This window comes from Notamacropus eugenii, chromosome 1 (genome assembly GCF_028372415.1).
Source record: "Notamacropus eugenii isolate mMacEug1 chromosome 1, mMacEug1.pri_v2, whole genome shotgun sequence".
Classification (NCBI taxonomy): Eukaryota; Metazoa; Chordata; class Mammalia; order Diprotodontia; family Macropodidae; genus Notamacropus; species Notamacropus eugenii.
The window spans coordinates 743430800-744007515 of NC_092872.1; the positions used below are offsets into that span (position 1 = coordinate 743430800).

The 576716-nt window shown below is 42.4% G+C and overlaps 1 protein-coding gene and 2 long non-coding RNA genes across 3 annotated transcripts; 1 reads left to right on the forward strand and 2 right to left on the reverse strand.

Annotated features, from left to right (window-relative positions):
• The first annotated feature begins 169716 nt into the window (after positions 1-169716).
• Positions 169717-180444, forward strand: LOC140522393 (uncharacterized). Its single transcript, XR_011973330.1, has 5 exons — positions 169717-170506; positions 171675-171847; positions 173907-174015; positions 179376-179512; positions 180356-180444. It is a non-coding gene; the product is annotated as an uncharacterized lncRNA (long non-coding RNA).
• Positions 178184-437173, reverse strand: EBF2 (EBF transcription factor 2). Its single transcript, XM_072637683.1, has 16 exons — positions 436544-437173; positions 432672-432828; positions 431398-431461; positions 430777-430832; positions 430122-430195; positions 419641-419709; positions 247184-247265; positions 228886-229003; positions 224839-224969; positions 223327-223453; positions 204988-205076; positions 201698-201763; positions 201414-201591; positions 197798-197983; positions 189748-189915; positions 178184-181857 (listed from the first exon to the last, which is right to left on the reverse strand). The coding sequence occupies exons 1-16, from the start codon at positions 436672-436674 to the stop codon at positions 181826-181828; spliced, it is 1728 nt and encodes a 575-aa protein (XP_072493784.1). The 5' UTR covers positions 436675-437173; the 3' UTR covers positions 178184-181825.
• A 90926-nt stretch (positions 437174-528099) lies between these two features.
• On the reverse strand, positions 528100-532945 carry LOC140528794 (uncharacterized). Its single transcript, XR_011975302.1, has 3 exons — positions 532654-532945; positions 530882-530957; positions 528100-529058 (listed from the first exon to the last, which is right to left on the reverse strand). It is a non-coding gene; the product is annotated as an uncharacterized lncRNA (long non-coding RNA).
• Positions 532946-576716: the final 43771 nt, after the last annotated feature.

Here is a 576716-nt window from a genome sequence, read left to right on the forward strand (position 1 = left end):
ATTCTACTTTGGGGTGGCTCTAATTGTTAGGAAAATTTCCCCCTGATATCCAGCCTCTGATGGCTTCTTAGCAACTCCTACTCATTGCTTCTGTTTCTGTCCCCTAGGGTCAGCTAGAAGAAAGTGAAGGCCTCCTCCATAGAAGAATGCTATCATACTCTTTCTGAGTCCTCTCTTCTCCAGATTCCTTGAAGAATGTGGTATAAACTCAAGGCCCTTCATGGCTTCCTGAAAGATCTTCAGCTTATCAAAAATCCTTCTTAAACTGTGATATTCAGAACTGAACAGAATCTTTTAGCTATGAGATCATACCAAACAAAATATTTTCCCTTCTCTGATCTTCCTGTCTTCCTGACATGGCAGGGAGTCCTTGGGAGGAATGGAGTTGAAAATGGCAACAGCAATGGTCACTTACCACTGAAGACTTGTGAGTCTCATGACATTCTCATCACCAACACCATCTTCCATTTACCTAAACATAATAAAATTTCATGGATGTGCTTTACCAGCAAGCATTGGCATTTAACAGACCATGTGATTGTAAGGAGAGGAGAAAGACAGGACATGAGAGTGATGAGAGCAATGTGTGGTGCAGAGTGATGGACCAATCGTACACTTATCCTCTCCAAGATACATATTCATGTTCAACAAAAATTGTGGCCCCAAGGCAAAATGACTACTGGAAGACAACATCAACAGATTAGAGGGCTTCTCTGAGCAGGGACAGTTTGTTGCTAACTTGGAGGGAAAGTTGGCAACAGTGGAGCAGAAAAGGAGCGGGGAGCTTTCAGAGATTTGGTGTATAGCACTGTATTTGCTCATCTGTGTCAAAACACTCGCAAATATCAAGACTGGCTTGATGAAAGTGATGGGGAAATGCAGAAGCTGCTAAATGAAAACTAAGAACTCCACAGGGTTTTCCAGCAGGATAGCTCATCCATTTCCAAGAAGGCAGCAATTAATTCCATCAAAACTAAAGTACAAGAGAAGCTTAGAGAGCTGTAGGATTCTTACCTCAGTAAGAAGGCTTATAAAATTCAGTTTTATGCTGATAGTAACAATCCAAAGCACTTTTATGATGGCCTGAAAGCTATTTATGGGCCAAAGATCTATGGTGAATCTTAACTACTCAGTGCAGATGGAGCCACATTGATTGGTGATAAGAATATGATTCTGGAGAGATGGGCTGATCACTTCCGTAGTGTTCTCAATAGACCATCATCAATCAATGCTGAGGCCACTGACCATTACTTCAGGTTGAAGTCAATCCCACCTTCCCAGCTGAAGCTGCAACTGAAGAAGACATTTTGGGTGCCATCAGGCTCCTCTCATATGGCAAAGGACCTGATACTGACTCTATTCCAGATGAAATTTCTAGGTAAGGGGTTCACTGCTTATACAGAAGTTGACTGAAATTTTCCAGGTTATGTGGCAAGAGAATGTTATCCCCCAGGAATTCAAGGATGCCTCCGTTGTCCATCTCTATAAAGGTAAAGGAAATAGTTTGTCCTGTGACAATCATGGGGAGGGGGAGGTGTCTCAGTCATTGCTCACAAGATTCTTGCCAGCATCATCCTTAATAGGATGATCCTTCACCTGGAAGATGATCATCTACCCAAGAGCCAGTGTGGCTTCAGAAAGGGCTGAGGAATAGCCAATATGGTGTTTGCTTCCCTACAACTCTAGGAGAAATGCCAGAACAGTGGCCTGTACCCAATGTTCATTGATCTGACCAAGTCCTTTGATACTGCTAGTCATGAGGACTTATGAAAAATTATGTCAAAATTTGGTTACTAGGAGAAGTTAACCAGCATTCTACATCAATTTCATGATGGCATGCTTGCCCGGGTTGTGGTTAATGGATGATGCTCTTGCACTTTCCCAATCACCAGTGGAGAAAAACAAGGCTACGTGCTTGCTCCCATACTTTTTACTATGATATTTTCAGCCACATTGTCAAATGCTTTCAATGAGGATGAACACAGCATCAAGGTTAACTACTGTACTGATGGTAAATTATTCAACTTGAAAAAACTATAAGACAATACTAAAGTGGAGGGAGTGTTGGTGAATGATTTCTTCTTTGCAGATGATTGTGCACTCAGTGCAGCCTCTGAAGCTGAAATGCAACAAAGTATAGATCAATTCTCTGCTACCTGTGCTAATTTTTTTATAGTTTCATTTATTTATTTTTAGATTTCAACATTCATTTTCACAAAATTTTGAGTTCCAATTTTTCTCCCCATAACATCTTACATTCTGATTACCCCTTCCCTCAATGTGTCCTCCCTTCTACCACACCCCCCTTCCCTTATCCCCATCTTCTTTCTTTTCTTGAAGGGCAAGATGGATTTCTATACCCCATTACCTGTATTTCTTATTTCCCAGTTATATGCAATAACAATTCTCAACATTTGTTTCTAATACTTTGAATTACAACTTCTCTCCCTTCCTCCCTCCCCACCTATCCCCACTGAGAAGGCAAGCAATTCAGCACAGACTATATCTGTATTGTGTCGTTTTGCACAAGACTTCCATAATAGCCATGTTGTGTAAGACTAATTATATTGCCCTCCATCTTACCCTATCCCCCATTTATTCTATTCTCTCATTTGACCTTATCCCTTCCCCAAAGTGTTTACTTCTAGTTACTCCCTTCTCCCATTTGCCCTCCCTTCTGTCATTCCCCTCACCCCATTTGTCTCCTTCTCCTCTACTTCACTGTAGTGTAAGATAGATTTTCATACCAAATTGAGTGAGCATGTTATTCCCTCCTTAAGCCATATGTGACAAGAGTAAGCTTCACTTTTCCCCTCTCACCTCCTCCCTTTTCCCCTCCATTGATAAAGATTTTTCAGGGGCCAGAACCAAGATGGTGGAGTAGAAAGATGCATATACTGTAGCACTTCCCCCATAGCCCACAAAATACCTGTAAAAAATGACTCAACAAATTCTAGAGCAGCAGAAGACACAGAATGACAGAGTGAAAGAGATTTCCAGCCAAAGATAACTTGAAAGGCTGACAAGAAAGGTCTATCCCACAGGACACTGAGCAGAGTGCAGCCCAACCCTGGCCATGTGGCACAGGGAGGAACAGGACCAGAACAGGCCTCCAGGGCAGAATCCCCGGCAGGGAGGGTCCCAGATCCCTCAACCCACAAGCAACAAACAGAGCTTCAAAGGTCAGTGGGGGAGGGCTTTCCTAGCTGGGAGAGAGCAGAGCAGGGTCCCCCCAGCACTGGCCTCAGGGGGCAAAGGCAGCAGCAGCAGCAGCAGTGGGTAGGGGGCAGCTACGCTGACCAAGGAAGCAGCCTGGGTCCATTGTCCAAGCAGCACAGCTTAAAGCCTCTGGGGAATTGAGCAGGGAATCTGAACCTCAGCCTTGCGCATGATCCTGGGGTGATCAGGAGCACTAGTACTCTCTTCTTAACAAAGGATTCAGAAATCAAGTAACTGGCTGGGAAAATGCCCCAAAAAGGAAAAAAATAAGACCATAGAAGGTTGCTTTCTTGGTGAACAGGTATCTCCTTCCATCCTTTCAGATGAGGAAGAACAATGCACACTGTCAGAGGAAATCAAAGCTTCTGCCTCCAGTACCTCCAAAATGAATATGAAATGGGCTCAGGCCATAGAAGAACTTGAAAAGTGAGTCAGCAGCTTGCCAAAGGAGAACCAAAAAAATGCTGAGGAAAATTAAGGGGTGAGAGAAGAAAATATTGGAAGGAGAAAGGAAGAAATGGAATGGGATAGACTATCACTAATAAAAGAGATAAGAAAAATCTTTTTCAATGGAAGATAAAGAGAAGGAGGTGAGAGGGGAAAAGTGAAGCTTACTCTTGTCACATATGGCTTAAGGAGGGAATAACATGCTCACTCAATTTGGTATGAAAATCTATCTTACACTATAGGAAAGTAGGGGAGAAGGGGACAAGTGGGGTGAGGGGGATGACAGAAAGGAGGGCAAATGGGAGAAGGGAGTAACTAGAAGTAAGCACTTTTGGAAAGGGACAAGGTCAAATGAGAGGATAGAAAAAGAAGGGGGGACAGGGTAGGATGGAGGACAATATAGTATGGATCAATTCTCTGCTGCCTGTGATAATTTTGGCCTAATATTCAATACCAAAAAAACACAGGTGCTCCATCAGCCAGCACCACACTAATGGGAGCATCAGTTACAGCAAATGGAGAAGTTCTGAATGCTGTGGATAAGTTCACTTACCTTAGTAGTTTCCTTTCCAGGGATGTACACATTGAATAATAGGATTGATACCCACATTGCCAGGGCTATTTCAATGTTTGAGAGGCTCTGAAGGAAAGTGTGGGAGAGAACAGGTATTAGACTGACAATCAAACTGAAAGTCTACAGAGTCAGGATGCTAACCTCATTGTGGTATGCCTGTGAAACATGGACAGTCTACCAGTGCCATGCCAGGAAACGGAATTGTTTCCATTTGAATTGTCTTAGGAAGATTCTGAAGATCACCTGGTAGGATAAGGCACCGACCACTGAAGTCTTTATTCGAATTAAACTGTCAAGCATTCAAACTCTGTAGAGTGCTCGATTCCAATGGGGTGGCCATGTTGCTTGAATAACAAATGGATGGTTGCCAAAAAGATTCATGTGGTGTCAGACAAAGCAATACAGGGACACTGTCAAGGTCTCTCTGAAGAACTTTGGAATTAATTGCATGACATGGGAGATGCTGGCACAGAACTGCCCAGCATAGCATACCCTCATTAGAAAAGGTGTTGTGCTCTATGAAGAAAGCAAAATTGAATTAGCTCGAAAGAAACATGAGAAACACAAATTTAGAGAATTCATTCTAAATGTTCACACGGACTATTTTTGCCTGACTTGTGGTAGAGCATTCTGAGCTCATGTTGATGTGATCAGTCACAGTCAAACACACCGTAATTTAACAGCATCGTAGTGATTTCTCTTTGAGAATGAAGGACAATGAACAGTGACTTAGAATAGTACTTACCTTTACTGCTGTGTTTGTCTTGACTTCAGAAGTTCACTGTAAGATACTTCCAAGCAAGGACTATAGCTTACACTTCCCTACAATGCCTAGCCCATTGGTTCTCAATTGGCATTAGTTCAGTGAGAAATGAGGATGAAAAATAGTCCCTCCTTGAATAAATGCTGAACTGAGAACGCAGTGTCCTCCAAAGTCTGATTTAAAATTTTGTTCTACTTTGGGCAAAAGTCTCATTGATACCAGGTGTTGGCAGCAGGTCACATTCTCTCTCTCTCTCTCTCTCTCTCTCTCTCTCTCTCTCTCTCTCTCTCTCTCTCTCTCTCTCTCCTCTCTCTCCTCTCTCTCCTCTCTCTCCCTCTCTCTGTGTTGTCTTCCTATGTGGCCTATGTAGGAGTCAGGAGGGAGGGAATGAATTTGGTGCCAGGCCCAAGTGTTGTGAATGATCCTGTCTTAAGGAAAGACAAGAACTTTTCATTTATTTAAGTGTTCTACTTCAGACCTTTTATGGGACTGAGTTCACTTGGTGATAGAGGCTGCTTTCAAAGAAGTAGTTTATTCAACATGAATGAATGAAAACCTGCAGTCTTACGGTTGGGGAACCTGGACACTTTGAGGAGAATGGAATATTATTGCCAATGACTGCAACTCTCCCTCCCTTGTCCCCAGCCATGACTATGATTAGGGAGGAGAAAAGTTGAGCTGTGGAAGCAAAGAGACAATAACCATTGATAATAACTCTACTATGGCCATCAGCTTATCTCCCACTCCAAAGTTTCCTCTCAGGGAAATCCTGGTCCTTTGAAGTGGTGCTTGTTAGCTGGCCCGTCTATAGTGTGTTTGCAGAGCTGAACATGTTGGCGAGAAGGAGAGCTTAAGAGCCAGGAAAGACCTCATTAGAGGACAACTGCACAGTTTTGAAAAGAAGAGTTTTCTGGGCAACTTTTGTTCCCCTGTGTCATGTATCCTGGAAAGTCTTGTGTGTTGGGCCATGCTCTTAGAAACCTGAGATCTCAGCACAGAGGGTGCAAGGGACTGGGTGATTTTAGACTTTATGTCACAAGATCATTAACAAGATATCCTTGAAAATATTTCTTGAGTGCTTCCTCATTTTCTCTGATGGGCCTGGGTCAGACATCACTGGACGTTGGTTTTCTGCTTGTGGGACCCTGACTCCATTCTACCAACACAACTACCATCAGTCAAAGCACGTAGGCTTGTCCTCCTATTTCCATATACCCCCTTTAGGCTAGACGTTATCTTTTTGTGACTTTTTTCCTTTGTTAAGACTAATTGTGATATTCACTTAATCCTATTTTATTTTCCCCAAAAGCAAGGGATTGTATTTTTCTTTTTGACCATAGTGCTTTTTCATTGACTCTGTAGAGAAGAGATTCATCAACGTACCAGGACAGCTCCACTGATCCCCAAATATCTCACTGCTTCTAATGCCAAAGGACGTGATATTCTACTATAGGATTCATTCCATTGTGTACATCTTTGCTCTCTCTATTGTCCTTTGAAAAGAAATATCCACTGGAGGAGTTAAGTTTAGTTATGAACATCTAAGTATGAATTAGAAAGAAGAGACCCAGTCTCCTGGGTTCACTTGGAGTTAGAGCTCAAATCCCACTAGCATCTACCTCACAGGGTTATAGGGCAGATCAAAGGAGATAATCTAGGTAAAGTACTTTGCAAACATCAAATCTCTATTTAAGTGTTACTACTACTATCACTGCTATCATCACTACTACTACTACTACTATTACTACTGAGGCTGGGGCTGCTGCTGTAGCTACTACCACCACTACTACTGCTACTACTGCTGCTACCACCACTACTACTGTTGCTGTTGCTACTATTAGTACTACTACTCTTGAGGCTGCTACTTGTTAATGAAAGCTTAGAGATTGATTGATAGGGAGGTAGTAGGTTACCCCTCACTAGAAGTGTTTAAACTGAGGATAGATAACTAGTTAGATATTGTAAAGGCAAGTTTTCCAGTGAGATAGAGACAGATAGCTGTCCTGGTATGTTGATGAGAAACTGGATTTGAAGTCAGAAGAATTGGCATTGAATTATGGCTCTACTATTTACTATCTGTGTGAAGGAAGAGGAGAAAGGGGAGGGAGAGGAAGAAACAAAGGGGGGGGGGAAGAAGAAAAATGAAAGGGAAAAAGAGAAGAAGAGAGTAGGGGGAAAGAGGAGGAAGGGAGGAAGGAAGTCAGTCAACAAGCATTTAACTGTGCCAGGCTAAGCATGGGGGATACAAAGAAAGGTGAAAAAATAATCTGTGTTGTCCAGTTCACAGCATACAGGGGAAGATGGCATATGTACAAAGAAGATATAGACAGACTTAAATTGGGGATGTTGTGGTTGTTTGTCCTTCATTTTTGAAGAGGACTGATGTCAGTATGTAAGTGATGACTTGGGTGTGAGCTGGATTAAAGTGAGGCAGAATTGCACACTTCTCAGTCTCACTCTGTCTTCCAGAGCCAAGGCAAAAGCTACAAAAACTGGGGATAATCTCAGAGGAAAGGCGCTGAAAATAAAGAGGAGTAGGAAAACCTTCTCGTAGGGAAGCCAGGATGTAGAGGTGCTGAGGGAGAGAATTCTGAGCATGGGGGGCAGCCAGTGAAAATGCATGAAGTCAGAAGATAGGCAGAAGACCAGAGAGTAGTTACTAGATTGTAGGGAATGTGAAAGGGAGTAAGTTAGGAAAGGCCCACAATGGAAGGACTTTGAATGAGAAACAGAAAACTGCATTTGATCTTGTTGGTGATGAGAAGTCCCTGGAATTCACCAAATAGGGGACTAGGGAAGTCATTTCTGCATTTTAGGAAGACCAATTGGATTGGTGAATGGAGGATGGATTTGAGTGGGGATTCTTGAGGCAGTCAGACCCTCCAGCTGACTATTTCAATAGTCCAGGCTTGAGGAGATGAGGTCCTGTACCAGAGTGGTGGCAGTGTCCAGGAAGGGAAAGACTGCATAGGAGAGATGTGGCAAAGGTAGACTCTACAGGTCTTGGCAGAAGATTGGATATGGAGTGTAAGAGAGAATAAAGAATTGAGGATAGCACACATAGGTTGCCATCCCAGGGAACTGGGAGGATGATGGTGACCTTAACAGTAATAGGGAAAGTCTGGAAGAGGAAAAGGCAATGAGTTCAGTTTTAGCTGTCGCATTTAAGACATCTATGGGAAATTTATTCAAGATGTCCATTAGAGAGTTGGACATGTGGGACTGGAGGTCAGGAGAAAAGTTAGATAAATATATTTGACAATCATCTGTATCAAGATGATCATTGAAACCATGGGAGCTGATGAGATCATTGAGTGAAGTAGTATAGTGGGAGAAAAACAAAGTGCTCAAGGCAGAGCCTTGGGAGATCCCCATGGTTCATGGGCATGACCTGGATGGAGATCTAGCAAAGTAGACTGAGAAGGAGACATCAGAGTGGTAGGAGAAGAACCAGGAGAAAAGGGTATCCCAAAAACCTAGAGAGAAGCCACCAAGGAGGAGAGAATGATAAACAGTGTTAAAAGCTGTAGAGGGGTCAAAGGAATGAGGATTGAGAAAAGGCCACTGGATTGTGCAATTGAATGATCTCTGGTCACTTTGGAGAGAGCAGTTTTGGTGGAATGATAAGGTGTATTGTTAATGTATTTTTCATAAGGGGAAGATCTTTCCCATTTATTAACAGGTCCATGTGATCTGCTTGAGTTACATGGAAGCTTGAGTCACATGAGTCTGTGGTGAGAGGAGCTTGCCAAATGGGTGGAGCACAGCTGTAAGGGAGATGGACATAGCAGTTAGAGCTGAGGGAGAGAGAGGTGGCAGGCAGTGAGCTGTGAGTGTTTGTTTGTGGGAAGGCCCTTGCAGGGGGAAGGCTTGGGGATGATGATGCCCCCTGCATTGTGTATTGTGTATTTGTTGCTATGATGGATTTGACTTTCTGGTGTTTAAATAAGTGTTTTGGTCCTGTCTTCCATGTAGAGAGTCTGTTATGTTTTGTGATTCAGAATTACACCGGCATAGTCCTAGCTGCTGCAGGTGCTATGAATATCATATTGGCACTACATAAGGTTGGGAGCTAGACTTCAGAGTTGGAAAGTGTGAGAGGAAAAGAAATAGAGGCATTGATTATAGAGAGAGACATAGTGGAAGAGAGACAAGGACAGGGGCATGAAAGGGGGTGGGAAGGAGAGAGGAGAGAGAGAAGGGGAAGAGAGAGAGAGGCAGAGAGGAGAGAGAGAAGAATGAAGGGAAGAGAGAGAGAAAGGAAGAGGAGGGAGAGAGAGAAAGGAGAAAACAGAGAAGATGAGGAGAGGCAAGTCAAATGATGAGAAAAGACGTAGAAGGGATAGTTGGGAGTAGGAACAGTCAGGCAAATTTTTCTTTTTGCCTCTGTCTGGCCACAAAACTCCTCTGTACCTCAGCTTTCTTATCTATGAAATGAGGACAGCCCCAATTCCCATTCATTCATGAAATAGGACAGAGTGGATCAGGTTGTGACAGGGCCTCCAGGTCACTTGTGGTAAATACCTCATGTAAGGAGGATACCTCATCACCTGATGCCCCCAATGTTTGTGTCCCCGAGCCTGGTGCACTGTAGGAACATGATAAATGTTTGTTAATTGATTGTTACAGATTATCCCAGAGGCCTATGGCTCTACTCTCATGAATGGTGAAATTGTTTTACACTGCTCTTCTTTCAGCTTTTACAATCCTGCTTTCAATAAGAACCAAGAGGGTCCTCTGTTATACTGAACTGCATGTGCTAGATTCAGAGTCAATGGACGTGAATTCAAATCCTGACCCTGCCACTTTCAACACAATCCAATAAACATTTGTTAAGCACCTACTATGTGAAAGGTATTGGGTCAAGTACTGGGGATATAACTGATTAAAAAATAGTCACTCCTCCCAAGGAGCTTACAATTTCAAGAGAGGAGACAGCATACAAAAGGAGGCAGGGAAGGGGGAAATGGACGACGAGGTACACAGTGAGGGGGCACCTCCTTCCATGGAGTTAAAACCATGCAGATCATCAGATACAAAGTAAAATGAGCCCAAAACTCCGATTTCTGTGCTCTCTCAAGGAAGGCATTGAGAGGGGCCCTGCAGTCAGATGGGAGAAGAGGTTGGGGGAGGTGGAGTCAATCAAGGCTTGAGTTAGCAACACGGTGGTGGAATGAGAGGTGGTGAGGCGGCATCTTCTGTGTGCTTGAAATGAGGCAGAGTAGCAGATGCTTCCTCTCTCTGGGACTCAGTTTACCCATCTGAAAATGAAGACGTTTGATTTTGTATGGCCTCAAGGGTTTTTTCCATCTCTACATCTGTGGTTCCAAAGTACATTAAATCTCAAAGGTTGGCCTTCCTTATTTTATCCATTAGCTACATGCACATTGTCCACATTCTGGTGTTATTTGTAGTAAATTAGTTACCCCAGCTTGGCTACCAGTGTGCATCTGGGCTGCCTGCCCTGGCCATCATCTGGGTCATGCTCTGGGAAATGCAAGCTCAATTTAATATTAAGGTTATAAACAGAATAATGAATCTGCACACACACACACACACACACACACACATACACACATGCACACACACGCCCGTGCGCGCGTGCTCACTCACAGAGCAAATCATGGGATGCATTCCAGAGCTGACTACCATATAAAGGACTTAGGAGCAATATCTTCTGTTTTGGATTATTCATGCTACAAACACAAGGTCTGAACGTGATGGATGAACATCTCATTCACTTTTCATGATTGATGCTTTGCCAGGGTGTCTGATGGGTTAATGCTTCAAGGTCCCTGGTTTCTTACTCAGGATAAGGACTGCGGGTGACAGGGTGCCTGACCCCTGACCTTATGATCCTTGTTCCATCCATCTGCAGATTGGCTCTACGAATACTAGTAGTATCATATGCTACAAATGCATGTTGTATCATAATATATTGTAGTTATGTTAGGTACTTAATTATATATTGTATTTTGTATTATGTTATCTATTTAACCTCTCAGGCAGCTTTCAAGGACTATGTAGATGAGTCACCAGTTTCCATCTATGGAAGAAGTTTCCTACTGAGAGTGGGGCATGTAGGTGGCACAGTGGCTAGAGTGTTGAATTTAGAATCAGGAAAACTTGATTTTATATCTTGCCTTAGACACTGACTTAGCTGTATGATCCTAGGCAAGTCATTCCACCTTGTTAGGACTCAGATGGACTTAGGCACCTCTAAGGTCTCTTCCAGGTCTAAATCTTAGATCCTGTGAGTTCCCAATATAGATAAAACCATCTCCTTCTCTACCCTAATTCCCAATGTTACATTAAAGGAACAGAGATTTTGAGTCTTCATGAGGGAAAGAAGGACCCTAAATGACACACAAACTAAGTAGCAAGTGAAAGAGATGAGATTTGGGTCAGGGTCTCTGACTCCAAGGCTGGTATTATAGGTTTTGTTGGTGTTGAGGCATTTTTTCAGTTGTGTCTAACTCTTTGTGACCCCATTTGGGATTTTCTTGGCAAAGATATTGGAATGGCAAAGATACTACTGTTCATTTTACAGATAAAGAACCTAAGGCAAATAGGATTAAGTGACCTAGGAAGTATGTGAAGTCAGATTTGAACTCATAAAGGTGAGTTAAGACAGGCCAGCACTCTAACAAGTGAACCCCCTAGCTGCCCAGTGTTATGGTTTACTAAAGTACTACAATGGAGCAGCTAGGTGGTGCCATGGTACACAAAATACTGGGCCTGGACTGAGGAAGACCCGAGTTCAAATTTAGACTCAAATACCCTGGGCAAGTCACTTGACCCTGTTTGCCTCAGTTTCCTCATCTGTGCCATGAGGTGGAGAAGGAAATGGCAAACCACTCCAGCATCTTTGCCGAGAAACCCCCAAATGGGATCACAAAGACTTAGACACAACTGAAGAACAACTCAACAATGACAAAATACTATAACTACACAATTGAAGGAGCAGAAGATGCTGGATTGGAAACTGGCTTAGGAGTCAGGAAGATTCAGGCCTTAATTCGACTTTTGTTTCTACTTCTGGTATAAACTTGCGCAAGTCATTTGACTTTAGACTCTCTCAGACTATTTTGTGGGACTTACCCACTAAGTCACCAGTAACGGAGGCAGCATGGTATCCTTGGAAAAATATTGGCTTCATCAGAGGGGTCAGGAAAGGCTTCTTGTAGAAGGTGAGATTATAGCTGGGACTTGAAGGCAGCCAGGGAAGCTGGGAGGGACAGATTTCCAGGCATGGGGGAAATGTCTGGAGTTGGGAGTGGATGCCTTATTTAGGGAATAGGGGTCATAGAGCACATGGGAGAAGGGGAGGAAGGTTTAAGAAAACTGGAAAGGTGGGAGGGGACAGATGAAGAAGCATTTTGAATACCAAACAGAGTTTTATATCTGATTCTGAAGGTAATCGAGAGCAGCGATAACCAATCACTAAGCAAGCATTATCAAGCACCTACTATGTGCCAGCCTCTGGTCTGTGATGACTATGGTGCTGCTGCTGCCCCAATCTTATCTGCCTGTATAGAAGTCCACCGAACATTAACTAGAGAAGAATGATAAGTTATTGGCATTTCTGGATTATTTTTAGCTGAGTTCCTTTTTAAAAAGATGAGTTGAGTAATAATGATAGTTAACAATAACTGGTATTTATATAGCAAGTGCTTCATAGACTTGTCTAGTGTTTTCCATACATTATCTCATTCGATCTTTACCAAGGCCCCATGAGGAAGGGCTTCAGAGAGGGTGAGGGCCCCCGCCAGGGTCACACAGCTCATTAAATCCTACAGATAGGATTTAAACCTCGGTCTACCTGACTTCATGTCCCGCTCTCCATCTGCTACACTAAATTGCCTCCCCAAAGGTGAATAATACATTGTCTCTGCCTGATGGCTGGCTTTAGCTGAGTTAGGGTTGGTTTTTGCCCCTCTTTCAGTGGGTTGTGTGGTCCTGAAACTGAAGAGCTATTAAACGTTTTCAATTCCTGAGATCCTCTGGCTTAGCAGTGAGCGCTTCATCACTCATATATGTCTCCAACACTTGACATTTCTGCCTCTCTGGGTCACTCTGCATCATATCCTCTTCATATTAATACCAATTTATCATTAATCCATTTAAACATACTCCATTTTTTTTAAGAGAGAAAGAGACAGAAAACATCTGCATATCGAGTAATATTAGCTACAGTTGGTGTCTCAAGTGAGAATCGATCTGACAGCCCCCATTTATTATCTTTGTGCAGCTTTTATTACTGAGCTTTTCTCGCCTGAACTTTGCCTCTGACAAAGCCATACGGGGCTCCTGAGGTCTTTGGCTCTCCCATTTAAAGCTCTGTTTGAAAAGTCCTGGGTGTCGGTGGCTTTTAGGGAAGGTCAGGGCATTTTCAGAGAGGCCCAGAGTGAAAGGACTGAAAAGCCATCCAGGACGCCTTAGGTATTAAGCCATATGGCTGACATTCCAACTCCCATCTTTTGTTCGCTCCTTATGCTGTCAGGAACTCACGTGACAGTTTTGATGGTTAATGTCTTAATGTATTGCTTTTCTGGATTCATTAGGCTAACGAATTTGGCCCTTTTAAGGGCGATGTCATATGTCATTCTTCTTTGAGGTGGGGTGGGTCCTCATGAGATGATGAAATGCATCCTTTTTTAAAGAAGGCAGAAAAACAACAAAAATCAGACAGTAATATATTAATAGCATTTATGTAATGCTCTAAAAATTTCAAAACACTACAAATTTTATCCCATCCAATCCTCACAACAACCTTAGGAGGAAGTTGCTTTATTATTCCCATCTTACAGATGAGGAAACTGAGGCAGACAGCAGTTAAGTGATGTCTGAGGCAGGATTCTGAACTTCAGCTTTCCATGCTCCAAATCCAGCCCTCTCTCGCCTGTGTATCTAACTGCTTCAACAACCTTCTTGCAATGGTGTATTTGGAAACCAGCATCTAGATACTGTGGGAGAATGCAGTTCAATTCAACGACTCTTTATTGGCTATTTGAATCCTTGGTTTCCTTCAAGATTTAGCTCCAAGCCCATCTTTTGCAGGCGTCTTCCCTGCTGCTAGTGCCTTCCCATCTTAGCTGACCTTCCCCTCATCTACATCTTGTTTGTATTTAATCATTTCCATGTGGTCTCTATTAGAACTTGAGTTTCCTAAGGCTGGGCATTGACTTTGCTTTTCTTGGCATCCTTAGTGCTAAGTAGAGAGTAGGCATTTAGTAAACGCTTGTTGACTGACTGATGCAATGATTTCTGAGATCCTTTCCAGTTCCAAATCTATGGCATTATTAAATACCTACTATGTGCAAAGAGAGAAGACTAAGATTTATGGGAAGAAATTGAAACTAAATCTCACCCAAAAGGCAGTAGAGGGTATGTGGTGGAAGTGGTGAGCTTGAAGTGCTAGGATTTCTGAAGAGGAACTGAAGTTAAAACTGTTATTGAAAAAAGTTGAGCACCCAATGAAAGATATGCTGCTCCTGAGACTAGATCAAGGGAGAAAGCCAGAGGAAAGCTACATGGAGCACTGATACCCTCCTCTTTTCATTCTGTTTTTAAAAAGTAAGTTTTCATTAATGTCTTCTGCTTCTTACATCATCTTAGTCATCCCAGATATTCTCTCTTCTCTTCCTCCTTCGAGCCATCTTGTACAACAGATAATATTTTTAAAGAGGAAAATAAAATTAGCACAACTGATCAATATATTGAAAAGTCTGAAAACATACAGTATGGAACACTTTAGTAACCTCCCCTACTCTAGAAGGGAATGTCCTCTCCTTTCTCTTCCTTTTCACTGGTTCCCTCTTAATGTTAGGAGAAACTGAGGGAGAGCCCCAGCATATTGGATGAACACCCAGAGCGGACTTAGGGAAGAATGTGGCCAAGAGTCATCCGGGATGACTTGTTATGTGCATTGTTGGATCAACCATTGATGAAATCCCAGATCCTCTGGAGCTTTTGAGTGTGTACCAGACACTGGCTGAAAATCCTTACCTGTGTAAGTCTGGGCAAGCCCCTTAAATTCCCTGGGTCTCAGTTTCCTTCTTTTGTAAAAATAGGACAAGATGGTCTCTGAGGTCCCTCTTAGCTCTAGAGCCCTGATCACAATACCTGATCAAAGAAGCATCATGCAAATATAACTCATGGTGCTGGTCTAGTGCCCTTCCACTCTAAGCTTTCATAAGTCAGATGTAAGAGGGTTAGTTCCTTCCTGGTCTCATTTAAGATCTGTGACTTAAATGTAGCAAACCAGGTGTGCACACATTGGTTCAGCTTGGGGGAGTAGAGCACTGAACTTGGGGTCTAGAAGTCCTGCCTCAGATACCTCTTAGCTGTGTGATCCTGGGAAAATCACTTGATCTCTCTCCACTACTATTTCCTTATCAATAAAATGGGTTTAGTGATATGACAGCACCTACTTCACAGAATTGTTGTGAGGATCAAATGAGACAAATATGAAAAGTACTCTGTAAATCTTAAAGTATTATAAAATATTTTATCATTATTGTGGTTGTTGTCAATACATGTGGGATGACTTGCTGTTGTAATTACTATAACTCTTCTGAGTGGTGAGAAAAGATGACTATCCCTCCACCACTTCCATAGCTCCCTTCTGACCTCCAACCTCTGAGTCAAAAATCTCCAAGGAGGCTTCTAGTTACTATTTCCTAGGCCCACCAGACTTTATCAGAATGCTCCACATTCAACAGCTTTCCCAGATGCTACTCTGAGCCTACACAAATCCTTCTTGGATGTGTTATCAGACCATGCCTTGCACCTCTCAATCCACCATAACTTTTCCTTTCAGTGTTCTGAGATTTCTGGGGATTCTACTCTCTCCGTGAAGTCTTTCTCAGCTAATTGGGATGGAGAGGCTGACTCTAGTCCTTGTCTATCTCCTCCATAGCTCACATGTCCTTTCAAATTCTCCTTAATACATATTTAGTGATATATTCTTAGGCTTAGAAGATGCACCAGAGATTGGAGATCACAGATTCGAAGCTGGGAGGGATTTTAGAGGCCAGATAATCTAATCATCTTATTTTACTGAAGCTATATGGAGTTTTGTGACTTCCCCAGGGTCACACAACTATTAAGTGTCTGGGGCAAGTTTTGAACTCATCATCCTGACTGAGAACCCAATAGTCCATCAACTGTGCCACCTAACTGGAGTTGTCCTCTAGATCAGTGGTTCTTAACCTGTGAACCTTGCAGGCCCTGAGAGGCAGTGGATTTATAGAATTCAATCATTTATTTATTCAACAAGCACTTATTGAGCATTAACCAGGCAATGTAGCCGAGACTGAAGAGGCAAAGGCAAAAATGAATCACAAAGTCTCAGAAGTGGAAACCCCAGAGGCCCAATCGATGTGTAACCAAACAAGATACCCCATTGCAACATACCCAACCAGTGAGTGGACAGTGGGCTGTCCCCCATGTCTAGAATACATTCCCTCCTTGCCTTTCCTTCATCTCTTGTTGTTATTTCCTACTGTTTGTGAGGTTTTTTGTTTTGTTTTGTTTTTTGTTTTTCTTAGCAAAGATACTGGAGTGGTTTGCCATTTCCTCCACCAATGTGTCTTCATTTTATACATGATGAACTGAGGCAAATACGGGTTAAATGACTTGCCCAGGGTCATAAATCTAGTAACTGAGCCCATATTGAACATACACACACATAAATACATATATGTATACACATATTCTAATTATTTATACAAGTCCTTATCAGAACTCAGTAGAATATTAGCTCCTTGAGAGCAGGAGTCTTCTTAATTATTGTTTGTCATTCCAGTGCCTGGCACATAATAGGTGTCTAATAAATGCAAGCTGAATTTACTTGAATTAATTGGATTTTAAATTTTGAGTGAGAAGGAACTTTAGAGGCCCTAATTTTACAGTTGAAGGACTGAGGACCAGAGAGATGCAGTAATTTGCCTGAGATCACTCAAGGCACAAATCGCAGTCAGGATTCAAACCCAGACCCTGAACATTCTAATGTTCTTTTTCTCTTTACTGTGCTGTCTCCAGTTTCATGTGTTGGGATGGTCTCAGTTTTTGGCTTGGCCCCAGAGCAAGGTCTCAGTATCCAGGTCAGAAGATTTTTTTTGTTACAATCTAATGGTACAAGAGAGATGGCAAACCAGCAAACAGTAGTAAAGAGAGAATAATTCTGAGGATAAGAGACTACAATCCAGGATCACAGATTGGCCCTGGGACCTCGGGAAGCCACTTAACTTTCTTCTTTGCCTCCGTATCTTCATCGTTAATCATCTTGGTTAACTGAAAAGATGGTAAAATGTTTTGAGAGTTCTATCAATACTAAAAAACATCTTCAGCAGGATCATCTTGCAGAAACACGCCTGGAAATTAGCAGTGAAAATCATCAGTTACTTGGTATTGGTCATAATGCAGGTTTGCCCCGAAAAGGTCACTTTTAAAGAAAAAAAAAACCTTTCCTGATATGGACTAAAAAATAATAAGAATATGGGGTTATAGGAAGCCTGAGGTTTATAAGACAGAATAGAAGGAAAAGATGGTCTAGACTCAGACTAGCAGAGCAAAATATAAGTATGTACTAACACAGTGATTCTCACCTCCTGGGAAGCATGGAAAAGAGTAACAAATTTGGTCCTGGGTTCAAATCCTGACTGCCATTTACAGTGTTTGGGACCCTGAACCAGCATGAGCCTCTCTTGGCCTTAGCTTTTTCATGTGTAAAATAAGGAGGTCAGAATCATGGTCTCTTCTGGTTCTAAATTGATGATTCAAATGGGGAGAAGGATCTGACTATGACAAATCTGATGTTTTGGTGTGATTTGGGTACTTGAGATGCCACGTGATGTATATTCTGCTTAGGGACCGAACCTGGAGTGAGGAAAATTTAGGGGCTAATTCTGACTCCAAAAGATATTATTAGCTGTCCAGGAAAAAGTCACTCAAACACTCTAATTCCTTCCTGGTCTCATTTAAGATCTCCCTCAGACACTTGACACTCATTAGCTGTATGACCTTGGGCAAGTCATTTAATTCCAACTGCTTCATCCTGGGTCATCTCTAGTCATCCTGATGAATATCTAGTCACTGGATTCAGATGGCTCTGGAGGAGAAGTGAGGTTGGTGACCTGCACAGTCTTCCCTCACTCAAGACAAAGTCAAGTGCAAGTCATGTCATCATTTCTCTGATGGCATGGTCTTCTTCAACAACGAAGGATGAACACACACACACTTAAGTTCTGTAACTTAAATGTAGCAAACCATGTGTGCACATGTTGGCTCCACTAGAGACAGTTGAATCAATTTTTGCTTGAAAAATTATTTTTTCATCTGCAAAATAATAACATCTGCAGTACCCGCCTCACAAGGTTGTTGAGATAATGTATATAAAGTATTTTGCAAACTTGAAATATATATATATACATATACACATATATACCTATACACACATATATAAACACAGAAATATATGTGTGTGTATGTCTGTGTGTGTATGTATACAGTGAGAGAGAGAGAAAAGCACTTTATAAATATTATCTCTTTTGATCCTTACAACCCTGAGAAATAGGAGTTATTATTATCTACATTTTACAGTTTAGGAAACTGAGACAGACAGAAGTTGTTTCTTTTCCAGAGCCACATAGCTAGTGTCTGAGTCCAAACACTATATATAGTATATTATATCTGTTTTTATTATGCTCCATTTTTGTTTTGACATGAGTACTATTAATTCCGTGGTCCTGACAAATGGTAACCAAGAATTCCAGGACCATATTCTCAAGATATCTATTTTCGACTAGCCTGAAGAGTGGCTAATAATAGAGCAATAAAGTTTATTTGACTGAGTGGCTTTACCTAGATAGAGAACTCTCAGTGTGGAAGTCCCCTTCACCAACGCAGATCAGTAGCTCTCTGTGATTTATAGTCTTAGAGGGTTGCCTAGAACCCTGAGGTGTCCATTGTCCCATAGCCAATAAGTATCAGAAGAAGGAGTTTTACCCAAATTATCTATGTGAGTTTGTGAATAGAGCACTGGACATGGATTCAGGAAGACTTGAGTTTCAATCTGTCCTCACACACTTGCTGCATGTGATCCTGGGCAAGTCATTTAACCCTTTCTGCCTCAGTTTTCTCATCTGTAAAATGTGAATAAAAATAGCACCTACCTCCTGTGATCAAATAAGATGATATTTGTAAAATGTTTCACAGACTGTAAAATGCTATGTAAATACTAAAATGCTACCCCATCCTCCTCCTCCTCCTCTTCCTCCTCCTCCTCATCACCATCACCATCATCTTCATCATCATCATCATCATCACTATCACCATCATCATCATCATCATCATCATCATCATCATCATCATCACCACCATCACCATCATCACCACCATCACCATCATCACCATCATCATCATCACCATCATCATCATCATCACCATCATCATCATCACCATCACCATCATCACCACCACCACCATCATCATCATCACCATCATCACCACCATCATCATCATCACCACCATCACCATCATCACCATCACCATCATCATCATCATCATCATCATCATCATCATCACCACCACCACCATCATCACCACCATCACCATCATCACCATCATCATCACCATCATCACCATCACCATCATCACCATCATCATCATCATCATCACCATCATCACCATCATCACCACCATCACCATCATCACCATCATCACCATCATCACCACCATCACCATCATCACCATCATCATCATCACCACCATCACCATCATCATCATCATCATCATTGTTGTTCTTGTTATCTTGATTCCAAGGCTAGCCTTCTGCCTCACTAAGCTACACTGCCCAGAAAAATAATAATAATCTACATATATTTTTTGGGTAAGAAACTTGCCAATTAATCTTGTTCTACCTATGTAGGTTAGTAATTGCCCTGAAACTTAGAATCTTAGTGATTTGCCTGTGACATTATAATATATATATAATATAAAATAATATTCTATAGTTATAATATTAAATGACACTATTATTCTATACTCTTTACTCTGGCATTCAAGGCCTGAACTCGTTTTCCCGCTTTCTCATTTATGCCTTTGTTCCTTTGATTTCTTTGAAGTTCTAGTAAGACAACTCTACCAGCTATAGTTCAGGGGCACCCCCCTTTGCTTTCTTTTTTTTTAAAAGTTCTCCCAACACATAGCTATCATCCTCACATTCTATGGGACAAAAAGCCTTGTAAATACAGAGAGTTCTCTGAAGAAATAAAAATCATGGTGGAACAGGATGCTATGTCCACCACTAGAGTGGTCCTGGGAAGGTCCTCAGTGAATCCACAGAAAATGAGTTGATGCCCTAATAATTTTGCTTAATTAAAAAAAAAAAACGGCTATATTATCCACCCATGTGATAGTCCACAAAGATTAAATTCAAGAGATTACCAGCAAGAGAGTGACCTGGCCCAGGACTGCTTCTTTTGGAATTCCACTAAACAAAATGAGAATCATGATTCTACTGGTAAAAATGTCCCAAATTACTTGGATGTGAGATTGAGCCATAAAAACATAAGAACAATGTTTTAATGGATATCACCAGACCAAATGCTCATAATGTTCACATGCCTTGTAACCACAAGCCTTCCAAACACAGAAACTGAGTGGAAGAATTCTAGATCATGGGACAAGATGAAGTATTTATCACATATCGCACCCGTGGTCCTGTCTGCTCCTGGAATTGTCCCAAGGATGCTCTTGGTTTACCTAGAGAAGATGAGCTGAGTACCTAAGACTTATTCAACTCCAAAAAAAGTATTTTTTTTTCATTCATGTAATGGTCCATAGAACATGAAATATGAAGGGATAATTGTAGGATAGAGACTTGTTTCAGGTATATTTCTATTTGAAATCCATCAGAAAGAAAAGAACAAGATGATTGCCACCATTTTAACATTACAAAACATTGACAGATTGATTTTATTTGATCCCAAAACCTCTAACTACAGTTACATTAACTCATTTCATGGAGAAAGAAACTGACATTCAGAGAGACTCACATATGTTCCCTGATCAAAAAGGTCATAAATATCAATCAATTGACAAGTACTTATCAAACACCTACTATGTGCCAGGCATTATGCTAAAGTACTAGGGATAAAAAGGCAGAAAAGGGGGTCATCCTAGCCCTCCAGAAACATATTCTGAAGTGCCCCTATAATTTCCCTCCTCCATGTCTTATAGCATGTTAAAGCTGAATAGTCTAACCACCATAATTTCCCAGAAGAGATACTGAAAGTTCAGTGAAGTGACTTGTTTAGGGTCACACAGCTAGGAAGTGTCTGAAGCCAGATTTGAACTCATGAATGTGGTTCCTCTTGATTTCAAACCTGGTACTCTGTGCCACCTAGCTGCCAAATCATGTAAGTAGACAGTAAATGTTATAAAAGGTGAGAGATAAGTATGGACTAGAGTGGAAGTTTGCCAGCAACTGTGGGCCTGAGGGGAGGTTTCCTGTAGGAGGGGATGCTTAAGCTAAGCTCTGAATACTGTTGCTGAAGTTGGTCATAGGGTCAGGGAATCTTAAGGTTGGAAGACAAGCATCATGAAAGAAGATGCCAGGGATCAAGAGTCAGGAGACACAGGCTCTCTGTCACTAACTTTCCATGTGACGTTGACAGTCTATTTTACCTCTTCCAGCCTCTGTTTCTCCATATGCAGAAAGCCTTCATGTATATTTTCACACACCACTCCCAGAGTCTCCAGTAGAGAAAGCAAGGAACGTATAAAGGAGCTCATATCATCCTCCAATGTACTCCCCAACCCCCTTCTCTTACCCTCCACACAAATAGCATTAAACACAGATGGAAACTTGTATGATTGAAATACCCTAGAGCCTCTCAATGATACTGTCCTCAGGGTCCAAGACATGTTAGAGGTAGAATGGTGGCATAACGAGACCCTTTGGGGATTCTTGCTAATAAACCCTCTTGCAAGAGGCCTACAGATATGGTGGAGTTGACTGACCCTTTCCTCCCCAGCACAGCCAACCCATTACACTCCATCCCAGTGAGGGGGGTGGGATAGGCATCAAATAAAAAACTAACATGTTCAATTCTGAGCACCAGGAGGCTCCCAGGGTCCTTAGCTCCCTTCAAAGCTCCACTCTTCCCTATAGAGACAGACAACACCAGAGAGTGAAGAAAGAATTAGACTCAGAGTCAAGAACACCTGAGTTTAAATCTCCCCTCTGCTGTTTACTAGCTATGTGACCCTGAGTGAGTCCCTCCATTTCTGTTAACCTCAGTTTCCTCATCTGTAAAATAAGGAGGCTGGAGCTGATGATCTCAAAAGTTTCATCTAGCTCTAAATCTATGATTCCATGCACACATAGCAGGTCATGGTTTTGGGGAGGCGGAGGAATCTGCAGTACACCCCTCTTCCTTCCCCCCACTCTAGCTCAAAACACTCTCCAGAAATCATTCACAAGATGCTAATTTTAGAGGTATTAAGGAATTTAGCTAGCTCAAGCCTTTCACTTTGGATGTGGAAATTGAGACCCAGAGAAGAGACAAGGTCATAGGGTCATAGGTCTTAAGTGGTAGTGCCAGGACTCCCATCCTCTGACTAAACCTAGCACTCTTTGCCCTGGGTGATTCTGGCATGGGTGATTCTTGCCATGTGACACCAAGTTCTATGAGGGTAGAGAAGATACCATAGGTCTCTTCTGTATCCTGAGGTGTCCTAATAGTTAGTACTTTAGAGGAACCTGCTGAATTGTACTGAGTCAAATAAGAAAAAAGGTACAAATAATGGGAAGACAAACTGAGACCAAAAGAAAGAAGTAATGTGCCACTGTGGATCAAAGATAAATGTGGAACTGGACTGAAGACTTCTGGCCTAGGACTGTCAGTCCAAATCACTCTGCCATGGGGCCTGTCAGTTGGGTAGAGAATAATGGACTTGTTAATAGCAATGACAATAATACTTTAATAATAACTGAAATTCATATGGTGTTATGTAGTCTATATTGCATGTGTTACTTAACTGAGTCACTCATTCATTCAGCAAACATTTACACTATGTTCAAGGCACTGCATTTGGCCCTGAAGGGGAGTCAAAATTCAGTAATAAGGATTCATATTCCCATGACAGTTGAATGTTTACAGAGTATGCTCATTCCAGTAACCCTGGAAGGCAGGTAGTTCAAGGTTTTAGAATTTCAAATTAAAAATGTTTAAAGGCGTTGTGGATAGAAGATGATGGAGTAGAGATAAGGACTTATCCAACTTCTTCCAAATTCCCCTACAAACAACATTAAAATTGTGCATCAAAATGAATTCTGGAGCAGCAAAGCCAACAAAAGGACAGAGTGAAACAATATTCTATCATCTTGACAGGAAAGGTCTGTCTCACTAGGGTAAGAGGGGATCACGGTCCAGTGCATGCCAGACCTGGAAAGCCAGAAGTGAGGCCCCAAATCTCTGCACAAGGCAGCCAGTGCCAGGCCACACTTGGTGAAAGCCAGCAGCAAGCCTTGGGGACAGTTGAATCTGTGGTACCAAATTCTAGAACTCTTATCCCACAGATGGTATTGAGGCTGGATAAGAGGTCAAATGGAGATTACAAGAAAACTTTTTCTGGCTCTGAGTGCAGGATTCTATTGAATTGCCCACAATTGGCTCTGGGTCATAGTCCCAGAGTGAGAAGGAATACTAGCACCCTAGAGTTGTGGGCCTCAGGGGAGCAGGGACCCTGATCATAGTTCCAGGACAGAAAATCATACTTTTGGTCACTCACAAACCAGAATACAGGCTAGTAGAGTGGTGACCACATTTTTCCTTAGATCATACCACCTTAAGTGGTCATTATTTTGATTTCTATTTTACCCTGTGGTTCTACAGTATCAGGGCAGTTTTCCTTAATAATTCCTTGAAATATAATGTCTAGGCTCTTGTTTTGATCAGGGTTTTCACATAGTACAATAATTCTTAAATTACCTCTTCTCAATCTATTTTCCAACTCAGTTGTATTTCCAATGAGATATTTCATATTATGTTCTATTTTTTCATTCTTTTGATTTTGTTTTATTGTTTCTTGATGTCTCATTAACTTCCACTTGGCCAATTCTAATTTTTAAGGAACTATTTTCTTCCGTTGGCTTTTATACCTTTTTCAGTTTGGCCAAGTTTACTTTTAGAAGAAATTGTTTTCTTCAGTTAAATTTTTTTTAAAAAAAATTGCATATCCTTTTTTTCCTTTTCACTAATTCTGTTTTTTAAAGAGTTCTTCTATTCAGTGTATTTTTGTATTTCTTTTACAATTTGGCCTATTCTGTTTTTTAAGGATTTATTTTCTTCTTGCATTATTCTTATTTCTTTTCCCAATTTTCCATTTATCTCTCTTATTTGATTTTTAAAATCCTTTTTTGTACTATTGCATAAGTTCTTTTTGGGCCTGAGACCAATTCACATTTTTCTTTGAGGTTTTACGTGTAGCTGTTTTTGGCTTTGTTGTCCTCTCCTGAGTCTGTGTTTTGATCTTCCCTGTCCCCATAGTAACTTTCTATGGTTTTGTTGTTGCTGTAACTTGATCATTTTTCCAGTCTATTTTATGTTAAAGTTTAACTCATCTCCTGGGATAGAGGGGGCGCTGTCCCAAACTTCAGGGTCTTTTGTTCAGAACTAGTTCTGAGAGTCTGAAAATTTTCCATTCTTCCAAGGTGGTGTGGAATTTTCTGAAAGAGGGAATACATACACTTTCAGTTAGGTATAAAAATCTATGTTACCCAACAGAAAAGTAGGAGAGGAAGGGGATAAGAGAAGATAGAGGTCTGTCGGAAAGGAGAATAGATTGGTGATAACAGTGTTCAGAATTAAAAACACTTTTGAGGAGGGACAAGGTTAAAGGAGAGAGAGAGAGAAAGAGAGAGAGAGAGAGAGAGAGAGAGAGAGAGAGAGAGAGAGAGAGAGAGAGAGAGATTAGAACAATAAGCATGGGAAAATAGGAGGGAGAGAAATATACAGTTACTCATAACTGTGAATGTGAATGGGATGAACTCACCCATAAAACAAACAGATAGAAGAATGTATTAAAAACAAGAATACTACAACATGTTGTTTACAAGAAACACACATGAAAAGATACACAGAGACAGCCACTCACAGTAAAGGTAAGGGGAAGGAGTGGGATCTATTATGCTTCACTTGAAGTAAAAAAAAAAGCAGAGGTACCAATCGTGATCTCAAACAGATCAAAAGCAAAAACAGATCTAATTAAAAGAGATAAACAAGGAAACTGCATCTTGCTAAAAGGTACCATAGACAATGAAGGAATGTAAATGCTAAACATATATGCACCAAATGGTATAGCATCCAAATTCTTAAAGGAAAAGTTGAAGAGTTACAGGAGGAAATACATAATCAAACTATGCTAGTGGAGGACTTCAAATTTAACCTCTTATAGTTAGATAAATCTAACAAAAAATAAACAAAAACAAGCTAAAAAGATGAATACAATTTTAGAAAAATTAGATATGATAGACCTTTGGAGAAAACTGGATGGAAATAGAAAATAATATGCCTTTTTTTGGTGGTACATGACACCTATACAAAAATTCACCAAGTGTTAGGGTATAAAAATCTCATAACCAACTGTAGAAAAGCAGCAATAGTAAATACATCCTTTTCAGATCATAGTATACTAAAAATAACATTTAATAAAGGGCCATGGAAACATAAATTGAAAATTAATTGGAAACTAAATGATCTAATCCGAAAGAACGAGTGGGTAAAAGAACAAATCATAGAAACAATCAATAATTTCATTGAAGGAAATGACAACAATGAGGCTACATACCCAAAGTTATGGAATGCAGCCCAAAGCACTACTTAGGGGAAAATTTATATTTCTAATCATTTACACTAATAAAATGGAGAAAGAACAGATGAATGAATTGGGCATGCAACTAAAAAAAATCTAGAAAAAGAACAAATTAAAAATCTCCAAATAAACAGCAAATTGGAAATCCTGAAAATCAAAAGAGGGATTAATAACACTGAAAGTAAGGAAACAATTGAACTAATAAATAAAACTAGAATCTGGTTTTATGAAAAACAATAGATAAAACATTGTCTGATTTTATCTAAAAGAAACAAATTACCAGTGTCAAAAATGAAAAGGGCAAATTCACCACCATTGAAGAGGAAATGAAAGCAACTATTTGTAGGTAGCTATTTTGCCCAATTCTATGCCAATAAATCTGACAAATTAAATGAAATGGATGAATATTTACAAAAATATAAATTGTCCAGAATAACAGAAGAGGAAGTAGAGTACTTAAATAATCATATTTAGAAAAAGAAATTGAACAAGCCATCAATGAGATCCCTATGAAAAAATCCCCAGAACCAGATGGATTCACCAAACATTAAAAGAACAATTAATTCTGATACTATGTCTACTATTTGGGAAAACAGGCAAAAAGAGGGGTCTTAGCAAATTACTTTTTTGATGCAAATCTGGTGCTGACATCTAAACCAAAAGGAGAAAAAACAGTGAAAGAAAACTATAGACTAAATTCCCTAATGAATATTAAAGCAAAAATTTTTATATAAAACATTATCAAGGCGATAACAGCAATATGTCACAAAGTTCATATGAGCAGATGAAATTTACACTAGGAATGCAGGTTCTGGTTCAATATTAGGAAAACTATCAGCATAATTGAACCACATGTATAACAAAACTAACAAAATCATACAGCTATTTCAAGAGATTCAGAAAAATCTTTTGACAAATGCAACACTTATTCCTATTAAAAACTCTAGAAAGAATAGAAATGAATTGAAGTTTCCTTAAAATGATCAGTACAATTTATCTAAAACTAACAGCAAGTATTATCTGTAATGGGGATAAGCTAGAAGTCTTCTCTTAAGAACAGGGGTAAAGCAAGGTTACCTATTACCACTTTTATTCAGTATTGTACTAGAAGGGCTAGCAACAGCAATAAGGGAAGAAAAAGGAAATTGAAGGAATTAGAATAGGCAACAAGGAGACAAAAGTATCACGCTTTGCAGATGTATGACGATATACTTGGAGAATCCCAGAGCATCATCTAAAAACCTAGTTGAAATAACAACTTAAGCAAAGTTGCAGGAGATAAAATAAAGCCACACAAACCATCAGTCTTTCTACATATTACTGACAAAATCCAATAGCAAGAGATAGAGAAATTCCATTTAAAATAACTGTAGACATTATGAAATACTTGGTAGACTCTCTGCCTAGATAAACCCCAAAACTATAGTACACAATTACAAAATACTTTTCACTCAGATAAAGTCAGATCTAACCAAACAGAAAAAATATTAATGGCTCATGGTTAGACTGAGTCAATACAATAAAAATGACAATTCTATCTAAATTAATATACTTACGTAGTGTCATACCAATCCAATTACCAAAAAAATATTTTATAGAGCTAGAAAAAGTATCAAAAAATTCATCTGGAAGAACTAAGGTCAAGAATATAAAGGGAATTAATGAAAAAAATGTGAAGGAAGGTGTCCTAGCCATAAAATATTTCAAATTGTATTACAAAGCAGTAATCATCCAAGCAAATCATCCAAACCAAACATGGCAGAGAGTCTACCAAGTATTTCATAATGTCTATAGTTATTTTAAATGGAATTTCTCTGTCTCTTGCTTTTGGATTTTGTCAGTAATATATAGAAAGACTGATGGTTTGTTTGGCTTTATTTTATCTCCTGCAACTTTGCTTAACTGGCTAAGAAATAGTGGTTGATCAGTGGAATAGATTAATTACACAATACACAGCTGCAAATGACCATAGTAATTTTGTGTTTGATAAACTCAAAGACCCATACTTTTGGGACAAGAATTCATTCTTTGACAAAAAGCTGCTGGGAAAATTGGAAAATAGTATGGCAGAAGCTAGGCATAGACCAACATCTCACACCATATACCAAGATAAGGTCAAAATGGGTATATTACTTAGACATAAAAGATAATCCCATGAGCAAATTAGGGGAACATGGAACAGTTTACTTGTCAGATCTATGGATAAGGAAAAAAATTATGACCAAACAAGAGTTAGAGTATTACAGGATGTAAATTGGATAATTTTGATTACCAGAAGTTAAAAAGGTTTTGCACAAACAAAACCAATGCAGTCAAGATTAGAAAGAAAAAAGAAAACTGGAGAAAAAATTTTTTACAGCAAATTTCTCTGATAAATTCTCCATCTCTCAAATATATAGAGAACTGAGTCAAGTTTATAATAAGTCATTCTCCAATTGGTAAATGGTCAAAGGATATGAACCGGCAGTTTTCAAATGAAGAAACTTAAAGCTCTCTATAGTAATATGAAAAAATGCTCTAAATCACTATTGATTAGGAAAATGCAAATTAAAACAACTTTGAGGTACCACCTCACACCTAACAGATTGGCTAATATGACAGAAAATAAAAATGACAAATGTTGGAGAGAATGTAGGAAAATTGGAACACTGATGCACTATTGGTGAAGTTATGAACTGATCCATCCATTCTAGAGAAAAATTTGGACCCTATGCCCAAAGAGTTGTGCATAACCATTGATCTACTACTACTTAATCTTTATCCCAAAGAGGTTTTCTTTTAAAAAAGGAGAGAGAGGAACCCATATGTACAAAAATGTTTATAGAAGCTCTTTTTGTGCTGGCAAAGAATTAGAAATTGAGAGGAAGCCCATCCATTGGGGGATGGTTGCTCAAGTTCTGGCATATGATTGTAATGGAATATTATTGTGCTGTAAGAAATGTTGAGCAGGATGCTTTAAGGAAAACCTGTCAAGACTTACATGAATTGATGCAAAGTAAAGTGAGTAGAACCAGAACATTGTACACAGGAACATCAAAACTGTACAATGATCAGCTGTGAATAACTTAGTTATTCCCAGCAACACAAAGGTCAAAAACAGTTCTGAAGGATCTATAATGCAAAATGCTTCTCAACTTTAGAAAAAAAAACCTGATAGAATCTAAATGCAGACCAAAGCATATTTTAAATTTTTTTTCTTTCTTTTTCTTTTTTTCCCCTGTGGTTTCTTTCACACCATGACTAATATGGAAATGTGTTTTGCACGACCGTACATGCAGCAAATTTCTTGCCTTCTCAATGATGGAGGAGGAGAGGGAGAATAGAAGAGAATTTGGAACTCAAAATCCTAAAAAAATGAATGTTAAAATTACTATTTACATGTAATTGGGAAAAATTAAACATTAAAATACCAAAAGATAAATGAAATTACATAAAAATTTTAAAATGTTTAAAGGAAATAGGTTTAGAACTTGCTCAGGATCATGCAGCTAGTCAGTGCTGGAGCTGGGGCTTGAGTAAGTATCTTCTGATGATTGAATTAACCATTTTACAAGACTCTTTAGGCACCTACTATGTGCTAAGTCCTGTGTTGGGCACTGAAAATACAAAGCCTATATGAAACAGTCCCTGTCCTTCTATAGAGAGAGGCAACATTAATACATTGTGATAGGGTAGATAAGTCAAGAAGTCCTGGGTTCAAATCTTCCCCCCTTGCATGACTTGCATGACCGTGAATAAGTAGCTTCATGTCTCTCTGCCTGACTTGCTTCATCTCTAAAAGGAAGAGGTTGGACTTAATGACCCCTAAAGTTCTTCCATTTCTAAATTTAGGATAACTATGAAATTAATCACTAATGGTCCCAGACAAAATTCTAAGACAAGGTGGAGGATGAATTGTCATTGAGATCAATAGAAAGAGGCAATTTGCACATTCGAAGCTTTGAAAGATGGTGGTGATATACTAAGAGGCAGAAGTGAGGAAGGCATATATCCCAGGTGAGGGAGATTGCCAGTGAGGAAGCATCGGATAGGAGATGGAAAATTGTGTGTGAAGAACAATCCTGTTTTCTATTTTTAAGAATTATTCCTTTTACTTTTCCAAAGCAAAATCAGTTTCCCAATACTCTCCTCCCTTCCTCACCCATAGAACCAGCTCTTCTAAGAACAAAAAAGAAGGAAGGGAAAACAAAAACAGAAGAGTTCAGCAAAGCCAACATATCAATTGAGTCTGGCAGCATACACAACGCTTCAAATCCATAGTCTTTCACTTCTGCGAAGGAGCGACGTCGGAATGATTTTCCTTTTGCCCTGATGTCTTTTTGAGCAGGATCATTTTCATCCAGGAGTCAGCTAGAAAAGGTGAGGAGACACGGAGACAGATCACAACGTTCCGCAAGGAGCATGCTCTCCCAGCTCAGGGAAAGCTTCGGGTCCCAATATTCGTGCCTTGCCAGTGCCACCAGATGGATATGGAAGCCAAGTGGAAGAAAGGCATTTTGCTCCCCCTGTGCGATCCGCATTTACACCATTTGCTTACGACAAGAAACATTAAGCAATTTTCCACATTACCTCCAAATGAATGGGACCCCGAAGGAAAACCCTGAAGGGAAATGTTTGAGAACAGCCCGGAGAAGGCATTTCTCCAGGAGGGATATGTGCCAGCGCGCTCTGCTTGCTTATTAATAGCCTCTGCCGTGCGGGCTCCAGGGGAAACCGCCCCTTTTGAATAGCTATTGGGGAAAAACATTCAAGGCCTGGCTTGATGGAAATTGAGAATAACGGGGCCTCGAGAGCAAATAGCTTGAACGAAGATGGCTGGGCTAGACGGCACTGACAGGGCTGAGCCGAAGCCTCAGCGCAACGCCACGTGAGGAAGACTCAACAGAAAAGGGGCGGCCCTTTCCCCTCTGTTTCACCAGACCCACTTTAGCAACCAAAACAAAAGCCTTTTGCACGGCTTTATGCAAATTCCCCAATCTTTCCGAAGGGATTTATGAAGGTGCATAATTAAGAGAGAATAGTCTCATGGGAAAATCCCTAGACTCGATTGAGAATCAGAGATTCTGGGTTGGGATGATGACTCCCGGCACTTTGTATAAGATCTTGGGCAGGTGATTTAAGGACTGTAGGCCTCAGTTTCTATGTTGGGACATTCCTACAAGGTGAACACTATATTCACATATGCCATAAAATAAGTGTGTCAAAGCTGGAGGGATCTTAGGACATCAAATGTCAAAACAGAAAGGGGCCTTAGTCCTGGAAGAGGTCTTAGAAAGTAGAAGGCCAAACCTGAGGGGGGCCTTATGACAAAGACTGGAAATCACTTAGATCACAGAATGTCAGAAATGAAAGTGGCCTGAAACCTTAGAGTGTCAGAGCAGGCAACCTTGAGTGACTCACATGTCTCTCTCTGTCTTGGGTCCTCCCTCTTCTCTTCTTTATACTTCTTTACTGGGTGATCTGTCTCATCATTCCCATGGATAAAATCTGCTCTGTGCAGATAAGTCTCAAATACATTATCCTGTCCCAGTCTCTCTGCTGATCTCCAGGTGATGTTCAGATATCTTGAACTAGATGTCCAATAGACATCTTAAACTCAGCATATCTAAAACTAAACTTTTCCTACCAAACTCTCCCCATGCCTCCCAAGCTCCTTATTACTGTGGAGGGCAGCACCATCCTCTCAGTCCCCCCAGGCTTGCAGACTAGATATCATTCTCAACCTTTCACTATCTCTTACCCCCACCCCTATTGAATCTGTCACCAAGACCTATTTATTTCACCTTTGCAACACCTCTTGAATATTCCCTTTTTTCTTCTGATGCCACCACCTCCCTGGTGCAGGCCCTCATCCCCTCGTCTCTGGACTATTGAAATTGCCTTCTGATCAGAATGCCTGCCAAAGACTTTCCTCACTCCAGTCCATCATCCATTCAGACAACAATGTGATTTTTCTAAAACCCAAGTCCAATCATGTCACCTCCTGCTCCTATTCAATAAACTTCAATGGCCCCCTATCACCTCCATAGCCCTCAGTTTGGCCTTAAAGCCCTTTCTAAGCTGACCTCCTTCCTCCCCTCCTCCACCTCTCCAGGCTCCTTCCTACACCTTACACCTCCCCATGCACCCTTTGATCCAGGGACACTGGCCTTTTTGCTTTTCAGTGAACCAGGCACTTCATCTCTTGACTCCAGGCATTTTCTCTAGCTGTCCATCACTCCTAGAATTTTCTCCTTCCTTATCTCCACATCCTGGATTCCCTGGTTTCCTTCAAGTCCCAGCTAAATTCCCACCTTCTACAGAATGCCTTTCCTGACCCCTCTTAATTCTAGGGCCTTCTTCCTGTTTATCATTCCTTTCTATAGTTTGTTTATACATATTTGCTTGCTGTTGTCTCTCCCATTAGATTGTGACTCTGTACAGGGTAGAGGCTGTTTTTTACCTTTCTTTGTATCTACAGTGTTTTAGTACAGCTCCCAGCACATGCAAACAGCTTAACAAATGTTTAGACTGGCTGACACTTAGAACACAATGTCTAAGCTAAGAAAGACCTTAGAACAAAATGTCTTGGCTAGGAGAGATCTTAGAACATGGAATGTTAAAATGGAAGAGGTCTCAGAATATAGTGTAAGAGTTAGAACTGGGATGGCAGCTAGGTGGCGCAGTGGATATAGTGCTGAGCCTGGAGTCAGGAAGACGTGAGTTCAAATGTGACCTCAGACACATCCTAGCTATGTGACCCTGGGCAAGTCACTTAACTATAACCATTCCCCCAAGAACTGTTTGCCTGAGTTCCTCATCTGTAAAATGAGCTGCAGAAGGAAATGTCAACCACTCCAGTATCAAAACCCCAAATGGGATCAGAAAACAACTGAAATGACTGAACCACAAAAGAGTTGGGATAGAACTTAGAATATTTAATTTTTTGAGCTAGCAGAGCCTGTGGCACATAGAATTTCAGAACTTAGATTTAGAACATAGAATTGTACAAACAGAAGGAACAGAGAATAATGGAAAGGATGCTAAATTTGGAATAAGAATAAAAGATCTGAATTTTTAATTAATAATTTAATTCATTAAAATAATTTGATAAACTAATTTAATAATTCTAAGAGGACCTGGATTGGAATTTCTGGTTCTGTCATTTACTATATGTGTGACCTTGGGCAAGTCACAGTCTCCCTGAGCTCCTATTTCCTTATCTGTAAAATGAAAGAGTTGTATTAGAAAACCTCCAAGGACCCTTTTAGCTCAAAATTCTATATTCTGATGCTATCATATCATATCATTGGGGATTTCCATGCTATCCTCCATTAATAGAAGCACAGAAGGCCCAGATTATTTGATTCACTCAATCACTCAAAAGTATAAAATGTTACAAATGTGTCCTTAATCAATTTGCTAGGACTGATATGATTTGATCAACAGCAGGAAATATTTCTGTGCCTGGTTGAAGGGAGTCAGTCATGTTCTATGGGGCCATGGATAAAATGGCAAGTCTATCCAGAAGTCTGATCATTCTAGCAGCAGTCAAGTGGTGGCCAAGGCAATGGCTGTTTGTTGGGGATAGGGTGGAGGATCAAATTTTCCTTCTCTCTCCTCCCTGATGGACCAGGTGACAACATCATGAACTTTGAAAGATTTGGAGTTTCCTCTGGTGCTTGTGGCAGTGTTCCCTAACAGCAATCCCTGTTGGCAGTGTCTGCATTGGGAGCTGAGACACACACCAGGGATAGGCTAGACAAAGTAGGGTGGTCAGCTTCAGGACTCTGTAAAGGCATTGACCCTCAGAAGTCAGCAGAAAGCTGGATCTAAGAGAAATTTCATGAGGGCTACACAAAGGAAGAGGGAGGCTTGAAATAACCCAAATTCTTTAACCACTGAACCTATTCTCCCTCAGAACTTTGTGTATGTAGGGGAACAGTGTGGACATAGTCTGGGGAGGTAATTTTTATAACCACTGCTATTTCTACATTTTCTCAATAAATACACTTTTTGTAAAAGCTAATTGATGCTTCATTGAAATTTGGTATGACACTAGATGGGGATTCATGAGTGACAGTCCTAGAAACCACAACACTTCAGGGTTACCTATAGAAGGGAGTAGTCGGATGACATTGGCGGACACAAGTGGCTAGTGTAAGTGGGCATTATGTAAGAAGACAGCAGGCTGGGAGGAAAACAGCAACAGTTACTATTGATAATCACTCAGAAGCCTCATTAAAGGGGCCATGCCCTGACTACTTCTTTTAAACAGGCCTATTCAATGAATGGGTGTTACCTCACCCTAAATGAGTACCTGCATAGACCTTGGCCTAAAGGGGCCAAGGTCTCCCAGTGCATTCTGGGTCATCTCCAGTCATCCTGAGGAGTATCAAGTCACTGAATTCAGATGGCTCTGAAGAAGTGAGGCTGGTGACCTTGCAAAGCCCTCTCTCACTCAAATCAAAGTCAAGTGCAAGTCATGTCATCATTTCTCTGATGGCATGGTCTTCTTGGGCAATGAAGGATGAACACAACTCTTCCTTCAAGGCTCAGCTCAATTGCAACCTGCTGTGTGAAGTTTTCCGTAATTTCCTTTCGATGTTAGCCCCATCTCTTTCTCTTGCCATATTAATATTTGCCTGATATGTATGTATATATGATATATACATGTTACATATACAACATACATACTACATTTAATTATCTGTCTGCATGTTCCCACGCGGTAGATTATGAACTCCTTGAGGTCAAGGATTGCTCTGTTTTTACCTTTGCAGTAGATATTCAATAGATGTTGAATGAACGAATGAATCCTTCTTCACTACTCATCACTTTCTGGCATGGCAGGAATGAGTCCAGCCAAACTAAGAAGGTTTTTTTTTGCCAGCTTTTGGAGCTGGCATCCAGCCACTGCTGCCACATAATAGCTGCATGGGACTCACTTAGACTTCAGCTTGATTGGTCAAATGTACTTGATCTGAACTCTTGCTCCAGGTGCTGAGGAGCGAAAGCCTCTAGCTCAGAGAATGTGCTTGCAAGTTAGTTTTGAGATCAGCAAAGCTGAATGTGGGCACCCAGGGACTGGAGAACAGTGTCTTCAGGCTGAGGTTTGGAAGTCAAACAACTAAGTTCATCAATTAGTAATGGGAGAAGAACTTGGCTCTCTCCAATCTCTTATCTCTCTCTTCTCTTCTCTGGAGATAAAAATGAACATGGGTCTCCCCCTGCCAACTCAGTGCCCTCATTCTTCCCCTACTGTGCTTGGCCTTGGAAGTCCCTACTTTATTAAGGAATAGCACCTGTCTTTGAAGAAAGGACATTTTAAAAACTGAGATTCAAGAAAGTCTGGCAGTAAAGGTGGCATTTGAGAGGTATCAGGAGAGATGAATACAAAGGAGAGGCGTGGCTTTCTGACCAGGATGCTAGAAGACTTGGGTTCAGATTCTACTTCAAAGACATCCTAGGTGGGGGCTTTGAGGGAGTCATTTAATATCTCTAGGCATCAGTTTTCTCATTTGTAAAATGAGGAGGATTGAGTGAAAAGGTTTTTCAAGTTCTAGCTCCTACAATTCTTCTGATCCTCAGCATGTCAGGCTCTCTCTGTTAAGTCTTGTAGGAGCAGGAGAGGCAGGGTGGCCTAGCTGATGGAGAGCTCACATTAGAGTCAGGAAGAGTTAGATGGAAGCCCCATTTCTAGTCACTTACATGGGGATAAAATAGGGATAACAATGCCTGTGATGCTCTTGGAGGGCTCACATGGGATGAGATAGTCCATTATTAAGAATGCTGGATTTGGAACCAGAAAAACTAGGTTTAATGCTTGTCTTTGCCACTTAATACCTGTGTGACCTTGGGCAAGTCTCTCCTCTTTGACTCTCATTTTGTCATCTGTAAAGTGAGAGGAGTGGTGGCTTCTCTGGAGGAGTGCAGGGACTGTTTGCTTTGCCTTTGTTAGCATCTCCACTAGTCAGCACGGTGTCTGGTATACATCAGTGCTTGACAAATGCTTGTTGAGTTGACTTTATGGTCCCTTTCCAGCCTTAAAGCTATCATCCTAAAGTTCTGGGGACCAGTAGCTGGGTAAGGATAGGATCCTTTGATCCTAAGAACTTACTATACGAATGTGAACAATGATGGCGTAGAAGAAACTGCTCTGAGATATTGGAATGGGAATGGATTTGTTGTCCATCCATCAGAAAAGCAGATGTAGAGCTATGGAGTAAGTGTACAGGCGAAGCTGGGAGGGCCATCGGGAGGGAGCAAAGGGGAGAGCCAAGTCAATCCCACAAGGTTGGTGCTGGGGGTGTGACAATCTTCTAATAGGGGAAATAAAATTGTAGTCACCCGAGAAAATACTTCTGGTGCAATTTATTAATGAGAGCTCGCAGAGATCAATGGTGCTGAATGATTATGCACCGCTAGGCTCTCCTCCTAATCCTGTGCCATAGCCACCTCACTCACCGGCTGGGGCACAGATGCTCACATCTGCTTTCGTTAGAGGACCTCGAACCTTTGCATCAAAGTGCGAAGTTAACCGAGGGTCTCTGTCATCATCTATTCCTCGTGTTCTGTTGGCAGAGTCAACCTGGAAATTCAATGAGTTAATTAAGGAAGAATTGTCTATGATTTCTTTTTACATTGTAACCTCCCCCAGCCCCCATGCTTCTGCCCCCTCCTGCCTCCCTGCAGAACTAAGCAGCCCAGCAGCCTCTTGCCCCATGTGCCAGAATGATTAATGGAGGGACTGCAATGAGGTCAATTAGCCCGGGTCGGCTGGAAGCTGAAAGGTGGAGTACACTGCTTTATTGAACACTGCATTCACACTCCAAACTGTGACCTGGGCCCCGGTGATTTATTACGGGGGCACTGCTCTGATCACTTACCTTCCATGCTCTACCTTGCCTTGAAAAAGCAGGTTTTCACTGTCAATTAGTGCTGGACAAGGAAAGCCATTCAAACTCTGAAATGCAGGTCTTCTAATGGAATGGGGGTGGTGTGAGAAAGGGGGTGCTTGGTGCATCCCATTCCCAGTGCCCACTAAAGCTCTGCAAACACTAGGCAATTTGATTCCTTGGGCTTGGGGGTGGGAGGTGGGGAAGTAGGATCTCTTGCTTGGCCAGAGATGCTCAAGGGGAGAGGAAGTAGACAAAGGGAAACTCGCTTGGCTCCAAGTTGTGGGAGACCCAAGGCTATCCCTTCCTGGCTGTGGTGAAACCATCCAGAGGCTGGCTTATTGAATGGAGGAAACTTGACAAAGGTGGTTCCTCAGCAGTTTGGTGGTAGTGCATGACTCCCTCATACAGGCGCCATGTCGGCTTGGATGAAGAGTGTGGAATAGTGCTTTTATGGCTAATTGCATTTCCTCTCACCAGAGCTTTAATGGGGCACTCTGGGAGCAGCTCCTAGGAGGCTAGGAGCATCCTTTTCAGGCTAGAAGGGCCCTCAGAGACCAGGCAGCCCAACTTGTTCATCTTACAGGAGAGGAAATGTGGTCAGGGAGATCAGGTGACTACAGCATCACAAGAGCAAAGATTTAGAGCTAGAAAGGACCTCAGAGGCAAATACATTCTACAGAGTTAAAAATGGAGGTCCAGAGAGGTCAAGTGATGTCCTTTCTGAGATAACCTCCCCTACAGTTAGTCTGTGCATGTGTTATTTCCATGTTTCCTCTCCCATCAAAATGCACTCTCCTGGAGGCAGCTAGGTGACACAGTGAATGGAGTACTGAACTTGGAGTCAGGAAGACCTCAGTTCAAATCTAGCCTTGCTGACTCATTAGCTATGTGACCCTGGGCAAGTCACTCAACTTCTCTCTGCCTCAGTTTCCTCATCTGTAAAATGAGGATAATAGTAGTACCTAGCTCCCAGGGTTATTGTGAGGATAAAATGAGATAATATTTCTAGACCATGATACCCTCTTCTTTTTCTTCTTTCTCAAGGACATGGGTTTTTTGCCTTTCTTTATTCCTGCAACATAGCACAGTGTCTCACAAATAGTATACCCTTAAGAAACACTTGATTGATTTGCCTAGAGTCTCCCAGCTAGGAAGTGATGGAGGGAGATTTGAACCCAGGTCTTCCTGGATCCACAGCCAGAGCTCTCTCCGGTGTACCATGCTGCTGTTCTATTCGTCACACTAAAAGCTGACATCTCCTATCATCCGTTAAAAAGCATTGCACAAGCTCTTATCTGATCCTTACCATAACCTGGGGAAGTGGGTATTCAAGGGGAGATTGTCCCCATTTTGCAGATAAGTAAAGAGAGGCTGAGAGAGATGATGTGATTTGTCCATAGGTCACACAGCTAGAAAGTGTCTGGGGGAAGATTTGAATTAAGCTTTCCTGACTCCAAGTCAATTTAATTCAGGGGTCGTACCAAACTCGCCAAACATCTGCAAAGCGCCATGCTAGTGAATCTGATTACAACAGTGAAAACAAAACCCTCAAACATGATTCCTGTCCCCAAGAAGCTAACAACTGACCAGGGACTGGGGTGGTGGTGCAGAGTGTCACTGGCCAATTGGGTTTGCATTGTGTTTATTCTCTTGGACTTATTATCTCCCAAAGGAGAATGTCATCTTCTTGAGAGCAGAGATGGTTTCATTCACTATGCCTCTGGAGCTGGAGCTCCTAGCATTGGCTGGCATATGATAGGAACCTAATAAATACTTGCTGATTTTTGTTGAATTGAATCCATACTCAATGACAGTTTCTCCACTGACTGGGGAGAAGAAAGCTTTTCTTTTTCTTTCTTTTTTTTAAATGAGGAAGTGAAATGAAAAAAATTAGACAACTATCTTCCAAAAGCTACTCTGGTCCCTGCCCTTTTCCCTGAGGACTAACTGAATGACAGAAATGCAAGTTGGGAAAGGGCTCGATTTGTCTTCCTCCTGTCCTAGCTTGGCTTGTTCCTTCTGGAATGTTTTGAGAAGCTTTCTCCAACCATGCTTTAAATACACCAAGCATAGAGACTTTGCTGAATTTCTCTTGGGAAGTCATTGCACCAGCTTGATTGTCTCCCATAAGCAGCAGGCACTAACTTCCTCTGCCTAGCATGAGCAGGGGCCCTGCAGATGGCGGCAGTGTCCCTGTTGCTCTGTGCCCCTGAGGAACAAGGGAGCCTTGGGAGAGAATTTCAGCTTTGTATATTCCTTTCCATGAACAAAATCCAGATGAAGAATGGAGATAAGTAATAGACTTTTTGTTTTTCAAGTGGGGAAACTGAGGCACAGAGCTCTATTTGAAAGTTAGTGGCTGAGCTGGTGCCTTAGAAATACTACTGGACTTGAATCCAAGGACTTGGCTTCCAGTCTTGGTTCTTCTGCTTATTAACTAGGCGGCTTTGAGGAAGTCACTCTATGTCTCTGAACCTCAGTTGCCTTCTATTTAAAATGGGGCTAATACTTGCCCTTAAAAGGCAACGTAGTGAGAGGACTGACACAATGATTGGATTTACAGAATCACAGAAGGATTCTGCACAGGGATTGTGTTGCTTTTTACATTTGTATCCAGTGCCTAGTGTGGTGTTTTGTTCATAGTAAGAGCTTAATAAATATGTTCTTGTTAATTCATTCACTGGTTCATTATGTCTACATATGATAATTGATATGCTAATGTCATAAATCATTTTTCTCTACTCATTTAAGTATCCAGTATGTCTCAAAAGCAAGGCTCGAACCCAGGAATACCGGTGAGCTATTGACATGTCTTGCAGATTTCAAATTCTCTGATTTTGTGAGTTTTTTGTTTATCTTGGCAAACAGGAGAGAATGAATGTTTTCTAAATATTCAGAGAATATTCAGGAAGTCACGGAATGAGAGTGTTCATTTGGCCCCTGTTAACAGAACTAGAAGAGGAAAACATTTTTACTAAGAAGAAATAGTAAGGGCAGAAGCCATAAAACCTTTCCTCCACGAACCTGGGCTACACCCTCCCACAAATACTCATGGCACCAGTCCAACACTGGGAGTGAGGTGCTTTGGTAAGAAACACATATGGCCAAGGCAATTAATGTCTCCTACACTGCAGGACTGCAATGTCCTTTCTTTTCTCACAGGGTCCTCACACTGCTTCTTCCTGAATGAAGTGTTTCTTCTAGAAAGATCCCTCATTTGAGTTCCCTGAACTTATTCCTTTCTACAGCTCTATTCTTAACCGTCTGGGCTAAGTCTCTCCTAGAGCTCTCTTCTTTGCTGCCAGAGATTCCTTGGAGTCAACTTCACTGATTCTATCTCTCTGTCTTTCTGTCTCGGTCTCTCTCAGTCTTGTTTACTGTTTCTCTGTCTCTCTATCTCTGTCTCTCTGTCCTTTCCTCTTTTCTTTATTCCTTACTAAATGTATTATATCCTATATGGTAAAGATGCCATGGCTGATGAGTTGTCTGGGGAAGAGAGAGGAATTGCCTTCCTCATTCCTGACTCAAAGGCACAAGGATCACAATCCACAAAGCTGCTTCTTGGGTCAACTGATTGTGGAGTTGCAAACTTAACATGGGTATGGGAAATTTTTAGCCAGCAAATGACAAGTTGCTTTACCAATTTCATCAGCAAAACTTCTAAAGAATTCGTAAAGGGATTTTTGTTGTCGCTGTTCAATCACTTCAGTCATGTCTGACTCTTTGTGACCCCATGTGAGGTTTTGTTGGCACAGCTACTACAGTGGTTTGCCATTTCCTTCTCCAGCTCATTTTACAGATGAGGAAACAGAGGTAAATAGGATTAAGTGACTTGACCAGGCTCACACAGTTAGTAAGAGTCTGAGGCTGAATTTGAATTCAGTTGTTCTTGACCCTAGTCCTGGCATTCTATCCACTGTATCACCTAGTGGATTGTAAAGGGCTAACAGGGAATCACAGAACTCTTTAAATTAACCTTGTTTCCTCTCTTATCTGCCTCTTTCTGCAATTGCATTAAATGGTGAAGGATGGGGTGAGGAAATGGAGAGACTCTCATTACATATATAATGGAAAATGGAGGTGAGTAAGTCCTATGAGAATGAAAGACAAAATATGAATGGAGGGATGGAAGGATGGATGGATGGATGGATGACAGGTCAAGAGCTGCACTTTGGGATAAGCCTAATTGTTAGGAAGTGTTCCATTACATCAAGGCTAAATTTGCTTTTGTGCAACCTTAAATTTCCTTTTGTATTCTAGTTCTGCTGCTTTTCACTTTTCTGGGCTTGGACAATTATTTTCTCTAAGCTTCAGTTTCATCCTCTGTCAAACAAGGAGATAGGACTAGATGACCTCTATGTGCTTTAAATCCCATTTATGATCCTTAATCCTCATCTTTCAGGGTCACAAACAATGATTATATCTTGGCCTTTTTGACTTTTATAGTTAGTCTCCATAGTATTAAGTCTTTGATATGATATAGTGAAAAAAATGAAAGGAAAAACACAACCCCTAGTGGGCTAGCCTTTCAACCTAACCTAACCCTATAAACTCCTAAACTCTATAGGGCTAGCCTTGTACCCCCCAATCTATAAAGTGGGGGCCAAGGTCACAGATTTGTCCAAATATATTTCAACCTGAAGCCGCTCATATAAACCAACTCCCATAATACTTTCCTCTTGGAAAAAGGGCAGACGTAAGACTGTGAAATGTTTCTGACCCACTTGCACGTAATAGTGCTACAAATAATACACCACATTTTTGTGGGGTTTTGCTGTTTTTTTATATATTTTACTCTGAACTTAAACACATTCTCTTATTCATATCAGAATGTAAAAGACAATTGTATGCTAAACCATGAATTTCCATTTCATACTATTTGCTTTTTTAGAAAAAGTATATCAAAAATTATATATTATTTTCAAGACTACTATTTTTGTCCACACTTCCAAAATTTCTTCTGTTCATGTCTGTGAAATTAAAAAAAATATTTCACTGGTCTTTTTCATCACTCTTGTTACCTCTTCCAATTAAAAACAGAAAAAATAAAACCTAACCCCTTATAACAAATAATCATGGTCATTGCATATTTATGATTTATTTAGAATTCTTGCCTTTTTAAGAAAGGGAGAAAATTTGAAATTCAAATTTTTTAAAAGAAGGTTAAAAATCGTCTATACATGTAACTGGAAAAAAATAAAATGCTATTAAAAAAGAATTATAAAACAAACAAAAAAACGATCAAGCAAAACAAACCCATTCAGTGGACACATCCAAAAACGTGGGTCTCCTTCTGTGCCTTGAGACTATTTCTCAGTCAGGATGTGGGTGATACGCTTCATTGTGGGTGCTCTGGAGTTGTGCTTGCCTGATGCTCTGGTCAGCGTTCTGAAGTCTTTTACAGTTGGTTTTTTTTATAGTGTCCTATTAAGGTTTGTGCTAGTTCTGCTCACTTCCTTATTTATGGTGCAATAATGTTCCATTACATTCAAAAGCTAGTTTATTTAGCCATTCCTGAGCTGATGGGCTCCTCAGCACTTACATTTCAAATCTCTGGTTTCTTCCTCTCTGTCTCTGTCTCTGCCTCTGCCTCTGTCTCTCTCTGTCTCTCTCTCTGTTTCTCTCTGTCTCTGTCTCTGTTTCTCTGTCTCTCTCTCTCTCTCTCTGTTTCTCTCTGTCTCTGTCTCTCTGTCTCTGTCTTTCTCTCTCTCTCTGCCTCTGTCTCTCTCTCTCTTTGTCTCTGTCTCTCTCTCTGTCCCTACCTCTCTCTCTTTCTCTCTGTCTCTGTCTCTGTTTCTCTGTCTCTCTCTCTCTCTCTGTTTCTCTCTGTCTCTGTCTCTGTGCCTCTGTCTTTCTCTCTCTCTCTGCCTCTGTCTCTCTCTCTCTGTGTCTCTGTCTCTGTCTCTCTCTCTTATTCAGAAGTAGGAATTTTGTTTTGGTTCCAGTAGGAATTTTGTTTTGGTTCCCTTTATTCTCTCCTTAACATTCCCCTCCCCCATTTTTTCCCCTGTTAAATTTATTTTTCCCTGTTAACTCTAATGTATTTCTACACCCAACCCTTGCTGGTATTTACTCTTCCTTTGGTTCAGACACAGCCAGTCTCCCCGTATGCCCAATGCCCTTGCCCTTTCTTCTATGCCTTGTTACTCTTTTTCTGCCCCTCATTTATAAGAAGTAGGCACTTTATTGTTCTTCAAGGCTCTTCAGTGGATGTTGTTCCAACTGGCTCTCACAACAGCCTGGAAGATGGGAAGGACAACTCCCTCCGTCATCTCTGTGCTTTTGTGCTTGCTGCCCTCATGCCTGGAATGCACTCCATCCTCACTCCCCCCCCTCCATAGAACATCCCCTTCCATTTTTAAAGATGCACCTCAAGCAACATCTCCTACAGGAAGCCTCTCCTGACCCCTCCAATGTGCATGTGTTTGTTTATTTTCTAAGTATGTATTTATTCTCTACAAATGTTCAGATTCTCTTCCCCATAATGAGTATGAGCTACTTGCAGACAGATACCATTTAACTTTTCTCTTTCTCTTCCCAGAATAAGAACAGTGCCTGGCATGTGGTAGGTGCTTGAGCAATACTGGTTGACTGATTGATCCTCATTCTGTAAATGAGTAAAGCGAGAATCAGAGAGAAGGAGTGATTTGCCTATGGCCACACAGCAAGTGTCATACCCAGGTATTCTGATTCTCAGTGGTCTGATGCCCATCCCATAATGTCAGTGTACCATATTATACATGCATATAAGACTTTCGTAGAGCCCTTTTTAGGAGATTGGAGTGGCCAAGATCAGTAATTTCACTATCATATGGATCTCCCAATAGGAAAACTCCCTCGGTGATCCAATGTTAATTCATTGCCTATCTTGTCTTAGTGTTTTGCGTGGGAGTACTGAGAACTTAAGCAATTCCATAGTATTATAAATTTAGTTTTGGAAGAGACCTCAGAAGTTATGTAGTTCAATGTTCCCATTTTTCACAAGGGTAGACTAAGACCAAGAGAGATTCAACAATATAGCTCTGGTCATGAAGGAAACAAAAATGAGAGCCAGCATGTGAACACAGGTCCTCTCGCTCCAAGTCCAGGATCCTTGGCAGCATGACTCATTTGATTCATGATCACACCATCACGGAGTATCAGAGGCAGGGTTCAAATCCAGGTCTTCTTGACTTCAGTTATTTAGACAAGGAGGATAGAAGCCATCAGTAGATGAAACTTTAAATTGAAATGTACTCAAGCTTATGACAACTCCGTTCAATACTAGTCTGGATCAAAAAGCCTTCTTGAGGCTTACCTAGCATATCAAGGGAAGGAAAGACAAGAATGAGATGACTCAGTTCATGATCTCGAGGTACAAATGTGGTGAGGGTAGATAACTAGGATATAGGGTGAGGAGTTAGGGAACCAGAGAATTCTAGGAAAGTTTGAGGTAGGAGAGATCCCTATGGACTGAGAGGATCAGGGAAGGCCCTCTAGGAGCTGGTGCCTGATTGGAATAATTCAAGGATTCCTCTTTCATATCCCTCAATAATGGCAGACAAGAACCTTAGTAAGTGGGCCATCAGGATTGAATAAAATTTGCCCTTTACTCCCTGAAAGATACACATGATTTCTAGCAAGTGAACAACCTAAATGATTCAAGTTTAAGACTTTAAAAGATACAAAAGGGTCTTATGAAAAGGCACCATTAACAAAACCCTGTTTACACAGGACAGTAGAGAAGTGCCCGCATAGTCACTCTCCTTTGTAGGGAGCTTTGCTACATCTCCTGAGCTCAGGGGTGAGTCTGCACCTGGTTCTGATTTGGAGGGATAGGCTTGGCGTCGGAGATGGCTTTCAGAGCTCTGTGCTCAATTACCAGCTCTGGACTCTTGTAATCGCTTCCTAATGGATCTCTTTGCTTCCAGTCTCCGCCCTCTGTACTCTGCCCCTCACATAAATGCCCAGATCACCTTTCCAAGGCAGATCTGATATAGCTGCCTCTAGGATCAGATGGAGCTCCTTGCTTTGGCATTTAAGGCTCTGTGGAGCTGGTGCCAAGTTGCCTTTCAAGTCTTATTGAATGGTGTTCCCTTCATAGTCTGCATTTCAGCCAAATTACTCCTCGTCGCAGGGCAGCGCAACCTTAGCTGGCACTTCCTGAGTTACCTGTATTGATAATCATGAAGGCAGGATAGTGTTGTCAAGGGCACCAACTCAGGGACCAGTTGCATGGACAGAATCACAGTCTTCCAAAGGATCCAAATACTATTAGAGGATCTGATTACTCTCCCAAAGGAGGAATTGGTGGATAAGGTGGAAATGATGAGAACCTTCAGTGGAAATGACTACTCTCTTTTAAAGTGTATGCTAGAGGGACAGCTGGTGGTGCAGTGAATAAAATATTGGTCCTGTAATCAGGAGGACATCAGTTCAAATCCCACCTCAGACAATTAGCACTTGATAGTTGTGTGACCTTGGGCAAGTCACCTAACCCCAATTGCCTTGTCTTCTGCCCCTCCTTTCAAAAAGTATATGATAGAGAAGAGGAAAGCCAGGCAGAATCTGGCATGGACTCTAAATTTTCAAAGTGTGTTCATTTATTAAATAAGTGGGTTTGTTTTCTTCTGAAAAATATTCATTTTTCATTATGAACTTAACAAACACATTTAAATACACTAATGTTCAGGAAGCTAGATGATTCAGTGAATTGAGTGATGAATTCAGGGAGATGAGTTCAAATTTGACCTCAGACACTTTAATAGGTACATAACCCTGGGCAAGTCACCTAACACTTGTATGTCTCAGTTTCCTCATCTGTAAAATGGGGACAAAACAGCAGCTATGTCTCAGATTTGTTGCTCACATGAGATAACATTTGTAAAGTGCATTGCAAACCCTACGGTTCAGCTATAATAGTTTAAAATGATACTAGGACTTTGGGGACATACTACATATCATGGATATGAAAACTTTATTAGAGAAACTTGTGCAAAATTTGTTTCCTAGCTAACTTTTTCTCTTCTAATTTTAACAGTACTGATTTTGTTGTGCAAAGACTTTTTAATTTTACATAATCAAAATTATCCATTTCATTTTCGTTGAGCCTTTTATCCTTTTTTTGGACATTAACTCTTTCCCATCCACAGACCTGAGAAGTAATTTTTTCCCCACACTCCTCTAATTTCATTATGATGTCATTCTTAATGTCTAAGTCATGTGACCACTTAGAACTTATCATAGTATGCCGTGTGAAATGTTAGTCTACGCTTCATTTCTACCATAGTCTTTTCCAGTCTTGGTTGTATACTGCTTGTACATCTTTTTTTAAACTACTTGTTCATATCTTTTGACCATTTACCTGTAAGGAATTCTTCTTGTTCTTTGAGGTTTATATAAATTCTCAGACAACTATTTCTCTTCAAGTTCTAACCACATTAATTTATTTTTGCAAATTCTTTTCAATTTTAGGTCAAAATTACTGATTGTATCCTTTACAATCATCTATATCACTTGTCTGGGACATCAACATATATTAATCACTTTCTATGTGTCAGATACTATAACAGGGTCTAAAGAGATCAAAAAAAGGAAATATTTCTGCACATCAGGAGCTTACTTATATTGCCAGGCCAAGAAAACACAGATAAATAAATATTAAATATATTCAAAGTAATCTTTTGGAGGTAGGGAGGAGGAAGATCACTAGCAACCAAAGGGTAAGAGTCAGGCTTGTGTAGTTGAAAGGAATTCTTGAGCTAACACTTGAAGAAAGCTAGATTTTTCAAAGGTTCGAGGAAAGGTTGAGTGGGATCCTAAGAATTAAAATTCTACAAAGGAAGTCGTCCCAGGAGAGATGGAGAGCCCTTTAGAATAGAATTCTGAACACTCCAAAAGGAACACCTCTGGTGAGGAAGAGAAGAAGTTGTCCAAGGGGATGGGTGTGGATGCACAGGGAACTCACTAACCGACTTAGTGTTTTAAAAGATACATATAGACCACAATAGCAAATGCAGGCAATGGAAGGTGATTACAAAACCCTAGTAGGGTCTATAAAAACAGTGTTAGCAATCAGCAAAGTTTGGCATGAGTTTAGATGGTCAAAGAAAGTCAGGTTAAAAAAAGCAGTTGTTAAAGTGCTGTTTTAAAATTTTAAGGTGTACTGGGAAAAAGAAAAAGATCAAAGCACTGATCCTCAGAGTGGATGGATGATGATAAGCAATGAGGGAGGGAATGCAGAGCTGCTCAGGCTCTTCCTTTATGTTTCTTCTCTCTGCCAAGGAGAATGATCTTTAGTCTGGAAGGTCAGACTAAAAATGACTAATAGGGAGTGGACGTCCAAGATGAGAAAGGAGATAAGAGAGTATCTTACTGCCTGTGATGCATTCAAGTCCTCAAACCAGATGAGCTTTATCCTCGGGTGTTGAAAGAACTGGCTGATGTGGTTGCTGAACCACTGTTGGTGATACATGAAAGGCTGTGGTGGATGGGTGCCATGGAATTGGAGAGGTAAATGTCTTGGTTTCCAAAAGGAAAGTGAATGGAGACCAGATAGTGTAAGGCTAATGAAATTGAGCTGGATTCCTGGCAAAATAAAGAGCATGTTGTTAAAGTAATAGTTAAGGAATATTTAGGAAAAGGAGTGATCAGTCAGGGATTAAGTACCTACCATATGGAAGGCACTGTGCTAGGTTCCAGGGATGCTAAAATGAAGGAGGACCTGACTTCAAGGAGCTTGAATTCTACTGGAGAGAGAATATGTATATGTAATAGAAATGTAAGGCAGCTGGAGGAGGGAAAACACTAGTATGGGGAGGGAGCCCCATGCTAGAGCCCAGAGTTGTAGGTGCTTTTTAAGCTGTATTTTAAAGGAAAATAGGATTTGGAAGAGGTAGATGTGAGGATGGAGTGGACATCAGGCACAGGGGATAGCTTGTACAAGACAAGAAGACAGGAGGTATAGTGTGTGACAGGAACAGAAAGATGGCCTTTGATGTTTGGCACTAGAAGCTGGTCTTAGTTTCTCATCAGTTTAAAAGGGGATAATTATGGGAGGTATATATGCTATGGAAGTGGTTAGGTATTTCTGTCAATGGAACTCTAAATCTGGAGTCAGGAAGACCTGAGTTCAACTCCTCAGACTCCTATTGAATGTGTGTCTCTGAGCAAGTCACTTGACCTTTCTAAGCCCCCATTTCCTTTTCTGTAAAATGGGGCTAATGATCCCACCTACCTCCTAGGAATGTCATGAGGATCAAAGGAGATAAAAAATATTATTGTTATGAAAGTGCTTTGCAAACCCTGAAGCACTTTATAAATGCACTATTAGTCGTTAATATTTTTGCATCTCAGGGTTATGGTGAGGATCAATTGTGGGAGAATGGAAATCAGAATCCTTTCTAACCATACATTCGGATCTGAAAGGAAACCTAGAGGTTGCCTAGCCCAACTCTTTCATTTTGCAGAGGGGGAGAGTGTTTCAGCAAGGCTAGAAACAAGGCTAGAGAGCTGGGAGGCACCTTAGAAGGGCTGGCTCTTCCAACCTGCTCTTTTTAAAGTACGGGAAACAGAGTGAAGGAAGAGGGGAGGAATTTGCCTAAGGTCCCACAGCTAGTGAGGGGTCAGAGGCAGGATTTGAAAACAGATTCCTTTAACTCTCAAATCAATCTTTCTGGCTATCTGCCATGGGTGTGTGTTTGTGTGTGTGTGTGTGTGTGTTGTGTGTGTGTGTATGTGTGTGTGTGTGTGTGTGTGTGTGTGGTAGTTTGTGTGCATGCACCTGGGTGCATCGCCTGTCCTCCATGGCTAGAATGATGCACTTGGGAACAGGAACAAATCAATGGATTCCAATTCTGTCTCTGGTCCTTCTGAGCTACGTGACCATAGCACCGTCACATTGTCTGAATCTCGGCTTATTCCTCTGTAAAGTGGAGGGAACAGTCCCTGTTGAAGCTTTCTCCCAGGGATGCTGCGAATTCCATAAGAAAACCCTTACTTAAGGCACTTGAAGGTGCCCACAGATGCCCAGTTCTCCCAGGAGGCATGACTACATCCAGCTGGAGAGTTTCTTCCCCAGCGCAGATCTCATTTAGTCTGTGACTTAGCCAGTAGATTCCAGGAGGTTGTCTGGGACCCAGAGAGTGGAAGAGACTTGCCTAGGGTCACAAAGCTCATGAGTGACAGATGAAGGCAGAGATATAACTAACAGTTGTTTTTTGTGCTCTAGGCATATAGGAAAAACAAAGCAAATGCATCCAGGGCAAGTACCAGAGTGTTCCTTCAAACACAGCTGTGAAAACTGCTGCCACGATTGGTCAGGGAAAGTGTCATCTGGGGGATTGCCAAGAGGGCACCATCTGGTTGCTTTCTATTTTAACTCTTTATTCATTGTGGTATAGTGGATAGAGAGCTGGTCTCCAAGGCAGGGGGGAAACCAAAAAAAACTTGTTTTCAAACCCTGTCCCTGGCTGCGTGATGCTAAGCAAGTGTACTGGGCAGCTCTCTGAGTTTCAGAGGAGGTGCCATCCTGCTTTGGTAAAGGGATTTTCCTCACCCTGGAGTTCCCTATGCTAGTGAAGTCATAAAGCCAATCCTTACCCTTATCCGTTCACTTATTACCAGATACCAAGTCCAGTTGTTCTGATGCTGCAGAAGGACTACACGTTCTGTCAGTTTTCTCTAAACTGCTCCCCTGGAGAAAAGCCCTAGTTGCCTGTCCTAGTTATGGCTCTAAGAAATGGGACCTGAACCCAAGTCTTTCTTTCAGCTCTCAATCACCTATGTTATGTTCTTTCCTACAATGTTACAGAAATGTCAATTGCTGTTATTTTCATTGCCATTCTGACTGGTGGTGTATCCTGAGCTGATTTGGATTTTTAATGAGATTTTCCCTTTGGTTGCAATCTGAGACTGGCTCTTTCCCTAATAAACTGCTGGACCTGGTTGTGGGAAGAGAATATGGGGTGAAGATATTCTCTTCTCTTCTCTCTCTCTCTCTCTCTCTCTCTCTCTCTCTCTCTCTCTCTCTCTCTCTCTGTCAAAAAAAAAAACCCACAAAACTACCTACCTCCCTTTTCAAATAAAAAAAAAGGAGAGAGAGGCAGAGAATCTGCCATTATTGTATAATTTAAAATTGCACAGCCTAGAGCCCACAACGCTGGGCATGTAATTACACACTTACTACGGGTTACAGCAGTCCTGATAATTATTCTTTACACAGGAGGGCTCCCGCTGATATCCCACAGTCAGAGAGTGGGAACTACAATATCTTTAATGCCCTCCTTAGAGACGCTCCTAAGCAGAGGAGAGGTAGGAGGAAGGCACACAGGACCCAGAGCAATATCTTTATCGTGCCGGAATGTCAGGGGCTTTAGCACAACAGAAATCAATAGTTTCGAGTACATTTTTTTCAGTACATTTTTTTTTTATGACCCAACCTGAGAAAGTACAGGGAAGCCAGAGGTATAGAGGGATATGAAACAAACCCTTCTTAACAGCAGGGCTGTCTGGTTGGAGGTGTCGTGCAACCCGGGTTTATGAGACAATTTCTGCAAGGAAGGGGAGAGAAGGAAACCTGCAAATAACATCACCGGGCCATGAATGCCCTGCAATTCTTTTTGGCCATCCGTGAAGCTTTTTTAATTGACATCACAATCTCCCTGGTCCCAGATTAAGGCAACTCCTTCATTAATTATTGTCTGCAAAGTAATAACTTTATATTAAATTCGGAGAGAGAAACAAAGAGAAAAAGATTGACCTAATTGTTATTCCCTGCCATCTAGTGTCTCCGTACCCTAGCTCCAGCTGTGCCCCCTACCTGGAATGACCTCCTTCCACAGGTCAGTCAGCGCCTAGGTTCCATAATTTCCATTAAGGCTCAGCTCCAAAGCTTCCTCAGGCAGTCTTTCCTGATGCTGAATCTCCTAATGCTTTGAAATTCATCCACTGGTAGAATACAGACCCATTGAGGGGAGACAGTGTTTCATTTTGGTCTTTATAGGACTCAGTACCTGGCACGGTGCCTCTGGGAACCATGTTGTCTGCTCTGGAGACTGCCTCCTGTACCCCCACAAGGACTCCTTCTAGCCCCAGGGCTCTCATAGGCACCTAGCTTCAAACTATCCAGGTGTACACCTCAGACCAACCCCCAAGCCACTTGCCAACTTGGGCTCCCCTGGGTTTTATATTCCCCTGTTTGAAATCATGTTCATTGAGGGTAGAAAGATGATCTTGTCTACTCACTTGTATCTCAAGCATTTCACACAGCTTCCTGGCACACAGCAAGCACTTAATAAGTACTTTTGCCATTCATTCACTCATTCACTTGGATTGACTTGGTGACTGGACCTTAATAAATGCTTTTTCCCTCCTCCTCTTCCCCAGCTCTCTGTGATGATCCCTTCTGTGAACCCAGAGCATTCTAATTGGTGACATATCCCCAAATTCCTATAGATCTATGAACTCTACAGTATGTTGCAGATCAGAACTTTTCCATGCCTGCCTCTCTTGGGAGACTCTTGTCTATGTTTTCCAGGAAATCCGCCGTATCATAATCTTCCTTCTCCTCTTGCTTCTCGTCATCATCAGCATAGCTAGCATTTAAACAGTCCTTTAAGGTTTGTGAAACACTTTGGAAATATTATCTTATTTGAAACTAACAACAACCCGGGAGAGATAAGTGCTATTATTATCATCCCCATTTTACACATAAGGAAACTGAGGCAGACAGAAGTTAAAATGAGCTACCCAGGGTCACATGACCAAACATTATAGAGTTGAGGTTGGATTTGCACACAGGATTTGAACCTACCTGCCCTATAGAGGGTGCCCTGAATATGCTGAAACTTATTCTCTAGCTCTTTTGACATTGCATGTATGAATATCAATCAAGCATCTAAGTTGTCCATTGGCTATTGCTCATCCTCACTACATGATTTAGCCATCCCTTTTGGATGGGCAGCTAGGTGGCTTAGTGGATAGAGCTCTGGGCTTGGAGTCAGTAAGACCTGAGTCTGGTGTCTAGCACTTTCTAGTTGCATGACCTTGGATGAGTCATTTCAACTTTGCCTCATTTTCTCAACTCTAAATGAGGATAATAATAGCTCCTACCTCCCAGGGTTGTTGTGAGGATCAAATGAGATATTTGGAAGGTACTTAGCCCAGTGCCTTGCAGGCTGGTTTCCTTTCTCCCTTCTTATCCTTTCATAGCAATTCTATTCAGTTTGATTTGATTTAACAACATAACAGTATTTGCTAAATATTTTCATGTGTGAGGCCCTATACTATATTCATGGGAAATAAAAGTCAAAAAAAGAAATTGTTGTGTTCTCTGGGACCTTCTATTCTACTACAAGGATAGTATAGTTAAGTAAGCATCAAGTTATTTCAGGAGAGTACTAACTGGGGGTACCAGAAAAGACTTCCTGAAGGAGGTGCTACCTGTGAGGAAGACAGGATTTTTTTAGAGTCCAGGATAAGGAGTGTTCCTTAGTTCCCTAGTCAAACATTGAAGGGATAGGCTTCTCAACTGAATCCATCCATAAAAATTACTCCCACCCCAGTTTATGTAACTAACAATTTCCTCTATTTTAACCTGGGATCCATGAGGAATCCCTAAAGAGACTTCAGGGCGTTTGGGAACTTAGATGCATAAAATGGCATCTTTGTTTCAATGTAACTGGTTGCCTTTGTAATCTTTTTATGCATCTAAGAATATTCTTCCAAGAAATTATCCGTACGCATCAACTGACTGTCCAAGCGGTCCATGAGACAGTGATTGAAGTATGAAATTGATCAGTAAAGAGTGCAAAATATCTAGCACTTCTATAGTGCTTTAAGATTTGCCAGGATCATTTCAAAGGACTGCAACAGCCCTGGGAAGCTGATGTTATTATCCATGTTCTACTGATGATGAAACTGAGGCTGTTTGAATAATTTGCCCAGGGTCATACATTTAATAAGTGTGGAGGCAGGATTTGAACTCAAAGCTTTCTCTCTTCTAGTCCAGTATACTATCTCCCTTGCTACCTAGTTGCCTTGATATAAAATATATGTGCATTATTTCTAGACACTACTCTTAAATCAATTAATCAATAAAAAGACATAAACTATTTTTTAAAAAAGTTTTAATCCACTGGGAAGGAGTGAAATGCTTTGAGCCGCTAGTTAAAATTAGATGATGACACACAGGGAACGTCTTATGGTTGGTTGCAGAGAATCAGTCACGTCCTTGGGGGCTGGATAAAATAGAGTGGAATTCAGGATTCGAATAGCAGGCCAGCTTGGCACTAGAGTACTTCTAGCCAAGCCCCGGAGAGGGAATCACTTGAGGATGGAAGATAGAGTCTTTCTCTGTCTTCTCTTTCCCCCTCCTCTTGACCAGTGGAAAGTGTGGTGCCCTTTGAAGCATCAGATTTGGACTTCATTGGTGATGGCAGAATTTCCCAGGGACCACAGGGGCATAAGGATAAACTAGTTATATCACAGAAAGGACTCCACATGATGCTCAGAACCCAGAAGAGAACTACTCACAACCCAGGAGAACCTCATGAGAACTCCGTGGAGACAGAAAAGGACTTTGGTCCAAATAAAAGCTGTGTTACACCTTTGTCATTTGGGGTTTTGGAGACTGAACCTATTTCCCCATGGAGTCTAGATAAAGCTGAAGAAGGTGTTCTAAGTTTTTGGAGAGGATGTTCTACATCAGTCCTGGCTATATTTACTCAGTAAATACCTCCTTCTCAAAGTCTATTATGTTAATTGGTTAATTTATATTGAAGAGATGTTAACTATTTAATTGATAGTAGGGTGCACATCAGATGGGAGCTCATGAGCTGTTGCTTGGCAACCCTTCAGAGTTACCTTTAGCCCTGAAAGAAGCAGTGATCAGCCACATTCCGGGAAACCAGACTCAGGGGATTTGGGATCATCAGCCCAGAGGGAGTGCTATATAGATATGAGAGATAACAAGTATCATCTGAACTATACGCCAGTCAAGGATTAGATACAGATTGTATTCAATCCTGAGGGGATAGCCCCTAAAACTAAAGGATCAGTTTCTCATCCTTTGGCTCATTGACCTACCTGGATTAGTCCAGGAAAACCTGGAAGTATAATTCCTATCTATGGAGTCCCACACATGGGCAGCGACATCCCAAATTCCTGCAATGTACAATATAGCCATTGAGCATGGGATAACCTTTATTTCCAACAGAACATATATAAGACCATGGGAGCCTATGAACAAATAGAGAAGCATATAGTATTCAAATGAGGATCTGAACAGAAGGGCACTGAACTTGAGGCTGCTGTCAGTGCAACCCTCTGTCATTCCAGAAGGTCTGTATTTTTCCATAGACTTCTATACAGCTTTGCCAAGAAGTGTAGTGCCAACCTGTGATTTAAATGTCTTCTGGAAGGCATAGATGCTTTGGAGCTTGCAAACCTCTTCTCGTTAGGCCCGGTCTATCTGTGTGAAATGTTAATGTAAGGTTAATGGTGTGTGAGCGGAAGAGTTACTTCTCTGCCCATTAATAGGCCTCAGATACTTGTTGTTAATTTGTAATATGGCACTAGGTCATGAGAGTCATGTCCTCCAGCTCGGGAAGTGTACATATACTCTGAGGTGAGGTTTTACTTTGGGGCTTATTTTTTGGAAGAAGGTTGGTGTGCCAGATGAGACTCTGGGAAGTCACTAAGGAGACTTCTAGCTTTGAAAACCCAGATGTTGGTGCTTCTCTCTCTGGTATGATATATGTATTGTCTATGGTCAGACAGTAGGAAGCCCTGTCTGCTGGTCTTTCTTTTTGTAATTTCTGCTTGTAATTTCTGTTTGCATTTTCTCTGAAGTTCAAGGTGCTGACTTTCTCCCCTAAACGAAGGGAATGATATATGTGCTTGATTTAGGTAGATTGTTGACCCCTCAAAAGTTGCTTTTCTTTTAGAAAAGCAGAGCTGGGAACCTGTACAGCAGGCCCTCCTGTGTATGCCGGGTCCTTGCTGTTATAATGTGTAACTCACTGGTTTTCCTCTCCAAGCAGAACGCTGGGCAAATATCCATGAGAACTGTTCTATTCTTTCTCCAAGCAACAGACTACATAAAAAAATGTCTCTCGAAGGTCTAGTGTCTGACTCTTAAACTCAAGAACTCTTTAATTTGAGATTACTATTAGGGCAATTTTCAACAAGAACACCGTCAGGAAAGTTCCCCTTTTCTGCTGGGAGGAATTAAAACTCCCTTCTCCTCTGCATGGGACATTGGAGCTTAGGAACAGTGTCCTTGAACTCCCTCTTGGGCTTCATGCAAGCATATGTTTCTTCCTGCCATGTGCTTCTGCTGTAAGTTACTATTCGTGTCTTTTGGTGTGGATTGGGGGAAGGATTTTCTTTAGCCTCCTTTCTGTCTTCTAGAAGGAATAAATGAAAGAGTGAAGATATAAATCTTTAAGAGACTTGCAAAGAGTGTCACCAGATTACTTTTCATAGGTCGAGAAGCATGATCTCAGCTGTAGTCAGCCAACATATCAGGAGTTCTTCATATCCTACCAGTTGCCTGCAAACAATGGCTCATACCTTGTAATATCAGTTTGATAGGGGAACTCTTCAGTTTGATCAAGGATTAGCAGTGACCCATATTCTAATATTCCATCAGGTTGATTCAAGGATTTCTCAGTTTGATCAACCTGATCTGCTCCCCTCATATGGAGAATAGTTGGTAGATCAGTTTGATACATTGAACAAATAAAGGAAAACATAGTAAAATAAGAATAGAAAGTTAACTGACATAGTATTGAGACGGTAGAGGGTTTTATAGACCAGACTTGAGAAACTTGTATTTAGTCTAAAAGCAATGAGACAATGAATATTTTTGAGTAAGGGAGTGACATAGTCGAACCTATATTTTGAGAATATTAACTTGGTAGCTATGTGGGGGATGGATTAAAAAGAGGAGAGACTGGAAGAGAGAAAAATTAGAAAGCTATCACAGTAGCCAAGGTGGGAGGTGATGAGAATCAGCACTAGAATTGTTGCTGTGTGGGTGGAGAAAAGGAGACAAAATTGGGAGTTGTTGTGGGGAGTAAAATCAAGACTTGGGGCCTAATTAGGAATGGGTGGTGGGGTAAAGGGAGAAGGAAGATCATGTCCTATCATATCCAGAATAGACCCTGATTTTGATCCACATCTATCCATAAAACCTGAGTAACTGGAAAGATAAGTATACCAAAAAGAAATAGGGAGTTCTGGGAGAGGATTGTTTTGGGGTAATGAAATATAATAAATTTTCTTTTGAGTTTGATGCCAATGGGGCACCCAGATAGAGATGTAGAAGCAGAGACCTGGGTGTTATATTACTGGGACTGGTACAAGTTGGATGCATAGATTTGGAACTGTAGTGTAATAACTGAACCCATGGCATCTGAGTGAGGAGAGAGAATTTGGGGGATACTTGTGTTGTTTGTCATTTGCTGCTTTGTTGTTCATCCTTCATTTTGGAAGAGGAACAATGGCGTCTTGGGTGATATCTTGACTAGCTCATGAATTGGATTTAAGTAAGGCAGAGTTGCACAGTCATCAGCCTCACTTTATTTTTCAAATTCATCCAAGTCCATTGGCAAGACCAAAGTCAAAATGAGTGGTGATGGTCCAAGAATGCACCGGATAACCTTGGTGTCTTTGATGTCTGACCAAGTTCTAAGCACTCTACAAACACCTTCATGGCATCGGAAGAAATTGTTCTTTGTCCATTCCACCAGGGGACATCTTCACATGCTTGGGGTTACTCATGCTTAATGAATAGAGAAGATAGATGATAATTCTGCAAAAGAGACTGAATGGGAGAGTCTTCGGAATGATGAGAGGTGAACCAAGAGAGAGTATCTAGGAAGAAGAAGCTGGGGAGAGACAGAGGTGAAGTAGAATGTGGACTAAGAAAAGGCAACTGGCTTTAACAGTTAAGAGATTGTCAGTAATAATGGGAAATGTAGAAGGGTCAGAAGCCCCATTGCAAGGGAATAAAAAGTGATCAGAAGGTGAAGAAGTGTAGGTGATAAGAGTGAACAATCCTTCTGGGGAGTTTAGCTGTAAAATGGAGAAGAGATATTATACATGAGCTTGAAGGGATGGCAGACCCAAGTTCAGACCAGAGAAAGAAGTGCCAGCATTTCTCTAGATCCTGAGAATATAAGGGCAAAATCCAAATTGTCCTTGTCTTCAATAAGCTTACATTTCCTTGCTTCCTCCTCCCTGATGCTGCTTCAATATTCCTTCCTTTTAGTCCCCAGTTAGGCTCTTGGTATTTTGAACTTGAATTCAGTCAGCATTTGTTCAGTGCTAACAATGAGCAAGGTGCCACACTAGGGACTATAGTAGATACCAAAAGGAGCAAGGCATTGTCCATGCTTTCAAGGAGTTTCCCAAGCAAATTCCCAGCTCTTTCTCTCTCGCTCATACCTCCCCCCATGCCCTCACAACCTCTCCACCTCTGGAATTTTGCTCTATCCGAAGACCTATACTTAATAGTCAGGACACCCAGGACAGGAAGCACAGTGTTTCCTTAAAGTGCTCCTCCCTCTCCAAACAAAATGACTTTGTGTTTACCCTCACTTATCTATACCATCAAGGGCAGCTAGTTTGGCATAATAGATAGAGCTCTGGGTCTGGAGTCAGTAAGACTTATCTTCTCAAGTACAAATCTGCCCTCAGATACTTGTTAGCTGTGTAACCCTGGGCAAGTCACTTATCCTTGTTTACCTCAGTTTCCTCAGCTGTAAAATGAAAAGAAAATGGGAAACCACTCCATTATCTTTGCCAAGGAAACCCCAAATGGGGTCATGAAAAGTATTCATGCCATCATGAATAATGACATCTGGCAGAATGTCAAGGGTCTCTGGGAGAGATGTTAGAACATCTGATGTTAGAGTTATTATGTAATCTCTTCCCCTTCTTTTAACAGATGAGGAAACTGAGTACCAGAGCACTTACTGAAGGCCACATAGTTGGAGGCAAAGCCAGAATGAAAATCCAGCTTTCCTGACTTCTGCCCAGTCCCCTTTTAAAATCCATTCATTATAACAATAAAACAGTAACAGGTGTGAGAAAATAGCTTGGAAGCTGTGTCTGGATTCAGAGAAATGAAATTGCTGGAATCTCCTGGCTCCTGAGTGGTGCTGGGGGCAGCCATGGTGGTGGTTGGTGGTGGTGGTGTCCACTGAGAGTGCAGGGAGCTGGGCTGGCCTATTTCTTCCCATGTCTAAGAAGGAAATGTCCTTTGGCACTTTTGTTCTATAGTTCAAGCAGGTTGTTGCCTGCCAAGCCTGAAGATTGCCCGACTAATGATGATTAATAACCAAAATTACTCTGGAGGGGTGGGGTGGTGAGAGGTCTCCTTGGCCACATTTCACCCACAGCCAGGGAGGCAACACACAACATCCCAAACCTCTGGAATCCAGGCTGTTCCAGGTGGTGCTGACCCATTGGGATGAGACATTGCTGGCTCTAGAATGCATAGCATCCGGGGACATGCTGGGATATTTTCTCCCCTCCATCCCCACCCCATCAGCCCCCACATCCCCACTTCCCAACCTCTTTTTCCTTTGTGCAAATCTGTTTTCGCCACAGGAGCACATGCTCTCTCTTCTAGCGACACCACTCCTTGCTAATTCAACGATTCATCTTTAATGAGGCCCCCTGCCAATGTTTAAATAGCATTCGGAACAAAGAAAAGGCTCTATTGCCCAAACAGCTGCTTCTCTTGCATTCTGACACCTTATCCTTTCAGAGGATCAAGTGAGAGAGAAAGAAAGAGAGATTCAGGGCTGGAAGGTCCTTCATGGTCCCCTAAGTCAATGTCACTGTTACAGAGGAGGATGCTGAGGCCAGAGTGCAAGAGGGACTTAATCCAACTCAGATTAGTAGAAGAGGCAGGATTCCAATCTAAATCTGGTTGCTCCAGATCCAGAATCTTTCAAGTTGACCAGACCACCAGTATCACTTAGCCTCTGATGGTCAAACTGGGAAAAATGGATTCAAGCTGCAAAGAGGCCATTAGGTCTGATGGCAGGAAAACCTTAGTAATCAGAGCTGTTCAAAGTGTAATGGGCAGCCTCATGTTCCTTCTTAATCGAGGTCTTCAAGTAATTTCCCTATTAATGGCTTGGATGGCCACCAATTAAGTGCATTCTGTGGATTGGACCAAACGCCTACTGAGGTCCCTTTGAAATGCTATGATTCTGTGATGTGGGATGATTCCAGACACACTCCATCCTTTGATCAAAAGTTTTCTCCCAATCAACTCCTTCTACCTAGTCTGTATTATCGCCATTAGAACATTTTTTTTTTTTTTGGTGTCTGGTAAGATGAGGGCATTGTCTTCAGAAGGCACTAAGGAGAAAAAAGCTGGAAAATTACTCTCTCATTTTAGTAGAATAACATGAAATAGTTAATCAGATTCTCTCCCAACAGCAGAGAGTTTTCACTTAAAAATCCCTTGTGATTGTTGTCTGCTTAAAAGGCACAGAAATTCTGAATCTGAAGAAATAGGGAACTGAAAAAGGAATTTTCAATGGAGAAAGTAAAGATGCCTAGACACTGTTTGGTAGCATCGTGGATAGAGCACTGGTCCGGAGTCAAGAAGACCTGGTTCAAATTCACCCTCAGACATTTACAAGCTGTGTGATCCTGGGTACTTCACCTCTGCCTGCCTCAGTTTCCTCAACTATAAACTGGGGATACTAACAGCCTCTAACCTCCCAGGGTTGCTGTGAAGGTCAAATGAGATATTATTTGTAAAAAGCTTAGCATAGTGACTGGCACGTAGTAGGAGCATAATCAATTCTTGTTCCCTTCCCTTTTCCCCAAAGAAGTATAGCAAGGTATAACAGGACCACAAGACAGAGCAGTTGGGGGCTTGTAGCTTTATCTAGCTAGGGGTTGGAATGGAGCATAAGCTGAGGAAGGCTGATGTAGATGGGAGATGATACTGAGAGGCATCTGGACAACTTAGTATCCTAGCATCTTGGAATCTGAGTTGTAAGGACCATGTAGTCTATCTCCTACTTGAATGACAGTATTCTTTAAAACATCCCCAACTAGGGGCCATTGAGTCACTGAAGACTTCCAGAGATGGGGAGCTCACTTCCTTCTGAACTTTCCCTTTTTTTTGAAGTTTTTATTGTGGAAAAGTCTTCCTTATATGGAGATAAATTCTCCCTCCTTGAAATTCTCCTAGTTCTTCCTTCTGAGATTCAGAAAAGCTAATCTAATTAATCTCCATGCCACTACTTGAAGTTGTTATCCCATCTCAACCTCCTGGAGTCTTTTCTTTCCTGGTTACTTCAGCTGAGCTTCTCTTGGCATAGTTTCCAGTTGCATCAAACCAACTGGGCCACTTCCCTTTGGACCTGCTCTGGCTCGTCAATGTTGCTCCTAAAATATGTTGCCCAGAATCGAACATTGTGCTCCAGGTGGGATCTGAGCCAGATAGATCATTGTCCTCCACACTCTGCATTTATTCAGGCAGCCTGAGGTAGCACCAGAGATCAGTGACGCTGTTTGGTTGTGAATCTGAGAACATCAACGTGTCTGAAGCATCAAAAGTTAAGGGTGAACCCATGGGCAGTGGAGAGACATGTGGTGGGCACTAATATGATGCAGTCCACTTCTAATTTTAGCCTGTACATGACGAGCTATATAAGGGAGATCTTTCAGGAAATATGTGGTTGGAAAAGGAAGTGGGCCAGTCATGTGGCAAGGAATGAATGGGATGGGAAACTGGATGATGTATTGACCCCTTACTAGTTGTAAGGGGACTTAGAAGGTGGTCTTAATCTATTGGGCATTGGGTGGGTCCTCCATGGTTGATCATGGACAAGACTTTCACAGGATGAGAAGCTGTGAGTTGTCATCTGAAATAATGGAAAAAGAACCCACATTTATTTCTGGCAGTTAAGACAATCAATACACTAAAACTCCCAGGTCTTTTTCATGTCAAGAATTGTTTAACTACATTTCCCTAAACCTGTGCTTATATAGTTGATTTTTTTAAACCTCATCATAAAAGTTTTACATTTACTCTTATTAAATTTCATTGCAGTCCATCATTCTAGCCTATTGTGACTTTCCAATCTATTCCGCCATTCCTCAAACTCAACAAACGTTTAATGGGTACCTAATATATATGCATGGCATACAAGATACCAAGAGAAAAATGAAAGTGGCACCATTTTCAAAATTATCTTCCATTGGGAGAAACAGGAGATGGCAATATACTGGTAAGTGTACTACAAGATAAAGAGTGATGGAGGAAAAGGAGAGATTCAGTTAAAGTATAAAACACATAGTTGAGGAGATCATTTTTACTTGGGAGGATCAAAAGATGCTAAATGGAAAAGTCATTCAATCAACAAATATTTATTAAGCATTGTGTATGTACCAGGTGTTAGACTAGGCACAGGAAATGCAAAGAGAAAAGTGAAAGTCCCCACTCTTCAGGACATTGCCTTCTAATGGGAGAGATAACATGTATTCACTCGTGCTCTCTCTGTCTCTCACTTTCTGTCTGTCTGTCTCTTCGTCTCTCTGTCCCTTTGTTTCTCTGTCTCTGTCTGCTTCTCTCAGAACAATGAGTAGGTAACAGAGTATGAGGAAGGGCATAATGAGTAATAAAACTGGACCAGGAAAGATGAAGACAAATTGTGGAGAGATTAAAGTGTCAAACAGATGTAAATGTGGACCGCACTTAGACTTGAAAAAGGTTAAATGTGGTAAGGGGCAAGGATATCAACATGTGAAGGGAAAGACTTTTCAGATGGAAAGAAAACATTTCATACCCTAGAAAGCATCTTTTTAGAAAGCTTGAGTAGTTCTGTCACATATGAGGAGGTCAGTAATATAGCTTCAGTACCTTTGTACTCAGCTCCTTCTCTGTATGAACCCCAACCTAGGTCTGAGAAGTGTAATTTTACTGACTAGTCTAAGTAAACACCTCACTGTGATACTACTAATAGTAATAGTAGGAATTAGCATTTATACAGCACTTTAAAGTATGTAAAAATGTTTTCCAACTATGATCTTATTTTATCCTCACAATAAAACTAAGACAGAGGCTCGATTATCATTTCAATTTTACAGTGGAGGAAATAGGCAAACAAAAGTTAGTGACTTGCTCAGGGTCACCCAGCTAATAAGTGTTTGAGGCTTGATTTGAACTCACGTTTTCTATTTCCAGGTTCAGGGCTCTGCGGACTATACCACTTAGTTGTACCCAGAAAGGAATGTCAAATAGGAGAGGTCTCTTGTACTTACTTACTTCCTGGAGATGACAAACCTCAAAGAGAAAATTCTTAGAGACTTATAGAGGAAAGGTTTCTGTCATCTCTAGGCTAAGGTCACTATCTTTGCACTAACAGTGAAAGAGGTAAGGCTCAGAAGAGACTTACATCTGAAAAGAAGCACTGTAACACCCTAGCTAAAAAGAGCCCGGTACAACTTACCCAAGTCAGGAGCTAGAAGTAGTGAAGCCTGCAGCTGCCCATTGAAGTGAAAGCCCCCCAAAATCCAGAGGAACAATTAATCCAGCAAAAATGTCTCACTTTATGGAGTAGCTTAGTGATCTTCATGGTTCAGTCCATCAGCTACATATCCTAAGGAGTTACCAGCTCTTATAACCTGCTCAAACCAACCCAGCTTCATTTGGGTCTGTCGAAGGCATATGCGTTCAGTTGTGAGAAGCTATATCTGCTGAGAAGCATAGCCACATGCCTATCCCCAATGTCATCCCCTGCAGAGAGTTTGGTGAGGACCCTCAGGAAAAAGGACATTGAGTTCCAGAGTTGTGAGTTGCTTTGGTTCCCTACAATCTTATAGTAAGTTTTTGTTCATTCTCCAATCCCACCACCCATCAGACTATGTGTCATTGTGGGAAAATATTTTCCAGGTTTGGGAGAGAAATGTTTTTCATTTGCCGTTTTTGCTACATCATTCAGGTAAATGACTTTTCTGAGAATGGAATTTTTTGTTTGATTGTTAATAAGAAGCACACTGGCTCATGAGCTACCTAAAGAATTACCCCCATGGAACCTTAAGAGTGGAAGCAACCACTCCTCTGGGAACCTACTCTTCTAATCCCAGTGTTAGTTGGAAGAATGACCCTAGAGGAGAATGCTATATAGGAAAGTGGCACCTAAGTTGAGCCTTAAAGAATAGCATGGACTTTTGAATGGTTGTGAGCAGGAGAGAATACATTCAAGGTTGTGGAGATAGCCTGGACAAATTCATAGGGGCAGAGGTAGTATGGACAATTGGAGGTGCTGCTAATAGGTTGGTTTGACTTGGTCGTAGAGAAACTATATGGGATAGGGCTGGGAAGGCAGGTAGGTTGGAGCTAGGATTTTGGAGGGTCTTCAAGGCAGGTTTGAGGAATCTGGAAAAATTCAGTACTCCAAGGATCTGTAATCTTGCTGGTACAACCATTTCTTAGATTGATGTTAACTGCAAGACTTCTACGATGCCTTAGGAGGAAGGCACACTCAGAAGCCAGGCAGGGTCTTTCCCAGCTTAGCTTAATACAGACCTTTCTTCTAGTTCAGAAGGACTTGCCAGATCAGGTGACAGCTTTTGAAGACTTGATGTTATGTCTACCATGAAGAGTCAGAAAAAATATACATATGTCATGACATCTAGGTGGAACAGTGGATAATAAGTTGAAGTTGGAATAAATAAAGGTGTTCAGTCATTTTTTAACCATGTCCTCACTCTTGGGGACCCCATTTGGGATTTTCTTGGCAAAGATACTGGTCATTTTCTTCTCCAGCTCATTTTTAGAGATGAGGAAACTGTGGTAAACAGGGATGTATGAGGAACCAAGATGGCAGAGTGATTGGTAATTGCTATGTCCCCCTCCTTGTTGACCTTGAAGAGCCCAGAGAATATCTCCACAGGAAAAATCCTGGAACAGTGGGAGTAGCAGAAGGGATAAACAGTCTCTTAGCCCATGAGGCTAGAAAAATTGCTAAGGAGGGTTCCTCTTGCTGTGGCTGAAGGGAAACAGTGCAGGACTAGAACTGTCCCAGACAGCTCCACCTCAGCAAACTGGGAGAAGATCCTGAGCCCCAGGGGAGTGAAGCCCACAACCACCAACACCAGGACCCTCGGTGTGCCTCAGAACCCCAGGGGAATCGAGAAGACACTAGCACAGATGGGATCACCAACCACTGAGCTTGCCTATGCTCTAGCTCAGCAAAAGAGACTTCCTGTGATCAGACAACCCCTCCCCCACAATTATGCAGCTAGCTCCAGGGTAATTCCACAGAAACCCAAAAAGATTTCACCTGGCCTCTGCTTTCCAACACCAGCCAGCTCAGCACCAGGTAAGCTGCAACATTTAGCTTCTAGCTGGAAGAACCAGGGGCCACAACACAAAGCCTCAAGTTTTAGGCACAAGAACTGTGGGACAGAACCCCCTGTGCCCTAGATGTAGAGATCTACTTCAAAAACCAGGAAAAGGGTGATCATCATGAGTAAGAAGCAAAGCAGAAAAGAAAAGACCATAGAATTCTATGAGGACAAGGACCAAAACAGACTGTACTCCTATCTGAAACTTCGGAAGGGAATATGAACTGGTTGGAAGCACAAAGAGCATTCTTGGAATAACTCAGGAAGGATTTTAAAAGCCAAACTAGAGAAATGGAAGAAAAACCAACCAATGATTTTAAAAATATGAAAAAAGAAATCACAGAAGAATTTAAAAGGAAAATTGGACAAATGGAAAAGGAAGTACAAAACCTACCTGGAGAAAATAACTCATTAAAAGGAGCAATTGGACCTGATGGAAAAAGAGATGCAAAAGTTAACTGAAGAAAGCAATTTGATAAAAATTAGAATCAGGCAAGTAGAAGCTAATGACTGTATGAGACATCAAGAATCAGTCAAAGAGAATCTAAAGAATGAAAAGATAGAAGTGTAAAATATATAATTGGAAAAACAACTGACCGGGAAAATAGATCCAGGAGAGAAAATTTAAGGATTATTGGTCTACCAGAAAGCCATGATGGAAAAAAGATCCTAGACTATCTTCCAAGAAATCATCAAGGAAAATTGACCAGAAGTCCTTGATCCAGAGGGCAAAATAGTCATCAAAAGAATCCACTGTTTGCCTCCTGAAAAGAATCCCAAACTAAAAACACCAAGGACTATTGTTGCCAAAATCCAAAACTATCAAGTGAAGGAGAAAATATTGCAGGCAGCCAGAAAGAAACAATTTAAACATTGAGGAGCTATATCCAGAATCACACAGGACCTTGCAGCTTCTACAGTAAAAGATTGGAGGGATTAGAATATGATACTCTGTAAGGCAAAGGAGCTGGGACTACAACCAAGGATCAATTATTTAGCAAAATTGAGCTTAATATTTCAGGCAAGGAGATGGACTTTCAATGAAATAAGGGATTTCCAGACCTTCCTGATGTAAAGGCCAGAATTCAATAGAAAATTTGATCTTCAAACACAAGTCTCAAGACAGACATAAAAAGGTAAACAGGGGGAAAAAAACACTTGTTATCCAATATGGGGAAAGTGCTTACATTCTTATAAGGGAAGAAGACACTTGTTAATTTTGAGAACTGCATATTTATTATGATATATAAAAGTAACATACATAAATAAAGGGAGTTGGTATAAAATAAATGATACGATGATAAAAATGTGATTTTAGGGTGTGAAGGAATTATAACGAGAGTTGTGAAAAGAAAGAGGCAGACAAAGGTAAATTACATCACAGGAAGAGGGACAATAACATGTTACAGCAGAGGGAAAGAGGCAAGGGAGATGACCATTCTTTGGGATTTACTCTCAAATACAAATCTCAAGAGAGGCATATAAAGGTAAATGGGGGGACAAAAACACTTGCTATTCAATATGGGCAAACTGTTTCCCATAAACTTCCCTATAAGGGAAGATGATACTTGTTAATCTTGAGAACTGTATATTTATTATGAATTATAAAAGGAATATATATAGATAGAAGGAGTGGTACAAAGCAAATAATGTCATGAAAAAATTTGATTTAAGAGTGTGAAGGGATTGTAATGTGGGATATGAAAAAGAGGAGTCAGAAAAAGGTAAATTACATCACAGGAAGAGGCACAAAAATATATTACGATAGAGGGAAAGAGGGAAGGGAGATGAGCATTGTTTTAGAGGTACCCTCATCTGATTGGATTCAAGGAGGTACAACAAACTCAGTTAAGTATAGAAAAACAATTAGTTCTATAGACAGTAGGAGGGAAAGGGGAAAAGAAAAGGGAGGGGTGGTTAAAAGGGAGGCAAGAAGTAATAAGGGAAAAGGGGATTAAAAGGGAGGGGGACTGAAAGAAGGGAGGGAATACTGAGGGAGATGATGGTCAAAAATTTAAACTCTATTGTGGAGGGGGAGGGAGGAAGGAGAACTAAAGCTTAAATGGGGGGAAAGGAGATGGAGGAAAAGACACAGACAATAACCATAACTGTGAATGTGAATGGGATGAACTCTCCCATAAAATGGAGATGGGAAGCAGAATGGATTAAAAACCATAATCCAACATTATGCTATTTACAAGAAACACATTTGAAACAGGGGCATGCACACAGGGTAAAGGTAAAAGTTTGGAGCAGAATATATTGTGCTTCAGCTGACATAAGAAAAGCAGGGATAGCAATTCTAATCTCAGACAAAGCAAAAGTAGAAATAGATCTAATCAAAAGTGATAAGGAAGGAAACTATATCCTGCTAAAAGACACCATAGACAATGAAGCAATATCATTACCAAACATATATGCTCCAAGTGGTATAGCATCAATTCTTAGACAAGAAATTAAGGGAATTATAGGAAGAAATAGACAGCAAAACTATACTAGTGGTGGACCTCAGCCTCCCCCTCTCTGAACTTGATAAACCTAACCTCAAAATAAGCAAGAAAGTAATTAAGCAAGTGAAGAAAATTCTGAATAAGGTAGATATGATAGATCTCTGGAGAAAATTGAATGGGGATAGAAAGGAATATGTCTTTACCTCAGCAGTACATGGCACAAATAAAAAAATTGACTAGGTCATAAAAACCTCACAATCCAGTGCAGAAAGGCAGAGATAGTCAATGGATCCTTATCAGATCATAATGCAATAAAAATTATATGCAATCAAAGGCCATGGAAATACAAACCAAAAATTAATTGGAAATTGAACAATCTAATGCTAAAGAATGAGTGGGTTAAACAACAAATTGTGGAAACAATCAACAACTTCATTCAAGAGAATGATAATAATGAGACTACCTACCAAATCTTATGAGATACTGAAAAAGCAGTTCTTAGGGGAAGTTTTATATCTTTGAATGCCAACATGAATAAAATAAAGAAGAGATCAATGAACTGGGCATGCATCTGAAAAAAACTAGAAAAAGAACAAATTGAAAATCATCAAGTAAATGCCAAATTAGAAGTACTGAAAACCAAAGGGGAGATTAATAAAGTTGAAATTAAAAAACTATTGAACTAATAATTTATTTATTTAGTTTTATTTAAAACTAAGAGTTGATTTTAAGAAAAAAACCAATAAAATTGATAAATCTTTGGTCTACTTGATTTTAAAAAAAGAAGAAAACCAAATTACCAATATCAAAAATTAAAAGGGTGAACTAACCTCCAATGAGGAAGAAATTAAAACAATAATTAGAAATTAATTTGCCCAGCTGTATGCCCATAAATTTGACAATCTAAATGAGACAGATGATTATTTTTAAAAAAAAAATATAAATTGCCCAGATGAACAGAAGAGGAAGTTGAATACTTAAATAACCCCATCTCAGAAAAAGAAATTGAACAAGCCATCAATGAACTCCCTAGGAAAAAATCTCCAGGGCCAGATGGATTTACAAGTGAATTCTATCAAACATTTAAAAAACAGCTAATTCCAATACTATATAGACTATCTGGGAAAATTGGGGAAGAATGACTCCTATCAAATTTTTTTTTATGATACAAATGTGATTCTGATACCCAAACCAGGAAAAGTTAAAATAGAGAAAGAAAATTATAGACCAATTCCTCCAATGAATACAGATGCAAAAATTTTAAGTAAGATATTAACAAAAAAGAATACAGCAACTTATCACAAGAATAATACATTATGATCAGGGAGGATTTATGCCAGGAATGCAGGACTGGTTCAATATTAGGAAAATTATTAGCATTATTGATCATATCAACAACAAAACTAACAGAAACCACATGATTATCTCAATAGATGCAGAAAAAGCTTTTGACAAAATACAACACCCATTCCCATTGAAAACACTGGAAGCATAGGAATAAATTAAACTTTCCATAAAATAATAAGCAGTATCTACCTAAAACCATCAGCAAGCATTATATGCAATGGGCATAAGCTAGATGTATTTTCAATAAGATCAGGAGTGAAACAAGGATGTCCATTATCTCCAATATTATTCAATATGGTACTAGAAATGTTAGCTGTAGCTATAAGAGCAGAAAAAGACATTGAAGGAATTAGAATAGGCAAAGAAGAAACTAAGTGATCACTCTTTGCAGATGATATGATGATATACTTAGAGAATCCCAGAGAATCAAGTAAAAAACTACTTGAAATAATAAGCAACTTTGTCAAAGTTGCAGGTTACACAATAAACCCAAATAAATCAACTGCATTTCTACATATTACTAACAAAGCCCAACAGCAAGAGATAGAAAGAGAATTCCTTTTAAAGCCATGGTAGATACTATAAAGTATTTGGGAATTTACCTGAAAAAGGGAACCCAGGGACTATATGAACACAATTACAAAACGCTTTTCACACAAATAAAGTCAGACCTAGCTAAGTGGAAAAACATCAGTTGCTTATGGGAAGACCGAGCTAATATAATAAAAATGACAATTCTACCTAAATTAATTTACTTATTCAGTGCTATACTGATCAAACTACCAGAAAATTATTTTCTAGAGCTAGAAAAAATAATATCAAAATTCATCTGGAAGAATAAAAGGTCCATAATATCAAGGGAACTAATGAAAAGAAATGCTAGGGAAGGTGGTCTAGCCCTACCAGATCTCAAATTGTATTATAAAGCAGCAATCATCAAAACCACTTGGTACTGGCTAAGAAACAGACCAGTAGAATAGGTTAGGTACTCAAGACAGTAGTCAATGAATATAGCAATCTACTGTTTGATAAACCCAAGGACCCCAGCTTCTGGGATAAGAACTCACTGTTTGACAAAAATTGGTGGGAAAAGTGGATAACTTTGTGACAGAAACTGGCATAGACCAACTACTGACGCTGTACACAAGAAATAATTCCAAATGGATACACGATCTAGGTATAAAGATTGATACTATAAACAAATTAAGGGAGCAAGGAATAGTGTATTTGTCAGATTTATGGAGAATGGAGAAATTTATGACCCGACAAGAGATAGAGAACATTATGAAGTGCAAAATGGATAATTTTGATTAAACTGAAAAGTTTTTGCACAAACAAACTCAATGCAACCAACATTAGGAGGGAAGGAGAAAACTGGGGAAGAATTTTTGCAGCTAATGGCTGTGATAAAAGTCTCATTTCTAAAATATATAGAGAACTGAGTCAAATGTACAAGAATACAAATCATTCCCCAATTGATAAATAGTCAAAGGATATGAGCAGGGAGTTTTCAGAGGAAGAAATTAAAGCTATCTATAATCATATGAAAAAATGCTCTAAATCACTATTGATTAGAGAGATGCAAATCAGAGCAACTCTGAGGTACCAACCACATCACACCTATCTGATTGGCTAACATGAGGAAACAGGAAGATGATAAAAGTTGGAGAAAATGTGGGAGAGTTGGAACACTAATTCATTGTTGGTGGAGCTGTGAGCTGATCCAACCATTCTGGAGAACAATTTGGAACTATGCCCAAAGGGCTACAAAAATGTGCATACTCTTTGACCCATCAATATTGCTTATAGGACTGTATCCCCAAGAGATCATAAAAATGGGGAAAGGTCCCACATGTGCAAAAATATTTATAACAACTCTCTTTGTGGTGACCAAAAACTGGAAATCAAGGGAATGTCCATCAATTTTTGAATGACTGAACAAGTTGTGATATATGTATATAGTGGAATACTATTGTGCTATGAGAAACAATGAACAGGAAAACTTCAGAGAGGTTTGGAAAGTCTTATATGAACTGATGCTGAGTGAAAGGAGCAGAACCAGGAGTACTTTGTACATAGCAACAATTACCGTGTGCAAGAAATTTTTCTGGTAGACTTAGTACTTCATTGCAATGCAAGGACTTAAAAAATTCCCAATGGACTCTTGAGGCAAAATGCCTTCCTTATCCAGAGAAAGAACTATGGAATTGGATCTCAAATAGAAGCAGACCATTCTCTTTTGTATTATGTTTTGTTTTGTTTTGTTTTGTTTTATGGTTTCTCCCATTCATTTTAATTCTTCTATGCAACATGCATTTAATAGGAAAGTATATGTAGAACCTATATAAGATTGTATGCTGCCTCACAGAGGGAGTAGGGAGAGAGTGGGGAATAAGGGGAGAGGAGGGGAAAAAAATCTAAGATATATGGAAGTGATTGTTGAACAATGAAAACAAATAAAATAATTTAATTAAAAAAAAGTTTGCCTAGGATCATACAGTAAGTGTCTGAGGCTGGATTTAAACTTGTCTTCCTGACTCCAGGCCCAGTCCTCTCTCCACTGAGTGACTTAGTTGACCCTGCAATAAATAAAATCTTATTTCAAATCCTGCTTTAGACATGAACTAGTTTTGTGACTGACCCTTGCATAAGCCATGCTTCTAGTCTGTTTCCTCATCTATCAAACAAGTGTACTAACAGCTCCTATCTCAGGGTTTTTGTGGGGATCAAATGAGATAACATACATAAAGCACTTTGTAAACTTTAAAATGCTAGATAAATGTTAGTTGTTTTATTATCACTGTCAGAGAATTGTGTAAAAGGGCCAAGAAAGGCTAACTCCAAGGATGTTACCACGGTCCAGTGGTGAATGGTAGGCTACCAAGAGATCCCTTCCAACGCCAACTTTGACATTTTGTGCATTTCAAGGACAAGTACAAATAATATTCTATAAAACACATCTTGGAATTAGATTAGCCACCTGCAGGGGTTAGTTCTTCTACTGTTGATATCTTTTCCTGCTTCCAACATTACTAATTAATTATTCATGCATATACTGTTTCCTCCAGGAGAATGTAAACTCCCTAAAGGTAAGAACGGTACTTGTATCTTGATGACCTAGCACAATGCCTGGAACTTTGTTTGATTGTTGTTGAGTCATTTTCAGTTGTGTCTGACTGTCTGGGATCCCATATGAGGTTTTCTTGGCAAAGTTACTGGAATGATTTGCTATTTTCTTCTCCAAGCCTGGTACATAGGAAACAATAAATACTCATTGAGTAAATGAATGAATGAATGGAGTGAGTGAATGAATGGATAAATGAAGTGTAAAAGTGTTTGACAAATATTTTTGGTGGCAACAATATTCCTTTTAGGCTAACTTGATCCCTCTGGGATTGGAGAAGTGAGGACAGAGAAGCAGACTTGAAGAGTCTTTGCTTAATGTATGAATTCTCTTAGCCAGTTGAAAGATAAGGGCAGAGAGTCAAGGGATAGACTCACAGAATCCCAAACTGGAATTGGATTCAGTTTCTCCAGAGTATTCCATATATTACATGTGACTTCTGCTACTCCCACCCACTGTTAAATGTAAGCAGCTTGAAGACAGAGATTATTTTGTTTCATCTTTGTCTTCCCAGTGCCTAGTACAGTGCCTTTCACTCACTCATTCATTCAATAAACATTTGTTAAATGCCTACAATGAAATTACTCTAGAGGTATAAATACAGAGAAAAAAGGGGAAACGATCCCTGCTCTCAGGACACTTACATTTTATAGAGAAAAATTACACATATGCCTATAAGTAAATGATTAATAATTACAGGTAGTCTGTCACTCAGTACCCATATGATCTTTGGTAAGTCCTTTAACATGTCTAGTTCTTGATTTCCCTATCTATAAAATGAGTGAGTCTAAGGTCCCTTCCAAAGCTTTTAGATATTCGTTGTATAGTTGTGAGTCATGGAATGATACTAATACCAAAAATTCAAGATGAGTCTTGTGTAGAGAAAGGTGAATGGTGGGCATGAGAAAGCCACTGCATATTACCGACAAGGTATTATACAATAGAAGTGGTGGTAATTATATCACCAGAGAAACAAATGACTGGGATAAAAGATGGGCTAGTGACATCATAAAAAGAGAGAAACAATTGGAATTAAATGGAAATGTATTTGTCAAGCTCTGCCTCATGTGAGGCAGCATGGTGTAGTGTCTAGAGAACAGGCCTCACAGCTAGTCAGATCTAGATCCAAGTCCTCCCTCTCACACATTCTAGATATGTGAGCCAGGGACTCTTCAATCCTCAGTACTCAAGGTAACTCTTTGACATTCTAAATGGAAGAGAAAGTGCTGACCTGCATGAGGAGAAGGGGTTTCCTGACCAAAGAGATCTCTATGGCAAGGGAATACTACCTCTACATAATAAGCACTGGAAATACAGAAAAGAAGACAGGTTCTGCTCCTAAAGAGTTTACAGTCAAATTTGGGGAGATGACACATAGAAGATTAATTTAGTTAAAAGATGTTGGGGAGTGGAGAGAGCCTGGTGAGATCTGAGCTGGTGGGATTTACATCATAGGGAATAAGGAACAAAGAGGTCTCCTACTTGTCTGATAAATAAATAGAGGCTTTGGGAAGGTGGTCTTTAGAGCAGGAAGAGCATAAAGGCATATCCATACATGAGAGCCCAAATGCTCTATGGGATTCTAAGCAATGTCAAGAAACCAAAAGGAGCACCCACAGTGCATTGAGTGGACACCTTGAGTCAGATTTAAGGTAGGACATGAATAAGAGCCACATAGGATGGTTACTAACCTGTACTGATGAGATTACAGATCCAATGGACCACTGGTATCCTGAGTCTATGATAAACCTAAGTGAAGGAAGTTTGCCTTCCTCTTAAGGGAACTCACCTAATCTCCACTTCCAGGAAACACTAAGATTGTTGGCTCCACACCAAAAAGTTCAGGGTTGCTCACAAGATTTTAAAGAAAGAGATTAGGCATCAGCTCAGAGAACTGGAGGAATTTAGGCTACAGAAGAGAAGATAGGTAAGCTCCATAACAGTGGAGTTCAAGTATGTGAAAGATCATCATATGGAAAAGATATTCAACATGCTCTGTTTGGACTCAGATGTCAGAATCAGAAACTGTGAGTAGAAGGTACAAGAAGACAGCTTCAGTCTTAATGATAGGAAGAACTTCCATCTGAAAGTGAATTGGGCTGCTTCAGGATGCAGTGGACTCCCTAACCTTGGAGGGCTTCAACCAGAGCCTGAATGATCACTCACCTTATGCACTGTAGTTGAGATTCCTTTTCTGAGATGGGTCGGACTCCATGCTGCTGAGATCCCTCCCAATGACCAATTCTGGGATCTAGTGTGATTCCTGCTCTTTCACTGTGACCTTGGTCCCTTCTGGAGTCTCAGTTTCCTACTCTGTAAAGTAGGAATAATAACATTTGCTCCATGTATCTTGCAGGGTCATTGTGAGAACAGCACTTTATATGCCTTAAAATACAATATAAATATGAATTACTCTAATATCTACAGAGAACTGGGATATACAAATTCTCCTTCCCAGAGGAATTTACATTTTAAAGAGGAGTGAGAAGAAATGCAATTTTTATAAACTCAATTATGAATAATAAAGAGTTTTCAAAGATGGAGCTCCTGTGGGTACATATTGGATCCAAGTTTCTTTAAGCTTGAAGGTTTGCAGGATTCTAAATGGACAAGCTCAATAATAGATCTTTAGAAAGATTAGAAACTCCTGGAAGGCAGGGACTTCTCTTGTGTCTTTGTATCCCCTCTTCCACCCCCACCTACTGCCCAGTTCTTTGCAGGCAGAAGTTCTCAATAATTATATAGCAAATGAGTGAGATCACTACCCCTTCCCCGAAAGAAAGCCCCATAAATAGGAAGTGATTGACTGGTTGTAAGAGAAAGCACCCTAACAATACACAGGGGGACCTCCTATCACAGGTTCTTAGATCTGCATTCATAAAAGGAAAGCAACTTTCAAGGGGTTAACAATCACTTTAATCAAATATATGTATCATTCCTTTAACCAAGCATATATATCATTCACCTAATTCAGGGGAGGCAAAGAAAATATGGAGAAATTAAAGATCAACAGACATGGCTTCCCCTGCCCGAATTCAACAGACAGTTGGACCCCAACTGTCTGACCATAGTTACCAGAGAGGAAAGCACTGATATCTGGGTTTTCAAAGCTGGGGAGGCTCTTTAAAGCAGTTTCCCACAGTCCTCCTCTAGCACTCAAACCTTCTTTCAAAAACTAAGCCCCAAAGTAAAACCTCAACTCAGAGTATTTATACACTTTTTAGAGCCAGAGGGCATAACTCTCTGACCAGTGCCTCAATAGAAAAAAATAAAAGATACTTGGAACTCTCATACAAAACAGCTCCCCTAAACAAGCTTCCTGCAATAGACAGGCCCATCAACGGGTCAGAAAAAAATCTTCTTTAAACACATTATTCAATCTGAGCCACTTATAGTAAAACAAAAATAGCAAAAGATCCTAATTTGATTGCCATCACACTGGTCCAAGGTCATAAAACTATGTAGTGACAGGTGGAACTTGAATCCACGTCTTTTGCCTCACAGTCCATCATACTTTCCCTTACATATACTACTCTGCTTTTGTTATTCTGGGTTTTCTATTTGCAGATTTTTGAATATTGGATTTAAAAAAATATATTTCATTTATTGTTTATTTATATTTTATTTAAAAAGTTGTTTATTTTTAATAAATAAATATTTATTTTTATTGTATCATAAAGATGTATTTATTTTATTACAAATAAATATTCTTTATTCTCTATTTTATTTATTTTATGTGATTTAATCTTAACAAATAAAACAATATTTCCATAACATTGTAGAATAGGGGAAAATGACTGCATATGAAACTGCAAATCTATTATGTACAATGTGCTTTTCCTTTTAAATATATAGTAAACATGTACTTTCTTTTCTTTCCCTTTTTTCTTCTTCCCCACCCCCACCCTAGAGATGGCTACCATTAGACACAAATACGTGTGTATTCACACACATATACACACATATATGTATATATATGTATACAATTTTGTCTATACTTCTATTTATCAGTTCTTTCTCTGATTTGTGGTTAATTTGGGTATAACTCTATCTATTCCACAAAAAGAGAGAGAAAGAGACAATGAGATAGAAACAGAAAAAAGTGAAGTCAATTTGGAGATTGCTAATGCAAACGTGGTCTGGTGAAAATGTTGTCTCACTCAGAGACCCAAGTTCAACAGCCTCTCTTTCTGTCTCTCTGTCTGTTTCTCTTTTTGTCTCTATCTCTGTATAATTTTGTCTCTTTGTCTCTATCTCCATTTCTGTCTCATTCTTTTTGTCTCTTTCTGTCTCTGTGTCTTTCTCTGTCTCTGTCTCTATGTCAGTTTCTGTCTCTGTGTTTCTATATCTCTCTTTATATCTATTTGTTTCTTCCTCTCTTTCTTTTTGTCTCTTCGTCCTTGACATCTGTTTCTCTAGCTCTGAGTATCCCTTTCTCTCTCTCTGTTTCAATGTCTATTTCTCTGTCTCTATCTCATTGTGTCTGTCCATCTGTCTCAGATGGTTAGCCACTGTATGGGCTAGATTCAGGAAGATGGACCAGTGAGCTCAGGATGCTCTTTCCAATGCCAGCTTGATGCCTTGAATTAGCTGCTGAGGCTGACAGTGGTGCTTTCTCCTGGGTCCAGATGTGGCCATAGAGTATGGTTTATGCACCACAGATTGACAGCGCAGCCAGATCCTGGCCCATATCCAACATGGAAAGGAAATAACATCATTTCTTGGTGGTAAGGTATCTTGGCTGTCCTTAAAGTAGTAGTAGCGGGAGGAGGAAGAAGAGGAGAAGGAGAGACAGCAGAAGCCTTGGGGTTACCCTGAAAAGAAATCCTAGTAAATCTGATTCAGAATAAAACGCTGCTTGTTCAAGGAACATCCAGGTCTGATGATGAGTTTCTGTCATGTTTAAACAGCGAATTTCAGGGGCTTTAAAAGTCATAGAGTCCAGGCCCCTCATTTTACAGGTCAGGATATGTAAGCCCAGGCTGAGGAAGTGACTTGGCTGAGGTTACACAGAAAATAAGTGGCCAAACTGACTATTTCTGGCTACAGAGTGAAGATTTTTTTTCATTGGCTGAGGACATAAAATGATGTCCTGTTTCAATTACTCAAGACCAGTTTAGATAATAATTAATAGGCAGCATGAGATAATGGATAGATCACTAGGTTTGGAGTCAGAAAGACCTGGATTTAAATCCTACTTCAGACATTTATAAGCTGTACAACCTTGGCCAAGTCACTGAATCTCTGTTTGCCTCATTTTCCTTATCTGTCAAAGGAAGGAGTGGTGGTAGTTGGACTCAGTGACCTCTCAGGTCCTTCTCTACTCTAAATCTATGATCCTTGAATTTGTACAGTGCAGTAAAGATTTTTTTTTAATTCTAAAATAGTCTTAAGTTTTAATGATGTCTTTTGTTCTTTATACCACATTCATTTCTTAATATACTTTTCACAACACAACCATCACTGGTAGCAAAGAAAAGCAGTTAAGAAAAACTGATAAGATAGAAAAACTAGTGTATATAATATCCTGCTCCTGTAGACCCCCACGTCTCCACTGAGAAGAAGGAATAATGTTTCATCATTTCAGTTGATCTGAATTCAGCTGCTCTCTAGTATTGTTTTCACTTGCCTTATTATTATGGCAATTGTGATTATTGTCCTTCAAGTTCTGCTTAATTGACTCTGCATTAGCTCCTCAAATTTGCTTATTTTTTTTCTGAGTTACTCATGCTTGTCCTTTTTTATGGTGCAATGCCATTCAAGTGCATTCATGAACCGTGATGTATTCAGCCATTCAATAATCAATAAGCTATTTTTGTTACCATTTTTTGCTACCCCAAAAAGAGCTGCTATAAGTATTTTGAACATTTTTCTGCCTTTGATATTCCTGACATACACACACACACACACACACACCTGTAGGGTCACTGCGTTAAATAATATTAATAATTGAGTCACTTTTCTAAGGTAATTCTAAATTGTTCTCCAGAAAAGGACCAATTCACAGCTTTGCCAGGAGTACATTTTGATCTTCCAGGAGACTCTCTCGTGCTGAGTACTTCTATATTTAATCACCTTTGCCAACTTGATGAGTCTGAGGTGAAACCTCAGGGTCACCTTAATCGCCATTTCTATGATCATTTGTAATGGTTCAGAGTATTTTTATGTGGTTGTTGATTATTTGAATTTCTGCTTCTGAATACTTTGTTCATAAACTTTCCCCCAGTATTAGCTAAAAACTGCTCCTCACTATATATACTATATATTTGCATCAATTCTCTCTTTATCTTGGATATAACGCCTTTTAGAGAGACTCAGTGAAGGATTTTCCCCAAATGACAGTTTCTCTTCTTATTCTAGGGGAACTACATTCAAAAGTTTTTTAATTTTATGCAATAAAATTTCCTGTTTAGTCTTTTATAATCACCTCTATCTCTTGTTTAAAATTCTTCCTCTAATAGCAGAGCTGAAAAGGGGTAAGAAAATTCTTCCATACTCCTCTATTTTAATATTTAATTAATCATATATAAGGGTCATTTGGGACATATTTTGTTATATGGTGTGAGATGCTGGCATCAACCTACTTTCCTAACTAGAAAGCCAAATGTCTTTCCAATCTTCCCAGTTCTTGTCAATTAGAAAGCCTTCTCCCAATAATTTGTGTTCTTTTACTTATTGAACACTGGACACTGCCTTTGATTGCTTCTGGGACTTACTTTCCTAATCTATTTTTCTATTCTGTAAATACCTCCATATGCTCGTCTCCCACTTTAGAAAAGAAACCCCTTGGGAACAGAGATTTTTTCATGGAATTTATTTTTATCTCTGTGCCTGGCATACAGTAGGTACTTAATAAATGTTTGTTGTTTAATTGATTGACACCAAATAATTCTGATGATTATTACTTCATAAAATGGTTTGAAGTTTGATAATGCCCCTCCATTTCTGAAATTTACTATCTTCGTGGCTGTAGGAAAGTCAGATAACCAACCTCCCAGGCCTCAGTTTCCTCATCTCTAAAATGAGAGGATTGGACTCAATAGGTTCTCTAACCTCTTCCTATTCTAGACCTGGGATCCTGTAACTTCATGCAGAAGAAAATAGCATCTTTGTCATATGACTCAGCTTCAGATAATGGTGAGAATCCAGGATCAGATGCCCAAAGGGCAGTGCCCCATTTGCCTCTGGCCTCTCACAATGGGATGAGACAGGCACAATTTTGAGAATCTCCCCAACCTCAACAGTACAAGCTGTCCATCCAGGGTGATTGTGTGACCCTTCATGTAGATGGGAGAAGCTGAAATCTGCCAGTGTACTTCTGAACCTGGGAGGGTGGGGTAGGGGAGTTGGGCATGAACTGAGGAAGAATCTGTGATACTCCCAGACCCAGGCCTCTTGCCATCTCCATCTTGGTGCCACCATCTGCTCTAAACTGCCCTTTGTAAAATGTTGTGAGAAGCTCAGCTCAGCCCAGAGGCTAGAGAGGGAGGAAGCCAGGGCTGAGGAGGATGCTAGAGACCCTCATTCAAATCCTTCCAAGAGCTGCCTATGTTCAGATTGTGCCTGCTCCAGAAAGGGGGAACATTGTGTTCCTGGGAGACTGACAGAACTTGGTTTGGCTGGGGGAGCAAAATCCTGCCTCCCACATTCCTGAAGTAGACTGTGCTGGGCTGGGAGGTGGATGGAACCCACTGAGATGTGATGACTTTCCTGCCACAGTCTGCCTGCCTCGCTGTGCCACCAGGGACGAGCTGCTGCTTCCATGGAAACAGAAATCGGCAGCTTTCCCATCTCCCCCTTATTTATGTGGGGCTCTTGTGTGTGCATGTGTGAATATAAGTGCAGGCAAAGGCAGGCTACTGTACACATGTGTACACTCAGGCAGATATTTACATATGTGCACTAGTGTGCATGTGTTTTCATATGTGTGAGTGTGCAAGTGTGATGCATTTTTGGGCTTGAATGCATGTGTATGTTCTGCATACATGTGTATCTATAGGACTAGGTATGCCTGCATGCATGTAAAGGGACATTGCATGAATGCATGAAGCTATGCATTGCATGTGCATGTATATGCATGAGCATGTTTGTGTGCATTGCAAAAAGCTGTACATTTGTGTGTCTCTAGTGTGTATATGCATGTGTTTGCATGCATATATGTGTGTGTGCACACAAACATGGTGAGTTGGGTGTGAAATAAGGCAAAACTGGGATTGGCTTCGAACCCTCCCGTTTAGTCAGTACAAGGTTTTATCTGTTGTTTTTCTCTGTCCTCTGTCCTTTCCCCAGCAGCTGCTTTTAGGGACTTAGAGCTTTCTCCAGAAGAGGCTGACTGACCAGTGATGCTAAATGCTCCTGGCTTTTACTCAGAGTGATTTTGCTGCCCCCAGGGAGGGCTTGTGACTTAGCCAAGGAGAGAAGGGCTAAAGCTCCATCTAACCTCCAGAGGGCCAGGATCTGGGAGTGTCTGAGCCTTATCCTGAGTCCAGGGAAGGAGGATGAAGGAGACTGATGTTAACCCAGGGAGAGGCCAGCCTCCTGACCTGACTCTCCATATTCCAGACTCTTGTCACTCTTCACAGTGCAGGGCAGGCTGTATACAACACAACAGCTTCGGGGGTTAAAAATGGAAGAAAATAAAGAGGGGTGGGGTCTCTAGCAGGTGATTTTGATTGGATTTTCCTCTCTGACATCACAGGAATGGGGGTACCAATGAACAGGGTCATTAGTTTTCAGAATAGCATAGTGGAGACATAGGGGGTGACAGGAGAAGGGTCCAGAAAACAATCCCACCCGTTGCAATCTTTCTCTGCCATCATGGCTCAACACCGATGCTCCTTCCTCCATGAAACCTTCCCTGATAGGCTAGCTGAAAGTGTGCTGGAATCTGCACATTCCTCCTGAAAACTTTTTTAGGTTCTTTCCTTGTTCCAGTTATACTCTCTACCTCATTTGGTCTTTTGCTTATAGAGCAACAGAGCCTTGGATTTGAGGTGAAGAAGACCAGGGTTTGAATCCTACATTGGATATTTCCTAGCTGTATGACCCTAAGCACCTAATTTCTCAGAGCCTCAGTGTCCTTAACTGTAAAAATAGAGATAATAATCATACTTTCCTCAGAGGATTGTGGTGTGGACCAAGTAAGATAATGTGTATCAAGTGCATCGTAAGCCCTTTAAGAATGATACACACACGTGTGTTATCATTGCTAGATGCCTTGGATTCATTTTGCATATACTCATATGTGTAAATCTGTCTCCCCAATAGAATGTAATCTCCTTGAGAGAACGGCCTGCTTTGCTTTTATTGTTGCATCCAACCAGAGCCTGGTACATAGTAGATATTTACTAAATGCTTGCTAATGCTGTTATACTCCCTGTCCCCCTTCAGTATCAAGCTGTCCCAGCCAGGGAGATTGGTCCATAGCATTCAGAGGTGGAAGGGACTTTGGAGGTCATCAGCTCCAGCCCTCCTTTACATATGTGGAAACTGAGACCCAGAGCAGTCAAGTGATTTGCTTCAGGTGCCGCAAAAGCTCATGGGACCAAATGAAGAATTGTGACCTTCTCAGAGATCAATTCTGGTAGAATATTGTATCTTGAGCTACCCAAGGTTGGCCCACTTGAAAGGGTGCTGGTGGGGAGATGGTCTAAATTCTCTATTAAAACTGGATTCTTTTGCATTTCTGGGGAAAGAAATTTTTACATAATAATTAACATTGTTTACAATTATTTATAGTCTCCTTGAACTGGGAGCATTAACCAGAGTAGCACTGAAAGAGAAAAAGATTGCAAAATTACTATAGGGAAGCAGAGGACCATTAGAAAGGGAGAGGATGGTGCCATCTTGGGGAGGGGGAGGGGAAGGAGGGGGAGGGGAAAGAGGGGAGAAAGTTTGGAACTCAGTAACTTGTGCAAGTGAATGTTGTAAACCAAAACTAACTAACTAAATTTTAAAAAAGAAAGGGAGGGTCATTTGCCTTTGGACTATATAAGTTATTGGTGGGGGCGGGGGGAGTGGTGGAAGCCAGTAAAAAGGGTATAAATCTCTTGATCAGACGGAAAATTAGGAGATCTGAGTGCTGATCCTGGGTCTGCCTCTAATTAGCTGCTTGACTTTGTGTAAATAATTTTCCCTCTCTGAGCCTCAGTCTCCCCATCTGCAAAATGAGGCAGTAGAACTGGATGATACCTTGAATGAGGTCTTTCTCAGCCATCCCATGACTGTACGGGCTCTTCAGTGCAGCTCAAGTTCCTGTTATGATCAGGTTGACACAGTTGGAGTCAACCTACCTCCATTGGGTGCCTGCTGGATCCCAAGAGCTAGAACGGCTGCTGTCTCCACCCCACCCCTCCTCCCTTCCCAACTGGGATTGCTGCTGGCGTCCTGCTGGGTACAGCCAGCCCTGGAGCTGCAGAACCTGGCAACTGCTGAAAATGAATTTCCCCCCAATCAATACTTTGCAATTAAACACGGAGGACACCAAAGCCAAAGGGGCGGTCTTCTGGAAAGAGGACAGCTGAGCATTTTAATGCTACTAAACCTGGAGGGATGGGGAGAGGGGAGGGGGGAAGCCCACCATTCTGAAGAAACAAATTAACATTCTGTTCCATTGTTTGGGGAGAAGCTATGGGGACTTCAGCTGTACCAGAAAGGAGGGAGGGAAAAACCCACCCAAAGCTGACATCAGCAAGACCCAATGCCAGGAGTGTTCGAGGGCTTTGGAATGAGCCTCCACAATATGCTGGCTGCGGACAGAGCCTGGCTTCCCAAACAATTGCTGGAAGCCGGCCTCAGCTCCCTCCTCCCTCTCCCCCAGCAGTTAACATCCCATCATCCTGGGTGGTGGCCAGGCAGGCAGTGCCCACAGGAGTGCAGATGGGGGTAGAGGGGTGGGCTGTGAAGAAGCAATGGCCTGGGGAGGATGAACGACTCCCAGCCTGGATCCTGCCGCAGCCAGCCAAGGGTCTCCAGCCATCTCTGGAATTCTCAAAACAAAATTGAGCTTGAGTCACTTTTAATTTTGTGAATAAATTTGCCTCATCAGATGTAATTTCAGCACATGCCCTTGTGCCTCTGAGTGTGTGGGGGTGGGGGGGGTGGGAGGGTGTGCATGTAACTGCAAACGAATGAGAAAGTAAGAGACAGAGAGACAGGAAGGAGAGGGGGAGAGAGAGAAAGAGAGACACAGGGAGAGAGAAAAAAGGAGAGGGAGAGAGAGACAGACAGAAAAGAGGGGGAGAGACAGAGAGAGAAAGGAGAGGGAGAAACAGAGACAGAAAGGAGAGAGGGATGAGACAGATACAGATATAGAGATAGACAGAGACAGAGGGGTAGAGATGGGGACAAGGTGGCAGGGTCACTGAGTTAGGTGTCAGATTTGGGTTCTGCCATTTAACCTGTCGTTTGGAGTTGGGTTAAGTCACTGGCCCTCACCAATCTTTCAGACTAAATGGGCTCTCCGTCTCCATCCAGCTCTGCTTGTCCCTGATCTGCTCAGGATTTCTATCCGCCAGCTCCAACGCACCGGTGGCTTCCCTTCACTGCTGGCATCTGAGCCTTTCACAGACATTCAGCTTGAAATAGATAGTTTCTACACTGGGACTCTTTTACTGCTCGTGGCTACTTTGTATTCAACTACTTCCTCTTCTCTTTGTATTTATTCCATATGTACGTTTATTCAACTACTTCCTCTTCTCTTTGTATTTATTCCATATGTACGTATGTAAATATGTGTTTTCTGTACTCTTAAAATGTGAACGCCTTCAGGGAAGAGATTATTCAATTTATCTGAAACCCAGTATCTAACACTGTTCCTGGAATACAGTAAGCACTTCATAAATGCTTGTTGATTGATTGACTTGACCTGGAATCTCATCTCATCTCTCAAGTGATGCAGCCTGTAACCTCTCCCTCCCTGCTCATTCCTAGTGTCTCTTGTGTATGCTCTCCCATATGTATCCCCTGGTGAATCCACCCACTGTGCTGGAGGTCTTCCTCCCATGCTCTTGTCCATACCTTTGAATGTTTTCCATAATATATCCACTCACCGTTCTACGGACCTTCCTCTCTTGCTTTTGACAAGGTAAGCATGCCAGTGAGGCGTGGAGGCCATCATCCAGTTATTCCTTGGTCTTATCATGTAATCAGCCTTCCTCAATGATGCACTTCTTCGATGGTGCCCTTTACTCCAGTGTCTTACTTACTCTGTACTACCCTTAGCATTCCCTGTCAGCCTCCACTACTAGTGGGAAAACAAGCAGAGGTTGGAGTAACCAAGTACCTGGCCCACCATTGGTCAGTCAAAGTCAGAAAAGGGATGGACTATGGTGGGCCATAACTATTTGTACCATGTCACCCAGAGAGCTTTGGGCTCTGCCTTGGACTTCACTCACTTGGTCTGTATTACATGTGTTCTATATACAATAGAGCAGTGACCTTGCCTCTGGAGGCAAATAGGGAGTACGGTAGGGTGAGTGCAGGACCTGGAGTCAGGAAGACCTGAGTTTAAATCCAACCCCAGACACTTACCTGCTGCATTGTGACCCTGGACAAACTCTTCCTGCTTCAGTTTCTCCATCTGTAAAATGGGGATAATCATGCCTTCTTTCTAGGTTTATTGGGAGTAAAATAGGAGTACTTTGTGAAGCACTTTGCAAACTGTAATTTGCTGTATAAATGCTAGCTAGTATTATTATTGTTGCTAGGGGAGCCCCAGAGAGACACAAACCACAGTCATTGTTTCAAGTAAACTTATAATTCTGTTAGAAAAATAGGAATTACAATGCCAAGGAACAATTGATAGAAGTCAAATGACAGGCATTAAGAATTGGCATTAGATTTTTAACAGACATGTAGAGCAGGTGAAAGAGAGAGAAGATAAGAGATGGTGAATATAAAAGCATAACATGGTCCTTCAAGGATAATGTCAGGAGTGGTAAAGATCAAAGTGAGCTTGGACTGTCAAGGGATAAGTGTTTGTGTGAATTCCATGAGTGTGTGTGTGTGTGTGTGTGTGTGTGTGTGTGTGTGTGTGTGTGTAGGGTAGATCAGGAAAAAGAAGACTGAAGAAAAGATAGGACTTCTACTTGGGATGGAAGGGGACCATGATCATTGATGACAAAGAGAAGGAAGGACTACCGAACTCTTAACTTGCTTGTTTTCGCTACCAGTGAGAATGACTTTGGGACTGGAAGGGACCAAACACATGCTAACAGGGAGTTAAACCCAAAAGAAAAGGGGGAAGAATTAAGAAAGTGTCTGACTGCCCTGGATGCCTTCAAGTCACCAGGACTAGACGAACAAAATATCAGAGCATTGGAAACAAGGACAGTCACAGAATTTCCGAGCCATTGTCTGTGATCTTTGCAAAATCATGAGGCTTAGGAGAAGTGTTTGGGGTCTAGAGAATAGGCAATGCCCTGATTTTCAACCAAAGGAAGGGTGCTTGGCTCTAATCCATTGTAAAACTTTCTAAGGTTCTAGTAATGAAATGGTTTGTGCCAAAAAGGAAGCTGTGAGCTACTTTTCTGATCACACAAGTCCTCAGTGATGTTTTTATGCTGTTTCTAATGTGCAAGTCATCCTAAGTAAATGTAATTCAGTCTACTTACAATAGGCTGACATTTTCATTGCCATTTGAGCCATCTGTTATTTTGATTCTTTTGAGTTTATGGTGCTCCAAAACTCTAAGCATCATGAGGAGAATATTGGTATTAGAAACAACTTGGAATCATTGAAAATGCTAGGCAACCTCCCAAATGCAATTTAGCCCACCCTTCTCTCATTTGCTGCTAGAATCAGCTTATATTCCTTAGAAGCTTGCATCGGAAATTCTATGTTAGAGGTTTGTACTGATTCATGTCAATCCAACAAACACTTATTAATTAGGGCCACAAGGTGCCACAACAGCTGCAGCACAAAGCCTGGACTTAGGAAAACCTGAGTTCAAACCCAGCCTCCGACACTTAATAGCCAGGTAAGGCACTTAATCTCTGTTTGCCTCAGTTTCCTCACTTGAAAAGTAGGGATCATAATAGCATCTTTCTCAGAGGATTGTCATGAGGATCAAATGAGATAATTATTGCAATTTGCTTAGCACAGTGCCGCGCAGGTAGCAGGCACTATATAAGTATTAGCTATAATGAATGACTATTATTACTCATCTGCAATGTATGAGGCACTCTGCTAGGCACTGGGAACAGAAAGACAACAATGAAACGCTCTCAGCCCTTTAGGAACCTACATTCTGCTGGAGAAAATAATATATATGCAGATACATTTATACCAAGTACATACAGAGTAAATCTAAAGTCATTTTGGAGGGAACGAAAAAAACTGGGGGGGGGATCCCCAAAGGTTTCCTATGTGAGTTGTGCCTTGAAGGAAGTTAAGGATTCTCCAGGGCTGAGCTGAGGAAGAAGAATGACCCAGAAATGAGACCTTATGCGCAAAAGCACAAGATGGAATGTTGTGTACAGGGAATAGTGCAAAGCCAGTTTGGTTGGAACTGAGAGTGAGTCAGCCTGAGTAATGGGTGTTCAATCTGGAAAAACAATTTGGAGCTGTATTGTTTCGTTGTTTCAAAATCTCAAAGATTTAGAGCTGGGTGTGTCCTCGGAAGTTTAGTTCCACTGTTTCATTTTACTGATGAGGAAACTCAGAAATATTAAATAACAAACTTCTGGGGACACAGTGAGAAAAGGGTTTAAATGCCAGAAAAAAAAGCTTGCATTTTATCCCAGAGGTAAGAGGGAGTCACTAGAGGTTCTTGAGTAGGGGAGGGACATGAAATACTTCAGGAATATCAATTTGGCAACTGTATAAGAAGGATTCACTCAATAAAGTGTCCATTCAAATTTATGCAAAATCTGTGCAATCATCTATTTTGTTTTTCCAGTGTGGATTACCAGGTAGATGTCTCTTGAGTTCTATGGATATCACTGACAAGATCCTGTTGTTTTCCAAGCCCCTGTAAAGTCAACAAAATGTTCACCATCAATGGGAATGGCTTTAAGGACTTTTTGTCAAAAGGTGATCCTTTTTTACTTAGACCTTGCACAAGATAGCTCCCACAACAGCCAAGACCATATAAGGAAACAGAACTTTAAGCTAAATTAAAAGAGGTTCCAAAATTTTGAGTGAATAGGTTATTTTGTCTATTATAAATACCCTAATTAACTATGTGTGTGTGTGTTCGTCCTTTGCTGCAGAAGAAGACCATGCCATCAGAGAAATGATGACATGACTTGTACTTGACTTTGTTTGAGTGAGGGAGGGCTGTGCAGGTCACCAGGCTCACTTCTCCTCCAGAGCCATCTGAATCCAGCGACCAGATATTCATCAGGATGACTGGAGATGACCCAGGATGAGGCAGTTGGGGTTCAGTGACTTACTCAAGATCACACAGCTAGTGGGTGTCAAGTGTCTGAGGTGAGATTTGAACTCAGATCCTCCTGATTCCTGCACTGGTGCTCTATCCACTGCACCACCTAGCTGTTCCTCTTAATTAACTATAAAGGACCGATGAAGAAAGATGCTATTTGCATCCACAGAAAGAATTGATAAACAGAAGTATGTATAGGATAATTTTACACATATATATCTATATATGTGTTTGTATATGTAATATAATATTTATATATACATATATACACACTTATTTATGTCTAATAGTAGCCATCTCTAGGGTGGGGGACAGGAGAAAAAAAGGAAAAAAAGGGGCAAAAGGATATGTTTGAAAGGAATAGTGAGCTGTGCAGAGTAGATTTGAAATTTCACGTACAATCCTCTTTTTTTTTTTATTGTAGTACATTATGGAAATTCTTGTTTTATTCCATAAATTAAATAAAGTAAAATGAAAACAAAAAAAAGGCATAATCTCCATATTGTGTCCTGCTCAAACCATACCAGGAGCACTAGGCTATGCTGACAAATGGAGGCATTTCAGGAAGATAATGTCCAGAATTGTAAGAAGACTGGAAACCAAGTCTTCTAGGTATAATTGGAAGGAACTGGGAATGTTTTATGTAGAGGGGAGAAGACTAAAGAGAGCTATGATGGCTGCCTTGATGAATTTGGAGGCCTTGATCTGGAAGAGGAATTGGGCGGGTGCTGCTTCACTGCAGAGGTCAGAACTACAGTAGGAACTATGGGGAGAAATGGCAGAGGGGGTGATTACAGCTCAATGGGAGGGAACATTTCTTTTTTTTTTTTTTTAATTTTTTTATTTTTTTAATGTTTAACAATCACTGCCATACAATTGCGATTTTATCCCTCCCCACCCACCCCCCACTACCTCCCTCCCTCCCCACAACTGCATACAATTCTGTATAGATTCTACATATACTTTCCTATTGAGTATATTTTCACTATAGTCATGCTATGTAGTCAGACTAAGATAAATGAAAGAATCCGTATAACAAATCAGAACATGATACACAGACAGATACACATACACAAACATGATCTGCTACATTATGTGAGTGACTTCCATATTTCTCTCTCTGAGTGTGGAAGGCATTTTGCCTTGAGGTCCACCATTGGGATTTTTTTTTTTTCAGGAGTTCTTGTGTTATTACAAAAATCTAAGTCTACCAGAAAAAACTCTCACACACTGTGGTTGTTGCTGTGCATAAAGTTCTCCTGGTTCTGCTCCTTTCACTCAGCATCAGGTCATATAAGTCCTTCCAGGCCTCTCTGAAGTCTTCTTGTTCATCATTTCTTATGGCACAATAGTACTCCATTACATTCATATACCATAATTTATTCAGCCATTCCCCAATTGATGGACATCCCCTTGACTTCCAGTTTTTGGCAACTACATAGAGTGCTGCTATAAATATTTTTGTACATGTGGGACCCTTTCCCATTTTTATGATCTCTTGGGGATATAGTCCTAGTAGCGATATTGCTGGGTCAAAGGGTATGCACATTTTTGTAGCCCTTTGGGCATAGTTCCAAATTGCTCTCCAAAATGGTTGGATGCGCTCGCAGCTCCACCAACAATGAATTAGTGTTCCAACTCTCCCACATCCTCTCCAGCATTTATCATTTTCTTGTTCTGTCATGTTTGCCAATCTTATAGGTGTGATGTGGTACCTCAGAGTTGTTTTGATTTGCATCTCTCTAACCAATAGTGATTTAGAGCATTTTTTCATATGATTATAGATAGCTTTAATTTCTTCCTCTGAAAATTGCCTGTTCATATCCTTTGACCATTTATCAATTGGGGAATGACTTGTATGATTATACATTTGGGTCAGTTCTCTATATATTCTAGAAATGAGGCCTTTATCCCCGAGCTTAGCTGTAAAAATTTTTTCCCAATTTACTACATCCCTCCGGATTTTGGTTGCATTGGGTTTGGTTGTGCAAAAACTTCTCAGTTTAATGTACTCAAAGTTATCCATTTTGCATTTCATAATGCATTCTATCTCTCCTTTAGTAAAGAATTCTTCCCTTCTCCATAGATCTGATAAATACACTATTCCTTGCTTCTCCAGTTTATTCATGGTATCAATCTTTATACCTAAATCATGTACCCATTTGGACTTTATTCTTGTGTACGGTGTCAGGTATGGGTCTATGCCTAATTTCCGCCACACTGTTATCCAGTTTTCCCAGCAATTTTTGTCAAACAATGAGTTCTTATCCCAGAAGCTGGGGTCCTTGGGTTTATCAAACAGAAGGTTGCTATATTCCTTGCCTACTGCATCTTGAGTGCCAAGTCTATTCCACTTGTCTACCTCTCTGTTTCTTAGCCAATACCAAGTGGTTTTGATAATTGCTGCTTCATAGTACAGTTTAAGGTCTGGTAGCGCTAGGCCACCTTCCCAAGCATTTCTTTTCATTAGTCCCTTTGATATTCTGGACCTTTTGTTTTTCCAAATGAATTTTGATATTATTTTATCCAGCTCTAGAAAGTAATTGTCTGATAGTTTAATTGGTATGGCACTAAATAAGTATATTAATTTGGGTAGAATTGTCATTTTTATTATATTAGCACGGCCTACCCATGAGCAACTAATGTTTTTCCACTTACTTAAATCTGACTTTATTTGTGCAAAAAGTGTCTTGTAATTGTGTTCATATAGTCCCTGGGTTTGTTTTGGCAGGTAGACTCCTAAGTATTTTATACTGTCTACCCTAACTTTAAATGGGATTTCTCTTTCTATCTCTTGCTGTTGAACTTTGTTGCTAATATATAGGAATGCAGAAGATTTGTGTGGGTTTATTTTGTACCCTGCAACTTTGCCAAAGTTGTTTATTAATTCAAGTAATTTTTTACTTGAATCTCTGGGATTCTCTAAGTAAATCATCATATCATCTGCAAAGAGTGATAACTTAGTTTCTTCTTTGGCTATTCTAATTCCTTGAATATCTTTATCTTGTCTAATTGCTACAGCTAACATTTCTAGTACCATATTGAATAATAGTGGTGATAATGGACAACCTTGTTTCACCCCTGATCTTATTGGGAATGCATCTAGCTTATCCCCATTGCATATAATGCTTGCTGAAGGTTTTAGATAGATACTGCTTATTATTTTATGGAAAGTTGAGGGAACATTTCTTAAAAGTTAGAGGTATGGGAAGGTGGACTGGACTAACCAGGGAGGTTATGAGCTCTTAATCATGGAAGTTCAAGGTCTCTTTCAGGTCTAAGAATCTATGAATCATGAGAATCTTTCTTGGTCTAAATGGTAATAATAGAAACTACAGGAAGCCCAGACTCAGAGAGACAAGAAATACACAGAAGAAGACAACAGCTTGGGCCCATCAGTAACTGGACAAGTAGTCTGTAACAAGGTGGTACCCAGTGATCCCAGGTGAAGGCAAATCAGTAAGTAACCAGGCAAAAAGTGAGACCAGGAGACATGAGGCCTCAAGGGTCATATAGCTGGCATGTATCTGAGACCAGATTCGAACTCTGGAAGATGAACTTTCCAGACTTCAGGCATGGCACACTATCTACTGTGCTACCCCGCTGCCGGAGGGATAGAACCATGTACAACTCATGCAAGTTATAAAGAAAACAGTTTAGGTTGGTGTTGGGGAAAACCTCGTGATGATTACGATTGGATCTATGTAGACTGGACTGCCCTGAAAGGTAGTGGTTCCTCATCCTTTAGAAGACATCAGGCAGAGACTGATATGTCATATGTCATATACGTCCTATATATATGTCCACATATGTCATATATAGCCATATGTCGGGACCTTGAGGCTGAAGCAGTTCCAACCTCAGCCTGAAAGTTTGTTTCTTGTTTCTCCTGAACAACATTTTTAAATTCTTCTAATTCAATCCAACAAGCATTATTTAAGCACATACCATGTTTTAGGAACTGAAGATATAAAGAAAAAATGAAATAATCTCTCCCTGAAAAGAGTTTATATTCTGCTGGGAGAAATGATATGTATGCAGAGAAGTAAATAATTGGATGCCTTCCTTTGGATATATATTTCTAATAGCTAAAATGGATATAACACTTGGGAGGCAGTGCGGTATCAGGGCTGGATGGTGGACCAGGCAGAAAAGACCTGGGTTTAAGTACTACTTCTGACTCAACCTGGTTGAGTGACTGCAGACAAGTCATTCAATATCTCAGTGCCTTGGGCAGTGAGGATGAGATGCTGCTCTCAATGGATGGAGAATGGTTTTTTTTTCCTTTTTTTATTACTTTACTTATGTTTAGTTTTCAACAGTCACTTTCATAAGTTTTAAAATTTCTCCCCCTCCCTCCCCTCTCGCTCTGCAAGATGGCATGCAATCCAATATGGGCTCTACAATACATTCCTATTAAATGCGTTTTCACATTAGTCATGTTACATAGAACAAACGGGAGAAGCCATGAGAGAAACAAAAAAGAAAATAGTCTGCTTCATTCTGCATTCCGACTCTACAGTTCTTTCTCTGATGTGGATGGCATTTTGCATCATGAGGCCTTTGGGCATGTTTTAGGTACTTGTATTGTTGTAAAGGGTGAAGTCTATCAAAAACAGTCCTCAAACACTGTGGCTGTTACTGTGTTCAATGTTCTCCTGGTTCTGCTTGCTTCACTTTGTATCTGTTTATATGTCTATCCAGGTTTTTCTGAAGTCTGTTTGTTCATCATTTCTTAGAGCACAATAATATTCCATTACATTCATATACCACAACTTGTCCAGCCATTCCCCAATTGATGGGTATTCCCTCGATTTCCAGTTCTCAGCCATCACATAAAGAATTGCTATAAATATTTTTAAAGAATATTTTTACCTAGAGAACATCCAGAGGAAGATGAGCAGGCTGGCAAAGGGCTTAGAGTTCAAGTCATCAGTCAACTGCCTGAAAGGGCTAGTCTTGTTTACCCCATAGAAGACTTTGTAGGGGTGAAGGCTGGGAGTGGATCATAGTTACATTTAAATATTTGAAGGACTGTGAAATATTTGCCGTGTGGCCCCAGTGGGATAAATTTCAGTTTTTTTCAGCCATGTCTGACTCTTTGCGACCCTTTGGTGAAGATACTGGAAAGGTTTGCCATTTCCTTCTCCAGCTCATTTTACAGATGAAAAAACTGAGGCAAATAGAGTTTGGTCACTTGTCCAGGGTCACACAGCTAGTACCTAGCTGAGGCCCAATTTGAACTCAGTGAGATGAGCTTTCCAGACTTCAGACCCAACACTTTATTTACTGGGCTACCCAGAGGCGTTAGGGACAGAACCATGTCGCTGATGGGAATTATAAAGAGACCAGTTTAGGTTGGTGTTGGGGAAAAATTTCTGATGATTAGAACTATATCTATGTAGACTTGACTGCCCTGAAAGGCAAGGGGCCTTCATCCTTTGGATGTCTTCAAGCAGAGAGTGGATGAACATATATCAGGTATGTTATAGCTACATACATACATACATATATATATGTGTGTGTGTATGCATGGTGATTCTTTTCAAGGCAAAGTTGGACTACATGGCCCCTGAGGGCCCTCTTGGCTTGGAGATGCCCCATCCTCTGAATCTCCAGCATGTGCCTGTGCATGGGCTTGGATTGAGGCTTTTGAAAGTGATCCAGCCAATTCATTTCAGACTCTTCCTCTTTTCACACCCCTCCTCCCCCACTTCAATTCGAATCAGATGAACAATTCTCTCCTATTCCTCCTGGGAAACTTGGAGCTTTGTAGGTGGCTGAATAAGAAGACAGCCAGCTCTTGGAACACAGAGACTCAGAAATCCTCCAGCCAAGCTCCAACAGGCTGAGAATGACTGGAGCTTCAGTCTAGAAGAGGCCAGGGAGCCCCAGACTTCTAGAGTGAGGTTATGACCCAAGGCCCTTATCTACAGCAAGCAGAGTCCTGACTGACATAGGGTGAAGGTGGCTTTGTCCCACAGTGCCAATATTGGAGGGAGGGGAGTGTGTTTCCTCTCCAAAGTCCTGTCTCTGGAGCTCACCTGGAGGTCTTCTGGGGAGTCAAGGGACCATCCTGCTGCCAAACTGGCTCCTCTCTACTGGCAACCTCCCCCTACTTCACCTCCAAACCCCGTGGAACCTGTTTCACATAGTGACAGCATTTGTGGTAGAAAGGCTTCCCCTCCCTCGACTCTCCCGGTATGACAAAAATCTGGAATCATGGGAAGGGTGAACATAGGGAAGCTATTTGTTATATGATGTCCAGCAGTACTGATATGATTACTGTGCCCAGAGCAACAGGTGTCTGGCACATAGTCAGGGCTTGCTAAGAGTTTATTGATTAGTGTGATTGATGTTGATAGAATGCAAGGTTTTTGAAGGCAGGGAATACTTTGTTTCTGTCTTTGTGTCCCTAGCCCCTAGCCTAGGCCTAAGGTAAAAAGAAGAGCTTAATGGATGCTTATTGATCAGTTGATCTATGGTTCCCCTGGTTCTGTTTTCTTCCCTCTGTTTCAGTTCATAACATTCTTTCGGTTGCTGATCCTTCCTCAGGAATGCAAGGTACTCTCCCTAAGTTGCCTTGCACCCTTGGGGTCTCTTAGCACTGGACTAGTCTTCAAATTTTTCAGGGAATATACTGAGCAGTGAGGATCAGGAAGCTTACGTTATAGAGATCTGATTCCATCTGGGTCTCCTTTCCATTTACCTTTCCAGTATGTCTTTCAGGGCCCCTGAAACTGGCAAAATGCCTGGCATCCCCAGTCTCCTTTCCACACTCCCCCCCAAAAGAAGTAGGCATTCCAAGGCCAACAGGATTTGGCTTTGCCCTGGTGATGCCTGCAAACCAAGAAATTATTACAGTCTACACAGGGATCTCCACCTCCATGGTTCCTCACTGTCACAATTAACACCTCAGGGAGGGAATTTAAAATCAAGTGCTTTTTTTCCCCTTTCAATTGCCACTTAGGAAGCTGTTTAATAACACACCACAGCAAGCCCACTTGCTCTTTTTGGAAGTCTAATTAATTCATTTGAGGAGGCTGAATCTTTCCCAGCATTGTATTACTTGCTCATTTTAAAAGGTTCTAAGGCTTGGAATCCAATGGTCGCCACTGGGTCAGATTCATTTTCAAGTACCAGCCTCAGAGGCTGAGGGGATGGTACTGCGGTCTGGGATCGTCTGGTGGTGTGGTGATGAGAGGTTAGTCAGGTGACTGGAGAAGAGCTAGTGAATCTGACCTTCTACAGGGTGACAAAGGGCTCGAACAGTTCAGGTCTGGAGTGTCAGAAAGTGAGTTAAAAATCTGCTTGTTTTTTTTTTAAATAAAATGCATTTGATACGTAAGTTTGATGGGCTAAGTTGACTTGGCTGCCTGATATATGGATATACTATATACATATAGTATATATAGACATGCTCTCTATAAAAACAAAATCCAATGAGGGTAGGATGGAAGATTCCACATTTACATAGTGCCTGGTCCATCAAAAGAAGAAAATTGGAACTTTGGGCAGAGATGTGCTCACAATTAAAATAAAAATATAAAATAGAATCTTCGGTCTCAGCACTCATTGTCCCCTCTGTCCTGGTACTCACTATTTTGGGGGATAGGTACTATCAACCGGGCCACAAACCCTGAATCTGTGGCATCCCTTCACATCTTAGGGTGAACAGATAGAAGAGATCCAAGTACTGAGGTCTCCCAACACTTCCATTCTCCCACACCATTACTCAGATTGAACTGAATACTCAAACTGTGTGTGCATTCACCATACCTACCATCTGCCTTTCCATGCGCTAGCATCCACAGCAGCCAGGCTGACTTCCAATTACCCCTTGCCACCTATAGCGGCACTGTGGTAACCTTTCTGATACCATTAAATACATCCTATGGTTTGGCCATTTTTCTGTCATGTCTGACTCTCGGTGACCCCATTTGGGGTTTTCCTGGCAGATGCTAGAGTGGTTTGCCATTTCTTTCTCCAGCTCATTTTATAGATGAGGAAACTGAGGTAAAGAGGGTTACATGATTTGCTCAGGGTCACACAGCTAGTAAGTGTCTGAGGCTGGATTTGAATTTAGGTCTTCCTCACTATATTCCTGGCACTCTGTCTGCTATACCACCTCGCTGCCCCACATCTCTTAGTCATGCTGATTAAAAATGCAGAGTCCTGGAAATGTCCCATCATATTATTTACTATCCACAAAGCACTCATTTTATGTCATTGCTGTCTTGTGCTCCACTCTGAACCCTGAATTTTCACTGACATAATTTATATTGCCTTGTTATTACTAGAATAACAGATTTAAACTTGGAGGGGATTTTAGAGATCATAGAGTCTAACTCTCTCATTTTATGGACAAAGAAACTGAGGCTCAGGGCTGTTAGGTAACATAGTAAGTATTAGAACCAGCATTTGAACTCGAGTCTGGTGACTCCAAGTTCAATCCTCCAAGATTAGAATTCTTCCCATTGCACCATGATTAATAATGGATGCTATAAGATTATGCACTTCCAGAGGAGGGGAGGGAATCCCTAACCAAAAAAGCCCGATGGTATTGCAAAATCCTGATAGGGTACCTGGACAGAAAGAGCTAATTCTGGCAAATAAAGCAGAGTTTTCAAAGTAACTGATTGTTTGACTGAATTGACTCTTTGTGGTGGTTTTTTTCCTCCAAACAATAATTAGAACTGACATGTGTATGGTGGTTTCTTTACTCTGGATTACCTCAGTTGGACAGCCCTCTGCAGAAGAAGTTTCCTCATTTCCCTGGCACCATAGAAGTAGAACATTGTAGACCTAGGGAGGCAGCTAAATTTCCTTCTGACATTTCTACATGGACAATTCTTGGTCACATAAATTGACGGTTAAAAAAGTTTCTAGCCAAGGGTTCTTACTATAGTATCTCCTGTTTCTAACACACACACTTAAAATATCTTTTTCTTTCTCCCTTAGGAAAATCTAATTAGCTTAAACCCCTCAGTGTTGCAATTATTCCTCCCTGAGAGTAATCGAGGCACTTGGTGGGAAGTACTAACTCTTTCCAACACATAGAATACCATTGAGGAATAATAACCTATTTCTTTCATGTTTTAGGATTTTCATAATGTCTTACACACAACAAGGCAAGGTAGATAGAACAGTTCTTACAATGCCACTTTTATACATGAGGATATTGAGGCCAGGGAGGTGAGTTGACTCCCTCAGGGTCACACAGGTAGAAAGCAGAGGAGTTAGTACTGGAAAGTGTTGGAGATGGAGGCCTCTTGATGCCCAGCTCTTCAAACTTTCTTCTGCACTGAATTCTGGTTGGAGGCTTGATGTTTGTTTGTTTGGTTTTTCAGTCATGTCTGACTCTCTGTGACCTCATTTGGGTTTTCTTGGCAAAGATACTAGAGTGGTTTGCCACTGTCATCTCCAGCTCATTTTTTTTAAGGAGGAGGAAACTGAGGCAAACAGGGTTAGTGACTTGCCCAAGGTCACACAGTTAGTGTCTGAGGGCAGATTTGAACTCAGGTTGGGGAGTGTTGGAGGAGTCTATTTGCTTTATTCTAGGCACTATGCTGGGGATAAAAGATACAAATTCAGGAGGAAAATAATTTCCTGCCCTAAGGGAGCATAGGTTCTCGTGAAGCATCACTGCTGCCATTTCGTATGCTACAGTTCACGGAGCACTTTATTTTCCACACCCCAGTGTGGTTTGCACAAACCTGATGCAACTAGTGTTAGCCCTGCTTTACAGTTGGGGAAACTGAGGCTCAGAGATGGGAAGCAACTTGTCCAAGACCCATACAATGAACCATTGAAAGATGAGGAATTGAATGTGGGTTTCACTCTAGCTCTGGTAATCTTTCCAATGCACCATGAGCCTCTCATCTGAACCAAGGGAGGATAGGCATTGAGCACCTGTGGTGTACCTTGGTTTTATTGTCTGTAAAATGGGAATAATAGCTTTAGCATCTGCTTCACGGGTTATTGTGTGAGGCTCCAGTGCTCTCTGTAGGGAACAGAGTTTTTGTGTTGGCCAGAATACAACACCAAACACATCCTGATTAACAAAAAACAATTACTCTGTGTGTGAGGGTGGCAGGAATGGAGCAAAGAATGATGCCTTTTTTCTGTCCTTTCCCCAAAGCCTGCTTTCTATGATATATTTAGAACATGAGTGGCATGATGAGTTGATGGAAGAAATATCCTCACCACATCTTCACCCAATTGTTTGCAAATCTCTAAAGTGAAGCCCTAGTAATATTTAAAAGCATCAGAGGGGATACACACACACACACACACACACACACATTTTTTTAATTGTTTCAATTGTGTCCAACTCTTCATGATCCCACTTGGGATTTTCTTGGTGAAGATGCTGGAGTGATTTGCCATTTCCTTCTCTACTCCATTTATAGATGAGGAAACTGAGGCAAACAGAGTTGAATGACTTGTCCACGGTCACACAGCTAGTCAGTGTCTGAGGCTGGATTTGAACTGAAGTCTTCTTAACTCCAGATCTGGTGTTCTATCTACAGCTACCCAGCTGCTCACTAGGTAAAATGAGCTGGAGAAGGAAATGGCAAACCACTCTAGTATCTTGGCCAAGAAAACCCCAAATGGGGTCCCTAAAAGTCAGACATGACTGAACAGTAAAAACCACAAGAGAGAGGAAACCTTGCTGACCATCAGAGCCATTATTAAGCAGAATGGGTAGCCTGGGGAGGCAGTAAGTCATTCCTCATTGTAAGTGTTCAAGCATGGGCTGCATGGCCTTGTCCAGTATAATGAGGCGGGGCTTCTTTTCTGAGAATGGCTTCCCCTCCAGCTCCCAAACTCTGTGATCCACTATTCATCCATTGAGGGCATTTAATTATGCGCTTTGCACAAGCCCCAGTTCTTTGTATCAAGCTCCAGTGCTTGGAAAAGATTCTGATGTTGAGATTATCAGACCTGAGTTCTAACTTGCTATGTGTATTATCACTTAACCTCCCTGAGCCCCAATTTCTTTGTCTATAAAATGAGAGAGTCTATAATCTCTAAGATCTCTTCTAAATCTATTATTCTCATAATAAGGGAATAAAGTTATGTCGGTGAAAATCCAGGGGTCAGAGTGGAGCACAAGACATCAATGAAGTGAGATCAGGGCCTTGTGGATCTAAGTAATGTGATGGTTCATTCCTATATTCCCCCAGGGACAGGTTCTCATTTTCACAGAGGAAGGGGAAAGCACTCTGTCTTTTGATTCTTTTGCCCTAATCCCAAACTGAGCTGTTCCATAAACCTTTGCATGTGCAGGATTTGACCAAACGAATCTTTATTGGTGTGTTTCCTTCTGTTTCTAAAACCCAATCCTTACTGCAAGGTGATTAGAAAACATCTACAGCAAAGGTTTGCACTTGAGGTCTTGGCTTCCTGAAAGCTATCCCAAGTTCAAGGCACTGACTGTAGTTCAGCATCCCCTCCAAAATATCACCTTTGAGCCCCTGCAGGTGTCCTATCCTTTATCATTTGACCAGAGGATGCGTTAGTTCAAATTGAAAGACATTTCACTGAAATATCACAGCTGAGTAACAAGAAAAGATTAGCTTGAATGAAGATCCTTGAACCTCCGAGCCAGTACTATTTGACAGATTTTCAAATTCTTGAAGACAGTAAGTGTGTCATCCCTCCCCCCAACCTATTCTTCTTTAGAGCAAGCATCCCCATTTCCTTCAACAGGTGCTCATCTTTCTGTGGATGCTCCCTAGCCTGCTAATGTACTTCCTACTCCACCACCTTTCAGGGAAGGGTTCATCCTGGACGTTTGCTGAATTCTCCAATCAATGCTCCAATCAAGGTGAATTTTGTTTATCACTTCCAAAGGAGGACCTACTTTCTAGAAAACCAGTTAATTATTGTAATGGTCATTTGGTTTCCCTCCCCACTCCAGCCCCCCAAATAATCTTTGTCTGGGAAGCCAAATGGCTAACTTAGGAAAGCACTAACTTAGGCCCCTCGTTCTCTGAGGAAGCTGAAAATGAGAAAATTTTTGATAGGGGGATGGGGAGAGCAAACAGCTTCCCCCAGTCCCAGGTGAAAAGCAGACCAGACAATTGAACTTAATAGTAGCATCCCTGGGAATAGGATGTCACTGCTGTTCCATGTCACTTTCAAACATCTTGTTGATATTTTTATGGATTTTATGATCTGGCCTAGGCTGTGGGTCAAGAATGGTTGCTTGGTTCTAAGTAGGCTGAGAGCTCTGGTGGATGCTGATCCAGCCCTGCTTTCCTTCAAAGTGAGGAGCTAATCTGACCTTTCATCATCTCAGCTGTTGTATATCAGCTTCCTTCCGAGGCTGTTTGAACTCGCCCCCCCCCCCCAGCCCCCTATACACACATTTCCTGGTTTGAGGGGCTTATTCCTTGGACACAGTCAAGCCCCTCACACGGAAACTGAACCACCATGATTGAATGACGCCACTAACAAGAAAGGGATACAGCCTTGAGCTGAGTGGCCTCCTTTTTCAATCACACGGTAAGTGCCTAAATTAGTTGGGTTTGGCGCCTCAGGACCGTTTACTATTCACTGGAGACAGAGACACACAGAGAGAAATACAGACAGATGGGAAGAGTTTGTTAACACTGGTCAGGTCAATCCACTGGATGAGGAGAGGGGCTTCCCAGAGACCTCTGGATGAACTAGTTCGATAGAATTCAGAGCTGGGAAGGCCTTGAACATCATTCTTCACTCTATACATGAGGAGATATGTGAGAAATAGAAGGGATTAGAGATGGAAGAATTCTCAGAAGTTATTAATTTCAACAGTTTCCTTTCATACATGAGGAAAGTAAGGACCAGAGTCATTAAGTGACTTACCCAGGGTCATATAACTGGTGCCTGAGGTGGGATTTAAACCCAGGTCTTCTTGACAACAAATTTAGTGTTGTAAACCTTCCACCAAGGAAACTCCCCTATTCTTATTAAGGGGATCTTTGTCCTTCCAGGCAACCAAGTTCTCAATCATTCAACAAGCTTTCATTAAGTGCCTACTATGTGCCAGATGCCATGCAAGGCACTAACTGATGCAGATAAAAAGAGAAACTCTCCCTACTCTTGAGGTGCTTAGAGCTAACAATTCATGTCATTCTCAACACTCCTCTCCCTCACCTTCATATGGAAAAAGTCATCAAGTCTAACCTATTCATTCACCACAATCTCTGTCTCATCTGCTCCCCCCACCTAGTTGTGTGTGTGTGTGTGTGTGTGTGTGTGTTTACTTCCTTCAATTGAATATAAGCTCCCTGAAGGCAGGCAGCTTTAATTTTTTGTCATTGTTTCAGTTTTGTCTTTGTACCCCCATTGCTTATCCATTTCCCTGCCCATTGTAGGGGCTTGGTAAATGTTTGTTAATTAATTGATAGATACAATTTTTTCAAGTTTCATTGTTGCCTTTTGTATATAAAACATAATGATTTTCCCCTAGTCTCGCTTCTCTCTTGTAACCTCTCTTGTAACAAAGAAAATTACATAAAGCAAAGCCAACGGATAAGGGAGTCGAGTGTGACCATCAATGCCATGTTCTCATCTATGATCCCTCTTCCCCCACTGAGGAGCAAGAGGATAACGTTTCACTCTTGGCTTGAGATTAGTCATTCCAATTAACCAGAGTTTGGCTGCTCTTCCGTGTTTTGTTATAAATTGTTTTAGAGAGATTTCCATTGAAATGTATAATTTTTTTAAACTGAGTACTTGAAGGGATAAGCATCAATTATGTGGCATATTCATATAGGCAAAGTCCATGTTCGCAGGTCATTAACTGGAAGAGGCTTTAGAGATCATCTGGCCCAAGTCCCCCCTTTTACAAATGAGGAAAATAAGGCCCAGAAAGACACCAAGGAGGAAGTGGCAGAGCTTGGAATCCAAGTTCTGGGACTACGAATTCAGTTTTGTTTGTTTTCTCCACTGTACCAGGTTGCAGGACAAATGAGGTCGCTGGATGGTAGATTTAGCTAGAGCTAGAAGGAGCTTGGAGCTCATCTAGTGCAGCCCCCTTATTTGCCGTTGTTCTAGAATTTGTTGCTCATTCCTTCATATAAAGCCATCAAGTCTATTTTTTTTGCAGGGATGCTGGTGAAGGTCTCCTTTGGTTCTCTGAATCAGGTTCCCTTTGGACTTGGCCGTATCGGATCTGAAGAGTACAGGCTCAAACGGAGGCTTTTCAGCAGAATGCTGCATGGGTCATGCTTGGATGTGTTGCGATGTAGGCTGGGGAGAAGGAGGAAGAATGGGGAGGCAGTGGGAAAGGATCAGATGATTTAGACACTTAAGGCCCCAAATAATTTTGAGCCAAGTTCAGCCTGGAGAGCCCCTTCTCTAAGTGAACCAAGGATGTAATCAATAAGTCATCTCTCCAGTGTGATTCTATTGAACATGGGTTTAATTGACCTGAAAAGAAACTCACTCATTTCAAAGTGGTGTGTATTCCCTGCAAGATAAACATTCTTCAGTTGTCCAACTCCAACATGATTTTCTGCCAAGATGTTTCCAATAGCTCTCAGGAATTCCTAGGATGTCGAGGAGAGAAGGGACTTTCATTATCATCATCCTCATGCTCACGAGTACTTTAAGGTTTGCATTGTCTCATTTGTTCTTCATCAAAACACCAAAAGGTATTATATATATTGTACATATATTATTATTATAATTCCCATTTCACAGTTGAGGAAACCAAGGCTGAGGCTTGCCCAGAGTCACACAGCTGGTAAGTGTCTGAGGGAGGATTTGAATGGAGGTCTTCCTCACTCTCAGTCTAGCACTCTACCCACTGAACCACCTCTTGTACAGTGGAACACCCTTGAATCTCAATGTTAGAAAATGATGATGCTGAGATAAGACTAGGGTTTTGAAAACTGTCTCGGGAGACCCCTTTGGTAACAGGCACCAGGAGGGTTATGGGATTTTTAGAGCTAGAGGAACCTCATCAGTCATCAGACCCAACCCCTTTATTATATAGATGGGCAGAGCCACCTCGATATAACAGCACCTACCTCCTCGAGTTGTGAGGATCAAATGTCATATTTGTCAAGTTCATTACAAGCCTTAAAGTATAATGGAAATGTGAGCTCTTATTAGAACATGGAAAAAGATGGAAAGGGGGAGACCTGGCTCCCTTCACAAGCAGATTCTGATAAGAAGCTGTGGTGAAGGTGCCCAGCATTCAAACAAAGATTTCTTATCAGTCTTCTTCATGGTTCTTGGGAGGGGAATGTGATGGATGATGCCAAGCAGTGACGTTGGGGCATGAGCTCATCCAACTATATCCAGATGAGGTAGGAAGGCATGTAGCCATTGGTCCTATGTCTCTCCCCATGTGTGCACATTAGGAAGAGTCAGGGCATTTTGGGGTATCCTAAGGTTTCCAAGACCCCAGTATTTCTTGGGAACCTATACTAAGTGGCTGAACTGTTACACCAATGAATTAATCAACAAATATTTATCAAGTGACTACTATGTGCCAGGCACTGTGCTCATCGTGAGAGGCTTCATGGTACAGTAGAATATGCATGGACCCAAGGATCCAAGCCCCCTGTCTCTGACACTTACTTATCTGCATGACCACAGAAAAATTGCTTAACCTACCTTGGCTTTGTTTCCCTCCTCTGTAAGAGTTGGGTCATAATACCTGCGGTACTTAACTCCTATGACCCTTGTGAAGATCTAGTAATATAATGGTCATGAAGTATTTTGCAAACCAGAAAGCATTAAGTAAACATTGGTTCTTATTACAAACACAGCACAGTCTCCAGTCTCACTTACTCAGTATAGCATTGTCAATGAGGGAGTGAGTTCTGGGCTGCCAGCCCAGGATGGGGAAGTGAGCTCCTCAGTCTGCAGTTCATTGGTTTAGATTTTTCATGTCCTTCCCAATGCTATGGAAAGAGGGGAATAAAACCTCCCTCCCTGGGATGCCGAGAGGATGCAGATGTCCTGGACAAGGAGAATCAGCCAACACATTCCTGCCCCTGGGTTCCTTTTGGTTAGTCCCTGTCTCCGTGGACCTGGGCTGCTGGATGATCTTGGGCATAATCGTTCTCACAGCATCTCAGTTTCCTCTTGTCTAAAAAGAAGGAGTCAGACTCTCAAGTGATGTCCATGGCTCCTCCCAGCTCCGAGGTTCAATGCTCTAAAGCCCCTCCTAGCTCTAATGTTCTAAGTTCTAAGGTCCCTCTCAACTCTGCTTTCTATACACAAAATCCTTCTTAACTCAGACACTCCTTGTTCTTGTCGTTCTGTCATGTTGTGTTCGAAGGAAGGAACAAAGGAAGGAAACCAGGATTTATTCAAGGCTTACTATGTGCCAAGCATCATGCTAAGTGTTGGAGATACAAAAATAAGCAGAAAGACCAAATCCTTTCTAAGATCCCTCCAAGGTCTGATCATCCATGTCCTGAGGCCCCTCTCAGCTCACTTGGGAGTTCTTGATGTGCAAGTGTAACTGTGTGTATGTAAGTGTGAGTGTGTGTGTGTGTCTGTATCTGTGTGTCCTGGGTTCCTTCAGTAATCTAGCTTCTGGACTCCTTCTTAAATTATTGAAGGAAATGTCAAATTTCAGTTAGAAGTGAGTGAAAATGAACATGTGATTTCTCTACCAGATGAGTGAACAGAGATCCCTGGAATCTACCCACCCCACCCCACAATGAAGAAGTCCTGTTCGAGGATGCCCTAACGTCCTGCCTGGCTCTGATATTCTAGGCTCCCATTCTAAGCCCCCTTTCCAAACCATCATGGTCTGTGCTCTAAGGTCTTGGCATTCTGGGTTTTCCTGCTTTTAGCTAATTCAGTTTATAAATAGCCTATACATGGGAAATACAGGCCTTCTTTGATTCATAAGACAGAGGTATTCTTGATAGTTGTACAGGGAAAAAACCTGTTGAATTCTATTTCATTATTGACCTGTAGGATAAAATTGTCATTGTGTCCTTGTGGGAGAAGGGGGTGGATCCCTCCAAAGCACCAAGTTGAAAATCTGGAGCAAAGGTAAGATTCTATCAAAGTCTATTCCCATGGCACAAGAACCAAGACTCGGGGTCTCTCCTCCATTTTATCTCCTCCTTTGTATTGCCTGAGAGGTATAATCTGTACCAGTCACTCTCCTTGAAGGCAAGGAGAAGAAAGTTGTGTGATTTTTTTTTTAATCCCATCTGCTAAATTTTGTGCTGGGCGTGGTCTTCAGTTCTCTCCTTGGTAGCAATTTTTGGCTCTGGCCAAAGCTGAACCCCAGATCTGAGTGGGCTTGTGGGGGGCATCACAGAAACCTCAAATAGTCATGTCTGACAGAGTTCAGGTGGCATAGAACACATTTGTTCTGGAGAGTTTCATAATCCTACAGCTACTTTTTATAAAAACTGGGATGATCACATAGCAGATCTAAGGATAAACTGTTGGACAGCCTATGGACTCTTCTTTAGGCTCTAGTATGAAGGAAAGAAGGAAGGAAGAAAAAGAGGGAGGGAGGGAAAAGGGGAGAGGAGAGGAGGGAAGAAAGGGAGAGAAAGAAGGATGGAAATCAACATTTATTAAATCCCTACTACATGCTAAGTACTTTACAAATATTATCTCATTTAATCCTCACAATAAATCTGAGAGGAAGCTGCAATTATTATCCCCATTTTATAGTTGAGGAAACTGAGGCAGATAGTGACTTGCCTGGGGTCACACAGCTAGGAAATATCTTAGGCTGGATTTGAACTCAGGTCTTCCTGACTCCAGGTCTGGCCCTCTATCCACTTTGTCCCCCGCTGCCTGATGTGGAGGAGAGTTATGTTGTTTGAGCAGGCATGGAGGGGCTGTAATCTGTATCACTGAAGCAAGTGCCCACATTCATGAGATTACATGTTTCTTCCATTCTAAATAGTTTGCTAAATGCTGAGGATAAAGAAAAAAGTGGAGCTCTCAAAGAGCTCTGTTCTTTTTGGAACAGACAAGACAGTGAAAGATACAGGGTAGGGTAGATAGAAAAGCCTAGAAGTCCTTAGGTTACTCTGTCAGAATCAGTGGGTGAGTGAACAACCGTTTAGAGGCTGTTAGGTGATGCCATGATGGAGTGCTGGGCTTGGATTCAAATCCCACCTCAGACATTATTAGCTATATGACCCTGGGCAAGTCACTTCTCCTCTTGTCTCCTTCAGTTTCTTCATCTGTAAAATGGGGATAAGCATAGAACCTGTCTCCCAGGCTTGTCATGAGGATCAAGTGAGATCACATAAGTAAAACACTAGGAAAACCTTAAAGGCTTTGTAATGTGATCTATTGTTATTGTTACTATTTGTGAAGCACTTTGTATGTATTAGGTACTGTGCTCAGGGCCAGAGATACAAAGAAAGACGAGAAGCAGTCCCTGGGCAGATGATCATATTCTTGTGGGAGAAGCAAAATGCAAATAATAGACAAGATGGCGGTCATCTCAGAGGGATGACATGATCAGCTGGGAGAAAAAGGGCCGGGTGGGATTTGAGCTGAGTCCTGAGGGAAGACAAGACAGAGGTGCTGAGGGAGTGTTCCCGACTCAGGGGCAACCACTTCAAAGGTATGGAATTGAAAGATGGCGTGTCATGGGTGAGTAGTGGCAAGGAGGTCAATGTCACTGTATCATAGAGTGTGTACACAGGATAAAGTATAAGAATTCTGGCAAGGCAGGAAAGGGCAAAGTAACGAAGAGCTTTAAATACCAAACAGTGGACTTTAGATGTGATCCTGGAGGTCACAGGGAACTTCTGAGTTTTACCAAATATCGAGGTGACATGGTCAGACTTGATTTTCTATGAATTCTCTTTGTTGGCTAAATGGAGGATGGATTGAGTTGGGCGAGACTTGAGATGGAGAGACCAATTATGGATGGCAATTCCCAGGGGTCTGGAGGGCAAAGGAGCTGGGACAATTATAAGGTCTAGTGGGCCTTTAGAGATCAGCTGTTTCACAACCAAAGACTGTTGGGAAAGGGGTGCTGGGCCTGAGGGTCAGAGTGGAGCAGGGCTCTGGGCTACCTCAGTCAAGGGTAGGAAGGTATGTGGGGAGGGGTCAGCAGATAGGAGCAGCTACCCAACCTGTGGTGGGATTTGGGGAATGGGAGCTAGGACAACAGAGGGGAAGTCTCCCCAAGGTACACCATTTCTGTTGGAAACAGGGTTGAAGAAGAGGGAGGCTCTGTGTTGAGTGTTTCTGCTGAGCCTGTGGCATCTGGTGTCTGGGTTATTGGCATATTGGGGATTCCTTAAAACAAGAGGTAGATGTGACGCTGACCTCTCTTACTCTTCAAAAGTTTGGAGCCTCTTTAAAGGACAGAGGGCTTGTTGGTTGTTTTTTTTTAATGGCTTGGAATTCTTGACGTTTTCAAAGACCTTTATTGCTCCCTGTATAGTTCAGAGTGTGCCTGGTTTATGATCAGTGAGGGGAAGAAAGCCTCCGGAAGCCCAAGGAATGAGCCTGTGGCCATATTGTCAATGAACGACCAACCTGAGAACACAGAGTGTTCCGGGCCATTAATCCTCTTTAACTGTCTAGGCCTCAGTTTCCTCTTCAGCAAAATGAGGGAATTGGACTAGAGAGCTTCACCCTCAACCTCCTATTTTAGAATCATAGGGTCTGTTCTTCATTCGCCATGTTTTCAGACCCTACCCACTAGCTCAAGTGGCCCTGAGGTCTGGGCAAGACTTAGAGGTAACTGCATTTGGTTCGGAGTTTTATTCTTTTTGGTTTTCATTAAAAAAAATAGCTCCAGTGGTAGAACCTGAGACTTCATGATAACTGGGGCCAGCCCCATCAGGAGGCCATTAATCAGCCTTTAAGCCTCCCCAGGCTAGGGGCATGGTCTAAGCTGACGCGATCCTTCCAGTTTAAGAAGCCTCTGAGGCTCACAAACCTCGGTTTACACTCAGTAGTTTGGATGCTAACAACCTTAGGCTCTTGGCCTGGGTTTTATGTTACCTCCTCTAATTCTGCCCTGTGAGAGCTAAGGGACAGGGCTTAAAAAATCAGAGAAGAGAGAAAGAGAGAGAGACAGACGGACAGACAATCTGGAAAAGACCCTAGGAAACCTAGGAAACCCAAGTACCCCAAACTCCCTACAGAGAGCAGCTCCCACCTTTCCACTTGGTTTTATTCCCTGCCCCCCTTGCTATTTAGAGGGACCGTATGCCCCTCCTGGGCAGGAAGTAACTGAAGGCGAGGGTCGGATCCATTTAGTGAGGAGTGAGGAGGCCCTTTTTAAAGAGATCTGATTTCAGTGTGAAAAAAACACCTGTAATTGCTTCAGTTTCTCCTGCCCTGCCCCCTGCTTTCTGAACCTCAGTGAGACTAGTAAAAAATACCCCAGATGGTGAAATTTGCCAAATCTTGGGATCATTTCAATGGGACGCTGCCCTTACTTCCACACAGAGGTGGTCACCAGCCTTGTGGTCTTTCCCCTCATCAACCCTCTTACATCCCTCTTTTCTCCTCCTCCTCCTCCTCCTCCTTCTTCTTCTTCTTCCTCTCCCCATCTCTCTCTCTCATCCTACATTTGGTCGCATCTTAACTAGTCTTAGAAACATCCCAATCTATAGCTGAAATAATAGCTAGTATATGTGGCCCAGTGGTAGAGAATGCTGAACAAGGAATCAGGAAGACCTGAGTTCAAACTCTGCCTTAGACACTTATTAATTCTGTGACCTTGATCAAGGGACTTCATCTCCCTCAGCCTGTTCCTATAAAATGGATATAAAATGGTACCTACTGCTCAGAACTGTGAGATTCAAATGAAGTTTTGTATATATATGAATATATATATACACGTACATGCATACACACATATACATATATATGTACACATGTATAAACATCTTTGCAAACCTTAACGCACTATATTCCCTTTTCAAGAAACTATTTTAAGCACATTCACTGTTATTGAAGGTAATAGTACCAAATCCGTCTCGTGCTTGAACAAACTATGGTAGTGGTATAGCTATTGTTATGTATTTAGTGCTTCCAGTTTTAAAAAACATACACCCATATATAAATATATATACACACATATACATCTGTTTACATATTTACCCGTGTGTGTGTGCGTGTATATATAAAATATCATTTGATATTTGCAACAATCTGAAATAGGTATCATTATTTTTCCCATTTTATAGATGAGGAAACTAAGGTCTGATGTCTTGCCCAGGATACCACAGATAGTATTGCAGAAAAAAAATAATAATAACAATTTTAGATTTGCAAACTTCTTTACAAATACTATTTCATTTTATCCTCCCAGCAAACCTGGGAGGCAGGTGCTATTATGCTCATTTTACAGATGAGGAAACTGAGGCTGAGTGCCCTTAAATGACTTGCCCAAGGCTAAATAGCTAGTAAGTTTCTGAGGCTGGTTTTGAATCATGTCTCCTGGCCTAGTATTCTACCCACTTGTAATGTAAACATCTTCCTCACCCATTAATGGGCCTCAGGTTAAGGGAGGCTTGTTTTGTAGGAAGGCCCACTCCTTTTGTTAATTGCTAATGAGGCGCTGCATCATGAGGATCATCACCTTTAGTTCTGAAAAATGTATATATACTCCAAGGTGAAGTATTGTTTTGGGGGTTTACTCTTTGGAAGAAGGTTTCCATGCTAGATGAGACTCTGGGAAGCCCCTAAGGAGTACCCCTCCCCCTCCTCCTTCATCCCCCTTCCCTCCCAACTCTTGTTCTGAAAAATCAGATATCAGTGCTTCTCTCTCAGGTAACTATGTATGTATGTAATGGTCAGACAGCGGACAGTTGATACGGATTGTTTATGGTCAGGGAGCTAGAAGCCCTGTCTTTTGGTCTTTATTTTTTGCTTATATTTTCTCTGTTGGTGCATATAATTAAAGTAGATTATTCACCCTTCAAAAGTTGCTTTCCTTTCAGAACAGCAGATCTAAGAACCTGTGCAGCAGGCCCTCTTAAGTATGCTGGGTGCTTGCTGCTGCACACTGTACCACCTCGCTGTTTCAAATTGAATGAATGAATGAAAATCAAATGTTTAAAATGAATCATTTCAATTTAGGATGTAAGTCAATAAAAAAGGTTTAATTCATCTATAGTTATGAGCCAAGGCAGATGCAGACAAATGGGCATCTGAATAAAAGCCATTTTCCACAGGTATGTAGAGTATTCAGAAAACAGCAATCATGCAAGGTTCCCCAATGGCCATCTTTTCTAGCATGCTAGCCTGTTGATCTCCTTAGGGTTGGGAGATAGGATGGTTTCTGTTTTTTGACTGTCCTCACCTGAAATCTGTTTTCAAAGAAGACAAAACATAAGGTACAGGACTGGTTGCCTGTTACTAATGCCAAGAAAAGGAAAAGACTTCCATCTCTATCACCATAGAAACAAGTATCAGAAATGAGATTTGAACCTAGGTCTTTGTGACTCCAAATGCAGCAGCATGGTCACCACTACACAAGGCTGCTACAATTCCAGAGTGATACTATTGACTTTTTACTGGTTTTGTCACCTGGGACATTATGATTGCTCAAAATATTTTGGAATTCCTCCTTTGGAGTTACTTTTCTAAATTTTTCACAAAAGTTAGTCTTTTTTTATTAAACCTCAAATCAAAGAATCTCAGACAGCTGAAAAAGAAACCTTTTCTACCATCTATCCAGTAAGTAGCACAGTCCTATGAAATATACGTTATTCTCCATAATCGATGGCAGAAAATTGAGCTGGGAAGACGTTCCTAGAATCTGCTTAGCAGCTAGAACATTGGCTGAAGGATTAAAGGATTTGAGTTCAAATTCCACTTCTGATGCTGACTGCCTCTGTGACGGTAGCCTCTGAAACCCTCAGCTTCCTCATCTGTGAAATGGGGGACTGAATTAGATGGAACCTAGGTCTCTCCTGACCCCACACAAGGTTCTTGCCACCATACTCATTCAGCCTCTCTCCCACACTCCCCTTCTTTCATTCACTTTCTCCCACTGCCACAGCTTGGGGAAATATAGAGATTGGAGGGCTTGGAGTTCAGGAGACTGGGTTCGAAACTTACCTCTAATTTTTTCCAGTCATGTCATCTTGGACATTTCATTTAACTACTCCAGGCTTCAGTTTCCTTATTTGTCAGCTGGAAATAATTAGACCCATCATAACTGCTGCAGAATCCTCTGCCCCTTGGTCTCTCTGTCCTCCTTCATTCTAGTGCCTTCCCTTTGAGATTATCCCCAATTATACTGTCTATAGCTTGGCTGTCTTCACCAGGGGGGGGGGCCTTGATGGGAGGGACTGTTTTTGCATTTTTTTTTAACTTAACACATATAGTAGACGCTTAACAGGGTGCCTGTGTAAAGTAGGCACTGAACAAAGGCACTTGATGACTCAATTTTTTAGGATCAAATAAAATCATCTGTGCAAACTCCTTTGCAAACGTTAGTGTCAGAAGATGTCAGTTGTTATCGTAATTATTATTATTTACATAAAACTGATTTCCTCTGATCAAGGCTTTTCTGGATCCGATGCATCTCCTCCACTGTTACAAGCTCAATCTTCTTAATTGACTCGAACCCATTTCCTGAATGGGCACTGAGATCCATTCCAGTTTCTCTGTTCCAAAAGCTTCATTATGTCCCTATTGTTTTTAAATAGCTCCTTAACCAGTCATTTAAGACCTTTCTACAGCTAACTTTCTTCCAGCCTTATTTCTCACAACTTCCACAAATGGCCTTTGTTGTTAAATATATCTTGTACTTTCCTGCCTCTGTATCTTTGCCTGCAATGTTCTTGTCTCCTGAAATGCCCTCCCTAGCCAAATCTGCCTATGAAACCTTTAAAGTTCAGCTGAAATGCTTAATGATAATAAGTTACATGTACTCTTCTTGAAAGAACTCCAGGAGCTAGGTGAGCTTCTCACTCACTGTTACATAGATGCTTTCTATTTTGTATTTCTCCCGCATGTATATGGATACGTACTTCCTCTCCTTATAAAACATAAACCCCTTAAGGGAAGGGATTGTTTCACTTTTGCTTATACCTCCAGTACCTAGCATGGTGCCTAGCAAATTGTAGGCACCATGCTTGTTGATCGATCAGATGATTCTGGATGGGCTCCCATTAACGCACTCTAGCATCCACCAAATACCAAAGCATAAAAATAGAATCAACCTATCAACCAGTTATAGTCTGAGTAGAACTGAGGGTTTTTTAAGTGCATTTCCTCATACAGACCTAGGATTTCATGGATATGTTGAGCTTCCAGTGTGGAAACTACTTGCACCAATGCACAATGGCAACCATCATTTACAGTCTTGGAGTCACCCAAGGCACTGAGACATGACCTGACTCACCTAGGCCCTTAGAGCTAGTATTTGTGAGGGCAAGAGTTACTATCCCCTGGTTAAGCAAAGAAATGATATGTTTTGGAAGAAAATATTTAACCTCTCTACTCTGATGGTTTATCCATTATTTTTGTTTCCTCATATTATATACATTAATGTGGCAAATTTGTATATGGGTATTGGAGGAAGAAGGGACAACACTTTCTTGGTATTCCTATGAGCTTTGACAAGAATCCAGGTGATTGAAGTGATGGGGTGTGGAATACTGCATATACTGTTGGTTGGTTTTGCCAAAAAGATTGTTTTCTCCTCTTTTTTCAGACTTTGTTGGCAGAAATGGCTGACGAGTAGTAGAAGTGTATGTTCAGAAAAAATGGGGATGTAGAAACAAAAGATATCTATTATAATATTTTTTAAAAGCAGGGGGGCTGAAGACCTGTCCTCAGGTTCTGATTTATTCTTGGCAGATTCCCCTTGTCCAAGTGATAAAAATGACCAAAGGATCATAGCTTAAGAGTTAGAAAGCACCTCAAAGGCCACCTAGTTCAACTCCTTCATTTTACAGATGATAAATCTGTCGGTCACATTTTCAGCTGCCAACTGGACATCCCAAACAAAATGCTTCGTTGATATCTTAAACCCAGTATGTTATAAGAACTCACCCAGGAAACAGAAGAGGTTTGCAGAAAGGATTGGAAAGCTCAATACGTTCAAAACTGAACTTTTTCTCTTTCTCCCCACCTCCTCCACCTGTTCCTCCCCTCTTCCTAATTTCCCTATTATTGATGATGGCACTGCCATCTTCCTAGCTACCAAGGTTTGCATGCTTCCTCCTCATCCTTGGTGTCACCAGTCACCTCCCGTCCTCTGATACTGCTACCACCCTGGTGCAGGCCCTCTTCCCCTCATGACTGAACTATTATAATAGACTTCTGGTTGGTCCCTATGACTTAAGTCTTTCTCCAACTCTGATCTTTTTTGCGCTCAGCTGTCGAATTGATTTTTTTGAGTGACAATGTCACTCTCCTATGCAACAAACTTCAGTGGTTCCCTATCTCTTCTAGGATCAAATTTAAAATTCTCTTTTACCTCTAGGATATCACACACACATATACACACATACAGTCTGTATGTGTATATATACAGATATAGCATGTATATATGAACAAACAGGATCTAGCTTCTTCATCTATATAATTCTGTACATCTATATATATAGCTTGTTCGTTCGCACTTATCTACATTTTGTCTCCCCCATTAGGTCATAAGCTCCTTCAGATCAGAGACTATTTTCTCCCTGTCTTTTTAACTCCAGCCATTAGCCCAATACTTGGCACACAGTAGGTGCTTAATAAACATTTATTGACTGATAGATCTTCATCAGCAATGACCCCCTATATAATTCATGAAATCCTACCTTCCTTTGGTTGATCATTCCTAATTTATTCTGTATATACTCTATGTGTACTTAGCTGTTTCCAAGCTATCTCCCTCATGATATTTGGAGTGCTTTGAGAACATAGCTTGTCTTTTACCTTTCTTTGTGTCTCTTGTATTTAGCACAATGACTCATACATGCTAGGCCCCTGATAAATGCTTGTTGATTGACCAACCAAACTGAGGTTCAAAGATATTCAGTGTTTTTCCAGAATTATGTCATGCTAGAAATATACTTATCTGTCTCTCTCACATATCTCTGGTCTAGGAGTATGATATTTGGGGAATCTGAAGGAAACTTTCTTCCCTGATCATATTTAGGGGATAAGTAGTCTTTGGTTTACACTCACCAGCTTAACTCCTTCTTACTAAATGCTGCTCACACAAGAGATCACCACAAATAAAAAACAAAGAGTCAACACATTTATCTAAGCAAAACAGTGAACTGAAGTCAGGGAAGTTACAGAGATTAAGATAGATTTTTTAAAACCCACAAAAGTAATTGAGTTTTTTATCTGAGAGCAAAATGAGATTTCAGCTCAAGTATCATTTCTCTCAGAAGAATCTATTCTTGCATTCTCTAGAATTTCAAGCACTCCTAGAGATTTGATGTGGCTACCTTGCCATGAAGTCTGTTATCTTCCAGTCTTCCTCTTCTTCTTCCCTGGAGTACTCTTTGTCCCCCTGTCCCTCCTGAAGAGTGTCTGGACCCAACTCAGTAAATCCCATGCACACGTATGTAGCATTTTCATGGTCAGCCTTCTCTCCACCAATCAGGTATCATCACATCTCTCTCCATACATGGCATATGGAATTACCCACCCCACCTTAGTGGAATCTGGGTTTCATTATGAATTTAACAATCATAAACATTTTAATATACAAAGGAGAACAAAAATAAAATTACATGTGAAACTGTGATACTCTGTTATACTCCATTTTTGGAGGTTTTTTTATACAAGGTAGTAACAAAACTTCCCTGTGTGTTTGGAGTTCTTTCTGAACTTATTGGGGTTTTTTAACTTATATTTTCAACCATTTTATTGATGCTCTTTTCTTTTTTTCTCACTTCCCATTTTTTTCCATTACTATAACTGCCCTCGAATTCTTCCCCTCCACATCACACCCCCCCTCCTATGGACTCAGTTTCCAGACATCTGCACACAAGGCTTATGAGTCAGCATCTCTAGGCAGCATCTGTCTCCTTTAAGTTGCGAAAACTAAGGTCTGTGGGATTACTCTTCAGATCTGTGGAGGACGACTTCCAGGGTGCAACATCTATCAGCACAGATTTTCTAGTTGTTCTCCCAAGAAGTCACATCTCATATCTGTCAAAGAGACTTGGGAAACTGGAGGCCAAGTTCCATCTTAGGAACCTCTAGGGAAATGAGAGAAAGTGAAAACAAGGGCTGGGAACTGGAGTTATAGCCTTGTGGAGGCCAAGGGACATGAAAGTGATGGGGGATGGGCAGGGAGGTTTCCTTGGCATGGAAACCAAGGATGGCAGGTTGAAAATTCCCAATCTAGCTTGTAAGGGGCAGCAGAAAGATGGAATTATGAGCACCAGGTACTAAACAGTTTCCTTACCTGTAAATGAACTAACCAGAGAAGGAAATAGCAAACCACTTTGCCAAGAAAACCTCAAATGGGGTCATGAAGAGTCTGACATGAGCGAAAAGCTACTGACCAACAACTAATTAGAGAGTAAGAGGTCTCTGCTCATTTCTTCTTTCTGTCTCCCCCTTCCACAGTTAATGAGCTCTTAAAAGATGAAAAAGAATTGCTCCAACAGTTGCACCCCTGAAACGCCTCATGGGTACATATAAATGGGCCATGGCAGTTGATCAAGCCCAATACCAGAACCTAGGTGAGAAATGAGGAGGTAAAGGTCTGAGGAAGGCAATAGGCAAAGATAGTTTGGGACAGTGTAAAGGACACTAGATTCAGAGTCAAAGGGCTTGAGTTCAAATTGTAGCAATGCCACTGATTAACAATGTGACCCTTGAAAAAGTCATTTCATTTCACTGTACCTCAGTTTCCTCCTCTGTAAAATGAGAGGCTTGCAAGAGATGATCTCTAAGGTTGCTTCCACCTCTAAACTGATGATTCCATGGCAAGAGTGAAAAGCATGTGAGTCTAGAACTTGATTGACTAGTTCTTAGATCTGAGAGACAGATCTTTTCCCCAAGGGAAAAGCATCAGCTAGCTTCACTGGGTAAAGATGAGGTGTGAGTTTCAGCTAAGATCAGCTGTTCGACTCGAAGCTATTCAGACTCCCTCGTCTAAGCTATCCTTCTATTTGCCCTCCAGGAGATCTCGCTGAACTTGGACGGCCAGAAGTGATGAAAGAGGGGCTCTAAGATTCCTCCGCTGCTGTGGGATGGTCTCTGGTAGCCAAAAACAACAGTGACCATAATAGATGACATTTATACAGCAATTTGTGATTTGTAAAGCCCTTTACTTACATTAACTCATTTGGTTCTCACAACAGCCCTGGGAGGGAGGTAGGTAGGTAGGTAACCTATTATTATGCCCATTTTACAGATGAGGAAATTAAGGCTCATCCTGGGTCACAAATCTAGGAAGTTCCAAAAGTCGATTTTGAAGTCAGATGTTCCTAGCTTCAGCCCGATGTCCTACTTACCTTCTTGTAGTAAATAGTCATGTTGGTGTAGTAGTGTGGGGTATGGTAAAATCATGGTAATTTCCTAGGAGTCATAAACTTAGAAGAGACCAAAGAGGGAACCTTTGGGTACACCCATTGTCAAGGAGCAAGAGGACCTAGCAAGGGAAGTGAGAAGGAACTATCACTTAAAACTTCCCTGTGCCTCAGTTTCCTCATCTGCAAAATGAGGAAATGGTCACTTTTCTGTCTTCTTCATGAAACTGCTATAAGGATCAGAAGGGATGAAAGATTTGCAGTAGATTGTAAGCACTTCAAGGTCCAGGGCTGTCTCTTTTTTGCTTTTCCTAGGACAGGGCTAGGCACAGACTAGGTACTTAATAAAGTTTTGCCCAGCTGAATTAAATGCAGTGCTAGATGTGGAAGCACTTCTCAGAACTCTAAAATACTATTCTGAGGCAAGGGATTTTTGGTCATTCCTTTCACAGGATCTGATCCATCATGTTACCATCTATGAGGATGGAGATAAAACAACTGTAAGCCAATTTTTGAATCAAGTAGAGGTATGGTGGGAAGCTCTCCCTTTGTACTGTAGCTAGGAACATTTGCCTCTCAGGATCGGGAGGAGGAAATGGGAATATTTGTGGTCCTCTGTTTATATTGGCTCAGATAACAGAGCCCAAATGGTGGAGCTCTCACTTTCCCATCGCCGGGCATTTTCCAAAAGCTGTTCTGGGCAAGCGGTGGTCCTGGGGACATTCCACAGTCGCTGCCCTTTGACCCTCCCAGCTCCAACCAGCACCATTAGTGGTCTTCCAGCCCTGAGTATTAAATATCTAGAAAGAAAAGAGTTCACTGGGTCACCGGGTTGCACTAACTCTGAATGCCATATTCTGTTTTTTACGCCCCAAGGGACCAGATAGAAGATAGCGGATTGTAGAGAGCTTTTGTCAAAGCATGGCGGTGGTTTGTAAAGGGAGGCAGCAAGGTGACCACTTTTTAAACAGATGCACTGGAGGGCAGCCATCCCAATGCATGTTGTAGCAGATTTAATTCAATTCCATTCAATTCGAATTTATTAAATGTCTACTATGTGCCAGGCGGTGTGGCCTAGTGGATAAAGACAGAGAGAGCCATCCTCAAAGCTAGGAAGATCTGGGCACCAATTCTATCCCTGTCATGCTGGTGGAATGACCCTGGGCTTATCAATGCTCTGCACTGTAAGTGGTAGAGAAGGCCATCCTGAATTGATAGAGGGAGATTCCTCACCTGGGAGTTCCCTAAACCAGTAAAATCACAGATCCAGCTCCTACCTCTCTTTCCCTTCTATATATCAAACAGAGAGCTAGGCTGCAAAGCAAAAATGATACAGTCTCCACATTCAGTGCCTGGCACATAGTAGGTGTTTAATAAATAATTGTTGATGGTCTACTTCTATAGGAGAAAAGCAATAGATGAATATAGAGAGAGTAAATCACACCTAGAAAGGAGGGGTTATTACTAAATCCTTAGAAAGAATCTGGTTCATTGAGGGAAGCATAATTACACGCACAATCTAGAGAGAAAAAGTCAACGACTTTGGGGGAGGCAGGCTAGCAATGGCAGCTAGAAGTCTTAGAAAAGGAGAAAGTATAGGAGTGTGGTGTGAAGGAAGCCTGGAACTCCAAGAGATAAAGGCAAAAAAGGGAGACTATCCCAGGCAGGAGGGATGGCCTATGCAGAACCGTGAAGGCAGGAAATCCAATGTTCTGTATGCAGAACAGTGTTCAGACCCCTGGAGTTCAGAAGTAGAGTATGTGAGAGGGAATTATAGGTTGGAGCCAGATTGTAAATTATGCTTCATCCCAGAGATAATAGGGAGCCACCGACGTTTCCTCAGCAGGAGGGATATGGTCAAGCCTGGGCTTGATAATGACTGATTGCAAAAGGTGGAACTACGAAGAGAATAGTTTGAGGAATGGCCTGTGGGAATCCAAAGAAAGAGGAAATGGGGTAGCAACTTTCTGAAATAGCTAGTAATCCAGTTTGGTTGGAGTACAAGATGGGGAATGATGGGAAATAAGACTGGAAAGATTGGCAGAAGCTAAATTATGTATTTATTAAGTATTTAAATTATGTATTTATGAAGTATTTAAAATGCGAGGCTGGGTGGAGCCAAACTTACTTTTCATCCTGTAAGCAAGACTCAGAGCCAGCAATCCCTCAACGGTTTGTACTTTATCTGAGAAAAGGGGAATCAAAGAACATCCTTGAGCAGGAGGGATATAGTCTGACTTGTGACTTAAGAACATGTTTTGGCAGCCATCTGGAGGATGGATTGGAACAGGAGGAAGCCAGAGGCAGGAATTTCAACTAGAAAGCTATTATAATAGATCCAGTAGATGCTGGTAAATATTTAACAACTGGCTTTCTGGGAGGGAGGGGGATGCATAGACAAAACACTTTTAAGTTTAATCTGCAATACTAACATTTTCTCCTGTCACTTTCTTGGGTCTAGATAGCAAATTTTACATTTTAAAATGTAAAAACCAAATAAAAGATAGGTTGGATTTGACCTGTGCATGGGACAGTAATTTGTCCACCTCCTCTAGACAATCAACGAAACAATTCCCATTGCCCAGCTTCTTAGGTCTAAATTTTTATGGTCAACTGGATGGCTCAGTAGTTAGAGTGGGTGGAGTCAGGAAGACTCATCTTCGTGATGAGATCATGAGCCTCAGACATTTCAAAACTGTGTGACCCAGGGCAAGTCACTTATCCCTGTTTACCTCAGTTTCCTCATCTGTAAGATGAGCTAGAGAAGGGAATGGCAGACCATTCTAGTATCTCTGGCAAGAAAACTTCAAATGGGGTCACAAAGTGTCAGACATAACAGAAATGACTCCGCAGCAACAACAATGACAAAATATACTGAAAATGTGAAAATCAGCTCGCGCCGACTCTGGGGTGCTGAGGATTCCTTCCTTAGGGTTACTGGGAGAGACTTGATGGTGATTTTAGCAAGGCTGCTGCTTCTCAAAGTGTCTTGAAGTCCCCTTTAGGAATTGTCCTATCCTGATTATATCACTGCTTTGTAAGAGGCAGTTGGGTGGTGCAGTGGATAGAGTACTGGACCTGGAGTCAGGAAGACATGAGTTTAAATCCAGCCTCAGACATTTTCCAGCTGTGTGACCTAGGGTAAATCACTTCACTTCTTTCTGCCTCAGTTTCCTTAACTGTAAAGTGGGAATAAGAGTAGCTTTTACTTCCCAGGGTTGTTGTGAAGATTGTAAAATGCTTAACACAGTGCCAGGCACATAGTAGACTTGTAATAAATCCTTGTTTTCTTCCTTCCTTCACTCAAAATCCCTCAGTGGCTCCTCATTTCTTCTACTCATTTTGGCATTCAAGCCATCCCCCCACATCTGACCCAACCTACTGTTTTCACTTTCTCTAAAAAATCTTGCCTTCTTGTATTATTCTTTGCCCCAACTAAACTGATCTACTGGATCCCAGTTTTGGTCTGACCTCTTCTATCTCTACTAGTTTACACTACTGCCCATAGCTAGAAAGGACTACTTCTACCCCCCAATCGCCATCTATTAAAATCCCTCTCTTCCTTGTAGGCTCTACTTAGGTATCCTGGCTCTACCATGTCTTCTCTGGTCCATTTTCCCCTCCCCCAACAGCTGAAAGGGATCTCTTTCCTCTCAAATTTCTCATAGCATGTTCTGGACTTCTCCGTACTTATCTTACTCCAGTTTGTATCACTTGCTTGTCTTCTCCCAATAAAATTGCAAGTTTCTTGAAGGTAGGATCCATGTTCTGTGCATCTTTGCATTCCAAAGACCAAAGTCCTTAATAAGTGTTTGTCAAGTTGATTTGAAATCCCTATAAGTCAAAGGTATATTCCTTTGGCTATCCTCCTTGTTGGGAAATCGGCTTTTAAGGGTGCCTATGATTTTTGGAAAGAGCCCAAAGCAATTTCCCTGATCACTTCTGGCCTTCCCCCTGAAGCCTCATAAAACACTTTGGTGCTGCTCCAAGTTATTTATCATTCACATCAGTCAAACTGACCTCCCTGCTGTTCCCACTTCATGACATTCCATAGGACCATAGATTTAGAGCTGGGAGTGATGAATAGACATTTAGAATAAGAGTCTGGGAACTGAAATGGATCTTAGAGAACAGCTGGTACACCCCTTCATTTTGTAGATTCAAAAACTGGGGACCAAAGAGATTCAATGACTTGTCCAAAATCTCACAGATCATAAGTGAGAGAGGCAGGATTGGAACCCATGTCTTCAGGCTCCAAAGTGCTCTTTCCCATATACTACAATGTCTCTTCAATTCTCTCTCCTGCCTCCATGTTTTTCTTTTCTCTTTTTTCTCCCTCCATGTTTTTCACAGACATTATTCCATGACCGAAATGTTCTCCTTCCACAACTTTGTATCTGTAACTCCCTTCAAAGCTGACTTCAACTGCCCTTGCCTATGAGACATTGGCTGATTTTCCTCATTGTTCATACTACTCCCCTGAAATTATACAGTAATCTTTTATTGTGTATATATTTTGTATTCATCTGCACACATGTTTCTTCTCTACAGTAGAATGCAGACTCTTGAAGGTAGTAATTTAATTTGATTAATTAAATTAAATTAAATTTGTAATATTCTTCACTCCTAGACTACCCCTGGACTCACAGATGAAACCCCCAAGGAGAAAGTTAACTTGGGTTCAAAGTACTCTGTGGGACCACACTTCTAAAATTATACCTCACAAGCCCCTACTGGTATAGTTACCTGTAATAGTCAGCCAGTAGACACAATCAGGCATTTACAAAATAAAGGCATTTACTGATATCAGTAGTAAGCAAGAGCAAAAACAAAAAATCTCCCTGTGAACTTAGGGCACATTTTCTCACAAACACACGTGGAGTATACACAGAGTATACTGGTAGAGGGAGAGGCTCACATATAAGGCAAAGCAGCATTCGCCTCTGGCATTTCAGAACCCCAGTGTCCTCTTTTTTTTTGGTCATGTTCTCCTGTTGCTTTAGACACAGGACCTGTAATAAGCAGGTCAGTTAGCTGGGCTCTCTGGACCTGTTCTTCTCTAACTCAAATCATGATTGCTAGACCAGTTCTATCTTGAATCCATATTTGACTCTTTTCTCTGCTGCCAGGGGTCATATTCATCAAGGCTGTTTATTTCTTCAACTTTTTTATATTTCACCTATTCTCGGTTGCATAAAGTGTCTCTTCCTGGCTGAGCAATTTTCACTTTGAGACAAAATGTTATGAGTGAGCTGGGGTGAGGATAGGATAGAGGAGCAAGAGAAAAGACAAAGAGAAAATTGCATGTCAAGATCTGGGTTCTTCCTCCATACCTGGCTCTCCTCTAGAGTACCAAGGGTCACACTCCTTGGAGATAAGCCCTATTTAATTCATCTTAGAAAATGTCTCAGTTTTGTTGTCGTTGTTCATCCTTCATTCTCAAAAAGGACCTTGACGTTGGGAAGATGATGTCATGACTTGTAAGCAAATTGGATTTAAGTGAGGCTGAGCTGTGCAAAGTCACCAGCCTCTCTCTTTCCTCCAGAGCCATCGGTGTCCAGGAGCAAGATATAGATCAGGAGGACTGAAGATGGCCCTTGATGCAATGGGAGATCTTGGTCTTTTTAAGCTAAGGTCTTTTCCAGGTTTCAGTTTATCTGAGGCAACACCCATTCAGGTAAGAAATGAGTCAAAGAATGACCTCTTTTACTTAGTCCTTGTTATTGTCTGTCCTTCACTCTTGAAGAGAAGCACTCTAAGCAAGGGAATATGAAGGGATGGTGACTGGACCACAGAGTTACAGAAGGGGGAAAATGTAACATAAGGAAAGTAGAGAAGGGTGATACCAGAGAATGAAATGCTGAATATTGGGCTTATGTTTCAATGGATCCATGATTTCATCATTTTGCATATTTCTTCCTGGAGCAAATGGCAATTCATCCACAATTTGTCATAGTAATATGTACCTCTTGTCCATGCTGTCCCATAAATCTCCAGGGGAGAATCCACTAAATGTATTTCCTTTGGGTCTTTTCATTAAAGATGACATTGTTACCAGGGTGGCCCTTGGGCTATCTAGCTCTGCTCTTTTATTCTCATTATAGAACCAACCCATTGCCTTTTCCAGTAGCATATCTACTAGTTGACATCTGCTTCACTCTTATGTACAAGTCATTTTGGACTAACGATTGTAAACATCACTGATGTTTTTGTGGTACTTTAGACTGACCACCATGTGGCTCTCCACTGCCCTTTGGGCTGCTCATAGTTTAGATTCCCTGTAGATTGTAGTGCTTCATGATTTCCCACTGTAGAGTATCCTGAGTATTTAGAAGATAGGTTTTTGTTTTATAATAATAGCAGGCACTTATATAGAACTCCAAGGGTTATCAGTTGCTTTAAAAGTTAACTCAGGATCTTCAAAGCAATCCTGAGAAGCAGGTGCTATTATTGTACTCATTTTACAGATGAGGAAACTGAGGAGGGCAGAGGTAAATGACTTATCTAGGGTCATATGACTCATAAGTATCTTAGGCTGAATTTGAACTCAGGTCTCACTGACTCCAGACCCAGCACTCTATTCACTGCACCCTCTAGGTGCCTAAAACATAGCAAAGTGCTTGGAATATAGGAGATGCTAATTGGGTGACGTTATTGTTCCATATTCAGCCTTGAATGCCATATGAAGGCAGAACTATGTCACATATTTACTCGGCAGAAAAGCATCTCTTGCCTTCCTAATAATAAGAGCTGTTCAATAATATTATATAACATATAATTACATTAATGATGATGATAATAACAACAAATATTTAGCATTTATCTACTTTAACATTTGCAAATCACTTTACAAATATTATCTCTCTTGGTCCTCACAACAACCCTGAGAGGTAGATGTAATTGTTGTTCCCATTTTACAGATGAGGAAACTGAGGCAGACATAATTGAAGTGAAGCACAGGGTCACATGGCTAGAAAGTGAGGCAGGATGTGAACTTAGTTCTCTCAGTCTCCAGGTCCAGTACTCTTTCCCTTGAGCCACCCAGCTCTTTTGTGACTTCTTTGTGATAGAGTGGGTTTTCCATCACCGGATATGGAGAGGCTCTTTGTCTATTTGTTAGGGATGGGGAGAAAATCATTGCATTGCAGAATGAGTTGGGCTAGATGACCCCCCACATTCCCATACAACTCTGGGATTTTATGGCATTTCAATTAGAATTAGCCTCATCAAAAAGGAAATGTAACTAGTACAGAAACCCCTCTTACGTTTTCCACTTTAGGAAGTTCACTTGACCATGCTGGAAGTGCCATTAGCTTGGGCCCCAGAGGGCTCTCCTAGAAGTAGAGCTATCCGACATGTGTTCATCTGTTCTCTGCTTGGAGATGGCCAGTGAGGGGGACATCACCTCCACAGTAGCCCATTCCACCTTGGACAGCTTTAATTAGGCTGTTTTTACTGACATCAAGACTCTATTTGTCTTATTGTAACTCCACCCCCATCCCCACCCCCATGGCTCTTGAAGACGTTCCTCATCATCTCCTCTCCCTGTCACCTCCCTGAGCCCCTGCTCTTCCTTACTACAGACAACCCCTATCCCATCCCCAACTCCTTGTTCTCACCTGGTGTGGTCTTAAGGTCTGTAAGCGTCCTGGTAACCCACCTCCTGACACTCTCCCACTAAACACGGAACAATCAGGATGGCCACAAAGGGACAAATTTTTCATCATCACAACTCCTGAAGACCATCTACTAGTTTTAGGAAGGATTTCAATCTGCATCAGCCACATCCAAGTCACAAGTCTTTTGAGAATTTAGGGACACACACATACACACACATTGCCTATTTTATTAATGAATAATTGAGGCACAGAAAGTTTTGGATATATCACCAAGTCACACAGAAGTCAAAGTGGCTGAGTAGGAATTCTTCTTTATTATTTTTTAATCACACTACAATGCTTTTGGAGAAGCATCACAGTGCAGTAGATAAGAGTGCTAACCTTGGAGTCAGGGAGACTTGAGTTCAGGTGCTGATTCTGACACATGCAGGCTGTGTAACCATGGGCAAGTCATTTCACCTCTTGTCTGCAATCAAATGAGGTAATATTTATGAAGTACTTACCACACAGAGTAGTTTAATAAAGTTTTAAAAATCCTTAGTGATCCTATGAAATTCTCTAACTCTTTAAGTAGGAAGGAAAGAAACAAGGAAACTAGGTGGTAAAGTGGATAGAGCACTGGACCTAGAATCAAGAAGACCTAAGTATAAAACCTGCCTCAGACAATTACTAGCTATGTGACCTTGGATAAGTCACTTAACCTATTATCCTCAGTTTCCTCATCCATAAAATGGGGATAATAATAGCATCTGCCTCCCAGAGTTGCTGTGAAGCTCAAATGAGATATTTGTAAAATGCTTAGCACAGAGCCCAGCACACAATAAACACTATTAAAATATTGTTTTTGTTGTTATTTTTCTTTTTTCTTATTATTTAAGAGAAGAGTTGCCCATATGCTAGCTTGAACTCACAGGGCCAGACTCTAGTTTCTCAAAATTCTGTGCCCTCCTCCCCCTCTCATGCCCACCACCAACCTCCAAAGGCTTGAGGCTTTCTAAGTAAACATGGATACATATGGATCAAAGGGAATCTGAAAATAAATACAGCAGCATGTAAGTAGCCCAATGGAAAATCAAAAACAACATCCTGGATTAATTTACTAATCGAGATGGTCTCTGACTTGAGGTAGCCTCATTTCTCCCTTGGTCCAAGCGGGAAGGCAATAGAAATCTGAGAGGAAATTGTCCAGTGAAATAATAGTGGGAAATTGACCAGAGTGGAAAGAAAAGCCTATTGAGGATTTCCCCTCCATTTTCTTCTCATTTTTACCCAACTACCCAGAGACCAGTAGCTTTCTTCTGGACCTCTTAAGGAAGAAAGGAGATAAATGTGAGGAAGATGACTCCAGTGCTGCACGTGTGGGCACTGACATTCCCTCCTGAGGCTGAGCAGGTTTGATAAGACAGACAAACCAGCAGGGATGAAATAAAAATGTGGACAGAAATGCAGATGTATGAATCAAGGTTTGGAAAATGTTTGTCTAACTCTGGGTAAGATTCCTGAGGACTTTACAAAGGAGCATCTCACACCACTGATTAATCTAGAAGAAAAAGGGGACAAGCAAGCAATTACCCATTGTATGTGTGTAGGTTTATGGGGATATTGCCATCTTCTGGAACTTATTAAGCCAATAGCTTGAAAATAATTTGATTAGAGGCATCTAGCTCTACTTTGAGGGATGGGCTAGAGACCAAGGATGTTCAAGAAAGAGGGTGAGTGAGACAAAGAAATGGAAGGAGGTGGACAAGGCTTCTCTATAACTTTTCTTGTAACTATTGGGTAGCTTTGTGCTCCACTGGTATCTCCTCCATTTCAAGGGAAAGCCATATTGACCTCCAGAATTTGGGAAAATCTGTCATGATGACTCATGGGAGGCTGTAGGTGAAGGTCACATGGGACAAGTATGCTTGGCCAGGTAACAAGTTGTACTGTTGTTGGAGGGCACACCCACACCAAAGAGACCACAGACCTATTAGAGTATAATTATAGAACAATGAACACTTTTGTGAGACCCGGACCCTTTGGCAGCATGGTGAAGTATAAGGAACTCAGACTGATGTTTTTAAATAGAATACACAGAATTCAATAGGAAACCAACTATGTGAAAATAAAGATGTATTTTTTTCCACCCAGATTCATATACCTCTCCTGAAATCTAAGTCTTAGTATGGTTTTAAAAACTTAAAACTAAACTAAGATTTGGATATTGATAACCAATATCACCATAGACCTCTTAGGACTCCAGATTGTGAATTCCTGATCTAAACGGATTTCTCTTAAGCAGCACTGAGACAATCAAACTCTGGGAAAGGGAGTCTCCTTATCTTGGAAGTCCTTTTTTCTTTTTTTTTCATCATCTTGATGTCATGGTCCTCTTTTTTAAAAAATTTTATTAATTTTATTTATTTTTGGTGTTCTACAATCACTACCATACAACTTAGACATTTTTTCCCTACCTCTTCCCTACTTCCCCCTTCCCTCCCCGAGATGGCATACAATTTTGTATAGATTCTACACATACATTCCTATTAAATACATTTTCACTATAGTCATGCTGTGTAGAAGGATTAAAATGAATGGGAGAAATCATATAACAAACCAAAACATACTACAGAAGAAAATGATCTGCTACATTCTACAATTGAATTCCATAGTTCTTTCCCTGGATGTGGAAGGCATTTTGCCTTAAAAAACCATTGGGAATTTTTTTAAGTCCTTGCATTGCAATGAAGTTCCAAGTCTACCAGAGAAAAACTCTCGCACACTGTGGTCATTGTTGTGCACAAAGTTCTCCTGGTTCTGCTCCTTTTACTCAGCATCAGATCATATGAGTCTTTCCAGGCCTCTCTGAAGTTTTCCTGTTCATTATTTCTCATAGCACAATAGTATTCCATATTCATATACCACAACTTGTTCAGCCATTCCCCAATGGATGAGCATCCCCTTGATTTCCAGTTTTTGGCCACCACAAAAAGTGCTACTATAAATATTTTTGTACATATCAGACCCTTTCCCATTTTTATGATCTCTTGGGAATACAGTCCTAGAAGCAATACTGCTGACTCAAAGGGTATGCACATTTTTGTAGCCCTTTGGGCATAGTTCCAAATTGCTCTCCAGAACGGTTGGATCAGCTCCCAGCTCCACCAACAATGAACTAGTGTTCCAATTCTCCCACACCTTCTCCAAGATTTGTCATCTTCCTGTTCTGTCATGTTCTGTCATAGGTGTGATGTGGTATCTCAGAGTTGTTTTGATTTGCATCTCTCTAATCAATAGTGATTTAGAGCATTTTTTCATATGACTATAGATATCTTTAATTTCTTCCTCTGAAAACTGCCTGTTCATATCCTTTGACCATTTATCAATTGAGGAATGACTTGTATTCTTGTACATTTGACTCAGTTGTCTATTTTAGAAATGAGGCCTTTATCACAGTCACTAGCTGCAAAAATTCTTTCCCATTTTTCTGCATCCCTCTGAATCTTGGATGCATTGGGTTTGATTGTGCAAAAACTTTTCAGTTTAATGTAATCAAAATTATCTATCTTACACTTCATAATGCTTTCTATCTCTTCTTAGTCAAAAATTCTTCCCTTCTCCATAAATCTGATAAATACACTATTCCTTGCTCCACCAATTTATCCAAAGTATCAATCTTTATACCTAAATCATGTACCCATTTGGACTTTATTCTTGTGTACGGTCTCAGGCATTGCTCTATGCCTAGTTTCTGCCACACTTTTATCCAGTTTTCCCAGCAACTTTTGTCATACAGTGAGTTCTTATCCCGGAAGTCCTTATTTCTATAAAATCTCAGATCCAGTCCCTAACCCTGGGAAGGAAGAACATCTAGAACAACTATATGCAACTAGATGGCCCAGTGGATAGAGGACTAGGCCTAGAAGACTCATCTTTCTGTCTTCAAATTTGACTTCAGATACTTAGTAGCTGTATGACCTTGGGCAAGTCACTTAACCCCGTCTGCCTGAGTTTCTTCATCTGTAAAATGAGCTGAAGAGGAAAATACAAACCACTTCAGCATCTTAGCCAAGAAAACCTCAAAGGGGTCACAAAGAGTAGGATATGACTGAACAACAATGTGCCAAGCATTGTGCTCAGTATTTATTTCATTCTCATCCTCACATCAATCCTGTGTGAGAGGTATTTTACAGTTGAGGAGACCGAGGCAGATAGAGGTTAAGTGACTCGCCCTGGCTCACACAGCTAGTAAGTGAAGTCTGATCTTCCTGACTTCAGGGCAAGGGTTCTTTCTACTGCACCCCCAACCTCATCACCCTGGGAATGATCGGACCCTATATCCACAAATGCACTGGGATTTTTTAATATTGCGATAACCACAGACATTCCCACAGCTCTTTAAAGTTTGCTTTTTACAGCATAATCTCATTCAGGCTTCACAATAAACCTGCAGAGGTGGCTACAGCAGGATTTGAAGCTATCCTGTTTCATAGAGGGAGAAACTGAGATTCCAAGGGGTTCCATGACTCTCGAGGGATCACAGCAGTGCCAGGGCAAAGGTTTGAAGCCAGGTCTAGCCTAACTCCAAAGCCAGGGCTCCACCCATTCAACCATTCTGCCCTCTTAATGCTGTGAAGTCTTAGAGAAAATCATGGAGGTCTGGTTGACCATTCTTTTGCATTTTCATCAGTTTACAAGTGGTCAGTATTCCCTGCCTGCTCCCATATAGCCCAACCTCCATAGTTGAGCAGGCAGAATAAGAGCCAGGGCCCTCCCTGCCTCCATCTGTCTGGGTCAGTAGCAGAACCAGAATTTGGACAGGTTCATCTTGGTCTTCAGGGCAGGACCAGTGTGGACATGGGATTAGGAGATGATTCCTTTGCAAAGGGAAACAGTATGCTGGAGTGGAAATAATCCTGAATCTGGAGCCAGAAGACATGATTTTAAATCCTGGTTCCAGCATTCACTCCCCAAGTGCCATCAGTTTCCTCATCTTTAAAAAGAAGATTGAACTGGATAACTTCGAGGGTTGTTTCCAGCTCTAAATTCCATGAAGTTGAAAGGGTGATTTCAGCTACATGGGGATGGACTTCTCCAACATGAGAGCTGGATTGTCTTTTGTCGTAGAGAATTAGTCATCTCAAGTAGATGGGAGATGATCACATCCTAGGACAGGAAGGTGGGAATGGTGTTAGCCTAGAGATCTCTGGATTGTTCTGTCTCTCAGAGTTTGAGTCAGATTTCAGAGGACATTGCTGGAATGTCTGCAGGCCTCAGTTTCTTCATCTGTAAAAGGAGGAAGAGGATGGACTCAATGCCATCCAAAGTCTCCTCCATTTCTAAGACTATGAATTCTGGAGCCTATCTTCATAGAGGTGAAATGGCATGGGGGTGGGGTTGGAGGCTCTTAGAACTTGAGAAGATGGGATAAAATCCTGCCTCCAAAACTACCTTCTTGTGTGATTTTGGATAAATCACAACATCTCCCCAGGCTTCAGAAAATGAAGTGTGGTTCGACTCCATAGCTTCAGAGGTCCTTTCCAACTCTAACTCTAGAATCCTAAGAAGCAGATGGTCAAACTCCGCCTCTCTAGGTCCCAGTTTCCTTCTCAGTAAATGGAGAGGTTTGGATTAAGTGGTGTTAAGAGGTGTCTTCTTTGAGTTCTATAGGTATAAATCTACAATCTATACCCAATTTCCAAGAAGCAGTGATCAGAGCTCTCATAATTCTGCTGATTGGCTTGGAACACAAAGGGTTAAAGGCGAAAAAGAAACCAAATTCTCCAGCAAAGACACTGTCAGTGATCGCTGGGCTCCCCCCTCCCTGGGAGAGGGGTAGCAGGAGGGGGCTTCTGCCCCTGGCTTCTGACCCTTCTGTTGATGTTCAGAAGTAAAGGGATTGCTTGGGGGCTGCTTCTCCTTGGAATGAGCATTTTGGACACCAGTGGAGAGAACAATGCTCTTACATTGGAGAGGGATCAGGTTGCTTTGCTGGGCTGGTGAAGGGAAAAATGTAGTTATTAATGCAGAAAAGTGTAAGATAATAAGCTGGGGAGACAGAGAGAGAGAGAGAGAGAGAGAGAGAGAGAGAGAGAGAGAGAGAGAGAGAGAGAGAGAGAGAGAGAGACTTGCATACTGATCAGCAAAGGGACTTAGGGATTATTGTTTTAAAAAAATTCTTCAAACCCTTATCTTCTACATTGTTGTTCTTAAACAAGGGGAAAAAAGTGCAGGATACTGGAACAATAGGGAAAGAGAAAACAAGTGTAGAAACCCCCAACTATAGGAGACAACAGTAGGTTAGTCATTGTCAGTAAGTGTTCCAAAAATTCTAAAGCTGAGCATCTCTATTACAGGAAGACATAGGCTTGTGGAAGGTATGTGATAAAGGATGTAGTAGTAGTGGTAGTAGTAATAGTAATAGTAGTAGTAGTAGTAATAGTAGTAGTAGTAGTAGTAGTGGTAGTGGTAGTGGTGGTAGTACTTGCATTTTACCCTAGCTTACTGCTTTTAGGATAACAATATATCCTCAAGGAGGCAAAGGGCTCAGGCTCCCAAGCAGATTAATGAAGTGCACATAATGGAAGGCACTGTGTGAGGTAGAATCACTGTAGGCTCTTAGAGATGGGAAGGGACTGAAAGAACATAACATCCCTGATAGAGAGTGTCCTATTACTGGAAGAATCAGTCAACCAACAAGCATTTATTAAGCACCTACTATGTGTCAGGTATTAAATTTTGATATGAGAGAAGGGAATAGATGAAAGGGTGAGGTAGGCATTGTAGTATATGATTGAAACAGAATCCTATTGTGCTGTAAGAAATTGGAGAATTTGGGAAAACACAGGAAGACTTCTCTGAACTGATGCAGAGTGAAGTAAGCAAGAACTGAGAGAACAATATGTACAATGATTCCAAAGAAAGTTAAGAACATTCAAGGAGAGGGAGAGAAAGAGAGAGACAGAGACAGAAACAGAGACAGAGAGATAGAGAGAGAGACAGAGAGAGACAGAGAGAGAGAGAGAGAGAGAGAGAGCGAGCCCTGAGCATTATGTAATTATAATGGCCAATTTTGGTCCTGGAGGAATAATGATGAGATGCACCTCCCTCTTTTCCTTGGAAAAATGGAGGACTATGACTATGGAGCATTGAATATGCTATCAGATATGTGTTGGTTTGACTTACCTACTTTTTGTTTCCTTGGCAGGAGACAGATCACTCTCAGGGTTGAGACATCCAGTAATTAATGAAACACAAGAGGCATTTTTCAAAAGATCATCCTGATCAGGATCCTCCATTATACAGACAAGGAAGTGGAGGACCAGAGAGAAATCAGAGCTGGGAGGGACCATACTGACAGGCTAGTCCTCACTGCCATTTTCCAGAGGAGCAAACTGAATCTCAGAGATTTGTTAACAGTTATGGAAATTTAGAACCTCAGTCCCTTCACCTCTTCACTAGACCTCTGGGGTTCTTTTTGTAATACCATGGTAGCCTGTCTAGATGAATATCCCTCAACCTTAATGGTAAGGTTGTCACTGTCCAAATAGTTTTCTCATCTTGAAAAAAAAAAGCCACAACATTGTCTTGCCCTCCCAGCTGAACACTTTTCATTCTGGACCACATATCCATTTAGAAAATGGTAAATGCACCAACCTAAAATGAATAGTGACATGTTGGCAAGAGAGCAACAAGAGCCCAGGTGGTTGGCAGTCACCATGGGATGGCAGCATGCCATTAGTCTGGCCCATCAGGATGAGGAGGCCTGAGTTTTCTTCTCAGACCGTTCACTCCCTTGATGTGGAGCTGGATTTGCCAAACTGTAAAATGGGTGGAATAAGATCTCTGTGTGTGTGTGTGCGTGTGCGTGCGTGTGTGTGTGTGTGTGTGCGTGTGTGTGTGTGTGTGTGTGTGTGTGTGTGTGTGTAGAGAGGATTCACACATCGGGGAGATTGTTTGGTGAACTAGGGTGAGTTAGTTCTAAGTTTTCAAAAAAAGATCTGATAAGAAACAAAATGGTGGTCTAGCTTTCTTGTGTCCTCTTGGCCCTGGTGCCTATATCCCTAATCTTTCTCCTTTACTTCTTAGAAAATGATTCTCTTCTCTTTTTCCTTATCATAATATACTGCCTTACCTAAGTATAGGAATCATAAGGATAGATTTAAAACTTGAAGGGACCTAAAATATCACCTAGTCCAAATGTCTGTCTACAGTTGAGGAAACTGAGACCAAGGGATGTTAAGTGACTTGACCAGTATAAGAAGACAATGCGTATCAGAGGTGAGATTCAAACCCTGTCCTCTCACTCCAGAATGAGTGCTCTCTGCAATGGCTTACTATGAGCAGGAAGGGAATAAGCATTTATTTAACACTTTCTGTATGCCAGTCATTGGCTGAGTCCTTTGCAAATATCATCTCCTTTAATTCTCCTAACAACCCTGTGAGGCTGGTGCTATCATCACCCTCCTTTTTATAGTTGAAGAAATTGAGTCAGACTGCAGTGCAGTGAGCTGTCCAAGGTCACATGTCTTTTTAGGAGGAGAGTCCAAGAGTATCACATTTTCTGCCTCCAGGCTCCTGACTCTCTCTGTTCCCTCCCTCCCCAAATCCCTTTTCCTTAATCCCATCCCCAAAAGGGGGAATAGGAGCGGAAGGTTGGAGACAGTGGGAAATCTCCCTGCATTGTGTCCTGTCTTCTCATTTCAGTCCCCGAGGAGATTAGAGTGAATTAATTAGGAGAGAAGTGTGCTTGGAGCTTTGTGGATCCTGAAAATGAACATTTTCTCCATCCTTAGGAACCTGCTTAGATACCCAAAGAGATTTTCCTGCCCTGAGGGTGCCACGCTGATGGAGTCACAGGGAGAGCTGGAGAATCAGGCAATGTCAGAATTTGAGGAGATGGCAGAGCAGAGTCTTCATGCCTTTTGGTCTCAGGACTCCTTTGCACTCTTGAAAATTTTTGAGGACCCCGCCCAAGAGCGCTTGTTTATGTGGGTTACATCTATAGATACCTACTCTATTAAAAATTAAAATGCCTTAGTATATCATGAAAATAGTTTTGACCTTGTAGATCCCCTGAAAGGGTGTCAGGGACCCCTAGTAATCCCCAGACCATGCTTCTCACAGTCTAGAATATCAGAGGTGGTAGGAGACTTAGAGCAAAGAATGTCAGAGCTGGGAGAAAGCTTTGGTCAAAGGGACCTTAGAACACAGAATACTGGCCTTTCTTCTTCCCTAGATGACTTTGAGTGCTTCTTACCTTAAATTCCTGCCTCCCATCTTTCCTCCTCTCTGGTCTATTTACTCCCCGAGAAATCTTAACATTCCCTCAAATTACAGTGATCCCCTAGTGAGGAATCTTCAGTAGATCTTATGCCTTATTCTGCCCCCTCCCTCACCCCAGTCATGTACTGGATCCAGTGACTCCAGCCTCCTGGCTCTTCTTCCAATAAGACCCTATGTCTCTTGGCTCCAGGCTTTTTCTCTGACTGTCCCCCATTGCTGGGATATCCTCCCTCCTCATCTCCACATTTCCCTGGTTTCTTTCAAGTCCCAACTAAAATCTCATCTTTTACAGAAGCCTTTCCCAACCCCTCTTCATTTTTGTGCCTTCCCTCTATTCATTAACTAATTTATTTTGATATTTATTATTTATTTAATTTTGAATTTATTAGCTTTAATTATAATGTGTGTATTTATATACATATATACACATCCATACACACACACACACACACACACACCCATATATGTATATATATATATTTTGTTTGGACATAGCTGTTTGCATACTGTCCCTCCACCCCCTATCAGACTGTGAATTCCTTCGAGCCAAGGTTGTCTTTTGTCTTTCTTTCTAGCCCCAGCCCATTAGCATAGTGTTAGGCACATAGTAGGTGCTTAATGAATGCTTGTTGATGACTTGACTTAGATCCCCTTGCCTACTGAATAAAGACAAATGCCTAGACCTGTCATTCATGGTCCTCCATAATTCTGTCATTCAAGGCTTCCCAAGATCTGTCACCTTCCTAATTATCCAGGCTTGTCCCCCCTTCCCATGTAAATGTTAAAGAAATGCTGCCAATCCCCTCCCTCCTTTGTTTTTATCCTGCTCTCTTGAGTCTGTGCCTTTCCTCATTCCATCCCCCTTGTCTGGAATGGACTCTCTTGACCAATGTACACCTCTGATGACATATTGAAGGCCAACCTTGGGTGTCACCTTCTCTGTTAAGCCTTCCCCACATCCCTCTTACCATCTTCCTCTGACCTCACCCCCACTTTCCCAAAGTGAAAACAAGCTCTCACGTTTCTTGTAGCACCAAGTCTCTTCTGGGGCACAGTGCTTAGAATGTTGAAAAGAGTAAAGGCTAGGTACCTGGCTTGAAATCAAGCCTTACTAGCTCTCTAGTCTTGGGCAAGTTGCTTACCCACTGTCTTAATCTCTTCATTTGTAAAATGTGAATAGAGTAGCTAAGTGGCAGTGCATAGAGTTCAAATCCAGCCTCGGACACTTACTAGCTTCGTGGTCTTGGGCAAGTTACTTAATCTGTGTCTCTTTATGGGGATGATAAGAGCATCCATCTACCTGGCAGAGCTGCTGTGAGAATCAAGTGAGATAACGTTTGCAAAACATTTAAAGCCCAACACAAATGTTAGCCATCATTGTTGCTATCTTGTCAATTATTTTCTATTTCTTTTATATCATAATTATCAATCACCTAATCAACAAGCATTTATTAAGCACTCAATAGATTCTTGGCCCAATTCTAAGCCCTGGGGCAACAAAGAGACGTAAAAGATATTCCCTGCCCCCAAGGAGCTCCTAGTTTAGAGGGAAAGACAACATGAAAACAGTTATGTACAAACAAGCTATCGACAGGATAATCGGAAGAACCCTACAGGGGGCGGGCTTTAAAATTTGGAGGGATTAGGAAAGCCCTCCACCCCCCCAAACACACCCTCGAACTTCAGAAGGAGTCACGAGGTCTTCCTCAGGGGCAACCATCCAGAGCCAAGAGCCCCAAGGCATGTAGCCCACTAGCTTTTATGGAACTTTAGCTGTGGTAGGTGGTAAATGACCCTCCCTCCCCTTCTTTCCCCCCTCCCCTTCTTTCCCCCCTCCCCCACCCCCTGCAGCCAACAGATCGATAGGATTTTTCTGGGTCCCATTTAAGTCTTGAAACTTACAAATAAATTACAAATTACAGATAAAACGTATTTTTGGAAAGGTACATTGAAAGCCGGAGAATTCGGAAAGGTTATGCTTGAACTGAGCTTTGATGAAAATGAGGGATTCTAAGATGATAATTATTTGCATATATAACCCAGATAAACTCTGGGAATACTTATTCCCAACTCCCTCTCTGATGAATTGGGTCCCCAAGAAAGGATACATGTCCCGCTTATGATTGTAGGGGTGCTCATGAGGGGTTGAGGTGATGATTCTGATGTGTTCTTCCCCATGTCAATCACCAGTAATTATCAACTCTCATTTGATCAATTAACGTCAATTAAATTCTGCAAAGGGATAGTCACTGAGTAGTTATAACAATAACACAAATTCAAACATTTTATCCCAATACCTGGGGCATGCTCTCTGCTGAGTCACATTGTTTTCTGGGGAAAGTGAGCTTAAATGCTCGAGCATTTTCTACCAAGTATTCACTTCCAAACATACCATGGTCGATAGATTAGTGGCTGATACTTTTTGTTACTGTTCCAGGCTGACCGAGCGGCTTCTTTTCTGGGCTTTATCTGTACCCTTCCAACCTATCAAAGATTAATGGAGCATTTCCTGTCTTCTAAATAAGAGGCCAAGAACAGAGACCCATATTCATGTTTGGAAACACCAAACAGATTGTCCCAATGTCCTTACACCTTTTAAATGATCAGAGGAGCAGAGGTTCAGAACTGGAAGGGACCTTAAGAAGTCATCCGCTCCCTTCATTTTACAGGTAAGGAAGCAGAGGCCTCGAGAGGGAAAATGCCTTTACCAAGGTATTAATTTATTAGCTTTTTATCAATTTCTAGATCATTTGTGAGGGTGATCATGAAAAATGAGACTAATGAATTACAGGCATTCCCCTGCCCTCCTCCATCATCCACCCAGGACACTTTTCATTTCTTTCTTTATCAGCAGCATTCAGCGAATATATACTAGGGGGGTTTTGACAACATGACTGGAAACATCATACTAAAAAGCATGGGAGCAAGCACACAGCCTTATTTCACTCCATGGTGACTGGGAAAGCTTGAGAGCATTGTCTATTATCCAGAACCCAGGCAAACAAGCCGTCATGAAACTGATGTACAGTGCTGATGAGCTGCTCCCGGCAACCTGAACACAGTATAGAGTCGGGGCAAGGCTGGGCCCCTGCCCTCAAAGAGCTTACAGCCTGGTAATAAGGGGACAAGACAACCAGACAAATAGATAAAAAGAGAAAATGAGAGAGGTGGGAGTAGGGTGGGATGGGGATCGATTCACTACATCTAGAGACAGGCCCATCCACCTTTTAGCTCTTGTCATTAGAGAGTTTATATTGACCTCAGAGTTTAGCACAGTCCTGGGATATTATCTATCTGTCTGTCTGTCTATCTATGTATCTATCTGTCATTTATCTTTCCCTTATTTCTTTCTTCCTTTTCTTTTTCCCTCCCTCCCTCTTTCCTTCCTTCCTTCCTTCTTTCCTTCCTTCCTTCCTTCTTTTTCTCTCATCCCATCAACTCAAGACCTTTCCACCTTCCTTAGGACACTTCTCTCCTTCCACTACCCTTTACTCACTCCCTCTTAGAAGAGAACCTTGTTTCCTGCTTTTCTAAGCAGCTAGAGACCATTTATCTTAAGTGTCTTCTTCTCCCAAGTCCCACTGTCCCAAGCCTCTCTATGCCATCCCCAAATCTATCATCCTTTAACTTAGCATCTGCAGATGATGCAGTCTGTCTTCTTGCCCAGGACAGTCCTATACTTGTGCTTTTGGACCTGTCCACTCCTATCACCTTCAGATGCTTTCTCTAACAATCATTCCCTCCCTTTTATCTTTAATCCCTCCTTATCTACTGGTTTCCTCTGGTTACCTACAGACATATTTGGGTCTTCCCCAAGCTGAAAAGGTTGGAGACCAGCTGACTGAAACCCCAATTTGGTTTGATCTGGCCTGGTGGTTACTACCTGACAAGACAGGAAATAGCAGAGGTAACAAAATCCTACAAGGCGTTTGGAATGGGGGTGGGGGAAGAATGGTTGATTGGCTAGGCCATGGACCAGGGATTTAGGGATTTTAGCACTAATCCAAGCCCTTGCTGTGAGACCCTGGGAAAGGGTCTCTGTGCTGCTGTTCCTTGATCTATTAAATGGGAATAATAATAAAAATTCTGATTTACCCCAGGAGGAATAATGAGGGAGGATTATAAAGCCCTTTGTAAATACTGCATGAAGGTGTTGGAGAAATGATTGATGGTCATAGTCACTGGGAGATGCACAAAAATAGAGGCCTGCCTGAGTATCCTGGATGGCTCCCAGCCCCCATTCCTCACTATTACCATTGCCAGCTCTCCCCCAAGTTCTGTGGCTCCATGATTCTGGGTGCTATGTGACTGTGAACTAGTCACTCACCTTCTCCATCCATTCTTTTCCTTGACTATAAAGTGGGGAAAGCTGCTGGCCTAAAATGTCCATCCACTTTGAACCAGACTCCTGCCCTCCAAGGAAATCAAAAATGAAAAGGAAATCCCATCTGCATCAAAAGGTTAATGGGATCATTTTCTATGGCAGAAATATCTGGAAACAAACTGAATTTCCTTGATCGGGCAATGGTTATAAATGGTTAAAGATGGTTAAAGTGGTTAAAATGGTTAAAGAAATGTGGTCCATGAATATGATAAAGTATTAATGGACCTATAAGAAATGACTATTGTCTTAAGGACTATTGTCTTGAGGACTCAACTCTTCCTCTGTTTCTCACTCTCCCTCTCCTTCTCTTTCTCCTCTCCAAAGGAAGGTCATTCTGATGGCTAGAAGCTTCCCAGTTCACTTGGGGTTTACTATCTAGATTTCTTCCTTCCTTCCTCCCTCCTTCCCCCCTTTCTTTCTTTCTTTCTTTCTTTCTTTCTTTCTTTCTTTCTTTCTTTCTTTCTTTTTTTCTTTCTTTCTTTCTTTCCTTCTTTCTTTCTTTCTTTCTTTCTTTCTTTCTTTCTTTCTTTCTTTCTTTCTTTCTTTCTTTCTTTCTTTCTTTCTTTCTTTCTTCCTTTCTTTCTTCCTTCCTTTCTTTCCTTCTTTCTTTCTTTCTTTCTTTCAAAGACCTTAAACCCGGTTCACTCTGAAGCTCATAGATTTGATCACAGCTGGTCCCTGCCAAAGGGACACTTAATTGCTGTATTTTGGGCCCTCCTGCCTTAGAGTGAATGTCATTGTCTTTGGAACAGCAACCCTGAGGGTCTTCCCTCCCAGCTTGATTTTTTTTCTTTTTTCTACTTACAAAAGCCATCTCTTGACTCACCTCTTAAAGAGGACTATTCACTGAATGGCGTTACCTCACTTTAAGTGAGTACCTGAAAAGGCCTCAACATAAAAAGGCCAGGGTCTTCCATTGCATCCTGGACCATCTCCAGTCATGCTGATGAATATCTGGTCACTGGATCCAAAAGGCTCTGGATCATAAAGTGAGGGTGGTGACCTTGCACAGCCCTCCCTCGCTCAAGACAAAGTCAGCTGCAAGTCATGTCATCATTTCCCTGATATCATGGTCCTCTTTGAGAAGGAATTGTCTTAATAGCTTGTATCTATACAGCACTGTAAGGTTGGTATGTATATACACATGTATGTATATGCATATCTATGTATGTATGTGTGTATTGTATATGTGTATATGTATTGTATGGATATGTATACTATTGTATAATATATTTATATATGTATATGTGTATGTATAAATAATATACATTATAAAAACAAAATATTTTTTAAATTAAATAATTAAAATTTTTTATAATTTTAAACAAATTAAATTAATCTATTTATTAAATTAAATATGAAGTCAATAAATTAAAAATTTTTGCAATTTAAAAAATTAAATATTAAAAATTATAAAATAAAATATACATGTAAATTTAGTACTCATGACAACCTTGTGAAGTATTATTATCCCCATTTTATGGATGAGGATGACAGAGGGGATGAGAATTCCTTATACTCATAGAGTATCTGGTATAGAATTTGAACCCAGGCCTTTCCATATCCACATGCTGAACTCTAGCCACTGTGCCATCTAAGAATTCAGAGAAGCTTAGAAGACTCACGTGAACTGATGCAGAGTGAAGGAAACAGAACCAGAAACACAGCCCATATGATGATTATAACTATGGATAGAAAGAAGAACGACAACAAAACAAAATTAACTCTGCCCAATTACATGCCCCCTTAGCACAGTGCCTAGAACGTTGTTCTCATTCAGTTGTGTCTGATCCTTCATGACCATGGAGTTTTCTTGGCCAAGATACAGGAGTGGTTTGCCATTTTGTTTTCCAACTCATTTTATAGATGAGAAAACTAAGGCAAACAATGGTGAAGTGACTTGCGCAGGATCACACAACTACTAAGTGTCTGAAGCCATATTCAAACTCAGGTCTTCCTGACTGCAGGCCTTGTGTTCTATCTACTGTGCCACCTAGCTGCCCCCTTGTGCATAATAGGCACTTATTAAATGTTCCTGACACTGCCATGATACAGATGTGGGTCTTCATCCCATCACCCCTGGACTGTTGCAGTAGCTGCCGGGAGGAGGGGTGGGGTCCGCCTGCCTCAAGTCTCTTTTGACATTCTCCCCTTAGCTGTCCTGTTAATCTTCCTAAATTACAGATGTGAACACTACCATCTTCTTCATTAAATTCCAGTGGTTCCAGGATCAAAATATAAAATCCTCTATTAGTCTTTGAAAGCCCTTCCCAACCTGGCCTCTTCCTACCTTTCCAGTCTTCTTATACCTCACCTCCCACCCCCACACACTCTTTGATGCTATGATACTGGCCTCCTGGCTATTTCTTAAACGTAGCTCAATGTCTCCCCATTGCGTGTTTTCACTGACTGTCCCCAGAAGCCTCTCCCTTCTCATCTCTGCTTCCAAATTCCATCTTCTGCATGAAACCTTCCCTAGGTCCCTTAGTCTCAGCACCTTCCCTCTGCCATTGTCTTCAGTTTCACTTCTATGTATATTTATACTCATGCATGTCATATATGTCTGTGTATATTCATATATAGAGAATACATAATGAATATAATATATGAATATATAAATACATATGAAATATAAATGTTTATATACACATGTGAAATATCACCTGCCTTGTTTATACAGACCTGTTCGGATTCCATTCCCTTCATTAGACTGAGCTCCTTGAGGACAGGGACTGATGTTTTTTTCTTTCCTTTCTTTGTATCCCTGGTGCTTAACATGGCACCTAGCACACAGTAGGTGCTTATTAAATGGCAGTTGACTCACTGTCCACCATTATCCCATGTGGGAATACATGACGTATTCATTCGATGTTCGCCGGTCCATAAGGTGATAGATTTGGAGCCAGAAGAAGCCATCTAGTTCCAACTCTGCTTTTTACAGATGAGAAAACTGAGGCTAGGGGGCTGTTCAATGATTTGCCCAAGCAGAGCCTGATGAAAGGTGCCTTTCTACAATCCTCAGCTGCTTCCCTTGTTGATTACTTTTGCTAACTTGCTTATTTCTGCATTCTTTTACATTCTTATTATGATTTGCTGGGTGAGGGAGGAAGAAAGACTAGATTCACATGAAAATTATGTGAAACAAAAGACAACAGTAAAAGAAAGTGAAAATATCTTAAAAGAAAAGAAATGGTATTGCTGTCTCAGAGGATATTTTAAGAGACCTTAAGTGGGTCAGAGTTAAAGCCTGTGAGCGGCACAGTGCTAGGCACATAACAGCCACTTAGTAAATGCTTGCTGATTGATTGGTTGACTAATGGTGGGGAACAAAGGATTCCTAGATTTAGAATTAGAAAGATTTTTCAAACCATCCAGCCTAACTTCTTTGTTTTATCAGAGAAGAAATTAAGTTCCAGTGAAGGGTTGGAGTGCAGTGAGGGACTTGATTTGACCAAGACTACCCACGTAGGAAGCAGTGGAATTCAGCAGGATTCAAACCCAGGTCCCCTAATACCAAACAAAACCTCTGGCTCCTGGATCGTGTTGCCTCCATCCTGTTCTCCCCTATCTAGTTAGCTAGAGAGAAGAGATTTGGCCATTTGGAGTGGGGCACATGAGTTCAAACCCTGACTCCCCTTGCTGCGCAGGCTGCTTTAAGAAAGTTAACTTTCTCCCAGCTTTGATTTTCTCATCTGTAATATGAAAGAGTTAAGCTAGAGGATCCTTATGATTCGATCTCACTCTGACTTTCTATATTCTAAGCTCACCATCTTATGTTCTAAGCTCAACATTCTATGTTCTAGGGTCATTTCTTGCTCTAGCAGTCAATGTCAGTCTCACTGGGTTCCGGATCAGTCCAAGATGTCAGATTTCCAAATGTGGGTACCATAGAATATCGGATTATTGCGTTTGGGGCTCTTTTTTTGAGAGATGGGTTTTCAACCCCTCTCTTCCCAGTTAGTCACCCATCAGTAGGGAAAGAGGGGAGCTACAGGTAACAAATTATTTTTAACCACGGCTTGTTATTTGGAGCTGTTTCCCCATATGTTGTTGTTGTGAGATTCCTTGCATGGTTTTTCTCAAATATTTGTAACATATGTCACATCTCTATGCAGATTTTAAATTATGGATGCCTTTCATCCAATCCCTTCTCGAGGGGTGGAGGAGAAGAAATCCAAGTTGAGTACTCCCAAGCAAGACTCAGTGGTCTCTTGGGCATCCTCGCGCACGCAGGTAGACACATCTGGTGAAATGCATCACACGAAATTAGTATCAAGAGTATTGAGACTCCAAGACTACAGGCAGACAATTCACTTCTAATGCACTGCTTTGGAGATTGGTGGAGAAACTGGAATCCCAATCCTCCAGTGAAATGAGTGGGACTAAGAGGCCTGCTCAAACGGGAAAGTGAAGATCAAAGAGGCCCTGTCCAAATTGGCTTTCCAAACAAAGCAGCCCCTCTGAGCCCCCAGGAGGCCTTTGCCGCTAATTTTATCAAGTCTCCCTGGCTCTCTAGCTATTAAATACCAATAAATAAATGTTTGCACCGGCTTTGCCAGTGGCCTGTTTGTCTGACAAACAAGCTCATTCCCTTTTAAGTGGGAGATTTTAGGCTGACTAATAGAATTAATCTATTTTTCATGGAAACGTGCATGGCTTTTACTTAAGGAATCTACCTACTCCTCAGCCTTCCTTCCAGCTAGCTTACCACCCCCTCCTTTCCTGCCCCCCACCTCCCCCCACCCCAGCATCCTCCCGGCACACAGCCAGCCCTCCATGAATATTTCAATACAGCCTGGGCTTTCAGATCAATATAGGCAACTCTCAAGCCTTATTGATTTTCAGAGGTTTGACTCACAAGGGTGATAAAATATTTCTCGAGTTATGAAACCTGAGTTAAAGAGTCTTTGCTGACCCTTCAGCATTTACCAGACATCTCTGTCTCTCCCCAGCACCCCCCTCCCCACATCTCTCCCTCTTTTCTCAAAGCAGCAGCCAAGATTTATGACTAGGCAGTAAGTCCTGGCCAGGAGGGCAATCAGCTCCCACTGGGCCCACTCCAGGTCAGGAAGAGATGAGCATGAGCTAGGCTACCGCTTCTCCCTGCTTGCCGACATCCTCCCTCCTGGCTCTCCTTCTTTCTCTGATTCATTTGTCACTGGTGGACTCCTCCTCCCGCACACCTCTTAAGATGTAATCCCAGAAGGGGACCCTAGCAACAGACGAGGAATTCCCCACTGAGGCGCAGGAGCTGAGCTGCTCCATATGGGAAGGAAAGTAACTAATTATACGGTCATCCACATCCTCGGCTGTGTTCTGTGTCGTTATAAGTTGATTCAGCCTAGTCTCTAGCTATGACTGTGGACCTGGGCTCTGCGGGGAGCTTGGCCAAAGGGACGGTCAACTGCTGTCATAGACTGGAAGATTTTAGAGCCAAGCCTCCTTCAGGTTCATGGTAACAGTGATTTAGAGCAGGAAGGGGCCTCTGGGGTCATAAAGAAGATGTTTCAGCTTATATTTAAGGAAACTGAGGACCAGGGAGTTAAAGTCATCTCTCTTTAAATCAATCAAGCATTTATTAAGCTTGATTAACATGGTACCTGGCACTGTGCTAAGCTTTGGAAGGACACTTTTTTAATGAAACAACTCCGAATTTCAAGGAATTTATATTCTGTTGTGGGGGGCATGTGTGTATATGTGTATACACACATTATATATATATATATATTCACACATTAAATATAACATTTCATATACACACACATATATACATATACATAATACACGTACAAATATACACATACATATATATACATACACACAGACACACACAGAGACATATACACACATATATCTATATATAGATATAGATATAGATAGATAGATATGTAAGCACAGAGGACTAGGGTCTGGACCTGTAGTTTTATTGGCCTAGGGATCTTCTGGATGAGGAAACTCCATCCACTAATGCAGGCAGAAACTTTCTCAGAAAATCATGTTCTTTGTTGCCTAGAGCAGTGATGTCAAACTCAGATCAAAACAGAGACCGCTAAACCATATGCAAAGATGCCCACAGGCTGCATATTGACTAAGCTTTTTAAATGTAACATTATCTATGTTTTTTTTGAATTTTGTAAAATATTTCCATTTCCAATAAAATGTAAAATATTTCCATTTTAATGTATTTTCAGGGGCCCTGGTGGGCTGTATGCTCTTCTAGTCTATATTTGACCCTTCTGCTCTAGACAGTAGAGAGCCACAAAAGTTTATTGAGGAAAGGAGTGACCAGTCAGATCGGTGTCTAAGGAAACCCTTTTGACAGCTAGTTAGTCACCCATGGCAGTGACCAAATGAAGGATGAAGTAGAATGATTGGACCAAATGAGCAATGGGGTCAGGCCAGTTGTGGCCAATGCAGTGTCATACCAGAGAAAGTACAAGGCATGAGCTTTATAGACCAGGCTCTGCCACAAACTTGCCAAGCCACATCCTTCCTTTAGGCCTCAGTTGTTTCATCTGTTGTTTGGGTAAATGACTTCTCCCAGCTCAGATTTTGTGCAGGGATTTAGAGAGCAACTTTGAAGTGACCTTATGTTGAAGGTAGTTCAACACATATGGTCCCTGCTAGGGACAAATACATATAAGATGGCACAAAGGATGTGTGCATGCGTGCATGTGTGTGGGTGTGGGTGAGAGACAGAGAGGGAGAGAGAGAGAGTCAGAGAGACAGAGACAGAGACTGAGAGAGAAGGAGAGAGAGAGAGAGAGAGAGAGTCAGAGAGACATATTCTTGTTCAATCATTTCACTCTATGACTCCATGTGGGGTTTTCTTGGCAGAGATACTGGAGTGGTTTGCATTTCCTTCTCCAGCTCATTTTGCAGAGGAAAAACCTGAGGCAAACAGAGCTAAGTGGCTTGCTTAGTCACACAGCTAATAAGTGTGTGTCTGAGGTCAGATTTGAACTCAGGAAGATGAGTTTGACTCCAGGTCTGGTGCTCTATCCACTGTACCACCTAGCTATCCCAAGAGACACAGATAAAAAGAGCGAAAGAGTAACAGAGAGACAGAAACCTGAAGAGGGAATGGGGGGAGGGGGAGTGTCTTGCTGCAAAAATTGGGGATTATTAAAAACGAAAACTGCATAGTTGCCCCTACAGAACGAACTTTGGGAGGCTAGCCATGAACAGAAAAACTTCTCTCTTGAGCCTGTTCCCCACAGCTAGAAGATGAGGGGGTGGGATAGGGAGTGGAATGACTGTCTCTAGAAGATGTAGATCTCCTTTCTCATGTTGAGAGCCTGATCAGTCCTGGCATCCAAAAAATGCAGCTGCAGTTGTGTGGGCAGCCTGGGGATTTGGTCCATGCTCGATGTATGATTTGGGGAAAGTCTCAACCTCTCCAGGCTGTCTCACCTCTAAAATAAAGAGAATTGGACTAATTGTCTCCCTCCAGCTTGAAAAAGTCTTCATTTCTGTCTTTTTCTTGCCATTATTTCAGTGAGCCTGAAAATGAGCTCTTGCTCTCAAGTCTTAAGCACCAACAATAAATTTACCCTGCATTTTCTATGACTTGAGGCTCTCCAAAGCCATTCATCCACAACATATTTTATCCTCATGACATCCCCATTACCCTGTTGATAATAATAACAAGAGCTCACAGATATAGAGTCATTTATGGTCGAGGAAACGCTTTCCTGCCAACAAGCCTGGGAGGTAGAGAATATAAGCAGTGTACCTAGCACCAGGCCAAGGAGGCTCTATCCCAGAGCACAATGATTCAGGGACATCCGTCCTCTTTGTGACAAATCCCATCCTAGGGCTTCCACCTCCCCTAGCAGCTACACAAAGCAATCCTATCCAGCAGTTCATCACTGGAACACCTCTCCCTACAGGTGTTATTTCTTCACAACCCCCTTGGGGGTGATGCTGGAGAGACACGTAAGGTTGCACTACCCTCTAAGCTGTCATCTTCCATTCCATTACCACTGCTCTCCACCTTACCCCCAAAACCCGCCTGATTTGCCTGGTGGGTATGGCAGGTCTTATCATCTCCATTTTGTATATAAAGAAATAACTCAGTGCCTGTGACCTGTCTTGGTCACTCAGACAGTAAATGTGAGAAGTAGAATCTGAACTCATTCCTGCCCATGGTCACCGAGGCAGTGGCACAGCTGACAGATCTGCCCTTGAAGTGAGGAAGAGTTGGTTTTAAATACTGCTTCAGATCCTAGGAAAGGCATTTAAACTCATCGTCAGTTTTCTCATTGATAGAATGGGCAGAATTGACAACTTACTGGGGATGTTATACCAAGGACTTTTTCCCCCTTATATGGTTTAGGCCGGAGCTTCTTAAACTTTTTCCACTCATAACCCCTTCAGTTGTGACCTATAGTTTAAGAAATTCTGGGACTAAAGCAAGTAAGTGGCCAGTAGATAGAGTGCCAGGCCTGGAGTCAGGAAGCTCTGAGTTCAAACCTAGCCTCAGACACTTAATAGTTATATGACCCTAAGCAAATCACTGAACCCTATTTCCCTTAATTTCCTCATCTGTAAAATGAGCTAGAGAAGGAAATGACAAAGACTCCAGTGCCTTTGCCAAGAAAACCCCAAATGGGGTCATGAAGACTAGGACATGACTGAAACAAATGGTTTAGACAAGATGGTACCTCAGGTCCCTTCCAGCTGCCAATTTCTGTCATTCTATGTGCCTCTCACAGGGCTGTCATTAGGCTCAAATGAGAGATTGTATGCAAAGTACTTTGTGAACCTAAAAACATATTATAGACCATCGATGTCATCATTTCCATCCTCTTCCTCATCAAAGGGCACGCTGAGCCAAGGTTCTCCACTTTCAAAATCTTTCCTTATACTCAGACATGCTCCACTAGACCCTGAGACGGAGGTGTGCACATGAGCATTTGGATCCAAAGATTTGCTTTGTCTGAAACTCTGTAACTGAGGCCTCCTCAATGCTTGCAATGGACCATGAGCTAGGAACACCTCCTTTCCAGCAACACTGGAATTGATTGGATTGCTGTTCCCAGAGCAAGAGATTGAAGGCTGGGGGGAGGGGGTATCAGGGGCATGAACATCCCTTTTTTTTTCCTTTGGGAGTAGGCTAACAGTAACAAGACATGCATACAATGGAATTTGCAACTGTTGGTTAAGGGTACCAAGGAGCCCACATGGTTATGCTCTTTTATTTACCAAGAATGTGTTTTCATAGAATAGTCCTCCCTGCCTACAAAGAACAGTAAGTGAGATGGTTGGGGTGGCAAAGGGAAGCAGTGTGATCTCAGCAGAAAAGCACTGGCCTTGAAATTTGGGGACCTCTAGTAGGATTGCCTCAGTTGTCATTACCAATGATACCATGTGTCCTTGAAACATTAAGGTGCACCAGGAGATAGAGTTACAAGTATAGGTGGCAGGGCCCAGTAAAAAGAGGGCCTTTGATTTGTAGTTAGAATACTTGACTTCAGACCCTCATTATGTCCAAGCTTCTCTGTGCAAACTCAGGCTAGTGCCTTCTGTTCTGTGCCCATCCATCCTTAGAATAATGAAGTTGAAAAGATGTGAATAAATAGTTCTCAGAAGAGGAAATGCCAGCCATTAACAACTACATAAAAGATTGCCCCAAATCACTAAGAGAAATGCAAATTAAAACAAGCGACATCCAGCAAATTGGTCAAGAAGACTCAGTGAATCAATGTGCAAGGCATGGTGAGCACTGGGTACAAAGAAAAGGGGAAATAGCCCCTGGCCTCAGGAAACTTCCATTCTAGTGGAGAAGACACCATGTAAATACCACAGTAGGTACAGACCATATCCAGAGTGGTTGGAAGGTAATCTTGGAAGTGAAGGCACCACTGTCTGGGGGAGATGGGGAAAGGCCTCTTGTGGAAGGTGAGATCTTATCTGTGTCATGAAGGAAACCCAGAGAGGTAGAGGCAGAAATTTCACTGCCCTCATCATCCCCATATTCTACCTCCTGATTTGGGCATGATAATCAAAGTAGCGTTGCTTCTAGACAGGGCATGGTAATTAACCATCCCATGGATCAACTTGCCATCCCTGGGACACCAGTGAACAATATTTCACCTTTTGCCAGTTTGCTGTATAGTCTCCTCCTCTTAAAATTCTAAATTCTTTTTTTAATTTTTTCATTTAATTCATTTTTTTTAATATTCTACAATCACTATCAAAAAACTTAGATTTTTACCCCCCCACCCTCTCCCTCCCCAAGATGCCATACAATTCTATATAGGATCTATATATACTTTCCTATTGAATACGTTTTCACTATAGTCATGCTGTGTAGATGAACTAAAATAAATGGAAGAAATCATATAACAAATCAAAACATAATACACACACACACACACACACATATACAAACATGATCTGCTACGTTCTGCAAATGAATTCCATAGTTCTTTCTCTGAGTGTGGAAGGCATTTTGCCTTAGAAAACCATTGGGAATTATTTTTTTTTAAGTTCTTGCGTTATTATGAAGTTCCAAGTCTACCAGAAAAACTCTCACACACCGTGGGCATTGCTGTGCACAAGGTTCTCCTGGTTCTGCTCCTTTCACTCAGCATCAGATCATATAAGTCCTTCCAGGCCTCTCTGAAGTCTTCCTGTTCATCATTTCTTATGGTGCAATAGTATTTCATTACATTCATATACCACAACTTATTCATCCATTCCCCAGTTGATGGGCATCTCTTTGATTTCCAGTTTTTGGCAACTACAAAGAGTGCTGCTATAAATATTTTTGTACATGTAGGACCCTTTCCCATTTTTATGATCTCTTGGGGATACAGTCCTTGTAGCAATATTGCTGGGTCAAAGGGTATACACATTTTTGTAGCCCTTTGGGCATAGTTCCAAACTGCTCTCCAAAATGGTTGAATGAACTCACAGCTCCACCAACAATGAATTAGTGTTCCAACTTTCCCACACCTTTTCCAACATTTATCACCTTCCTCTTTGTAATGTTAGCCAATCTGATAGGCGTGATGTGGTACCTCAGAGTTGTTTTGATTTGCATCTCTCTAATCAAAAGTGATTTAGAGCATTTTTTCATATGATTATAGATATCTTTAATTTCTTCCTCTGAATATTGCCTACTTATATCCTTTGACCGTTTATCAATTGGGGAATGACTTGTATTGTTGTACAAAAATCTAAATTCTTAACAAGATAGAGAACATTATGAAATGCAAAATGGATAATTTTGATTACATTAAATTGAAAAGTTTTTTTGCACAAATAAAGCCAATGCAACCAAGATTAGGAGGGAAGCAGAAAAATGGGAAAGAATTTTTACTAGTGTCTCTGATAAAGGCCTCGTTTCTGAAATATATAGACTACTGAGTCAAAATTTACAAGAATACAGGTCATTATCCAAATGATAAATGGTCAAAGGATATGAACAGGTAGTTTTCAAAGGAAGAAATTAAAGCTATCTACAGTCATTTGAAAAAATACTCTAAATCACTATTGACTAGAGAAATGTAAATCAAAACAAATCTGAGGTACCACATCACATCTATCAGATTGGCTAGCTTGACAAAACAGGAAAATGACAAATGTTGGAGATGTTGGAAAATTGGAACTCTAATTCATTGTTGGTGGAGCTGTGAGCTGATCCAACCATTCTGGAGAGCAATTTGGAACTATGCCCAATTTGGAACTATGCTGTAAAAATGTGTATACTCTGACCCAGCAATCTCACTTCTAGGGCTTTATCCCAAAGAGATCATAAAAATGGGTAAAGGACCCACATGTACAAAAATATTTATAGCAGCTCTTTTTTATATGGTGGCCAAGAACTGGAAATGGAGAGGATGCCCATCAATTGGGGAATGGCTGAATAAGTTGTGGGATATGAATATAATAGAATATTATTGTGCCGTAAGATATTATGAGTAGGTGGACTTCAGAAAAACTTGTAACGATTTATATGAACTGATGCTGAGTGGAGTGAGCAGAACCAGGAGAAAATTGTGTACAGCAACAGCCACTGTGGGTGAGGACTAATTTTGATAGACTTAGTCCTTCATAGCAACGCAAGGACCTAAAACTTTTCCAAAGGATTCATGATGGAAAATGCCATCCACATCCAGAGAAAGAACTCTGGAGTTGGATTGCAGACTGAAGCAGACTTTTTCTCTTTTGGTATGTTTTGTTTTTTCTCAGTGTTTCACTCATTTGTTATAATTCTTCTGTGCAACATGACTAATGTGAAATTGTGTTCAATAGGTATGTATGTGTAGGGCCCATGTAAGATCACATACCATCTTGGAGAGGTAGGGGAAGGAAGGAAGAAAAAATTTAAAACTTATGGAAGTGAATGTTGAAAACTGAAAATAAATAAATTAAATAATTAAGTAAAAAAAATAAGTTCTTTGAGGATAGAGACTGCCCTAGTTTTTGTATGTGTTCTCCCAATATTTCGCACAGTGCCTGGCACATAGTAAGCTTGTTCATTCATTCATTCATCCATCCATTCATTCATGCAGTGACCAATAGGCAGCATGATGCAGCAGAAAGCAGACTGACTTCAGAGTCAGAGGACTTGGGTTGAAATTCCAGCTCTACTGTTTCTATCTATGTGACCTTGGTCAAAGTGAGTCACCTCTTTGGGCCTCTGTGCCCTCATATATAAAAGGAGGGGATCAGCCTGGATGACTTTTAAGGTCCCTCTGGTTTTAGACCTGTGATCTTGTGAACACCAAATCCAGAGTTAAGAGGAATCTTGTATCCATCCTCATCTTCCTATTGGGGAAAACTGAGGATCATGGAGGCCAGGTGACTTACCAAAGGTCTGACTAGGGGCAAGGTCAGAACTAGAACCCAAACCTCTTGATTTTCCAGACCAAAGGTCTTCCTACTTTCTCTTCCTATTGTCCCCCTCCCTCCTTTTCCAAGCAATTGGAACAGAAATAGGGAATGTCCCCAATCTATCTCTTATGTCAGTTTTCCCAAACAGTAGAACAGTTGCTAATTGACCTCAACCTGAGACAGAACCTTTCAGGATGTGTTTAGACATTTGTAGCTTGCTGTCAGTTTCTATGACAACTCTATGGTGGGTGATGGAGAAAGCAAAAAAACCCTCAAAGGAATGGAATCTTTTCACATTCTAGAGGTACTATCAGAGTAGAAGTGTCACTCCCCTTTATAGAAAGAAGAAAGCCAAAGATAAGGGGACTTATCCTGGCCATACTGAAGGTTAAAATCCATCCTCATGAAGTCTAACATGTGCAACAAAGTAAACAGAACCCGGAAAACAATGTATACAGTGATTACAATAATGAAAACAGAAAAAAACCAACAAAATGAAGCCAAACACTATGGACTTATAGTGATCAGTCTTGGTACTGGAAAAAGGATGAGGAAGTGAAAGTCATTCCTCCCCTTGAAGAAGTGGGAGATCTTGTGGGCAGAATGTTGCCTAGGATGGCAGACCAAAAATGGCTACAGGGTCAATTGATTTTGCTCAGTTGTTTCTGTAGGCTAAGCATGGGGAAAAAGAGGAGAATATGATTCTAAAAAAGAAAGCCATCAATGATTTTAAATATTGAACTAAAATAAATTGAATGTCAAAACAAAACAAAAACTCAAGCTCTGGCTCTCTCCCTAGACTGCACAATCCCATGACTGAAGCTTACTTCCTTTGACAGAAAAGATGGGTAGTCTTCCTGACCTCAGATTGGCTTACAGTCTGTCTAACTCTTTAAAGATGACAAATAATCTTTGTTTCAACACCCATTCGAGGTGGACAGCATGGGACAGGAAGAAAGACTGACAGAGGACTCGGAGAACCTTGTTTCAAAACCTGTTTCTGCTATTTTCTCCCTGTATGACACAGAGGCCTTTGGGGTCTCAGTTTCCTCATTTGTAAGATGAAGGAGCCAGACTAGATGATTTAAGGGATTCCCCCAGGCTCTAAATCCTTACGGCTCTTCCATGAACAAGACCCACTCCATCACTCTGTTTCATATATTTTCTCTGAGCTGTTCCCCATTCCTGGAATGCTCTCCCTCCTCACTCCAGCTACTAAACTCCTTGGCTTTAAGTGCCAACTAAAATCCCACCTTCTACAGGAAGTCTTCCCTCTTAATTCTTGTGCCTTCTCTCTTTTAATGGTTTTCTATTTAACCTGCATATAGATTGCTTGTATATATTTATTTGCAAGTTCTCTCCTCCATGTAAGTTCATTGAGGGCAGGAACTTTCTTTTGCCTCTTTTTGTATCCCCAGTGCTTAGCACAGTGCCTGACACACAGTAGGTACTTAATAATTGCTTATTGACTGTTCTAATTTTCCAAATGAAACTGAGGCTGAGAACAGTTAAGTAAGTTGGTCACACCTACCCAGTTAGTAGAACAACTGGGACTCTGACTTCAGGTTAATGTTCCATTGTGTAATCTCCCTAGTCTAGGTATCCTTCCCTCTCTCCATGTTTACCACCCTTCCTTTCTGCCTCCTTTCCTTTCCTTTCTGCCACTCTCATCCCTTCCTTTCCTCATTCTCTCCCTCCCTTTCTCCCTCCCTCCCTCCTGCCTTCCTCCCTCTCTTTCTTCCTTCCTCCTTTCATGCCTCTCTTCCCTCCCTCCTCCCTCCCACACCTCCCTCTTCCTTCCTCCTTCCTTCCTTCCCTCTCTCCCTCCCTTCCTTCCTTCCTTCCTTCCTTCCTTCCTTCCTTCCTTCCTTCCTTCCTTCCTTCCTTCCTTCCTTCCTTCCTTCCTTCCTTCCTTCCCTCCTTCCTTCTTTCCCTCCTTCCCTCCTTCTGCCTTCCTCTCTCCTTGGTTTTTTGCTGATTATTTTTCCTTTGACCTGGAAAGTTGGTTGCATTGTTTTTGCTTCGGGTGAATTGATTTTTAATGATTTTTTAAAAGGAAATCAGTTGAGCTGATGCTGTTGAAGTTGCGCTGTCTGCATGTGACAATGCTCGTTTCCAGATCCAAGCAGTTGTTAATGAAACAGTTGCTGTTCTGTTGACAGAACATTAATTACTTGATCTTAGGCCCCGTGATTGCACAGGCCCCCTCTGTATACATCGCTAATTACATTAGCAATTATATGGCATTTTAAAGACAAAGAAATGACTGGAGCAGTTGCATGTCCCAGGTACCCTGCTGCTGGGTTTCAATCACATTCCTGGTGTTTAGGGTTGGGGGTAATAGGGAGAAGGAGGTGAGGACTCAGGTTCTGAAGCATGTGATGACCTTGGAAGGGCCCTGAGCTGGAGACCTGGCTGGCAACTGGTTCTCTGAAAGCCTTTCATTGAACAGGATGTTAATCATCCAGTCTCTTCTTCTGTTCAGCCCTCATCCTCATTTGTAAAGTGGGAAGGCTGTACTACAGTTACTTTCTCATTATAGTATACCTAAAGGCATCATGATGAGCATTGGGAGGACCTGAGTTCAAAGCCTGCCTTCAGGACTTAAAAGAAAAATGATGAAGGGAAAAGTACTGCAACTTTTCAGGTGTTTCCTCGTCTGCAAAATGTGGCTAAAATGCCTGCATTAGTATATATATCTGACAGGGTTGTTTAGAAGTTCAAAGAATTCATGTAAAATGCAGTTTATAAATCTTAAGTATTATACAAATGTCAGCTGTTTTTATTTATTGGATGTGGCAGAACTGAAACAGTCCTGGACTTGGAATTGGAGGACCTGCCCTGAATACAGTAGGCACTCATTCAGTGTCATCTGAATTGAATTCAAGTGAGAATATTACCTAGAAAGCAGCTTATGAGCTGTAAAGCATTAGAGAAATATAAGAGACAGTGAAAATAAGGATAAGGATAGTGACACTGCTGGTGATGGTGGTGGTGGTGGTAGTAGTGGTGGTGGTGGTGATGGTAGGGTGGTAGTAGTGGTGGTGGTGAAGATGGAGATGGTGGAGTGGTGGCGGTGGTGGTAGTGCTGCTGGTGGTGATGAAGACGTGGATGGGGATGGTGGTAGTGATGGTGGGGGTGACAGGCGTAATGATGGCAGGGTAGTGGCTGTGGTGATGGCAGTGGTGGTGGTTGCGTGACCCTCAGAAGATCATTTAACCTGTCACTGCTCTAGAGAATGTGCCAACCAGCCCTGGTAGAGATTTCTCTTCTTTAAGAATCCCCTTTAATCAGTGACATCAGAGGTCCAATTTATAGCCTTGTCATGATAATAGCAGCTTCCTGGTTTTAAAGTCTGCAAATACTTTACATGCATCATCTCACTGGAGTCTCAAAGCAACCCTGGGAAGTAGTTGTTGTTATTATCCCATTTTACAGATGAGGGAACTGAAGTACAGAGAGAAATTTTCTGGTTCTTGGTCCCATAGAAAAGTTGGCATTTTTCTAACATGAGTGAAGGACAAAGAGGGAGCAGCAGCTATGTGGGCATCTGAAATGACAGCCTGGCACCATGGGCATTTGCCATGCTGATTTGGTGAAAACCAATCCTCGACATTATCACTACTACTAGTTTAAAATGTCTGCCTTTTATTGCTTTGGGGAAATATTTTTGTTAGGGAAGAAGTGTCTGATTAGCCTAGAGTGGGGCAGGAGAAATTTAAATTAGGGATTTGTGAGACATCTGAATTTCTCTCCCTTGGTATTCCTGATTTATCTATAAGCATAGGAATTAGTTAAGAGGCAGTGTTACAGAATAGATAGACAGCTGGCCTCAGAACCAGAAAGACTTGCATTCAAACCATGCCCCTGACACAGGCTAGCTCTATCATTTGGACAAACCAACTAAGCCTCTCAGTCCTCTGGGCAACTTTCAGACACTAAGTCTAAATTGGAGAGAAAGTGGTGATCTGGTGACCTGGTTGGTTGAGGGAATTTCTTTGTCTGAGAGTCCTCTGTACCAATGACATCAAATTTCTAGTCCTTATCCCTATGGATTGTTCAACTGAAATCAGAAAGGACTGGTGAATGCTTTTGCCAAGTTACTGTCTACTATATCTGAAATATTATGGGGAACTGGAAGGTCCACGGGACCAGAGAAAGACAAATGTCTGGAGTTTCAAGTTAGGGAAGAGAATGGAACCTTAAAGTCTCTAGTTTGGAAAACTTGACTTCAATTTCTGGCTAAATTCTAGACAAAACATATTAGACAGATAGTGAGCATTCAGAGAAGGAAGTGGGACTCACAAAAAGCTAATTAATATATCTCACTTTCATTGAGAAAAGATCATGCCAGAATAATCTTACTTTCTTTTTGGACAGATATAGTGAACTTATAGACTGGTTAATTGGTCAGTAGTTGTCCTTTGTTCTCAAAGAAGACTCTAAATGACATCACTGTGCTAGCGTGAAGTTACAGCGTGTCCATTGGTGGCTGATGAAGCCAATATGAGCTCAGAATGCTCTACTACTCATAGATTAGGAGACTGCTATAGCTTTAGTTTATCTAGACTTTTACATCTCATGATATTCTTGTATAAGAGGAAGAGAGATCTAGGCTAAATGGTAGCACAATTCAAAACTACTTTGAATGACCTGACACGAGAATAATCATGAATGGTCTAGTATGAGCATGGCAGGAAGTCTACGGTGGGAGTGCCCAAGGAGTTTGTGCTTGGTGCTGAACTGTTTAATTTTCTTAACAATAACTTTGAGAAAAGTATAGATGACTTGTTCATAAAATCTGGAAGTAATAAAATGCACCAGATCAGAATCCAAAAGGATCTTGACAGGCTAGGACTGACTCATAATAAGGTAAAATGTAAATGATCTATGTGAAGTTTTCTACTTGGGTTCAAAAACTCAGCTTTACGAATACAAGAAGGGGAAGTAAGGTTAGACAGCCATTTGCCTGAGGAAGATCTGGAGGTGATACTGGGCTGCACATACAATATGAGTTACCAGTGTGATATGGCCGTCAAAAAGATGACCATCTCTTTGAGTGGCACCTAGAATGACTTGGTTTTCTGGAATAAGAAATGTGAGCTCATCTGTCTAGTGCCCTGGGCAGACAACACTTGGAGCACTTTGTTCCTGCTCCACATGATAGGGAGGGCATTGGTAAGCTAGATAATAGCCAGAGGAATGCAACCAGGGTGGCAGAGGGACTCACATGATGCCATCTCAAGCTTGGCATAGAGTGCATTTAATCTGGAGGAGAGAATACTCAAAGGAGTCTCAAAGACTCAAAAAAGAGACTTAAATACTTACATTAAGGTATTTAAAAGTCTGTGTTGTAGACATGGATTGGACTTGTTACATTTGGCTTCAGAGGACATAGTTATAGTGATAGATGAAAGTTACAAGGAAGCCAATGGAGATGATGCCAGAAGAAGCTTCCCACCAAGCAGAGCTATTGAAAATGGATGCTCTGCTCCAGGTGGTAGCTGGCTCCCTTCATTAGCCATCTTCAGACAATTCCTCAGCCATATTGTAGGAGGGGACCTTTATAAGGTAAGCATTGGACCAGATGGCCCCTAGGGCCCTTCCAACTGTGAACAATATGGAGGTAGTTTTTGTGACTGTTCTTGATGCTCTATCTTTGATTTAATTAGCGTGGGTGCCCCCTCCAGCAATGCCCTGGTAGACAATCTTTGTGAGCTGCTGTGGCTAAAAGCATCCATAGCCAAGCTCCTGCTGGTGAGTCTTCCAAATTTAGTGAGGCCGGCTTTGGGGCAGTACACATAGTCGGTGCCTGGACCTTCCAAGCCTAGAGCATTCCCACCTCAGTAGGACTTGCCAGAAATTGTAATCTCCCAGGGCTTTTGCATGGGTCATCCCACATGCCTGCATGCACTCTCTCCTCACCTCTAACTCTTAGAATCCTGAACTTCCTTCAGTCACAACTCAGGGGCTATTTCCCATAGTCTGGATCTGTTAGTGAATGGGCTGTTCAAAGAGGACTAGCACCTCCAGTGGGAGGACTTACCACGCCCTTTTCAGGGCTGCTCATCTACTTTTGGTGTCCACCAGCACCCAACTTTCACCTGTGGTTCCAAAAAGCCATAGCATGTGCAGCAGCCACACCCTTGGGAAACCATCTTGGCAGATAAGCTAAACCAGACTGAGAGTAACTGACAGACCTCAAACGTGTCAGTGAGTTAAGAGGATGCCTACCCCAAGCATGTGAAAGCTTCCCCAGGCAGAATGGGCGGATGAGAAAAATTCATTCCAATGGCCATGAAGGTTATTGAAGCAGAGCTTGGTCAAACATCAAAGACACCAAGGCCATCATCAGTCATCTTGATTTTTGTCTTAGCACTAGACTTTGATGAATCTGGGAAAGTGAGGCTGATGGCTTTGTGTAGCTCTGGCTTATTTAAATCCAAAGAATGCACAAGTCATGACCCTTGGGACGCCATTGGTCATCTTCATAAACAAAGGACAAGCAACAACTCTCTCCCTCATGAAATTACATTGTATTTTTTAGTCTATATTTTGCATCTACTTATCTGGGTACATTTTGGTTTGCTCCTAGTAGAATATAAGGCCCTGGGGGGCAGGCATTTTCATGGTTTACTTAATAAAGATTTGTTAAATCAAATGATTGTGTTGAAAGGTATATCAGCTGCCCTACTCTATAGGACTCCTTTCCTGATCCTTGGACCTCTTCTCTCTAGCTTTCAAAATCATTTGGACTTTGTATATGCTTCACAGTCATTTATCTATGCTTTAACCCTGACTCCAAAATCAGAGGACCCGGATTCAAACCCTGCCTTCAGTGCTCACTATCTGTGTGACCTTGCACAAATCACTTAGCCTCCACAGACATAGTATCAGTCACATAGTAAGTGTTTATTAAATCCTCGTTCATTGGTTGGCTGATTTTAGTCATGCTAAGATTTTTCTCTGATGTCCCTTCTGAAGTCTAAGGCTTATCCTCAGCTGTGACACATATTCCCTTCTTTGTCTATTATAAACATCAAGTGCAACCCTTCATTTTACATATGGGGACACTGAGGCCCAGGATTTGAACCCAGATTCTCAGACGTTAGAGCCATCATTCAGTCTACTGAACCACAGTGTCTCCATACAATGGTTATTGTCTTCCACAATTCCCCTGGTATTTCATTCACCAGCCATCAACCAGTGCCCCCTAACTGGTTAGAATCATGTTACAGCTCTTAAAATTACTCTGCAGAGAGCCCAGAGTTGCATTTCTGCCTCTGTCTCTGGCTGACTGTCTCTCTCTGTCTCTTTTTTTCTGTCTCTGTCTCTCCATCGGTCTCTCTGTCTCTTTCTCTCTGTGTATCTCTCCTCATCTCTCTGTCTCCTTCCCCCCATATATACATATACTTATATATGACACGTATTTTATAATATATATCCGTATATGTACATGTATATCTATCTATATCCACATCTATGTCCATATCCACATCTGTATCTGTACCCATATCTATATCTATATCAGAATAGAAAAGTACTGGCTCTAAAGGCAGAGGATCTGATTTGATCCTCACAAAAAAAAACTCTATAAGTTTGGTCCTATTATTATTCCCATTTCACAGATGAGGAAAACTGATGCTTGGAGAGATTAACTGATTTATCTAGGGTCACATATCTAGTAAAGTATCTAGAATCTAAGGTAGGAGGAACAATACTCAGCTGGGAATCAAGATATCTTCAGCATTAAGCCAGGCTGGGAAGAGGAAAGTATGTCATCAGGTAGAATCTAATTATAACTATTCTCAGTAAGTATGAAGCTCAGGTGTTTCTACAGTACTGAAGTACAGTAAACGTGGTCAGTACCTTCTAAATGTTTTGCACCCTGAAAAAGTACCTCCATTGTTCTACCCTAGTTATGGCAAAGGTTTTACTTAAATGTCATAGCACTACCAAAGAAAAACCAATCCCTTGAATTATATTTAAGATAAGATCTATTAGGATCAAAGTTTTAATATATAAATTAGAGGTTGGCAAACTAGGTCACATGGGACAAACCTAGCCCACCACCTTTTTTTGTATGACCAGTGAGCTAAGAGTGGTTTTAACTTTTTTTAAATATAGGTTTAACAGATTTTAAAATATTTTTTAAAATTTCACACAGCTCATAGGCCAGTGGCAGGATTCAACCCTCAGGTTATAGTTTGCCAACTAACTCCTAAGCTAAAGAATCAGCCATGTCCCCCGTGGTCTTCAAAACTAGCACAACACTCTCTAGGGTAGGGTCCCCAATCACATTTTGCTAGAGAATATGAGAAATTTGTCAAGGAAATACAGAATATAATAAGCATGCTATTCTATTGGAATTAATCTCTTTCTTTCTTATGAGCGTATGCATGGTTAACCATAGAATTTATTTTTTTTAACATTAAATAGGGTTATGAGGAGATTTTCTCAAAGTCAGAGGGTACAGGGACTGAAAAAAGTTATGAAGCCCAGATCTAAAGAGTGAGCAGAAGCAGGAGACTACTCTAAGCAGTGGGTTCTCTCACTGTTGAAAAGAGAGCCAGAAATGGCAGGATTCTGCTCTAAAAGACAATTTTTCTCATTTCTTAACAAGGAAGAGATTTTTCTCTCTTCCCCTTTCCATTGTCCATGGTGTCTTACAGCAAAACTACTTTACCAGCATGAGACACTGGATCCCACAGATGGGAAGTCCAAAAATCTTAGCAGTCAACATACGGATAGCCTAAGAAGAGAAAAGATATTGGGTCCTTGCAGTTGCATTGGTTGGGGGGGAGGAGGAAGAATTGCTTGGACATATATTCTCCATGTGTACACCTCTCTACTAGTGCACTCTATTTGTGTACCTACTTTTCCCACTTATGTGTGTAGAGGAATATGCCACAGGTTTATTGGGGAATGCTTTGTTACTATGGTTCTTACAATGCCTTCCTGGTAAATACCTTTACTTTTAACTAATTCTGCCTTCTAGCTGATTATTAAAGATAAGTGCACTGATAGGGGCTCATGAGCTATAGTTTTAGGAGTGTAAACCTACAGAAAACCTTGAACTGACAGAATTCATCTCTCCTCTGTGAGTTTAAGTTGGAGTGAGAGGCTAGGGCAAGAGCGGATGCTAAACTGATCTTTGCATTACTGCCAGCACTTATCACAATGCATTACACAGAATATATACAAAGCATATCTATAAAGCAGTATGGAATGTCCATAAAGAAGGTCTGAGTTTGGATCTCACTTTTCATACTTTACAAGTCACTCTACTTCAGTGAGTCTCATGTCGCATCTGTAAAATCGGGGCTGTGGCTAGACTCAATTCAGATGATGTATGTAAAGGGAATATCAAATTGTTACAGAACTGTCAGTTATTTTTGGATGTGCTTAATAAGTTTTTGCTGAAGGAGTAAATTAATGAATGGGTAATGGGAAGGAATTAGACAGGTTTATCTCTCAGACCCTTTCACGTTCCCTAGTCCAAGTCTGTAACTTCAAGTCCAAAGCATACTTCCCCTTTTGGCTCAGCTTCTATAGTGGGGGGAGTGGGGCTTGTCTCTCATATCTCACCTCCCTTCTGGAATTTCTCTGACACTGTAAGTAATAACGCTAAGGATTATGTCAAGGTTAATCTTAAAAGCAAAGAAAAAAAGAGGACAGGACAAAACAATCCCTTCTTGTCTCCCTCTACTCCTCTTCAACTGTTCCTTTTTCTCAAACCCAAAGTATGAGTTATTTTAGAAGGAAAAAACTCAACAAATCTTTACCTAACTAGGAAAGGGGTCTAAAAAATAAGAGATAGAATCTTTAACATCCTCATCCCACTAATTCTCAGTATCTTTGATGTGTGTGTGTGTTTTCCTTCTTTGGGGTTTATCCTGTAAAAACCAAAGTGACTTTGGAGACCTTTCTGGTCTTAGGCAGAGCAGAAATAGGGACTAGAAAGCTCCTTCTAGAAGATTCAGCCTGTAGTCTTAGATTTGAGAAGCAAGGGTGTCACTTGGATCACAGAGATTCAAATCCTTTGCGTAGAGAAGAGCCTGAGGGTTGTGTGAGGCTTGGAAGTATCTGAGAACCTCTGCCTCCCCAAGCACCTCCTGGTTTTGACTGAGACCAGATGGGAGATTAGAGGGGCTGGGATATTGCCAATCCCTGGGAGAATTTCTGTGAAGCCAGAGGTCTACAGGATTCACATAAGGAGAGAACGGAGTGTGATCTCTGGAGGGCACTGGATAGAGTAGTAAATCACCTGAGGTTAAATCCTGGTGCTCCCACCTGTTACTGGGTGTCCTTGGCACATGAAGAGAGTTGTGTGATTCAACTTGACAAATATTTATTAAGTACCTACTGTGCGCTAGACTTTTTGTTAGATGCTGTGCATACAAAGAAAAAACGAAATCGATTCTGCTCTTCAGGAGGATGCAGGAGGATGTTATATTCTAGTGTATGAATGAATGGAATGGAATGGTATGATATGGTATGGTGTGGTGCGGTGTGGTGTGGTGTGGTGTGTTGTGGTGTGGTATGGTATGGCATGGAGTGGAGTGGTGTGGTGTGGTATGGAGTGGAGTGGTGTGGTGTGGTATGGCATGGAGTGGTGTGGTATGGTATAGTATAGTGTGGCATGGCATGGCATGGAATGGCATGGTATGGTACGGTATGGCATGGTATGGTACGGTATGGCATGGTATGGTACGATATGGTATGGTATGGTATGGTGTGGTATGGTGTGGTAGGGTGTGGTATGGTGTGGTATGGTATGGTATGGTGTGGTATGGTGTGGTATGGTGTGGTATGGTGTGGTATGGTGTGGTATGGTGTGGTATGGTATGGTATGGTATGGTATGGTATGGTATGGTATGGTATGGTATGGTATGGTATGGAATGAAAAAAATCTAAGAAATTGCTATGTGCCAGATACTGAGCTTGTTACTAGAGAGACAAGTCCAACAGTAGAGGGAATGTCTTTAATGGGTGAGACAATCCATGGGGTGATGATGAGCAGGACAGGGAGATTTTCATTTGGGGTGTCACAGGAACAATCAGTGAAGCCACAGGGCAGGCAACAGTTATGCCTTTCAGTTGTTGTCCTTTATTCTTGATGAGAACCAAACAACATCACTGTCAGGGTCAGAGTCAAGGTACAGCGTGTCAGACTAAGGCTGATCAGACCAATATAAGTTCTGAAGGTTCTACCACAGGTCAGGCACAAACAGTCCATAGAACATCTGGAATGGAGATGGCTCTAAATTTTCTCATCTCACATTTCTTTTGAGCTACTGCAATTCTGCTTTGCTCATAGAGCACAGAGCCTTCTCTGATGTGGACTTGTCACGCTGGTCATGTATAACATCTCCCAATCAATCCCAAAGTTCTTCAAAGAAACCTTAAAAGCATCCTTGTATTACTTCTTCTGACCACCAGCTGTGTGAGCTACATCCTTGCATGAGTCCTCTATAAAACAGTCTTTTAGACAAATGTACATTTGGATTCAAACAACATGACCAACCCACTGGAGCCATGCTCTCTGTAGTAGAGTTTGAAGGCTTGGCAGTTTAGCTCAGAAAAGGACCTCAGTGGCTCATACTTTATCTTGGCAGGTGATCTTCAGAATCTAAGAGAATGCAAATGAAAATAATTCAGTTTCCTGGCATGGTGCTGGTATCCTGTCCAGGTTTCACAGGCATACAGCAATGAGGTCAGCGCAAGGACTCTGTAGACCTTCAGTTTGGTAGGCAGTTTAATAATTCTGTGTGTCAAAATCACTGAGTTTCCACTCACCTAATGAGGAGAGATCCATCCCAGAGATCAATGACAAAGCTGAGTGGATTAACCTGCTGAGAAGTCTGAGGGAGATGTCTGGATCAGTCATGGGGGGCATGGAAAATGGAATGACTGAGGAACTGAAATATGAAAGCAAAGCACTAAAGAAAGCCTCTCTCTCATAATAGATAGAGATCAGAAGAGCAGAGCTAGGCCTAGTGTCATACACAAGATAGAAAGTTACCCATGGCACAACATGCATTTCAGTATGACTTTTTATACATGCACATATTATTGATGCCAAAATATTTCCCCATGAAGACTTGTTTCACAGTGTCAGTTAGCTTGGGTAACAATATGGACTCGTATACCAGGGGTATAGCTTTCCAGCTTTATCATGAATGCAAAAGACTTTAGTAGCCATCAACCCTCCTCCCTCATTTTTGAAATCAGGAAACTGAGGCACAGAGAAGTTCAATATCCAACTAGCATTTATGAAGTGCTTACTATGTGCTAGGCACTGTACTAACTGCTAGGGATCCAAGTGAAGTGATGTGGTAGGGATCGTACAATTACTAAGATAGGACTGAAAGCCACGACTCCTAACTCCAAGTCCCATGTCCTATCTACTATGCCATACTGCCTCTCCAGCATTTCTGGGATAGGACAGTGCCCTGTTGGGAGCCTCCCTCTGGGTGATTCAGAGCTTGTGTTTTGTCTAGGTAGTATTTGACTATTTTTAATGTGGACACAAAGGTATATCCCCCCTCTTCAAGAGCAAGCTGTTGTTAATTAGTTCACTTCCAGGAAACTGATGGGTTTGAAGCCCCTTAGAGAAAGGGAAGTCAGACCATACAGGAGGGGCAGTGCTATTATTGTCACAGAACCATTCTCTTTATTGGAAAAGTGATAAGGTTGCTTAAGTGTTTCAATCATGTGTGTGTGTGTGTGTGTGTGTGTGTGTGCGTGTGTGTGTGTGTGTGTGTGTGTGTGTGTGTGTGTGTGTGTGTGTGTGTGCGTAGAGTGGGGAATGTCCTGGGGTTTTCTACTCCTCCCTTCCTCTTCTGAGGGGGTACAGTGTTGGGTTACCTACTTCCCCTCTTCTGGGCTGATGTTTACAGGGATGTCAGCTTCCCCTCGACTGCTCTGTCTGCACCCCCGGTACAGCCACCAGCTGCCGGCTGGCTCCTGTCCCCCAAGCACAGATAATGAGACGCTGCTACTTATCTAACCTGGGCTGATTAGAGCCTTAGATCTTTCCACCTCGACAGCTGTGTGTTGTCAGCGATGGAAATATTTAACTCGTCTTTCAATTCCCTGGCTGCCCCTCGCAAGGGGCTGAAAGAGTGGCTACTGTTTTGATGGTTATTAGGGCTGGATTCAGGTTCCAGCAAACCTTAATGCTGGAAATGAGCTCAGAGGAAGCGGCCGCTGTTTGTCCAGGCCTTCGCCTGATAGGAATGGATGGAATTTGTTGGGGGTGGGGGTCTCCTTGGGTCCCTGGAGTGAGTCAGGCACATCAATTACTTCAGGTCCATCTTCGAAAAGGTAATAGGACCACGGCTTGGGAGGCCTGGAGGTGGTGTGATGGGCTGGGGAAACTTCTATTATGGGCCTCCCAGCATCTCTCCCACAAAGCCTAACATGATATTGAAAAAGATCTCCTCTGGGCATTTTATTTTTTTGCAACTCATCCGTACCTCTGGGCTCTTCTGGGTGCTCTGAAGGCATGCCAAAGAAGGATGAGTCTTTTCAGACTAGGAGAGCCATGACGGGGATTAATCTCTGATACTTGTTCCAGTGGGTTATTGCATTAAAAGGTAAAGGTCATCACATCTATCTCCCTGTCCCTGGTCCTGCATTGGGACATAATCACATTCCAACCATGCCAGAAAGAGAGAATTTCATTGGGAAAGAGACTTTGCCTCTTTCCTCTAATAGAGCTACATTGGAATGTGATCTGGCTCAGGAGATCAGGAGCCTGGATTCAAATCCAGCCCTTCACAAATACTTACTTGCATTCCCATAGAGATGTAGCTCAAGTACTACCTTCTCCAGAAAACTTTATCACTCCAACTATTAATGCTTTCTATCCCAAATCACTTGGTACTAATCAGTCTGCACTTAATTAGTAGTGATTGTTTATATAACTAAGTAACTCGACCTAGTTGAATATATGTGTGTTGCCCCCTCATTGAATATAAGCTTCTTTTTTATCATTATTTAAATAATATTTTATTTTCTTCACAAATTACATGTTCAAACAATTTTTAAAGTTTTTAAAGTTTTTAATTTCAAATTCTATCCCTTACTTCCTCTCCCCTCCCCCTTCCCTGAGATAGTAAGCAATCCAACATAGGTTATACATGTGAAGTCATGCAAAACATTTTCACAGTAGTCATTTTGTGCAAAAATATTTGAAGAAATAAGGAAGGGAGGAGGGAAGGAATTAAATGAGGAAGGGAAGAAGGGAGGGAGGGAGGGAGGAAGGAAGGAAAAGTTAAAGAGTAAGTTTTTGTTTGTATTCAGACAATATCAGTTCTTTTACTGGAGGTGGATAGCATCTTTCATCATGAGTCCTTTGAGAATGCTTTGGATCATTGGATCATTGGATCTTGGATCATTATATTGCTGAGAATTACTAAGTCATTCACAATTCTTCATCATACAACATTGCTGTTACTGTTTTACAATGTTTTCCTGGTTCTGTTCACTTCACTGGTCATTGGTTCATGTAAGTCTTTCCAGGTTTTTCTGAAATCATCTTGCTTGTCTGAATGTAAACTTCTTGAGACCAAAGATGGTTTCCTTTTTTGTCTTTTTTGTAAACTCAGTGCTTGGAATATAGTAGGCAGTTAATAAGTGCTTGTTTATTGATTGATGGATTGAATGTGTGATGTTGAACAATTCACTTAATTGGGCCTAGGTTTCTTTGTCTGTAAATGTGGAGAGGTTACACTCAGTTACCTCTGAGGTCCCTCCCAGCTCCAAATCTATGATTCTGTGATCCTCTAGGGAAGCATCTTACCATAGCTCCAGTCAGAAAGTTCTGTCTTCATATATATTAGCCAATCTGATAGGTTGAGGTGGTACCTCAGAGTTGTTTTAATTTGTATTTGTCTATTCAATAATGATCTAGAGCATTTTTCCAAATGGCTGTAGATAGCTTTACTTTCTTCATCTGAAAACTGACCTTTGACCATTTACCAAGTGAGAAATGACTTGTATTCTTATAAATTTGACTCAATTATCTATGTATTTGAGAAATGAAGACTTTATCAGAAATACTGGCTGTAAAAATTGCTTCTCAGCTTTCTGCTTTCCTTCTAATCTTGGATACATTGGTTTTGCTTGCGAAGAAAGTTTTTAATTTAAATTATCCACTTTGAATTTCATAATGTTCTCTATCTCTCGTTTGGTCAAAAATTCTTCCCTTTTCTATAGATCTCACAGGTAAATTATCCTTGTTCTCCTAATTTACTTATGGTATCAGCATTTATATCTAAATCATGTACCCTTTTTGATCTTATCTTGGTATACAGTGTGAGATGTTGGTCTATGCCTACTTTCTACCATACTATTTTCCAGTTTTCCCAGCAGTTTTTGCCATATAATGAGTTCTTATGCTAGAAGCTGGAGTCTTTGGATTTATCAAACGATAGATTACTATAGTCATTTACAACTGTATCTTACGTACCTAACCTATTCCACTGATCCACCACTCTATTTCTTAGCCAGTACCAAACAGTTTTGATGATTTGATTTATAATACAGTTTGAAATCTCGTATGGCTAGGCCACCTTCTTTTGCATTTTTTTCATTAATTCCCTTGATATTCTTGGGGCTTTGTCCTTCCAGATGAATTTTTGTTATTATTTTTTTCTATCTCTATAAAATATTTTTAGCAAGTTGATTGGTATGGCACTGAATAAGTAATTAATTTAGGTAGAGTTGTCATTTTTATTCTATTAACTCAGCCTACTCTTGAGCAAATGATATTTTTCCAATTGTTTAGATATGATTTTATTTATGTGAAAAGTGTTTTGTAATTGTGTTCATATAGTTCCAGGGTTTGTCTTGGCAGATGAACTCACAAATCTTTATATTGTTTATAATCATTTTAAGTGAAATTTCTCTATTCCTTGCTGCTGGACTTTATTGGTAATATATAGATATGCTGATTATTTTTGTGGGTTTATTTTATATCCTGCAACTTTGATAAAGTTGTTAATTATTTGAGGTAGTTTTTTAGTTGATTTTCTAGGATTCTCTAAGTGTACCATCATATCATCTGCAAAGAGTGATACTTTTGTTTTCTCATTACCTATGCTAATTCCTTCAATTTCTTTTTCTTCTCTTATTGCTGAAGGTATCATTTCTAGTACAATATTGAATAATAGTGGTTATCATGAACATCCTTGTCTCCCAATCTTTTGTTCAGTCATTTTCAGTCTTGTCTGACTCTCTGTGACCCTATTTGGGGTTTTATTGGCAAAGATACTACAGTAGCTTGCAATTTCGTTCTCCAGCTCATTTTACAGATGAGGAAACTGAGGCAAACAGGGTGTAGTGACTTGCTCAGGGTCACACAATTAGTAAATATCTGAGGCCAGATTTGAACTCAGGGAGAGGAGTCTTCCTAACTTCACACCCAGCACTATGTGCACTATGTTGCCACCTAGCTGCTATCCTCCCGTTCTTAGAATAACAATAGTAAAATTAAATTATGTTATATATAATATCATATTACATATAATATATATTAAATTATATTAAGCTGCCACCAGTGCCTACTATATGCCAGACATTGTGCTAAGTGTTTTGTACATACTATTTCATTTAAACCTCACAACAACCCTGGCAGGTAGTGCCATCATAATCTGCATTTTACAGATGAAGAAACTGAGGGAAATAGGTGTTAAGCAACTTGCCAATCCAGTGTCTGAGGTTGGATTTGAACTCAGATCTTACTGACTCCTGGCCTGACACTCACGGTCCTTCCTAAATATCTCCAATATCTTTTTAGTTCTTCATAATCATATTTAACTGGGACCTAAAGTTGAATGTAGGAGAATACTCAGGGAGAGAGGGCTGTGTTCTGAAGCATATTGCAAATGAATAAAATATGTAATTTTTCTACATTGAGTCAGGGTGAGGGAGCAGAGTCCAGGCAGGGGATACAACTTGTGCAAAAATATGGAGATGGGAGACAGAATGTTACAGGATAGCAACCGGACCCATCTGGCTGGAACACAGGGTAGGTGAAGGGAGAGTAATGTGGAAAGGTGGACTGAAGGCAGGTTGGAAAGGCTTTAAATGACAACCAAAGGCATTTGCACCTGGTTTTAGAGGAAAGGGGAACCATCAAACCTTCTTGAGCTCAGAGAAAATGTAATCAGGCCTGGACTTTAAGTACATCCATTTGGCAGTTTTGTGAAGGAGGCTGGAGAGACTAGAGGCAGGAAGACCAATGAGGAGACTCAATGTGATGGAGAGGTGGAAGTGCACTATTGACTGTAGAAAGAGAGAAAGGGAGAGATGCACAGACTGGTACTGAGGACTTAAAGCAGATGAAACAGAAGAAACCCAGGGTGAGAGGAACAGGTTAAGTATCATTCTAGGAGAAGGAAGTCAAGGTTGTTTTGTAAATTTATAGGTTTTATAAAGTTTTATAAACCTATGATGATAAAATTTTTGGAAACATAAAAATTTATCTCTGAATATTTCTAGTTCACAGGCTGGTCATAAAGCCAGGGGAAAGTTTTTTTTTAAGGGAATCCTCTTGTCTTCTCAATAATTAAGGACAATAAAATAAATGACACCTTGCATGGTCTATGGATAATTGGAGCTGACAAAAACTAGACTATCAGGTAGCTGGATGTGTTAGAAAGAGCTCTGGTTTACAGCAGAAGTCCAAAATTTTGGATTCTAGTCCCAGCCATTGCACTGATTGGTTTTGTGACCTTGGGTAAGTCCTTTCCACTTTTTAGGTTTCACTTTCCTCATCTGTCAAATGAAGTGATTGGAGTGGATGGTCTCTAAGAAGCTGACAGCTCCCATGTTCTAGAAAGAAGGTCCTTCTCACCATAAGTTAGGGTTAGTATGCCATCAGGGCCCTGGGGAACCTTCTTGAGAAAGGAGACTTGGAGCCTTCTGTTCTCAATGAGCATACCTCTTACTTGCCTCCCCTAGGCCACTCTTCAGCTAAAATGAGTCTTCTATTTGTTTCACCTAAAGGGATCTCAATTGTCTAAAGGGGCTGTCATTGGCTCTTACTCTATCCCCTTCTCAGAATCCTTAGAAGCAGTCACTGGAGAGCTCCACTGGGTGTCGCCATCTTGTTTTTCCTCCTTTAAGTCCCAACTCATATGTCCTGTCCTCCAGAACTCCTGATAGAAGCAACACAGTTTGATCAAAGAGCATTGAACATAGAATCAAAATCCCAACAAGACATTCTTATGTACCTACTATGTGCTGAGGATATAAAAACCAGAAGAGCCCCGTCCTCAAGGATCTTACATTCTTTTAGGAAAAACAAGACATAGACATAAAAAGATTGTATAAGGGACAGAGAGTACAAGAAACTCTCAGGTGAGGACACTCCCTCTACCAATGCAGGTAAGGACCTTCTCTGCAACCAAAGGTCTTAGGTAGTTTCCTAAGCCTTCCTAAAAACTTGAGCTGTCCAAAAGTGCTATGAACTGCTGCCTCAAAAGGTGGTGGGTGCCCTCTCCTTGAGGTACTGGATACTGTAGACACTTAATAAATGCCTGTTGAATGTATGGAGTGAATGAATGAAGGAGTGAAGGGGGTAAGAAGGGAGGAAGCTTGAATGGAAGAGTGAATAAATGAGGGAGGGAGGTTGAAAAGGAGGATAGGGAGCGGTTGATCAAAAGAGTGAATGAAGGAATAAGGGAAAGAGCAGATGAATGAAAGTGAATGAATGAATGAGAAATTGAGAGTAGGAGGGATGGAAGGAGGCAGGGAGCAGTTAAGCAAAAGAGTGTGAATGAATGATTGAATGAATGAATGAATAAATGGAGTAAGTCAACGAAGCCTAGGCACTGCCAGCACAAGCCCCCAGGACCGTTCAGCAGTGCGGTCCCCATGAGTTGGTGACCTCAGTCTGCTCCCTTTAAGCCAAACACTGAAATGGGGAGTAATCATTTCTTTCAAACTACATGCAGCTGTTGCAAGCAGCCGCCACCCCTGGAATGTTAATAGCAGCCTGTCCAGGAGTCAGAGCCTTTGGTCCTCAGAGAGGGTTGATTTAGGTCAGCCCAATTGCACACAGCAATCACACACTGTACATCAACAACACCTCGAGAGGGGTACCCTGGGGGCTGCTGCCACTGACCCCTGAGCTCTCAAATGCATGAGACATGGTGCAGCATGAACATGAGCATGCGTGCACACACACGCATGCACGCATGCACGCGCACACACACACTCCAGGAACTCAAAGCATCCTCTCAAAAAATTTTCCATTTCTCTCCCTTGGAATTTGAGGCATCCGAATCCTCAAGGTGCTGCTGAGGCAAGCTGAGCACAGGAGATGAAGCATCAGAGATCTAGACCCAGAAGAAACTTCAGGCCATTTAGTCAATTCTCTCATTTTACAGATGAGGAAGCTGAGGCCCAAGGGGGCTAGATGATTTGCTTAAGGTCCCGTAGGGAATATGTACCAGAGATAGAATTCAACAAAACCCTGCTGGAATTGGTGAGTAGAAGGGTTAGGTTGGCCAGACCTGCACTTGATAACCTCTAAGGTCTTTTTCATCTCTAAAATCTACGATCTTTCAGTCCAAACAAACTCTAAATTTATGTTCCTATAATCCTCTCTGATCCTCAGTTTTCTTGTCTGTAAAATAAGGATATTGGACCAGATGACCTCCAAGTCCTGTTCTAAGATGTCTCCCAGCTCTGATATTCTGTCTCCTGAGGTCTCTCCTGACTTTGACATTCTCTGCTGTAAGGTCCCTCCCAGCTCTGACATTTTCTGTTCTAACACATCTGTGAAATGAGGGAATTGGGACAGCCAGTCTCTAAGGTTTTTTTATAGCTCAGAATCAATATTTCTATGAGTCTTCTTGGTGGGAACAAAGCCCCTACAAACCATGACAATCACAGATCCCTGGTATCATTGCTTTAAACAAACAAACAAATCCATACTACCCCTTGAGAAATGAGGACAAGGCTGTTGTTTGAGATGAAGTGCCCATGATATGATGCCAGGCTTTTTTGACACGGGAATAAATTATTCACTCATGGAAGGCACTAAAGAATGTGCTTCTTAGTATTATAAACATTCATGGTATGAGAGAATAAGTCACTGACCCCTTGGGAGTGCCTCTCTGAGCCACCCAGAGTCCCCAACTCCCTCAACCAGAACCATTGACCCCGAGACCCAGTCCTGACCAAACTTGGATTTCCTGAGTTTGTTAACAAGTCTCCCTAACTAATGCTCTGTTTCTTAGCCCATTTGCAAAGCTCCAGAGCGCCTTGTGAATGAAGGAATGAGTGAATGAATGAAAAAATCATTTATTAAGCACTTACTATGTATCAAAGATAAAAGAGAGATAATCCTTGCCTTGTTTTCATTCTAATAGGCGAAAACAACACAGAAGGAATGCCACCTCTGATTCTAGCCCCTCTTCCCTCATGGGAAGTCGATCCATAAGGCATAAGCCATGTCAATTGATATGAATCTTTCCAAGACCAATGACAGTATAGTAATGTTGATTTGATCACCGAGTATCAAGCAAAGGGAGTGGAGCATTGTAGTAAATGAAGAAGGATCCAAGGTCCCAGGGAATATGGCAAGATGGTAGGAGTAGGCAGTTGCATGGAATGTGAGGCATGGAATCAACTAGATATTGTGAGTTCACTAAGCTCTAGGGTGAGAATTCTATCGTGGAAGGAATTAGTTCCCCCTGGCACGGGAGGACTTTTTCTGGTGGTTCAATGCAGAGGTGCTATTTGATTAGGGAGAAGCAGCCCATTGGAATAGTGGATGGTCACCTGATTGTGGTGGACTGCTGGATGGGATGCAATGCATTCCTAAGTAAACTTGGATGATCAATGTCTTGGGAGGTCATTGAAGTCTCTCTGAATAGTGCCTGGCCTCTACATATGTAACACAACAGTTAAGTAATCTAGCTCTTTGGAATTTATAGAGATGGGACCTATAGTTGGACCCTTGGGTCATCAATAGGGAAAAGGACCAGTGAGTCTGTTTCATTTGGCATCATCTCCCACTGACACAGGAAAATGCAAAAACAAACAAAATTGATTTTCTATATTTTGGGTTTTGTTCTTTGTTTGGTTCATTTGTTATTGCTGAAGTCCTTGGCTTTGAGGAGACTGGGCCCCAACGAGGGAGAGCAAAGTCATTTTCATTCTATCCTCCCTCTTCCTATTTTTCTTCTCAGTAGAAGCTTCTTCTCCAAATTGGTAAGAGTGAGACATGGTGCTGAGAGCTCAGAGCACTTAGCCCAAGGCTCTGCTGCTCATTTTTGCTCCCTCTCTATCATCTCCAGCTGCCACCTTTGCCAGTCTCCTTCTCCTCTGACACTCTGATGAATGTCAAGGTGAGAAGCCAAATAATTTTGCTTTCTCTGAGGATTTCAGGCCATCCATCATGTCTCCAATATGCCTACCGATCTGCCAAGCAACCTCCCTTTAAGGCCTAAACCTACACGTCTCCTATAAGAACCAGGCTGCTGTTGCTTCGTATATCTGTGACTTCTGTGACAGTGAGCTGTGTTTAATATTTATTTTACCAAACATTCCTATAGTATCGTACTCAACAGCTTGGGACAATAGTATCTCCAAAGGATCAATACTGTGGACGGCCCACTGGGCAGTGAAGAAATGTAGCGTAGATTGTAGCATAGTTCTCATAGGATCATAGTTTGGGAGCTGAAAAGGACCCTTAGAGAACATTCAGCCCAACCTCCTTAATTCCCTCTGAAGGAGAATTTGAGTTCACATCTTCTGACTAAGTCCAACACTCTCTCAACTCTAAAATATGTCTCTGAGTAAAAGATATTATCTAGGAAATAAATGAAAAGGAGTAGGATTGGTTATTTAGTAAGAGTGAGAGATCAGCAATGGATAATTTGGGTGTTGTAGTGTTACCTATGGGAGATAAAAAGACAGAAGATGGACTCTGGCATGTTGAGTAGACTTTCTGAAAAATTTTGAGAAGGCATGGACAAGAGCCATGAGGGATGATAAGGTGAATGCAGATGGGTTACAATATGAGCCACTGGAAGGAACAGTGATTCAGATCAATGAGGCTGACTGGCATTATAGTATAATGGAAAGTATACTGAATTTGAATCACAGGATCTGAGTTTGAATTGCATTCTCATCAATTACTTGTTTGACCTTGGGCAAGTTCCTTAAGCATTTTGGTCTCAGTTTTGTTTTGCGTTTTTTTTTTTTTTAGTGAGGTTGTTTTTTTTTTCCAGTTGTGTCCAACTTTTCATGACCCCATTTGGGGTTTTCCTGGAAAAGGTAATGGAGTGATTTGCCATTTCCTTCTCCAGCTCATCTTACAGATGAGGAAACAGGCAAACAGGGTGAAGTGACTTTCTCAGAGTTACACAGCTAGTGATATCTGAACCCAAATTTGAATTCAGATCTTCTGACTCCAGGGGCAGTGCTCTATCCACTTCACCATGTAGCTGGCCTTGGCCTCAGTTTACTCATCTGTAAAAGGAGGAGATTGCACTCACTGACCTACGGGGCCTCTTTCAGTTCCCTATCTATGGTGGCCAATCTCCTGGTGATGAGAAACAAGTTAATAAGATGTGAAAATTCAAGAAAGACAATGATCAGTAACAGGAAGATCAACCATGATCACCCCCTCATAGTTTGGGATATAGAAAGATGGCTGCATTTCCATTTATTCTGTAGGTACTTCCATGTGTCTGGTTATTTCCATTTTACCTCCTCCACTAGAAGAAAAGACGCTTGAGTACAGGGAGCACGTTTTTGCCCTTCCCTCAACAAGTATCTAACTCAGGCTCCTCAGCTGCAAAATGGGGATAATGATGCCACTCACCTCCCAGGACTGTTGTGAGAATCAAGTAAGACAAGTGCTTAATACCGAGTAGGCACATAGTGTCTCCTTGCTTCTTTCCTCTCTCTCTTCCTCCCTTCCTCCCTGTCTTTTTTCTTCCTCTCTTCCTTCCCTCCCTTCCTTCCTTCCTTTCTGTCCCTAGTGCCTCACATAGTACCCTGGCATATAGTAAGAGCTTAACAAGTGTTTGTTGACTGACTGGTTGAAGGAATGAATGATTTGGAGTTATAAGAGGATTGAACTGAATTCTGCTTCATGTACTTACTAGCTGTATGGCCATGGGCTAAACACTTGATCTCTCTGACCTTTGCTTTTCTCATCTACAAAGTGGGCATAAGAATAGATATGGCATCCCCCTCAAAGACCTGTTGTGAGGATCAAAGAGAACAATGCATCTAGAGAACTTTGTCATCCTTAAAGTTCCATATCAACCTCAACAGCTAGTAATGCACCACAGTGTCAAATGATGGGGATAATATTGGTGTGGGAGTGACCAATGCACGTTATAATAGCCTCGAACTTGATAGAAATGTCTTAGGAAGTTGCATGAGCCTCAGAGAGGTTATGACTTCCTCAGAATTATAGAATTTCAGAGTCGAAAGGGAGCCTAGTCACCATTTGCTCCAGCCCACAACTGAATGAAATCGTCATTATAATACACATGTGAGTATCCAGCCTCTACTCTAAGACTTCTGAAGACGGGGAGGCCAGGGTCTCAGAGACCAGTCATTCTGTTTTGGGACAGCTCCAGTTGTTAGGATCTGCTTAAATACCTCCAACAAAAGGAAACTCACTACTTCTTCAGGCAGTCCATTTCACTTTTTAATAGTTTTCATGGGAAGATTTTCCATTCACTGAACTGATGTCAGCTTCATTTCTTGAGACAACATAGATCCAACAGTTTGCAAACCTGAAAGCACAATCTCGATGCTAACAATTCTTTTTATGATGATTATTCCACCCATGGCTCTCCCTTGCTCTGCACAAGTCTGATCCCTCTTTGAATACTCAGAGACAGAGAGCTCTTGCCCCTTTCCCCCTCACTCAGGTTCCTTCTACATCTTTGCAGCTGGCATGGTTTCTCATGAAAGGAGAGAACATGGGCTGATTGCTGACAAGGTAGGCAACATCTCTCTCAAATGAGGGGAAGGAGAGATGTGATGGAAAAACTGGGGGCAACATGTTGTAGCAGGAGTTTCATTGACTCTAGAGTCAGAGAATCTGCGTGCAGATCCCACCTCTAATGCTGACAAGCTGGACAACCTTAGACAAGTTACTTTTCCTCTCCTGGCCTCAGTTTGCTCATCTACAAAATGAGCATTTTATAGATATCTCACTTGGACCTTGGAACTACCCTGTAAGGTACACATTACAGGTATTACTTACCAATTTTACAGAAGGGAAAACTGAGGGGCTGACAGAGTAGGTGACTTTCCTGTGGTCATACAGCTAGTAATACGGAGCCAGAATTTTAATCCAGGCCATCCTGACTCCATGCTCAGTCCTCTATCTACTACCATACATCACTGTGAATCTCCATGGAGCTTGGGCTCTGCTGGAGATGTTAGCACTGCCAAGGACGCAGGTCTGTATCGACCAATGGCCTTGATTTCTCCCTTGTTCTAATACTGATTATTCATGCCTGAGAAGTCTTAGACTTGTGGGAAAATCTGGAATTGAAGAAAACAGTGACCGCTTTGTCCACAGAAGTCATGGACCTGTCGTGCCAGATGTTTTGGTCTGTGATAAATTACACGTCAGCCTTTAATGGGAGCTCCTAGTGGGGAGAACGCTCTCCACTCTTTTCTCTTGTCAGTGGTAAGAAGGCAAGGACTGTACTTCCTCTGTTCAGCTCCATTTCTAGCACACTATGGGTGCCCAGGAAATGAGTATTGGATGCAGAATCCTGGGGCTGAGTTCCCAACTCTGCCACAGTATTGGGGGGCCACATTATAGCCCACACAAGTGACTATTGGGTCACCAGTGAGCTTTGATCATACATGTGATGTGACTACACGAACCATAGCCATCCTTGTATTGGTGATCCCAAATTGTAATAATAATAGGAGGAAAAGAAGGTGGAGGAGGAGGAGGAAGACAAGAAGGAGGAAGAGCAGGAGAAAGAAGAGGAGAAGAGGGGAAAGGGAGAGGAGATAGAGAAGGAAGAGGAAACAGGTAAGTGGTGCAATAGGTACAAAGAATTGATCTTGGAGTCAGGAACACTTGAGTTCAAACCTAGCCTCAGATGCTTACCTTCTGTGTAGGTGAGTCACTTAATCTCTGCCTGCCTCAGTTTCCTCATCTGTAAAATGTAGACAATAACACCTATCTTGCAGACTTGTTGTGAGGATCAAATGAGATAATATTTATAAATTTTTTTTGCATGGTGTCTGGCACATACTAGGTGGTAGCTATTATTATTAAAAGAAGGATATAATAATAATAATATTTTTATAATGCTTTAAGGTTTACAAAGTGCCATATCGCATTTGATAAAGACCAAAATATTTTTCCATTAGGGATAGGGACTGGTCGTGTGATTTCATTAGTAAAGGGGATTCTCTGCTCCTCTGCCAGGGTATCGTGGCACCTTCTCTGCAGCTCTAAAAGTCAGAGAGCTCTCTGGGGCAATGAGAGGTAAGGTGACTTGCCCAGGACCACACAGGTAGTAAGTGTTTGAGGAGAAATTCGAACCAAGTTTCTGAGCCAGAGCTCTTCCCTCTATACCAGGCTAAGCACCTTGTAATATGCAACAGATTAGCTCTGTCTCATCAGTATAAAGATCACTCTGGACACCAAGGAGACTGATTGATATTTGATGTTTGTGATTGATTTGATGTCCTTGATTGATTATTAATGTTTTCCACCTGGGAAAATGCAGAAGTGATGGTCTTACATACATACTGAAACACTGCTTCTCACCTACTTGTCTGAGCTGGGTGGCCATGTCAGTTTAGTGAGCAGACCAACAGATGCCACAAATAATGATGATGGTAAAAGCAATAGCTAAGATTTAGAGATCACTTTAATTTTTGCAAAATGCTTTCATGTGACCTCATTTGATTAAACAGATAAAGAGCTAGGTCCAGAGCCAGACAAGAAGAGAAGAGTAGACTGGCTTGCCTGGGGGAACTTGCAAAGATCTCTCAATGAACCCAAGTCAATGATTCCAGTCTTTCAATGATGCCCTGAAACTAAGGCCCTTCTTCTGAAAACTAGTATTCTTCCAACAATGATCTGGGTCATGAAACACCCTAATCTCTGAAGAATTGAGCTTAAGGATGACTCAGAGAGTGATGGAGAGGCATACGATGGACATTAGCAGGCTGTAAGGAATTGCAAACAAGAGATGATGGAGAACCAGAGTAAGGGGGAGTGGTCACCCCAGCAATTGTATGAAGGGAAAAGAAATTGGGTCATAAGAATCATGTGGGGAGAGCAAGGGATAAGCAATAGAAAAGCCTCATGGTGGACCCTGGCATCCTTGTAATCTTATAAATTCAGAACCTAGGTCCTCTGGCCAAGTCAGTGACCTTTGAGTCTTACTTGTTTCAGGAAGCCTTCCATGACCACTCTAGTTCAAAGTAATTTTTTTCTCCTCTGAATTCCAGTAATACTTGTCTATATCTCTTATCTGGCACTTGTCACACATTTCCTTTGTTGTTGATTACACACAGGATATTACCACTACTAGTAATAGTTCATTGGTATTTACATAACACTTTAAGATTTGCAAAATGATTTATATACATTATCTCGTGTAATCATTGATTTGGAGCTGGAAGGAACTTTAAAGATTGTTGATAGATCCCTGGACTTGGAATTAGGACAGCCCAGATTCAAAATCTGCCTCAGATACTCACTAATTGTGTGACCATGGGTCAGTCATTTCACCTTCTTAAATCCAGGTTCCTTATCAGTAAAATGGGGATAGCATCCACTTTACAGGAGTACGATGAGGATCAAATGAGATAACTCATTTTTTTGCCCTTGCCAACCTTCAGGCGTTATCACTCTCTGATCCAAACCCGTCCTCTTACAGATGAGGAAAACAATCCAGAGAGGTATAGTATAATACAATTAATAGAGGTAATACTACACTAAAAAAGTGTTATAGTACTCTCTCAACTAGTTAAACAGAAATGTTAGTCTCATGGATTTTAAATTGGAAAGGACCTTAAAGATCATAGTCCCAATGTTTCATGTTACAAATGAGAAAACTGAGACACAGAGAAAGTCATTTGCCCTTAGAGACAATAAAGAACAAAGCTGGGGATTGAACTAAGGAAAGTCCTCCAATCCTGTCCCACCCACCCACCCCCAAAGAAAGATCCAGTCTCTACCTGATGACCTCCAACAATGGAGTTTATTACCAATCAATAAACATTTGTTTAAGTGCCTCCTATGTGCCTGGCATTGCTAAGTGTTCATTTGAAGAGTTCTAGCCATTAGAAAGCCTTCTGTTGTGCGGAGCCAGCCTGCTTTTTCTGAAATGTCCATCCGTCGAGGACCATGTCTAATGAAATAAATCTTTCCCCCACAATTTTCTAACTCCTAAGTTAGAAAGCAAATGATGGATCATAGGGAGCAGCTGGTGCCATTCCCTTGTTTTTAAAGGTAAGCAGAACCTCCCTGGCTTTGCACCAAAGTGCCTGGAATACACTCACTCCTTGCCTCTGCCTCAGAGAATCCTTTTCTCTTTGAAGATGCCGCTGGTTCCCTACTTTTGACATGAAGCCTTTCTGATGCCTCCAACTGCTTGTGCCATCTCTCTCAAGCTATTTTGTTATTCTCTTTATATTTATTCTGCGTATACTTACATCCTTCTTGTCTCCCTCATTAGAATGGAAGCTTTTTGAAGGCAGAGATTATCTCACTTTTCATATTTGTATCCCCAACACTTAATGAAGTACCTGGTCTATAGAAAATATTAAGTAAATGATTTTTTCATTCATTCAAATACCCTATGATCTTATTGTAAGTCGACTTTTGAACATTCCCAGATCACCTTACAAGGAGATGGGGGCCACGTGGGGGCCAGGGAATCAGTATTGTATTATGAAGACCTATGATCAGGCTTTAAGCCTTATACACCCTGTCCCAGGGATATCCCTGACGGCTCTGCCCTTATTATTCAGGAATTCCTCCAAATTTCAAAATTCAGGGACTGAGATGAAAAGCTTGATCCATTAGACTCAATCTGGCCATTGTGACCCTTAGATAACCAATCTTAGAATGTGCAAGTTAGCCAGATCCTTAAAGTTGACTTGGTCTATCTCTCTCGCGTTACAGCAGAGGAAACTGAGGAATGCTCAGAGACACAAAGTGATTTCCCTGAGGTCACATACTTCATTGGTGGTTTAGTCAGGGACAAAGCATTTGTGCATCTTAGTCAAGGTTAGAAAATTTTGCCTGAACACACACATGCCCATATGCCCATATGCACATATGCAGCCATGTTTGAAAATTGGGCCACCAGTAGTTTACTGTTCATCTGTCTTTACATCTTCTGCATAATATTTTCTGATTGCTGTTATGGAATGGTAAGCTTCCTTCAAGAGGTGACCTTTTCTGGTCCCACCACCTGTGGTGCCTTCCCCTTAAAGATACTTTTCAGGGACAGGTCAGGGACAGTTTTTGGTCATTCTTTGCAACCCCAAAGCTTAGCAAAGTGCCTGCTGAAATTGTGACTGTATGGGCATAGGAAACTCGATGAGAGGAAAAGGTAAGCACTTAATAAGTGCTTCTTGAATGTTGATCGATTCATTTTATCCACAGAATAGAGACAAATTTTCTGATGTGAAAATATGTGCATTTACAAAGAGTCATATTTCAAACTGCTTCTCATGGTCCTCCCTTGTATGTCAGGTCTTAAGTCATAGCCCAGTTGGCCTGAATCTCACTGTTCCCTCTATAATAAGATTAGAATGTCCACCAGAATTGTTGAACATTAGTGGACATTAATGCTTGTTTAATGGGATTGGATTGTGTTAGGTTAGTTTGGAGGGGGTTGTATCGGATTGTACTGAACTAAATTGAATTGGATTGGGCTGAGATGGGTCAGGTTATGTAGGATTGAGTTGAGTTGGATTGGACTAGACTGAACTATATTGAAGCCCATAATTTTCAGACACTAAAAACGTGTATTTATCAAGTCACATCTTAAAGAGTCCTCAGTATAACCCTTTTACACATAGTGCTTTAGGCCACTGTCCCTCTTGTCTGCTCTTCCACCCCAAGGCCCTAAGTTTTCTTCTTTCCATTACACTTTATAAAAGTGAAAAGGAGTAAACAAGATGTTGAAACTCTTCTGTTGTAAAACAAGCAAAGATCCAACACCTGGTACAGTACAAAAATTTTATTTTTTTTTTGTTAGGATAATTTAAAGTTTAAAACTGAAGTAGACATATTCATTTTACAAACAAGATGTTCTTCCATAAGTAAGACCATTAAAAACAGTAAACAAAAAAAAATAAAAACAAAAACAAAATACAAAATCAAAAAAAGCAATCTTTACAAAAAGCTCTGTGCATAGCAACTTGATACTGTATGTAACTGACAAAGCAAAACAACCCAACCAACAGTAGAATTTGGGAGATGAGACTTTACAAAAGGGAAGCGGGAGGACGGTTTTGAAACCATGCATATTGAAATGTGCAAAGAAAATAAGGGAGAATTAAGATGCTATAATGGAACAAGATAAATAATGAAATAAAATGTCCCTTTAATAAAAAAAAAAACAAACACAACCCCACACAGTTCCTCTTACAAAGCTATGATAAAATCTGTCTTCTCCTATAGAAATACTTGTATTCCAAGTGGCACAAAGGAAGCTGGGATCAGGAGTATTTAACAGCAAGGACTAGAAAGGAGAGAGTTGCTTTCATTTATTACACTACAAAATCCTTACACACTGATTTGTACATTTAAATATTCCTGTTGCGGCCAAGGTCCTAGCTGAGTGATCAAGGGTTTCTGGGTATTTCGTTACACACATTCTTTTTTTTTCCTGGTGTAAAGCTACCACCAAGTTCTACGATCATTTGAAGACAGCACTGCACTCATCTTCATGCAAGAGCGAAATTCACAGATTCTAAAGCAAAGCTACTTAAATTTTTTTTCCTTATGTCAAATTGGCTCAAATCCAGGTCCAGACGTGCTTCATTTTTGTTCTGCCTTCGTTTTTGGACAACTCTGTTGATATCCCTCCTCCTCTCTAAAACGGTTTGCATCAGGGGACTTTTTTCGGGTGTGTTTCTTTGCAACTTGGTTCTTCAAAGCCTGTTACTGTCAATAGCACTTCCAGGCATGCCAGCTACCCAAAACCTTGAATTTTCATGGTGCATAAAAATCCCATTTGGGTTGGGGGGACGGTATTTCCAGGATGGAGCTAAGGGGAAAGAGTGAAATGGGATTGGATTGGGTGGATATGAAAATGTGAACTTGGAAAAGGAGTAAGGATTGATTTTTTTAAAAAAATTATTCTAATTCAGACTAGATGCACTCAATTTAAGTGTGTTTCTCCATTGGGACAGGAAATAACTCATGTCATCCAGACCCCAGCTGAGTATCCTCCAAATGAGTTCTGTGAGCATGCTCTAGTAGTGCCAGGGAGTGAATGAGGAAGCTGGGCAGCACAGAGGAGGAAACACCACATGGACTGACATCTCAGGTAAGGTCAAGTAGGTAGTAAGAGTTGCCAGCTTTTGAGCATAGCTTCATTCAGACTCAACCTCCTAGCAATAGTGCCAGGTCCCTCCTACAAAGAAAGCCAGTCATCCAAAGAGAACAGTGGTCAAATAGCTGAGCAGCTTAGCTGCACTCCTCAATGAATCTTTGAAGTTGTTGATATTCATCCTTTTGAATCCCAACACTGTTTGGGTTTTTAAGTGTTCCCTTGCTTCTCCTCTGGGAAGGGGGAGAGGTGGTTCAGGATTGGAAGGAGAACCTCTGAATTATTCATTTTTTACCCAGAGAGTTTAATGCTGGGGCAACTGGCGGGTTCCAAAGAACATCAGATTTGAAGTTCATAGTCCTGTGTTTGAATTCTGACCCTGCTTACTCAAATGAGGAAAGGTACACAGAGTGCCCTGAACCTCTACAGAAAGTCAGCTATTCCTTGGGTGATGCTAAGCAAGTCTCATCAGTACTCTGAGCCTCAGTTTCCTTATCTGTAAAATGAAAAGATTAAACTAGATGCCCTCTGCGATGCTTTGTAGCTCTAACTCTATAAACCTATGAGCCTCTCTGTGCCTCAGTTTATAAACAAAATGTGTAAAATGATAAGATTACACAAGAGGGTCTCTGAGGTCCCCTGAGAGATAGGAGGTGGTTAAGAAATGCTTGTCAAATGACAGATCTCTTAATCTGTGAACCCCCTCTGTGCCTCAACTACAATTTGAAGAGGTTAGAATATACGGTCTCTTCTTTAGATCTATGAACATGTGAATTTCTCTATGCCTCAGTTTCTTCTTCTAGCTCTAGATCTAGGAATTTATGAACCTCTTTGCCTTAGTTTCCTGCTCTGTAAAATGAAGGCGTTGAACTACATGAGCTCCAAAGACCCCTCCAGCTCTGGATTCTGTGATTCTTTGAATGAGAAAGTATGAGAAGGAAAAAGATGGCACTCCTGAGAGACAGGCACCCAGGCACCTTTCACCCTGAAAGGTAGATGAGTTATTAATCATTCATTGCCAATGAGCTCTGATGGCCAACCAAAGCAGACAGAGGAGAATCCCCAGAGCAATATCTAAGGGGATTGAAGGTACCCTTACTGGTGATCTGGTAACTGGACCCCGATATGGCCCTGCACTAAAGATGCTTTAACTATTTTGGATCATCTCTCAGAGAGGCAAGAAGATTCCCTTTCCTCTGCTGTTCCTGCCCTTGAAAAACTGAATGGGGTTCAGACCAGAACAAAGTGCGAGAAACCTAGGTGGCCTTTGGCATGGAATGTCAAAAACAGCTACCCCAGGAAAACTGTGATAGCAAGCAAAAACTCAAAGGGACACACACACAGGCTTTTTGGAAAGCAGACTTAGCTGGATCGGACATGCTGCTTTTTCTGTATTTCTGGATTTGTGCTTGGCTTTTCTTTGACCCTGGTATGGTTCTGAAAGAATATAGGTGGGCTCCGGCAGTCCTTGCATATGGATCTATACAAGGATGGAATGGGGGAGGGGATGTGGAGAGGACAGGAATGGGCATCCAGGAAATAGCAGTGGTAACAATCACACACCTTATTTTTTATCTTGGAACTACAGTTTTGCATCATTTTCATTGTACAAGAGGAGGAGAAAATGCTCCTCCTTTCCAAAAAGGTCTTAATTTCTACTTCTACTTACAATAAGTTACACATTTATTTATTTAAATAATTGTAAAACATTTTAAAATTTTTCCTTTTTTTGTGTTTTTTGTTTTTTAAAGAGATTAAACTATAAGCAAACACACATACAACAACATATCATCTTCATTCGATTCAGGTTTTGTTTTAAGAAAGTCTTCCATGCGGGTACCCTGTTTTGTTCAAATTTTTTTTCTGCATAAACTAAATTGGTATCTGAAAGGCTTCATAGAAAATAGAAACTTTCAACTTTTTTTTTCCTACAAAGAAAAACAAATAGTATCCAAAATATCGAGCTTGAATTGTTTGCCAATTTTTTCTTAAATATTTTACAAACATAGGAAGGTGGTTTTCATCAAGTCCATAAAGAAAGAACCACATTTCTGTCCTTAGTACTGACCATGCATGCCAATGACGGTATCTGTCCTTGTCCATGAGTTGGGTTGGAGTTCAGGCAGCTGATCTCTTGGCTACAGGAGAGACATGAGACCAGGTAAGATGCAGGCTCCTTGCATATCCAAATCCATACAGAGTGTTCCTTTGGAGGGCATGACACCCCCCAAAGAGCTCTTAGTGCTTTCCATATTAGTGGTCCATCAGATGAAGTAGTTGTGTGTTCTGAGACGCAACCCTTCCTTCTCTCTACATTGGGGGGACGACAAGGCCAGTCATGGCTGAAAGCAAAGAACAGACAACAACATGAGTTCAAATTACGTTGCTTTGCAGGGTGACCGTTGAGAGTGAAAAGAATGAGAGCCCCCACCACCATCACCTTAAAGGAGACATAGGTATTTTATTGATGTCACTCACAGTTCATCAAAGAAGGGGTGACTTTAGTCCACATGGCAACCGTAGATCTAGAGTAGGAAGAGACCTCAGGGGGAATGGACATTTTAGCACATGCCCTTCATTTTTCTTTGTTCATTTCTCTCAAATTGATCAGGTGGTGTTTGTTTTGTGCCCACAGAGAACAGGGTGATGATGCAGGACCTCTGTCTGGAATATCCCCTCCCCACTATATACCTTTGGACTGCCCCCAAAAGATTTAAAATACACATTTTAGTAGAAGGCATGAAAAATAAGCCACTGGTTATGTATTCTAAATGGATATATTCAAAACTGCATTTTAAAAAATAAACTCAAAAGTTAAAGGGAAAACATGTAAAACTGTATATTCAACTATCAGTCTAACAGAGGCATACTGTAAATGTATAATTACAGATGTATAAAAAGGGCAGCCCATCAAGATTTAAATAAGACCCCAAAACCAGGAAATGTAGATTTCACCATAAAGAAAACCACAATAACTCTCTCAAAGTATAATGACTATATTCAGTAACATGATAAATTGTCTCATTTCTGACAGATAAAAATTAAGCTAGATATTGTGACAATAACTTATGTTGAGACAAGAAAAAAGAAGGTAAGAGACTTGCCCAAGGTCACACGCCAAGTGTAAGAGGTGAGATTTGAACCCAGGGCCTCTACCACATGATCCAGGGCACTTTTTTGTGCCATTTACACAGCCCTCTCTTTGTCTTGGGGCTTCATGGTTCAGTTCACATTTCTAGAACACTTGGCAATTTATAAAGCATTTCTCTGCCAGTGAGCTAGGTGGTGTAGGTCACCTGTTTAAGGACCCTAACTCCTCAGAAAGGAGCATGGCATGTAGATAGAGAGGAACCTAGGAGTACAGAAGATGGCAGTTCACATACAGCCCCTGCCATGGATGAGCTGTGTTACCCTGGGTCAGTCAGTTCACATCTCAGTATAGCAGCTCTCCAAGACTGGCAGGAACAGACAAGTTGTTGACCTGCATTGGTGGAGGGAATTTTCAGACCAGGAGTTCCCATACAAGGTTAGAATCTTGGCACCAGATGCATAGAAAAGAAGTGAATGCAAAACCAAACTTGTCAGGGCAGTTCTCTATTTGCCGATTGTCAGCTAGAAAGGACCTCAGAGGATTTTGTGCACAACCTGCACATAGCCAAGAATCCCTTGAAAAAATTCCCAATAGTCTTCTATATTTTACTTAAAGACCTCCAGTGACAGGGAGCTCACCACCTCCCCCCACATTTGTGATTTGAAAAGCTCCATGAAGGCAAAGGTGATCTTTGCTTCTTCTCCCAGTTCCTACAGCAATGCTCTGCACACATTTGTTGAATGAATGAATGAGGAAAATCCACTTCCATTATTGCCCCAGATAGCTTCTACTAGACCATAAGGGAGAGTAGCAAAACTCAAGCATATGAGTCCATTTAGGCCCTGAGTTCCCTGTTTAACCAGCTCCAACTTTCTGGCCCTCGCATTTATTTTTAGCAGAAATATGATTGGCTATTTTTAACAAGTACATTCTCCTTTGACAGTTTGCTGCCAATCTGGGATGCTCAGTAATGAGTGTTGACCCACTGGAATGGAGGTTCTAATTTAGTACCTAATTTAGGAGCTTTCCTCCCTCCCCCTCTGTGCTGTTGCACTGGACAGTTAACTCCTCATCTGGCTAGTGAAAGGAATTATGGGAGAGCTGGAGAACATGGATCTAGGGTGAATTGGAGGGTACAGAGCGCTCTTCCTCTTGGCTCCTACTCAGCACTGGGAGCCAGGTAGCTGGCTATGGCTCAAGAGACAGACCATCAGGGGAAAGACCCTGCTCCAATCCTGCTTAACCAGCTGCAAATTAATACAATTTTAGGAAACTTAGAAAGTAACAACCCCTTTTCTTTACAATAAGCCGTGTCTATCGCTACATCTGAAAAGATATCAGGATATATTCAGTACATCTCAGTGCATCGCAACTTATTATTTGGAATAGAAACATTTTGCAGAAGAATTACTCTTTATTTGGCTTTAAGGTAAATGATTTGATAGCTTTCCTCCTAAGATTCTTACTTTCTTTTGATTTTTCTCCTTCTCCCTTCTTTCTTTTCTTTTTCTCATTTATATCTCTCCTTCCTTTATTCTAGGTTTCTTTTTTCTTTTCTCTTTTTCCTTCCTTCTTTCCTTTCTCCTTGATCTTTTCCCATCCTTACTTTTCCTTCCTTTCTTTTCTTTCTTACCCACCCTTCCTCCTTTTCTTCCTTCCTCTTTTTTCTTTTTCATTCATCTCATTCCTTCCTTTGTTATTCTTCCTTTCTCTTTTTATTTCCATCTTTCTGATTTTATTTTCTTCCTTCCTTTAATCCTTCCTTTCTTTCTTTTTCTCACCCTCCCTTCTCCCCCCCCTTTTTTTTCTTTTCTGAATGCCAGCTAACCCTCTTGGGCAGAGTCATTGGTAGCCTATTTCTCTGCTTCTCTCCAGCCTTTATTGAATGTTTGTGAGATCTGGATTAAGGTCTTACACAGCTAGCAAAACCATAATTATTTTTGCCTGTATTACTTTATAGCGAATCGATGTAACTTTTCAATAAAGGTGGTTCAATTCCGGACCCTCCCTGATGATTTGGAGTTATATAGCAACCCAGACTGATTATCCCAGAGTGCAAGGATTTTTCCCTTTCCTTTTTTCCTTGAGGGAAACTGGCAACAGCATTAGACACACAGTATCAGGTATTACCCTGACAAGCTGTGATCATCTGCTCAAATGCTTGATTACTGCTGTCTTGAGATGGGCTAATGCATTTCCCGGATAAATCCAACCCAATCCAACAAGAATGTATTAAGTACCTACTGGCTACCTCAAACCAGAACTCTGGCCACTCAGTTTCTCATGTGGATATTTTCACCTTGAACTTCTAGCTTCTTTTCAAAGCAAGAAGCACCTTCCCTTCCACAGCCCATTCCTTCATGGTCTCTAGGGGCTGCCGCAAGAGCTTGTTGAAAGGTCAGATTGGATCAAGTAACAAAAGATGCCGCACATCACCAGAAAAAGAGCAGGGTTCATGTTTCTTTCCTTTCTCCTAACCCTGCCTTGGATGCCCTAGTGGGTTTGCTTGGCTAGAGAGAGACTTTTAGCTTTTTGCTTTGAATCACCAAAACTAACTTGGAAAAAAAATCACAGGAGTTGAGAGTTGGAAGAGAACTCAGCAATCATCTAATCTAGTTCAAGACTTGTACCTTAGAAATTCTCTCTATAATATAACCTGCCTGTGGTTATCCAGCTTTTGTTGAAGAATTCCAAAGAGGGAGAGCCTACTGCTCTCTAGGCAGCCCCATTACCCTTTGGGGTTGCACTTGTTAAAAAAAAGTGTCTTTGCTGATATCAAACCTAAATTTGCTTCTTTCAGCCTTCACTCATTGTTTCTAGTTCTGTCCTCTGAGGCCAAAAAGAACAACTGAGATTTCTGTCCTGTGTAACAGCCTTCTAAGCACTTGAAGATAGGGCTATCATATCTCCAGGAAGCTTCTTTTCTTTCGACTAAACATTTCTGGTCCTTCAGCCCTGTGTCAGATGGAAGGGGTTGATGGTCCTTCACTATTCCCATTGCCTTCCTCCTGACAATCTATCCATGTCCTTCTCAAACTGAATGCAGTACTCCAACGAGAACAAATAATAAGCCAAGAACACACATTTTGTTATGAGATGGGTCCATTTTTCCTAGAGTATTTTTACTTCGTCAACCCCTTTGGTCCACTCTTAGTGCTCTCCACCCTCCCTCTGTTTCCACTCTTTACCTAGAGTATTTGCAGTGAGTCAGAGATTTAGATGGACCTTAATCATCATTTTTAGTTGGATCCCTCATCAATAAAGCAAAGGATACTGAGGTATGGAAAAATTATGTGGGTTACCTGCCTGAAGTCATAGGCAAAAACAAAAGGGGCAAGTGACACTCAGAATTTGAATCAAGGTCCTCTGGTTCCCACCCCAGTATGGAATGAGTGCAAGGGGCTGCCTTGGGAGCCCTTATCACTGGAGGACATAAATCAAAGTCTGAGGGACCATTTGGCAGGCCTTCTTTTGGGGGGTATGGGTCAGGTTAGAGGGCCACTAAGGTCATTATGTTCTTATTTTTTCTGCCCCAGAGGCATAAAAGAAAGCCCCCCACCTTCTTCCCTGTTCCCAAACACCTCCCTTGGTCCCTCCCATCTGTGCTTTTCATTATGCATTTTCCTAACAATAACTGTTTTGTGAAAATGAAACCTAGCGACTGGGCTCCCATCCAAAACAATCCAACTAGAGGAGTAGTCAAGAAAGGGGAAATGTCCAGAAAGGAATCACTGTTGTTTCTCCTCCACTGGTCATGAGATGAATCCACAATGAAAGAACCTGGTGCTGGGTGACACATAAACCTAGACAACACCCTCTGGGCAGAAATGAAACCCTTGGAGTCCCTAAGTAACACTGTGGACTGGCTTCTTGGTTCTGGCTCTGGAGCTGACTTTTCCAGCCAGAGATGCAATAGAATGCTCTGAGTTGTGAAGAAGGAGAACTGGGTTCTAGTCACAACTCTGCCACAGAGCTGTGTGATTCTGAGTGGGTCATTTAATTTCTCTCTGCCTCAACTTTCACTTCTGTAAAATGGGAGCACTGAATGATGACCCCTAAGACTCAAGTCACCTCTAGAGATTCTGTGATTCTTCATCACCAGAGCCCTCCACGAACTTGAGGTACAACAGAACAAAAAAGTTGAGTGAGATGGCTCAAAAAAGTGATAGGTTCCCCTTCCAGCCTCTTTCAAAAGAGGTTAGCTGCCCACTTGTGGAGTAGGTAGGATTCTTTCCTAGCTAGAGTGGAAATACAATGGCATTTGGAGTTGGAGGACCAAGGTTTGAATCCAGCTCTGTCATTTACAAACTGTTGGCTCTCAAGTCAGCCTCATCACACTTTGGGATGGCTCTTCTTAAAATAGTCTAAATTTGTTTCTTTTCAATTTTCATTCAGTGATCCCAGTTCTGTTGTCTGAAGACAGAATGAATACTAACCCCCGAATCAATTTGGGCAGAGAAATTTAACCCCCCGTGGGTCTGTTTGCTCATCTATGAAAATAAGGGGCTGGACTCTCAGATCTCTGGAAGATTAGCAGGCTTGCTCCCATCCTTCTTTCCTTCACCAAAGTCCTTGCAACTCTATTCGTAGGGTTGGTCACTGAGATCCCTTCCATTTCTGAAATTTGGTGATTTTGTCAGGGTTGACTGTGGGACCCCTATGTTTCCTTCCCATTCTAAATCCCACAACCCTGGGTCACTAAGACTACCAACACTCCCCTGTGCCTCATAGCTTTCCTGAGTCATAACTCACAAAAATGGCCCTAGAAGGCTTTCCAGCGACCACTAGAAGAGTAAGACTACACATCAACTCTGTTCTGGCCATAGGGCTGCATGTCCAGGAATCTCCCCTAAGCCCAGCAGGCCTCAGGGACTAGGATCTGAGAGGGGTTAACCGAACCTCTGACCCTATGGGTTCTCTCCATCACTGCTTGTCATGAATATTTTCATGTCTGAATGTGCAGAGCTGTTGAAAAATAATGGGGGCCGTCAGTGATCCACAGTGCTCAGCAGTTTCTAATTTGCTCCCTTGCCATCAGCTGCCTCCCATCCATGATGAGATGATTAGATATTCGTGTACTCATCACATTTGTGTTACGTCATGTCACATTACATTTCATTGCACTGCTCAGAAACTAGTTTGACGTGTGATATTAATTCTTTTTCTTAAAAAAAAAGCACAGACAAAGACATATACTTTTCTTCCCTCCCCATGGCCCTGATCAAGCACCTGATATCAATTTGGTAAGCATGGAAGTCAGGGTTCTGGGAACTGCTGGTTATTCTTGATGGATCCCATCCAGCTATGCCCCTGGAATGTATATGGACTGCAGATGACAAGCAAGCTGTGTAAGTAGTAACACATGCCAGCCCATGTGATGACCCAGGGCATCCTTCAGGGAGAAACTGTACAGTCTTGTGGGCCTAAACCACAGTGTTGGGAGACTGGAAATTAATTCCTGGATTCTATATTTGGAACAAGTCTGACCACGTCACTCATTTACTCAAGAAACGTCAAGAGCTCACCATTGCCTTGAGGATAGGATACACAGTCCTGTATTTGACATTTAAAGAGTTTCACAATCAGCCACAAGCTCATGTTTCCCATCTTACTATTTCCCTTTGCTCACTCTAAGGGCCTATTTGTTGTTCCCTGAATGTTGATGCGCCCTCCTCTGTGGCTCTATCTAGGATGTCTATAAAAGCATTTGCACATTCGCACTTCATCCCATCTTCAGTTCCACCTAGCCACTTCCAAAACTTAGCTCAGATACCTTCTTCTATGGTAGTCAATCAGTCAGTCAAAAAACATTGACAAAGGGCTTGTTACGCACTAGGCAGTGTGGTAAGATCTGCGGATACTAAGAAGGCAAAAGCTGCTTTTGTTCTCAAGGAATGCAAGGAGACAACATGCAAGTAAGTAAAATATATAGAGAGCAGAGAGAAGGTAACCCAAGAAGGGTAGTGTGATAGCAAGCAAAATAGAATCTTTTGCTGTTTTTATTTTGGTATAATCAAATGCTTCCCATTGAATCTTGCCTTTACCAACTAAGAATTTTTTCTAGGAGTAAAGTACAGAAACAAGAGTTTCTTTAATGAGAAATGATATATGTATTTGTATTGTTAATGTGACTAAAGATCTTCCCCACCCATTAATGAATCTGCGCATTGAAGGGAGTTTGATTAGGGAAGATTTGTAGGAAGGCCCATACCTTTTGTTAATGAGGCATTGGTTCTCAAGGGTTGGGATGTCCTCTGGCTCTAAAAAAGGTATGAATACTCTGAGGATGAGGTTGTACTTCAGGGCTTGCTGACTGGAAGTGTTTGCTTGGCTAGAGGATGACTCTGGGAAGGTGCTAAATAGCCCCCCAGCTTTGAAAACCCAGATATTGGTGCTTCCCTCTCTGGTAACTATGGTCAGACAGTTGGACTTGTCTGTTGAATTCAGGCAGAGGAAGCCATTTCTGTTGATCTTTGATTTCTCTGTATGGTTGACTCCCCTGAACTAGGTAAATGACATATGTGCTTAGTTAAAGGAATGATTCATGCGCTTAATTAAAGTGATTGTTAACCCCTCAAAAGTTGTCTTTCCTCTTATGAATGCAGATCTAAGAACCTGTGGTAGCAGGCCTCCCTGTGTGTTGGCAGCCAGACCTACCAGGAAAGACCACCTAGGGGGATGGGGTTGGAGCTAAATCCCTAGAAAACCAAGAGGCAGAAGGGAAGAGGCAAAGAATTTCCTTTCTTAACCCCTTCAGCTATTAAGATTTGCTCCCTCTTCCTCAAATTATCATATATATGCTTATCTGTGTCCTTGTTCCATTCTTTCTCCCTTTGAATGTAAGTTTCTGGAAATCTATTTTTTTCACTTTGGGCTTAGCGCAATATCTTACCTATCATTGGTGTTTAATAAATATTTGTTGGATTGGACTAGAGTAGACCATGACTGGGACTTGGGATGTTGCTGTGCCTGTTTCCTACTTCACATCTTAATGAAAATTTATCAACTCTAAGTATTTCTTGATTGAAAAATCAAAAAGTGTCTTTGTCAGTGGATGCCAAAGAGCCAAGTGATGCTGGTGACTTTTAGTGTGGCTTAGTGAGCCCATGAACAGGAGCTCCCAAGGTGCCATCTTTCTTACCTCTGAATCCATTTCCATTTCCACTAGAGCAGGCTGGAGAAGGGGAGCCTTGGGGTCTAATGACAGGAGCAAAGGCACTCTTCTGTTTGACAGCTGGGAAGACGGAAGACGAGAACGGGAGAATGGAGGATGTACTGGAAGAGCCAACTGTAGGACTTGAAGACATTACTAGAAAAGAAATAGCATGGTCCTCATTTAGAAGGAGATGCCACCAGAGTGGGGCCAGGCACCTACTTGATCTCCACCAGGTTCCCCTTAGGACAGAAAATGTTTTCTTTCTTCTCAAGGTTGGGGAAATTCTCAGTTCTCATCATTGTCCTCTGGTCCCACACAGGTCTACCTAGAGCATGGGCTATGTGTGCAGCTCTCCCTGGGGGAATATTTCCATTGGGTCAGAAGGAAACACACACCTAACCTACTCTCCATGCACACCTATACTCCCTGCTCCAACCCTAAAATGTGGCCAATGCATCCTTGGCCTGAGAGACTCTCCTTTAATAATAACAGTCTCCTATAGTCCCTTAAAGTGGGCAAAGCCTTTTACAAGTATTCCCTCATTTAAACAATCCTGTTCTGACACTAATACAGGTCTTATCATGCCCATTTTCCAGATGAGAAAACTGAGGTTCAGATGGATTAAGTGACTTGTAGATGACAGCTAAGAGTCAGAGGCGGAATTTCAACCCAGGTCTGAGGTGGAATCTTGTAATGTCTAGAATGTTGTATATGGAATCAGAAAGCCCTGGGTTCAAATCTCATCTCTAATACTTACTAGCCTTGCAAACATTTACAACCCACTTAACCCATCTGAGCCTCAGTTTCCTCACCTGTAAAAATAGGCATGATAAGACCTATAGCACCCATTTCACAGGTCTGGGGTGAGAGAATATCTATAAAGTGCTTTGAAAACTTTAAGAATCAATAGAAATAACAGTTTTTATTATCATCATTATTACTCCATAAGGCATTCATGGATGGGTACTAAGGCTTTGACAGTTTCCCTCTTTGTATTTTCTTTTTCTCATCAGACTCCCTCCCCCACGGCAGATCAAAGCCTGAGTCCTCAGCCACCACTAATTGTCTTAGAGAGTCACTGAGGGCTAAATGACAATCAGGGTCACACAGCCTGTGGATCTCAGAGGCAAGACTTGACCCCAGGTCTTCCTGACTCTGAGGCTAGCCTTTCATTTATTATATACCAAGATGGCATCTCTCATTATAGTTCCCGAAACCTAGTGATAGAACCTGCTACCCATTTGGATGGAGTCACCAGCAAACTGCATAATAGTAACAAAAAATGTGTAACAAAAAAAAATAGTTACAAAATAGTCAAAAGTCAGGTTGTGTCATTGACAAGAAAGGAAATATCTTTCGTTAAGTACCGGATGAAAGAAGTACAATTAGAGAATATTTTGTCAAAAACAGATCTGAGGGTTTCAGTGGACCGACTACAAGCTCAATATGAGTTGGCAGTATGATGCACAAGCCAGAAATGCTAGTAACGTCTTGGGCTGTCTTAAGAGAAATATGACTTCTAAGAATAAAGAGGTGATCATCCCTCTGTCCTTTGTCTCAGTCAGACTTTATCTGGAATATGTTCAGTTTTTTACCAATCAAAGACATTGATAAGTTGGAGGATATTTAAAGACAGGCGACCTAGATAGTGAAGGGCCTTGAGTCCATTCCGTATGATGTCATTCTGAAGAAACTGGGTACACATAGCCCTTGTCATCTACTACTTGTACTGCTGTCCTATTCTGCTTAGTCTTGGAGGGAAGAATTAGGAGGTCCAGGTAGAATGTGCAGTGAGGCAAATGTACAGAGTCTGGAGAAGAAAGGAAGGATATTTTTACTTCCCAGTTAAGATCCAAGAAAACCAAGCTTCTCTGGAAAGCAATTATTTTATCATTTTTCCTTTCCTCTTTTCTGACAGTGAAACACATTCTTCAAGTAATGCCCCAACCTCGTGTTTTCCTTTTCGATAATGCCAAGATCCAAGGCACCATGTATAGAGGAGGGTATATTCATAGCTTCAACCAGATTTCCTCTTTCTAGCCTCATTTTCCCCGTCAACAAATTAAGGATGAGTTACTGTTCTTTAGTTCTGATATTTACTACTAGAATCAAGGGAGGAAATTATTTTACCTTTCTGGGCCTCAGTTTCCTCATCTGTAAAATAAGTTAGCTATATTCTATAGTTCCTTTAAGCTCTAAGTCCTCTGACTTTATATTCCCTTGTTCCCGGTTGCCCAGAAGAGCAAACTACCTGAGCTTTGGTTCCAAATTTGTTCATTCAGTAGTCTGTGGAATAATCTTGGGCAAGAACCTCACTTCTAATAGTTCAAGATGATGCAGGAAAATGGTACATTGGATGAGGAACTGGGTTGGGTATCAGGAAAACTTGAGTTCAAATCCATCCTCAGACACTTACTAGCTGTATGACCCTGGTCAAGTAATTTAAACCCCATTTGCCTCTGTTTCCTCTTCTGCAAAATGAGTTGGAGAAGGAAATGGTGAACCACTCCAGTATCTTTGCCAAAAAGAGCCCAAAGGGGGTCATGAAGAGTCAGACAGGACTGAAAAATGACTGAACAATGACAGTTACTATGATTACCCTTATTAAGTTCTAAGATTCTGTCCAGCTCTAATGCTCCATGATTGAGGATGTCAGGATTCTAAAGCAGAGTAAATACATGCCCTTATGGTTGGCTTGGGGAAAAAAGACTACTTCAACAAACAAATGTGAGGCCATAATAACTTATTTTGCATCACTACCCACAAAGCTCTAGGTGCTGAAAGGGGAGGGTGGGGCTGTTTGCCTACTATAGAGATCACCTACAACAAGTATGTGGGGGATCTGTGCTTCGGATAAATGCCCTTTGTTGTGGAGTCAAATAGCCTTGGTGGAGAAGAAATGCTTCATGTTTCTCCATTTCCCCCCTCTTTATTCCACTTTCTGCTCCATGCCAGAGCATATTATAGGATGTGGCCAATGATAAGCAGTATCCTCTAACTGTCTCGATGCTATTTGGGGTGATACTGGCCCTGACTTCAGGCTGCTTTGGTGGCTCTCACTGCTTCAGGGGAAATAGCCCCCCAGGCAGGGCAGGCTTACTTGCTGGATTGTGTCTTGGACTGGAGTTGGAGGGGAAAGGGTGTCTCTTTTTTGCAGTTGACCAACCAGCCTCCCCACTGAGGATGTTGTTGGACATCTATCTATCTTCCCTCATATGGGAATCAAAGTTAAGAAATGTATTTCAGGGCCTGAAACTAACAGGGACATGAGGAGTGAGGGGAAAACCACTTCTTGTCCCCAGGATGACTCCCACCACCCCAGCTGGACCTCGCTGGGCAAATATCCGCCTTTTGCACTCAGCCGTCCCATTTGCTGGCGCACAGGGGTCTGTCAGCCTTTCATTATAACCCCCTATTGTCAGAGGTTTATAACTCAGCCATAAAAAACGTGCTCTGAGCTGAAATTTGGCACTCACAGCTCCAGCTAGTAAGGGAAGCACGGATGTGAAATGGGAAAAACATCTGTTTGGCCACTTTTGGGGGGCTGGAGTACTGTGTGTGTAAGTACAATAAAGACGAAGGTTTCTGATGCCCTGCTTTGGAAGTTGGGAAAGTCAAACATGGCTGTGGGGTTCAATTTGATTTTCTCCCTAATTGGCTTGGACAAGTAATTACACCATGGCGTGGCCCAGCCACACCAGGCTGTTAGGAAAAAACTAAGAATGTCCAAAGCACTGGGCTTTTCAGCCCTGGATCCAGGGGTTCCTCAGCCTCTGTGGAGCTTTCCTCTCCCCTAAGCCCTAAGAAACTGTGTCCTATCTGGATTCGGACAAGCAACATAATGGACCAAGGAGTGTTGAAATAGCTAACATTTCTATAACATTTCGACTGATCCTTACAACAACCCTGGGAGGTTAGCAATGTTATTTTCCCCATTTTACAGATGAGGAAACTGAGGCAAGTCAGAGGTTAAGTGTCTTACCCAGAGAGAAACACAGCTAGTGAGTGTTTAAAGCTGGATTGGAACTCAGGTCTTCCTGACTCCAGGCCCAATGCTCTATTCATTAAACCACCTGACTGCCCCATGGAAGGGATCTTAGCAGCTACCTAGTCCAACTCATACCTCCAAAAGAATACCCATTATAATATGTCTGATCATTGGTTCTCCAGCCCCTCCCTTCAAACTTCTGCAAAGAGGGAAAACCCACTGGGCCAGAGGCAGTCCACTCCTTCTACATCAGGATATTTCTACTTGGTTAGGAAGTCTTCCCCAATATCAAGCCAACGCTTTTTTCCTTTGCACCTTCCACTTATTACTACTGGTTCCTTCCTCTCAGGCCATCCCTTCTCCCCATGATCACTTTCAAATCCTTGAAGACAGCTCTGATGTCCCTCCAGGTAATCTAAGACCTGCCATGAGGTAGAATACAGACACTCGGGTGAAGAGGGGATATGCAAAAGGATGCAGGTTTAGCCATGTATGTGAAATGTGAAATTCCACAAATAGCAGTATATGAAATGTAAGGCACCTTAAGAGGCCAAGGGGAGAAAGCTGGGGGACATGGATATGTCAGAGATGTGGCTAAATGAGAGAGAGTGCAGGCACTGGAATCAGGGGGAGCTTGAGTTTAGATCCGGTCTCGGACACTTACTAGCTGCGTGATGCAGGGCAAGTCTCTTGTTTGCCTCGGTTTTCTCCTCTGTAAAATGATCTGGAGAAGGAAATGGCAAACTATTCCAGTATCTTTGCCAGAAAACCTCAAATGGGGTTGTAGAGAGTCAGACAGTACTAAACAAGAGCAAACAGTCCAAGCTAACAGAGTAGGATGACAGCCACTCCCCCTTAGATTATATTATCAGTGTCTAGTGTCTAGAACGGAGAAGTTCTTTTCCCATTATCACCTTAGCTAGACCTTTAGTGTCATGTGACTTCCCAAATTTTAGAAGAGACATCAACAAACCAGAAATGTGCCAATGAAGAACTAAGAGAAGAAAGAGACTCCAGACCCTAACATTGAAGAAGAAAGCGGTGCTTAGCCTCGAGAGAGACAAACAAGAGGCAAGGGACAGATAATAACCTTGGTGATCAAATCCCAGAGAGTTGTCATATGGACAGATCAGACTTAGTCTACTTGGCACCAGAAGGAGGAACCCCAAACAGTGAGGAGAAGTTGGACTTTGAACAAGTTAGAAAGCTCTCTAAGGTCCCCAACCAATCCTGAATCCTATGATCCTGAGAATGAGAGATGACCAAGAGGAAAATGACCAGTTTCTTGGGGCAGGAAGTACTTAAACACTGACCATGTAGTGAGATCCCCATCACTGTAGGTATTCAAGTGGAGGCTGGATGGCCCTTTGTTAGGGAAGTTGTAGAGTAGACTCATGCTTCAGATAAAGTTTGGACTGAATGACCTGTAAGGTCTAAAAAGTCTATGTGTTCAGATAGAGATATGTAATAGACACACAAATATATACATACACATAGACAGACCAACTCGAGAGATAGATGGATAGACAGACAGATAAATACATGGACAGATACGTAGAGACTAGACAGATAGACAAATAGACAGATACAGATATAGACAGAAAGACAGACAGACAGATGGATAGATAGATGGATAGGGTAGACAGACAGACAGACAGACAGACAGACAGACAGACAGATAGATAGATAGATAGAAAGATAGATAGACAGACAGATAGACAGATACAGATATAGACAGAAAGACAGACAGACAGATGGATACAAAGATGCAGGAAGATAAATAGAAAGACAGATAGATAGATGCCAAATACCTTTTTTATATTTAATGTCATCAGGCACCTCACTTTGTTGCAATAGAGAATTTCAATGGTTTGATATATTTCCTGGGACCACATTTCCACTTTGCTAGGGCTAAAGCTGAGACAGACGTATTCTCAGCCTCTTGGCCTCCCAGAAATGGTTTGTAAAATCCCAAAGCATTGGTTCTCTTTGAGAATACAGGACCACCAAGAGCAAGATACCAAGTGAAGGGAAGTATTCTGAAAGCAACAAGACAGAGCGGTTCCATGCGGCCCCTGCCTCCTCCAAACTCCCAGATCTTAGATCTGTTGCTCAGTTTCAGTGGAGGTTTAGGTGGGCTTTACTGGCACAGGTGATTAGGATGTCTGAAGCAGAAAGAGGAGAGAATTACTGAAAGGTATCATTACTGGTCTCTTGTGTTGAATTTAAGGAAGAACATAGATAAGAGTCAGAGAGGTCAGGGGTTGCAATCTGCATTGCTGGAGAGAACATTCCCATCAGTGAGATCACCAATCCATTGAAGAATGTGGTGGGATCCAAGCAAAAGAAAAGTGAAAAAGCCTTCATATCTCCTCCTTCTGTTCCTGGCAGTGAGAAGCACCTCAGAAAATAGCACAGAATCAAACAATTACCTTCAGGATGATAACTAATATATGAACAGGAAAGCATTTTTCTCCCAGGGAATTCTTTCGATCCAGTCCAGCAGGCACTGTTCCCTTGACCCTCTTGCCAAAAGGTGAGAATTATTTTGTCACCCAGAACCCTTTGAGGCAATCCCATTTGCAGCCTCAGAGTTTGTTGTGAGATGACTACCCTGCTCAGGTAACTTCTTTTATCTTGATTGGCCATACTTTGTAGTAGATGTAAATTAAAAGTGCTCATCCAGAAAGGACCTGGGAATGGTAATGGAGTTGCCAGCCTCAGTGGTGTCAGCCAGTCAGTCAAGAAGCATTTATTAAGTGCCTATTAGTACAAAGAAAGGCAAAAGACAGTCCCTGCTCTCAAAGAGCTTACAAATTAATGAGGGAGATAAGAAGTAAACAAATACGTACAATCAAGCTATGAATTAAGAATGATTGAGAAAAGTTCCTGTAGAAGAAATGATTTTAGTTGAGGCTTGAAGGAAGCCAGGGAAGCCAGAAGGCAGAGATGAGGAGGGAGAGTATTCCAAACATGGGGGACGGCCAGAGGAAATGCTTGAATTTCGGAGATGGAGCGTCTTATTGGAGGAATGGTGAAGAGACTAGTGTCACTGGATCAGAGTATGGGAGGTTTAAGGGATAAGAGAACTAAAAAGTTTGGGGTGGAGGGTGAGGTCATAAAGAACTTTGAACAAGATTTAGTTTTATAGGTCACAAGGAACTACTGGATTTTATTGAGTATGGGGGGTGACGTGGTCAGATCTGTATTTTGGTGGTGGAATATGAGATGGTGTAGGAGAGAGACGTGAGGCAGAATGACCCACAAGCAGGCTTTTGCAGTAGTCCAGGTGGGAGGTGATGAGGGCACCATCCTGGTGGCAGGGTCAGAGAAAGGGGTGTATTTAAGAGATATTGCAAAGAAGAAATCAATGGTGTCAAAGGGTGGAAATAGAGATGGGGATAACAATGCCTGACCTTCCCAACTCTGCTGTGGCTAGCACCGAACACAGTCCAGATCTGGGACCTTGGTCTCTTTTGTAAAGAAAACCTCTTTAGAAGAAATGAGGGGACAGAGCCTCACTCTTAACCTTCCCCAGTCTAGCTGTCCATCCAGGGCACCTTGCCATCTGCCCTTCCACGCAGGTACCTCTGCCCTTTCCTCTCTTCTCATCTCTTCCTCTGGACATAGAAATAAAGTCAACAGTCACTTCTTGAAAGGGGCAGTCAATGAACAGTCTCCCTGTGACTCAACTCATCCTTCCTGTGACTATCAGCCCAAAATGGCCCTCTCTGGTCACCACTCCTTGACATGTATGGCCTCTTCCTATCAGATTGTAATCTCCTGGAGGATAGGGGCTCACTCACTTTTTCTGTTTTTACCCATAGGGCCTGATACTGTACCAAGTGCATAGTAAGTGTTTAATAAAGGCTCTTTATTTCTTCCTCCCTTTTCCCTTCCCTGTCTTTTTAAAGCACTTTAGCTGTGGTAATGGTTTGCATTTAGTAAGCGCCTACTATGTGCTGGGTGCTACAAAATGAAACCTGGGTATATGAAAGTCAAAAGGGAAGAGCCCCACATCCAAAGAACTGGAGAGAAAGCACTTACTTCCATAAGGGGATCCTGTGGGGGAGCCATTCAGGAAGCCTGGGGAGCCTGGTACGCCCAGGTTGGCCATGGGCACGTTGCTGTATCCATTCATGCTGTTGCTGGATGTGCTGTAGTTAGACTGCTGGGGGGTGGAACTAGAGGAGTAGCCACGAGGAGAGATGCTGCTTGTGTTCCGGATGTAACCTGGGCAGGTGAGGGAGATGAGTGAGTGAAGCAGCAGGCCACACATTAATACCATAGCAGCCTCCCCAGAGTCGGGCTGGGACACCACTGCATAGACACAGTCATCTGGCATCAGGGTCCTTCCCCTCTTAGCCTAGGAGCATGGTTAGAGCTGAAAGAGACCTTACAGTCTTTCAAGCCCAATCAGTTTGCACGTGAGGAAACTGAGCTACAGGCATTAAGTGACTTCCCAAAGTCCCACAACTAGCTGGCATCTGATGTAAGCTTTGAACTCAGGAGATCCCAACTAAGCCCAGAGCCCTGCTACTGTTCCCCTACTCCACTCAGATTATTAGATTCTCCCTTTGTTCTAAGATGCTAATGTCTAAGAGAATTTTCAAGTATTTGACCTTCCAGGGATTCTTGAACAGGAAATGAAAACTTGAGCAATGAAATTGGGCTACAATGGTGGAATTTCAGGCATTGGTTAGTGGTAAGGATGGGTATAGAGGAAAATGGAATCTTCTTGTCCCCCCTGCACATACCACCACCATGAGCCCTGTCAAATTCTCCAGACGTAGGCTCTTTCTGGCACTTTAAACACCCACTGTCTCTGAAGTCACACAAGGGACGAAACATGTCCAGGTCAAAAATAAATCGATGCTATTTTCTGAGAATTCAATTTCTAGTCTAGTGAGTTGCCAGTTCCAGCTTGCAGGGTTATCACAAGAGGATCCTAAAAGACGCAGTGTGATAAATAAGCAAACATACCATCTATGGACAGAGGAGATAGTACATCTCGTACACTTACTTTTGACTGTTGAAATACATGCGGATGCTATTAAGTTTACAAAACTGAAAATTCACTTACAAGTGGCACTGAATTCAAAGCCACAGTTCCCTCAAGCTGCTAGAGCCCTTCCCTCTAAGGTTGTAGGCTGGAGCTTGTAAATCCCTATGTAAGTGCATGGGGTCGCCCCATTAAGATCTAAGTTACTTGAGGGTAGAGACTATATCATTGTTGTTTTATATAATCCAATGTTTAGCACGTTATCTGGCACTTAGCAGGTGTTGAATAAATGTCTGCTGACTGATTGATTGATGTTCTCTCTGCATCAACAGATACTAAAATTGCAAATACTGAACAACTGTCATTGCTTGAGGTCTGAGAAGTTTTTGTTCTTAAAAAGGGATTCTCATACTTAACAAAGACGAGAAACCACTGTTCTAGCTCATCCATCTTAATATTCCCAAAGGAAAAGAAAAAGAATTCCAGCTGGAAGCCTTAACCCTCACTTTTACTATAGGAACTGACTAATTCATAGGATCTCTCCCACAATGCCCATCTGCTTTCAGAATACAGCTCATGTGCCTCTCCTACCCAAGTCTCCTCCAACCAGTTAGTCCTCTCTGTCTTGAAAGTACTTTGTGTATACTTTGTTTGTACTTATCTATGGATATACTGTGTCCTCCATTAGAATATAAGTTCTTTGAGGACAGGTACTATATTTTTCTTCGTGTTTTCAGGATGTATCCCAGCACTTAACACACAATTCAAGCTTAATCAATATTTGTTGAATTGAATCCCCACTCTGACTTCCAGCAGCTAGTCAAATTACTTTGAAATGATTTTGTCTGTATAAAGGGGTATCCTCTACCCCACCCCAATTATTGTAATTCTAAAGGCCTACTAGACATCTCTATGGAATCAATCAATCAAAAACATAAATTAGGCGGTATCAAGTCTTTAATCAGTTTGGAAGTAGAGAAATATTTTGATCACCAGATAAAATCAGATAACACAGGAAATGTACTGGGATTGGAAGAATGAATCAGGTACATTTCAGGGTCTGTGTATATTACAACAGCCCAGCTTGGAATCAAAACTTCCAAGAGATTCTAACAACAATTCGGTCTAGTTACTGAAAATTGACCTAGGAGTAGTAAGGATTGAATTCTCTCTCCTCTTCTCCCTGTCCCCCAATGCCTAGAGGACAACAGTGTGAACTTTGAAATGTCAGAAGATTTTGTTTTACCATTGGCATTAGTAACAGCATCCCAGAACATAAGTGGCTGGTCATACTTTCTACATTGGGGAACTAAAACACATCAAAGATGGCAGCTCCAGGGTTGACAAAGGCATTGTCCCTTAGAGCCTAGCAAACAGCTACATTGAAAGGGAATGTCATGAGTATTCCACCAAGGGAAAAAAAGGGACTTCTAGTGATTAAGAACTTTGATTTGCCCTTGTCATGTATACTAACTAAGATTTCTCCTGGCCTGGTATGTATTTATGGAAGAGAGAATCTAAGACATTTGGAGGTATGCTTTATACCAATGGCTATCACAATCTCACCCATAAACACCCCTGTCTAAAAGTCAATTAAGTCTGGTTAGCCAATAATGAACAGGAAACAAACCATATTTGGGGGAGTAGGAACAAGAGGTTATGTGAGACAGTACCAGAGGTATTCATGGCCTTGCCTACCAATGTGAGTGGGAGTTGGAGAAATAGCCCTGAAGGGCATGCTACACATATAATCTTACTTACATGTGTACATATTGTCTCCTCCGGGACACTGTAAGCTACTAGAAAGTGGGGGCTCTTTCCTTCTTTTGCTTTGATAGTGAGTACTTAGCACAGTGCCTAGCACATAGTAGGGGCTCAAAACTGATTGAATTTATGGAATGGAATGGATTGAGAAGCACCACCTACTGGGTTAAAATAATCAATTCAGAGGAAGATTAACTTGTCTTTTATTGAGTTTTTTGATTTCTAGGACAAGGAAGAAAACTGGTAGAAGAATGAAGGGACAAAGGTATTTTTAAACATCTATTTTTTTGTTGGTTAATGAAAAGTAATTTATTAAACTCAGACTAATGAAATAATGATAAGGTATAGCCACAATAAGAAACTCTATCTGCTTTACATTTTCATTTACAAATCAGCTCAGACTTTCTCATCTGTTTGTATGCTCTGTGTAATCACATACATTAATACTGTCTGTGATTTAGCACATAAGTCTTATGGGGTTATCTGAAGTACATAGCAGTTTAGAGTTGTCTAGGGGTCACACTTCTTAGTCAGAGGTAGGCTTGGATTCTATGTCTTTCTAACACCAAGTCCAGTGTTCTCTTCATCACACAACTGTTTCTGGTACTGTGTGTAGGCCTTCCAAAACTGACCATCTATACAGTTTAAATATTTTATTTCCAATCATGGTTATTTTCCATCCTCCTTCTTAACCTGACTTACTGAAATTTTTATTTTAAAATATATTTACTCCATGGATTCCACTTGGCAGGGGTATAATTAAGTATGTGAATTTATCATTTTCCTCAGAAAGGGGCATCCCTCTCAATTGCATGACTGTGGTTCCTTTGATCTAGGCAGGATTCTCATCCTGATGCCTTCATAGTAGCTAACCTTCAACTCCAGAGAAGTTATTACCTTGGTTGTTCCCCTGTGTGGACTCTGAGATGCTGACACCTAGCTGGCTGCCATAGGAGTTGATACCCATCATGCCACTGTGAGCTGGAGAGCTAGACAGAGCTGGGATCTGGCTGGGATTCCTTGGGACACTGTAGAGGGCCTCAGCAATGTCAGCGGCTCGTTTCAGAATGATGTCCTACAGAAAAAGGCCATGAGGTTAGTATTCTTTCCAGGAAAAGTCAGAATCAAACAGTAGGCCAGAGGGAAGTGGTGGCCCATGGGGCAAAGGTTTCGCATCTAACCTGGTTATTGTGCGGTGTTCCGTAAAGGGCTTCCACTAAATCAGCCGCTCTTTTCAACAGCATTTCCTGGGGGAGAGATGGGCACAGTAACCAAATGGTGAAACCCATGAGCACAGATAAGGTAGCCCTTTCCATAGCCTTAAATGGGACAGAGCCATCAAGTACTGGATACAGCTAAAACTGTTAACCACGATGTTAAGTATGTTGGTGGTAGACTGCTTTCTTCCAGACACACATCAGACCCCATCTTCTGTAAGAGGTCTGTTTGTCCCCAACCCCCAGCTGCCAGTGCCTTCCCCTCTGAGATTACCTTCCATCTATGCCATATATAATTTGCATGCACCCAACTTTTTATTTGCTGTCTCCCCCATTAAAATGGGAACTACTTGAAAGCAGGGACTGTTTTTGCCCTTCTTTGTATCTCCAGTACTTAGCACAGTGACTGTCATATGGCAAGTATTTGACTCAGCTAAGTATAAAGAAGTTCAAAAACATTCTGAAGCTCCCTTTTGCTTCTAGAAATTTTTTTCCATCTTCAGCTTAGTACTTACAGCCCCTGTTCTCTGGCTCCTACATACCTTTCCAGACTTATTTTATGATAATCTCCCTCAAACATTAGATGGTCTGGCCAAATTAGCATATTAACCATTCTTTGAATCTGACACATCATTCCCATCTTGGTGTCTTTGCAGGACTTTTACCCCTACTCACATGTCTGAATTTTACTTCTTCCACACCTCTGCCTATTTAGAATTGCTAGTTTTCTTCAAAACTCAGCTAGGTGCCATCTTCTAAATTATCTTTTATGATTCTTCCTCCATCATTGTTAGTGCATGACCCCTCATCAAATTGTCTTGAGTTTAATTACTTGAGTATTTATCTGGGTACATGTTGTAGCTCTCTGATGGGAAGCAATACAGGGAAATGAATAGAGTTTCAGTTTTTTCTTTGTATTCTGAGTATCTACCACAGTGCCTTGCAAAAAGTTTTTCAAATTGAATTGAATGCAGATTGTAGACTCATAGCTCTAGATCTAGAAGAAAACTTAGACACCATCTGGTCCAACTCTCTCATTTTAGGGATGGGGAAACTAAGGTCCAGAGAAATTAAGTGACTTGCCCAAAGTCACATAGATATACTAAGTGTCAGAGCTGGGATTGGAACCCAGGCTCCTGATAGTGAATCCAGCATTTTTAATTGAAATTGAATTAATCAACAGAAAGTTAGCTACCAGACAAAGTTTTGTGGTGATAACAAATCATGAAATGCACAATACCAAGGAATAGAGAGATTGGAACTGCATCCATGCTGAAAGTGATCACACTATTGAATAACAGATCTTGAGGAATGCTGAAGTATAATGTATTCCCCTCCAAAGAGTGTTGGGTTCCCCAGACACAAAATCATTTAAGATATAGGAAGGCTTCAGGAAAAATGTGTGTGGCCAGGTAGGTTTTACCAAAGGGGAAAAAATATATCTGAAACCATCCTGGACATAAATCAGACTGTCGGACCAATACAGTGTTTTTAAGTGATTGATTGGCCAGAGCTCCATCCTCTTGTCCAGGAGCTATCCAGAGTTCTGAAATGGCTCTGGCATTGCCTTCTGTGAAATTTGATTCTAATAAAGATGAATTCTCTCAATAACACTCTCTCTTGTTTCTTAGAGAGAGAGAGAAAGAGAGAGAGCGAGCACAGTAAGTTATCCCTTTCCTCTCATTTTGTCTTTGCCACCTCCTGTTTTTCTTACAGCTTTTAAAATCACTATTAACCTATTTTATAGAAATCATTTATTTGTAAAGCTGGGATTTTTCCAAGAGGAAAATAAAGGTGCATTAGAGAGGCAATTATGAGTTTCTAATTTTCTCATGATACAGAGAAATAAGAACTTCACAACTTGATATCAGAATGTTTAAAGTTCCAATTCAGGGGAAAAATGAAATACCTCTCAGCAATTTAATGAGATATAATACATGTGATCAACTTTTTATACAAATCAAAGCTGAAATGACAAACTGGCCCTTATCAAGTCATTTTTCATAGGCAGACTTATCAAAGGGATGCATTTCATAGTAGTTTACAAGCAAACATACCTTGCCCTGTGTTACAAAGAGATACCTTCACACAATTTTACCCAATGAATGTTATTTCATAATGTCATTAATATACCATAACCAAATTACACAGTTATAGCATCATTTGAACAATTGCCCAAGCAAATAAGATGGCAGGTGATAACCTGAGCTAACTCTTGAGATGCAGTGGTGATAAGGCGAAGTATCAACTTTACCATTGCCCATGGCATTGTGTTCCAATGAAACCACTAAGACCCACGCAACATTGCTTTACCTAAAATTATGCTTTCACAAAAATCAGTAAACAACCTTAAATAAAGGAAACTTGTACTTACATACGTAGGAGGAAATGGAAATGATGCTCACTCTGGAATTATATGATTTAAGTTTGAAATCTGGCTCTATCACTTTCTGCCACTATGACCTTAGATCATTTTTCCTTTAGTTTTCTTCAATATAAAATAAGGAAATTGACCTAGACGACCTCTAAAGAACCTTTCTACTCTAGATCTATGATCTTAAGTATTGCTGGTTGATTATTCATAGGAAGCCATGATCATAGGAGGGGACCTTACAGGTCATACAGTCTAACCCTTTTATTGTACAGATGAGGGAACAGGTCCAGCTAGGACACATGTCTTTAACTCATCCTCCTGTGTCCACTCAATTTCTGAAGGTCTGAGCATCATTTGTTGAGAACTGGAAGAGATGCTAGAAGTCACTAAGTCCAATCCCATCATTTAACAAATGAGGAAACAGAGCCTGAGGGGTGAAGTATCTTGTCCAAAGTCATGCTGGTGAGAGTCATCTGACTCTAAATACAACATGCTTTCCTGATAACTGTTGCATAAATAGAGTATGTTAATATGCTACAGGACCATTGGAGATAAAGTGAATTGTCTTTTATAAAGATTAATCTAATTGATCTGATTTGAAACTCTATATTTTAAGGTATCAGGGTTTTTGTGCTGTATGTGTGTGTGTGTGTGTGTGTGTGTGTGTGTTTAGCACATCCCAGAAGTACATTTCAAAATTAAGCTTTATCAGTGGAACATTTTGTGCAGATTCGACACCTATATCCCAAAGAAAACCCAAGAGAATCTTTGTAGCCAAGCTTCAAAGACTATTTAGTATGGAGTTTGTTTTCATATGCATCTCATTTTCCTAAAATTCCATAAAATTATTTTTAACACATCAGTCTCCAGAGTGATTTACCTTAGCTAGTCTTTCTGGATCTCCAGGATGCCTCGGGATGACTTTCTGTAATCTCTGGAAGCCATAGTCTATGGTAGGTTCATTTAATGCTGGAAAAGAAAAGTTACAACTCCTGAGTACATGTCCTGGTTATTAACCAAACCTTCTTAAATACGTATTTTTAAAGGGCTGTCACAGTTACTGGTATTAGCAGAACAGTACTAATGCCTCCAACAGTGGAAGCATAGTTGATGATATTATTACTTGGCTAAGTTATCTCAGACTACTAAGAAAAGGAAGAAACATTTAATGATAATAAAATGGAAAGATGAGTCAGCTGAGGTTGGGGGGAGGTGGCATAGATATGAGTTACATCTGGTGGCCAACTGTGATTTGCACCATGAGAGGAGATGTGACAGACAAGATGGCATCAAAGGTACACATTGCCCAAAAGGGGAGGTTATTCAACCCCCTTTTCGAGAGATGGAGATAACTACTGAACAGCCCCAGGGCTGCACTGGAAATTCTGAAAGATTCAATGTTGAAAGAACCAGGGAAGGACCTTAATATACTTACAGACACTTAAGGAAAGAAGTAGATAAGAATTACACAAGACAAGAAAGCCTGGATCGGTGGGGAAGGCTGTCCTGTCCTCTGTGTATGCCTTGTATGCACCAAGTTATTTGTATATTCTCTCCCCACTTAGAATATAGGCTCTTGGAATATAGAATATAGGCAGTACAGAACTCCTTTTTGCCTTTATTTGTATTTCTAGCACAGTGCCTGACACATAGTAAGGGTTTAATAGATGCTGGTCGACTGACACCAGCTCAAATGCCACCTCCAATGTGATGTTCTTCATCCCATCCAGTTGCTAGTGTTCCTTCCCTTACCCCTAAATTACTTTGTGTATATTTTTGATTTTCTTTCCTGCATTCGTGATGAATCCCTACTCCACCCAGCAGAAAGGAGGCTTTGTATCTCAAGCACCAAACACAGTTCCTGAAAAGTAGTGGGCACATCATAAAATCTTTTTGAACAAAATTTAACTGAATCCATAAAATTATGAATAGATTAAAGAATAAAAATATAATAATTTTCACTCTTGCATAAAAATTTTTATTACTCTTACGCCTCATTTGATGCTCAAAGCAGTTTAATTTTAATATCTACTTATTCGAATAATATATTTCAAGTTGGAAAAAGACCTTATGGGACATCTGGTACAACCCTCTCATCATCATCATCATATCTCAGTTTCTTATAAACGCAATAAGCTTTTATTTTTTCTCCCTCTTGTTTTTCTCCCTACTCTTTTTTGATATGTTCTTTTCCACCCAGATGGTTTCTTTCCTCATCTTTGTAAATTCAGTGAAACTAGCATTTCCTTAAAACATCTGTTATTTCATGTACTGTACTAGGCACTAGGCATACAAAGTGTGCCACACAAATAATAGTTCATGACCTCAGAGAGCTTATACTCCATTGGGAGGTAGGACTGAGGCAAGCACCATGTACAGAAATATAGGCAAAACGTTGACAAAATGAATACAAAGTTATGTCTGCAGTGGGGGTGGGGAGAAACATTCACATTTTGGGGTAAATGAGAACGCTCTCATGCATTCATAGATAGGCCCAAGGAATCTCTATGCTGAAGATCCTGCATCACTGTTCTTCCTTATCCCTCTTCTCATTTAAGCAGATCCCATAAACTCTCTCCTTGCAGCCATGGTTTGGCCTCTTGTTTTTCTTGTTTCCTCCACAAGCTTACCTGCTGCTTTTGGAAGTCTTTCTCAATAGTACATTAAAAGGCCACATCTATCTGAGCCTCCTCCTTCTTACAACCATCTCTTATTTGGGGCATCCTCACCCACTTCAAAACTTTATATTGGCTTTCACCAGAATCTCAGAATGATCCTACAAGGTACGGAGGTTTTCTGTCATTTTTTCTCATTTTGAAAGTGAAGCTACTGAGTCTTAATGTGGTCCCCAAGGTTAAATGTCTATAAGTTATAGATAGAGTACAGAAAGGAAACTTGGAAGCTGGCATTCCCAAATCCTCCCTGTCTAGCAATGTGCAATGTCAATAGTCCCTTATTGTCTCCATTTACTCATCTGTACAATACTTACAATCAGAATAGGGATCTGTAAGAGGCCAAGATTTTGTCCTAGTTGATGACATGGAAAGGGAGGGGTGTACTGTTGCCTAACAGTGAATGGTCTAGAGAAAACCATCCTCATGTTTCACACCTCAAGTGTGATCTAATATTAGCCTAATTTAGTGATGGTAGGGACCTCCCAAAAGCCATCAGATCTGCCTATGTCATCTCAGAAATTAGACAACTGAGGCCCAGGAAGGTTAGTCATTTGCACCAGGTTGAGTTGGATTGGACTGATAGTGTATCCCTATTTATTAACCAGTGAACAAGCTATAAATATACTCACTATGGAGAGTACTGCAAGGCATGCACTTTAGAAATTCCCCAAATCAAAGTCATAATCATGGAACTCAGAGTTTCAAAGGCCTTGGAGATCATCTATGCCAATCCCCATTTTTCAGAGAAGGAAACTGAGGCATAGAGAGGGAAAGCAATTTGTCCAAGGGCACAGACACCATAACAGGTCTGAGATTCAAACTCATGTCCTCTGATTCTAAACCCATTCTATCACATAGGCTTACCAAATGCCACCATTTAGGGTAGCAACTTCAGGGGCACAGAGTTATCACCCCTCTTTAGACCTAATTCAGGTTAAGAAAGTATCTCACAGATGTGTAGACAGGAGCCTAAGAAGCTCTGATCCATTTATGCTATCTATACCTACACAATCTCACATCAGTGGATGGGATTAGATTAGATTGTAAACTTTTTGAGGGCAGGGATTATGCGTTGTATAATCTTGGGGAGTTCATTTAACCTTTGTGAGACTGATTTTACTCTTCAGAAAAATTAGAGAGCTGGACTCAATTATTTTTAAGATCCCTTTTAGCTTTCACATTTTGTGGTTTTCTGATTGATTTTTTCCCACTGAATTCGTTGGTTCAGGGAAAAATCAACCTAAAGAACCATTTGTCTTACTAGCCTAGAGACATATGTTCAGTGTTCATTTCCACCACTTGGCATGTCCAAAGCCAACTTTTTAGTCTTGTATTGTACTCCATTTTGGTAAGAGAGTACCCAAGAGAAGTATAAGGAAACCTTCAGGCACTAAAGACCAACTATACCATTGCCTGCCACAATCAACACCAATCTGCATCCTCTCCTACCTTTTGCTTCTTGGTAAATGCTGCTCATGGGAAGCCATTCCAGCACCATGTCTGATGGGCATCAGAAGAGAAACATTGCATCGTAAAAACCCAAAGTGAATTGGAATCACGCCCCAAACTATAGGCTGTATTTATCTGTGTCTTTCTTTAGTAACATAGCATTAAGGTAAAAGGTCATCTCCCCACTGAAATATATTTTATATTTACTTTTTTATTAAATAATTATGGCATGGCATGAAGTTAAATATTACAGAAGCTAATCAGGAGGGAATTCAATCGAGCAAACCCCGACCTGAGAATTTCGTCTTTGCTATACATAGAATGTCTTAATCCTCCACTGGGAGCCATTCGGGTTTACTTAAGGAGTTTAATAATACACATTTCAACTGCCACAGAATCTAAATCCCATTTGGATCAGCTTCGAAAAACTTTCATCAATACCTTGAGATTTCATAATAATTCTCCTGAGGCCTGGGATCTCGTATGTCATTTCATCTTCAGATTGTGGGTCTGATTGTTAGCTTACTTACATACCTTGGCTCTGGCCAATAGATAGAAACTGTAAGAATTATATTTGGGTAGTTTTGTTTTTAACCACAACATTTTAAACTAAAAATATCTAATGGGAACCACCACATCTATAGCTTGTGAAAAAAAAATCTGAGCTGGCCCATGCCCAATATTAATTTTTTCAAAAAAGGAAAAATTGTATAATGTTTTTTGGCAATTGCTTCTCAAAGAGAGGCCATGAGAGCCTCTGCCATAGGGATGGACCTCGAATCAGGAGGACTAGGTTTGGATCCCCCTTCAAACACTATGTAGCCATACAGTGATACAGTTCTTGGAGTAACATGGGGTTAAAAATCCTTGGAGCACCTGTTCCACAAAATTATTGTAAGGAGAGTATTTCGAAAAATGAAAAGTTTTAAAGAAAAGTGGAAGATGATTATATTTAGAGGACCTTTGTGGTGACTCTACTGCCAGGCGCTGGGTCTGAGAGAATGCTTGCTTATTGAATTATGTCTACCATCCCAGCTTCAGTTGTATCATCTGTAAATGAGGGTATTGGACTAGATCACTACTGTCCTTTCACCTCAGGAAGATGGAATGTCGTTTTATGACCCAAACTCCTCCAACAACATCCCATTAAATATACTTTTTGATCCCATGAATCAATTAATAAATAGTTACTTGACCCAGCCTGATAGGGTACTCTGCTTCACATAACAGGGAAGTGAATGGAGAATCACAGAAAAACAGAAATTAGAAAAAGAAAGGAACATAGAGATCATAACATCTTAGTTAGACCTAGAAGGGACCTCAGAGCCCATCTTACCCCAGAATCACCAAAAAGTAGCTTTAGAGGCAACCTCAGTGACCATCTTGTCCAGTCAATTCATTCTACAGAAAAGGGAATAGGCCCGGAGAGATGAACTGACCCAAGGTCATGCAAGTAGGAAGTGGCAGAACCGGGGTCTGGACCGAGATTCCCCAACATCAAATCCAGGGCTCTTTCCTCAACAGCATGTATCTATAATTTTTTATTTGTATAGGTAGATAGATAGATATGTGTATTTATGTTTGTATACATGCATGAATGTGTATGCATGAATATATGTGTATATGTGTACATATATTGTGCATATATGTGTGCATGTATGCATGTGTGTGTGTGTGTGTGTGTGTGTGTGTGTATACTGAGCCTTGGTGCTTCTTATTGCAGAGAGGTCAGAGGCAAGAATTTTATCCTGAAGAGCTTGATGGAGGAAAAATATGAGGCCTCTCTAAGAGAACAAAACCCACTTTGACAAAAATACTGCAGCTCCACTGAGGTTAGTGATGATAAATTTAGGGATTACTAAGTTTGCTTTAAAGGGATTTGAGAGGAGAAAGAGGGAGAAGTAGGATAGTATAGAGACATAGAGACTGAGATACATAGATACAGATACAGCCAACTGGCCAGTTTTCATCATGAAAGGAAGTGGGGTACCATAGAAATGCAATGGGTTTATTGACAGAGAGGCAGGAAGCTGAATCCCAACTAAGCTGTGTGATCTTGGGAAAGTCATTCATCTTCTCTCCAGAGCACTTATAAATGAGGTCAGACTTGATCTTCTCTAAGATCCCTTCCAATTTCAAATCATTAACTTAGAGTTGAAAGGGCCTTTAGAGATCTTGAAGTTGTTCTCTAGAACAAATCCTGAAGCCCAAAAATGTTTTAGAAAGAAATCTATTTGGTCATTTGGCAGGGGAGAGAAGCGTGGTCTCCTCATTTTATAGGTGAAGAACCCAAGTCTGAGAAAATGAGTGACTCACCCAAGGTCACTTAGCTTACCAAAAATGCAGAAGGCAAATTTAAACCTAGATCATCAGACCCCAAATCCATTGTTTTTACCAATGTGTCAGATAATCATGGAGTAGGGATACAATGTACCAGATAATCACAGTGTGGGGATACAATGTATCAGATAATCGTGGCATGAGGATACAATGTATCAAAAAATCATGGCGTGGGAATAATAGCAGAGGACTAGATGACTCGCCTTCTGGGTCCCTGGGTCTCCATTGTGTCAGGGATTGTGTCTTCCTTAGACTGTATTTCTCCTCCAGGTTGTAACACACTGCCCTAAACAAAGTGGGTGCTTAATAGATTTTGTTGTATGAAACCTCTTGATCCCTTCACTTATTTACCATGCATATGACCTTCAGTAAATCATTTAAATAGTGTGGGCCTCACCTGTAAAATGGGGGAGTATGCTTAGACCTCAATTTTTTCAATTTCCACAGTCCTATGATCCTGTTTGGACAAAGACAAAATGAAAAGGAACTGTTGTCCTTTCCCATTCCTTTGAGGGACAAATTCTATGTTATGATGAGAACTTTACAAATAATGACCAAGAGAGGGAGGTGACCACTGGCTTCTCGTCTGGACCATCACATTGGGCAGTCTCTCCTGGAACAGAGGAGGATGCCGTTAGGCCTGAAATCTTCCAGTTTTGAGAAGATGTGCATCTTCTCACCCTAATCCCATTGGGTATTAATGACAGAATGTTTTTTGATGCTTTTGAGGAGATTATATCTATGCACTTTATTAAGAGGTGGTATCCATCTTGTGGACACAGCAATGAGGATGTGAGTCAAGCACCTGCAGGGCACAAGTGAAAGATTAGATGGAAGCCTTTGATATTTAATTTTAAATGAAATATTAATTTAATATTTAATTACGCTTGGGGGTCAGGAAAGAGTGCAGTAGCAAGGCAGGGTGTTTGAAGAAGACCTTAATATACACAGTTAAGGAGACAACTGTAAAAATTAAAGATAAATTTCAAGGGTAAATCTAAATGCCACCACGGAGCTATTCCATGTGTCCTCCCGCTCCCCATAATGTGTATTTAGAATATTAGAGCTGAATGTGCAGAGCTGTTAAGAAGCTGCCTGCCACTCTGGTAGAGGAGCCTGCCTCCTTTCCCCATTCTGAGGCTGCCAGTAGGGCCATCTCAACTGAAATGATACATGTGAATTTCACATGGGGGGCCACTGGCAAACCCCAGGACAGCAAGAGGGCTATTGCTTCCACCTGCTTCCAGTTTGAGGAGGGAACAATTGTCCTTAGGCTGCCTTTTGATGTTCGGTTTGGGTGTTTTTAACTAAGAAATAGATTCATTTCTTAAACAGCTTTTTTTAATGCAGAGTAATGTTTTTTTTTTAAAGAGAAAGAGAGAAGGGCAGTAAATAGATGTTGGATGAGTTCTTTACATTTTAGATTCAGCTCATGTATCAAGTTTTTAAAAATCTACAGCAATTTTTGTTTTAGATCACAACAGAAGCTTTCATTTGAGTATTTCAAAGATTGCATTCTCGTCACTTTGCAAGAGTACAGGCCAGAGTCCATGTATCCATCTTATCCTGTGAGACTTGCCCATGCCCTCCCATAAGTCCAACCAATCTTTTGTGGCCTTTCTCTATATCCTTTCACATCCTGTAGAAACCATGCAGTCACATCTGTCCAACTGTTATCCTAAATTCTTACTATGCTACTTCCCTGCCACACATTTCCTAGATATTATACCACTTTCTTTCTGTATAAGCCAACACTGGCTATATGTTAGAGTCTACTTCAACACACCATATACCCCTTCACTGCTCTCTGAGTAACTTGCCATTTTGATTCTTTGGATAGTATTGTTTAAAGATTCACAGATGTAGGATCATATTAGAATCACAAAATTTCAAGGATATCTCTTCAATCTTTCCCTCTCCCAGATTCTCAGTGAGTGGCCTAAGTGGTTCCCCAGCCTTTTCCTAAAGATGTCCAATGAGAATGAATCCATAGTCTCTTGTGGCAGTCAATATTTCACTTTTGGACAGCTCAAAACTTGAACTGTCTCTGAAACTCTGGAACAATTCAACACTCAATATTCAAATGAAGCAGCAGAAGCACCAGTCCAGTTAATCCCTCCAGAAGTGGGCAAAGCCCAACCCTAACATAAGGTCTAAAGTCAAGAAGAAGACTGAAGAATGAGGGGAGAGGGGAAGAATGCCACCACAAAAAGCTGTTATAGTAACAGAGACTCTCAAGACACAAACCTACAAGAAGAGAATGACTTCAAAACATCTACAAGCAAAGCCTCAAAGGAAAACACAGCTTGGGCACAAATTTGACTAAAATCCCTGGAAGAAATGAAACACGAGTTTTAAAATATTTTTCTAAATGGAATGAGGGCTCTAGAGGAAAAATTAGAAAAGAAATGAAGGCTATGGAAGAAAGAATTGAAAAAGAAATTAACAGCTTAGCACAAGAGGAATAAAACATTACCCAAGCAACAAATTCCTTCAAAATTATCATAAACCAAGTAGAAGTCAATGATTCTATGATATGATGTGAAATATTAAAAGTTTAAAAACTGAAACAAATGAAAGAAAATATCATATTTTAAGACAACTGACTCAGAAAACCAGTTAAGAGAGATAATTTAAGCATTACTAAACTATCTGAAAGCCATAACATCCAAAAAAAAAAGATTCTAGAACCATTTCAAAAGATAATGAAAGAAAACTACCCAGAGCTCTTAGAACCAAAGTGCAAAGTAGAAATAGAAAGAATCTACCAGTCACTTCTTGAAAATCACATAATGAAAACATTCAGGAATATTCCAACCAAAATCCAGTACCTCCAGGAAGAAAAAAAAACAAACCTGAAAATAACCAGAAAGAACTCAAGTTCTGAGGCTTTAGTCAGGATCTCACAAGATTTATCAGCCACTAAGCTTATAATCACAAATAAAACACCTACCAAAACTGACTACAATCCAAAAGGATAGAAAATGAACATTTTAATAAGAGTATTGTCGAGTATTTCTGATGAAGAGACCAGAGCTGCATAGAAACTTTGAAATGTGAATAAAGGAAAGACAAAATGGTAAATGTGAGTAGTAAGCATAGGGGATTAATAAGGATAAACTCTTATTCTCAGTCCCCTCAGAACCCTATCATGATCAGGGCTCCTAGTGGGAGTCTAACTAGACAGAGAGCCTAGCAACGATTCTGTTCTGTTTTGATGATTTTAAAAGATAAACAAAAAGGGAAGGGAAGAGGACTATACTAGGAAAGAAAAGAGAAAGAAGGCATGGGGGAAATTATCTTCATAATACCAAATCAACACCAAATTACAAGAAAAGATAAATACGAAGAGGTGCTACAGCTCCAAACCAACCTGCTCAAATAAGCTATCAATGCTGAAATATAAAAAATAGATAAAGGAAAGACATTGACACCAAATGCCACCATTTATAACAGAAGCATAACTAATATAAAAGAAATCACGTCAAAGAGGTCAAAAGAATCCCCCTAAAACATCTCAGTCAGCAAACCTCTGATCTCCTTGCCCAGAAGAAAGAAACAGTAGTCAAAGGCAATATCCACTTATAACAGAAATTACTTTTCAAAGTATTATGGAGAAGTTGAATGTCATTTGCCTTTCTTTGACTCCCCAGCACCTATCATGGTGCTCAGCACATAGTAGCTGCTTAATAAATACTTACTGACTCATACAGATGCCCCTTGCGAAAGAGAGTTGAGAAGTGGTGCCAAGGTAGGATAGGAATGGCAAAGTTAACACTTGTAACAGAATATATTTTAAATTGTGCTCTGTTGTCCCTGCGTCCCTGCTAAGATCACCTTTTCCCTGCACTTCTGATTCTGAGGGGAAGATAAGGTCTTGGCCATTGATGACTTGTGTGATCTTGGGCAGGTCAGTTCATATCTCTGGGCCCTATTTTCTCTCAATTGTCCCCTCATGAGGGGCTTAAACTAGGATCCCTTCCAGTATTAAATCTATAAACCTATGAGTCAATATAGGTGATACTGGATAGTGGATAGGAATCTAGCCTCAAAGCTAGGGTCTACATCTTGCCTCTGACAAGTTATGAGACTGGGCACGTCATTTAAGCTCTCAATGTTCTGGGCAGTTCTTTCATGTTAAATTGGAGATGAGGTACAACCTACATGGGGGAGAGAGCTTCCTCACCAGGAATTTTCCTTCAACAATAAAATCCCAAATCTAGGCTTTCTCCATATGATCCTAAGGATATTTCTCTGGCTCTTGCCCAAGGTGACAATCTACCTCCATTTTCCTCAGCTCACAGAAGTAAGGGAGACTTTTTGAGTTGGTGGGGGTACAGCCCCGAGTACCCATAAGCCTGGGGTAAGGGGGTAAATAATAAAAAAAAAAACCAATCACTTTCTTCAGCGCTAGCTGGAGGCATCCTATCAAATGGTGGTGTGAGAAAAAACAGTCCCATGATATCATGAGTGGGAAGAAAACATGTCATTTTCAGAGGTGGGGTGTTGCTCCTGCAGCCCTTGGCATCAGCAACACCAACCACCTCAGGGAGCTGATTACTCCAGTTTGGCTAATTACAGCAGGTGAGGCTAAAATTAATGGCAAGGGCTCATTATGGCAGCACAGAAACTGTCAGCGTTGGGGGCACATAGTGGGGGGTTGAACTTCCCCAACTAAGTACTCCAAAATTTCTTTCCAAAAGGATTCCTTCTGAAGAATGAAGACTCCTCTGAAATGCCAGGTTACCTCCCCCTGCTCCCAAATCTGATCGGGTAATTCTTCCAACAGTTCCACACAGGGCCCTAATACCAAAGATCAAGGTTTCAGGTTTCTTCCTCTGTCTTAAGTCAGGATTATTTTTCTTTTTTTTCAAGCACACTGGAGCGAAAATTGGATTCTGAGTCAGAGGAACTGGGTGTGAATCTTTTTCTTTAATTTGCTTAACTATGTGAACTTAGGCAGAGCCTAAGGGTCCTAAGGGTTCTCTGGGCCTCAGGGTCCACTGTAAAATGGGGAGGGGGGTGAATATAATGACCTCTAATGTGATTTCAAGCTCTAAATCTATGACTTTATGCTCCTATGAAATTCTTTGTACCTCAGTTTCCTCATCTGTAAAATAAAGGGGCTGGGCTAGATGACCTCTAAGATTCCATCTAGATCTAAACCTAGGGTACTATGGCCCTCTCCATGTCTCCATTTCTGAATCTATAACACAAGTTTGGGCTCAGTGAGCTCTAATAGATCTTCTAGCTCTAACTGTACAATCCTATGATCTAAACGAACTTACATAGTTGGTTGATCATCCCCAGTGCCTTAAATAATCATCAGAATCACAGGCACAGAACCTCAGAGTTTTAAGGCCCACAGGTTTAGAGGCAGAAGAAACCTTTAAGGCAATCTAGCATCCAACACCTTCATTTTACAGCTGAGAAAACTGAGACGTGGGGAGGTCCATAGTGTAAGGAGGGGGTCAAAACCACCCTGCCCCATTTTAGCCCTGATACCTTAACTTGGTGGGAACACGTCTTAATCAATTAATCACTCACAGACCTTAGACTAAGTGCTAAAAGGCCTTTTGAACTGGAATCTGTTTGGATAGATGGAGGAAACTTGGCCATACCCCAGGGATCGTCTATAAATTCTCAAACAAGTTGAGAAAGGGATAGAGTTCCAGAAACTGGAGCAAGTGTGGCTTTCCAGCACATGGCTAAGGAGGAACATCACCTCGGGGGAAGGGGAGAAGGAGGCCTCAAGTTTGGCCTTGGCCAAGTACCCTCTCTTCCATTCCCTCCCCCACAAAAGAAATATTTTTTGGCCAGAGAAGGGCCTTGTGAACCTCAAAGGGTCCAGACAGTTTCAGACTACCTATTTTTTCTCATCAGTATCCTATGGGTATCCTTGGACCAGCTAGCAGGCAATGGCTACCTTATAAGCTAAGGACAGACTCTACACAGATTCTCTGTACTTATGGGGAACTTTTGGATCACCACGAATGCGAGGAAAGGACTTTCAGAGATTAGGAACTGTAAGTTACTCCTTTGTCAAACATGCCCTCCAAACTTGGACCTACTTTACCAATGGGCTCTCTATGTACTTCTGGGAGAGTGTCACAGGTACCTGATGGGATGTTTGAGGGAACTACCTGGCTCTACTCTAACATCTTAGTAAATACTCCTTCCTAAAAGTTATTTAAGGTTAAATGATTATATTAATAATATTCAACTAGAAACGTGTTAGCCAAGATCTGGGTCCATGAGATTAGTCTGTGAGAATGGGAGTCAGGGTAAGGATCGTCAGAACTTATAAGGGCCCCAAAGTATCATAGAATCATAGATGGGCAGTGTGAAAGGAACTTAAATGTCATCTAGGTCAACCCCCCTCATTAAATTGGTAAGAAAACTGAATAAAGAGAAAGGATAGGTTTTGATCACAAGTCCTCCAAGTCCAAATCTAGCATTTATTTGTCAGTCAACAAATATATATTAAGTGCTGACTATGTCATACATGGTGCTAAGTTTGGAGGATGCAAAAAAGGCAGAAAAACCCTACTTTTTCCACTGGATTAGGCCCTTAAGTGACTATCTAATCCAACCCATAGCTGAGCCCCTTCTTCCACAGCTCTGGCAAGGGCTCATTAAGCCTTAGCTCCAAGCCCTCCAATGAGGGAGAATCGACCACCTCTGGAGGAAGGTCAGCCCTTTTGGACAGCTCTAAGGGGGTAGGCAATTTTTCCTGGCCTCAAGGGAAAATCCTTCTTTACAATTCCCACCTCTGTTTGTTACATGAGGCTTCCAGTCTTCCCACAATCTTGGTTGACCTCCTATGGTCATACATGTTTGGACATTGTAAGTCTTTCTTTCACAGGGGATCCTGATATTGAGAGAGGGTTGGAAACCTCAGTGGGAGGACACCAAGAGCTCATAAAATCCATCCCTGAAAAGATGATGATTAGGGACTTGTGAGGTTCTTTATAAAATAAGGAATCTGAACACTTAAAATGGCCACTTTTGGTGCCTCCGTTGGGAATAACAGCTCATATTATACAAAACTTTAAGGTTTAGAAAAGTTTGTACTTATTACTTTAAGTGAGCCTTACAGCACTTCTACAGGAGCCTTACTCAAGCCTCTCCCGACTCAATTCTCTTGCATTGACCTCTCTGTTTATATGCTGTATCCATCCCCATCCTCTAGAAATTCCTTGAAAACAAACTTTTTTTCTTTACTTTTTCTGTATCCTCAGTGCTCAGCACACTACCTGACACATGCTAAGTATTTGTTGATTGACTAATAAACATTCATTGGATCCATAGAGCCATCAGAGCCTGTGCTTGTACTATGGCCTTCATGAGCCATGGGTAACATTCTCCACCATTTCACAGGTGAACGTCAGGAGGCATGGGGCTAAGGGACTTGCTCACGGTTGCAGCCCAGTGTCAGAGGCAGGATTCAAACCCAGGTCTCTCCTTACACCATACCAAACCCTTTCTCCATGGCACCCCACGGCTCCTCACATATTATTCCCAGTCCCCTCCCAACTCTTCCCATTTTATTGTGGGACTGTCTGATTTGGTATATTTGAGGCCCTAATCTGACCTAGGGCAGCAGAAGGTTTCTACAGAAGTCCTGCTCTCAGGAAGCCAATCTAACTGGAAAGAGGAGAGCCCTTTGTCCACTGGCTCCACAAGAGAAGAGGCCAGGGAGTGACAGACCAGCATGGGACGGGGCTAAGGTCTGACATAGGAGATGGCTCTTCCAGACATTTCCAGGGTACATTCCATCTCGTTCCATGTCCAGCTATTGGGCTCAGCTTCCCTATTGGGTCACCAATTAGTTCTCCTTGTCAACTTTTCTCAGTGGGAAGGGGCACAAGACCACCAATTCACTTCCCATTGGGCCTGGAACCATCCCCAGATGGTTTCTGTTTCCCAGCTCCACTAAACTGGGATACATTTGATCCAGCAACCTCACAGTAAAAGTTTCTGGCTAGTGTTACTGGGCTCCAGAGCTGTCCTGATGCTCCTCCCTGGGTGGTTTGGGTTTGGGGTTTTGCTTGCTGATGGTGGCCTCTGGAAGAGAGTTTGGACTTCCCTCTCTCTATTTCATTCCTTTTCTGCCCCCCTACCAGAGCCCACCCCACTACCATCCCCTATAAACACACATATTGAATCTATCCCAAACTAAATGGGTTTGGGACCAGAAAAAGAACTTCTGGTCAGAAACATCTTTCTACAAATAACTGCCTTTTTCAAGACCAAGTTCATTGGATGCCAAGGTTGCTTCCAATTCTAAAATCCCATGCTTCTGTCTTCTAGGAGTCTTGGACTAGATGAGATGACCGATCTATTGCACTATGGCCACACCATAGTTTTTATCATAGTGCTGTAGAATGGTGGCAGTAATAATGTGGATAGTAAAGAGAACACTAATATGTTGTGCCTCCACAGATATTAGCCAAGGCAATACCGGATCAAGAAAACTGATCTGGGGGTGGGGGGCAAGGTATGTAAAAACAGCCAGGCTCAAGAACTAGCGAGGATCCAGGTTTGGTTTTGTGTCCCCTGGCAATGGGGGCTGAACCTGGGATTTCACTGGTACATGGAAGTCCCAGGTGAGGAAATTCCCTCTATCATTTAGGTCAGTACCTTCTCTGCCATTTCTAGTCTTAGAGGGTTAGTATTTCCCCAGTGAAGAGTTGGTGGAAGGAGTGAGAAAAAAAGCACAGACTCCTTAAGAATACATCAATGGACCCTTCTGCAGAGGTGGGGAAGGGAGTTTGGGCTAAGGGAAATTAATGTATTACTCCCACCCTGCATTAATCTCCCTTAGTATCATCTGACCTCTTGGTGGTGATCCGTTCATGTATTCTTGGGGAGTTTGTGCTTTTCTTCTCACCCCTCTCCCCAACTCTGCATTGGGGAGATAGCTGTGGAGAGTGAGGGCAGCTGATAATCAACCATACTGATGATCCGTGAGAAAATAACATTATTTAATGTACAGGACATAATAAGGATAAAATTAGGGACTGGACCTGTGATTTGAGTGGTATAGGGAACTCCTATCAAACTTCCAACTATTCTAAAGCTTAGAATTCTTCATGGAAGGTATAAATGACCCTCCCAAGGTCACACAGTCAGTATGAGTCAGAAATGTAACTGAAAACCAGGGCCATCCTGACTCCAATCCCAGCACTTTTACTACCAGAATCAAGATGTTTTGGCATTGATTGAAGGGACAAAGGAATGAACAAATGAATGAGTGAATAGACTACTAGTTATTCATCTAAAACAGTTTCATCTCTTTCAAAATAGTCCCCCTGGGAGACTACACACATAACCATGGAGGGGACAGAGCAGATAGTGTTTGGAGTCAAGAGGACCTGAATTTGAGTCTTATTCAGAAACTTACAAGCTCTGTGACCCTAGGCAAGTTGTTTGCCATCCATGTACCTCAGTTCCCCCATCTGTAAAATAGGGATCAGAATAGCATCTACCTCTCAGGGTTATAGAAAGAATCAAATGAGTTAGCATAAGTAAAGAACTCTGCAAAGCTTAACACAACATATAAATACGAACTCTTGTCGCTGTTGTTACTTAGCCTGACAACGTTCAAAACGTCACTGGCACTAACTTCTCTCTTGGAAGCCCCTTCAGGACCCATTTATGAGCCACAAAGCTGTCTTGTTATTTTATCACCACTCTTAAATATCTCTGTCACCTCTTTCCATCTTAAAAACGTGAGGAGCCAAACATTAGCTGTAACACGACCATAGCTACACAGACCTTTTCCTAGACCTGCATCTCCACTCAAACACAGGTCATGGCCAAGAATGTCGAGTCAGATATTAAAGCCAGATGGAAGGTTTCCTAGACTGTCTGTGTCTATTTCATGGAATCATAAAATTTTTAAAGCTGGAAGAGGCCTTTGAGATCTCCCTTCCCACCCCCTCCCCCCCAACCACCACTGCCATTTAATAGATGAGGAAGTAGGTCCCAGGGAAGTAAAGTGACTTACCCATGATCACACAGCTAATTAGGGGCAGAGCCTGGAGACCTAGGACTACTCAATCTAATTCAAGAAGTTTGATATGCTTATTATGGCCAATATCCCCTGATTCCATGCAAGTTAATATTCTTTATCCTATATTCAGACTGCATTTTTTTCTTGCAGTTCAGTTCAGTCCAGCCAGCATTAATTAAGCACCTGCTCTGTACCAGGCACTGTGGAGGATAAATCCAATAAACAAAAATCCAACAGATTCTGCCCTTTGGAAGCTTTTATTCTATAGCAGAAGAAAATAGCACGTACAATTGACATTTACAAATCTATAAAATGATATTGGGCCCCAAATGCAAAAGGCAATAAGTCCTACTCTAGATAACCACCGGAGGCTGGTGAGTTGGAAAGGAGAAAGAGATAAATGCCCTCAGGACATGTACAGTAGCTTTGAAAAAAGGATCATGAGCCTAGTGCATTTCCCAACTTGTAAAATTCTTCCCTTTCATCTACCATTTTTTTTCTTTTTCTTTCACTTCAAAGGGTAGCTTTGCACCTAATCTTCCTGCCTCCAGTGACCCTCCCCCTCCAACACAGCCTCTGGACCACTCCAAGATTCAACCTGAGAAAACATAATTTTCATGGCACTCTCCTGTTCCAGAAGTCACCAGAGCTCCCTATTGTTGAATACATAAATTCCATCAATTCCTCTGGCCATCAGTTTCCACATCTGTAAAATGAAGGGATTGAACTAAATGGTTTCTAAAGTCTCTTCCAGCTCTACACTAGTCCCTCCATGATCTGGGTCTGTACTACATATCTACCCAATAAAATCCCCATTATCCTTCTTCCCTGCACATACTTTCTAGGTCCACTATGCTTTCTCACTGGAACACACACGACTGACCCTTTCTAACATCCTTATGACATGTTATTCACAGAATTGCAAAATTTGAGAGTTGGCAGTGTGGCAATTTAGTGCAACCAATACACAAAATACAGTAGACCCAACAAATGTTCATCTAGTCTATTCAGGAAGATTTCCAAGTGGAAGGGTGAACCCGCCACCTCCTCACACACCATATGTTCATCATCATAAACTCTCTGGGTCAGTTCATTTGGCCTTTATACTGTTCCCCACTCACAGAAGTCCATTTCCCATGGCCTTACCTTTGCTTTGGCAGTTGTCTACATTGGAATATAATTCTCTCACCTCTGCCTCATAGAGTCCCTAGCTTTCCTCAGTCCTTAGTTCACGCACCACCTTCTTCCACATGAGACCTTCTTACTGCTCCCCCATCATCTTGTACATACCACTACATGTACTCATTGCCTCCCCCAAGAGAATGTGAGCTCCATGAGAGCAGGTTCTTGTTTTTGTCTTTGTATTCCTTGAGCTTGGCACAGTGTCTGGTATACAGTAGGTGATTAATAAATCCTGGCCCAGGGGGTGATTAATACCTTTATTCATTTTGTTTCTCTCTTTATGGACTTCAAGGGTTTGAGGTACTCAACAAATATTTGAGTTAATGGTTGATAACTTTATCCATCCCCAAACTTACAATGGTTTTATCCCCTACAGAGTTGGATTCTGTATAAAACATTATAAGGTCATTTTAAGCCCTCATCCAAGGCATTGGCTTATGGAACCATAGATTCTCAAAGTTGGAGGAGACCTCAGAGACCAGGTAGTCTAATCCATACCTCATAAGAATCTTCTTCAAAACAGATTTATTTCACAGAATCATGGAATGGACTTCAGAAGCCATAAGTCCAAAATCTCATGACAAAGAATGACATCCAACATCCCCAACAAACGGCCATCCAGTCTCTTTCTGAAGACCTCCAGAGAGGATATGAGGATTCCTATGACCTAATGTGATGGGTGAGATGGTTGGGCCAAGGTCCCTTCAGTTCTGTTCTGGTATCACAGCCTAGCCTCAACATCTTCCTACATGACTCTGCACCCCAGATGAACAAACCCATAGAATACAGAGGTTGTGATTTCTCCTAAACCATATACAGTATGCCTGTCTTTATATCCAACACCTAGTACAGGGTGTTGTTCCTAACATCATAGGATCATCACAGATCTAAAATCAAAATGGCCCCCAGAGACCATCTCATCCAAGTTCCTCACTTTATAGATGAGGAAAAGGAGACCCAAGGAAATGAAAGACCTTGCCCAAGGTCGCACAGGTTGTATGGCTGGATTTGAACACCAGATTCCCTGACTCCAGAGTCAGGGCTGTTTCTCCCATGCCAGATGCTTGATAAAGATTTGTTGAAGTGAACTGGCCCAAGTTGGAACTGAGTCACCATTTTGGGAACATGTCATAGTCAAGTTAAGAAACATCTGGGCTTAAGTCTTGCTTCTGACTCATTCTGATTGTGTCACCTTGGAAAGTTGCTTAAATCCTTGGTGCTGCTGTCAACTAAGAAGGCAAGTGTTTGATCCACATTAAGAGAGCAGATTTCCTCCCTGGGTGTTCCCTCCATTAATGAAATCACAAGGCTGGATGAAAAGGAAGAAAATCTATCATCTGAGCCAAGATTTGGCATCATCACAGAAAGATCTAACAATCATCACAGCAGGGCGAGGGGCTGACATTTACACAGTACCTCATGGTTTTCAAAACCCTTGACAGATATGCTTTCACTTGGTCCTCAGAGGTATTATTATCCCCATTTTACAGATGACTTAGAAAATGCAATAGGGCAGAGAGAAGGTCTCATTAGGAGCAAAAGCAAGGGTACTTACCTGTGTAAATGAATCTTCCTGGGGCCCCTTTGCAGAACTGTTTAGACTTATATGATAATGTGACTTCCACCACTCCAGGGATGTGCCGAGGGGGAGTCTGGACTCTGATGGCATGGGGTGTTATCAGCTGGAGAGGAAACAAGTGAGAAAAAATAATGGGAAAAGAAAGAGAGCTAGGGGCTGTCTCTCACCGCCATGCAACACTAACCCTCCCTCTCCTCCAGCCACGAGGTTTTGGGAGTGGTAACTAGCCATTTAACACCTGCAGCACAAAGTAGAAATTGTCCCTGGGCAGGCTTTAGGAAAAATGTCTTCAGAGAGTAAGGACTGGGTTTTTGTTTTTTTGTTTTGTTTTTTTGTTTTATTTTGTTTTGTGTATTTGTATCGCCACTGTTTAGCATAGTGCCTGACACATGTAGGCACTTAACAAACATTTATTGACTGACTGAATGAATAAAATCAGCTTGGAAAGCAAATTCAGCTGATCAGGCTGGGAAGAGAAGGGAAAAGTCACCACAAGATCAACTGCTCCTGTCCACTAGAGTCCTATGCTCATTATTTTTCCTCAGCTGCTATAGTGCAAGTACAGTCAGTGCCTGCATAGACCTGGACTCCCTAGCCTAGTTAACATTCTTTGAATTTTACTAAGTGTTTTCTGAACACATTCTGCACCTTTTTACCTTCATGCCTCAGCTCACCTCATTCTCCCTTTCTTTAATGCCTGCTTCTTCTCTGTTTTTCTCAGTCCTCCCCTTCTCTCATTGCCCAGTTCAGTTCCAACCCCGATGGTGATTTTACCAGCTATTCCAGTCTACAGCCATTTTTCTGTCCCTGGAATGTCATAGGGTGCATGTGATACATGGCAGGATGGCACCAAGCTATGAAGTAATAGCCATGTTCAGATCCTCTCTTGAGCACTCACCACTTGCATGAGCTTGGACAAACCACTGAACCCTTGTTTCTTCCAGACCTCAATTTCCTGCTCTGTAAAATGGGTGCTAGATGATTTCTAAGGTCACTTTGATCTCTGAATCTCATGAATTATTATGTCTTTGGGTCCCCAGCTCCTAGCACGATTCCGGGAATAGTCGATGCTTAATCAGTACTTCTTGACTAATTAAGTGCTTGATTCTTGCTGTCTTTATCACTTATTTGGCACTTAAGAAGCTAACCCATTGGTGTCCTCAATCTTTTTTCATCCGTTTGTCTTCTTTCACTACTGGATTATACTTCTACTTCTCCTGGTGGAGGAGAAGCTCTCCCTCACTCAAAACAAAGTCAAGTGCAAGTCATGTCACCATTTCTCTGATGGCATGATCTTCTTCGGCAACGAAGGATGAACACAACCACAACAATATTATGAATCTATCATCTATTACTCTATTATCTATCTGTTAATCCTCACTTCCCAGTGTGGTGCCTTAGGTGAAGTAAATGCTCAGCACGGTCTGGATGATTAGGATCAAGCTCTTGAACCAATCAAGACTGAATGAAAAGACTGACTTTGCCTACCTCACTCCATACAAGCATGGTCCCAAATACAACTTGGAGTCCATCAAAGAAATTGTCCCCTATGATGATCACCATGGCCCCACCAGTGGTCCAGCCTTCGCTTGGGCTGATAGCTTTGATGCAGGGTGTAGCTATGGAGACAGAATCAGAAATTAGACACATTCTTTTTGTATTTGCCCATCAGGACCTCTACAGTGGATTGTTTATGGTGACTGTTGTCTGGAGCTAAAGAATTTCCAAGTGCCTTCTTACCCACACCAACTGGCTACTAGTTTGCCCCATGTCATTATAATCTAACAAAAAGGCAATATGGCACAAAGGAAAGACTGATGGATTTAGTGGCTAAGCCATGCAATGTTTAATTAGAATGCTGGAGTCAGGATTTTCTGACCCAAATCCTGCCCTTGATACTTCCTAGCCATGTGACCTTAGGCAATTTATTACTGAATTGTTGTCAGTCTCAGTTTCCTCATCTATAAAAGGGGAATAAAAATAACATCTTCCTTGCAGGTTTGGTGTATGGTTTGGAGAAGATAATATGTTTAAAGTGCTTTGAAAACCCTAAAGAGCTATATAAATGTTACCTACTAGCAATACTGATATTATTACTGCTGTTATCATTATAAGTGGACTTGGATTCAAACCCAGATTCTTATACTTACTTCCTTTGAGATTCTAGACACATCACTTAATGTCTCAGGGTCTCAGTTTATTCATCTGTAAACTGGGGGTGGGAAGGGTTGGACTAACTGATCTCTAGTCTGTTTCAGCTCTAAGTCTATGAATCTAGATGAAATTGACCACACTATATATAAATGTAATGAAATATTATTGTGATATAAGAAATGATGAATAGATGGATTTCAGAAAAACCTGGAAAGACTTATACAAACTGATGGTGAGTGAAGTGAACAGAACCAGGAGAACATTGTACACAGTAACAGCCACAATGTGCAAGGACTGATTTTGAAAGACTTAACCCTTCTTAGTAATGCAAAGACCTAAAACATTTCCAAAAGACTCATGATGGAAAATGTCATCCACATCCAGAGAAAGAACTATGGAATTGGAATGCAGTTGGAAGCAGACTATTTTCTTTTTTGTTTTGTTTTGTTTTCTTTCTCATAGTTTCTCTGATTTGTTACTCTTCTACACAACATAACAAATGTGAAAATGTGTTTAATGTGTGAAAATGTGTTTAAAATGTGTTTAATGTATAGAGCCTATATCAGATTGCATGCAGTCTTGGGGAGGGAGGGGAAGAAAATTTAAAACTTCTGGAAGTGAATGTTGAAAACTAAAAACAAATTAATTAATAAATTAAAAAAAGAAATTAACTACACTGCATGGAAAGATAAAGTGAAGGAGGTCAGAGCCCCACCATCTTCTACCTCGGTCAGACCCCATCCAGACCATTGGGCTCATTTGGGGATCTGAGAAAGACAGGAGTAGAATGTGAAAGGGATCAATGACAGCGTATGAGGGATGGTTGAAGGAACTGGGGATATTATACAAAGCAAAGAAAATGCTCAAGGGAAATATGTGAGATATTGCTGTGCGGTGGGAAAGGTACTATTTGAGGAGTCCAAGCATCTGAGTTTGAAGGCTAACTCTGTTATTTCTATCTAAGTGACCTTGGGTAAGTAACTTTACCTCTAAGGGCCTTAGTTTCCTCAACTGTAAAATGAGGAGATTGGACTAGATGGTCTCTGGGGATCTTTGATCCAAGGTCCCCTAGCCTCTTTGCACCTCAGTTTCTTGACTGTTTCATAGTATATCCCAACTCAGAGCATTTTCACAGGCTATGCTCCATGTTTGGGACATTCTCCCTCCTTAGCTCTACCTCTTGGCTTCCCGGGCCAAGTCCCAGAGAAAATCTTGCCTCCTATAAAAAGCCTTTTTCAATCTCGTTCATTCTAGTATCTCCCCACTATTGATAATTTCCTATTGATCCTATAAAGAGTTTGTACATAGTTGTTCATAAATTGTCTCCTCCATTAGATCTCTTTGAAGTCAAGGACTATCTTTTGCCTCTTTTTATGCCAGTGCTTAGCATAGTACTGGGCAAACAGTGGGTGCTTAACAAATGTTTGCTGACTTGCAAAATTAGAGGGCTGAGCATGCTGCCATGACTCTAGAGCATAATGGGTAGTTTTGAATGGCTATCCTATGGAAGAACAATTAGACTGAGCCCAGTTGAGGAACCTTCCAGCTCTGGGATGCTAAGATCTCAGGCCCACGTAGCCCCAGGTACAGAACTGAAAATGTAGACCAGAAGATTGGGGATTAATAAAGAATAATGTCTTAATTATTCTTTATTAGAATAATTTCTTAAAAATTAATTTTTTAAAAAGAATAATTTCTTAACGATTGGGCTTGTCTTAATCATTCATTTCACATTCAAATGACAATTAAAACTGGTAATAACCTATCCTAGAAGGTAGTAAGCTCTTGTTTTTCAAGGTATGTAGGCAGAGGTTGAATTATAAATGTTGTTTAAATGGTAGAAGGAATTCTAGTTTGAGGTAGGACTGGACTACATAGACAAGGTAATGGAAAGGGCACCTCATGTAAACTCAGAATGGCTTCATTCAAGTCTTAGCTGGTTATATCTTAGACAAATGTTTCCCCTCTCTGGGCCTCGGTTTCCTCATCTGTAAAATGAACTGGTCAGACCAGATGAGCTCCAAGTTCTCTTGAAGCTCAGAGATGTTAGAATTCCAGTTTTATCCAGAGTTTCTTAAAAACTCTGCTGTTGTTGTTAATGTATTTTTATAAGTTGATCACACTGGAAAAAAGTGTTAAATAAACACCAAAACCACACCCCAGCCTACCAGAGGGACGTGTTAAGATTTACAAGGCTGATTACTCTTCTAGAGAGGAAGGGGGAAAAGCACTCTACGCAAGACTGGAAATTTGTTTTTCAGACCCTATCAAGAGACAATTTCTAATCATTTTCCTAACTTTATGGGATGGATTGTGTTTTTATCCTTTTCCACGTGTTCAAGGCCTCTGGACTTTACATCCCATCAGGAACCCAAGATGGTTTCCAGGCCATAACTAAAGTCAATTCATCACTCCATTTCCAACGTTGACAGGGTCAAAGGTGGAGGAGAACTTTGGCAGGACTCCAAAAACACGGCCCTACTTTGAGCAGCCAGTCAATCACATCCAATCAGTCAGGGGATACTGGATGGGTTCCGAGCTCAGAATCCTGGGATTTTCTTCTCTCCTTTCAGAGACCGCTGGGGGAGAATTAACAGTGCTCCAAATTCTTTACTGATTCAATCATTTTCTTCCAGTTCATTAATTCTTCTTCAAGCTGATAGAGGACACATATTTTTTTAAAAAAAGGGTGGGGGGCAGAAAAGTATCATAATGAAATAATAATCCAGCTTGGCCATTCCCTGAACACTCAAAATTAATCTCCTCTTACATGAATGAGTGGGGTGGAGGTGGGAAGAAGAGGTAAGCTGGGGTTTATTGGAGTTTGTGGGTTATCTTAATCAATGTATTTCACTGGGTTTTTTTTTTTTTTGACAACTTGAAGCTTAGCAGTTGCAGATATTTTTAATTGCCTTAATGCACTCTGAAAATCACCCCAAGCCAACCATGATTCCTCCTTGGCCAGGCAAACAAAAATCAATTAGTGTCAATTTCATCCTGCATATTGTTATGTTTTACCCACAATTTGTTTAAGGGAACAACTGACATTTCTTCATACATGCCTGGCATGGAAATGTTTAACTAAGATGTCACATCGCTTAGCTTGCCTGAAAAGCCAGTCTAGAAAAGGAAAAAAGAAAGAAAAATAGGATGGAAGGATTTAGCATTTGATGGTGTGTGTGTGTGTGTGTGTGTGTGTGTGTGTGTGTGATGGTGTCTGTTCTGTGGGAGAAAATCAGCATTACGAACTTTGTTTGTAAAACCACACACAGCTTTGTGCAGGATTCCCACCGCCCTCCAAAGAAGCCCGTGTGAAATCTGAGCCAGGGAACTGGAGGCAAATTTTACTTTTCTAGCCAGTTTCCACCTAGCTGGTCCTACCTTCAGACGGGTCCAGCCTTCTTGCTCTCCGCCCGTGTTTAGAATTGTTATGAACAAACATGTTGTCAGAAACAGCCAGTACATGTCCATCCACATTCACGGTTGTTGATAGCACCACCTGCAAACATTAAAAAAAAATGCAGTGTTGATCTTTGTATGAAGTAATGCACTAGGTAGAGTCCTGTTTTGGCTGACCTGGTGGAAAAAAAGAGAACTGAGCATGGAACCAAGGAAGACAGAGGTGTGCCTCCTACTTCAGACACTTAATGGCCACATGACTTTGGTTCAATTAGCAAACTTTTTTGATTCTCAGCCCTTGTTTGTAAAAATGGGGATAATCATAACAGTAACATCTATCTACCTCAAAGGGTGGTGGAGAAAATCACGTTGGCTGTTATTGTAAACAAGTGTCATAGTCGTGGATAGAACATTGAAATCAAGGAGATTTGAGTTCAAATCCAGCCTCAGACACTTATTAGCTATGTGATCCTTGGTAAGTCACTAAATCACTCTCCACCTCAGTTTCTTCTTCTGTAAAACAGGGGGAGGTGTTAATAATAATAGTACTTATTTCTCATGATTGTTGTGAGAATCAAATGAGAAAATATACGTAAAGTGATTTGCAAACTTTAAAATGTTATGGAAAAACAAGCTATCATTACTATTATTGTTGCATTAAATAGAGTCTTATCCAATATAATTGAGGTGAAATGAACTGAACTAAACTGAGTTGATTTGAATTGAATTATGTAGCTCATCCCTCTCGGTGGGAATGACAGATTTGAGTATCAAGATATTTAGTGTCTGTTCTAAGCAAGAGAAAAGGTGGGTATGTTAATGGTAATCAAATTTATTGACACAAATCAATCAATCAGTAGTCACTGAGGTCCTATGTGACTCTAGGTAGAGCTAAGAACAAGCGAAAGAAGTACAAGATTTCAGACCTATAACTCGTCTAAAGCAACTGTGGCTTTGTCTCAGGGTACTCAAATGTTCAGGGTGCCAAGAGTACTCCCAGTGAATCCTTCAGCTGTAGAGAAGCTACTGAGTTTGGCACTTAGTCCTAAAGGTCTTAATGCAGTTTTAAACTTTGATAGTTTAAATAAATCTAATTGTTTTAAGCTTAAAGAGCTTAAATTTACACTAAGACTTCTGGGACTCTGTAGTGCAAATATTAGTAAGCATAAGAAGCTACCTCCACCTCATTTCCATCCTCACCTTACTCCTCCAGCCCACAACAGCTGCTCCCAGAAGGCATCTCAGGGTGTCCCAGCCAGGGTGTCTGTTTCCCTCCATAGAATAGTGCTTTCAGATCTCACACACACATACACACACCAATGCTTTTTATTTTTAAAAAGTTGAACTGAACTACAACATGGAAGGAGCTCAGCAGGAGAAGATCAAGGAGATTCCTTTGCTCCCCTAACCCCCACAGTGGTCAAGAAAGCTGAGAAATTATTGAATGGAATCCCTAGGATAGTGGAACTAGGAAGTAGTAACATCCCAAGCACAAGTCCACTTCCTAGTTTTGGAATCAATAAAAAGTTACTCTGCATCTTAGAATTATAAAAATATAAAAAAATAAGTATGAAAATATTTAGAAGCAAAATAATTTATAAAATTATAAAAATAGAAGGTATGACAAAGAAGGCCAGGAAGATTTGGTGGAAACAGTTGGGCATATACTCAGGTAACAGGTATGTAGGAACCAGTTAGCCAAAGTGGGTTAAAACTGTGGAGACCTGAATCCTTCAGCCCCTCCCTACCTCTGCAGGCTACACCTTGCTGGAATGTCTCCTAATCTGTGGAGGGTGGGCAGTTACCCAGGATCCTAGGATCAAAATGTCAACTGGGACCTTCAATTTCACCTAACCCAGCTTTCGCACTTTATAGATGAGGAAACGGAGCCCCAAAGAGATGAAATATCCAGTTACATGGCAGGAAAAGCCAGGATTCAAAACCGGGTGCTTTGGCTCCAAATCCCACTCTCCCTATCCTGAAACAGGCTGCCTTCCTCTTCTATCTTCCAGAAGTGAAATGATGATTTATTAGGTAGCATCTGTTTTTAAAATGTTGCTCATGAGCATCCAAAGCTCACAGGTTCAGAGAATGTTTTACTTGCCTTCACCACCCCTATTGCTGATGCTGCTGATCACAGAGACGGTAGAATAAAATGAGAAGCTTTTCCTATTCCCAGTCCTGCCTATTGCTTGATTGACACAGTGACTCTGTGACCACTGCTTCTCTTTCTAGAGGTTCACAAACCATCTCTTTAATAGCACATTGGAGAATTCTGCCAGCAATCCCAAGCAAGCTCACCAGTTCTATGTTCTTAATTCTCTTGCCTTTGAAAACAGGAACAGCACTCATCCTCCCCAAATCCTGCAGTACCACTTTCATTTTCCAGGATCTTTCAAATATCACTGGCAGGGGCCCAGCCAATGTATCGGCCATTTCTTTCTAAACCAAAGATAGGGTTCGTTTGGGCCAGGTAACCCCTTACTGTCTCCTCCTTTCTCATACTGGTTTTATTTAGCTAATCTTTTAACTCAAACCCGATATTCTTCAAGAACCCTTTCTTTCCTGGTTCCACCCAATCTCTGGTGCCTTCCCTTTCAATCCATCAATTAATAAACGTTTCAAGAGTACCTCTAACTTACTGGATAGACAGAGGTAGAAATAGATTCATCTAGATAGATAGAATGAGTTGGCAATAGAAATAGATAGATAGATAGACAGACAGACAGACATATCTTATAGGCACCTAATTATGTCCATGTTCTTTCCCATTAGACAGTAAGCCACTTGAAGGCAGGAAATATTTTTGCCATTCATTGCATCCCTGGATCTGAACACAGATGCCTGGCACAGAGGAGGCACTTAATGAATGTTTGTGGATTGATTGGCCAACTGACTTTCTAAACTGAAATTCATTCTCCTCAGCAAAGAAAAAAAAGCAAATTAAGAACTGAGCTGCTCTGCCTTCTCTCTCCATCACCCATTATCAGTGTCCCATTCACCCCAAATAGCAGTTCTTTCTCTTTACAGAGTACTAACCATGATTAGTGAATAAATAGCCATCTGAAAAGTTGTTTCTCCAAGTTTTGAGCCCTCAGTTGTGAGGACTCTGCCATGAAAACCAGGTCATTAAAAGCCGAAGATATAAGGACTAACTCAGAGGAAAATCCTTACCATTTAGATATTGCCCAGCGCTATGAGCTAGGCTTGAGTTTAGCGTTGCATCGATCACAGTTAGGTTCGAGTCTGTTTCCAATTGTTCTCTCGTGAACATGTATGTCCATGTCTGGCGAAAACCCTCTCCCCAAATTTAATATCACGAGGGTGGTGGCCACAAAGACATGAACATTCATCGTCTAGCAGCCCACAATGTTATCAGGATGGGCCTCAGCAAAGGGCAAGCCTCATTACAGCCAAAGGAGGAAACTGTGCCTCTAAACCAGACGGGAACTATCACATGTAGACAAATGTGAAGGTTGAAAGTGATCAGCACTGTACATTTGTACACTCAGAATACAATAGCCATGTATGTTTTAATGAGGGGGGACAGGAGAAGGGAAAAGAGATGAGAATAAGTCATTATTGCAAATGCGGGTGGGTGGGTGAATATTCAAAGATGTGACAAAGATGCTCAAGAAACCCCCCTCCATGGGGAAAAAAGATGAGTGGAGATTTCAGGCTTTAATCGTTGATAAACTGTACTGGGCTCACTTAGGAGAGACCTTGCCCCAACCAAGGAGGATTATGTGGATATTAGGAATGCCCTCACTGAGCCCTCTCTAATTCATTCCCCAAGGTTCCTGTCAGAGTCATTCTCCATGTCTGCCTTTCTCATGCATTCTAGCCCCAGAAGGTTGTGGGTTCCAGGTGCCAGTGGATTTCATCATCGACCCTTCGGGTGGAGGCAGCCTCAGGTCCAGAGTGAGCGTTTCCCCACATGACACACCCAAGTGGTTCAGATGCACTTCATTATTTTCTATTAACAATGGAAATAAATTTTCATCTCTTGCTGGCTAGCAAAGGCCTACCAGGGCAGCGAGGGAATTGACCTGAATTATTTCAGTGTCAGAAATATTTATGACAAGATTTTAAATTATATCCAAATGTAAATCATTATCTATATGTGTATCACATGTTGTTATTTGATATGATAAACACAATCTATAAGCCATATTTTATACACACACACATACATAAACAGACTTAGATGATTAAGGTTGCATTTTTTAACATTTTAAAAATCTTGAAATATGAGTACAGTGACCATATAAGCTGGATTTTCCCCAACAGTCTTGATTTCAAATAATCCATCTCATTGTTACCAAAAACAAAACCAAAAGAAACCTTCGTCCAACCAAGAGTCCTGATTCAGAATTGGAAAATATTTGGAATAAATGATAACTCACCAGTTAAACCCATGGAAAAGATTTCATTCATAAAGTTCTGAATACAGAATTGAAAATACCCTGAATAAATGCAGACACATATCTTTATCCATACAGAGGTACCCAGGATGAAATTCCTGGCCCTAGGGAAGGAGAAGTTTCCTTATTGAGGAGAGGATATATTTGTTGCTTTCCAGGTTCCAAATGGAACTCCTTTCAATATTGCTTGATTAGCGATGACAACAATGAAATTACTTTTAGGCAGGAGTTTTTTTTAAAAAAAGAAAAATACCCCAATCCAACTCTGAATGTTTTAAGACTTAAAGGAAGTGGACTGTACATTCCTGCCTCTCTCCGCTCCCAGGCCTTCCCCTTCCACTAGCCAACTTCTTTCCCCTAGCGAGTATTTCCTGGGTCATGGAGGCTGACCCGTCCCATCTGGAATCAATCAGTCAACTCCTGACAACTTCCTGAAACACCTCACTCCATTTCCTGTTCTCTCCCCCTTCCCTCTTTCCCCCTGGTTTGCTTCATTCTCCCAAAGTACAGGCTACAGCAGCTTAATGTTAGGGGGTCAGACACAGTTAGACTCCAAAACACTACACACTGACACCTTTGACCTTCAAAAATCTTTACATCTTAGCTAAACAAATCAAGGTCACCGTTCCTCACCATTACCTTGTTAACCATTTGTAGGCATCTCGGCCAGTTCTGCCGGTCACATAGGCACCAAGACCACTTGGCCTCCTGAGCTGGGATTTCTTTGAAAAGGAACAGATATTGGGAAAGCCCATGGGCAGAGTCAATCGTCAATAGAGTACTAAAGTTGGAGCCAGGTAAAAAACTGAGATCAAACTCTGCCTCTGATATTGAAACCTCAAAAAGTTATTTCTTTCTGACCTTCAGTTTCCTCATTGGTAAAACAGAGTACCTAGAACATGACCTCTGAGTTGTTATAACATTCAACGGAGATATTGTCCATAATGTGCTTTGCAAACTTGAAAGAACTATGTCAATGCCAATTCTTGTTGGTATTATTATTAAAAATATTGGATAGGAAGAAAAGATCTCAGTTGGAGTATCTGCAAGTAACAATGCCCTTTGTTTATCCCAAAGACAGGGGAAGAGCCCATGTGCAAAGAGCTAGGGATGCAAAGAAAGCCCCCTCCCCCATGTCCTCTGAAATGTAGTTGTAGACAGTTGTCTAGAATGCCAAGAAGTACTTTTCCTATAGAGTAAAAGTTTGGTCTTTGCATTCCTAGTGCATAGCACATAGTAGGTGCTTAATAAATACCTGATTGATTTGTATCCCTAGAGTGTAGCACAAAGTCAGTGTTTAATAAATATGAAAATGTTAAATGAATGATGTCCCAATGACCTCCCACCATCCTGCAAATTTTCCCTATTTCTTCCTGTGCAGGAATATTTTTGGTATCACCTCTCTAATGACATCACCTGCCTAATACCAGGGGCCCAGATGTTCATGGTTAATTGACAGTGATGCATATTCTTGGGGCTGGACAGAAGTCGTCAAACTCAACCTCAGTTTACACATGAGGAAAATGAGACCCAGAGAAGTGACTTGCCCAAGATCATACATCAGATCAGTGAAATAGCTGAGACTAGACCCCACGTACCCCAATTCCCAAAGGAATACTTTCTCTCTGGTGCTATAATGCCCAGTTTTTATTTTGTAGATGAGGAAATAAGCAGAGAAAGCTTGTATGATTCCCAAATTCAATGGGAAGCCAGATTTCGGGCCCAGGTCCTGTAACCTGAGGTCCAGCATATCCCCCAGTGTTCCACACTGCCTCCAAATTGATCTTGCCCAAGCTACTTCAGCAAGAATTTCTCCAAGAAGTATAAATTCTAGCTTAAGCCACAAGGACAACACAAATGATGAATACTTCTCAGGAGGGAATGACGCAACCTGAAGTACCTTTGCGGGTTTATGCCCAGATTCTCAGAAAAAGAAATCACAGTCCCTTGGTTCTCATTTAATATTAGGGAGGTTTCTGAAAAGAAAGCCAATATTTTCCCTTTTTTTGTATTTCTTGGCCTGCCTGGATATCTTCTCTGCTATTTGACCAGGGCCCTGTCTTTGATAAGAGGCAGCCCAAGCTGGAATCACCCAGATCTAGGATAGACCGTTTTTGGTGATCATTAATTACACTGAAACAGAAACTTAAAGGCAGGGTTGACATCCCTTCCCCTATATCCCTATCCTGAGGAAAATGTCCAGAAAAAAGATAACAATCAAAATCTGCACCTCCATCGACAACCTGAGAAAATGTCCTAGTAACCAAAGTCGGCATTCTAAAGTCATGTTTTCCTTTTAATCACCCAAAGGCCTCCCCTACCCCCACACCAATAATTTATCCAAAGCAGGGGCTGAGTTGTAAAGAGCTTTTTCCTGCTCATAAAAGTCCACTGTGGGAGTTGCCCCTTGGGTGGACACATCTGTTAGTCTCTCCATAAGAGTAATATTTCAATAGTGGGATTGTTTCTTCAGCCCACCAGAAGATGAATGTCATGTGGTATGGGGACTGTTATCAAGCCTGCTTGGTCCCACCCTTGGCTAACCTTCACACCTCAATCTGAAATGGTCATGGGTCAGTATTTGAGCCTCCACACAGCCACTCTTTAAATCAGGGGGAGGGGGAGGAGGGGGAAAGAGGAGATTTGCCTGGCCCATGCTCTCAACCTGCCTGAGAGGAAGCCATGATGCAGTGAAGAGAAAGGCAAGAAAACCAGGGTTTGAGTCCTGTTTCCCTCCCTGGGCAAGTGAATTAACTTCTTGGCATTCTAGACAACTGTCTAAAGCGCTACATTTCAGAAGACATGGCGGGGTGGGGGGGGTGCTTTCTTTGCATCTCTAGCACTTTGCATAGAAACATAGTAGGAACATAGCAGGTGCTTAATAATGCTTGTTGAGTTGAAGATTCCAACCAGCTTTTGTAGCAAGAGTTTCTTTATCTCGGAATTCCCACTCTCAGTGAAATCATGGATCTGATTCCAATTCGGAATTCTGTTCTCTAGGACTTTGTTTTTCCTTTATCACACTGCTCTATCCACCCAGACCTGGCAGAATCCTGAGAGGAAATTTGGTGCCATGAAAGGACAGAGTGCTGGATGTGTAAGTAGGTCACAGGTTCAAATCCAGTCTCAGAAGCTTAACTAGCTGTGTGACCCTGGACAAATCACTGAATCTCTCTGGGCCTCAGTTTCCTCCTTTGCAAAGTGACTAGAGGTTGGACTCAACAGCTTCCTATGGGTGGCCATTATGTTCTTTGGGTCTGTTTTGCATAGACCTATGCATAAAGATGCTATCCCCACCCCCCATCCCCAATGCAAATTCCTTAGGGGTCGGCACTGTTTTGCCCAGCACTTAGCACAGTGTCCAGCCCAAAGCAGTCCCTTAATAAATGACTGTTGAATTGACTTTCCCTGTACCCAGCAGGTGGCTCTCAGGTCATGCCCAGGTGTTTCTGTTGGAATCTAGCTTCTTCTCCTCAAAAAAAATCATCTTGTATTTATTTTGCATCAATATCTGGGTGATCCCAGTCCAATGTCAGGACCACTGCTTTCATCTTTTTATCCACAGGAGTCAAGCCCAGGCCTGGCATACAGTAGGTACTTAATAAATACCCATTGCACTTGTCATTGTTGCCAGAAGGAAGGACAAAGAGAAAGAGAAGGTATAATGAAAAATAGTTTGAAAGACACGAATCTTATATGTACTAGAGAAGAAATACGTTGGTTTGAAACTTTGCCCCAAAAGTTCAGATCTCTTGTGGAAGGAAGGAAGGAAGGAAGGAAGGAAGGAAGGAAGGAAGGAAGGAAGGAAGGAAGGAAGGAAGGAAGGAAGGAAGGAAGGAAAGAAGGAAGAAAGAAAGAAAGGAAGGAAAGAAGGAAAGAAGAAGGAAGGAAAGAAGGAAGGAAGGAAAGAAAGAAAGAAAAAGAAAATGGAAGGAAGGAAGAAATTTGAGATGAGGGCCCATAGGTATAGAACATTAAGTATAAAATTTAATATCTTAGTTAATTTTACTAAATTGTCCTTTTCTCTCTTATCTCATTGTTTGTTATAAGGATTGGCTCTTGGAGTAGGTGGGAGCTACATTGAGAAATGCAGATATGGAAAAACAAAATATATGAATAAAATGGTTTTTTAACCCTCACACCAGTTTTGCCCTCTTGGATACGTTTGGCCTGTCCAAGGCAAGGGAGATGAGCAGGTCCCCACAATGGGCGCTACATGGCAGCATGGGTGCCCCCAGACCCACTTACGAATGAATGAACAGCAAATATTCACAGACAGGCTCTAAATGGACCTTCAATGCTTCCCAGGGTGGGGTGAGGTGGGGCACCTTTAGGACATTTTACATCTGTTGGAAATTGAATCTATGAGGTGTTTTTTCCTTAAACATTCTGTCATTATACACATTATTCCAACTTTACCAAAGAAGGATGGCTGGGGTGGGAAGCAGGAGGGTATTTTCCACCCATGGAAGGAGGAAAAGTCAAGACAGGCCTGGGGATCCCAGAGCGACAGTCAAGGGACCTGAAAAAAATCAAGCATTTGTAATCTAGAAGGGGAAAGGGACCTCGGAAGTCATCTAGTCTAGCCTCCTAATTTTACAGCAGGAGAAACTGAGTCCCAGAGCAGTAAAGAATCAGAGAAGTCAAGCAACTTAACCAGGGTCACACAGACAGTAGGTTTCATCTCCATATCCAACTTAGCACAGTACCTAGTCTGCTATTAAGTAGGCAATAAATTAATAAGGATTTATTGACTGACTCTACCCTTAGTGGCTATCACAGGATCTAGCATGTAGTAGGTGCTTAATAATGCTCATGGACTAAATACATCTACAAACAGTCCCTGTTGTCAAGAAATTTACATTCTACTAGTCAAAAATGAAAGAAATGAAGGACATCACCAAATAAGTCAATATGGTTCCGTTGAGGAGGTGAACCCTAAGCTGGGCTTAAAGACAGGTAAGATTTGGCCATGTTACCTCCAAAAGCAGCAAGCTGCCTTGTCGAAGAGCATCTCGGCTGACATATTTCTGACTAAAGCTAGCTGCACTGACTCTTTTTAAGAAGGCACTTTTGTAATGTGTTGAATAAACAATGACCTCAGAGACAAGTTTGCTTGACATTAGGTAATAATAAAGGACATTTATTTGGTGTTTCAAGGTATATGAAGTGCTTATTTATATGGTCTTATTTGAGATTACAAGTATTACAGATATTTTTCAAAGCTGGCCTGAGACACTTACTAGCTAGGTGACCCTGGGAAAAACCCTTAACTACTATCTGCCTCAGTTTCCTCATCTGTAAAATAGAAATAATAATAGCACTGACCTCTCAGGGTTGTAGTAAGGATGTAATAATGATAACTAATGATAATAACAGTCAACATTTATATAGTACTCACTGTGTGCCAGACAGTATGCTAAGCACTTTATAATTAGTATCTCATTCCATACTCACAACGACCCTAAGAGACAGGAGCTATGGGGAAACCAAGAAAGACAGTTCTCTTTTTTTGTGTGTGTGGGGGGCGGGGTAACTGGGGCTAAGTGACTTGTCTGAGACCACACAGCTAGTAAGCATCTGAGCTGAATTGGAACTCAGGTCCTCCTGACTCCGGGACCAGTGCTCTATCCACTGTGCTGCCCCTAGAGGCAGATAGCCTTTGAGTGATTTGCCGAGTCTGAGGGTGAAAGATAATGGAGACCTCATCCTGCCCTGACATGACTCTGATCTCCTCTGGATGAGCTTTAAATTTGGAAAGGTTTTCATTCTATGTCACTTAGAACTTACAACTATATAGAATGTTGATATCTTTTGAAATGGCATCCTTAAAAATTTTATACATTAATTTTATGTATATTCATATGATGTTGGCCAACAGTCCATTCTGTGATAATTCTAATTCTATTTATTGAGTTCTTGCTGCTGTTTTAAAGTCTTTAAAATTTGTATTATTGTTATTCTTGTCATTGTCATCATCATCATCATCGTTAGTCTTTCATCTTCTCTGGCTAATAATCTACCATGTGTCTAGGTCAAGTGCAACTACTGTACTTGCAGGAAGTGTTAGGAGCCACAGGGGCAGCATATGTATTTGGTGCCTTCTCTTTTTGACATGAGATACAGACATTCCCTTCCACCCTTGTCTGTAGTGATGCTATAGGCCACCTGCCTTCCAACCCTACCTCCATGTGTAGCGAGGCATAGCCAAGAGTCAAAACATTGGCAGGAGAGCTCAAAATCAGGAAAGTACCTTAGCTCTTCCAGAGAGCCAAGGAACTGGTACAGTCTTAAAGTCTTCAATCAGTCTATGAATACATATATATGTACAGTCAGGACCTTGTATGTTTGGGGCATTATGAGCTGAGGTTCACTTATTGAAGTTCTAGTAAGGGTCCTGCACAATTGTTCCAGGATGAGTGGGAGCTTTCAGTCCTCAATCAATTCAACACAACATTTATTAAACACTTACTATGTGCAAATGGAGGGGAAGTGAATAGCACTAAATAGAAGGCTGGCCTTGGAGTCATGGATACCTGGTCCCAAGTCATGTGTCTGATCAGTACAGATGGGGTGACTCTAGGCAATGCATTCAACCTCTCAGTACTTCCAAGGAACTCCCCAAATGGGTTGCCAGTCTGCATTGGTGGAGGGAATTTCCACACTGGGAAGTTCCCTATATTACCCAAATCACACACAGACCCAGACTAGCTCCTCCACTATCACCCCAACCCAACACACACACAAATGTTCAAGTAACTATAGTAAAAATTGAGAATAAAATAACTCCCTCCCAAAGGAAACAGTTGCTGTTGGATTATAAGGGGAGGTACTTGAGTTCTATCAGCATCCTGATCCTTCTTGAGAATTCATGGGGTATGTCCAATGACCACTTTTCCAGTGCGCTTCAGTGGGAATTTCTTTGGGGAGGGGGCTTGAGTTGGACTACTTGAGGACTCTGCCAACTCTGAAATTCTGCAGCTCTTTGACACTAATTTAGCTGTGGAGACTTACTCAGGTCCAAACTAAATCCAAAGGATTATCAAGCTAACCTAAATGCTCACTTTCATTTTTCTCCAGTTTTTCCTTCAGAGCTCAGAAAACATTTCCCATGGAAACTGACAAAACATCCCACTAGCCCTGGTTTTCAGTCCCTGTCTGAAGACCACAGGGCTTTGGGGCACAAGGTTATGGTAGGAAAGCTTGGACAAACTCCCTGGGGTCCTTTTCTCCAGTCTTGGAGCTTCAGACTACGTGAAAGACTTCATAGCACAGGGAAGGTTTTCAGACTCCAAATGGGTAATTATGACTTCTGATCTCCAAGTCTCTGGTTTGTTTCACCAGTGGATAATGGACTCACCTGTCGGTCTCAAAGGCCATAAGTCAAGCGATTTCCATGATGGGTTTTAAAACTTCTGCTCAGTAGCCTGGGCGATTTCAAATGGTGGGTGAGATCAGAAAGCAGCTGGCAGCTCTCACACTGAAAGACTGGAAAGGCAGAAACCTGCCGGCAGCTGGGGCTGGATTAGATTTTTGCCATTTGGAGTTAATTTAAACTCTTGTTTCCCTCTTCAACGAGTGTGAGAGATACATTGGACTTTTTTAAAAAAGAAAAATAGTCTCATTACCCCCTCAAAAAAAAGTCTTTTATAATAGTCAAGATTTGAAAAAGCTTAGGGGACAGCCATCATCTCTGCCAAACCAAGGAAAGTATGAGTGGCTGGCATATCCTTGGCTCTTGCATCATCCAGTTTCATAGACTGAGGGGCTGTGCACTTGGGGGTCTCCATCACGTACACTTGACAGGCCACATCCTCTCACAGCTGCTGTCTCTAACCCACAGCACCTTGAACTGGCCGCTTCTCATCATTCAACATCCCTGCTTCATCTCCCCCTTCCACCATTCCTTTCTGGCCTCCTTTCATTCCTTTGGCATTCTTCCTCATGTTCCTGTTGGCCTACAATTACCTTTCCTGGTTCTTGACTAGATGAAGTCAACTCCTTCCAATTTCTCCATAAGAGGTCACTTCTTAAGTGACCAAAATAAACTTGGCATAGCTTTTCTTTCATGCCCCTGGTGAGAAATAATTTCTCTCTCTCTTCATTATTTTTCCCTTTGTCTGTGTGGAATTACATTAGCGTAGCTCATGTTCATGGACTGTTTTCAGATTTCCAAGGGGTTTGGGGGACAATATCTCATTTGATCCTGATAGCTGCCCTATGAGGTGGATGGTACATGCATTCCTATCCTCATTTCACAGAGAAAGAAACTGAGGCTCATAGAGTGGGAAATGACTGCTGTAAGGTCTTACAATATTAGGAGTTGGACTTGAATGCTCTCACTCTGGTCAATTCCTTGTCATAACTCCAGACACATCAGTCTGACCACTGATTTCTGGATTCCTGAGCGTCTTCTTCCATCATGTCATTATGGGACCGAAGACTGCCTTTGTCAGTTATTAGCTGTGTGGCCTTAGACAAGTCATTTCACCCTCTCTTGGCCTGAGTTTGCATATCAGTAGAATGATGAGATCCAACGAGATGGTTCCTTATAGCTATATATCTATGTTCTTACAGCCCTAAGCTTTTCCATGGGGAGTCAGAAAGTCTATATGTGCTCCAAGGATGCCCAAGAATCATTCTTCCATTCATTCATTCAATGAACAATTATTAAGCACCTAGACTTTGTGCCAGAAACTTGAGATTGTTGTTCAGTCGTGTTTAAGTCATGTCCAACTCTTTGTGACCCTATTTGGGGTTTCCCTGGCTAAGATACTGGAGTGGTCTGCCATTTCCTTCTTCATCTCATTTTGTTGATGAGGAACTAAGTCCAAAGTCAAGTGACTTGCCCAAGGGCACAAAGCTCGGAAGTATCTGAGGTCAGGTTTGAACTCAGGAAGACAAGTCTTTCTAACTCCAGGCCCAGCATGCTATCCACTGTGCCACCTAGCTGCCCTAGAAACTTGGGATATGAAAATAAAAATGAAACAAGTCCTGCCTTCAAGACACTTACATTCTTCTAAAAGAAATATGACTGATGATGGTGGGGATGAGCCAGCTTGGTGGTGGCATGTTAGTCTCTTAAAAGAACACTTTGTATGGTATATCTGTCTGCTTGTATGCTTATATGACTTTACCAGAAGCATCAACCCCTGTGGGATCTAGAAATCTGCTCTGGCGTAGCCCCTGAAAACTTCTTCACGACCTACAAAGTCTGACTCCTCCTGATCACTGAGGGGTCAATGGCAGTTAACCATAGTGAGTCGGACCAGCCCACATTTCCACTCCATTCTGAGGATGATCCCCAAAAGTGTACGAAAATGATCTTGGGGCAAGAAGTCAGTTATGGTACATCTGTACATTCTGGCTTCAGAATCTAAACTGAGGAAATGACAATGAACCCAATTCTTCTCCATTTAGCTTCTTTCCTCTCTTGGCTTTACAGCAGCCTACTCTCCACCCACAAACCAAAAAAATAAAAAAAGCAGAAAATGGGACTCCTTATGTGTTAACAGGTCCCTTGGAGCTTCAACAAAACACGGAGTTCTTTTACTCTTTCCCCATGAAGGTATGAGTCACCGGATTCTATCCAACAGCACCATTTCTGTAATGGCTGGGGTGAGTTTCCTTGCTCATAGATTGTGGAATTTTGAAACACCTTGGGGCCCATCAGAATCCCAGACCCCATAATCATTGTTTCATTTATCACACAAATCGATTTAATGTTATATGTTACCATTCATCACCTAATAAGCTTCATTTCCCACCTCCTTGCCTTTACACAGTCTGAGAGGCCCCCATCAATGAGAAGTTGTGAATTTCATCCTCTTATCCCTGTCTCATAAAATATGTCCCTTCAAAGCTCAGCCTGGGTGCTACCTCATATGCAAATCCTTTCCAGATTACTCTCATTTCTTAATGCTCTTTCTCACCATTGTCTATTTACCCATTGTATCCCCTTCCGCCAAGAATGTCAATTCTTTGATGACGAAGTTTGTTTTTTTTTTCCATTTCTGTCTTGTGCATAATAGCATTATAATAAGTTGCTTGGTTTGGTTTGGTTTGGTTTTGTAAACTGAGAACAGAAGTTTTTATTTTTGTTCTTGCCTTGCACACTCCCCAGTACTTAATAAATGGTGGAAGAATTGAATTGAATTTGGTAGTGGAGATAAACATATTTTCTATGGAGAGCCAAGATGCCAGGTCTTCAACTGAATGGGCAAGGTCAAGTTCAAATGGAAGATGCCCCCCCCCTCCAGAAGCTCCAAGGCTCCAGGCTCATTTGTCATGCTCGGGTTTTGCCACATTTCAGTCCTACTTATTTCTTAAATCCTAGTGTTTGGGATCTAGTTCCAGCTTGTTCATTTTTGATTTCTCTTAGGGAGAAGAACATGGGATTGTTTTGGTTTAAGATCCATTTCAAAGTTAATATTGAGTTTCTGTTCAGTTCCAATCCTCCTAAGAAACTTAATCACATTTAGCCTGACTCCCCTCAACTCAATCAACTGAAAATCATGGATTAATTGACTACTGTCTACAAGACAGCATGGTTTAGGTGACTGTCATGCCTGCCCTGGAGACAGGAAGACCTGGGTCCCATCTTGATCCTGACACTAACTACCCGTGTGTCTATGGGGTAGATTACTCAATCTCCTTAAGATTCAGGAATCTTTCTAGGACTCATGAACTGAATCATAGAGAAAATGTGACAGGTGTCTGTGAAGTGACTTCCCATACTGGAATTTCCCTATACTGGTCACAATTCCTCTCATATTCACTGATACGTTTCAGACTAGAGATTCTATTGATATAGACAACTCTCAGGGAGGAAAAGGTCCTTTACCAATGAAAAGTGACACCTCTGCATGTCAGAGTCTAGGGAGGTATTCTGTAGTCTGAAGTCATCATTTCAATGTTTGTGAAGTTTTTTTAAGTAAATTTTTAAAATATAATTGCTTTCATTTGTAAGCTTATGTATTTTGTTTTATGAATTTTAAAATCATTTTTCTGAGACCCGACCCTGAAAGCTTCACCAGATAGCTAAAATGGAGATGTATGATCTCCCACCCTCTCAAAAAATTATTAAGAGCGCTTGTCTTAGAAAGATGCCTGGGGTTGTGAGGCCATGTGACTTGCCCAGGGTCACACTATTCAGGATTCCAAGGCTAGCCACCATTTCACTGAACCTGAGGCCCTGGTGACAAGCCCACTTTCCTCAAGAAACTTATATTCATTTCACAAAGTGAAGCAGAAAATTGAATCAAATATACAGGCACTCAAAGCTCCCTTTAGAGGCACTGTGGTAGGGCAGAATTGTGAGTCAGAGGACACAGATTCAGACTCAAGCTCTGCTACATCTGGCTTGTATGACCTCTGGGGAACCCCTTAATATGTCTGGTCTTCAGACATTTATATTTTAAAGTAAAGAGCTTGTACTACATGCAGCCATACACTGGTAAGTGTTTAACAATCAACCCTCCATCTATATACTTGGTGCATGTCTAAATTCAGTCTGAACCATTAAAAATTTTCTCCATCACTTTCTTAAGTCTGGATCACCAATAAAACAATGTCAAGCCTTGCTTTGTAGCTTTTGCCAATTTCCGACATGTAAATGGTCACACCGATCATTTAACAATTGACTCTCCGTGGGATGTACTGTCTCCAGTATGTCCCTGCTGTGTGACCTACGAAGTCCTAACCATTTCAAAATGTCTGATCTGAGCCTTCCAACATGAAGTTTCTTTGTCTCTAATGACTCTTATTTCAAGGCATAATTAACATTGAGATAATCATAGCACCTACCTCCTAGGGCTGTTGTGAGGAGAATACGAGATAATGTTTGTTAGAGTGCTTTGCAAACCTTAAAGCTTTCTAGAAGTGCTAGCTGCTGTACAATAAACCAACTAAACGCTTTTGCCTGAAATATTCAGATAATGGAGAGGAGCATCTGAGGGGGAAGATGGAGGTAGTACAAACTTTGCCTCAGTCATTGAGGTGATCCCATCCATTTGGCTATTCTTGTGGGTGCTGACAGGCTAAAGGCTGCCATCACGCGTCTTGAACCAGGTCCACATCCAAGAGGTCATTCCCACATAAAATAAACATTTATTAATCACTGCTATGCTGTGTGCTGAAGATGGCCAGATCTCAAACATTAAGAGTGTAAATCTGTCTCTAATGCGCAAATATATGCACATATAATGTAAGCCTATACATACATGTGCATGTGTGCATATATGTATGTGTGTGTGTTTAAAACAACTGAGCCGCTCAGGTTATATATCTATTACAGCTGCATTTAACTTAGGTACAATTTCGCTGGAGGTTATCTTCCTAACAGAAACAGCTGTCCTGTCTATAGAGTTCTAAAATGTGCAAAGCACCTGACTATACATTATCCCTCTAACCTCATGAGTTTAGTTCAATACTGAGTGCAGCAGTGAACAGAGTGCTGGACTTGGAGTCAGGAAGACCTGAGTTCGAATCCTGTCTAAGACACTTCTAGCCTTAGCAATCCTGGGCAAGTTGTATAAATTTCTCTCAGTCTCAGTTTCCTCCTTTGTAAAGATGATGATAATAGTCCCTACCTCACAGCATTGTTATAAGAATCAAAAGAGAGAGGGCACATTGAAAACTCTAAAATGGGGATGGGGAACCTTTGGCTTCAGGGCCACATGTGGCCTTCTAGGTGCTCAAGTGCAGCCTTTCGACTGAATCCAAACCAAAGGGCTGCACTTGAGGACCTAGAGGGTCATACATGGCCTTGGGGGGTCACAGATTCCCCACCTCTGGCCTAAAACATTATATAAATGTTGACTGTGTTGCTCATAAGGAAATTGAGCCTTGAGAGGTCAGGTGAATTGCCCAGGGTCACCCAGCTAGTGAACCCTGTGAGTGTTTTGTCAACCTTAGAGTCAGATAGATGCTAGCTATTATATCAGAGAAGCCCTTCTACTTCTCTTCTCCTCAGGTTTGCATTTTTCCATCTTGAAAATGGGTTCAGATAATTCCCTCCTGCTCTCTAGTTCAAATGTTAAGATAGAAAAGAAGGAAATGTTTCAGAAGGTGACCCACTGAGCCTTGAAACCTTAGAACTATCTCAGGCTACAAAGTATTAGCTCCCTTAAAATGCTTTATTTCTACATTTTCCCCTTCTGAGTTTGGGCTGGGGACAAATGGCAGGAAAGTCATTTGATGAATTAAATATGGGTACTTCAAAGATTAAGGAAGGGGGGGGCGATTGGGAGGGAGTATACTTGCTTACATTTCCAACCCAACACAGTTCGCCTCACTCTGTGTTTTTTATTAGCTCGTATTCTCAATACATCAGTGATGGGGTGATGGAGCCACTGGCAGATTTAACTGCCAAGCAGCTGGGTCACTGTCCCATGGGCCCTATTGCTGTGTGGAGCTCTTAAAGTGACCATGACGATTTGGCTGGCCAGTTTTGGAAGGGCCGAGAGGGAGAGAGAGAGAGAGAGAGAGAGAGAGAGAGAGAGAGAGAGAGAGAGAGAGAGAGAGAGAGAGAGAGAGACGATTGAAAAGGTTCACAGGATGGGAAAAGGAGAGCCAAAAGCAATGCCTTCAGAAGATCCTGGGTGGCTGGGTCTCAAGGACCAGAGTCCTTGGGGATTTGGGGAGGTGGAAATGATAATCTGAAGGTTTTCCATTATGTCTGTACCCCTGCTTGAACATCTCCTTCCTGCAGGGATCTAGGAAAGAAAGCAGAAGGTCTGAACCTTGCCAATGAAGGCAGCTTTCACACCATCGGATATGGTTTATCATTTACTGTCATCTTTTTCATCGTGAAGGAAAGTGGCAAGGTTTACTTACAGCTACAGCAGACCCCTTACCTGGAAGCGTCGCATGTCCCTGGGGTTTCCTGCTGTTTTCAAACAATTTTGATTGCACTTCAGGAAAAATTTTAAAAAGAATCTGCAGAGAAAAGGGGACAAATTATACCTTTAAGAAATCTGAAATCACCAGGTTTATTATTATTTTCATCATTATTATTAATTGCTATGGTGGGTAGATCTCATCGATTTAATAGTATTTGAGGAATGATCGTAGTTCAAATCTGCCAAATTTCAACTCACTGTCCCAGAGTCACGCGCAGGACCGATCTTTAAGACTCCACCATTTAAAATGCTTTTCAGTGGTAGTAACACATCACTGTTGTTTCCCCCACCCCACCCACTGGGCTAGGCTTATCAAGGGTGCAGCTGGACACAGCCCCCTGGTAGTTCCTTCTTCATGGGCAGTGATGACCCAAGTCAGGCAGAGATATCTCTGATACAGGTTTGAAATATCCCAGTGTGGGTCAGACACAAGGCTTCCAACTGGTCAGATGTATGTATATATACAGGTACCTTTTTAGTCACACACACACACACACACACACACACACACACACACACACAAGCTTATCAGCATTTCATGCTTTTTCCAGGCAATTCATTTACAACTTAGAAAATGGTCTTTTGGACTCCAAAGGGAACCTGGCTCTGTGGGGCTGCCCCTCCCTCCTTGGTGAGAACTGGGCTTATAATGACCAATGACCATTTTTACTACTCTTTTCCAGACTGTGGAAACAAAGGACAGAAATATAGTTTGGGTGTGTCATTCGAGGGGCGCTGGTGAAGCCAGGCATCCCCTACCAGAAGCCAGTTGTGCAACTTGGAAAACCAAGGCATCTTTAATTAGCCAGTCACCCCCAGCTGAGGGAAAAGAGCAGAGGGAGCCTTGAAGGGAGCTGCATTTTTTTAGTATTTGAAAAACGGGTTTCCAAATACAATAAGTTTTCTTTCTTTCTTTATTTCACTTGCAGAGTCCTTCCCTTAAAAAAATAAAAAATAAAAATAAACCGAGCTTTTGCAGTAAGTAAAAGTCCCAGGTGAGCAAGGCCTATTTCCCTTCCTGTTGCTATGACAACGAATTTTTACCGCAGTCCCAAAGTCCCTTCAGAACTCTCACATCCATGCCTTGAATCAGAACTTTAAAGGAGAAGATAGACATTTTTCCCCAGGATTTACCACCAACACAAATAAAGGGGAAATAGCAGCGTCCATCCAAGTGGCCTTTTGCACACAGGGGTGATCAAGGGGATGTCGCTGTGGACTCGGGGACCTAGGATGCTTCCCCCCAAAAAATTGCACAAAAGAAACCACCAATGAGCCAATTAGTGGCATTTCTCTCTCCATTAAAGAGGAGGGTGAGCAGATAAGCAGGCAAAGTGAGGGAGGTGGAGGAAGGAAAAGGGAAGAGGCGCTCTCCAGAGCTTTGGCTACATCGAAAGGGTATTCTTGTTTTCCATCCGTTAAAAGATATTTGGGGAAGTGTTGGTGATTGTTCCTACAGTAAGCCTGACTGTGAATTCAAAAATTATAGAGACAGATAGACAGAGACCGAGAGACAGACAAAGACATTAAAAAAACTGGAAACGAGAGAGTTAGAGATGCAGAGACAGAGAGAGCAGAGACTGAGAGACACAAAGAGAGACAGAGCACAGACAAAGAGCCTGAGAGAAAGAAAGCAGAGAGCCCGAAATAGAGAGGGAGAGAGAGACAGAAGGACAGAAAGAGACAAAGGCAGAGAGGCAGAGAGAGAAAGAGGCGGAGATGGAGAGAATTAAAACTCGATTTCCATCTATGTCTATGTGTAGATGGAGTTCAGGCTGTGCTCTCTGAATTCACACCAAGGTTTATTGCAGGAAGGGTCACAACACTTTTCAAATAGTTTTTAACAGATTCAAAATAAGTACGCGTATAGGTCTAAATAAATCTGGCTATTGCTGGCAGTTAAAAAAAGAAAAGACGGGCTCAAAGAGAAAGGGAAGGACAATGCACTGTAATTTAGAAACTGAAGACAAGTTGTTGATTGGATCCCTAGACAGGGCAGTGGGGAGTATCTGATCTTCTCTGTCCTTTGGTAGGGAGTGAGAATAAGGTGAAGGTGTGACCTTCATCAGCAAAGTCCTAGATGTCGGCAAAGTTCAGGATAAAATGAGATGATGATGCTGAGGATGATGACGATGACGACAATGATGATCATGATGATGATGATGATGGAGTGGGAGGATGGGGGAGGGGTGTGATTTCATTGATGTAAAAACCTTCCCTCCTTCCAATGCAAATCAACACCTGGTTTGCCTGGGCTACTGACAGGTTTAAGTGACCTCACCCAAGGTCACATAGCCAATCCCTGTGAGAGGTGGAGCCAAACTCAGGTCTTTTTGACTCCAAGGCTGTATCCCTACCCCATTATATCATTCTGTCTCTCTAATAACAACAAATGTGTCTATAACTATTGTATACATATATTTTCCATTACACTTCAGAGTATTTGGGTCTACGAGCTAGAAAAACCTGGCTTCAGATTCTATCACTGATACCTGGACAAATGACTTAATTTCTCTGAGCCTCAGTTTGGTTTTCTGTAAAATGGGAATAAAAATTCCTGATGCCCCCCACGTCCTAGGATTTTTGTGAAGTTCAGGTGGGATGACTGATAATGAATGCAAAAAGCTTTTACAAACTTTAAAGGTTGCCCTGAATTTCAGCAGTTGTTTATTTTCCCTTTTGATTCCAAACTTTGTAAATTCTTGATGCTCCACTAATGAAAGCTCTCTTCGTGTCTTGATCCAGACTCAGATGGGCCAGGGGTGAGATGCCCTCCACTACTCCATACGAACTGTGGGTTACACCTGTCCCCAGTTTCTAAAGATCAATGAACCCCTCTTTTCTTTCTTTTCCAAGACTGGTTTCTTCTTTTCTTAACCAACACCCAGAATTCTATCTTTTCTCTCCTTAAACCCAAGTATGGTATTTCCCTTTACTCTTCCTCCCTCTCTTTTCTCCTTCTTCTTCCTCTCTTTCTCTTCCTTCTTCTCTCTCCTTTCTCTCTTCTCTCTTTCCTCTTTTTTCTTTCCTATTTCTTTGCTTTCTCCTCCATCTGCTTTCCCCTTCTCCACTCTCTTCTTTTCTCTCGGTCTATGTCTCTTCTATTTCTCTTCTCTGCTCCCCTGCTGCTCCCTCCTCCCTTCTCTTTCTCCTTTCTCCTTTCCCCTTATATTTGGACGGTATAACTCTAAGGGGGCCCCCTATCAAACCTGCTACATCTCGTTATATTGTTCCCCACCCCCATCCACCCTCAAAGAAGTGTTTGGTGAAAACATTAATATTTATTGTAGCATGCTGATATAGACGGCTCTGGAGAGGGAGAACCTAGAAAGAGATGGGATTTTACACAGAATCAAATTGATTTAGGGCTAAGAAAGAGCCTTCCAAAAGGATTTATTCAATTTAAAAGTGCGACCTCTGATGATTCTGCGGAAATTACCCTACTTTGGGCTCCTCCTGCCTGACAGTGCTTTGGGTTTGTGCTTGGCCTGATACCTCCCTACACACTCTATGAATTTAGCAGTCAATTCAAAATGGGTCAAGTGGAGAGAGGAAGGGGGAGCTTGGGCCCCTAACTCATTGTCTCGTGACCTCTGAGGCCCACTCTTGGGGAAAACACAGGGGATCCTGCCTGGCTGTCACTGGAAATTCAAGCACGTGAGTGGGGGCCATGGATAGCTTGTATCCAGATATAAAAATTAATTAAAAGAGGTTCTGAAGTTGGCTGAGGTCTCTCCTCACTTTCTTTCCTGAGGTCACGGGATTTTTACCCTCTTCTTCCTCTCAAACACTCCATGGGATGGGATGGGTCCTCAGCAGCCATGTGAGACATCCTAGACTGGACAAAATCCCCTCCACCAAGTCCCCTTTATGGGCTCACCCAGACTGTGCTTGAATACCTCTAGGGCAAGGGAACTCACTCCCTTATGAGGCAGTCTGTTCCACTTTGGGATGGCTAAAATGGCACCTTTGCAACATCTACCCATTGTTCCTCTCTGGGCCAAGAACCAAGTCTGTAAGCATTTGTTAACTCTTACTATATGCTGGACCCTGTGCAAGGAACTGGGGAGACAATAATGAAAATGAAACGGCCCCTGCCTTCAAGGAGGTTATATTCTCTTGAAGCTGAGGCAATTAAGCACAATGGATGATGCACTGGGCCTGGAGTCAGGAATATTCCAGTTCAAATATGGTCTTAGACACTTACTAGCTGGACAAGTCACTTGAACCTCTGTTTGTCTCAGTTTCCTCAACTGTAAAATTGCTGATGAAAATAGCATCTGCTTCACAGAGTTGTTGTAAGGGTCAAATGGGATATTTGTAAAGCATTTTGCACAGTTGGCATACAGAAGGTGACATATAAATGCTTGTTCTCTCCCCTACTGAGAAAGAAGAATGGATCTAATCCTGATTTGACATATCCTTCAAATCCTTGAAGACAATTGACTATTTTTCCTTATCCATACAACTGAGTCTTCTTAATCAAGTAATAAGCATTTATTAAACACTTACTGAATGCTAGGCACTGTGACCTGAGAACATGATGACAAGCAAAGCAATTCCTGCCTCTGAGAAGCTTAAAATGAAGTGAGGGTATGGGGACACCAGATCCATCTAAAACATAAACAAGGTAGAAGATAATTGGGGAGGGGGAGACTAGCAGCAGGGTGGTCAAAAGAGAGTTTGTGTAAAATCTGGCATCAGAGATGAGATTCAAGAGAAACAATAGAAGTCACTGTGGGGTAACTCGGTCACTACTCTCAAAGTCAAGAAGGCCTGGGTTCAAGTCACACATCTAACACGGCAATCAATCAATAAGTATTTATTAAATACCTATTATGTACCAGGTGCGGTAGATAGAATGCTGTGCCTAAAGTCAGGAAGACTCATTTTCCTGAGGTTAAATATAGCCTCAGATACGTACTAGCTGTGTGACCCTGGGCAAGTCACTTAACCCTGTTTGCCTCAGTTTCCTCCTCTGTCAAATGAGTTGGAGGAGGAAATGGCAAACCACTCCAGTATCTTTGCCAAGGAAACCCCAAATGGGGTCAGGAAGATGACTGAAACAAGAAAATAACAACAAATTATGTAACAGACACTGTTTTAAGGATTAGGGATACAGAGAAAGTCCAAAGACAGTTCCTGGTCTCAAGGATCTCAGTCTACTGGGGAAGACAACATACAAAACACTATATGCAAACAAGATGCATAGAGTATATATTGGAGATAATCAATGGAGGGAGGACAGGAGCATTAAGCCTCATATGGGTTGTGTGACCCTGAACCAGTTCCTTAACTACTTACTACTCTAGGCAACTTTCTAAGACTTTAAATTACAAAGGAGCTAAGCTGTGTTGATGGAGAGGCGAGAGCCTTCTTCCCTGGAGAGTTCACTCTATGGATGGAAGCAGAGGTCCGTGATGGCAATCCCCTGAGGGGAGCTAGAAATTCTAAGAGGTGGCAATGAGGAGGGCATTGCAGCCATGGTGGAAAGCCACTGCAGAGTTACAGAGCCCACCCAATTCCTTCAGCAATCTTTACACAGTATGAACTTAAGGTCTTGTCAATATGACAGACATGATCTGGTCAGAATGGAGTCTGGGGGGGGGTCTATCATCAACCTTGTCCTGGACACAAATACACCTCTCTTCCTACATGACCTAAGATTGTAGTGGCCTCTTTGGCCTCCATGACACTTTGCTGACTTAGGTTGAGTTCATGGTCTACTCCATCCCTCCAATTTTTTCCCAATGAACTGGTATCCCAACTCATTTCCCCAAGGTGGTACTTGTGAGGTTGATTTTTAAGAATTTCAATTCATATCTCACTCTTGTACTGGGACTTCTACTTCCATCCCCACTGTTGTCACTGTGAATTAATGGTGACAGAACTTACATTCTATATAGCCATGTTAGTAGATTATGTCAAATAGGACTGGATCAAAAGTTGGGTGACCCATATTCTGTTCTCTTTCTCACCTTATGCTTCACAGAAATGTACTTTTTCAAAGTTAGAAGGGACTCTGCAGCTGTCAAGTATAATTCATGACTGAATAAGAATCCCTTCTATGGTACCTAACAAATGACCTTTGTTTGAATGCCTCCATGGAGAGGGAAGCCTACTATCTCCATCCCAAGTCAGCCTATTCCACTGGGAAAATGCTAAGTTTTAAGAGGTTTTTACTTGCCAAAAACCCAACAGGCCTCTTTGCAACATCCACCTGGAGCTCCTTGTTGCACCCTTGGGAGCTGAGACTGGTTCCATTCTACTCACTCTTCAATATGGTGTCACTTCAGCTATTGGAAGACAGTCATCATGTCCCTCACATCGTGATTCTGCTTTTCTTTTTTATCTCTGGGGTCCTGCACATAGAAAGTGCTTAATAAATGCCTGTGGATTCACTGGAGACATAAGGCCATAGATGTAGAGCTGGAAGCAACCTCAGGTATTGTCTGATCCAATCTCCTCATTTTATGGGAAGGAAACTGAGGCACCATGAATTGATGGGACTCACCCAGGTCACAAAGACAGTGAATGACAGAGACTGTCATAGACTGTGAATCCATGTCCAACAACTCCAGAGAGTCACTGTTTTCCGCTGATCTGCACTCACCTACATCTTCTTTTCTCCATGCTAAGCATTCTTCATTCCTTCAGCCAATCTTCACATGGCATTCAAGGGACTCCATCATCCTATCAATCAGACTGCCTTCCTCTGGACCCTCCCAACTTAAAAACACACTTCCATAAATGTGGCAATCAGTCATACATGAATGACCTCTGCATAGTACAAGACTATGACTTCCTTATTCTTGACTGAAATGAGGACCAACTTTTTTCCTTCAGCTCTCCCTTCATCCCACTTCCAGAAGGTAGAGCCAGAAGAGGTCATTCTGACTAAGGAGTCATAGTTTGGTGAACAAACTGGTGTTCTTCAAATCCTCACTTCTGCCCTTTTACGGCTGCTAAATAATCAAGATGAGAACTTCCAACCAATAGAGAATTTAATGATGGATTTTCTTGGGCTCTTTTGTGATTTCATCAGTGTCAGGAAATCCCAGTGGGGAAGCTCCCTCTACCAATTCATATCAGACCCTTTTCTGAAATTTATACCCTCAGAGAGTTGCCTAAAGAAGATAGTGATGAACTCTCAGGGTCCTGCAGCTGGTATGTGAAAGAGAGAAACTTGTCCCCCACTCTTTGGATTCCAAGACCAGTTATGTACTATACAACCTCTCCCCTTCTTGCCTAGGTTAAGCCTGCTGTTTCCCACTTGAACCAATAAAAGTGGAAATTACACATCTCATTTCCTGTAAGTGACTTCCCAATGGAATCCCAACCACATCCCTGGCAGGCTGTCAGCCAAAGACAGTAATGAGTGGGACTTTGCCTTGAGCCCTTAAGGAGTCTGTTGAGTGCTTATGTCCCAACCCAGGATATTAAAAGCCCTGGAGTCTCCAGGCCATGTGAAGGCTGTGACTCTCATCTGCAAAAATGAGGAAGTTCTGGGAGGTCAAGATTCCGTCCTGCTCTTCTCTTCTCCCAGAGCATCCTGGCACCATAGGGCATGAGATCATCTCCACAGCAAAGCATCACTGCATGCCTGATACAAACAACAAGGCTCAAGAGGAAAGGAAGTGAAGAAAACCTGGACATATTTTCACTAATCAGTTTCGATCAGATGCCCAGTGACAGGATTGTTTTTAACAAATTTCCTTCATTTTGTAATAATTGAACTGTGACAAATAAATAAGAGACTAGAAAAAGTGACCCCTGAGAATATACTTTTGCATCTTTAGAATCTTACTCTCCCATATAGTAGCAAGCATTTATATAGGATTTTAAGGTTTACAAAACACTTCACAACTTATTATCTCATATTAATCCTTACAACAACCCTGGGAGGGAGGTGCTATCATTAGCTCCACTTTACAGATGAGGAAACTGAGGCAGATTGCAGTTAAATGACTTGGCCTGGGCCACACAGTAAGTATCTGATGCTGGATTTGAATTCAGGTCTTCCAGATAACAATGCTCCATCTCAGACTGTGAGCTCCTTGAGGGCAGGGACCATCTTTTGCCTCTTTTTTTGTATCCCTAGCACTTAGTACAAGTGCCTGGCACATAATAAATGTTCATTAACTGATGGACCCTCTAATGAGCCATCTATCTGCCTTGAGTACCAAAACAGTCAGAGGAAAGTCTCTGGGGCCCTGAGTAGATCTACTAATGGAGGATTGGATAGAAAACAATACAGATTGGCTAACAAGACAGAAAAGGAAAATGAAAAATGATGGAGATGATGTGGAAAAATTGGGACACTAATGCATTGTTGGTGGAGTTGTGAACTGATCCAGCTATATGGAAGAGCAATTTGGAACTATGCTCAAAGAGCTATAAAATTGTTCATATACAAGAAATACCACTACTAGGTCTAAGTCCCAAAGAGAACAGAGAAAAAGTTGGTGAACAACAGTTTGGTGTCCTTCAAATCCTCCCTTCTCCCCTTTTATGGCTGCTAAATAATCAAGATGAGAACTTCCAACCAACAGAGAATTTAATGATGGATTTTCTTGGGCTCTTTTGTGATTTCATCAGCGTCAGGAACTCCCAGTGGGGAAGCTCCCTCTACCAATTCATATCAGACCCTTCTCTGAAATTTTTTTACAAAAATATTTGACAATTCTTTTTGTCATGGGAAAAAATTGGACATCAAGGAGATACCCATCAATTGGGGAATGGCTGAAAAAGTTGTGGTCTGTGGTTGTGATAGAATACTACTGTGCTATTAGAAATGGTAAGAAGGATGGTTTCAGAAAAACCTGGGATATTTTATAGGAATTCATGCAAAGTTAAATGCTCAGAATCAGGATAACATCACTGTCCACAGTAACAGCAGTATCATTAAGGATGATCAACTGTTAAACACCGAGATACTCGGATCAAGAAATGATGCTGGACAGTTACAAAGGACCCGTGATGAAAATTACTATCTACCTCAAGAGAGAAAGCCTATGAACTCTGAATGCAAATTAAAACAAACTTTTAAAATTTTTCTTTAGAGGGGCGGAGCCAAGATGGCGTAGTAGAAAGACGCACATACACATAGCTCCGAACCCACAACCCATAGAACAACTACAAAGAAGTAACTCACGGCGAATTCTGCACCCAGAGGCCACAGAACCTTGGAGCGAGGGAGATTTCTGTTCCGGAGAGACCTGCAAACCTCTCGTAAAAGGTCCTTCGTGCTGCGGACTGGGCGCCGGGACTGGGAGCTGAGTACAGCCCTGCCGTGGCCGCGGCAGCGAGAGGAACAGATCCGAGCGGGCTTCAGGGACGGGATCTCCAGCGGCCGCACAAGTACCTCCACCCACAGGTGACGGGGGTCGGTGAGAGAGTCCCTTTGGCAGGTCGAGGGGGGAGTGGGGTGCCCCCATGGCTCGGGCCCCCTTGGGAGACAGAAGCTGAGGGGCAGCGGCAGACCAGGGCTCTCCAAGCAGGCAGGAGCCTGGATCCATTGTTGAAGGTCTGTGCATAAACTCCCTGAGGGAACTGAGCCTGAGAGGCAGCCCTGCCCTCACCTGAGCATCTGAATTTAATCTCACACTGAATAGCAGCCCTGCCCCCGCCCAAAGCCCTGAGGCTGGAAGCAGCATTTGAATCTCAGACCCCAAACACTGGCTGGGAGGATCAGGAGGTGAGGTGGGTGTGAGGAAAATATTCAGAGGTCAAGTCACTGGCTGGGAAAATGCCCAGAAAAGGGAAAAGAAATAAGACTATAGAAGGTTACTTTCTTGGTGAACAGGCATTTCCTCCCTTCCTTTCTGATGAGGAAGAACAATGCTTACCATCAGGCAAAGACACAGAAATCAAGGCTTCTATGTCCCAGCCCACTCAATGGGCTCAGGCCATGGAAGAGCTCAAAAAGAATTTTGAAAATCAAGTTAGAGAGGTGGAGGAAAAGCTGGGAAGAGAAATGAGAGACATGAAGTCAAAGCATGAACAGCAAATCAGCTCCCTGCTAAAGGAGACCCAAAAAAATGTTGAAGAAAATAACACCTTGAAAACTAGCCTAACTCAATTGGCAAAAGAGGTTCAAAAAGCCAATGAGGAGAAGAATGCTTTCAAAAGCAGAATTAGCCAAATGGAAAAGGAGATTCAAAAGCTCACTGAAGAAAATAGTTCTTTCAAAATTAGAATGGCACAGATGGAGGCTAAGGACTTTATGAGAAAGCAAGAAATCACAGAACAAAGCCAGAGGAATGGAAAAATGGAAGATAATGTGAAATATCTCATTGGAAAAACAACTGACCTTGAAAATAGATCCAGGAGAGACAATTTAAAAATTATGGGACTACCTGAAAGCCATGATCAAAAGAAGAGCCTAGACATCATCTTTCATGAAATTATCAATGAAAACTGCCCTGAGATTCTAGAACCAGAGGGCAAAATAAATATTCAAGGAATCCACAGAACACCGCATGAAAGAGATCCAAAAAGAGAAACTCCTAGGAACATTGTGGCCAAATTCCAGAACTCCCAGGTGGAAGAGAAAATATTGCAAGCAGCTAGAAAGAAACAATTCAAGTATTGTGGAAATACAATCAGGATAACACAAGATCTAGCAGCTTCTACATTAAGGGATCGAAGGGCATGGAATAGGATATTCCAGAAGTCAAAGGAACTAGGACTAAAACCAAGAATCACCTACCCAGCAAAACTGAGTATAATACTTCAGGGGAAAAATTGGTCTTTCAATGAAATAGAGGATTTTCAAGCATTCTTGATGAAAAGACCAGAGCTGAAAAGAAAATTTGACTTCCAAACACAAGAATGAAGAGAACCATGAAAAGGTGAACAGCAAAGAGAAGTCATAAGGGACTTACTAAAGTTGAACTGTTTACATTCCCACATGGAAAGACAATATTTGTAACTCTTGAAACATTTCAGTATCTGGGTACTGGGTGGGATTACACACACACACATGCACACACGCACACACACATAGAGAGAGAGTGCACAGAGTGAATTGAAGAGGATGGGATCATATCTTAAAAAAAAAATGAAATCAAGCAGTGAGAGAGAAAGATATTGGGAGGAGAAAGGGAGAATTGAATGGGGCAAATTATCTCTCATAAAAGAGGCAAGCAAAAGACTCATTAGTGGAGGGATAAAGAGGGGAGGTGAGAGAAAAACATGAAGTCTACTCTCATCACATTCCACTAAAGGAAAGAATAAAATGCCTACTCATTTTGGTATGAAAACCTATCTTACAATACAGGAAAGTGGAGGATAAGGGGATAAGCAGAGTGGGGGGGGATGATAGAAGGGAGGGCATGGGGAGGAGAGTACAATTTGAGGTCAACACTCATGGGGAGGGATAGGATCAAAAGAGAATAGAAGTAATGGGGGACAGGATAGGATGGAGGGAAATGTAGTTAGTCCTATACAACACAACTATTATGGAAGTCATTTGCAAAACTACACAGATTTGGCCTATATTGAATTGCTTGCCTTCCAAAGGGAAGGAGTGGAGAGGGAGGGAGCTAAAGAAGTTGGAACTCAAAGTGTTAGGATCAACTGTAATGTTCTTACCACTAGGAAATAAGAAATACAGGTAAAGGGGTATAGAAAGCTATCTGGCCCTACAGGACAAAAGAGAAGACAGAGACAAGGGCAGAGAGGGATGATAGAAGAGAGAGCAGATTGGTCATAGGGGCAATTAGAATGCTTGGCGTTTGGGGGGGGAGGGGAGAAAAGGGGAGAAAATTTGTAACCCAAAATTTTGTGAAAATGAATGTTAAAAGCTAAATAAAAAAAAAAAAATAAAAAATAAAATTTTTCTTTATTTAAAAAAAAGAAAACGATAAGCTTTTCAAAGCCCGACCCCTTCCTACCACTCCAGTTACCACGCACCTGCTTCTTCTCTCAGTATTCTATGATCTAGTGACACCAGCCACACACAAGACACTCCATTTCCCACCTCGAGGCATTTTATTTGGTTATTCCCTATAGCTGGAATGCTCTTCCGCCTTGTTTCCTCTTTCTGGCTTCTTTCTAGTCCCAACTAAAATCCCTTCTTCTACAAGTCACCTTTCCAAAACCTTCTTAATTCCACTATATTCCTTCTGTTGGTTTTCCCATTTATCTAGTATAGAGCTTGTTTGTATAAAATTGTTTTCATGGTGCCTTCTCTATTAGTCTGTGAATTCTTTGTGAACAGGGATTGTCTTTCAACTTTCTTTGTATAACCCTTGATTAGTACAGTGTCTGGCACATAGTAGGTACTTATTAAATACTTGTTGATGATTTGACATGACAAGATTTGGACAGGATGAGATGGTGTAGAAGGGTCATGGCATTCAATTGTATGACACAAGAGTATAAGATTAGAGCTACAAGGAAGTTTAGGATTCATCTAGTTTAAACTCTTATTTTACAGATAAAGAAATTGATCATCACAGCATTGAAGAGACTTGCCCAAGATCACACAGGTAGCAATTAGCAGTCAGAATTTAAATTCACATCCTCCCATCTCCCAACTCAATAAAATTTGTTCTGCACCACACCAAGGATATCACACAAGTTTTTTAAGGCATTAAAAATAATAAAAGTAAATAAGGTGTTTCTACCTTCCCTCATCTCCCCCATCACCAAGAAAATATGAACTGAGTTCCCTCATCTCTTGGCCTTAGCTCATCCAATCCAAATTCACTGCTTCAAGGAAGAAAGCAAGAATTTATTTCCTTTCGGCTCTCTTCACAAAATCTGTGATTTGGCTTTGTAAGACACCTAGGCTGATGCTTTCTTCCCTGACAACCACTTTCCTTGCTTCTCATCCGTGTTGGTACCATCCCTCCTGGGTACACATCCAAGCCTGCCCTTCCATTATGTCTTCTGGAACTTCTGTTGTATCATTAACAAATTTTTCTTTCGATTGGACCTGTGCCCTCCACCGGATATCACTTTGTATATATTTTGCAATTCATTTTCTAGGTACATGTTACTCTCTGTCCCGATAGAATACTGACGTCTTGAGGGCATGGGCTATTTCAGTTTTTACCTTTGTTCCCCTTAGCACCTAGAAAATCCCTAGCACACAGTGGATGCTTAGTAAATGCTTGTTGAGCTAAACTGAGATTAGATTCTCTATAGCCAAATGCCTTCCCTCCCTCTCTTTCCTTGCTGAATTTCTGACTGTCCTCTCACACAACTCACTGAGATCTATAAAGGCCTTTGCCTTCGCTAACTTCTCATAACTCATTTTTTTCACTCGCTAATATTCTGATTTTGTAATACTGTATTTATTTGTGTATTAGCTTTACTAGTTTTGTCTGTGTTTGGTTTCTTATCTTCCTACTGAATTGGAAACTTACGAAGGTAGAGATAATGTCTGACCTAAACCATTTTATCTCCCCCAGAACTGAGCCAGGGTACTGCATACAATCAGTGCTTAATTGATGCTTGTAGAATCTGTTTTATTGGCTTGGAATGGCCAGGCCCCATGAAAGTGTCAGGCTGCTCTAAAAGATGCTTCTTCCTTCCAGGCTCACTGGGCAGAAGGCCAGTCTATGGCACTCAGGAATGGTGTGGAGTCAGGGGGACTTCCTCAAAAAGCATGGCATGAGCATTCACCAGTCTCAGCAGCCATGCACGGAAAAGGCTAACAAGGCAGGACTCCTGTGCTGTGTGCCCTCCCTGCCTCTGAAGGAACAGATGAGGCATATTTGTGATCTGCATGGTAATTGTTTGCAGGAAAATGGAAGGGATCTAAGTGCTAGAAAACAATCTAATTAGTACCAAGTCCCAATTAGCTGAGTCCCAGTGATGATAGAGGTGGAACTTTGTGTGCTCCTAAAGTCACAGTAACAAGGGTGGAATGAGAGGCAGTGTGGTACAGTGGATGGGGCACTGGGTTTGAATCCTGCCTACATGACCCTGAACAAGTTATTTATACTCCCTGGCCTTCAGTTTCCTCATCTATAAAATGAAGGGGTTGGATTTTCTGACTGCTAAGGGGCACAGTGAGATGGATTTTCCAGGGTGAGTAGCCCTCAGGCACTGAGGGAAGTCCCTGGGTCAGGGGGCAGCTTAGGCATGGTGAACAGTGTCAGAGACAGAGCCCAGAGGGGATGAAGACCCAAAAAGGTTGAGTGATTTAGTTGCACAGATAGGAAATAGAGGATTTAAGCCCCAGTCTCCTCAGCTCCAGGCACCATTCAATGCTGTCTTCACTCTGTCTCTCAGGCACAGTTAATGATAACTGTGTTATAACAATTCTGTGTTAAGTACTACACGATAAATGCCTTTGAAAGAGGCAGACCCAAAGGTTATGGGGATGATGACACAGCAGGTTTCTTTTGTTCAGGGGAAGCTGAGTCACCTGAGAGTGCAAGTCCCCTGACCCTAGTAGGCTTTTGGCTATGTTTAACAGTGCAATGAAAGTCCTGTCCTCACTCAATAGTAATCCATGATACCATGACACGATTGCATGTTAACCTTTGCATAGTACTTTCCACTAATTCTAGAATTTGACATTCACAAGACAACCAATCAATAAACGTTTATTAAGTGCCTACTGTATGCCAAGTATCACTAGTCTTCACATAGTTAGAACTAGAAAGGACCCCATCCACCATTGAGACTAACTGCATTTTATGAATCAGGAAACCAAGGCATGGAGAGATAATCCAGCACCACACCGGTAATAAATGTCTAAAGCAGGATTTAAACCCAGGTCTTTCAGACTCCAAGTCTGCTGCCATATCCACTATGAGATATGATTAAGTGATTTGCAAAACTTAAGATGCTAACTGACATCACATTATATTATATTACTATAATACACTATTACATACATCATTTATTACATTATATGATAAATTATTATCATTGTTCAGTATTATTATTGGACTCCTACTAGTTTGAAATTTCCTGAGGACAAGTGACTCCTACTATTATTATTATTTTATATCTAATATTCTGTGAACTATTCCAATGGGGGCTATATCTTATTTCGGTGTAGCCTCTCCTCCTTCTCAACCCCCAGCCTAGGGTTCAGCCCCCAGATCTTTTTTTTTTGTATCCCCAGCTCTTTGTACACTGCCTGGTACACACAGTAAGCGCTTAATAAATGTGCAGTAACTGACTAGCAGTAAGCACTCACTGTTTATTTTTCTATGAGTGTGGTCACCAAATCTCTTCTCCTTTCTGACTGAGAATAGAGAGAAAAAGGAGTTCTTATTTAGGCAAAACAAATCAACAACAAAAAGTAAGAAGGAAAACCTCCCTCTGTTCTGATCAGAGCCGCAGGCAAGGTTTGGAAGTTGCTGTGTGTTAACTGAGACTTTGAGCCTTCAAGGGAATGCCCAGGACTTGAATTCTCACAAAATCCAGGCGGGCCTGTCAAGGGATTTATCGGCATTCCAGATGCATTCCTTTATAATAAGTCATATTAAAAAATGTGGCTCATCGCACTCCCCCCAGGCATTCTGCCCTGGGTGCTTGCCTACTCTGCCCACCCCTAGTGCTCTCACTGCTTCTGATACTGTGGCCTTTGGGGGACAGCTCCCTCCTGGAAGACCCTGATGATGTGGCAGAGGAAGCCTAGCTCTGTTAGTTGGGATAGGAGCAGAGAATAGAAACCTAGAGCTGGACGATCACTATAGGTGCTCTCATACAGATCCCCTCATCCTACAAGTGTGGAAACTGAGGCCCAGAGAAAGTTGAGAAGGCCTCCACAGAGGTGCCAAAGTGGATGTAAGTGAGGTGGGAGCCATCTGCCCTCCTGTAAGCAAAGAGGGAGGGGTGAGAAGCGAGGAATTTAAAGTGTGACAGGATGAGGGGAAACCTTAGCCTACAGAACAATGAGCCCAGTGACTACAAGCATGGGAATGAAAAGATGGCTGAAAGGAAGCCAAACTAGGAATAACTGAAAAAACCCATCACATTCCTAGAGAACAGATGAGGTACATGCTCCCCTACTTCCAGCAGAGAGGTTGGGGGGGAACTACCAAATGGGATCAGGCATTTATATTTAACTAATTTTCTTTAGGGAAGGAGGGCTCAATTTTGCAAGGGACAGAGGGAGAAAGGGAAGGGGAAATAGAAGGTGATACTTAGAGAAATGATGGTGGTAGGGATTATTTTATTTTTTTATTATCATGTTATTCTTTATAAATCTACTACAGCATCTGGCACATAGCAGAAGCTCTGAAAATACTTATTCAAGGATTGGTGGATGTATAAACAAAAGGAATCTCTTTTTTAATAATATTTTGTTTTTCCCCCAATTACATATAAAAACAATTTTAACATCATTTTTATTAAGTTTTGAGCTCTGAATTCTATCCCTCCCTCCTTCTCTTCCCTGCTGCCTGAGACAAAGAAATTTCTTTTTTTAAAAAATCTTATTTTTAAATCAGCAAATAACTTCGAGTCATCATGAAAGCAAAGCTTTTCAATGACTAATAATAATGTAATAATGCTACATCTAGCCCTTAAAGTTTTTCACCCATTTAACATAGGTTATTCAATTCAATACATGTTCATTCATTTCCTGCTAAGTGCTAGGCACTGGGATAAATGCTGAGATAAGAAGAGAACAGCATCCCTTGAGTGGAGGAGCTCACCCTCACCTATGGAGATCCCATGTTCATACATACAAGGAAGTGGGGGATCATTAGAGGAAGAAAAGACACCAACACCCAAGAACATGAAGAAAGGCACCCTGGCGCTGATTCTTAAAGGAAGCATAGCTAAGGTCATGCCATGCATATAGACAGAGTCTAGAATACGCCACCTTCAGTTCAAAGCAAGTAGGCCAGTGTGTGTGGGACACAGAGAACACAAAAGGGAGGAATATAAAATAAACATGGGAAGGTAAGCCAGAGCCAAACTATGGAAGGCTTTACAGTCAGGAAAACTTGAGTTCAAATCCAGCCTCAGATACTAGCTGTGTGACCTTGGATAAATCACTTAACCTCTGCTTGCTTCATTCCTTCTTCTATAAAATAGAGGTAATGATACCTCTTACCTAGAAGAATTGTTATGGGGATTAAATGAGATAAAAGTTGTAAAGAATGAATACAAGGCTATGCCAACCCTAAAGAGGCCAGCTTATCCCACTTCAATCCTATCAGTATTAGGGCATCTTCCACCTCAAGGACTACCATATATCCAGTCCTTTGATTAGAATCGAATTTGCAGCAAAGGAACTATGTATCCTTTCAAGTTCATTTTCCCCTATAATTTCTGGGGTTCTGTAGCTATCACTTGATTTGACCAAACAGGGGAGCAACTGGCAACTATTTAACTATTGGCTGGGGGTAGGGGAATGGACCCATAGTCAATCAATCCACATTTATTGAGTGCTTACTATGTACCAGGCACTGTGGTATGAGATATCTTTAAATTTAACCTGTTATCACATTTTCTCCATCACTTTCCTAACTCTGGACAATCTACGAAACAACAAATCAAGCCCTGATTTCTAGTATTGGCTTATTTCTGAGGTATTGATGCTCAAACAAAAACTTTAACAATAAGCTCTCCCTATTGAAGCCAGCTCTAACACACCACAGTGTTCCTAATACATAAAAAAAAAAATCTTTTACTTTTGTGATTTGGGACATCCCAGAACAGACTCCCTCCATAATATATATTTTAATTGTCTTTGAGTCTCAAAAAAATTAAATACTTATACAAAGTCACACACCTAGAGTTAAAGGCAATATATGAACCCAGATCTACCTGACTTCAGATACAGCCCTCCATCCACTGTCATTCTTAAAAGTTCGATTGTTTAAATTTCTAGATTATTTCTTCCAAAACTGCTCCCACTCATTCCCCTGCCCCTCCTCCTCAATAACAACAAAATGTTTTCAAAATAAAGTGATGTCAGAGCAAGAATTGCTCCCACTTCAAATCTATCTGCTCATATCTTAACCGATCTCTTTGACTCATCTTCCAGATAAAGTTTTCTATACCAGTGAATCACACAGAGGGTAACCATAAGAACAGCCACCATTTTTAGAGTCAGAAACAACATGGTACAATGGATAGAGAAACAAACTCAAGGTCAGGAAGACCAGAGTTCAAGTTTTGCCTGTGACACATACTCGCCTCGACCTTAGACTGATTATTTTACCTCTAAAAGCCTCAGGGAACTCTGGGTCTCCAAGGGTAACCCACCTACCTTCGAGATTCAGAATGATATGGAATCGACAGTTGCAACCACATGCATATGAATGAGTTTCTCACACATTGTATGGAATTTACACATGCAATTGCTTGTGTGCCTGCTCATCTCCCCCTTCTCCCAGAGTGTATCCCGATTCCTCGTGGCAAAGAATAACACTGGACCATAGCCAAAGCTCATAGGACCAGAAAACGCAGGGAAAGCTGCATTAGTAGATGGTATTTCCTCAACGGGAGTTCCCTATGCCCATGAAATCATAGGTCTGGTCAATTCCTTCCCCCTCCCCCCAAAAAAATATTCAAGCTTTTTGGTTTCCAAAGCGCTATATAGACATGATCTCATTAGATCCTTGCAGACACACTGTGAGGAGCTGCTTTTTAATATTCCCATTTTACAGATATGGAAACTGATTCTCAGAAAAGTGGTGAGACATGCTCAGTCATAGCCCAGTGTCAGAGAGGAAATCCAAATCCAGTTCATCCTGACTCTGAGTTCAGCTCTCTGAGGATTGAGGATGGAAAACACACAGACTTAAGCATGAGAATCTGGGTTCAGACCTGCAACTGTCACTTGCCTGGGTGACCTTAGGCAAGTCATTTAACTTCTTTAATAAAAAGCACAACAACAGTGAAAATAATAGATAACACTTATTTGGGGCTTACTATTCTCCAGGCATTATGCTAAGCACTTTACAATTAATAGTGGTAATCATAATAATTGGCAGATTACTATGTGTTGGGCACGGTGCTAAGCTTTGCAACTGTTATATTTGATCCTCAAAATAACCTAGAGAGTTGAGTGCTGTTATTACCCCTATTTTCCAGATGACAAAATTGAGACAAACAGAGGTTAAGTGATTTGTCCTGGGTCACACAGTTAGCAAGTGTCTAAGGCAGCATTTGAACTCAGCCCTTCCTGATTCCAGGTCCAGTGCTCTGGGCACCATGTATCCCCTAACTACTGTGCTTAGCCTTATATTCCTCATCTGTAAATGGACGGCTTTGGGCTATCAATCATCAATAACTATTTAACAAGTACTTATTAAAACCCTACTCTGTGTGAGGCTTTACACTAGGCATAATGCAACGAATGACTCAACCTATACCCACAAAGATATTGTGAGTAGGGATTCTCATAGGGAAAACAACAAAGGCATAGATACCCAAATGTACACAGAATAAATCCAAAGAAAATGAATTCTTATCTTCTGAAGTCTCTCCAGCTCTAAATCTATGAGCTGAAGAGCCTGTGGTTGATGGATAGCACAGCAGCAATCTTTGGAAGATCAATCGGTCAACAAATACTATGTGCCAGGCATTGTGCTAAGAGCTGAGGGCACAAAGAAAGAGTAAAATATTCTTCTCCCTCAAGAAGCTTATGTCCTAATACATGAACATAAATAGGTCCCCAAAATAATTTTGTGAAGGGAAAAATACAATGCAGCATCATTCTGATAAGTTTGGGATGATAAAATGCACATAAAAAATCAATCCTCCACATGCATTTCTTAAATCCCAACCTTGTGCCAAGTCTAGTCATGGGCACTGAGGAGACAATGACCAATAAAAAGAAAAAGAGAAAGAAACCCATGTGTAGGCCTATGTAAGCACACTAGCATGCACAGACAAACCCAGAATTCTCTCTCCCAGTGGATAATACACATGTATGAGATTGTAGCCCCAAGCCTCATTTTTCCTTTGGCTGAGTTACAAATTTCTAAAAAAAAAAAAAATGGCATTTGTGTTTGGCCACGGGTCCTTCATTAACATAAACACTGCCCTCACTACCCAAGTAGGGCCTGCTGTGCTCTGGAAGGCGCCGCATCCTGCTTTCCCCACTGGGGAAGGGAGGCTCTGCCTCCCCTGTGCTCGCAGTCTGCATCACCCAGTGAGCTCCCTTCAGCATGGTCTCTGAAGTGGACATTTCCTGCTGTTCAAAGGGTCTACCATGGTCTAGAAACTGCAGCCAAGGGGCTGGGACAAGACAGTCACTTGGATCCTTTGCTGATTTCTGGCCAAGAAAACCCTCCGACCTGGGGTCCAAACTGAAGTTTGGTGTTCAGGTACATCTATGGCCTTTGGACTCCTCCAGCTGAATCAGAGGCCTCCTGGACAAAGCTCTCTAAGGAAAACTTTGTTTTTGCACTCGGATGAAAATCTGACACCATTAGTGAAAAGCGTCGTCCAGCTCTTCTGGGCTGGAATGGAAATGAGCCAAGGCACCAACACTGTGGTTTTCACCGCAATTGTTCTAAAAACAATCTTTTGAGATTCCCGTGCAAGCATCGGGACGCATTTTACCTTTTTTTAAATAACCTTCTTCCTCTATGCCCTTCTCCTGCCATATCGGACACTGAGAGAAAAGAGCAAAGCTTGGAGGAGGAATATTTTCACATCAGGCAAAAACAGCTGAGGAGTGGAAGGTAATGGAAGCAAATGAAGAAGGCTATTAGACTTCAGACATCCCCATGCCAGGAAAGAGAGCACAATCCTTCAACCAATCAACAAGCGTTTATTTAGAGCCTATTCTGTATCAGTCAGCATGCTAGCCAATGGGTATGCAGAGACCATTGTGAAAAGTCCCTGCCCTCCAAATGGTTAGATTTTACATAGTTATACACACAAAAGACATGCAATATTCTTGAAGGCATTAGCAACTGGATCATCAGGATGAAAACCTGATTGGGGGCTGGGGGAGCCCAAAGAAGGAAGGAGATTTTTGAGGTGAAGTGAAAGAACTATGGTCAGAGGGAAGAAAGAATTGTGTCATGCTCCTCTTCCTAAACTGTCATCCTGGAGCAAAGATCTAGAAGGCCCAGGTTAATTAAAGCTCCTCGAGGGAGATTAAGGTACACAATGGACCAACTTCCTTACCCTCCCCCAGCCTCAGTTTGTTAGTCTGTAAAGTGAGGGGTTTGACCTGAATGACCCCACCAGTCCCTTCCAGCTGGAACATTCTCTGTAAGGACAGATCATTTCAAGAGATTTCCAATGAAACAGCACCTCTGGCTACTCTTGTGAGGAGAAGAAATGAAGTTATTTTCTTAGTCATCAGCCTAGTGATTCCTTGACTTAAGTATTTCCTCCCTTCCACCATCCCCCTCCAACCCACCTCTCCATCCTCCATTTTTCTTCCCTCCCCACAATGTGGATCTATGCTAGGCTGAGCAGTGAACACCGATTACACCAAGGACCCTTTGCTTCTGCCTGGTCCGCTGGTTTTACTGTTTTGCCAGATGGTAGGGGCCAACGTGTAAAACTCTCTCCCCTCCCATTAATTCATAACTCGGTAATAACTTTCCCACGACTCGAGAAAATTGACATGAACTGCAAATGTGACTATGTGAAGCGGGAATCAAGGTTGGACCAGTCTTTTCCACCTGCCACAATCGATATCAGTCAGGCCCAAAGTGAGTACTGATTCGCAAAGCCCTCTGTCTTGCCAAACCTATTCAAGTCTCCCCCAAACTCTGGTAGTTGGTTGAACTGATGCTTCCCTAAGCTACCATTGGGGAGAGGGGCCAATCAAGTTGGATGGCCGCTCTCTCCTTCCTAGTCTCTGCAGCTTTCGGCTTCACACCTATGGCACCTATGGGTCCACTCACTAATGACCTTGAGCGGAGCTGGAAGTGGAGGGGGGGACTATATTATATCCTTCTGACAGATCTCGAGATGAGCAGATATGGGGGGCGTTCTCTCGGGCGCAGACAGGACACCCTCCAATGTTTCTGAGCATCATTAAAGCAAAACTGACTTTTCACCTGCTCCCATACCATATGCAGCTGCAAATTTTTAAATTAAACTCTGAAGCCATGCATAAATTTACATACATTACGGACTAGCCTCTCCATTTAACATGCAAATGTACTCCAATGTTTCAGAACACCTTCTGTCGCTAATTAATTTGCTGAATTATAATTAGACTAATCCTGCATAATTAATAAGAGCAGATTTTTTTTTAATTTGTAAGCAGCTTGAGAAGATCATTCACTTCCTTCTATAAACTGCTAAGTAAGTGTTAAAAAAAAATCTGGAAAGACCATGTGTGAAAAGGTATGTTTGATGTTGCCTCCTGGTGCCCCAACTCTGACTATGGTAGAAGAGGCAGGAGCCCAGCCTGAGAAAGGGGCCCATCTGAAGACACTATTCAAACCAGCCTCCAAAGCGCACACCAGAGATGAGGCTGAACACTGCCTTTGTCTCCTTGTTGCAGGGTTTTCTGTGGGGCCTCCCGCCCGGAGGATCTCCCAAGATCATAGAGACAGGAAAGGATTAGAGTCAGCGTATGTTGTACCAGGAGATATAATGATATTAACACCCCAGCGTCAATACCGAACGCAGGCAAACATGCTGGGTGCTCATAAGCCCCTTTGATGGTATTTGGAATCATTTTCGTTTTGGCTGCCAAAGAACACCCGAGATCCATCTAGTGGAAACAATTAAGCTCCATCAGTATTGTATCCATTCCGTAATCATCACGACTGAAGGGTCCCTGTGTAATGCTGAAGAGGGGAGTCTTGGAGAAACATATGTGGCTGTGTGCATGAAGGGGAGGGGGATTACAGAGCTTGAGAGCCCCAGCAGGCAACTTCTGTCTGACCCCCCAATAGAAGCCAGTCACATCTCCATATGCCCCAATGGAAGACTCCTTAGAGAAGGAAGGACAGACTGCAGCCAGGTCAGGGTTCTGCATGGAGTCTGGGACCTCAGAAACTGGGAGAGATGTAAGAAGAACTTTGGGGGAGAAGGAATTAATAATGATGACAAGAAGAAGGAAGGGGGGGAGGCAGAGAAGAAGGTGGCAGAGATGGAGGTGAATGGGAGAAGAGCTCTCCATTTCATTTGTACTCAGCAACCCGATGAGGTAGATGTTATTATTGTCCCCACTGTACAGGTGAAGAAACTGAGGAGAGTAGAGGTCAAGAGACTCAGGTGTTCCTGCCTCCAAGACTAGCACCTCATTTATTCTTCCACACAGATTCGTCAGTGACGTTTTGCTCACTCACCTCCAATGTACAAAGGGTCTATGTCCAATGGTTGTCCTTGCCTCCCTCCTTCTCTAAGTTTTATTGTGCTATCTCTTTGCCTATTCTATTCACTCTTAGAAGGCAAGGACTGATTCACTCTTTGCATGTCTACTGCCTAGCCCTCCTCCTGGAAGCCTTCCCTGATTTCCCTAGCAATAAATGAATCCTCAGTCACCATGTTGCCTTGTACTTGCTTACTTTGGTGTGTTGTATTCCCCAATAAATGGCAGGCTGTTGAAGGCAGGTCCAACCCTTCCTTTTACGGATAAGAAAGCCAAGGACTCAAGAGTGCAAGTGACTTGCCCAGAGTCACAGAGCTAGTAAGTGTCTAAGGCAGGACTTAAATTCTGATTGTCTTGACTTCAAGTCTATTCATTAAACCATGCAGTAACTATATAATAAATATTTCCTTGGATATTCATGGCTACAAGGTTTGTTCTGCACAGTAGTATGGTGCCTGGAACTGATCTTTCCTTTCTCCCTGTCCCTCTCCTACACACACACACACACACACACACACACACACACACACACACACACACACACAGAGCCATCAATGTGTAATGACTTTGTACCCAAGAAACACTATCCATCCAAGAATGAAATAAAGCTTTCTCTGAGTTATTATGACACTGAAGATAAACTCTCAATGCCAATGACCTAATGTACCCATCAGTACAACTAAGCTGGCTTGGGAGATCACCCCTTCTCAGCATGGCAGTGGGACCAGGAGGCCAGGAACTCCTTGTGTATTCATTAGAGATACAGCTTTTCTTCTCTCTTTGTCTTGGAATCCCAGGGACCTGTAAGACCATCTGGTCCAAGTTTCTCATGAACAAGCGGTCATCCAACCTCTGTTTGGAGACCTCCAGGAATGGGGAAGCCACTACCTGTCAAGGCAGCCCAGCCCACTTTGGGATGGAAGTGTTAATTGTTCAGAAGTTTTTCCTTTATTGAGTCATTGACCTTGAATTACATCGCCAGTGTTTCCCCATCTGGAAATGAGACTAGGAATGCCAACCCACAAAAGTGTTGTGAGAAAATGAATGGTAGAGGGACTGTTTTTCGAAGTGCCTGGGAAGGAGTGAAATTATATTTCTGGGCCACCAGTGATTACCGGGCATCTTGGAAAAGTGAGTCACTTGGATGGCATTTCAAAGTCCAAGCATCCCCTCAGTCCCCAGCTGGGGATGCTGGTAGCTCAGGGAGATTTTTAAGGAGTAAAATGGAAAGAAAGCTTTCCGTGCTTTTAGGAGTCGCAGCAAACACAGCAGCAGCTGCAAAAATAACAACCTGGAGAGGTTAGAAACGATTTTCTTACAAAAATGTGAAGGACTGTGGAAATCTTTCATAATGTCTTTGCCTTTCAAGGAAAATCATTTTTAATGGACTGTATTTCCCTTCCACTCTCCCTGTGTTCCGTTTGTGAATGATTACGATAGGAAACCTAGTTCCTCCGGGGTTGGGAATGTGCAGAAGTGTGTTTTTCTAAAGCGACGGAATGTTCAATGGCTAAACTCAAATCCACCCAAGGTGTAAAAGGGTGTTTTTTCTTTTCATAAAGTGTTTGACTTAAGGCTGTGTTTCCGTAGCGGTGGGAAAAGAAGTGAACCCTAGAATGGACCTGCTTAGGTCATCTAGTTAAGGAAAGTCTTGTTCCATTCCATAGGTTTACCCTTACCTAACATTGCCCCAGTTGGACTCAGGTATTATAAGATATATGTGTGTATGTATGCATATATACATGTGTGTTTGTGTGTACATATACACACATATTATATGTATATATACATACACATGTGTGTTATATACATATGCGTATATGTGTGCGTGAATATACACACACAATGGTATCAGTGCCTCCACTGCTAACAGAGAAAAGTCATAAAGATATTCTGTGCTTATCAGTTGGAAAATGGCTGGACCAATGATGGTACGTGAATGTAATGGAATATTGTTGCCTGCCCAAGGAATGATGAAAATGAAGAACTTGAGAAACATGGAAAGACTTATGGCACAATCCAGACTGATAGAAGCAGAGGCAAAAGTGTAAAGTGGTTACAGCCATGTGGACAAAAGCAACAAATCTTGGGCCAAATACAATGAATAATGTCAGTGACTAAAGCACTAAATTTAAAGTACATAGTCTTCCTTTCTTGCAATAAGCAATAGTAAAAGCCTACATGTTGTGTACATTGAAAAGACCCCTGAATTTGTAGTCAGAGCATTTGGGTTCAAATTTCACCTTTTTCACTTACTACCTAGGGACTTTGAAAAAGTCACTAAGCCCCTTTGAGCATCATTTTCCTCAAATGTAGATTGAGGGTGTTGGGCATTGTTCCAATAGAACTAATTTTACAACATCCCTGACCTTATTGCACTTAATATTCTGTCTTCCTGAGACCAGTTGATGTCTTCAGATACTTCTAATGGGAGTTGTTCCAACCTTGCCTAACCAAGTTCAGTACATTCCCTGATGAGGGTGTGGAGAACAGGAAGCGTCGGAGACTTCTATGGAGGTCGCATTTGTGAAGAAGCTTCTGGAAAGCAATCAATGAAAAAATTCATGGTTTTAACTAATTGAGTTTTTTGCTTTGGCTTTGTTGCAATTGTTGTCGTTTTGTGTTTTTTTTTACTGTTTATATTCCTAGAAATAATCCTTATACTCCCTTGATGGTTTTTCCTCATTGAATATCAGCTTCAGTTAACCCTTGGAGATCTGAGGAGTGGAAATAGGGAGTGGGTCTTTCCTTACCATCTAGGTTGGTTTATTATACTTTAAAGTGCAACAACTCAGCAGGTTGGAAGACTCAGAGGTAGCAAAAGACTAAAGAGAAGAATGATTATCTAAAGAACTATGTCCCAACTATGTTCCAATTCAGATGGAAGAAGAGAAAACCACTTTGCCTCATTCTCAGCTGTAAATAGTAATAGTCACAGTTAATGTAACTTTCATGCCAAAAAGACCAAAAGAAGAGTGTAGCCTGACAGGTAGCAGGTGGTACTGGAGCCCATATGGAATTATCATTGGACATTAACACCAGGTCAGGTATCATATTAGCTGCTTTTCTACCACATTTGCCAAATCCATATAAAAATATAAAACCAGGTATTTCAGTATTCACTCGCTCCCTTAGCAAAACAGCCTTTCTAATATTACTCATAGCACAGGCGGCCAGCTTTTATTACTTTTTTTCTTTAGAAGAACTAAAACCTAGATGGTATAAGTTAGAAACTAGGACAAAAACCAGGTCAAGGATAAAATGCAGAGAACACTTAAATGATACAAATGGCAGCACATGGTGTGGGTGGCACAATGCAGTGGATGGCATGTGTTGGGCCTGAAGGCAGGAAAACCTGAGTGTAAAGGCCACCTCTGAAACTTACCAGCTGTGTGACCCTTAACGAGTCACTTCCCCTCTCTAAGTTTTTTTAAAAGGGGTAATAACCACACCTGAAGTACCAACCTCACAGGGCAATTGTGAGGCTCTGATGAGATGGGCTCTGCAAAGCACTTGCAAACTTTAATGTTTGGTGTAAATGGCATTGATTATTAGCTCCCTGTCTCCGTCAAAATGGTGTCCCTACCACCAAGCAATGAGACTGACCAGCTGCTTCTGTGCTGACACAAACTCATTTACCTACAGAGCCTCTGTAGAGAAACAAGGGAAATCAGTAATTTTTGGAGGATGAGGAGGAAAAGAAGGAGCAGGAGAAGAAGAAGAGAAGAAGAAGAAGAAGAAGAAGAAGAAGAAGAGAAGAAGAAGAAGAAGAAGAAGAAGAAGAAGAAGAAGGAGAGGAGGAGGAGGAGGAGGAGGAGGAGGAGGAGGAGGAGAAGGAGAAGAAGAAGAAGAAGAAGAAGAAGAAGAAGAAGAAGAAGAAGAGAGAGGAGGAGGAGGAGGAGGAGGGAAAGAGAAGGGAGAGGAAGGGAAAAGAGGAGAGTGGAGAGAAAAGGAGAAAAAGGGAGGGAGGGAAAGGGAAGGAAAGATCATCATAACAGATTTGCATAGCATTTTATAATCTGCAGATCAAATGAACATTTTCTCAAAGATAAATATAGTTATTTGAACACAATTGTCTTAATAAACACTAGTTGACTGAATTGTCATGTCAACAGACACACTTTGAAATCAGAAAGACTTGGGTTCATATCCCGCTCTAGACATCTACTCTCTGTGAATCTGGGCACCTCCTATAACCTCTCTGGACCTCAGTCCCACTCCAACCCTAAATCTATGACACTGTGATCCTTTAAATGGCAGTTGAATTGAACTGAATTGTGACACGTCATCTTCCCAAACGCTAAAAGCTAAGTGAACACACAGTACTTTGCATCAAGGTTACACAAAATAAGTTCATGTTGAATGGCGTCTCTTCCCCCTTTCTCGTCATCTTTCTAATCAAACCTCCTTTCCCTACTAATTGATTTTATGTTTGCTCTGACTGTTTACGAGTCAACTTTTCTGCCTCCCCAGAGTAGAGTCAGAATCAATTTTTTCATTTTCTTTATGGGGAAAACGAGGCAGAGGCCAAGTGCCTGTAGTCTCAAACTGGATCCAAGACTGAGCTGGATCTCAAAGCCCAGAGGTCAGACCACCCAGCCCTGCACACCAACCCACTGACACCTGGCGCTCTCCTTGCTCCCCATCCAATGTGTTAAATCAACAGTCTCTCAGCTCTACTCTAGGCCAGGTTGCTATTCCAAAGCAGCGCCAGATGACCAGAAGGGGATATAGCTCGGCATTTGGACTTCAGAAAAGGAAGGCTACACATAACATTTTTCCCCAGTTTCAATTCCTGTGGGGTTTTCACTCCAACTTCAAAGAGAGGCCCACAGCAAAGGCCAGGCTTCAAGTGCCTTCTATAAATCAGCCCCAACTTTGCTCAAAGCAGGGACTTGGGCTCTTTTCAAGGTTTTCCAGCCCTATGCTCCACCTGGCCCAATATCTCAGAGTTTAGCTAAACTTCCAGCTAGAACAGTTTTCACCTGGATGTGGATTACATAGTTTGCAAATTTAAAAAAAAAGTTTCACCCACTTTTAGAAAGGACAAAGGAATCACGTCTCTTTGTTGGTCTGAATTTATGTGTTTGTGTTTTAATTTGACATTTATACAAAGGATTTGTGGGAGATCCTGTACAATGCTTCCAAGTTTACAAAGACTTTATACACATTATTTTAGTCCAGACAACACTGTGAATTAGGCACTACAGCTGTCTTTCTTTCCATTTTGCAGATAAGAAAATAGAGGCTCAGAGAAGTGATCACTTTCCAGGGATCATAGGATCCATAGATCTGGAGGTGGAAAGTCCTCAGAGGCCAGCCAATCCCACAAGCTCATTGCAAAGATCAAGACACTTCAATCCAGGAAAGGGGAACAAGTTGGACATTCAGAGATGAGGTATGAACCCAAGGCCTCTAACTGTACATCACGACCTCATTCTGGGCAAGCTCTGGAGCCACCAGCCAAGGAACACCACCACCCCCAAAGGATGAGCTGTGGCATATTAAAATGATGTCAAAGATGTAATCAAAGAAATGAACCATGAGAAGAGACTGTGGACAGGTCCAGCAGTGAGGGTGAAGGCTGACCAATGAGAAGTCTCAGTGCTCCTCCATTGGTATGCAATGTCAGGAGAATTTGAAGAAAGTTCCCCAGCATAGTTGTGGGGGACCCCAAAGGCAGTTGCATCCACACTGTTGGAGGGTATGCCCACATCAACAACATCCAGTACCCACCATAGCACTGGCTTACATTTCATTTGATCTACTTAGAGATTTTTCACATTGGTCATGAGAAATGGAGGAATATCGGAAAAGGAAGTTTATAATTCATCCTCAATCCTCATTCTGTCCATAGTTTTGACCTCCTTTCTTCTCTCCCCTCCTCCCAAAAAATGTAAATCAGCCTTTCTGACAAGACAGTGCTGGGTGGTATGAGCAGTAGATTTGAAATCAGAATTTCCAGGTTCCCTGAAGTAAGTCACTAACTCTCTCGAGCCTCAGTTTTCTTGTCTGTGAAATGAGGACAACCCATTGCCTAGGATCATTGAGAGGATTTAATTTCTTCATAGACCAAACATGCCACTCACGTGTTAGTTGATTGCTTTTCCTTGTCTTTCTTCTATCTAAGGTCTATATGTCCTAATTAATGGGCCAATTCTATAGACTGTCCATCCAATAGAATCAAAGGGCATGAAAAATCCACCATCCAGATGATCAACTCCTGAATAATGGGCAGTTGAATGTATTCAGGTAGCTCCTGGGGGTTGCTCCTGGGGAGGTTGCTCCTAGGGAGGTTCCTCTTGGGGAGGTTCCTCCTGAGTTAGTCCACTCAGCACTGTTCAGTGGTTAATGGAACGGTAAGATGGAGAAGGCAAGTGACTTCCCTTGGGCAGCCAAGAGCTGGCCTAGAGGGAGAGTGTCCTAAGACCATTCAGCCTGCCCGGCTTCCTCTGGGGCTTTGCTGCAGGACTGACTGTGCCAGCATGAGAAAATCAAGGTTCCTGGCTCTCCTGGGTATCTGCCCTGCACTGACATGCTAGGGGACATCAGAGCCCCCAGACGAGCAGAGGAGTGATCCTTTCATCCCAGACTCTGTCTCCTGCAGCAGCACCAAGGGACATCCGCTGTCTCTTCATTCAGTGCAATTCAACAAGCATTTATTAAGCACCTACTATGTGCCAAATGCTGGGCTAGGTTCTGGGGATTAAGAATAAAAAATGAAATAGTCCCTCAAGAAGCTAAGATTCTAAGGGGAGAAATGGCATATAAGTAAAGAGGGGAACAGAAGCTGCACAAAATTGATGGAAGCTAGAAGAAAGAAAGAAAGAAAAAGAAATAAAGAAGAAGAAAGAAAGAAAGAAAGAAAGAAAGAAAGAAAGAAAGAAAGGAAGGAAGGAAGGAAGGAAGGAAGGAAGGAAGGAAGGAAGGAAGGAAGGAAGGAAGGAAGGAAGGAAAGGAAGGAAGGAAGAAAGAAAGAAAGAAAGAAAGAAAGAAAGAAAGAAAGAAAGAAAGAAAGAAAGAAAGAAAGAAAGAAAGAAAGAAAGAAAGAAAGGAAGGAAGGAAGGAAGGAAGGAAGGAAGGAAGGAAGGAAGGAAGGAAGGAAGGAAGGAAGAAGGAAAAAAGGAAGGAAGAAGGAAAGAAGGAAAAAAAGACAGACAGAGAAAGAAAGAAGGAAAGAAAGAAAGAAGAAAGACATGGACAGTCTCCATTTAAGTTGAGTATTGAGCAGGGCAAGAAATTCCAAGAGGCAGAGGAAAGGAGGGAGAGAGGGCATTCCAGACATGGGGTACAGTCAAGGCAAAAGCCTGGAGTCAGGAGGTAGAGTATCATATGGGAGAAAGAGAAAGTAGAATAATGTTCATTTCCCCTAAAATGTTCCACTCCCCCTACATAGGAATACAATACATCTTCTTTCAGTGATGTTGTAGGGCTATGAGTCATGAAAATATCACTACCTCCAAGGAACTAAAGATGAGGATTGTCCAAAAGGTGAGGTGTTACTGTGACATGTTACCAGCGATGGTTTGTGGAGAAGACTAAAGAATGCATGCTATCAGAGAAGTGAATGACTGTAAAGGAGGTGAACCAGTCATGTGACAAGAGCAAGAGAATGCCAGTTGCTCAGCTTCATCAGAATCCACACAAGGTCTAGAGCCCGAAGCCCCAACATGGTGTTTGGACTCTTCCTGGAGGATTTGTAGGAGTCCAAGGAAGACAGCTACACAAAAAGGCTAGGTGTGGTTGGGTCACAGTCAGAATGAAGGGTAACTATATCACAAATCCATCAGCGCATCCACTGGATTTATGATTTGATTGCCATAGAGAACTTTAAATGAGGCAATTCCCTTTACCAGTTCATATAGTTTCATTTGGGTCATTGAAGGTTGAAATGACTTGTCCCTGGTCACATAGTCAGTATATGTCGAGCTCAGATCATCTGGAATCTGAGGTCAGCTTTCTAGCCACTGCATGAAACTACCTCTCTCAATAAAACATAATTGCATCTGTTTTAATGTATCTATCCTGTGTCTCCAATTATATTGCAAAATCCCTCAGTGCAGGGACCATATCTTTTATTTCTCTGCTTCCTCAGTGACTGTATGTGGTCAATAAATGTTCCAGACAATGACGTACCCCGTGTGACATGTCAGGTGTGGAGATGGTTCGATTTCTATAGTATCTGCAAATACTAGGTTTGTCCTTCTTTGCTGAAGAAGACCATGCCATCAGAGAGATGATGACATGGCTTGCACTTGACTTTGTTTTGAGTGAGGGAGGGCCGTGCAAGTCACCAGTCTCACTTCTCCTCCAGAGCCATCTGAATCCAGTGACCAGATATTCATCAGGATTACTGGAGATGACCCAGGATGAGGCAATTGAGGTGAAGTGACTTGTCCAAGGTCACCAGCTAGTGAGTATCGTGTCTGAGGTGAGATTTAAACTCAGGTCCTCCTGACTCCTACACTGGTGTTCTATCCACTGCACTACCCATCTGCAAATAAGAGGTATTAGATAAGTGCTGATTGAATTGAATTACACAGGCATTTACTAAGTGGTAACTACGTGCAGACCATCATTAGATATACTAGAGAGTTACAAATCAGTAATTAGTACCTTCCTTCAAGAAACTTATGGTCAAGATTAGAATTTTATCAGGTACATTTTCCATCTTGAGACCAGGGCCAGCTAAGGTCTCAGGGATGAAGAAATTTTTGAGCACACAAAGCTATGTGGGTTGGTTTTATAATTACGTCTGAATAAAGGACAAGGTGGCCAATGGAGTAAATCTGCTCTAAGCCCCATGACTTTAACCTGGGCTGAGCCTTTATCCTCTCTTAATGAGAGAATATTGAAAAATGAAGATAAATGTCATCTACTTGTTCCATGAGCTATAAAATTAATCCCCCATCCCTATATTTGTACCTATGGACTCTTGGCAGAGTTAGCCTGGACTAATGGGTCAAACCTGTGAGCTAGGAGACATAAACTCCATAATGCTTCTTCTCTGCTCCTCATTTTCACACCCTGGTCCATGGGACAATGGATGGAAAGCTCCATGGCATAGAAAGTGAAGAGAAAGAGAGTATGCTTTTGAGGGATAATGGGAAAAATATGAAGGTCCTTCTGTAAAGCCATGAGACTACAGAAATAAGGGTGCCATTAATGACGGTGCCATATAACCCACCCAGTTAGTGCAAAATCAGAATGACCTCCACCATTTCAACAAAATGGCACCCCATGTCTCAAAGAAACCTACTCAAGTCATTCCCAGGGAGAAAAGAATGTTGAGGGAGAGAAGAGTTAATAACAACTGGTAAATAAATTGAATAAAATTCATCAAGCATCTACTATGTGCCTGGGCACAGGTGTGTGCTACCAAGACAAATGCTAGAACATCCTATATCTTCATGGAGCTTATATTCTATTTAAAGGTTACAATATTTGCATAGACAAATAAATAAATTTTTATTGCGTACATCTAAAGCAATTTAACGGGGTTGGCCTGGTATAACATTCTAGGCCCCACCTGGAAGATGGTCTGAACCTTGAAGGGAACTCAAGACTTGAAGAGAAGGGAGAGAAGAGGCTGGGCAGGACATTTCTTCAGAAGGGGCAGGCTGTCAGCCAATCTGACTGGAGCAGAGAGAGGTGAGGGTAAGCCTGCAAAAGAAGGCTGGAGTGTGTGAAAGATTAAGAATGCTAAGAGAGGATTTCATATGTTACCTTAGAGTCAATAGGACCCAAGGAAGCTTTTCAAATAAGGCCATGATCTCTTCAGACCTGTGCCCCTTGGAATCTCGACTTCCCTTTAAAGCTCAACTTAGCTGTCACCTCCTATAGAAAGCCATTCCTGATCCTCCTTGGTAAGACTCTCTCGCTCTTTAAATCTTCCTGTGTTTAATTAGTTACTTACATGCTGATCCCCCACAACCCCCCAAAAAAGTAGAATGTGAAATCCTTAAAAATAGAAATGATTTTTTCATTTTTTTATGGCTCTCCAGAGCCTAGGACAGTGTTGAATAACCAGTGTGGGGCCAGCTTCATTCGAGTTTGTACATGGGAGGTGATCCATAATGCCGTGCCTGTGACTTATCCAAAAGGAAATCCAAGACCCTCAGAACCCAGGCTCTGAGATGAGTGCTGCACCTTTTCTCAGAGAAGACCAGGTCACCATCAGCAGAGTTGTCTCAATGATCAGCAAGGCCATTGGAGGAGTTGGAGAGGTGATGAACATATTTGCAACTGGTAGTTCTCCAGGCTTCTTCTCTAAGTTTATCTTGTGTGAAATCTATTTATATTACATATATATATACATACAGATACATATGTATATACATGTATATAGATACATTGATATATAGGCTTATTTGTGTTCATGTTGTCTTGGAAGACTGTCTGCGTGGAATCAGACTGTAAGGTCCTCGAGAGCAGGGACTGTTTTCACTTGGGCTTTGGAGCCTCAGGACCTGACACAGAGTAGGCACTTAATAAATGCGTGCTGGGTGATGAATAAATGCTCATTTGATTGAATTAGGCTGATATTGGAAAGTAGTATAATAATATCTAAATTTCACAATTCACAAGGTTGGTAACTAGATGCTGTATGGAAAGAACTCTGCCAACCTCAAAGTGTAATCTGAGAGAGTTATTATTGTTGTCAAATACAGCAAAGGTTTATTAAGTCCCTACTATGTGCAAGGTACTGTGTAGCCTGACTACTACTATTATTATAGGACACTTTCTGCACTACACTGCAAAGCTTTAAAAACTTTTTTAAAGGTTGGAAAAACATTAGTAAATTTATATCAATAACTGCTAAACTTAAGGTGTGAAAAGGTAAACCTGCGGAAAAGCCATGTTCTTGGGACCTCCATGGGAAATGGTTTTTCCCAGTATTACTGACCCCAAATTCTTCTAGATCAATCATGCCCCATTTGGCCTGTCTTCTATAGAAGCTCTTGGAATATTGGGTCTTGGATCACAAGATTAGATGTCATCGCCTCCTTAAGAAGGGAAGCTCCCTGTAGGCAAGAACAGTTTTGTTTTTGTCTTTGTATGTCTAGCACTTTTCACAGTGCATGGTACATAGTAGGTACATAATAAACGCTTGATATTTTCACTCGTTTAACTGCAAGGTATGTTTCACATTAAATGAGAAGCATTTGAAATATCTGAGGGGCATTATCACACCATACATGAGGCATCAGCAAGCACATGATATGATCAGAGCATGAGATATGTGTGCCTTTGTACAGAGGCCAGGAGACTGCAGGCAGGTGCCATTTTGTAGAGATGCTAGAAACAAATTTCAGCCTTTCGTGAACATTATTTCCCTTGGCTGGAAAAACCAGACCTGTTTCCTAGCTCCCCAATGGCTATTTAAGGCTAGTTCTTTCCCTATTGTACTGTCTATGGCTGTACAATGGTCCTATTATTCCAGGTACCATCAATATTTCCATTTCAATCCCAGGGACTCCCTCGGACTATAGATAGGACTGTTTCCTAGAAACTCTGACTTTCTTCTCCCTTCAAAGTCATACCACTTTTTTGGAAATGACATTTAAGGTCCCTTTAACTCAAAAACTGCAAAAGAGACTTGGTCTTTTCAATCAGTCAGTCAAATAGCCTTTATTAAATGCCTACAATGTGTTTGGCACTGTGCTGAGCATAGGAATGCTCTGAGCCTCGATGACTCAGAAAGGGAAAGTCTTCTAGCAAGTTGGGTGCCTGCTAAGCCAAGAGAATATGAAAAGCTGGAGGAGTTAGTTGTCAAGTGCCCTGAGTGACCCCAAGCCCACTGCTGACCTTGAGCAACCCCAGAGCAGTATCACAAGTATGAATGAGACAAAGAGGGACAGCATGGGGTGGTAGAAATAACACAGAATTGGAGTTATGGGTCCTGGGTTCGAACCTTCTCTTTGCTGCTTACTGCCTCTATGAATGTGGGGGAGTCATTTAACTCCTGGGCCTCAGTTTCCTCAACTGTAAAATGAGGGAAGCTGGGCTAGATGAATGGGAAGATTCTTTCTAGCTCTAAATCTATGATTCTATGATCTAAGATCCATGAATTCCACAGAATCCCTCAGAATCGTGCAGAAAGGGGCCTCAGAGATTGAGTTACTCCTTTTGGAATTTGTCATTTTTTCCCTCCTTCTTTCTGTTACCCCAACATCATTCTATCCATTCATTGTTCCTTTATAATGTACATCATTGACTTCTCTTGGCAGGTTTTTGGGGGGAGGATAAAGGGAGTTTGGGAATGCCAGAAACTTTGGATTGTTCTTAAGGGGCTCATCACAGGACTGCTTGCTACGGTCTTCTCCAATGGGCCCTCTGAAAGTCTCTAAGTATCCTATCGGAACAGCTGGCTCTGAGTTGTTCCAGCCTGCTGGGCCCACAATCCCCTTCATGGCCGATCTGGGGGAGAGCGGAAGATGATCAAGGGTTCATTTCCATGATGGAAAGGAATATTGTCTCCAAAACCATTACTGTCTGCCTGGGAAATGTGTTCTGGAGGTGGTCACGGGCGATTAGGTCTACCAAGTGATTTCAAAGTTCACAGAATCAGTCCATACAGACTGAAACAGCTTTGCACACAGCTGCCAAACTGTGCTTCCTAAGGCCCAGTTCTGGCCGTGTCGGTCCCCTGGTCAACAAGTTACAGAGGTTTCCTACTTCTATCTGGATAAAATATAAACTTCTCGATTTGGCATTAAAACTCTGCCCAGTCTACTTTCAGGTTACTTTCAAGGCATATCTCATATGATTCCCTTCACAAATCTAAGATCCCCATCATACCAGAATATCTGCTGTTTCCTGTATAGAATATTACATCTCCCACCCCCATGCCTTTGCCCAAGGTGTCTTCCACATCTAGAGTGCCTTTTCTTCTCCCCCCAACTCAGCATTTGAAATCCTTATGCTTCCTTCAGCTTTAGTGCTAATACCCTGGCTACTGCTTAAACAGTCCTATTCAATGAATGGGCATTGCCTCATCCTAAGTGAGTACCTGCAAAGACCTTGGCCTAAAGGGCCCAAGGTCTCCCAGTGCATCCTGGGTCATCTCCAGTCATCCTGATTAATATCTGGTCACTGGATTCAAATGGCTCAGAAGGAGAAGTGAGGCTAGTGACCTGCACAGCCCTCCCTCACTCAAAACAAAGTCAAGTCCAAGTCATGTCATCATTTCTCTGATGGCGTGATCTTCGCCAAAGAAGGACAAACAATACTGCCTATCTGAAGCCCCTCCTAGTGTCCTCCAGTGCTCTCTCCACACTCTCCCCCTCCCCAACACCAAATAATTGTCTCACTTTATGGCCACAAGGAAAATACCTGGCTGCCCTTGCCCCACTGACTGTCTCTCTCCAGAAGGTGAGCCCGTTTCCTGTTGGTTTTTTATTTTGCCCCTGAAGACTGAGTGGGAATGATGAATAAAGTAAGAATGGTACCACAGCATGGTGGATAGAGCACCTGCCTCAATGCCAGAAAGATCTGGGTTCGAGTCCTTCCTGTCTCTGACACATAGTAAGTGGGTGGCCCTGGGCGAGTTATGTAATGCCTCGATACTCTGGCGAATTTTTGATCAGTGGAAATTGCAGAGAATTGACCAAAGCTGATCTGGGACAGGAAGTTTTCTCACCAGATATTTTCTTAAACCATTGAAATCATAGTTCCTACTGCTATACTTCAAATGTGTTTGCTTTTTCTATAAAAATAATAAAATAAAATAAAATCTCCCTATTTATCTAGAGGGCTTATATAACTGTATGTTATATATCCTTCTAGTCAAGGTTAAGACTGGCAACTGGTACCTCAGGACAATCATTTAAAAAAGAAATGGCAGCCTTGCTGGGTTTAGCTTCGACACAAGACCTTAGATTTGGTTCTCTCTCCTTCCCACACTCTACCCCCCAATCACTTCTTTAAGGCCACTTAGTATTCCTGTTTGACTTTGCTTTTCAGATTTAGTTGTCTCTCCTTTAGGAAAAGCCATCTTGTTCAACCATCTCATTTTACAGATGAGGAAACTGAGGCTTGGAAAAGTTGAGTAACTTGAAATCAAAAAGGAAGCAAGCAGCAAGTTAATTTCTCCTAATTAAGAAAAAAGGCCAATAAAGAATTGGAAGGATGGGGATATATATGGTACAGGAGAAAAAGAGATGCATTTAGTCACAGGACTAGTCACTTTACCTCTGAAATATTCCACTATGGCAGCTTTCCATAGGACCAAGCAGGAGTAGAGGGCCCCAAAGACATTGAGAAAGGGATATAGCTTTGCCCGAACACAGTCAGACTAGTGTTCCCTTATTTTTGGAATCATGCAGCTAGACCACAGACCTATCTAGATTACAGGAAGTTTCAATATTTTTGGTGTCCTGGACCCATTTGGCAATCTGATGAAACCCCTAGAATCCTTAGAATAATGTTTTAAGTGCAAAAAATAGAATACAAAAGATACAAAGGAAACCACTTATATAGAAATATAGTTAGCCATATATTTTTAAAAGGTGTTCACAGACCTTGCATTAAGAACTCTTGGTCTAGAACATTCTTCAGGAGACTATGCAAGGGAGTGGTTAGGGGGAAATAGGCAGGACATGATATACGTGTATGAGATCTGCTCTCAAAAATGAAAATATAGTCTTCTGGGCCATACTTTTTTCCCCTTTCAAATGTACAGAGGACATTTTTCCCTCCATCAACCAGGAGATAAATCTGAAGGAAACTTGCCAAATGTACCTGGCCCAACTAAACAACCATATAGAGAGCCAAAAGAGTAGGATTAAGACATGTTGCCATGCTGCACCCAACACCACTACCATCAACAACATCACCACCATCACCCACATCACCACCACCATCAACACTACTACCGCCATCACCATCACCACAAGTGCCATCAACAACACCATCCCCATCGCTACAAGAGCCACCATCAATGCTCTCCCCACCAATGGTAACAGCACCATCACCACCAACAGTAACCACAACAGCAGCTGCTTCAACACCACCAACCACCACCACCTCCTCTAATATGGAGAAAAACAACCAGGAGGATAAAAGTCTTTTAAAGGCGAAGACAGAGACAAGAGACAGGAAGGGGATGTAGAGCACATAAGCTCTTGTCTACAGCAGATATTTTTTTCCTTTTAAAAATAGAAAGAATTTGGGCTAAGTTTTATTGGGGATTTCACTTCATATTTACATTGGTGTAATTATTAAGCTTGCAATAACATCTTTCTAAAAACAACAATGAACGCAATCCAAAGCTTCTTAAGGCATCAGATTGCCACTGTGTGACTTTCAGCAGGTTGCCTCCCTTCTCTGGGGGTCATTTCTCTTCCCTGAAACATAAGGGATTGGCCAAAACAGTGTCTAAGGTCTCTTCCAACACTCGAGAAATGATGTCATGACCTGGCAAGAGACAATCTGAATTTGAATTCTAACCAGCTCCATGGCCTTGGACATGTCACTTAACATTGATGGTCACAGGTTCCTGACCAGACAACACCAAAGGTGGCTCCCAGTTCTCCACTGGGTGGTTCTTGTATCCGTGGGTCAGGGGCTGAGCATGGACTAAGTACCAGCAACAGTCCACTACATGGATAGAAATGATGTCTCTCTGAAAAAAGAGATGTTGCAGAAAAAGATCCCTTTCCACTGTGTTAAATTCCAAATGAACTGCCCTCTGAGTGCATCCCCCATAAAGGAAGGTTCTACTGCATGGGCATCATAGTAAAGTGCAAAGAGAGCTGGACCTGTTGTCAGGAGAGACTTGGATTCATATCCCACCTCAGACATTCACTAGCTGTGTGATACTGATCCAATCATTTACCTCTCAAAGACTCCATTTCCCCATCTGTAAAATGAGGATAAATACAGCACCTGTTGACCAAGATTGGTTTGAGGATCAGGTGAAATAATGTATGTAAAATGCTTGGCAAACTTTACCTCTATAAGGCTCCCTGAGATAATGGAAGGAAGGAAAATAACAGTTATTAAACACTACCTGTATGGGACAGCCACTGCGTAAGGGCAGATGCATACATGCGTGTCTCCATACATCCATGCATGCATGCTTGCATGTGAAGTGCTTGGCAAACAAAGACATCAATATGTCAGCTGAGAGCATGTCTGTAAAGTACCTTACAAACATCACCTCTTGTACCAGCCCTTGTTCTTGAGTGGATTTAGAGAACTGGCAGATGGCCCCAGAGGCAGGAAAGCCAGGGTTCAAGCCCTGCCTCTCCCACATCTGGACTGTGTGACCTTGGATAAATCACTGAATTCAATGCCCATGGGAAATCTCTAAGACTATAAATTGCAAGGAAAGTGTAACTCTGTGTTGGTTAGGGAGTTCTCTGAAAACTCTGAAATCAGAGTTTTTATTTTTAAAAATCACACCCCTGGAGCAGGGGGTGGGGTGAGACAGAGGCATGGGGGGAAGGGCTGAGATGAGCCTTTGACTTACATTCTTTGCCTCTAGTTTGCTCCCCCGATTCTTTATGGATTTTCTTCATTTGTTTCTGAGGTCCAGGAGTCATTAAGCCCCAAATAAGCTGAGCAATGGGTATTCAGCAAAGAGCAGCCTCCTGCCAAGTGCAGAACAAGGTCAGATGGGACAATAAATCAGGTCCATGGCTCTGCTCATGCCAAAGAGTTCCTATCAAATCAGCACAGAGCGCTCCGTCGGTAAAGGGCTAAGGCCTGAACCCCAAGATTCTGCTCTTCCAGGTCTGTCATTAACTTGAGACCCCCAAGCCTCCCATTACTATGGTCCAGGAGTTCTACCAAGACATGCTGACTGAGTGTAGTGTATAGAGTCCAAACAGCTTCCATTTCAAAGTCTTGGGATGATTGTTCTGGGGACCTACCAGCTAGGGGGTGCCACAGAGCACCGAGGGGTGAGTCCAGAGTGAAAAAGATTGAGTTCAAATGCAGCCTCAGACACTTACTAGCTGAGTGACCCTGGGCAAGTCACTTCACCTCTGTCTGCCTCAGTTTCCTCATCTGTAAAATGAAGGTAATAATAGCACTTACCCTTTAGGGTTATTGTGAAGATCAAACCACTGTAAAGTGCTTAGCCCAATAATTGGCACATAATGAGTACTTAATAAATAGTTGCTCCCTCCACCCGAGAGAACATTGAATCCAAAGTCCTCTTTTTTAACAGAAGAATGGAGACAGACTTGTCCAAGGCCACACAGTGATCAAGTGGCAGGACCAAAAGTTCACGCCTTGGTGCCCTGAGTCCACACCTAACACACTCCACTACCTGCACCATTCTGCCTCCTCGGGTCATCTGGGTTCAAATCCCAGCTGATCGAGCGACTTGAGACTAGTCCCTTTACCCTCCCAGCCCCACTTTCCTCATCTATAAAGCAAAAGAGTGAAGAGGGCATTGGAGGGTGAGTGCCAGCTCCAGCGCTGGTAGACAACCTCTGTGACCTTGGGCAGCCGCTTGTCCTCCTCTGTAAATGAGAGGATTGGGTCAGATGACCCCTGGGCCCCTGCTGGCTCTGAGCCCTGCGAGCTCCAGATTTGGACTCCTATGATGAGCAGCTGATTTGATATAATGAACAGCGATAAATGAGAGCTCCTAAGGACCTCCATGTGACCAACCAATCCCTAGCCTTGGAACACCAGTCAGAAGGGAGGAGACAGTACAGAGTCAGAAAGGCACTTGGCAACCACTTTGTTCCATTCCCTCCTGTTAGACAGTCTCAGAGAAGTCACAAATGGCATGCTCCTGGATGTCTAAATGAGAAGGAGGAGAGCCACAATTCAAACCCAGGTCTCCTAGTCCAAGTGGGAAGCTCCACCCAGTCCAGGCTACCTTTCAACATTCACACAATGTCTTTTGGTGCCCTCATTCTGTTTCTGTGAGCCTTCCTCACCCATGGGTCTAGCTTCTCTATGAAGTCTTTCCCCACTCCTCCAGGATACAATAGCCTTGTTCCCACTGCCCATCTTCTTCTTCTGGACTCCTCTGGCCTCCCTGGGCAGCTCCACACCTTCCTTCTTGGACTTAATCACACACTGGCTTACTTTGCTATTGGACAATTTCCTCTGTGTTAGTCCTATCTCCCCCAATACTGTGTGTTCCTGGATGACAGGGACAGAGTATCTAGAACAGGGTAGGTCTTTAATAAATGTTCCTTGATTGGCTGAAAAATCTCCTACAATTTCTAACTCTCTAGATGAAAAATGGGAATCTCTAAGCTGAAAGAGACTTCAGAGGGCATCTGATCCAAGAGCCTCTGGAGAATAATGCCCTCTACAATATCCCTGATCAGTGGTCATATGACCTCTGTTCTGTGACCTCCAGCAAAGGGGAAACTGATCACCTCCTGAGGTTCAATGTGAGGAAGAAGGGGCTTCCAAAGCCCTCTAGACCAACCCACTCCTAGAGTATGAGTCCCTATACACATCCCTGGCAAAGGGTCATTCACAGTCTATACAGCCCTGGACTTGGAGTCAGGAAGACCTGGGTTCAAATTCCAACTCAGACACTAGTTGTGTGACCTTGGGTAAGTCACTTTGTCCTGTTTGCCTCAGTTTCCTCATCTGTAAAATGAGCTGGAGAAGAGAATGGCAAACCACTCTAGGATCTCTGCCAAAAAATCCCAGATGGGATTGCAGAGCCAGACACAACTGAATAACAACAAAATATATCAAGAACTTTTGAGTCTACTAAGAAGCAGAGGGACTACCATCTATGGAGGTGAAGGGAGCAAAATCTCTACAAAACAGATATACCTAGAGCCCATATGGAGACATGAAGTTTGGAGAGTGATGAGTCCAAACAGCATAGACCACACAGAAATCCAAGGCCTCCCTACATCCCTTGTTGAAATCAATAGGCATTCAGCAAATATTTACTGCAATAATTCTACTAAAAATAATAGCTTACCTTAATATAGAGATCTAAAGGTTATACAGCACTTTGCCTATATGGTCTCATTTGAGCCTCTCACCGTGAGGCAGAAACCACCGATGGGGACCATCTTTATCCCTATTTTCCAAAATAGCAGTTAAGTGGCCTGTTCACTGCCACACAGTAAATGCTAGGGGAGGGACTTGACTGCCCCCTCTCACCACAGGACTGACTCACTCACTCTGCCAAGCTGCCTCTAACAAAAAAAGTGAGAGGTGTAACCGGCCAATTTCCTCAAAAATTCATTAATTATTGCTCACTCTTCTGAGGGGACAGGTGGGGTAGTTGGTAAGAGGAGATGGAGTCTAGCAAAAGTCAAATGGTAAAACTCTAGCCAGAGGCAGGAGAATCTTGGATGAATGATGAGGGAACCTTCCCTGTTCTTCTCTCCCAGGAGATTAGAATTTGGAGAGTTAGTTGAAGTTAAATGAAATTCAACGTGTGTGTCTATGAGAAGGGATGTATATCATACATATATACATACATTTGTGGTTCAGTCAGGTTCAACTCTTTGAGAACCTATGGGTCATATGGTCCATGGGGTTGTCTTGGCATATACGTACATACATACATACACGTACACATTATATAGATAGACAGACAGACAGACAGACAGACAGACAGACAGACAGACAGATAGATAGATAGATAGATAGATAGATAGATAGATAGATAGATAGATAGATAGATGAATGTTATTACCAGGCACTATTCTAGCCACTAAGGATACAAAGACAAAAGTAAAACTGTCCCTTTACTCAAGGAGTCTACCTTCGATTTTGTGGGTACAACATGGACCCAGATGAATAAATAGGATCATAGATTTAGAGCTGGCGATCTTAGAAATTCCCTCCCCCTCTAGATTACTTTGTAATTGTCCTATACAGATATCTCTATATAAACCCATTTCTAGTCTTCCCCTATAGCATGTAAGCTCTCTGCAGGCAGGGGCTGTGTCCCTTTCATCTTCCTAACCCAGCGCCTAGCACAGTGTCCCCCATATAGTAATCATTCAATAGATGTTCACTGATCGATTGATGGGTTGATTGTTCATCCAGTTCGAGTCACTTGAGGCAGGAAGCACTGAAGGACTGGGAAACAGAGAGAGGGGCAGAGCTGGGTGATCAGCAGAGTGCCAGGACTAAATGTAGGTAGGAGCCATTCAGAATTCCTTGATGTGGTGCCCAGTACATAGCCTCCTGTGACAGAATGGAATCTAAACTCAAGCACTCGGTGTCTTGGGGAGCACCATCTTTCCGTGCTGATTTGACCCCAGAGAGCCAGAGTCCTCCTCCTGATTTCTCAAAACTTCACAAAGCACAGCACTTAAAGCTGAATGGACTTGAAGGGAGTGAAACTTAAGACCAGATTTTTCTTCTTCCTTTAAAAAAATATTCCCCATTGTCAGCCGGCATTTTAAGTTTTTATTTCCCTACCTCAACCCCTTTCACCATAGAAACTCGGCTGTTTTCATTGTACAGTGGCCAGTGAAACATGGGAGCTGACAGGGCACACTCTACATTTGGAAAAACAAATAGACCCCTCAGAACTTCCACTTGAAAACCCGAGCTAAAAGTGAAATCAAATCTAGCCTTCCCCCACCGCACCCCCAGCCCCCTTCCCTTTCCTTTATTATTGTATTTTTTTAATGGTGGGAACAGATCCATCTAGCTGCCTCCATGCTTAAACCCACCCCCACCCCCTCCCGCCGCCCCATTCAATCTGTTATTGGCATCTTGGAGATCAGCACATCTCCCGATCTCGAACAACCATGTGGGGTTTGGAACAGCAGCCTCGCCTTTCACCTCGTCCCCATCCCTTAATAAACATGTGTGTTTTTAAAAATAAAAAGGGCAAGGAAAATTGGTTTATGGGCACGGAAAGGATAAATCACTCCAAATTGCCACCTTGATAAATGTGAACCGAAGGATAAAATTTGTCACCAAGCTAATATTACCATCAATATTTTGTCCAACTACATTCCTTCCAATTTAAAAACAGTTCAATACCCCTTTTACCTTCAAGTAGCAGCACTTAATAAACAGTGATGGATGGTTTTTATTTTTGCTCACATTTCAGCCTTCCCTGCTTCTGTTACAAGGGGACTCTTTTGCTTGGGGGAAATGTAGATGCTTCGTTCATTCTTGCATTGACATGCATCCCTCAAGGAAAGCCGGCCATATTTAATTCATAACCCCCATCGGCTACACAAACATACAACTTCCCATCAATTAGGCAACACAGACATGCTGTTAAAAATCAATGAGCTTATTATTAAATATATTTTTTTCATGTCGCAATAACAGCGATTGCTTCGTTGTTGTTATTACTGCGATGTCAGCTCTTTAGGCAGGTCTCCGAGAGTTTGATTGGTTTTGATCTTTGGAGAGAAGCATTTTTATCATACCCAGGCATGCCGGTAAGTTCTCCTCATTCTCCCTCCTGCCATACCGAGACACCAGCCAGGGGTACAATTGGAGGAGGAGTGGCATAATGAAAAAATCCTCAGACAGAGAGTCACATTCAAATCCTTGTGCTCTGACTGGAGAGCTGAGTGACCTTGGGCCATGCCCTTAACCTCTCTGGACCTCAGTTTCCTGTTTGGTAAATTGAGAGGGGAAGGGTAGACTCAATGATTCCTAAGACCCCTTCCAGCTTAACATCTACAATCCTATGAAATCTTACTGCTCTGAGGTCCCTCCCAACTTTAAAAGTCTACGATTCTTTAATAATTTTGTTCTCAAGGAAAAGCAGATTTGGAAGGCTTGACATATTTCGGCCCACTCGCAATATTCTCATCCAATATTATCTATCACATGAGATACTATTTGCAAAGCGCTTAGCACTAGTGACTAGTGCAAAGTGGGTGTTCAAAACATCCCTGTTTCCTTCCTTCTTTCCTTCCCCATCTCCAAAGAATCTTGATTTTTAAAGAAAGAAGAAAAATTCCAAAAATAAGGAAGAAAGAAAAAAGAATGGGGGGGAGGAATCTGGAACAGACGCTGAATTGATCAGAAAACTAAATATGTCCATATTTGTGTTTTCATCCTCATGGTGTGTTTATTAGAAATTATTTTGATATTTTGACACATGCCATGAGTGTGGGAGCTTCCTGCCTACAAACAGAGATGTTAATACTCTGCCAGCACACGCAAAGGTTAAAAGCAACAAGACACAGCTTTTGGCGAGAACATCATCTGCTGTCTGGCCACAGCTGATCTGAAGTGAGTCCCCCGTAATTACAGGAGAAGGTGGAACAGGTTTGCCGCTAATTGGAAAATTCTGCAAATGGCAGCATTGAAGTAAATTGACAGTCGTTAGAATATTAGCAAAATGAGAGTACTGATTAGGAAAAAGCTCAGATGCCGACTTTTTTTTTTAACTGCTGGATTCTACGGGCAAATTGATAATAAAATCCAAACTTAATAATAACAGCTGTTATTTGACCTGGCAATATTTTTTTTAATCTGTTGCTGTTCCCAGCCCAATAACACATAAAGAAGGTCTGTATCCACTGTTGCAAAATTATTTTGAATCCCAAAAGGTATATTCAACCTCAGTGAAGGAAAACTGTGTTTAAAGGGGTAAGCCATCAATAGTCACGTTCTAATGAAACTTTATTAACTTGAAACACCCTGGATTTTTTTTTCCCTTCCCTCCCCTGTCCTCCACCAGCCCTAGTAGCTACGTGTTTACGTATCTTAATTGAAGTGTAAATGGTTCTTATTCTGGGCTGGGCCTGACTTTTGTTGCTCGAGCCCCGCCCCCCCCCCACCCCTCAACCCTCTTAATTTACTGCTGTTGCTAGTACAAACAGTCCCTGTTCCTTCACTTGATATTTGAGGTAAAAGGGGAAAGGAAGAAAGGGCACATATTGCCAGATCTGGGGAGGAATCTCTCAACACTTGAATATTTGGATTGGGGATTTTTTTTTCCAGACACGGCAGGCAAGCGCAGAAAAACAGGAGAGAAGACGGGAATGAGGGAAGAGCCGATTTTATTCTGTGTCCTCCTGCAAACCATCCATTCCTGAGACCTAGCGAGATTTCAGAATCCATTCGTGTGGCCCACAGAAATGCAGAATGTCTCTGTTTCTTCAGGGAAGTGAGCAGGGGGCTAAATCTCCAGCAATCCTAGCAACATCTTTCCTGGGAAATTTAGTTACTGCCCGCTTTGGCTAGTGAATGTTTCCTGGCAGGCAGCTGACCGGTAACTCTCAATGTGATGGGGGCCAAAAGCTTAAGAAATTGAGACCTTGGAAGGGGAGATCGAAAGCTTGTCCTGTTAATGATAACTAAGTAAAAAGCAGGCCAATTTTGTCCACTGGCAATCCTTACTCCAAAACACAAAGTCTGTCCTACTACCGGTCTTCCCTTTCTAAATCTCAGGTTCCTAATCTGACCACATTGGGCCAGATGGCCCCAGTTCTAGATTAAAGATTCTAGGATCCTCCAGAAGAGGAAGGAGGCTTCGGAGGCAGGTGATTCACACTTGCCAACTTGGGGCATGTCACCTTCATAATGTTGGCAATTTCACTAGCCCTCTGCTTCTCAGCCACCAGATTCATCAACAACCCCAATTTGTTTTCTGTGAGTGGTGGGGGGAGCCATTACCATTATACCTTTTAATGTAGTTATGAATGAGCTGAAACCTCCTCCCCAGTACACACAGATATACATACCTACACCACCCCCAAGTTAAGGTCCCATCTCACAAAGGAACTTTGTCCATGTATCTCCAGTGCCTGGCACATAGTAGATTCTTAGTTAATTCCTGGAGACTGGTAGATTGGTTTGGCATTGGCATTGGCAGCATGAAGCAGTGGATTGAACATGTGATCAGAAGCCAGAGGACCTGGGTTTGAATCCTTCTTCAGATATACACTACCTGTGGGACCTTGGTGCAAGTCACTTTGAATATTAATCATAATTTCTTCAATTTTTTATTCATAAAATGAAGGGAATTGGACTACCTGGCCTCTGAGATCTCTCCCAGCTCTAAATCTTTAACACCAAGACAGTATGACAAAGGACATTTGCTCTGAACTGGCCACGCACAGCCAGGCTGACATTATGCTTGTCATTGTTCTGCCAGGCAGGGGGCCCAGATCTTGCCATGGTACTATCCTAGCACTTGAACCTATGCCAAGAGAGAATGGGCAGGGATGGATGCTTTGGGTTTTCCTTCCACATTTGCTTTTGAAGCTTGGGTCAGTACCCAAAATCTACATTCCCCTTGCCCTCCCAAAAAATTAATCGAATTCAGAAGTCGTGTCCTGACAATTCTGGAGGCTGATTCTGCTGCATCTTTCCCTAGCCCAGACTATAAGATCCTTTGATTCTTTTCAACAGCTATTGGCTCAGTTCTAATCCCCTGACCAAGTCCATCTGAAGTCAGTAGGTTCTCAAAGGACCAGAGCTGGGTACCAGGAAGACATCCAAACTCTGGGTCCCCCAAACCATACAGATTTCCATTGCTGGGCACCATGGAAAGAGTGCTGGATTTTCAGTTAGAGGACCTGGCATTGATGAACTGTGGAACATTCCCCTTCTTTAGCCTCAGTGCCCCCATCTGTAAAACAAGGAGTTGAACTAGGTGACTATTAAGGTCCCTCCAGGCTGAAATTCCAAAGGAACATTAGTACAATGGGGGGAAAACCCTAGTGCTTGAGGCAGAGGACCTAGGTCCAAATCTCAACTCTGATGCATGTGACCTTGGGTGATTCATGGAACCTTCGTGGACCTGTTTCCTCTTCTGTAAAATGTGAAGGTTTGGATGAGATGATTTCCAGGGCTCTTTCAGCTCTGAATCTGTGTTCCTAAGATTCAGCAGCCTTTGGGTCTATGATCCTATGATGCCATCCCCCTCTCCAGGTGGTCTGCATGTCTCATTCCCTCTAAAGTTTCCTTATCAGAAAAACAAGAGGGGAAGTGAGCATGGAGGCATGGGGAAGGAGAGGGAGCATTTTACCAAGCTCAGTTATGGATATAATATTAGAAATCAATTGGAAAATTAAAACTAAATAAATAAAAAGTCCCTCCAAGTCACTTTCCATCAAGTGTCACACCTTTAAACAGTGGTTAAATCTGGGCATTGTGTGGCTCATCCCTTTACAACGTGGGGTTCCCTTAGAGAATTCCCTGTTTACACTGGGAATTCCTCCAGGGCCGCCTCTATAAGACTGAACAGATGTCAGGGTGGAATGCCAGTGGCGGTGGCTGTTGTCAGGGGTACCGGGGAGGGAGGGCCAGAACAATGAGAGACAGCATCTGCTTGACAAAGGCCGGCCGCGTGGGTCAGGTTTGCCAGCGTGTCGAGATTCCACCCCATCCTTTGTCTGGGCGCCTTGCCTCTCTTGTTTCCTGATGACAAGGGCTGACACATGTCACCCGGCCCTATCAGGAGGGTTATTTGTTTGCCACTTCCAGATGCACCAGTGTTCCTGACCTCCCTTCCATCTCCCCAGAATAGACTGGAGCCCCCCGCTGCTGCCACAGCTCCACCGTCTATCTCCAGCTACCTCCCAGCTCCTCGGCTCTCCAATTTCATTAGGCACCAGGAAGCAAAAGTGGGATGGAGTTGTCCTTCTTTTTAATTAAAAACATGATTGATGAGATTTAACTGACGGGAGGAGGAAATGCAATTTCAATATTCCTTTAAATAGGCCCCAGCCTTGTTGGGGTGGCCAGGGGGAGGCTGCCTCCAAAGGGGCAGGGACGTGGCGTCCGGAGGCCCAGGAAGGTCCATTGGCTGCTGAGCCGGACTTGCGGTAATGTTAGACAGACCTCCTCCCATGTAACCAGAAACTCAGTCACATTAGCAGATAATATGGGCCATGACTCACTTGGTAATGGTTCTCATCAGTGGCCTGGAAGGCAGCAGATGAGTGGAGATGAACATGATATGGAAGAATGTAAGATATATATCTACAGATACACATATGTACTTATATATGCATGTATCTAGTTATTATTAGGTTGAAGACTGACCGTGCTCACCACACTATTTACCAGATTTCTCACTTGCTCTAAAATACAGAGGGGCTACCCAGCTGTCCAAGGTGCCTGCCTCCCCAGAGGATTTTTGGCCCTGTGCCCCTCAGCCTCCCAGGCCTCTCACCATGCCCTGAATGACTTCTTTGAAAGGGAGCCCATCCAGGGCACATGGGACTTTTAATCAGTGGTCGCTCAGAGGTGGACAAGTGCCCAGCCCTGCTAGATACAGAGGCAGGCATCCTGGAATCTGGCTCTCTGTGACGCAGGCCAAGGTCATCAGGGAAAAGGACTGGAGACACACGGATATGGCCATCAACAGACGCTGGGAAATGCACAGAGAGCCCGGCATGGCTGAAAATGGGTTGGGTTAATTTCCAGACCTCAGGGCCGGAATCCTCACTGTACAGTACATGCTAGCCATGCCTAAAGGCTAGGATTGACTGCCCCCTTCCCCCCACACACACACACACACCAGAGTCTCTGCAGAAAACACCAACCATACCAGTCTTGAAAAGTTCAGTAGAGGGGAGAGCCAGGGAGATCTCTGTCTCTCTCTTGGATTTCTAAGAGTGACTTATCCGAGTTCCTGGGTTGTTGTTTCAGTTTTGTTTTATTTATTTTTTTTTTTTGAAGAGGGAGAGTCAAATGATTATTTTCTGGGAGAGAGCAATTGAAAAGCAAAAAAAAAAATTTTTTTTAATAATAATTACTCCTCCAAATGTGTTTTGACCTAAATCCAAATGGCCACATTGGAGCTGCACTTGCATGAACAAAATCCTCCCACTCTCCTCTGTACAGCTCGATCTTCCTCCCATGTTTTCCAAATGCCTTAAACAGGAGTTTCACACCAAACAATATAGCTCCTTTTCTTTTTTTTCTGATTAAATTCCACTTTTAAAGAAAAAAAAGTTTTTTTAATGTACAAATTATTAAAAAGAAATGACAAAAATCAGAGCTTAGCTGGCAAAGATTCATTGACATTCTAGCAAAAAGGTTTAAAATATCACTTTCTAATCAATTAAATCATATACCATTGGATGGTAAGAGAAGTTCCCTTTTGAAGAAACACATTAACTCAAAGAAAAGCCGAGGTGTCTGGAATAGCCGCTGCATCTTATCAAAGTTTTCCCTCTCAAAGGTTGATGATACGATCAGAAAAACAAAGTTAGAATCCTGTCCAGAGTCCCCCAAGATGGTATCAAAGCTGGACCCCAGAAAGGCATACACACACACACACACACACACACACACACACACAAATACCCACAAAAGTTAGTCACATCGGAAGAACAGAGTGAAAATATTTAAGAAAGAAGATAGTTCTCGGAAGCTCTTCACCCTTCTCTCTTTTGCTCCATCGCAACATGGCAAACTCAGCGTCCTTCTCCAAACAGTTCATCAGAAGGGCTCCTGGACCTGTCCTTCAGGGCCCTTTCAGGTTCAGAGGAGAAACAAAATCCCTCCCAACGGCTTTGCCTTTGCTCTTCTCTATCCTCATGCCCTGGCTGCCGATCAACAGCCAGCCAAACCTCCCTATTTGTGGCCTGGTTGTACTTTGTCACAATAAACCACGGGCATAGTCTGTTTATCTCTTGTCCTTCAGGCATGTCACAACAGTTTGGCATTCAGAGGGGCGCCACCACTGTGTACATTAAATAGTCATGTAGTTACATTAAACAGTGGGGAGTTCACACTTCACAACCACTCAGTGTTTTAAAACAGATGTGGGCTGTCTGTTGTCAGACTGCCTCTCAAAAAGCTTAGCAGAGGATCTTGGTGGGAATATAATCTGCAGATGATTGAGGGCTCCCCAATTTTTTTCCCACTTAGACTCTCTAGTACCCCCCATACATACATACACACCCCAGTCCTTGTGAGAGAAAAATAGAGGGTGGGAGAAAAAGAAAGAGGATGGGGGAATAACAACTTGGGTGTCATCTAGTACAGAGATCTGGGGGAAAAAAAGAATTCAGAATTCACAAGACTTTGTGGCGTGGAATATGCTGAGCGGGGTGGGCTCGCCGGGTATCGTGGGATTTACTGACAGGAGAATTTTTGACAGTTGATGGACAGATGAATTCCGTCATGGAAGCGTTAGTCGAAAGCGGCGAGGCCAGATGGAAACTCACAGCTTGCCTTTAATATTAATTTTCTTTTTTTTTTCTGGAGATCAGAATTCCCTAATTCCCTAAAATGTTTCAATGCATCTTGAGGTATTATTTTTCCAATGCTGTTCTCCACCTCCTCTTAGTAAGAGTGTTCCTTTGTGTTAATGTTATTTTCTCCCCTTACTTTAGGGAGGGGGGGAAGCTAGAATTTCATTTTTTTTTTCCTTTTTTGCTAGCTACACAGCTGTTAAAAATTCTGCCTGGGTTTATAGCAAACACAGATGACATATCTTAACCTTGGATAGTATTAGTTCTAAATATAAGATGTATGCCTGAATTGTCTGTACCTATCAGCAAACTTTGAGGTGTGACCTAAAAGGGGAAAAAATAACCCAAATATGTGTTTTGAGACAGATTGAAAGAAAAGAAGGGAATGAGTGTCTTTAGGGTGTCCATCCTTGAAAAAGACAATGGAAATTGATTCAGTCATCTTTGGCTTTGGGGTGAAGGGAACAGGATTGAAGGCTGCTGCTGCCTCTTACTACAAACCTGGTGACCTTGAGAGAGTCACATCAGCTTGCACGGCCTCTGCTTCCTCCTCTGTAAAAGGTGGGAAATAACCCAGAAAGCTCTTTCCAGCTCTAAATCTAAGATCATATGAATTTGGCTGAATCTTCATTTCCTGCTCTGTAAAATGAGATGGACTGGGGCATTGATCCAGTGGTCTCTGAATGTTTAGATTCATGCCCCCTAATCAATGAAAAGTTTTTGAGCACACACCCCAAAATGTACACATATACTTATTTATAAAATACACCTGTTACTCTACCAATAATTACATGAAATTCACATTTAAAAAGAGACATCTTAGAAACTCAAGCTACAGCAGAAGGCAGGCCAATGATTCAGCCCCAACCCCTTTTTGCAGATGGGGAAACTAAGGCACGGAGAGGATAAGGGATTTGCCTAGTCAGTCACTCAGCTAGTATTTTTTAAGTACCTACTCTGTGACAGCTGCTGGGTAGCACAGTGGATAGAGCACTGAGCTTAGAATCAGGAAAACTTATCTTCATGAGATCAACTGTGGCTCTATGTGACCCTGGGCAAGTCACTTTACCCTATTTGCTTCATTTCCATTATCTATAAAATGAGCCAGAGAGAGAAATGGCAGACCTCTCCAGTGCCCTTAATCATCACACCAATATTTGATTCTAGGGGTGAGTTGTGGAGTTCTCTGAGTCAGCGGGTGACATAGTCAGCTCAGTCCTTCACTTTGGTGCCAATTACTTTGGCAGTAGGACATAGACAAGATGGGAATGGGGAGAGACTTGAGGCCGGGAGGCCAATCGATCTACTGCCAGAGTCCAGGAGAGGAGTGATGTGGGCCTAAATCAGTGTAGTGCTTGTGGGAGTAGAGAGGCATCAATGGAAGAGCTGCCAATGATCTTCCATCTATCCTGTATACATTGTGTCTGTACAAATTGTCTCCCACTTCTACTGCGAGCTCCTTGGGAGCAGAGAGTATGTTTTTGCCTTTCTTTGCATACCCAGCACTTAGCACTGGCACATAGAAGATGCTTTTAAAAATGCTTGTTGACTGACTGACTGACTGATTGGATGTGTGACATGAGGGATGAGGAAGGAGTCAAGGTTCCGAACTGGAGAGGCTAGGATGGTGGCATCCTTGGCAGAGTTAGAGTTTGGGGAAGAGCAGTGACCTTATGAGGAAAAGATAAATATAATGAGGTCCTCAATCCAGATTCCAACTCAGCTGTGCCTGATTATCCTAAGTGACTTACTCTGTGCCAAGGGTGGGGAACCTGTGGCCTTGAGAATATATTATCCTAAAGGAAAAAGGGGTTGAGGAAGTCCAAGATCTCTTAGGCACCAGTCACTACTCTCAGAGCCCACTGATGAAATCCAGAAGAGATCTGGGTGGAGGGAAGGGGGTAGGTACTTGGAGGAAGGAGGCATGGCACTCAATGGCACTGCCCAGTTGCTGCGATGGGCGCCTATGTAGTGATCAGGTTATAACTTCCCTGAGAGTTCGATGCCCAGTTCCAAAAAGGACAAGTGGAGACTTTCCCTGGAGGGTGGCAGGGTTGGGGGATAGCAGTGGCTGAGTGTGACTTGGAGATGAGCCCCATGACTGGGGGTTGATCTTCCTATCCTGCGGTTGGTATATCACATAAGCCAAGGCATCCCCCCACTTTGGAGATGACTGAACTAAATGACCTCTCCCTCTATGACCAGCTGAACCTTTCTGGGCTTCAGTGAGCTCTAAGAACTTTCCTACCTCCAAACTCCTGGGAAATGTGATGAATTTTGTGAGGCAACCACAGGTCAGTGACCTTCCTCTCCTAGCTCCTTCAGCATCTCTCCTGGCTCTGGGGAGAAAGGACACCTTTCCCTCCTTGGGCCACTACTTCCCTCACTAGCTCAGCCAATACACTCACTAGATATTTACCTTTGGGGTCACAGCTTCTCTTAGCTTATAATCCAAAGCCCCCAACATCCCTGGTCTCATCAAAGTAAGCTCCAATCTTTTTAGCTTCCTGCGTGGGGAATTTCTGGAGCTCGCCATCATTTCTTACTCCTGGGACCAGATAAGGAGGCCAAGACGTGGACACAGAAATCTTTTTTCTGCCTCTGGTCCCTCCTCAGAAACCCAGGAGATGCTTCCAGCTCTAACTGGAGAACACAAAAAGCTGTGGAGGATTTGTTGTTTCTTTTTCCCTCCCAAGCCTCTTGACACACCATTTGGGCTATTTGTTGTTTGTTCTGCGTGTGTGTATGTGTGTGCATATGCAATGTGTATGTGTGTTCAAGTGTATGAAGGCACAGGCAAGGAATATATTTGAATGAAGTAGGCTCAAGGTCAGCCAGAAATCCTTTCACAATTATGGTAATTAAAACATTTGGCCAAACAGCTGAAGCCAAAACAAAGCCCTGTGTTGGGTTCTGTAAGAAAAATGGACCAGGGGCCTCCCTGAACATGCTGGAGAACCATTTCTACAATAATAACCATAACCAACGTTTGCTTAGCAAAGTGCTTTCCCTATAGTATCTCTGTTAAGCCTTACAACAACCTTTGCCAGTAGATTCTACAGGTATTAAGATCATCTCCCCATTCTGTGGAAGAGAAAATTGAAGCAGCTCAGACAGTTCATCCAGCAAGCAAGATTTGAAACTGGATCCTCCTGACTCCAAGTCCGGAATTATAAACACTATAGCCATTAAGAAAATGACAATAATCACCCATGTGTATACATTTAAAAGTTTACAAAGCGCTTCACATTCATTCAGTCAGGTGGTGTAGTGGGGATATTTACCCAGCCCCTGAATGTTTGCAAAGCACTTTACAGAGAAATAAGTATGGTGGGGTGGATAAAGAACTGACCTTGGAAACAAGACCTGACTTCAAGTCTGTCCACTGAAATATCCAGTCTGCGTTATTCTGGTCAAGTCATTTCACCTCCAAATGCTCCAGCCAGCTATGTAACTCTGTGGAAGGAGTTTCCTCACCTGGGAATTCCTGATACCAATAGAATCACAAAGTCTCTCTTGCCCCAGTTCCTGTCTCCTTTGAAATTCACAACCATGAGAGGAAGATACTACAAAAATTCTCTCTAGTGGCCACCTTCTTCATTTCTCATCATGTGCCCTGCTCATGATACCCCATGCCAGGCACCCCTTTTTGCAGCCTCCTTTCCTGTGTTATATTCTCCTATTCAACTGTAAGTCCTTAAAAGACAACAACTGTCTTTTTATTTGTATCCCCATTTCTCAGCACAGTAAGGTGCTTAACAAATGTTTGATTGTATTATCTTGTATAGTAAATAGAAACTAACATAAGGGACTCACCTAGGAAATGCCAAAGACAAGATTTGAAGCTGAGTCTTCCTGATTCCAAGTATAGTGGTTGATACACTCTGGGAATGAATTCCATAAATTGTTGACAAATGAATCTTTGCCATCAGCCTCCCAAGCCTATCCCAAATGCTAAATGCCTGGGTTAGGTCATGTTGGAAGGTCTTAAAAGCTAAAACAATAATGAGACCTGCATTAATAGAATGCTTTATATTTCCAACAGGCTGTCATTGTTGTTACTTCACCTGACAGATGGTAAGAAGATCCAGTGACATTGGGAAGATGGAAGTGGTGGTGACCAAAGTGGGACTGACCTGTGTACTCCTTGACCACCTCCCTAAATCTGTCCTCTTTGCTCCCTATTTCCCCATTAATCAACAGGGTCAGGGGAGGCAGGGAAGGTCAGAATGGCCACAGTCAACAGGAGATTCCCAAGCTCTCTCCCCATCTTAAGAGATCCAATAGCCTCATTACCCAGATGAGGAAGCTGATGCCCAGAGAGAGGGATGTTTTTGCACAATGTAGTAAACAACAGAACTGGGGAATTTGAATCTAGATCCTTTGGCTCAAATCTAGCCCTTTTCTCCTATACTCTGCCTCTAGGATGTTGGTAGTGATGACAACTCACATTCACATTCCTTGCCGATCTCAGTCTCCATCATCTGTCCCTATGAGATGGGACAGAGATGCGCAGAAACAATAAAAGAGACAGAAAAGGAGAAATATAAATCATGGTCTTCTTCCTTGTCTCCTGCCTGGCCCTCTCTCCCTTCCCCAGAGGCAAACAAGAAATCAACTACCAAAGATTATTAATATCATTAACATTCAATTCATCTGAAGAGAATGGTATTTCAGGAGTTCTATGAGAGAAATCATTATTTGGTCCACATCTATTGCACCCCTTGGTTTTCACAGAACCTTCCCTATGACATAGACCACCATCATTATCACCACTCTTGCCATTATCGCTACACAAGCTCCTTGAGAATAGGGACCATTCTGTTTAGTTTTGTATTCTTAGCACTAAGTAAAGTGTCTGGCACGTAGTAAGAGCTTTATTACTGCTTTAGTTATACATGTATCTACCTACCCATCCAATTATCTCCCTATCCATCTAACTATCCAGCCACAGCAAGCTAGCTGTCAAGCTATCAAGCTATCCATCTATAGCTATAATCATCACCACAATCATTATCACCATTGTTATCTTCATCTCTATTGTCATCAACATTGTTGTTAGCAGAATCACCATCGTCATTACCATCACCAATACCATCGTTATCATGGTCATCACCACAGTTGTAATCATCACCATCATCGTCATCACCATTGTTATCTTCATCACCATTGTCATTATCATCCATGTCATCATTATCATAGTCATCATCACAGCTGTCATCACCGTTATCATCATCACCATTGTTATCTTCATCACCATTGTCATTATCATCCATGTCATCATCATAATCATCATCACCACCATTGTTATCTTCATCACCATTGTCATTATCATCCATGTCATCATCATAGTCATCATCACCACCATTGTTATCTTCATCACCATAGTCATTATCATCCATGTCATCATCGTAGTTCTCACCATTGTCATCATCTTCCTCATTGTTATCTTCATCGTCATCATCATTGTTGCCGTTGTGTCTTCTTCACTGTCTCCATCACCATCACAGCCATCATCATCATCATAGTCATCATCATCATCATCATACTCATAATTAACTCCATCTCCATGTAGCTGTGGTTTTTGAGAGGCTAACTAAGCTAGACATCAAAGAGATGGTAACCATTTGTCAAGTACGTTTGAGAGAAGATTCTGAGTCCAGTACAGGTCGGCCTAGTCAGTCTCAGCATCTCTTTCAACTCTGAATTCTCAGATTTTGTGAAATCCAGAAGAACGGAGAGCTATGGGTAAATTTTTATCTCTCTGCTGCATATGATATCTAAAGATGAATTTTATTCTATGGCAGATATGGCTCAGAAATTCAGAAATCATCCCAATATTCCATTTTTGCTGACTGATGTGCAACAATGTATATTATCTTCTCCAATCAAATATCCAATCCATATATGTGTGTATGCATGCATGTATGTGTGTGCATGTGTATGTATGTATATGTATACACATATGTATGGATTGTGTGTATGTGTATACACATACTTTTAAGGGAGGACAACTCTGTATATGTGTATAAAATATTGTTATTATCATTATTATTGTACATATAAACAAACACACACAGTTATCAACATATTACATGTGAAATGCACGTGTATAATATGGGGATAGACCTGTGATAGAGAACTCTACCTCCTAATGCAAGTTACCACCTGTCTGGGGCATTATTAGAAAGTGAAATGACATGCCCAGGGTAACACAGGCAATATTCATCAAAGGCAGCACTTGAGCCTAATCCTTGCAAGCTTGAAAGGTGTTCTCCATCCACTGGGCCACACTGCCTCTATGTAAATATATTTTATATATGTGCATCTGTTTACACATGTTGCTTAGGTAAATTGGAGCACTTTCCATGTAGTTGGGCATGTGAGAGACCCTGGGGATACACAGACCAAACAAAAAATAAAATAAATTGTCCCTGCCTTCTAGAAGCTTGTGTGCTACTCTTACCACAAAAATAGAAGTATATGTGCATAATAACTTGAGAAAGGAAGGAATAGCACTGGCTAGAGGGATCAGGAAAGGGATCCTGTAAGAAGCATCAGCTGGTGAGCTAAAGCTAGGAGGGAACCAGGGATTGATTCTAGCTGGGGCCACTCACTTAGCATTCATCATCCACAGCCTCATTGTGGGAGTGTGCCTTCCATGGATGTGCATGTTGTTGGTCCCAGACAAAATGGGAGCTCCTTGAAGGCAGATGCTGTGCCTTCTATATCTTTTTATCCTGCTTGTTCACTGAAGTGCTGAGTAGTAAAGTGTTTCCAGGGGAAGAAACTCAGCTTTAGGTGGTATTTCATCTAATACCTTTGAGCAACAATGAAACCGATGATGATGGTGGTGATTACAGATGATGGTGATGATGAGGATGGTGGTGATGATGGTGGTGGTGATGATGGTGGTGGTGGTGGTGGTGGTGGTGATGATGATGGTGATGATAATGATGATGATGGTGATGGTGGTGGCGGTGGTAGTGGAGGCATTGGTGGTGATGACAGTGGGTGCTCATGATAATAATGGCTGTTATTTCATTGTTCTTGGAGAGAGCACTGGTCTTAGGATCATAAGACCTGAGTTGGAATCTTACCTCTAACACTTACTAGCTGTGGAACTTTAGCTAATGTCTCTTCCTCTCTCTGAGTCTCAACTTCCTTATCTTTAGAATAGGAGTAAGGATATTTGTGGTCCCTATCTTCACAAGGTCATTGAGTATAAGATGTTTGGCCTACCTTAAAATTCTACAGAAATGGAAATCAAGATTATTGTTTCAGTTTGTGCTGTGAGATGAGTAAGGTCAGGCTTCAGGAAGCCTGAGTTTGAGTCCTTGCTCTGTCATGACCTAACTGGATGACCTTGACTTTGACCAAGTCACTTCCCTTCTTCTTTCTTTCCCTATGAAATGTAAAGATGGGACTTGGTGATCTCTAAGGTTTGCATTGATCTTGAAGTTGGTTATCTGATCATGCAAAGTCCTTCCCAGGTCTAGTCTTCCACAGCTATGATTTCAGAGCTGGCATAGGGGACCCTTAACATAGAAATCTACTTCTCCATGCAGCTTCCACTTAATGCACATTTCTAACTATTTTCCCACTTCCACCCAACAAAACCCTAATGGCACACTCTTTCCTCTCAAATATACACTTCTCTGTTTGGAATTTAAAGTTCATCAAAATCAACTCTAGTCCACCTTTTCAGACTCCATATACATTACTCCCCTTCACTCTCTCTTCAATCCAGCCAAAGTCATCTATTTACTACTTCCACCTATAACATTCAATCTCCCACCTCCATGCCTTTTCTCAGGCAGTTCCCTCATGCCTAAAATTCTCTCCCTCCTTATCTCTGCCCCTCAGAAAGCCTACAGTGTCTTCAGAAATCAACTCCAATATTTCTTCCTACATGAAACCTTTCCTGAATGTTAGATACGTGAGCCAGCTAGATTACTGGGCCTGGAGTCAGGAAGAGCAGAGTTCAAAGCCTGCCTCAGACACTTAAAAGCTCTATGACCCTGGGCAAGTCACTTAACCTCTCTTTGGACTGTTTCCTCACCGTATGAATAATAATAACAGAACCTACCTCATGAGAGGTCTAGTGAGGACAAAATGAAATTATATATATATATGTGTGTGTGTGTGTGTGTGTGCATATATGTATATGTATTATACATACATATATGTATACGTGTGTTAGATGTATACTCACACATGTATACAGTGCTTTGTTAAACCCTAAAGCACTTATTATTCCCCCAACTTCTATTTCCTCCTCTCTCTGTAGTACATTAAATATATTGAGAATATATTTTGAATCTACATATACATAGACATGCTGCCTCCCTTGATAAGGAAGCTCCTTGTGGGCAGGCAGGGACTCTTACTTTTTGGTCATTGAGTGTCCTGCTCCTGGCAGGATCTGTGACGTACTAGTTAATTAACAAATGCTTGTTGATTGGTGGATGGATGTCTCCGGGGCTTGCCTCCTTCACTCTATTTTGTTTTGTTTTTTAATTCCCTGCCCTGAAGCTCAAAGTCTGCCAGCATCCCTTGAATGCGCCCAGCCCCAGTTAAAAGGATCTGTCCAGGGGCAGGTAGCGAGGATCTCATCCCACATACCGAGAGATGGGACCAGGTAGGAGTAAGTCTTTGCTTAGAATGAATGCCTTCTCTTCGCCCCCTCCTTCTTTGCTCTGTCAGCTCTGTTTGGTTTCCATGAAAAGCTCATGGCACGTCACCCAGCCAACAAGTGGGTTTCTGATAATGCTGAGCTCCCAGGGCCCCTGAATAATGGGGCTGTAACACAGATCATGAAAAAAAAACTAGAGGGAGGGGGGTGGCTCAGGGAGGGAGGGAGAGAATAGAATTCTGTTTCTAGCTCTGTTAATTTTTTATGCTGTTGGAGAAGAGCTGGCCGGGCTGGTTGGGGAAAAGGAAATTTATATTCATGTCAGCTCCATCGGCTTCAGAGATCCCAGGCCTGCTCAAATCACTTTTCTTTCATTCCAAGGACAGAAGAGATTTTTTGCTATTGAAAGGAGAAGGCTGAGAGCTATATTCAGAGGGATTGATTGCCGCATTTGCCATTGGAAGGGACCTTAGAGGCCATGGAGACCAAACCTCTCATTTTACAGAGAAAGCACTTGAGGTACAGTGGCCTGAAATCATTTAGGTAGGCTCATTTAGTCCAACCTCCTCCCTTTACAAAGGGGGAAACTGAGGCCCAGAGAGGTTATGTGACTCGTCCAGTGCCACACAGCTAATAGTTACCAAAACCAGCATTCAGTTCCAATACTCTTCTCATGGGTGTATTTCAATCTCAACCCCAAACTACAGGACAGAGACTCTGTCCTCCCCCACCACCTCCCTGCTTTAATACTTCAGATCATGGAAGTTATGGGAGGAGCCCTGTGCTGGGCCCAACCTAGCCTTTACGTGGTAGAGTTGGAACCTTCAAGGTTAACCTAGTGATATGACAAAGCGACTTAACTTGAAGGTTACCTGAAAAATCTCCTCTGCCCAAAATAATCTTTCTTTACTATCTGTCATGATGCCTAAAGTTCCACCATTCGATACGTGTTCCTGAAGATCAGCTATTCCTGAAGTGGCATGACATACCAAAGAGAGCAGAGTCCACAAGATCAGGTATGAATCTCTTACTAGTTGACCTTAGGAAATTCATTCCACCTCTGTCAGTCTGTTTCCTCATCCACAAAATGGGGATAATAACTATGAGGACCAAATGAGATGAAAAATGTGAAGTACTTTGCAATGCTATAAAAATCTTAGTTATTATCCTTATAATTACCAAAGACTTTAAAGGTTTAAAGGACCCCTAATTAAAGTGTGAATCCCCCTGAGAGAGGTCATATCCTATGATACCCCAACTATCAGAGAAGAGTTGACAAATAACTAAGAATAAAGACAGAGGGGAGGAAGGAGAGATGTGTAGGGATGAGGGAAGTATGGGGAGAGCAGGGTGAGAATATTGGGAAAATGCTCTTACTACACCCCAGCACAAAATAAATCCATCCCTGCCCTTAAAAAGGTTCCATTTTACTGAGGAGAAGCCAGAGGTACAGAGATAAAATCCCATGGGGATGGATGGAGAGAATTCTCAGGAAGGAAAGAGCCAGAAGGGACCTTAAAAGCCATGAGTCCAGTCTCTTCGTTTTACAGATGAGGAAACCAAGTCCAAGAGAAGTTAGGTGACTAGCCCAGGGGCACAGATAGCAAATTCTGTGGCAGGTTTCTGATCCAGGTCTTCCTGACTCCAAGGGCATCACTCCATAGCTGCCTCTACCAATGCACACTGGTCTAGTCTTAGAAAGTTGTTTGGGGCATGGAAAGATGATGTGACTTTCTTATAGTTACTCAGTCAGTAGGTGTCAAAAGAAGAACTTGAACCCAGTTTCCTCTGACTCTGAGGTCAGTCCTTTAATCATTACCCTTTAGTTTTCCTGAAGCACTATGTAACTCTCCCACTCTATAAACTCCAGTGGCTTCCTATTGCCTCCAGGCTCAACTGTTAAATCTTCCATTTGGCATTCAAAGCCCTTCCCCTCCTGAGCCCCTCCTATTTTTCTGGTCTTTTCACCCCTTACTTCTCTCCCCACCCATTATGATACTGTGACTTTGACCCCCTTCAGAATCCTTGCACAAGACACAGCATCACTGAACCGCCTGGTGTATCTACAAAATATAAAGTAAATTCTGAAGGACATTTTACCCTTCTAGACTCCAGATTCCCAACTGGGAAATGAGGAAGTGGAGCCAATGGCCTCTGAAGTCCATCCCAGCTCTAGATCTATGATCCTACCATCCTATGATTTCAATTGTCTCCTGAGCCTTTCAGGTGAGGAAGCTGACCAGTTTCCCTTGCAGCCTAGCAGATACAGAAGCCTCAGGGCACTGTAAGGTGCCCAACCATCACACCACTGGGATCTCATAGGCTACTCCCCTTGGCCAGGGCAGGGCTTGGGCCACCTTAGTGGTTGATAGGCCTTAGAAGCACTTTTCCCCCAGGTTGAGGTCTCTGACTCAGAAGATTGTCCCATGCTCTAGTTCTAGGCTGTCTGGTGAGAGATAGGCTCAGGGAGGCCCCCTTGTAATTATGCCCTATTGACTCAGAAATGGAATTCCTACTCCCATTCCCCTGTCTCAAGCTGGTTCGACATTTATAACTACATTAGAGAAGAAAACTCTCTATCGCTGCTTGCTTCCTTCAATTGCTGATTATACCACCTGCTGCCTACCCTGGGGCCCTTCCTGGGAAGACAGAATGGATCTGGGCCCCCTGAGTACCTCCTCAAGTCCCTAAAAGCAACAGAGATAGAAGCTTGACCTCATAACTTGAAGCCCAATAGAGCTGGCAGATCTGGGATGTGGGGAGCGCCAAACCTCTGAGCCATTGTGATGGCTGGCTGGGCACGAACAGGTGGGGGGAAGGTGTTCTCCTGTCTATAAAATGGAGCTGGTCAAGCCCTGCCAGCCAGTCCTGCATGGTCAAGTGTGAAAGATTCCGGCACGCTCCTCCTGGAACTTCTCCAAAGATATTGGCCCCAAATGTTTGCTGTTGTCCCACAAAGAACTCTCTCCTGTGTATTAAGCCTTCCCATCTCTGGGGATAACATGAACTGACTCAGTTCCATTCAAAAGTGGCAAAGGGTACCTCCTGTTTGATAAACCCAAGGAACCCAGCTTCTGGGATAAGAACTCACTTTTGACAAAAATTGCCAGGAAAACTGGATAGCAGTGTGGCAGAAACTAGGCATAGACCCATGCCTGACACCATACACAAGAATAAAGTCCAAATGGGTACAAGATCTAGGTATAAAGATTGATACCATGAACAAACTGGAGGAGCAAGGAATAGTGTATTTATCAGATTTATGGAAAAGGGAAGAATTTTTTACTAAAGAAGAGATAGAAAGCATTATGAAATGCAAGATGGATAATTTTGATTACATTAAACTGAAAAGTTTTTGCACAACCAAACCCAATGCAACCAAAATTCAGAGGGTTGTAGTAAATTGGGAAATAATTTTTACAGCTAATCTCGGGGATAAAGGCCTCATTTCTAGAATATACAGAGAACTGACTCACATGTACAACTATACAAGTCATTCCCCAGTTGATAAATGGTCAAAGGATATGAAAAGGCAATTTTCAGAGGAAGAAATTAAAGATATCTATAATCATATGAAAAAATGCTCTAAATCACTTTTGATTAGAGAGATACAAATCAAAACAACCCTGAGGTACCACATCACACCTATCAGATTGGCAAACATGACAGAACAGGAAAATGATAAATGTTGGAGAGGATGTGGGAGAGTTGGAACACTAATTCACTGTTGATGGAGCTGTGAGCTCATCCAACCATTCTGGAGAGAGGTTTGGAACTATGCCCAAAGGACTAAAAAGATGTGCATACCCTTTGACCCAGCAATATAGTTGCTAGGACTATATCCCCAAGAGAGCATAAAAATGGGAAAGGGTCCCACATGTACAAAAATATTTATAGCACCACTCTTTGTAGTTGCCAAAAACTAGAAGTCAAGGGGATGCTCATCAATCGGGGAATGGCTGAATAAATTGTGGTATATGAATGTAATGGAGTACTATTGTGCCATAAGAAATGATGAACAGGAAGACTTCAAAGAGGCCTGGAAGGACTTATATGATCTGATGCTGAGTGAAAGGAGCAGAACCAGGAGAACTTTGTGCACAGCAACGACCACAGTGTGCGAGAGTTTTTTCTGGTAGATGTGGAACTTTGTAATAACGCAAGAACTTAAAAAAAAATTCCAATGGTTTCCTAAGACAAAATGCCTTCCACGCTCAGAGAAAGAACTATGGCATTCATTCGCAGAATCTAGCAGATCATGTTTGTGTGTGTGTGTTTGTGTATCATGTTTTGATTTGTTATATGATTTCTTCCATTTACTTTAGTTCGTCTACATAGCATGACAGTAGTGAAAATGTATTCAATAGGAAAGTATATGTAGAAGCTATACAGAATTGTATGCCATCTTGGGGAGGGAGGGAGGTAGTGGGGGGTAGGTGTGGGAGGGTTAAAATCTTAATTTTATGGTAGTGATTGTAGAACATTAAAAAAAAATAAATTAAATTAAATTTAAAAAAAAAGAATGCTGTTTACTCCCAAATGCTATCCTTGTACTTACTGAGGTTTTGGACTCAATTGGTTATGCAATTGTTAATATTGCTAATAAATTGATATGCTTGGATTAAAAAAAAAGTGGCAAAGGGTCTACTATGTGTAGGGAACCAAGTCCAGCACTGAGAACGGAAACATAGATATAATTAAATAAATGCACTGGGGACTTGTAGCCTCAAGAAGTGGCAATGGGGGGGGAGGGGGAGTTCATTTTTGTCTGTATCCCCAAGCACCTTGCATGGTGCCTGATACATAGTTGGTGCTTAACAAAGACTTACTCACTGACTGATTGATTACCCTAGAGGGAAACAGATCTCAAATCCAAGGCTCTTACCTCCATGTCCACTGTTCTTTTCACTCCAACACAGTCTCTCTGTTTAATAAATGGGGAAACTGATGCTCAGAAAAGTTAAGATCCTTGCCCAGAGTCGCTCATCTACAGAGATACACTATGCCTGGTACCTAGTAAAAGATTAATAAATGCTTATTGATTTATTGATTGGCAGAGCTGGGGTTCCACTCAACAGGCATTTATTAAACCCCACTACGTGCCAGGCACTCTTCTACGTGCTAGGTTAGACGGAAACCCAAGCCTTCTAGCTCCAGGACCCGGACACATTTCACTTAGGACAAATGGCATTCAACCTGAACTTTCACTGAATGTTAGGAGCCTCTCTATGGGACACTTCAGTGAACCCAGCTCCATTATCCTGGTCTCCAGGAAGTACTTAACCTGGACCTCCTGGCATAAAGGTGACCAGCTTTTCCTCCCTCCACCAAGACCTCTCCCCTCAGATCCACTTTGATTCTCCCCAGAATAATGATGCCAGGGCCCCTCCTTCTGTGACCAATTACAGTCTCTCACAGCCCACATCCTCCAAACGCAGGATGGTTAGTATAACCTACACCTTCCTCTTGTCAGATTTTCACACTTTTATTAAAAAGAAAAATAGAGATGAACCATAAACCTTAGCCCACTTTCTTCAGCAATAACTTCCATGTGGCCCTGGGGAACGAGAAGGTGTGTGGATTGTCAAGTGAAGCATCGAGCCCCTTAGCTTAAGGCTTTGTGCTCAAGCTTCCAGTCACCTTTGAACCCCTTGGGCAGGATTTTTACAACCTCAGCTCTCAAAAGGCAGGTAACGTACAGAGAAGCCTTACTGAAATTCATCTGTAGCCCACACATGGGCGGTGGTCCTCAAGTGCTCCATCCTCCAGGCCAGGCTGCCAGAGACAGGAGCCCTGAACTCACCTCTGAGCAGGAGAGAGATACCTGCTCCTCCCAGGGTGGTGGAAGAACAATAAAGGATACACACGCGTATGTATGCATGCCGTTTGGTACATATACACATATATGTGTGTATACATGTATACCATTTTTACTTATACATATAATAAATTACATACATACAATATATTATAATTTTATATAATATGTAATTTTACATATATGCCTACTAGTATGTAATTTCCTTGATAGAGATGATTGTCTTCTTGTCTTTCCCAGTGAACTGCTCAGGAAAGGTGCTTAATAATGACTGTAGCTTTGTGATTTTATAGTTGCGAAACACTTGAGTAGATAGGGCTGGTATTATCTCTCCCATTTTACAAAGAAGAAAACTGAGGTTCAAAGAGGTTATATAATTTGCTTAGTAATTAATGTCACCTGAGACAAAGCCAAGCCTTCTGAGGCCAGGTCTCACCCTCACATAACACATGGCAGTTGTACTCACAGACAAGAGTCAAATTAGCCTCATCTGGGTCCAGTTTTCACCAGGGGCAACATCTTCTCCTAATCTGATTGACTGAGACCAGCTTCCCAGCACTATCTCGTTGCTTATAAAAAGACATAGGTGAGCCGTTTCCCCACCAGGGATTTTTGCTCTTGGAGAAAATGCTAAGATGCCACTCCCCAAGTTCAGACCCAAATAGGCAGGTTCCAAAGAAGATAGACTGATTCGTGCACCTGAACAAGAAGATTCCTGACACCTTGGCCAAAAAGCCCTTTGGTCCTGTGAGCATTCCCATTATGGAGGTCAACAGTAATGGTGATGAGTAGGGGCAAGCAGCCAGGTCAGATCACCAGCATTCAATTATAACCACTATTTATCTTTATAAGCTTGACAAGGAGGAGAAAGTTGCCGGTTGATAATAATCTTTTTCAGCTCCATTATTTCTCTCCTAGTTCCTTGCCCTCCCTTCCCTTCCTGAACCTTCATACTTTCTATGTCTCCACAATTTCTTCCATTGTCTCTTGGAAATGGGAATAGAGGGGGAGAAGAATGAAGAATGACATGTCAGTGACACATCACTGAGAATACAAAGGAAAAGGACAGATGAACAATGACATCTCACCCTTTCTGAATACCTGTGAAACAAGTAGATACAGTAACCCATTTCAGCACAGGGGAGAACTAAAATAGAGCAGGAGAACTAAAAAATCGGATTTGACTCCATTCCATTCAATAGGCATTTATTAAACACCTACCATATGCCAGACCTATGCTCAGAGCTGGGGATGCAAAGTCAAACTGAAATGATTTTCTGTCGTCCAAGAGTCTTCCTTCTACTGAATTCCTCAAGGGATGATGGGACTAAATCATTGTCCTAGGATCATAAATGTCATCTGTATCAGTACAGTGGAAAGAACACTGGATTTGAAACTAGAATCCCTGGATTTAAGTCCCAGCTCTGTCATCTTTGTGACCTATGAGGGCATTCACCCTCAGGACCATCATTTACCTCCTCTAGAAAATAAGTGATTATTAAGACTAGATGACTTCTGAGGTCCCAGCCATCACTAAATTTTAGGATGTCGTGGAATGGTCCTCTTTTGTTGCTTAAAGCTAGCTCAGGATTCCCACAGCCTTTAAAAAATTCTTTAATTTCTTTGCTACCCCCTACAACATCCTCCCCCATGAAAAAAGCCCACCATTAGGTGAGGACAATGTACAATTTCTGCGCAGTAGTGGCTTAAGCTTTCTGAGTCAGTGAAGTCAATTGGTCAGAATTCCATCTGAAAGAGAGGAAAGGATTGCAAGCAGATACACCTTCCCATTCCCAGCCACAAATGAATTAGAAATTAAGTGCTTTCTCAGAACTGATGTCCTCAGCCCAACACAAATCTTATGGTTCTCCAAAGGAAAAAAAAATGTGTTTGAACATATTGGATGGAGTTCTCCCCATATAAAAATAAAAATAAAATGAAGCTGCTTCCCTTACCCATCTGATTTGGAGTGATTTGGCATTTTTATAAATTAATTTTTCCAGGCAATTAAATTAGCTGGTAATTTAATATTACCCTCGTATTTCATTACATAGAACACATGCTTGGGTGACATAAACAGCCACGTTTTAATTCATTATTTTTAGCAAATTTCATCCTCCTAGAAATCAACTAGATTGAGTGTGCCCAAGACCAGAATTCTTCCTACTGTCATATGAGTCTAGGGAGTGGTTCAGTAAACTCCTGGTACCATCAACATGGTGGAATAGGGAAGGTGATAGTATTTGGAATATTTGGGAAGCCTAAATTTGAGACCTGCCTCTGACACTGGCTATAAGCGAACTCATCACTTATAAGTTCTCTGAACCCATTTCCTCATCTGTGAAAAGGGAATAATAATTTTTACAATACCCAGAGCTATAACTAGGAAATATTGTACCTGGGGTAATGGGGACAGACTGGGTAGGGGACCTCATCTAGGCTGCATCTACTTAGGGGTAGGGTTTTGGGGATGGGAGGTGGGGGAGAGAAGTTAGAGAGTATGGCTCAGGACTCTGGGAGATTTCCTGGCTTCTGGGAATTCAGAGTAAGGTAGACAACTGGGTGTGGTCCAAGGGGAGAAGGAAGTTCTGGGACACTAAGAGTTTCCATGATACTATACAGGAGGCAAAAGGCAGGGTTTCCCCCACATGACCATCCCATGTATTGTGCTGATAGCACCATTTGAATTCCAGAACCCTGGGACAAAGCTCAGATCAACTAGCCCTAGTTATGGCCTTGACATTATTAACTCCACATGGTGATTGTGAACCTCATTCCTTGTGATCTTTAAAGTAGGATTAAAATGTTTGTTATTATTATCTCCTCCAGGTGAAGACTATCCACCATATGGGAAGATCAAAGAGGAGTTTGCACCTTCTCCCTTTTCCCCCAGGAAAGAAGAATAGAAAAGTATAGGATTTAAATCTTGAAAAATATATGAGGGACTGGAGAAACTCCCTGGTCAAATTCTTTCATTCTACCAAAAAAAAAGGAAACTGAGTCTGTCGGGGAAGTGACTTGCTCAGGCTCAAACAGTTAGCACATAATAGAGTCTGAACTCAAATTCAGGTCTTCTGACTATAAATCCAGCACTTTTCACTCCACACCTCTCTGGCCTTGGCTCTAGAATGTCAGTGAAGCCCAGATAACTGACAGTAAGGAAGAGTTGCCAAATCTAAACCACCAACTTCTTAAAGGTCAATTGGCATTTCTGGGGTACCTGTTTCTAAAGAGAACCCCAAATATTCTCTAAGCCATTCAGTTCAATTTTCTAAGCCAGAGGCGCAAAGAGGGGTTAATCAGAATCAGAAGAAAGATTCCATTCAATGATGAGAGAATGTGCTTCATCTACTCCCATTGTAAGAAAGGGAAGGAGGACTTTGTTCATCACTTGGAGCACACTCATATCCACACCCACGTCCCCACACAGGGGTCGATTCTTCTGCCCTGCAGACCTAGGAAGGGAGAATGAGGAGAAATGTTTCATTTTGCTGCATACCTCCCTTCTTGTCAAAAAAAAAAAAAACCAAAAAAATGAAGGCCAGGGGCATAGAAGAAAGGATGAGCCAATGATTCAGAGCAGGTCACAATACAAAAATGAAAAGACAAGCTCAGAACCCAGGAGTCTAGATCCCAGGTCAGCCTCTCCCAAACCACATCTTTCCTCCCTGTTCAAATAGAAAAGAGGAGCTGTATGTGCACCAAAGGCAGTGTGGTGCATTGGATGGAAGACTTGAGATGGAAGACTTAGTCTCAGACCCCACCTCCAACACTTACTGCTTGCGTGGCAATGAGCAAAGTGATTTACTTCCCTGAGTAGGCAAGCTCTAAGAAGAATCCTCTAAGTTAAAGGTGAGTTGGGAAAGAAAGTTCCCACATCTATGACAGAATCACAGGTAATGTAAGAATACCATCCAGCTATTGAAGACTGCAAGACTCACTCACCAGGATGATTCTTGCCCAGACAAGACTTCCAGGGTAAGAAACTCCACTATCTGAGAGGCAAATATTGGATTCAGTTTGATCTTTGTGATCCATGAGAGAGTTCCAGTGAAGACATCTTTTGATATGTCTTGGTCTCCCAAAATCTCTCTTAGGATGTCATGAGACTCCCAAGACTTCCCAAAGAGAGGCAGAAAGGTACACTAGGGGAGGAAAACCTTTGCATTCAAAGGACCTAGGGTCAAATCCCAGCTCAGTGACTTACTATCTCTGTAACCCTGGGCTAGTGTTGTGCACCCAAATCGCAAAGGCATTTCCCATGCCTTTACACTGACTGCTCCCCATACCCTAAATTTCTTCAGGACTCAGTTGAGGTTCCACTTCCTACATGAAGTCTTTTCTGGTCTGTCCAACCCCTCCCCAAGCTGTTAGTGCACCCCCTCCTGAAATTACCTTATGTCCACTTTACATATTTTTCATACATGTGTGGTTTGCTTGTGTTGTCTCTTTGAAAGGCAAGGACTGTTTGCCTTTTTATCCCCTGTGACTGAACATACTAAATGCTTAATACACTCATTGTTGAGCGATTGAGGTCACCCCTCTGAGCCTTGGTTTCTTCATCTGTAAAAAGAGAAGGATTAATCCCCATGGCACCAATCTCACTCAGTTGGTGAATATTTTGTAAATTGTAAATCACTCTGGGCATGTGAATCAAGCTCCATGCATCTTGAGAATGGTCCTTAGACTTCTGATGAAGTATCAGGTAGTCCTGGATCTCCAAGAGCTCCTGGGCATCACTGACCTTGCTCCCAAGCCAGCTCTGACAGCTCTATACTGAGAGCTGCTATGGCTACATCAAGCCACTTCCTAGCGGTCCCATCTCTTCTGTTAGAGGAAGCAGTCTTCAGTAGTAACACATCAGGTTGCATATTAAACAGATGGGATGCAGATTTGAGACCTCTTAAAGGTTGGGGGGTGGGGTTTTCTCCCCTGTTTTTAATAGGTTGCTGTCAAGGTATGTTAGCATCTCTTTATTTAAACAAGCTCCTTAGCCTCAGTGTTTCAAGTGGGGACTCGGAGGGGGAAAAAAACAGAAGAAATAATCTATCACTCTGGTGACATAATGCTAAGAACATATGTTAGCTCAAACTATCTAGATTCGAGTCACATTAAGGGGATGTGTGGGAGAGAGAAAAGATGCTAAGACCATCTCAAAATAGTCTACACAGAGGAAGAATGCTTCCAGGCTACACTGAACCTAGAAGGTTTTCCTCAAACCTGTCTCTTTAGGCCCCAGAAGGTCCTGAAGGGTCAAAGTCATATCAGAGGATCATAAATTCAGAGCTAAGAAGTCATCAAATTCCCCCCCCCCTTCATTTTCTGTGGAAGTAAACTGAGGCCTAGAAAGGTTAAGCAAGCTGCCCAGGATCACACATCTCATCAATGTCTGAGGCAGGATTGGAACTGAGGTCTTCTTGACTCCAAGCCCCACTACCAGGGCAGGGATGGGGAGGGGCCATATTTGATTTGGGGTCCATCTATTATTTTCGTAGCCAGGGGCTGGGCTGCTAAATCACCAGTGGCCATTCCATAGAATCTAATTCAATTCAGTAAACATTCATTAGGCATGTACTGTGGGTAAGGCACTATGCTGGGTGCTGGAGACACAAAGATATAACCTGAAATAGTCCTTACCCTCAAGGTGTTCACATCTGACTGAGAAGTACATGCAATAGTAAGAAGTGGTTTTCATATGGTAATTTATGGTGTGCAAAGCACTTTACATGTGTTATTTCATTTGATCCATACAACATTCCTGAGAGATAGGTGTTGTTATTATCCCTATTTTAGAGATGAGAAAACTGAGGCTGAAAATGGTTAAGTGACTCATCCAGGATTGCAGAATAAGAAGTGTCAGAGGCAGAATCTGAATTCAGATCTTCATTGACCTTGTTGTCCTACTGTCCTAAATAAAGTCTGACAAAGGTGGCTCCCAATGGAACTCTAACTTCCAACCTATTCCTGGAAACTATCCATCCATCTCTTCATGCACCCTAAAGCCATCTCCCCTCTATCTGTGAGGCTCTAAGCTCCTTGAGGGCAGGCATCCTATCTGACTTTTCTCCCCATCTCCTTCAGCACCTAGCCCAGTGCCTTGCCCAAGTAGATTCTCAGTTATCCCTGGTTCAATTAAATTTATCCCAGGAGGGACGCACTCCCATGTTCTCTGTTTGCCTCCAACCACACTGGTCAGGCTTCAATCGCCCCCACTCATGCTCTTTTCTTTTTACTACTCCTGCCTGGGTTTGGTTAACACAGATAGAGATCCGAGTTGTAAAATGCACATTTTTCTCCCCTGATGTGCACTGAAGTCTGTGGTTTGCATTACAAATTTGGAGCATTTGGGTCCAAGCAGTTCTACAGATGTTAAGGAAGGGGGGACGGCACCTATTATTTATTCCTAGAAAACCAGGAAAGGGGAAGAGGTATAAACTAAATAGCAAGGAAAGAACTCGGTAAGGGAACAGGTGGAGAGATGGTAATGGCTGGGAAGGGGAGGGGAGGGAGGGTGGTGAGAATTCTAATACTCTCTCTCCCATCATTTCTCACCTAATTTTTATTTTTAATAGCTAACATTTGAACAGTATTCTTTCCTCTGATGGCATACAACCAAGGCTGAATCTAGTCCAGGCTATTATGTCAGATGTATTGATACAGAAAACATGACATTTAAGGTAGATCCCAAAGGAGAGACTGCATGTTCATTTCGAGATTACATAGAAGTTAGGATATGGATATTCACATGGTTGAAATACCCACTAGCACAGAACCCCACCATGTAACCACCTATGGGGATCAGCCATATTTAGTGTTATTTTCTAAGCCCCATTCAAAAGAGAAAGCCAATCCATGGCAGTCACAAAGGCACGTCCTTCACTGAAAGGTTGGCAGAACAGAAGGATTCTTAAAATGCTGAAATGCTTCCAAAGGAAGATGAGCTGGAGAATTTTTAATATTGCTTCATTTCTTTCCTTCCTAAAGTTCTCCTCTAGTTCCTCACTCTGACATAGAGGTGACCTGGGGTCCTACAGTGTGTGCCAGAGAGTCTAAACACCGGCAGACCCTCCCAGTGGGAAGACCTTCACAGAAGTGGAAGGGACCCTCTTGTTCAACTTGGTGACTAGGCTTCCAGTTTGTATCTGGAGAGGTATTGGACTCCTCTTGTCCTGAGGATGCTGCTAGCTAAGTTCAGACAGGCTCACTACCTGGTTGGATGCAGGGCAGAATCTAAGTTCCTTTGGGGTAGGTACCATCTTGGATCCCTTCCATCCGGGGTGGTGGATGCTTAATAAATGTTTGTCCATTTGAACTTTCAGCCACAGGTAGCAACTCTCCAAAACCATGGACTAAGTTCTGAAGGAATGGCAATCTACACTAGTGGAGGAACTTCCCAAACCAAAGAAATCACAGCTCTTTGGAGTAGTGAAGGAAAAAAGCTTACTTGCTCTCCACTAGGGGCACATGGCATCTGCATTTCAACTTCAATTCAATGATGCATTTGCCAAATTATGACTATGAGCCAAGCGTAGAGAATACCAAGGCAACAATACAACAATCCTTGACTCTGTGCACTTACATTCTCTTGGAAGGGAGGAGGACAAGTAAGGCTCACGCACTTCTACCTGCTGCTTCTTGTTCTTCCCTCTAGGGTCAAGCAGATCAAGTCTAAACCTTCTAAATCCTTCTAATCCCTGAGGTCCTTCCTCAGGTCCCCACCCGAAGCCTTCCTTCTCCAGGTTAAATATTCCAAGTTCTTCGCAAGTCTAGTCACTATCCCCTTTTAGAAATCTCCTGAAACAAACCCAGAGGATTTCTGCCTGGTCTCCTCATAGTGAGTGAACCTGCAGAGGAAAAATGGGGTCCATATGAGTCATTGTGTTTCCCACCCCACCAGGCTATTGGGAGGAAAGTGGCCAAGCAGAATTAAATCCTCTAGATGACTGCTTGCATTCAGGGCTAGTCTTCACAGACATCATTAGTAATAATCCCTCATATTCACACAGTGCTTTCATATATCTAATTCAGTTGATATTCACAAAAGTTCCTGTTCTGTCCCATTTTATAGAAGAACAAACCAAGACAAAGAAAAGTGAAAGCATCTGCTAAAGTCACATAACTAGGAGGAAGGACTTGAACTCAGGTCTCGGGACTCCCAGAGGGGTTCTTTCTACCTCACCACACGGGACAGTTATGATGTGATGATGAGAAAAGAAGAATCCCACACTTATTCCTCCTTGCCAGGTGGTAAAAGATAAGGTTTGTTGGGGGCCCAACAGGGGAGAAGGAAGATGTGGGTGTGCCCAATTGTAGGTTGGGGGATAGCGAGTGTGAACAGCTCCATAGGGGTATCTCAGGATTCTGGGAGTACTTCAAGAGCTGATGTATATTGAGAAGGGGTCTAGGAGATACCACTGGAAGCTGAGTATTGTAGCATGACAAAGCAATTAGGATCAGAGAGGGTTTTGAAGGTAGATGATAGATCATAGGACAATAGATTCAGAGTTATGAGGGTCCTTAGAAGTCATCTCACCCTACCCTTTCATTTTACAATTGAGGAAACTGAGGCATAGGGAGGACACATGGGCTGCTCTAGGGAATAGCAGGGGTAGGATTTGAACTCAAATCCTTTGATTCCGAATCCGTTGCTCTTTTCTGCTGTGTATTCTTATGAAGCTAGGTACACCATAGTATATAGAGTGCTGGACCTGGAGTCAGAAAGGCTTTTCCTGAGTTCAAATCTGGCCTGAGACACTTACTATAAGTGTGATCCTGTGCAAGTCACTCACAACTAAAACTGAACAACAAATTCTCATGAAATTAAAGAATGAGAACATGGGAGCGGGTCATGTGTGTTCAGGAAGTGAGGAGGAAAGGAGACAGAGACAGAGAGAGGTGGTTAAACAGTTGGGATAGGCTTGAGGGAATGAGCCAATGGATAAGGGAGACCATGAGCCCTCAAAGACACCAAGCTTCCTCTTGGAATTTCTCTCTAGGAACCATATCCCATACACAGTGCTTGTGACTGACTTCCTAGCACCCCAACCCCAAGGCATCTACCAGTATTGAGTGATCAGTGATGAAGGGTATTCCTTCACCCCAGTTATAAGCATCTGGGCTTCAAAGTTTGGAAGGAAACTGCCCATGGAGATGTTGGGACTTTCATCATCATGACTTTATCTATCCAGAATCTCAGGAAGAGTGGAAATTTGGAAGGCTGGAAAGACCACTGAATGAGATCAACCTTAGGGACACCATTTTCTAGCCTAGTGAGTTTATCTGAATTGTCTGTATCTAGACTCCTCCTGGTTCAGGATTCGGACGTAACAGGGAGATGGGGCCCCCCTGGCACCTGGAACACTGGTGCCCCTAACATTGTTAGGACTTTTTTCTCACCTTCTATCTGTGGGACACTTCAAGCAACACTGAACTGACCTGCACAACGTCTCTGTCTCCAGTGATATCACCGCCTGTCCTTAATCGTAGCGCAAACAATCAATACAGCCAAGAGACAGGTCCCTAACCACCTATCACCCACCTGGCTTCCACTCACCCAGCGCCTTCAAATGCCCCAAGCAGAAACAGCCCTGTCTGCCCAGAGCAGGAAAAGGTAAAAATAAATAAACTTTGCCTTAATCTCTCTGGTAGATTGGAACAGTCTGAACCAAGCCCGACCTGTAATTCCATCCAGACACGCGGGGAGAATAATTTTGAGAGAACACGAAACAGAAACGCGCTTCCACTCATTCCGACTGCCTTCCCCTGCCCCCTTTCTCTACATCTGTGCTTTATTCAATGAACACATCTGCATTCTTTCTCTCTCTCTCTCCTTGGCCCGAAACTCGATCCAGCCTTATCACTGACACCTCTCTGCAGTTTCAGATTCCAACTTTGTGCCAAATCCCTATTTCCTGCTGCTTAATTTCCACTCATTTAGGCTTGTTTTTGCTTCTTTTGCCGTTCGCAGCATGGACCAGCTCCAGCCCAGCTTCTTGTAATTTTTTAAGGAAGGCTCCCTATTGAGTGCTATTGGAATCCGAGCCCCTGCTCCACGCCAGTGGCTGGCTTTTGTTTATACTACCTAACAACAGTTGCCAATGTGACTGCCTTTTCCCCTTTCTTTGTTTCCCTCTTGGAGTGTGTATCCTAAGGCCCAAGAGAACCCCACTCCACATATGGTGACCCATTAGGTCTACCTTTGTTATTTCTGTAGAATCTGAAGTAGCCTCTTTTCTTTTTCTTTCTTTTTTTTTAACAGAAAAAAGAAAAGAAAATAGTGAGGGGAAGGGATAGGGGGAGGCAAAAATGCCCGTTTACCCTAACTGTATTGTCATTTTCAGTCTTAGCTTAGGAGGAATGGTGATGGGACCAAGTATTTGGAGGTTTGACCAGTCCAGGCTTTGGTGAAAGAGCCAGACTGTCTGTCACCTTCTCCATGAGGACTTTCCTGAACCCTCTCCCACCCACAGGGATGTTCCTTCCTTAAAAGCACTGGAGACACACTTGTTATTTATTAACTGGTGTCTTTGCTGTGTCTTTGAACAGACTGCATTCATTCAGACTTTGATCTCGATTAGGGTGCAGCTGCACCCTAAAATAAAAAAGTTGGCCTTTATTTTTATGGTGTAGGGATAGGGAATTGGGACCAAACCCGTGATTTTATTGGTCTAGAGAAGTCCAAGATGAGCAAACTCTCTCCACTAATGCAGGTCAACACCTCCTCTGCAACTTGGAGTTGCCGGGAGCACAGAGAAGTTCAGGTGATTTGTCCAGAGCAATACAGCCAGCGTGTTATTAGAGGTAGGAGGTGATGCCTGGGCTGCCCAGGACAGTGCCGAGGTACTTCTGAGACCATCTTGGCTTCTGCCTTCTGCAGGACTGTTCTGCTGCCATCACTGGCTCCCCCTCCCTGAGGCTGCTACTGGTGCCTCCCCCTCTAGGATTCCCTTCTAAATCCTCTGCTTGGAGTTGGGGTGTACCCAGATCACTGGCTTTAGCCACTGTGGCATACGATATATACTGTTCATATGTGTATGCACATGTGTGTATTATGTGTGCATATATGTATTGTATGTGTATGCCTGTGTGTATTGCATGTTATATTGTGTGTTTGTGTATATATCTGTGTGTGCATGCATTATATTGCATACATGTATGTGTATATACATGTATATGTGTGTGAATATGCTATATATGTATTGTGTGTGCAGGGGAAGGCAGAGACAGAGAAACAGAGAGAGAAAGGAGAGAGAGAGAGAGAGAGAGAGAGAGAGAGAGAGAGAGAGAGAGAGAGTGGGGGCAGCATCATACACTAAGACTGGCTTAAGGGAAAGAAGCAGTAATAAGGGAGGTGCCTTTGCAGAGCACAAAGCCCAGGAACCTCTGAGGTACCAAGCTTCTGCCCTGAGAAATCCTCTCTGAGAACTGTACCACTGCACAGGGTTTATGACTGGCTTCCCAGCACTCCCAACCTAAAACACGTGCCAGTGTGGAGTGAGCAGTGATAAGGAGTAGCCCTAGCTTCCCAATCCAATATAATATTTACTTATAGATATGTGTATACGTATATGTTATATATTTCAGTCATGTCTGACTCTTCGTGATCCCATTTGGGATTTTCTTGGCAAAGATACTAGAGAGGTTTGCCTTTTCCTTCTCCAGTTTAGTTTATGGATGAGTAAATAGAGGCAAGCAGAGCAAAGTGACTTGTCCAGGGTCACACAATTAGTGAGTGTCTGAGGACAGATTTGAACTCAGGAAGATAGGTCATCCTACCTCCAGGCCCAGTGCTCTATCCGCTGTGCCACTTAACTGCCCCAATATTGTATGTGTGTGTGTATATATATATATATGTATGTATGTGTGCGTGTGTGTATGTATGTGTGTATGCATGCATGTATATATGTGTATACATAAATGCAAATGTATATGCGTATGTGTTTGTATGTGTGTATATGTTTGTGTATGTGTGAGTATCTGTGTAAGTTTGTATATGTGTATATGTATGCAAAGAAGCATCTACATATATACACATATGTTCTGTGTTGACTACACTTATATTCCTATGTTTGTATGTCTCTATACACGCAGAATGTAAGATTCTTGAGGGCAAGGTTCTTCCTCTTTGTCACTGTATTCCTGATAATCCTGCATAGCTCCTCACCCTTAATAAAGGTTTAGTGGCTTAGATTGAACAGCACTCCCCCTTCAGCCAAGCTGGGTTACTTATGTGACCCTCTCTCTGGTGTTTTATGTTGGCAAAGGCTGGGTCCCTCATGTCTGTGTGTGTATCTATCTCTGTATCTCTCTCTGTCTCTGTCACTCTCTCCATCTCTCCATCTTTCTCTGTCTTTCTCTGTGTCTCTCTGTTTCTGTCTCTCTCTCTCTCTGTCCCTGTTGCTCTCTCCATCTCTGTCTCTCTCTGTTTCTGTCTCTCTGTCTCTATCTCTATCTCTCTCTGTTTCTCTCTCCATCTCTCTGTCTCTCTCCCTGCATCACTGTTTCTGTCTCTCTGTGTCTCTGTCTCTGCCTGTCTCTCTCCCCCTGCCACTTCCCAGCCCCTCAGAATCCCTAGGTCTCTTTCCCACCTGCTCCAAAAGATTTTTCCTGATCCTTCTCACTTATTGGTTCCTCACCTCCCCCCAAATTTTCAAGACTTTGCATTTACTTTGTAAATTGTGTCTATCACAATGTCCTGAAAAAAAGGCCCCAAACCACTGGCTGGATCCTGGTTGAACTTCGTCAAGTGTTTGGAAAAAGTCACAAGGCCTGAGTAAGCACAAATGGGCATCAGTGGAGGGAAATCCCACGTTGTAGAGAGCATGGCACCCGTGGGCTATGTCCTTGGGTGGTGTGTCCCCCTCCCCAAAAGAAAGCACATTCATGAGGATGAAAACTGTTTGGATTGGGTCTGTTGGATCCCCAGCACCTTGCTCAGCATCTGGAATCTAGCCAGGTCCTTGATTTGAATTGAAGTGTTTGTCAAGGGAAGAGACTTTCTGAAAAGAGACACATCCAAATCAGAGGTTTTACACAGAGCTAAGAAAAAGAAGGATGCCTCACATTCCTAAGTGGCTCTGTGGATAGAGCGCTGGGCTCCAGGTCAGGAAGATCTGAGTTCAAATCTTGCCTTAAACACTTACTAGCCTGTGTCAGCCTCAGTTTCCTCAGCTGTGCAATAGAGATCATAAGAGCACGTATGTCCCAGAGTTATGCTAAGGATCAAATGAGGCACTTTGTAAAATGCTTCGCAAACCTTAAAGCACTTTACACATGCTAGTCATTAACAATAAGTAACAAAAACTCATTATATAGATAATATCTAATAAACAGAAGTAATGTACAATAAATAACTCCTATTTCTTCAAGGTTTACAACACACTTTTATCTCTACAAACCTGTCAGGTAGGAAACGTCAGTAGTATTACCCCCAGTTGAGATGAGAACACTGAGGCCCAGAGATGGGTTGTCACTTGACCAGGGTCACCAATATATACAAGGGAGTGCTGGAGGCTGGAAACAAGCTTAGGTCTCCTGACTCAAACCCTTGTGCCCTCTCCTCTGTACCTCACCACTTTCACTGCCCTATTTCTATAGTCCTTTCCAGTCCCTACCAGATTTTCTCCTAACACCCCCAAGAGACAGATTGTACAAGTATTATCTCCATTTTGTGAGGCAGAGTTGGAAGGGGGAAATTGGGTCCCAAGAAATAAAATGACCTGTCTACGGTCATGAGCTCGGCCATCAAAGGCAGGATTTGAGCCATTCTCTATCTGTCCCAGACCAGAAAGCTGAGACTCCAAGAGCCGGGCTGACCCCTTTATAGTGACACAGTTCTGATGGAGAAACAGAACTCAGACCCAGGGCATCTGACTCTTTGTCCTGAGCTGTTTCTGTTTAGGGGGAAAGACCCCTGGTTGCTCGTTGCACCCACAACCTTCCTTGGGGCTTTTGGTGAGTTGGTAAAAACCCAAAACAATCCACGACTGACTTTTTGGCTTCCTTCAGAAACACTCAGAGAGCAGTCATTTTTTTTTATTTAAAAATATATTTTCATAAGCAAATGAATTGTGGTGTGAAAAGATAAACAACCTTTCCCCCCAAAGTCACACATTTCCATAGTGGGATGGGCTCTGACTCGTTATTTCTCTCAGAGTTTGAAGGTCTCCATCCATGGCCCCAGCCTGGTTTTCTCCTCCTTTCCCTCCTCACCTGCTTCTGCTCATTGTCCTGAACTCTTTTCCCCAAGACTGTAACTGCCACAGGACCTAGATGCCGATATCTGGCACCAAAGGAAAAGACCTAAGTGGCCAAAAGGCCTCAGAGCCAGAGACCACAGAAAAGAAATTGCTTTCCTACTCATTGGGGGAGCCTCTACCTTCGGAGTCTCAGTTCCCTCATCTGTAAAATGGGGATAATAAAACATAGTATCTAACTCCTAGAGTTCTTGTGAGTTTCAGAAGTTTAAAACATTATTGTGATGATGATGATGACGGTGATGATTGTTAGGGTTACTAGGCTTTCTCACTACCCGGCCTCTGTCCCTCCAGTCCCTTTGACATCCATAGGCAGGCTCAACCTCCACAAAGGACATACAGCTTCTCCCAGCCCACATTCCCTCATGGAGCCTCCATGTGGAGAAGGCTTGGAATCCAAGAGGAAATTTCAATCCCACAAAGGCTGAAATGTTCTCTGACACGTTCTCCCTTTTCTTGTCCAATAGAGAGGGGATGTTACCTCACTGGCCAGCAAAGGAAGCATAGTTCCTTTCAAGGTTTTATGGCACAGATGTGTTGTATGCCTCAGAAAACAATTATTTCATTGGTTTTTATTTCTGTTTTAAGAGCAGAGCCATTCTTTTAGCAGGGGTGTGCTGGGTTATTCATTCCACTCAGACTGAGCCAAGAGAATCCCAAGTAATAAGAATTCCCACTTATGTCACTCCAAGGAGTCCAAAGCACCTACTATTTGTTTTAAACTGTTTCAAATTTTTCCTCTAACCAACCCTCAGGCCAACAACAAGGAAAGGGTAATATGTTTCCCATTTTCCAGAGGGCAAAACTGAGAGTTTAGTGTCTTGCCTAAAAGCAAACAGATGATGAGTTGAGGACTGAGCTCATGAACTGAGCAGGGAAATTAGCCATCACTTGCTTTAGAGAGGAGGAAAGATCCAGAAAATCGAGGTGAACCCAGTGGGCCCCTAATAGGAAGCAGCCAAGCCAAGATTTGAACCCAAGAACTCCGACTTCCAAATCCCACTGCACAACATTGTCTCCCCAACCCCAACGATTTTAACTCCCTGCCCACTTCACTCTGAAAGGGTGAATGAAAGAAAGAACAAATGAAAAAACATCTAAGTGCCTACTTTGTGCCCTGTTCTGGGCACAAGGGACAAAAACACAAAAGTGAGGCCATCCCTACCCTCAGGGAACTACTAAATATCTAGATTTTTACTTAGATCCTCCTGACTCCAGAGCCAGAGCTCTATCCACTGTGCCACCTAGCATCCTGAGAGTACAATATAAGTGTCAGTTATTTGTAAAGCAAGATGTCATGGTGGCTAGAGGACTGGGCTGGAAGACAGAGAGATGTGTGTCTGTCATAGACGATACGGGTGACCCCGAGCAGATCACTCCACCTCCGCGTGCCGCTGGGCACCTCTTTATAAGCCTAGAAGTAACAGAGAAGGTGCTCACTTGCTCTGGACCCGAGATTTTTCTTACCCTCAGAGTTTCTGATACCAATGACATCACAGGTTCAGCCAGTGAAGCATTACGCAAATTAGAGCCACTATCTTTGTCACTGATTCACAGAAATACCACAGTGCCTCCGGAGCAGACTTTACATACAAGCAAATTAATGGTGTAAAGGATTAGCCTTTCTCTTCCATATAATATAAATTACATACATAATATGAATGACGGCAAGGAAACGCTGCAGCTCTCTTGTTCTATACTCTTCAATTCTATTTCCTCCCTTTCATCAGGTTAGCTTCCCCCTGGAAAAAAACAAGTTTACTCTAATTTATTTCAATGTGCATTTATGACGCAGCTACCATGTGCCAGGCACTGGGAATAAGAAGGCTAAAAAAAAAGTCATTGCCTTCAAGAAGCTTATATTCTACTCCAAGCCCTATCCCATCACGATCCAGTCTCTACAGAAGCTGAAAGCACTTCATAAATCAAATGGGTTAGTGGCTGGGAGAAGGCTTGAGTAGAAACTCACAGAACCCCAGATCTAACTAAAGAGGTCTCTGAGTACATCAACATCATATGATGATCCTAGATAAATGGGAACTTTTTCTACAAAAAAGTGGTTCTCCAGTCCTAACCTCTAAAGATGAGGTCTTTACTTCCAGAAGTGGTCCCATCCCTCTTCCTTGTAATACCTGGAGATGGCAACATATCCCCACCCAAATTTTGTCTTCTCCAAGATAAACATTCCAGTTCCTTCCACCAACCCTAGTTCAGTATGTTCTCCAGCCCTTTCACCATTTTGGACTTCTTCTTCTAGAAGAGATTAAACTCAGTTTACCAATGTCCATCCTAAAATGGACCACTGTGACACAGATGGACAAAGTAGGACAGGAAATTGCAGAAAGATGGATTCCCTTTACTCCACTTGGCCTTAGAGGCCTAAAAGCAATAGATAGAGTCTGACACAATTTAGACATCTCTTCAAATAATGACAACTTTTCCATAAAGTGGGATGGGCTGCTTCTGGACAGGACAGATTCCCCCTTCCTGGAGGTCTTTAGCAGAAGCTGGAGGACCACTTGTTTGGGTCTCCAATAGGAGATTATCAGTAGGGGATGGTTGGACTCGGTGTCCGAGGAGGTGTCTTCCAACCCTAAGCTTCTGTTATTCAGTAACCATCCCTCCCTCATTCTGGACTCTTGACTTTTATGAATACAGCTGTTTGTTAGTTGAGTATATTAAATAGACATCCTGGCCAAGAGGTGGGGCCTTTCCTTTCAGATGTCCTTTCCTCCTTCTTCAGAGCATCATTCCACAGCCTCCCTAGAGATGTGACCTGTTGAGTTGGTCTGGAGTCCTCCTTCCCAGTGGACAAATCACATGAGCTGGGAAGTCAGAATGCAGTCTGAAATTAATTATGCTCACTTAAGGGTGGCAGGGACTGCCTCCCCACCTCCTCAAATTTCTCAACCTTGGACTGTTTAAGGTCTCACAGTGTAGTTTATGCTAAACTTATAGGCATACACACATGCATATATACACTCTCTCTCTAGATGTATATACATATTCATACACATATCTAGTAAAAATGTATCCAAGACTTAATTAGATATGTGGCATGAATATATCAGAAAAGGAGCTCACAAATCAGAGATGGGAGGAAAAAAGGAGAGAAGAGAGGAAAAGAGAGACAGACACAGAGAGAGAGAGAAGAGGAGGGGGAGAGAGACAGAGAGAGAAGAGAGAGGAGAGAGAGAGAGAGAGAGAGAGAGAGAGAGAGAGAGAGAGAGAGAGAGAGAGAGAGAGAGAAACTCAAGTTGAATAAGCAAGCAAATTAGAATAAGAAAAACTAATAAAACTCCAATTTCCCGAGTGGATGTAAAATGCATTTTTAAAATTAGTCTCTAGGGAAGTTCTCACATAATGGACAAAGTAGGTCCTTCTCATCATGTTTTTTCCTTTAAATTTCAAAAGCAGAGCAGCGAGTGCAGAGCAAATGAAGGGAGCCCCCGTGTTCAGAAGGACAATGAGCCTAAGAACTATACAACTAGAAGGAGAAAGGGAGAGAGCATTAAAAGATGACGCCAAGGGAATGACCTGAATGTAGACTCAGAAGGCAGAAGTTCCCCACTCTGCTGCCATGGGAAAGTCCAAAGCTAGTTATACGATTGCAGATCATGTCTACCCTCAGTGGATTGTCCTTGGTAAATTTTTCATCTCACCTATGCTCACTGTATTGCTTCTCCACCTACCACAGAACTGAGAGAGGCTCAGAATATTAACTCATTTTAATATCCACCTAAGTGAAAGGTAATCTGGAAACTAAACCAGAATTTTTTTAAAACACTCATACAACGTATTTCCATTTCAAATACCAATAGCATTTAAATTATCTGCTTTTTACATCATATTCAACACTTCTCTTCAAAATGGCGACATGGTCTAGTAGGTAGCATGCTATGTTTAGTCAGTAAGACTTGAGTTCAAATATCATCTCTGCGGCTCTCAAGTTTAGGGATTCTGAGCAAGTCACCCAACCTTTATGTGCCTCAGTGCACTCCCTGGTACTTACCGATTAAGTTTTGGAGGTTTGTGATCTGCCTTGATAGCTACAATGTGAGACTGTAGAGTATCAGATTGGAGTGAGAAGACTTGAGTTCAAATCCTGACTTTACCATTATCTGTGTGACCTTGGGTAAATTGCTTCCTCTCTCTGAATATCTATTCCTTACTCTATAAAATGAGGGTGTTTGACTTCTAAAGTACCCTCCAGCTTTAAATATATAATTCTATGATATATGTGACTAGCTGACCTCTAAGGTCACACTTCAGTCACTACCTGTTACCTTTGTAACCTGTGTTACTTTTGGTAAGCTTAACCATATAACTTCTCTGGGTCTCAATGTCCTCCTCTGTAAAAAAACCCAGTGACTTCTAAGGTCCTTTCAAGTTCTAGATATATAATCCCAACGTATTCCCACCTATGGAGATCCTCATAATCAAAATCACAGAGTCTTTGCAATTTTCAGGTGATCTCTCTCTTACTGTAGGTAACTGAGAATTAGCTATGCTCTCTGGATTACATTAAACCTCAGCAAACAGGGTCTGAAAAGAAAGCATAAGAGTACAGATCCTATCAAAGCCCTCTTTCCTTAAGGCTTAACAAAAAGCCTGTTGATGGGGATAGCTATGTGACAGACACACCTGCCTGACTTCCCCTGGACCTCAGTGGCAGCAAGATGGAAATGGAATAATAAACTAGACCCTAAGTAATTTCATTTTTATCCAAAAAACCAGAAGCACTGGTTCTGCTCTGTATAGGCTGGTTCTCAAGAGGATGCTGATGTTGGATCAGCTTCCAAAAATCATCCTTACTTATCTAAACCTGGCCTCTGAGCCTAAGGAGATCCATCCATCATGAACAGCCCCACACATGTGCTTTCTTGCTTACATGCAGGCTGAATAAGATTGAAAAAAATGAAGAAGAAAAAGAAAAGGAAGAAAAGAAGAAGGAAATCTTGCAAGAGTGTGACACCACCATGTTATTGCTTGGTTAACAAGCCTCCCTCTCGTCCAGAAGCCAAAAATGTTAAGTGCCTCTTTTAAACAAAGGCAGCCCAGAAAAAGACTAATGATGTCAGACCCGGCGGGTGCGGCAGTGTGAACACAAAATCTACAGGGCCCAAGTTAAAAATGATTTACACACAGTTTGATCCGAATCAGATGGAAGATGGTGTCTCACTGGAGGCTGGCCAGTGGCTATCAATCCAAATCCCCTACAACAAGTTATGTCATTAGCCAGAATCAATACATTATGGAGACAATTTTCTCGTTTGTTTCTTGGCTCAGGGAATGTTTGAGGTTGAGTTTCATCACCGCCTTGCTAGGCGTTTGCCTTACGATGCTCCTGACACAATCCACATCTTGACTCCCTTACCCGACTGGGGAAATCAAAATGTTTTAGTGAGACAGGAGACAAATTTCAGAAAGGAATTTGATCTGGATGTGGGAACCGCAGAAGGACGCACAACGGTTCCAAGCCATTCATCGGCAGGTTTACTTTGCAGTCACCCAGCCCATTTCTGGTGTTTATCTTGCTTTTGGAGGACATGGCTTGGGACTTCCAGGGCATAAGGGTCAAGAAAGAGCTATTTGGAGGGATGCAGCTGGATTCCCTAATTCCTCTGAGAGAAGACACCTAATCCACTTGGTTTACCCAAGAAGTAGGGAGAAGAATTATCTGATAAGAGTATAGCTTCTGGCCTCTGGCCCATATTAGTACATATCCCACCCAACCACCCCCACTTCCACTAGAGCCATTGGTTCATCTGTTAGCTAACCAGAAGACCAAAGGTGGGGATGCCTGGCTGTACTTCTTGATCTCCACTAAAAATGGCTCTATCACCTTCCATAAACTAGGAAAGATGTCTCCCAAAAAGAAATAGTCAATACTGAAGGGACTCTAGGATGAAAAGCACATAATACACTGCTGGAAAAGTTGCACATTGGTCCAACCATTCTAGAAAACAACTTGGAATTCTGTGAGAAAATCACTAACTTGTTCATACCCTTCAACCCAAAAATCTCACAACTAGTTATGAACCTCAAAGAACGAAAGGCTGGGCATATCCAAAACTATTCAGAATGCTTTATTTGCTAGCAAAGAGCTAAAAGCATTCCCTTGTATATGTGGCACTTTAGAATAGTTGCTTAAGTTATCTTGGCTTCAGTCTCCTCATCCAATTCTAAATGCATGAGACCCCATGGTTCCACTACCTGTGTGACCTCAAGGCAAGTAACCCTCCCTTGGGAAAAAAAAAACAAACAAATTTATCCTCTCTTAAATTGGGGTGTTGGCCACAGAGGCAGCCAGGTGCCACAGAGAATGCCTTGATGATTCTGGAGTCAGGAAAAACTGAGTTTCAATCCAGCCCTTATATTCGCTAAACAAGTCACTTAACTTCTACCTACTTCCATTTCCTCAACTATAAAATGGAAATAATAATAATCCCTATTGTCCACTATCGTGGCAATGAAAATCCCATTTGTACAGTGCCTGACTTCCCTCCTGGATAGCCTGTGATGTCTTTTGTCATTCCAAAGCCATGATTTTATGATCTGACTCTCTTTGTGACCTCACACAAGTCATTTCATCTCTTTGGGCCTCAGTTTACTCTCATCTATAAAATCAGGGGGTTGTACCAAATGGCCTCTGAGAGCCTTCTAAATCGATGATTTCTATGATTCTACTATGTGTATGACCTTAGGTAAGTCACTTAATTTCTTGGGAGCTCAGCTTCCTCATCTATAAAATCAAGGGACAGGCCAGAAGGTCACTGAGGCTCCTTCAAGCTCTGGGTTGATGATCCTAATAAGCAATTAAATGCCAACCACAACTGGTTTCATCTTCCTGAATGCCCTCAGAACTGGACTGAGAGTTTCTTCCTGAACCCCTCCTGAATGGTAAGGAAAAAGGACATGAGAGAGAAAACCAGAAAAACAGAGAATAACAGAGAACGGGCCTCTCTTCACCTCCCAACTCAAAACCCCAGATCCCAGCCAGAAGCAGGGAAGGCTCGCTGTTCCCCAACACGGGTGACTCCAAGGGGCTCTTTTTTCCAGCTCACTAGTATTTCATAAACACCATTTGTTGTCATGTGGTTAAATTAAAACTGAGGATATCAAACGTCAAACAGCGTGTTAATGTCAAGCATGCTTGAATAAATAGTAAGAGTTCAGCTGAATGAAATATGTGGATTGCTAGCTAATTAAGCAAGAAGCAGGTGTGAAAAAAATCTAATTTAAGCAATTTTTTATAATTAATAATGTTTACTTGTAGTACCCTTCTAATAGGGCTCTAGCTTGGCCTCTGGTGGATTGCTAGGAGTTTACTCCAGTATTTTTAAATCATAATTGAACGGGGGGAGTGTTCAGAGGGGTATCAGGTTTCTTTCCTGATGAGAAAGCCTTGCCTTGCCTATATCCAGTTTTTTTGACAGCACTTTGTATCAATAGGATCAATTAGGGAACCAGTCGTGCAATTAAAACTTGAAACATACACCACAACCAACCTTCCTCTCCAGCAACCACTTGCCAAGCTGGAGATATAAATCACTTTGGACCCAGGGAGCTACTTTGGGATCCAGCGTGGTCTCCAAAACAATGCTTAGCCCAGAGGCTCGATAAGAAGGAACAAAGAGGAAAATAGTGGTTTATTTTAAGGAAGTACTTCCCAAAGGCGCGAGCTCTCCCAAAGTGGAGTGGTCTAACTTGAGAAGGAGTGAATTCCCCCTCTCTGGAATGGCTACCACTTCTAGAGTAGACTATAAAAAGGATTACTTTTTAGGAACAAATTGGACTAGGATCAGTGGTTCGCAGTGTTTTTGCATGTCACCGATTCCGTTGGCAGTCTGGCAAAGCCTATGAATCTTTTTTCAGAATAATGATTTAAAAAAAACAACTCATAATTGAAGGAACTGCTAAAGTTTACTTAGAGGTTAGTGAACATAAAGTTGTAATTTTTCTCCCCATCCCAAGTTCACAGACCCCCTGAAATCTATCCATGACCCCAAGGTTCAGATCCTCTAGACTAAATGTCCTCTGAGGTCACTTCCTGCTCTGAAACTCTGACACAATCAATCTGTGATTATGTCCTTCTGTTGTGAGCTCCCGAGTGAGTTTCCACACCCACATTTCAACACAAGCAGAAACCGAAAATTAAGATGGTCTTTGAACTGACTTGATAACTTGCACACAACCAATCAATAAGTCTGCATCTACATTTACTGGTGATTTTCTTTCCAAGGAGCCAAATGGAAAGAGTGGAAGAAAAAACTGCCACAGATGTAAAAACAGACCTGGAATATTTCATTGACATGACATATCTACTGCATTTAATTAAAAGAAGAATGTATGGGAACAATGTATCCCTCTCAATCCGGGTCGAGGGAACAAAATAGGACTGGATCAGATAGGACAACTGGAATCCCCAGAGACATTCCCATATTTAATGGGAGCTGCACATGTTTGATATGCAGGGAAGTAAGTGGGTGTCCTGGACACAATCCACTATTCATCATAATACCACAGCCTTGCTCATTCCCAGTGAGGAGGCTTTAAACCATGAAACCATATGTAGAATATTAAAAATCATTTAAGGTTAAAATGCACATTAGGAAAGCATGCACTCTGGACACAGCTCCAGTCCAAAAGAGCACTGAGAAATCTCTGGTTCGGTTGTTCGTGGTTATTTGGGAGGTAAACTGGGTTGTGGACATACACCTCTCCAGAATCATACCTACCGTGAGGTGATGGGGGTTTTACCCAGGGGCATCCACATTTAGAGGGGCACTGATCACTTTTCCAGTCTTTAAGAGATATAAAAACAACTGAGGATAGATCCTACTTAGCAAGAATAATTAGATAAGATAGGAAACTGCCAAATGGTGTCTCTTTCCTCCAGCAATCAGAACCTGCATGAGTTCCTTCTTGACCTTGTCTTGCCCTGGCTTGGTCCACTCACCCAACCTGTCGATCACTTTCCTAGAAGCATCCTGGTGGTATCCTTTGATGTCCCCCACCCAAAGTGAATTGAGAGAGCATTCTGTTTCACTCTCCAAGGGTACAAATATCAGGGGTTACAGCCCTGCCTTTCCCCAGTTCCTTACTCCTTCCTACACATTGGAGCACACACACAAAGGGCCACTCAAAGAAACATGGACGATTCCAGACACACCCTCAGCCTTTATCCAAGATTCTCACACCACCCCTCCCCCCAACTGCTTTGTATATGCTTGGTGTGTTTTATACTCACGCTTCTCCAGACACCCAACAGAGCAAAAGCTCTCGGAGGGCAGGCTCTGCTTTTATTTTTATTTCTAAATCTCCATTAAATGCTTGTTGAATTCTGTTCCTACACTCAGCCTCACCCCTACCCCTATCACCCGGTTTCATTACTGATGTCCCTGTAGAATTCCACTTCCCTGATGGATAGGGCTGCCATACCAAAAGCATCAAGTGCATTCACTTCTCATTAAAGAGCAGACACTCCAGCTCCTCTCCCCCGCCCACCCTTTGGGGTTAACCTCCTGTCTTTTCTTTTCTTTTCTTTTTTTTTTGCTCACATTGAATTGTTTCTCAGAGAGTCAATAACTGGACAATATTTTCCTAGTCTTTTCATTGCCGCTGAATTAATCACAGCTCGGCCCGAACCACACGGAATTTGATTTCCCATAAGGACCGTGTTTACTTTGGTTTACTTGGTTGGAACTCGCTGTGCTTATTCAGTCTATAAAGATTTGGTGTAACGTATTTTGTTAAGCAACATTCAAAGCATTTGCTGACAGATCTTGTCTTATTGGGCTTTACTTCTATGCAGATTCCTCCAGCTTCTGATCTGAGCGATCTCACCAACTAGGCCAACCCCACCAGCTCCAGCTCTGGCTCTGGCTCTGACAGGCAGAGGAAAGTCACTGGAGATTGGGAGTTCTTTTGGCTTCCTCATTGATAAAAATAAAGCATGCTCATTGCCTAGCTGAAAGGAAGCCGAGGACAGAAGCTAACCAACCCGTGGCTGCGCTCAGGGAGACGTAGTGCATGTCGACAATTTACACTGAGAGGCAGGGAGAGACAAAGGGAGAACCCAACACCTCTCTGTTCCCAAAACTCTGATGGTCAGCATCCCAATCTAGGAATTACCTTCTTGTCACAGATTCAGAGCTAGGAGGACCCTGAGAAATCATCTTGCGCATTCTCCTCATATTACAAGGAAGGAAACTGAGTCCCAGAGAAGTCAAGGGATTTGCCAATGTACTGATATGTCCTCCAGTCTCCTCAATATCCTGACCTCCCTGTTTTGGACTCTCTCTAGATTCGTAGCTAAACTATGTCTCTAGGATAAAAGATTTAGAAGTGGAGCCAATTAATAGTAAATAATAATAAATATAGTGCCTATTGTGTGCCAGGCACCATACTAACCACTTTTTGATTCTTAACAACTTTAGGAGGTGGGTGCTATTACTATGCCCACTTTACAGGTGAGGAAACTGAGGAAACTGACTTGCCCAAGGTCACAAGGCTGGATTTGAATTCAGGTCTTCTTGACTCCCCTTAGCTGCCACTCTGTCTGGAGATCTCCTTTGTTCTCAGCAGGCTCCATCTTGTGCCTTGTCTAGGTATATGCCATATGACCCCCAATAGAATATAAGCTCATCAAGGGCAGGTACTATGATCTTCTGTCATGGCCTCCCCAGAACCCAGCCCATGCAGGAGATGCTTAATAAATGTGGAATGGATAGTCAGTACTAGTAATCTGGGTGTTTATCCACCATGCCATATCCCACTGGGTCTGTTTCTCCTCCCCTGGCTCCATAGAACTTGGAAGATGCCAGGGTCAAGATCTATTGCTGGTCTAAGCTGGCCAGTCGCCCTTTCCCACTGGCATTGAATGGGACCCTTCCCTGAACTGATTCACCCATAAGCTAATGTTCCAGTGGAGAGTGGGATGGGAGTTGGGGGGAAGAGATGTCCCTGACTCTCCCTGATGATCAAAAAGCAAAGACAGGCAGAGCTAGGTTTGAGCAACATCAGGCCTCCCTTTCACAGAGAACACGCATTGTAGGCTGCAGGGTGGAGCCTGCAACTGGGTGGGGGCCGGCAAGGGAAAATATGATTTTTATTTATTAAGTCATTTCTGGGGAGAGAGGGAGGAGAGGGCCTAGGAATCTGCAGCTGAGCCTTGGAAGAAGGACAGTACAACAGGCTCAGGCTTTTGCTTTTCTTTCTATTTTTTAATAAAAAGGATGCTTTCTACTCCCCACAGGACAGCTATTTTACATCACACAATCTCATATTTAGAGGTGAAGGGACCTCAGAGGCCGAGTCCAGCCCCCTGATTTTGTAAACTAGGAAGTCAAGACTAGAGAAGTCCACAGAACCTTAACCCTGGAGCTGACTGGGACCTGGGTCCAACACCTTCATTTTCCAAAGGATGAGAAAAATAAAGAGGTGCTAAGTACAAGACCCAGGATCTGAACCCAGAGCATCTGAACTGAAACCTAGCACTTGTAATTGCAATCAACAAACAAGCATTTATTAAGCATCTACTGTGTACTAGGTGCTGGGGGGCTCTCCCAACCATCTCCCTCCCAGAAAAGCAGAGAAAGAGAACAGCAGGGCCCCAACAAGTCAGTAAATCCCTCTACTACAGTCACAACTGGAACTCAAACCTTAGAGACGCTAGAGAGATATCAAGGCACGGTTGGGACTTGCTAAGAAAACCTCATGAGGGCTTCTCTTTGAAGATGGCTTTAAAATGAAGAGAAATTCCAACATGGAGAATTCCCCCAAAACTAGAATCGGAAATGATAATAATTGGTCCATCAACTTCAAAATTCCCCCAAACCCCAAATCAACCAGAATTAACTTCCCCTAAGTATCCCCCTGGCAGGTGCCTGGGAAATCAGGAACTTTCTGAAGGGATGGGAGATTAGCTGTGCTTCATAGCAAAACGGGTCATTACAATTTCGTCAATATTCAGCCTCCTTGCCTGTATGGAAATGAATTCACTAAGTCACCTGACTTGACTAATGGCCTCACCGATGTTATCATGCCATCCTTCTGGAGCAAACTTGCCCTAGTTGCCCCTATTGCCCAAGTGCCCAAAGTAGGAAAACAATATGGCGTTGCAGCGAGCTTGCTGAAATCAAAAGTGAGAAAGACTTCCATTCAAGTCCTGACTCTTTCCCCTACCATGGGCGGAACTTTTCCTGGTCAAGGCCTCTGTTTACTAATCTTTACTAAGAGGAAATCAGATTTAATAGCGTCATGCCTGGGGGAGATGACGAGGATTTTTTTTCCCCAGGGTGTTGGATTTAGAGGGCATTGACAGCACATGAAGTCCTTTAGCATCACAGAAGCAACAGAGCTTAGCACCTAGTTAGCAAGAATAATTAGTTAAAATAGGGAGGTACCAGATGGCGGGCTGGGGTGAGCTCCTTGCCCTGCTCCCCACCACCTGCTCAACTGAGGGCATATAGCCCCACGTGCCGCAAGCACAAAAATTCCTGGGGCAAGCTCTGGGATTCAATGAACCTTAAAATAATCTAGCTGTAATTTCGGGATTTGGATTCCCAGGTCTGTGCTCTTTCCTCTAGGCCACTTTCCCTCCAGGGCACATCTGGAAACTTCTTCTTGAGCCCACAGAGTGCCCCCATCCCTTGTCCTTCTTCCACTGTGCTCTTGTACGAGCCCTGCCTAGGTCCTCATCTGCCGCTGCCTTTTGGGGGCCAGCCGCCATCCCTGAACCAATGCAGCCCTGAAGCAGGTGCAGGCATATTTTAAGCAACAGCAAATAACTTTAATTGAGCTCTCCTTAGACATATGAACCTAGAGAGGGATTTTTTTTCCCTCTCCTAATAAAAAAAAAAAAAGACCCAGAACAGACCAGATGGGTTCATAATAGGTTCTCTGTCCCCACCCAACGTCCCCTCCCCCTCTCTGCACTCTCCCCCAATAAATCTTTTTGAGCTGTAAAGAAAACTGCTCTGTTGAAAGATGGGATGGTATTTGGTTTCACGCTGTCTGCGTACCCGGGCTCCCTTTGTAGGCTTAGATGTGGGGCAGAAGGATGCACAAAACAGAAAGTGGGGATGTGCCACCTGAGACCATATTGGCATAGTCACAGCCTGACCACCCAGCAGCATAGATTCCAAGGTGGAGGGCAGAGCTCTGAGTCCTGGCTCTGACACCAACTGTCTGTGTGAATTCAAACAAAATTGAAGAGACTGAATTATATGAGTTCATCTCCCTTCTAATTCTAAACCTTATAAATCTAATCATTTCTGGGAAAACAGGATAGTAAGAGGATAGTATGGATCATAGGATCATAGATTTAAAACTTGGAGGAACCTTAGAAGCCACCAAGTCCAATGCCCTCATTTTACAGATGAGGAAACTGAGGCCCAGAGAGGTTAAAAATGCCCATAGTCACATAGCAAGTGTCCAAGGCAGAATTTGAACCCAGTCCTATCCATTAGACCATGCTTGTCAGAATCAAGATATAGATGGGTAGTGACCTAAAGGATGTTCAGGGGCTGTGGTTTATGGTTCACTCACAATTTCCCATGTAGCTTTCTGGGCATGGCTAAAGATCCCTTCCCCCTGCTTTATTCAAGGAATGCGTCACATCTCATGCCCACAACCCCCTAACTGAAAGTAGCCATGTTCTGATACTGAGAGTCAAGAGACTCAGGTTCAGGACTTGGCTTGTATGACTGGGAACAGATCCTTCTTCTCCGAAACTTTGTAAACTGAATTGTTTGGAGTAGATGATTTCCAAAGACCTGTTCTATTTCTACCTTACCTATTGTCCCATATACAAGATGGTGTGATAATGGGGCAGCAGAACTTGGGAGCAATTCATTTGAAAAAGACCAGGAGGGACAGTGGACCACAAGGAGGGGCCATAGGGGTCCTCACTGAGCAAAGAAAGCTAGAAGCCTTCTTGAGGCCATCTAGTCTAAATCCTTTTATTTTCCAGATGACAACAATAAGGTCCAGGGTGAGATTAAATGAGTTGCCCAAAGTGATAAGGCATAGAAGTAAGATTGGAACTTGGGTCCTCTGAGCCTGTAGAAGTAGCCAAGAGGCAGATTTAGACTTGATGGAAGAGATGGGAAATTTTCCTAGCAGTGAGAACTACCAAAAAATGGAAGGAGCTGCTTCAGGAGGTCAAGAGCTCCCTCTCACTGTAGGTGGTCACGAAAAGACTGAGCATTTCCCAGGTGAAATTTATTTTTAAGTTCCTGGCTCTCTGATTCTAACTTGGAGATTCTGTTCATTCTGGGACTCATGCTCAGTCTCACCTGAACTGAAACTTTCCTCCAGGTGCAGAAACTGGCTAACCCAGAGCAGAATGATTTGAATTCCTTCAACCAAGAGGCAGTTTAAAATCTTTGGGGATCCCCTCTAGGAAAGGATGTGAAGAGAACTTCTGCACTCCAGGGAAAGAGGGAGCCAACAGCAGGCAGGCCAGACAAGAGGGTTTCTAGGCTACTTTACAGAGCTGTGATGTGCTTCAATGCCCCATATGAAAATGCCAACAGGAGGGGATAAGAGAAATTTGCTTGAGAAACACACACACACACACACACACACACACACACACACACACACACACACACACACACACACACACACACACACACACACCATGAAAGGATTTCAGACAAGTCAAAGGGGGAAAAAAGGAAGAAAGACTTCAAGATCTTGCCCAAGGCAAGATAGACGCAGCACACTGATTTATGGCCACTGAATTATGTGATAGGAGAGCCCGGAAGGAGTAGTTTACTACAGGAATTATTGCAGGTAAATGTCGGTTGGTGGGTTAAATCACTCACTAATTTTGATAGCTTAATGCCTGTCATGCTTACTTAAGGTTCATCAAAAAAAAAAGAAAAGAAAAGAAAAAGAAAAACCCAACCCCACATCTTCAACTTGTTACCAGCTCTTTGGGTCCATGTTAGATACATCTTTTTTTTTTTTTCCTGTAACCAAAACTGCTGTATTATTGATGGCTTTCAAAGTCACTGGTCACAGCCCACATCTGTATTTTAAAGAGGTGGAAAACATACACACACCGGTACCCAGGCAGGCCTGGTCTTCTCGGACCCACAGGAAACCTATTGGCCATTCCTAGTGCCTCCAAGAGGCCAACCACTGTTAGAAAAAGCAGATGGTGCCAGATGGGCTAAGGGCATTCCTCCTTCCTGGTGATGGCCCAGCAACTACAAGCTGAGGGTTGCTTTTCTTCCAGGAGAGAAAGTCACCGAGTCAGTTTGTGGCAGAGTCAGCACTCCTTCATGCATTTATTTATTAAAGCACCAGCTTTACTATATGCCTACTATGTGCCAAGGATGAAACTAGGCATCAGTAATACAAAATATAAAAAGGAAGATGGTGTATGACCTCCAAGATCTTAGAGCATCTAGGAGAAATGTTACAGATAAGTTAATGAACAAAGCAATGGTATGAGTGGGGGGCTCAGCATTAGGGAATCAGGCTCTGCGTAGAGGATGGGACTTAGACTGAATTGAAGGAAGCCAGTGAGTCTAAAAAGTGAGGAGGGGCATGTTCCTGGTGAGGGACGGCTTGCTCAGATGTGAAGATGTAATAGCAAAGATGCCTCAAACCCTAGGCTGGAACCCAAAACTATAAATGGGGATGTTTTGAGTTCTATTTTTTTATCAAGTTTCTAAAGCACATTATTTACCCAAGGGGTTCCCCATGGGGACCTAGGGCATAGCACATAATTAGGCAGCCTGTGAAGTGTTTTGTTATTTACCTGAGAGATCCAGGCGTCTCCTCTGATACCAAATGGTCTCCCAGGTAAATATGAACTTAAGTAGATTTTTAAAAAAAATAGTAAGTCAACATTAAAATATGTATTTAGGGAGTCTTTAAATGCTGATTTCATCCTTTTAGTTAAGGGTTTTTCTCTCCCCCTTCCTCTAGTCTCCTAAGTGGAATATTATTTATGCAAATTTAGATCCTTTGGAATGATTCTAATCCACACCATATTTACAGGCAGAGTAGGCTTCCCCCCCCCCCCCAACACACACACACTTGGCTAGTAGAAGAATAAGAGTATAGACAGAGGTAGGGTTTGGACTCTCTTTAATAAGTGACTTGGTTAGAGGTGGGGGAAGGCGGCATAATTCTGTTTACGAAGTCTGTAAAGCACTCTTTCCTTCCCAAAGCCTCCAAGCTGTATTTCTGATCAAGCGTGTACAAAAGTATGTAATGTCTACCCTCCAATCTGTCAGTTGGATAAGACAACTACCCCAACCCCCCAGCACCACCTCCATCCATTGGACCCCCCCCCCCATTGGAGAGGGGCTCAAACATTGTTCTGTTTGGGACCCAAAGAAAGGTTGATGTGTAACATGATGGGGATTGGAGCTCTGATCAGCTTCTACTAATACTGATGGTTTGGGATGAGAACTCAGCCCTTAAGAGTTCCAGCCCAGGAAAAATACTGAGCATGAATAAAGAAACCTAACTAGTTCCAGTCGCTATGAAATCCTTGTCATGGTTTAGAACACAGTCAAAAAATGAACCTGGGCTTCATAAATACCAAAATAAAATTCCCCTGGCAGCAGACCCCTCCCTGGAAAGCTCCTTATAGAAGAGGAAGGGTGACTCCCAGCTAGCTGCAAAAGGCCACCATTTTGTGAAGCAGGTGGGTGAGTAGGTGTCCATCAGTCAGGGGGAGGCTGAGTAAACCATAGTACATGGAATAAGACTGTGCAGTAAGAAACTAAGAATTTGAGGAACTCGGAGAAAAAGGAAAAGAGTTGGATAAATTGATAAATGAATTAAGCAGAATCAGGAAAGCAACCTACACAATGAGTACAATGAAAGATGACTAAAAGCAGGTTGAGTTACTGGTCCTGGGAGAACCTGGGTCCATTGGGAGGGGAAGAGGAAGGAGGAGGGTGGTTCATGGGGGCAGAATGTTACATATACGTGACAGACTCCATCACTGGTTTGATTTGGGGTTTTTTGGGGGGGAAGGTGGTTAAGCTCTTGTTCTTTGTTATGAGTGGATATTCAGCCATCTAAAGTGACTGCAATATAAAAAGAAGAGGCATGTATAAAACTTTTTTTAAGACAAGGAACCATGTATTTGCCATTCAACCAAATGACTGTAAAACAGTATTTAGAGTTATGCGTCTTGGAAAATATTGTTTCCAATGCACACGGAGCCAGCCTTGGACTGGAGGTGTTAACACAATGATGCAAACTTGGTGGGGGAAAGGGAAGGGAAAAGAGAGGAGAAGAGAGAAGAAGGAAGGTATAGTTTTCCAAGAACTGCATTTTTCTGACATCTTGTGCATATTGAGGCCCGCGGAGACTTCCCATTTTCCACACTCAGCACTTTGGGGGTCAGCAGGGTCAAGGCACCAGTATTCCCAACAGATCTCTGATAGTTCATCCAGAACAGCCCAGCTACCGACTGCTCCTCCCCTCTCGTTAGGAATTTGACATTGATTTAAAGAATAAGCATTGCCTTGTTTCTTTTTTAACTATTTACTTAGTTATCTAGTTGTTACTATAAGCCAAAAGCAAATGGAACCATTGGGCTGATGGTGACCCAGTAATCAATCCATGTTCAAATGTGTATAATCTATTGGGAAGTGGGGGGAAAGGGGAGTGAGAGGAAGCAGAGCTCCCCTCTTTCTCTTCATTTCTCAGAAATATCTAATGTTCAGCTCATACACACAAGCTATGGAGAAACTGCAAATCATATTGTCTGCTTGGGCCCAGAAGCCACAGCTGGAAAAAGGCAACAGCATGACAAGAGCATCCCAACTGACAGTGGTTGGCGGCACACAAAACTGCCAGGGCATTTGCAGGTGGGAGCTTTGTTCTTGGGAAAGGTGTTTGTCCCCAGACCAAGAGCTAAAGGAACACAAGGTCCTGTGGGCCGATGAAGGTGGTGGTAGTAGCCAAACCTCTTCTGCCCCTGTTTCCTTGGCTTTAAGACCAGGATGGAATCCAGATGCACTTTCACTGGATCTGATAGCGAGGCAGTGAAGTGGACCAAGATATGTACCAAGATAGCAATTGTACTGTGTCATTTGCAAGGATTTTAATTTAATTAAAGACATCTATCATATATTCATTTATTATTTCCCTAATTAACCCACTCTGTCATAAATACTTTTATGGAAACAAGAACTACGCAAGCCCTCTCCCATAATTCATGCACTCAGGCCACAGAATTGCAGTTTTGAAAGTTGGCAGAGACCTCAGGTATAACTCATGCCCAGAAGGAATCCCCACTCTAACACACCCAACCTCCAACTGGTCAGCTCCACTGAGACCTCCAAGGAGGGCGAACCCACTAGGCTCCTGACAGGCAACTTCAGGTCCCTTTCAGCTCTAAACAGAAGATACTGTTTTCCATGTTCTCTCCAATACATTAAAACCCTTTTCCTGAGTGGTTAGAAGCTGGTGTCATGCAAAGGATAACAAAGGAACATAAGCTCCAGCAATACATAGCACAGCTTGGGTACCACCTTCTACAGGGGAAGGAGAGCAGAAGTAAGCATCTATTAAGTGCCTATTGTATGCCAGGTCTTGTGCCAAGTACTTTACAGATAATGTCTCATTTAATTCTTATAACAATATCACAAGGTACATTCTGTTATCCCCATTTTTGGTTTCAGCAAAGAGATTAAGTGACTTGCCCAGGTCATACTGCCAGTACCTGAAGTGGATTTGAACTCATGCCTTCCTGACTCCAGGTTCAGTGCTCAATGCACAGCACTACCAGCTGCCTCAAGGAAACCTTGCTTGATTTCCCCCAGCTGCTCTTGCACTCTAACTCTGGAGGGGTTTCATATGTTTCATTTATATGCATTTCTACATGTTCTATATTAACGCAGGAGAATTTAAGCTTTGTGGGACGAGGAAGTGTTGGGTGGCTGGGTTTGTGGTTTTTTTCAGCACCTAGAATAATACCTGCAACATAGTATATGCTTAATAAATGAATATTGGATGAATGCATTCACAAGGTAAGCATGTAATATTGCAAATAGTTAAACCCAATTAAAAAAGTATTTATTAGAGAGAAAATCAACTAGCAGCACTGGAGGATTGTGTTTAAACAGAGCCAACTGGGGAGTTCAAGGCATCATCAGTCCTGGCATCAATGAAATGTAGAAAATGACAACCCAAAAGGGGAGATCTCAGGTTAGAATGCTGCCAGGGGGCTTGCCCAATCAGCCATTTCAAGCTGGAAGGAGCATGGAGATTCTTCTAGGCCAAACTTGTTTGCTTACTTTCTCCTCTAATAAATTGTAAGCAACTTGAGGGCAAGGACAGTCTTTTTCACCTTTTTTTTATATCCCCAGAGCTCACCACAGTGTCTGGCACATAACAGGCATTTAATAAATGTTTATTGAACTCAATTGAATTGAAACACCTCAAGGATATTAAGTAATTTGTCCAAAGTCACACAGAGCTGGGATTCGAACCCGAGCCCTCTGGCTCCAAGTTCAGTTGTCCCTCCAAGTGCACAGGAATCAAGCCAGCTCCTGATTTTGTCAGAGAAGTATTTCTCTTCTTGTAGTGAGTCATACTTACCAGGCTCTTACTTTTCAGGGTTCTTGACCCAAACAGTAAAATAAAAATGATGAAATTCCCTCCAATGAAAATCAACTCTGCTACCTCATGCTCTTTTATAATAGTGAATTAAAATATCTTCATTTCTCCAATAGGATGTGGTTGATTATTAAATCATTATTGAATCAAGTTCTGAAAAAAAATATATCGGCAGCTTTTTCCTATGGTCTTCCAGGCAGTTGGACAGAACACAGTAACATTTCCTTGTTTTTGCTAACTTGGCCAGTGGGACTAGGGATGGCCTTCAAATACCAGTCAAGGGCTAAACTACAGTATCTCAACTCCCCCTGCCATTTTGTAGCTGTCCTCACCCCTCCCCACCCCATACTGGGGTCCAAATTCCAGCCCTCTGCCTTTGGAAGCACTCACAACGTTCTGGGCAAAACTGTAGGAAAATTACATGATACGGGGTCAGTTGCCAAAATACAAGGTCTTTGCAACTGAAGGCCAGCAATGCTGGGGCACGGTCTTCTCCTCGCTGGCTCTGTGAGCATGCTACATTTCCCAGGGTTTGGGATGCTCTAAGAAGAATGTGGGGTTTAGGAGGGAAGGAGGGAAGAAAAGAAGGAAGGAAGGGAGGAAGGAAGGAAGGAAGAAGGAAAGAAAGAAGGATGGAAGGAAGGAGAGTGGAGGGAAGGGGAGAGGAGGAGAAAAAGGAAGAAAAGAATAGAAAATTGATTTCTCTTCCTTAGCCTAGCTTCTTTCTGAAAGTCAAAAGGCTTACTGTAGACCTTTGGAGGATGGAAATACATGCACATGATGATGCACTTTAAAAATAATCATTATTGTTATCCTAATTATTACTTCTCTGACTATATTTTTATATACGTGGTCCTCTCCCTATAAATATGGATTCAAAAGCCTCTAAGTGGTTTGCCAAACCCCATCAGCTAATAAAGGGTTTAAACTTTGCCACTCTGGGGTTAATGTGGAAGGCTTGTCAACATCAGATTGTTTAGACATTAAGAGGAACGAGCTGTGTGCCTCCCTTTAAACCCCTCGTTCACTGGGAAGGCGGCATCCAGTGGATTTACCCGACTCTAAGTGATTCCAGATGAGCTGCAGTGACGAGCCGCAGTCTCAGGGCACTTATTCATTTCACATTAAAATCTCATGTTCCCAAGGCTGAGCTGTTATCTGACGGAGATCTGATTAGGGATTATGGAAAAGAGGCACTTCCAGACCTGGAGCCCCAATAGATTAGACAACCCTGGTAACTGACTGACAGTCCACTTCTAGCATGGGTGGGAAGAAACAAGCAAAGCAAGATGGTGGCTGCATGTCCCCAGGATGGGATGGGATGGGATGGGAAGAGATGGGGTGGGATGGGATGGGATGGGGTGGGATATGGGGTCCCAGGAACAAAGGTAACAATTCTCAAAGTAAGTAGACATCTCGGACTTGGATAAATAGAACTCAAAATATTCCAGATTTTCACCTGGAAAGAACCTCAGAGGTCATCTAAGTCAAATCCCTTCATTTCTCAGATGGAGAAACTGAGTCCTAGAAAGGAGAACTGACTTATATATCATAGAACTGCATCTGGAAGGTGCCTTAGCAGTCATCTAGTTCAAATTCCTTGTTTTGTAGATGAACAAAGGGAGGTTCAGGGAGTAGAAGGAATTTAGAATCAATAGATCATAGATTAAATCAGTTGGTCAATAAGCATTTATTGTCAGGCTGTGCCCCAGCCACAAGAGAAAGGTCTTCTGCAGAAGGCCTGGATTTGGATCTTGCAGGGAAAGGAAGAGGCAGAGGTGAGGAAACTGAACTTTTCCAGAATGGAGACAGCCAGGAAAAATGTGCAAAGTTGGGAGATGGCAAATTGTAGGAGAGGACGCTGGTGTAACTGGACCCTAGTCAGAAAAGGCATCTAGTTCAACCCTCCCATCTTGTAGATTAGGATGCCCAGAGAATGGCAGAGATTTGGTCAAAGTCACTCAAGGAGTTAGCTGACAGAGTCAATATTCGAACCAGGTGCTGCCTCCCAATCTAGCACCTTTTCTACTGGATGTACCATCAAACCTCAGACAGGCTTTCCCCACCTCTGATCTACCAGAAAGGGGTTTCAGAGGCAAGGATTAGGTCTGTTTCACTTGGTTGTGTGCCCAACACAATAGGGCTGAGGCTTAGAGACACTTAACAAACATTTTATGATTGGTTGGTTGATTGATTGATTGATAGGTTAGGTCTACTCAGATCACCAACCCATCAATTCCGCCTTGAGCCTCCAGCTGTGGCTTTCAGAAGGAAGCTGAAACAGCAAGGGGGAAAAGAGGATGAAGAAAAGGGAATGAGAAAGAAAGCCACGAGGAAACATCTTTGTAGTTCATCTAACATAAGTCTGCCTTTCCTTCCCTGTGGAGCAAAAGGAAGAAATTCCTTCCTGGCCCCTGAATGACCTATGTGTCTTTGGAATCAGAGATTTGAGCACCTTCTCAGAGAAGAGCCAGTATAAGATGGGCACCTGGCTTTGGCCCCTGAGAAGGTCTAGGTCTCCTGGCAAGAGATCAATGTTCATTTGGCGCTTAGAGGCAGAGATGGGGTAGGACTGGGGAGCGGGGACAGATGGGAAGAACAGGAGGAAAATGTGAAACCTGCAAAGTCAGTATGAGAGACAGAGCAGAGAAACTCGGCTTTATTTACTTTTCCCAATGACCCATCCTTTCAGTCCTGGCTTTTTTAACTGTCACTTTTTTTAAATGACCCTTTGTCACTTTGAAGAGGTTGGTGAAGTACCACGAACCCCCCCAGTTGATAGACTGTGGTCACAGGCTGCTGGGCAGCTTGGATTCGGCCCCAGAGTCCATCAGAAGCACCTGTCACTGAACTCTTGTCACCCGAGAAGGCCTAGCGGAACATCTCAAACGCACCGACGAATGCCATTGTCTGGTCCACCTCCCATCGGGGCTCCCTGAGGGAAAAGGTAGAGGACAGCTCCAAGCTGGGATTCCAGGTAGAGGCGGGCAAAGAGGAGAAGGACAAGGCCTGGCCCACATGGGCCCAGGGAGATCAAGCCAGCCAGTTCCATGGCAGTCAAAGAGAATATAGTTGGGGCATTGGGCAGCCCTTTTTCTTTACTTAATGATTACAGTACACCAGCCTCTGTCCCCCATGTAATCACAGGAATAGCTCAAGGCAGACCAAGCTCCCTGGGAACAGCCATGAGAACCCAGGTTACTGGAAATCACGCTATGATGCCACAGGGGGATGTTGGAGAGGATGGAACTGGCCATGAAGCGCAATCAGTCATCCTGATGAATATCTGGTCACTGGACCCAGATGGCTCAGGAGGAGAAAGTGAGGCTGATGATCTTGCACAGCCCTCCCTCACTCAAAACAAAGTCTAGTGCAAGTCATGTCATCATTTTTCCGAAGTCATAGTCTTCTTTGAAAATGAAGGACAAACATATTAGGAACAGGTAGAGGAAACCCCACCATAAGGTGGAGGGAGTAGCTCCTTGGATCTTGGGAATCTTAGGGCCAGGACCCTTACCTGACCCCTTACCTAACCTCACCCGTACCCTTAAAGGCAGGACAAGCCATTGGTGGTAACTCTCCACCTCCAATAATGACATTATGGAAATCAAAAGAAAATTTAGAGGAATTGGCCTGCCTTTACACATGGGAGGAGGGGAAGCATGTGCTCTGCAATCATTAAAGTTTATTAGAAGTAACCCAGATGTGGATCTGCCAGATGCGGCTGGCGTATTCTGGGTGACAAACTTCTCTATGTAATCATACATATAAGGGTGGGTGTCTAGAACAATAATATTAACAAAAACAGTAGCTCATATTTATATGTATCTTCACATTTGACCCAGTATGTTATCCTCTACCGCATTCACGTGCACGCACAGTTTACATAGATGTATGTGTGCATATACATGCATGCATGTACATGAGAGAGACAGAGACAGAGAGATGATAGAGATACACAGAGAGAGAAAGAGAGAGAGGGAGGGAAAGGGGGAAAAGAAAGGAAGGGAGATAGGGAATAGAAAAAGAAGAGAAGGAGAGAGAGACAGGAAGGAGACAGGGAGAGAAAGATGTGAAAGACAGAGGGAGTGGATAGAGATCTGGTCTCAGTGTCAGGAAGGCCTGAGTTCATATCCTGCCTTAGATTCCCAATGACTGAGTCACCCTGAGCAAGTCACTGCCCCTCATGCTACCCCAGGCGCCTTCCTAAGGCTTTCAGGTCCAAGCAAGTTGATAATCTGTATTAGTATACAATTTTTGTAACTACGATTCTCCACGTTGTTGAAATAATGGATCTGTCAAGGGGAAGGGACTCCTAATCATGGGATCATAAAAGTTAGTCAATCAACAAGTGTTTAGTAAGCACTCACTATGTACTAGGAGGGGCAGCTAGGTGGCACATAAGATAGAGAGTCAGGCCTGGAGGCAGGAAGTCTCTTCTTCCTTAGTTCAAATCGGGCCTCAGACACTTCGTAGCTGTGTAACCTTGGGCAAGTCACTTCACCCATGTTTGCCTCAGTTTCCTCATCTGTCAAGTGAGTTGGAGGAAGAAATGGCGAACCATTACAGTGTCTTTGCCAAGAAGACCCCAAGCCAGGTTATGAAGAGTCAGGACTGAACAACACTTGTCAGGACTGTGCTAAACACTAGAGATACAGAGAAAGGCCAAAGATAGTTCTGCTCTCAGGATGTTCATCATCTAATAGGGGAGACCACACATATAAAGAGAAATCCAGAGTAGAAGGGAGATACTTGAAAGGTGTATGTACAGCACTGGGCTGAGAAGGTTTGGGGTGGTTCTCAGCTCCACCACTTTCCAGCTGGTCCAGGGAGAACAGGCAAGTCAGTGTGGTAGAGTTGAATTAGAAAATATCCAAGGTCCCCTCCAGCTCTGAAAATCTATCACTTAGGCTCAGGTCCCAGCACTGACACCTACTAGCTGTGCAATCAAGGCACTGAACCTTCCCCAAGCCTCTGTTTCCTCACCTGTAAAATGGGATCAATCATGTTATTCTGAAAGCTGATCTGAAGAAAACTATTTTCAAAGTAGAAAAAGTGCAACAAACTTATGGGTAACTCCAATGAACAGAAAGACTCTTATGGAACCACATATTGCCAGTTGGGAGACTCAGCTAGGAGGAGAGAATGGTTCCATTGTTTGAGCAGAAATGGAAACTACCAGATTCAAGAGACTGATCAGTCAGTCAGTCAACAAACGCATGCATGTTTACTATATAACATGCACCATACTAAATGCTGGGGATACAAAGAAAGGTAATAATAACAATTCTTTAAAGCAGCAATAAAAAGCAGTAATTCTCATCTTTCAAGACACTTTGTGGTATTCCCTTAATCTATTCCTTATCTTTGTTCATCATTGAAGGATCCAAGTATGAAACAGAACCAATGTAAATAAAGGACCACATAGGACAGGAAAAAATGAGAGAGCTCAGTGGGGCTACCCCCTCAGACCTCCCCTAACTGTGACTCATGGGCATGTCACTGCCCTGTTGGTATAGGGATGCAAAAACTCATTCCCTCCATGTCACTGTTGCAGGGAGACTCAGGAGGAAATGATGGGGCAGAGCTGCCAGCAGTGGCTCTAGGACCAGCCAGGTGGGCCCTGCCTGCCTGGAGTAGACAACCGTACCCTTGCCAGCTGCAGCACCCCCCTCCAACCCACCCACCCCCCGCCTGTGAGTCATTATGTCACTACTCAGTCCATACACCAGGCGCTGGCTGCGGCATGCTGGGTAATACTTTTAAAAGTCCATTTCCCCGAGCGAGGGAGAAGCAGGTGGAAATCAGAACCCCTGAAGGACAGATACTATGAAAGCCCCCAAAGGCAATTCTGCATGAAACGAGCGTCGGCAAAGTTGGCATATATCCCAAACTTTTAAATTGACCTTCTCTCCAGAGCTGGGACTTAATGCCTCCAAACCAAGCTAATTCCAAAAGTCACCTTCTCAACTTCTCAGTACAAGGTGTGTGTGTGTGTGCGTGTGTGTGTGTGTGTGTGTGTGTGTGTGTGTCCATGTTTAACAAACGGGAGCTCAGGTACAGCCTTCCCTTGCAAACCTGACGTCCTCAGCTGCTCAAATTAAGTCTGAATGGTTCGTCTCTTTTTATTATACGATGGGCCATATGTCACCAAAATAAAAACCCAACTGAAATCCCAGTCCAGATAAAGGGCGTGAAAAACTGTTCCGGCCACAAAGTACAGATCGTGTTTAAATTGTATTCAAGAACACCCAGCCCACCTCCCGTTTCAAACAACAGCTCCCCTCTGCCCCCCCCCAAAAAAAACTTCAGGAAGGAAATTGTGGTTAAATCATCTCATAGTTTGGCCAAAAAAAGGGAAAAGGAATAAAAAAAAAGCGCTGGGTTCTGAGCAGGACTCACACATGCTAATAAAAAGCCGGATTGTATTGCTTTGCGCTGGAGCTGTCAGATTCTCGGCAATGAAATACAGATCCTGACTTTCCCAGTCCCCCGAGTCCCACCCCCACAGACCACCAAAAAGGAACAAGGAGAAGACTGCACAGGCGCCCCCAGCCTTCCCACACAGCATCTTGTTTACGCCCGTTTCCTCGGTTGCCTTTTCTGGCCTACACGTAGCTTGGACCGAATCAAGTTTCCACAACGGTCAGACTATCGAGCTGGCTAACGGGCTGGGCTCCTCCCATGGACCCACTGCTCCGGGTTTGTGTTGGTGGGGGATGTGTTTGGTGCTGAGGCTGGAAGGGGGCTGCTTTCTTTATTTGGTTTTAGGGCTTGGTTGTTCTTTTGTTATGTGTGTGTATGTGTGAACAAACATCCACTAACTTAATCTTCTGGTCAGAGAAGCCAGAGCATTACAGCAAGTATTGGTGTGGTTTTAAATAAAAACAAAATTGACTTTTTTTAGAGGGGTATGAGAGAGATGAAGGAAGGAAGGAAGGAAGGAAGGAAGGAAGGAAGGAAGGAAGGAAGGAAGGAAGGAAGGAAGGAAGGAAGGAAGGAAGGAAAAGAATGGGAGAAAATAGAACTCCAGAAAGCAAGAAGGAACTGAAAAATGAAAAAGAGAAAGGAAAAATAGAACTAGAGAAAGGAAAAGAGAAAAAGAAAGAAAGGAAAAGAGAAAAAGAAAGAAAGAAAGAAAGAAAGAAAGAAAGAAAGAAAGAAAGAAAGAAAGAAAGAAAGAAAGAAAGAAAGAAAGAAAGAAAGAAAGAAAATATTACCATTTCACAAGTTCCCCCTGTGGCCTCCAAAGCCCCTCCTCCCCCATCAAAAATTCATAAAGGGGATCAGCATTCTTAACTGAATGGATCCCAGTGGCACCATAGACCTTGTTGGAGAGAGAGGCAATAAATATCGAATTATACACCTCATGGGCAGAAAGGGCTGAGGACTGGGCCTCAGACCCTGCACATGGTCCCTGGGGGAGCTGGCTCCAGACTTAAGGTCCAGCACAACAAGGAAATGGGTCAAGTGTGTCAATTTCTAGACTACTGACCTCTGACCCATCTTAATGACCCTGGGAGTCCTCCTTCTAAACATCAGCTGCATCACATACCACATGAAAATGGCCCAGTGCCTTGAAAGGGGAGTGGGGGAAGAGAGGATGAGGTATGGGGGCAGGAGGAGAAATAGGAGCTTGTCCACCTGGTTAAAATTGGAGGAAGGAAGCTTCTGAGGCCATGTCTCTCTGCTATTCACCCTAGAGTGGAGCTGACCAAATAAAGGAAGGCCAGACCAGGAAAAAGCCAAGAGCTCCAGTGAGCACAGGCTTGCTACTCTGGACTCAGAGAGATTTCATGAGAGGCACCTTGTGTGTGAGAGCCAGAATCAGGAGCCCTAAGTTGAATCCACTATGTGACGATGGATGGGTCATTTTACACTCTCTGATCCCCAGTTTTCTTATCAGTAAAACAGGGCTAATGATATCCATCCTACCTACTCTCCAGAGTTGCTGTTAGGAATCCTTGGCAAACCTGACTGAACGGTGAGAAAGAGTAGAATTTGGAGCTTAGAAGACCTAGGTCCCAGAGTCTGGGACTTATGGGCTATGTGACCTGGGCAATTCATCTCCCATCTGAGAACCTCATTTTCCCCATTCCAGCATTCACTTCTCAAAGTCAGCATGAGGATCCAACAGGATACATAAAATATTTTGTAAGCTCTAAAGTGTTTGCTTGTCTACATTTAGTTCATCCCATCTCTACCCCGTTGCATAGGCTACCCTCTCCCCATTCCCTCTCTCTGACCATTACCAAAATCCTGCACATCTTTCAAGATACAGCTCAAGCCTCCTCCACTCTGAAGCCTTCCTTGGTGTCCCCAGCCCTTCCCAATCCTCCTTTTCTCTGATTTCCACTTCCAGGCCAAACCTCAATCACATACTGTCTTGTACACTATGGAGTGCCAGATACATAGAACTTGAGAGCTACAAGTGACCAGCAGAGCCATCTAGTCCAAGGCATACACACAAGGAATTCCTTGTATATTGCTACAAGGCTTTAGTCCCCCAAGGCCTTGAGGGAGAGGCCCACTTCTGCTGAATCCTCCACAGAACAAAGACACATGGAAGAAGCTTGACTAATACTTTTTAATTGATTGAAAACAAAATGGCAGACTTGAGCCATAAAATAAAATTGGGGATGTGGAAACTGAGGCACAAGGGCAAGCAGCAATTGGTTAGAAAGATGATTTTTCCTCATTTTAGAAGTCTTCAGTTTGGGATCTTTTAGTGAAAGCCCTTCGGAGCAGAAAAGCATCTCCCAAGCAAACTTAAAGCTTATCTATCTTGTCCAATGCCTCCATTTTACAAAAAATGAGACATGACTCAGTTACATTTACCCAGGCAGTAAGGTGCAGGACCACAATTCACATACTGGTCTTTTGGCTCCAAAACCAACGGCCTTTTGCGACCGACTGCCTCCCTTTAGGATTTTCTGAGCACATCTATAGAAATACTCCTTCCAAGAAGGGTCTTAGTACAGCACCAAACTGCCTCCTCCAGAAAAAAGTTCCTTAGGAAGGTGCCTTCTTATTTTTGTCTCTATTTACCCAAGGCCCAGTAAACTGGAAGTACTTGATTAAAGATACTTGAGTTGATAATAATGCTAATAATACCGAATATTCAGGTCACCCTTTAAGACTTGCACAGTACTTGGCCTGATATCTTTGTGGATCTTCACAATCCCCCTGGGAGGTAGGGGCTGTGACTATCCCCATTTTACAGTTCAGGTGAGGTGAGCTGTTTTTAGAAATATACCTGGCAATATTCACACTTGTACGAGGTAGAGGAATTCCAATCTGTTTTTTTTTAATTAAAAAAATTGATACAATTAAAGTTTAGAGGCTGATCTGTAAGTGCACATATGTCCTTGTGTACATGTATATACATTTCCTGGCTTCAGACATGTGATCTTGAGTGGGGAAGCCAAACGTTCCCTAACATTTCCTTGCTCTTTTCCCCTGCCCTACAGGAGATTCTTTCCAACATCCCCAGTAGACCAGGCTTTGTAGAGAATCATCTGAGCAACTTGACCTGTCTCTTCCCATTGATTGAGGGACTCCTGGTCCAACTGGCCAGTAGCCCCAGGTACTCAATCATTTTTTTCTTCTTCTCTCCCTAACTAGTAGCACTGACGACTTTGGACTCATCTCACTGGGATCATAAGAAAAGGACGAGTTGATGTTCATAAGATCATAAACCTCAAGCTAGAGTCAACCCATCCACAAGTATTTAGGAAGCACTGACCGTGAGCTAGGCTGTGGTAGGCTGGGAGTATACAAAGTCAGAACAGCCCCTGCCCCCAAAAAACTTACTTACCTTCTAACAGGAGAGGTAACATCTACATATGTAAGTCTATATAAGATATATCCAGATAATGGACAACGTAACCTTTGAGGGGAAGCCATTAGGAGACCAGAAAACTCTTCCTGCAGAAAGAGGGGGTTAAGGTGAGTCTTGAAGGAAGCCAGGGATTTCAAAAAGGGGAGCAAAAACCCAGAGATCTATTCTAACCCCCTCATTTTATAGATGAGGAGTATGCAGCCTGGTGAGCTTAGTCAGTCAGTAAATACACACTTATTAAGAGTTTCCCATGCATGAGGGCACCTAGGTGGCACAGCAGATAGAGTGCCAGCACTGGAGTCTGAAAGACTCCTCTTCCTGAGTTTAAATGTAGCCTCATATACTCTCTAGCAGTGTGACCCTGGACAAGTCACTTCACCCTGTTTGTCTCAATTTCCTCAACTATAAAAGGAGCTGGAGAAGGAAATGACAAATCACTCCAAGATCTTTGCCAAGAAAACCCCAAATGGGGTCACAGAGAGTCAGGCACAACTGAAATGGCTCAAAAACACAACAAAAACAGACCGGGCACTGGGCTAAGGGCTGGGGATGCCCTGCCTTGGGGAAGTTCATATTCTAACGGGAAAAAGGATATGAAAATGACTAGGTACAGTGACTTGTTCAAGGTCATAGAGTTTGTGGGTAACAGAGCATTCAGTGATTTGTTTATAGCTTTAACTCACAAGGACCCCAGTAAGTGGCACTTCAGGGACCACGTGTGAGCTGATCTTCACTTGAACAAGAATTCACTCTTCTGTGCGCCTGGCAAAGGGTAATCCAGCCTCTGCCTGAAGACCCCCAGTGAAGGACCTTCCCCACCAACACCACTTCCCAAGACTAATTATCAAGGACCACTTTTATTATTAGGCAAGCTTTTGTTGTGTTTCTCCTTCTACCAAACCTAAATCTGTGTCTGGACACTTCAACAATTATACCATTTAGGGAGCTCTGGATGCTGGAATTCTCTCCAACAGAGGAACGTATATGTACTCCAGGGGGTAGCCTGAGGTTAAGTGACTTTGCCAAGGTCACATATGCCATGTCAGAGATTTGAACCCATGTTAGACATCATTTAAACAATCCATCAAGACATCCTGACCCAAGTCCAGAACCTACTGACCATCCCAGGCTGCCTGATAGTACGCAACACTTCAAGTTCTCCAAAGCGTTTCATGTATATTGTCTATTTAAGCTGATAAATGCCTATTGTGTGTTTGTTTTGTTCAAGGTACTGAACTTTTGATGCAAGGTATCATGGGAGAGGAGGATGAGACTATGGTTTATAAATACTGTTGGAGGTTAAGCATTGTTGGTGATCATGAGGGCAGTTATTAAAAGGGGGCTGAATTTAGCGTCAAAGTTGGGGTTCAGACCCGAACTCTATCACTTGCTACCTCTGGGACCTCAAGTGAGTCATTCTCTCCTTTTCTCTGGGTCTGTCCTTATTTCTAAAATTAAGGGATTGGACTGCACAACTTCCAATGCCTTTTCTAGCTCTAAGTCTACGATGCCATGACTTGGACAATAACTGAATAGTATGGGAAGCTGTTGGTGCTTTCTCTTCTTCAAATTATCGTGGATGTACTCACCTTTGTCCTGTCCCTGTAAACTCTTGGAGGACAAAAAGCTTTTCATTTTTGTCTTGGTTCCCCTGACATAGAAAGAGCTTAATAAAGTCATGTGTAATTGAACTGAATAGACTCCATCCCCTCAGTATAGTGCCTAGTATAGAGTAAGTGTTTAATAAATGCTTGATGAGATCTATCAGATTGTGAATGGGATCTGAATCAGTAGGGAAAACATGCATACTGATAGAAATCCAGATCCAAGTACCTCAAAGCAAACAAAAACATATAACTAATAACTGCTAATAAAACTTCTTTGAAATCAAAATAGTAAGATTCTTCCCAATTGATTATTTTTTACAGACTCCTTCATCAAAGTGCCCTGCTCTCTCTCTCTCTCTCTCTCTCTCTCTCTCTCTCTCTCTCTCTCTCTCTCTCTCTCTCTCTCTCTCTCTCTCCCCCCTTTGATCCAATGTTCAAGGCCATGGTGAAAAGGTAGGATGGGAGGAGAAAATAGATTCCAAGCTCTTCCCAAGCTCCCTTTGTTTCAGGCACCATCTTTCTTTCTGTGTTTAAATACCCTGGCTTATAAGTGGCTGCAATGCTCATGAATTATGAAAGCGCTCCGGGTATTCCCATTGCTAGGCATGCATCAACCAAGTCTATAAGCTAGAGAGAAGATGATGGGTTTTATCATGGATGCCAATGGAAATTTAAAAAACAAAACTCTCCCCCCCCCCCAAAAAAAAGTCTTGCTCATGATTTTTCTTTTCCTAAAGTCAAATATTCCTCTAATACTCATGGCTCTATTAGCTCATGGATTCAGATGTCCTCTCCAGTGAGGAAGATCTCAGCCCATCACTCCTTTGCGCTCATCATCCACATCCTCTCAGAGTTTTAAACAGGGAATCTTCCCCCCCAGGACCAAAATTTTGCTCCGTTTCCTCAATATCATTTTTTTTGGCTCAATATCACACGTTTTTCATAAAACATTTTTAAAAGATTTGGAAGTGTTTAAGACCATTCCAAATAATAAAATTAAATGATAATAATTCAAATAACATTTGAAAAGGCAACCCCAGGTCCTTAGAATCCTCAGAACAGGAAAATGATACCCAGGGTAGGAAAGTGTTAAAAGAAAATGTATGTGCTTGTTCATGGAGACCTGTGTGGGTGTAAAGTAGTGACTGCGTACAAGAATTCTGGAATTTGTATCTGGAGTGGAAATAAGTTTTCCAAATGCAGTGTAAGGGGAAAAGGGAGGAGGGGCGCCTACAGAACAGCTCAACTCCCTGCTTTATCCATGAGCAAATTTGGCTAAATGAATGGGAATGTCAGATTTACACCATTGCATTAACCAGATAATTGAAAGAGTATGCAAACCGCCTGACAAATCCAGGTTGGCCAACGTTTACGAGAAAATCAACAGCATTTACTAGGCAGGCTGTGGGGGCGAAGGGGGTACGTTTGGTGATGGAATTGAGGGAACTCATTAGGAGTGGGTACTCCTAATGAAACCCCTTTTCCCAAGTCAGTAAATTTGCTCATACCTTTCAATGTCCATATACTGGCAATGGTCCAAATCCTGCTTCTGGCTGGGGGAATATGTACTTTTTTTTATGGATGGATATCTTCAAAAGTTGCAAAGCTCAGCTCTGCAGCTGTCCCTCCTGGGTGTTCTCAGGGATCTCACCCCTTTTGCTTTTTTCATCTACCCACTCAAGAAACATCTCAGTCATGCCTCTGCATCTTTGGCCAAAAGTCAATAGTCTGCTAGAAGTGAGTCAGTCCATCTGATTCAATTCACCAAGCAGGGATCAAGGGTCTACTGTGTGCCAGGCATGGCACTAGGGGCACAAAGATAAAAATAAAACAGTACCTGTTTTCAGAGAATTAATATTGTACTGAGGGAAAAGAAACCATCTCATATAAATAGTTTGGCATGGGGGAAGCCAACAACTGGGAGACACTGAGGAAATGTGGCACCTGAGTTGAGCTAGGGATCCCAAGATGGGAAGGTAGGGAGATGACAGTGCTGGGCTCCTGGGGCACAGGAGAACCAAATTGTTTGGGGGGAAGAAAGGGAAAAGTTATAGTTGATGAAGCAAGCAAAATCAATGCATGGCCTGGATATAGGTAGATCATTAAAAATAATTTGGAGATTTGACTAATGAGCCCCATTTGGGGACCTCTGAATTTCATATATTCCTCAGCAATGCCCCCAAATTAGTGCTACAAACCTTACAATGGCCTCCATAACTGGTCACACCTTCCCCTTCTGCCAACTCTAGTCACTTGTGTCCTTTAAACTGGGCTGTATTTGGTTTACAGTCTTCTCAGGGACTGAGAATAAACTGTATGAGGCCCCCACAGCTTCTTCTCCTCTGACATACACATAAAATCACAGACAGCCCCAAGGTGTGAGCCTCAGGAGAGACCCCAGCAGGGAACTTGGGGGAGGGGAGAAGATGAGATTAACTTGATGCCAGTGAGCCAGCTAGCCAGCCTCCTCCTAACCAGGACAGTCTTCTGCTGGCCTGAAAGTCAGACTGCTCCTTGAACACGGCACCCCATCTTCCAATACAATGTATTTATAGTAATCATTTGGTTTCCCTGGCTTCCTTTCTGACGACTGCCTTCTGCAGGAGGCCTTTCCTGGCTGCTTTCAGATGTCCCTCCATATGTTCTCTGCATATCTTGTATGGATCTAATGATCTACATGTTTAAATGGGTAGCTAGGTGGTACAGTGAGTAGAGGACCAGTCCTGCAGTCAGGAAGACTCATCTTCCTGAGTTCGAATCTGCCTCAGATACTTACTAGCTATGTGACCCTGGACAAGTCACTTAACCTTATTTACCTCAGATTCCTCATTTATAAACTGAGCTGGAGAAGGAAATGGCAAACCACTTCAGTATCTTGGCCAAGAAAACCCCAAATGGGGTCACAGAGAGTTGGACAAGATTGAACAACAATAACAAATTTACATGTTGTCTGTCTCCCCCATTAGAACTTCAGTTCCTTGAGAGTAGGGACTTTTTTGTCTTTCTTTGTATTTCTAGCTTAGCACAGTGCTAGTGCACAGAAAGCCATTAATACAGAAAGGTTTGTTGATTGACTAAGACCCAGGTTCTGTCTTGGTAGAAGTATAGTTCACTGGAAATCATGAAAAGCATGACCTTGGGGCGTCATCGGATCACGGAATGTTTAGGCAAGAAGAGACCTTAAGGGTCACTGAAGACAACTCCTCTATGAGCAAATGCCAGGTCTCTGAGGACAGGAACTATCTCATTTTTCTTCTGTATCTTCAGTGCCTAGCACAAGGTCTGACACATTTTAAGGGTGCTATAAATGAACTAATATAATTCAATTAGCTTTTACAAAGAGCAGTTTATTTTTTCTCCCACACACTTCCCCTCCCTCACTAAATGTAATAAGTAAATTGTAATAAGTACACTTAGTTAAGGAAAACAAATTCCTACATTGGATGTACTGGAAAAAGTTCTGTCTCAATGGGCGTTTGGAGTTCATCATCTCTTTTTCAAGAGGTGGCAGGTAGAATGTCAGTAGTAATATCAAATCTTCATTACAACAGTCCACATTTCGATATTGTGAAGCCAATTCCAATAACCCCTCCCACAGAGATGTAGTAACAAAGAGGACAATTAAGTCCCTTGGTCTAGAAGGAAAGCTCTCTTGGTCCAGTTTCTGGGTCTAACACAGCACCTCTTGAACCATCCCAATGGCCATGCTCCAGATTGATTCTCCCCAAGATTCAATTTCTGTGTACAGATACAGGAAGATTATCCAAAGTATCTATAGAAGGGACGATTAAAGCAGTAATTATAACAGCTTAAAAGTTTTCTAAACATTTGACATATATTTGACTTCTGTGATAGTTCCGTGAGGTAAGTGCTATTGTTACTCCACACACAACTTTTACGGATCAGGAAACTGAGGCCCGCAGAGCTTCCATCACTTGTCCAAGAATACCCAGTTATGAAGTATCAGCAGGAAGGCTAGATTCAGACCATCCACCCTAGAAGAAGAAACTAAACCTCATTCAGGGGAGTGACTTCTCTAAGGTCACATAGCTATAATGTGACCATGCTAAGATTTGAACCCAGATTCTCTAACTCCTATTTGTATCCTGCACAGAAGCATACAGAAAGGAGACAAACTTCAGGGATGACTTGTGAGTATCTACCAATTCACAAATGTTTCCATTTCCCATGAATGATGCAAAACTAACTAAATTCTTTCCAAATCTAGGTGAATTCCAAACACACCCCAGCTCACCCCTGAGCCATCATGCACTGTCCACCCTCGGCACACCCACTAACATTCCCAGGCATCCAAGGGTCTGGGAGCTCAGAGAGGTAGGTGGCCAAGAGTACTGACCCACTGAGAGGACCACAGAGCATTCACTGCTGTCCTGACAGAGGCCAGATCAGATTCCTGCCCATAGAACTGATACATCCACCTAGATCATTTGAGAAGATCTCAGAAATCACTGTATCTAACCCCTCACTTGACAGACAAGAAAACTGAGATCCAGAGAAAAACAAATGACCTGCGCAGGGTCAATTACATTGCACTCTCATGCTGTGGTGTGTGGATTGCCACATTTCAAGCATCAATATACCTTCTATTAGTGGCCCCAATCCCTCCCACAACTTACTGTTTCATTGGAACATGCCTGTCCCACCCACACACACAAGCCGCTCCCCATTCCAGCCCATGCTCCACACTGCTGCCAAGGTCATTTTCCCTAAATGCAGAACTGACCGTGTGACTTTCCTACTCAATCAACTCAAGGGACTTCTTCTAAAATACGAATTCCTCTGTCCAGCTTTTAAAAGCTGACCTAACCTAGCCCCAGCCCACCTTTCTGGACATATTGGACACTGCTGCCCCTCCTGCACCCTGCTAAAGAGTCAAACCAGCCTTTTCTCTGCTCACTACATCCACCCCTCCACCATCCAGCTCCATGCCTGGGCCATCCACCCATCCCTGGAATGCACTTTCTCCATCCCTCTGTCTCAAAGAGTTCCATTACTTCTTTAAGATGCACAAACCCCTGCAAGAAGCCTTTCCTGCTTCCCCTGAAATGCAAGGAGCCTCCTTCTCAAACTGCCTTATATTGAACTACTTTATATGTGGACATATCGCTTATGTTTATGCTTTATGTATTTTTATACCCACTTGTTTTGTCCCCATTAGACTGTGAGCCGTTGTCAGTAGGGATTATTTCATTCTTTGTATTTATATCCCCAGGATCTGGCCCATAGTAAGCACTCAATAAATATTGATTGATTGGTTATTTAAATGCATTATATATTTGCACATGGTCAAAAAATTGATTATTGAAGGCATTGCTCCCGGAAGGAAGAGAAGGAGAAGAAGAAGAAGAAGAAGAGGAAGAAGAAGAAGAAGAAGAAGAAGAAGAAGAAGAAGGAGAAGAAGAAGAAGAAGAAGAAGAAGAAGAAGAAGAAGAAGAAGAAGAAGAAGAAGAAGGAGAAGGAGAAGGAGAAGGAGACGAAGAAGAAGAAGAAGAAGAAGAAGAAGAAGAAGAAGAAGAAGGAGGAGGAGGAGGAGGAGGAGGAGGAGGAGGAGGAGGAGGAGAAGGAGAAGGAGAAGGAGAGGAAGAAGAAGAAGAAGAAGAAGAAGAAGAAGAAGAAGAAGAAGAAGAAGAAGAAGAAGAAGAAGAAGAGAAGAAGAGGAAGAGGAGAAGGAGAAAAAGAAAAAAGAAAGGAAGGAAATGAAGAAAGGAAGAAAATAAGGAGAAGGAGGAAGAGGAAGTCATTTTAGCCATCTGTACACAAATTAAATATAAAAGAAGAGCAGTAAGATAGCACTTTGTCCCCAGCCCATTTCTATAAGAATTTTATTGAAAAATGTGGGACTCATAAAAATGGCAGGAACAGGAGTTGGGCTTGTGGTTTCATCTGCTAGAAATGCCTTCCAGAGGACGATGCTGGTTGGCAACTACTGTGTAACTTAGAGTGTTCTAGTTGTCTTGGGCACTTTGAGGTTCAGTGACTTTACATGCAGCATTTGTCAGAAATGGAACTGGAAGCTAGATCTTCCAGCTCTAAGATCAGCTCTCCAACAACATGGCCATCACCATCGCCATTATCATTGCCCACACCTCTCCAAGACATTGGGGCTTGCAAAGTGTTTTATACAATGACTATGGGAACATGTGTGAGGAGACTAAAAACCAAACAGTTCAGAGTTTGACTGTCTACCATCTTCCCGGCTATCCTTTCAAAGGAACCATTAAAAACGTTCACTTCAATGAGCATTTAAGGACTTTTGTGGGCAGAGTGCTGTGTTCTAGTTTGAGAGAGGCAGCCTCACCCATAGCTGAGAGAAGTGAAAAGCTGAACTCAAAGCCCACCTTGGACAATTAGTAGCTCCATGATCATGTCCAACTTATGTAGCCTCCCTGACCATCAATTTCCTCATGGATAAAATGGGAATAAGGATACCTGCTGTATCTCTGTCACAGGATCACTGTGAGGAGTTGGTGAGGTGATCTCTGGAAAACAGTAGAGTATATGCCCCCTGAGTGTGTAAGGACCCACTTTCACTTTTGCCTTTGTATTCTTTTTTTGTATCTTTGTATCTTTTGTGCCTTTGTATTTCTATATCTTGAAGAATGCTAGGCATAGGACTAGTAAATGTTCATTGAATGACATGGAAAGCATTTTATAAAGTTCCTCCCACATATCAGTTAACAGCTTAAGCCAGTCAGTGACCTCCCAGAGCTCAGACTCTAACACAGGAGCTGATGTAGATACAAAATAACACGTGAAGTGCCTAAGAGAGAAACAACTCCACTTGCAATGTTGCATCCTTAGCCCAGTCCATTTTCTGTTCACACCTGGGTCTCTAGACCAAGAATGGAAGGTGGAAAGAAAGGAAGTTCCCAGCACCACCAGCAGCACCATCAGCACCACCACTGGCTTGGAATCGCTTCCATCCTCCATATAAAGTGGACTCAGGCCAGGTTTGATTAGACACAGCCTCACAACTCAGAGTTTACCAACCTCAGCCAAACAGCATCAAGCTTCAGCATAAACTTTTGCTAACTAGCTCCCATAGTTCCCATATGCTCAGAGATGTTGCTGGAGCCAACTCGGTACCTTATAATTACAAACACCCGTCTTTCAGTTCTTCTGTGTATTCTTCCCAGGCAGAACGGAAATATGTCACTTAAATTAGCACACGGCATACGGAGTGGGTGCCAAACTTGGGTTAGCACAAACAGGGTAAATAAAGCAGCACTGAATTAAAATGGTAAAATAAACTTCTTTCTGCTCCAGTGGAAACTGCTAAGTCTTAGCTGAATGTCAGCTAATGGGTCCGGGGAAAAGGATATCCTTCAAATTGTAGCTCTTGGCTTAGGAAAGAGGTTTTCTCATCCAAGGATCTCCAAGCGACTTCTTGCAAGACCCTAGCAGTGCTGGGGGGGGAGGGGGGCAGGGTTAGTAGAGATGCTATTTCTTTTGCAAACTGTTCTGCTATCTTCTTAATCCAGGATTCCATTCCAGTGCAATGCTGTGGAGGTTTATATTTTTATCCTATGTAACAGATGAAGGGAGGGGAGGCATTTTTCAGAGGGATAAATGAAGGCATGCAGAATGAGATGGCTTGGCAAAGGTGACACTGAAAGAAGATGCTGAAATGTTGGCTTAACAAACCCACCAGTGGCAGGTGCTTGTGCCCATCCTGTAGAGTGAGGTGTGGGAAGTGAGGAAGGAGAAAGAGAGAAGGAAAGGAGAGAGGGACAGAGAGAGGAAGGGAAGGAAGGAAGGAAGGAAGGAAGGAAGGAAGGAAGGAAGGAAGGAAGGAAGGAAGGAAGGAAGGAAGGAAGGAAGGAATTAAGGAAGAAAAGAGGGAGGGAGGGAAGGAGAGACTTAGTCAGGATTATCTATGAAAGGATTATCTATAAGAAGGGTGCATGGGATGGAAGAAGGCTAGTAGAGGGGAAGAGAAAAAAGTGTATGCCATATATGACCTGAATAAACCACTCTTCCCTGACCCCAACCCCCAACTCTAAGACTGTGTCTGGTCTAGTTAGAAAGAATACCAGACATGGAATCAGGAGGGATCTGCCTGCTGATACCACCTTTGACATTTATTCACTGTTTTTACCCTGGGCAAGTCATTTCACTCTCTGCCTCCCTATCTGTATAAATCCTTGTAGAACCTGCTTCCCTAGGCTGCTTCAGGGCTCAAATGTGATTGTGGATATAAAGTATCATAAAAATTTTAGTTATTATCATCTAAGCCTCTGTTTCCCTATATATAAAAGGAAGGAATCAGATGAGAAAATCTCCAGGGCTCTTCTAAGTCTGAATTCTCTGAGCCTATGACAAAGGCAATCCTAACTGGAATGCCTTGGGCTAATGGTTGATGGGGCTAGGCCCCTTGGGTTTCCCAAACATCATAGTTCAGCCAAAGAACTACCATCCATATCCTAACTATTTGACAATTCCATCTTGAGGAAGTGATGGGATGAGGGATGGGGAGAGGGCCGGTAATTGGTGAGAATTTGGATGAACAGGGGCTCTGGCAATCCAAATCAACACACTTTTGTGACTTTGATAGCAGTGTAAAAGCCTTTTGTGGGAGGAAGTCCTGGTCATGAATGGTTTCAATTGATCATGAGTCACCTGACTTTTAGTAGAACAAATCACTGAGTTAAGGACCAGTGGAAAGATCATGGCAATTAGACACTAAAGACCTGATTTCTAACCCCAATTCTTTCACAGCTAGTCAGTGACACTGCCACAAAAATCCACTGTGTGACTATTTTGGATAAATTGCACCATATCTCAACTATAAATGAAGAGGCCAGATCTGATAGTGGATAGAGTAATGAAATCAGGAAGATCTGGGTTCTACTTCCACCTCTGATGCTGACTAGCTGTGATACTTTGGGCAAGTCCTTTAACTGCCCTGTGCCTTGGTTTCCCCATCAATAAAATGCCGGGTTTGGGTTGGATGAACTCTAAGGCTTTTTGTTCTGATAACTCCAGATTCCTCCTGGTTTTATAGATCTATACCTAGCATGGTACATTAATTTCTAGGCCAATTCACAGGGTTCAATGTAGTACAGTGGAAAGAACCCTAGGACCTGAGTTCAAATCCAGTCTTTGCCACTAGTTATGCAGCTTTGAGTAAATCATTTCCTTTCTCTGGGCTTCTCAGTTTCCTCACTGGTAAAATTAGGAGTTCAGACTAAATGAACTCTAAGGTCATGCCCATCCAAAATCTCTGATCCATTGACCCAAGTTCAGAAGTGTGAATGAGGGTGAAAAGTGAAATGTGGGGGAAGACAAAAAATCAGTGAATGGAGTTCATTAAGGAGATTTTTACAAACCTAGTATAGAAGTAAAATGTAATATATAAACCCCTATTATTACTATTATAAATGTCTCTGAGCACCTTCTCTGTGAATCAATCTTAAGCCACAAGAAGCTCATGTGAAACTTAGCACATGAAGAAATCAAATACAGACAAATACAGACCTTACTACATCACTACATCACCACCACCCCCATTCAAATGCCAGTGGCTTCCTATTACTCCTAGGAATATAAATTCTCACATTTAAAGCTCTCCACAACCTGACACCTTCCTGAATTTCCAGTCTTCTTATACATTCCTTCCTTCCACACGCTCTAAAGTCTAGGCATACCAGCCCTTTCCCTGTCTGATGCACACAATACCCTATACACCACCTCTCTGTCTTTATATTATCTATGGCCCATGCCAGGCTCTCCCTCCACACCTGTCTCTTGGGATCCCTGATTCAGGGGCCACCTTCTGCAAGAAGCCTTTCCTGATCCTAATACCCCGCCCCTTCTGCCTTTGTGACCCATCTCCCAAAGCTACCTCATACATATTGTATGTATCTACTATTTTTCCAGGTATAAGAGATCTCCTCATAGAAGGTAAACACCTTGAAATTAAGGACTATTTCACTTTTGTCTTAGTAGGCTTATTGACAACTATGTAATACTTAGATCACAGGAGCTGAATGAATGGGGTTGAAAGTGAGCAGCTCAGTGAAAGGAAAAATCAGGGCACATGGAAGGAAGGCAATGAGATTTATTAGGCACCTATTATGTGCAAGGCCCTTTACAAATATATGATTTAATCTTCATAGCAATCCTGGGAGGGAAGTGCTATTATTATCCCCATTTTACAGCTGAGGAAACTGAGACAGACAGAAGTTAAGTGACTTGCCCAGGTCACACAGTTAATAAGAGTATGAGTCCGGATTTGAACTCCAAAGTCCAGAGCTCTGTTTACTGCATTCCCTAGCTGCCTTTATCCAGAAAGGCTTCATGGAAGCCTTGAGACTGGACACTTCAGAGAAGAAGAAGAATTCTGATTTATTTAGCACTTTGTGACTATAAAGCATTTCTTAGAAGTCGCTTCTTTGATCTTCATCTTAACTCCTGAGGTAGGTACCAATTGTCCTGTTTTCTAGACATAACAAAAGGGGAGTGAGGTGGCACAGTGGATAGAGAGCCAGGCCTGGAGTCAGGAAAACCTGAGTTCAAATCCAGCTTCAGATTCTTACTAGCTGTGTGACACTGAATAAGTCACTGAATCCTCTCTGCCTCAGTTTCCTCATCTGTAAAATGAGCTGGAGAAGGAAATGGCAAACCACTACAGTATCTTAGCCAAGAAAACCCCAAATAGGGCACAAAGAGTCAGATATCACTGAACAGCAAAAACAGACATCACAAAGGCTTAGACAAAGGTCAGTGACTTTTCCATAATAACACAGCCCCTCAGTTTCAGAACCAGGGTTCAAATCTGATGCCTTCAGCTGAAAACATGAGAAGTCAAGGAGTGGGACAACAAGGAAAGAAGAGGGCCTGGAGGTCATGGCATATGAATATAGGCTGAAGGAATGGGCAAGAGAAAACTTGAGAAAAGGGTTGTTCTCAATATTTGGAGGTTTATCAAACCTGTGTGGAAGCTGCATTTGACCCCAAAGGCAGACCCAGAGGCATCATGATGGAGATTTAGGCTAGATATGGGAAGGGGGCACTTCTCAACCACTGGAGCTCTCCCACAATGGAAGGGCTGCCTCCAAAGGTAGTGGATTTGGGGGGAGGTCTTCAAAGAAAAGCTTCATTACCATTTCTCAGGAAAAATGTCAAAAGAAACAGACTAACTGGCTCCTGGGGGCCCTTCCATAGCTGCTGTGTTGTGTATGATTCTGTGGGTTTGACTCTACGTTCTTCCCACAGAATAATCCTACCTTGACGAAGGGGTAGAAACCCCTTGAAGGGAATCACTGACCAGGAGCCCTGGATGCCCCCAGTGAGACCACCCCGGGCATCTAGGCATCCATCCATCCTGGGCATGTCACTCATTTTGCCAATATTAGTCTTGGGGAGGGATGACTTGGAATCATCTTGTTATCCTCCCATTTACTCTTTCTAGGTTGTGTTTCTGAGCATCATTAGATGTCATTTTACAGCTCCCTGGTTGTACCCGTCTGCAGCAGTCCAAGATTTACAACCTATGTTAAACTCAGATAATGGTGCTTAATTTGTTATTGGCTGTGTAAAGGTTAACAAAGAAATAACTCAAATTATCATCTCAGGGATAACACATTACAAGGGGCCAATTAAGTGCAGTACCTGGCATTACACAAAAGATTGATATCTTGTTACAGAGGGAATAGGGGGGGGTGGGGGAGAGGGAGGGAGGGAGCACAGAGGAGTTCAGGTTTCACCCAACAGGAAATGCTCTCTTCACCATCTCTCTTTGAATAAACAAATAATGTGAATCCTTCTCATCAGGACCACTGAATAGCTACCAGGAAACTAAGAAGTAGTTCCCAGTTGACTTCTTGGGAGATGCAAAAAAGAACCTGGTGTCCTGGGGAAGAGTCAGGGTGATGTTACCCAAGTCAAGACTAGGCTCCCTCTCAGCAGGAAACAAAATATGGTGGGAAGGGAAGGAGGGGAGGGGAGAGAAGGGAAGAGAAAGATGATGAATAAAGGAGATATATTGAAGATGATGAAGGGAGGGAAAAGAAAAAAGGGAGAGAGAGAAAAAGAAATAAAAGAGGGAAGGAAGGAAGAGAAAGAAAAAACAAAGAAAGAAACAAAGAGAAACTTCTGAATCATATAAGATTATTAGACTATCTCTGAAGTGGAAAATGCCAAACAATATCTAAGCAATCTTTTTTTTTTTTTTTTTGCTCTTTACATTTTTTTTTCTCACAACAAACACCTTTCCATGGTGATCTGTTCTGTATTCCCCAGATTTTTTATGCCAAAAAAAAAGTGTTGGCTTCTTTCCTGCCCACATCAAATGAAGTTTCATCTTCCTACCTTTTCCTCTATTAACAATTAACATAAGGCAGCAAACTGGGGATTCTGGAAGATCCTAAGTCAAATCTTTGTTGGTTCCACCCAAATACTGTGCCTATACTTTAAAAAAAATAAAATTTATCTTAGTTTTGACTCTCCCTCCTCCATTTTATTGACTCCCTATCTAAGATTCTAATTTCTTCTTTTATTTTCCTTACTCTTCCAGTTTTCTTCATGAGTGCCTGCTCCCTCTCTCACACCTTGTCTATTCTCCCTCTCTCCTACACATAGACACAGACACACACACAGACACACACACACAGACACACACACACACACACACACACACACACACACCCCTTCTTTTCCTCTTCTGTCTCCCTCCCATTTTCCCATGTCTTTATGTCCCCACCTTATCCTGTCCATGGTACCTCCTCTCCCATGTTCTCTTCCCTCTGGATATATTCTGCTGTCCCATCAGTTGATTGTTCTCTGCCTGTTCTCTCCTCCATTTCTAGCTTTGAGCAACCCTCCATACCTTAGTCCTTGTGCCCTTTCCTCCAGCCTTCCTATTTTCATCCTCCAGTCCTTGCTACCTAGAATCTGATTGGACCATGACTTGCAGCCAACTGGGAATCTCTACTCTGATAAAGATGTTCTTCCAAGTCATCCCAAACCCTGCATCCTAATGACCTGGGAGCCAGCAACTGCTACCCCAAAGTACTCATAAACAATGGGATGGCCATTGGCAGAAAATTGCCAAGCAGTGAGAAACTCATAAAAGGACTATGAAAATTGTAGAAATCAAAATGTTATTGCTACAGTAAATTTCTAGAGGTCTGGAGTCTGCTAAATGATGGCCAGCTGAGAGGCCAGCCCCCAAAGTCCTTACTCCCATGTCAGTGCCACCATCAGAGACTTAGAAGTACCCCAGTGGAGAGCTGTGCAAAGCCAGACAAACACAATCTTTACAGTTTCCCAACTCAGAGTATAAAAGAAACAAGCACCATGCATCTGCCCTATTGATGATTTTTTAAAAATGCAGACTCAGGCAATGAATCAACTCCTTGAGTTTTTTCCCCAAGCGTGCAGGTTATCCCTTGGTTGCAGGTCATGAGTGATTTGAAATAAATGAAATTTATTTCATTGGGATTTCACAAGTGTGTTGACTTTAATGTCTTATATTCAATTCAACTCAACTCTATAAAAAATTTAGTATATGTCATTGTGTTAGGTACTGGGGGAATTGCAAAGTTAAACATGGTACCTGCTCTCATGCAGTTTATGGTCTACTAGCAAATTATGACTCATAAAAACAACTTTAACAACCATAATTTGAGGAGGGGTCATTACATCTTCATCCAGATCCTGATTCTGTCATTGTCTAGCTACGTGACCATGAGCAACACTTCCCCTCTCTCTCAGTTTCACCATATGTAAAATGGGACTAAAGATACTTTCACTACCACCCTCCTAGGGCTAGAGCGATGGTCAAATAAGGCAAGATGTGCTTGGTCGAGTATCTACCTTATAGTAGATACGAGTTTCATGAGGGTAGGAACTATCTCATGTTTGTGTTTGTACCCCCACATCTGGCACAGTATTTGGCACTTGATATATACATAATTAATGCTGATTGATTGGTTAATATACAAATATAAGATAAAATAATAATTATATTCCACACCAGGGAATCAAAAGCAATCAATATTTTCATATCTTGGAACGATGCAATCAAGGGAATAATTTATTAGTTAAGTAAACTAGCATTTAGCTTTTGAAAGTGAAACATCAACAAAAAGTTTGCATGAATCTGCTCATTGTTCTCCCTTCTGAACATTAGCCAGGGATGGTCATTGGCCAGGAAGAACCATAAAGGCTGAAGAACAAGGACCAATGAGCACAGGCAACTGAAAGCCTAATCATTAATAAATAGAGTGTGGTCATTTTGGAGTAGCCACAAATTATACTGGAGGCTAAAGAAATGACCCACAAATTGGAACCAGTGGTAGCAGAACAGGCAGATGCACCAATTATTGTGCAACAATTCCATAGGGAAAGCCCGCAATGGTTCCTGTGTCCTTCACATAATGCATTGTTTATAATATTGTCTGTAGCAAGTGAAAAGCTTAGCACATCTGACTCTCTCTTGCCAAGACTAATTCCAGGAATCTTGGTCTCTACCTTGGCCCAGGGGTCTTATGACAAATTCTACAAAGTGGTACATAGATGGATGGCTTAAAAGGGATTGGAAGATTCGTGAATTTGGAATTATGTGGGAAAAGGCACTATTGCACTGTCTCTCCCATTTGTATGCACCAGCAATCTTGCTAGAGAATGTAGCCCAAGGAGAACTAAAAATAAAATGGAGAAATCCCGTGTCAACCACAATCTACATAGCAATCTTTTCTGTGGTGGCCAAAACCCGCAAACAAACCAAGTTCTCACAAAGTGAGGGGTGGCTGGACTGATTGTAGCCAAAGATAGGAGGGGAGATTATCATGCTGAAACAATTGTGAGGAAGATAGAGAAACATGAAAAGACTTATGTGAATTGATTAGGAGCCAAGAAAAGAATTTAGTCTGATAATCCCTGACTACATCATAGTAAATGAAAACAATATTCAAAACCAGCCAAACTCAGATAAACCAGAATCACCTGTCTTGGTCCCAGGGAGCAGACAATGAAACACATTGCAAAACTGACATAGAGAGGTGGGGGGCTATGGAAGCACAATGGTACATATGCTATCTACTCTAGTTATTGAGTTGATCTAGTTTACTTCATTATTTTCCTATTTTACAAAAGAAGGTTCAGAAAGGAGTTGACTGGATCTCCCCTCCATCCCGTCTTCACCCCACTAATGGAAGTGTCTACTCCAGGCCTCTATTCCCTTGACTGATGACCCTTAGCCATCCTGATAGTGTTAGGAAGATCTCAAAAAAAAGACTAATGTCAGTGGAACTGAATTGAATTGACTCTTCACAAATAATAATACCTAGAATAATAAATAAACTCTCCTTTCTGAAGGATGCTGGCCAGAATGACTCAGTTTCCATGACAATTACTTATCAATCTACTCACTTTTTTTCCCTTTTCCATGAAGTACCTTTCTTATAATAACATTCTAAGGTATGCAACACAGGCATTACTCTCCCATGTCACAGATGGAAAAACCAAGGCTTGGAAAGATGAAGTCAGAGCCAAGCTTTGGGCCTCCATCTTCTTGGGTCCCTTCTTCAGTTTTGATTATGACCACTGACCACAGCCACAGCTCCAGAGCCCTCAGGGAGGGCAGAGTGACCGCTGTCTTCCTGGGCATCCCCCTTCCATTTTGTTAGGAAGTTTTTCCTTCTATCTGCCTGCCCCCAGGAATGGACAAGAATGATGAAAGCATAGGTTCAAAGGATTCTGGGTGAAGAGCTGAAGAATCACCAAAGGCAGGATGGAGTCCAACCCACAATTTCACAGACTGGGCACAAGGGTCACACGGGAAGTAAATGAAAGTCATTTCCACTAGTGCATTGTTAGCATGTGCAAGACTCTGTCCTGGGGGCTGGGGCAAGAAGAGAGAAACAAAACCATGGCTAAGCCAGGATCTGAACCCAGGTTCTCTGCCTCAAATTTAGTTCTTTTGGTACATGGATGGAGCACCAGATTTGGAATCAGAAAATAGGAGTTCAATGGCTATTGCTGCTACAGGCCACTCACGTGACTTTCTTGTCTCTGGCCTCAGTTTCCTCTTCTGTAAAATTAGGGCAACTGGGCTAAATGAGCCTAAAGACCTTTTTAGCTCTAGATCTATGAAACCTTTCTCCACCTCAGTTTCCTCTTCTATAAAGTGGGGATTATAATAGCAACTTCTTCAAAAGGTTGTTGAGAAGAGTAAATGAGACCATAGACTTTGTCAGTTTTAAAGTGCAATGGAAACGTTAGCCATTGTTACTGTCACCGCAGCTGCTACTCTCGTCATTCTCACCAACATTCTTATTATCCTATGATGTGGCCACTCTTTCTGCAAAATGACAGATGCAGCTCCTGCTCCCAAGCAGGTACTATAGCCTCCTTGCTTGGGCCTGGGGGAAAGATCAGGGCGAGGAGTTAGGGGGTGGCAAGGGGAGGTTTGGAATGCTTTATTTTGTCCAACCCCTTGGATATGAATGTTATATATATATATACATGTGCATGTGTGTATGTATATCTATATACCTATATATAGATACAGATATTATTGATGAAGGCCTCTGTCTTGTTCCCTGTGTTCCTGACATGCTCCCAGCAGGCCCGCCAAGAGGCAGCCAGCCTCCTTCCCGCAGGACTTCTGGAGGCCAGCCATGTGCTGTGCATTAGGCAAGGTGTCTGAATTCTGATGAGGGGAGCACCCTGACAGGGCCTCCGGAGAAGGCCTCAGGCCCCATCAGCTGCCCCCTGCCTCCTTTTTCCCTTTGTCCTGCCTGTCCCCACAGGGTCTGCTTCCAAGCGTCTCAGAGGGCCCATTAAAAGGCCTGGACTCCAGCTGCAATCAATATTGAAGGACTGGGGGAGCCCCCCCCTCCACAACCAGCCTCCTTCCTTTGCAAAGAATAAATCACGAGGGTAATAATGGGCCCTCATCTCCCCCTGCGTGCCATGATCCCCCTCAAGTCTTGGGTGTAAATTCAATTATAAACATCCCTGTAAATAGAATCAATGCGCCCCTCCCTGCCCCCCACCAGGGATCTCAAGAAGAAGAGGCCACTGACTCTCAACTCTGTTGTCCTAGTTGCTAACTTCAGCCACCGTTTTAGCAGTATTTAAGGGGTTTTCTGCCTTGCACCCCAACGCAAAAAAGCATTAGTCAAACCTCTGATCATTACCCCCTTTTCCAGAATGCAACCCAAGCCTCACAGCCCGTTGTGGAGATAGATGTCCTAAGGGGAGCAGAGATGGGCTTGGGGTTGTACGGATGAAGAACAGGATGGTCTAAGCTGCATTTCCACCCCACACTACCATGGAATGACTTCGCTCCTGGCTCCTTAGGGGGCAGCGGAATTTCAGGCCCTCCTGCTAAGAAAAGGATTGACCTCCCTGAGCAGTCTGTAGTACCAAAAGAACAGAGGAGTCTGCTACCAAAATGCCTCCAGCCTCTCCCTTATCTCCCATTCCTATCCCCTCCCCCACCAAAACTAAATCTCCTTAGCCTGGGAACATAATTCCAGAGCTTGAAGGAAGCTTAGAAGTTCCTCACTTTATAGACGAGGAAACTGAAGCTCTGTAAAGGAAAGGGACTACCCACAGAGGTGTCTGTGACAGTCGAGATTTGATCTCAGGGGCTGAACAAGGTCAATGCTCTTTCCAGGTTATACAAATGACCGCCATCGGTGCCTCTTTGTACCAGATTCCACATATGGAAGACAGAGTAGTAGAATAAAAGCCTCTTGAGAGCAGGCACTGTTGCTGGTCTCTGTATCTGTCCACAGTTTCTTCTCTGCTTCTCTGTCCTAACCCCAGATTCCCTCCCCCATTCCCCTAGCACCCAAAGCAGAAGGCCAGCGGTCAGGGCTCAGCCGAAGAAGGCATCTTACAAGGTGACTTCTCAACTAGCTCTCTGAATCTGGGACGAGTCCCCTTCCTGGTCTGAATGAACTCTGGTCAGCTGACCTCTGGGATCATGGCACAAAACTCAGTTATGCTGTTTTCCTGTTTAGGGCAGGCCTTGGGGGTTTGTGGGGACAGAAGACTTTAGTCTCTGGGCTTCACTTCACTTCACTTCACTTCATGTGGGCCCCTCTGTGGGCCCACATGTCCAGAGACCCAAGGACAAAGGTAGCATTTTTTAGTTAACCTGACAAATAAGGCCTTCATGAAGATTCAATAGCTCCCAAGAAAACCTGTTCCATTAGCTATCTGTGGGACGCAGTGCTAAGCAAACTGGACAGACAGAGAGGGTCCAAAGCTATTTGGATTTGGACATAGTTAGCACTTGCTTGGAGGGGATGAGGAGGAGAGGAAACCTGATATCCTTTGCCCAATTTTTTGTGCATAGGTTTCTTCATTCTTCCTTTAACTGCATAGAATACCCAGGGCAGCTAGGTGGTACAGTGGATAGAGCACCAGTGCAGGAGTCAGGAGGACCTGAGTTCAAATCTCACCTCAGACACTTGACACTCACTAGCATCAGTCATCCTGATGAATATCTGGCCACTGGATTCAGATGGCTCTGGAGCAAAAGTGCGGCTGGTGACCTGCACAGCTCTCCCTCACTCAAAACAAAGTCAAGTGCAAGTCATGTCATCATTTCTCTGATGGCATGGTCTTCTTCAGCAGCGAAAGATGAACACTCTCTCACATAGAATACCTAGATGGCCTCCGGATTTCAGTCACCCAGAGACACAATAATAAAAACCAGTGCACATGAACTCACCCTACCTCTATATTTAACAGAGAGTATAAAAACATTTTACAACCTGCACATAGCATTATATATGGCCATGGTAAAATCATTAGACCTAACTAGGAATCATCATCATAATGAATATTAATAGGGTAGTATTATTAATAATAATTCATTATTGTAATTAACATAAATATAAATTAATGGTATTAATAATTAAATTAGTAAATATTGGCAATAATGATCATGAATAATGCTCAGATGGCATCTTGCCCCATTTCCACCAAAACTCCTTAAGAATATGTAAATGAGAAGAAGATGCTAATGACCATGATTATATTAAGGTTGGCAGAGCACATTCTGTACATTATCTCCTTTGATCCCCCACAGCCTGTGAGAAAGATGCTCTTATTATCCCCATTTTTAGATAAAAGTAGAAAGGCTCCAAGAAATTAAATTATTTACTCATGGCCTTATATAACTAGTTAGTGTCTGAGGCAGGACTTGAACACAGGTCTTTCTGACTTGAATTTTCTCCACCGTGCTATGCTATGCTAAGCTATGCAAGAGAAGCACTCATTCTGGAGTTCCAGGCAATATGATGAGGGAAAGGATAGGAATTCTGCCCACCCCCATCCTAGCCATCATTTCTCTAGATTGATCTAGATTGCTTTGGGGAGTCCTTCTGGTTCTGAATGTGGGATCCTACAAATCTCAGCCAGGTGACCTTAGACAATCATCTCATTTCTCTGAACTATAGCTGATCGCTCTCTGAAATGAGGGGGTTGGATTCCATTCACCTCTAAATCCTATAAAAGCTCTCTGCCAACCTGAAAGGGCCACAGAAATGCCAGCCATCACTATGCTTCTCTTTCTCTCCTTGGACTGCTCTCTGGATGGCCCTTGAATTGGTGCCCCATGGACTCCTCTGGGCCAAAACCCCCACTGCCCAAAGGCAGATACAGGCAAGGCTCCCCCCATCTCTGTTATCAGCCTTCCTCAAAAGCCTCTCAATGCCAAGACACAGACAGAAGCAAGAAATTCAAAGAGAAAATTGGAAACGTGGTGGCAAGATTCCTGTAATCTCTGCTGCCGAATGGCATGTTGCCAAGCCCTCTGCCCTCCATTCCTGGGAGCCTGGGAGTAGGAAACAGGCCCCAAGCCTCTTAAGCCCATCTCAAATTATGAAGCAACTCTTCAAAGAATCCAAGCAATTGCTTTTCCCCCTTCAGGTCATAGGGCTGGGGACCGTAAATGTATTACCACACAGCCCTCGACAACGACCATACTTTGAGGGGCTCACAACCTTTTCCATCAAAGATAGCTACTTTCACCAGACTGGCATCCCTCCTTGATGGAAGAACAGCTGGAAGCTTCAAGCCCTGCAAGGACAGACTCAGTTTTCCTCTTCTGTTTTGTCACTAAAGGAATAAATCCCTTCAGAAAGCCAAAATGAACAAGGAAATGAACTCAGAGACTTACCAGAAACATACAAGAATTTCGATAATTATTGGCTCCTTTGAGAAATCATAGTTTTAAAACTAGAAGGAAGCTCAGAGGTCAGAAGACGTCCAGCTTTTCATTTTACAGAGGAGGAAACTGAGGCACAGAGCAGAAAAACCACTTGAGATCATAGACAGAGACCTGCACCAGACCTTAGAAGTCATAAAATTGTAAGATCAAAGAGGTTGTGGGACTTGCTTATGGATCACAGTTAATAAGGTTTAGAAGTGGGATTGGAACTTCTAACTCAGGCAGCTGCCTCCTTGTTTTACAGGGAGATGCAGGCATGGAGTGACTTGAGATCAAGATCAAAGGTCTAGACCCTAAAAGGCTATGAGATCATAGAACACTGGAAAGAACCCCTAGTGCTCCTGGAGTCTAATTCTCTTATCTCTATCAATGAGGAAACAGAAGCGCAGAGCTATCAAAACAACTTGCCCAAAGTCACACAGATGATGAGTGAAAGAGCTGGGATTTGAACCAGGTCCTTGGACATAGAGTCCAAAGCTCATGCATCACATTAACTATTTCTTTGGGCAGATCCCTCAGGCCTGCTGGGTCTATTTTCCTGCCTATAAAATGAAGGGAGTGGGGAAGTGGTTGAAGGTCCGTTTCAGTTCTAGAGTGGTCATGATAAATGATGACGTGGCTGTCCAAATGAGGGATAAAGAAAGGCATTCGAGGTTTGAAAGTTCCCTAGGGGCAGAGAATGACTCTTAACTAAGTTCTAGATCTCAGTTAAGGAGAACCAGGAAAAAAACATATGGTTTAGCGATGTGAACAATAGGCCAGAGGTAAGCGATTATAATGGCTTCTCTTGAACCCTAAGAAGAGATGAGGAAGTCCATAGTTTGTTTTTTCATTAAAGAGGTGAGGGACCATGGGTGGGAAGTATTGTATACATTGTCAGAGGAGGTCACTGTGTCAGCTGGTTCTAGTTTTCTTTAAAACAAGAGAGAATATCTAGAAACGACTGGCGCAAAAATGAAAAGGGGATCAAAAATACAGAATGATGAGAATGATGAGGATGAGGATGATATATTTTGTATCTCCCTAACACCTCACAGGGAATCACATAGTGGATACTTTAAAATTGTTTGTTGAATTTATAACAGTAGCATTTAACATTTAGGGTCAAAGATCCGAAAGGCGGCTTTAGAGACAACCTAATCCAACCCCTTCTTTTACAAATAAGGAAATCTGGGCTTGGGCACCTCTAAAATCAAGGGTCTTTGTGCAACATGACTGCTCAAATTCAACTTATAAGGCATTCCCCACTCAGCTCAGTGAAGGAGGTAGTTCAGATAAATTTAATGGGCCAGTGATCCCATTAGACAGTTGGAGAAACAAAGGCTCAGAGAAGTTGTTCAGTTTTTCCATAGCCACAGGGTCAGAGGCAGAATTGGAACTCCAGATCCTGCACTCAATCCACTACCCCCACAGCTAGGTGGCTCAGTGGATAGAGTCACTGGCCTGGAGTCAGAAAGATTTGAGTTAAAATCTGACTTGTGACCCTGGGCAAGTCACTTCACCTCTGTCTACCTGTTTCCTCAACTGTAAAACAAGGATGATAGTATTTGTAAAGCACCTAGTAGGGCTTACTAAATGCTTATTTCTCATCTTCCTTCTACAAAGTCTTCCTAGTAAGTGGCAAAGCCAAGATTCTTCTCCTGACTCCTCAGGCCAGAGCTCTTTCCCTCATACTGCCCTTTTAGCAGAAAATCACATATCCCTCCCTTACCCCACCCCCCAAGATGAGGCCAGCAACCTTGTCAGTTCCAACTCGATTTTAGAGCTCTAGCCCATCCCCACCTCCAAGTACCGGTGTTCAAATGCCTCAAATTTCTCCTGAAACATCCTTTACCAATTGTTTTTACTTTTTCCTTTCTTTCTTCCTTCCTTTCTTTTTTTTCCTCTGTAAAGGAAGATATGACTACATAGTTTCCAAGTGAAATTGTTCAAATTGTCCTACTTTTGGGTTGCACACAGAGGCTAATGTCAGAATTCACTTGGGAGACTTTGTCCCCAATTCAAGCGCAATCGTCACTGACAGGGCCTGAGAGATCTTGGAGGTCAGTATCCGTGGTCATAGAGTATGTGTGTACGTGTCTGGTGTGTTTGTATGTGTGTTTGTGCATGTTGTATGTGTGTGCTGTTTGTAGTGTTGGGTGTAGGTGCTTGTGGGGGGGATAATGTGTGTGTATAATATGCATGTGGTGTTTGTATATGCAGTGAGGGGAAGTGGGGGGAAGAGAGGAATGGGACTGTGTGTACACGAATGTGTATGCATGTGTGTATGTTTTAAATCGTGTGGGATGCATGGGTGGGGGTGTGCATTGTGCACGTGTGCATGTGTTGTGGTATGTGTAGTGTGCATGTATGTTATGTGTGCACACAGATTCTTCCAGGATTTTCTATATCCCATACTACAGTATGGGATCGACATGTCCTAAGCAGTTTTCTCACTATACATTCTGCCTCCACACTGGAAGGACAGATCAGGGCTCACTGGGTCCTTTTGGACTCTGCAGAATTTACACAAGAATTCCCAAGAGGACAACATCCAAACTTCTGCATTTCGCAGAAAAAAAAATCTGATTTACAAAGTGCTTGACACAGCGTCTGTGCAAAGCAGACCTTAATAAATGCTGACCCCTTCTCTCCTCCCTGGACTTTTCTTCTCTTCCTCTTACCTTCTATGAGGGGACTCTCCTTATTCTTGGCCCCTCCCCCAAACATTAGGATGCCCATCCTCTCCATAATATTTAGTCATTCCTTCAGATACGGATTCATTTATTCAACAACAAGGTCATTGTCTACCCACAAGGCAGTCTTGGACCAAAAAGGAAAAAAATAGTCCCTTCCTTCAAGGGACTATTCTTGGATGGGGGGGGGGGGGGGAAACTTTATATTCACTTTAAATTTACTTTGGCCTCTATCTTGTATTATGTATCTATTTATTCTCTGTTCCACCAACACCTCCCCATCCCTATCCCATGCCCCAGGAGAATGGAAGGATTAAGTGGTTTTTGTCACTATGCCCAAAACCTTACATAGTACCTTGTATACCATAGGTATTTAATAAGTGCATCGTGACTTACTACCTGAATGAATGAATGAATGCCTTGTACTTGCCCAATATTAAATATCCTCTCTAGAGTAGCCTTTCTCATATTTCATTGAAAAGCTTCAGGGGCCAGTCATCCTCCCAGATCCACTCACCAATGAGACCTTGTGTCAGACACTTTCCTACCCTAGGCAGAGTACTCTTTCCTGCCAGTATGGAGAAGAGGAAGAAAAGACAGTTGGAATAGATGACCTGGGAGGGGGATTGAATTAGGCACCACCTTATGTCTCAGATCTAGATCAAAATCTAACTTATCCATAACTTTGTAGATAAGTCTTAGAGATCCTTCATTGTCCAAGTCTTTCTTCACAGTTCCATTTAGAAAAGACAGTCAAACAGAATTTCCCAGCTCTCCAAGCTTGTGATATTTCATACTGCATGGTGTGGTGGGGGTGGGGGTGGGGGTGAAACATTTTTGATTGCTTATGCATTCTGAAGGGTTTCCTGCCTCTCCAGCCCCCAGAAGCCCCAGGAGATTTCTCAGGACACATGGAAAATTTCAAGGGAGGGGGCATTTTTTAGTTATCCATGATCAAAATAAGAGAGAAAAAGAAATGGGAAGAAAAGGGGAAACTTGAACTTTTTTTCAAGGAAGAAAGAATTATTTTTCTCTCTCCCTTTCTTCAGGTTATTCGACAATGGTTGAAAAGATCTTGGCCAAGTTTTTTTTGTTGTTCCTTCCCCCGGAAAGGAAAGAGAGAGTCACCTTTGCACTGGGCCAAGTCTGAGTACATTCGGTGAATTCTGTGCAACAGAACACAGGGGAGTTTTTAAGGAAAATCTATGTAAAATCTGAATACTCAACTTCCCAGACATGGATCGCCTCACACATCATAATAACAAATGATAACTGGAGAAATAATAAAGCTTACATGTCTCAAGCATCAGCCATCCTGCAACTTGATTTATTCCCTAGAAATTGCAGAATCGAAATGCAGCCGCCTCAACGGTGGCTTTAGCAAAGCACTCAGCAACACAGATCACCACTGAGTTTCCAATGCTGGCAGCTGGCCTCCTCACTATGTCTTTGCTAGAGAAAGGAATCCACCTCCATCCCTAACCCCCACAATGGCGGGCCTTCCTGGATGTTGACTAGGGAGTTGGCTGCCTTATCCCAGCTAAGCAACAATACAAAATTTCTCCCTCAAAGAGAGAGAAGATAAGTTGAGCCACAGGTCAAGAATGAAAGGACTTTTTAAAAATAGGTGCCACCATTACCACCACTACCACTGCTCAAGGAGCTTTAAGAGGAATGGAGGATAGAGGGAAGAAAGAAGAACCAGGCAGTTCTGAAAGAAAGAAGGCAACTGAACAACATTACTCATTAGTTTCATTTCTCCTCTCCTGCCCATGAATGCACACACACACACACACACACACACACACACACACACACACACACTAACATACAAGCACACATACCTAAATACAAAAAGTGTGAGACTCAATAGAATATTCTACAGGCTATCTAAATCAATAAGCAATTATTAAAGGCTTACTGTATACAAGCGGCAGTGCTAAGGGATACAGACACAACAAATGAAATAATTGCTTCTCCAGAGTAACTTATATTCTAACAGAGGACAACAAGGTCACAAGACACTCTAAAGAGAAGAAAGACTTGGCCCTCGAAGAGGTAACCCTAGAAACCTAGAAGGAAGGAGAAGAGAAGGATCAGTGCTGGCCTAGCAGGAATGTCAGGAAACTTCGCTATTTCAAATCACCTTCCCAGGGAATATACTGTTTGTCAGAAGAAGAAAACCGTGTAATAATGAAAAGACTCTTGAATTTAGGGTCAGAGGGAAGGGTTCAAATACCAACTTTGACATTACTAGCTGTGTGGCCTTGGGCAATGTACTTAACTTCTCTGGACTTCCCTCTCCTCATCTATAAAATGTGGGCTTTGGAATAGATGGTTTCTGAAGTCCCTTTCCTACTCACACCCATGACCTCTGGTCCTTGGAAATTGAATGGGGAAGAGAGGCAGAGTTAAAGTCTTGCCTTGTAACTGGATCATTGTAGGAGCTAAGGGGGAAATGTCAATGGGAACATTATCTTGCTGTAACTCTCCCTCCCTTCCTCTGTCTTTCTCTCTCTCTCTCTCTCTCTCTCTCTCTCTCTCTCCCTCTCCCTCTCCCTCTCCCTCTCCCTCTCCCTCTCCCTCTCCCTCTCCTTCTCCCTCCCTCTCTCCCCCCCCTTCCCTCCTCTTATAATATAACTTTGTGACTCCATTGCAAAGAGTGTCTGCTGTTATTGGTCTAATGAGCTAACTCTGAAATACGAGCTAAAGACAGCTCCCTAGCGGCTGCTGACTGCTCCACCAGCAAAAGGAAAGTCCTTTCAGAGGCCCATCAGGGCAAACCAGCGCTGACAGCTTGGAGCTGCACAACACACAGATTTATTTCACAGACAGCCACAGACAGGAATTTAGCACCCTGGGCTGGCCTCCTGCTTAGCGGAGAAGGTGTTAAAACGCAGCCATGCAGAGCTCTCCCTTGAACAAGACCCAGTAGCGACTAATCAAGCGGTCACCCGTTCCCAGCAGAGAATGCCCACCCACCCGTGGCTGTGCAGCTGAGAGGGAAGTGGGGTGGGCAGGGCTCAGCAACCTGCCAGCTGCTGCTATGCCTGTGCCATTGCGTGACAGTACAACCAGGGGCCAGGGCCACCTCCAAGGTGTCCAAATATTGTGCATGGCCTTTCCCTTCCCCAATTAGCTGATTTACAAACAACAGCAAATGTTATTTGTTTACCGCTGACATCTTGGAATGCTTCTCCTTGATTTAAGGGTGGGCTGTTGGAGGAAACAGCTCTACAGCTAGAGAACAGAACTCTCCTTCCTACATGCCCATGGGTGTCCATTTTGCCAAGGCCATAACTTGGTTTTTTTTAGTTACCCAAGGATACACGTGAGTGTTCCAATACAAACGCAAATGAAGGAATTTACCTGCGCATGCTAGACATGCTGGACTCTGCAAACATATTGTTAGCTGGATAAAGGCATATGCTTTTAACATCCGTATCAACTTCAACGCAAATGATGCTAGGATTCAATTCAGTTCAACGAGCCTAGGAGGTGCCAAGTGCTGTACTAGGTACTAGGAGGAATCTGAAGACAAAAGACCACGCTAGAAATTAGAATAAATGCAATGGTCATTCTTGGTTGCAGTGGAAATTCTTGAAGAGTGCGGATATTTAAATCCGGGCACATTACAGATACTCACTTGTTTATTGGTTGACTAGAATTTGCATTGATGGAAGGGGAGACCACAATGAGAAAATGACATATTTTTGGAAGGATCTTGTATTTACATAGCTGTAAATGTTGTATCCTACCCACCTCAGAGGAATGTATTCTTCTTGAGGGCAGAGATGGTTTGACTGTGAACTCTAATAGAGAAAGTAGGCACTTAATACATGCTTATCTGATTAGAATGAATTAAACAGGTCCCAGAGGACTAAGAAACATCTCTCTTCTCCATAGTCAGGGAGTGAAAAAAGGGTGCAGACTGTTGTACAATCTGTCATATCTGGTCACTGTGTTGAATGAATTTGTTTTTCTTGGTTATGAGCAAGTGTTCTGAGACATAAAACAGCAACTTGGACAGAATACTGGCTTTGGAACTACTAGGAACTGAGTTCAAGTCCTGATACTGACACCTATTGGCTATGCAGTCATAGACAAGCCACAAGCTGTCAGCATGCCTGGCAGTCCTCTAGTTTGGTGGTTCTTGCCTTTCCTGTGTCATGAATCCCATTGGTACTCAGTCCGGTGAAGCCTATAGCCCTCCTTAGAATGTTTTTTAAAATGCATCAGATGAAATATGCAGGATTATGAAGCAAACTAATTATATTGAAATAGTTATCAAAATTTATTTTTTTCAAGTTTAAGAACTTCAGGTTAAAGAATCCCTGCTAAAGCCTATACGTGAGTTGCTACTCTGCATCCACAGACAGAATTCCCACATCAGAAACTCTCCATATGGATCAAATCACATGTCCAGACCAAAATATGTAAGTCTTCACTCTGACATGTATGAGCTGTGTGATAGTGGGTCAGTCTCAGTGTCCCCCAAGCAACTCTCCAAGGCTGAAGAAGGAATGATTGACTTTCATCCATAAAGGAAATTTCAGCACATAGATGGAATCACAGGTCCATAACCATACCCCCAAAAAGGAGGGTAGAAAGAGGGAAATCAGGGGTGGGGGAAGGAAAAGAGGGGTGAGGAGAAAAAGAATAGAGAGGAAAAAGAGAGGCAGAGGGAAGAAAAAAAGAGTAGAGAAGGTATTATTGGGGAAGTCACTGCAGCACTGAAAACAGCATCAATAAATCATGTTTTAAAAGAGTAAATAAGCATCAGAGACATTTCTAAAATGCAGCATTTCATCTCCAAATTTGTTATCAGGCTTAATGGCCCTCTGTGCAGCTCCACTGTAAATAACCTGATTATAAACTTGAGTTCAACAGCTGATCAGCAGACTCTTTATAGATGGAGGCAAACTGGGTTGATTAATGCAACTGCGAAGGACAGATTCTCCTGCCTGGTAACTTGGGTTTGTTTCCAAGGAAATTGAATCTAGTTGGTAATGCTGTTTCTATTGATTATTTTGTTAATCTCTCCCTCCCCCATGGAGGGGTGAGGGGAAGGGGAGCTATTTTTAGGCAATGTTTAGGGACCAAAGAAAAAATGAAAGAGAAAGACAGAAAGAGAGACAGAAAGAAAGAAGGGAGGGAGGGAGGAAAGAAGGAAGGAAGAAAAGAGGGAGGAAGAAGGAAAGAGAAAAGAGAGAAAGAAAGACAGAGAGAAGGAAAGGAGAGGAGAGGAGAGGAGAGGAGAGGAGAGGAGAGGAGAGGAGAGGAGAGGAGAGGAGAGGAGAGGAAAGGAAAGGAAAGGAAAGGAAAGGAAAGGAAAGGAAAGGAAAGGAAAGGAAAGGAAAGGAAAGGAAAGGAAAGGAAAGGAAAGGAAAGGAAAGGAAAGGAAAGGAAAGGAAAGGAAAGGAAAGGAAAGGAAAGGAAAGGAAAGGAAAGGAATGAATCTCCTCTGCTTATCTGATTCTGATGCAGCCTCTAAGTTTGAAATTTGAAATCCCCCTGGCTACTTTGCCTCTGCTTATTATTCCTAATAAACATATCGCTTCAGAGTATGTCTCATATTCCCATCTGGGCTTCTAAAGTTGGTCAATCAACAAATAATAGATGACAATAATAATAGATGCCTGCATGACCCTCCAGCTGAAGTCCCAAACATTTAGACTGGCGACCACGAAGAACAAGCAACACATGTCTCCCCAGAAGAGTTGGGCTCTTTCTTTAAAGCATTTCCTAAACTGACAGCGGAGAAACAAACACCACCAGTGGTCTAGCCCTCAAGCCCTTGGTCAGGAGCCCCTATGCTAACAGTTTATTTTTGCAAAATCCCATCCCAGTCCACTGACATTACCCGGTAGCCCTCTCCTTTAGAGGTGATCACAGCATCACAGACTTCAAGTTGGAAGGAATTTGGCCAACAATTCAGCATTTGGAAAGAAACGATGATATTCCTTTGGTCTGCTCTTAAGCTCAAACACAACCTAGCTTGGCGAATGAGCACTCTGCCAGGTAAGCCCTCTCCAACCCAGCCTCCATACTCCCAAGCACAGAAAAAGAAGCCAGTCAGCAGTAGACCAAAGAGCTATTTCCCCAACCTGCTGGAAGTAATCCCATCCAGAAGAGCCTCTGAAAATACCAGCCTCAAAAAGAAAAATAACGACTAGCATTTCTATCCCAGCACAATGCCCGACACAAAGGAAGCAATGCTTGTTGATTGATTTAAGGTTTTCAGAGCTCTCGACATACATTCTCTCATCTGATCAAAGACACATCACCCTTTCAGAAAGCTGGATTCAGGCTGCTCAGATACCGAGGCAGAAAAACAACTTTTTTTTTTTTAATATAGTAACTGCCTTGTTTATCTTTCTAATTCTCCCCTTCTTTACAAGTGTTTCATTTCCCTGGAGGCTCTGGGTCATAGACTTTTATTAAACGAACTCATTTCTATTTTGGTCCTTGGAGTTGGAAGTATTTTTGGTGGGAGCAGAGGTTGGGGGGTGGAGAGAGGGAAATTGGTTGGTTTGGGGAGAGGCTTCCGAGGGAGGGGTTACTTTCACTTAATGCATATTAAAGATTATTTGTTGGACTAAATTGAATTAGAATATTAGTAGAGTAAATCATATAAATGAAAAGAACATGAAAAAGGAAAGCAAACTGAAAGTCTTGATTCTAAAGAACAGATGCTAAATCCTAGGTCCCAGGAGTGACCCCACTGTGGAGGCAAATATCTCGAGGAGATCAGAGGCAGAAACAAAGTTTCAGTATATACTAAAATAGTCATAAAAATAATCATCATAATAGCTAATGTTATTTCGTTAATTTAAGGTTTGCTATGTCTTTACAAATATCTCATTTTATCTTCACAATAACGCTGGGAAGTAGGTACTATTATTATCCATATGTTACAAGTGAAAAAAAAAAAACTGAGACAGACAAGTTATGTGACTTGCCCAGGATCACACCGCTGGTAAATGTCTAAAGGAGATTTGAAGAGTCTTCCTGACTCTTAGTTCAGTCCTCTAGCCATTGGATTATATAGTTACCTCACAAAATTCCGTGACATTAAAGAAATGGAAATGAAGTGGGTGCCCACAGAGCTGAAAACAGTTGAAAAAAAATGTGGCATATGAGTATAAAAGAATATTATCACACTATAAAAAATAATGAAAAGAAGGAATTCTCAGACCCTTGGGAAGATCCAAGTATGGGGGGGAGGGGGGGTTGAAGCAAGGTAGGGATTTCCAAAGAAAGGGGAGGGAAAAACTTGTCTAGAAAAAGAGTTCATTAAGAGTAGAGACTTGTTAAGAAAGAGCCCCCCAATGCCTACATAGTTTTTCCAATGCAGGCTGCCTCTCCATGAGTCGTGGCCGCTCTCTCGCTCCCCCTAAATAATTCCTGACGCTCGCTCAGGGACGTTCTCTCTTCTCTCGTCCCCAGAGTGTGTAGGAAGTATATTAAACAGGCCCTGCGCTATACTCCAGGAGTGTTTGCATTCCAAGACAAAATTAACTCAGAGAAGGATGAAGTGTGAGATTTCAAGGAGGATAAGATGGTCAGATAACGGTGTTAAGCTCACTGAGCTGATGGATCCAGTTACACCTCTCTTGCTGGATTGATATGTGTGTTCTAAACACCACTTTTCCTTAGTGCCATGTACTGAGAAAGGATCATAGACTTCCCAGTGGGGAGTTGGGGGGGACCAGAAAGGAGTTGAGAACTCACTGTAAGGATCCCACAGAGGAAAGGTAGCACATCTAACTAGTCCCCCATTTTACAGATAAAATAACTGAGGCCCAGAGAGTTGAAGTAATTTGTGCAAGCTCACAGAGCTGTTGGATATCAAGACCCAGGTCATGGAATCAGGGAATCAGTCAGTCGATCAATATTATTAATATTATGTATTTTCTATAATTTATAATATTAATATATAATAATAATAGTACTGTACTAAGCTCTAAAATCTTAGATTTAGAACTGGAAGGAATCTCCAAGGTTCTCTGATTCACCCTCATTATTGTATGGCCCAGAGAAGTTAAGGGATTTGTCCTAGGTCAGTGACATTCATTAACATTCAGTAAACATGTATTAAGCTCCTACTACATTCCAGGCACTGTGCTAAGCACCAGGAATACAAAAAGAGAAAATACAGTCCTTACCCTCAAGGAGTTTATAATCTAATGGGGGGAGAAAACCTGAAAACAAGTACATTTAAGGCAAGTTATAGTATACTGAATAAATAGGAATTAACAGACAGAAGGTACTGGAATTAAGAGGAGCTAAGAAAGACTTCCTAGAGGAGGTGGGAAGTCGGGTCCTCTGATATCAAGGGATCATAGAATCAGGTTTAGAAGGGAGCCCAGAGGTCCTCCAGCACAATTCCCTCATTTGACAAACAAGGAAACTGAGACTAAGGGAGTATAAGTGGTTTGCCCAAGGTAGTCATCATGCCTCTTTACTGTTTCAATATTTCTCCACTGAGCAAATCTACCCCACAAGGAAAGAATCCTCTCTATATGCTTAACAAACCCTTGGGATTCCAGGCCCAGAAAAAAAAAATACCACGATGAATAATCATCATCGTCATCATGGCAAACACTTACATAGCCCTTTCTCAGTGGTAACTGTGGGCAGTTTTGAGGTGTCTTAAGGTGACATCGGTTATCTCATCTGATGACTAACTTGTCTCAGATGTCGCCTCTAGGTCTTACTATCTTGGCCAACAGTGCAACTCTCATGCACAGTTCTGATCCAGTGACATAACATAAAATAAAGCAATTTTCATGTCTTAAAACGTTATTAACACGAGCTATTATTATTGTTGTTATAATTAATATTCTTTAGGGAGATATTTCCAGAGACTAAAAAGTGAATGCCTCTAATGCCCTGTCTCCAGTGCCTTTATAGCCCCACAGAGAGAAACAATGAGGCTGAGGAGAAAGACTGGCCTCAAACTGAGAGCCTAAAGACTTGAGTTCAAGTCCCATCTTCACCATGCACCGCCTGGACAACCTAAGGGAAGTCCCTGTAGCTCTCTGAGACTTTCATCTCCTTATCTGTGAAATAAAGAAGAGATTTCAGAGGTTTCTTCCAGCACTAAATTCTATGCCCTCTACATTGGTTGCTGTTTCCTTAGCATGTGATTAGGAGCGACCTGGAGAGAAAATGTCTTTATGGGAAAGCAGTTCTTACCACAGCTCCATACCCACCTTGGATTCAAACTTTTGGTATGTGTGTGTTTGTGTGTGTGTGTGTGTGTGTGTGTGTGAGAGAGAGAGAGAGAAAGAGACAGAGACAGAGAGAGAGAGAGAGAGAGAGAGAGAGAGAGAGACAGAGAGACAGAGAGACAGAGAGACAGAGACAGAGACAGAGAGACAGAGAGGAGGAGGAGAAGGAGGAAGAGGAGAAGGAAGAGGAAGAGGAGAAGGACATAGGGATGAAAAGAGAGGGAGGGAGGGAGAAAGAAAATCCAGCAGCATTTAGCTATACCACTCACTGACTGTGACTTTAGAGAAGCTACTTCCCCTCCAGGGGCCTTCCTATCTCATCTGTACTAGGAGGAGGCTAGCCTTGATGCTCTCTCGGGTCCTCTCCCATCTCTCTCCGTGATTCTCCTCCTCACTGCCCCCTCTCTCCACTCTCCTTTTCCTCCTCTCTTCTGCTGCTCCTCCTTCCCCTCACTCCTCTCTGCCCCTTTCCCTCCAGGGACCCTAAGGCAGCAACCAACAACAGAACAGAACTTGGGGTTTTCACATTTCATCTGCCATCCTTGAGCCAGATGGGCAGCCACCAACCAAGATCTGCTCTCTCTCTAATTCTCCAACAGGCCGCAGCCAAAGTGCCCAAATACTCACTATTTTTTAAAAATCAGGGCCAGCCATAACAAGATGCTTCCATCTTGTTAAGGATCGTGGATCTCAGGTAAAAGAAAACCTTGTCCAGATGAGGTCTGACAATGTAAAATGCACTCCCGCAGGAATCCAGGATTATTACATCTCCCCATCAATCACGGTGTTGTTTCTTTGTGGATTGTATCAGGTTTAGCATCCAGATATTACCATGTTATCCTACCGACCCAGCAGCCTCCTTTCCATAAGCAGAACCAGTCAGGTCTCATTACAACAAGCACCAAGGCCACCTTGATCTTGGTATTACCAAGATAGAGCAGAGCCGCCTCTGATTTCCAGCAAAGTTCAATCATCCAAGTCCCAGACCTCCAGCAACAAAAAAATTCACTGGTCTCTTGGCGTTGGTTGAAATGGGATTTGACCTATATGAGTGGAAATTCATGGCACAAGGGAATATGCTTTCAAATGCCTTATTTATTGTGGCTTAACTGTGTATTTTTTAAAGTACATTCTCCTTACAGGCAACAGCTTCCCTCTAGCCTATGCTGGAGATTTCTAGTACACTATTTCAGCATTCATCTAAGAACCTCAGACGTGTTCAATTCAATTCAATACTTATTAAGCTCCTACTATGTGCAAGTCACTGTACCTATAAAAATGAAAATGAATCAGTCCCTTCTCTCAAAGAGCTTATCTTGCATTTATGTATTTATTCAGTATATTTCAAAATAAATACTCGTATATGTACATGTCTGCCTTGATAAAATGTAGCTTCCTTGCTCTTCCATTTTCAGTGTCGCCCTGCACTTGGTACCTAGTAAGCACTTAATGGTTGTTGATGGATTGATTCTACTGGATAAAGATTAAAGATAGATATAGGCCACTGGAATTGGGAAGGAAAACTGCTACCTCTCTCTACATTTGTGGTGTTTCATTGGTCTCTGAACCTCAGTTTCCTCATCTGTTGAACAGGGATGATAATTGCAGCTTCCTCCTGGAGCTGTTGAGGGACTCTGAGGATATAATGTGAGGAAAGCTCTTTCCAAACACTAAAGTGCTATAGAAATGTAAGCTATTGTACTCATTCCTCATTTCACAAAATAAATTTCAATTTGTCAAAAGAGTAGGATGCCCTTATCCCTGCCCCCTCATGTCTCCAAACAAAGAAGAAAATAACTCATTGTGCTGGGTCCCTGAGTGTTTGTAACACTTTAGAATACTTAAAAAAAAAAAGTTGGCTCGGGGAGTCTCCGACTCCATTAGTGTCTTCCTGCCCCTGGTGGGCACCCAGAGCAATCGTGGTGAGAATCCTTACCTCTGCCCCCTCCGGAGAAAGCGCCTGCAGCATAAATACCTCCTGCACTGTATTTATAATCCTCTGTAAATTCGCCCAAAAGTCATGAACTACATAATACTAATTCTTATAGGTTGACATATTTCCCTGATCTTTCACGAGCCACATGGGGAAACAGTTTTCTCCTGATCTGAATGAAGAAGAAAAACAGTGATCCTAATCAGCCATTTACCCTTACCGACTTCCCTAAACAAATCTGGGAAAGAGCTTAAAGGCTTGGGAATAACCATGACCCCGCTTGATGCACTGTAATAACCCTACCTAATTATACTGATATAAAAACTAATTGGAAAGATAGCAAATGTCAGGGTAAGATGCAAATCGGAGGGTGTTAATTGCTGAACAGGTGCTGGAATAGAATTAAATGAGCATTCTGATTAAAAGAGTGGAGGAAACAAATGTGGACCGACCCCCGATACCAACTTGGCCATGTGACTTAGCAGCCCGTTCTACCAAGGAGAGGTCATGCTGACGTGACCTCCGGAGGGGGCTGGAAACAATAGTGACCATAGAGGAAAAAACAATCTAACAGCCTCCACATAACTCCCAAAATGAATGACCCATTTGGGGGCTGAGAAGTACCCAGTATGCTGGACCTGGAGTCAGAAAGACTCATCCTCCTGAGTTCATATCTGGCCTCAGACACTTACTAGTTGTGTGACCCTGAGCAGATCATTCAACCTGGTTTACCTCAGTTTCCTCATCTGTAAAATGAAATGGAGAAGGAAACGGACAAAACACTCCAGTATCTTTGCCAAGAAAGCCTCAAAGGGGGTCACAAAGAGTCAGACGCAACTGAAAAATCACTGAACATGATCCCTGAGATGGACTGGAAAATAGAAGCATAAAGATGGTGACTTCTCCCTGATCTCTGCTTCTACCTTTAACTGGGAGTCATAGGTAAGTCCATGCCCATGGCCTTCTGGTTGTCAAATGCCCCTGAGACCACACAGTTCAATACCCCTAGGCCTGAGCTATGGAGACAGTTGCCTTGAAAAGGGCTAACTGTGTTCCCCAAGCCAGCCCCTGTTTCCCTTAATGTCATAGTTCCCTGCACTTGGAAAGTTCTCTTCTTTCTCTCATTTCTCATGTTTTAGTGCTGCTCTTTTCACATTGTACTATTTCCAAAGGGTGTGACTCCCCACTCCCCAAATGGAACATCCTCTTATAATAAAGAAAAGCAGTCAAAAAAAAATCATCAACCATTTCCTCATCTGCAAAATGGTGGGGATAAACTCATGAACACCAAGGTCCTTTCTGCTTTCAAATGTATGATCCTATGATTTTTTCAGTAAAGGCAAAATTCTACCTTGCAATCTTCCTCCTCTCTACTGAGAGGAGGAAAATCAGAAATATTGGCCCTACAAGCTGGAAGAAACTCAAAAGCCATCTGGTCCATCTTCTTTATTTGAACAGAAGAGGAAACTGAGACCCCAAAAGAGGAAATGACTTGGCCAACTTCAGGGAGGAAGGGAGAGTCAGAGGTGGGTTTTGAACCCAGATCTGTCTCCAGGACCAGCATCCTTTCCACCACATTCTTTGTCATCCATTTTCCAGGGCCAAGATCCAATATTTCAACAATTCAGCATTCGGTTCCCCGTTCGCCATCTTTTCATTTAAATGATGGTAGTTATGGTGTCTGTAGTCCTTTGGGTCCTACTTCTTTCCAAAGCTCTCCATTTTTTCTTCCTTCCCTTCCCCCCTTTGAGGCCTAGCCCAGAAATACAAACCCGTCAGTAAGTAAGGGCTCCAGCCTTCCCTGAGCTGAATTCCCACAGCAGCTCAGCAGGCAATTATATCTAATGAGCCAACAATAGACAATGGGGTGGGTGGGTCTCAGTTACTGGGAGCATGTTAGTACTCTCCTCCCCCAATGGATTGTAAGCCATTTGAGGGCCAGGACCAGGTTTCAACTTCTCTTGTGGACAATATTATAAACTTTAAAGAGCTCTAGAAAAGGGGCATATTATTGTCAGTGTTGCTCTCATCCCCTCCCAGGACCCCACAGTGCCCTGCACAGAGCTTGTCACAGAGCTGCTCCTCAAGAACTAAATACCAATTGACCCAAAGAATGGAATGCCAAAAAAAAAAAAAAAAAAGGAGGGGAAAGGGAAATGAAGGTAGTATCTAATTCTTGTATTCCTCTAGTAGCCATACTGTCTACAAAGATTTCCTCCCACCTCCCCAATAAAGCTTTTAAAGTAAGCAAACTAACAAGCAAAGCTTCCTCCGCATCCCTAAGAAATAATGAGATCTACTTCCTACTTTCTAAGTCCTTTTTGGTTGGGGTCAATTTTAACTATGCTTCCTGAAGTCCCCGAGGAAGGAGAAGTTAACTGGCTACATTCTGTGAGGATTGGTAACCTTACCTGCCCCTCTGTGCCTCATCACTGAACTCCACTGTTCTCCTCCAAAAGGAAGAAGATATGGTCTATATGGTGAGGCCTGACAAACATCAGATCCAAACTCAGTGTCTCCTATAAAGTCTCTGCTGTCAGAGCTCAACAAAATTCAGCAAGTAATTATTAAAGGCCTGCTGTATATCAAGCCCCAGGGAGACCAAGCGGAAAACCAAACAGTCACTGCCTATGGTACCAGAGATAAGAATCAGATGGGGTCAGTGGCCACCTAGTCTGATTCTCTTATTTTACACAGAAGGAAACTGAGGCCCAAGTAACTGCCTAAGATCCTATGGATATTAAATAACAGAGAAGGAAAATGAAACCCAGGCCCTCTGACTCTTCATTGGGTCATTCTCACTAAACAAAGGGCATCAATCACTGACCCAGGTCCCTAGGATTTAGAGCTGGAGGAGAGCCTTGGAGATCATTGGGTTCAACCTCCTCATTTTACAGATTATGAAACTGAGGCTCAGAAAAGTTAAATGAGTCCTCCAAAGTCACCTAGCTAGCAAGCAACAGAACAACACACATACACACACACATACACATACACAAATGCATATACACAAATATGTGCGCACATACATACATGCATACACTGCGCATGCACACACATGCACAATATACATATACACATGGTCCACATATACACTCATGATACACACAATACACATGCACATAAGAGACAGACACGTGATACACATACATACACTTGGCACTACCCCCTCCCTGGTCCCCTACTTCAGAAGCAGTAAACCCAGACTGCTAAAATTACCCCCGCTCAGAGCCATGACACAGAACCTGCAGGGGAATGACTCCATTTCCAGGGAGGATGCTGCCATTTAAGGGTGTTTTCTCACCATTTTCATTTCTTTGGGATTTATGGTGATGGAAACACAGGCTCTTCGGTACCAAGTGAGTGAAGGCAGCCCAGTCCCTGCTCTATGCTACTAATATTTCGTTCCATCCTGTCCCAGGGTAAAGCAGCAATTCATTATCTGGGCTCATTCCACCTTGGGGCCTCCCCTACCCACTGACTGCCAATCATATGCCATTTTGTGACTTTAGCAGTAGGGATGAGGAGCAGCAGGGGACCAGGACCAGCAAAGTTAATTTCTGTAACTCAGACCTCTGTCTAGTGAGGGAAGGAAGGTCAGGGCATAGAACTGATCAGTCCAACTAGCTTTCCCTATGGCTGAGTCCCTTTAACTAGCATGGCCTCTTCTAATACCCAGTGAGAGAGAGGGAGAGAGAGAGACAGAAAGAGACAGAGATAGAGACAGACAGAGAGACAGAGACACAGAAAGACAGAGACAGAGACAGAGACAAAGAGACAGAGACAGACAGAGACAGAGAGAGGGAAGTAGGGAGAGGGAGAGAGAGACAGAGATAGAGACAGACAGAGACAGACAGAGACTGAGAGAGACAGTGAGAGCACCATGGATAGTCTCACACTCAGAGACATCATTTCAAAGTCTATCTAATAAACTCGCTTAGAAAAAGAAAATGAGGTCCTGGCCAGCAGGAGTGCTCCTCTACCTTCTGTATTTATGCTTTTATCAGAATAATGAAAAGTGTCATCCAAAAAAAAAGTCAATCCTGACCTAGCAATGAGAAAAAGGAATCACCTTTCGGCTTTCTTCACTCTTTGGAGCTTACAAGCACAATTAAACTTGGTCTTCCACATAACAGCAAATCAGGGAACTTGCCAGACAAAACGGCTGATATTCCATTACAAGGTTAAGGGGGTTTTAGACAAGTTGTTGGGTTGCTTTATCACTCAGCAAAGTGAACTAAAGGGTTAAAAGAAAGTGACAGTGATGGGAGGGTTAGGGTCTTTGGTTTTGTTTTCTTTGGGCTCTTTTTTAAGGCACAGAAGTCAGAGAGAAAATGAGAGAACCAGATGTACTAAAGGAATGATGGGAAATGCTTAAGAGAAAAGAGCTCTCCCACCCCAAGCAAATGCTTCCCCAAGGATTTTGGGAGCTTTACTGTCAGTATCTGATGCTGACACAACGTCGAACATCTCTGTTGCTTTGTTTAAAAAAATTTTGTGAAAAAAAGAGAGAGAGAAAGAAGAAAGAATGTAAGAAGAAAAAAACATGAAAGAACAAAAGGAAAACAAAAGGGGAGGAAAGGAAGGAAGGGAAAAGGGAGGGAGGGAGGGAGGAAGGGAAGGAGGAAAAGAAATAAAAAAGAAAAGAAAAGAAGGGAAAAGAGAGGGAAAGGAAGGAGGAAGGAAGAAAAGGAAATAAAAAAGAAAAGAGAAGAAAGGAAAAGAAAGAGAGGAAAAAGGAAGGAAGAAAAGGAAATAAAAAAGAAAAGGGAAGAGAAAGAGAAGAACAGAAAAAGAATGAAAGAGAAAAGAGGGAAGAGAGGAAGAAAAGGAAATAAGCAAAAAGGGAAGGGAAAAGAAAAGGGAGGAAGGAAAGAGGGAAGGAAGGGAAGAAGAGATGAAAAGAAAAGGAGGGAAAAGAAAAGAAAAAAGCTATTTCAAGTTGGTCTCAGAGCTATGTATCTCCCTGGGCCTCTCATGCATTAGCCCTGCCTGAGGACCTGGAAAAAGGCTTGCGAGGTATTATTACAGCCACAGATGGGGGTGGAAACAGGCCCGCCTCTCCGTTGGCTTCCTTGGAAATGACACAGGCGAAGCGGGGTGGGGACAAGGACGGTGGAGGATCCAAAAGCCACATCACTCTTGGTCAGAGAACGAATGGGCCAGGACGTGGGAGGTTGTTCCTACTCGCACATGAGTCCTCCTGGGATGCTGCCTAGGTTCCAGAACCAAACTGGAGATGGGCGCTGACAAGCCGGCTGGTATTCCAAGCTGGGTCCCTTTCCATGGTCCAATCAGAAGGCAGGCTGGCCTGGGCCCTGTGGAATGACCCAGCTGGATGTTCAGACCACAGCCCCCTCCTCCAAGGGAAAGCTGCTCGTGCCAAGAGATGGTGAGGACTGGTCCGAGCTGAAATCCTATTCTCCAAGTCTCGCTCATTGTTGGTGCCAGCTGGGACGTGGGAGAATGTCCCTCCAAGACAAATAGCCTGCTTTCCGCGGGCGCAGGGGGGTAAGCGCCAGCCAACCTCTTCTTGGCTCGAGGCGCCCTAAGAACTGCTTTCTCGGCTTCCCCTCAACAAAAACGCCCTCCAAGAGCGAGCATCCTCCGAGGACAGCCTCTGAAAAGGGCCTACTCCTATCAGGTTAACGCACGCACTTGGCACGGCCCAACTTTTGCACCAAAGCTCTGGGATAGGCACTGATAAGAGCTCGATTCTGTTTGTTAACGATAAGGCAATTATTTCTTCGGGACTTTGTAAAAAAAAAAAAATCTTACAGCAAAGATTCAAACAAGGATCCCAAGGGGGACAACAGAACTAGTGGGTTGGAAAACTTTGTTTTTTCTTTTTGCAGGAGCAAACAAATGTGCCATTGAGAGCAATAGAACCTCTTAAGGTTAACATACAACGTGCTGTCGTGGAGTTCTTCGCTCTGTTAAATGTAGTGGCCAGAACAACGAGATTGGACAGAAGACGAAAGGGGGGGAAAGGAGGGGGGACGAGAAAGGGAGGAGAGGAGAGGGGAGGACAGGAGGGGGCATGGAAGGATAGGGAAAGAGAGGGGAATAGAGGGGAGGAGGGGAGGGGAGGGGAGGAGGGAAGGAAAGGGGAGGGGAGGGGAAAGAGGAGGAGGAGGGGAAAGAGAGGGAAAGGGGAAGGAAGAGGGAATGGGAGGGGAGGAAAGGGGAAGGGAGGGGAGAGGAAAGGAGAGGAAAAAAGAAGAGAGGAGAGGAGAAAGAAGAGGAGGGAACAAAGAAGGGGGAAAGGAGTGAGGCGGAGGAGGCGGGAAGGAAGTAGGATGAGGGAATGAGGAAAAGAATGAGAAAAAAGAAAGGAAAAAAAGGGTTAGGCATAATCCAGGGCCATGGTTAGTACATCCTGTGAAGTTCTGAGTCAAGTCTTCAGAGGGCAGTCAGAAGGAACAAAGACAGGTGTTGTCAAAGCAGAGACACCCACTGGGCAACAAGGCCTGGAATCAAAAAGATGTCTGGTAATCTGCAGCTTCTTCCGTTGCTGGCAACACTGTGATTCAGAAGAGAGGTTTCCTTATTGCTTCTAAATTTGAAGGGAAGACACTCATTTAGACACTAGCTGATACTGCCTGCCTTGTTAGGACATGTATTTACCGATCATCATATTTATCTCAAATCTAGGAGTAGATTCCAGAGCTTAGGGGTCGAATCCACTGGGGAAATTGTCCCTGACAACCTAGAATGGCTGATTCTCACAGTGCCAGGCACAAGATTGGGGCATAATAAATATTTGCTGATGGATGGATGGATGAAGAGAAGTTACATGAATGAAATGCTCCACAGAATGGATCCCATCCAAACCATGTGAACTATCACCTTTGACCCTTGTTCATGCACTCCCCTGGATTCCTTGTTCTTTATTTCTTAATGACTGGTGCCAAGGTAAGACTATTCCTCTCTCTGGGCCTCAGTTGCCTCCTCTGTAGAGTGAGGGGGTGGACCAAAGAGCCTTTCCAACTTTAGGTCAAGGATCCAAAGAACAACCCTGTGAGGGAAGTATTCCACATGTAAGTTATTCCCTTTTTACAGATGAGAAAACTAAGGCTCTGAGAAGATGCCCATGGGCACATAACTAGTGCATGTTGGAGGCAGTATTTATACCCAGGCCATCCTGACTCCAACTACAGTGGTCTATCCACTATGACACAATTCTTCCATATTTAAGATTATCCCAAGTTCCATATACAGTTGCCTGAACCCCCATGGTCCCAAGGTGCCTAGGGCAGTGGCTCTTGACCCACTGCTGCCTTCCACACAGAAGGAAAGTTGAACTTAATGCTCCCTGAACTTTGTAATCAGGACTTCTTGAGTCCTGGGAGGATTTGGGGTCAGGGATTTAGATATTCTTCAGCACTGAGCCCATTTACTTCATTAACCTCAAAGAAGTGGAAAGAGGATGATTTTAGGACAACAGCAGTTCAGCTCCTTACCCTCTCTCCATCCCCAGACTAGTCATTTCAAGAGCTCATCCCCCTGACCTCTAGATGCTTTCTCAGCTCTTACTGGGAAAACACATGTTCTAAAGGGAATTTTGTTTTCACACAGGGACTAATGCTCACTTCTGACTAACTCCTTTCTAAAGAAAGCATCTATCTTGGTTTTTCCCTTATGCTCTGATCCTTCTTTCACAGCACAACTAATATGGAAATATGTTTAATGTGATTGTACATGCATAACCTATATCAGATTGTATTCCATCTTGGAGAAGGGAGAGGGGAGAGAGAGAGAAAAAATTTGGAACTCAAAATCTTGTGAAAGTGAGTGTTGAAAACTATCTTTATATGCAATTGGGGGAAAAAATACTGTTTAGTGGGGGGAGGGGAACAAAATTTTAAAAAAAGAAACCTGAGCTTTGACAGCTACCTAGTCTCTGATTTGTACCATTTGAATAAAAGGGAAATGTTTTAACTTAAAAAAAAATAAAATAAAATTTAACATTAAAAAAACAAAGAAAGCATCCAGGGAAGTATAACGTGCAGGGGAAAAACCATTGACTCTTAAGATTGAGAAGCCCAATTCAAATCCCACCCCTCATTCTTACTCCCTGTGACCTTAGATAAGTCAGTTAACTGCTCTGTATCTTAGTTTCCTCATCTGTAAAAATTAGGGCATCTCACTGGATTGCCCCTGAGACTGAGCTTCATTCCTTCTCTAGAAGTATGACTCCATGATGTGCCTGATAAAAAAAAAGAAATATCTGGGAGGGAGCCAGGTATTCTCCCCATTCCAGAGTTTGTAGCAAGTGGAACAATCTTGAGATTCCATCTTGAGAGACCATCCAAAGAGTCCACCTTATTGGGGAGTAGGACATGGGGACAGCTCTTGGGACAGGTTTTAGGAGCAAGATATCCATAAATAAATAACACCTGACTAGTCCTGTACAAGAAAGCTTCAGTTGAGAAAACCTCAGTTTTCTACCAATACCCTGCACTTTCTAGTCTTAGAGAGTTACCTGGAAAAACAGAGAGGTTGAGAAACTTTTTCAGGGTTATCCAGCTCTTATATGTCAGACTGGAAGGACTTGAAGCCAAGCCTTCCAGGCACTGAGACCAGCTTCCTATCCACTAGGCAATGGTACCCCCACAGTATTTTACTTTTAGTGTTATTAATAATACTATTTGCATGATTAATAATGAGCATTGACATAATAATAGTTAGCGTTTATATAGCACTTAAAATTTTGAGTCTTACAACAAACCTGCAAGATTATTATTATTATTATTATTATTATTATTATTATTATTATTATTCCTATTTTCTAGTTTAGGAAACTGAGACCCAGAGAGATGAAATCACATCATTCATAAGTGTCAGGGGGAAGATCTGAACTCACATCTTCCTGCCTCTTTTAACTACACCAGGAAGTCAATCTTTCTCTCTTGACTTGTTCATCCAGTTCCAATCCCAGGAATTTGAATAGGCCAATTGCTTAAAAAGTCTGAGCTACCATTGCAATACGAAAGGATGCTCCCTGTCATGACCAAATATTAAACACAGCACACACCTAATGACTCCATCGCTCCCCAGGGAAGAAGCTTTATGAACAATAAAATCCCAGCAGACATCCACTGTTTGGGCTTAGAGGTCTCATTATAGGCTCACTGATCCAATACAATTTACAGAGACGATGGACTCCACTTGAAGTGCAAACCACCAAGCTCAGGTTATAAATGGAACACCTACAGAGAAATAAACATTTTCTTCTTCACTGGGGACAGGAGAGAAGAGGAAGGGCTGAGGGAGGAGTTAAGTATGAAGGTGAACACTGCTCCTGGAAGGTGTCCTAACTGCCAGGCAAGAATAACGGGGATTGAAGCTGGAAGAGATGCTCCCCTCAGGGGAAGACAAGACAAGGTGGAGGAAGCTAGCAAAATGAACCCGAGAAAAAAGATGGTGGAGAAAGGAGAAAGAGGAGGAGGCAAAGAGGAAAACTGTGAAAAGTGGGGATAAAGACAAATGAGAATTCTTAAATCTATTTCCTGCTTTAAGGTCTACAAAGTGCCTTACAAATATTATCTCATTTAATCATCAGAACAACCCTGAGAGATAAGTGCTATTATCATCCCCATTTTACAGATGAAGAAACTGAGGTCTGGTAAAGTTAAGTGACTTGCCCAGGGTCACACATTAGTAAATATTGACAATGGGATTTGACTCCATCTTCCTAACTCTAAGCTCAGAAGTTTATCCCCTACAGAACACTGATCCAAGGTATGCATAATTTTAATGCCAAAACAAGCATCACAGTGATCATGCCCGCTGACACATGCATCATTTTGTCCATCATTTGTCCCCCACCTCTCTGCTCACGGGAGGAGTTATGTTCCATTGTGTTTTTTTTAATTACCCAGGGTTCAACTTCATATTATTCTTTCCATTTACCTTGGTGAAGCCCAACATGCAGCCATTTCATTCATTCTCTTTCAGTTCAAACTTAGCCTCCCACATTTTTCTGAGTTCCTCAGTCAACCCTTCTTACTACACAATAATATACCGTTAAATTAGTCATATACCATGGCTTACTAAGTCATCCCTAAATTGATGAGCCTCCATGTCATTGCCAGTTCTTTGCCACCACAAGACAAAACAAGTAAACAAAGCTTTTATCAATGTTTAGAGTATATGGGACCTTGGATTCTGTCTCTGACTTCCTGGGGTTTCATAGCCCTAACAGTGAGATCTCTGAGTCAAAGAATGTGAGTGATTTAGTCACTTATCTCCAGGTATTCCAAATTACTTTCCAGAATGGACCAAGGTTACAGACTCCTTATACAACCTAAGAGATCATAGTCAAGTCCTCTCATTTTATAAATGAACAAGCTAAAGTTGAGTGACTTGCTCAAGGTCACACTGATAGTATGAAAGGTGGGATTTGAACCCAGGTTGTCTGAGTCTAGAACTGGCATTCTTTCCATTTTGCTACCCCAACACCAGCACTAGCTTTATGAACCTCGTCCATATCAGAACTCATGATGGTCCTGTACCATTTCCCCAGGGAAGAAACTGGGTCCAATTTGGCCTAATCTGGTCATCTCTGGATGGTGATCTGTCCAGTATCACACAGCATGGATCAAACCCAGGTCTGGCTGAGCTTTCTGCATTCACAAGACACTGGACTGATAGCACCCTGGTAGAGGCACTGGGTGAGCTTCAAAGCCCACTCATCTTCCCAAATTGGTCCCCTATTTCAATAGATCCATTTGGAATAAGATGCCTTCCTTCTCCAGAAAAGACTGGCCATTTCCTGTTTTCAGCCCAACAGAATGACTGAGCCCTGCTCCTGGCTGCCTCTTGACTCATCTGCTGGCTGGGAAATACACAGCCTAATCACATCATGAAGTTTTATAAGGAAGAAGCTGAGGCATTACCATTAGCTCTTCCGAGAATCCCAGCACAGCTCGCCGTCCTCGCCTCGGGTTTCTAGTGGGAGCATCCCCTAGGGACCCAGGCAGGCGCTTTGACTGGGGACATGCTGGCAATGGAGATGGGCTTGGATGGCTGGCTCTGGTGTGTGTGGTGCTTTTCCCTTTTCTTTTCTAAGGAAGCCACTTATGAGTAGGTTGGAATATGCTCTGCAAGTTACGGATTTCTCACAAACATCCAGGCTACTAAAAAATTCACAGATGGCCAGATGGCACAACAGCAACTCAGTGCGAGAGATCTCGGCTCCAGAGTGAACAAAGGACCCGTCCTCTAGGGGAAAAGTGGAACATCAACAAAGCCCTGGGAATGGTGGGTGCGTGCAAGGGAGGGGGCCACGGAAGGCTGAGAACAGGGGCCTTTTCAGCTCCATCCATTGCACTCACTGGTGCCAATGGATGTAAGGAAGAGTCTACCAAAAGGGTGAAGTGCCTTACAACAGCTGCTGGGGTACAAGATGAAACAATGTGGAAATAAAGCCATTTTTCCTATAGAAGTTTTCAGACCCCAATTCAGATAAATTCAGAAATTTATCCACAGACTCCCTAGGGATTAAGAAGCTACAATAAGCCGTGGATTTATGATATCTGAGTCAGAAGGCACTTCAGAGGCCGTTTAGCTCAACTCACCCCTGAGTACAAATCCCTTCTACCATTTACCCAAAGGATGCTTGGTCAATCTTTGCTTTCATTTACTGTCCTGGAGTGATGGAGAGTTGAGAAGGGAAAGGAAGGGAAGGGAAGGGAAGGAAAGGAAAAGGGAAAGGGAAAGGGAAAGGGAAAGGGAAAGGGAAACGAAAAGGAAGAGATTTATTAAGCACTTACTTATATGCCAAACACTGTACTAAGGGCTAGGGAGAAAAGAAGCAAGTATTTATTAAGTACCTCCTATGTGCCAGGAACTGTGCTAAGCATCTTACAAATATTATCTCACTTGATCATCACAAAATCCCTGGGAGGTAGGTGCTATTATTATCCCCATTTTATTGTTGAGGAAACTGTGGCAGGAAGAGGTGAGCAGTGATCTGGAAACAGAATTTTGCTCTGCTCAGTCCCAGACTGCTCTGGACAGTCCCACAGACTACGAGTGGAACCATGGGGGTTGTTCATTGTCATGTCTTTCCAGTAGCCATGACACTACTGATTAATTACTGTACCCAGAACAAGAGGTAGAAAGAAGGGTATTGAGCAGGCACCTAGTTGAAAGGATTCCTTCCCAAAGCAGCCTGTTTCACATTCAGAAAGCTCTGATCCTGAGATTTATCTTAATAGTAAACCTAAATCTGCATCTTTGAAGCCCTTCTCCATGCTTCCTACTTCCACCCTCTGGGACCATATTGAATAGTGTAATCCCTCTCTCACCAAATAACCCTTCTAATATTTGAAGACCTCTACTACTTCACCACTAAATTTTCTCTTCTCCAGGCTAAATATCCCCAGTTTTGTTTTTTAACAGACACATATGGTATGATCTCCAGGTTGTATTCAGTGTTACCTGAACGGTTTATTTGGGGAGAAAGAAAAGAGGAAATAAATTTACTTCCAACTGATAGTGGTTCTGGAAAAAAGAATAAATTGGAAACTGCTCAGAAATAAGAATAATTTTCCATCTAACCAGAGTTTTACTAGTTGTGTGATTCTGGGCAAGACATTAAGCCTGCCAGCCAGCCTGCCTGCTTGCCTACCTTCCTTCTTCCACTCCTTCTTTCTTTCCTTCCTTCCTTCCTTCCTTCCTTCCTTCCTTCCTTCCTTCCTTCCTTCCTTCTTTCCTTCCCTCCTCCCTTCCTTTCCTCCTTCCTTCCTTCCCTCCTTCCTTCCTTCCTTCCTTCCTTCCTTCCTTCCTTCCTTCCTTCCTTCCTTCCTTCTTTCCTTCTCACTCTAAGCAAGGCCTCAAAGTGTGGTAAGATTCAAATAGACATGGAAGAGAGGGAAAAGCTATTCTAAAGAGTAGAAGTGAAAGTTGTGAGGGTCACAGGGAAAGTATCGATATTCTGATGTGCACAAATTGGAGTAACCAGCTAGAACAGACGATTGATTGGATTGATTGGAGGGGAAAGCCTGGGATATAAGAGGGCAGGTGAGTGTCCAGCTGGGTGGTTCCTTGGCCATCAGATTGAAAGTTTGGATGGGTCTTTGTCACCTCATGACTCTCTCTAGACCTTGGCCAGTCCCATGGAATGATAGTGATTCCACAGAATAAGAAAACTGCTGAAGAATATAATCATGTGATGTCATCCATTCCCCAAGAAGAAATTATGTAAGTTTGTGAGAAGTTCAGTCCTAGGAAAAGAGCCCAAAAAGGCTCAAAAGGACAGAAACTCCTCTCTCCTCTCAGTAGAAAGATAAGGAACAACACGTATTTTGTATATTTATACATATATATATGTATGCTCGTGTGCATTGCATACACAAATAGCTGCATTACATACATGCATCCATGTAATGTGTTACATGCATTCTTAGACACAATCACAAGGTTGATTTTTTTCTTTAGTAGTTATTTAGTGGGAATTTTGTTGTTGTTACAAGGAAGGATTCAGTTTCAATGGGAATTGTTTATGCCTAAGTTATTATAATGTAAAAAATTAAATGAATGCATACAAAGATGTCTAATGCAAAGACTAGAATAGCAATATTTTAGCAATTTTGCACAATAGCCATTTTAGCTTACATTTCTTTTCCTAATAATAATCATCATGGCCAGCATGTACATAGCTCTGAGGTTTGCAGAGCACTTTACATATGTTATCTCATTCAGTACTCAAAATAACCCTAGGAGACAGGTGCTATTATTAGCCCCATTTGCAGAGGAGGAAACTGAGGCAGGAAGAGGTGAAGTGATTATCCCAAGGTCACACAGCTAGTATCTGAGATGAGATTTGAATTCAGGTCTTCCTGTGAAATAGGAAATATGATTATTATCCACATTTTTCAAGCAGTATGGCGTAATGGATAGAGATAGCCTTGGAGCCCAGAAGACCTGAGTTCAAGTTTCTCTGACACATATGCATCAGTCATGTGATCTTCAGGAAGTCTCTTTCATTCTCATACTCTAAGTTACAGAGTTGGCCTGAACTGCAAAGGTATTCCCAGTTTACTCATCCAAGACATCTCTAGCCCAAGGAAATCATTGGTCCAGCTTCAATCTCTATCTTACCCCCCATAATACTGATAAGGACACTGAGTCAGAGAGGCTAAAGGACAAAGAGCTGGACAAGTCAAAGCCTGGACTTGAGCAGATCTATTGATCCTTAATCCAGTGCCCTTGGACTAGACCTCAAATGTGTCTTTGAGGTGATCAAAGTGCCTGAAGTATTATCTCACCTGCAGTATAATAAAATTATGCCCATTTTTCCATAGGGATGGGGGAGGGTAGAACTAAGTACCAAAAAGAAAAACAATTTGCCCTGAATGACCCAGGAAAAGATCAAATCCAATGGGCTTCTCTTCTCATTGCACAGCTGATGCCCCCTTCCAGGACAGAGACCCTAAACTCAGACCAAGGAATTAACAGGGACTTCCTTTTCTCTGTTCTCCATTGAAGGGGCTGGCTGAAGTGTGAGGAGAGGGGAAAACTGAGAAGAGAATCCAAAAAATGAGAGAGTTGTAGCGGACAGATGATGTTCAGGCTGAGCATCTCCACTGGGGAGATTGTTTCTTGTTAAAAACATGAGGATTTCCTCCCAGGACATCTGGGAGGATCCAGCTAGTCATTCTCCCAGAGGGTAAGGAATTGATATTTCCCTCGAAAAAGGTCAGGCAGATGAGCAGCTCCTAGGAAATTCCCCAGGAAGCTCCATAGAGCTATAGACCCTCAAGACTAGAGATGAGTAAACTGAGGGCAGGATTCAATAATTCCAGTCTTTCGGCAAAGATGATAGAAAGGGAAAGATAGAAAGGCAGCATAGCTGAGTCAGAATATCAGCTGTGATAGGGCCCTTAGAAATTCCCTGGACCAATCCCCTCACTCCATTAAATTACACCCCTAAGGCCCTGAAAGGTTCAACTGCCCATCCAGATAGGAGCGCAGTGACCCTAATATAAGAATCATCTCCTTTCTTCAAGATGATTCCCATTACACAGCATCAACTCTTGTGCCCCATTGAGAACTGTCAACCTATCAAGTTAGGCTGATTCAAAATAGTAACTGGCCTGGGATTGCAATGTCATATTATAGGGATGGTGGAAGGTAATGGAAAGAACTTTGGGCTCAGGTCAAGAGGAGTGGGTTTAAATCACACTATGCCTAAGCCAAATGAATAAACCTCAGTTGCTTCCCCTGTACTTTCTCTATAACTCCGAGGTTTGAGGAGTTGTGTAGGTGTCTTGACCAGGGTCACACAGTCAGGATGTGTCAGAATCAGGAATCAGATCGGGGTTTTCCTGATTAGAGACTAGTTCTTTCTCTCCCCTACAATTTTGTCTATTGGGATCATCATATTGACATGATTATTAATGTTAATGTTAACATTATTAATATTGGCATTATTATTAATTCAGATTTTCTTTTGCTAGATTTGTGATTTTACCCATGGAGGAAACATCTCCACCAATATAAAACCAGCCACTGAATCTGCTGCCTCCTGGGTCTCCTTTGTGGAAAGGCCCAAACCAGTTTCTTTTCCCCTACTAGCACTCTTCCTGGCTTCTGGATTTTAGAACCAAGCCTCTGCTGCTATCTCATCATGGAAACTTCCCTGAAAACCTGGGGCCTCCTGGAGCTAGAACATCCAACCACATCCACCACCTTCTCGAATTGGAATGTCCTTCTGCAAGATCTATCTCCTTCTCCCATAAGTGAGATCCTCCTGGGCCTCCATTTGGGAAGGAGCCCAGGTCAGTCTTCCTCCCTTCTCAGCTGAGTCCTGACTTCTGGACTTTAAAACCATGATCCCTGCTCTGAGTACCCAACACAACAGGGACTCTTACTTTGGACTTATATTTGCACCTCCAGAGTTTAGCATAGCACCTGGCACATAGTAAGCACTTAATATATACTCGTCCTTCAACAAGCATGTATTAAGCACCTTGTATATGCCAGGTAATATGCTGGATGCAAGATGTACAAGGACAGAAAGGAAACAGCTCTTGCCCTCAGAGACTTAACATTCTCTTGGGAAGAATCAAGCTCCATGGACACAGAGAAGGAAATATGAAAGACAGACAAAGAAAAGACAGTCATTTGGGCCAGGGAGTGGGGAGGGGGAGAGAGGAAAGCATATAAAAGTTTGTCAAGACTAGGGGGAGGCAGAATGGAGGGAAACAAGCCTTGAGGTCAGAACCAGAAGTTCGGTGTTGAAATCCACTCTCACCTATTTATTCCCTGGGTAATTTGGGGAAAATTATGTTTTCTTTCTGAGCCTCAGATATTTCATCTGCAAAATGAGGCCAGTCATATTATCCATACCTGGTTATGGGGCTAGGGCTTTGTAAACTGCTACGTAAATGGGAGTTGTTATTATTAGAGGGAGAAGTGAGGATAAATCGGGAGCCTGCACCATAGATCACAGATGGCTCAGTAAATCTAAAGATACTTCTTTGGCAAATGAACAAAACGAAGGCAGGTAGCAAGTTGTGAAATAATAATGTAGTGTGTGTGTGTCTGTGTGTGTCTGTGTGTGTGTGTGTGTGTGTGTGTGTGTGTGTGTGTTTAATGGATCAGAGCTGTAGGGCTGGGAAGGACTTCACAAGTTATGTAGAGCAAGCCCTAATTTTACAAATGAGGACACTAAGACCCAGAGAGTTCAAATCACTTGCTCAAGTGACACAGCTAATAGGTGGCTAATTCGAAACCACATCTTCTGACTCCAAATCTGGCTCTCTCCATTACAACATCCTTTGTGCATTCTTCTCAATGTTCCTTTGGGCAAAATAGTGCAAGGGTTATTATCCCATTTTACAGGTGGAGAAACTGAGGTTCAGAGAATGCAGTAACTTGCCATTAGGTGTTAGAATCCAAGACTCTGAAATCTGGAAAGGTCAAGACTTTCTCCCCTTACTGCACCACTTCCCACTAGAGCACTCTTTTGCCCAACAGAAAAAAGATTAGGTATTATTTTAAGCCCACCTGCTAGAGGGTAGTTTGATTGTGGATGGAATTTGAAACATAGAGTCAGGAAGTCCTGTGTTCGAATCCTTCCTGACATTTCTTAACTGGGCACCCCTAGGTAAATCATTTGTCCTCTCTGTGACTCGGGAAACGCCCTTGGACTCAGCTGCTAAGTGAGTACTAGCAGAAGAAATTTCCATACCATCCAAAGTCCTATAGATTTGGTACCTGCTAGGATGGATCCCAAGAGGCCATCTAGAGCCAACCCCTTCACTACACATATGAGGAGAGTGACTAGCCCAAAGTCACCCAGGCAATAAATGGAAGAGCATTGATTCAGAGCCAAGCCCTCCCCCTTCAAAGTTGGCCTTCTTTCCAAGACACCAGAATCTCCACAAATGATGCTGTGGCTGAGGGACTTGCCCAAAATCCCAGGGTCAACCAAGCGGCAAAGTCAAGACTTGAACCCAGGTCTTCTATCTCCAAATCTAGTCTTGCATTAGAATTGTCTCGCTGGTGAGGGAGGCAGCATGACAGGTGGGCCAAGGCTCTCCTCCCACAGCCTCCTCCCTCACTCCCCCACCCCACCAAGATCTCCAGCCTCCAATGCAAAGTGTTAAATCTGAGAGAGGAAATGCACGGATAGATCAGGGAAAAGAGGAATGAAACATATGTTTCCTTGGAGCTGGGGAGTTGATGAGGCAGAGAGCTGCAGAAAGCGGGGGGGGGTGCCAGATGGCAGGAGAAGGTACAGGGGAGAACACCCTGGTTCCAGCAACGGCAGGGAAAGCAGATGTAGGAGCTGAGAAGGGGGAGGATGGAGAGAGGGGTCCATCAGGCTAGAGGGTGAAAGACCAGCCTTCAGGGAAAGGCTGTTGGAAGAGGCTTCCCCAGAGCCCTGCACCAGCCCAGGGTAAGCCCATGCCTGGACACTTGGATGGGAGCAGATCCTTTGGATTCAAGTCTTGGCTAATATTCTAAATTTAGAGATGTAAGGACATCTAGTCTAATCCCTTCCTATTAAAGGGGGAGGAAACTGAGGTTCAGAAAAATGATGGGATTTCCTAGGGTCAGAGGGATGGAAATTCCACATCGTCTAATGCCCCTCTGCCTCAGTTTTCTCCGTGTTTCTCTGTGTTACCATATAAATAAGAAGAACAAAAACTGTTCATCAGTATTTGCAGGGCACTTTACACAGGTTATCTCATTCAATCCTCATGTCTGTAAGAGGATTATTATATGAGCTATTATTATCCCCATTTTAAAGACAAGGAAGCTGAGGCAGACAGAGGTTAAATGACTTGCCTAAGGTCATGCGGCTATTGTCTGAGGAAGGATTTGAACTCAGGTCTTTTTGACTCTAAGGCTCCCTTCTAAGTACTGCACCACCTAGAGTGTGAAGTTACTCAAAGCATTTCTAGTCTAACTCCCTTATTCTACAGACTGGGAAACTGAGGCCCAAAGAAAGTGATAGTCTCATCTTGGCATCAGAGAAATTCCTTGAATCTTGGCCCTTTGACTCCAAATCCAAGCTGCATTTGAGGTCATGGGATTCTGCATTTAAAGCTGTAAAGAACTTTAGGAGGCAACTAATCCAACCTCTACATTTCAAGATGAGGAAACTGAGTCCCAGAGAAGTAAAATGACTGATTCAAAGTCATGTGGCTAAAAGATATCCAAAAACAGGATTCAAATTCAGTGCTTCTGATCAAAGTGTAAAGAGAAGCAATCGCCAACCTCTTCCACCTGAGTATTGCTCCCCTACAACATGTGAGGATTGCTTCCATTAAAGTAGAATTATCATTTGAAATTTCAAATGCAAAGAAAAGGTCTTTGGAAGTTTATCAAGTTATTAGGACCCTAAGGAACCTTAGTGCTATAAGCTAAGTGTGCAACAAAGAGTTTTTTGGAGGAAAAAATCCACACATATATACACACACCCCTAGGACACACTTTCAAATTTAATCTTTGTCATTAACCTTTTCTCCATCACTTTCACAATCCTTTGCCAAACAATAAGCACAGCAATACATCAAAACCAGTCCGAAGTGAGACTGAGTCCCTGGATCTGGCCCCTTGCATTTTACAAATGATGTTCCCAAAATCCAGTAAAGTAAAATGACCTGACCAAGGTCACACAGTAGGTATGCAGCTAGCAGGACTGTCAGCCCAGGTGCCCCAACTCCCAACATCACACTCAGTCCACTCTGGTCTATCTCTTCTCCTTAGAAGAAACTTCCAGTCAGGGAACAGGGAGAGGGAGACAGGGCAGAAAAAAGCAACATATTATAACCAGGGCAGCCTTCTATGGGGAACCATGAATGTAAATTTGTCCAAGTCTTTTTATTTATCCCCACACACCACTGGCTTCTAATCAGAGACAAAGTCCAGAATGAGGACTGCACTGAAATGATTCTGCCCAGCCAGGAACTTTGGACTTTATTCAAAGTATTAATAAACCCAAGCTTATGGCTTTTTATAAGCTTTCTTGCCCCTACGTCTCACTCTGCTTTAGAAACAGAATGCGGTTCTGATTCATCACTGAGGGGTCATAGGACCCTCAGCGTCAGGATGGCAGCTTAGAAATTAGTCCAAAATCATCTTCCAAGGGAGAAAACTGAGGAAGACCAATAAGTATAATCACTCACATTTCTAGAACACTGTAAATTTTGTGAAGTGGTTGATTGCATAAGGTGTCCAAGGTCATCCAGGCACCAGAGCCAAGATTCGAACCCAGGTTACCTGGTTCCAAATGCATTGACCTTATACCACAATTTTTTTCCTGTTACCATCAGACTGTAGTTTCACCTGGCTTCCTGCATAAATAAGAAAGGATTATAGAACTAAAGCTGAAAAGGATCATAGAGGTTATGTGGTGGTGATGATAATGATGATGTTTTAAGGTACTTCAAGGTTTCTAAGCACATTATCTCATTTGATCCTCATCTAGTCTAGACCCCTCATGATACAGATGAGGAAACTGAGATTCACAGAGACTCTCAATGACTTGCCCAAAGTCACACCAGTAGTAAAGATCAAAGGTTAGAATGGAACCCAGGTACTCTGACTTCAGAGTCAATCTCCCCTTCTCTACACAAAGCTACTTTCCTTTCATCCATCTAATACTTGTTGAAAAGACAATTGAAACCTTAACATATAACCACATATAGGCTAACATATGTTACATATTATATATATGTTATATATAGTGTATATCATATTATATATAACATATGTTATATTAACATATATATACATATATCGTGTGCGTGTATCCCAGTTGCAATCGTAGCTCTGAAAAATCTATATGATATGAAGAGATGTTTCAGGACCCTTCTTCTTAATGGGAAAAGGGTCAGAGAGCTGGGATAATATCAGAAAAGAAGTCATGGGATGAGCCAATGCACTGAGACCATTCCATAAAATCACGACTGATAATCACCCTGCCCTGATTAGAAAGGGTAAAGAGCTCCTAGTGGAATAGAGCGAAAGAAAATCTGTAAACAGCAAAGAGGCAAGTAGTCCTCTGGGCCGTCACTGGAGGTTCCAACATTATTTGTATCATCTTAAGGCTGGTGGGGAAGTGGATCACCCTCCCAACAGTAGCATGGCTAGTACTCCTCCTGGAGCACAGGCCTTATTTAAGGTATTTCATCAAAGCCTAGATGACCACTTGCCAAAGATACTGCCAAAGGAATCATTCTTCAGATCTGAGTTGCCCTAGATGGCGCTTGTTCTCCCTTCTGACTCTGACCTTCTGTAATTCTGTGATAGATTTAGAGCTGATTGAGATCATAAAATTATTGATACCAAGCTGGAAAGCATCTCAGAAATCATCTCATCCAACCCCCTCATTTTACCCAGGAGAAAAGAGAACCTCAGAAAGTGGAAGTGATTGCTCCATTGTCACACAACTGGAGAAGCAGGAGCACAGTGGGAATTCAAGCTTTGGCCTCCTAACTCGGAAGCCAGGACTCTTCCCATGACACCACTCTACCTCTCTCGCCACACAATTCATCCTGACTGTCCCCTAGATGATACTGAAGAAACGATTAGAAATCACTCTCTGTTCTCTTCTAGAGACAAAGGCACACAAACACACAAGCACACACAAACATACCAGGCACACCCCCAAAGACAAAGAGGATGGAGGAAGCCAGGCTGTTTCTTCGAGGGAACAATATTTTCAAAACAAAAACCCTCTGATAAACAAGCGAAATAAACGCATCTGTTTACAATAAAATGTGTTCTCTTAAAACGTGAAACTTGCCAGTTTACAATACACTTTGGTATGTATGTTTCCGTGGGTAGATGTGCTGCATTTCGGAAGTAACACGTATTTTAAGTGACGCAGAGCCATCACAGGGCTGTTTAACTGCCTACGAGATAGTAAAAATAAATGCCACAGTCCCATAAAACGCCATGATAGGTTACCAAGAAACAGCTTCCACCTTTTTGTAAGGATCTCAGGCTCTCCAATCCAACCATGCAAGTACCCAATGGGGCTATCCACTACCCCTCTCAGAAATGTAAAGTTCAATAATTTCCTGCCTCTTATATGTGCATTGGTGTGAGAAAAAAAAGCATAGACCCAGTGATATGTGTAGGGTGTATATTACAGATTTTGTTTAAAAGTAAAAACTGAAGCAAAATACCATGCACATATCTGGGATGTATGGTATTGGTTACAATTTATGGGTTGGAAAACAGTTTTTGAAGCTGGTTTACAGAGTGTTTATTAGAAAAGAAACTGGTATGAAGTTGGAGTGTCTTTTGGAAAGACGAACTGGTGAAAGGGACCAGATAAATAGCTCAGAGGGAGACTAAGATTTCCAGTCCTCATAAAGCAGCAATGACCAGTGCTATAGTGCTACACCTAGGCTGCCCCTATATGTGACATACAGAGCTAGAAAAGACCTTATAGGTCACCTAGCCCAACCTCCTTCCATTTTACTGAGGGTAAAACTGAGGCACAAAGATGTTAAGTGACCTGCTCAACATCCACTAGTCTGGATATGGTATCTGAGTCTCTATCTCTTTCTTGAAATTCAGTGTCCTCATTATACCAGTGAATGCAATCCAGTTTTTAGGAAACTGCCCTCTGTCCTTCATCCTCAGAAAAAGGGAGAAAGTAGGCAGACATCTCATTCCAGCTCTCACTAATATTTGCTTTCTGTCTAAGGTAAGGAAAACTCTTAGAAGACAGAGAAGTGAGGAGAGAAAAGCACCAGTTTAGAGGTGAAGAGGTCTGGGGTCCAGTACCAGTTCATCCACTAACAAATTCTCTGACCTTGACTAAGTCGTTAAGTCTCTTCTAGATTCAGTTTATTCCTCCTTAAAAGGAGGGGACTCTATCAACTATAGATATAATATCTATGTAGATACAGATATAAATAATAAATCTATAATATCTATATATATGTAGATGGGCATCTATATCAGAGATAAATAAGGACAGAACCAGTCAATGGTGGAGGGACTGCGGGAAAGCAGGCACATGAATACCCTGTTGATGGAGCTATAAATTCATCCAACCAGTTCATGGAATAATTTAAAACTCTTTGAGAAAAGTCAATGAACTATCCATACCATTTAACCCAAGGACCATCCTATCAGACATAGTCCTCAAAGAAGTCAAAGTAAGAAAGGAGAGTTCCACGGACACAAAAACATTTGAAGCAACATTTGGGGGCAGTAAAAAAAAACCCAACAACACTGGAAACAAAGTGGGTACATTTAAATTGGGGGATGGTGGTATTTATGCTGCTTAAATTGAAATTTAATTTAATTGAAATTATGATACATAAAGTGAAGTGAGAAGAATCAGAAGAACAATTTATACACTAACATCAATAGTATAAGAGAGAGAGAGAGAGAGAGAGAGAGAGAGAGAGAGAGAGAGAGAGAGAGAGTCATTCCGATCAACACAATAACCAACAATAACTTCCAAGGACACACAGTGAACCATACTGTCTACCTCCAGATAGAGAACTGATGAACTCAGAAAACAGAATGAAGCATATTTTCTTCTACTTTCTTTTTTTCCCCTTGGAATATGGCTAGTGAAGAAATGTGTGTTGCGTGTCTAAACATATTTGTAATGGGTTTTATTTTTCTTGCCTTCTCAGTGGGGGAGGGCAAGAAGGCAGGAGAAATTTTGAAACTGAAAACAGAAGAAAGTTGAATTTAAAAAGCAAATTATGCTGCATGAATGTAATGGAAAAGGATCACTCCCTAAGAAATAATGCATATGATAAATGCAGAGAAGAATGGGAAGATTTCTATGAACTGATGCAAAGTAAAGTAAATAGAACTAGGAAAACGATATACACAACTTCTATAATAATGTCAGTAGAAACACCAACTACAACAAAGCAATGGAAAGTTCCAGGAAATTATAATAACCAAGTTTACCCCCAAGGAAGAGTTACCAGAAGGCACCTCCTTAACTTTTTGCAGAGCTGGGGGACTAGGAGTATAGAACATGTCAGACTTTTGGGATCTGTTGGTTAGTTTTTTCTGAACTGTTTATTTTCTCTCTACCTTCCTTATTACAAGTGATGAGAGATAGCATGGCCTTTCTATAGGGAATAGAAAACCAGCCTAAAAGCCAGGAAAGCATGGGCTCAAGCTCTACATTTGACACATGCCTAGCCACGTCATTTCATTTCTAAGAAATCTGGGTTACTTTCTAAAGACTATAAATTTCAGATAATATGTTGATATGCATTGGTAGAGGAATCTTCCTCATCTGTGTATGCCAGTGGAATCACAGGTCCATCCCTACCTCAGTCTCTATCCAATAAGGAAGGTGGAGAGGAGGGTATAGTGAGAAATGTGGGTGACATAAAAACAAAAGTGATAAAAGATATTTTTAAGAAGAAAAAAATGAATATAAGGAATTCATAGAACCATAAAATGGGCAGGCTTGACAAATCTATGCAGAGTGAAGTCATCAGAACATGGAAAACAATAAACATAATGGCACGATGATGTACATGAAAACAATCCTGATTAATTGTAAGCACCAATTTCAGTGCAGAATGGATGATGAAACACATCTCTCTCCCCTAGGCAGAGAAACACAGCACTCTGAAACCTAGTCAGGAATGTTGTCTAAACTGTCAGATTTGATCTCTGCATTGGTTGTTGGCTTCATGTAAGTTTTTCTTTGTTACAAGGATGGTTTGATGGAGGGAGGAGGGAGACAGATGTGTTGGAAAATGATTCCACTGTAAAATCAAAAAGAATCTAAGAAATCTATTAAAAAATTTACATAAAATGAGGGAAAAAATAAGCCCTCCACTCTCTGATAGAGATGGAATGGACTTAAAGGGAAGATTGAAACATAATTTTTTGGACGTGGTCAATACAAGAATTTGTCCTGTTTGACTCTACATGTATGTAATAGGGGGTTTGTTTTTCTTACTTTCTCATTAGTGGGGTAGAGGAAATGGGAAGGAGAGAAGGTGAATCTGTGTTTGAAAAAAAATTAATAAAATGAGAGATTTGAATAAAATGGCCTTTAAGATCTTTCCATCCCTACAAATCTGTGATTTTGTTCATATGAGTTAAGAAAAATCAGGATTACATGAAGTGGCAGAGGGAAAAGACTTTGATTTAGAATCAAGGGGCATGGATTTTAATATCCATGTGGCCTTGGGCTCATCTGTAAAATAACAACATAGCCTCTGAGGTCCTTCAAGGACAAAATCTCCTAATGTTCCAACTGTAAATAACCATACATCTTGAAAAGGCATCCTGTATTCTTCTACCCTCTTTTCCCAAGAGTTTCTGAGTCTATGATGCACCAGGAAGTTCCTGAGATCTCCAAATCACAGAGACCCAGAGTTGAAGGGACCTTGGATCTCTCAGCCCATGCAGTAGTCCGCTTTCCAATTTGCTTGTCTGGTGGTCTTTCAATGTCAATAAGATCTCAACTGAGGATGGGAGCTCTTTACCTTCCACCTGGGGACAGACCACAGAGGGGAGGAGGGAGCAGAATCTGTAGCCTTAAGGCTATATATGGCCTTCTAGTTCCATGGATATGTATGGCTTTTTGACTGAACAGAACAAATACCTTATTATTAAGGGGATTTGTTCTGTGAAGTTTGGATTCAGCCAGAGGGCCAAACTTGAGGACCTAGAGGACCACATTTGACCTTCAGGCCAAAGGTTCCGCACCCCTGGTCTAGACAATGTCTGGAGCTGACAAGCATGCCTCTTCTACCAGGATTCAGGGAGGGTAATTGAGGAAGAGTACCCCCAAGTGACGTGCCTAAGGGCACTGAAGGAAGGCAGGAACTGAAGCAGGCTCAGGAAACTTGTCTCCAGCTTCCTCTTCCTATGCTGTAGTGTCCACAAAAATGAAACTGGGAAGAGAGCCAGTGTTATGATTTTAGGCCCAGAATTCAGCAGAGTACTGGTGTTCTCCATTTAATCTTAAGAAAGCCCACACTAACTGTGATCTCAAGGTTCCACTGTTGGGCCAGACTGGAATCCCAATTGTTGAATCTTAAAGAATTGGAACAGGCATCAGCAGGCATCAGCAGCCATCGTGTCCAACCCATATGGAAAAGGTATCCCAACTCTAACACACCCATCCCATGATCTGTCCTTGACTCACAGCCTACCAGGGCAGAAGATGCTTTCTCAGAAGGCTTTTCCACTCTTGAACAGCTCAACTTGGTCCAAAGTTTCTCCCAATATTGAGCCTAAATGTGTCTCTTTGCAACTCCCTCCTTATTTTCCTAGCTGTGCCCTCTGGAGCCAAAGTGAACATGCCTGATTCCTCTTTTGTAAGATTGACAGGCCTTCAAATGCTTCTGAATAGCAATCAGGACTCCCAAAGCCTTCTCTTCAAGGAAAACCTCTCCAAAGACAAAAGTAATCAAGGGCTGAGGTTAACAGCTGATAGTGAAACTCAGTCCTGGACCTGACAAAGCCTGGATTTATTTCAGGGGGTCCATTTCATGAAAATGAGGCAAGGTAATAAAGAAGCCAACCAACCTTCTCCAGACTGAATGTGACTCATTCATGATGGTGGTAAGGTTCTAGACCTGTGATTGCACTGATATGGGGAAATCCTTGTTTGGGAAACTCCCTCCACAGAGGCAAATCAGTAGCTCTTGTATAATTTCCAGTATTAGCACTTGAATATTACATGTGACTGTTTTTCAAAAGTGTATACGTACAGTTGCTGTGATTAAGAGGGATGGGGACTGGATCTGAGATTTCACTGGTTTAGCGAACTGGTTTGTTCTGCAATTTTTAATCTTAGAAAGTTTCTTTTGTGCAACAAGAAGCTAAGTGAATTGCCCAAGGGCACAAAACCAGTATATCTCAGAGGTAGAACTAGAACCCAGGTCTTCCTGTTTCCCAGTCTAGCTCCCTTTCTATTTATTGTACCAAGCTGCCTTTCATGTAGTGATTAAAATAGAAATTCATTCCAAAGTGTTACTGAATTCCTATTTGCTTTTTATCAACTCAGTCAATATGCTAACTGTAACACAACTCTCATGTGAAACGTGGGGGAGTTTTTTAAAGGGGTCTTATTTCTTGCAAAGGCTGAGAATTTCTGATCTAAAGAATAAGAAAGGATGGGTAGATGGGGAACAGGAAATGGGTTTTCCTCAGGATTTTACAGTCTCAGAAGGATGATTTTGTTTGTCTTTGCTGATTTGCTTAACTTTATTTCCCATGTTACAAAAAAATAAAATACAAAAGATAGCAAGTCATCCTCGAAGCCTTGGCCCAAAAGAATCTTTCCCCGTTAGAACACAGCACAGAAAGCAGCCCTCTGCTCAGCGTCCCAAGAGAAAACAGAAGACCAGATTCAATGAGGAATGGAGTCTGTTCCCCTCCCCCAAACCTCAAAATCAGTTTGGCCTGGATCCTCTCTGAGCCCAACCACAACCCTCTAAACTCACTAACAAAGGCAACGGCTAACCCCTGAAACGATATCCCTTGTAGCATGCGGCTGGATCCGGTCCCTGTAAGTTGGGAGAGATGTCAGCCATTGACTCTATACATATCACTGGCTTTGAAATGAGCGTGCAGGGAAGGGAAGCCAAGAAGATATTTATTTACAAGTGCTAGTTCTTCCAAGGACTGTCTAGCTGGAATCCTGACAGCCATCTTCCACTTTTCCAGGGCCCTGCAGGCCTCTCGGTACCTACCCAACAATGCAGAGCCAGGAGACAAAGAACCAACCTTGAATTTCATGAAAAAAGGGGGGAAAAGTCCATTGGAGAAATACTTTTCCTACCTGTCAATGATGACCGGGTCTGAAGGCGTCTCGTTGCGATTGCCACAGCTCTTCTTCTCACAACACCGACTACAGGTGATGGAGGGGAAGGAAGCAAAAATAGGTTCAAATGCACACCATCCAAGGGCCCCTGACCCTCCCCAGAGCAATCCCCCAACCACCCTCCAATTCACCTCAATCCTAATTAAGTCACAAACAGTCCCTGAGCCTCTGGGGCTGTGCCAAGAGAAATGGACCACGAGGCAGGAGCCCTGGGGTCTAGTCCTGACTCTGGTATGAATCTATTAAGTGACGGTGGGCAAGTCACTCGTTTCCCTTTTCTCAATTTGTCTCTTCTGCAAAAAGAGGGTGCTGGACAGGAGCCTCTAAAGTTCCTTCTAGCTCTGACATTCTTTGAATCTGGGACTTTATAAGGAGAATGTGAATTCCTAGAGGGTGAGGATGTTGTTATAATTATTTATTTACCCCCTCAGAGCCTCATACAAAACTGGGGACATAGTAGATGCTGGAAAGGAGGGAGGAAGGGAAGGAGGGAGGAAGGAAGGAAGGAAGGAAGGAAGGAAGGAAGGAAGGAAGGAAGGAAGGAAGGAAGGAAGGAAGGAAGGAAGGAAGGAAGGAAGGAAGGGATACTAACAGAGGGTGCCAATGGTATGGATAATCCAAATCAGTTTTGGCTTTAGCATGCTTTCTGTGTATTTCCAGAGTGACAGAAGGCACTTTTCTAATTGGAGTTAGTTTAGGTAGGCTAACACAACAAACAAACAAAACCAATTTTCTAGAAGTGAGCAAAGGCCACCTTGACTGTGCCAAGGAATGGATGGAAATTTTCTGGACATCAGGGGAAGTTCATTTCCTCCTTAATCTGGCAAACATTTTTATCAAACATCCACTCTGTCCAAGTCATCATTGATCCAGAGTCAAACTTTGTTGTGGTTAGTTCACAAAGAACACAATATAGAGCTGAATGTCTGATTATAAAGCCTTATTCACAATCATAGGAAGACTTCAGAGTTCCCTTAACCCAGGGCAGACATTTGGTTTGTTCAAGTACTAGAGATGAAAGAGTTGGGGACCTGGGGATTGTATGAAATTCATTCTAATTCTTCCCCTCCTTGAACACTACATTCCAGCCAAACCAACTTGCTTGCTTCACCTTGAACTTGGCATTCCATTTCCCACCTAGGAACCTTTACAAACAGTGATCTCCACCCTGGAAGCTCAGCACACTTCTTAGAATCCTTAACTTCTTTCAAAACCCAGCTCCAGTACCACCCTCTCCATCATTTTTAAAGTATCATACATTCACTTAGACATCTACAAGTCATACCTCTTAGCTTGGAGTGCTTGGAACACAGGAAGTACTTAATGTTTTTGCATTCATTCAAATCACCACTTTTGGTATCCCTAATGCTTATTATGGTACTTTGTACATAGTAGGAATGCAGTAAATATTTGTGGAATTAATAAATTGGATCAGATTGCATTGGACTGGACCTCAGGACAGCAAAATATAACACTTCAAGTAACACCTGGAGACTTCAGCCAAATAATCAAAGGAAACTAGATGTGGGAGATAAATTGGAGACCCCATTCTACAAGTGTTTATGAGAAGCTTCTGTGAGCCAGTCTCTGTGCAGAGAGATACCCTGCCATGCTGTCTGTCCCCTGCTTAAAGAAACTCCAGACTTCTGAATCTGTCCTGGCTATTTTCAACCACACAGTGTACAGCCCACATGCACTCCAGCCCTGGTGTTTTTACCATATTGGGGAACTGTTCAGATTTGGCCAGGGATGTAATTTTGAAATAGCTGAAATAGAAGAAAAAAAAAACTGTTGTCCATACTGGATGAGGAAAAAATTAGCACCATCGATTAGCCAGTGATTATGAGAGATCATATGGGAAGAGAAATGGACATGAAACCAGAAGGTTTTGGGTGAAGTCCTTCCTAACCCTGGGCAAGTGACTGAACTGCTCAAGGCCAAAGCTTCCCTATTTGTAAAATAAAAGGTCTGGATGAGATGGCACCTTAGTCCCTTCCAACTATGCATCTAAGATCTGTAATTCTAAACATGATTGCCTTTATTTTACAGAGCAAGATAAAGAGGCACAAAGAGAAGTGCCTTGAACCTGAGTCACACAACTCCTTCCATGATACATATGGTGGTAGCAGTTCCACAGTCTAATCTCCAGTGCAATTCTCTATCATTTGTTTACACTCCACCAGCACTCCTCCCAACTCCCCAGTCCTCCATTGACTACCTTGTAGATGTGAATCAAAAACAGATCTACTCCAGGACAGGTAGATTTAATGAATAAGCAAGCATAATTGTAAAGAGTCCTGATGATGAAATATACCAGAGAAAGACAAGTCAACTCAATTACAAACATGTATTGTCTCCTTTGCATATGCAGGGTCCCATGCAAGGACTTAGGGGAAACATCATGAGAAATAAGGCAAGACCCTGCCCTCCTGGGCTGTACAAACTGACAGATGCTGTGAACTTTCGCTAAATGGACTCTTGAGAACTTTCACCAAATCAGCTGAAAATAGAAGAGAAAAAATCTTCGGAAATGCCAAATTATCCACTGGGGTATTTTTTAAAGATATATTGCCTATTCCCTTTGAAATTGCATTAGGTTTTATTTTTAAATTTTCAATCCAACCCAAGATTAGCATTAATAAAAATTCTGGTCAGCTGTTGGGGCCTCTCTCTATTATCTGTTCCTGTCTGTGTCTGTGTCTGTCTGTCTGTCTCTCTCTGTCCCTGTCTTTCTCCCTCTGTCCTTCCTGTCTCTTTCTCTCTCTCTGTCTCTGTCTCTCTGTCTCTGTCTCTCTCTGTGTCTCTCTGTGTCTCTCTCTGTCTCTCTCTGTCTCTGTCTCTGTCTGTCTCTGTTTCTCTCTCTGTTTCTCTCTCTTTCTCTCTCTCTCTCTCTCTCTCTCTCTCTCTCTCTCTCTCTCTCTCTCTCATTTTCTTATTTCTCCCATGCTGTAATATTATTTACATACACATAATGTCTCCGCATTGCTAGACAAGACTCAGGACTCAAACCATGCAACTCTGAGGCTTCCATTCCCTAGGAATTCAGGACTATCAACCTGGATTATCTCAGCTGACATCATCAACATGTCAACTGACCCCAGAGTGGGCATGACTGCTGAGCTAGCTGCATGGGATTTCAGAAAGAAAACACACACACACAGCAATGTCCAAATGGGCCCATCTGCTTAGCTTTATCAGGAACAGTCCTAAGAAGGACGAGTGAATTTGCAAAATTCCTCAGCTGAATTCAGTTGCCTTTCCATGGGGATTTCCTCAGGAGGAGAAGGAAAACAGATAAAAATGTAAGTCTGGTGCCAGAGCAATATAATCGTGAGGGGTTAACTTGGGGGAAGTGAATAAAATTCAGATATAGAAGGGCAAAGTCTTTATACTAAGACCCCATCAGATTTTCAATATCACAAACTGAATTTTAAATAACATTTTAGTTTGGTCTTTATATACCCAGAACCTCTCACAGTGCCTGGCACATAGTAGGTAAACAATGAATGTTTGTTGAACTGATAGTGAATTAAAGGACATGAAAGAAATCCCCAGGAATACTCCAACATCCTCATGAAAGAATAAGATTATTTCTCTGAACCTCTGTTTCCTACTCTGTGAAATGGGAATCATTGCCTTTACTCTCCCTCCCCCATCGTCATTTCATAGGGTCGTTGGCAGAGAAGGAATTTATAAACCTTCAAGTACTGCCTGAGTATGAATTGTTGTTATTAATTTTTCAAAGGGTAACAAAATGCCTCCTCTACCAGCTGGACTTAGTCCTGATTTGTTTTGAAAATAAAATCCAGGCCTGTTCACCTCTGCCTCTTAGCGTTCTTAGATACTTCCAACATTAAGCCTTTCCTAATTCTGTCCCAGCTTCTAGGAGCCCCAGTGGGTAGTGTTAAGAAAACCTGAGTTCAAATCTAGCCTCTTATTAGCTATGTGACCTTGGGCAACTGACTTAGCCCTGTTTGCCTCAGTTTCCTCATCTGTAAAAAATGAGCTGGAGAAAGAAATGGCAAACCACTTTAGTGTCTTTGCCAGGAAAATCCCAAAATAGGGTCACAAAGAATCAGACATGATGAACAATTCTTCCCCTCCACCCTGCCCCCCACCAAATATTAGTGTCTCTACCTGTCAAACTTCCTTACATGTATTTTATATACCCTCCTATATGTACATATACCCCTTCCCCATAAAATGTAAGTTCCTATAGGGCAGGAATCATTTCTTTGTTGTTGGGTTGTTTTTTTTTTAATCTCCTGCCCCTGGAGCATAATATTAGGATTTGCAAGAATATTAATAAATGCTTGTTGGTTAACTGTGGACCTTAAAGCAGAAGCTATAGATCATAGATTTAATGCTGGAAGAAGGAGCATTTTTAAGTGCCTACTATGTTCAATGCACTTGACAAATATTTCATTGGAGCCTCACAATATCCCAGAGAGGATAGATACTATTCTCATTCCTGATTTAAAGTTGAGGAAACCAACAGACGTGAAGTGACTTGCCCAAGGTTACACAGCTTGTAAGCATCTGAGGCTAGATCTGAATTCAGGTCTTCCTGACTCCAGGCCCTGGGCTCTAAGCTGCCCATCTGACATCTTAGAGGTCATAGAATCATAGATCTAGAACTGAAAGAGAAAACACAGCCCATGCAACCCAGGGGAGAAAAAGATCAGGGAAGTTAAACTACTTTCCCTAGGTCATACGGCAATAAATGACAGAAAGAATTTGAATCCAGGCCCTCTGTTGACAGAGGGAGTATTCTTTCCACCTCCAGTCAGAACCTATGATTTTAGGCTCAGAGATCTGGGACCTCAGACACCCACATAATTCCCATGATTCTCCCCTTCACTGGACATGCAGGTTGAAACTGAAGGGAATCCAAGATCAGGTTGGATCAGCTCCTTGGGACTGATTTTCTGACACAGTTAGCTCAAAACTATGAAATGCCAGGAAAAGACTGGGAAGCCAGTCCTTGGCCTGGTTAAGACAGTGTTTATGCCTAGCAAAGAGAAACCAGAGTCTCAGCACTTTCCCCAGAAATAAAATGAAAGTGGTTTCCCCATTTGGCCTGGTGGTTTTACTCATTCCCATAGTTCTCTATTCACCTTAGTCTCTAGAACTTTCACTGCCAGGACTTCTTTTATCCTTCCCTGTCTAAGACAAGTATTTGATGGATGTATGGAAGAGACGGGGAGAGGTTGTAATTCAGTTGGAGAGGTACCCAGGGGACTCTCATTCTGCTGAAGCTGGCACAAAGAACTCTAAACTTGGGTACCAGGAGACCTGGATGCCCATCCCTACTATACCACTTCCTAGATGCATTCCTGTGGGCAGGGGATTTCCCTTCTCTGAACACAGAGGATCATAAACAGAGTTGAAAAGAATCTCGTCTAGTCTATGAGGTCTTAACCTGGCGTTTGTGCATAGATTTCAGGAGGCCAGCAAATGTGGTTGGAGGGAAAATTACATAATTTTACTAACCTTTGGAATCCTAGGTACTTTATTTTATGTATCTAAAAACACTATTTTGAAAAGGTGTCAGTAGGCTTCCCAGGCTGCCAAGAAGGCCATCAATGCAATGGGATAAGCACTTGGGTGGCAATCTACTCCATGACAGAGACTGTGCACTTTGCAAACGTTATCTCATTTAACCTTCACAACAACCCTGACATTATCTACTTAGTCACCTAGCTACCTCATGACTCCCCCCAAAATTGAAAAATTTTCCCATCTGGTCTAAACCCAAGGGCAGTTGGGTGGCATGTGCCAGACCTGGAGTCAGACTCCAGATTCAAATATGGTCTCAGTCTCTTACTAGCTGTGCAAGCCTGGGAAAATCACTTAACTCTGTTTGCCTCAGTTTTCTCATCTGTCAAATGAGTTGGAGAAGGAAACGGCAAACCATGCCAGTATGTTTGCCAAGGAAACCCCAAAAGGGGTCACCCCGAGTCAGACATGACTAAATAACAAAGTCTAAACACTCCTTTCTTAGAGACAAGCAAACTTAGACCCAGAGAGGTTCAGTTATTTGATTTATCAATTGATGGATTGCCCAAGGTTACATAGGTAGGAGGTGACAGAGCCAAAAGTTGAATCATGACCAATAAATCATTCAACAAGCATTGATTTTGTTGTGAGTCATGTACTATGGTAGAAGTTCAACACAGAAAAACAAAAATGAAACAGCCCCTGTCCTCAAGGTGCTTATAGTCAATCAAGGGAAATAATATGTCTTAATGTCGTATGTCATTATCTCTTCACTATGTCTTTATCATATATATATATATTCTACACTGTATATAGAAAATATATAAAATAAATACAAAGGAGAGGAAATTAGCCACTGCTTGAGCTTATCCCCACCGTCATTGTTAAACTCCAATTTGTAATCTCATTGATATGACCACATTTCTATAGTTCCTTAAGGTTTGCACGACACTTTCTTCTTCTGATTACTACTACTGCTGCTACTACTATGGGAGAGGAAACAGCCCTACAAACAGGGTGTCCAGTCAGACAAGCTTCGGGACAAGACCAACCAGTGCCCCTCCAGAAAAAAGAAAGAAAGAAAGAAACCTGCTTTTCAAATTCAACCCTCAACTTTCCCAAATCTGTCTCTAATTTCAAACTCAAATAAGCGCCCAGCATGGCGGCCTTTGTTTTGTTCTCTCCTCTTCAACTCCTCCCTGTGATTGCATAACAAAAGTGTCTAAATTCACACCATCTGGCCGGTAAAGACACTGGCCCCACTGGCCGGCTGGCCCATCTGATTAGGCTCCTGTCTAGCCTGAGCCTTGTGGCGAAAAGTCACAGCTGTGGGGCTTTCCAGCCCTCAATACAACTCTGTTATTAGCCAGCTGTAGGCCTCGAGACTACTTCTGTTCAAATTATAATATCTTTTAACCCTCTGAGCATTGAGGGCGCAGGGGCGGCTGGCAGCAACAGAACAGAGGAGAGTTCTCCTGGCTAATAATTGGCAAAATGAGGAGGGGGAGACAGTTGAAAAGAGTGGGGGTAAAGTGATTCCTAGGGAATTTTTTTTCAAACTTTGCTGCTCTCCCTCTTAAAGATTGGTGCATACATATATGCCCTTTTTCTATTGGAGGTTAGTTAGAATCCAGTCACCAAGAAACATGGAGAGATGGGAGAATGTGTCCAGTTATGTCAAGGACTCGATGCAAATGAAACTAATTAGCTTTTCTAACTACTAGGGAACTGAGCTTTTGAATCATCCCTCCCATGTAGTAGAGACCAAGGGTATCTGTATTGGAAAAGCTCGAGAGCTCGAGACAGGGATAACTTTTATCCCCCCTGGAGTCAAATTGCTCTAATGGGAAGGGAGGCCAAGAAAGAGCCCTGCTTGGGATACAGCCTAATAACAGTAGAATGAGTTACATTTATACCACCTTTAGTGGCACAAAGAGTTTTCCCACATGGAGGCCTGTGATTCTTCACCACAACCCTGAGACCTTGGGGAATGTTAGCCTTATTTCATAGATGTATATACTTTACCTTTATTTAGCCTTTTACATAGTGTATGCCATCTAACCAACCATCCTTACCCCCACTAGAATGTAAAATGATTGACTGAACGGTTTTAGGACTTTTTTCCTTTGTATCCCTAGTTCCCAGGATTGTTTTATGATTTTTTGGAGGGGGCGAGGGGGGTTCTTTTGCAAGTGAGAGAGGTGCCAAGCTACTAATTTCTTGAGGGGGAGAGGCGGATCCGCCAGCAGGAAAGCCCCTCCAGGAGGGTAATCAGCTGTTGTCCCTAACCCAGTCTTACAAAGCTGCTTCGGGATACTGAGAGGGTAACGGACTTGACCAGCGTTACACAGCTAGTGTGCTCATGATAGGGATTGGAAACCAGGGCTAACTGTTCTATTCAGTACGTCCCCTCAGCCTAGCACACGGTAGGTAGTTGATAAATTTTTGCTGGGAGCGATGAGGGCACTTGACTTTGGTCAAGTTAAAGAGAGCTAATAATAGGTGTGAGAACTGAGACGGGAAACCAAGGGAGGGAGGGAGGGAGAGAGTGGGAGAGAGAGAGAGAGAGAGAGAGAGAGAGAGAGAGAGAGAGAGAGAGAGAGAGAGAGAGAGAGAGAGAGAGAGAGAGAGAGAGAGAGAGAGATCTGCTTTACCCACAGCGCAGAAGGGGGGGGGGGGGGGGGGGAACAATAGCCGAGCTCCTCCACTGTTCTCCAAACTGCCGAGAAGTTTCAGCGCATTAAATTTTTATATTCTGTTGCTAATGCAGACTAAACTAGAGGCTTTTAAAAATTGATGCCTGCCGCCTCTTATTTAAACAGCATAAAATAAGGAGGCTTGGACTGGGCTTTAAAAAAATACCAATCCTCTGTCAGGCGGACCTTGCAGCTGGGTGGGGTGCGCCTGGCTCATTGAAACTGCTAGGTGTAATTCGCCGGACAATGGGCAATTCCTTTTCTGGGAGGGTGTCTCCAAACAAAGACATTTAAGGGGCAGCGAGAGGGGAGGGGGTAAAGGAGGCCCAATCCTTGTCCTTTGATTAGCCACCCGGAGCCCCTGTGCTCTGTCTCTTTAATCGAGGTATCACACAGAAAGTACATCTCGGGACTGTATTTTCCTCTCTGGTTAATCACTCCGGCAGAGGCCGGGCCCACGGCAGCGGCGGCCAATCCCGGCTCAGAGAAATAAATGCCCTAGAAGGGAGGTGGGGGCCCGCTTGACTGCCTCCGGCTATCAGCCAGCCCCAGGTCGGCACTGGAAAGGAGACCTGCCTCCAGTCCTCCACGGAGGCCGGGTGGCTAAACTGAACTTTAGGTTGGGCAAGTTTGTTTTGATAATATTTGGGCATACCCAAAAGCAAACACGTCTGATTGTTATGGTTTCTCTAGGGCCACGCTGAGGAAAAGGACAGAGGCAGCCAGAACCGCCAGCAAAGCTGTCGGAAATTAATCTAAGAACCTTTCCTTACTGAAGAAGAAAAAGAAAAAAATCCCCAAGCCTCGGGAGTGGGGGGTGAGATGAAGAGAGGCTGGCTTCTTTCTCCCAGACTGGAGAAGGGAAATGAGGCTTCCTCTTCAAGAGGTAAAGTCGTTAGAAGCAAGAGAACAGTAACCGGGAAAAGAAATCGAAGACAGAATGCAGAGTCTGACCCCACCCCCATCCCCTCCAAAAAAAAGGGGATTCTCTTCAATATACCTTTTTCCTTCATTGTGAGACTTCTAACCCCGCCTTCCAGACAAGGAAATAACTAACACTGCCCCCCCCCCTTCTTTAACCCTCCAAAATACTGGAAATGAAAAGATTTGATCCCATTAAACTCTTAAAACTAAGGGGAGCGGGAGGTAGAGCAGAGACGCCTGCACCTAGAGAAGTCTATTAGAAATGAATGGTTAACTTTCCCGTACTGCGAATAAAGATTTCCCTAATCCTCCTCACCGGAGTAGGACCCAGGCCAGCAAGACCTTTCACTAGAAAAGGAGCTGATCTGAGCTTGCTCAGCTGTAAGTCCGTGGCGCTGACCAGCGGCGGGAGGACCTGAGCAATTTCCCTTCGAGGTGAAATCATAGGTGACACATTTCCTCGGGCGAAAATGAACTTAGAAAACATACGGGTGCCTCCCCCAAGCCTGTTTTATCTACCTGGGCTAAATACACCCTACACAATCTCTCTTCCCAACCCAAGGCGAGACTTAACACCTCTGCTGCGTGCACAAATGCATTAAAAGGACCCTAGTCCATTTCACTAAGGCTAGACCCAGTCAGTACTTGACAAGTGTCAGAACCCGGGAAACTCATCCCCATACGCGGGGTGGCCTCTGCAGCAAACAAGAAAACAGGCCAGTAGTCTCTATGCTAGTCCAGGATGCTAGGGTTAGCTCTCTTTTTAGGGTCTCCCCTATCCCTATCCTGGAAGACTCTCTGAAACTGGTCACACCCATCAAGTCGTCTTTTCCCCCCTTGCCTGCCCGCCAATGTTTTCTCGTCTAGAACATGGAAACTGTCCAGCCCCACTCCGCCCGGTTCAAGTTATATATTTGGGGAACTGGTTGTTTCTCCTTCGCTTTCCAAGATTACCGGTGAGGTCCTAGGAAAATTGTGGAATTTTGACCCCCCTCTTTGACCCTCTTGACAGTCATTACAGTTACTTTGTCTACTCTGAGATGAAGGATACTCTCTCCGGAAAGTCGGCTGGAACAAGCCTGCTCACCTTCTAATTGCCACTGTCAAGCCTTTTAACAGCCGTCCTAGAAATGTACTAGTGGGGACGGAAAGGGAGAGGCAGGAGCCAGAGACGGGAGAAGGGGTCTGTTTCTGATATTTCAGTCAGTTTGTCTTTCGCTGAGGGGAGTGAGATGAGAGAAGAGTCTCCAAGTGTCTCTCCCTGTCTCTCCCTCTCTCTAGAGAGGATCGTTCAGCGATCTCCCAGAAATTTCGGCTTACCTGCACATGACTTCGTGCGTGAGGAGAACTCGGCACATCTCCGGGTTCTTGTTCTGTCCCTCATAAGCTATGGGCTGCCAGAAGAGAATGAAGGAGAAAGAGAAGAGGAAAGACGATTTAAAAACAAACACAAAATAAATCTTTCTCGTCCTGCATTTTTTAATGATGGCTTCCCAGATCTTCTCTAGCAAATGGGGAGAGGAGTGAAATGGACAACTGAGGTAGTCGTTAGGAAAACTTGGCGGGGCGAGGTTAAAAAAAAATAAAAGCAAAGAAAAAGAAAGCCACCATTCTGTCAAGTATTAATATATATCTAGGAAGGAAAATGATTTTTTCCTGAATCTCCTTCCCCAAAATTGTTTCAAATCAATTTGAGATTGTCATCCGGGGCTAGTCGGTTAATTAGAAAGTGGGGTCCTTCCTACTCTCTTTTCTTTTCCTCACTGGCACCTCTCAGCCTACGAGGAACCCAAGGCTTAGACGTTGCCGCTAGCGAGTTTGAGAGAAGCCTAGAGGGGCAATGAGAGAGAAAAGATGAGCGGTGGGAGGAAAATGACAGAAAGTCCCAGCAGTAAGAAGATAGAGAAGGAGTATGGCAGACAGAAAGAAATGAAGGGGGAGGAAAAGAGGCCGGAAGCCGACCGGCTCAGCTCACCTGCTTCGTGACGGAATCGATGAGTCGGACAAAGAGGTCCTGTTCGGTCCTGACCCCTAGGAAGGTGAGTGCAGAAGGCAGAAAAGTCATTCATGTGGCCCCACCACATGTGGCACTGAAGAGAGCCAACTTCTCCCCGGCACCCAGACTCAGTGAAGAGATAACCCCTCCAACTCCCCCACTAAATTAATAGCTAAGAGCTTTGATGTTACACTTAAGAAAAAGAGGGTGTGAGAAACTCTGGTGGGTGGGAAAACTAAAAGTTACTAGCCTGTCCGGTACCCTCCCTCACGCCTCCCCCCCCAAAAAAACTTGAGCTCAGTGGAGCCTCTTAGTTTTCTGGTTTTTCTCCTTGCGCGTGACGCAGGCTAACGCTGCGCACCCAAGGACCCAGGCTGGACTCAGTTTCCCCACTAAATCAGCCTCCCTTTGCCATAGCTTCCTCCCTAGGCTGCTCAACTTCTGATGCTTCCCCAGTTCCTGCGGTGGAAGTCACCTGAGAGTATGTCCCCATCAAGACACAGAGTTGCGAGTTCAAATCTCTTTCGTTTGAAAACCGAAACGCCCTTTCATTCCCACCACCACTTATCCCTTCCCTTTCTACAGAGAAGAAGGCCTCACCATTGCTATAAAGGAGCTGTAGTTTGTAGTGAGTGCCGTTATTGGTCTTCTCGTTACCTTGTTCCTAGAAAGAGATGGGATTAAAAAAAAAAAGAAATCTGTCTTGGTGTCTCGATGTCCTTCCCAGTATTCCACCCTCCAACGGAAAGCTTGAACATTAACCTGCCTTGGTTAAAGGGCCGACCTCGCTTGCCCCTCCAGAACTGATAACTCCCGATCCAGCACATCAGAAAAGTTCCAAATATTTCTGCCATTTGGGCCCACCACCACCACCTTGGAAGCCCAATTCTCCCCAACTCAAAAATCTCCTCTATTTGTGGAGATTCCAAAGCCAGGACCATTTGGGAACACAATATCCTTCCCCAGAAATATACTTTGTTCTTTGTATTAAACTATATGAGAATGTGTGCCTGTATGCTTGTGACAGCCTCCCCGGTGTCTTCCTCCAAAGGCAAGGGACATCAAGAAAAAGTAAGACCCGGGTGGAATGGATCTCAGAAAAAAGATCGCGCCTTCCTCTGCCTTGATCCCTCCAAGCCCCTTTACTTACCCTCTTCCCTTCTCCTGGGCTCAAGCAAACAGAGCCCAGAGCGTCTTCACCTGCTTCTGAATTCTATGCCTGAGCCCAGGGGGTGTGCTGAGGTATTTCTCACCCTATCCCCCAAAGGCCTTCGGAAAAGTCAGCAGCCCGGCAGAGAGTGGACTCCACGGATAATCGAGGGATTGCCTTTCCGTGCTCTGGACTCCCTGCAGAATTCTCTGCAAGCAAGGTGACCGACTACTTGGGCAGGGGCCCAGTCATTTAAAATAATAATAATAATGCAGCGTGGGGAGGAGGAATTCTTTTTCTTCCTCCTCCTTTTCTTTTTTTTTTTTTAACCGGACTTTATTTCTGGAAATTGCTTGAAAATGCAATTAACCAGAGCGGCTAATTATGGGGAGTCAGGAAAGGTGCCCGATGAGGCCTAGGAGCAGCTCCATATCTGCAAGGTACATGATCAGGGGCTAAAGGAGGAGAGGAAAGGGAGGGGAGGAGGCCACGGGGCTGGGGGAAGTAAGGCGTTCTTTCCTGGGTCCTGGTCGCGATTCCTCCATTCCTCAACCCGAGTGAGCCTAGCTGTCCAGGGCGGCGCAGTGACAGATGGAAGGACTCTCTGCTACTTTACAGAAGGGAGTTATTAAGTGTCGTGGATGCGAGTGGGGGGTGGGGATGGGGGGGCCGCTGGTGATGGGCGGAAAAAAACTCTGACCCAGCCCCTCTCCCCCCATCTTACTTTGTCGTTCTCAACGAAGTCCACGAAGGCGGTCCTTTCGATCTCCACCGGCTGACCCTGCCGATCATAGAGGGCCAAAACGAAGTGAAAGAAATTGGATTTTCGCAAGTTGGAAGGAGGCTGTTTCTCAAAATGAGCCCGGGAGAGGGCTACTCCGCTGCGGAAGAACAGAAGAAAGTGTCGTGGGAAAACTGAGGGCCCCAGAAACACTGCTGTTACGCTTTAATCAAATACTTCTCATCTGAGAAACCGAGGGACACAGTCCTGCCTTCCCCCAGAAGCCAGGCCTCTAAAGTCTCTCAAAGGCACTGACGAGCCCCCACCCTACCCCCATGAAAAACTCGGCCTTCTATAATAAAGCTCCGCACCTTAGTTATTTAATCTTAAAAGTTGGAACCTGACAGGCATTTTGCAGGAGAGCTTGCACCATCATCCAGTGGAAGGTACAAATAGACCCCCAGTTTCTTGGGTGGTTACTTTGACGAAGGCAGAGAGAGCAAAAAGGTCACCAATTTCTTAGATGTGATCCGCACCTGAGCCCCTTGGCTAGAGTTTTCGATCTGAACTAAATGGGGTTGTAGATGTCCCTGCTACGGGCCTGGATTTCTGCGGCAGAGGACAGTCCTTCCTGCCTGGTCTTTCTCTCGCCTTGGGGTCTGAGATCACAGGACCCTGACGGAGCTTCCCTTCTGTTTGTTTACTTTTCTAAGCACCCCCCACTCCTCCCCCCACTTTTCTCCGAGTCTTTTCCTACCCCAATACCTGGGTTGGGTGGCCTGGGAAGGAGCAGAGAAAGGAACTGGTGCTGAGTGGGGTTAATCACCCTGACTATTACTATATTGTTAGCAACCACTCGTTTGTGCAGGAAGAGCCAACTTGTCATCCTAGTTTGAGGACTGATTTCTTTTCCCTCTTTCTCCTTTCTAGAACTGGTAATCTTCTGTTTTCGTCCAACCAGCCTCCCCACCCCCACCCCCCAAGATTCCTAAACTGGGGACAGAACCAAAACTGACTCCTGAAGTAGCAGCCTTGGGAACAGGCAAAGTCCAAGAAGCAAGCCCGGACGGCCAAAAAGAAGTACCAGGTACCAGGTCCCATTTTCCCCAGGCCCAGCTAAAGGCCTTATCCACCTCCAGACTCTTGTGCAGGAAAGTCCTGCTCATCTGGGACCCAGATTCTGTCTAATTCTCCTTTAATCCCAGAGTCCTTCTGTCCCAGGTGAAGCCCCAAGTAGGGAGAAGGGAGTGAATGACTTCGAGGGAACAACCCCAGGGGTAGTGGAACTGGAGAATCCAAAGTTTTATTTAAAAGATGAAAAGCTCTCTAGTGAGGATGAATATCTTTCCACTACAACAGCCAATCCTTCCCCCCAGGAAAGGAGACCGACTGATGCTTGGGCATTTTTCCCCAAAGAGAAAAAATGAGGGCAAGAAGGGGGGTGGATTGACGGATGGATGGATGGACAGACGGATGGATGGATGAGCGGTGCTCGCCGGTTCTTGCACCCTGTGTGTACACAGAGCCAACAGCCCCGAGAAGTCGCTTGTCCAGTTATCCCGAAGGACTGGTTCAGTTCTAGTTTGGGAGTTCCTGGGCTTCAAAACGCCACCTCCCAGGCCTTGGAGTGTTCGCTTAAACTTTGGGGCTGAGCTGGGCAAAGGTCCCCAAGAGCGTTCAGTACCTCATAGCTGAGACCGCAAGGTGCCTTCACTCTTAAGAAAAATGGTCAGGAGGGGCAGAGGTTGGAGGGAGAGACAGTTTCTCTACAATATCACTGGAGGAAACTGGGATCCTCATCGTCTTCGGAGAGTTTGTGAGTAACCCCGGCTGTGTCTTCTCCGTGAAGTTTCATCTGCCCCCGCCCCAGTTCTGGGGGATGGGGATGGCTGAAGCTTCCTACGACAGGCATGAGCTTGGAGAGCTGGTTATCTTGAGGGGGTGAAGAAGAGGGAGTTGTTCCCAAATCTCCCAGGAAAAGAGAGGCGTTTGGAAACAGTCTCTTCCATAGAGCAGAGAAAGTCTCTGCCTCGGCTGGGCTGCTCCCCAAGCGGGCTTCGAAGAAAATCGTGCCGACCTCCGAGTTTCAGTTGGATGGCCCTGAGAAATCAGGTCCACTGATCTGGGCCTTAGCTGACCTGCTACCTGAATCAGAGCTCTGAATTCGGTTAGGCAGGATTGGGACTGGACTCCAGGCCCAGGAAGCAGGTTCGATCCAGCCGGGCACAGCGACGGTTTTCAGGCAGCTTCCCTAGGAAGGGGTTTGGTTGTGGACTATGAAAAGGGGAAGGGAGAAGCTTGGTCTTAGGTGGATTGCGCTGGACCTAGGAAAGCAGTGCCTTGGACCTCTGGAGCAGCTGCTGAGGGTGAGAAAGGGCAAGCAAAAAAGGGGGGGGGGGGATGATTAACAGCAAACCGCTGCGGGTTCAAGGCAAAAGGTATCCAACAGGCGGCCTACTTTTTAAAGGAGCATTTAAGGGGACTGGGGACACGAATATGGCATTTCTCTTGCCTCAGTGTCAATTCCAGGGACCTCTGAAAACAAGAGGAAAAGAAGTTTGTAGCTCTCGTTCACGAAGCAAACTGACTTTGAATGTTAAACCTCCTCTCTGTTCTCCTTTCCTGTCTTCTGTTCTTCCTTCTTTTTCTTTCTCCTCTTTCTTCCTAAAAGTCTTTTTTTCTATTTCTCCTTTGCTATTCTTACTTCTTTATTTTATGTGTGCCTTTTTCTTTTTTCTTTCACTTTCTTCTTTTCCTCCATCCTTTCCCTTCTTTCCTCTTTTTTGTTTCCTTTCTTTCCTTCCAACTTTTCCTTCTGTCAAGTTCTCTTCCTTCATTTTCCCCTTGTTTTTCTCGCCTATCTGTGCATGTTCCTCTTCCTTTCTCCTTTGTTTCTTTCTTCTTTTCCTTTCCGTGTGTCTTCCTTTCCCTTCCCTTTCTTTCTTTCCTCCCCCTTTCCTTCTCTTTCCTTCCCGTGACTTTCCAGACTCTCCTGCGGCTCGGCTCCCTGCAGTTTCCCGAGGCTGGCTTGCTGGCTCTCTCCCCGAGCGGAGCCGCCTCTCCCAGCTGGACATTCTGCCGCCAGCCCTGCAGCCAGGCTGGGCTGGGGGATGGGGGCGATCGGCCCAAATGGCAGGAGGGGTGGGGGTTAACTCCCGAGTTTAGGGCGAAACCTCTCTCTTTCTTGTCCTCTCAGGTGGTGGCGCCGGGTGACAGCTGCTCGCTAACTGGGGTCTCCCTCGCTGCCTCAGCCTCGGGCACATCCTCGGGCTCCCGGGAAAGTGACAGCTGAGCTCTCGGACCTCGGGGACTCGGACCTCTAGACGAGGGCGCTGGAGGTGCTGGTCTGGGAGGGCCGGACTGGGGGTTTGAAACACGCATGAGACTTGTTCAGGAGTTCGTGAGGAGGGGCAGGCTGACAGAATTACAGAGGCAACTCGGAGGCTCGGTTCCCTTATTTTCAAATGACAGAGAGCCCTTTGACGGAGGGAAAGTAGGAATGGCGAGGTCTCAAGATGAAGCCACAGCGTTCAGAGGAGAACGTGACAGATGGGGAGAGCAGAAACATGAGGGGGGAGAGAGATGAGAGGGACAGAGAGATGAGAGAAAATGAGAAGGACCGAGAGTAGAGATGGGAGAGAAAAAGAAAGTAGAAAGACAGAGACGGAGAATGGGAGAAGAAAAAAAAGAGGAAAAGCGGAGAGAAGAAAACACAGAAGAAAAAAGAGCAAAGAGATGAGAAAGCGAATGAGAAAGAAAAGAGAGAGATGAGAGAGAAGAGATGAAAATGTGAAAGAGGAGGGAATAAAAGAGGAAAGAAGAGGAGAGGAGGGAAAAGAAGGAAACTGGAGAAGCAAGAATGGGTATAAATTTACCTTTGTGCCGCAACGTTTGCATCCACCACTCCGACGTTTCGAACCCAGGACCGAACCGAATCCATCTCTGCGCCTAGGGCTTTCTCTTTCAGAGCTGGTCCTCTTCCTAACGTATCTTGAATCCCAAACATTTAAAAAGTCTGATCCACTAGAACAGATGACTCTTTAAAAAAGATTTTTTTCTTGTTTTTGCTTGTGTGTGTGTGTGTGTGTGTGTGTGTGTGTGTGTTTAAAGGACAATATCCACCGAGCCTTGAATAGTCACAAGACTCGCAGTCAAATGTTCCTTCCCCCCCTCCCCCAAAAAATAGAAGTCCTCGAAAGAAACGAAGAGCCAAAGTTTGTCCGTCCGCCCGCGTCTCTCCGGAGAAGCCCAGGCTTCTGCTTGCAGCCGATGCTCGGCGATGTAGGCCTCCGTCAAAGTTTGGCTTGCTTTGCCCTCCCCTCCCCTCCCTGGGCAAGTTCGCTCCTACCGCCGGCGTTCACCTCCGCTCGCCTATAACATCCTTCCCGCCGCAGCCCGGCCTGCATCCAGAGAGCGTTCGCTGGCCAGGAGCATCACCTGTTTTCTGGGAGAAGCAGGAGGAGATGGACGGCTGCCTAATCTCGCCCCCTTCCTCCCTCCCAGCCCCCCTCCCCTTCCTCCCCACCACTCCAACTCCAAACCAAAAAAAAAAAAAAAAAAAAAGGTGGAGTGAGTGGGGGAGAAAATCCCAGGATGAATTGTCAGAGCCAAGGGAAGAAATGGATCTAGTGAGAAGCTGGCTGCTCTGAGAGAGGGGGAGCCGGGATACAGCCGCTCCGAGGCCCCATGAATGGGTTACTGCAAGCAGAGGGACACACCAAGGAGGCGGAGCCTCCTTCCCGATAAGGAGAGCTCGTTTGCATAGGCGCGCCCGATTGGAGGGCGGCGGGAGAGCCATAGGCGCCCTCCAGCCAGTGACCGGCTCTCGGCTCCACGCCGAGTCCCGAAGGTGAGAGCGGGCGGAGAGCAGCCCTGGGCGCGCGGCAGCTTAGCCTAGCCTAGCTCGTTCTACCCGCCCGCATCCACCTACCAGTCTCCCTTTCCGCGCTACCCAAGGGCTAAAGGAGTTTTCCCCTGAACAAGCCTTGCTTGGCTGTCTCGGGAGCACGTGAGCCAGGCGTTCCGCTGCGTGCCCAGGGTATCCGCTGCCTGCTCGGTACGCGCGCAGCTCGGTGTATTGATACAGACACACGCTGGAGCCATACTCAAACACTGCCTATTTATGTGTAAATGCGTACATATTTGTAAAGAAAGTGAGTGTGGGCCCACACGCACCGGGATATGTGTGTGTGTAAACTTTCCCGGCAGTTGCACTGATAGCTAACAGCGTTCCTGCCGGCTCCTGGAGAGACTCGGGAACTAGCGGATTTTGTCAAGGAGCGTTTTGAGGGGTGGTTTGGAAGTTGTTTTGAAAATATTTATTGTGGGGGACGGGTGGGGAGACGGAAGTAATAGAAGAAAAGAAAGAGGGAGAGAAAGCCCCAGCGCGTAGGGGAGAGAGAAACAGATTCGTAGAGACACAATCAAGTAGTATTTATTAAGCGTCTTCTACGTGCCAAGCACCATGGGGTATAAAGGCAAAAACTAGACCCTGCTCTAAAGGAGTTAAAACGGAAGGCAGCAGGCACCCATGGAGCTGACAGAAAAAGACAGACTCAGAGACAGCGACGTTAAAAGAGAAAGCGTGTAACAAGAGGGGAGAGAGAATTAGAAAAGGGGGGGGGGGAGAAAAGTGCAAAGGAGAGGAAGGGGAGAGAGGGAGAAAAGAAAAAAGCTGAGAGACGCAGGAAAGGAAAAAGGAAAAGTGAAAGGGAAGAGATAAAGTAAAAAGGAGGGAGAAAAAGAGAGGAGAGTAGCAGAAAAGAGAGGATAAAAAGAAAGGAGGAAAGAGGAGAAGGCAAGAAGGAAAGAAAGCAAGAGGAGAAAAAACTTAGTTTAAATTTGTCTACTTAGATATAAGTAGAGAAGGAGAAAAAAACCCAGTTGATCAGAAAATCCAAGAAAGAGCTTGAAATCCCGGGGCAAACCGCTGCGTTAGCCAGAGTAAGAAGCCAGTGATTAGTGGGGTGCTGTGTGCGAGGGAGACCCGAGCATCTCCGACTCATGCCCAGAACCAGAGTCGACAAACGAATTCACATTAGCCTACGGAGGAGAGGGCAGTTGAGGGCCAGGTGGGGAAAGGACTGGGGAGGAGGGCGGCTAGGGGTACACAGTTGTCGGGGAGGAAGAGAAAGCGACCAGTCGCTCTGCCCACATTCTGAGCCGGCACCGCCAGAGCGGAAGGGCTGGCTGGGAGCGAAGCTGGAGCGCAGCCGGGCGGCCACTAGCTGAAACCCCAGCCGCGACTCTCCAAGAGGCGAGCAGAGCGGAGCGCAGCTTCCTAGGTGCCCATTAAAAACCACACCGGCTGGGTGTTATTTTCCTTCCCTCTCTTTTTGCATTCTGATCTGGGGATGAATCTGCTGTTGCTGCTGCTGCTGAAATCTCTAATACCAGCGCGAAAACAGATTTGAAGACAATGAATGCAAATCTGGACTCCGGGGCCATCTGCCGTAGGAGACAATCAGCTGGTTCGCCGTTAAAGCGACAGCGTCTACATTTCCTAGCCTCATTAAGGGGGAGAACCTTGCCTAAAGCCTAAAAGCTTTCCTAAACCAGGGACCCTGCTTAAAACTGAAAAAGACGCAAAGGGGAGGGACAGAAACAGAGACGGAGAAACAGAGGCAGAGAGATCAGGAAAGAGGAAGTGGGAAAAAAGAGAAGATAGAAATAGGAGAAAGGAATAAATAGAAGACAGGAGAGGAGAGGAACGGGAAAAAGAGACAGGAGAGAGAAAAGATAGAGAGATCTCCAGAGACAGACAGACTCAAATATGAGAATGAATGAATCAACTTAGAACGTCGAGGGTCCACGAGCTACAGAGCAGAACACTGGCCAGTGCATTTTGGGTTATTCCCCACTAGAGGACAGACACCTGGTTTCTAAAGGTCGTTTGAAAAGGCAGAAGTGATCCTGACCTCAGTTTCAGAAAATGCTCTTCTCTCCTTAGAAAGGTGCTAAGTCGTTTTTGCTGAATTTACATTCGATCCAACCATGGGCAAGGGATCTGGTTCACTTAAAGGGGATGATTTGAGAGAAAGAGTTATCATTTCCCGTTGGTTTTTCTATCTACATTCAGGGGTAACTGTCATAATTTTCTGAAGACTATCCACCCAAGAGAATGATAGTGGAAGTAGTTTCGTTTGATAAAGACAGAGGGGGCCATTGCTGGAACCTGAGTGGGCAGTGTCATCTCTAGATAACGACTGGGAGCCGAAGTCTGGAAGAGAGGGGGAAACTGGAACAAATGTTACAGATGGTAACAATGTTGCAGATTGTAACAGTATTACCACAATAACACTTTCAGTGGTTACAACAATGTTGCAGTATTTGGGGGTCGAGAGAGAGAGAAAACGCGTTACATTATTGCACTTTGGGACACATCAATTAGAACTTTTAGAAACTAAAACAATTCGACTATCTTACTCCCGCCACCGTCTTCCCTCCTACTTTATCTCTAAAACTCCTCGATGTTAAAAAAAAAAAAATTAAAAATCGACTAGTTAGTCCCTTCTCCCCTCTCTGTACTTTACCTCCATTCTCACCCAGTTTCCAGTCCATGACTGAATAAAGGACAAATCTATGAGAGGTCCTTTCTATGACCTGCTGTTTGCAAAGAAAGTGACCGAGTTGGCTTTTTTTTTTCAGTTTCCTCTTTGTGGGGGTGTGGGTTTTCATGTTGGAGTGAGGAATGAATACGATTATGAGTCCCCATAGATACTCAGTCAACGGGTCTAATAGTTTGAAGGTCTTAGGGAAATTTTTTCAATTTGTCCTCGTCTTGGGGAAGAAGAATGTATTTTTGAGGACAATGGGGATCGTGGGCTGAGGTCCCGCGGAAGAATCTGGCTATTAAGGGTTTCTCGGTAGTTTCAAAGGGCAGAACTCTAAGGTCAGGAGATACTTTCTCTCCATGCCCGCGACAGCTGCCACCCAAATTTCTCACTTTGGGAAGCAAATGAATTGCCCCTTTGCTCCAGTCAGCCTCCTCCCCTTCCCCTAACCCAGGCGCCTGTAACCTCCATCCTCCTCCCTCCCTTAGTCCATCCCCAAAGCCAAGTTAACAGGCCACCGCGGAACTTGAGTGGGGGAAGAGCGGGGGAGAGGAAAGGATTTTTGGAGAAGCAGCCAAAAAACTTTGACATTCAGATCTCTGCTCCCCCTCTCGAGGAGCAGTGTCCCTGGCTGGGCAGTGGGTCGGTGATCACCCTTCAGAATGACCATTGCTCCCCTCTCTAGCTGAACTGGTGGCTCGGGAAGAAATGCCCCCAGAGAATGCCAAGGCTCTTTCTGGGCGGGCCCGGCGGTGAGATGAAGATGAGACTGTAAACTCCTCAAGGGAAGGAACAGTTTAGTCTTTGCTTTTTTTTTTTTTTTTTTTTTTAGTTCCAGATCCTAGCACAGTGTCTGACACATAGTAGGCTCTCGAGAGCTGCAGGTTGAGTGAGTGAGTAAACCTCCACAGTGTAGGGGACCAATACCTTAAATGGGAAGAGATAAATGGTATCTCTCATCCTAATCCCAAGCCCCTGTGGTTCCCCTCTTCTCCACCCAGCAATTCTTTCTCCAAGCAGGAGGCACCAGGCCAGCCCAAGTAGGTTGTAGAGTAGCCTCGCAAAAGTAGTCACCGTCAAGGCCATTCTGGCCGGGCCTCAGACACAGAGGTCTCTCGGGTTTGCGACTCGGCTGGAGTAGGAAACCCGGCTTCGGACGCCTGCTTTTAGCTCCCTCCGGCTAGCTTTTCTCCTCCTAGGTCGGAGCTAGTTTTCGTTCTCTCTTTCTGTGGAACGCAAAGAGGGGAAGAATCCCCAAATGTGAAAAGACATTTTCAACACAAACTACGGCCTCAGGCAGAGAGAAAGGGCATCGCATTTCTGGTTTTTCGCTTACTTTTTTTCCTCCTCTGTTTGCTCCTTTTTGGGGATACTAGGTCTTCCTCTCCCCATTCCCACTCTTACCTGGCGGGATTATTTTTGTTTTTTCTCACCTTACAAAACCCAGAAGTTCTCCCTCTCTCCTACCTTACCAACTACGGGATGGAAGGGTTCGCTTGGGGCCCTAGCAGCCAGATGTGTTCAGAGTTCAGTCCCCTGGGCCCACTTGAAGGTCCAGCAGTCTATGCAGGTGTGGGGCCTCTCCTTCGGTACACACACACACACACACACACACACACACACACACACACACACACACACACACACACACATCCCACTTGCCCTACCCAAGTGGAGAGAAGTGGGGGACCGAGGAGCCAACTTGGGAGAGGGGGGATTTCCCTGCCGAAGTCGAGCTTTTAGGGGAAACCAAGAACTGCTCCCCACCCCCTTGTTGGTTTGCATGTTCCAGATGCTCTCCTCTACTTGCTCCTTCCTTGGGCCTGGAAGGAGGGGTGGGCCCAGCCCTCCTCTACTTTCCTGATTCCCCCTTCCCCAACGATTCCCCCCTTCCCGAGTAAAATGTGTCCCATGGGCACCTCATTACTACATACACTTTCCATTTTCGCCTTCCCAGTCTTCAAATTTTCCACGTTGCCATCTCGTTTCGGTATAGTAGATTCGCATGATTTAATAAAATCAGATAATCACCTCCCCTAAAAAAAGAAGAGGTGTGTGTGTGTGAGTGTATGTGTGTGTGTGTGTGTGTGTGTGTAGATGGCAATTTTCTCAGTCTGCCCCAGTAGCCTTCAGCGAGCACAGCCTTGGGGTACGAAACCCGGAGACTTGCTTAAGACAGTTCTAAGGGAAGTAAATTTCTGGGCAACAACAGCAGGGATGCAACAGCCAGCGGGGTAGGTCGGTCGGGAAGAAGACCTTGCCAACAAACTACAGTCCAGTTCCTGAGCAGGGCTTACCCAAGTGGGGAAGAGGAGAGACTTGGGGCTGCTGCGGATAGAACAGCTTCGAGGTTCGGAGATGAGAAAAGCAGAGCGATGTTGGAGTCACTCCATCCTCCGATGCCTGCTCTCCCACACACTTCCCCAAGCGGTCTCGGCGTGTCTGTCTCTTTCTCGTTTTGTGTTTCCCATTTCTTTCTGCCTCCTCTTTCTCCATCTCTTTCTCTGCTTGTCATGCTGCTTCTCTTTGTGGGTCTCTCTTTACATGTGAATACTGCTCCTCTCTTTCCCCTTTTGTTCTTATTTTTCTCCTTTTCTCTTCTTCTATGTCTGTTTTAATATGTGTTTATTATTTTAATATGTATTTATCTCCCTCATTAAACTGTAAGCTCGTTTTGAGTAGGGATTGTTTTATTCTGTGTACTTTTATCTCCAGCACGTGGCACAACCCTTGATACCCATAGTAGGCCCTTTAATAAATACTTGCTGATTGACGGCCTCTCTGGGCCTCTCTTCTCCTGTCTCTCCCCCACTCTGTTTTACTGAGTCTCTCTACCTCCCTCTCTCTTTCTCTTTCCACCTCTGTCTTTTCCCCATTTCCTATGTCTCTCTGCCTCTCAGTATGACTATCTGTCTTTCTGTATATGTCTGCACTCTTTCCTCTGTCTCCCTCTCCCTATATGCCTCCCTCACCCTAACCCTGTATTTGTGCCTGTGTGTGTGTCTGCATTTGTCTCTCCTCGGGATTTCTGTTTCTCCTTTATATGCATATAGACACACACATTATTTCTCTTTTCCACTTCATACTTCCTCCTTCCCCCAAACCTCCCCAGCCACAAAGGTTTTCCCCAGGTATTGATTGATTGGTTGCCCAAGCGAGAGAGGAAACGTGGGCTGACTCAGGGAAGCCCCAAAATCCACATGCGTCTGAAGTGAAGCACCAAAAAAATCAGTCTGACAGCCCAGAGCTCCATCCCTCGCCGTCCTCCGCTGCGCGCTCTGGAGACCCGGCCTGATGGAGGCTGGGGAGCACAGGTTGGGCTATGCAGAGGACAGCGATCCTGCGGCGCACCGCTGGCAGACGGCCTATGGAAGACTGGCTGACTAGGGGAACTCTGGCCCCACATCTGCGCAACAAAGAAGTCCCAGACCACCGAGGCAGAACAGCGCGTTTCTGAGAGCCTCTGAATTTCAGGGGCGGGAGAGTGCTAGGGGGAAGGATTGTTTTGACCTCCACCCGCAAAGGGTTCTGAACACAGCTGGCCTCAGGCTCCATCATGCCAAGAGAGGAAAAATGGACATTCCAGGGAGAGGCAAGACACAGCATCCGGCAAGGTGGAAAGCAAATGAATACATGCATATGTACTTAGAGTAAATTTCTACATATGTGTCTGTATTTCTATAGTCCTTACTTTTATGTTTCCTCTCCTCTTTAAGGCTTTCCCCCTAAAATGCAGCGCAGACACAGTCCCTTAGTGAAAAGCGCGATTGAATCAGAGTCCTTAGAAAACTGGATTCAAATTCATCCTCTAAAGGTTTCTTAAACTCTCTGATCCTCAGTTTCACCATTTTTAAAACTGAAATAATAATATCTGCAGTACTGACGTGTCAGAATTGTTGGGAAAACTAAATGTAGTCAAGAAAGTTAACCTTAAGACACTCTATAAAGGTCAGATATTATTCACTTTTGGGGTATACACACACACACACACACACACACACACACACACATACACACACACATGCAAAAAGGGACAGAGAGGAGAGCGCGCATGCTGTATCTAAGGAGAGTCCCTCAAGTCAACCCATATTTCCTAGGAGCCAAGACAGTCAGAAGACAGGGGAAAGCCCCCGAGATCTCCCCATTCTCTCTCGGATGGTACCGGAGGTGTGAAGGATATGTTGATTATCACTGTTGCTGCCGCGGCTCTGCATCGTCACATTTCACACGTACCCAGACACCCAGACACGCTCGTTCGCACACAGGCGCGTAGGGACCCCCGGGAGCCCTTTCGGGCAGCTCTGTCTCGGAGGAGGGCGGGTCAGGGAGCTGACAAAGAAGCTAACCGGCTCAAACTCGGGCCTCAACCACGTCCTCGGGAGGAGACCGGGAACAGTCCCAGTATCCATCACTCCCACTGGGGTACGGCACACCTCTGACGGCTTAGGGACCGCACATCTGCCAACTTCATCAACCGCTCTCTATTGGAAATGATATTTATGGTGGATTCGAACTGCAAGAAACCTTCGAGACCTTAGTGCAAAGGAAAGAACGCTGTATAGAAAGTCAGACCCAAGTACAAATCTTAGCTCTGCCACTCTCTCTGAATGACCTTGGCAAGTCCTTTACCCCACCTGGACATCGATTTCACCTTTCATCTTGTCACATGAGGGAAAGGGGAGTGTGGGAACCTTCTATTTCTGTGTCTAAAAACTCAGACGTATGAGGGCTCTGAGGGGACTCCCCTAAGGTCACCTAGGGAGGAAATCGAAGGAGGCTTCGATTTGAACCCAGGACCTCCCCGGACAGCGCTCTTTCTTCCGTCCGGCTGTTAGCTCCCATTTCTCATTAAGCGCCTAGTGAAGAATCTCACCAGGACTATTTTTCTACCAAAAGGTCGGGAAAGAGGGAGGGGGAGTAGTTAGCTTTGACTAAAGGACAGAGTAATTTCTTCCTGGATCTCGAGAGCCTCCAGGCAGGAACCCTGAGGAGCAGGGAAAGCTCTCGGGTCTGACTTTCAACGCGAGTTTTCGAAGAATTCGGGCTTACCTTCTTATTAAGTCGCTTACCTCCCAACCCCACTACTAGTAGTTAAGAAGATTTAGAGCAAGAAGCCTTTGAAGCCTGCTAGACCACTCATTCTTAGATTAAGTGACCTGCCCAAGGTCACATAGGTTGTAAATGCTAGAGTGGAAATTGGAACTCAGGTCTTCAGACCTTTGTTGCACTACTCCACACTTTCTGTTATTATTTACCTCACTTTACATTTGGGGAAACTGAGACTCGAAGAGAAGTGATTTTTCTTCCCAGCGTCATACATCTAGGAAATAGCAATCCAACAAATTAATTCTTAAGAGCCTTCTATATAGCAAGACCTAGGGATATAAAGGAGGGCATTAAAGGAGATTACAGTGTCGCTGAGGTAGAGGGCATATACATAGAAAAGCACAAAAAGTATTACAAGGTGGGGTGGGATGGGGGACAAAAGGCACTGGCCGGGGAAAGACATTAACTAGAAGGTGGTGCTAGGACTGAGTCTAAAAGGTAACTAAGGATTCCAAGAGCCTGAGGTAAGGAAGGAGTGCATTCCAGGCTCGAGGGAAATGGGGGACGACTAGTGCAAAGGTACGGTAGTGGGAGATGAAGAGGTGTGCATGAGAAACAGTAAGAAAGTTTGAAGACCAATCCCTTACTCCAGCCTCCCTGTAAGTTTGCTGATGAGAAGCAGCTGGTGGAAAGGAAAGGGTGCTGGACTCCAGTTCAAATCCTGACTGTCACTTACTAGCCAAGTGACCTTGGGCAAATTAGCTATCCTCTCTGAGTCTCAGTTTCCTCACCTGTAAAACAAGGAGGTTTGGACTAGGTGCCTTCTGATTATCTTTTCAACTCTAAATCCAGGACCATTACCTCCATTTTACAGAAGGAAAAGCTGAGGCCAGAGGTGGGAAGCAGCTGTCTTGGCTCCCCAAACAATGAGGAAAATATTCTTAATACATAAAGTGGCCTCGCAGGCTGCCCAAGCGGAAAGAAATCTTGTAATCCCACCTCCCCAGCCCACAAGTCTACCCAGAGGATGCCTGTGGGCAGCTGGTTCTGTCCAGGGAAAGCTCTGGAGAGTCCCAAGGCCGATCTGTGGGCAGAAACTAAGTGACCTTGGATCCAATCCTGCAAACGGCTCCATTGGCCAGGCAAGAGAAATCATAGAATGGAGAAACATTCTGGGATCCCCGCTGGGCCCGGCTGTTTGCCTTTCCACCTGGCTGTGGTGGCTTGGGGTAGGCGAGGGGAAGTGGGCGATTTCGAAAGCCCTAGCATCTCATGACTAGAGAGTTTTGAAGCTTAGGAAGCACTTTCCTCCTGGCAGCCCTGGGAGAGAGGGCGGGTGAATATTGTTCTCTCTGTTCTACAGAGAAGGAAACCGAGGCTCAGAGATGTAGAGTGATCAAACCCATTGTCTCACAGCTAGTTAGTAAATGGCAGAGTTGAAAGCTCTAGTCCAAACAATTCCCTTCAGTAAATTTCAAGCTCTCTAGACTAGACTAAAAATCAGATAGTGAGGGGTAGGCCCCAACCCCCTTGGATTAGAAAGTCACTTCCTTGCTGGTCCAGGGTGGGAATGTCAAACTTCCCTCCCCCATCCAATTCCAAGCCCAGCTCTGCAGTCCCTATTTACAGATCCCATCTAGAATTCCCGAACAGGGCCCCCTCTTAACAGCCGCCCCTCCAAGTTGTTCCATGTTTAAAAGAGCCAGGCTGGTTGTGAGGTAGTCACCAGGGGCTGGGAAGCTAGTAGGAAAAGCAGGGCCGACTGGAAAGCCAATTCCATTTATTTGGCAAAGGAAACATTTACAAGTAAATTCCTCATTCGAAAACAGAGGAGGTAAGCCTCTCCCCTCTCTCCACCCTCCAATCTGAACCAGGCTCCACCGTTCCGGAAGCTGGGGTTCAGAGGCTCAGGAAAGTGTGGGTCCCTTGGGTTGCACTATTCAGAACTGGAAAGTGGAGAAGTGGGGGAGGAGGAGAGGGGAGGAGGGAGGGAGGGAAGAGGGAGGAAATGAAGGGGGAAGAGGAAGAAAGGGCAGAGAAAAAAGAGGAGGAAGAAAGGGGAAGGACGAAGGTGAAGAAAAGGATGAGTGGGATGGTGATAGAAGAGGAGTGAGGAGAAAAGGAGGAAAGAAGAAAGATGGAAAGGAAGAAAAAGGAAAGGATAGTAGGTGTGATTGACAAACAAAAACAAGCAAGTACAGTACCAGAGCCAGGGGAGTTTGGGCAAGTCCAAAAGGTCTTCCAGCTTATTAGTTAGAGAGCTAGACCTGGTACCCAGAGGACTTGGGTTCGAATCCTGCCTTGGAAGGCCTAAGCTAGCCAGTTTCAATCTAGTCACTTAACTTTTCTTGTAAAATGGGGGTGATTATCATACAATCACTGGCTAAACCGCAGGTTCAAATGGCATGTGTATAAAATAAATTAGAAATCTTAAGGTGCTATATAGGCAGCAGGGGTGATCGGAAGAGCACCTGACTAATTGGATGATCTCTCTCCCCCAAAAAAGGCCCCTTGATGCCACTGACAGACATGGAGCTTTGTCAGAAGGGGGACTCTCCCACAGAGTTGGACTTGCACCCTGGTGCCTTACTTAAGAACATATATATGCACAGGACGCTTTTGGCAAAGACGGAAGCCACCCTGGATTCGCTCCCAGTGACCACCGAGGTCTTGTCGGTGGAACCATCCCATTCTATGGAAGATGAGTGAGCTCTGTTCTCTTTTTTTACTCTTTTCCTTGTTCCAAGCTTTCTCTGCAGCAGAGGTTCTCAATATGCAGTTACATACTATAGGGTCCATGAACAAGGATTGGAGGGGGAGGGGGGAGTTACATTTTTAGTTTCACTCACCTCTAACTGAAATTTTTCCTTTCCTCTAATTAGGCATATAGACAACAAGATATTCTGAAGAGGGATCACAGACCTCACTGGACTAACGTAAGAGCCCATTGCTCATTAAAAAAAAAAAAAAAGGTCAAAAGCCCTGCTCCATAGCAAGGGGGAGGGAATTTTCACACACACACACACACACACACACACACACACCACCACCACCACCACCACCACCACCAAAAGGAACAATGGTGACTTGCAACAGAGGCATAGATGTCAGTATGCTTGGGAAGGAGATCCTGAAACTGGATTCCTTCTTTGGCTTTTGCTGTTTCCTTTTTCTGGTCAATGGCCAACAATCCAGAGAAATGGACATTTCCAGTCCTGAGGATTACCTCTTGGATAATCAATTCTAAATGCCCAAATTCTTAGAATCCAGGGAATCTAGGCACATCCACCCAGAAATGGAAGAGGAAGATTTTTGGATGAGAGAGTTGCCACCTGGATCCCCTTGAGCCCTGAAGACTGAAGTAATGGGAAGTCCTCATCCTGTCTGGATTTGGCCATGTTCATTTCCAGGGCTTGCTCAGACACTGCAGGTCCAAAGTGAATGTAAAATGGCTGTTCAACAGTTTCCCTCCCCCACCTCCCCATCACCCCACCCCCCAAAAAGGTTTCTTTTAAAAGAGTATGAGTCAGGAGGCTGCTTCAAGGTGTTACATTTTTCTGGTTCATGTGTTACTATGAATCCTTTACAATTTATGCATTTTCACTGTTAGAGGAATCAAAAGCCAATATTCATATTATACATTAAGTGTTTTTGTGGGAAGGGAACCTGTTCCCCTCATTTGGGGAGGTCCTAGGCAAGAATCATACCTAACCCTTGTTTTCAGATTTTCCTGGACAAATCTGGGGTAGAGGCATTGCCAAGCAGTAGCATGGTATCACGCATAGTGCTAGCCCTGGCTACTGGCCCCAGGTAGACCTGGGTCCAAGATCTGTCTCTGGTGCAAACTAGCCATGTGACCTACTTCATGATCCTGTTACCCCCAGCAACTCTCTCTAGCTGTAAACTTCTCTCTCCAGAGATGGTGCCAACTGGCATTGCCGGAGGCCATATTATTGAAATGACAGGACCAGTTACTATGCATATATGGTTATGGACCTTTGATTTTCTCCCTATGGAAACTCCCTACATTAATGCCAATTGGATGATTAATTTGCACTTTCTAGTCCTAGAATGTTGACTCTGAAGCAAAGAAAGCTTGAATATCGTGCCCAAGGAATCACAGTCAGCATTTATCAATGGCAGTATTTGAACTCAGACCTTCCTAATTCTAAGACTGATCCTATATCCTTTATGTGACTCTGCTTTAAGAACCTTGCTGTTGAGTCATTTTCAATCATGTCTGACTCTTTGTGATACCATTTGGAGTTTCCTTGGCAGAGATACCAGAGTGGCTTGCCATTTCCTTCTCTGGCTCATTTTACAGATAAGGAAACTGAGGCAAAAAGGTTAAGTGACTTGCCTAGGGTCACACAGCCAGTAAGTGTCTGAGGCCAAATTTGAACTCAGGTCCCCATGACTCTAGACCTGGCACTGTGCTACCTAGCTGCCCTCTTGAACCTTAAAGTGCTCTAAAAACAGCAATTATTAGTAAAGTAAATTAGCATCATGCTAATGAAATTTCTAGCAGAAGTGGGCATCTGGCCATGTTTAATTCTGCATGTCCACTCCTAGATTCCATCGAGGACTAGATTTTGTTGGGGGAGGCTGTTGTTTTGGTAATTAAAGCTCTACCCAGAGCCAAGATTTGATTTAGGCAAACTACACAGATGTCTAGGGCATATTAGTGGGGGGAAGGAGAGAGAACATATAAAGAGAGACACTTTAAATAGTACTTTTTAAGAAATATATGCATTATTAATGCCAGAAAGGTTCTCTTTCCATGGACCATAAGGCTATAATCTTCCAAACCTGGCCAGTGAGCCCACAAATTGCTTTGCCTACCTCTAGTCCTGTCTTTTTTATATCAATTAGAGAATAGTCCTTAAGTAACAACAGTCCTTCCACTCTAGGAGAAATTGACTGCTTGGCTCTTCCAGGAAAAGAAATCCTTTCATACTCACAACTCCATTCTCTTTCCTGCAACCAAGCAAGAAAAAGGTTGGCCCATGCCCCAGGTTTGACCTCATCATCTCTTACCTATACTGGTGCTGTAGTCTTGTCCACTTCTGATCAGTCTCCCTGTTTCTGCTCTCCTTTTACCAACCTGTGCTCCATACAGCTTTCTGGATGACCTTCCTACAGCACAAGTCACTGCCCTGCTCAAAAAACCTTCCTTGGCTACTCATTTTTTCTAGAATAAAGTGGAAGTATAGTCTGTGATTTAAAGCTCTATGAAATTTGACTCCTGACTACCTTTCCAGGCTAGTTTCATAGTATTCCCATTATGGTCTGGTCCCACGAAGCTCCAGCAGCCCCTGGGATCTGTCACTCCATCCACAGGCTCCCTCCCCAACTTTCCCCCAGCCCAGGAATCCTCTCTAGACCTCCCCTTCCCAGAATCCATGTCTTCCAAAGAATCTTCCTTGAACTCTCGCTGTCAAAGGTTAGTACTCTCTCTCTCTCTCTCCCTCCCCAAATCACCTTGGCTTTTACTTCTCCTTGTACATGGAACACAGATTTTGAGCAAGCAGGGACTTTGGTAGTCATCTGTTCCAACCCTCTCACTGTACAGAGAAGAAAACTGGGACTCAGAGTACCCTTGACTTGCCCAAGGTCACCCAGGTATGAAATGACAAAGCTCAGACTTCAAGTCCAAGTTCCTGACTCTGGAGGATCATAGGCTAGAGCTAGAAGGGGCCTCAGAGACCATCCAATCCAACTCCTGCTTATTATGGATGAGGAAGTGAAAGCCTAGAAAGTTGAAGTGATTGTCCCAAGACACAAAGGTCATAAATGTTAGTTAGGACTTGAACCCAGCTTGTGCTCCATCCCTGGGATCCCAAGGACTCCATGTCCAACACCCTCAGGCCTCTTTGCCACCAGTAGCAGCCCCAGCAGAAAGATCCTGAAGGGCAGAAACTGTTTCTTTTTTGTCTTTGTACACTCTTCATCTAGCGCAATAGCTGGCACAGAGTAGATATATTTTACTGATTTTATATTATTTTACTTCTATTCATATTATTCTATATATTTATTATATTAATAATATTTTATATTATAGAATTATATTGTGGAATATCATTTTATATTATGGAACAAAACAAGCATTTCTATAACATAATATAATAAAGAAATGATTGCATATGAAACTGCAGATCTTCTATGTACAACTTGCTTTTCCTTTTAAATATACAACAGTCATCGTGTAAATTTCTTTTTTTCTTCTCTTTTTTGCTTCCCTTCTCTTCCCTTCCCCCCCCCCCCACAACCTAGAGATGACCACCATTAGGTAAGAATGAAGGTATGTCACACTAAACTGAATGGAATATTTCACAAGGGAGAAAAAAGAGTCCATTCCCTGGAGCTGAGGCCATTCTGTTGGCTCCCTTGTTCCCTCCAGCTGTCCCCATTCCAAGTGACCCTGAGATAGAGTTCTTCACTAACTCATGTAGAATGTCCTGGAAAGACAGCCTGCAGAGTGGGTAGAGAACTGGGCTTGGAGTCAGGATGACCTTACTTCAAATACTACATCTGATATCTACTAGCTTTGTGGCCCTGGGCAAGCCATGTACCTTCTCCAAGACTCTCCAAGACTAGAAGTTACAGAGCAAACACAAATCAGCATTGGTGAAAGTAGTATCCTCCCCTCCAATTTCCTTTGCCAACAAAATCTCAAGTCCAGTCCAAAATCAATAAACTAACCAGTGAGATGCTGAAGAGTATGGTTGGCTTTGCTGAAAGGTGGTATCAGAAATGGGCCTGATCTGATGTTCCTTGGCATGGAAGTCATCCCAAGAAATTGAAGGTTAAAGCATGTGGAAAAACATATGAGCACCCCACCCCCACCTCTGTTTGTGCACACATCCTGAAATGACTGACCAGTTCACTTAATGTCCTTGTGGACAAGGGAGGAGCTATGGTCAGCTTCCACTGCCACTTGGCAGAACCCTGTACTCTTTCTTTCGCTGCTGTTCTCTGCACAAAAACACATCCTGGGCCAACTGGGGTCTTTCATTCTTTGAACACAACTTCCATCCAAGTGTTGGAAAACTTGAGCCAGCCCTTTTTAACATTTCTCCTCTGGCTCAGTGTGAACAACTAAAGAGAAGGGCAAAATATGTTATAAGATCATAGGAATTAGAGACAGAAAGGGCCCAGGTCCATCATTTTACAGAATAGGAAACTGAGGCTGAGATATAAAGGCATAACTAGGGTAGAATGACCAGGGCTTTGCCTGAGGGCCACCAACATTTAAAAGGTGGTGCTAAAACTTTTAGGCCTTCAGGACTTAGAAATGCTGGACTTCAGCACCTCCTTAGCAAGACTAATTCTTTAAAATAGGAAGTTCTCCCTTTGATCCAGCAATACTGCTTCTAGGGCTGTATCCCAAAGAGATCATAAAAATGGGAAGAGGACCCACATCTACAAAAATATTTATAGCAGCTCTTTTTGTGGTGGCCAAGAACTAGAAGTCGAGCAGATGCCCATCAATTGGAAAATAGCTGAACAAATTGTGGTATATGAATGTAATGGAATACCATTGTGCAATAAGAAATGACCAACAGGTGGACTTCTGAAAAACCTGAAAAGACTTATATAAACTGATGCTAAGTGAAATGAGCAGAACCAGGAGAACATTATACACAGTAACAGCCATAGTGTTCGAGGACTGTTTCTGATAGACTTAGCCCTTCAGAGCAATACAAGGACCTAAAACATTTCCAAAGGACTTGATGCAAAATACCATCCACATCCAGAGAAAGAAATATAGAATCAGAATGCAAAAAGAAGTAGACTATTTTCTCGTTTGTTATGTTTTGCTTTGGTTTGGTTTTTCCCATGGTTGCTCCCATTTGTTTTAATTCTTCTATGCAACATGACTAACATGAAAATGTGTTTAATAAGAATGTATGTGTAGAATCCACATAAGATTGCATGTCATCTTGGGGAGGGAGGGGTGAAGGAGGGGGATAAAATTTGAAACATATGGAAGTGATTTTTGAAAAGTGAAAACAAAGAAATTAATTAAAAGAAAGACATACATAAACTAATCCTGAGTGAAGTGAGCAGAACCAGGAGAACACTGTACACAGTGACAGCCACATTGTGTGATGATTAACTAGGAAAGACTTGGCTCTTCTTAGCAGTGCAAGGACCTAAAACAACTCGGAAAGACTTGTGATGGAAAATGTCATCCCACATCCAGACAAGGAAATACAGAGTCTGGGTGCAGATCAAGGCATACTATTTCCTTTTTTGTTTTGTTTTTTTCTTTCTCATGGTTCCTCCCTTTAGTTCAAATTCTTCTATACAACCTGACTAATGTGGAAATACATTGGATGGGAATGTATATTTAGAGCCTATATCGAATTGCACCCCATCTTGGGGAGGAGGCAGGGGAGGGAAGTGGAGAAAATTTAAAACTTTTGGAAGAGAACGTTGAAAACTAAAAATAAATAAATTTTGAAAATAAAATAAAATAGGAAGTTCTGGGAGCTTCCTTCTCCTGGTCAGCTTCCTACCTCAGCCTGCCCAGTAGCATCATCCTGGGTTCTGGGGTTCTCCTCCCCCATCAATGTTTGATGCTTCTTGCTTCTAAAGCAAAAATGACTGGTTACATTTCTGTCCAAAGAGCTAAGGTTACTTGCTCAAGACAAAGATTCAACCTCTCTCCCATTTAACTTATCCATCCACCCACCCAGCGACAAAGGCTTTAGATGTCAAATGCCCAAATCACCACAGGAAGCAGACAAGAAAGGACCCTCAAAACCATTGAACCAACATTCTTCTTTTCCAGGGGAGGAAAATGAGACCCAAAGACACTAGATGACTCAACCAAATTAATACAGGTTTCACAGTAGATATAATACTGGACTGGCAAGCTGGACGACCTGCATTCAAATCCTGCCTTATTGTTCAAAAATCCTAATACTTACTAGCTAGGTGATCCTGGGCCAAACTTGACCTCTCTGAGCCTCAGTTTTCTCATCTGTAAAATGGAGATAATAATAGCACCTATCTCCCAGGATCGTTATGTGGATAAAATGAGATAATATGTAAAATGAAAGCACCCCAAGCTACTGTTATTAAGTGAACAGGCTCCTGCGGTTCTCCCGAGTCCTCTGCAGCCCTCTCCTAGCAAGTTTGCTTCCTCCACAGCCCTTCAGCTTTCAGGGGTCGTCTTTGCTGAGAACACGGCCAGAGCCAGCCTCTTCCGGCCCCCATCGGCTTTTGCAGTGATTAGGTTGTTCAGTCCTTGGCTAAACTGCCGACTGCTTTTCAATACTAAACCTGAACCAAACAAAAGACTTCACAGCAATTTTTTTATTAGTTCTTCTTCATCTGCCAACTCTAGGAGATAGGTCAATGCTATTGACCCCATTTTACTGGCAGAGAAACAGGCACAGAGGGGTCAAATGTTTCCCTCAAGGTCACCCAGCATGGGAGGAGGCAAAAGCAGCATGAGAAAGCCCAGCCCGCATGTGGCCCACTCTCCAGAGCCAAGCAGTGAAGAAGATATGAGCCAGCAGTCCACAGGGACCCGGGAGGGCTCGAAACCCACAGCTCTGGAGGTCAGAGGTGGCTAGGGGGGCAGACCCCTCTGCTCCTGGAGAGAAGAGCCTGCATATTGGGTTTCTTAGCTGAAGGGAAGTTGCTGTTTTGTGCCAGAGCTGATCAACTCCAGCTCAATTCATCCCCCTCTGCTCTTGCTACCCACACTAGAAATAGCTCCCATTGGCCTGCTTTCCTTAGAGTGCTAGTCATGCTATTCCCCTGATCAAAAACATTTACTGCTCCATTTTACCAACAAAATAAAGTATTCATCCTGGCATTCAAGGCCCAACTTCACATTATGCCCTCATCCTTCTTATGACTCTCCTTCCTATGCCCCATGTTGCAATCAACAAAAATCGGAAGAATGCCCCATGTTCTTCCACAACTGTGCCTTTCTTTTCATTGCTCAGTTACCCCAGAATGCTTCCTTCTTCCTTCAGGAAGCCTGCCCTGGATTTCCCCCAACCACCACCACCACCAAGGGAGACAGAGAGAGACAGAGAAAGAGACAGAGGCAGAAATATAGACAGAGAGAGAGAGAGAGAGAGAGAGAGAGAGAGAGAGAGAGAGAGAGAGAGAGATGTTAGTGCTCTCCCCACAGAAATTACCTTGAGTTTACCTTGTATCTGTTTATTATGCACATATAGGTGCATGTATTGTCTCTGTCCAGGTGCATGTATTGTCTCTGTCCAGAGAATGGAAGCTCCTGAGGGCAGAGAAGATTTCATTTTGATCATTATACTTCCAGCACTTACCACAAAGTCAAACACATTGTGGTGAACAACAAATGCTCAGTGATTGACTGGTGTCTCCTGAAGAGTCCAAAAGCAGAAAAAGATTCCACTCAACTTTATTCTGCCTTGAATTTGTCAGTAAATTGTTCTACTCGTACACATCTTGTCATCCACAGTAATACTGCCAAACTCTCTAAAAGCAAAAGCCTAGTGCATCCTTCCAACAGCAAGCACAGCGCTGGCCTTAGAAGAGACCCTAAGGGATGGTGATGATGAGCAAAAAGGAGGAGAAGGGAAAGGATCCTTTTCTATCTCAGTGGAACTTCTTCCCTCCCTGGGCTGACTTTTGCAGTAATCAGGCAATCTCAACTTGGCTGAACTGTCTGTCAATTGGTCAGGAGAAGGAGGAAGAGAAGAGAAGAAGAAGAAGAAGAAGAAGAAGAAGAAGAAGAAGAAGAAGAAGAAGAAGAAGAAGAAGAAGAAGAAGAAGAAGAGGAAGAGGAAGGAGAAGGAGAAGAATAAAAGAAGAAAGAGAAGGAGAAGAAGGGGAAGGAGGAGAAGGAGAAGAAGTGAAAGAGAAAGAAGAAGGAGGAGAAGGAAGGAGAAGAGGAAGAAGAATAAGAAGGAGAGGAAGAGGAAGAAGAAGGAGAAGAAGAAGCTGGCAGTTCCAGGCTCCCAAAGGCCATTTTTCCCTTTTAGTCACTTCCCATTACTAATGATCTTGACCTCCTGCCTCCACTTAGGACCTTCCTGGAAACACCTGAGTGTGACTTCTTTCTAACTTCCCCATGGATGGCCAGTTCCCCTAAAAATATGAATGCTTGCAAGGCATAGAACAAGGGACACATTTATTTTAATGCATGCATGCAGAGCTTTAGGCAGATCTGATGTTCTGTGAATGCCATTTCCCTCCTCCAGAGGGTGAATCACAGTCCTTCCAAAACCACGTCAAACCAAACCAAACAGCTCTCAGTGCAGAGAGGTGATATCCAACTGGGGCAGTGTCTTTCTGATCAACTGGTTCTTTCTAAGGTCTCAGCTCACTCCCTTTGAGTCAGTATCTGTGTACCCTGTCTGCATCTGGTCATCTCTGCATCCTCTAACTCTAGGACCTGGTCACAACACTTACAAGTCACTACTGCTCCTGCCACCTGAACCAAGGCCTCCTTGGCTAGGTCCAGCAAGGAGCCCTGCCCTTCTACCTCCCACCTCCTCTTCCCCCAAAGCCCTTCTCTCCTTTTCCTTTGTATCTCAGGCATGTGGCATTATGGGAAAGGGTTCATAGGCTCACCAAAGTTTCCAAAAATTTTTCTCACAATGATCCTGTGAGGCCCTTAGAGACTCTCCACTTGGGTCCATGAACTTGTTTTGTAAGAAATAATTTGATAACTGTATTTCAATATCATTGGCATTCTTCGTGATCCTATGTGTTTGGTTTTATGAATTTAAAAAGATGATCCTGAGAAAAGCTCCTCACCAGCCTGCCCAAGGGGTCTGGGGCATCAAGAAAAGATTAAGAACCTCTGAATTGGTGCCAACATTACTGTTCCCTAATCTGCACAACCTCCCTACCACCCACCCAGCTGAATCACATTTCTCTGTCCTCCAATTTTCCTCAGTTCCTTTGTCTGGATATCCTCCTGCCCCCATGGTCCCACATCATATGTACATATTCCTCCATGTTCACACCATGGCGCATCAGTAGAATGTAAGTTCCAGAAAGCAGGAATTGTTTCATTTTTGGTTTTGTGTTCCCAATACTTAGAACAGTGCCAAGCAAACAACAGGCACTCCATAGATGCTAGCACATTAATTGATGGAAGTGACTTTAGCAAAGTTAGATACATGGCCAAGGTTTGAACCCAGGATGGATATGCTTATTTGGGGATTCTTTCTAGGTTTTCACTGAGGTTCTTTCCAACTCTAGAACTCTGCGAGCCTGCCTTGGCTGACTCCAAGTCCAGTGCTCTTTTCCTGACACCACCTCAACCAAGGAATGCACAGATTTATGGCTGGGAGGAATCAAGCCCAACCTCTCATATTATGGATGAGGAAAGTGAAGCACAAAGCAGCTAAGGGACCTGCCCAGTACTGGCCAGCTGGTAAGAATTAGAGCCTAGGTCGTTCTGAGCCCAAGGCCAGTGTCCTCTCCACTTCACCACGCTAGGGAGGGGCACAAACATCAAAGTCCAGAACCCTAATCTTGGAATGTGTCACTTTGGCTGAACCATGTGCCTAGGCCTGAGTCTTCTCCTGGGATTAAGAGCTGCCAAGTCAGGGGGTGTGCACCAGCAAATGGGTAAGTCTTGGATCTAGCCCAACCTCATGCTCAATGCCTACTGCTGAGCTTGCAAAGTTTCAGGTGCCAGCGACATGTGCATTTGCCAAATCCAACTTCTAAGTGCCAGTTTGGGAGATTCCTGAAAAAACACAGCAACTGAATTCATAGGCCTCGAAAGCAGGATTGAAAAAGGAACATCTGCAAAGATTGTCCACAGGAGACACGGACATGTCCCTACCCAGAATGTTAGCCTTTTGGTCTAATGAGAGGCAACATGGCATAGTGAGCAGAGGGCTGGGCCTGGAGTCAGGAAGACCTGAGTTCAAATCTCACTCCTGACAATGACTAGCTGTATGGCCCTGGACAAGTTATTTAGTATCTCTTTGCCTCAGTTTCCTCAACTGTCAAATAAAGATGATAATTGCAAAGATTTCCCAGGGTTGCTGTGAGAATCAAATGAGGTAACCATTGTAAAGGACTTAGCACAGTACCTTGAACTGCATGAATGGGTTTTTTTTCATTCCCCATCAGTAGGGATTATTTCATGTATTTTATTTGCATCCCCAGCATCTAATACAGTACCTGGCACATAATATGTATTTAATAAATACTTGATTGAATTAAACTCTCTGAGGCTGCAAGTTACAGAGGGGTTACAAGCTGGGTCAGTGGGAGAAATTCTTACATGGGATGAAAACATATATCTTTCAGTTCCCAAGAGAATGCTTTCAATCCTGATAGGGAAGGAAGGAAGGAAGGAAGGAAGGAAGGAAGGAAGGAAGGAAGGAAGGAAGGAAGGAAGGAAGGAAGGAAGGAAAGAAGGAAGGAAAGAAGGAAGGAAAGAAGGAAGGAAGGAAGGAAGGAAGGAAGGAAGGAAGGAAGGAAGGAAGGAAGGAAAGAAGGAAGGAAAGAAGGAAGGAAAGAAGGAAGGAAGGAAGGAAGGAAGGAAGGAAGGAAGGAAGGAAGAAAAGGAAGGAAGGAAAGGAGGGAGGGAGGGAGGAAGGAAAGAAGGGGAGGGGAGGGGAGGGAAGAGAGAAAATAAGGAAATAAGCATGCATATGGCACCAAATATGTGCCAGGCACTGTGCTCAGTCCCTTACAAATACTCTTATTTGATCCTTTCAATAATCTTGGAAGGTGTGTGCTATTATCATCATCATCTTACAGTTGAGGAAACTGAGGCAGATAGAGGTTAAGTGACTTGCCTGCAGCTTCTAAGTGTCTGAGGACCAATTTGAACTAAATGCGGGTCTTCCCAATCCCAGGCCATGTTCTCTTTTCACCATACTACATAGCAGCTCCAGAGCCAAGATTCAAACCCGGATCCAAATTCCAAGTCAAGAGCTCTTTCCTGGTACAACCTAGCACTAGAAGCAGAAGCCCCCAAGCTAGAAAGTTTCATGAGAGGGTCATCAAGCTAAAAGTTTGGTGAAAAACTTGAGAGACTCTGGTACCAGATTTGAAAGCTGGAGCAGAGCCATAGGGTTGGCACTTAGTAGATCCTTGGGAAATGCTTGTTGACTAATGACTTACCTTCTTGTGCCACGTTCTGCATTCTCTGTTCATTTGCCACGTAATGGCGGGTCCCTCCATCACCCCCTTTTGTTGTACAGCAGCATCCTTCCTCTACTGGCATTCCTGCAGCCCCCAGCAAGGCTGAAAGACCCACTCCCCCAGTCAGCTGCTTTGGTTCTTGGGAGAGCCAGGGTGCCATTTTTTCCTTTGCTGTGGCATCTTTTCACCTTCCATCCCCATAGCATCCCAGTCTCCTGAGGGCTATACATAGAATCTACAGTGCAAATATGCCAGAGAAATATCTTGAAAGAAAAAGCCCATCAGGATAGCAATGTATTGTGCTAAATATTCCTTGCTGGCAAGTTAAATCGAGCCAGCAATGCACCCATTAGAAGCCAGGATCCAACTCCCATCTCCTCCATTAAGCCATATTCCTTTTTCTGGCTTCCTAGGCCTTTCCTTAATCTGGTCTCACTTTACCTATCTAACCTCATTTCCCAATGATTCCCAACAAATACCATCTGTTATAGGCAGGAGGGCTTTCTTGCTTCTTTTCCCATATACAGATGCTCATTCTCCCCAAACCTCCATCCATGATGACTCTGGGGCTGCTGTTCGAAGCTTTAGAGACAACTCCATGGAGCCCAATGCTCCAGTACAAATGTACAGAGGCCAGAAATGAGATATTATATATGAAATGTTGTTTGTGTAGAATAACAGCAAAAAAAGAAAGTTTTTAACCAACCATAGAATTTTTGAGGAGTAATGCATAACAAGCCAAGAAAGGTGGGTTGAATCTGGGTGGAGAAGCCTGTATTTGATCATAGAGGTAATAGGGAGCCACTGGAGTTTCTTGAGCAAAAGAGTAACATGGTCAGGCCTGTACTTTAGGAATACTACTTTAAGAAGCTATATGGAGGATGGATTGAAGAGGGGAGAGACTGAAGTCAGGAGGTATGAAAAGTAATTCTATAACAAAATCGAGATTTGTACCCAGATCCTTGACGCTAAATCCAGTGCTCTTTCTCTAAACCTATACTATTCCTTTATGCTAAGAAACTTCTCATTAAAAATTTGTTGATAGATAAATATCTAAAGACATGTTGGTATTCTCCATGGGATCATAGAACTTAGACCCAGAAGAAACATGGTTTTCTGGTCTAATTCATTCATTTTACAAATGAGGAAACTGAGGCTGCCTCATAGACTTCCTAACTTTTCTCAAAGCCCATGTCAGGTGCTACCTCCTGCTCAGACATCTTTAGATGCCCAGCCTCCAGCTGCTGGTGTTCCCTCCTTGAAATTCTCTCAATTACTTTGAATATATTTCTATTTACTTCTCCCTCTGCATAATGTATCCCACATACACTGTCCCCCAATAAAATTAAAGCACTTTGAGGTCAAGATCTGCTTCTTTTTTGTCCTTGTGTCCTTGTCACTTGACACAAAGTCTGGAATATCAGAGAACTGGAAAGTTAGACGGGACCCAGACTTCTGTCTAGTTCAATCTATACAGCAACAAAATCCCCACTATAACATACCGGCCAGCGGTCATCTAGCATGCATCCTCCAGGGAGGGGAAACCATTGCACTCAGACTCAGGTCCAATTCTACTCCACTGCCCAGCTCCACTACTTCCTTCTCAGACCACATTCCATTTACACTGAATATATCTTGCAAGTAGCTAGGTATTTTCCTGTCCTCTCTCCCATTTTGAATGTGAGCGCTTTGAGGACAGGAACTTTATTTTGAAAAGCCATCAGTCATATGGAGGAGAGATTATATTATTCTGTCTATACTTTAGATGGACCTCAGCGGAGACCAGGGCTTAAGAAAGTCATTGACAAATTGGAGAGAGCCTACAGACTCTGGACAACAGAATGATGGCAGTTCTTCCTTATCTCATGCGGATCTTCTGAAGGAACTAGGGTTTGTTTAGCATGGAGAAGGGAAGAGGCAGAGGGGACCATGATCACTGTCCTCAGGTGATTGAAGAGATTGTCCATTGGAGGAAGGATTAGATTTGTTCCATTGGGCCCAAAAGGGAAGACACAGAGGTATCTGGAGGAAAGTGCAAAGAGGCCAATTCAGGCTGTCAGGACAACTTCCCTCATTAGAAGGGCTAAGCCCTAGTGGAAATGGGGTGCCTCGAGGCTGTAGGATTCCCCTAATTGAAAGTCTTCAGGCAGAGGCTCGATGACCATTTGCTGAGGGTGCTATATAGCAAGATTCCTTTGTTGTAGAGTTGAACTATGGCCAGGGAGGTCTTTTTCCACTCTCAAATTCTGTGATTCTGGGAAGTTACTGACGAGGTGGGAGGGCAGGGGTGCGAGCAATAAAATGCAGAAACAAAAACAAAAACCCTTTCACAACAAAAACTTGCAAATAGTTAATCAATTTATATAGCCCCTTACAATCATTTTTGGTTTCTCCTTCTCTATGTTGATGAGGTTTGTGTTGGTACAAGAGGCAGCAGAGCAGGAGACAATGAACAAGAAATACACCTGGGTTTAAGCCTCTGGATATGGTGGTTGTGTTATCCTCCAAATGACTTAACCTCAAAGTGTAAGGGAGAGAGAAGGTAGATTTTCATTCATTTTTTAAAATTAATATAACTTTTTAAAAACAGTCACTTAACCTCTCACTTCCCTTGTCAACTCTATAAGGCTATAAACTGCCAAAGCAGTTTATTAGCTTGCTTTGGTTTCCACAGCTAGTAAAATCACATGTCCAAGACAAAAGATAAAGCTAAGTGACATTATATATGTCATATATACGTATATATAAGCACATGTATGTAGAGATACATTTATATACACAAATGTATTTAGATATTTCTATTTTGCAAAGTACCTTATATCTTGTATCTCATGACAACTTAGTGGGACAAGACCCATAGATTTAAGTATTCCCACTTTACAGATCAGTAAACTGAGGTTGGGAGAAGTTAAGCAGCAGCTAAGAGATATCTGATCAGAATTGGAAGCAGTTTTTCAGACTCCGACGGCTTCTTCCAAGCTCCTATGCCTCCAGGAACGGAGTGCTGAGGCCAGGACATCCACTGACCTCAGCAAATCAGTCATAAATGGTTAGCAAAATAATTAGTCCGCACATATCTTGGAGAATTAATGAGACCAAGTGATTCAGCGTACAACAATTCCATCCTTGGACAACCTTTAAGGAATGGAGACTTGGGCTGTACAAAGCAAGATCCCCCTATAATGTTTGGCGGGCGGCTATAGGGAACAAGAAAGGGAAAGGTGAGAGAGGGAGAGGAGAACCCCTTCTTCTGGCGGAAGAAATCTCACTGCTAAACTCCTGCTTTTGGAAACTTTGCAACACTACCGAAAAACAAACAAAAAAATTCTCCTCCCGTCCTCTCGGAGCATTTGCCTGGGTTAGGGCGCCACCCAGTGGCCACTCAGAGGTCTTTCTTGCCACTTAACAGTAAATCCAACAGTTGTTTCCAGAGCTGGAGCCATGGAGATCTGTTGGTACAGGGAACGTTTACCTTTATTATATTTCTGAAGGCAACTGGCTGGCAGAGAAAGCATCTTACAAATATTTCCCTTTTGTAGGTGAATATTTTCCTTCAGAGTTCACTAACCTTCTTTTTCCTCTTCAGCTGTAAGTTTTTCCTGCTGTCCCTTTAAGAAACATGTCAATGTTATTGAAACTGAAGTACGTGGGGGTGGCCTGGGCTGGGGCCCCAAGGGCTGATTTTCAATCCATCATAGATTTAGAGCTGAGAGGAAACTTCGAGGTCACGTAGTCCAACACCCTCTTTTCACAGAATATAGAGTGTCCAAACTCAGAGGAAAAACATAGACTGTTAGAACAAAACAGGGAATGAAATTGAGTCCCCAAGGGCGAAAAAGCCTTGCCTGGGCACACTACCAAGTGTCAGAGGTAAGATTCCAATCCAGCATTCCTCAGTAATTAAATAGTCGAAACAGAGAGATATAGATATGGATATAAACAAACAATTTTCAAAGGAAGAAATCTAAGCTGTCAACAATCATATAAAAATCATCTAAATCATTTGTAATTAGAGAAATGCAAATTAAAGCAACTTTGAGATTCCACCTCATATCTATCAGACTGGCAAAGGTGTTAAAAAAGGAAAATGACAAATGTTGGAGGGGCTATGGGAAAACATGTCCTTTAATGCATTACATGTGAAGCTGTGAATGGGGCCAACCTTTCTGGACTTGGAACCAAACCCTGAAAGTTACCAAACTATGTATACCTTTTGAATCAGCTATATTACTACTAGACCTACAGACTCTCTCCCCAATCAAAGAAAAAGGAAAAGAATCCCTGTACAATACTGTTTATGGTAGTACTTTTTTGCAGTAGCCAGACATTGGAAACTAGAGAAGTGGGTGTCCTCCTATTGGGGGAAGGCTAAATAAACTGTGATATTTGAAAGTAATGGAATATTATGGTGCCATAAGAAACAATGAAGTGGACAATTTCAGAGGAAAGTGGGATGAACTTTGTGAAATGATGAAAAGCAAAATTAGCAGTACTGGGAGAAGAATTCAGACAATAATGACATTACAGAGAAAAACAACCTTGAAAGACTTTAAAAATCTGATTGACAAAGTGATAGATGAGTACAAAAGGATGAAGACGAAACACTCCACTGGCTTCCTAACAAAGAGAGGATGAATTTCAAATCCAAAAAAGGACATACATTTTCAGATGTGACTAACAGGGGAATTTGTTTTACTGAATTATGTAGATATGTATTGAAGGGTTTGTTTGAGGTTTTTGCTTATTTTAATTTGCTCAATGTAGTGATGGTAGTGGGAGAAAAGGTTAATTGTAAAAACTCATAGCTTGAAAAACAAAAACAAGAAACTAAAAAAAACACACTACAAACAATTCAAAGCTTCCTTACTCCGAGTCCAGTACTCTGCCCATTAGACCACACCACCTCCCCAAGTTTTCATTGACTATGAGAAACATCTCACTAGTCATCAGCTTTCCAGGACCAACCAAAATAGCAGCAGGGCCTAAGGCCATCCAGCATAGCAGACACGTTGGCTAGATCAGAGTATTTCATAGCATAATTCATTTAGAGACAGAAGGGACTTTGGAGAACATCCAGTGAAAAGCCTTCATTTTACACATGAGGGAACTGAGGCACAAAAAATCAAGCAGTTCACCCCAGCTTCTGGGATAAGAACTCACTGTTTGACAAAAACTGCTGGGAAAACCAGATAACAGTGTGGCGGAAATTAGGCATAGACCCATACCTGACACCGTACACAAGAATAAAGTCCAAATGGGTACATGATTTAGGTATAAAGATTGATACCATGAATAAACTGGAGAAGCAAGGAATAGTGTATTTATCAGATTTATGGAGAAGGGAAGAATTTTTTACTAAAGAAGAGATAGAAAGCATTATGAAATGCAAAATAGATAATTTTGATTACATTAAACTGAGAAGATTTTGCACAACCAAACCCAATACAACCAAAATCCGGAGGGATGTAGTAAATTGGGAAAGAATTTTTACAGCTAAGCCCGGGGATAAAGGCCTCATTTCTAGAATATATAGAGAACTGACTCAAATGTATAATCATACAAGTCATTCCCCAATTGATAAATGGTCAAAGGATGTGAACAGGCAATTTTCAGAAGAAGAAATTAAAGATATCTATAATCATATGAAAAAATGCTCTAAATCACTATTGATTAGAGAGATGCAAATCAAAACAACTCTGAGGTACCACATCACACCCATAAGATTGGCAAACATGACAGAACAAGAAAATGATAAATGCTGGAGAGGATGTGGGAGAGTTGGAACACTAATTCATTGTTGGTGGAGCTGCGAGCGCATCCAACCATTTTGGAGAGCAATTTGGAACTATGCCCAAAGGGCTACAAAAATGTGCATACCCTTTGACCCAGCAATATCGCTACTAGGACTGTATCCCCAAGAGATCCTAAAAATGGGACAGGGTCCCACATGTACAAAAATATTTATAGCAGCACTCTTTGTAGTTGCCAAAAACTGGAAGTCAAGGGGATGTCCATCAATTGGGGAATGGCTGAATAAATTATGGTATATGAATGTAATGAAGTACTATTGTGCCATAAGAAATGATGAACAAGAAGACTTCAGAGAGGCCTGGAAGGACTTATATGACCTGATGCTGAGTGAAAGGAGCAGAACCAGGAGAACTTTGTGCACAGCAACGACCACAGTGTGCGAGAGTTTTTTCTGGTAGACTTGGAATTTCATAATAACGCAAGAACTTCTTAAAAATAATAAAAAAAAATCCCAATGGTGGTTCTCTAAGGCAAAATGCCTTCCACACTCAGAGAAAGAAATATGGAAGTCATTCGCAGAATGTAGCAGATCATGTTTGTGTATGTGTATGTTTTTGTGAATCATGTTTTGATTTGTTATATGATTTCTTCCATTTATTTTAGTCCGACTACATAGCATGACTATAGTGAAAATGTACTCAATAGGAAAGTATATGTAGAAACTATACAGAACTGTATGCAGTTGTGGGGAGGGAGGGGGGTAGTGGGGGGTAGGTGTGTGGGGGGGTAAATCTCAATTGTATGGCAGTGATTGTTAAACATTAAAAAAAAGGTTCCTTTAATTAGGATGAAACATGTCTTACAATTTTAAATGTTATTCTAATAAATGTGTAGCATTGGCAAAAAAAAAAAAAATCAAGCAGTTCTCCCACTTTCACATCATAAGTGTCAGAGGTGAGATTTGAACCTGGCTGTAACTCCCAGGCCAGCCCTTGAATCTGCCACCCTTGTGAGCCAGTTCCCTGCTGTTCTGTGCCCAGAGTGGCAGTTGATGTCTGATGGGAAGTCACAGAGAGTGAGGAAGTTGACACTTCCATCCTCCATGCAGAGGGTTGATCAATGTACTATTGGGAAGGTGCACTACCTCTCTCCACCAGGTGGGGACCCCTTTGCACCAGAACTTCTTGAAGCCCTAGTGAATGGGGGAAAAACAAGCTTGAAATTTTTTTTTTTTACTGCTTCGTCACTGGTTTGCTGTCACCCCCAGGGTCTGGATCCAGGCCCAAGCCCTTCCTTGGTGCCAAATCTAAGGACTCCACCCACCTCAAAAATATACCCTTGCACCTACCTCCTCTGCGTCAACAAGTCTGGGAACTCCATCAAGGTGCGTACTCCCTTTCCCTGCGCAGATTGCCACCCATCCCATGGGGGGCGCACCCTCTCATCCTTCAAGATTATTGGATAGGTCTGCCTATAAATTCTCCTCAGTGGATCCAGGCTCTAGGGTGGCAAGAGACCTTCGAGGCCATAGAACCCACCCCCACATTTTACAAATGAAGAAACTGAGGACTCGGGAGGGTAAATGATTTGGTCAAGGTCCCACAGAGACATGTAAAACCAGGTCTTCTGCCTCCAGAGCACTGAACACACTTCCTACATGTCGGGGTCTGTGCAAAGCAGGGGGAGAGGAAATCAGGTAATGATCAGTCCTGGTGCACAGGAAGCTTATTTGGAGAGTGAGGGAAGAAACAATGTATACGGAAGAAAATAAGTACAAAAGATCTACCGTTCAAACAAGCATTGCTCAATAGCGTCATATGCTCCAGGCTGTAAATGCCATACTTGGTATCTATTTAGTTCTTATGTAATAAAATATGTGTGTGGGTGGCACCAGGTAATACAGATGTAGCCTATTGGTGACCTGCACAGAGATCTTATCAGGGTACCATCCCATCTGAAGGACACTGCCAGAGGAAGAGGGCAACAATGTCACCACTGGCAGGTTAGGAGAAGGGGCAGACAAGATCCAGGACCACCCCAGGCTTCCACAGTTCCTTCACTGTCCTATCTCTAAGAGGGGTGTTAGGTGAAAACTATACCCATGGACCACATATCGACTAAGGCAGTCAGAAGTTGTGTCTTATCCAAGGTCTTACAGCTAGTAACGGGATTGAATTCACTTCATTCTGGATCTAAGCTCAGTGTTCTAACCACTGAACCACCTAGCTGCCTATTATAATGTATGTGATGTGTTTGGCAAGTCTTAAAGACTTACAATGAAATGAAAGCCCCCAGATACTGTTGTTGAGTAGAAGGAAGAGGTTTGCAAGTTCCTCTTACTCAGTACAGGCAGAGAGACATAAGTGTGTCCCCGATAAAGGGAGCCACAGGGGACAGTAGGAAAAATCCTAGAGTGGGCACAAGGAGACCTGGGTTCAAATTTTGATTCTTGCTATCCTTCATTTGTTTTAGTCATGACCAACTCTCTGTGACCCCATTTGGGGTTTCCTCACAAAGATGCTAGAGTGGTTTGCCATTTCCTTCTCCAGCTTATTTTACAGGTGAGGAAACTGAGGCAAACAAAGTTAAGTGACTTGTCCAGGGTCACACAGATAGTACATATCTAAGGCCAGATTTGAAGTCAGGTCTTCCCAACTCCAGGCCCAGAATTCTTTCCACTGAGCCACCTTGCTGCCCAATCTTGATTTTATCAGTTACTAGTTTACTGTGTGACTTTGGATAAGTGATTTTTACTTCTCCAGGTTCCAGTACCCTCATTTGTAAAAAATGAGAATTCTGTGTGTGTGTGTGTGTGTGTGTGTGTGTGTGTGTGTATAAATAAAATAAAATTACATAAGCACATGTACTTTTAGAGAGGTCAGACCCAAATCCACTATCCTTTACTAGGGTGCTTATCTAGAAATGGAAGGAAGGTACCTTAGACTGTATCACTGGGTCCAGTTGAGTCAGTTGAGGCCCAGAGAGTTCCAAAGTGACTCAAAGTGCCTTGCTTGAGGTCACATGGCTGGTAAATGGAAGAGTCAGGATTTGAACTGGGGGCAGTCAATGGGTTCTATTGCTGGTTGATTTGGGGTGCTCCATTGTCTTGCCTCATATTACATAACCAATTTATCCTCCATTCCTCCTCAGCACCCATCCTTTGCTCCATCTAGAGCAGGCTCATCAGTATCTCCACTCCCAACTCCCATCCCACAAGCCAGGCTTCTTCCTCCCTCCCTTCCTTTACCCATTTTTTATTCATACTCCTCCACCATTCTTTATATAATCCACCCTTCCAGACCCAGGCTCCATTTTCTCTCCTTTGTAGCTAGCTCCTCTGGCCTGCACTGATCTTTCTGCTTCAAGGAGTTTCAGCACATGGGCCTGTTGGAATGCTGACTACCCCATGCAGATCTTGTAAGTTCCTTTTCTCCTAATCATTGGAGTCTCTTCTGTGGTGGTGAGATCCCAAAGCTTCTGGCTCTTAACAGAGGGAAACAAAACATCAGGGAAGTGGCACAGAACAGTGAGAGTAGGGCCACACTGGGACTCACAGGAGCCAAATTTCAATGACAGCTTGGGCACGTATAGGCTGGGTGACCCTAGGCAAGTCACTTAACCTTTCTAGGCCTTGTTTTCTTCATCTGAAAAAAGAGGGGTTTAGCAAGGTGAACTCCAAAGCCACTTCCAGATCTAACTAGATGATCCATTAGAATGGCAGTTCCCAGAAGGCAAAGAAAAAAGGTCTGTTTGGCCTTTCTTTGTACCCTGAGGACTTGGCATAGTGCCTGGTTAAAGAGCCAAGTGCTTGATAAAGTATTTGTTGGCTATCTCACTGATCCTATAATCTGAGGGGGCCCAAGAAAAGTTACTTGGAAGTCTAAAAAAACAGGATTCTTTCTTTAGGTTGGGAAGTAAGAAAGATGTGTGAATGTAAACATTTACAGCATCGAAGGGAGAGACTGATAGGCTATCCTGACCCTACTCCCAAGGAAAAATCAAGTCTTCTCTTGAAAGCAAGAGATGTGATATATGAAAAGTAAGTCAGAAAGAGTGCTGTCATAACAGGTTCATGAAATTGGAGTTGGCAGCTAGATGGCACAGTGCATAGAGTACAGGGTCTGGAATCAGAAGATTCATCTTCCTGTGTTCAAATCTGGCCTCAGATACTTACTAGCTGTGTGCCCTTGGATCAGTCACTTAACTCTGTTTATATCAGTTTCCTCATCTGTAAAAAATGAGCTGGAGAAGGAAATGGCAAACCACTCCAGTATCTTTGCCAAGAAGACCCCACATGGGGTCTTGGACAGTAATATACAACTGAAAAATGACTGAACAGCTTGGAGGCAGACAGATATGGACTAGAGTTGGGTTTAGAGTAAAACAAGACACCTGGGTTTGAATCCTAACTGATGCTTATTACCTGTGTGGTTGTGGATAAAGCACTTTGACTCTCTGGGTCTCAGTTTCCTCTTCTGATAAATGGGTAAATAATACCTGTGTCGGGGAGGTAGCTAGTCTCTGCCCAATTGAATCTCCCCCTTTACCCCACCCTGTGTAGGCATTTAAAGACACAGAAAACAAGACAACATGTTCAACATGTTCATCGGTGTGCTTCATAAACATTAACACCACCTTATTTCTGTTATCTTTAGCTTTCTTTCTTTGACTACGTTGACCAGAAAGGATCACTTGGTCACTCTAAGGGTTACTTCCTCTAGCAAAATGCTGCCTGCATCCTCTAGTTTTGGGAAGAGAGTACTTTGTAAACCTTTGAGACTTGAGGCAATGGTTGTCATTAACACTGTTATCATGGCACAGATCTCTTTCTCAGTTTTAGCCCTGGAGGCTGGTCACCCAGTGCTGGCTGTAAGGTGAAGAACAAGGTTGAGACCAGATCCAAGGACAGTTAGATGTCACGACCTGAATGAAGAAAAACAAAGGAGCTAAGGATGGTAAGTGTGGAGAAGGGAGCTCACAGGTGCCAGAGGAGCTGTCCTCCAGTATTCAGAGGACTCTCCTGTGGAGGAAAGATTCGACACATTCTGCAGGGCCCCAGCAAAACCATGACCAATGGGTGGGACTCTCATGGAAGCAACTTGAAGTTTGATGTCAAGAAAATAATGTAGAATGAAGTAGCTGGGAGGTGGTGGGGTCCTCCTCTCTGGAGGACACAGCTAGAATGACCAGAAATACAGGGTACTCACTACCTCACTGGACAGCTGCATGCAGAGGCTGAGTGATCACTTTTCAGGGATGTTATCAAGGGGATTCTGATCTAAGAGTTTGTCCTACATGACCCTTGAGGTCTCTTCCCAAATGTATGATGTAGTGTATAGAATACTGGGCTTGAAGTCAGAAAGCCTTGGGTTGAGACTCTACCTCAGACACTCCATACCTGCATGATCCTGAGCAAGCCACTTAAAAGTGTCTCTCTGACTTAGTTTCCTCATCTTCAACAATGATGGAACTGGACACAATGACCTTTCAGCCCCCTTCCAGCCTAAAATTTTGATCCTCTCAGCTCTGAGATTCTGTGGATCTGGTGCATTTTAGAGTAAACTCAAACATCTAGTTCTGAGACAATATGATAGAGTATAGAAAAGTGTAGAGTATGCTCTGGTTCCAAGTACTGAGATTCAAATCCCACCTCTGAGGGCTCACCTTGAACAAGTCACCTAACTTTCTGGTACCTCAGTTTCCTCATCTGTAAAAAGAGGGGGTTGGACTAGATAGGCTCCCAGGTCCCCTCTAAATTCAAATCCAGTCTTTTAGCATCTTTGGAAATCAGTTTCATTAACTGAACACAAGGAGAAAAATGGCTTTCAAGTCCCTCCCCTACCCCAGCTTTGGAGCTACAAACCTCTAGCATCACCCCATTTCTGACTTCCTAGGATTGGACCTGAACCAGGCCAAACTAAAATAGGGATAATTGGGATAATTGAGAAACCTTAGGTAGGCCTGTTTACCTATAAGATGAGGCCTTTCCTTGTTAGGAGAAGCTGGAACCAAGGAGGGATGATGGAAATATCCTAAGCCCTCCCATTTTATGGGTCAGTGCCATTTTCATTGAACTGTATGGCAGTGAGAGATAAGGCTGGGGATTTGAATGGCCATTGTTTTTGCTGGGCCAAAAATTCGGGCCCCTCCCTCAGCTCAGGTCCTTCCTTCATGAAGCCAGGTGGTCACGAGTACTGTTAACTCATTGTGGGTAAATACTTCCTTTTCTCTTCCTAAATCATTCCTGCCACACTCAGTTCAGGCTTACACTCAACCGGGCACTATCTAATATTAAAGTCAGTAGAAAAAATGTATGAATCAGGAACAGCGTAGTCAGAGTCTAAGTGTTAAAGATCGCAACTTGTCCACTGACTTAAGGCATAGGGGGCAAAGACAGAGTGTGGAAAAACCTCAGATGCCATATAGACAAACTTTCATTTTACAGATGAAAAAGACTGAGACCCAGAGATGTTCACAGATCCAGATTTGGCAAGAACTTCAGAGCTCATTTAGACCAGTCCTCCTCACTTGACAAGTGGGAAAGCTGAGGTCCAGAGATTAAAGTAACTTACCCAAGATCACAGGTAAAATGTGGCAGAGTCAGGACTGGAACCCAGGCTCTCTGATTCCAAACACCCACTACTCTAGGCTGCCCCCTAGCAACAAAGAACCTAGACCAGAAGGGTCTGCAAAGAAATTTTACAGAGAAAAAAACAGTCTTAAAGAGGTAAAATAACCCATCCAAGATCACATAAATAGTAAGTAAAAAAGCCAGAATTTAAATTTGAAATTTGAGAGCTAATGTTTGTTTCGTTGCAGCCGACAATCTTCCCATTATTTATAGTAGATTAAGATCAATATATTATGTATGCATATATACATGTATATGTGGACATAATGCATGTGTATATATTGTATATTTAAATTTACATATGTGTATAAATCTCAAACCTTTTTGTAGTAGGGAGTTTCTGCCCCTTGTGTAACGTAGGAGTAGAAGGGAGAAAGAAGTTCATATAGCATATATATATATTCTCCTATAAAATGTCAACATTTTGATAGAGGAACTAAATCACCTTTATTTTTGCATCCCCAGTGCCTAGCAAAGTGCCTGACACACAGTAGGTACTTCATAAGTGCTTGCTATTACTTGTTGGCTTTTTCTTTTAGCGCTTAATGCTAACGTCATTCTATGTACATGTATTTGATACTAATGTTATTTCGTTATCTATGATGCCTTTAAGTATGATGCAGTTTCCTTTTCTGGCTTTCTGGATAGTAATCTCTTGGCAATGATATAATATAAATGCATTAAAGAAGTTTGAACAAAGTGCTATGTAAAGTCTGAGGGGAAAGGTCATTACTGAGCAGGGGAATCAGGGAGAGCTTCCCGGAAGCGGTGGTAGTTGAGCTGGAGCTATAAAGCCATGGTGTCACATTCACATAAAAATGGGCACCAACAAATCATATATAAGGATCCCTGCTGACTGCATCTTGACTTTAAAAAAAAATCACACATGTTTATGTATTTTTTAAATCAATTTATCAACATTCAAATCAGACAGGAACTACATCTTCATTTGGTTTGGGCCAACAATCAAGATAATCTAGATATATCTGTGTATACAGACTTTTGTCTGATTTTTAAATATGCTGTCCAGATTTTCCAGAGCTTTCCTGCCAAAGAGCAAGTGTCTTTTAACTTCATGGCTGCTGTGCCATCTATAGTGATGTTTAAGCCCAAGAATATGTAGACCCTGGGCAAAGTGTTTCATACTTCTGATGTAGAAGATCAATAGAGGTTCAACTGGGAAAGAGCAGGAGCAAGGGAACGTTAGTCATAGAAAGTAGTATGGGTAAAGGTGGGAATGCTCAGGATGGGTTCTTACGTGCAAAAACTTACTCCTTCTGACTAGAGCACAGAGAGAAGGAAAAGAGAAGTGAAAGAAAAGCCTAGAAAGATGGCATCTTGGGGAGGTCCTTAAATGCCAGGCTAGGGCAGCTAGGTAGTACATGGATAGAGCACCACTCAGGAGGACCTGAGTTCAAATCTCACCTCAGACACTTGACACTCACTAGATGTGTGACCTTGGGCAAGTCATCAATGATTTCAGACTAGACTCATAATCTGATCTCCCAATGAAAGCAATGGGGTAAGCTTTTGAGTTTACAGATGGATGTCCCAAGAAAAGAAATGTCTTTTCCAAAGCTACAACCAATGAAGGAGATATTGGCCTAGTCTGGCCTAAAACCAGACTCCCCAGGCATTGCTTACAGCTCCCATGCTCACTCTCACCTCTGCTCTCATAATGCTTCTCTCCTTATACTCCAACCAAATGAAACTCCTGCCTTCTTTCTTCTGTCTACTTTCCCCACACCTTTCCCCAGTCAGAATGAACTCTTGCTTCTTTCATCTAAGGGACCCACAAGTGTCACCTCCTTAATTAAGACTCCCCCAAATCTGGTAAGGTGGCTACTCTGGTTATTATTTTCCCTATTATACAAATGGGGCAGCTAAGGGGCAAAGTGGATAGAGTGCCAACCCTGGAATCAAGAAGGCTCACATTCCTGAGTTCAAATCTGGTCTCAGACATTTACTAGCTGTGTGACCCTGGGCAAGTCCCTTAAACCTATTTGCCTCAGTGTCCTCATCTGTAAAATGAGTTGCAGAAGGAAATGGCAAACCACTCCAGTGTCTTTGCCAAGAAAACCCCACATGGAGTTACAAAGAGCTGGACACAACTGAAGTGACTAAACAACTTCAGTTGTAGAGACAAGGAGACTTTGGTTTAGAGACATTAAGAGACTTCTATAACATAGTTAGGAGGAGCCAAAGGCAGACTTTGAACCCACATCTCCTGACTTCAAGCCCAGCCTTCATTCTATTCCACCTCATTGTCTCTCTGAACATCCTCTGGACTGTGTGTTTTCCTTTATAGTCATTAGTGCCTCAGTGTGAATGAGCCCATCAGCTACTTTCTTGTGACAGCTAACAGACCATTTTTGGATGGAGAGAGTGAAGGAGGTGGTGTAAGGGGTTAGTTTGGAACAAGAGGCATTTGCCTAGAAGAAGACAGCTTGGGAGGAAGGTTGTAGTGGACAGTATAAGGGAGCCAGATGTGTGCCTTAAGCATGGAGAGAGACACAGAGGGTGAGGAGGCCAGTGGTGAGTCAAGGATTAATGTCAACATTTTGCTGCAGGTGAGCTTGGGCAAGAAGTGCTAGACAAGAGCTACCAATTCAATGAGGCTCTGGGGCATGCCCGCAGTCTGAGACAGTGTCTCAAGAGGATGCCAGGGAGCTGTTTCCAGACAAACTATGATCACTTATAGGCAGCTAGATGGCACAGTGGGTAGAGCTCTGGACCTGGAGTCAGGCAGACCTGAGTTCAAATTTGCCCTCAGACACTATGACCCTGGACAAGTGAGTTAATCTCTGCTTGCCTTAGTTTCCTTATCTGTCAAATGAGGATCACAGTAGCACCTACCTGGCAAGATTTTTATGAGGATGAAATGAGATAATAATTGTAAAGGGCTTTACCCAGTGCTTGGCACAGAGTGTATAAATGCTAGATAGTATTACCACTATTAGTGACACCTGCTTCCTTGCTGTTCTTACACTGGACATGGGGCAGCTAGGTGGTGCAGTGGATAGAGCACCAGGGCAGGAGTCAGGAGGACCTGAGTTCAACTCTCACCTCAGACACTTGACACTCACTAGCTGTGTGACCTTGGACAAGTCACTTAACCCCCTTTGCCTCATCCTGGGTCATCTCCAGTCATCCTGATGAATATCTGGTCACTGGATTCAGATGGCTCTGGAGGAGAAATGAGGCTGGTGACCTGCACAGCCCTCCCTCACTCAAAACAAAGTCAAGTGCAAGTCACGTCATTATTTCTCTGATGGCATGGTCTTCTTCGGCAAAGAAGGACGAACACACATTTGATATCCTATCTCTTTGAAATGACTGTCCTCAGTGCCTGGAATTCCTTCCCTCCTCACCTCCATCACCTGACATCTCCGGCTTCCTTCAAGCCTCAGCTCAAATACTAGTTTCTACAGGAAAGCTTTCTTGGACTCCGCCTCCCCATCTCTACCCCCTCTAAGACGACTGTCCTTCTATTCTATATCTATTACACCTTCCATGTTGTCTTCCCCCCTAGAATATGAGCTTCTTGAGGTCAGACTGTGTGCTGCCCTTCTTTATCCCTAGCCCTTATAAGGAAACAGTACCTGACATGAAGTAAGAGCTTAATAAATGCTTGTTGACTGAGTGATTGATAACCTCAAAGTTTCCACAAGGAGTATATGTCTATGTAAATAGAAATGAAGAAGTCTTTATTAAACACCTACTGTGTGCCTGTATTAGACAGGCACTCTGCTCGGGGCTAGGGATACAAAGACATAAATGAACTCCTTCCTGTCCTCAAGAATCTTGCATTTTATTGGATATATAAGGCAAATAGCATGTCCCATCCTTCCAGTCTCCCTTGCATCTCCCTCCTAGTCTTTTCCTAAGGTTTGGCCAGTTGGTGAAATCTGAGTAGGGTAAGAGAAGGGAATTTAATGTTTTAGAATATAACCTTTCTTGGAGCAGAGATCATGTACTTTCCCACAGTGTTAAATGGATGGGAAGGGGAGTATGGGTAAGTAAGTAAAGGTGCTTGTGTTGGAGTCAGAAAGTCTGTACTCCATCTTGGCTCTGCTGGGAGAAAAGACTTGTGCAAAATGGTAAAGCACTCTAGATATGGGGGAAATGGTTGATATCAGAAGTTGAATGACCAATGAGTGCTTTTCAACAATTATGAATATTGATATATGAATATTAATTTAATATGAATATTCATATTATGAATATTGATTGAAAACTGAGATGTTTGCATCTGTTCACTTCTAAATTCTAGAATGTATTATTAAAGAAATGGTCATTAGGTGTCTATAAATGGGAACAACCATTGTAAAGAGCTAACATGGATCCATGGAGAGCAGGTCATGAGTGGCTTAGCCCATTTCCTTTTTTTTTTTTTGACAGGCACTAGGCTCTAAGATAAGAGGGAGGATAGCTTCCCTAGATTTAGCAAAGCATTTGATAGAGTCTTTCAGATTTTTCTTATGGGAAAGATGGCAAGATGTGATCACATGATTGAGCAATTAGCTTTGTCCAAAAGTGGTGGCTGGATTTAAAGAGCAATCATCGATGGTTCAAAGTCAGCTTGGTAGGTTTCTACTATCATGTCCTGGAGATCAAAGGTTGACTTTGTAATGGTGAACATTTATTTATATCAATAATTTGGATAAAAATTTGAATGGCAGGCTTTGCAAATGTATAAATCCCACAAAGCTGGGAAGGATCGCTAATACATTGAGATCATGACAAGCTATAATACTGGGGCCTTATTTAAAAAAGATAAAATTTGATAGGCATAAATGTAAAGTTTTACATGAGATCAGAAAATAATTTTTATAAGATAAAAAAAGCCTTATCTGATACTCCTAGAAAAGACTTGGAAGTTTTTAAATGAACCATAAGTTGAAAATAAGCCAGTAGTGTGATGTACCATCTAAGAAAGCTGACAGTCTTGGATTACATTAAAAAAATCTCAGATCTTTGGAATAACAAGAAACTTCAAAGGTCATCTTGTCCAACCTGTATGTAGAAAGAATCCCCATTACAACTCACTTAGAGATTATATAATCTTGGGTTGATGGCCTCCAGTGAGAAAAGACTCATCTCTTCCTGAGGAGCCTACTCCACTTTGAAATAGTTCTTTTTTTAACAGCATTTTTCCAATTATATGTAAAGATAATTTTTATTTTCATTTTCACAAGATTTTGAGTTCCAAATTTTTCTCCCTCTCTCCCTTCTTCCTAAAATGGTAAGCAATTTGATATAGGTTATGTATGTGCAATTGTGTAAAACATATTTCTATATTAGTCACAGCTGTGAAAAAAGAAACAGATCAAAAGGAAAGAAAAACTGTGAAAAATAAAGTAGTGAAAATAGTATGCTTTGATCTGCATTTAGAGTTCATCAGCTCTTTATCTGGAGGTGGATAGCATTTTCCATCATGAGTCTTTTGTAATTGTCTTAGATTATTGTATTACTGAGAAGAACTTAATCAATCAGAGCTGATCATTACACGTTACTGTTACCAGATGCAGTGTTTTCCTGGTTCTGCTTGTTTCAATTTGCATCAGTTCATACAAGTCTTTCCAGGTTTTTCTGAAATCTGACTACTCATCATTTCTTATTGTACAATAGTTTGGAATAATTCCAAATCTTAAGAAAGTTGCCTTGATATTGAGGCTATTTTGGCTTCTGTTTACCAGCCCATTTGCACCCCATTATTCCTAACTCTGCCCTATGGGATCAAGCAGAATGTCTAATTCCTCCTTTACATGACAACCCTTCAAACACTTGAAGAGCGTCCAGGTCTAAGGAGGTTATGTCCTATTGTACAAGGCCCTGGTCAGACCACAGCTGGAGAATTGGGGTCTGGGAAGGACATTCCTAAGTTGAAGTGTTTCCAGAGGGAGACAACCAAAATAGGAATGCTGAAGAGACTCTAATTCACATCCTATGGAGATGGGTTGAAGGAATTGGAGATATTTAGTCTGGAGTAGAGAAGATTTAGGGGAGGAGGGGACAGGATAGCTATCTTTAAGTATGTGAGGGAAGAGGGATTAGCCTTGATCTGTTTGGCCCCGAGGGCAGAACTGGGAACGGTGAGTGGAAATTTCGAAGAGTCAAACAGAGACCTGATGTAAGAAAGAAAAGCTTAACAATTCATGCAATCCCAAAGTGGAATGGTCTTTCTCAGGAGGTTGTGGCCTCCCCCTCATTGAAGGTCCTTAAGAAAAGTCTGGATCATGACTTGTTGGGTCCGTCTCTCATGGAAGGGTTTCTTGTTCAAGGACAGGTAGGCCTCTACAATTCCTTATGGATTTGAGACACTTTGGTTGCAATTCTCTGCCATTCTCTGATCATTCTTTATAAAGCCTTTGCTGCCATGTTAGATTTCTTTCTCATCTTTGAAGTATCCATTTCTTATGGGAAGTCTTCAGCTGAATGTCTTCCATATGAAAGGATTCTTTTCCCCTTTGGATTTTCTTAGTTTGGCCTGGATCACTCCTTTATGGAACCTTACTTTATTTTCTGTTTATCTATGTATGAGTCATTATGGCCTCAGCATATGAAGATTCTTGAAGGTGGGAACTGCATTAATTTTAATCTGTGTATTCCTTGACTAACATTGGACCTTCTATGCATTAGGGACTTAAGATACATCCACTTGACTTAGAGAATCAATGAATTTCAAAGTTGGAAGGCATCTCTATGGCTATGGAGTCCAGCTCATACCTGAATGAGGAACCTAACAAGTTCAGAGATCTTTAGGCAAAGCCCAAATGACCAGTGTGCAAGAACTCAGTGATCAGTTAAGCCTCAGTGATTCCAATTGTAATTAGCAGAGGCCAGTGCTCAACATATAGTAGGTGCACTTGAAAAGTTATTATGATTTTCTTGATTTCTTGACTGTTTTATATCAAGCCTTCCTAATTGGTCAATTGAAATAATCAAATCAACAAGCAGTCAAGTTCATGCTTCTTAGTCTGGCATTTGTGTGTTAATCCTTCATTGTGAAGAAGACCATGCCATCAGAGAAATGATGACATGACTTGTACTTGACTTTGTTTTTTGAGTGAGGGAGGACTGTGCAGGTCACCAGCCTCACCTCTCCTCCAGAGCCATCTGAATCCAGTGACCAGATATTCATCAGGATGACTGGAGATGACCCAGGATGAGGCAAAGGGGGTTAAGTGACTTGTCCAAGGTCACACAGCTAGTGAGTGTCAAGTGTCTGAGGTGAGAGTTGAACTCAGGTCCTCCTGACTCCTGCCCTGGTGCTCTATCCACTGCACCACCTAGCTGCCCCATGTCCAGTGTAAGAACAGCAAGGAAGCAGGTGTCACTAATAGTGGTAATACTATCTAGCATTTATACACTCTGTGCCAAGCACTGGGTAAAGCCCTTTACAATTATTATCTCATTTCATCCTCATAAAAATCTTGCCAGGTAGGTGCTACTGTGATCCTCATTTGACAGATAAGGAAACTAAGGCAAGCAGAGATTAACTCACTTGTCCAGGGTCATAGTGTCTGAGGGCAAATTTGAACTCAGGTCTGCCTGACTCCAGGTCCAGAGCTCTACCCACTGTGCCATCTAGCTGCCTATAAGTGATCATAGTTTGTCTGGAAACAGCTCCCTGGCATCCTCTTGAGACACTGTCTCAGACTGCGGGCATGCCCCAGAGCCTCATTGAATTGGTAGCTCTTGTCTAGCACTTCTTGCCCAAGCTCACCTGCAGCAAAATGTTGACATTAATCCTTGACTCACCACTGGCCTCCTCACCCTCTGTGTCTCTCTCCATGCTTAAGGCACACATCTGGCTCCCTTATACTGTCCACTACAACCTTCCTCCCAAGCTGTCTTCTTCTAGGCAAATGCCTCTTGTTCCAAACTAACCCCTTACACCACCTCCTTCACTCTCTCCATCCAAAAATGGTCTGTTAGCTGTCACAAGAAAGTAGCTGATGGGCTCATTCACACTGAGGCACTAATGACTATAAAGGAAAACACACAGTCCAGAGGATGTTCAGAGAGACAATGAGGTGGAATAGAATGAAGGCTGGGCTTGAAGTCAGGAGATGTGGGTTCAAAGTCTGCCTTTGGCTCCTCCTAACTATGTTATAGAAGTCTCTTAATGTCTCTAAACCAAAGTCTCCTTGTCTCTACAACTGAAGTTGTTTAGTCACTTCAGTTGTGTCCAGCTCTTTGTAACTCCATGTGGGGTTTTCTTGGCAAAGACACTGGAGTGGTTTGCCATTTCCTTCTGCAACTCATTTTACAGATGAGGACACTGAGGCAAATAGGTTTAAGGGACTTGCCCAGGGTCACACAGCTAGTAAATGTCTGAGACCAGATTTGAACTCAGGAATGTGAGTCTTCTTGATTCCAGGGTTGGCACTCTATCCACTTTGCCCCTTAGCTGCCCCATTTGTATAATAGGGAAAATAATAACCAGAGTAGCCACCTTACCAGATTTGGGGGAGTCTTAATTAAGGAGGTGACACTTGTGGGTCCCTTAGATGAAAGAAGCAAGAGTTCATTCTGACTGGGGAAAGGTGTGGGGAAAGTAGACAGAAGAAAGAAGGCAGGAGTTTCATTTGGTTGGAGTATAAGGAGAGAAGCATTATGAGAGCAGAGGTGAGAGTGAGCATGGGAGCTGTAAGCAATGCCTGGGGAGTCTGGTTTTAGGCCAGACTAGGCCAATATCTCCTTCATTGGTTGTAGCTTTGGAAAAGACATTTCTTTTCTTGGGACATCCACCTGTAAACTCAAAAGCTTACCCCATTGCTTTCATTGGGAGATCAGATCATGAGTCTAGTCTGAAATCATTGATGGCTCATCAAAAGTAGAGGAGGAGCTAGTATGGGGTAGTGCCTAAGTCCTTGGTTGTACACTCAAGGGCCCTGAGTCCTAAATCTAATGACTGAGTGACCCTTGATAAGTGATTTCCTTTCTTTTCAGTTTACTCACCTCCAAAATGAACGTATTGAACCAACTGATCTCTTCTAGCTTTGAAATCTTATATTTATGCCTCATTCCTGAGATCTTTTCCTAATCCAATTAACTGTCTGTCTATCTCGGTCTCTGTCTCTCTGTGTCCGACTGTCTCTGTTTCTCATCTTTTGCAGTGATGAGTAACAGAGCAGTTTGGGACTCTGTTGATTCTAGCCTTTTCAAAAATCACTGGGTTACAGATTATAGGGATATTTGAGACCATCAAGTCCAAATCCTTCATTTTACAGATGAGGGAACTGAGGCCATGGGTGAAGTGAATTCCCCAAAGTCACACAAGTGGCAATTAGTGAGATTCAAACTCAAGTCTTCTGACTCAATCTACCAGTCTTGGGAATGCTAGTTCATCTCCCCAGTTTTACACATGAGGATACTGGGACCCAGAGGTTAAATGACACACCCAAAGCCACATCAGTAACAAATGAAAGAGATTATCCTCTGTTTTCAAATCCAGAATTCTTTCTACTGCCTCACACTGTTACCTCTTGTGAATTTGACATTAAAAACTTCCTCCTCTGTTAGGAGGGCAAAACTTGGACCTTTCTTGTCAGTCTCTCAAATTGAGTATGTTCTATTTCTCCTTTTACATATCCACTTATAAGAAGATTAACACAGCTGACTTAGTGATCAAAGTCAAGAAAATGAAAGGAAAGATGAAAAAACCATTTCCAGGTATTGACTGACAACTCCCCAAATCACTGGCAATGGAAGACTGGAGCCTGGACTGCCCATAAAGGCAACATTATTCTGAAGCCTATCACTCAATGAGACGCTGAATTCCTTTCTGCAAATGTGAGCCAGTCATCTGGGTTGGACAAAATAAAAGAGGGGTGGGGAGAAGAGGGAGGTAAGGCCTATGAGCCACCAAGGTCCAGGCAGCTGTAATTAAGCCCCCACCCATTCCAAGAAAAACACTGTGCTTATTTTCATTGGTTACTACAACATAGGCTCATGTTGCCAGCTGAGTCAGGTGAAGGGATCCAGCATGGAAGAAGGAAACACCCTTTCCATCAACATCAGCAGCCTTGCATGAAGCCCTGGAAAGTCAGGTCTAAGGAAAGAGGTCAGGGAAATCCCCAGCATGGGGAGGCTTCCACACTGTGCCTTCCAAAGAATGCAGCTGGATGTCTTCTGAATCTTGCTTTCGGAAACGTGACTAATTTATTCAGGTCATCAGGACTTACTGGGCTAAGTTTTAAGTTTTGACAACAAATCAGGGAGGACCTAGTTCCCTACTTTGCCTGACCTTAAAATCTAGTGGGGGAGTAGATTGGAAATCAGCATACAATGTAGACCTATAACAAACAGTAGAATTGGGACAAGCAACTTAATAGTTTGTACAGAGAGAAGCATCTGGCACAATGGCTAGGGTGCTGGCCCTGCAGCCTAGAAAGGGTGGGTTATAAGCCTGTCTCCAGACACTAACTGTATGACAAAACATGTAATCTTTCAGAACCTTGGCTTCCCCATCTGTGTGTAAAGATACAAGGCACCCTCCCCCACTAACAGACTCCAAGGAGATTGACCTCTGATGGACATCAAACTTGTCTTATGCTCCTTAGCACTCTTGCTGGGAGAGGGGGAGAAGCTGTGTGTAGGGAAAACAGATGAAGAAAAGAAAGTATTTGACTGGAGCACAGGGAGAAAAGCAATGGGAAAGAGTGTAAAGGTTAGCATAGGGGAGTGCCTGTGGAAAGCAGAGGGAAGTAGAACTCTGAGGAAAATCTTTTCAACAAAGATTATATTTGATTCCTGTCTAGGATCTCTCCAAAAGGATATTAATAACACAATTCTGTCCAGAAAGGTATTCAGTGTAAGAAGGGTAGATATCAAGTACAGGACAGATATTTATTTTCTCTACCACAAAAGAAATGCTGCAAATATAATGGCCAAGTTTGATCCTAAAGATAAAAAAGGAAGGGTACCTTCTCCTGATTCTTTGAATGGTGGCTATAGAAGAACACTGTATACAGTGTCAGACTTTTTCAATATGTTGCTAAGGTCTGCTGAACTGCGATGGCGAGGTAGGGGAGGGGTGATTCCTTATTTCTAATTCTTTGTTATAAGGGGTGGTTCTTTGGGGGAGAGATTTGAGGGGGTGAGAGCTAGGCAATGTAAAAATAAAAGGCATAAGTAGAATTTACTTTTTAAAGATTAAATGAGAAAATGTATATGTATCAGTGGCCAAGGGTCGAGATGATCCCCATGAAGGGGATCTCGATGGGATGGTCCTTGCTTCTAATGAGAAGATTTTTGCAAGTAATAAATGAGCAATTCAGCCACTCCAGAAAGTTCTAATCAATAATAAATGCTTGCTGAACTGAGTTGAATAAGAATGGAGACCAAAGCCACAACGTTAGTCAAGGAAGACCTCAGGGAGGAGGGACACTGACATAGGGGTAGGATTTGGATAAATGGTGAGGAAGGAATGGGTGAAAGAGCTATTCCAAGAGGGAATTGTGGTAAGAATGGAAACTAGGAGGAGGAAGCAGGATGAGTTGGCAAGACATAGTGTGTTGCAGCAGAAAGCACACTGGAGACCTCGATTGGAATCATCCTTCAGACACCAGCTACTTCGCCATAGGCAAGTCATGTTCTGGTTTCAATGAGGATGATAGCATTTTTGCCACCATCTGGTTCAGGGTTGTTCTGAGGTTCAAATGAGATAATGGATGTAAAGGGTTTGTAACCCTTAGAATGCCATAGAAATGTCAGTTGTTCATCATCATTTTTATTTTGACCCTGAGGAATCTAGATTGGTTGGGACAGGAAGCTTGGTTGCTTCAGGGAGGAATAGAAAAAGTCAGAATACCAGTGTGCTGTAGGGGAAAGAATGTTGAACTCAAATCAAGAAAACATGAGTTCAAGTCTCAATTCTTCAACTTACCTATGTGACCCTGGACAAGACTCTAGGCTTCCACTGTTTCATCGATAAGAGGAAAGGGTTAGATTCGATTCCTAAGATCTCTCCTGACTCCAGTGTACTATGATACTGTGAAACTCCTATGGACAGACATTGTGAAGCAATGGTTATAGCACCAAACTTGGAGTCAGCTACCTGTATCCCTTGCTAGCTTGGCGAACAATTGTAAACTGCTTCCCATCTGTAAACCTCCATTGCTTCATATGACATAGTGTAATAATATTTGCACTCCCTACCTAACTGCCATTAAAGTCTTTCTCCGATGTTGCAGTGCATCATGGTAGAACCCTAGGTTCCATAAGGCTATGCCTAGAGGCAGCTGGTGGTATAGTGGATAGAGCAATGGGGCTACAGTCCCTCAGGAAGATTCAAGTCTAAAATTGACTAACTGTGTAATCCTGGGCAAGTCACTTAACTTCAGTTTCCTCAACTGTAAAATGGGGGCGTAGTGACAGCACCTACCTCACAGGGTTGTTGTGAGGATCAAAGGAGATAACATTTTTAAAAGCACTTAGCACAGTGTAAAAATAAAAATTAGACCATAGTAGGTGTTACATAAATGCATATTCTCTTCCCTTTCCCATCACATCTGACATATCCTATCAAATAGCAAAGAGTTTAATAATGGGTCTCTTGATAGGCTACATTTTGTCTAAGAACCTGTTAACTAAATTCAGTTAGGCTCATCTCCAGGTCAGCCATAGGTTATCTTGGTCATGAAAATTGTCGAGAAGTAATTTAGCTGTGGGATCTCAGGATCACAGATTTAGAACTGAAAAAGATCTTAGACCCCATAAGTCCAACTCCTTCATCTTATAAATGAGAAAACTGAGGCATGGGAGGTTAAATGACCAGCACAGCTAGTGGGTATCTGAGATACGATCCAAACCCAGGTCCTCTCAACTCTAAGTAGAATGTCCTATTCACACATCACTGCCATACTTCTGAAAAATAATAACACCTTCCTTGAGAGGTTGCTGTGAAGATGATAGACTCATCAGATCATGGACATAGAGCTGAAAGGGAATTCAAAGGATATGAAATCCTCCCCTCATTTTACAGATAAGAAAACTGAGACTCAGAGAAGTTAAGTGACTTGCCTGAAGTGACATTCAAATTCAGAGGTTCCTAACTGCAAGTCAAACTGTAAGGCCTGGGGAAATTGTTATAGTTGCAAAAGCAAAACAGTTCACAAGGCAGATTGGACCTGAAGGACTTTCATTGTGCTGTGGGTGGAGGTGGAAGTGGATGTCTGACTCACAAAAGAGTTAAAATAGTCCTGCGATTATAGACTATCTTACAAAATAGCAATGATCACTCTCAGGTAAAACCTAACAGCCATAATGCACTGGCTAACAACTGATGGAAGTAGCAATTCCATGGACAACCCAACAGGTGGCAGCACAGAGGAGAAAAGCAGCCCAGGGGATGACAGAGGGGATAGCAGAGGACATCTGCAGCTCTTCTGCAAATCTGTCAATGAAATAATAAATCAGGAAGTATATTTGAAACAGTTACTGTGTCCCCGGTAGGTGCTGAAGATACAAAGAGAAACATAAGACAGTTCTTGCAGTCTAGACACACAAAAAAAGAGAAAGTCAATGCAAGGTAATTGCATGTAGTGTGGAGGGAACCCAGCAGCAAGAAACACCTTCAAGAAGGAATTGCTCCAGATAAGAGCCAATCCTAGGACTTGGGCAGACTTGTGTTTTCCCTGCATATATTTGACATTCCTACATGTGCTCTCCTTCCCTTGGTGGCACAGTACTGTGCAGCAGAGCACATCTCTGTGTGTTTAATGTCAGAGGAGAGAAGTGGTAGAATTTCTCATTCATTTACTCTGTTTCATTAACTGCATTTGTTTTGAATTGATGTGTTTAGTTTTGTCTAGTTTTGTTATTGCTTTTAAATGCATTGTTTAAGGGTTCTTGAACCATAGGTTTGTTTAGATGCTAATCCAAGCACGTCTTGAATTTGGTCACAGGGGGCTAAGTTGAGGACCAGTCTAAAGACCATTCAACATAGATAGGTGATAATGTCAGTGAAGGGAGAGCCCACATGGACAAAGTTATGGAACTTTGAAATATTGAAGAAACTACCTTATGGAATTTCAGAGTTGAACAGCACCCCTGACACCATCTAGCTATGACATGACATGATTATGAACTGTCTTTCATAATCATTGACAAGTGGTCATCTGGCTTCTCCTTGATAATCCAATGAAAAGATCTTAGCATCATAGTTCTGGAGCTAGAAATAACCTCAAAGGCCATCTGCTAAGCCCTCCTCCTATTTTACAAAAGAGGAAACTGAGACCTAAAGAGGTAAGGTTACTTTCCCCAGGTCATAATAGTAGTAAATGGCAGGGTCAAAATTTGAACTCCAGTCCCTAATTCCAAGCTGAGCAGTCTCTCCACAGCCACTCAGATTGTTCTGAGTAAAGAGCTTAATAAACATGAGAGTTTAATAGAAAGGTCAACCATGTCTACATGTCTCCTGTTCCTTCTTTCCCATGCACACTGAGGCCATGGGAGAGAGAAAGGATCTCTGCAGCTGGCAGCTCCTTCAGGCTTCCCAGCTCCTATTCCACTGGGCTTGGCTGTCAGCTCGTCATTTCCCTCCCCACCCTAATAAAGAGTTGACCTTTTAGTTCATCTGTGGAGGAGAGATTCCTGGGCATACACTAAAGGTGCTTGTCTGGGTGTGCCTAGAGTTCCTTCTAATGAGAGGCCATAAAATAGCGATCTGACTGTTTGTTTAATAGGTCCTGGAGAAGGCTGGCTCCAGTCAGCCAAAGAGCTACGCCTTCTTAAATAATGCATCCGACAATTGACAAGTGCTGAGATCAGGCCGATGCCTAAAAGCAGGGAATTTGTTGCTGTGGATCAGACAGATCCTGGATGAATTTTCCTTCTGATTCACAGGCAGTAATTAGACCAAAACCAAGCAAAGCATGCCCACTTGGAAGGAGAGCACCAGCCTAAGCCTGGGCGGGGGTTTCCTTTCTACCCATAAAAGAGGGTAGTAAGGCAACTTGGGTCTGGTAGAGTGCAGGGTAATTCCAACAGGGGCCGGGAGAGGAGAGGGAATGGAAAAACGCTTTCTAGTGAGATTGATGTGATCAGGGGCAAGTTGGGAGCAGCCCAGAGGAGAGGGTGCTGGCTTGGGAGTCAGAGGTTCAGGGTTCAAATCCCAAATCTGACATTTATTCCCTGTCTGATCATGAGCAAGTTACTTTACCTCTCTGAGTCTCAGTTGGCCCCTCCTGTAAAGGTAGAGCTTAATCAGTAGGGTCATTTCTAGCTCTAAATTCTGTCTGAGCCTCCTTGTTTCAAAGCCAGAAGAGATCTCAGAGGGCATCTTGTTCAACCCCCTAATTTTACAGATGACAAGATTGGTGCCCAGATGGATAAAATGATTCATCCAATGTCACACAAATAGTAAATTATCAGAGGATTTGAACCAAGACCTTTTGATTCCAGAGCCAGTGGTCTTTCGTTTTATCAGTGGAAATATCATTAATGAAATGGCATTATTAGCTGATTTGGTACTATACTCTAAGGACCTTGGAACCCTTGGACTCAAAGCTGAAACCTGCCGGAGTTGTAGTCTCTCCCTTGAGAGCACCTGGAGATCAGGGACTGTCTTACTCTACTATTAGCACCTCGAACACTTAGCACAGTGCTTGGCACAGAGTAAGTGCTTAAGAAATATTCAATCATTCATTCATGCGTTCACTTGTGCTGCCTCCTTGTCTGAGATAACAGGGCAATGGACTAGATCAAGGGTCTGCAAATGAGGGCCCGAGGGCCCAATCTGGCCGAAGGTCCCTGAGCTAAGAATGCGTTTTACATCTTTACATTGAATAAAACTCTATTTTAAATTGTGAAAGTCATTCTTAGCTCACTGGCGGGCAGAACAGAAGCAGGAGATGGGGTAGAAATGGTCCAAGGACTATGCTTGGCTGATGCCTGGATTGGATAATCTCCATAGTCTCTTCCATCTAGGGCATTCAATGCCTCCCTAAAGATGCACTTGCTGTTAGGATGAAACAAACTCCCTGGGATACCAATAGGGAATGCCAAGGAAGCCACCTTGCTTCACCTTGGCACCACTCCTACTCATCTGACCCCTCCTCCTCAGTCTCTTTTGCTGACTCATCCTTCATGCTGTACTACCTGATTATTCGCAAAGTTTTTTCTCAGACCCTCTACTCTTCTCTTCTCTCCCCTCCTCTCCCCTCCTCTTCTTTTCCTTCCTCCCTATTCCCTTCTTGCCTTTCTTTTTCTCTTCTCTCTGCTTCAGTGACATCATCAGCTCCTCTAGGGTTAAATACCCTCTCTGTGTAGACAGTTCCCTAATATCTAGCTCTAATTTCCCTCCTGAAATCTAGTCCCACATCATGAATTGTCTTTAGGAAATTTTAAATTGAATTTTATATTTAACACCCACCCAAAAAAAAACCTCAAACTCAACATGTCCAAACAGAACTCATTGTCTTCCCGACTTTGCCCCCTAAAAACAATCTCCCCCTTTTCCAAACTTCCTTTGTACTGTGAAGAGTACCACTGTGATCCCAGTCATCCAGATTTGTAATGCCAGTGTCATTCTCACTCCTTACTCTCCCTCACCCCACATATTGAATACAGTGCCACATTTTACCCTTTCTATGTTTATGACATTCCTCACCTCCATACCCTTTTCTCCATTCACACAGTCACCCATTCTAGTTCATCCCTCATGGCTCTCACCAATGTAATGCATGATACAGGGTAGGTACTTAATTGTTGTGTTCATCCTTCATTGCCGAAGAAGACCATGCCATCAGAGAGATGATGACATGACTTGCACTTGACTTTGTTTTGAGTGAGGGAGAGCTGTGCAGGTCACCAGCCTCACTTCTCCTCCAGAGCCATCTGAATCCAGTGACCAGATACTCATCAGGATGACTGGAGATGACCCAGGATGCACTAGGAGATCTTTGATCGTTTAGGCCAAGGCCTTTGTAGGTACTCCCTTAGGGTGAGGCAATGCCCATTCATTGAACAGGCCTTTTTAAAAAGGAGCCAGGGCATGGCCCCTTTAATGAGGCCAAGAAAAAGAAAGACATCAGGCTGGGAGGGAAACAGCAACAGTTACTACCAATCTTAAGCCAGGAGAGTCCAGAAAACAGCCCTTAAGTGGAGCCTTAAGTGATTTCAAAGTGCAGTAGGTTTAAGGTTTGGGGAAGGGAGGGGAGGGAAGAGGAGGGGAGAAGGGAGAAGGGGAGGGGAAAGGAGGGGAGGGGAGGAGAGGGAGGAGGAGAGGCACTTAATAAATCCTCATTGATTGCTGATGGATTATGTAATGGCCTCCTGAATGATCTTTTCCTTCTCCAGTCCATCCTCCAAACAGCTACCAAAGTGATACTCCTAAATCACACTCATTCTACTACTAAATATACTCCAGTAGCTTCCTACTCAAATCCAGTTCCAGGCACTTAGCTGTGTGACCCTGGGCAAGTCACTTAACCCCTATTTGCTTCATTTTCTTTATCTGTAAAATGAACTGGAAGAGGCAACAACAAACCATTCCAGTATCTTTGCCAAGTCCATAGAGTCATGGAGAGTCAGACAAGACTTAGTGATAGAACAAGATTCCTATTTATTTTATATCCTATTTATTCCCTTTATAACCTGACTCCAACTTACCTTTCCAGTCTTATTACATAGCACTATCCTCCATTTAAATCTGTGTCCCCATTGATTAGCATGGTGGCTGACACACTTAATAAATACCTTTCTTTTATTCATTCAAGTATCCTCCAGTCCAAGTGGCCTTGCTATTCTCTAGGCACTCCAAGTTGTCCCCAATGCTTGGGATGCCTGCAGCCTCACCTCTGCCTCTTAGAATTCCTAATTTCCCCAAGATTCAGCTCATGTCACCTTCCACATGAAACTTAACCTGATCCACCCTAATGGATAGTGCCCTCTCCTAACCTCCAAATTATCTTGAATTTACTTATTATTGGGTGTATATATACTCATTCATGTGCATGTTTTTCTCCCAATAGACTATTTCATTATTTACTCCAGCTCAATTCAGGTACATCACCAGGAGTGAGAGAGGTAAATGGTGGGAGTGCTCTAGGGTTGGGCTTGGAAAGGCATAGTGGCCATTGATAGGACAAGGGAGCAGGGGATCTGAGAGTAGGGGATAGTGGAGAGGTGAAACGGTTAATCAAGGGCTCAAGACAGGTAAAAGAGGCTTGGCTGTGTCGGTTTCACTTTTAAAAGATGTTTCAGTGAACTGCCCCACTATTCCACTCTCCATCCCTATAACTTCCCAGACCCAAAGACCCTCCCTTAATTACCGCTCTCCTATCTGTGTGGTTTTCTCCTATTGGCATCTAAGCTCCTGGAGTACAGAGACTGGCTCACTTTTGTAGTCCTGACTCCAGCATTTGCCACAGCACCTCTCCCTTTGTCCAGGTACCACAGAGGAAATCTGTCAACTGTCTCAAATTCACTGGTCCCTTCTCCTTCTCCAGAGAATTTCAACCCCATCCTTCTCTCTAGTGAGAGGATAAAGAGACTCTTCCTGTAACATGATCACAGAGCACCTCCCCCCCATCCCATGTCTATAGGATTATCCTACACATCTTGTTTCACTGTCTCAAAGGGTTTATTGGATGGATAATTATCTCAGATTCTGAGTATGCAACCACAATATGATGCATATGTAACAACGTGGATACAAATGCTTGCTGCCTACCACATTTCCTGCTTTGGGGAAAATAGTGTCAGGTAAATCATAGGGTATTTGGAATACCTCCTTGCTAATCTGACATCTCAGCCGGATTCTCCCAGTATTCCATCTTACCCCCACTAGACCTCAGTTTACCACTGAATGCCCTGTACTGTCCACATAGACGTCTGGCAAGGTTCCCCACTCAACTCTCAATTCAAAAAGCAATTATCAAGCTCAGGCACTGAACTGGTGCTGGGGATGGATACCGAGACAAAACTCAATCCCAGCCCTTGTGAGACTTTCATCCTCCTAGAGGGAAATAATAATAAACAATTATGGGGTTTAGATTTTGAAAAGTGTTTCTGACATCCATCTGTGGACCCTTACAACTATCCTGTTGTCTAAGTACCTTATATATTATTACGCATGTCATTTTTGTGGATGAGGATATGGAGGTAAACAGAATTTATCTGAGGTACAGCACTCTACTCCCACCACCATCACAACTAACAATCACCCTTCATCCCTAGGACAGGGGCAGTGTCCATTACCTGGGGCATCCCTTCTGTTCTAGACTTTCTCTAAGTTTTCCTGCTTCTAGCCTTCCCATGTATTCATCATTTCTTGTCAAGCAATAATCATTATTGTTAATAATGATTATTAATTATATTAATTCTTAATCATTAATAATAATAAATAGCTAGAATTTACATAGCACTTTAAGGTTTGCATCCTTACAACATTCCTGGAAGAGAGCTGCTATTATTATCCCCATTTTAGAGATGAGGAAATGAAGGCAGATAGCTGTGAAGTTACTTGCCCAGGGTCATACAGCTAGTAAGAATCAGAGGCTGGATTTGAACTCATCCTTTTGACTCAAGGACCAGTTGCCAATTATATTAATGTACCATGTCTAGATGTTAGGGACCATGTATTTTGTGTGTTTACCCAATGGGCACAGGAGAGTTCTGTTTTCCAGAGCTAAGGCCCAGCAAGTAAGCTGTGCCCTGAGCTTGACATAACTACAATCCTTTGCTCTCACTCTCTAGATGATCTCAACTTCTGGCAAAATCAAAGAATTATTGTATTGCTTTGACCAGCACCAGGTGTTCTCTGAGCTCAGACAAACACTGGAGAAGCTCAGACAACTTCTGGTCATGAAGCTCTGCTAGGAATCAAACTTGCCACACTGTTGCTGTTATCCCTCACTACACAACCACTGGTTATGTAGTGAAATATCCCCACGTTGTTTCAGGTCTCTCCACTAGAGGTGAGGCGCTGGTACATGTCTCTAATTTGCCATTATCCTCACTTTGAAATTAAACTTCTATTTGATTCCTGGATCTCCTGACTCTAGCCTGCTCTGTTTGGCCCTGGCCATCTACAGGTTAGAAGGAGGTTTAGTTCAGTTGATGTTAATTGGTGTCAGAAGTGGAATTGGACGTGGAACTGGGCCATTGGATTCACCAGCATCAATAGGAATGGACTAGGCACCACCAGAGATTTATTTTTTCAGAGTCCAATCCCTCTGCCCTTGTCTCTGCTACAACCCACCAAGCTTCTGCCTTGGTCAAGCTTGCCATTCTTTATAGGGAAAGCTTTGAGGTCCATTGGTGATCCAATTCATCTTGAATCACTCTGGTAGGGATATTCATTCTTAAGCAGCACACATTTGTTAACTGGTCTCTCTACTCACCTCTGTTATTTTTAAACTGTACATCTGTAAAATTGTAACTTTGTCCCTCTGTTCTTCCTGAAACTGTTCTTTTAAAAACCAGTAAAGTTAGGGCTGTGGCGGCATAATTTATTAGAATGGTGTGTTTCTGTTTGTATATGTCTTGTTGTTTTATCTGTGTTTGTGTCTTTGTAAAATGTCTGTGTCATGTTTGTGTTGTTTGTAGATTCTGATACCTTGACAGATTTAAAATACAATCATCCAGAAAAACTTCTAAGGGCTGTAGCTAAAGAGTTTAGAACACCGGAAAAAATTAATGAACTTTTATACTTGAATCAATTGTCCCAGGAAACAAGACTAACTCCCACTTTAAGCTTCCCATAGGAGATTAGGTTATAAGAATAGAGAAAAAGAAAGAAATCTGCAAGATACTTTTTTCCTGTCATTTCAGCTTTGGCTCTGTTGGAATTACAAAAATAAAATCAGATAATCAAAGTTTGTGGAATTACTAAAAACATTTTAGCAGATTAAGGAGTTTGAAGATTAATCATTTTAAGATTGCAGGGGGAGAACTCCTGAGACTTTGGGGTAATTCCAAGCAGTCACTCTCTTCTGAAATAGTAAGTTTTGGTGTACAACTCTGTAGAATTTGTTTTGAGGAAAAATAAGGATTAAATGTTATAAGCGTTAAAAGTAGATGGCATTTTCCCTTAAAAATTGATAGCTTCATTGTTTTAGGGCAATGAAGGAAGGCAGCTAGTTTGGAAGTAATCCCTTATAGCCACTTCTTATTAACCCTTCCTTGCTCATCTCAGATCAGATTCTCAAATAAAGGTGTGGGAAAAAATGCATGGAAAATGTAGGGAAACTTGAATGTATTCCAGTTGCAGAAATTTATTAGCTGTGTAATCAGGCAAGTTATCTTATTTCTGTTTGCCCCAGTTTCCTGATCTGTAAGGAGAAAAATAATAAAGGTACCCATTTGTTGTTAAGATTAAAATAATATTATTACAAAGTGCTTAACACAGTGACTGGCATATGCTAAGCACTACATTGTTATCATTTCTTTAATTGAATATAATTGTTTCATACCTGATAATTCTAAAGCAGTTTGAAGATGCCAAAGGTACTAAGATCAATGATTTTTATATGTGATAATCTGGAAATGCAATTGATGTCATCTGAAGTTTTGTTTCATGTTTTATATAAATAACATTATTTGTGTTATTATGTATTTCTAAATTCTCTTGTATTGTGAAATTTGAGAGGCCATTGTAACAGAAATGCTGTTAGATAAAACAACTTGTATTATTTGAATATTCACATTGTAATAACTTTGATTATTCAACCATATTTTCTTATTCCTCTAAATTTCACCAGGTTTATCAACTGGTGTGTGCCCTACAAACCAAAGAACAGAATGTCCTTGAACAATTATCAGAGAAAGGTTCTTGTTCAGCCATAGAGTACTGTGCTAATAAGAAGAATACAATGTGAATTTGGGTCAAGTTCACAGATTCTCTTCTAGTATGGATTAGGGAGCCTGCCTGTTGCATTCAACCCGTAGGAGTAAGAGATTCCAACTTCCCACCCCATGTATGAACAACCCACATTCATTCAAACATTTATCACTTCTTAACTGGACTGTCATTATAGCCTCCTACTTGGTCTCCTTACCTCCTTTTCAATCCATCCTCCACCCATCTGCCAAATGCATATTCCTAAAGCACAGATCTGAAGTCACTTTTCTGCTCAAAAAGTCTCAATGGCTCCCCTGTCCTCTGGATAAAATACAGTCTCCTTTCTTGATCATGGAAAATAAAGCATGGCTTGACTAGTCTCCTTTTCCAGGCTTATTATACATTGCTATCCCTCATTATGTATTACTAGATACTGTTAGTGTACAGTGCTATATTACTATATATACAAACTGTCATATTTGCTGTTCTTAGGACCCAGCACTCAAAGCTATCATCTTCTCTCTTCTGACCTCTATCTCTTGTAATTTCTAACTGCCTTTAAGCCTCAATTCAAAGTCCATCTCCTTCAAGAAGTTTTTCCTTATTTTTCAATTATTAATCTCTCCCCTCCTATTCCTGACCAAACCACTTTGTATTTATTTTGTAAAATTCTATATTTAATTATCTGTGAATATGTTGCATTACATACACACACACACACACACACACACACACACACACATCTTCCCAGAAGAACATAAACTCCTTGAGAGCAGAGATGTAACTCTTGTCTTTGTATCCTTAACCCCTAGCACAGGTGTCTTCTATCCCCTACATAATTTTTTCTACAGGCCAACAACCTCTGTTCCTTCAACTAGATCTTGTATGGCATGAAGAGTAAGAAGGTGCTTAATGAATGCTTATTGATTAATTGACTGATTTTCCATATGGAGAAACTGGGGTCCAGAGAGGAGAAGTCATTTGTCCATGGAGTAGAAAGTCTCCAAGACTCAAAGATATTAACCTATAATGTTAGAGTAGTGGGTCCAAGGATCATAGATTTCAAACTGAAAGGAATCTCTGAAGCTACTGAGTCCTATTCCATCATTTTTGAATTGAGAAAACTGAAGCACAAGGAGGTCAAAGGCCTTGCCCAGAGTCATACAGCTAAAAATTGTCTGATCTGGGATTTGAACTTCAGTCTTCCTGCCTGGAGATGCATTTGAATGTTTATTATACCATGTGGACTCTGGTGATTGAACTCCCATCATAACATATAGTCAGTCATCTGCTCATCCTACTTATAAGACCCATCCCATAGCTGTCCCTCGGGCCTATTGATTTCATTCAATTTTAATCAAAAGCAAAGACTCAGCCCCCCAAGACGTTTTCTTTCAGTTTTGAAGAGCCTTGGGTTTAAATTTGGTTGTCTTTTTGAGGTTTTTTTGTACCATTCTTAGATGTCATTCAACTTCTCTGCACCTCAGTTTCCTCACCTGTAATATGAGGGGGGTTGGACTAGATGGTCCCTATGGTCCAGGGCTGTCTATTAACCAATGTTCCCATAATTGATTCTCTAGAGGCCTCAGTTTCTTTCTCAATAAAATGTAGGGGTTGCTTTAGGTGAACCCCTAAAATGCTTTTCCACTCTGAGAACTGCAAGCTCAGTTTAAGCCTTGTTCTCTTAATGCAGTCTAAATGATCATGTGCCCCTAGGCTGCCCATAAGTAACTGGACAAGAATCACTCCCTCTCTGTGCACAGTAGAACATGTCCCTAGAACATTACCACTAAAGCTTTTTTGCTTCTAAAAAGCGAAATGCAGATGCAGAGGCCCTTCCTCACTCCACACTTGGTTCAAATGCAATAGAATTCCATTCGGTTGAGGTTTTAAAAGCCCTGAACTTAAAAGTCACTTACTCCTTTGCTTGCTTGGGCGCTGATTTAGGCTTCCCCCTCCAGTGTATTTCCCATCAATGACATCTAGAACAATGCCAAGAAAAGCCTCCAGGAGGCGCTGCTGGGAAAACCTGAGTCTGAACTTGGCTCTGGCCAGAGCTGGTCTTATACACCTAAAGCTGACCTTTAAAATGCTGGCCTCTTGGGAATTTGGAAAGCCAGCTAACCCTTGCCTGGCTGCTTCTTGTCATCATCATCATCATCCTCATTATTTATCATTGTCATTGCCATTGTGGTTTAACATACACTCAGCCACTTGGACAATTGGATAGAGAGCTGAATTTAAAGCCAGAAAGATATGGGTTCCAGCCTTCCCTCTGACACGTTGGTTGTGTGACCCTAGACAAGGGACTTAAACTCTTAAAACTCTAGATGACTTTCGAAGACTAAGTTGTGGAAAAGACCAATTGGCATTGATAAAGGAATTTTCCTCACTCTTAAGATCCCTATATTCATAAAACCACAGGTCTGGACCCTGTTCTTTGTGTCCTTGAGAAATCTAAACCTCCCCTGTTAAAGTAATCTTCTAATGCCTCACCTTGGACAGGAGAACCCACTGAGTTCTCCAAAGCTTTCTCAGTAAGATGAATCTCCTATTAGACACTCTTTGTATGGCTCAGCTCAGTACTGGGCATATAGGAAGGACTTAAGAAATGTTTATTCACTGACCTACTGATAAAGCACAAGTTCAGACAGATCCTGCCAGCTAGAAAGGGTTCCAATTACATGTCTAGTGACAAACTATCTGTCCAAGGACCAGTTTAGCGAAGGGTAGAGGGGCTCATTGCCAGCTTAGCTGCAGGCTGATTATATTTTTGGCATCTCTTGATGGGTCTCTATTCAAGAGGCATGTGGTAGGCATAAGTAGGCTGTAACACATTACCAACAAGGAAATGCAAAGATGTAAAGCATCTCATTACAGAATAAGATCAAAAAAAGAAAATGGGCCAATAGCATGGCAGAAGTAAGGCATGAACAATGAGCACACAAGCCATGGTCTCCACTGCTATCCTCATAAAGTCAATTAATCAATCAATAGGCACTTAATGATTAAGGACAATTAATTGATTGATTAATTAGAACAACTAGGCCCTACCATGTGTGAGGCCCCACACTGGGGATGCAAAGACAAAAAGAAATGACTCCTGCCTTCTAGGAGCTGTTTTGTCAGGAGAATAAGAAGCGACCTCCTAGTTGGGTCGACCCCACATGTCAAACTTCGGGGAGGCCAGATTCCTACTACATGGGCAGGCATGGATAGGTTCCAGTCTACATCTGTGAAGGAGAAATACCCACATTCATGAGATCCCATCTATTGAAGTATTCCAATAATGGAACATCTCTCAGTGAAAGCATAAAATACATGGTATTATGATGGAAAACAAAGGTCAGTAAAAACAAAGATGTACAGTTTCCCCATCCAGATTCATGGATTCCCTGAAATGTCTCCATAGACCCCTTATAAGAACTTCCATTCTCATGAGTCTCGGGCTCTTGGAAGGCTTTTTCCCAATGCTGTCACCATTTCTTGAAATATCAATGGAACTCTTCATTAGAAAATGTCTTCACCAACTGTTTATGGGGCATCCTATGGAAACTAGCCCCAGAGGTTAAGAACAAAAACAGTATCCCCTACCCCCCAGGGAGATGACACATTCTAATAACCTGACTTCGCCTGCCACCATTGAGGATATTTGGAAGAATTGCTGAAATAGCTCCCAACATGTTCTGAGACAATGGCAGCTCCACTTAGATATATTTAGATCTTCCTTGGGCAACTAAAAGTGAGTCATATCATCCCCAAGCCAGATTGCTGGAAAGGACTCTCAACACAGCAAAAGCAGAGGATCATGAAATCTCAGCACTCTTCTGGGCCAGCCAGGACAAGAATCCCCCATTAACATCTACCCAACAAGTGGTCAGCCACTATTTGCCTCAAACCTCCAGCCAGAGGGAGCCCACTACCTCCCATTCACTTTGGATTTACTCCAATTGTCAATTGTCTTTAGGTTAAGCCTACCATTTTCTTCTGTGTAATTTGTCCCCCTTGTTCCAGGTTCTGCCCTCTGAAGCCACACTATTTTCAAACGCTGGAAGACTTTGTCCATTTCCCCCCAAATCTTCTCTTCTCAGGCTAAATATCTCCATTTCCTTCGACCAATCCAGTCAGGTGGTGCAGTCCATAAAGTGTGGTCCAGACAACCTGACTTCTTCTGTGGCCTCAGCTACTTCCTCCTTGTGTGACCTTGGCTGAGTCACTTGTATTCTCTCTGAGCCTCCGTTTTCACATCTGCAAAACAAAGATAATATTGTACCTACCTCGCAGGGTTGTTTTCAGGCTCAAATAAGATAGCAAATCCAAAGCATTTCGTGAGCCCAAAAAATGCTAGGTAATTGGTAGGGATTATTATTATCATATACTCAGATATCTGAAGACAGCTAGTCAATGTCCCTCTCTCCCACTCTTTTCTTCTATAGCTTTACTATCCCCATTTCCTTCAATTCATCTTCATGTGAAAACATGATTCCTTCCACTATTCTCATAGTCGTCTGGTCTAATACTGGGATTTTATAGATGAAGAAAGTGGGGCCCACGGGATCAACTGCCTGTGTGGAGTTGCCAGTACAGTCCACTAAGAGTTAACAGATGGCTCAAGGGAAGTCTGGCATCTCTTAACATATCAACCCCACTCCTCTGAATTCTTAAAAGCAAAACCAGTGAGGACAGCACAGTGCTACTCATTTGGATATATTGGTTAAAAAAATTAAGTCTCATCATGTTGAGGCCATGGTAGATCCCTGCCCTCTAGGGAGGATGGGGCAGATGCATGGTGGTGATTGGAGGCAATTAACAGGATCCAAAGGAGAGAAGTCATCCCCTGGGGAAAGGGAGAATATGCCAAGTCAACATCAGAGATGGTAAACAGAATGTCAGGCAGGTCAGCCAGAGGCCAGAGAATAACCAGATCCAAGGGCTAGGCAGGAGTTCTGAACAATAATACAAAGCCAGGAAAGAAAGCTGAAGTAGGCCAGAGAGTGCACACCATCCAGGGAACGATCGGGTTTGGATGGAATGACAGTCTGTTCAATGCAAATCCCCTTTCTACTTGTCTCTTTTCCTTTCCTTCTTTTGAAAAATGTTATCAGTGCATTTTGTCTCTTTCCTAATACACTTCCTACCACAGGATCCTCCCTTTACACAAAGAAAAGCAGTTAAGCGAAACCAACTAACAGTGGGAAAGCCTGAAGCCGCATGCAACATTCAGCACCTGGAGTGCACCACTTTTTTCTCAGAGGGGCGTCACATGAGATACAGAAGAGAATTCTGACTCCAGCATCAGAGATGGGACCTCTGAAGCCACACTGTCTTCAAACACTGGAAGGCTTTTGTCCCTTTCCCCCTAACTCTTCTCTTCTCTGGTTAAACATCCCCATTTCCTTCAACTCTCATCTCTAACATTTAAATCCCAACAGATTTGAGGCAAGTCTGGGTCTCAGTTTACTCATCTGTAAAATAAGGGGGCTGGACTAGAAAGCCTCCAGAGGTCCCTTCCAGCTCGTGATCTCTAATTCCAAAGGTCCAACACAGCTTTTGAGGCTGGGATGGACAAGCCAGAAGTCCTCTGTGCTTTGCATTGGCCTTGCTGGGACTCCCCACCAATCATGCCACAAGCACCAAGATGATTTATCTGCGGGAACCTCAAAGGTTTTGGTTTCTATCCACGCTTATTCCACCTGAATTTAGAAGCCATTAATTCATGTCACAGGCCATCTAATGAGTAAATGCCAAGTCAGGAGCAACAAAGAATTCAGGCTGGTGCCCAAAGAAGCTAGCCAAGGTCATAATGAGTTTGCTTCCTTGGGGTCCCCATCAGCAATGACGCCAGCCTTCATCCCCATGGGCTCCCATCTTCAGAACCTGCTCTTCCACCACCATCGCCCTAGAATATCTAAAATCAATGGTTATACTGACCAGATCCAGGGCTTATATTTGCCTTTATTTTATCCATGACAAAAAAAGGTTTTTTTAAAAAATCAATTAAATAAAACAGAAAATTCTATTAAAAAGAAAAGGCTTTCTCAGTAAGTTAACAGCATAAATAGACTTGAGGTCAGAGTATCAGGTGGGATACTTAACCCATTCAAGAACTATATAGTTTCTTCAAGGATGTAGAAGCACCACCAATTCTTGCCATCCCTCCAACTCTATTTTCTCCCCATTTTGTAAGTCTATCTTTCACACTACTTCTAGAATAATATTTCTTATACTGAGATCTGGTCATGTCACTCCTTTGCTCAAAAGCCTTCCAAGGCTCCCTATTGTCTACTAAGTTCCTTTACTGGCTTATGTTGCTTTGAGAATATCAAGAACCAGGGCATATCTACTTTAAGCTAACTTTGAGAGTTATTGAATTAGATCCAAACCACAGAATATCACCATACTGGAAGGATAAAAACTAACATGCGCCCATAAGTTTGGTTTTCTCCAGACTAATAGCCTGATCTCAGATGACCTGGACATGTTAGAAGCACTGGAGCTTTATACTAAGGCACACAGTGTAACCTGGGTTTTCTAACAAATGCACTAGGCTAGGATAAGTGGAAAAGATAAGCCATTGAAGAGTTTGGTAGAATTCCTTTGGAGTCAGGAGATGTCTTCATGGATGCTCTCATCTGTCACTCCAGCTGTCTCTGTGTGCATGTCTCTGCCCATCTTCTCCTCCTCTGGTTGAAGGGGCTGCTCTAATCAGCCTGAATTGCTGGTATTTAGAGATCTCCATAATCTGACACCATCAATCTTTCAGGTCATACCCCATAATGCTCCTTACCACAGACTCAACACTCTAACCATATTGGGATGGACATCCCCTGAACTCATCTCAGGCTCTCTCTCTTCTATGCCTGAGACTACCTTGAATAGAGAGACCAGAAATCATCTCTCCTCACTCTTTCTGGCCCGCAGAGTGTTTCCTGGCACAGTCACTGATTCCCTTGAGTACAGTTGCACCATCACAGGAACCAATGAAGCAACTAAGACTCTCTGGTCATATGGGCCCTTTATTTATTTGAGGAAGAAGAGATGTTAGGAAATTAGCATTGTATATTTCAGCACAAATAAGAAAATCTGGGTAAGACTTAAGCCTACTCAGTGGTACTTCCCACCTATGCATTGGCCAAACAGTAGAAGCTGCAGACCAATCTTCAGTAGGGCACATATGTCCCCTATCCTCCTTCAGTCCTATCAGTAACCTCAGGCTAAGCAGTAGCCAATTCTAGAGTTGGGACAGCCCATTCACTGAAATTCCTCCTTTTCACTGACTTTTCAGCAGCTGCCTCCTATTCAGTCTCCTCTAGATCCCTGGAAAAGTAAAGGTCAGACATGATCTACCATGAGTGCTCACAGGAGATGGTATGCATACATAGCACTTCATGGTCAGCAGTCACCATATCAGACCCACAAAGCAAGATCTCTTGTCTTATGGGCAGCAGTTGGGAGGCTAACAAAATATACCTCAGTCCATAACTGAGGACCAACTCTAGGGTCAGTTGCTCATCCATTTATAGGTGTGGCACAAACAGTTCAGTAGTACTGGATGAGATGGCATCACTTAACAATTTCATTGGTGCTAAATAACAAGATGGTATCATGAATTTGAAAGACTTTAGGGCTCTGAGGATCACTGCAAGTCACTAAAGACAAAATAATTGTGTTGATTATTTATAGGGTACCATGAGTCCTTTATGTGTATTCTGAAATTTCTATGGAATGAAATAAAAGTTATCCTGATCCTTATATGCATTTGTTACCTTGAAAGCTTTTATGGGGTGTGAGGAACCTTTTACCCACATCTTTGGAGACTGAAAAAGCTACCTTTATCTGTATTATATTCAGAGATTTCCTGGAAGGAACACTGGTGGTGGCAATACAAACCAAAGATAGAGTGATTTAGGGTCTGGCCCCAAGATTAAGCCCATTTCGCAGGTAGCAAGCTTGCTTTGGCTCCCTCTCCCAGAGCAAGGTCTGCTACCTATCTCCTTCAGAATTCTGAGTACCCTGAGCTGTTGGAATTGTCTCATATCTGATGCTATCAGCTCAAGTCCCCACTGCTCCCCCACTCCCACGCATTAGATACCAGTGAGTAACAACCTGGTTCTATTTAACCACTTTTTAACCACTAATTAGCTTTTACAAAGATACAATAAGACTTAAAGAACAAAATTCTGTTCCCCCAACAATTTGAGGAGAGAATGCTCCCTTATTCCACCTCTGTCTCTGGGGAGGGTGGGTTCACCATTGACACAGTTTCTACATAGAACTGGTCCTGCCAAATTCATGGCCAGATAGATCATGACTTGTAGATGAATTCTCATTTCTGCCACCACTAGGCTAGGACCGAGAGGACAGTCCTGAAGGTTAGTCATTGCTCCTCGGGGCATCCATGCTGAGTTAGCTGCCAAACCCAGACGCTAAGATGCCAGGACTGTGCTCTGCCTTCACCTAAAATGAAAGAGCAAAGGTCAAGGCAAGCAGAGACCCCAAGGCTGTGTTATTCACAGGGCTACATGGAAGCACACCCTCCCTCTCCTCATAGGCACAGTGGAAAAAAAGTACAGGGACAGAAGTCAGGAAGACCTGAGTTCAAATTTGACCTCAGACTCCTATTAGCTGTGTGACCCTGAGCCAGTCACTTGACCCCATTTGCCTCAGTTTCCTCATGTAAAATGGGGATAATAATAGAACCTCCCTCCCAAGGTTGTTGTGAAGATTGATTTAGATATTAGTAAGCACTCTGTGAACTTTAAAATGCCAGTATAAATACTAAATAACAACAATTTTCTGATATTTCAGTTTACTATTTAAAATTGATTTTCCAAGTAGACATGGTGAATGAAGAGTGAATGAATTACAAATCATTTCTTTCCCTGGTCCCATAGCTGCCTCCCAGGAAGACACTCTCCTCTCATCCACCTGAGGTCAGTCAGTCAATAAACATTTATTAAACATCTGAAACATGGCAGGCACTGTGCTGAATGCTGGGGATTCAGGGGAAGGCCAAAGAGCTGAAGGAATATTCTCCTCACTCAAGCAAAAGCCTCTGAGTAATGCCTCCTAATGCAGGCACAGGTGGATTCTAGTGGTGCCTGATGTTCCACCATTAACGACTCATTCCTTTTAGTTTCACACTGATATCTCCACTGAGATTTTTAGACTACATATATTTTTGTTCTATTTGGAGTGCATAACTGGACTCTAGACAACAGACAAGCCTAGACTTCCCAGTGTTCTTTGCAGCAAACACAAGCCTGCCCAATTAGGAACTACATTGTTCATGAGGGTCCAGGCTCACAGCTGGGCCTGCCCGTGGGTAGACTTAAGATTTTTGAGTCCTGGTCCAGTGGTGCTGGGACTGTTGCTATGGCAAGGAGGCAGAGGAAGGACGAAGTAGATATCCAACCCACCCAGTAGAGGTGGCAGCAAGTCCTGAGTCCTGGAGCTAAACCAGACAAGTGGGCTGTCGGAAAAGCTACAAGGAGAAAGTAAGCCAGCACAGCTGTAGGACTTTCCAAGCCCAGGTAAAAGGTGTGGAGAGGAGCAGTGGTAGCTAGAGGGATGACAAACACTTGGGGTGGGGGGTGGGCATGGGCCAAAACCAAGTCAAACTAGACAACCAACCAGACCCTGACTCATAAACGAAGCAGCTGGCTTCTGTGTGGGAGTGTCCCAGGCTCAAGAGACTTTCTCCTATTTCCTCCTATTTAAAGGCAGGAACCTGGAGGGGAGACATTTCCTTTCCCAACTAATTCAGGGACAAGGGAAACGGAGGGCATGCTGGGAATGCTTCTATGCTTTACATCTCCATTTCTCTTCAAATTGAATGCTTTTATTTATTCTAGTCAGCTCTTTGACTAGATTTCTATTAACATCACAATCAATTAACTATTGAAGCCCAGGTGGATGTTAAACGTTTTTCATTTCTACCTGAGTGGAAGTGTAGCCAGCTAAGACAGATGCTTTACCAGGGACTCTCTCCAGGAGGCCAGCAAGCACTTTTTAAGCACTTACTACATGCTAAGGTCTAGGCATACAAAAAGACACAAAAGACAGTCCCGCCCTTAAGATGCTTACCACATAATGTTAAGAATGGAAGACTGCGTGCCTTCAGTTTAGCAAAATGGCATTAACCCTGGTCCATGGTATTTATGTCTTTTGTGCCTGTTTTAAAGTTTTTTAGATGCCTTTTGTTTTTTCTACCAGTCCATTCCTGATATACCCCCATACCTTTGAACCTCCCTCATAACAATTTAAAATATTTCAGCAAAACTTACTGCTTCAGTGTGTACAATACTCAGTACCCATAATCCTCCCAACTGCCTCTAATGAGAGGAGAGAAATATGTTTCATTATCTGTGCTCAAGTCTTAAGATTTATATTTACCCAGAGATCTTTGTTTCCCCTTACAATTCAGCAGTACTCCATCTATTCCCATACCACAATTTGCTCAGTATTCCCCACTCACTGGACAGGCGCATGTCCTGTTTCCAGCTCTCCTATTACAAACTGCTGCTAAAAGCTCCATTAGCCTTCTGTCCGGTACATGGTGTTCTCAAGGCCTACCTTACCCTAAAGCAGGGGTTCTTTGCCTTTTGGGGGGATTATGGATGCCTTTGGCAATCTTGTGAAACTTATGGACCCCTATTCAGAATAATGTCTTTTTTTAAAAATTCCTAATTGAAGGACATGATACATTTTAGCTAAAAGTGAGTTAAAATAAAAGTTTCAGGAGGGGGAATTCCCCACCTAAGTACACGGACTTCATAGACCCCTTCAGGGTCCATGGAACCCAGGTTAAGAATCTCTTCCCTACAGAGTTTTTCTACAACTGCTAAGCTCAGTGGTGCCCCTAGAAGGGTGGCAAAAGTCCTTAGTCCAATGGTGATAAGGATTATGTTCTGTTACTGTTTGCTCCTTACCTTGTATGAGACAGTAGGCGAGTCAAAACAATCAGGCCTTAGTTTTCCCACCTATAAAATGGAATCATCTCTGAACTCTATTTCACTCATTGAGTTATCCTAAAGATGAATTAAATATATCCTGTAAAAACACTTTGGAGTTCTTCCAAGATGACAATCTATACACACAGGAGGTAATTATCTATTTACCTTTGAAATAGGCTGGTGGATTCTGCCATTAGATTTTCCTTCCTCCCACCAGCTGCTATGGATAGAATACAGTCATTTGACCAGTTACCTAACTTCTTTTCTGACGGAAGCTTATCCATCTGCGAAATGGGTCCTATAATAGCTAATCCCCAGGGAAGTTCATGCCAATTAATATTTATAAAATGCTTTGAGGTCCACAGATGAAAGATGTTCTATAAATGGAAGGTGTTATTATTCTTTTTAGAGGAAGAGAAATTACACTGTGAGTTTGAGAATACTTAACTGTAGCCCCTTGCTAAAGATTGAGGTCAGGCATAAAATGAGTTTCCTGGGAAGCTTGTATAAAGCCTCAATGATAGGTTAATTCAACCAGATAGTGTCTCCTTGTCAAGATCAGCAGGGGACAGACAGCCTGAGAGTCAACAATCTTCAAATAGGACCAGCCCGAAGCAAAGTTATAAAGCAGGTGAGACTGACTTTGGCATCTTGGCCGGCCCCCTGTCAGTGCCCCAGAGGTCCACTGGCCTCCAGCTGGCTCATTCCTCCTACAGCAACCTTCTGCAACAACACCACCACCCCCTACACACATTCACTTCAGTTTAGCCCTCCCCTACCATGGCCCTTCTTCCCCCTATTAAAATCTGCCTTCACCTTTCTGGGCTCATCTGTAAAATGAAAAGGTCAACTTCAACGGCCTCAAAGATTCTTTCCAACTCTAAAGCTAAGACCTTGTGCTCCTATAAAGACAAAGTAATCCCTGACAAGGTGTTACTGATGAAAACCACTTAATGCAGACTCCATCTTAAAGGGAGATTCCTGATGGTCTAGCAGCCTAGAAAACTATTTGGAATGACATGAGAAAAGTCACTCAACTATTCATTCCCTTCGACCCAAAGTCTCTAGCAGCTGTCATAGGCTCCAGGAAGGTCAAAGACAGAAATAAAGGGTCCATTCATGTCAAAACATCTGGAGCAGTGCTTTTGCTATTAGAAAAAAATAAAAACACCTGGAAATAATGCGGAAACTCATGGACTGTAGAGTGGTCAAACAAACTGATATATGACTCTCATGGAATACCATTACACCATTAGAAATAATGTACATGTAGAGCTCAGAGAAACACGAGAAGATTTGTACAAACTGGTACAGAGCAAAGAAAGTGGAAGCAAGAGGACAATTTGGCTAAGGACCTGAATAATGTAAATACAAACCATGGCAAAAAGCAGTCAAATTCCTATTACCCACAGTGACCAATCTTGGTTCCAGAGAACAGATAACAAAGCAGGCTGCTTTCATTTTGGTACAGAAGAGGAGGACCACAGGTGCAGAGTGCTATATACACTTATTAATTTAGGTCACTGGGTTAGTCAGTTTTGCTTAATAGTCTTTATTCGTTATATGGAAGGCTCCAACATGGGGTGAAAGAGTATATAGTGTATCAGGAAATTACTGTAGCATTTTTAAAAGAAATCAATAAAACTTGAATAAAAATCAAATTTAACTGAAATAAAGGCAGTTTCCTGAATATGCAAGTCCTTAACCTAAATGATACAGCCATTCTAGGACTTAGTTGCTTCATCTGAAAAAAACAGACTCAGAAACTGGAGCTGAAAGGAATCTTGGATTTCTTCTCAAACAACATATTTTGTAGAGAAGGAAACTGAGACCCAAAGAACAGTGACTTGCACAGGGTCACACAGCTACTCGATGTCAGAGGCAGGACCAGCACCCAGGTCCCCCAGTATCACTTACACACCAGCCCTGACGATTTAGCTATTATACTCACCAAGCTTTTGAGATCCCCAGCATCATGACTGTGTTTTAGTAAAGGGACTCTAGGCTTAGGATTTCCAGAGTCACATGGACTGAAAGGGGACATATTTAGAGACAGAGGACCCTTTGGAGCATCCTTCAACTCATACTATGTAGATTACTATTTAGTTCAACACTTCTTGGCTCTTTCCTTAGGTAATCACTCAAAAATCTTTTAACCCTGATAGCCATTATAGGTCCTTAAGCAGCCTTGCACAAATCTGCAACCTCATGAAATTATAATAGTGATAATGAGATTGATAATGACTAATACATATAGTGCTTTAAGGTTTGCAAAGCACTTTGCATTTAACCTCTAGGTGGCACTGTTAGCCACTAGCCTGGTCTGATTGAACAGAAAAGATCTGGGTCAATCATAAGATTACATCGTTGAACATCTGTCTCTATCCTCCTGAGGAGGAGTACTGGGGGGAAGTCCAGCTCTTTGTGGTTCTCAAAGAATATATATCCTCCTTTTCCAAGTTTTACTTCTCCATGAGTGACCATGCTGGCTCTTAAGACCAGGGACTATTGTCAGTGTAGATATGTATTCAGAAGGAGATTTCAAGCCTACATCCTTCCACCAGCCATCTACCTTCTTCCTGAATTTGCTCTCTTCCATGGAGCCCTCATCGTATGACTTGGGGAAAGTGGATCTTCACTTTACAACATGCTAAGGCACGGGAAGAGGACCTTGGTGTCCACATAATTGATGTTCAATAACCATTTATTGATTTAATTTGGATCAAGGTCCAGTTTGTACGAGATGGTGTATGGGTCTCCTTTGACATGTGAAACCCTTGAGTATCAAGGTCTAGAATTCAGACCCGACTACTTCAATGTGGAAGATGTGTCATCCCACTGACAGCAAGCCAGCAGAGACGCCTGTGAATTCACTGGTAGATGTTGTTTGTTGTCGTTGCTGAGGTCTGCTTGACTCTTCCTGACCCACATGCTTGGACCATACTGTCCATGGGGTTTTCTTGGCAGACACTGTAATGATCTGCCACTTCTTTCTCAGGGGAAACATGTTAACTGACTTGTCCAGGGTCACACATCTAGTAAGTTTCTGAGGACAGATTTGAATTCAGGTATTCCTCACTCCAGGCTCAGTGTTCTATCCACTGCACCACCTAGTCACCTCATCTCAGGGACAAAAAGGTAAATATCCCATAACAAGAGACACTCTCAGAGCCAATGAAGACTCTTTCTCAGTGAGTACTTCTGAATCCATTGAGAGTTCTAACCACCATTACGGAAAATTTGGTGAGGCTCTGGAACTATGTGGTTTTCCTTCCTTTAAAAGGAAGATTCTTCATCGGAGTTCTAGGAACATCTCTGGGCTTCAGAAACTTGGAAAAGTACTTCCCGGATACTGTGTGTCCCTAAGATGTACCCAGCACCAGTCAGAAAGGAGGACCCATCGCCCTCTTCCGATCTCTTCCCAATATGCTTTTCATTCTCCTTCCTCTCCCCTCCTCCTCTCTGGGCTTCGTCTCTTTTCCGTCTTGGCCCCTCTTTGCTGTATTTCTTTTCTCTCTTTTCCTTCTTTCCCTCCTTCTCCCCCCCCCCCCCCCGCCCCCCAGTTTTCTTTCACTTCCTCCTTTCTTCACTACCTGCTCCTCTCTCGGAGTTTCAGTGTATTTCTCTCCTCTCTCTCCCTCCCTACCCCCCCCCCACCCCCCACCCCCGGATATAGACCCGGCACTTGCTCCTACACCATTGATTCGCAACGATTGTCAATCTGATTTACAGTGAGGAAATTGGAGTCCGCGATCTCTAAGCACTCCCGGGGCTCCAGAGTCTCTCCACAGGAAGCCCCTCCCTCCCTCGGCTGCTCTGGGGCGGGGCGGCCCCAGCCTCCGCGGACTTATTTATAGCCCCATTGATCACACTCCGAGAACTAGGTCATCGCGGCCTGCGGGGCCTTCTGCAGACCGTCTCTCCCCGGCCCCTCCCCATAGCCCTTCCTCCCCTCACCCCTTTTCCTCCTCTCCCCCCCTTTTCCATCTCTCCTCCTCTTCCCCATCTTTTCTTCCCATCCTTTCCCACGTCTTTTTTACTTCCCATCTCCCATCCTCCCTCTTCCCTCTCTCTCCCCCTCCCCACCCCTCCCTCCTCATTTCCCTTCCTCTCCTTTCCCCTCTTTCTAGCCTTCCCATCCCCCTTCCTCCTCCTTTCTCTGTCTCTACTCCTCCCACCACCTCCCGTTCCCCCCTTTTCCCCTTCCCATCTCCTTCCCCCTTTCCATCACCTTTCGCTCTTCTCATCCCCCTTCTCCCCGTTCTCTCTTTCCGTCCTCTGCTCCCCCTTTACCATCCCTTCCATTTTTCTCTCCCTCGACCTCTCTCCCTACTTCCCCTCTTTGGTTCCCTTCGGGGTCTGAATGTCGGGAAGGCTGAAGAGCGCTTTCGTGAACCGCTAACCGAACGTGGGCCCGTTGGTTTTAATGCCGTGATTCCTGGAAGATTAGTCCTGGGGGACTGAGAGGAGATGAGGCTGAGCCTGACTGCTGGACTACAGTCTGAGCCAGAAGGAGGGAGATCAGGGGAGAGAAAGAGAGACAGACAGACAGACATTCAGACAGAGAGAGGAGAGAGGGAGATATGTGTTTGTGTCACTCCCCTCTTTACTGAAGAGGAAACTGAGATCAGATAGGGAAGATGTCTGGCTCAGCATTATACAGCTAGTATAAGAGGTGAGTTTGAACCCAGGCCTTCCAGACTTCCACCCCAATGCCCTATTCACTTGACTGCATTGACTTGTAATAAGCTCTTCTGAAACTGGGCTGTTTCTAGGGAAAAAATAAGAGGAAGTGATCATGGAGGCAATTTAGTTCCACTCTCCCTATTTTGCAGATGAGGGGACTGAGAGGGCCAGAGAGGGGAAGTCAGTCAGTTGGACAAGCACTTATTCTGTGCTTTTTTGTTGTTCAGTCATTTCAGTCATGCCCAATTCTTAGCGACTCCGTTTGGAGTTTTCTTGGAAAAGATACTGGAATAGTTTGCCATTTCTTTCTCCTATATTGATAAGCACAGAGGCAGGGACTTGCCCAAGGTCACCCAGCTAGTAAATAGTAGGGTCATGATTTGAACCCTGAACCTCCAGTTCCAAGCATAGTTCTGTGTCCACAGCACCAGTCAGCCCACAAACATTTATCAAGTGCCTGCTCTGTGCCAACCAAGGTGCTTAAGCACTGGGAACTCAAGGACAAATGAGAAAGGAGCCCTGCCCTCAAGGAGCTTATATTGTATGGGAGGAGGACAACATTAGTACCAGGACTGGAACCCAGGTGGTCTTCCTATGCCATTCATTCATCCAACCAATATCAAACTCACTTTGACCTCAGGAGTCAGGAAGACTTCTATCACACCCTGAACAAGATTTCCCTTTACTCCTCACTGCCTCCAAGCCCCAAGCACTGACTGGAAATTACTGACAGCTGCTCATCTGTATCTTGGGTCCAGACCAAAGAGGAAAAAAAATTTGTGAAGCCCTGAAAATACTAAGAGAAAATCAAAAATAGTTCCTACCCTCAAGGACCTTACAATCCACACTGTGCATGACATTTCTAAAGGGTTGAATAGTTTACAAAAACACTTTTTATACCTAATGCCTTTCATTCAGTCTTCACAAGAATTCAGAGAAATAGTTGTCTTTTATTCCCATTTTACATGAGTTAACTGAGGGTAATATATCAGATTGTTTGGGGAAGGAGGGAAGGAAAGAGGGATAGAATTTGGAACTCAAAACAAAAAAAATATATCAAAAATTGTTTTGGAAGTGGCCTGCATGGAGGAATTTGTATTTGATAGGGAATCACTGAAATTTATTATGCAAAAGGGTTATGTGATGAGAGCATCGCTTTAGGAAAACAGCTTTGGTGGCTAGATGGTAGATGAGTTAGGAGTGGAGTAGAGCAATTCAGCTATTGAGTAGTCTGGTTGAGAGGTGTAGAGGGATTGAATTAATGTAATAGGTATTTGAGTGGAGAGAAGGGTGTGTGTGTGTGTGTGTGTGTGTGTGTGTGTGTGTGTGTGTGTGTGTGTGTGTGTGTGTGTGTGTGTGTGTGTGTATGTATGGGGGCAGCTAGGTGGTACAGTGGATAGAGCACCAGTGCAGGAGTCAGGAGGACCTGAATTCAAATCTCACCTCAGACACCTGACACGCACTAGCTGTGTGACCTTGGGCAAGTCACTTAACCCCAACTGCCTCATACTGGGTCATCTCCAGTCATCCTGATGAATGTCTGGTCACTGGATTCAGATGGCTATGGAGTAGAAGTGAGGCTGGTGACCTGCACAGCCCTCCCTCACTCAAAACAAAGTCAAGTGCAAGCCAAGTCATTATTTCTCTGATGGCATGGTCTTCTTTAGCAACAAAGGACGAACACATACACATGCAATAAAATATTATTCAGAATAACTGAGGGTCAGTGGTTAAATTACTTGCCCAGGGTCATACCTCTGATAAGTGGAGGTGGACTTGGGAAGCAAACCTAGATCCTCCTGACTTCCAAGTTCAGAACCAGGCAATCCACCATCCAATGGAGTCATAGATTTCAGGAGCTATGTTCCTAAAATCAATCAAGTTTTTAAAAATTCCCCAGGAAATGAGGAGACATCAGTAAGTGACCTCTTTTTCAGCTCTCAGAATTTCATGTTTCCATGAATGACAAAGAGCTATGTTATCTACATGGCTCCCAGGCAGTGTGGTTCACTGGGAATAGTGCTGAGATTAGAGTCAGGGAGATCTGGATTTGTATCTGACTCTGACGCTGAACTAGCTGCCCAACCTTGGACAGATCCTGACCTCGCCCAACTTCAGTCACTTCATTTATCAAATGGAGATGGTAAAAGCACCTACCTCATAGGGCTTATGTTTTGAAGATTAAGAGAGAGCCTGTCCATAAAATCCTTGGCACAACATAAAATGACCACATGAACGTCAGAGATTGTTGTCGTCATTAGCAGTAGCAGCAACATAATTTTATCCTTCATAAAGGAAAAAACAATGCTTGCAGGGTTTGGCATTTGAAGGCCTCCAGCTGTGATGGATGTGTACCCAGCAATCCTCCCAGTCTCTTCTATCTCCCTGTGCATCTTTAGGGCACACAATTTCAAGATCAAAGGTCAGGGTCAGATGTACAATCTGTAAGAGGGAACAGAGTGTTCCTCTGGACACACAGTTAGCTGGCGAGCTCAGGGACAGACAGGGGGACTTTGGGTCCAGTAACTCCAGGGCCTATTTTTCTCATAGAATGTACCAGTCCCAAACTCTTTGGGATCTGGGTGGTTGCAGAGCCTGGCCAAAGCAAGGGGGAAAGGAAAGTTGAGATGGAAATACAGGAACGTTCATCAACTCTCAGAGGTGGAATCAACTAATTAAGTGCTAAATCTCTTTGCACCAGGAGTAGCCTGGTTTAGAGCACAGGAAAGCTGGGTCCAAATGCCCAATAACCAATACATGGCCAGGTCAATGTACTTACCCTTCCAAGCCTTGTCTGTACAATGGGATAGTCATAGCACCTCCAACAGAGGAAACTGAGGAAAACAGTACTGCAAAAACAGGGATAGGAATAGACCTATGAGGTTATTGGTATAAGGAGTGCCTGGGTAGAGAAACCTACTCTACCTATGCCAGTGGGCACCTTCTCTTAGGGAATTGCTTAAAGCAAAGGAGTCAAACACTAGGCCTTTCCCAGATTAAAATGTAATTGAGAAATATTTAAGAAAATGAGTAAAAATATAACAGAAAGTAGATAATGTTAATATGTATTTTTCTAAGTCAGTATGTGCCCACAGGGAGCCTTGTATAAAATTTAGTGGCCTCATTTCTTAGTCTGACCCCACTGGTCTAGAGTACAGAAGCCACTATGTGTCAAGAGTGGGACTTGGACCCAGATGTTCCTGGTCTCAAAGTCAGCTGTTTACTATCTTACCTCTGACTACAAAAATAGAAGATTGTTATCATCTTGATTTCCACATCTGAAAAATAGGAAATGATCATTTAGATTTTGATGGTAATAAAGGTGATAGATGAGGATGGGGGAGGGGAGAGAGATGGTGTTGTTCAATTTTTTCAGTCATATCCAACTCTTCATCACCCCACTTGGGTTTTTCTTGGCAAAAATGCTAGAGTGGTTTACCATTTTCTTCTCCAGTTCATTTGGCAGGTGAAGAAACTGAGACAAACAGGATTAAGTGACTTGTCCAGGGTCATATAATTAATAAGTATCTGAGGCTTGATTTGAATTGTGGTCTTCCTCACTCTACGCCTTGCAATCTATCTATTGTACCACATAGTTGCACCCAGTATATAGATATATAAATGGATGGATAGATGGATAGATAGATACATAGATACATAGATATATAGATACATAGGATGCACAGGATAGATAGACAGACAGATAGGTAGACATACAGACAGGATGGATGCATAGGATAGACAGACAGATTGATAGATAGATGGATGGATGGATGGATACACAGATGTATGGGCGGGCGAGCAGGCAGGCAGGTAGGTAGGTAAGTAGGCAGGTAGGTAGGTAGGTAGGTAGGTAGGTAGATAATTGGTAGAAATAGATATGCAGAAAGATAGAACCACAGTATCTCAGAGGTGGAAGGAATATCAGAGACCATTCAGTCCAACTCACACCTGAAAAAGAATCCTCTCTGACAAGTGGAGAAGTGGTCATATAGCCTTTGTTAAAAGATCCCCTGGCCCAAGGAACCTACCACCTCCTGAAACAGCCTACTCCACTTTTGATCAACTCTAATTTTTAGGATTTTTTTCCTTACATCAACCCACAATCTTCCCATCTTTCATACATCACTCCTAGTTCTGTCCACTGAGACTAAGCAGGGAAAGTCTTGTTGAGTGTCTTGTGGATGGGGTTCTTCATGAGTTGGACTAGATGGTTACAGGGAGAAGATCTCTTCCTACTCCCTCCATAAGCAGGGCTTGTGATTCTGCAGTTCTGCCCACAACATAGTCTTTGAATACATTGTAGCATTTAAAGGTAGGTCCCAATTAGTGAGAATAAAGAATCCCCTAAAGTAATCACATGCATTTGAATTTGTACTGATTGAAGTTCTAATTATGTTCGATATGGTCATTGGTTCCAGCTCACTGGAAATATGCAGTAAAAATTCAAATAATGTGACCACTTCATGGATTCATTATTCAAAATTGCATCCTCTCCAAGTATCCTCTTCTAGACCTAGGCATTCCTAGTTCCTTCTCCTATTTCTCAGATTACTTGATCAATCAATCAACAACCATTTATTAAGGACTTACTATGTGGTGGGCACTGTGCTAGGCGCTAGGGATACCAGTACAAAGAATAAAACAATCCCTACTCTCAAGGAGCTTACATGCTAATCAAAAAGACGAATACATATTAGTATGTTCAGAACATATATAAAAACAAAAGTAAATAGTTCTTGTCCTCAAGAAGTTTCTAGACTACTCCCGATTTTCTCCCAACTCTTTTCCCCCATACCTAAGTCTCTGAATTAAATCCTGGAGCAGCTTGGGGTAATATGAATAAAAAGGCTTTTGGGAAAAGATGATTACCTCAGATTTGCATGACCAAGTCATGCAAATGCATTGTCTGTATTCATTTTCTCATTTTTCTTTTACTTTTCCAGTGAGGGAAGGAGACCCTTTTCTTTTCTTTTTTCAATTAATAGTTTCTTTTTATGTTTCCTTGATGCCTCTTGTTTTTTCTGTCATAGTTATGACAAATATAGTACCTTTCACACTTACGTGCACACATACACACATACAACACTCTTTTTCAGCACAGAAAATAGACAAAAAGATTCTTACAGTGTAATCAACTCTCTCAAAACTGTCTAGGTTTATCATATTTATTTTGTCTATACTTAAGTAGGGGGGCAGGGAACTGGTCAATGGAGGCTCAGCTCTTTGAGCATGCCTAGCATCCCACTCTAAGGACTGGGCCTTCATTGGCCAGTCTCTCTCCTCCCTCTCCCTTATACTTCCATATCAATGTCTCTGCTGGCTCTCACTTATCTGGCACCTTAAGGTTTGTAAAGTGCTTTACATATATTCCGCTTGATTCTCCCAACAATCCTGGGGGTGGGTGTTATTATTACTCTCATTCAATAGATAAGGAAATTAAGGTAGGCAGAGATTAAGTTAATCAATAATCATTTATAAGTGATTGCTGTATGCCAGGCACTGTGCTAAGTACTGGGATACAAAAAGAGACAAAAGACAGTCCTAGTCCATGCCCTCCACAAGTTCACAATCTAATGGCTGAGACAACAGGCAAGCAAGTACACCCATTTACAAGATAAAGATGAAATAATTAACAGAGGGAAGGCACTAGAATTAAGAGGAGTTGGGAAGGCTTCTTATAGAAGGTGGAATTTAAAGAAATCCAAAGAAGTCCATAGTCAAGCAGAGAAGGGAGAGCATTCCAGGCATGGGGGACAGCCAAAGAATGTCAGGTTTGTGCAACAGCCAGGAGGCCAATGCCCCTGGATTTAAGAGTACATGGCAAGGATGGGGTAGGGGGTGAGAAATAAGAAGATTGGAAAGGTAGGAGGAAACGAGTTTGTAAAGGACTTTGAATGCCAAGTAGATCTTAGAGGCAATAGGAAGCTGTTGGAGTTTGAATAGGTGGGGGTGACATGATCAGATCTGCACTTCAGTGTCTGAATGGAGGAAGGACTAGAGTGGGGGGGGGGGCGGGACTTGAGGCAGGCAGACCCCTGCCCCCAGCACCTATTACAATAGTCCAGGCATGAGATGATGAAGGTCTGCACCAAGGTAATGGCCATGTCAGAGGAGAGAAGGAGAATTCAAGAGATGTTGCAGCAGTAAAATTGACAGGCGTTGGTAACAGCTTGGCTATGGAGGGTGTGAGAGAGAATGAGGAGTCCAGGATGACTTCCAGGTTGTGAGACTGAGAGACTAGGAGTGTCTTGCCCTCTAAAATAATAAGGAAGGGTGGAGGTGGGGCATGTTAGGGGGAAAATGATGTCTGTTTTGGACATATTGAGTTTTAAGGTGTCTACTGGACATCCAGTTCAAGATATCTGAAAGACAGTAGAAGATGCAAGATTGGAGATCACCAGAAATGGAGCAGAATAGATTTGAGAATCATCAGTAAAAACTTGGTAATTAAATCCATGGGAACTGATAAGATTACCAAGGGAAACAGTGTAGAAGGAGAAGAGGGTCCATGACATAATCCTGAAGGGCACCTATGATTAGAGGGTGTGGTCTGGAGGAGGATCCTGTTAAGGAGACAGAAGAGTGGTCAGAGAGATATGAGGAGAACCAGGAGAGTGGGTGTCCCAAAACCTAGACAGAAGAGATTATCAAGGAGGAGATCATGGCCAACAGTCTCAAAAGCTGCAGAGAGGTCAAGGAGAATGGGGTTTGAGAAAAGATCATTGGATTTGGTAAGTAAGAAATCACTGGTAACTTTGGAAAGAGTGATTTCAGTGAAATGAAGAAGTCAGAAGTCAGACTGCAAGGGGTTAAGAAGAAAGTGAGAGGAGAGAAAATGTAGGCATCTCTTGTAGATGGCCTTTTCAAGAAATTAAGCTACAAAGAGCAGAAGAGATATAGGATGTAGGTAGGACAAAAGGGTCAAACGGGGGTGTTTTCAGGATGGGGAAGACATGGTCATGTTTATAGGTAGTAGGAACTGAGCCAGTAGACAGGGAGAGATTGAAAATAAGTAAAATATGAGGCAACCTTCTCAGCTGAGAGAGTGGAAGGAGGGAGTGCATGATAGATTTGACAAGGGATAAAAAGGTTTGGAAGAGCCACTGTGGAAAGTGGAATAGTGACTTCATAAAAGAGGTATAATATGATTGCATAGCAGCAGTGAGGGTCCAGTTGAGGTTAAGTGGCACATATTTGTAATGTAGTCAGAATGATTGCAAAATTTTCTCCATCTTTTTTCTGTAGCTCATGTGTTTTGGAGAGTAGGCAATGGATGATGGGAGTGATCCAAGGCTGGGGCTTGGCTGAGCATTATATGATAAAGGAGATAGGGATGCAAGAGTGGAGGACAGGGTAGAACTGAATTGATTCACCAAGAAGTCAAGGTAGGGAGAGGAGGAGAGAGTGGCTAGAGCAAGTGAGATGATCTGGGAGGAAATTGAGGGGTCAAGGAATTGAAGGTCATCATGTGGATGAAAAATAAGGTTTTGTAAAGGAATGCAGAGGGAGAGGTGAAAAACCGATAGATGATAGTTGTATAAGGGAACTTCAGAATTCTTAAACATAAAGGTCTTACATTTGTGGGTGACGGAAAATCAGAGGTATGACCATCTGTGTGTGTGTGTGTGTGTGTGTGTGTGTGTGTGTGTGTGTGTGTGTGTAGTGGGGTAAAGGAATAGCTCATGGAAGATGAGTGTTAAAAAAACTGAGTGGTTTGGGAATTTCAGGGAGAATCATTATGTATGTTGAAATCCTCTAACATGGTACAGGAGTTAGGGAAGGGAAGAAAGAAAAAATGTGAGCCAGGTATTGATGAGCTGGAAGGACAGGGATACAGGAACTCTAAGACTGGAGTGGGCTTTCTGGAGAAGAACTCATGGACTCAAGCATTGTTGAGGTCAAGGTGGTAAAGATTTATTACATTTTTCAGCAGGCAAGAGTTCACAGGGAACCTGCAACCTTAGAGAGGTACAGGTAAAGTTTATATAGGATATTGTATAGTAAAACATGTGCCAAATATGCTAACTAGGTGATTCAGGGCAGGAGGAGGGAGTGGTTAAGGAGTGGTTAGTTCTTAAAGGATCATGTACTTTCAGTATCTACTGTGCGGTATTTTACTGAGAAGGGCTACAGGGAGGTGTAGTTTTAGGCCTGAAACATCACTAAGTCAACTAGCAGTCAGGATTGATTAAGTAATACCAGGTGGCTCTCATCAATGTCTTATAAGACAAGATAAATGTAAGGAAGTATGCATATGTCTAAGTCTAGGATACATATGATTGGTCAGTGAGAAGTAAATGTCATTATGACCCAGTACACAGTCCGTTCAGCCAGTACACAGCTGCTTCAGACTAATAAGTTCTACAGGTGCATCTGGCTACTGTATCAGGAAAAGACATGACAGCTGTTTCTGGGGCAGGCTGTGTCCTTGGGCTGGGGAGAAACTGCCTGGAATAGTGTTTTGAGGCTAGGGAGAAATGTGATTTTTAAAGAGAAATGTGATTTCAGAATTGGGGTCCAAGCATATGCACCCAAGCACCCCGTCAGTATCAAACATGAAGAAGGAAGAGGAGTGAACTTGGGCTCTATAGGCAATAGTTACCAGGACTTTGGATGCTAAATATGAATATCATGAACCTCAAAGGAAGAGAGATTACTGAGTGATAGAGGAAGGAGGACAATCTGGAAGTAACAATGCAGTATATAACCAGGAGTAATCCAACTCTTCCGTCTCAACCAGTGAACCAAGAACAAGGCATGAAAACACAGTCACTTACTAGAACGGTGGCTAAGGAGACAATGTCATTGGCGAAAAGCAGATTTTGTGAGAGATGGTAGATGGAAGGAGTGGGAGAATAAAAAATGTATCTTGAAGGGAGAGTTGTTGCCTATGGAATAGGCATTCCAGAGGGCACAGTGGAAGGGTTGGGTGGAGCTAAATTGAAACTCTGAAGTAGGAGAGTTGAAGGGAATGGGAGGAAGGGATTAAGTTGCAGGTGGGTGTGGAATGCAACTTGGTTGATGGCCTACAGGAGTTCAGAATCACTGGGATATGGAGGGCATGACCAGAATGTTCAACACTGAGTGGGAGGTGCCACTCCTCTCTCCTTAAAGGATAGGCACAGCGGGAGATAGGACACCTGAAGCCAAAGGGAAGGTTGCTCTTCTTTGTACCAGAGGTTCTCCCCATCCCATTTGAGAGACTGGGCTGGGAACAAGAGGAAGAAACTGTCTTGTGCATAGACGGAAGTGACTACTTTGGAACAGGTAGAGGACTCCAGGTTGGCCCCTAGAGCCTTTCTTCAGGGAATATGCTGTGCCCATCAAAAGATGGAAAGCTTGAAGCACCAGCTAGCTTGAGGTCATATGGTTAATAATTGTCAAGGTCTGGATTTGAACATAGGTCTTCCTGACTCTAGGTATAGCATTCTATCCCTTGACAACCTACCTGCCTTTCCATTTATAAACTCCTTAAGGGTACATACTATTCATTTCACTTTTGGTTTGTATTTTCAGTACTTCTCCCAGGGCCTGGCACACAGTAGGCACTAAGTAAGTGTTTGTCTATTGATTGCAGTTAATTAGCTCTCATCCCACTTTCCCACAGTGAAAATGGAGGTCCATTGTAATTAACTGACTTAATCTAAGTGCCTCTCCTCATAAGCAATTAATAAATGCCTGTTGAATGAATGACTTCCCAAATTGTGAAGTGAAAGATTAACTGTAGGAAATCTAAATGGAAACCCAGGTTCCCTATCCTTTGTGGAGTTCAATGGATGAGATTGCCTCCAGATTCGAATTTAGCTACTACCCCCTGGGGAAGGCTTTAGGGTCACTGCTGATGGTCGGGATTAAAAACAGATCCACAATTTTCAAAAATTAAGCTCAGCACAACAGGGGACGACAGCAGGAGTTAGGTTTGGTTGATTAGGAGAAAAGAGAGAGAAGGAGGGAGACAGACTGACAGAGGGATAAAAGAGAGCAAAAGACACACAGTGGGCGAGAAAGAATGATGTCATCCCAGGCTCTTTTTGGCTCCAGGAGAAAAACACGCTGAACCACGTAGGTTTTCCTGAGTTTAGGATGTGAATACCTTGATGACAGACAGCTTCAGCTGGGGGTGGGAGAAGCACAGAGCACAAGCGGGACAGAAGGGGGAGGCCTTTACAGCTTGCCTTTCTCCAGCTGGCAAGGCATTTTGAAATGGTAGCATCCCATTCCCCAAAGACCATCGCTTCTCGGGAAGGGCAGAGAGACTGAGATGAGACCAGGAACAGGGGAACAGCTTCTCTGCTCTCTTCCCCGTTCCAAAAATACCGAGTGTATTGTCCAGACCAGAATTTCTAGACTGACTCAATTGATGTTTATCAAGGATTAACAATGGGCCTGACATTATGGGGCACCTTAGGGACACATGCATACAATATAACACCTTCTCAACATGAAGCCTTTCCTGATCCTCCCCAGCTTCCTTCCCCTGCTGCCTCCCTCCAAAAAAGCCCTAACACTTTGAGTTTAGTTGGTATACATCCAATGTATATACTTATCCAATTCAATATATGTACCCTATATATTCTCAAGATATATATGTATGCAATATATATACTGTCTTTCACTCTCTCTCTGTATGCTTGAATATATATTTAATATGCACATTTGTACATACTTTACTATACCATATCCTATCATGTCATTACATAGTATCATTACTACATCAAGCATCATTTCATCTCATATCACATTTTATTCTATTACATTATATGACATACACACATGTTGCCTTCCCTGTTAGAATGCAAGCTCTGGAAGGGCGGGAAATTGTTTCAATTGTGTCTCTGCGGGCAGTGGGTGCTCCAGGAACATTCTTGACTGTTGAAAAGAGGACTCAGAATTCATCTAGTTCAGTGGTTCCTATTACAGATACACGATGATGGTCTAAGGAGTGGGGGCTAAATATTATTAATTTTATTATTATTATTACTATGTATATTAAATATAATAATTGTATCATTATTATTCATTATTCATTTAAGCAGCAAATAATTGCACAATATCATGAATAGTATACTAAATTACTCTGGAGGTTCACAGGACATTTTGTTGTTGGAAAGAGTCTGAGGAACAGATGAAATTGAGAGCCACTGATCTGGCTCAGTGCCTTGATTTACAAATAATAATACCTGAAGAGGGCAAGTGGATGGTGATGGTGCAGTGGATAGAACACCAGGTCTAAAGCCCTGGGCTCAGACACTTACTACCTGTGTTATGACCCTGGAGAAATCACTTAACCTTGTCTGCCTCAGTTTCCTCATGTATCAAGTGAGCCAGAGAAGGAAATGGGAAACCACTCCAGTATCTCTGCCAAGATGGGGTCATGGGGAGTTGGACACAGCTGAAAAATAACTGAGTAATGATAGCTGGAGATTATAACATGGCAGCATGCTACAATGGATAGAGAGCTGGGCTTGGGCTTGGGAAGACCTGGGTCCACGTTTTGCCACTGATACATGCTAACTGTGTGACCCCCTTTACTTTTCAGTCCTTGAGGAGCTCTCTAGGACCAGGAACTCCACAGGCCATGCCCAACACACTCTGATAAGGGAGTTCCCTGTGTCAGTGAAACAGGGCCAGTTCCTGGCCATGTCCATTCTAAGTTTGGTGCACTCCTTGGCACATAGCAGATGTCCATTAAATGCTTGTTTATTGATTGATTATCAGAACAGCTGAGTGGGCCTAGCTGGATCAAGGAGGCAACTGCTGAAAGAAGCATGGTGGGGGACCTAAGCATGAAGGCTGTCTCTATCACAAAGAAAGCCATTTCATCTCTCTCTGCCTCAACATCCTCAACTGGAAAAAGCAACAGAATGTTGTGATACCAGGAGGGACAGGGTTCAAGTTCAAATGCCCCTTTCATGCTTCCTGGTTGCATGGCCAGGACCAAAATCACTTCACCATGGACCTGTATTTCCTCATCTATTCAATGAGAAGAAAGGCTCAGATGAGATCATGCTTGGAAAATGCTTTACAAACCCTGGAGGGTTTTAGAAATGTTCATTATGATTCTGACAGTTATTATTGGCTCAGATGTGTGATTTCATTGGGATAGACAATTTCCTGGTCAGGAAATTCCCTCAATCTATACAAATCAGGCAACAGATTTTATCTGTAAAATGGGGACAATCCCCTACCTTCCAGGGTTGTTGAAAGGATCAAATGAAATAACATATGTAAAGTGTTTCACAGACCTTAAAGCGCTGTGTAAATTAGTTATTTTTATTTTTCACTTGTAGCCTTGGAGTGTTCCCTTGGGGCCACACAGCTGATGTACGTCGGGGCAGGATTTGAACTCAGGTCTTTTTGACTCCGGGCCAGCTACATTTGCTTCTTCAGGTACAATTATGCCTAAAATTGGACTGCATGAACTCTGTGATCCTCCATTCAAAAATCCACAAAGTTTCTAAAGCACGTATTGTCTGTTGAGAGAACCTTATATTCTGGGTTGAATTTCTATCCCTGAGGAAATGACATTTTAGTAGAAGAAACAGGACAAACATTCAGGCAAATTATCTTTAAAATATGCCAGGAAAGAATACATAAAACTCTTCAGGAGTATGTTGAAGCCACCTTGAACCAAAGAACTGAAAGTTAAAATTTAGGAGTGTGAATTTATACCTCAGGAGTCCAGGCTTGATCTATTGTTTGGTTGATTGTTAGGCTTAAGGAAATATTAATAATGCTTCTAATGTTAATGTTAAAAAAAACTTAAAAGTGTTTTGGACATACTTTTTCCACCAGAGAGCCAATTGTTAAACATTTACTAGTACACTCTGGTATGGTCCAGCCAAACTGGGTTTCTTACTGTTTCTCACACACATTTCACTTCACAACGAAGTGTTTTTGCACAGGTACCCCATTCCTGGAATGTACTCCCTTCTCACCTTCACCACTGTCTTCAGATGAAAATCATTTTTCTTGCAACATGTCCAAAACTGAAGTCATGATTGTTCCCTCAAACACTGCCCACTTCCAGACTTTTCTCTCACTGTCAAGGGCATCATTAGGGTCCCAGTCCCCCAGGCTCACAACCTTGCTGTCAGCCTGGATTCCTCACTCTCTGACTTCTTAAACTCCCCCCCCCCTCCAAGTAATCTGCAATGCACTGACATGGGCTGGCTTTGCTGATCTCTCATCTCCTACATGAAGCCTTTGAACATCCGCCTTTAGGCTTGTGCCTTACGTCTGAGACTACCCCACAATTTATCCTCTATGTGGCTTCTTTGTCCATGCTTGTTTGTATGCTGCCTCCTCCATTCAACTAGGAGATTCTTGAAAGGAGGAACTGTCTTCCCTTTCTTTTTATCCCCAGAACTTAGTTTAGTGCCTAGTATACAGTAGGGGGTTAATAAATGTTGCTTGACTGCTCTGTAAGGTCTTTCTCCATCTCTCCAGTTGCTAGTATATCTATATACTATATATAACCACCACCCCCTCAAAAGCAACTCATATTCTGTGTATGTTTGTGAATTTATTTACATGTACACATTTTGATTCCCTTTATAGAATAAACTCCTTGAGGGCAGACGTTTGTACTTTTTTCTTTGCATCTCCATTGCCTAAATGGTAAGTGTTTAATAAATGCTGGTTAAATTGAACTCATGAGACAATTCAAAGGCCCTTCGAGGCCATCTGATCCCAATGCCCCAGTTTATCAAGAGGAAGGAGGACCAGAGAGTTGAAGTAATTCAGTCACAGTAAACATTTTTAAGCACCTACTACGTGCCAGGCATTATGATAAACACTGAAAATACAAAGACAGGTTTAAAAAAAAAAAACAAACCAGTCCCTGCTCTCCAGGGACTCAGTCTAACGAGGAAGACAAGATGCAGACAATGATGAATAAGTAAGCTACATAGAGGATAATTTAGTACATATTAAAGCCAGGGGTTCAGCCCAAGTCCCTGACTCCACTGCACCAAGCTTCCACCCTAACGGAATTGAACTGAATCTCATTAAACAGCACTGAATGAGACAATAAGACAAAGAGAAGCCATTTTGATGGGACCTCAGCTTCAATTCAATCATCTGAATATAGATCTATTCTTATAATATTTCCCACTGGCAGGGTAATTTCCCTTTGTACAATTTCTGAATATTCATTTTCTGGAGCAATACTAATCACCAGGGGAAGCTTCACCAGCCTCTTCTCACTCTATCATTCCTCTCTCCCCAAAAGAAATGAAAGATGTTTTCATGAGAATTTAATATCTGTTCATGAATGCCTCTATTTTTGAAAAGTGATGTCATGGGTCCCAGAATGCGACATTGTTCTCATTTCTGAAAAGTATCAATAGCCTATTTTGTCGAGGCTCACACGTTCATGTGACTATTCACTGGCACCGAGCAAGGCGCCTCCGTTCCATTCCTCATTCTATCCATTCGCACATGCTGTCTGTTCACTTACAGAATCACAGGACCACTGAGTCCCAGAGCTGGGAAGGACTCCAGAGGCCATCTGGTCCAGACTGTACCTGAATTCACTCTACAAGCCATCAGTCAGCCTTGTTTGAAAAAGAATTCACCACTTCTCCAGGCAGACCGTTCCACTCTTGAATGGCTACCGTTGTTAGAAAGTTGTTTCCAGATATCAAGCCAGAATCTGCCTGTTGGCATTTCCTCTCCTTTATTCCCAGTTCTTGCTTTTATATCGTTCCAAGATATCAAGATATACATATATAGACAGACGGATAGATAGATAGGTAGGTAGGTAGATAGACAGACAGACAGACAGAGAGATAGATAGATAGATCGATGGATGGATGAATGGATAGATGGATAGATTATAAATTGGTACCTAATATGAACCTTCTACAAAATAAACATCCAGTGAAAATTTGAGGATGTGTGTGTGTGTGTGTGTGTGTGTGTGTGAACACCTGTAACTCTGGTTCTTCTTGTAATATCCCTCCTTCCAGGTGACCTCCACTGAAAATGATTGGGATAAGAATAATCTCAGTATTCTTGACTTGTGTAATACCAACTTGTGTAACGCCATTTTTCACACTGGGCTTTTCCATTTGTCATCTCCTTGTAAGGGGCGTATTATAGGCAGGAAATGATTCTAAATTCAATTAGTGCTCTGAAAAGGGGCAGGTTAGTTATCTTGGGATGTCCTAATAAACCACCTTCTGCCTAAATCCCCTTTCCTGTGCTTTGGACTTAGAGAGAGTACTGGATTGGCAGGCAGGAGACCTACATTTAAATGCCAGCTTAGGACAACCCTGGGCAAACGTCTTTTCTCTGTAAATTGACGGAGTTGGATGAGATGATTTCTAAGCCTTGTTATGGCTGTGGGCAATGTGGTACTGTTGGAAAAGAGCCATGGATTTAGACTTAGGAGACCTGGGTTCAAATCCCTCCTCTGCTTCTTAATGTATGTGACTTTGGTAGGTTATTTCACAGAATCATCAAATGTCAAAAGGAATCCCAGGATCCAACTACCTCAATCCATAGCCAAGAATTTTGTTGTTCAGTAGTGTCTGACTCTTCATGACCCCATTTGGGGTTTTCTTGGCAAAGAACTGGAGTGGTTTGTCATTTCCTTCTACAGCTCATTTTACAGATGAGGAAACTGAGGAAAACAGAGTTACGTGACTTGCCCAGGGTCACACAGTTAGGAAGTGTCTGAGGCCATATTTGAACTTAAGAAAATGAGTCTTCCTGACTCCAGACACCACTTAGCTGACCAACCAAGAAAGATACCCCACTACAATATATGTGACAAGTGGTCATCCAGCCTCTACCTGAAGAATTCTTCTAATGAGGCAGCCTATTCCACTTTGGAATAGTTAGTATTTTGGGTTGTTTGGGGCTTTTTTTTAATGCCATCAAGCCTTTTACAGCTTACATGTGCTGTCCTGGGTTCTGCCAAGAATAAAACAACAAGTGTAATGCCTCTTCCATGTCTTTGGTCAATTTCTTGACCAAAGATCTCCCATTCCCCTTGAGGCTTCCATTCTCCAGGCCAAGCATCCCCATTTGCTTCCAATACTCCTGACAGAGACTCAAGGCTCTTCATCAACCTGGTTGAATCCAGAGTTCACTCCATCTTTCTGGGCTTCAGTTTCCTTGTCTTTAAAACAAGATATTGGATGACTCCTAAAGTCCTTTCCAGTCCTAAATCCTATGTCCCTCCTACCCCCATCCCATCCTTCCATCTCTCCACCTTTTAGGTATGGTGAATCAAAGATGTGGTGTTGCATCTACAAAATACATCACCCACACAGATACCATGAGTCAGTGACATGGACACTACCATGATCCTTCTCTCACTACTCAAGAATTTTTGTCAGCCAAGAGAGCCTTGAGATGGCAGGGCAGGAATCTGATGGTTTGTGTAGAAGCAAACCCTACAAAGAATGGGAAACAACAATGTCTAATGCCTCAAGAATGGCTAGACAAATTATGGGATGTGGATGCAATCGAACATTATTGCACATAAGAAACAATAAATATAAATAATTCAAATGAGTATGAGACCCACGACTCAGGAACTGATAGAGAGTGAAATAAATAGAAGCAGAAAAATTATATGCACAATGGTTACAACAATACGAAGGGCAAGAGCAAAAGGAAGGAAGGAAGGAAGGAGGGAAGGAAGGAAGGAAGGAAGGAAGGAAGGAAGGAAGGAAGGAAGGAGGGAAGGAGGGAGGGAAGGAGGGAGGGAAGGAGGGAAGGAGGGAAGGAAGTAAGGAGGGAAGGAAGGAAGGAGGGAAGGAAGGAAGGAAGGAAGGAAGGAAGGAAGGAAGGAAGGAAGGAAGGAAGGAAGGAAGGAAGGAGGGAGGGAAGGAAGGGAGGGAGGGAGGAAGGGAGGGAGAGTGAGGGAAAGAAGGAGAGAGGATCTTTGTGACCCTGGGCAAGCGACATAATCCCAATCTGCCTCAGTTTTCTCATCCGTAAAATGAAAATAATAGTAGCACCTAATTCATAGGGTTGTGGCAAGGGAAAAAAATGAGATCTTTTCAAAGTGCTTTGCAAACATTAAAACAATATATAAATGCTAGTTTTAAAAAGAAGGAAGGAAAGAAGCAGATGCTATAATTCTAGAGAAATAGTCACATTTTTTTAATCTTAATCTGCTCCTTAGAGTTTAAGCAGACTCCTGTCCCTTGCCATCCTAACCCTAAATGCGCTCTTCACTTTCTCTGTTCTGTGTTATACAAACTCTGCCTAGATTGTGAGAAATGTAGATGGGTTATGGTGGAGAGCACCACTGCTTCTGGCAGCTGGAGCTAGAATGTCTCAGCATGGAAGGTCAAAGGATTAGACAAATTACTGTGCCTTTTCTCCTCACAGCTGTTCTACCACAGTCAAAACTAGGGATAGGCAAGATGCACAGCAGTCTAGGGTACAATTTCCAGTGAGTACTCAAAGGGACCTGTTTAATTCAACTTTATAAATTCACTCTCTGTGGCCTCTAAGTATTTATTTTTTAACCAGAACAAAGGCTCAAAGACTTTTGAAGACACATAGAAGGAAGCTGTCCCCTCCCAGCTTTGTCAATAACCTCACTATTCAAACAGCAGAAATCTTCCTTGTGGATATCAGCAAGTCTAGGGCATGAAACATGCTATGAGGAGAGACATCATCGAGTTGGCGGCAGCATGGTCTTAGCCTCTGTAATCATCGATCAGAGAGACTAGGCTGTGACCAACAATTCAATTTGTTTCAGCTGTTGTTTACCACAGACATGGGTGCATTGAGAGTACAGAGATGAATCAAAGGACTCAATTCTATTCCATTTCATTGATATCTATTAAATATCTACTATGTTCAATAATCTATACTCTGTGTGGGAAACTAGACACAATGACAGCCCTCAGGAAGCTATGATCCAGAAGGAGAAATGAAACATGGACAAAAGAACTGTAATTGAAGTTACATTATAAATGTATAGGCAACACCTGATTTCCACAAGAATTCCATGGACTGGATCAATGGATCTCAGGCCCCATTGAATAGACTGAAACTTAACAAGATATTAATTTACAGTTTGATTGGTACTCACCCTACCAGGCTCTGCAATCCAGAAAAAACACTGGTCTTCTCTCCCTCCTCCTCCATAACAATCCATCTACCATCACTGTGCCTTTGCACTGATTGGCTCCCACTGCTAGAATGCCATCCCTCCTGACTTTTGCCTCATAGAATCCCTCCTCCCTCAAGATGCACTTCATCTTCTATGCGAAGCCCTTTCTAAAAGGAGAAGTATCTGTAACATGCTTTGCAAACCTTAAGGTGCTATAGAAATGCTCATGATTGTTTCATTTGCTGATCCACTGCATTCCTAATGCCTTTCCCCAAAGACCAGATACTTAGCTTTGTGGCTGTTGTTCAATGATGTAAGACTTTTCATGACCCCATTTGGGGTTTGCTTGGCAAAGATACTGGAATGGTTTGCCATTTCCTTCTCCAGCTCATTTTATAGATGAGGAAACTGAGGCAAACGGTCACACCGCTAGTAAGCGTTTGAGGTCAAATTTGAACTCAGGGCCAGTGCTGTGTGCACTGGCATCACTTAAGCTGCCCTGATATTTTACTACTTTATATTCACTTAGATTCCTTCTTTTTAATACATAGCACACCAAAAGTTTTAATGCATTTTAGACTTCGAACTATACCAATACTAAATACCAAGCATTTATTCTGTACATACCATATATTCTGGATGGATTCTGTATATAATGGACCAGTAGAATGTTAGCTCCTTTGGAGCAAAGATAGTGTCTGACTCATATAAGGCTCTTGAAAAAACTTTGCTGTTTGATTGATTGACAAATGTACAATTCTGCCCATGGGATGGGGAAATGTGATGAGAAAAGAGTTCCTATTAAGACAAACAAACCATTATGAGTTTATTGTGCTACAGTGGAAAGACTACAGGCTTTGGAGTTAGAGGATCTGAGTTTGAATCCCACCCCTCATGCTTAGCACTTGTGCAGTTTGGGGCACATTATCGAGCCTCCCTGAGCTTGTTTCCTTATCTGTAAAATGAGGGGGTTGACCAGATAAGCCACTAAGGTCCTTTCTGGTTTTAAACTGACGATTCAACAATTAGATCCTATGGGTTTAATTATCATCCCTGTTCCAGTTACTCCCAAGTCTATATACAGGATGTCCCAGGGGTCTTCAGGCAGTTTGAAATGAGAAGCTTTAATAGATTAAAACTGCACAAAGACTTTCGGGACATCATCTCTCTCCGCTTCAGGTCACATTGATCTCCCATTCTCCAGTCCTATATCCCCAATTGAGTGTTTTACTCTTCAGACTGGACATCCCATCAGCCTCTCAAACACAACACACTCCAAACTGAACTTGTTGTCTTCACCCCCAAAACCATCCTTCTTCTGAACTGACTCCCATCTGTCAAGGACACTCCCATCATCCTCCCTGACACTTTGCTCCTGCTGTTGTCTATCCCTCACTCCCCACATCTAATCAGGAGCCAGATCTTGTTGGTTTAAGCTACCCAACATCTCTCACTATTGTCCCTAAGCACACTCCTTATATGGTGTTGTCATTCCTTAATGGACATCTTCCAGCCAAGCCTGGATGACCACTGGTCGGGCTGTTGGGCTGGATCTCTGTTCATGCCTGATTTGGCCTCTGAGATCGCATCCAGCTGTGAGGTTCTGTGGGTCGATACCTTCTTTGCTGTGTGTGCATCACATGGACCGTTCCCAATTACCAGAGTTAATCGGTATGGCGGCAGGCGGGTTCTATCAGATTGATTTGTTCACTGTTCAAACCCATGTGAGGTTGGAGGAGGACAGATTGATTGTTGTTTCTCTGAAACAGATTTAAATTGATGAGACCTTAATTAATAGCTTCTCTCTTACCCTGAAGGGAGTCAGTTAACACTTTAAATGCATTTGGAAGGAACAGAGAAAAGTGTTTGCCAAGGCCTCTGGCTATGGAAGGAAGCGAGCAGGAAAGGATGTAGGAGACGGGGTGGGGCTGGAGAAAGGTGCGCTTCCTTTGAATTGCTGAGATTTCACACTTCCATTAGGTGGTCGTCAATGAACTAGCCCTTTTTTTTTAAAGACCGTATCCAGGGCCCAGGACGGAGTGCTGGGTGTATGGAAATATACAAACAAGCCTAATACATATTCTCTACACTCAGAAAGTTTACACTCTAGTTGGGAATGCAAGACACATGTACATGAAACTCACAGCTGGAGAGATGGGGGAAGAGAAGGGAAAGGAGAAGGGAATAATAATTTGTATAGGACCTACTATGTGCTGGGTACTGTGCTAAGCAATTTACAAATATTTTCTCATCAAATATCATTTCATCAGGAAAAAGGTTTCTGAAGGAGGTGGCACTTGAGTCTTGGAGTAAATAAGGAATTCTAACAGACAGTGGGGATGAGGGATAGCATTGACTATACAAGGGACAGTCAAGGCAAAGATGCATGGGCAGGATTTGACATATCATGTATGAGGATCAGTAAAATGGCCGCTTTAGCAATCTGGGTCAGGTTGTAAAAGTTGTATGCACCAAACAGAGAGGTTTGCCTTTGAACTTAGAGGTAATAAGGAGCTATTGCAGTTTACTGAGGAGAGGAGTGACCTAGTCAGACCTGTGCTTTAAGAAAATCTCTTTGACAATCATGTGAAGGATGGAAGGATTGGAGTGAGGTACATGATGAGTCAGGGAGACCAGTTAAGGAGTCTATTTCCATAATCCGGATGAGTGTTGATGAGGACCCGTCCTGGGGCAGCAGCTGTGAGAGTGAAGAGATGTGGATATGGAAAGAACAAATGATTGGTTATGTGGGAGGAGTGGAGGATGACATCAAGATTATGGGTCCGGGTGACTGGAAGAATGGCGCTGCCCTCAACAGAAATAGGGAAGTTAGGGAGGAGAGAGGGTTTGTGGGGAAAGATAATGAGTTCAGTTTGGCATATGTTAAAGTCTTTGGGGCAGCTAGGTGACACCTTCCTGAGTTCAAAGTTGGCCTCAGATACTAGCTGTGTGACCCTGGCCAAGTCACTTCACCTTGTTTGCCTCAGTTTCCCCAATCTATAAAATGAGCTAGACAAGGAAATGAAATGGCAAACTATTCCAGTATCTTTGCCAAGAAAACCCTAAATGGGGTCATAAAGAGTGAACATGACTGAAAACAACCAAACAATAGGAATGGGAGATCTAGTTTGAGATGTCTAATAAGTAGTTAGTGAGCGACTAACACTCAGGAGGGAGGTTAGGGTTGAATATAGTCATGTGCACAGAGATGGTCATTAAACCCATGAGGGCATCAAGAAACAGAACATACAGAGGAAAGAGGAGAGAGTTCAGGGCAGAGCTTTAGAGAACACCCCAGTTAGGGGGTATTCATTGGGGTGAGCCATAAAAGCAAACAAGAAAGGGGAACCAAGAAAAAGTCAGAGAATGTCCAGGAAGAGATGACAGTCACCAACATTAAGTGTTCCAGGATGAGGACTGAGCAAAGGCCACCATATTTGATAAGTTCAAGAGGGCTGGTAACTTTGGAGAGAGTAGTTTCGGATGAGTAATGAATGAGGCCAGTTTGCAAAGAGTTGAAAAATTATCAGAAATGAGAAGAAACAGAACAATTTGTACAATAACTCTAATCCCAAAGACTTACCAGCATTCCAGAGGATTCATGATGAAGCAAGCTGCCCAATTTCCATCAGAGAGGTGATGCTCTCACTGCAGATTAACTTTTTTTAAAAAATATGGCCATTACAAGAATGTCTCACTTGACTATACATGTTTATAACAGGAATTTTGTTTTTCTCACTTTCTCAATGGCAGTAAGAAGAGAGGAGGTAAGAAATAGGAAGAAAAGGCAGATTTTTATTTGAAAATAAAATTTTAATATAATTTAAAAGAAAAGCAAGAAGAAGGGACATGTGTGTGGGCGGTGTGGGTGTGGGGGTGTGGGTGTGTGTGTGGGTGTGGGCAAAGATGTTCATTCAACTACCAGGTCCCCTTGAAGGCTACACTCTCCCTGGCACTTTGGCCCAGGCCCCACCAGGCAGAACCTCTGAGATAGCTCTATGCTCTCTATGGTTAGGGGAGAATCAGCTAGGGCCAGCCCTTAACTCCGCCTCCCAAGGGTTAGCACCGGCTTGTTGTCAGGGCTTCTACCCAATCAATCCCAGATCTGAGCCCCTCCCCCTTGCAAAGTCCCACCTCCTTTGGATCTGTCAATATTTCAAATAGCTCTAGTCGTGTATCCTTGTTGTAATGGCAACCGCTTCACACAGAAGCCAATAAGCATCCTCCAATACTGCATGCAGCATTTACTCCTAGCGTGGAATCGATGAGCATATAAGCAATGCTTAACAACCAGAGAAGTGTGCATGATAAATGTAGGGAATGTCAATCAAGCAGCTTGGAGCCCACCACTCTCTTAGAGCTGGAAACCTTCCCAGGTTATAGATCAGTTTGGACCAAAGAGTACTAGGATATGTGTAGTTTGAACCTTTGAGAAGCCAAAGCAGTGGCTGCTGTCTCCTGGGCAAACTGGACAAAAAGTCCCAAACTCCAGAGGAGTCTCCTAGGCATTACTGCACAGAGATTGGGGTTGGAATGGCGGCTCAGCCTTGGGTATGGTATTAAGTATCTGGTAAACGCTGGATCCCAGGAGGTTTGGCATTTTCTCTGGTATGGATAATCAGAGACAGGTGGAGTAGTGTATGGAGAAGTGCACCCGGAATCAGAAAGACCTGAGTTCAAATCTGACCTCAGATACTTAGTAGCTGTGTGACCCTGGGCAAGTCACTTAACATCAGTATCCTCAACTTGAAAACAGCGAACACCAACCTCCCAGGATTATTGTGAGACTCTAACGAGACAACATTTGTAAAGTGCTTGGCATATGATGCCCTTATTCTTCAGTTGTTTTCAGCCCTGTCTGATTCTTTGTGACCCCATTTGGGGCAGAGATACTGGAATGGTTTGCCATTTCCTTCTCCAGTTCATTTTACAGACGAAGAAACTGAGGCAAACAGAGTTAAGTGACTTGCACAGAATCACACAGCTAGTAAGTGTCTGAGGCCAGATTTGAACTCATAAAGATGGGTCCAATACTCTATTCCAAACCCAGTACTCTATCTGATTTGAAACCTAAATGCCCTTGGCACATGGTCGATGTTACCGAAAAGGTAGCTATTAGTAACCTAGTTGTTCACAAGGACTTCTGACCTCTGTCACGGTCCTGGTGTCCCTTTCTGTACAAGCTTTCTCAACACCTCTTTATCCCATCCCTTCCTCTTGGATTTCCCGGGCCAAAAGTCCCTCTTGAAGACCCTGGGAAAAGAAGCTACAAAGCCTGGAGCCTTCCACTGGATGCCTCCTTCCAAGTAAACATGGGACCATTAATGTTCACGCTCTCTGAATCTATCCACTTACCCAAGGTTGTTGTTGTTCAGTTGCTTCAGGCGTGTCTTTGTGATGCCCATTTGGGGTTTTCTTGGAAAAGACACCGGAGTGGTTTTCCATTTCCTTCTCCAGTCTCATCCAGCGTAAACTACATCTAAAACCACCGTCCTCTTACTCACCTCTCTATACATTTTCCTTAAGAATAGCAAGAGACTTTCTCATTTTTGTAACACAGATGGTTGAGGGGGAGGTGCTAGCAGGTGTTTCTGTGATGGGTTGTTTCCTTCTGCTCTCCATACCCTTTGTCTCTGGAGATTTAATCAGCTGAATTCTGTTAGAGCAATTAGCTCCTTTTGAAATTTGGCTTAGGGACAATAAGGTCGAAGTGCTGTCTTATGAAGTTTACACTGAACAAAAGTTAGGAGTCCAATCACAATGACTCAGAGCCCCCCGTTAGGAAAATCCCTAACATTAAGGGTGAAGTTTGGTACTCTGCTTTAACTGAAATGTATGTTTATTTCTAGCTAACCTTTGGCTTCTTGATAATTGGGGCAAAACTTCAGGTTACTATAAATGTGGGTGGAAAGAAAGGAGCAGAGCATGTCAGTGCCTGTTGGTGGATAGTCCTGGGGAAAAGAAACGAGGAAAGCCTCAGGCTTTTTCTTTGAACGTCTCTCAGTCCTTGGATAGGTAGATGCACCAGTTGCTTCAGCCTGAATCTTCTGCACTGAGGGGTCTCTAGCGGCCAGTTGCCTTTCTTGATCTCTCCTTTCTGGATAGGCACTCAGCCTTCCTTTCACTGTTGGCCTCTGGGCTTCCTCTGATTATTTCCAGCCCAAATTGTTTTCAGGCAGTGCTGGGGGAGCGGATGTCATTGCTGAGGTTGCTCAGGGGTTAAAGTCCTCTGTTTCAGTCCCTCAAGTTCTGTATATGCCCCTTTAGAATTCCAGAACATAATTCTACCTTCTGACTCAGACTGAGAGGGTCACAACTCTCTTCTCAGGACTGAGAGGGTAATGCTTGACTTCACAAACCACAAACCACAAATCCCCAAGTCAGTTCTCAAACCTTTATTTCAAAACTCTTTTCCAAAATCTAGGTAAATGACATGTAGAGCATTCAGCTGACTTACTAGGACAGTAGTAGCTAGGGAAGCTAGGTGACGCCATAGTGCACAGAGCTCTGGGCCTGGAGTCAGGAACATTGAGCTGTGCCACCCTGGGCAAGTCATTTGGCCTGTATGCCTCAATTTCTTCATCAATAAAATGGGGATAATAGTAGTACCTACCTCTCAGGGCTGTTGTGAGATAATAGTTGTAAAATGCTCAGCATAATGCACATAGTAGGTGCAATATAAATGTTAGTTCTTATTAGTGGTAATGGTAGTTGCCCTATCCTAAAAGGGAAATAAGACAGGTAGGTGGTATAGTGGACAGAGCACCAGGCCCAAAGTCAAGAAGATCCGAGTTCAAGTACAACCTCAGACATTTACTAGCTATGTGATCCTGGGTGAGTCATTTAACCCTGTTTACCTCAGTTTCCTCATCTGTAAAATGAGCTGGAGAAAGAAATGGCAGAACCACCCCAGTATCTTTGCCAAGAAAACCCCAAATGGGGTCACAAAGAGTCAGATTCTACTGAAGTGACTGAATAAGAACAACCACAAAAGGAAATGAAGTTAGTTCTGACCCAAGCCACTCTTGATGGAGCCATATTGACTCTTTGTAACCATCGCTTCCTTTTCTGGATACTGACTGTCCATCCTTTTAATGATACATCCTAGAACTTTTCCAGAAATTGAAGTCACACCTACTGGCCTTGAGTGTGTACATTCTGCCCTCTTCATCTTTTATAGTATTGGGATGGCTTTTGTACCTCTCCAATCCTGGGGCCCCTCTCCCATTCTCTAAGAGCTTTCAGAGATTACTGACAGTGACTCAGCAATCATATGGATCAGTTCATCAAATTCAATAACTATGTCCTTATTTAGCTTGGGTATCAACTCCCTAGTAGCCATTCTTCTCATTCTAGGTCAAAGAAAACAGAAAGAAGAGTAACAGCCTCCAGTGACTAACACCTAAACCACCCAGTACTCCCCACACTGATAAAATCACAGATTCTCGCCTGATGCACACTAAGTGCTGGAGGAATGCTTGAAAGTGTGTGTGTAGCATTCATCTGTCTTTCTAGTTTTGATTCTTAATAGTATACTATTGACCCACTTCACATTTTTAATTTATCATAGCCCATGATAATGGATGCACAGCACAGAGAGCTGGGACAGACTCTGTGGATGGTCTAAAATGAATAGGAAGAGGAGAGCAGCAGGGGCTGAGTTTCCTTTGGGAAATCGCACTGATCCTAAGCTTTTTCTTTACAACAAAGGCCCATATTTTTAACACCAATATTCTTCTGATGAGGTCATATGTCTACAAGTCATGGAATAACATTGAATTAAAGTTGTAGGTCGCCCAAAGGGCAATTGAGAAGATAGGGGAAGGTACCAATCTGTTTCCATGAAGAGGTAGCATAAAGGATGTCACTGAGAGATATATGGCTGGAAAAAAGATGAATCCATCATGTATTGAGAGGAAAAGGTAACCAACAGATGATTCACTGCTCCATTAATATACAGACAAGAGTTCTTAACCTTTTTTTAGGTCCTAGAATCCTCCGGCATCTAGCAGATCCTAGGGACCTCTTCTCAGAATAATATTTCTGGTGCATAAAATATAATGGTGGTGCAAAAAATAAAATGGGAGACTCCATCGTGAAGGATTTATAAGAGAACACACAGAGAAGAGACCCTCAGGATGGGAAGGCAGGGATAGGCTGTGATCTGTTTCACTGCAAGAAATACATACAACATTCAGATCATACATCTATCAAAGTCTTGAAAGATTGAATTATATAGTAGGAGAGATAAATCTAATCCCATTTTTCAACAGACCACAATCCAACTTTCCCACCCATCTTTATAATAATTTTGTGATCTTGATTGTATCAAAGGCATAGTTATTATTGCAATCGTTTCTTGTTCATGGTTATCTAATCTGTTTCACTGATAGTTAAAATTCCATTTCACCCAATCCAAGATAGTTTTGATAATGGCAGCTTTCTAATAATTTCCATAATTTTTCTTTATATTCTTGACCATTTGCTTGGCCATATAAATTTTAGTATGACTTCCTCTGATTCTGTAATATTATGAGTATTTTTGTTGACATTCTATTAAATACCAAGGAGATACAGCATGGCAAAGTAGGGAAAGTGGGGGGCAAGGAGCCTGGCGTACCTGGGTTCTAGTTCTGACAAGGCCCCAGAAAAGTCACTTACCTTTCCTAACGCCACAAGCAACTCACATAAGACTTAAAGTTTCACTGATACAAGAATTTTCTCAGTGAAGGACCCAACACTGGTAAAATCATAGATCCAGTTAAGAAAAAAGTGTTCTAGGCCATGTACAATGTGCTGGAGATGCCAAGACAACAGAAAACAGTACCTGTCTCCCAGGAGGCGATTCTCTTAGATGCCAAGATCAGGGCACATTCATGCCCATCTCTACCACCATCTGCAGCTCCACTCTATGGTGACCAACTCGATGGTTTATTTCTGTTATTATTGTTGTTTGCAAGCTAGAAGCTACTTAGAGATTATGCTCTCCAAAGAGCTGCTAACATTCCCAAGTGCTCCTGAACCAGATTAAAATTTGTTGTTGTTCAGTCGTGTCTAACTCTTCATGACCCCATTTGGGATTTTCTTGGCAAAGATAATGGAGTAGTTTGCCATTTTCTTCTCCAGCTCATGTTATAGATGAGGAAACTGAGGCAAACAGGGTTGACTTACCAGGGGTCACACAGCTAGTTAAGCATCTGAGGCCAGATTTGAACTCAGGTCTTCCTAAATCCAGGTCTGGCTCTTTGTCCACTGTACCACCTAGCCGCCCATGATTAAAATATAACTGGGAAATATTTCACATAATCAATAAGAATTTAATAGAACATAGGTAATATTAATATGTGGTTTCCTATGTCAATATTCAGCCCACAGGGATCATCATGCATGATGTCATGGCCCCTGTTTCTACTTAAATTTGATAACACTGATGTAGTCCATACCCCTCATCTTTCAGATAACAAAAATGAGGCCCAGACAGCTTAATTAATTAGTACAAGGTCACACAGGTAGTAAGTGGCCTAACCAAATGCTATGTGCTTCCTATCATGCAGTCTTGTAAGATTGTCCACAGGCCAATGAAAATGAGAATTGTTGCAACAAAGGAGGCTCCCATCGACTCTGGTTCTGTTTTATACCTGTAGCAGAAACTACTAGTCAGGACTTAAATTTCCCTCTCCCTGATGGAGAGGGTAGCTCCCTCAGTGCCTTGCTACTATCACATATTCCTATCTCCCCCATTCTTAGAAAAAAACCTTCACTAGATCTTGCCTTAAGATAATTGTTTTATGTCTGTCCTCTGCTCCTCAATCAAATTCTTGAAAGAAGCCACTTACATGATACTCATACTCTCTCTCTTCCTGCTCCTTCCTCAACCCAACCTCACTTCCTCCTCCAGACCCATCTGGATCCAGTGACTGGACATTCATCAGGATGACTGGAGATGGCCCAGGATGCAATGGGAGACCCTGGCCCTTTTAGGCAAAGGCCTTTTCAGGTACTCACTTAGAGTGAAGTAATACTCATTCAGTAATAGGTCTCTTTAAGAGTGAGTCAAGGGATGGCCCCTTTAATTAGAAGAAAAGAAAAAAAATCAAACTGGAAGGGGAAGACCCTCAGGGTTGCTGTTCCAAAGAGAAACAGTTACCATTGGCATTCACTCTAAGCCAGGAGGGCCCAAAATACAGCCATGAAGTGGAGACTGGACCTGTTGTGGTCCAGTCTATGAGCTCTAGAGTGAACTGGGTTTAGGGTTTTGTAAAAGGAGAAAGAAAGAAAGAAAGAAAGAAAGAAAGAAAGAAAGAAAGAAAGAAAGAAAGAAAGAAAGAAAGAAAGAAAGAAAGAAAGAAAGAAAGAAAGAAAGGAAGGAAGGAAGGAAGGAAGGAAGGAAGGAAGGAAGGAAGGAAGAAAGAAAGGAAGAAAGGAAGGAAGGAAGGAAGGAAGGAAGGAAGGAAGGAAGGAAGGAAGGAAGGAAGGAAGAAAGAAAAAAAAAAGAAAGAAGAAAGAAAAAAGAGAGAGAAAGAGAGAAAGAAAGAAAGGGGGAAAGGGGGACAGGGGGACAGGGGAGGGAGGAAAGAAGGAAGGAAGGAGAAAAGAAAAGAAAAGAAAAGAAAAGAAAAGAAAAGAAAAGAAAAGAAAAGAAAAGAAAAGAAAAGAAAAAGAAATCTAGGCAGTAAATCCCAAGTTAACTGGGCAGCTTCTGGCCATCAAAATTTACCTTCCTTTGGAGAGGAGAAGGAGAGGGAGGAGAGGAAGAGGATGATCTGGGTTACCTAACTAGCTGGGTCCCCATTAAGGCAGTCTGGATTACTCACAGGTTATGTTTGTCCTTCATTTTCGAAGAGGACCATGACATCAGGAAAATGGTGAGGACGTGCCTTACAATTGACTTTGAGTGAAGGAAGGCTGTGCAAAGTCACCAGCCTCACTTTCTCTTCCAGAGCCACCTGGGTCCAGTGGTCAGATATTCCTCTAACCCAAGAACCAATTTACAGAAGATCGAATCAGTAACACAGTGGGAAAAGCTCATGGTCACAGGACTTTAAAACTATGAAGACTTCAGGGATCACCTAATCTGCTACCTCCTCATTGTATAGGGGCACACTGAGAAAGAGCATTACACGCCTGTATTCCCTTGCAGTAAGAGATAAAAGAGATTTGAACATGGTCCTCTGGCCCCCAGTCCCTCATGGAGCCCAGACTCGGAAGACCTGAGTTTGATTCTTGGCTCTTCTGCTTAACAGTGGTGTAACCTTGGGTCAGTCCCTTCACTTTGGGGACCTCTCTTACTTCATCTGTAATAAGAATAGGTCAGACCAGATGATCTCAAAGGTTCCTTATAATTCTGACATTTTCAGTTCTCATTGCCTAATCATTCTGTGTAGAGTGACAGCAAGGGACTTGGAATCTCAAAATCTGGGTTTGAATTCTGCCTCTGACACTAAATAGCTGTAGGACCTTGGGACAGTTTACATCTAGAGTGGTGTTTTCAGGCCTGAGTAACACAGTTTAGGAAGGACTTTGATAAGGTGAAAAGTGTCCAGAGAAGGATGATCAGAGTGGTGAAAGGACCCGTTGAACAGTGGGTAGCTCCGAGAAAAGCAGATGCAGCTGGAGCATGCTGTCTTCACCTGGACAGAGTTCCATTGATTGATGTCACATAGAGAAAGGACTACATTTGCTCTATTTGGCCTGAGAGGAACAAACAGAGAAATGGGTGGAAATTTCAGAGACCAATTGAAGTTTGCTATGTGAGTCCGTCAATGAGCACTTATTAAACATCAGCTGCATGCCAGACCCTGTGCGAAGAGCTGAAGACACAAAAAAAAAAGCAAAAACAATCTCTGTCCTCAAAAAGCTCAGTCTAATGGGGAGACAACATGTGAACCAATAGGTACAAACAAGATACATGCAAAATATATTGGGGACCTCACAGGGAAGGCATTAAGAGGACTGAGAAAGGCTTCATGCAGAGGTGGGACTTTGGATGAGCCTTAAAGGAAACCAGGGAAGCTGGGAGGAAATGATGAGGAGGGAAGGCATTCTAGCCATGGAGGAGAGCCAAGGAAAATGCTCAGCCAAGAGATGGGATGTCTCGTGTGAGGGACAAGAGGCCAGGGTCACTGAATCATGTACATGGAGGGAGAGAAGACATAAGAAGATTGGAAAGATAGGAAAGGGAAGCCTGGTTATAAAGGATTTTCTATTTGATTATAGAAGCCATAAGGAGCCCCCAAAATTGGTCAATTGAAGGTGACATGAGTAAATCTACATTTCAGGAAGATCAATTTCCCAGCTGAATGGAGGATGGATTGGAGAGAGACCTGAGGTAGGGAGGTCCACCAGCCGCCATTGTAATAGTCTAGACAGGAGGTCAAGAAGGTCTGTACCAGCATGGTCATACTGTCAGAGGAGAAAAATGTCAAGAATTTGAAAGGAAGAAAATGAGAAGCAACAAAAGAAAAAGACAAATGTTCCTTTTCACAAAAGAGGAGATAAGTCTACAAATGACAGGTCAGTGACTTTACGTTCATTCCTGAGAAAATTCTAGACCAGATGTTTAAAGAGATGATTTTCAACTCTCTAGAAAAGGAAACAGTGGTTAGAATGTAAGTTCCTTTTGGACAGGACCTGGCTTTGCCTTTTTTCTTTGCATCTTCAGCACTTCGCTCAGTTCCTGGCACATAGTAAGGGCTTAATAAAAAATACTTGTTGGTTGGTTAATTTAAAAGAGTCATTGTGACTTCACCAACAACAGGTCATGACAAACTATTTCCTTTTTTTGAAAGGATTGCCTCTGTTGTTCAGCTGTTTTTTCAGCCATGTCCAACTCTCTGTGACTCCATTTGGGGTTTCCTTGGCAGAGATACTGGAATAGTTTGCCATTTCCTTCTCCAGTCTATTTTACAGTTGAGGAAACTGAAGCAAACAGGATTAAGTGATTTTCCCAGAGTCACAGCTAGTAAGTGTCTGAGGCTGGATTTGAACTCAGGAAGATAAGTCTTCCTGATTCCAAGTCTGACACTCTATCCACTGCATCACCTAACTGCCCAAACAGGGTCTCCTACCTGCCTAGGGACATAGTAAACAATTAGGAATGGCAGCTGGGTGGCGTAGACTACTAGACTTGGAGTCAGGAAGACACATCTTCCCAAGTTCAAATCTGGCCTCAGACACTTACTAACTGTGACCTAGGCAAGTCATTTTACCCTGTTTGCCTCAGTTTCCTCATCTGCAAAATGATCTGGAGAAGGAAATGATAAACCACTCCAGTATCTCTGCCAAAAAAAAACAACAACAAACAAATGGTGTCACAAAGAGTCTGACCCGACAAAAAAGTTGGATGAGTTGCCCAAAAGGTAGTGAATTCTTCATCTCTGCATATCACCAAACAAAGAATGTATGACTGCATGTCCAGTATATTATAATGAGGATTCCTTTTAAGGTGTGAATTCAACCAGATGGCTGCTGAAGTTCCTTCCAATTATAACATTCCTTTCTTTGGCGGAATCCCATCTTTCTCTCTGAGTTTCTGTTGCCTCATCTGTAAAATGGGCATATTAATATTTGCACCATCTACTTCATTCAATCAACAATCACTCATCAAGGGCTCCAGGTACTGCACTAAGTACCTGGGGAACAAAGAAAGGCAGAAACAACCTCTCAGGATTGAGAAGAAAGCAGCTCCTAAACCATAAAGTACTTCAGGAATACAAGTTGGGATCATTATTAGTTCTGTTTTCAGCCTTAACCACTTGTCTGGGTAATGAATTCCCTAAGCTAATTCTCCAAAGTGTGCTATAATGCTTCCTTTCATTTTTCCTCAACTCAGCTCTCTCTTTGATTGAGGGGAGCCTCAGCCTTCTGGTATAATGAGATTGCCTGAATAAGACCCACCTCCTTTGGGATTTTATAGAGATCAACCGCATCCCTTCTCTGCTTTCATAGGAAGCCAGACTGATCACCTGAAATCATTTCAATGCGACCCTGATCACATCAGGTTTCCTTTTCTAGACATTCTCTTTTCAACAATATGCAGGGAATCTTAGAGATTTTCTAAATAACATTTATAATGAAAATAGAATCACAGAATTTGAAAAGTTGTAAGAGTCCTCAGAGGCAACCCAGACCAATCCAAAGCCCCAAAAGTACCCCCACTACATCGTACCTCTCAGGTCCTAATATTTTAAGTATCAATCTCCCCAGAGGGTATAAGAGAAATTATAAGTTGTTGAATTCTGTTTTGAGTATTTGTCAATGCTCATTTATGAATCTTTGTGTTTTGCCATTTCTTATGTGCTGAGAAAATAAATAGCTACCCAATACCTGATTCACATTGTTCAGTGAGTACCTTTCTACTTTTTCTCTTTGGAGAAACTCTATACATGAGCCAAATGTAATCTATAAATGAAATTTGTCTGGTGTTCCAAGGTGGGGGTATAAAGAGCCAGATTATGAGAACAAGAACCTATCCATCTTATTTGAGCCCAACTCCCCTAGGAATGAACCCAGGCAGTAGGTGTATAGGTCCAGAGTAAAGAGGGCACAAGGAGAGAACCCAATATCCAGCCTTGTGAACACTTTTTCTTATTGTTGGACAAGTATTATTAAATTAAGGCAGTGAATTCTAGTGAAAAGAGTTCTGGGGTCATAAGACCTGGTTTTAAATCTCGCTTCTGACACTTACCTACCCCTGTGACCTTGGACAAGTCATGCAACCTCTACAGCCACCATTTCTTCTCTATAACATAAAGATGTTGGATGTGATGGCTTCTGAGTTCTTTAAAGACCAAGGTCTATGATCATAAGAATTCCATTTTACATATGAGGGATATGAAGTCCTGAGAAAGAAAGACCAGAATGGTAAAGTTGGTATCAGCTTAGAACTGGTTTCAAATCCTAATTCTTCTTCTTCTTTGCAACCTAGAGACAAGTCACTTCTCTCTATATCTTACTTTCCTCATCTGAAAAATTAAAGATTTGGATCCTATAGCCTGTAAAGTCTTTTCCAAATCAGAATCTATGATTAGGTTAAAAAGGCTTTGAGTTTTTCTGTTCTACAAGAACCAAAGGAAGAACCTTGGGAAAAATCCATCTCAATTATCCCAAAAGCAGACAAGGAACCTGTAAAAAAAAAGTACAGTAAATGGATGGTTAGAGAAATAGAAGAAGTAGCAGGAGAGTGACACTTTAGGCCAAGGCAAAAGAGAGTATGATGCAACAGGGTTGTCTGCCATATTGAATTCTCCACAGAGATCAAGGAAGATGAGAAATGAAAGAAGTAAAAAGTTCATTGAAAGGAAGTCATAGGAGGCCTTTGAGAGAATAGTTTCAGCATAAAAGGGAGGGAAAAACCAAATTACACGAGATGGTGAGGAAGGAGAGTCATTAAGTATAGACAAAATTAAAGACAGCTTTATAAACATAGGCTAGTTCCATTGCTGGACACATGAATGAAGGCAAAGACAGAAAAAGGTCTAATATATTCTAAAATATACATATCAGCACTTCTTTGTAACAGTAAAAACACTGGAAATAAAATGTCCGTTGATGGGAAGATGGCTGAACAAATTGTGATATATGAACATAATAAAATGTAAGAAACAACAAATGGGAGAATATTGAGAGAAATATAAGAAGACTTGTATGAACTGATGCAGAGGGGAGAATGGGAACAATAGACAATATTGGCCATCGTAATGTAAATGAAACAACACTAAAAGCAATCAAAGTCTGATTGATTGCAATGGTCTTAGTCTAAAAGATAATGAAAGATGTTTTCTGCCACACTGCACAGACAGGACTGGAGCAGGCTTCACGGCACAGAATCACAGGTAACAGCTATGGTTCCCAGATTTATCAACCCACAAATGCCAAAGACAGCTTCAAAGGTCAGTAAGAAAACTCTCTCACCTGGGTGAGAGGAGAGTATTGTCTGGCCCCAGCCCCAGGGTGGCAGCAGCCACAGCATACACTGTGGGGGAATCTAGCGGCTTATCTGGGTCTCAGTCCTGAGTGGCAATCCTGGGGTGAGGAGGAGCACTGGCATGGTAGAGCTGGTGGAGGTTCTAGAGAGGGAATACTACTCACAGATCCTGAACAAAAGAGTGCTTGTGGTTGTTCCCAGACCAGACCAGACCAGACCAGACCAGAGTGCAGGTCAGGAGAGAAGTAAATTCCTCTCCCTTGATTGTGCCACCTTGGAGGAACTGAAAACTTACAGGTCCCTAGAGTATACCCTCCACTTGACAAAGGACTCAAAAGTCAAGTAACTGGCTGTGAAAATGCCCAAATGGAGAAAAAATAAGACTATAGAAGATTACTTTCTTGGTGAACAGGTATTTTCTTCCGTCCTCTCAGATGAGGAAGAACAAAGCATACCAGCAGTGGAACACATAAAAGTCAAGGCTTCTACATCCAAAACCTCCAAAAAAATATGCAATGGTCTCAGGCCATGGAAGAACTCAAAAGGAATTTTGAAAATCAAGTAAGAGACGTGGAGGAAAAATTGGGAAAAGAAATGAGAGCAATGCAAGAAAATCATGAAAAATCAATACCTTGCTAAAGGAGACCCAAAAAAATGGTGAAGAAAATAACACCTTTAAAAATAGACTAACCCAAATGGCAAAAGAGGTCCAAAAAGCCAATGAGGATAAGAAGGCTTTAAAAAGCAGAAATGGCCACATGGAAAAGGAGATTCAAAAACTCACTGAAGAAAATAGTTCTTTAAAAATTATAATGGAGCAGATGGAAGATAATGACTTTATGAGAAACCAAGAAATTACAAAACAAAACCAAAAGATTGAAAAAGATAGAAGACAATGTGAAATATGTCATTGGAAAATCAACTGACCTGGACAATAGATCTAGGAGAGATAATTTAAAATTTATTAGTCTACCTGAAAACCATAATCAAAAAAGAGCCTAGACATTATCTTCCAAGAAATTATCAAGGAAAATTGCCCTAATATTCTAGGACCAGAGGGTAAAATAGAAATCGAAAGAATTCACTGATCACCTCCTAAAAGAGATTCCCAAAGGAAATTGTAGCCAAGTTCCAGAATTCCAAGGTTAAGGAGAAAATATTAGAAGCAGCCAGAAAGAAACAATTCAGGTATTGTGGAAATACAATCAGGATAACACAGGATTTAGCAGCTTCTACACTAAGGGACTGAAGGACTTTGAATATGATATTGCAGCAGTCAAAGAAGATAGGATTAAAACCAAAAATCACCTACCCAGCAAAACTGAGTATAATACTTCTGGGGGGAAAAATGGAATTTCAATGAAATAGAGGACTTCCAAGCATTTTTTTGAAAAGACCAGAGCTGAATAGAAAATTTGACTTTCAAATACAAGAATCAAGAGAAACATGAAAAGGTAAACAGTAAAGAGAAGCCTTAAGGAACTTATTAAAGTTGAATTGTTTACATTCCTACATGGAAAGATGTTATTTGTAACTCATGAGACCTTTATCAATATTAAGGTAGTTAGAGAGAATATATATGTAGATGTCTATGGGTAGGTATGTGCATGTACATTATATATGTGTAGGTATGTATATGTGTATGTGTATATATGTTTGTGATACACATACATAGAGGGTACAAGGTGAGGTGAATATGAAGGGAGAATACCTAAAAAAATAAAATTTACTGTTGAATGGAATGTACTAGGAGTAAGAGAAAGGAAGAGGTAGAATGTAGCAAATCATCTCACATGAAAGAGAGAAGAAAGAGCTTTTACAATGAAGGGGAAGAGGGGGAAATGAAAGGAAATAATAGAGCCTTACTCTCATGGGATTTGGCTTAAGGAGGGAATAACACACGCTGAATTGGATATGTAAATCTATTTTACCCTGCAAGAAGACAAGGGGAAAAGGGTTGGAAGAGGGAAGATAATAGAAGGGACAGCAAATTGTCAAAAGGGATAATCAGGAGCAAACACTATCATGGGAGGACAGGTCAAGGGAGAGAATGAAATAAATGAAGGGCAGGATAGGACAGAGGGAAATGTGGTTAGTCTTTTACAACATGACTGTTATGGAAGTGCTTTGCATTGTTGCACATGTACGACATATATTGAATTACTTGTTTTCCTAATGAGAGTGGGTAGGGAGGGAGGGAGAGAACATGGAAATCAAAGCTTTAAGAATGAATGTTAAAAAATGTTTTAGCATGTAACTGGAAATTAAGCTTTACAGGCAATGGAGTACAGAAATCTATTTTGCCCCACAGGAAAATAGAGGGGAAGAGGGATGGAAGAAAAGTGGGTAATTGAGGGGAGGACAGATTGGCGGAAGGAATGGATGTGATGCATGCTGTCCTGGGGTAGGAGGGTGGGGGGAGATGGGGAGAAAATTTTGAATTCAAATTCTTGTGGAAGTGAATGTTAAGAACTGAAAAGTAAATAAATTACATATTTTTTAAAAATCAATGTTTTTTAAAAAGATGCTTTCCTCCTCCTGGTAGACAGGTGGGAGACTGCAGGAGCAGAATGTTGCATACAGTTTCAGATATAGGTGTTATATTCCTTGGTTTTGCTTAACTGTTTCATTTTGGTTTTTTTTTTAATCAAAAGGGACGATTTTATGTAAGGTGAAGGGAGGGATGGGGTGATTGTGTGGGTGGATATATAGTGGATATGTAGCTGTGTGTACTGACAATACTTTTTTTGTTTTAATATAATCAAGTGCCTCTGACTGAATTATGTGATTAAAAAAGATCTTACCCACCCATTAATGGGCCTGGGAAGATTGGTAGGAAGGCCCACAACTTTTCTTTTGAGGCACTTGTTCTCAAAGGTTGTGATGCCCTCTGCCTCTGAAAAATGTATAAAAACTTTCAGGTGAGATTTTGCTTTGGGGCTTAGTTTTTAGGAGAAGGTTTGTGTGCCAGATGAGACTCTGGGAAGCGGCTAAGCAGACCCCCAGCTTTGAAAACCCAGATGTTGGTGCTTCTCGCTCTGGTAACTATGTAGGTATAGTCAGATAGTTATCTGTCTATTGATTTGTGATATATGTATTGCTTACTTTCAGACTGTTGGAAGCTCTGTCTGTTGATTTTGATTTCTCTGTATTTTATCTGAAGTTCAGGATGCTGACTTTTTCCCCGGAATTAAGTGAATGATACATATGCTTGATTAAAGTTGATTGTTGACCCCTCAAAAGCTGCCTTTTCTTTTAGAAAAGTAGATCAAAGAACCTGTACAGCAGGTCCTCTTGTGTATGTCATGGTCCTTACTTCTACACTGTGATGCAGAACAAAAATCAATAAAACATAGATAGATTGATAGATAGGTAGATGGATGGATGGATGGATGGATGGATGGATGGATGGATGGATGGATGGATGGATGGATGATAGATGGATGAATTAGATAGACAAATATAAATAATTTTCTGTAGCATCAGTGTTATTATCTTCATTTTACAGATGAAAAAAATCTGACTCTTCCCCATGTCCAACCCGGGTCCTCTGGCTCAAAGTTGCTGAGTATCCTCTAGGAATGTTGGAATCCTCCTCTTCTGCCAGACCAACCTCTCCAATAACCACATACCCATGGAGAGCCTGCCATGTATCTCATTACTCTGAGCAGGTTGTGGATGCTAAGCCTCTTGAATTAATTCTCCTCCCTGCTTTGTTGCTGCACAGGGTGAGTCATAGGCCTCCTCCTCTGGAGTGTCATGCAAAAAGCTGACTAAGAATAGACCAACACATTGGAAACAGCAGAATTTCCTCCTTGTTTATGCTCCCAGTTGGCCTCAAGTCACCTGTGGCTATTTTTAGTCTTCTTGCAATCTTTTATTCATTTGACAAATATTTACGGAGTGCCTACTGTGAGGAAGGTATCTGATGACCTGTGTGAAGGGCAGAGGCCTTTCATCTAGGTTTCAGAGATAGCAGATAACTATTTGGTTTCCAAGGTGACATTGCTGTTGGAAGGTAGGTCAGCCCATTCTGGGTTGGATCATGGAGATCTTCTTTTGCAAGTTCATCAGGCAAGCCCATGAATGTTTTCACTGGAAGCCAAGGCCTTGAAAGTGGGTGTCCTCTTCTTTGGCATCTCTAACCACTGTCTAGAAGAAACATTGACCATGAAGGAGCTAGGAGGAAGATTCTACCAAGGTCAAAAAAAGAACCTCAGGGGACATATTACAAAACAGATCCAAGAAATAGCATGATGTCATAAGAAGGCTGCTTTTAACATTTCATTTCTTGGGTGTTAAAAGAAATCTTGATTCAAGGCTTGCCCTGGTCAATGAGGCAAACTCTGGGAAGAGAAAAGTAAAAGTATTTTATTTAGCATACCAAGGCAGCAAGTAGTGGGGTGCCCTCTGCTTTAATGGAAAGGAATTAACAGCTTCCACAAAAGGACAAAACGATGTTGATTGGTACAAGCTTTCTGTGAGGAGATGGGATCAGCACTGCCTCAGCGCCTCTCACATTATAGTATCATATAGGAGATAGGATTAGTGCACATGCCAAGGGCATTCTCAGAGTTCCATCTCCTGCAGGCTGGCCTCACCAAACCCAAAGTCTAAGCAAGGTTAAATGTGGGGTCAGCCAGACTGCCTCTACACAAGAAGTCAACATTGCACAGTACCCTACTTTGGTGCTGGCCATACTCATGGTGCAGCAACACAATCAGATCTATATCACTCCTCTATCTTCAACTGCATCATCTTTTGTTTTTTAGTTACTTTATCTTTTTTCCCAATTACACGTAAAAACAATTTTAACATTCTTTTTTTTTTCAATTTTGAGTTCCAATTTGTTTCTTTCCCTCTCTCCCCACCCCCCTCATTGAAAAGGCAGGCAATTTGACAATAACTGCATCATCTTAATCTCTGCTGCTTGTAGTTGGGGAATTGGCTTGGGAATCAATTCCCAACACCAAGGGAGACACTGTAAACAGATGCAGCAAATAAATCTTTATGGAAGATTGAAAGAAAACCTACAAACACTTCAGCCTTGAAAAATAGGGTAGCCACAATGTTAGCCATTCCCAGGAAGACCAAGGCTCCTTCCTATCTGTCTAGAACTCACTCTAAACTTTCTGGGCTGAGTCCAACTGGGTAGGAATGCTGTTGAAGGGGACAGAAACCCAGGTTCAGTACTCCTGACCTATGAGAGTGCATACCCCATACCTGTCTGCCCGGAGGAAGTCGAGAGCCCGCCTCTTCTCTTATGCTCCTCCACAGCACTTTTGGCTTCATTAATGTAGATTTGTAAAATCTATGGGTTCTTTTCTGGAAATCTAGGCTGTGGGTCCCCCATACATAAGTAGTAAGGCATCCAAGGTGCACACAGGTTCTTCTTAGTAAAGTGGATTAAGTAGCAGATACCTAGATTGGATCAGTTAGATGGCACCATAGTGCATAGAGCACCAGCCCTGAAGTCAGGAAGATTCATCTTCCTGAGTTCAAATCTGGCCTCAGATACTTACTACCTGTGTGCTCCTGAGCGAGTCACTTAGTCCTGTTTGCTTCAGTTTCCTCATCTGTAAAATGAGCTGAAAGAGGAAATGGCAAAACACTCCAGTATCCTTGCCAAGAAAATCCCAAATGGGATCCCAAAGAGTCAGATGTGACTGAGAACAACTGAAAAACAACAGCCTAGATAGACACACAGGCTTAAATAGCACTCAAAAAACTGCATGAATCAGGGCAGGTTTTTGGAGGTGTTTCCTCAATCATCTCCAGGTTCCAGGTCATTTGTGGAAATTCTCTAGGTAACTCTGCTAGAGCCTGTTAGTGATAAGACAGCATAATTTAGCAAAACATGACAAAACCTAATCAAATCAGCCTTCCAGCAACTAGTTTATGTGGTAAAAAACCAGTTTAAGCCTTATGGATTCAATTCTATTAGCAACAGAGCTACATAAAAAAGAACACCAGATTAGGAACCCATAATTCACCAGAAACTTCAAAGAATTGAAGTTTTTACATAGCACTTGCTCTTTCTGTCTTTACCTAAACCCTGTATCCAATGCTGATGATGTCATCAACAGCTAAAGAAAAAAAAATGTTTAAAAACAAAAATCCATGAGGGTATGACTTGGAAAATGGGTCCTTTGGTTCCTTAATATTATCAGACAGACTTCAAAATAGTAAAAAGATGATTTAAATTTTTCTTTACAATTATTAATGCAATTTTATATATAAAATCTTTAATCCAATTTTTAGACCTGTTACTAAAACATACTCAAAACCTGTATTTTTCATTAGAAACCTTTGGAAGTCAATCATATATATGTATAATAGTTCTTGGACTTCTAACAGTCTAATCTTACTGCTTTCTCAAAGTTTACTGCTCCGTCAAATTTTTTACATCTTTATCTTATACCTCTCTTTTGAGGATACATATATACATACATACACACACACGTGTATGTGTACATAAATCTGCGTATGTGTGTGTGTGTATATATACATATACACCTTCACACATCTATGTATGTATGTGTGTATGTATGAATATGTGTCTGTGTGTCTATATGTGTATATATGTATGCACACATGTATATAATCCTGCTATGATCCTGAAAGAATGAGATACAATTAGACTTAGTCTTATATAGAGAGAACTATTAGCAAGGGGATGGTAAGCCTAAGAACTCATTTACTTAGTTGCTTAGCATATGGAGTCTACCACAAGTTCAGATTAAAAATAGTAAGATCTTTCATATTTGAATACTATTATAGTAATTCAGATGTTTTGGTGTTAATCTATTAATTAATAGATTTAGTATTGCAACAACAAAAACTGACCCTGTTCATCTGCCCTGGTTATAGAAATTTTCTATGAAAGTAAAAAGGATGGACATGATTATGACAATATCAAGATTGTCCCTTCAAGGGCACTGATTGACCTGACATAAGCCATAACAGAGGTAAAACTCCCTTAGGTCTGTTTGATTCTAGGTAAGAACCATAGTTACTAGTCAATCATATAGAAAAGTTCCACATAATTCACAGGGTATCGTAGCCAGGCTTAGAATTAGCCAGGTGTGGAAATTGTCCTTTTCAGAAAGGAAATGGCACAGTGGAGAAACTGAGTGAAGAGGTTCCTACCTTTGCCTATGCAAGGTCATCCCCTCAACTTTCCCAGGCACAGACATCTACCTCTAGCAGCTCCCTGAGCACACTCCCTTTGGATAGCACATGGTATTCCCTTAAATGGTGAACTACTGACAATTCAGACAAGCATACTTGAAATCAAAACTCAGAACAACATCAAATTATAGTCCCAAGATATTTTACCTCAAATAGCAAAATTTCACTAATCACAGCTTATCATAGGATTTTATTATTATATTTCTTATATTTCAATAATAGTTAAGAATGAGCACATGTAAAGACATCTAATTTATTCTTCATTTATAAATTAAGAAGAATTGCAATCTGGAGTTTCACACATACAGTGAATACATTATAGTTCACTCAAAAATCCCAGAAAAGTGCTGACTACAGTAAGTCTCCAATTTGTATTGCCTATTAACCCTTAAGACAAAAATAAAATCTTTGGATTTAAGGTCTATTGGTACCAAATTGGCTAAAATATTTAACTTTAATAATATTATTAATTACATTATATATAATAATATCAATTAATAGTACATAATGAATATGTACTATTCATTAACACCTATGATCTCATAATTTTAATAAGAGATGATCAAATAATTTCAGATGAAACTCATTCTTTACTATAAACAAACCTGTAAGTCCTCCCGCACACACTTTGACTGGAAGTGGTCCTAGTTTCTCAAACTTAATTATTTTAGCATTTTACAACATGTTATCAGCAGGACTTATAGAATTTTATAACCTAGGCAGAACAGAAAATCCTAAAAACTTCACAGATAAGGGCAGTTTAAGAGATTTTTGCTACTCCCCCCTCCAAACAGTAAGTTATTATTATTATCCATTTTAAAGTAAAATATTCAATATTTAGCAATTTTCAAACTTTTTTGACCGCATTCTTTGAATAGCTCAATTGGAAGTCGAACAGTGTCCAGATTAAAAGAGAAATTAATTTTCTAATCATGCAATTGTTGTTGTTTGTCCTTCATTTTGAAGAGGACCAATGACTTTCATGTGAATCAGGTTTAAGTGAGGCAGAGTTGTTCAAAGTTATCAACCTCACTCTCTTTTCCAGAGTCACTGAAGTCTATTGGCAGGCCTGGCAATGACCTGGGATGCAGTGGATGACTTTGGCATCATTAATGTCTGACCAAACTCTGTGTTCTATTACACCTGTTTCAGCTGCCTTCATGGCCGTTGGAAAAAAAATAGTTCTCTTTTGACTATTCTGCCAGAAGTCTTCACATGCTTGGAATAAGCATCCACACACACACTCACCAATGGGTTTGAGAGCCCTTGGTTACTCTCAACCTGGTTTGATCTATCTACCAAAGTGTTTTACTTGTGTGTGGCTGCTGCACATGCTACAGCTTCTTGGAGCCACAGGTGAGAAGTGGGTGACAGGTGGGCACCAAAGGTGATTGAGCAGCCCTGAAAAGGGCTCAGTTGCCCTCACACTAGAGAAGCTAGTCTTCCATGAACACCCCATATAGCCCAGTAGGTGGGATTAGTGTACATGCACAAGGGTATTTCTGGGTCATCATCTCCTGCAGTCTGGCTGTACACATACCCAAAGTTTAAGCAAGGTTTTAAACACGGGACTGACTGCACAAGTGAATGATTTTGCACAGGGGAACCTGGGTATGAATACTGGCACCATCGCATTTTATTGGCAAAGTAGGTCTGGCCCAATCATCCATTCCCAGAGGCAGAACTCTACAGTGCAACGGCTTTGAAGATAGGACCCAGGCTCAAATCTCACCTCTGCCTCCTACTTACCAAGTGGGGTAGAAGATAAAATGTTGAACTTGGAGTCCAGAAGATCTGACTTTGACTCTTGCCTCCCTTTGTTACTAGTTTTGTGACCCCAAGCCTCTCTAAACTTCAATTTTCACATCTATAAGATGGGGGCAATAACAGCGCCTTCCTCAAAGGGTTACTGCTAATGAGATAATGCATACCATACACTTTGTTTGGAAACCTTAAGGTGCTGTAGTTAGTAGTATTGTATCACTCTAAACAAATCACTTAAGTCTTTCTAGGCCCCAGTTTCTTCATCTACAAATGCATGGATTGGACAAGGTAACCTAAAATCTCTTCCTTTTCTGAATTTACGATCCTATGATCCTTGGGTCTCAGTTTCTCCCAATGTAAAATGTGAAGGCTTTCCTATTTAACTCAGATTCCCAAAAGGATCTGTGAGTTGAACTCCTTGAGGACAGGGACATGTTTTTGCTTTTTTTGTCTTCCCACTGCTTAGTACAATGTCTGGTACATGTTAATTACTTAATAAACATTTGTTTATTGATTGGATATTCTTTCCAGCCAGGTAGATCATAATCCACCCACACCTGACTATCCTGTTTGACCCCATATTTTTAATACCAGTCTCTTGTCAGTGGGAATCTCAGGTCTTAAAAATGGATGTCTCAAATTTGGATGTCCCAAAATTTTAAAAAATGAATGTTTAAAATGTTTAATGTAATTTAATTTTTCAAAAAATCAAAATAAATAATCTATACCATGACTTTTGTACTTTACAATAGAAAGAAGAAAAAAGATAAGAAAGGAAATGGATATCTCCTAGAAGGTGACAAAGAGACACAGGGTGGGTGTAAATTAGCTACAGTCTATTATAACAGGGAATTTCTCATTTAGTGCTACAAATAATTTGTGTTACGTGTATGTTTGGAGGGATGATTCTTAGTCCCTGGGATGCCCAAGGTTCCATTATCTATACATTGCTTATGCATATACTACCTTTTTGACCCTTCTTGTTTGACAGGCAGTTTGGCAGAAGGGCTGATGTCCTGGACTCAGAAAGAACATGGGTTCAAACCCCATTGTTGTCAATTAGCTGCATAGCCATGGGCAAGTGATATCATCTCTCTCAGCTTCAGATTCATAGGATCCTTGATTTAAGGCTAGAATGGAATTTAGAGGGAAACAAGGCCAACCCTCCCACTTGACACATGCCCAGAATTGCCTGGCTCCTGAGTGTCTAAGACAGGATTTGAACCCAGGTCTTTGTGAGTCCAAGACAATGAGCTAGAAGAACTGATGATATTGGTTAGTACCTATGGTAGAAGAGAAACTGGTTTCTACTTGGTGGCCCCCCTTTGGATACAGCTCTTCCAGGTGACAAGATGTGTTCTCATTAAAGAGTAGAGAAGGATGACCATTCTCTACCAATGTAATGACAGTAGAGAGGGTACTCGACTAGCTAGGTTTGTACTATGTTCCCTGATTGCCTTTACCTCTTTTATGTTTTTCTTTCCTTTAGGCCTTTTCTAGTTTCCCCAGCTGTCAGTGTCGACTCCTCTAAGGTTACATCTTTTCTGTACTTACAGTGTTTATTCTGGTTTATAGGTGTTGTCTCTCCCTCTAAAATATAAATTCATTGAGAGCAGGGACTGTTTTTGCTCTGTCCTTGTATTCCTAGGATTGAGAACAATGCCTGATACAGGGTAAGCACCTCAACTACTTACTAGCTGTGTAACCCTGGACAAGCCATATAACCTTGTTTGCCTCAGTTTCCTCTACTGTAAAATGGAGATAATGACAGCACCTTCCTTCCAAGGTTGTTGTGAAGATCTAATGAGATAATATTTGTAAAGCACTTAGCACAGTGCCGGGCATATAGTAGATGCCATATAGATGTTAGCTATTACTATTAATTTAGTATCGACCTTGTGAACATCAGGTGTGGAGAATTTGCAGCACTGGTGAGGTGGGGCAAGAATTGTGTTTCCTGGCACAATTGTGGCTGATGCAGTGAGGGGGGAGGGGGGAAATGCCTGCATTGGACAATTAATTCAACCACCACCAGGAGAGAGGTCACACGAAAAAAGAATCAAGGTTGAAGGTGTGATCAGACAATGTCTAGTGCAGAAATGCAAAATGGCTAATTAGCAGAATTGCCAAGCTGTGTTGTGCTTGATGAGGTTTATCTAACAGCCTTCTAGCATATTGCAACAGCACTCATAAGCAAACAACTATCCTAATCATTCTGTAATGCTGAGCATTCTTTTTTCTGCATGGGAATAAATGGGCTCCATACATGAATTATGCTTGTACACTGGGTATGTTTTTTTCACTTTCCCCTTTTCTGGGAAACCCTTTCAATTTTGAGCCCTAACTATTATTATACTATATAATTAGTAACTTTCCCCAGGATGCTGGAATGAAGGTGATGAGCCAATGAATATGGGAACTGGGAAGACTTCCTCCCCTATTGAGCAGTCAGGTTTCCCTTAGCAATGAAACTGGTATACTATCACATGGCTGGGCTATAAAACAGGGAATTGGTCAGGTCACCATTCCTGGGTGTTGCAACCAACCTCAACCTACTCCTATACTAAATAAGCATTTCTTTTGTGTGGAGGAAATAAATAGCTGTCCTATTCCTGGTCTACATTGTAATTGAGAAACTTTCTCCTCTCTTTTGGGGAGACTCTACACTTAAGCCAAATCTAAGTTTCTTTAAATAATTTTTCTGGGTCTCTGGGGTGCAGACGTAAAGAGCCAGGGACAAAAAGAAAGAGCCTGGCCTTCTTTTCAGAAGTCAGACTCCCCCAGGTTTAAAGTCAATCATACATGAGCCCAGAGCTAAGCTGCCCTTTAGAGGGAGAGGGTGACCTACAACCCCCTGAGCTAGTTGTTACACTTTCATTTAAACACGGGAAGAAAGGTCTCAGCAATATCACCTCAAAACAAAAAAGGTAAAAGGAAAGCTAATGAGGAGCTGTTTGGGGTCAGAGACGCTCTTTGGTACTTTTGAACTTGAGAAAGCTCAACCATTTTGGAATCGATGCTTCAGAAATCTGAGAAAGAATTCGTGCTGAGGATGGAAGGTTAGAACAGTGAACAATTTCTTTGAGCTTCTCTGTGTGGGACTATGTGATTATTTGCCAATCAATTTCACCTGAGCCGTGCAAGGAACATGATATATATGCCTACTTTTTTTGTTTGTTTGTTTCCTTGACATGTATTACAAGACCATAAGGAATAATTCACAGAATCCCAAGCAGCCCAAAAGCTCCTCACCATCACCATGAGTCCAGTGGTTTATCAGTGTCACTAAAAGCTCCGGATGGGTTTTCAACCCTGTTCAGAGGAAATGTCTGTGGGTTTGGCTCCAGAATACATGACCACAGCCAGCTCACCACTCAATGAATTCAAACCAGCCCCATCAGAAAACAAGACAAGACGGGGACTAACAGATTTTCATGATGTACTAGAAAGAGGGCTGGACTCGAGATCAAGAGAATATGGTCTCAAATCCTCTTCCAGACACTTAGCTATGTGACCATGGGGAAGTTCTTTTGGTTTTTGCATCTATAAAATGGGGATAAAAGTAGCACCTCGCTGATTATTGAATTGAACTTAGGTGGGGGACTCTGGGTACAGACTGTTGGGATGATCCAATGAAAACAGAAAGTGTTTTGCAAACTGTAAAACAGCACGCAAATATCAGCTATTATTATTCCTGCACGCTCACTGGATGCCCAGGGCTGCTTCACCAGTTGCTCCAATCCTGGCACCAAACAAAGGAATAACCGTGTAAGAGACCACAGCAGACAAGTGGGTTAGGTTATTTTCAGCTGTCATGGAAAATGTTTCTGAACTTGAATGTCAGGGAACTGGATCATTATTACAAGGTTGATATGCTCCTGCCAGAATGCTGCACGTTTGTTCACAAGCTTCAAAATGAGAAGGGGGTGCAGGAGGGTGAATCTTCTCGGTACTTAGCAGACTGTGTGCAGAGCTGTCTGTCACGGCACACACGTGTACTCACGCACACACACACACACTCACATGTCATGAAATTCATTAGAACCACCAACCTGTAAGATGCTAAGTCAAGAATAACATTTAGCAAATGGCACAATGGTGTAGGTGGGAAAGATCTAAGAACAGAGAACAGAAGAGAGAACATGACAGCTAAGTTGTTTGGCAGTCATGTCACGGAATGACCTTTTCTGACTCAAGTAAGGCCTTCTAACTTATGGCAAAGTCCCCCATCTGTGGTACAGAAGTGAGGGAGTCACAGGTTTTCCAAGCTGGAAGGAATCACAGAGAAGCCACACCAATCCCTCCCTGTCACCACAACCTGGGGCAGCTTTTTCCAAAGATATGAAGGTGCTGGGAGCATTTACACAAGTCCTAGGCCTTCCTCAGTGGAAAAAATTCCCAGTGGGTTTTCTGTGAATGAGAGTTTGAATCTGCTCTGTAACTCAGGGTCTTAATAGACTGGGCCCCAGAGAAGTGAAGAGACACCCTTAACGTCACACAGATGGTATGTGGCCAAGGCAGGATTTGGAGTCAGGCCTTCTTAATTCTGGGTCCAGCTCTCTATTAACTACACCATCATGATGATAATGATGATAACAGTCAGCATTTATAGAGCACCTACTACATACCAGACATTGCTGAGTACTTTACAAATATCTCATTTGGTCCTCACCATCACTCTGGGAGGTAGGCACTATTAGTATCTTCATTTTGCAGATGAGGAAACTGAGGCAAACAGATATGACTTGCCTAGGTTCACAGAGTAAGTGAAGCTGTCTATAATAAATGTTATTGAAGCCTTTCGTCGGGAGCAGCTAAGCAGTGCAGTAGATAGTCTTGGACATAGGTACAGAAGACCTGAGTTCAAATTCATACTGACACTTAATAGCTGTGTGAGCTGAGCAAGTCACTTCACCTCCATTTGCCTCAATTTCCTCATCTGTAAAATGGGGGTGATAATAACACCTACTTTCCAGGGTTTTGGTGAGGACCAAATGAGATAATGATTGTAAAAAGTTTTGCAAATTGTAATTGTCAGGGTTCAATGGTTTCAGTCATGTCCAACTCTTCATGACCCCACTTTGAGTTTTCCTGGCAGAAATACTGGAGTGGTTTGCTATTTCCTTCTCCAGATCATTTTACATATGAGGAAACAGAGGCAAATAGGGTTCAGTGACTTGCCCAGGGTCATACAGTTAGTAAGTGTCTGAGGTCAGATTTAAGGGTCTTCCTGATTCCAGGCCCAGTGTATTGCATGGCTTAAAGCACATATAAATGCTAGCTATTATTACATCACAATAATTTCTGCATATACCCCCATCTTACTTACCCAATCAAAGAAAGAAACAAAGAAAAAGGGCTCATGACAGTAACCGCCATGTGACAACATAAACAGTATGTTGCACCCATAGACCCCTCCTTCAATTCAAGTCCACAAGCATTAACTGAGCTCCTTGTATGCGTTAGGTGTTGGGCATATAAAGACAAAAATGAAGCAGCCGTTGCCCTCAAGTGTTGGGACTGGAAGCTCAATTCCGTGTGGACAGTCTCGGGCAGGTAAAAGTGGGACTTCTAAATCTTAGAGTTTTACGAGGTCCTCCATGAACAGCGGGGGTTCGAGAAGGTCAGACTGAGCTAGCTTGGCTAGCTCGGGTATTTCCGCCTCTCCCCCGGAGATACCTGATGGGTGGAGTCTCCCTGCCCTCGAGGTCGTCCCGGATTGGAGCACACCTAGTTACCTAACAGCATGGTATTGAGATGCAAACTGTGTGGCTGAAGATTAAGTAGGATTGAGGAAGCCAGAAAGCTCTCTTAGCACGTGTGGAGCCAAGAGGACAGTAAGGCTCCGCTTCTTTTCTTTCCTCTCTCCCCTCCCCCTCTCTCCCCGCTTGTACTTCTACTTCCAATCCCTTAAGCTTAGCCTCCTTAGGAAATCTCCCCCTCTTCCTCCTAAGGAAGACCTCCCCCTGCACTTGTAACCGATTCCCTGGAATAAAGCTCAACCCCTGTTCGACTCTGGAACGTCCTTTCTCTCATACGTGCATCTGGCGTGGCCAGCCGAAGACCTCGGGAGGTGAGGTAGGAAAGACTCGGGTAGCCCAATACAGGCCTCTAGGTCTGGCACTCAAGAATCTTTCATTTTACTGACAAGAAAAAATACATATGCCAAAAAGTTCTTACAAAATGAATACCTCCGAAACACAAAGTAATTTCTGAGTGGGAAAGCACTAACTTCAGATATCCTTTTCACATCACGACTTTCTCCATCATGGTTTCAATATATTGCAGGTTGGCATAAAAGATTACATGGAAATTTTGGGAAATTTTTGCAGAAGCCACAGACATGTTAAGGCCAGCAGATGACACAGAAAGAAGTTCAGAAACTCAAAAATGCATAAAGTACATGCAAAGTACAAGTGTAATATCAACATAGTTTATCTTAAAATACCATAATTCAAACTTCTTCTCTGGTATGAAGGCAGGGTCAAAACATTTTACACGGATGTTTCAGATTGGACACATGCCCCTAAGTCCCTTGATACAGAAGAGATAACTGTATTAGCGGAATGAGGAGAGGCCTCCAGTAGAAGTCATTGACATCAGAAGGACCAGTTTGTTCTTTGAAAGGATCCTGCAAGGGGAAGATCAGGAGAGAAAACATTCCAGGGATGAGGAACAGCCTGTGAGAGAGGGAGCTATGGGTAAGGAACAGTCAGAAGGTCAGTTTGACTGGATCATGGAAACTAAGAAAGGGAAAAAAAGTATGAAATGAGCCTGGAAAGGATGGGCTGGAAACCTAAGTCTTTCACTACCCAACAAAGGTGTTCCTGGGGTAATAGGGAGTCATTGCAGTTCATGGAGCAGGAGGGTGACATGGTCATATCAACCCTTTAAGAAAAGACTTTGGCAGCTATGTGAAGGATGGATTGGAGGTGAGTAGGGAACAATGAGAAGGCTCTGAACAAAAGCAGGTGGCCATGTCAGCATGTCCTCATCTCTCTTCCACAGCCAAGATGGGTCATTACAATGGCTCCACACTGGGCTCCATGTTTGTCTTTTTCTCCAACTTCTGTTGGTGCAATCATGGTGCGGAGGGTCTTCCTGGTTCTACTCACTTTACTTTGACTCAGTTCCAAGGAGCCTAAGGCTGCTCCTTTACTGGGGGGAGAGAGAAGGGAGATGGATGCTGGGCAAGAACTGTAGCTATTTGCCTCACAAAGTATTGATAGTCTATGGGGAAATGATTTTTTTATTCAAGATGAGCTCTTGAATGCTATCCTTTCATAGACAAGGAGTGTCCCAATCTATACATCCCAGGCTTGGTGCCCTTCCCACCCTATCCCAGTTCCACAAAGGATATATAGGGAATGGCAAATAAACTCATTTAAATAAAGCAACAGCAAACAGAAATCAGAAAAGGTACACATATGAGAATATGCACCAGACAATACACAGAGTGAGTGATAATCTAGAGAGAGATCCAAGATCAGATCCAAGGAGAAATTCCTTGGAGTCTATAGTGTGGTAAGTTGGGGATAGAGACATGACTGAGGTTTCTCTACACCTCTGCCAGCTTCTCTACCCTTCTACACATCAATTTCTTCCCAGAGTCTTTCTATCCCTTCCAAGACCTCTCCCTGAAAGATTCTGGAACCTTTTGTCTTCTCTCTTAAAGCTGGAAGTCAGAAGACTGGGTGTTTCCTCCTCTGAAGCCTTCACAAACCTCTCCCCGCCCCAATATGAAACCCAATATGGATCATGGAATAATCAATCTCCATCATCTCCATCAGTGAAGAGGGTCTAGTGTAGCTGTACTTAGAGGGTCAGATTAAACATATTCTATTGGGGAAATGCCAGTGTTTGATCCAAGAGATAATAGGAAGCCAATGGAGTCTATTGAGTGTGCTGGGGAGAGGGAGGAAGGTGGGGGGGAACAAAGCTAAGATTTAGGAAAATCATTTTGGTGTACAACTGGATCATTTAACTCTAAATGTATTGTGCAAAATACATTTAGAACAGATAAGACATACCCCCAGATCAGGGGTTCTTAATCTGGAGTCCATGAACCTATTGGTTTTTAGGATTTTTAAAACTGTTTTGACAACTGCATTTCAATATAATTGGCCTATTTTGTAATTCTTTTTATATTTTGTGCATTTAAAAAATCGTTCTGAGAAGAGGTCCACAAGCTTCACCAGACAGCCAAAGGTATCCAGGGCACACAAAAAAAGATAAGAACCCTGGGGCCTTAGAGGAGAAAATAAGTTTAAGCAACTTGGCTCAGAAAGTCTGAGTGATATGCCTATGGTCAGAGTGGTTGAGAGCACTCTGCCTGGAATCAGGAAGACCTGAGTTAAAATCCAGCCTCAGATACTTACTGGCTGTGTGGTCCTGGGCAAGTCACTTAACCTCTGCCTGCCTGTTTCCCCATCTGTAAAGTGGGGATAAGAATAGAACCTACTTCCCAGGGTTATTGTGAGGATTAAATGAGATAATGTTTGTAAAGCACTTAGCACAAGGCCTGGCACATAGTAGGCATTTTATAAATGCTAGCTATTATCACCATCATCGTCATCATCATCATCACACATTCTAACTTGTATGAGTTACTTCTGTCCATGTCTTATATTCATACGATATTTTAAGATCCTTACTCATCTCTTTATCCCACAATGTGTGATATACGTAAAGTAGACCCTCAATAAATGCAGAGAAAAGAGTATTAGATTCAGAGTTAAAACACCCAAATTGCATATCCGTTTTTTCTACCTGCTGCCTATTTGGCCTGTAGAAATCACTTGGCCTCTCAGGACTCAGTTTCCTCCTCTGTAAAATGAGGTGGTTGGACTAGAAGGTCCCTTCCTGTGGCAGATCCTGTGCTTCTAACTGTTCATTCAGCTGAATTCTTGAGTGAAACAGTCACTTCGCTTTGTTGGTGCACTAGCTGGCAACCCTTAACCTTTTCAAAGGATCCTACATGCTCATGTTCCCAAGCCGGGATCAACCCTGTGGGCGTTTACAGGTGGCTCCCGGAGTTGGCACAGCACGAGTACAGAGAGCCTGGCTGGGCTCCAGACTTGCCACTCAGCCAAAGGTCTCTTCTGTTCTTCTGGGGCGTATTCCACAGCTCCCTCAGAAATGCCCATTAAACCCTGCTCCTGCCCCACAATGGGGTTCTCAGGTCTTTCGAGTCCACCATTTGCCAAACTGCAGTGATAGGTAGACTTTTCTCAGAGTCGTCAGAAAGTAGAACTGCTAAGGACTTCAGATCATACCCAGCCCAAACCATGGGTCACACATGGGGGCTGGTGAACATGTAGAGATTAGGAGCCAGACTCTGAGCTTTTGCCAGGCTCTGGTCTCCCTGTATCACTTTAGATTTCTGTCCCTGTGAAAGAGCTAACCCTCCTTCTTTGATAGATTAAGTGAGTGAAGGATATGAACAGTTTTCAAAAGAATTTCAAAATATTAACAACCATATTTTAAATTCTTAAGACCAAAAAAAATAAGGGAAATAAAAATCAGAACAACCCTGAGGTTTCACTTCACACACAGCAAATTTGCAAAGATGGGAACAGTAAGTAGGAGGGGGAGGGGGAGATCATGGAAAAATAAATACTCTAATACATTGTGAAGGAATAGGGAATTGGTCCAAGCATTCTGGAAAACCAGTGGGAATTTTTTAAGACAACTCTCTAAACTGTTTGTATCCTTGTAGACAGCGCCACAACTAGGGATGCTGGCACCTGGGGTCAATTCAGTTTAGAGCAGGAGAGTTCAAACAGGAGTATGATTATCCTGGGAGAGAAGAGCCCTGGGGAATTCAGTCCTGAGGTCACAAAGGAGGCTAGGGGGCAGGGGGAGAGGAAAGGAAATGTGAAAGGAAGAAAGAGATAGAAGGAGAAGGAAAGGAAGGAAAAGAGAGGGTAAGAGAGGAAGGGGTGGAGAGAAGAGGAAAGAAGTAGACCCAAGAGAGATGGAACTCAGGGACAATATGAGAAAGACATGTTTCCCTCAAATGTTGACATCCTGGGACAAAATTCTAGCTGCTCCTTCCTAGTTACAGCTCTGTACCCCATTCACCCCACTCCAGATCAGAATGAATGGGGTCTGTCCATATATTTCAGATCCACAAGGAGCCTGAAGCCAAGTTAGCATAGGAAATAGTCTCATATACAAACTCTAATCCTTGGTTTATACTGAGTGGCCTAGTAAGAGCTCAGATTGATGCAATGACTCACCACTATTCCAAGTACAAGGAGAGGGCAGGCTGCTTGCCCTGTGAATCAAGATGCAGAATAAAACATACATTTTTTGGATATGGCCAATGTGGAAATCTGTTCTACTTATTTATCACATGCATTTTGTTTTTTCTTTCCTTGTTAATGGATAGGGGGAGAGGGAGAGAGAAAGAGAAGATGAATGCTTATTGATTGAAAACAACATATATACACACATATATAAAAGAACTAGGAAACATCTGAAGTTAGATTTGAACTCAGATCTTCTTGATTTCAGGCCAAGCATTCTATCCACTGCACCACTTATCTGCTTCTGTTTGCTTCATCTTGATCTGACTTGTCTTGAAACCCTCTTATGCCATTCTCTTGAAGCCCTACACCAATTTATTGGCCTCCCTGGACATCCTCCAAATTATTGTAGCAGAGGAAGATTTGATAGATTAGGGGTCCTCTGATCACCCCAGACATTCCATAAAAGTGTCCATCTTTAAATGAGGTGCCTACAAATCAGCATGGCATCCCATGTAACTGTCAGCCCATATAACTGGACACCAGGGCTCTCTTAATGCAGCCTGAGATTTTATCAGTTTTCTTAGCTGCCAAATCATGTTGTTGACTCGTATTGATCTTGGTGTTAACTCCAACTCCCAGATCTCCCTTCAAGGAACTGTGGTGTAGCCAGCTCTTCTCCATCTTGTGTTCAAGCAGAGGATCTTTTAACTCCAACTATAAGACTTCACATTTTATCTCCATTGAATTTCCATCTCTAGGACCAAAAGCCAGTCCCCCATAGACAAGGAACAAGTAATTCTCAAAAGAAGAATTATAAACTACTAATAACCATATGATAGGAGACTCTGAATAATTAATAAGAGAAATGCACATTAAACAACCTGGCAGGGTCACTGCCCAGCAAATTGGGAAAGAGGACAAAAGATGGGAAAGGTCAAGGGTAGAGGGGTTATTCACGATAGCCACCAGCCTTATGCCGTCTATAAATTTGGCAAGCTTGACAGCTCTGTTTTTATCCATGTCATTGATAAAATGTTAAATACAAGACCAGGTACAGAATCCTGTGGCATTCTACTAGAGACTCCCTTCCAGACAGACATTGAACCATTAATGACTAGTTCCAAAGTCACCTAACTGTAGAATTGCATAGCCCCAATTTTTCCCAGTTTTGGTAGGTTGTCTCATTATTGTCATTCTCTTGAATGAAGTTATTGATTGTTTCTATGATTTGTTGTTTAACTCACTCATTCTTTAGGATTAGATTATTTAGTTTCCAATTAATTTTTGGACAATCCATGGACTTTTATTACATATACTTTTTATTGCATTATGATCTGAGAAGGATGCATTGATTATCTCTGACTTTCTGCACTGAATTGTGAGGTTTTTTTGCCCTAGTACATGGTCAATTTTTGTATATGTGCCATGTACCACTTAGAAAAAGTATATTCCGGGGGGCGGAGCCAAGATGGCGGAGTAGAAACACACAAATACGCTAGCTCCGAACCCACAGCCCGTGAAATATCCATAGTAAAGAGCCGCCAATAAATTTGGGAGCAGGAGAAGCCACATAATAGTGGAGCGGATAAGATTTCTGTTCCAGAGGGACCTGCAAACCTCTTGCAAAAGGTCCGTCGCACTGCGGATGCGGAGCCCAGCCCAGCCCTGCACCGGCCCCAGCAACGAGAGGAACAGATCCGGGCAGACTTCAGGGATGTGATCTCCAGCGGCCGCAAGGGTCCCTCCACCCACAGGTGACGGGGGTCAGTGAGAAGGTCTCTTTGGTGGGTCGAGAGGGAAGTGGGGTGCCCCCATACTCAGGCCCCCTCGGGAGGCAACAGCGGAGGCAGGAGCAGACTGGGGCTCCCCAAGCAGGCAGGAGCCTGGATCCATTGTTGAAGGTCTGTGCATAAACCCCCTGAGGGAACTGAGCCTGTGAGGTGGCCCTGCCCCCACCTAAGCACCTGAACTTAATCTCACACTGAATAGCAGCCCTGCCCCCACCCAAAGCACTGAGGCTGGGAAGCAGCATTTGATTCTCAGACCCCAAGCTCGGGCTGGGAGGATCAGGAAGCAAGGTGGGTGTGAGGAGAATATTCAGAGCTCAAGTCACTGGCTGGGAAAATGCCCAGAAAAGGGAAAAAAACCAAGACTATTGAGGGTTACTTTCTTGGTGAGCAGGTTTCTCCTCCCCTCCCTTCTGATGAGGAACAGCAGTGCTCACCATCAGGGGAAGACACGGAAGTCAGTGCTTCTACATCCTAGCCCACTCAATGGGATCAGTTCTGGGAAAAGGTCTTAAAGAGCCCAAACAATTTTCAAAATCATGATAGAGAGGTGGAGGAAAAACTGGGAAGAGTAATAAAAGACTTGCAAGCAAAGTATGAACAACAAATCAGCACCCTGCTAAAGGAGACCCCAAAAAATGCGGAAGAAAATAACACCCTGAAAAATAGGCTAACTCAATTGGCAAAGGAGGCTCAAGAAGCCAATGAGGAGAAGAATGCTTTCAAAAGCAGAATTAGCCAAATGGAAAAGGAGATTCAAAAGCTCACTGAAGAAAATAGTTCTTTCAAAATTAGAATGGAACAGATGGAGGCTAATGACTTTATGAGAAACCAAGAAATCACAAAACAAAACCAAAAGAATGAAAAAATGGAAGATAATGTGAAATATCTCACTGGAAAAACAACTGACCTGGAGAATAGATCCAGGAGAGACAATTTAGAAATTATGGGCCTACCTGAAAGCCATGATCAAAAAAGGAGCCTAGGCATCATCTTTCATGAAATTATCAAGGAAAACTGCCCTGATATTCTAGAACCAGAAGGCAAAATAAATATTGAAAGAATCCACCAATCACCACCTGAAAAAGATCCAAAAAGAGAAACTCCTAGGAATATTGTGGCCAAATTCCAGAATTCCCAGGTCAAGGAGAAAATATTGCAAGCAGCTAGAAAGAAACAATTCAAGTACTGTGGAAATACAATCAGGATAACACAAGATCTAGCAGATTCTACATTAAGGGATCAAAGGGCGTGGAATAGGATATTCCAGAAGTCAAAGGAATTAGGACTAAAACCAAGAATCACCTACCCAGCAAAACTGAGTATAATACTTCAGGGGAAAAAATGGTCTTTCAATGAAATAGAGGACTTTCAAGCATTCTTGATGAAAAGACCAGAGCTGAAAAGAAAATTTGACTTTCAAACACAAGAATGAAGAGAAGCATGAAAAGGTAAACAGCAAAGAGAAGTCATAAGGGACTTATAAAAGTTGAACTGTTTACATCCCTACATGGAAAGACAATATTAGTAACTCTTGAAACTATTCAGTATCTGGGTACTTGGTGGGATTACACACACACACATGCACACGCACACACTCATAGAGACAGAGTGCGCAGAGTGAATTGAATAGGATGGGATCATATCTTAAAAAAAAATGAAATCAAGCAGTGAGAGAGAAAATATATGGGAGGAGAAAGGGAGAAATGGAATGGGGCAAATTATCTCTCATAAAAGAGGCAAGCAAAAGATTTTTTTTTAGTTTGGGGAAAAAGAGGGGAGGTGAGAGAAAAACATGAAGCTTACTCTCATCACATTCCACTAAAGGAAGGAATAAAATGCACACTCATTTTGGTATGAAAACCTATCTTACAATACAGGAAGGTGGGGGACAAGGGGATAAACAGGGTGGGGGAGACGATGGAAGGGAGGGCATGGGAAGGAGGGTACAATTTGAGGTCGACACTCACAGGGAGGGACAGGATCAAAAGAGAGAATAGAAGTAATTGGAAGCAGGATAGGATGGAGGGAAATATAGTTAGTCTTATATAACACGACTATTATGGAAGTCATTTGCAAAACTACACAGATTTGGCCGATATTGAATTGCTTGCCTTCCAAAGGGAGGGGGAGGGAAGGGAGGGAGGAAAAGAAGTTGCAACTCAAAGTTTTAGGAATAACTGTCAAGTACTGTTCTTGCCGCTAGGAAATAAGAAATACAGGTAAAGGGGTATAGAAAGTTATTTGGCCCAACAGGACAGAGGAGAGGATGGAGACAAGGGCAGAGAGGAATGATGGAGAAGAGAGTGGAGTGGAGATGGGGGCAATTAGAATGCTCGATGTTTGGGGGTGGGGGGAGGGGACAAGGGGGGAGAAAATTTGGAGCCCAAAAATTCTGTGAAAATGAATGTTAAAAGTGAAATTAAAAAAAGAAAGAAAGAAAAAGTATATTCCTTTCTATCCCCATTCAATTTTCTCCAGAGATCTATCATATCTACCTTATCCAGAGTTCTACTCACCTCCTTAACTTCTTTCCTGTTTATTTTGAGGTTAGATTTATCAAGTTCAGAGAAAGGGAGGTTGAGGTCCCCCACTAGTATAGTTTTGCTTTCTATTTCTTCCTGTAACTCTCTTAACTTCTCTAAGAATTTAGATGCTACGCCACTTGGTGCATATATGTTTAGTAATGATATTACTACATTGTTGATGGTGACTTTTAGAAGGATATAGTTTCCTTTCTTATCTCTTTTGATCAGATCTATTTTGCTTTGTCTGAGATTAGGATTGCTATCCCCGGTTTTTTACATCAGCTGAAGCATAATATATTCTGCTCCAACCTTTTACCTTACCCTGTGTGTATCCGCCTGTTTCAAATATGTTTCTTGTAAACAACATATTGCTGGATTATGGTTTTTAATCCAATCTGCTATCTGCCTCCATTTTATGGGAGAGTTCATCACATTCATATTCACAGTTATGATTAGGTGGTGCAATGGAAAGAGCATCAGTGCAGGAGTCAGGAGGACTTGAGTTCAAATCTCACCTCAGACACGTGACACTTACTAGCTGTGTGACCTTGGGCAAGTCGCTTAATCCCAATTGCCTCATCCAGGGTCATCTCCAGTCCTCCTGATGAATATCTGGTCACTGGATTCAGATGGCTCTGGAGGAGAAGTGAGGCTGGTGATCTGCTCAGTCCTCCCTCACTCAAAACAAAGTCAAGTGCAAGTCATGTCATTATTTCTCTGATGGCAGGGTCTTCTTTGGCAACGAAGGCCGAACATACGCACACATATGATTACTATCTATGTCTTTCTCTCCATCCCATTCCACCCTCCCTATTTCCAATTCACCCTGGAGTTTATAGATTAGCCAACAAGTCTCCACCCACCTATCACAGAGTGATCATGATTACTAAATAGTAATTGTTTCTCTTTTACAAAGGAAATCTGAGGGTCTTCCCCTCCCAGTTTAATTTTTTATTAAATATAAATATATTTATTATTATTAATTTTTTATTAAATTATTTTTACTTTATTAAAAATAAGAATTTTTATTTTTTATTAAAGTTGAGTACTTACAGAAGTCTATCCATTGAATGGGTGTATTTCACTCAAAGTAAGAAAGTAATAAGACCTTAGCCTGAAAGGGCCAGGGTCTCACATGGCACCCTGGGCCATCTCCAGTCATCCTGATGAATATCAGGCCACTGACCCAGATGGCTCAGGAGAAGAAAGTGAGGCGGTGACCTTGCACAGCCCTCCTTCACTCAACTAAGTCAACTGCAAGTCATGTCATCATCTTGATGTCATGGTCCTCTTCCAGAACAAAGGACAAACACAACAGCAACGCAACAATCTTTCCCACAAGAATTGTATGGGAAATTTGTCAAATGCTTTGCCAAAATCCTTTGGGAGGGAAGGCCCATGTCCAAACGTTTTTCAACATGGCCCACTGGTACTTTCTCCCTCCTCTTCCCCTCTGTCCTCCATTTTTCAGCTTCCTTTCATGCTTTGTCTTCTCCCGCAGAATTTAAGCTCCTTGAGGATTGGGGTGGTCTTTCTTTTTAACTTTCTTCATATCCCCAGTGCTTACGCATTGCTGCTGTTGCTGTCATCCTGCCATTCAGTCATGTCCAACTCTTTGTGACTCCATGTACAGTTTTTTCATGGGAGTTTCTTGGCAAAGATACTAAAATGGCTTGCCATTTCTGACTCCAGAGTTTTCCCATTTTACACATGAGAAAATGAGGCAAGTAGGGGTTAAGTGATTTGCCCAGGGTGACACAGCTAATACATGCCTGAGCCTGGGTTTGAACTCAGAAATTTCTGACTCTAGGCCCAGTGCTCTATCCACTGAACAGCCTGATCCCCTGCCTGGCACTTAGTAAATGTTTAATTTTGTGTTCATTTTTCATTGCTGAAGAAGACCATGCCATCAGAGAAATGATGACATGACTTGCACTTGACTTTGTTTTTGAGTGAGGGAGGGCTGTGCACCAGCTTCACTTCTCCTCCAGAACCATCTGAATCCAGTGACCAGATATTCATCAGGATGCCTGGAGATGACCCAGGATGAGGCAATTGGAGGTTCATTGACTTGCCTCAGGTCACACAGCTAGTGAGTGTCAAGTGTCTGTGGTGAGATTTGAACTCAGGTCCTCCTGACTCCTGCACTGGTGCTCTATCCACTGTACCACCTAGCTGCCCTAAATGTTTAATAAATGCTTGTTGATTGACTTTCTTTTATCTGTTCTCCACAATCTTTCAGAGAACTTGGACAGAGGCCTATACAGACAAACCTGACCCACCTAAGTCAGGAATGAGCAGACCACTAGGCCAGTAGACAAGAGTCACATAGGAGACCACACTTCACAAACCACAGGGTTAGTGTGATATTCCAAAGACATTCTTTGAGTGCACTCATAGGAAGGGACTGATGGATAGCACCAGTCCTTTTGACCCCCTCATGCATTCTTTCATACCATTGTCTTCTTAAGTGATAGAGAGTAATAAATGCATTCTTGAATGTTTTTACCCATGAAAACCAGATCCAATTCTGCACTATATAAGTGTGGAAAAGTCATTTCACTTCTCAGAGCCTCAGTTTTCCTCTTTTGTAAAGTGCAGATGATAATATATTGCTACTTAATTCACAGGGTTAAACTGCGTTTTGCAAATTCTATTTTTAATTATTATTATGTATACTTACAGCTATCACTAGTATATGCTAACAGAAGAGTGGTGGTCTAGCTCATCCCAAGTTGCATTCCCCAAATGGAAAGGATAGATTTGCCTTATGTGAACATATCATATGACAAAGGGCATCAGTAGCAAAAGGTTACCACCCAGGAATGGGGTTGGAGAAATCTGCTGGTGCCAATTTCATCATGCTTAATTTCCAAAGCAGATGATCAAGAGTTGAACATATTGTCAGGGAGCAAGATTTCTATCCAATGGAATCCAAGAGCTTTCTCTACTTATTATTTATCAAATGCCATTTATTGGGTGTCGCTGTTGGTCGTTCATTCTCAAAGAGGTCCAATCACATCAGCAGCCAATGTGTTGACTTGTGTGTGAATTGGATTTAAGAGAGCCAGCATGGCATCCAGTCAGTGGCAGGACTGGCAATGACCTGGGATACAGTGGATGACCTTGGCATCTTCGATGGCTGACCAAGATCAAAGCATTCCACAGCACCTGCTTGAGTTGCCTTTGTGGCTATTGGAACAAATTGTTTTCATTCGACCAACCATTCCAGTAGGGAAAGTCTTCACATGCTTGGGGTACACACCGCCCTAACTCACTGACAGGTTTGAGGCTTGTTGGCTGTCCTCAACCTGGTTTAGCCTGTCTACCAAGACAATTTTATTGGGTGTGGTTGCTGCACATGCTACAGTTCCTTGGAGCTCCCTTCTCACACTCTCTTTGTTTGTGTATAGGAATGGGGACTGGACCTGTGAGTTTGTTGATAGAGGGAATTGCTGATGAAAACTCCCTCTCCCAGGCAGACTGGCACCTTCTCTGCCATTTAATCCTAGAGAGCTACCTGGCACTCTGAGGGATTCTGGGATTTGCCCAGGAACACAAAACTGTGCATATCAGAGGCAGGGCTTGAACACAGCCTTCTTGGCTTCAGGGCTGCCTTTCTGTGAATTGTCCCACACTGCCTCTCCCGTCTGATGCTACTTGTCAGGTATGTTGGAGGGGGGATTCTTTTCCTACATGGATCAGATAAGATGCCAACCTTCCAGTTCCCAAATTCTGCAATTCTGCATGTCTATTACAATAACTGATAGTGAAATAGTTATTCAAAATTTGTGAAACCCTTTACATTTAATTCTTTTGAAGCCCATAACATGAAATGAGTGCTTTCAGTGTTATTTTTCCCATTTGGGGGTAACTGGGTGGCACAGTGGATAGGGTGCTGGCTCTGGGGTCAGAAAGAATGTTCTTCCCCAAGTTCAAATTCAGCCTAAGATACTTACTAGCTATGTGACCCTGGGCAAGTCACTTCAACCTGTTTGCCTCAGTTTCTTCATCTACAAAGTGAGCACCAGAAGGAAATGTCAAACTAGTCCAGTATCTTTGCCAAGAAAACTCCAAATGGGATAATGAAGAGTCAGATATGACTAGAAAGTGACTCTACAAATGAGAAAACAGACCCAGACCTGTTGAGTGACTTGCCCAAGGTCTTATCACAAGTAAGGCAGGGGTATGATTTGAATTCAGATAGCCCTGGCTCTAAGTTCAGTCTGTTTTCCACATATTATGGATCCCCTTGAAATCTTAAAATAACCTTAAATAACAGAAATAGTGACAATAATAGTTGGCATGTATTCTGAGGTCTGATGTTTTACTTTACATACATTCTCATATGGTCCCCAATGCAGCCCTATAAGCTTATTATTCCCATTTTATAAATGGATTAACTTGGGTACAGAGAGTAGTAATTATTAGGAGTAGTATTCAAATATCAGTCTCTCCTACTCTACCTTCTCTATGCATCCTTAATACCTCTCATTGGTGTCAGACTGTGTAACTTCTAAAGAACCGTGTCTTCATTGTTTTCCTGACTCTCCAGAGCACCTCTGAAGCAGACAGGGCGAGTGCCATGAACAAATAACAGGATGGGCGTAGATTTTGAGCTGGAAAGGATCTTAAAGTTCATGTAACCCAACCCCTTCATGGTACAGACATAGCCCAAGCCACTCACAGCAAGAGCGTCAGAAATAGAATTCGAACCCACAACTTCTGACTCCAGAGGCAGTGCTCTCTCTACTAACACTTCAAGAGGTTAAGTGACTAAGACTTCAAGGACAGGAAACTTGTGGCCTTCTAGGTCCTCAAGCATGGTCCTTGTACTGAACTCTTGAGAACTTGCACTTGAGGACCTAGAGGGTCACAGGTAGCCTTGAGGCCACAAGTCCCCCACCCTCGACTAAGTGAAAGGCCAGAGTTCACAAATTTGAGCCAGCACTGGAGCTCCAGTCTTCTGATTATTCATCCAAGGCTCATGCCATTTTATTGCTATATTTCTGTCCAGAAATATAGCAACAAAATGCATTTGACAAAAATAGGGGAATAAGTTCACCTTTGGTTGGGGCGGAACCTGAGTTGAGATCTTGAAAGTCTTAACAGGCAGTCTGGCATAATGGGTGATATGCTGTACTTGAGTCAGGAAGATCGGAGTTCAAATCTCACTTCTGATGCTAACTATGTATAAGACTCTGGGCAAAGTCTCTTCACTTTCCAGGCCTCAGTTTCACCATCTGTAAAATGAGGGACACCTCTGAAATCCATCCAGCCTTGGCTTTCCAAGTTTATGGCTCTATAGGAATCGTAATGACCAAACCTTCCTCACCCAAAAAGACAAAAGAAATGGACCTCCTCTTCTTTGCAAAGCTGGGAGGCTATGGATACGGAACATTATATATTCTGTCCAAGTCAGTTGATGCATTGATAAGTTTTGCTAAACTGCTTTTTATCTTTTTCTTTCCTTTGTGACACTGACAGGATGAGTCAGTGAGAAGGAGGTGAGGAAGGAGAAGGGATACATTTAGAAATGAAGGTGAGGTAAAAACAAATGATAGAAAAAATTGGTAAGATTGCTAAAGAAAAGAAAGGAAAGACATCCCAGGCTCAGAGAATGGAATCCACAACGGGGGAGGTGGGAAAGGATGGGGAAGGGTTCCAATGAATGTGAATGACCTTACTGGACAAAGGTTTTAACTGCTGACCCATCAGTATCCTCTCTCTACCCCATCCTGACACCCCTTCTTTCTTATTATGGGCAGTGGCTTTCATCTGGAAGTCTAAGGACCATAGACATCCCTCTGTCTCCTGGGGGCTCCAGCTGGGTGGGAGTACTTTATAAGAATCTGCTCACTCATTTTCACCCCCATTTCTTCAAAAGGGAAAAAATATCCTTCTTTCTCTTTTACTGGGTGGTAGGAAGCCACCAAAGGAAAGGCAAGCAAAAGAATCTTCCCAAGGTCATGGGATGAGTCAGCCAGGACGAAAGCCTGCAACAGCTGCTCTGACTCTCCAGTTGGAGACTGGATATGCAGACCTAAAGGGGAGGACAGTATGTTCCCAGAACATAACATCTTGCATTTTATAGTGCCTTTCCCCAAAGAACACAGTACGGACATTATTTAATTAGCCTTCCAGCATCGCCATGATTTAAGGAGGGGAAAGACGTAGTCACACTATTTCATCAGATGTGAAACACACAGGCCACTGCGGGATGAGGGGTGTAAAACACTGTGCACCGCTAATATGTGTCAATTTCTATTGTCATCAATTTCTATTGTCGTTAGTTTCTTGACTTGCTTGGGTCCAGACCTGTGATTTCATCTGCACAGAGAGGTCTTAGTTCAGAAGCTCCTTTCTACCTCTGCAGCAGGCAAACCTGTACGATTAGAGTTGCCTGGGGAAGTGAGAGATTAGGTAGCATGTCCGCCAGCTAGTGCTAGTGTATGTTAGAGGCGGAACTTGAACCCAGATCCTCCCAAAGCCAAGGTTCAACCTTTATCCATCATACCAGACTGCCTTATTATTATCATTATTGCTCATGAGGAGCAGTATAGTGCTGTGGATGGCCCACTTGCCTCAGAACAAGGAGGAACAGAGGGAAAGGGAAGGAGAATGGAAGGGGAAGAGGAGAAGGGGAGGGGAGGAGAGGGGGAGGGGAGGGACTGTGATAAAACAGGGCAACTTACTTAACTCCTTTTTTTTAATGTTATTAAAATAGTTAATGTCATTAAGTGTGGCACATTTTATTGTTTGTCACTTAACTTCTCATTGCTCTAAGTCACTTTGAACTGTAGGTTACAAAGAAGGTGCCAACCTGCATTGGTGGAGGGATTTTCTTCCTCCACGAGTTCCCTATACGTGTGAAATCACAGATCTCATCCTTATTGCTATTAAAAGCTATTACTTTTACTATTAAAAGCAGCTGGCCTGGCAGAGAGCACGCAGTATGTACCAGGCTCCGAAGAGTTAGGTAGCAAGCCCACCATGCTCTGCTTTAGACCAGTAACAACTTCCATTTCTATAAAACGTTTAAGGTCTGCTTAGGGCTTTATGTGAGTATTACTTTCTCCATTTTGAAAATAAGGAAAGTAAGACTCCAAAAGGTCATGTGATGTCCCATGGGCCCCACAGCTGGGAAGTGTCAACCCCAGGGCTTCAGCCTCAGCCTCCCCTATTCTAGACACAGCCCTCCCTCCACTGTGCTATAAGGTCATGTTCCCCAATGCAGAGCCCTTTGTGACCCTTACATCTCGTGTGTGTGGGGAAAGCTTTGCAGCATCGTACTTTGCAGCCAGGGACACAAGGATTTGTTGTGGTTTGGGGTGCCGGTAACCCCGAAATGTAAGGGTACAGGGAGGGAAGGATCTGCCTCAAAAGAATTCAACCACTCAAGCTTTCTTTCAGTCAAAGTAGCTGGATTTATTGTGACACCAATAGAGTCTTAGTAACTCTGTGCATTTGATGACAATGAGACTAATATTTATATATAAAAAAAGAGGCGGGGAAAGGGGTCCATAAAAAGGCATAGATGGGATTAAGGAGCGCTAGTGATGGGTAGGCCAGGTGCAGACAATGAAAGCAGTTAAGTTGTTAGAGAGTCGCAATGAAAGGACTTGGTGTATCTTGGTGGGCTGGGATGGGCCTAGTGCCTCACGCAAACCCCAGGGACTGGGTTGTATGTGAAAATTCAGGGTCCCCTCTCAGACTTACACTCTAACAGGGCAGATAACATAGATATATATTCATAAAACCAAAACATATGAATGATAAGAAGGAAATTGGGGGAATCAGAAAAGGCTTCATCACATATAATTGTACATCAGATATACTCATTCCAGAAAGGAAAATTCTTGCCACCAAAAACTTAGGCACTGCCAGATGGTTCAACATCAGAAACTGAAATGATTTAATCAGTGGAAATGACATGAGAGAAGAGGCTGGCCAATCTGCTTTGGTGATGTGCCCTAAGGACTACAGTACCTTTCCACTTGACTTTTGACTGGATACTTTCATATACGTGGTGTCTCCCACTCAAAATGTGAGTTCCTTGCGAGCTGGACTGTCTCTGCTTTGCTATTTGTATCCACAGAGCTCTAAACACAGTAAGTACTTAACAAATGCTTTACTTATTCACTTATATTACTACGATTATGTAATATCACAGAAACTCCTATTTCATACAGTGTAAGAAAGTTTCCTTCTGAACTCCTCTCTGAACTGACAGTGTGGCTTAGTGGCAACAGGTTCAGTTTTGGAGTCAGAAAACCTGTGTCCAAGTCCTGCTCTGACACTGGACCTGGGGTTCCCCATGTTCTGCTTTGGGAGGGTCTTCTAGGCTCCACTGGTCTAGAGCTGGAAGGGACCTGGGAAGCCAGCTAGTCTAATTCCCTCATTTTACAGATTAGGCCACTGAGGCACAGCGTCACCCAGGCAGCAAGCCTCAGAGGTAGAATCTGAACCAGTGTGGCAGGCTCCAACCCCATTTCCCATTATTCTGCTGCAGCCATTCTTAGCAGCCACCTTGATGCTTCATGTGAATCCTCTGTAATCCACCCCTGCTATTCAGGTCTAGAACCATAGTCAACACTACTGGGAAGGGGATATTACTTCCCTGTGATTCCAGTCCCCAAAACGTAGCAGATAGAGAACTGGGCTCAAAGCAGGGAAGACCTGAACCCAAGTACAACCTCTTACTCAGGCTGATTGTCAGTGATTACGTCAATGAAGTCACAGGCCCAGTCCCTATCCTTCAGGCTCCGCTCACCATCTTTGTAACTTTCCAAATTAAATCCCTGTCCCTGGCCAAAATTCTACATGTTGTCTCTTTCTACTGGAATGTAAGATCCTTGACGCAGAAACTGTCTTAATTTTTATGTTGTATCCCTAGCCTTGGTACCTAGTAATCACTTAATAAATGTTCATTCATTCTTTATTGATTCATATGATTTGGGTGACTCTAGACAAGGCCCTGAACTGCTCAGTACCCCGGGCTATTCTAAATCCACTCTCAGTTTCCTCCCATCCATCTGCCAGTCTATCTTGGACGCTGAGAATATCCCAAACCAAGGAAATCACAAGACAGAAACAAAAAGATATAACAAACTGTGAAGGAGGTAGGAAAAGTATTAACCATTCCCATTGTGCAGATGAGGAAACTGAGGCTCAAAATGGTTGTCACAATCTTACAGATTTGACAACTGGAAAGGACCCTAGAGACTATGTAGTCGAACCCTTTATTTTACTTATAAGAAGAATGAGTGATTTGTTCCAGGTCACATAGCTCCTGAGTGGCAGGCCTGGTACCCAGACCCAAGGTCTTCTAGCTCAAGCTTGAGGGCTTTTTTTTCCTGTAGCGAATAGGAATCCTAAATCTTCTTTCTTCAAGTTCCCCTCCCCCTCCCCCCCCCCATACACCTCATTGCAGGGCTGAGCTTAGATGAACTGGTTCAAGGTCAGAAGCACCATAGATTTCTGGGGATATAAATGTGTATGTGTGTGTGTGTGTGTGTGTGTGTGTGTGTGTCCATCTCCAAGTGAATGGCGGCCTCTAAATAAAATCCAAAATTTAAGAAAAAAAGTATATATATGATAGATTTTGGATACATGTATATCTAAGAGTGAGAGAGAGAGAGAGAGAGAGAGAGAGAGAGAGAGAGAGAGAGAGAGAGAGAGAGAGAGAGAGAGAGATGATGAATAGATGATGGATAGATGGATGGATGGATAGATTTTAGATTACCTTTCGCACTTTTTTTCTAATCTGTGCTGTTGCTTATATAGACAAAACTGCACAGGTCAAATTTACCTCCTTAGAAAGAAACAGAGATAGAGAAACAGAGACAGAGAGAGACAGAGGCAGAGAGAATACAAAATAAGGAATAGTGCTCTTTTTTATGCATTTTATCTCTGCCTTGTTTTCTTGTTCCTTTCTTCATCTCCTTTTCTGAAGAATTTAACCCAAGAT

Excerpts from the sequence above, each read along its gene's own strand:
- EBF2 (XM_072637683.1), bottom strand. The coding sequence starts at position 436,674 with ATGTTTGGGATTCAAGATACGTTAGGAAGAGGACCAGCTCTGAAAGAG. Across the intron at positions 430,833-431,397 it reads ACAGCTCCTTTATAGCAATG|GGGTCAGGACCGAACAGGAC; the intron begins GTGAGGCCTTCT and ends TCACCTTCCTAG. Across the intron at positions 205,077-223,326 it reads AGGAAGATTCATTTACACAG|CATTAAATGAACCTACCATA; the intron begins GTAAGTACCCTT and ends TTTCTTTTCCAG.